The sequence below is a fragment of the Symphalangus syndactylus genome, chromosome 4, assembly GCF_028878055.3.
Source record: "Symphalangus syndactylus isolate Jambi chromosome 4, NHGRI_mSymSyn1-v2.1_pri, whole genome shotgun sequence".
Taxonomy (NCBI): Eukaryota; Metazoa; Chordata; class Mammalia; order Primates; family Hylobatidae; genus Symphalangus; species Symphalangus syndactylus.
In genome coordinates, this window is record NC_072426.2 from 66,245,573 (window position 1) to 66,822,288 (window position 576,716).

At 38.1% G+C, this 576,716-nt stretch overlaps 1 protein-coding gene, 3 long non-coding RNA genes and 1 pseudogene across 4 annotated transcripts; 2 read left to right on the forward strand and 3 right to left on the reverse strand.

Moving 5' to 3' along the window:
* The first annotated feature begins 35,258 nt into the window (after positions 1 to 35,258).
* GPR158 (G protein-coupled receptor 158) lies at positions 35,259 to 468,625 on the forward strand. Its single transcript, XM_055274921.2, has 11 exons — positions 35,259 to 36,748; positions 81,871 to 81,976; positions 249,361 to 249,463; positions 265,683 to 265,906; positions 333,861 to 333,929; positions 417,967 to 418,076; positions 439,265 to 439,503; positions 455,228 to 455,366; positions 460,731 to 460,836; positions 463,048 to 463,194; positions 464,178 to 468,625. The coding sequence occupies exons 1-11, from the start codon at positions 35,847 to 35,849 to the stop codon at positions 465,678 to 465,680; spliced, it is 3,648 nt and encodes a 1,215-aa protein (XP_055130896.1). The 5' UTR covers positions 35,259 to 35,846; the 3' UTR covers positions 465,681 to 468,625.
* Positions 40,325 to 44,835, reverse strand: LOC134736350 (uncharacterized). The gene is made up of 3 exons (XR_010120312.1): positions 44,207 to 44,835; positions 41,594 to 41,737; positions 40,325 to 41,277 (listed from the first exon to the last, which is right to left on the reverse strand). It is a non-coding gene; the product is annotated as an uncharacterized lncRNA (long non-coding RNA).
* LOC129480743 (uncharacterized) lies at positions 114,000 to 139,679 on the reverse strand. Its single transcript, XR_008657113.2, has 3 exons — positions 133,122 to 139,679; positions 130,853 to 130,930; positions 114,000 to 118,209 (listed from the first exon to the last, which is right to left on the reverse strand). It is a non-coding gene; the product is annotated as an uncharacterized lncRNA (long non-coding RNA).
* Positions 468,626 to 512,489: 43,864 nt separating the features above from the next.
* Positions 512,490 to 513,126, reverse strand: LOC129480091 (GPN-loop GTPase 3-like; annotated as a pseudogene).
* Positions 513,127 to 516,582: 3,456 nt separating this feature from the next.
* LOC129480247 (uncharacterized) lies at positions 516,583 to 547,328 on the forward strand. The gene is made up of 4 exons (XR_008656955.1): positions 516,583 to 516,670; positions 517,752 to 517,925; positions 533,339 to 533,453; positions 546,468 to 547,328. It is a non-coding gene; the product is annotated as an uncharacterized lncRNA (long non-coding RNA).
* The last annotated feature ends 29,388 nt before the right edge of the window (positions 547,329 to 576,716 follow it).

Sequence of the window (576,716 nt, forward strand, 5' to 3'; positions counted from 1 at the left end):
AGGGATAGTAAATAAAGGAGGAATCAGGAGGCATTCATGCAGCCAGGAAATAATCAGAAGTCAACATGGGAGATTAGCCTCTAAGATGGAGTCATGGGTGGGTGCGGTGGCTCATGCCTGTAATCCCAGCACTTTGGGAGGCCGAGGTGGGTGGATCATCTGAGGTTGGGAGTTCAAGACCAGCCTGACCAACATGGTGAAACCCTGTTTCTATTAAAAATACAAAAGTTAGCTGGGCGTGGTGGTGTGCACCTGTAATCCCAGCTACTGGGGAGGCTGAGGCAGGAGAATAGCTTGAACCCAGGAGGAGGAGGTTGCAATGATCCGAGATAGTGCACTGAACTCAACCTGGCAACAGAGTAAGACTGCCTTAAAAAAAAAAAAAAAAAAAAAAAAAAGATGGAGTCACTTTTATCTCCACATTGAGGAACTCTTAAAAATTATACAGGATCAACAGGTGTAAATAAGGGATTTACACCTGTCTTGGGATCCCCCTACTTACAGGAAGTACTCATGAGGAATCTGGCTGAATTTTTTTTTTTGAGACAGAATCTTGTTCTGTCACCCAGGCTGGAGTGTAGTGGTGTGATCTTGGCTCACTGCAACCTATGCCTCCCGGGTTAAAGAGATTCTCCTGCCTCAGCCTCCCAAGTAGCTGGGATTACAGGCATGTGCCACCACGCCTGTCTAATTTTTGTATTTTTAGTAGAGACAGGGTTTCACCATGTTGGCCAGGCTGGTCTCGAACTCCTGACCTTAGGTGATCCACCCTCCTTGCCCTCTCAAAGTGCTGGGATTACAAGCGTGAGCCACTGCACTGGCTTCTCTCTGAAAGGTTTATTAAAGAATTGTGCATTTTCCCCTATAGAGGCAAATAGAAAGTCTGCTTCCATCTATCAGGTCCACATGCAGTCATAAGACAATTGTTCATATTGAAACTTTTAAATGTCTTGATTCCTATTTGGGTATTACTTGTTCAAAGTAAAAGGTGAAATATAAAAACAGACTCCAAATGGAGAGATAGGTTGGGGCCAGGTTGTGAAGGGCCTTGAATGCCATGTTGAGGGGTCTCCACTTTCTCCTGTCTGTAAAAAGAAACTGCCAGAGGGGGATGGATGCAAAATGACCTGTGGCTTACGCATACCACCCTGGAGATGGTGTTGAGAATGGGTGAGTGTAGCAAACACATTGGGAGTGGCGACGCTTTTGGCGGAAAGTCCAACGTGACCATGGTCCAGGTGACAGTGCTGGGAAGCTGAGTGAGAGTAGCAGCGGAGGTCACAGGGAGAAGTGATCATATTTAAAAGACAGTGTGGAGTTAGAATCAATAACACTCAATGAATTACTGGATATGGGGAATGAAGAAGAAGAAGGAATCAAAGATGGACTCAGGGTTCTCAAAAGATTGACTATGTGAAGGGCAATGCTATTATCCCCAATCAGGGACACGGGTAGACGAATGAGATTAAGGACAAGGTAACTTCTATATTTTAAATAAAGTTTGAAGAATGTAGTTGGGTGTGGCGGCTCACGCCTGTAATCCCAGCAGTTTGGGAGATTGAGACAGAAATCTCGCTTGAAGTCAGGAGTTCAGGACCAGCCTGGACAACATAGGGAGACCTGGTCTCTATTTTAACAACAGAAAACAAAAACAAAAACAAAAAGAAAGAAAGAAAAAGAAATGCAAAGAAAAAGTAAAGAATGTATATGATACACCAGGGTTTTGCTGGCATTTTATTCATTATCTCAATCTTAACAGTTTTCTGAAGTAGGACTTGTCATTATCTCCATTTAAAAAAATCTTAAAGCATTTTAAATTGACAAATAATAATTGTACATATTGATGGGGTACATAGTAATTCTTTGTGTTGGGAGCATTCAACAGTCTCCTTCTAGCTATTTGAAACTGCATAATATTTTACTGTTAACCATAGTCATCCTACAATGGAATAGAACACTAGAAGTTATTCCTCCTTTCTAGTGGTAATTTTGTATCCTTTAATAAATCTCTCCCTATCTCTTTGTTTCCCCTACCCTTCCCAGCCTCTGGTATTCTTCTTTTTACTTTTATGAGATCAAATTTTTTTTAGCTTCCACTATGAGTGAGTACATGCAGTATTTAACTTTCTGCTCCTGCCTTATTTCACTTAACTTATCCATACTGTAGCAACTGACAGGACCTCATTCTTTTTTATGGCTGAGTAGTATTCCATTGTGTATACACCACATTTCCTTTATTCTATCATTTGTTGTTGGACACCTGGGTTGATTCTATATCTTGGCTGTTGTGACTACTACTGCAATAAACACGGGAGTGTAGATGTCTTGTTGACATAAGGAAAGCATAGAGAGGTTGTGTGCTTCACTCTGGCCACCCAGCTAATAGATGGTAAAGATGGAACATGAAGCCAGCAAGGGCTCCCACTCTTTATCATTGTGCCTTTCACTCAGAGATGAATTTTTAAAGTGTGAGGTGGCGGCAACTCTGGAGCTATCTGATTATTGGTATACATTTGACAGAGGCAAAGCTTGTTCCTTTTCTGATTTTTAAAAACAATTTTCTCTATTTTATTTATTTTATTCTTTTTTGTTTTTTGAGCTGGAGTCTTGCTTTGTCACCCAGGCTGGAGTGCAGGCATGATCTCAGCTCCCTGCAACCTCTGCCTCCCGGGTTCAAGCAATTCTCCTGCCTCAGCTTCCCAAGTAGCTGGGATTACGGGCACCCACCACCACGCCCAGCTAATTTTTGTATTTTTAGTAGAGACGGGGTTTCACCATGTTGGCCAGGCTGGTCTTGAACTCCTGACCTCAAGCAATCCACCCATCTCGGCCTCCCAAAGTGTTGGGATTACAGGCGTGAGCCACCACGCCTGGTCTGTTTTGTTTTTATTTTCCTTCTATGTAGGTGTGAGTATCTCTTAAGGCTTGATACAGAGCCCCACGCTCTCCTCTTCCTAGTTTGTATCTACGTTCACAGCTGCAACCATCACTCCATCCACGGGATGACTCCAGAGCATTTATCTCTGTCCTTGACAATTTCTCTAAATGCGTGTGACACATCTTCAGCTGCCTGCAGAACAGTTCCAATTGCAAGGCCGCTGCCATCAAAATACTCAAGCCCTTATGAAGGATCTGTAATAGCCATCTGTGTTAATCTAGAAAAGACACCTCTTCAGAGTTTCACTTTTTCTATCTGTCAGAAAAGGTGGTTTAAAGTAGATCTACAGTCTAAGACTTTAAGGCCTGGAAGGACTAACTGTTGGCAGAACCTCCTTCCTTTGCCTAAAGTTCCTATAGTTGTAACTTGTGCTACCCAATACAATTTAATTTAAATTTAATTAAAAGTATATATGATTAAAAATTCCCTCCCTCAGTCTCACTAGCCACTTTGAAATGCTCAGTGGCCACATGTGACTGGTGGCTACCACAACAGACAATGTTGATAGAGAACATATTCATTATTGCAGAATGTTTTCTTGGATATTTTTGTAATTTAAGCAACTATCAGGTCTGTATTGATCAGGGTTCTCTAGAGGGACAAGACTAATAGGATAGATGTATATATGAAGGGGAGTTTGTTAAGGAGAATTGACTCACATGATCACAAGCTGAAGTCCCACAATAGGCTGTCTGTAAGCTGATGAGCAAGGAAACCAATCCGAGTCCCAAAACCTCAAAAGTAGGGACTCCAACAGTGCAGCATTCAGTCTGTGGCAGATGGCCTCAGAACCCCTGGCAAACCACTGGTATAAATTCAAGAGTCCACCACCAGGCCTGCCCTAAAAGAGCTCCTGAAGGAAGCACTAAACATGGAAAGGAACAACCAGTACCAGCCACTGCAAAAACATGCCAAATTGTAAAGACCATCAAGGCTAGGAAGAAACTGCATCAACTAACAAGCAAAATAACCAGCTAACATCATAATGACAGGATCAAATTCACACATAACAATATTAACCTTAAAGGTAAATGGGCTAAATGCTCCAATTAAAAGGCACAGACTGGCAAATTGGATAAAGAGTCAAGACCCATCCATGTGCTGGATTCAGGAAACCCATCTCACGTGCAGAGACACACATAGGTTCAAAATAAAGGGATGGAGGAAGATCTACCAAGCAAATGGAAAACAAAAAAAGGCAGGGGTTGCAATCCTAGTCTCAGATAAAACAGACTTTAAACCAACAAAGATCAAAAGAGACAAAGAAGGCCATTACATAATGGTAAAGGGATCAATCCAACAAGAAGAACTAACTATCCTAAATATATATACACCCAATACAGGAGCACCCAGATTCATAAAGCAAGTCCCGAGTGACCTACAAAGAGACTTAGACTCCCACACAATAATAATGGGAGACTTTAACACCCCACTGTGAACATTAGACAGATCAACCAGACAGAAAGTTAACAAGGATATCCAGGAAATGAACTCAGTTCTGCGCCAAGCGGACCTAATAGACATCTACAGAACTCTCCACCCCAAATCAGTAGAATATACATTCTTTTCAGCACCACACCACACCTATTCCAAAATTGACCACATAGTTGGAAGTAAAGCTCTCCTCAGCAAATGTAAAAGAACAGAAATTAGAACAAACTGTCTCTCAGACCACAGTGCAATCAAACTAGAACTCAGGATTAAGAAACTCACTGAAAACCGCTCAACTACATGGAAACTGAACAACCTGCTCCTGAATGACTACTGGGTACATAATGAAATGAAGGTAGAAATAAAGATGTTCTTTGAAACCAACGAGAACAAAGACAAAACATACCAGAATCTCTGGGACACATTCAAAGCAGTGTGTAGAGGGAAATTTATAGCACTAAATGCCCACAAGAGAAAGCAGGCAAGATCTAAAATTGACAGCCTAACATCACAATTAAAAGAACTAGAGAAGCAAGAGCAAACACATTCAAAAGCTAGCAGAAGGCAAGAAATAACTAAGATCAGAGCAGAACTGAAGGAAATAGAGACACAAAAAACCCTTCAAAAAATTAATGAATCCAGGAGCTGGTTTTTTGAAAAGATCAACAAAATTGATAGAACGCTAGCAAGACTAATAAAGAAGAAAAGAGAGAAGAATCAAATAGACGCAATAAAAAATGACAAAGGGGATATCACCACTGATCCCACAGAAATACAATCTACCATCGGAGAATACTATAAACACCTCTAGGCAAAGAAACTAGAAAATCTAGAAGAAATGGATAAATTCCTTGACACATACACCCTCCCAAGGCTAAACCAGGAAGAAGTTGAATCTCTGAATAGACCAATAATAGGCTCTGAAATTGAGGCAATAATTAATAGCTTACCAACCAAAAAAAGTCCAGGACCAGATGGATTCACAGCCAAATTCTACCAGAGGTACAAAGAGGAGCTGGTACCTTTCCTTCTGAAACTATTCCAATGGGTAAAAAAAGAAGGAATCCTCCCTAACTCATTTTATGAGGCCAGCATCATCCTGATACCAAAGCCTGGCAGAGACACAACAAAAAAAGAGAATTTTAGACCAATATCCTTGATGAACATGGATGCAAAAATCCTCAATAAAATACTGCAAACCGAATCCAGCAGCACATCAAAAAGCTTATACACCATGATCAAGTGGGCTTCATCCCTGGGATGCAAGGCTGGTTCAACATACGCAAATCAATAAACGTAATCCAGCATATAGACAGAACCAAAGACAAAAACCACATGATTATCTCAATAGATGCAGAAAAGGCCTTTGACAAAATTCAACAACCTTCATGCTAAAAACTCTCAATAAATTAGGTATGGATGGGACGTATCTCAAAATAATAAGAGCTATCTATGACAAACCCACAGCCAATATTATACTGAATGGACAAAAACTGGAAGCGTTCCCTTTGAAAACTGGCACAAGACAGGGATGCCCTCTCTCACCACTCCTATTCAACATAGTGTTGGAAGTTCTGGCCAGGGCAATCAGGCAGGCGGAGGAAATAAAGGGCATTCAATTAGGAAAAGAGGAAGTCAAATTGTCCCTGTTTGCAGATGACATGATTGTATATCTAGAAAACCCCATCATCTCAGCCCAAAATCTCCTTAAGCTGATAAGCAACTTCAGCAAAGTCTCAGGATATAAAATCAATGTGCAAAAATCACAAGCATTCTTATACACCAATCGCAGACAAACAGAGAGCCAAATCATGAGTGAACTCCCATTCACAATTGCTTCAAAGAGAATAAAATACTTAGGAATCCAACTTACAAGGGATGTGAAGGACCTCTTCAAGGAGAACTACAAACCACTTCTCAATGAAATAAAAGAGGATACAAACAAATGGAAGAACATTCCATGCTCATGGATAGGAAGAATCAATATCATGAAAATGGCCATAACACCCAAGGTAATTTATAGATTCAATGCTATCCTCATCAAGCTATCAATGACTTTCTTCACAGAATTGGAAAAAACTACTTTAAAGTTCATATGGAACCAAAAAAGAGCCCGCATCGCCAAGTCAATCCTAAGCCAAAAGAACAAAGCTGGAGGCATCACGCTACCTGACTTCAAACTATACTACAAGGCTACAGTAACCAAAACAGCATGGTACTGGTACCAAAACAGAGATATAGACCAATGGAACAGAACAGAGCCCTCAGAAATAATGCCACATATCTACAACCACCTGGTCTTTGACAAACCTGACAAAAACAAGCAACGGGGAAAGGATTCCCTATTTAATAAATGGTGCTGGGAAAACTGGCTAGCCATATGTAGAAAGCTGAAACTGGATCCCTTCCTTACACCTTATACAAAAATTAATTCAAGATGGATTAAAGACTTAAATGTTAGACCTAAAACCATAAAAACCCTAGAAGAAAACCTAGGCAATACCATCCAGGACATAGGCATGGGCAAGGACTTCATGTCTAAAACACCAAAAGCAATGGCAACAAAAGCCAAAATTGACAAATGGGATCTCATTAAACTAAAAAGCTTCTGCACAGCAAAAGAAACCACCGTCAGAGTGAACAGGCAACCTACAGAATGGGAGAAAATTTTTGCAACCTACTCATCTGACAAAGGGCTAATATCCAGAATCTACAATGAACTCAAACAAATTTACGAGAAAAAAACAACCCCATCAAAAAGTGGGCGAAGGATATGAACAGACACTTCTCAAAAGAAGACATTTATGCACGTAAAAAACACATGAAAAAATACTCATCATCACTGGCCATCAGAGAAATGCAAATCAAAACCACAATGAGATACCATCTCACACCAGTTAGAATGGCCATCATTAAAAAGTCAGGAAACAACAGGTGCTGGAGAGGATGTGGAGAAATAGGAACACTTTTACACTGTTGGTGGGACTGTAAACTAGTTCAACCATTGTAGAAGTCGTTGTGGTGATTCCTCAGGGATCTAGAACTAGAAATACCATTTGACCCAGCCATCCCATTACTGGGTATATACCCAAAGGATTATAAATCATGCTGCTATAAAGACACATGCACACATATGTTTATTGCGGCACTATTCACAATAGCAAAGACTTGGAATCAACCCAAATGTCCAACGATTATAGACTGGATTAAGAAAATGTGGCACATATACACCATGGAATACTCTGCAGCCATAAAAAAGGATGAGTTCAAGTCCTTTGTAGGGACATGGATGAAGCTGGAAACCATCATTCTCAGCAAACTATCGCAAGGACAAAAAACCAAACACTGCATGTTCTCACTCATAGGTGGGAATTGAACAATAACACATGGACACAGGAAGGGGAACATCACACACTGGGGCCTGTTGTGGGGTGGGGGGGAGGGGGGAGGGATAGCATTAGGAGATATACCTAATGCTAAATGAGAAGTTAATGGGTGCAGCACACCAACATGGCACTTGTATACATATGTAACAGCCCTGCACTTTGTGCACATGTACCCTAAAACTCAAAGTATAATAATAATAAAATAAATTTAAAAATAACTAAAATAAATAAATAAATTGAAGAGTCTAAAAGCTGAAGAATTTGGAGTCCAATGTTCGAGGACAGGAAGCATCCAGCATGGGAGAAAGATGGAGGCCAGAAGACTCAGCAAGTCTAGTCCTTCCAGGTTCCTCTGCCTGCTTTTATCCTAGCCAGGCTGGCAGCTGATTAGATGGTGCCCACCTAGATTGAAGGTGGGTCTGCCTCTCCCAGTCCATTGACTCAAATATTAGTCTCCTTTGTCAACATCCTCACAGACACACCCAGGAACAATACTTCAATCCCATCAAGTTGACACTCAATATTAACCATCAGAAGGTCTAAAGCCAAAATGTCTACAGCTATCATATCCAAAGCCTCCCCATTTATCCCCAGTTTTTTTTTTTGAGATGAAGTCTTGCTCTGCCACCCAGGCTCCAGTGAAATGGTGCAATCTCGGCTCACTGCATCTTCCACCTCCCAAGTTCAAGCGATTCTCCTCCCTTAGCCTCCTGAGTAGCTGGGATTATAGGCACCTGCCACCACACCTGGCTAATTTTCATATTTTTAGTAGAGATGTGGTTTCATCATGTTGGCCAGCCTGGTCTCAAACTCCTGACCTCCAGTGATCCACCTGCCTCAGCCTCCCAAAGTGCTGGGATTACAGGTGTGAGCCACCATGCCCGCTCCCCATTCACTCAAATTCTATTCTCCCTGTATCTCATAGTAGCATGTAACATTATTGTTATGGACTGAAATGTGTCCCCTTCAAATTCATATATGGAAGCCTTAACTTCCAATGTAACTATATTTGAAGATAGGGCCTTTAAATAACTTTTAACTTACAGATTAAAAGAGAGTTGGTCCCTAATCCAACAGGTTGTTCCTCAGCAAGCTCCTGTGGCTGAGAATATCCCTATGCAGAGAAATGCTGGAATCCATTAGGGCATACTGGAACTGTCTGTCATGACCTCTGTCACGGTCAGGACTTGGGGGAAACAAGTCACCCTAGGCACAGTTTAAGGATTGTGGACCTGCTGAGCTGCACTTGCACAAATCTGAGAACAAGTTTTGATCTTGACGTCAGGGACAGGCCTTGGGGATAAGCTTGGGGCACCTACAGTGTTCCTCATTGTCCCATGGCCTTTTTAACACTTATTACAATATATTCTGCTTTATATTATAGTTATCTCTGTGTAGGTCTTTTCCTTTAATAAATCTTAAGTTTCTTGAGAGCAGAAGGTTATTGTCTTTCTAGTCTTTCCTCTCCAAGTGCTTAGTCACTCAAAAGAAATGGTTATGATGTTGAATTCCCTCTATCGTTGGCCTATCTCTGCAGTGGAAAGCTTCCAGTCCATTTCCCCATTCTGAGTTTCATCCTAAACCAGCAGAAATAATATCTCTAAAAGATTTGGAAGGACCAGATGTGGTGGCTCATGCCTGCACTCCCAGTGTTTTGGAAGCCAAGATGGGAGGATCACTTGAGGCCAGGAGTTTGAGACCAGCCTGGGCAACACAGAAGACCTTGCCCCTACGAAAAAATACAAAAATTAGCCAGGCGTGATGGCCTGCTTCTGTATTCCCAGTTACTTGGGAGGCTGAGGCAGGAAGATTGCTTGAGCCCAGGAGATGGAGGCTGCAGTGAGTCATGATCACACCACTGCCCTTCAGCCTGGGTAACAGAGTGAGGCCCTGTCTCTTAAAAAAAATACTTGAAGATGAAAGAGAGTCAATGCAGGAACAGGTGCAGGGATAGCAATTCAGAAATCAGAGCTAGAGCAGTGGTTGTCGAAGTGTGGCCCCTAGATCCACTGCATCATCTTCCTCTTGGAGGGCCTCCCAGGCCTCACCTGAGACCTACTGACTCAAATTCTGAGAGTGGGGCCTGCAATTTATGTTTGTATAAGCCCTTCAGGTAATTCTGAGCTAGAGGATGATAAGGTAGTGAATCAACCTTTAGGGCTGGAAAGGATTTCTTGGAGTTAGCCAGAGGGAAGAATCTGTAACCTTAGGATATCATTCTTGTTCAGTAGCAGAGCTGAGCAAGACTGACCTTGGGGAATGTGGTTCTATTTAAAAAAAGTCGAAATTTGAAATGCTTTCACATTAAAGAGAAGGGTTTAGTTTGTGGAGATTTCAATCTGTTGAATAAAAACTAATAGAATGAAATAGATCCTGAAGGAACTGAAGCATGGCAGAGGACACTTGAGCTGGGACAAGCCTGCCCAGAGGAGATCCAAATGTCAGAGCAGACACAAAAGCACAGCAAAGGACCAGAACTTGACACGGGTACCCATTTCTTGCAAAAAATGTAGATTGTCTTCAGTTTATTCCCTGTAAAGACACAGAAAAAACCGTGGCATTTGAGAGACTGAGACAGTGGTCACGTTTAAGATTATGAGCATCAGAGAGAATAGAGAAATTTACATGGCAGTCTTCACGTAGAACTAAGAATACAATGAAGCCAGGAAAATTCATGCCAGACTTATTCAGGTGGGGAAATGGACTTTTCCCCGGTAGTAAGCTTTGTATTAGCCAGAGTTTTCCAGAAAAACAGAATTAAGAGGATATGTGTAGATGTGTGTGTGTATGTGTGTGTGTGTGTGTGTGTGTGTGTGAGAGAGAGAGAGAGAATGAGAGAGAGAGAGAGAGACACGACAGAGAGAGATTGAAATTTATTTTAAGGAATCGGCTGATGCGATTGTGGAAGCTTAGTGAGTCCAAAATCTGCAGGTAGGTTGGCAGGCTGGAGACTCAGGGAGGAGTTGCAGTTTGAGCTCCAGGGCAGTCTGGAGAATTCCTTCTTGCTTGGGGAAAGTCAGTCTTTGTTCTATTTAGGCCGTCAACTGATTAGATGTGGCCCACCCACATTTTGAAGAGCAATCTGCTTTTCTCAAAGTCTACCAATTTTAACGTTAGTCTCATCCAAAAAAATCACCTCCTCAAGAATAATGCTTGACCAAATATCTGAGCACCATGGCCCAGCCAAGTTGACACATAAAATTAATCATCACAGGCTTGTACACAGGAAAGCTTCCTGCTACCAGGCTGGGGCAAGTGGTGCCAGTGAGGTGGTGTGCTGCTACTGCACTAAATAAGGGGAGTACAGATCTGATGGGGAGCTGCTCCCTAAAGGATACACTACTTTATTCACTTTCAGCTTATTTTAACTCATAAACTAATATTCTTGTTAGAGGAAAGGGATGAATTATATGAATTTTGACTATAAACAAAGTAATAATTACTTATCTGTCTCTATCTCTCTCTCTTTTTTTTTTTTGAGACAGGGTCTCACTCTGTTTCCCAAGTGGGAGTGCAGTGATGCCAACATGGCTTACTTCAGTATTGACCTCCTGGGCTCAAGCAATCCTCCTGCTTCATCCTCCTGGGTAGCTGGGACCACAGGCATACATCACCATGCCTGGCTTTTTCTTTTTTTTTTTTTTTGTAGAGATGGGGTCTTGCCATGTTGCCCAGGCTGGTCTCAAACTCCTGGCCTCAAGCAATCCTCCTGCCTTGGTCTCCCAAAACACTGGAATTACAAGCATGAGCTGCCATGCCTGGCCTAATTATTTCTTTTAAAAAGCATATTTATTATTTTTGTATTTCTAAAAGTCGATATTAGATCCTGAGGGAAAAGTGTAAATACAAAAACAAAATAAGATATATTATACTTGTACATATTTTTGGGCTACATGTAATATTTTCATACATGTATACAATGTGGAATGATCAAATCAGGGTAATTGGGATATCTATTATTTTAAATGTTTATCTTTTCTTTGTAGTGGGAACATTACACTTCTATTCTAGCTATTTTGAAATATACAATAAATTATTGATAACTATAATTTCCTTACTGCGCTATTGAATGCTATAATTTATTCCTTCTATCTAATTATATTTTTGTACCCATTAACCAACTTCTTGTTTGAGACATCATAGCTACAATTTTAATTTAATTCCCACCACCATTCTCTCACTCAAGGCTGTTCCAATTTCTAGGCCTTCTGCTTCAGCATAATCTGATTGCTTCTCAGGTGTTTCTTCATTCCTCTTTATATATTTTGACTCTAATTTTTTTTTTGAGACAGAGTCTCACCCTGTCACCCAGGGTGATCTTGGCTGGCTCATTGCAAACCCTGCCTCCCAGGTTCAAGCAATTCTCATGCCTCAGCCCCCTGAGTAGCTGGAATTATAGGCACCTGCCAACACATCCAGCTAATTTTTGTATTTTTAGTAGAGACGGGGTTTCGACATGTTGGCCAGGCTGGTTTCGAACTCCTGACCTCAAGTGATCCACCTGCCTCAGCCTCTCAAAGTGCTGAAATTACAGGCATGAGCCACTGTGCCCGGTCATCTATTTACTATAAAAATTAACAGGAATTTAGACTATTCCATTTTTTGTTATTATGAATAATACTAGTACAACGTTACAAAAACTAGGACATTGACAATATTTTACATCTGGCTTTATGATACTTTTCTATCCCATCCTCATACCTTACCCCACCCAAGGAGTTCAGCCACCTCCCTGAATCCTGTGTTTATAATTTCCTTGCTTTTGTTTTTATAAGTGTATCCCACAGTTTATTTAACTGTTCTCCTATTGATGAGTCTTTAGGTTGTTTTCAGGTTTTTGCTATTTAAATAGTAATGTTACTAACATTCTTGTACATATTCACAGGGTATACATGTGCAAGAGTTTCTTTCGGGTATATAACAAGAATGAAAGTACTCAATCATAGAGCTCAGCTTTGCATGGGAGATGAACATTTTTATGCAGGTGTTTTGGTGTATACATATACTCATTTCTGTTGAGAACATTCCTAAAACTGGCGTACATGCATGCCTTAGTTCATTCAGGCTGCTATACCAGAATACCATAGATGAGGTGGTTTATCAACACAACAACAGAAATTTCTTTCTCACTGTTCTGAAGGCTGTGAAGTCCAAGTTCAAGGCATGAACAGATTTAGCATCTGCTGAGAGCCCACTTCTTTGTTCATAGACAGGGTCTTTTGACAGGCGCCTGTAGTCCCAGCTACACGGGAGGCTGAGGCAGGAGAATGGCATGAACCCCGCGGGGCGGAGCCTGCAGTGAGCCGAGATTGTGCCACTGCACTCCAGCCTGGGTGAAAGAGCGAGACTCCTTCACAAAAACAAAAACAAAAACAAACAAACAAAAAAAAGACAGTAACTTCGCTTGCTGGAAGGGGCAAGAGAACTCTCTGGGGTGTCTTTTATAAGGGCATTAATCCCATTCATGAGGGCTGTGCACTCATGACCAATTACCTCCCAAAGTCCTCATCTCCTAATACCATCATATTGGGGGTTAGGCTTTCAACATAAGAATTTTATAGCGACACAAACATTCAATCTATAGCAATGCACACAATCAATTTTAATAGGTTATGTCAAACAAGCCTCCACAAACTGTGTCAGAGCATTCCAGTTGCTCAACATTCTCATCAACACTTGGTCCTGTCAGTCTTGTGATTCTGGTGGGTTTGAGTATTTTACTGCGGTTTTAATTTGCTTTTCTCTGAGTACTAATATGTTTAGATTCCCTTTCACATGGCTATTATGATATCCTTTTAGGAGAAATGCCTGTTCAAATCTCTTGCTGTTTTCTCTATTGGGTTGTCTACCTTCTTTTTTTTTTTTTGGTCTTTCTTTTTATATTTGGGTTACAGGTCCATTGTAGATTATAGATATTGTGCATATCTTCCCTTATTCCATGGCTAGTCTTTTCACTCTTAGTGGTATCCTTTCATAAAATCTGTTAAGTTTTAATGTAGTTGCATTTATCAGTCTCTTCTTTCATGGTTAGTGCTTCTGTGTCCTGTTTAAGAACAGTTTTTTTTCTACTCCAAAGTCATAAAGATTCTGTTATGTCAGAAGCTCTCTTAGAAACTTTATGGTTTTATCATTTACTTTTAGATAACCTCTGGACTAGAAGTGGTTGTATGTAAGGTATGAGCTAAGGTCAAGGCTAATCTTTTCTATAAGTGTTTCAGGTCAAGATTCCCGGGAAACAGAATCTGGAACATTGAGATTTGTGTGCAGTTTTACTGGGGTAAAACTCTCAGGCAGAACCTAAGAGGAAATGAAGGAAGCAGAATTGGCACTTACCCCAGAAGGATAGAGGGAGAAGTTAAGCTGTGGTGATACCATTGCAACAGTGACCTAAACTAGTCCCAAGGGGAGATCTTGAGCCAGAAGTGTCCTTCAGAGACCAAACTAGGCAAGGGGCCAGGACTTTGAACCTATGCATCAGACAGTTCTTAGATACGGGCTACCCTCAGGGAGAGAGTATCATGCTGGATGAAGCAGTTTTCTTTGGTTAAGAGAAGTTCCAGAGAGGGATGCAGTTCCAAGCCATCTGCAGCCCACTTTTCCAGCAACTGGGAAAATGAGTGCCTCACTGCTGAAGGTGGATCTATGTAATTCAGTGGACTAAGAATCACGTATTGAAAAGATTATCCTATTCCCTCTGTTCTGCAGAGCTGCCTTTGACGCAGATCAAGTGACCATATACATGGGTCTGATTTTGAACTCTATTCTGTTTTATTGGTTTCTTTGACAATCCTTGAGCCAATACCACATGTCTTAATTGTTGCAGCTTTACCAAAAATGTCAATATCTGGGAGTTTAAGGACATTTTTTTTTTCCAGATTGTCTTGGCTATGTGAGGCTCTTTGCATTTCCATTTAATGCCCAAAATCATCAGGCATAAAAACATCTGCTGGGTTTTTAGATGGGCTTACATTAAATGTATACATTCAATCAGAAGAAAGTAGACACTTTTGCAGTATTGAGTCTTGTATTTCATCAACATCATCTATTCTTCCCTTATTTGGTCTCTTTTAATTTCACTAAATAATATTTTATAGTTTTCTGTGCAGTCTTTGCAAATATTTTTTGACACCACTGTAAATTTTTTTTTTGTTTTGTTTATTTTTTGAGATGGAGTGTTGCTGTGTCACCCAGGCTGGAGTACAGTGGTGCATTCTTTGCTCATTGCAAGCTCTGCCTCCTGGGTCCAAGTGATGCTTCTGTCTCAGCCCCCCAAGTAGCTGGGACTACAGGTGTGCGCCACCATGCCCAGCAATTATTTTTGGATTTTTATAGCCCTCACCATGTTGGCCAGGCTGGTCTTGAACTCCTGGCCTCAAGTGATTTGCCCTCTTCGGCCTCCCAAAGTGCTGGGATTACAGATGTGAGCCACTGCGCCCAGGCTGTTTTAAACAAATATTTCAACTTTAAACTATATTGGTATGATATATTTTGATATATATGATCTAATATGCATATTGATATAACTAATTTTTGTATATTGCACATGCATCTAGCAACCTTGTTAAACTCATTTATTAATTCAAATAATTAATATGTAGATTATTTTGGATTTTATGCAAACACAGTTATGTTGTCATTGGATAATTGCAATTTTATATCTTCTTTTCAACTCTTTATATCTTTTATCATTTTCTTACTTTAGAAAGTCTGAAACAATGATGAATAAAATATCCAGCTTAATAGCTGTAGTAGGTAATTATAACACAATTTATTTAGCCAATGTTAGATTGAAGGACATTTAAATTGGTCCACACTTTTGTCATAAACAATGCTGCAGTGAGAATCTTTTTCACATATATCTTATGCAGTTGTGTCATTCATTCCTTAGAATGAATTCCTGGGTTTGTTGGAACAATCTAGTCAATTAAATACATATAAAGTAAATACAAGACATCTTAAAAACAAGCATATGTAGCTGTCAGACAACAATGTATTTTCTTAGTACTTCTCTTTTCAGCTATAATGTGATCACACTTGTACAGAAAGAAGTCTTCCATCTTGAAATATAAATCTAGAAAAAAAGATATTGGAAGATGCGAATATATTTGCCCCTTCATATTTCTGATCTAAGGTACCCATGGCTTCCTGGGATTCTAACATCTTATGGTATTTAAAAAAATCTCTTTCATAATTTCAGAATTGCCTAATCTCTTGATTGGAAGAAAAATGCTTTTTTCCAATTTCTTTTGATATTGCAAAAAGAAAGCAGGAAGAAGTGGTGGGGGGGAGAGAGTGAGAGAGAGAGAGAGAGAGAACTAAAGGGAAAAAATATAGACAAACCTTTTGAGACTTTAATTTCTCCACTCTTTCATTTCAAGTTTGTAGATGGTAATTCATTGTCTCAGGGCAGGCATGTGACAGGTAGAAAGCAGAACCATCTGCAAGATGTTCCTGGCTTTGTTTCAAAAAGTCTAATCCTAATGAGAACAAATTCCCCAAGAAAGTTCTCCTGGTCTGATATTAGAAGTGGTTCACAATCAGTCAGGTGCAGTGGCTCACACCTATAATCCCAGCACTTTGAAAGGCCCAGGTGGGAAGATCATTTGAGCTCAGGAGTTTAAGACCAGCCTGAGCAACACAGGGAGATCCTGTCTCTGCCAAAATTTTTTAAAAATTAGCTGGGCATGGTGGTGTGTACCTGTGGTCCCAACTACTCGGGAGATTGAGGTGGAAGGGTCCCTTGAGCCCAGAAGGTTGAGGCTGCAGTGAGCTATAATCATACCTTTGCATTCCAGTCTGAACAATAGAATGAGAACCTGTCTCAAAAAAAAAAACGACAAAAAAAAAGAGTTTCGTAATCTCAGAGCAACAGTGACCCAGGCCTTGATTACTGACCGTGTCTCAGGGAGGCAGCAAGATCTAGAGAAGAATATTGGTAGGTGGGGATCATAGTAGGGCTGTCAGATAAAGTGCAGGATGTCTAGTTAAAATTAAATTTTATATAAATGCTGAATAATTTGTTTAATTTTTTTTTTTTTTTTTTGAGACGGAGTCTCTTTCTGTCACTAGGCTGGAGCACAGTGGCGCAATCTTGGCTCACATCCGTCTCCCTGGTTCAAGCAATTCTCCTGCCTCAGCCTCCCGAATAGCTGGGATTATAGGCACGTGCCACCATGCCTAGCTAATTTTTGTATTTTTAGTGGGTATGGGGTTTCACCACATTGGCCAGGATGATCTTCATCTCCTGACTTCGTGATCCACCCGCCTCGGCCTCCCAAAGTGCTGGGATTACAAGAGTGAGCCACCATGCCCAGCCATTTGTTTAATTTTTTTAAATAATGTATTTATTTTTTTACTCTGTCAAGTTTCTGGAAAATACTTTATTTAAAATTTTTTTTTTCTAATTTTTAAAATTGTTTGTAGAGATGGGATCTCACTATGTTGTCGAGGCTAGTCTCAAACTCCTGGCCTCAAGTGATCCTTCTACCTCTCCAAAGTGCTGGGATTATAGGCATGAACAACCACACCTGGCCAATAATGAATAATTGTTTAGCATGTCTCAAATATTTCATGCAACATACTTAAGCTAAAGTATTATTTATTTATCTGAAATCTAAACTTAACTGGACATCCTGGGTGTTTGTTTGTTTGGTTTTTGCTAAATCTGGCAATCCTAGGTTACAGGCACCTCAGAGTTCAGCTTTGCATGAGACAGAAATTCCTGTGGCCCATGCATGGCCTGGCATGCATCGAAGAACTACTGGGTCTCGGTCCATACAATCAAGGGCAGTTTATATCTTAGTGGTAAACAGCATGGCTAGATCCCAATGACTATGCCCCCATGCCTTGCCACCGTGTGAGGCCCAAGAACCTGAGTCCAGTCTGGTAGAGGGCAGGCAGATCTTTCCAGAATGGGCGAGGCTGAATTTCTGATTTGTTCATTCAGATGAAGTATTAAAGTAAAAATTTAGCTTCTAGAATATTTAAAGCTGTACTCCATATACATCTGAGTTTGTTAACCAAGATTTTTGCTTACAATGATTCGAAAGCAAAAAACAAAAACCAAAACAAATTTGGAGTTTCAAAATCTCGGTGACTCGCACTTGACTCTTGTTGTCCAATGGTCAGACCTCAAGAAAAAGCCCTGTTTGCATTGAACAGGAACAGAATGGGCACAGTGGCTCACGCCTGTGATCCCAGCACTTTGGGAAGCTGAGATGGGTGGATCACCTGAGGTCAGGAGTTCAAGACCAGCTTGGCCAACATGGTAAAACCCTATCTCTACTAAAAATACAAAAATTAGCTGAGCGTAGTGGCGCGTGCCTGTAGGCTGAGGGAGGAGAATTGCTTGAACCCTTCCGGAAGTGGAGGTTGCGGTGAGCCGAGATCGCTCCACTGCACTCCAGCCTGGGCGACAGAGCAAGACTCCGTCTCAAAAAAAAAAAAAAAAAAAAAGATTCAGGATGGATGCATGGTCTTGGCCCCCTACTCCTGTGTCTGACTGTGTCCTCACGTGGTTCCTCTGTGTTCCCTGTGGTCCTTCTGAGTTGCAGAGTACCTGGTATGAGAGATCTGCCCAGCCCAGGCTCAGAGGGCATGTGCCTAGCCTACCCTGCCCGGTCACAGGTAGTACTCCTGCATGCCACCTCAGAGCCATCCAATGGCAGTGGGAGGTATGAATCAGTCTTGGTCATAAAGAATGTGGCCAGCTGGACTGAATGGGGTCCTCATTCAGCTTTGTGCGTAGGAGGTGAAAACCACCCCCAAGTCACACATATTTTTAATTGTTAGAATTTCGACTCCAACTTGGACATGGCCCCTCTGTCTAGTGCGTTCAGCTAGGAGCAGTAGCAAGGACTTTTCTTTTTTTTTTTTTTTTTTTTTGCCCCCACGACTTAGAAGCCTAGCCTGAAGGCAACCAAGTGGTTTTCTTGGCTATTTTCCCCCCAGGCTCACACCCTAAACTTGGAATTTCATGCCTTATCATTTTTATGACAAGAAAAAAACCACAAAAGCCAAACCCAACCAGGAAGAGATAATTTATGAATTAAAACTTAAGCTCTTAGAAGGAAGAGCTAGAATGACCAGGCTGAACTGCCCACTTAATGGCACATTTTCCCTTAGCTGCCTCTGGTTTCCTTTGACCTTTGATTGGAGGCTGTTTTTATTGATTTGTTTTAGTGACGATGTGGTTGGGGTGAAGGTAGGAAGTGATTTTCTCGTTAAGAAGGGGGTCCTGGGCCCATATTTTTACTTCAGCTGCTCAAATGACAAGTTTAAATAAGGAAAAAGAGTCCAAAAAAGGAATTCAGATAGGTATACTATGCAGAGATAAGATGTTTTATTGATTAAGATGCATTGATTTTTAAATTTTATCTTCTGCACTCTTAATGCCTAAAAGCCTACCCCTTAGTGCTATGGTCCAGTACTGTCCTGGTCCTTGTCCTATATCTGCCTTCTTTATAGAAGGGAGTAGATGTGAGGGTGGGGAAACCCACCTTCCTTCCTAGACATTGTAATACAACGCCAAAAAACTGGAGGAGAAGATAACTTTATCATAATTTTCAAAAGCTCTGTCCTGGCTTTTAGGAATTCACTAATTCACAAGTCATTTGGCTATGTTGACATCTATTCCTGGGCATTTTTTTCTCTGAGAACTACTCTTTTCCTCACCTTTGGGTCAATATTAGAGTCAAAGTTATTAGTGATCAAGGAATTACTGTATAAAATCTAAAATTATTTGCCTATATTTAAGAGACATTCTGTGATCTGGCCTTTCCGACTTCAATTCTTAATTTACTTGGAATGAGTAGTAAAAAGTATGAGTACTAAAAAGCAAAAGTCTTAGGCAAATACTTGGACTAAATTTTATTAGTTACTGAAAGTACAGCTGTTTTTCTAGATTGCTTACATATCTAGCTGCCCTTCCTACCAGCTCCCACTGAAGGGCTGCTCAGTTTCACAGTTTCTTGATGTCTAAATAAATAAATAAATACAAAAACAAAACCCACAGTAATAATTTCTCTTGCTGCTAATCTATTGTAAGACCAAGGTCTGACCTCATGCCTTTGACTTCTAAATGAACACCGAAATCAGCCTCTCTAGGGTATCTAACTATTTCTTCTTCCAAAAGAACTTCAAGAAAGTACTGTGGGAAGTCATCCTTCCCTGAGCTCATACCTTTAATCCTTTTTAGGGAATGACGACCAGAAGAGTGGCCTGTGACCTCCTTCTGTCAGAGGAGAAGCTCATTAACTTTATCTTTTCTCTTTCCCATCATTGGTCTGAGGCAATCTCAGAAATACTATTATTGCCAATGAATTGCAAATGAATGAGTATTTATATCTAGCTTTCAGGTGCCATGATTATCATAATGTATTATTAAATGTGCCAGATTAAATTTGGTAAATGATACGTCTTCTCTAATTTCTCCATTACTGTTTATTTGTGTTTTAAAATCCAGGAATATTTCATGTGGGACCAGGCTGTGCTGCCATTGATCACAACTGGCTTTCTGGAGAATTCCGCTGTGCTTCTGTGATCTCGCTGTGGGCCTCATGCTGGAAGCTCTGCTCCTCTCCCAGTGGGGACTCCGCTTCTCATTTCCTGGGCCTTCTGTTCATGATTTATGGATGAGACAGAGGATGATGCTGGCTCCATCTGGAAAGTGGGTCAGCCAGTCTTTGAGGAGACACCTTGGAGGCCTAGGAATAGTGCTCTGGATACAGATGACATAAGTTTAGAGACAGATAGGAGAGTGAAGAAAAGACTTGACCCTCAGAAAATGAAATTCAACTTCAGCCTGAAGTGGACCATTGCTCAAGATAAAGGCTCTGCAAAATGTACTGTAAATGATTCACAACTGTTATTAACGCAAAGATCCAGTTGAAGAAATACCCTGAAGAAAAATCCATCCTGATCTCAAATGCTACCCCCACAGGCCTACCAGAGCACAAAACTTTCCATAGGCAAATTGCTGGACCACTGGGCTAAGGACAGTAAGAAGGGCTGGTCGTGTTATTCAGGAGGCAAAGTGTGTTGGCGCCTATAGAGACATTTGTACCATTGGCTTATCAGATGTGTCAGCCCAGTGACTTGCAAAGGGTGAGGGGTGGTCATGTAGCCCATGAGACTCATTCATTTGGGGTCAAGACCACAGAAGAAATGGAAATTGATAATGATTTATTTCCTTCCTTTCCCTTCCCTTTCTGTTCCTTTCTTTCATTTCTTTAATTGACCTCAGGACCTCTGATTAACCATAATCCTTGGTTCCATACACTTTCACATTGGTCCATTTATGATCTCATTTATTTAATTATTTTAATTAGGTACCCATGACTCCACCACCTAGTACAAAAACTAGGACATTGACAATATTTTACATCTAACTCTATAGTCTTTCCCTTTCTCATCCTCATACCTCACTCCACCCAAGGAGCTCAGCCACCTCCCGGAATCCTGTGTTCACAATTTCCTTGCTTTGGTTTTTAAAAGTGTGAGTATCCCACAGTTTATGTAACTGTTCTTCTGTTGATGAGCCCTTATATTGTTTTTAGGTTTTTCATATTTAAATAGTGATGTAGTAATATTATTGTACATATCACAGGGTATACCTGTGTGAGAGTTTCTTTTGCATATATATCGAGATGGAAATTGCTCATAGAGTAGGTGAATACTTGACATCACAAGATAATGCAAATTATCTTCCAAAACATACTAATTTTACATTTCTACCAGCAGAGTACAATTTGTAGATCCACATCCCCTCCATTTTTCTCCATGTCCAATGCCAATAACTTGGCATTATTGGACTTTTAACTTTTTGCCAGGCATGTAAGTTTCACTTGTATCTCACTGTGTTTTGATTTGCATTTCCACACTTAGTAATGAGGTTGAACATCCCTTTCATCTTTACTGGTCATATGTGTTTCTTTTGTTTTGAAATTTCTGTTCATGTCTTCTGGTCATTTTTCAATTGGGATAAAAGTACTTTTATGCTGATATGCAGGAACAGTGATTTTTCTAAAGAATAAAAATCTTTCAAAATTTAAATTTAGTATTCTACTCCCAGATGGATTTACAGAAATGATTTTCATATTAATATTATTTCTATGCTAGGAAAATCCTATTTGCATCTAATATACAGGGAGTATTAATGGGAAACATTCATGACCTTCTGAAAATTACAATCTTTTTAAACATTAATTAAAAACAGTTTTAATTGTGAGTACAAAATGGTTGCTTATATTTATCAGAATATGATGTTTTGAAACAGACATACAATGTATAATGATCACATTAGGGTAATTGGTGTATCCATAATCATAAGTGTTTATCATTTTTTGTGTTAGGAACATTCCAATTCTACTCTTTTAGTTATTTAAAAATATATAATAAATTATTATTAACTGTAGTCATTCTATTATGCTATCAAATGTTAACGCTTACTCATTCTATCTAATTGCATTTTTGCACCCATTAACCATCTCCACTTTATCCCCCACTCCCTGCTATCTTTCTCGACCTCTGGTAACCATCATTCTACTCTATGAGTTCAAATTTTAAATTTTAGCTCCCACATACGAGTGAGAACATGCAATATTTGTCTTTCTGTGCCTGGCTTATTTCACATAACATAATGACCTCCAGTTCTATCCATGTTGTTGCAAATGACAAGATTTCCTTCTTTTTTCTGGCTGAATAATATTCCACTATGTATGTTTACCATGCTTTCTTTATCCATCGAAAATTACAATCTTAAATTCAACAATTTTCAATCACTATGACCATCCCCACTCATCTTTAGGGCAAATCACCATCACCTCTTTCTTTGGCTACTTCAACAGCTTCCTAACTGGTTCTTCTGCTTCTTCTCCTACCCTCCCTCTTAAGTCTCTATGGCAGCCCCTATGATTTTGTCACTCCTGGCAAAATCCCCTCATGACTTCCCATAAAGCCCTACATGATTTGATCCTTGCCTCCTCTTTCCATCCCTAATTCCCTGGCCTCCATCCATGCAGTTGTTGATGCTATTCCTGGGATAGACTGAGCTTGATCCTGTTGATAGACCGAGTTTGATCAGCGCCTTTATGATCGTTATTTTTTTGCCAGGAAAGTTGTTCTCCTGGGTGTTCCTGTCCATCACTCTTCCACATCATTCACTTGTCTGCTCAGTGCTTCCTAATCAGAGGTGCCTTCCCTGACCACTGATCCCTATATATATTCTCATTTTACTGTATTTTTTTCAAAGCATGTATTACATCTTAAAATTATGTCATATTATTTTTCGTTTGTTTATTGTTGTTCTCCTCTGTGAACTGCAAGCACCATGATGGCAGAAACGTGACTGTTCACTGCTGTATCACTTTCATCTAGAACAATTAGGTATCTTTTATCTAGAACGTCAAAGATGTTATCTAGACTAGGACTATGTCTGGCACATAGTTGATGCCCAATAGATATTTATTTGCTAAATAAAATAAAATAATAGATTATATAGATGAGGAGGCAACCAGAAGTTTCATGTTTACATAAATGTTCACAGATAACATCAAATCAGGAAATATAAAACACATTATACAAAATGAGTTCATAAGAACTGAGATGATTCCAGAAAATCAAGTGAATTGTTGATTGAATTGTGAATTGTTGGGGGACTACTTAGAATTGGTAGTTCTGATTTTAAAATAAAATTATTGGCTGGATGTGGTGGCTCATGCCTGTAATCCCAGCACTTTCGGAGGCTGAGGTGGGCATATTTCCTGAGGTCAGGAGTTCAAGACCAGCCTGGCCAACATGGCAAAACCCTGTCTCTATTAAAAATACAAAATTAGCTGGGCGTGGTGGCATGTGCCTGTAATTCCACCTATTCAGGAGGCTGAAGCAGGAGAATGACCTGAGCACAGAAGGTGGAGGTTGCAGTGAGACAACATTATGCCACTGCACTCCAGCCTGGGCGACAGAGTGTGACTCTGTCTCAAAAAAAAAAAAATTAAATGAAAATAAAATTATTGAGGTACATTTTACATATCACCACTTTCAAATGAAATGATTTTTAGTAATTTAACTGAGCCATTGTGTCCGGAATTTATTCCTTCCAGTGGGTTCTTGGTCTCGCTGATTTCAAGAATGAAGCCACAGACCGTGGCGGTGAGTGTTACAGTTCTCAAAGATGGTGTGTCAAGGAGTTCGCTCCTTCAGATGTTCAGATGTGTCCGGAGTTTCTTCCTTCAGGTGGTTCGTGGTCTCGACGACTTCAGGAGTGAGGCCGCAGACCTTCACAGTGTGTTGCAGCTCATAAAGGTAGTGTGGCCCAAAGAGTGAGCAGCAGAAAGATTTATTGTGAGGGGAGAAAGAACAAAGCTTCCATAGCATGGAAGGGGACCCGAGCAGGTTGCTGCTGCTGGCTGGATGGCCAGCTTTTATTCCCTTATTTGGCCCCGACCACATCCTGCTGATTGGTCCATTTTACAGAGTGCTGATTGGTCCATTTTACAGAGTGCTAATTGGTCCGTTTTTACAGAGTGCTGATAGGTGCCTTTACAAACCTTTAGGTAGACACAGAGTGCTGATTGGTGTGTTTACAATCCTTTAGCTAGACAGAAAAGTTCTCCAAGTCCCCACCTGACCCACAAGCTCAGCCGGCTTCACCTCTCACTGTCACCATTAATTAGTATTAGAACATCTTTTATCCCATCAATAAGATCCATTTTACAGTTGATTCTTGTCCTCATTTCTAGGCTGAGTTGTTACTAATCTACCTACTGTCTCTATAAATTTGCTTGTTCTGGATTTTTTTTTTTTTTTTGATATGGAGTCTCACTCTGTCGCCCAGGCTGCAGTGCAGTGGTATGATCTTGGCTCACTGCAACCTCCACCTGATGGGTTCAAGTGATTCTTCTGCCTCAGCCTCCCTGGTAGCTGGGACTACAGGCGTGCACCACCTCGCCTGGCTAATTTTTGTATTTTTAGTAGAGACGGGGTTTCATCATATTGGCCAGGCTGACCTCGAACTCCTGACCTCATGATCTGCCTGCCTTGGCCTCCCAAAGTGCTGGAATTACAGGCATGAGCCACCATGCCAGGCCTGTTCTGGATATATATTTTTTTAATTTTATTTTTATTTTTTATTTTTTTGAGACAGAATCTTGCTCTGTCACCCAGGCTGGAGTGCAGTGGCGTGATCTCCACTCACTGCAAGCTCCGCCTCCCAGGTTCAAGCCATTCTCCTGCCTCAGCCTCCTGAGTAGCTGGGACTACAGACGCCCGCCACCATGCCCGTCTAATTTTTTTTTGTAGTTTTAGTAGAGACGGGGTTCCACGTGTTAGCCAGGATGGTCTCAATCTCCTGACCTCGTGATCCGCCCGCCTCGGCCTCCCAAAGTGCTGGGATTACAGGCGTGAGCCACTGCACCTGGCCTGTTCTGGATATTTTTTATAAGTGCATGGTCTCTTGTGTCTAGCTTCTTTCACTTAGCATAATATTTTTGAGCTGTGCCCATGATGCTGCATGGGTTAGTGGTTTGTTCATTTTTACTGCAGAATAGTATTTTGTTACATGGCTGCACCACATTTTCTTTATCCGTTCACTGGTTGATGGACCTTTAGGCTGTTTCCAGTTTTGGGCTGTTATGAACAATGCTGCTGTGAACATTCACATCCACACCTTTGTGTGGACATATGTTTTCATTTCTCTCGGGTAAGTGCCTAAAAGTGGAATTGCTGGGTTATTTGTCAGCTTTTGTTTAACTTTTGAGAAACAGCTAAATTGTTTTCTAAAGTGGATATGCACTTTACATTCCCATCTGCTCTATGAAGGTTCCTGTTTCTCCACATCCCTACCAACATTTGTTATTGTCTATCTTATTTATTATAGTCCTTCTAGAAAATATGTAATGGTATCTCATTATTGTTTTGATTTTCTTTTTTTGTTGTTTTTTCAAACACCAACTTGAACTCGATGTTTTGATTTTCACTTTTCTAATCACTAATGAGGCCGAATATCTTTTCATACACTTATTAGCCATTTATGTATTGTCTTTGGATATACGTCTATTCAGAGAGTTGGTAGTTGTTAAAGGTTTTAAGAAGAGGAAACGTGTATTTGTGAAAGTTTTCTCAATAGAATTAGTTTCCACAAAGGCAGACATAGGACTGGAGTGTGCAAATAACTTATAATGGGAGAGTGTAAACAGGTTAACTTCGTTGGAATGGTGAATCTCCAAAAGGTAGTGGAGAACTGGTGGGATAAGCAAAAAAAAAAAAAAAAAAAAAAAAAAAAAAAATCAGTAAATGGTCTTAAATGTCAGGTTGAAAAATGTGGCATGAGAGAAGTGGTGGCAAAGATAGATTGGATTCTGATGCTTAAAACAAGTATTATGGTTGAATATATATATTTATTAGTTTTCCTGTTGGTGTGGACATAATAGGATGTATTCCTTAGTCTATCATAGAACAGTAGGAAAGGGATGGATTCCCATGGTTATTTGGTTCACCTGTCAATCTAGTCAGAATTAAATAGAGCTCATTTCTGATACATGGATATTGTTTTACTGGAGACCACAACTAATTCTCCAAGAAATGAGATTCTCTTCATTTCTTGCTTAATCCATTTCAATGAAAACAACCTTGACATTCAGAGAGCTTTCTTATCACTTTTTTTGTCTTCCTTAAATTTTATTTTATTTTTTAAGAAACAGAGTCTCACTATGTTGCATAGGCCAGCCTCAAACTCTTGGGCTCAAGTGATCCTCCCGTTTCAGCCTCTTGAGTCGCTGGGAATACAGGAACATACCATTGTGCCTGGCAAGTTTTAATTATTTACTTAAAAAAAAATCTGATTTGGGATATAAAAACAACCAGTTGAAACGGTTACGTTTTAATCACATTTGGTACTCATGACACTGTGGATTCTTGAAAATTGTTTCTCTTTTTTGCCCTCTGTCCTCTAGCTTGTGTTTTTTGATGCAATATATAAGAACTTATTAGTTCTGTATAGTGCTCTAAAAGAACTCATGCCTCCCCAGATATTGTGATGAGTGACGGTCACGTATGCTTGAAGTCAGTCCTATTATTGAAGAACCTTCTTTGACACAGAGAACAAAGGGAGCCGAAAGCTTGTTGTACCAAAACTGTAAAATTCTTGTGTGTCTGAATGGAGAGCTGTTGGTAAACAGCAGGCAAAATCTTTCCCGAAACTGTTCATTCCAAAGCGTACATCAAAGTGACAAGTAGAAATGATTTATATAGGCCACAGCAGTGAGGCTTCTGCATCAGACCTACTTTAATGACAGCACCCAAAGCAATCAAAACAAGCCACTTTTTAGTACATTTTAATAAGTACTTCACAGATATGGAAGTTCCCTCTCTTCCCTTCCCTTGGGGACAATTCACACTTACAGCTAATTTCTCATTGAGCACTTGATGCTTGTCAGAGAAAAAGGAAGAAAAAGAATAGAGGGAGAAGGAGGAGGAAAAGGAAAAGGAGAAGAAGGAGGAGGAGGAGAGGAAGGAGAAGGAGGAGAGACCAATTGACTAGAGGTTAGATTAAAAAAACCTGAAAGTAAATTTGTCACCATTATTTTTTCTTTAGGGACAGCAGAGGTCTGGAGGAAACATTTTTAGGCATACATAATATTACAGTTAAAATACAACTATAGACCTACAAAACAGTTTTCTGTTTTGACTCATACCTCAGTAATAGTTCGTTTTCTTAGCCTGAAGATATTTCCATCAGGACATATGCGGTAATTTTTTCTTTTTTCGCAATATTTTGTTAGAACATATTTCTGTGATACGTTTGTTTCTTTGTTTTGTTATTTCATACAATCCTAACTTTAAGATGATACCTGGGCTAGGCGCAGGGGCTCATGCCTGTAGCCACGGCACTTTGGGGGGCCGAAGTGGGAGATTTGCTTGAGGCCAGGAGTTCAAGATCAGTCTGGGCAACATAGTGAGACCTTGTCTCTATAAAAAAAATGTAATAAGATAAAATAAAATCAAGATAATATCTGAAATCTGAACAAAATCAACACTACTGGATTATTTTCCCTCAATTTTTAAAAATAGTAAACATTTTAAAAGCAGCTTCCTATTATTTTAACCTGATCTTTGTAAGTTTGGATTTATAATTTCTGCTTTTTATTATTTTTTTAAATTGACAAAAATTGTGTATATTTATGGTATGCCACATGATGTGTTGAGATATGTATACATTGTAGAATGGCTAAATTGAATTATTCAACTTTGTTTTTTTTGAGACAGAGTCTCAATCTCTTGCCCAGGCTAAAGTGCAGTGGCATGATCGTGGCTCACTGTAACTTGTACCTCCCAGACTCAAGTGATTCTCTTGCCTCAGCCTCCTAAGTAGTCTGGGATTACAGGCACCCGTCACAATGCCTGGTTAATTTTTGTAATTTTAGTAGAGACAGGATTTCGCCATGTTGGCCAGGATGGTCTCAAACTCCTGGAATAAAGTGATCTGCCCGCCTCAGCCTCCCAAAGTGCTAGGATTACAAGTGTGAGCCACCACCTTAATTATTCAATATTTGCATTACCTTACATATTTAGCATTTATTTATAGTAAGAACACTTAAAGTTTACTCTCTTGGCAATTTTTAAGTATACAGTACATTATTGTTAGCTATGGTCACCATGTTGTGTAATGGATCTCTTGAACTTATTCCTACTGTCTAACTGACATTTTGTATCTTTTCACTATCTCCCCACTTCCCTGGCCCCACCCCAGGCCCTGGTAACAATCATTCTACTTTCTGCGTCTGTGAGACTTTTTTAGATTCCACATACAAGTGAGATCATGTGGTGTTTGTCTTTCTGTGCCTGGCGTATTTCACGTCAGCATAATGTTCTCCAGGTTTATCCATGTTGTCACACACGTTTCTGCTCTTTATCAATGAAGAATTGTCATTAGTGTGTCCTGTGTGTTTGCGAGATGTGCACACATCATATAGGCGTGGTCCTGAGGCAGGAGAATAGGGTCTGGAGGCAGGGAACTTAAGGCAAGTTGGTGCTGACTTCCTAAAGCTGAACCAAAAGGAAAAACCCCATCTCCCCACACCAGAGTAGCAGAGGATCAAAGGCTACTCTCCCTGCAACCCTCCCCAGTCCACCAGGGCTCAGATGGAAAGGAAAGTGCCCTGGATTGGCATGGGCCAAGTATGGACCATCCCGTCATCTGCATAGGGTGCCAATTCACCGCAGCCTTTAGCCACGGACCAAATCCGCCATCCAGATAAGGGGGAGCCGATAGGCACCTCAAAAGGAGTAATTAAAACCCAGAAAACTTTGTAACTGGGCCCTTGAACCGCTTGCTGGGGCCCATTCCCACCCTGTGGAGTGCTTTCTTGCTTTAATAAATCCCCGCTTTTGCTGTTTCATTCCTGTGGTTTATTCCTTTGTTATTAACACTTGTTTGTGTGTTTTGTTCAATTCTTTGTTCCAAACGCCAAGGACCTCATGGCCTGTCCTTCCGGTAACAGTCCCGAATACTCGAAGTTCCCAACTTTCCAAATCTCCTGTGTTAAGACGGAAAGCCAAGTCCTACATTGATTATGAAATAAACCCCCAAGACACCCAAGGTAATATGCTGATGGGAACAATGTAATGGGCTCTAACAACCTACATATACTTCAGGTGTGATGTGCTTCCCTCCAGTGAGGGAAGTAGGCAAAATTGAGCAAAAAAAAAGTAATCCATTTCTCATCTCTTCTTATCCACAAGATCAATTTTTTTCAGTAGATTTTGTTTCAAAGTTTTGGTTGCTTTTATTTCTTGGTGGGAAAGGGAGTCAGTCTTTGGATTGAATGGAGTTGGGCTGTCCATAATTCGCTATAATTTTTAGTAAATGGTATATTGGCCCTTAACTGCACTGCATGTCAGGTCAATGACATGGAAAGTCATTTAGGTAAATGTTTTGCCTTAGCACATTCAGGATTTTCCTACATAAATACCATCTCCTAGTGTTTTCTTCCCTTGTGGTTGGAAAGTTCTTGAGATGTCTTTGGGTTTACCAGTCAATTTTGTGTGATGGGGAGAAGATGGAGGAAACTAGCAATTTGGGTCAAAGCCCCAGTGATTATGGAAATGATACTGTTTTTAGTTGTACTTAAAAAAAACAACAAAAACAAAACATTTCATTGAGAATTCAGGGACAGCCCGTCAAGTCTTCATAGTGAAAAGCATAGGAGATAACTGCAGAAAGAGTTGGAGTGTTGTTAGAAGTGATGCCGACAGGGAGTAAGAGTTTAAGGGTAAACTGGAGGCAGATGAGAATAAATTGCTAAGTGAAAAACATAAATATCTTGGGTAAGCTTTCTAAGTTGGAAATAGACAAACTAGAGAGATTTTTTTTCTTAGCAGATTTTAGGCATCTTTTCATTCATTCATGTTGACTTTCTCCTTTTTCCATGTAAAATATGTGGAAATGTGTAAGCATATAGAGGCAACAGATTATAATGGTAAAAAGCATGGTACAGGGCAGTGGTTCTCAAAGTGTGATCCCTGGGCCAGCAGTGATGCTAACATCACTGGAAATGTGTTAAGAATGCGGATTCTCAGGCCCTATTCCAGACTACTGAATCAGCAATTTTGGGAGTAGGGGGCACTAATCTGTGTGCTGGCTAAACATCTCCAGGTGAATCCAATATATAAACATTCACGAGTCACTGGTCTAATTATTGTGAGCATGACATCTGGAGCCAGATGGGTGAATTAGGTCAATTTATTTTTTGGGCTGTTTGATTCCTATCTGTAAAATGGAAACAGTACCAAACTTACAGTGTTATAATAAAGATTAAATAAGCTAAAGTATGTAAAATCCTTAGCATAATGCCTGGCCACTGTAAGTGCTGTATAAATGTAATAATAATAATACTTTTTACTGGTTTTATTTTTTCACAGGCTACGTTTCATAATTGATAGTAAGCCTTTGTGTTTACCAAAACAAAACAAAACAAAAAACAAAAACGACGAAACGACTTTTCTCCTAATATCTTAGAGTTATTTTCCTTGGCTCAAGGCAGTATTTCTCACCATGTGTTCCATGGATCATTTGTATCAGAATCACCTGAGAATGCAGATGCTAAAGTCTCACCCAGATCAAAAATTCGAATTCTTTGGTGATACTTCTGCATCCAGAAATTTCAAAACCATTACTCTTGGATAACAAAGACTATAATCTTCATTTTGCAAATGAGCACATGAGACACAGGGGATAACATACTTAGAGAAAGCCAGTCTCAGTCGACTCAGGAGTAAGAACTGGATTTCTGATTTTGTGTTATATTAAAAAACTATATTGTCTGTAGTTTTATTTACATTATCAGAAATTTGACCAGAGTTGTGCTACTTTGTTTACTGAGATCCATTATTATTTAATCTAAAAATAACCTTTACCTTATAAATCTGGGAGGACAAGAACAATGAGTTCCTGGTAAATATGCATAGACTATGATTCACACTTAGCTGTAATTATTCCAGTTGTGGATTGTGTATCTGAACAGAACTCCTATTTTCTAGATGCAGAGAAAGGGCTCAGGAGGTTGAAAAAATTGTCAAGAGTCACACGATTAGAAAATGGTAGAACCAGTTAGAGCTGAGTCTCTCAATGGCCAATCCAGTGCCCTTTCACCACGTCCTGTAGTCTTAATCCTTGCTTATTTAAATGATTTAAAGCTGCATTTAAATATTTTTTAGAACTCAACCTATACTGCTCACATAAAATATGATTTCAGTAGTTTGTGACCTTTATTTTATTTAAAGATATGTTAATGTCACATCTTCCTCTTTATAATAGTGATAAATCAATCATATAAAGACAACTAATAACCCATATGTCCATTACATACTGGTTTTTCATCAGTGCAAATTTGGTTGTTCTAAAGCAATTAGATTGACTTTTCAGGCTGTGTTGAAAAACTCCTTGGGCTTTTCCACCCAGGGTCATAGGTCATGTACCCATAGTTCTATTAAAATACAATAAAGCTCCTACACAGTATAAATGTTCATTTAGACAACTTAGCTCTTAATTTTGATGAATGCATAGGGATATTTATTTCTATCTACAAAGCATGCTTCTATAATTAGGGGAGGGAGATAATCATCCCTGCCCCACTTCCTGTCTTATCTTATAAAATGATTTTCCTTTGTGTCAATTGTTGGTTCTATTCTTATTACATATGACCGTTAGCATATTGCATTTATTTTTTTCCACTTGCCTTTCCTGCTAAGGATACAATATTTGTATTCTTAGCGCATCCATTCACTACTCCCTCTACTTAAGGTAAGTTTCTTCCCATCTTACACTTATCTGGTTCACTACTATGTACTACCTAGGCAGTTACTCCTCATTCTTAGGGTTTCAGCTCAATTGTCACCTCCTCATAGTCTTTCTTTCCTTTATCTCTTTATATATGTTCTCTGCTCCCGTACCTTGCATCCTTTATCACTTCGCAGTGTTTATTTCTTCATGGTACTTATCACAACACGCTATTGTCTTATTTATTTGTTTGCATTTTTATCTCTAGCTCTCTCTCTCTACTCACTTGGCTGTAAGAGCCACGTAGACAGAAGATGTGCCTATTTTGTCCCAGTACCAAGCACAATACTTGATACATAGTAGAGGCTCAATGAACATTGGTTGAATGAATGAATATGTCTTATGCAAGATGGTGTAGAATTTTGTAGTCTGCTTTGAGGAGTGCGTGTGTGTGGGAGTGTGTGTGTCAAAACTTGATCCCTTAAAAGAACCTCTTTTGGATTATTTTCTTTATTGATAGACACTAACATAGACATAGGATTATCTACCCACTCAGTTACCTTGATTCCAGACCTATTAAATGGACCAGAACTCCTAGAGCATTTGGAACTTTGTGCCTTATCTTGCATGGACCTAGATTTCCTGGCACTCTGGACTGCAATGGACTGTCTTCTAGAGCTTGCACTCTAGGGTAGCCTCTGGCCACGGGTGGCTAGTGAGCACTTTAAATATGGCTAGTGTGAAGTGCCTTGTGCTGTGAGTGTAAAATACACATCAGATTTTGAAGACTTAGTTTAAAAAGTGTAAAATATATCATTAATACTTTTACATTGTTTACTTATTGAAATGATAAAAATTTGGATATATTGGGTTACATAAAATTTATTATTAAAATTGATTTCACTCTTTTTCTTTTTACTATCTTAATGTGCTATTTGAACATTTGAAATTATTTATAAGGATCCTAGTTCTGGTTCACATTGTATTTCTATTGGGCAGTGCTGTTCTAGATCCAACTAGCTCATCCCAGCTGTTTGGCAATGTAGGTTGAAGGGGATTCATTGAAGGGAATACTAGAATTGCAAGAGTCTCTCCTAGTCTGCATCTTTCTCATTAGATTACCAATCCTTGGGAAAGGATTGGTACCCTGGGAGACTAGCTCAGGTGCCTCCCCAGTACAACCTCAATGTGAAATCCCGAGGCCCACACACAGTTTGTGTCCCAAGACACAGAAATTTTAAATGTCTTGCCAGTGGTCATATATCTTCCTTTAAAATAAAGCTAGAACCAGAATCCAGGTCTTTTGATTGTGCTTAGTTCATTTGATTACTTACAGAAGGATCTACTAATACAATTATGTCTTCTTTTTTAAGTTAGATACTAGAGGATTTTAAAGAATTGTTAATAAGTTATGTAGGTTCTCTAAAAGGATCAATGAATGAGGAAATTATGCTTCGGCCTTTAGATGGTTAAGTAAATGGAATACCATAGTGTATTCTTTGATACATTAAATAAGCAGAAACTCTTTCTGTTATTATTGCCACCCATACTGTGGCAGAGCACTAAACTGGGATGACCTTTACTTAGCATAGGAGCATACATTGCAAAGCAAAATTTAAACAAAAAGTCGGATATGAACATGAAATCTACTTGTAAGTAAATACAAGTCTAATAACCACTCTTTGCATAACTATAAAAACTCATTTGGAGACCAACCACTGCGGTTTGAAAAACTGGTTGCTGTGTCTTCTTCCAAAAACTCTCATCACTGGTGTGTCAGGCAGACTTCTCTTCTTGGGTGAGGAGATTGATTTTTAAGTTAGCTTCATCATCATGATCTTCCCGTTCATTCACTAATTTAGCAACTATTTAGTCAAAGCCTACTATGTGCCAGGTAGTGTTCTGGGTGCTCAAGGTACCTCAGTGACCAATGCAGACAAAGATTTTTGCCCTTTTGGAGCTTACATTCCAGTCCTTAAGTATTTTCTCAATAGGAAGGATGACATGAAATAGTACAGTGAATCTAAGCAGTGCCTGCTTAGAATGCCATGAGGGACATTTTTGTTAGTTGGGAATTAAAGTAAGTTGGAGATTTTCTATTTGTGTCTTTCTTGGGGAATTTGAAAATAGAGGTGCATATGGAAAGTGGAGCTAGCTGCGCAAAACACTACTTTTCTGGTACCAGTCTACTTTTGGAGTGTCAGAAGACAAATTCTCTAATGAGCGTCAAAACATCAATTAGATTGTGTTAAGAAATTTACCAATAATTTGGGGGACTTGGCATACTTGCTCAGTTCTTCTTTCTTCTGCTGGGATATCCCAACCTTTCGCTAAATAGAAGTCTTAGTTCTTATCTCTTAATTCCAGGAACTCCCAGTCAGGACGATTTCCCTTCTCACTCAACACAGGCTCCTTCTCATTCTCCCACAACTCATGAGTCCTTCCCCTTGCTCTCTCCCTTACACATCTTTACTTGCATACATTTTACAGGTTCCCCTCCATTCTGGCCCCCAAGCAGAGATTCCTTAAATATGACTTTTTTTTTCTCTCCTTAAAGCACAGCTGGCAGATTTCTCCATTACTCCCTCAGCTAAGATGAGCCTAGACAAGTATGTTTTAATCATTTCTTTAACTGACAACAAGGAAGATGATTTGATAATTTGCCTAAAATGAGCAGATGCTCAGGAGGACACGTCTCCATCCTATGTCCCTTCTGTCCAATTTCACCTAGAAATGAAAACTACTCCCTTCTCCCTCTTTTCCAGGCAAAAGGCTGATTTAACTAAGCATGCGAGACGCCAACACCCTCCTCCTCAGTACGTCCAAGTTTCCTTCGCTCTGAGCCACCGAATCTCTGCTTCTCCCCCCTCTCCCGCCCACCCTACGCCACCCACGCAGGTTTCCAAGTCATCCGGAACGCGAGTGGGTGCGAGGACTCGGCAGGCTGCCTCCCGCGCCCCCACCGCCCGCGGGCCGCCTCGGGTTCAGCACTGGACAGCTCCCCCCCCCCCCCCCCCCCGGCCCCACAAATGGCAGTCGGCTGATTGACAGAGGAGCCGACCAAACAGGGGATAAGACGACTTGCAGCCGCCCTACAAGGGTTTGGTTGCGGCCAAGCTGCCTCTTTAAACTGGCTTTCCTCCCCCGAGGAGGGAGCAGGGAGAGAGGCTGGAGTGTGGTTTGCGGCCAAACCTAAAGGCTGCAATTAACCAGCCGCCCGGCCTTCGCTACTCCGGAGAGACGAACGTCTTAAAGGACGTCTTCGCTCCTCGGGAGTCGCGGCTGCGCTTGCGGTGCGGGTCTGGGTGCGCGCCCCGCGCCTCCGGGCGAAGCGGTCGAGGAGGAGCCAGAGCCGGGAGGCGGGAACGACCTGCGGCGGGTGAGACTATGGAGCAGCGTCTTCGGCGGCCGCGGCGGCAGCAGCAGCAGCAGCAGCAGCTTCTGAACGCGCCTCAATGAGAGCGGCGGTGGCGGCAGCCGGGCCGAGAGACGGACTCGGGCTGACTCCAGCCGCTGGGAGCGCGAGGCCATGTAACCCGCTCGGCTCCAGGCTGCGAGGTGCGTAATCCCCAGCCGGCCCCTCGCGCAGCGGGCACGGCCAGCGCTGCCACAGGTGACTTGATTTCTGCGACGGTAGCTTAGCCACCCGGGGCCAATCTCGAAACATTCTTATTTTCTAGTCCTTTGGACTGGGTGCCATCTGGAGAAGGGGGAAGACTCCTCGAAAAAGTCTGACTGTTGAGAAACTGACGATCCAAATTTAAAAAGTGATTCCCCCCACCGCCCCCCGTTCCCTCCTCTTCTCTCTGCGAGGCAGATGGGAGCCATGGCTTATCCCTTACTCCTCTGCCTCCTGCTCGCTCAGCTGGGATTGGGAGCTGTTGGCGCCAGCCGCGACCCCCAAGGACCGCCGGATTCCCCTCGAGAGAGGACCCCGAGGGGGAAGCCGCACGCCCAGCAGCCGGCTCGAGCCTCTGCCTCGGACTCCTCGGCTCCCTGGAGCCGCTCCACCGATGGCACCATCTTGGCGCAGAAACTCGCCGAGGAGGTGCCCATGGACGTGGCCTCTTACCTCTACACCGGGGACTCCCACCAGCTGAAGCGAGCCAACTGCTCCGGCCGCTACGAGTTGGCGGGCCTGCCGGGGAAGTGGCCAGCCCTGGCCAGCGCGCATCCCTCCTTGCACGGGGCGCTGGACATACTGACACACGCCACCAACTTCCTCAACGTGATGCTGCAGAGCAATAAGTCGCGGGAGCAGAACTTGCAGGACGACCTGGACTGGTACCAGGCGCTGGTGCGGAGCCTTCTGGTGGGCGAGCCCAGCATCTCCCGGGCAGCCATCACCTTCAGCACCGAGTCGCTGTCCGCGCCGGCCCCACAGGTCTTCCTCCAGGCCACGCGCGAGGAGAGCCGCATCCTGCTCCAAGACCTGTCCTCCTCCGCACCCCACCTGGCCAACGCCACCCTGGAGACGGAGTGGTTCCACGGCCTCCGGCGCAGGTGGAGGTCCCACTTACACCGCCGCGGCCCCAATCAGGGGCCCCGGGGCCTGGGCCACAGCTGGCGGCGCAAGGACGGGCTCGGCGGGGACAAGAGCCACGTCAAGTGGTCTCCGCCTTATCTGGAGTGCGAGAACGGGAGTTACAAGCCCGGGTGGCTGGTTACTCTTTCCTCTGCCTTGTACGGGTGGCAGCCTAACCTGGTCCCGGAATTCAGGTAGGGAGGGCCGGGGGGCAGGGGGGAAGGCAAAAGCGAAGCTTTCCTTCCGGTCTTGCGGGTGGGTGCACGTGTGGGGAAGGAGCCCTTGGCTGTGACACGAACGCTTCTCACCCTCAGAGCAGAGACCCGGGCTGAGGGACGCCCCACGCGGGCGCGGGGGCTTGGGGGCGAGAAGCGCCCCACGCCCGTCAGCTTCCGGCGCTCGGGGAAAGCCATTCATTCTCTCGGACCAGTTTCCCCGCACGGGGCGAGGGACAGGCAGCCCTTGGCAGGACGGAGACACCCCCGCTGCTCTGTGCTTCCCTCCAATTGTCGGGAGAGCAGGGAGGGGCGTTCCCCACTGGGGGCGATGCGACAACTTGGCGAGCGCCGGGTGTGTCCGCGGAGTGGCAAGCCTCACATGAGAGGCGAAAAGGGAGCAGGAGGAACAGAGATTTCCTTGTTTCTGCCACTTTGGGGTAGCCTCTGCCTGCTTCCTACGTGTGCAGTTGGGGGCACCGGTCTGTTGTTAGTCAGAGCTTATAATTAAAACTGTGCCATCTCCTCGCAGTTCCGGCCCCTCAGCGGTGAGTCAGTCCCAGCAGCTAGCTGTCTCTGGGATCCAGACTTTGCAGTTTGGTCAGGGTGCTCCTTCTACCGGTCTCCCCTCTCCCCGCAATTGATCTTTCCTTCCTTGGTGGGCTTTTCCTCCTCTTCCCTGTCTTAGGCATACCTAAGGGTTCTCCAGCCCTTCACACACTCACATGATTTGTAAATGGACCTAGTTATATTCGGGAGCGAGGCATCAGCTGTGGCTGAATTCACTCAAGGAGACTGGAGGAAACTTAAGGGAGTCTGTATTTCCTGTCTCAAACTATAGCATTTGAGGGAAGCAGAGAATTTGCAAATTAACAGGTTTTAACTTCTGCCTGGGGAAGTGCCTGACCTTTGAGATGGGGAATTTCTAGAAGCAACCTTTAAGAGTAGATGTGAGGAAAGAACTGAAAGAGTAGATACACCAAAGAGGGCTTAGGAGAGGGCCCAAGATGGCCTGAGATCTTCCCTTAGTCCCATGAGGGAAGGCTCTGGAAAGAGGGTCTTGGGGGCTGAGGTTGCTTCTGTACTTTTTGGGAACCTGGGCAAGAGTGAGAAACCTTTGCGTGTGGATTATTTATTTATTTTTTAAATACCCTGGCACAGCAAGGACAGGATGCTGACCTGCTGAAAGATGCCAGATCAAGTACTGGGTGGGCAAGTGGGGAAGGTCAGAAGGCTTGTTTGTCTTGGTACTGCCATTTACTGCTGAATGACCTCAAGCAAGTTGCTTAACCTCTCTGGGCCTCAGCTACTTATCTGTCCAGTGAGGGAGTTGAACTAGACAGTCTCTAGGGAGCCATCCAGTTATCAAGTTCTGTAGCTTTTAATGTTGGCAACACTTGCGAAGGCATAACGGATAATAACCCCCTTTGTCTGATTCTGTATGATCATATTAAGTGCATGTGTGTGTGTCTTTGTATGTGTTTCTCTTTTAAAGGTCTTGTCTCAAACCAGACTAACTCTTTTCTACTTTCAAGATAATCTCATTTCCTCCTAATTCCTGCAGGATCCTATTAGTAAGAGCTGAGCCCAGCTTTGAATCTTTGCCATGCTGTTTGTTCAGAAGAGGAAAGACCAGCAGATGCTATTCACTGCCAGCAAACTGTTTGTAGCCTTTAAATGAGTCTTTTTAGGGAGCCCCAAGTCCCAGGATTTATCTGTCTTTTTCATCTAACATTCACTTTATGTCAGGCTCTGTGCTAACTGCTTTGCATGCGTTGTCTTGATTAGCCCTTACAACAACCTTATGAATTAGGTTTTATTATTTTCCCTATTTTACAGAAAAGGAATCTAAAGCCCAGAGAGGTTCAGCTTCTTGCCTAAGATTGCACAGCAGTAAAATAGCAGAGCCAGGATTTAAGCCCACTTCATACTTCATATCATATGTACCACCATTCCAAACTCTGTTCTATGAAGGTGTCCTAGGGGTTGCTATAAACAATGTAGTTACTGTGTAAAATATATGTATTTTCAAGGGCCACTGTGGAACTGAGGATGAAAACCATTCGTTTTCAGAATTATCTCTCTTAATCATATGGATCAGAAAGCATAGGTTGCCTAAATGAACTCAGTGCCTTCTGGCAGCCAAGTTGAAAGGCTGAGGACACAAAGAGTCTCAGGTTGAGAGGGCTCAGACACTCCCTGTTTTTTCACTCTGTTTAGAAAATAGTTTGTTTCTTTAAGTGCCCTTATAGACAAAGATGGTATTCTTCAGCCAAGGCACACAGCCAGCCATTTAGTGTCTGGCTCTCTATAGAAGCTGGCTTGTTTCAGTAGAATCACAAGGTAAGTGCTCCCCTGTGAGTGCTTCAGCCCCATATCCTGTGCCCTTCAAATGCTGTATTGAGGGTCCACACAGTAGAAACCAGAAGAAAGTCTTACAGGCATCAGATAGTTCCACTTGTTGTCTCATAGATGAAGAAACAGAACTATAAAGTGACGTGTCCAAAAATCATGTATCAAGTTTGTAGTAACAACAGAAATGGGATCCAGGCCTTCTGCCTCTGGTTTATCCTATACTTGATAAATATATACCTAATGCAGGTATCTGTGGCTCTCTGGACCTCTGTATACAACCTGTGTTGGGGACATACTTTATTCTCTATCATTACTTATGACAACCAAAAAAATTAGCCCATAGAAAATAGCTGTCACTTAAAAAAGAGATTACATAGTTAATTTCATATATTGAGATAATATTAAATGGGCCCTTTCTGTATACCTTCATACTCATAAAAGGAAAAGGTTTTTTGTTGATGATATTTTATCATCTAAGATATGCATTCTAAAATTCTACAAAATAGGTGAACAGTATTTGGCAGGTATGGTAGTAAGGTGAACCTCAAATGAATTTTTGGTAAACCAGATTAGGAGCCTTGATCATGATTTGAAATAGTCTTTTAAACATGTGAAGTGTTATTTGCAAAAAGTTTTATGTATAACAGAAAATCCATTGATAATGGTTTACTTATGAAAGAGAAAAGGAGAAAAAACTTTTAGTTAAGATTAGTTAATATTTTCCCAGGTCTTACTTACAAGATTCAGACATTTAAATTAATGTAAATTAAATTACATTTTATTTTTAGATAATATAAATCCAAAGCATGAACTTTAAAGTAATATGTAGAACTTCTTATAAGAAGTTGAACATAAAAATATCTTCTTATATTGCTGTTTATCACTGTAAAACAATCTCTCAGAATAAATTCTATTCCCTTGTGTTTCAGAATGACACAAGTATCTTAAAATTTAAGACCCAGCATAATACACATATGGGAAGAGAAGTTTATGGCTCATTTTTTGTCTTTGAAAAAATGGCACTCATTTCTCTTAACTAAGAATTTCTTGAGTCTTTTGTTACATATCTATAGTATAAACACTTGGTTCTCATTTTTCATCCTAGCAAAAAAGAGAGAGTAATAATTTAAGATATACCCTGAAAATATTTTTACTTTTAACATTAGGTTTGTAATATCCTTGAAGCATTTTTTTTCCTTAAAGCTAGGGTTCTTTTGCTTGCATAATGATTTTTCTTCATGGAACTTAAAATACTATGGAGTTGGATCCCATTCTGTTGAATGCATAGATAGCTCTCTGGTGGTGGTTGGAATCTTTCAGTGCCTAGGATGGTTAGCAGGTACTTAAGGGTTTGTTGAATTTTAAAGAAGGTGAGTTTCTTTAAAATTCCTTTGAAGAATTAATTCTCAATTAGCCTGAGAGGGAATTTGGAATTCCTTTGGTTTCTCCTCATTTTATAGTTGAGGAAGCTGGTACCCAAATAGCTAAAGGAATTTGCTAGAAGTGGAATAGCTCTTTTGTGGTGGGTGGGAATTAAGGGAAACCAATACTTATTGAGCATCTACTATACATTAGATACTTATAATTTCAGTGCATTTAATTCTTAGAACTCTCAGGTAGCAACCAGTTCAGAAAAGTTGAGCAACTTGCCCATGCTAATGTAGCTAGTAAATGAAGGAGCTAAAATAAAATTTAGATCTGTCTAGCTATGAAGCCTGTGTAGTCTTTCCACCATCCTGTGCTGATTTCTATCTCTTGATTCCCCAATTTTGTCATTAAAAATGTGTAAGATGATATTGGCTTGAATTAAGTAATATACTTTGATATACCAGTGATATACACTTACTCTTTTTGGGCCAACAATGCAACCAAGTATGTTGTACAGTGAGAAGAGTATTCAATTTGAGGCGGAACTTTGCCTCAAGTCTCAGTTTTGTCTCTGACTGGCTGTAATACCTGTCTGGAAATCAGTTTCTGCATAATACAAATGTGGAAATAGACTTGATGATTTCCGTATACCTCTTAATTGGCCTATCCACATGGTCAACAAATACGTTTTGGAAACAGGGCTGATACACATAAATCCAGTACCTTGTGGAAATGATATGGGAGAGTCACATGCAGAGGAAGAGGAAACCAAGTGAATGTTAGACCTGGTATTTGGTTAAGAAAAAAAAAAAGAAAGAAAAGTCAATAGGGAGATAAAGGAAAGATCACAATAGTGTGGAAATCTCTTTTTAGAAACTAACGAACATTAGTGTTACTGATTCACTGACTGCCTGAGTGCTCACTTCACTTTCTTTCCCTCACACAAGACACCCACACACCTCCTTCAGTGATTCTATTACAGATTTCTGCTTTCAACAAAAGAGGGCAATTCACACAGTGTAAGAAAAATGACCATCTTACTCTAGGCCAAACATATCCCATGTCTTTCTTATAGGAGCTGAAAATGATGAGTAGGCTTACCTACAGGAATAGCCGAGAGGTGTTTGCCTGGGTTATAGATTAAAAGGTTTTCAGATGAACTTCTGCTGTGGAGGCTTAAGTCTCAGTTACATCATCTTTAAGCTATGAAGAGTAATGTGTATCTCCTTTGAAATTCTGTAAAAACTAAATGAAGAACTGTCATCACATAGGAAGTTTAGTAAATATTTTTGTATTGTAGCTTCTGTCTTCCCAAATACTATCCTCAGCTGGCCATAACTGTCTTCATTTACTAGTATTAAAGTCATTTGACTTATAGTAATTTGTAACTTATATGGAGGTTTAGTTTTGTTTCTAATCATTATGAAGGCTTGTGATGGCAATGGGTCATGGTAGAAATACTGGCCTTAGAAACAGAAGATGTTGGTACAAGCCTGGACTATATCTTTGACTTAGGGTGTTACCAGAGGCAGGAGTTGCCTCTTTAATTTTCAGTTTCTTCAACTGTAAATTGAGGAGGTTGGACAAGATGACTCCTTATAACCCTGAAGGTCCATGATTATGCACATCATTCAATATGTCACTCTATTTTATTTATTTCTTTTTTTGAGACAGGATCTCACTCTGTTGCCCAGGCTGGAGTGCAGTGGCACGATCTCAGGTCACTCCATCCTCAACCTCCCAGGCTCAAGTGATCCTCCCAGCTCAGCTTCCCGGGTAGCCAGGACTACAGGCCCGAGCCACCATGCTTGGCTATCTTTTTCAGTTTTAGTAGAGATGGGGTTTTGCCATGTTGCCCAGGCTGGTCTTGAACTCCTGGGCTCAGGTGATCCACCTGCCTCGGCTTCCCAAAGTGTTGAGATTACAGGTATGAGCCATCATACCTAGCCCAATGCGTTGCTTTAACTTGTAAAGTTTTATGTGATTCACTGCTGAAATCAGTTAATGAATGCTATATAAATGCAGAACATGTTCGTATGTTCCATGCCTTACTTTATAATGATCATTTACTCACAGAATATTTACAGAAAGTCCTATCAATGTACAATGAGTTAAGTACATAAACTAATAATGGAAATGAGAACTCCATTTCAAAATAAGAATAAGCATAATCTGAGTTTACAGGACTTAAGACCTCCTGATTTACTTGGAGTCAACATGAAGTTTCTTCGTAGATTTCTAGACCAAGGGCCTCAGTATACCTCTATAATTTCTCTCAAGAGAATACATGTTTCGACATTTGGAAGCTCCCTACTTACTTTTTAAAAACAACCTGTTTTCAATTTGCCTCTGTAGTTGGCTTTAAAATTTCAAAAACGGGTTATATGTTGTGGTGTAGCAATGGTACAGGATTGTCCTCCCATTTTCTAGAATATGCATTTGGAAGTAGAAAGGGGATTTCCCAAACTGCAAAATAAATTACAAGAGTTATGCTTACTGTCTGGAGAGATAACTGAGGCTCTCACTACACTGATTTTCCAGCCTCAACTTCTGGATAAGCCAAATGTTACTTTCAACTCCAGAAAGGCAGCAGTTTGTTGCACATGGTTCAGATTTTAAGGCTACCCTTTTTCAGTCTTAAGAGTGCTGTTGGATTCAATATACACTGCATTTTATGATTACATTGTAATATACTGTGATGCCAAGGCGTATGTTGTTGATGCTATTTTGCACTTGGTTGGTGCAGAAGCATTAGGCCCTGGCTGTTTTCTCTGTTCAGTTCTCATTTGGTGTTCAAAGAGTTATTTATGCAGAATTACTAAGATAGCACATTGGGATTTTGATAACTTTGGCAGCTTGATGGCTGTTATGTGCAAATAGGCAGTTCACTAGTACTGGGGCTATGCTCGGGAGAGTCTGCAGCCAGCAGCGTTGTGAAGCTTTTCCCAGCACAGCAATGTCATATGCATCAGTGGGGCTTGTTTTACTTGCTTTATCTGCTTTTCAGCTTTTGGTAATAAACTAAAATTTGTTTAGTAACAAACTAAAATTACACATAGCGTAATTTCCACTTTGGCTGGGCAATTATTCTCCTGAGTCTTTCTTCCTACAGGAAGAAAAACTTGACCTATACAAATATTTGGGTAGATGACTGTTCCATGAAATACTTCTTCCGTTTAGGAGAGGATTAATCCTCTTGGCTAAGTCTTTCACAGCTTCACCCCTCCACACCCTCCTCTTTCCTACAGTGCCAAATCTAGTATAGAAACCATGAGTGAATTTCTTTTTTATACCCAAGGATATTATTGAGTGCCTCAAAGCAATCATAGGATACATCTAGTTTTATTACTTTCATTATAGGTAGAGCTCAGAGGAAACACAAATTAGCTTAAATATAATCTGATCCCAAGGTAGTAAAGTTTATTTTTCCAAACAAAAATCCTGTTACCTCTCTTTTTGTACAAGGTGGCAGCTTCTGTCTCTATTCTCTTCCCTCACACAAAGTTGCTAATACTTCTATTTAATTGAGATCCAATTAATTTTTATTCATTTTAATATCTGTTATAATCTTCCTCATTTAATAAATATGACTAAAACAAGACAATGTAGGATTTTTAAAAACCTGTCCAATTGGCAAAGTACCCACTGTACCTATAGCTTAAAAGAAATCTTAGAGTTATGTAAGGTTTTGGTTTATTTATTTAGCTTTCTCACCATTTATGTGTTTTGTCCAATGTGTATGCCTTGTTACATTATCAGAGAAGAACTTGACACATGAGTTTCATCTGAGAAAGAAGGAATGGTATGATAGTAAAGAATAATATTGTATCAATTCTAATATGCACCATTTTTACATTTTGATGTCTTTCAAATTGAGATGTGTCTTACAATTGAGGGCATGTCATATTCAGTTGGCATTTCTTTTCTTTCGGTGGTACACAATATAACAAGGCATCTTACAATTAATGCCGTTTTATATTTGATGAAATGTGATATTAGGAAATGGGAAAATAAATTCCAGGGTCTCTTCAACTACAAAGTTCTATTATCATCTATAAAATATCAACTTGAAGCAAAATATTCATATATGGAAGCAAAATGTAGACCTTACTGCTGTATGTAAATTTTTTTATTTTTTATTTTCTTAGAAAGAGACAGGGTCCCACTCTGTTTCTCAGGCAGGAGTATAGTGTTGAGATTATAGCTCACTGCATTCCTAGGCTCAGGTGATCCTCCCACCTTAGCCTCCTAAGTAGCTGGGAGTACAGGCACATGCCACCATGCCTGGCTAATTTTTTAATTTTAATTTTTGTAGAGACACGGTCTTGCCTTGGCTTCCCAAAGTGCTGGGATTACAGGCCTGAGCCAGCACACTCAGCTCCTGCTGTATATAAATTAGATTGCTATTTGTCTTCGTAATAATTTTGTTTAAAATAGACAAGCTATACTAAAACATGTAACCACATTTTCTTTTTCATGTATGTGAAATACACAAAATACTGCGCTGGAAACTACAGCAACTTTTATTTTCTGAATAGGTAAAGTCAGAATTATCATAATTTTTCTCACATCATCTGGCAGTTTTTCCCTGATACTGTGGGAAAATGCCTAGGATAGTGAAAATAAAAGACCACTGACGGACTAATAATAGAAAAGAATAGATATGTCTCTCCTTTCTAAAGTGTGTAAAGGTTTCACAATGGAAGTTACTTCTTATGTAGCAATGTAACCAGTTTTGACCGATGAGATTAAAATGCAATTGTGAAGATAAGCATTTTTTTCTTTTTTTCCCGTCAATTGCTTGGAATAAAATGAAGAGTATGATTTTCCTCTTATCTGATGCCTCAGACCACTATGCTGAACAAGGTTTCTCAACCTTGGAACTACAGATATTTGGGACCAGATAGGCCTTTGCTGTGGGGGCTGTCTTATTCATTGTAAGATGTTCAGCAGCACCTCTGGCTTCTATCCATTAGATGCCAGTGGCAACACACCCTGCCAGTGTGAAAACCGAATGTGTCTACAGACATTGCCAAATATCCCCTGTGGGACAAAACTGCCTCTGGTTGAAAGCCACTAGTGTAGGGGAGCACATATGATACCTAAGGTATAAAATGCTACTCTGGGACTATCCCTATTTCAAGGGTTCTGTGTGTATGTGTACACGTATGTGTGTACATATATCTGTATGTGTGCATATATTTATGCTCATATATGCATTTGTCAGATTACATGTCTATTTATTTATTTAAAATATAAGATCGTTGTATATATAGAACCTGACACAAGTGAGAACTGAAACATTTTGATAGATCAATGAAATATGAATTAATTTACACTTGTATGTCATCAGGGCTCAAAAGAACATCTGACTAAATTTGTAGAATCTGTTGCTAAGCATGGTTTTACTACCTACATGGTTAGATGTTTAATATTTAAGGTTTCTAATAAAAAGATGAATTTTGAAAGGAAAACACTTGGCTGGACGTGGTGGCTCACGCCTGTAATCCCAGGACTTTGGGATGCAGAGGTGGATGGATCACGAGGTCAGGAGATCAACACCATCCTCGTTAACATGGTGAAACCCTGTCTCTACTAAAAATACAAAAAATTAGCCAGGCGCGGTGGCAGGCGCCTGTAGTCCCAGCTACTCCGGAGGCTGAGGCAGGACAATGGCATGAACCCAGGAGGTGGAGCTTGCAGTGAGCGGAGATCCCCACACTGCACTCCAGCCTGGGCGATAGAGAAAAAAAAATAAAAAATTCCGGGATATCCTTGTTAACTTTCTGTCTCATCAGCTCCACACCAAGCGGACCTAATAGACGTCTACAGAAATCTCTACCCCAAATAAACAGAATATACATTCTTCTCAGCACCACATCACACTTATTCCAAAATTGACCATGTAGTTGGAAGTAAAGCACTCCTCAGCAAATGTAAAAGAACAGATATTATAACAAACTGTCTCTCAGAACATAGTGCAATCAAACTAGAACTCAGGATTAAGAAACTCACTCAAATCGCTCAACTACATGGAAACTGAACAACCTGCTCCTGAATGACTACGGGTACATAACAAAATGAAGGCAGAAATAAAGATGTTCTTTGAAACCAATGAGAACAAAGACACAACATACCAGAATCTCTGGACACATTTAAAGCAGTGTGTAGAGGGAAATTCATAGCACTAAATGCCCACAAGAGAAAGCAGGAAAGGGCTGGGCGCGGTGGCTCAAGCCTGTAATCCCAGCACTTTGGGAGGCCAAGGCGGGCGGATCACGAGGTCAGGAGATTGAGACCATCCTGGCTAACACGGTGAAACCCCGTCTCTACTAAAAATACAAAAAATTAGCTGGGCGTATTGGCGGGCGCCTGTAGTCCCAGCTACTCAGGAGGCTGAGGCAGGAGAATGGCGTGAACCCGGGAGGCGGAGCTTGCAGTGGGCTGAGATCGCGCCACTGCACTCCAGCCTGGGGGACAGAGCAAGACTCTGTCTCAGAAAAAAAGAGAGAAAGCAGGAAAGATCTAAAATTGACACCCTAACATCACAATTAAAAGAACTAGAGAAGCAAGAGCAAACACATTCAAAAGCTAGCAGAAGGCAAGAAATAACTAAGATCAGAGCAGAACTGGAAGGAGATAGAGACACAAAAAACCCTTCAAAAAATTAATGAATCCAGGAGCTGGTTTTTTGAAAAGATCAACAAAATTGATAGACCATTAGCAAGACTAATAAAGAAGAAAAGAAAGAAGAATCAAATAGACACCATAAAAAGTGATAAAGGGGTTATCACCACCGATCCCACAGAAATACAAACTACCATCAGAGAATACTATAAACACCTCTATGCAAATAAACTAGAAAATCTAGAAGAAATGGATAAATTCCTTGACACATACACCCTCCCAAGACTAAACCAGGAAGAAGTTGAATCCCTGAATAGACCAATAACAAGCTCTGAAATTGAGGCAATAATTAACAGCCTACCAACCAAATAAAGTCCAGGACCAGATGGATTCACAGCCGAATTCTACCAGAGGTACAAGGAGGAGCCGGTACCATTCCTTCTGAAACTATTCCAATGGATAAAAAAAGAGAGAATCCTCTCTAACTCATTTTATGAGGCCAGCATCATCCTGATACCAAAGCTTGGCAGAGACACAACAAAAAAAGAGAATTTTAGACCAATATCCATGATGAACATCGATGCAAAAATCCTCAATAAAATACTGGCAAACCGAATCCAGCAGCACATCCAAAAGCTTATCCACCATGATCAAGTGGGCTTCATCCCTGGGATGCAAGGTTTTTTCAACATACACAAATCAATAAATGTAATCCAGCATATAAACAGAACCAAAGACAAAAACCACATGATTATCTCAACAGATGCAGAAAAGGCCTTCTACAATATTCAACAGCCCTTCATGCTAAAAAACTCTCAATAAATTAGGTATTGATGGGATGTATCTCAAAACAATAAGAGATATTTATGACAAACCCACAGCCAATATCATACTGAAGGGGCAAAAACTGGAAGCATTCCCTCTGAAAACTGGCACAAGACAGGGATGCCCTCTCCCACCACTCCTATTCAACATACTGTTGGAAGTTCTGGCCACGGCAATAAGGCAGGAGAAGGAAATAAAGGGTATTCAATTAGGAAAAGAGGAAGTCAAATCGTCCCTGTTTGCAGACAACATGATTGTATATTTAGAAAACTCCATCGTCTCAGCCCAAAATCTCCTTAAGCTGATAAGCAACTTCAGCAAAGTCTCAGGATACAAAATCAATGTACAAAAATCACAAGTATTCTTGCACACCAATCACAGACAAACAGAGAGCCAAATCATGAGTGAACTCCCATTCACAATTGCTTCAAAGAAAATAAAATAGCTAGGAATCCAACTTACAAGGAATGTGAAGGACCTCTTCAAGGAGAACTACAAACCACTGCTCAATGAAATAAAAGAGGACACAAACAAATGGAAGAACATTCCATGCTCATGGATAGGAAGAATCAATATCATGAAAACGGCCATCCTGCCCAAGGTAACTTATAGATTCAATGCCATCCCCATCAAGCTGCCAATGACTTTCTTCACAGAATTGGAAAAAACTACTTTAAAGTTTATATGGAACCAAAAAAGAGCCCACATTGCCAAGACAATCCTAAGCCAAAAGAACAAAGCTGGAGGCATCATGCTACCTGATTTCAAACTATACTACAAGGCTACAGTAACCAAAACAGCATGGTACTGGTACCAAAACAGAGATATAGACCAATGGAACAGAACAGAGCCCTCAGAAATAATACCACACATCTACAACATCTGATCTTTGACAAACCTGACAAAAACAAGAAATGGGGAAAGGATTCCCTATTTAATAAATGGTGCTGGGAAAACTGGCTAGCCATATGTAGAAAGCTGAAACTGGATCCCTTCTTTACACCTTATACAAAAATTAATTCAAGATGGATTGAAGACTTAAATGTTAGACCTAAAACCGTAAAAACCCTAGAAGAAAACCTAGACAATACCATCCAGGACATAGGCATGGGCAAGGACTTCATGTCTAAAACACCAAAAGCAATGGCAACAAAAGCCAAAATTGACAAATGGGATCTAATTAAACTCAAGAGCTTCTGCACAGCAAAAGAAACTACCATCAGAGTGAACAGGCAACCTACAGAATGGGAGAAAATGTTTGCAATCTACCCATCTGACACAGGGCTAATATCCAGAATCTACAAAGAACTTAAACAAATTTACAAGAAAAAAGCAAACAACCCCATCAAAAAGTGGGCAAAGGATATGAACAGACACTTCTCAAACGAAGACATTTATGCAGCCAACAGACACATGAACAAATGCTCATCATCGCTGGCCATCAGAGAAATGCAAATCAAAACCACAATGAGATACCATCTCACACCAGTTAGAATGGCCATCATTAAAAAGTCAGGAAACAACAGGTGCTGGAGAGGATGTGGAGAAATAGGAACACTTTTACACTGTTGGTGGGACTGTAAACTAGTTCAACCATTGTGGAAGACAGTGTGGTGATTTCTCAAGCATCTAGAACTGGAAATACCATTTGACCCAGCCATCCCATTACTGGGTATATACCCAAAGGATTATAAATCATGCTGCTATAAAGACACATGCACATGTATGTTTATTGCGGCACTATTCACAATAGCAAAGACTTGGAACCAACCCAAAGGCCCATCAATGATAGACTGGATTAAGAAAATGTGGCACATATACGAATACTATGCAGCCATAAAAAAGGATGAGTTTATGTCCTTTGTAGGAACATGGATGAAGCTGGAAACCATCATTCTCAGCAAACTATTGCAAGGACAGAAAACCAAACACTGCATATTCTCACTCACAGGTGGGAATTAAACAATGAGAACACTTGGACACAGGAAGGTGAACATCACACATCGGGGCCTGTCGTGGGGTTGGGGGAGGGGGGATGGATAGCATTAGGAGATATACCTAATGTAAATGAGGAGTTAATGGGTGCAGCCCACCAACACGGCACATGTATACATATGTAGCAAACCTACACGTTGTGCACATGTACCCTAGAACTTAAAGTATAATAAAAAAAGAAGTTTTTTAAAAAAAAGAAAAAGAAAAGAAAGGAAAGCACGTGTGTGTGTGTTTGTGTGTGTGTGTGTGTGTGTGTGTACCTGGAAGAACAGAAAGAGGGAAGGGGGGTACAGTTGGGTGTAGAGGAGTGGGGAAAGGGAAGAAATGAAGATGAATGAACTGATAGAAAACAATTAGCAATCTCTGATCCTGCGGAATATTGCCTTGCTTTTACATGAAGCTCCATTTACCATTGAGCAATTTTACAGTTCTGATGAAACTGAACTATTTTTCCCTAGTAGGTGGTTGAGGAGTCAAGTTCTTGATGATTTAATCTTTATAAAGATAAGTTGACTGTGCTTGCATTTCAGAACTTTTTTTCAGCTTATCCCATTAAAGGAATATTAGTACCTTACAATATATTTTTTAAATATTCCATTTGCCATTTTAACTTATTGATTCAACTAGAAGTTGTTCAGAATTTGAACTTATTACAAATGAATTTCCTAGAAGAAATGATTGAAATGCTATATTAAATAGACATTATTATTATTATTGAGACCAGGTCTTACTCTGTCACCCAGGCTGGAGTGCAATGGCGTAAATCCAACTCACTGCAGCCTCAACGTCCCAGGCTTAAGCAATCCTCCCACCTCAGTTGCCCAAGTAGCTGAGACTACAGGTGTGCACCACCACGCCCAGCTAATTTTTTATTTTTGTAGAGATGGGATTTTATCATGTTCCCTAGGCTGGTTGAACTCCTGGGCTCAAGCAATCCACCCGCATCAGCCTTCCAAAGTGCTGGGATTACAGGCGTGAGCCACCGCTGCTGGCCCTACATATACATTATTTAAAGCTTTAATAAGCATATGTTTAAAGATGCAGTTTTAAATATTAATAATGCTTAGAATTCTGTTAAGTCAGAAGAAAGCTTAAGAAAACCAAAACAAACAATGACCACATGAGGAAAAAGAATGTTTAGGCTTCATGGTGCAAATTACCTTAGCACAAACTGAAGAGTGACCAATTCTTTACCCCCATCCGTAAATATGAAACATACACAACCTACTGTGAAAAGGGAGGAGCTTGCTGTTGTACATTATGTTCATTATGGAGAAATAAGAGACAATGTTGTGAATATTAGAGATGAATCCAAGGCTTCTGAAAAGAAAGATGAAGACTATGATTTTTCTGGATAAGGCAAACTTTTAGGGTGGTTGTTTTGGGTATTGACTTAATAATTAGTTCTTTGGAAAGCCTCTCACAATACAGTCCCCTGAAAGTTATTTAGCAATGTATCTGTCTTTCCATGTTTATGAAAAAGAGGCAAATAACAAATGATATTGAGGCATTCTTTAAAGAACCAATGTTTTTAGTAAACATCTTGTGAAAAGCTCCTTTCTGAACTAGAATTTTAGAAGTAAAGGGGATTTTAGAGATCACGTAATCCAATTTTTTTTTATGGGTGAGGAAAATGAGACCAAGGGAATTGGTGACCATCACTTGCATTAGCTATGGCTGCAGCGAACTTGCAGTTTAATAACAGTCACAAAGAAAAAGATGCTGAGTCATCAAATAAAGGTTAATTTATGTTCATTATTCACTGATCCCAAACCTGGCTGGGCATAAGGATCACCTGAAGAGCCTGATAATATGTTCCCAGGCCCTTCCTAGACCTTGTGAACAAGATAATCTGCAATAGGATCCAAAGTCTGTATTAAACACAAGTCTTTGTAATTCGGAAGTAGTTAGTCCTTAAACACAAACTTGGGAAAAAGTAAACAGTATTTGATAAAATTGAAACACATATAAACATATCATATAAACAACTTCATATAAACAGCTTCATATAAACAGCTGATATAAATAACTGCAGCTTTAGTCACTGAAAAAATTTAGTTACAGGCCATTCTGGGTACCTGAAACATTCCAATGTTGTGAACGAGCCTATCAGTATTGCAAATTTACAATGTCTAGTAGGTTCTTTATGAGGGCAGGGAGCTCACAGGTTCTGAGCCTTGGAATGAGAAATCACTTGGCTGTATACTCCTATTTCTCCCTCACTTTATTTTGGGGTTTTTGTTTTCTCAACTTTAAAATAGGGGCTATCATAAGAGCAACTTGCCTCGTGTTACTATCTGTCTCTTTATGTAAAGATCCTGTTTCCCAAAGAGTTCTACAGGTTTTTTAAGTACAAGGACCGTATTTTATGACTTCCTGTATTCAGTGCCTGATATGGTTTGGCTGTGTCTGCACCCAGAATCTCATCTTGAATTGTAATCTCCATAATTCCCACGTGTCAAGGGAGAGACCAGGTGGAGGTAATTGGATCGTGGGGGTGGCTTCCCCTGTGCTGTTCTCATGATAGTGAGGGAGATCTCACGAGATTTGATGCTTTTATAAGCGTGTGGTAGTTCCTCTTGTGTTCATTTTCCCCACTGCCGCCTTATGAAGAAAGTGCCTTGCTTCTCCTTCACCTTCCACCGCGATTGTAAGTTTCCTGAGGCCTCCCCAGCCAAATGGAACTGTGAGTCAATTAAATGTCTTTCCTTTATAAGTTACCCAGTCTTGGGCAGTTCTTTGTAGCAGTGTGAGAACGGACTAATACAGTGCCTCTTGAAAGTATCTTGCCTATTTCAGAAAAACAGCATGGGAATAGTGTCTAGGAGGAGGGGTTTTGGGATCATAAACCTAGGTTCGAATCCAAGAATTTCCACTTTCACTTACTGTGTGACACTAGAAAGTTATGTAACTCTGTGGCTCAATTCCCTCATTACAAAAGGTATAGAATACCTCTTACTGTTGTAAAGAGTAAACAATCTTATATATGTAAAGAGGCTAACATAATTTCTGAAATGTACTAACCTTTTTTTAAAAGTTATAATGTATAGTCTCCGATTTATGATGGTTCTACCTACAATGTTCAAATTTTTGATGGCACAAAAGCGATACACATTTTATACACAGTATAAAAAGTATACTTTGGTACAGCATTTAATCAATCACATAAGATATTCAACACTTTAGTAAAAAATAGGCTTTAGTTTAGATGATTTTGCCCAACTATGGGCTAATGTAAGTGTTCTGAGCATGTTTATGGTAGGCTAGGTTAAGCAATGATGTTTAGTAGGTTAGATGTATTAAATACATTTTCAATTTACATATTTTCAACTTAAGATGGGTTTACTGGGATGGGTTTATCAGAACGTAACCCCATATAAGTTGAGGAGCACCTGTATATTACATGCACCTGGCTATGGCTACAGGTGCTAGAGATAGCATAGTGAAGACAACAGACAAAATCCCTGTCCTCATGGACTCTTTTGTGGGGATGGGGGAGATGCATAATAAACAGGCAAAATAAAAATAATAAGTAATTATTGATAGAATCAAGTGCTATAAGGAAAAAAATAGGGGAATGTGGCAGAGAATGGCTGAGAGGTAGGGTAGAATGCATTCAATAGGATGGTCAGGGAAGACCTATTTGAAGAGGTGACTCTGAGCTGAGAAAGGAAGGATGAGAAGACGTTCATAGAGCAAGCTGAGGTCATCACATTCCAGATAGGAAGCCACAAGAACAAAGACCTCAAGATGGAGTGAACTTCAAGTGATCTAAGAACAGAAAGAAAGCCAGTGTTGCTGAAATGCAGTGAGAGATGGGTAATGTGGTAGAAGATGAGAGGAAGGTGTGCAGAAGGTGTTCAATAAATGGTTAAAATGTTGTGGTAACATAGAAACATGTGAAGTGCTTTACAAATTTCCCCTCTAGGAATATGTAAATTGTGAATGCATTTTCATCTTTTCCCGCTTTGGATGTCTTTATTGTAGTGTTCTAGTTTTACTTTGTCTCTTTCTTTTTCCTCCTCCTTTCATTCTTGGCCTTCCTGCCCACTGCCTCCTTAGCTCTGGGAGCTTGGGTTTTCCAATTTCTCTGATGAGACTTCAGTCAAAGAACAAGCTATTCCTAATTGCTCCATTCTCACATTTAATGAATAAACTGAAATATTTGAAAGGTAAAGGGATAAAAAAAAATTCAGAATTCCTTGCAAAAATCACTTTGGTGTTTTTCTTGCTCTTAGGCTTAAGCCTGTAAAATGAAATGTTTTCAAGACACACATAGCAGTAGCAGAATAAGGGAAGAGGCACATTGGGTCAGTTCATGGCTCAGCATTTCTTTTCCTCACCAGCCCACCTGGGATGACATCTGGCAGGTCCCTGACTTCTTTCAAGCTGGAGGCTGGCAAGTCTGGTTATCTGGCATTTCTTGACACACATGTTGCTGCTTTTTTATGGTGGGGTCTAAAATGTTGCGGTCAGGGCTGCTGAAAGAACTGCCAGTAAGAGACTCAAGGCACAGGAGTCAGATTGGAAGAGCCAGGCTGGGCCCAGTGGCTCATGCCTGTAATTGCAGCACTTTGGGAAGCTGAGGCAGGTGAATAACCTGAGGTCAAGAGTTCGAGACCAGCCTGGCCAACATGGTGAAACCCCATCTCTACTAAAAATACAAAAATTAGCCAAGCATGGTGGTGCATGCCTGTAGTCCCAGCTGCTCAGGAGGCTGAGGCTGGACGATTGCTTCAGCCCAGGAAGTGGAGGTTGCAGTGAGCCAAGATGGCACCACGGCACTCTAGCCTGGGTGACAGAGCAAGACTTCATCTCAAAAAATATATAAATAAAGAATGGAAGAGCCAGAAGTGAGATGACTTGGAGAAGTTTGAGGAGGCCAATTCTGCATGACAGGAGAAGGAAGTATAGGCAGACTTATCCCTAGTGAAGAGTAGTCACAATCGAAAACTGGCATTATGAGTTTTAGGAAATAAAATCATCAGTAGCTTCTCCAATATGAAAAATGTGGAATTTGGTTTCCTTATATCCCTTTCTTTCTTTACCCTCTCCCTTGTTTTGTTATAGTCATAATTTTTCTGTTGGTTATTTTTATTTTTGCATCTATAAATTTTAGATATCTTTTATTCTTTACTTTTCTTCTTTTGCCCTCCTACCTCTGTTGACTATTCTAATATTTTTGGATAATTAAAGATAATAACACTTGTATTCTGTTACTAGAGTAAAAGAATTCTCTGCTTTGTCCATTAATTTCCTCTAAGAATTGACAGATAAATAATTGAATCCTGCCATTTCAAGAATCTTCCAAATTTCAAAGTCCAGATCTTTTTCTAGATCACTTGCTCAAAACCATGCTACATTTTATTTGTGTATATCTCCATCAAGATTTTTCCCCACCCCTTGGAGTTGCTAATTGCCTTTTTATCATGTTAAGAAAAACCCCAAGGAGTCACATTTTATTTCTAAGATCAACTTTTTCTTTCTTTCTTTCTTTCTTTCTTTCTTTCTTTCTTTCTTTTTTTCTTTCTTTCTTTCTTTTTTTTTTTGAGACAGAATCTCACTCTGTCACCCAGGCTGGAGTGCAATGGCATTATCTTGGCTCACTGCAACCTCCTCCTCCTGGGTTCAAGCAATTCTCATGCCTCAGCCTCCCAAGTAGATGGGACTACAGGTGTGCACCACCACACTGGCTAAATTTTTGTGCTTTTGTAGAGTCGGAGTTTCACCATATTGGCCAGGCTGGCCTTGAACTCCAGACTTCAGGTAATCCACCCACCTTGGCTCCCCAAAGTGCTGGGATTACAGCCATGACCCACCATACCTCGCCAGCCCAACTTCTTAAATCAATCATTCCATTTGTTAAAGAAAATTCATATTTTTGTTGAAGACATTCCTGGAGTCCCATAATTTGTATAAGTCACTTTAGGTCTTTTGCAGAACAACTATCATGGACATCTTTTCAAATTATTGACCTTTTGGATTAGTTCAACAACTGTGTGTTGGATGCAAGCCTTCTTATTTCTAAAATTCTTCCTCTTCTTTTTCTTTTTTTCACCCTGTGCAACACTCAAACACATTTTTCAGACAGGATATGTGGAATATATAATTTCTAAGTCTTCCCGTGTCAGACAATGTCTTCTAATTATTAGTTAGAATACAGAAGTATAGGTTCAAAGTCATTTTGCCCTCAGAACTTTAAACACATTGTTATATTGTTTTTAGCATTCATAGTTGCTTATGAAAACTTTGATGTAACCTGATTTATTATACCTTTGTAGGTAAGATTTTCTCCTTATGGAAACTTTTAATATCTTTTCTTTTTCCTTGGGGTTCTGAATATTCATGATGATGTGCTTAGATGTGATTCATTTTATTGATTACACTTGCCACTTAGTGGGCCGTTTTAGACTTTTTCACTCAGAAACTTTCTTTTATGATTACATAAATTATTTTCTGCTATCCAGTTTCTCTTTCTGTAACTCCTACAGTTGAATATTTGACTTTCTGGATAGATTTCTATATTTCTTAACTTTTCTTCCATTTTCTCCTTTAAGAAAAAACTTCTGGGAGATTTTATTGTTTCTTTCTTTTTTTGTTATTTTGAAATAGTTTTCCTTTGGCAATTTCTCTTAATGTTCATGAACCCTTTTTTTGCTCTCGGATTATTTTTCATAGTTGTCTGTTCATTTTCTTAAATCTCTTTGAGGATCTTAATTTAAATATCTATAAATTCTCTTTTGTTCCCTGAATTATTGTTGTTCCAAGTTCGGTTGTTTTGCTTGTTTATATCTGTTCTCCTTTATGCCACCAGTTCTGCTAAATATGATCCTTAGTTGGTCATTATTTTTATGATTGAAGGACTAGGTTAAATTGTAAAGTTAGATGGCATGTAACTTGTGAGAGATGTGCAGGCCTCGTTCCTCAACAGATCTCTGCCTTGACTATTGGGCTTCTTTCCCCTTAGGAAGCTAGAGAAAGAAGCTGGCAGTCTCTGCCCCACCCTGGACCTTTACTCTAGGAGAACTAATAACCATTCTAGAAACTTTCACTCTTCACAGAAATGTCTTTCAATCTCTGCAGAAGAGTTCTTGATTTTTTGCTTGGGAAAAAATGCCATCACTGCGCTCTAGGGAGGGGATGTGCCAACTCATGTATCTGTTTAGAAGTAAGTCCTTCATTTAATCACCTTGATGCCTGCTTTAGTTTCCACTCACACTCCTGATGCCTGCCAACTATGGTCTTAACACAAGCTGTCCTGGATGAGCATTTTCTACCTGTGCTCCAGGCTTTTGCTAAGCATGTCCTTAGCTGCCACCCCTCCCTGGCTTATCATCACGATCCTGGAGAACTCTTTCAAATCTCTGGTCAGCTACTTCTCCTCACTGTACTTATTCCCTCTTGTACATACTTCCTGTCATTACAGTTGGATGTGGAGGGAGGAGGTAGAGAAACTTAGGATCAGTTCACTATTTTAAACAAGAACGTGCACCTAGGTCCTCTGACCAGTCTTCTTACCCTTATACCTAGGATATGAACTTCACATTCCACCCTTTTACTTATTACCTGTGTCTTTAGGTAGAAGCCATCTCACCTCTTTGTGTCCCAAATTTCTTACTATTATTTAGGGAGAATAATACCATATGTAGTTGTAATATAAATTGAGGAGAATAGTATCAGTCATATACAGTTTCAATGAGGATGTTTTAAGGGTGTCTAGCATAATGTCTATTAGGATCTAGAAAAAATCTAAAATTTAAAAGTCTGTGTAAATTATCAGCTTTGTAATTTGACTTTAAGATCTATATGAATAAGATCCAACATAAAAAGAGTATTTAAATTTAAGAAGTTATTAACAAAAAAGATATATATCTTTGCTTGAAAATTAAAATCTTAACACAAATGGCGTGTTTAATTAAATCACTAGATCTCAAGGTATGAGACAGCCACTGTATATTTTAAGGCAGATTACAGTGTTCACATACATTTTCTTTCTCTTATTTCTTCTTCCCTGGCAATGCAAAAAAATATAACTTTGGACATGTTATGAAACTTTTATGAATCTAATTTTCTTCATCTATAAAGTGAGAAAAGTATTTCCTCTTCTCTCTCTCCTAGGACTCTTTGAATTAAACAAGTCAATAATAGAAGTGACCTCCTTGCACTGGGTTCCCTGACAAGAAATTGTCTCATTCTATTCAGAAATGGTCATATCCAAAGAGGTTCTTTAAAGAACCCTGTGGATGTGTTTGATAAAATTGCAGCTAAACATGATTACAGTGAAGGAAAACCACAAAAATGAGATGTTAGTCTGCTACCTTCGCAAAAACAGCAGGCTCAAGATATATTTTTCAGGGGAACAGTCACCTATTATCAGATTTTAAACCTTAGCAATTTTAAGAGATGTGCTGCATTTAACCTGCAGAAGTCCCAAAACACAAGAATTGTATTTGTGGATAGAGGATAGATGTTCCATGCTGATTGAGCTTACTTCATTATATATTTATTGACTTTATCAAACTTATATTTTGCCACATAAAACATACAGACCTTCCCAAGGAAGCCTTGACCTGATTGCCAGAGAGACTTCCAAGAACAAGAAGCCAGACAGATGGAAGACGTGAACACTATGTAAAGTTTTGGCAAGCTTCTCTGGACATGTCTGCTGCAAAGTGGTGTAGGGGAGGAGAACATTTCCTTGCTTTCAGACTTGCTGTAAAATTCTCTTATATGTTTTAGAGGGGATCAGGTCTTACAATTTACGTTATCACAGGAATATCAGGTCATGATTGAAATTATGGATAGTTACATGGTTGGAAAATAGATTTAAATTGTTTTCTGGCAATATTTTGGGAAGATAACTATTATTAATGACACTAGAGAAAAAAGACAGCTACAAATGCCTCTTAAATTTGGCCTTCTAAATAGGCAGAAAGCTATTTGATAATAGTATTCTTGTATAACTAATGCTAATTGTTTTGTAGAATTTAAGAGGCAAAAATAAATTTATTATCTTAAGGTTGCGCAATGGGTTACCATACAGCAATGAAGGAAAAATGCTGTGACATTCCGTTCAGTCATCAATGGGCCAAGTACGTTTAGTTGTCGGATGGTCTACGATTAGTATTAATATAACTAACAACTTGGTGCTCTGGCTATAAGTGGGGTTTAGATAGGTTCTATTGAGGGTTTGGTGGAAGTCTGACATCATGATGACAAGGCAGCTGCTACAATTAAGCCACTGACATTTTCATCCTTGTTATTTGCTATAAGAGAGCATGTTAAAATATTTCTAATCAGGTTGCCAATATTTAGAGAATTTGCTTTAAGTTTTAGAAATAATCATTTGCTTTCCTGCCCTGACTGTATCAAACATGCTTGGTTGAATAGATGGTAGAGATCCACTTTGGGCTCAAATATAGCTTTTTTTTTTTTTTTTTTTTTTGCTTTTATTATAGGTTCATGGTTACATGTACAGGTCTGTTATGTAAGTAAACTGCATGCCACAGGGGTTTGGTGTAAAGATTATTTTGTTACCCAAGTAATAAGCATAGTACCTGATAGGTAGTTTTTCATTCCTCTCCCTTCTACTCATCACTCTCAAGTAGCCCCTGGTATCTGTTGTTCCCTTATTTGCATGCATGTGTTCTCAATGTTTAGTTCTACTTATAAGTGAGAATATGCATTATTTGGTCTTCTGTTCCTGCATTAGTTAATAGCCTGCAGCTCCATCCATGTTGCTGCAAAGAACATAGCCTCATTCTTTTTTATGGCTGCTGATATGGTTGGGCTCTGTTTCCGCACCCAAATCTCATCTCGAATTGTAATCTCCAGCATCCAGGGAGGGACCTGGTGGGAGATGATTGGATCATGGGAGCAGTTCCCCCATGCTGTTCTCATGATAGTGAGTAAGTTCTCATGAGATCTGATGGTTTAACAGTGTTTGGCAGTTTCTCCACTCTCTCTCTTGCCCCCATGGAAGACCTGCCTTGTTTTCCCTTCTGCATGGCCTTCTACCATGATTGTAAGTTTCCTGAGGCCTCCTTAGCCATGCAGAACAGTGAGTCAATTAAGCCTCTTAAAATTACTCAGTCTCGGGTATTTCTTTATAACAGCATGAAAACAAACTAATATAGCTGCATAGTATTCCATGGTGTATATGTATGACATTTTCTTTATCCAGTCTACTGTCGATGGACACTTAGGTTGATTCTATGTCTTTGCTATTGTGAATAGTGCTGCAATGAACATACGTATGCATGTGTTTTTATGGTACAATGATTTACATTTCTTTAGGGGTATTCCTAATAATGGGACTGCTTGGTCAAATGGCATTTTTGTTTTAAGTGTTCTGAGAAATCGCCATACTGCTTTCCACAATGACTGGATGAATTTACATTCCCACCAATAGTGTATAAGTGTTCTTTTTTCTGTGCAACCTTGCCAGTATCTGTTGTTTTTTTGACTTTTTAATAACAGCAATTCTGACTGGTATGAGATGGTATCATTGTGGTTTTGATTTGTATTTCTTTAATGATTAGTAATGCTGAGCATTTTTTTATATGCTTGTTAGCCCTGTATATATCTTCTTTTGAAAAGTGTCTGTTCATGTCCTTTGGCCACTTTTTAATAACGTTGTTTGTTTTTTGCTTGTAAATGTGCTTAAGTTCCTTATAGATTCTGGATATTAGACCTTTGTCAGATGCATAGTTTGCAAATATTTTCTCCCATTCTATGGGGTGTCTGTTTGCTCTGTGGATAGTTTCTTTTGCTGTGCAGAAGCTCTTTAATTAGGTTCCATTTGTCAATTTTTGTTTTTGTTGCAATTACTCTTGTCTTCATGAAATCCTTGCCTATATGCAGAATGGTATTTCGTGGGTCATCTTCCAGGGCTTTTATAATCTTTCTTTACTGATCTTGAATTGATTTTTGTATATGGTATAAGAAAGGTGTCCAGTGTCAAAATCTTCTGCATATGGCTAGCCAGTTATCTCAGCACTGTTTATTAAATAGGAAGTCCTTTCCCCATTGCTTGCTTTTGTCAAAGATCAGATGGTTGTAGGTACATGGCATTATTTCTGGACTCCCTATTCTGTTCTATTGATATATGTATCTTTTTTTTTTTTTTTTTTTTTTTTGCAATACCATGCTGTTTAGGTTACTGTAGCCTAGTATTGTTCAAAGTCAGGTAATGTGATACATCCAGCTTTGTTCTTTTTCTTAGGATTGCCTTGGATATTTGGGCTCTTTTGTAGTTTCATATGAATTTTAAAACATTCCAATTCTATGAATAATGTCATTGGTAGTTTGATAGAACTAGCACTGAATCTGTAAATTGCTTTGGGAAGTATGACCATTTCAACAATATTGATTCTTCCTATCCATGAGCATGGAATATTTTTCCATTTTTTGTGTCATCTCTGATTTATTTGAGCTATGTTTTGTAATTCTCATTGTAGAGACCATTTACCTCCTGGGTTAGGTGTATTCCTAGGTATTCTATTCTTTTTGTGGGAATTGTGAATGGGATAGTGTTTCTGATTTGGGTCTTGACTTAGATGTTATTAGTGTATAGGAATGTTAGATTTTTGTGCATTGATTTTGTATCTTGAAACTTTGAAGTTGTTTCTCAGTTCTAGGAGCTTTGGGGCAGAGATTAGAGTTTTCTGGGTATAATATACCATCTGTAAACAGAGATAGTTTCACTTCCTCTTTTCCTATTTTGATGTCTTTTTTTTTTTTTTTTTTTTTTTTTTTTTGAGATGGAGTCTTGCTCTGTCGCCCAGGCTGGAGTGCAGTGGTGCAATCTCGGCTCACTGCAAGCTCCGCCTCCTGGGTTCAAGTGATTCTCCTGCCTCAGCCTACCGAGTAGCTGGGACTACAGGCGCCCGCCACCACGCCCGGCTAATTTTTTTTGTATTTTTAGTAGAGACGGGGTTTCACCGTGGTCTTGATCCCCTGACCTTGTGATCCACCTGCCTCGGCCTCCCAAAGTGCTGGGATTACAAGCGTGAGCCACTGTGCCCGGCCTTGGATGTCTTTTATTTTTTTCTCTTGCCTGATTGCTCTGGCTAGCACTTCTAGTACTATGTTGAATAGGAGTGTTGTGAGTGGGCATCTTTGTCTTGTTCTCAAGGGGTATTCTGCCAGTTTTTGCCCATTCAGTATGTGGCTGTCATACATGGCACTTATTTTGAGGTATGTTACTTCAATGCCTAGTTTGTTGAGGGTTTTTAACAAATGAATGTTGAATTTTACTGAAAGCATTTTCTGCCTCTGTTGAGATGATCTTTTTTTTTTTAATTCTGTTTATGTGGTGAATCACATTTATTAATTTGTGTATGCTGAACTAACCTTGCAACCCAGGGAGAAAGCCTCCTTGATCATGGTAGATTAGCTTCTTGCTATGCTGTTGGATTTGGTTTGCTAGTATTTTGTTGAGGATTGTTGCATATATGTTCATCAAATATATTGGCCTGAAGATTTTTGTGTGTGTGCCTCTGCCAGGTTTTGGTATCAGAATGATGCCAGCCTTATAGAATGACTTATGGAAGAGTCCTTTCTTCTCAATTTTCTGGAATAGTTTCAGTAGTAATGGTATTAGATCTTCATTTTATATATCTGATAGAATTTGGCTGTGAATTTTTCTGGTCCTGGGCTTTTTCTGGTTAGTAGGCTTTTTATACTTTTTACTTCTATACTTTTTGTAGTGATCAAATTTCAGAATTTGTTATTGGTCTGTTCAGGGATTCAATTTCTTCCTGGTTCAATACTGACAGGCTGTATGTCTCCAGGAATTTATCCATTTTTTTTAATATATATTTTAAGTTCTAGGCTACATGTGCACAACGTGCAGGTTTGTTACACATATATACATGTGCCATGTTGGTGTGCTGCACCCATTAACTCGTCATTTACATTAGGTATATCTCCCAATGCTATCCCTACCCCCTCCCACCACCCCACAACAGGCTCCGGTGTGTGATGTTCCCCACCCTGTGTCCAAGTGTTCTCCTTGTTCAATTCCCACCTCTGAGTGAGAATATGCAGTGTTTGGTTTTCTGTCCTTGTGACAGTTTGCTCAGAATGATGGTTTCCAGCTTCATCCATGTCCCTACAAAGGACATGAACTCATCTTTTTTATGGCTGCATAGTATTCCATGGTGTATATGTGCCACATTTTCTTAATCCAGTCTATCATTGATGGACATATGGGTTGGTTCCAAGTATTTGCTATTGTGAAAAGTGCTGCAATAAACATATGTGTGCATGTGCCTTTATAGCAGCATGATTTATAATCCTTTGGATATATACCCAGTAATAGGATTGCTGGGTCAAATGGTATTTCTAGTTCAAGATCCTTGAGGAATCGCCACACTGTCTTCCACAATGGTTGAACTAGTTTACAGTCCCACCAACAATGCAAAAGTGTTCCTGTTTCTCCACATCCTCTCCAGCACCAGTTGTTTCCTGACTTTTTAATGATGGCCATTCTAACTGGTGTGAGATGGTATCTCATTGTGGTTTTGATTTGCATTTCTCTGATGGCCAGTGATGAGCATTTTTTCATGTGTCTGTTGGCTGCATAAATGTCTTCTTTTGAGAAGTGTCTATTCATATCCTTTGCCCACTTTTTGATGGGGTTTGATTTTTTTTCTTGTAAATTTGTTTAAGTTCTTTGTAGATTCTGGATATTAGCCCTTTGTCAGATGGATAGATTGCAAACATTTTCTCCCATTCTGTAGGTTGCCTGTTCACTCTGATGGTAGTTTCTTTTGCTGTGCAGAAGCTCTTGAGTTTAATTAGATCCCATTTGTCAATTTTGGCTTTTGTTGCCATTGCTTTTAGTGTATTAGACATGAAGTCCTTGCCCATGCCTATGTCCTGAATGGTTTTGCCTAGGTTTTCTTCAAGGGTTTTTATGGTTTTAGGTCTAACATGTAAGTCTTTAATCCATCTCGAATTAATTTTTGTATAAGGTGTAAGGAAGGGATCCAGTTGCAGCTTTCTACATATGGCTAGCCAGTTTTCCCAGCACCATTTATTAAATAGGGAATCCTTTCCCCATTTCTTGTTTTGTCAGGTTTGTCAAAGATCAGATGTTGTAGATGTATGGTATTATTTCTGAGGGCTCTGTTCTGTTCCATTGGTCTATATCTCTGTTTTGGTACCAGTACCATGCTGTTTTGGTTACTGCAGCCTTGTAGTATAGTTTGAAGTCAGGTAGCATGATGCCTCCAGCTTTGTTCTTTTGGCTTAGGATTGTCTTGGTAATGCAGGCTCTTTTTTTGGTTCCACATGAACTTTAAAGTAGTTTTTTTTTTTTTTTTTTTCCAATTCTGTGAAGAAAGTCATTGGTACCTTGATGGGGATGGCACTGAACCTATAAATTACCTTGGGCAGTATGGCCATTTTCATGATATTGATTCTTCCTATCCATAAGCGTGGAACGTTCTTCCATTTGTTTGTGTCCTCTTTTATTTCATTGAGCAGTGGTTCGTATTTCTCCTTGAAGAGGGCCTTCACATCCCTTGTAAGTTGGATTCCTAGGTATTTTATTCTCTTTTTAGCAATTGTGAATGGGAGTTCACTCATGATTTGGCTGTTTGTCTGTTATTGGTGTATAGGAATGCTTGTGATTTTTGCACGATTTTGTATCCTGAGACTTTGCTGAAGTTGCTTATCGGTTTAAGGATATTTTGGGCTGAGACAATGGGGTTTTCTAAATATACAATCATGTTGTCTGCAAACATGGACAATTTGACTTCCTCTTTTCCTAACTGAATACACTTTATTTCTTTCTCCTGTCTGATTGCCCTGGCCAGAACTTCCAACACTATGTTGAATAGGAGTGATGAGAGAGGGCATCCCTGTGTTGTGCCAGTTTTCAAAGGGAATGCTTCCAGTTTTTGCCCCTTCAGTATGATATTGGCTTTGGGTTTGTCATAAATAGCTCATTATTTTGAGAGATGTTCTATCAATACCTAGTTTATTGAGAGTTTTTAGCATGAAGGGCTGTTGAATTTTGTCAAAGGCCTTTTCTGCATCTATTGAGATAATTTGTGGTTTTTGTCATTGGTTCTGTTTATATGCTGGATTGCATTTATTGATTTGTGTATGTTGAACCAGCCTTGCATCCCAGAGATGAAGCCCACTTGATCATGGTGGATTAGCTTTTTGATGTCCTGCTGGATTCGGTTTGCCAGTATTTTATTGAGGATTTTTGCATCGATGTTCATCAGTGATATTGGTCTAAAATTCTCTTTATTTGTTGTGTTTCTGTCAGCCTTTGGTATCAGAATCCATTTTTTAAAAATAAGTTTCCTAGTTTGTGTGCACAGAGGTGTTCAAAGTAGTCTCTGAGGGGTTTTTTTTGGCATTTCTGTGGGGTCGGTGGTAATGTCCTTGATATGGTTTGGCTGTGTCCCCAACCAAATATCATCTTGAATTGTAGCTCCCATAATTCCCACATGTTGTGGGAGGGACCAGTAGGAGATAATTGAATCATGGGGGTGGCTTCCCCATACTGTTCTTGTGGTAGTGAATAAGTCTCATGAGATCTGATGATTTTATAAGGGAAAACCCCTTTCGCTTAGTTCTCATTCTCTCTCTTGCCTGCCACCAACATAAGACTTGTGTTTCATCTTCCACTATGATTGTGTGGCCTCCCCAGGCATGTGGAACTGTGAGTCCATTAAACCTCTTTTTCTTGATAAATTACCAAGTTTGAGGTATGTCTTTGTCAGCAGCATGAAAATGGACTAATACAGTCCCCTTTGTCATTTCTAATTGTGTTTATTTGGATCTTCTCTCTTTTTTTTTTTTATTAGTCTAACTAGTGTTCTGTTTTTTTGTTTGTTTTGTTTTTTGTTTTGTTTTTTTTTTCAGAAAATCTACTGTCAGATTCATTGATCTTTTGAATAGTTTTTCATGTCTCAATTTCCTTCAGTTCAGTTCTGATTTTGGTTATTTCTTGTCTTTTAACTTTGGGGTTTGTTTGCTCTTGTTTCCATAGTCCCTTTTTATTTTTCTTTTTTTCTTGTTATGCAATCTCTAGTTCCTTTGTGTGTGATGTTTGGCTGTTAATTTGAGATCTTTCTTTTTTGATGTGGGCAGTTAGCAATATAAACGTTCCTCTTAACACTGCTTTTGCTGTGAGATCCTGTTATATTGCATCTTTGTTTTCATTAGTTTTAAAGAATTTCTTGATGTCTACCCTAATTTCATTGTTTACCCAAAAGCTATTCAGAGGTTCAGAAGCAGGTTGTTGTTTACTTTCCATGTAATTGTATAGGCTTGAGCAATTTTCTTGGTATTAATTTCTATTTTTCTATTGCACTGTGGTCTGAGAGTGTGTTTGGCATCATTTTAGTTTTTTTTTTTTAATTTGTTGAGGGTTGTTTTATGGCTGATTCTTCAGATGATTTTAGATTATGTGCTTTGTGCATATGAGAAGAATATATATTCTGTTTTTGGGTGGAGAGTTCTATAGATATTTGTGCAGTCCATTTGGTCAAGCGTTGAGTTCACATCAAAATATGGGTTCTTTTTTTTTTTTTTTTTTTTTTTTTTGAGATGGAGTCTTGCTCTGTCGCCCAGGCTGGAGTGCAGTGGCACATCTCGGCTCACTGCAAGCTCTGCCTCCCGGGTTCACGCCATTCTCCTGCCTCAGCCTCCTGAGTAGCTGGGACTACAGGCGCCCACCACCACACCTGGCTAATTTTTTGTATTTTTTTAGTAGACACAGGGTTTCACTGTGTTAGCCAGGATGGTCTAGATCTCCTGACCTCGTGTTCCACCCGCCTCGGTCTCCCAAAGTGCTGGGATTACAGGCATGAGCCACTGCGCCCGGCCCAAATATGGGTTCTTAAATATCCAGAGTTTTAAGAAATAGTTGATTAAATATAAGAACAACCCATTTAATTGGTAGAAGAGAAAAAGTCTGGAAGACTATGAAATCTGTTACTCTAAAGGACTTTCAAGCAGTGAAATAATTATTTTTCTAGTTTTAAAGTTTAACTTTTTTTCTATTATAAAAATATTTATTCACTTGGAAATTATAAAAAATAATGATCAACCAAAAGAAGAACAATTCTAATCACCCACAATCTTAATGCTCAGAGTTATTAATTGATAACATTTGGTATATATCTTTGTTGTAAAACATATATGTTAAATATTTTTCCTGTTTTCTAATAAATGTATACCAAATATCCTACACTGTGTTTTGACTTATATTTCAAAATTCTTTAAATATACTTCTGTAGCACTATTCTTACTGGCTGCCTATTATGTACATATATTCAAGGTTTACTAGAAATGCAGCTTTGATTTCTGATGGTTAAATAATTTACTTGCCAGAAGGTAGGGTGATTGACAGGTGATTTTTAAAGGTGCTGTGTAGATCCTACCTAGATTTTACTTGTGAGCTAACAAGCTGATTCTTGACTATTTTATGGATGCTGCTGGAGGACATAAGCCTCCTAGATCAGAGAGAAAGGACTTAATTAATCTAGAGCTTCAAGTCTGTCTGTGTCAGTTCCCACTTTTGCCCAAGTCCCATGGGGGAAATGCAAAGAGCCCATAATGGATACTTGCACACGAATGGGTTGCATTACAGGAGGAGAATTGTGAACTCAGAGATTCACTGCCTTTACATTAAGCAGAAGGAAACCTCCTCTTTGTCTGGGGGGAGACATTACCTCATCCCTCGAGGTTGATCGCTGCAAAACACAACCCTAGAAATGGTCCAAGTGGCTAAGTCAGGACTTGACATTCTTGGCATATCCAGCAAGACCATGATGGGAAGCTCAGGGCCCATGGCAGATTGCTTCTCCCAACAGGTCCATTTTGCTACATGACTCATTCATTGGTGCTTCTGGACAGATTTCTTCTCTTGCTGTGACTCTATTAGTCTATTCTTCCCCTTTTTAAACTGAATCATAAGATAGAATAGTGGTGCCCAACGTTTTTGGCACCTGGGACTAGTTTTTGAGGAAGACAATTTTTCCATCGGTGGTGGGGGAAGGGGGATGGTTTCAGGATGAAACTGTTCCACCTCAGATCATCAGGAATTAGGGTCTCATAAGGATCATGCAACCTAGATCCCTCACATATGCAGTTCACAATAGTGTTTGTGCTCCTATGAGAATCTAATGCCACCGCTGATCTGACAGGAAGTGAAGCTCAGGTGGTAATGCTCACTCACCTGCTGCCCACCTCCTGCCATGCTGCCTTGGTTCCTAACAGGTCGTGGACTCGTACCGGCCCATGACCCAGGGATTGAGGGACTCCTGGGATAGATCATAAGGTTATGTTTACTACTAGGTTGACTTTATATGATTCTACTTAAATAATCATAAAGGTATAGCTGGCAGGACAAGCAGGTTTTGGGGTTGATTAGTGGGCTTTGTGTTTTCATTTATAAGATCTTTAAGGACTCAGATAACAATGTAAATACTACCTTTCCTAATTAATATTCTCTGTTGGTTAGCTACTTTTGATACTATTTTACTCTTATGCTATCATTAAGACAACTACGTACTTTATGCCTAGTGGTTTGGTAAAGATAAAATGAGGTAATATATGTCAAAAGTTCTTTGAAAACTGGAAAGAGCTAAACACTTGTAGGAATTTAAAATATAATGTTTACCACATGGTATATTCAACTGTGCACAGCAGGGTTTATAGAATGTGTTTGCTTTGTTCATTAGTCACATAGCTTATTATTGGCCAGGGTTAGTAACCATTTTTGTTTCAATTGATTTTTCACATTTTAATATGCTAATAATGACAATTTTGCATCTCTAGCAAACATACAGAGATTATTTTTTCCTGCTTTTACTTTAATTTTAGCAAATGTTGCATTTAGAAATGGAAAGTTTTGAAAAAAGAAAAGTTTGTCTCAATTACCTACAGTGCTGTAATTGAAAGAGGAGAAAACACGTTTTAAAAGTTGATTGACAACTAAAGAAATGATGGCATTCAAGAGGCTTTTGTAAAAGAATAAACAAAATTTGCATCCTGTACATCTTATATTGATATATATGATATTCTTCTACCAACCATCTCATCACCAGAACCACTGTTCTCAGCATGAGATTCTTTGGTCCTGTGTGAATCTCTGTGTGTGTTTGTGTGTGTGTATTAGAATTGAGAAGTAAAAGAATAAAGAGAAGCATTGGAAACTGTGTCACATGGTGCTGGCAGCAAGAATATCTCAGCATTTCCTGATCACATGGTGGCCTCTACAAACTGTCAAATTTGGTAGGTCCCAAACCTGCTTTCACCTGAATTAACCTGCAAACCCACTAGAGCATGGGTTTGGGATTACTTGGAAACTGTACAGGAGAGCAGGTCACTTCCTGTTTTTTTGTTTTTTTTTTTCTTTGAGATGGAGTCTCACTCTGTTGCCCAGGCGGGAGTGCAGTGGCACGATCTCAGCTCACTGCAACCTCCACCTCCTGGGTTCGAGCAATTCTTCTGCCTCAGCCTCCCAAGTAGCTGGGACTACAGGTGCGTGCCACCACACCTGGCTATTTTTTTTTTTTTTTTTTTGTATTTTTAGTAGAGATGGGGTTTCACCATATTGGCCAGGCTAGTCTTGAACTCCTGACCTCTGATCCGCCTGCCTCGGCCTCCCAAAATCCTGGGATTACAGGTGTGAGCCACTGTGCCCAGCCACTTCCTGTTTTCTTTAGGCAGTTCTCTTTTATGTGTAATATGTAAATTGTATGGAATATGGTTTTCTACCTCCTTTATTCTTCTTTTTGACTGCTGTTAGATCTGTGTACAACTCTATCTCTTCCTCGTATAAGACAAACCTTTAAATGACCTGTGTCCTCTTACTGGATTGCCTATTCTTCAATACCCTCATCATGGCACTATGCCACATCAGAGGGCTGAACAGAATACAGAGCAACAGTGGTAATTCAGTGCTCAATGCATTTTGTGTAAATGAATGAATAAATTGTATCTTTACTTCTGTTTTTTTTTTTTCTTCCCACTAAACCAGAATCTTTTAAAGAGTGATATCCTATGCTTTGCATCTGCACTACCACCTAGCAAAGGGCCTTACATGTAGTAGGGACACACACACAAAATCTATTTTACAATCTATTTTATAACTGAAAAGTGTTACAGATAAAAGAAATATTAGTTAACTGTTGATATTATATTTTTATTTTTATCTTTGGCTCCAAAATCCTATCTGGTTTCTGGTGTCTTGACCCCGGCTTTGTTTACTCAGTGGCTTGTGACTTAAGTCTTAGTTGTGTTAGAGGAAAAGTTAGCCTTATCCTCAAATAACCTAGATTATCTGCTTATATTTGCTAAGTAAGCAGCCACCAAGTACTTTGGTACTAAGGTCATGCCTAATTGTGGTAGATTTGCCAAATATTTTCTCTGTCATTAAAGCCCTGGGAGAACTGTGTTCTTGGTGCTCTTGTACTTTTCGTAGTTCTGGGCTTGAGCTAAATGATAGAGATGCAGGGTGTTTTTGTGAGCAATGTTTTCTTAGTATGAGAGGCCCCAGATAAGGAAGAAACCCAAAGATGACTTCAGCTAAAACTTAAAAGTCATGAAATTATGAATTTAGAATCTTCAGTTACACAGTGACAAAAAGGAAATCACTCTTCTTCCATTCTCAAAAAAGTCTCTTGTTTCCCTTGAACCCACCCCATTTACAACTAGCCTGTGCAGTGTATTCTTCTATTGACATGCTATTTTGTTTGTAAGTAATTTTGCTTAAATAGTTGCTAGACACCTCGTTATTTTGCATTTTATTCACACAAGTCTGCTTTAAAAATCTCTTAATGTTGCTACATATACAACCAATCCATTTCTCTACTGCTGAATAGTGTGTGTTCTGTGCCCCTTTATGAATGAGTGAGGATTTCTATGAAAGAGAAACCCAAAAGCAGGATTTCTGGGTCATAGGGAGGGGTAAACTCAATTTTACTAAATATTGTAACATTACTTTCTAGACAGTGTGCATCAGTTTCCAGACCCACCAGCAGGGTTCCTGTAGCCTCACATTCCTGCCAACACTTGGCATTATACAGCTTTCTAAATATTTTTTTTTTGCCAGTCTAATAAATGTGTAGTGATATCTCATTATTGTTTTAATTTGCATTCCTGATTACCAATGTGCTTAAGCATTTCTTCATATGCTTGTGGGCCTATTTGGTTTACTTTTTTTGTAAACTGTTTATATTCCTTTACCTACTTCCTATTATAATTGCTATATTTTGTTGACTTGCAAGAAATCTTGGTGTATTCATGACATTATATCCTTGTAAATTTTAGACATTGCAAAATCATCCAATATGTCATCTTTCAGTTAACTTTGTCCATAATGTCCTCCCTTGAAAACTAGAATTTTGGCTGGGTGTGGTGGCTCAGACCTGTAATCCCAGCACTTTGGGAGGCCGAGGCGGGCAGATCACGAGGTCAGGAGATTGAGACCATCCTGGCCAACATGGTGAAACCCCATCTCTACTAAAAATACAAAAAATAGTGGGGCATGGTGGTGGGCGCCTGTAGTCCCAGCTACTCCGGAGACTGAGGCAGGAGAATTGCTTGAATCAGGGAGTCAGAGGTTGCAGTGAACTGGGATCGTGCCACTGCACTCCAGTCTGGCGACAGAGGGAGACTCTGTCTCAAGAAAAAAGAAAAAGAAAAGAAAAGAAAAGAAAACCAGAATTTAAAAAAATTTCTGATGTTTTTTACTTAATCAAAATTTTGCCTTGTGGTTTATGCTTTTGGGTTTTGTTTTTTGTCTCAGGGTGTTTTGTGCCACTATAATGATGCCTGAGACTAGGTAATTTATAATGATTAAAATCATTAGACATTTATTTGGCTCACAATAAATGATTAGAAGTTTATTTGACTCACAATTCCTGAGGCCAGGAAGTCCACTGTTGGGAGGCCACACCTGGTGAAGGTCTTGTTGCTGTGTCATCTTGTGGCAGGAGTGAAAGGATAAAAGAGCCTACTCGTGCACAGGAAAAAGGGATGGGGGGAGCACATGCACAAGAGGAGGCCGAATTTGCTTTTATAGCAAACCCACTCCCTTAATAACCACATTAATCCATTCATGAGGGCAGAGCCCTTATGACCAATCACCTCTTATAGGTCCCATCTCTTAACACCGTTGCACTGGGGATGAAGTTCCTAACACATGAACTCTGGGGGACACATTTAAGCCATAGCATTTAGGAAGCCTTCTGATACCCTGTCACAAAAATATTCTCTTATGTTATCAACTACTAACTTTATAATTCTACCTTTTGCAGTCAAGTTGTTAACATTTGGAATATACCTGTGTACATGGTATTGGGTAGTGATCCAGTTATTATATTTATCCATTAGTGGCCCAAGTTCCTAATACTACCTTCCTTTATCATACATGTAAGTGCCTCATATCCATATGTCTGTCTCTGAGCTATTTTGTTCCATGGCTTCCCATGTCTGCCACAATTGGATAGTATGTCCTAATATTTTGTTGGGCAAGTCCTCTTTTTCTTTTTCACAACTGACTTTTATTATTCTACTTAAACTTAAGCTATTTCTCAAAAATTCATACAGAATTTTGGTAGGTTGTGCATTAATTTTATACTTTCATTTGATGAGAATTGACACTTTTATTACAATGAATTATCCCCTTTCAGAGAATGGCATGTGTGTCAGTCCATTTTGCACTACTATAAAGAAATACCTGAGACTGGGTAATTTATAAAGAAAAGAGGTTTAGCTGGCTTACAGTTCTGCAGGCTGTACAGGAAGCATGGCAGCATCTGCTTCTGGGGAAGCTTCAGGGAGCTTTTACTCATGATGAAAGGCAAAGTGTGAGCAGGCGTCTTACATGGCAGGAGTAAGGCGGGGTGTGCTACACACTTTTGGACAACCAGAACTTACGAGAACATACTCACCATCACAAGAACAGCACTGAGGGGATGGTGCTAAGCCATTCATGATCCAATCACCTCCCACCAGGCCCCACCTCCAACACTGGGGATTACAATTCGACACGAGATTTAGGTGGGAACACAGATCCAAACCATATCAGTATGTTTCTCCATTTATTCAGATCATTTATTGTTCTTCATTAAGAGTTTTCAAAATTTTTCCATAGAAGTTTTGTGTATTCTTACTTAACTACTAGAGAATTTAGTTTTTTGGTTTTTTTTTTTTTTTGAGATGAGTCTTGCTTTGTTGCCCAGGCTAGAGTGCAGTGGCGCCATCTCGGCTCACTGCAACTTCTGCCTCCTGGGTTCAAGCGATTCTCTTGCCTCAGCCTCCCAAGTAGCTGGGAGTACAGGCACCCACCACCATGTCCAGCTAATTTTTGTATTTTTATTAAAGATGGAGTTTCACCATATTAGCCAGGCTGGTCTCGAACTCCTGACCTTGTGATCCGCCCGCCTTGGCCTCCCAAAGTGCTGGGATTATAGGCGTGAGCCATGGTGCCTGGACTGTAGGTTTTGTTACTATTTTAAATGTTGTCTTTTTAGTTACAATTTTTTTACTGGAGATTGTTGTAAAGAAATGCTAATGCTTTTTGTTCTTTGATCTGGTATCCAGCAACCTTGCTGAACTTTCTTATTCTCATATTTATCTGCTGATTTTAAATGATCATATCATGTACAAATAAAGACAAATTAATATCTTCACCTCTGATCTTTACATCTCATCTTTCCTTTTCAGTTTTTTTGGTTCTTATAGAATTAGTCAAAATTTCAGTGCTCTGTTACATAGCATCAGTGATACAGTAAGCATTCTTGCCTTAAAGGGAACATCTTAAAAAAAATTTCTCCCTTAAGAGTAGTGTTGCTCGAGGCAAGCTTTGCCAATTTAAGAAAGTTTCCTTCTATTTGTAGTTTGCCATTAAAAATAATTTAGTTGTTGAACTTTGTAAAATGCCTCTTTAGTTTGATTAAAATAATTTTTTCTCATTTCTTTTATTTTGAATTTTTTGATATATTTTTCTAGTGCTAAAACAACCTTTCATTCTGATCTATATTCCACTATATCATGACATATAATTATTTTAATATATTTAAACATTTGTTTAGCCCATATTTCCTTTAAGACTCTTAAATCTATATGCGTAGTTAAAATGTGGCTGCATTTTTTTTTTATTGCCCTCGTGGTTTGGAATAAAAATCATGTGATGTGAACTGGGTGGGTTTTTTTTTCTTTTTGTTTGTGAAAACATAAAAACAGAATTGTTCCTTAAAAGTCAGGTAGAATTCGTATATAAAGCCATCTAGGCCTGAAGTTTTCAGGGAAGTGAATGATTTAAATTTTTTATGCTTTATTGCACTATTAATGTTTTTTCTTCCTTTTGGGGCCAACTGGCATTTTATATTGTCTGTCAACTTATCCTTTTAATCCTTCTCTTTTAGTTTTTCAAAATTTGTTAGAGAACAATTTATCCTAATACTGCTTTTTAAACATTCCTTTTTATCTCTTCATTCTGCATATTATTTGCATATTTTCTGTTTATTTGCATATTGTCTCTTTAATTCTTGAGTCTCCATTATTATTACTATATTTTTTCTTTTGAGATGGAGTCTCGCTCTTTCGCCCAGGCTGGAGTACAGTGGCGCGATCTCGGCTCACTGCAAGCTCTGCATCCCAGGTTCACGCCATTCTCCTGCATCAGCCTCCCGAGTAGCTGGGACTACAGGTGCCGGCCACCACGCCCGGCTAATTTTTTGTATTTTTAGTAGAGATGGGGTTTCACCGTGTTAGCCAGGATGGTCTTGATCTCCTGACCTCATAATCTGCCGGCCTCGGCCTCCTAAAATGCTGGGATTACAGGCGTGAGCCACCACGCCTGGCCTAGTCTCCCTTATTTATTTATTTATTTTTTAAAAAACTGGTTTTTTATAACTAGAAAGTTTTTAAAACTATTTTAAAATACTTTTAGACTTTCAGAAGATTAGTAAAGCTAGAAAAGAAAGTTTCTATATACTCTTTACGCAGCTTCCTGTAGTAATACATCTTACAGAACCATGGCAAAATTATCAAAAGTAAGGAGCTAATATTCACTAAACTACAGGCTTCATTCAGGTTTCCTGTTTTTCCACTAATGTCCCTTTTCTGTTCCAGGATATAAATCAGGATACCATATATTACGGTATGAACTGTGTTCTCCAAAAATTGATATGTTGCATTCCTAACCTCCAATATCTCAGAATGTGATTGTATTTGGTGATAGGATCTTTAAAGAAGTTAAAATGAGGTCAGTTAGGGTGGGTCCTAATCCAGCATGACTGATGTCCTTATAAGCAATGAGGAGACAGACATGCACAGAGGTGTAAGACCATGTGAAGACACAAGGTCAAGTCAAGGAGAGAAGCTCAGAAGAAAGCAACTCTGCTGACTCCTTTATGTTAAACTTCTAGCTTAAAGAATGGTGAGAAAATAAAAGTTCTGTTGTTTAAATCACCCAGTCTGAGATACTTGTTTATGGCAGCCTTAACAAACTAATACACCATATTTTATTTGCTTGTTGTGTTTCCGTAGAAAGTTTTATTTCAAATTCAGCAGTCCTGCCTTTTTATATTTCTTCTAAATTTTGTTAAAAATCTAAGCGGCTCCATAGCAACATTATTTACAAGAGCCAAAAAGGGGAAGGAACTCAGCGGGCCCACCGCAGATGAATGGCTAAACAAAATGTGGCGTATATATAAAATGGAATCTTGTTAAGCCTTAAAAAGGAACGAAATTCTGACACATGCTACAACATGGATGAACCTCAGGGACATTATACTAAGTGAAATAAGCCAGTCATGAAAAGGCAAATACTGTATGATTCCACATACATGAGGAACCTAGAGGAGTTAAATTCATAGAGACAGAAAGTAGAAAGGTAGTTCTAATCCAAGAGCTTGGCAGAGTTGGGGAATAGGGATTTGTCACTTAAAGAGAACAGAGTTTCAGTTTTGCAAGATGAAAAGAGTTCTCAAGATTGGTTGCACAATAATATGTATGAACTCAATACTACAAAAGCGTACATTAAAAATGGTTAAGATGGTAAATTGTGTTATGTATATTTTACCACAATTAAAAAGCCAAAACATGGCTGGGCACAGTGGCTCATGCCTGCAATCCTAGCACTTTGGGAGGCTGAGGCAGGTGGTTCACCTGAGGTCAGGAGTTCCAGACAAGCCTGGCCAACATAGTGAAACCCAGTCTCTACTAAAAATACAAAAATTATCAGGGCGTGGTGGTGCACACCTGTAGTCCCAGCTACTCAGGAGGCTGAGGCAGGAGAATCACTTCAGCCGGGGAGGTGGAGGTTGCAGTGGGCTGAGATCGTGCCACTGTACTCCAGCCTGGGTGACAGAGACTCTGTCTCAAAAAGCCAAAACACAAAACCACAAACCAGCTCCTTCTTTAGTCCATGTCTGTCTTTTTATGTTTATCAGCGGCAGCTAGAAAGAGCCAAGTGTAGTACTTTCTGCATTTGTCTAGAAGCTTCCTCAGCTGGATCTACAAATTCACTTGTTCACAGGTGACGGTGCTGTCAAACTTTCTGCCTACTATATAACAAAAGTCCCTTTTGTTCCTGCCTTCAATAACATTTTCTTCATTCTCCTTCAAAACTCACCAACAAATTCCCACTTTCATTAACCATCACTGAGGCCCTTTTAGCTTTCGCTTGTTCCCAAGGCCACTGGCATAGATTTAGAGTTTTGATTATGGCAGCAATCCGTTTCCAGGCACCGGATTCTGTTCTGGTTGTCTATTGTTAGAAGTGAATGACTGATGGCAGCTGATCTACAGGCACCTGTTTTCATCAATCTATTTCAGCACAACTTCTACCTTGATATCCCATCAATGTTGACTACATATGCTGTTACTGTCCATTTTTTTTGTAGTGATGGAGCAGAAAAATTACTGTCCAAGGTAACACGGGGAGGGAAGAAAAGCAGAATTTCAAGTCTTTCCATCAATCTATCCAATCTCTCTTTCTATCCAGTCCTCCATAGCAGTTTATGACATTTTCAATTTGCTTGGGTATTTTTTTGAGGGAGGAGGATGCCAGTTTAGCTGCTCCTTGCTTCTCTCATGTCTGCAATTCTTCCAAAGTTAATTTTGGGTGTGGGCTGATTTAGGAGCTGAGGAAAAATGTTAAAAAAGATATAGACCATGGAAATTTTAGTGGGGAAAACATATTGAAAATCAAATATTATAATATAGCATGCTAATTGATGTGAAGAAGGTAAGCACAGTGCATTATGGGAGAATAAAGGACTCTCTTCCATATCAGACTTGGAGTTCATGGGAGGCTTTAGGAAGTGGCCAGGTAGGAGTTATAATGTAAGGCATAGTTTAGGCAAAGGGACTTCAGCTATAAAGGCATCTGTGAAAGAATGGTTGAGATATCATGAATTTTTTAGGACCCTAAATGTAGTTCTGAATTGTCTAGAACAAGGAATATATGCGTGAGAGTGGTTGGAGAAGTTAGAATTAGGAGGGCCCTGTTACGTCATTCCAAGGAACTTGGATTTTATTCTTTAGGAAAGTGAGCAATATTGATTTCCAGTAGGGAATTGTCAGGATCGGGTTTATATGTTTCAAATATTACATAGAAAGCAGTGTATGATTCTTGGGCTTCAGCAACCCTTACTTGCATGGGAACTTTCTAAAATCCTGGAATGGGTACTAGAAATGAGTTTTGTGGTCAACTGTTTTTGTAAAATTTGCAAAAATAAAATATTTTGAATGCAATGGTCTCTTTCTGGTATAATGTGCCTCCGTTACACTTTTCCTAGGCTGTGGGCAGTTTTGCAAACTGGTTAAGAGGAAGTTTAGGATTTTTTCAGTCTGGGTTTAGCAATATATATTAAAGTTGTTTGTGGTCACTTCTGCGTATAGTGAAGTTACTGGTCATTCTTGTATAGAAATGGCTTCTGGTAATACTCTTAATGCCCATGGTGCCTACCCATCCAACAGTTATCACCCAAAGACCTAGGGCCAAAGATCATCTCGTCACGTAAATGTGTATTCATGATTTTGTTTTTCTTAAAGAAGGTCCCTAAACCATATAAACTTCAAGAGCTACAAACCAGGATCTTTACTTGGAGCAATGCCAAACAGGACCCAAGAGTATGCTATTAAATTTTTTTAACCCGTGAAAGATGAGGGCCTGAAGCAAGGCATTGGCCATGCATATGGAAAAGAAGAGTCAAGATACAAGAAGCACAAAGGGAGTCCAACCTATGGCACTTGGCCATTGCTTTGATTTGGAGGTCCATTCATAGAGAAAGACCAGTAGGGAAATCGTGTTTGATGGGCTGAATCCTGCTTCGGGCTTGTTGTTCTATTGATGGACAGATAGAGGAAAATGCTGGTCTGCAGTGTAGCTAAGCACCCAGGTGTTTACGGGATCCTATTTGCTATATTTTCCATTCTCTGGAGGCCACTTACAGGCTTTTTTTTGGCCCTCACTTTCCTGTCCTGAGGCCATGAAACAGCAGCCCGCTTTTCACTCTCAGAATTTCCCAGGAGCCCTCAACCCGAGATGCCCACTCAGGGAATACAGGGCACAGGTGCGATGGGGCTGTCACCCGGCCCGGTCTGCGACGGGACACGTGGTCCTTGGGTGTTGGATCTTTGAGTCCCTTTCAGCAGGATGCTTTTCCCCACAAAGAGAGGGTTTTCTTTCTGTTATATCCCCCAAACCTCCGCTTCTCCCTGACAGGAAGTCTACAGCGCCTTCCCCAGGGTTCTGTAAGTCTCTGGGCACCTAGGCTTAGGCTGTAATGAAGAAGGCTCATTGTTGATTTCCCAGCTGGGAAACATAGCTCATTATCTTCCACGGTTTTGCGCAAGCCTGGAATGCTTCACGAGCTGTGCTTGAGATCTGCGGTGACTTTTCAGTTTCCATGTACGAACTTGGAATGAAGGGCAAAAACTTTCAGTCAGTTGAACTGCCTTTTTCTGAAGTCAGTTTTCTCCGGGGAAGGAAACGACCACAGTAATTGCAGCTTTTTATTTTCCAAGTTGGCCGATGTTTGAGTAAGCTGGAAGATTTGAGATTTCCACTGTCTGGGAACTGGACTGCTCTGGCAGGATTGTTGAGAAAAACTTGACTTCGTTAGAACCAACAATTGTGGAACGAGTAGAAATGCATATTGATTAGTTTGCCAATTACAAATACTTTCTAAATAAGATATTCAAGAAAGATAACCAAAATGTAGTGGACAACAGTAGTCCAATGAGAAGCTTTATGATACTGGTGATTTAGAGAGTGCTTATAAACCTGCTCTAATTATACCTTGAAGTGTGTTGAGTCAGAAATTTCACCTCAGTGAGACTTACCTGACCACCCTTTAAAAAAATTAAAAATTTTTCTATTTCATCCCCTTTATATGCTGGAAGTTGTTTTCCCCATGGAACTTATATTTTTTTGTAAAATATAGTATAATTTAATCATTTATTTTACCTATTTTTCTATCCCACACTAGAATTAAGCTCTATGAAGGCAGGATTTTATGTTCCTACTTACTGATGCATTTCAAAAAGCAAGAACAATTCTGGCACATAGTAAGCACTCACTGAGTATCTACTGAATCAGTGAAAGAAAGTTATTTCCAAAGAGCATAAAGTAGAACCAGAAGTGGGCTTACATGAATAGATTAACTTTGGTGGGACATAGTTCGATTGAAAGTTCTAGTAGTGAAAGCAGTCAGTAAGTCAACAAATGGTTATTGAAGCCCTACTTTACTCCAAATGATAGCTTTCCAAATCCTGCAGAATTTAGCATCCACTGTCCATTAAACACTTTGGTCATTTTCAAAATGTCTTATGCCTTCTAGTGTTCCTTCAGGGTAGGTTTGCCTTTCTGTCGTGCATAGTGTATCTTACAGTGATATGTACATACCAGACGATAAATATTTGTTGAAAGAGGAAAGGCGTGAACTGGATTAAGGCATTAGGTTACTTGGAAATCCATTTATTTATCACATAAACATTTATTTTATTGCATTATGGCCCACAACAGTAATATTTTGCAAAATGGGGTCTATATTTCTGAACGATCAGCATGTTTTCTGTAACTTTTGTGTTTTCATTTCACTGATCATCTGGAAAATCAACTCAAACATATTCTGGATTATCTGGATAAACCAAACACTGGCAGGAGGTTTTAGTGTCCCTATTTATTTCTGTGTATCTTTTGAGCATGTAGGCACTAGGTAATGTAGTACTTTTCTCACAGGTTAAAGAAAAGAACAGAGGCAGACTGAAAAAAGAAATGATTTATTCACCCCAAAGGAAGCCCAAATGGCATTAAGCCATGCTGTTAGAATGCTTCGCAGTAGTTTAAAAGGAGAAAAGAGATGAAATGAGTCATAAGATGCGTGGCAAAATAGGATTGCTGAACTAGCAGTCAGTACTATATTCCTGTTTTGAGAGGTGATTTTGTTTTGGCAAAGCATAATGTTTGGTTTTCTTAAATTAATGTTTTAAATTTGGTTTTTGTTGGTTTTATAGTTTTGTTTGCATTTAATTTGTAATTCTGTGGGATTCTTTGTAGCTACAGGAGCTATAAAATCAGGAATTTGAGCCTACTTTTATATGTATGAGTGATATCATAATGAAAAATTGTTTAAATTAGGGGTGTGGGACCTCGAAAATGTGTTTTTACTTTGAGTAGTTTGTAGTGGGATATATATACTTTACTTAAGTTTATGAAAAACTACGTTATAAAGCTTCAGGGCCCAGGATGCAGAATACTTTTTTTTTTTTTTTTTTTTTTTTTTTTTTTTTTTTTTGAGACGGAGTCTTGCTCTTTCGCCCAGGCTGGAGTGCAGTGGCGCCATCTCGGCTCACTGCAAGCTCCGCCTCCCGGGTTCACGCCATTCTCCTGCCTCAGCCTCTCCGAGTAGCTGGGACTACAGGCGCCCGCCACCACGCCCGGCTAATTTTTTGTATTTTAAGTAGAGACGGGGTTTCACTGTGGTCTCGATCTCCTGACCTCGTGATCCGCCCGCCTCGGCCTCCCAAAGTGCTGGGATTACAAGCGTGAGCCACCGCGCCCGGCTAGGATGCAGAATACTTATTTCAATAAAGTCCATGTGTGATAGTGCAGTGTTGGACAGATATTTCTGTGGCAACTGCTGCTAGTGGTGCTGGTGGTGGTGAAAAATAGAAAGGAGGGAATCTTAGGAAAATATAGAGAGAAAATTGGTTGGAGGAAGTGGAGGAATTTTAGACCAACTTGGAGCTTTCTTTGCAATTTAGCTTTTGACTGGCTCTGAATTTGTGAGTTGTCTTTCTTAGTGACACTTCTCAAATGGCTAAGTGAAATGCAGTCTCTTCGTTTCCAGATTTAAAAGAAAAAAAATGTAGTCAGCATTTCTGTAGTGAGGCAAATCTCTGTTTAATGTGGAACACTGGGAGACCTAAAGAGCTGTTTAGAGTTATTAGAATGAGAGATCAGAGGAAAGAGATGCTTGTTTTCTGATACCGTCCTCCCTGCTCCTCAATCTTCCTAGCCCTGCAATGGGAAGTAGGAGTAGAAAGAAATGAACTGAAGGCTTTATTTTAATTTACTTTACTAGAAGGGGTTCTGAGAGCAAGTGTTATTTTAGAGTCACATTTTCTGCCATGTCTAGAGCAATATTGTCTGGGAGTTCAGGCAATCAACACATATTTATTGAGCACCTATTATGTACCAGGCATTATATAAGGAAGTGAAGACAGCTCCCTGCCTTTGGACTTACATAAAGCCAATACTTAATGATTTTCTTATACTGTGTGTCTTCTCTTGGTACACTTTGGTTGGATATGAGTAGGCAATTTGACAATTTTTGGCATGTTCTTTATGATAATTTTCTAATTTCAAGCTTAAAATACAGAGAAATCATAAATGTCCAGATTAATTTGTTCTTTTTATCCTTTTCTGTTTCTAGGGGTGCCATGAAAGTTGACATAAATGTTCAGAAAGTGGACATTGACCAATGCTCAAGTGATGGCTGGTTTTCAGGAACTCATAAATGTCACCTCAACAATTCAGAGGTAAGAGGATGAAAATAAAATCCTCTTTAAGCTCAGGAATACATTATTTTGAATATGTTATATTTGTTGGGTAAATGAACAAGAGGCATCTTACTGGGAAAAAAATCTATGTAGGTCTCAGTGCTGCCAAATGAACTAAAATAGGAGTAGAAAATAAAATTTGTGTAGAATAACTGTTCATTTGGGGACTGAAAGAAGGCCAAAACTACAATTACATCTGAAGTTTGAGTTTAGTCAAAGCCTGGCCCTATTCTTCAAAATGGGCTGGAAATTTAAAATAGTCCTGAGATGAGAAACCAGTCCCAGGAATGGTCAAATTATCCTGTTTGATTTATTTATTTATTTATTTATTTATTTATTTGAGACGGAGTCTCACTCTGCCACCCAGGCTGCAGTGCAGTGGTGCGATCTCGGCTCACTGCAAGCTTCACCTCCCGGGTTCACGCCATTCTCCTGCCTCAGCCTCCGGAGTAGCTGGGACTACAGGCGTCCGCCACCACGCCTGGCTAATTTTTTGTATTTTTTTTTTAGTAGAGACGGGGTTTCACCATGTTAGCCAGGATGGTCTCAATCTCCTGACCTTGTGATCTGCCCCCCTCGGTCTCCCAAAGTGCTGGGATTACAGGCGTGAGCCACCGTGCCCGGCCATCAAATTATGCCTGTTTTTATGGAATACGATACTTACTGAAATATTGGTGGTATTCATTCAGACACACTGCTATCTGCTAGAAGAGCACTAGCGAAGGCATGGTGGGGCACTTTTGAAAACAAGGAGAAAACACTGTACAGGGTCCTGGAAAGGAATTGTGTATATGTGTGTGTATTTGTTCAGTTTTTAGTCCCTATCCGTGCTTGATTTGATGATACTCTGGTTGATAGGAAACAGGCATGGAGATCATGCTTCTGGAAATAAGACTATCACTTGTCTTTTGTGGTTTCAGAGAAGGAATATGATGACATACTAGTGATTTCATTTTTAGTAGTCCATTTCTGAGGTCCTCAAACCATGGAACAAACATACAATAAAGTTCTTGATCTTAAATACTTGGGCTAGTCCAACATTGATTCCATGAGTCTGTGAGGAAAGTCAGCTTGCTTTATTTAAAATAGAAGGGATATTTCCACAAATGTAGTAATCTACAACTGTAATTTGAATTTTTGCCATTTGTGAAAGGTGATTGTATATAGTGTAATTTTTAAGGAAGGAATTTTAAATCAGAAGGAAATTTAGCAATAAGCACTTATTTGTGCCATTACACAAATGCACAGACAGGTGCACAGGTATACATGCATGCATATACATGTATATATGCCCATTGAATGTTTACCATGTATACACCCACCACCCATACTCCTGACACACACAACCCAGATACCCCTGTACTCCCACACTCCCAAATATCTTTTCACTGTTTCTCACATCCGCCATGCATTCCGCACACACTTCCACCCTGCCACCCTGCCACCACACTCTCCACAGCATCCCTCAATCCTCTTGCCCCCAACCTGTAAGTAGCCCCCGTAATGCCCCATATCCCTCTAAATCTATCACATCTCTCCACCATATCCTGGTGATCCCCCACTTCATCAATACATTCCCACAGCCCCCCCATTCCCTCACATCCACACACTTCCTCCCACATCTCCATACACCTCCACAGAGACTGCCATCCACAGTTAATGTTTCTGCCTTGCTAACTCACAAAATTGAGCTCTTCTTTTTGTCGCCTTTAATTGTTCTTAGGGTTTTGAACATTTCTGAGCCTCCACTCGGATGATTCTGGCATTTCTAAGATGTGAATTTCAATCGCTTGGCCTGGTGAATATCTTTACCCTGATTATCATCTCCATGCCAAATGTCTAGAGCAATATTGTTCTGTTAGGAGCAGATAGCCACTTAGCGTTGTCTTTTAGCTAGAGTGGACTTTTTTCTGCATGGGTGTCATATTGTGGATATCGATCTGTGTGTGTTCATTTCTATATAGCCTTGTGTTAGTGGTGCTCCTGGGTGGTTCAATAAGCAGTCTGCCTAGAAACAAGGAGATACTTACTTTTCAGTTTGTTACAGTTGCTGCTTGCCTCTAATAATCATGGTGTGGTTTTGTGTCCTTACAGCGCATCTGTTTATTTGACTAGATGGTCATACTGCAAGAACCTCTTTCTCCTTTTGGAAGATTGATTTATTTTCATTGCATCAGGATGATTAATTTTCTGGGTTTTGTGTCTTTTTAAAGCTTTGAAATAGACTAGGTTATTTCAAGATAAAATATTATCCTCTATTCTGATTAACAAAGATTAGGTTGAAATTTATAACTTTGGGGATTATATATGGGAGCATTATATTTATTACATTCCTACTGAAAAAAGTGGAAAAAATATTCTATAATTTCATTTGAAAATATTGTAGAAAGAGGCTGAGTGATCAAAAAGTATCAAAACGATGGATCTACAGAGTGTATGTTCAACTTGCACTCTGTCACTCTCGCCCCCTTTCGTTGCCCAGGTACTGCAGTTGGGAAGAAAGAATCTTTGTGTCGTGGGCTATGCTCAGGAGGCCCTCATAGGGTAATCTTCCCTGCACAGGTTTGTCCTGGAACTCTTCACACATTGTATTGGGCTTCTCTAAGGTTGTATAGTTTGTGCCGGTCACTCTAGGTACCTGCAACAGTTCTGGACCACATCCTCAGTGTAGTTACTGGGAATAGTCTTTCAATTCCTTTCCCATGCAGATGTGAGTTACAGATTAGAAGCTGGCTTCTCTGGAGGTTTTTACTGCTTAGGCAAACAGAAAGAAACACGTCTCGCTTGTGGCATTTTTCATGTGTTCTGGCTCTACTTTATTCTTTGTAACAACCCCTCTGATACCACCCCAAGGATCGCTGTGTAAACTGGCCTATTTTGGGAAGCACTTAATGTGATCCACATTTGTAGGACGTAGGGTCCTGTCTTTATGAATGTCCATATCGTTAGAAATAAAGACACTCATCTTGGTTTACGGTGGGTTTTATCTTGCTAATGTTTAACATTCTTCTCTTGTCAACAATAGAGAAATTTACAAATTTCAAAGTTATAAATGAGGCAGGCTTTTCACTGTAAAAAATTTTCTAACGATGTTGGAAAACTTTCCAGCCTCTAGGGTATGTACAACCAAAATATCAGGTCTGATGTTGCAAACAGATAAGTGATATGGAACCAATGACAAAAGCCTCAGGAACATTTTAGAAAGGCATGGAATGGTTTGTGAAGAAAATAATGTCTCAGTGAGTTTAGGTCTTCACAAGGTCTAGGAGGCCACTAAGCATTTTTTGAAGGACATGCCTTCGTAACTAATCTAGATTACTGTAAAACAGATTTGGTCAGTTTTCACATCCTCTCCTATAGAATAGTTTAAACATAAAATTAATTGATATTAATTTTTGTTTTAAATATTTTCTTTTGCTTTGTTTCCACTAAAAGAAGTTTTAAAAAACCATTGTTTGAAATAGGAAATATTAGGAGAGTATCCTGGAAACTTTTTGGTTATATTCTATTAGTAAATACCTTTTAAACATCAGTCCATGGTATAGGTATATTTTAAATTTAGAGTGTATATACATCTTTTATTATATTTTTTAGGTATATTATAAATCAGAAAATTTTACAAGGTTGAGGTGAAGACGAAATAATATTTTAATATAAATTATATTTGTTAAAAGAATTATATTTATAGCAATATAATTGATTCATAATTTTTATAAAATTTTTAGTGAGACTATTAGGATTATGTCATAATTTTTGAAAATCTCAGTTTAATACTTAGTAATGCAGTGATTCAGAGGTCTCTAAGTTCACTTTATTTTTATGCTTAGTTTTAATATCTGTCATGGTTGAAAAAGATTCCTCACAAGGAGAAATCTGTCCAAATTGAAGTAATAAATTGTCAACTATGTTTGCTACCAATTTTTGCAGAGTTTTTCTTTGCAGAGATACAGCAGGTAATTCTTCATCTTACTTGGTGTCAATTGGTCCTTGCAAACTAATTAGAAAGCTGGTCATTTTAATATTTTAAAGGAATCGGTGAAAAACCCCCTGAATCTCTTCATATTAAAGCAGACTAGGACATTTTATTTCCAAGTTTAAACTGTAGAGGTATGTGAATATTTATAGGTTTCGGCAACAAAAACCACTTAACGCTGAAAACATTTTGAAATATCCATTTTCAAAATGCTCACTTGAAAACACTGTCTCATGGATTGTTAAAATGGCTTTGAAGGAATGGTTTTTTGTTGTTGTTGTTGTTTTAAATACCTGTTTCATAGACACTATTGACAACCAACCACTTGCCATCCCAGAACAGATCAGCAAATTTGGAACATTTGCCTTTTTTTGTAAAAAGCAATGTATAACCCATCTTTAAGCTCAGAAGTTAGCAGCTCATTTTGAGATAATCAGAGAATCTTTATGGGGGAAGATTTTCTGGGTCACACACCATCTCGTGAAGAATTGTAAATATTTTACACTTTAAAACAATACACTCTGAAAATTCATCTAAATGGCCAAATATAAAGGCAATAAATGGAAAATTGAAGCAAATGAAGGAACCCAGTGACCAGTGTCAATGTTTTTCTGTCTTGAAACTCCCAGTTTTCCTTCAGGATGTCTCAAGTGCCTTCTCAGATTTGTGCTTATGTGAAGTATAGATTGAGTGAGGGCATTAATATTAATCCAAGTCCTAAATAAAACAAGGCTTAACAGCTTAGGTTTCTTTTATTAAAAAGTTAAATGTAAACAGAAGTTCTAGTATTTTCTTTTTGCATGCCAATTAAAGTCGTGTTTATTCTGCTTTGGAGACCACTTTCTGAAGATATCAGATTCACTGAAGTGGTTGTGTTATCACCCCAGTCATTGGTCTTATATTGCTCTAAGACAGTTTCCCATATCGTCTCTTTTCTATGGAATGTATTGGGTGAAAACCTACTTGTAATTCTTTACTCTTACATTAGATGTAGTTTAATGAGTCTCTAAAGATAAATTTTAAAGAAGGCTAAAAAGGTAAGAAAACATATCATTTGGTATATGAGAAGAGGAATAGAATGTAAAGATTCAAAGAAAGCAGAAAAACCCTCTTACATACCAAATGTAACTTACTCATTTGACTACAGTGGGTTTAGAGTACTTTTCTAGAGATCTTTCATTTAGTTTAACTTTTCACTTACTGAATCACTTAGAAATAGCTATGTGTCAGTTCCATCTTGTGGCTGCTATCTCACCATTGCTCTTCTTTTCTCCAGAAAGTTTCTGTTTAAAAAATACTATTGTTCACCTATTTCTAGAGCTATGCTGTCTAGTATGATAGCCACTAGCCACATGTTGCTTCTGAAGTTTAAACCAATTAAAATTAAACAAAATCAGAAAAGGAAGTTTCTGGCCTCACTAACCTGATTTCAAGCATTTAATAGGCCATGTAACTAGTGGCTACCACGTTGAAAAGTACAGTGGACAGCTCTGCCCTAGGGATATAGTCTAGCTTATAGTGTAGTCAAGCCACACAGGGTTTTTAAAACTTTCAAATCCCTGAGTTTCCTTGTACACTTGTCAGTAACATTGCCTTAAAATTCACTGAGGGACATTTAAGGACAAACTTAAAATGAATTTGGGCTTATGCAATCTTCTTATGATCTGTATTAGTGCAATTGAAACTAAGTAATGAGAATGTTGCAAACTATTTTTAATGCCATTATTTCACACTGGAAACTGTAACAGTCTTACAGTAAGTGAGGAGGAAACACTGGTAATCACTGTGGATATTTACATTTTAATTGTATTTGTAGCACAACTTTTCTTTTCTCTCATTACTAGTGTGAAATGTGGTTATTTAATATAAAGTCACACTCTTCTTTTGGAATGTAGGACAATGATCAGGTGTTCATTTGTACCTAGAACAGTACCTGACACTGTTGAATTAATGGAGATAATTTGCTTTTGTTAGATGGCCTCCCTCTAATACATGGCCATTGCCTTTGACCAATTGCCCAAAATAAAATTAAACAAAATGTTTTTTGTGGTAGTTGCCTTTCAGTTATTTGAAGACTGCTGTTAGCTACATTCTACGTCTTCTTTCCTCTAGGCTAATCCTCTGTTTCAGTCACGCATCCCTGCTTTACCAGGCTTAGCCAAAGCAGGCCATATCACCACTGTATGGATCCTCATTTGTTTTTGGAGTTCTAAAGCCTATCTTATTTGATTTTGTTACAGTCTTTCTTTTTAAAATTAATAGAAACCGATGGTATTTTTCTGAGTTTTCCACTATGCTCTCGAGAGTTATTTGGAATAGAGATTCTCAAATTGTTTCAAAGCTAGGGTTAGAAATCACTGTGCTAAAACCACTGAACCTGGGGGCCTAATAAGTCAGTTAAGGGCAAGCTGGCTGTTGTAGATGTTTCCAGCAAGGGAGCCAAGAGTTCACCAGTGGCTATCGCCATCTTGTGGTTGGGGGAAAGAGAGAGAGAAAATCTGTAGTAGGAAATTAAGTGACATTAAACTATTTCTTTGTTGTCTAGACATCTCTTTTACTATTAAAATACAATACATCTTTCCCTGTGTACAGTTGCAAGCTATTTGTGTGTTGTATTCTGGTTAAATACTAAACCACTATTTCCATCACTGTCTCATGCAACCCAGTTCTGACTTTAGTCTATTCACATATAATTAGGTGTACTAGGCTTCTCTCTTTGAGGACACTTTACAAGTTTGCTGAACTATTATTCTTAGTAATTTTTCTTATTATTATGGTTAATAAGATATAGGCTATCTTTTCCATGGGATACCTTTTATAACATTATTTCAAATTCATTATTTTAGGTCCTAGGGATACAGTGGTGAATAAGACAGAGGAAATTTATAATTTAAAAGAGATCATTGCATTCTAGAGGGAACCAGAGAACTTAGACATATACCAATTGACTTTAACTTTTTTATGTACTAAATTTTCTAGGTGATATGTACTAAAATATCGTATATTAATTTCTGAGACACGACTAGTCATAAAAGAGAAGTCTTCACACATATTTAAGAAGTGCAGGAATTTATTTATTGGATTGGCAAGCAGTAAAAAAGAATTATGTTCAATGTTGGTGAGGATATTCTCCTGTGTTATTGGTAGGAATGCAAATGTTTATAAATTTTTTGACAATATGGTAAAAATGTATCATCATTAAAAATGCATACTTCTTTGTTTTACCTGTTTTTTTTCTCTACTTCTACTTTAAATAATTTAAGCCTGGGGAACATAGCGAGACCCTGTCTCTACAAAAAATTTTTAAAAATTAGCAAGGCTTAGTGGCACATGCCTGTAGTTCCAGCTACTCAGGAGGCTGAGGCGGGAAGATCTTTTGAGCCCAGAAGTTCGAGGCTGCAGTGAGCTATGACTGTACGCCTGCACTTCAGCCTGGGCAACAGAGTGAGACCTCATTTCTAAAAAAAATAAGAAAACATTAGAAAATTCTAAAATATATAAATATAATTCTAAAATATGATTCATAAATATATATGTACTAGACTACTTATCACAGTATTACATAGTGTAGCAAAAATTTAGAAACAAATGCATAATAAAGAATTGGGTAAGTAAATTACAATGCACCCAAATAATATCATACCACTGTGCTACTTAAAATGGATACTGTTCATTCATTGACGTAGAATGATGTTTATTATATATATATTAAAGAAAATAAACAGGTTCTCCAGTATGGTTTAAGGATTAGTAAGCATTTGGGGATATAGAGAAAAGTGATGTTTGTAAGAAAGGCTTTCGGGCATGTATTGAGTAGATGAGTAGAGGCTTGGTAAGAAGCAGCCAATGTTTTTTTCCCCCTGAACGTGAGCCCCTTTAGTTTTGAGAAGTGAAATTTATTATTGTGGAAATGTGTACAAGATGATGTGTAGGCCGGGCGCGGTGGCTCACGCCTGTAATCCCAGCACTTTGAGAGGCCAAGGCGGATGGATCACGAGGTCAGGAGATCGAGACCATCCTGGCTAACACGGTGAAACCCCGTCTCTACTAAAAAAATACAAACAATTATTCGGGTGTGGTGGCTGGGCGCCTATAGTCCCAGCTACTCGGGAGGCTGAGGTAGCAGAATGGTGTGAACCCGGGAGGCAGAGCTTCAGTGAGCTGAGATCACGCCACTGCACTCCAGCCTGGGCGACAGAGCGAGACTCCATCTCAAAAAAAAAAAAAAAAAAAAAAAAAAAAGATGATTTGTATAAGCTAGCTTGCAGTTTGTAAAAGGAGGGTAGATTAAAGGCAAGAGGGCATATGCAACCTCAAAAGAAAAATCTGTCTATCTTATAAATGTTGGTGGTGTCTCTATCTAGAACTTGTATGGAGTTGGGAAGAAGATGATGGAGAAAGACAATTTGAAGAACCTTGAGCATATCTGTGAGGAGGTGGTAGATTCATCGCTATATTTAGGGACTCCCTTTTCCTTTGTGGATCATAGCTAGGATTGCTAATGCAAATAACCCCAAAATTGAAGGTTACAGTAGGAAGTGGATGGATTCACAGTAAAGATGGGATAAATTTTACTTTTTCTGTTGTTTCAACTCAATAGATTTTTATCAAAATCTAAAAATCTTCTTATTAATTTTAACATTAATAATGGCTGCAACTACTTGGTAGTGCTTGGTTTGGGTCAAGAATTGGTCTTTATGCTTTATATGCATTTCTTTAATCTTTAAAGCCTCTATTTTACTGATGAGAAAGCTAGGCCAAGACAGGTTAAATAACTTATTTATAATCATACAAATAGTAGTTGGTAAAACTGGGATTCGAACCCAGATTTATCTGATTCTAGGCCTATTTTTGTTTTACTACAGTCTTATACTTCTTATTTTCTAGGAAACATGTAACCAGATGAATTCATTTAGGATTAGACATGAGGATGTATGGGGTATTTTAGATTACAAACTACATTTAACCTTGGAAATTGGGTAGGAGAGATGATGGGATATTATCCTATACCAGGTGTCACTTTAGACATTGTGCTTTGGCATTTCATACAGCAATTGCTGTGAAAATCCAGCATCCTTCTCAGTAGGAGAGGAATTAAAGTTCCCATAGGCCCTGGATTTGTTCAAGTCTAAGGCTATATATTAGGAAGTGATTGAATGGACTGACATGAACTTTCAGTGAAGGTTATGGTCGTTTGTTATAAGGCTTCATGCGGGGCTTTGTGCTTGCCAGAATGTTCATCTATTCTTTGAATAATGATATAGGAGACACACAGTTAAGAATAACAAATTCATTCAAAGTTAAAATCAGAGACTAAAAAGATATTGCTGGGTTAGAGAAATGGACAACTCCATCACAATGAAAGTTAATCAGAACAAAGATAAGATCCTGAATGTGAATCAAAATCTCTCTCTTTCTGAACATAGGAAGAATGATGTGGTTTGGTTTGATCACATGTGAATGATATTTGGGAGGATAATTTAAAGTTGAAAATAAGTCAACAATACGATGTGGCTGCAAAACCATAGCAAAAGCCAACATAGTCTGAGCTTGTTCTCCAGATCTGGAGAGGCTTATATCTCAACTGTATTCAGAACTTAGCAGAAAATACCTAAAATAGTATGACAGGTTTCAGTTCTCATACATTAAAATGTGTGTAGATAAAGTGGAAGCACTCCAGAAGAGAAAATTTGTATTACGAAGGACTTTGAAACTTTACTTTTTGAAGAATCAAAGAAATTGAGAATGTTTTTCCAGGAAATAGAAGACTCATGGGTGATCTGATAACTGTCTTCAAATACCAAAATAGCTATTATCTGGATATTTATACTTTTTCTCGAGGAATACAGGGGCTAGTCTGTGATTTACTGGTAAAACAACAGGAACTGCAGAAGGCTCTGTTTACCTCAATGTAAGTGGAACTTTTTAATAATCAGAATTGTTAAAAAATGAAAAATACACATTTTAAAATAGTAGATTATAAATTTGAATGTCATGGTTATTCAATCACACCTTGCAGGGATGACCACTTGGAGAGGATGTTGTAGACCTTGGTATTTTCAACAGTGAAAGGTACCACATGACAATTTTGTGGAGCTCATTAAAACTGCATGCGATATTGGCTATATGTTTGGACTAGATAACTCTAAATTTTTCTGTAGCGTTAATATTTTATACCTAGTATACTCTAAAGGGAACCGCTAAAAGATGTTTCCATCCAAAAGAATACTCTCATTGTCCTTGTACTGGTAATACTTTAAATTCTCACTTTTTATGTGCTTATGCTTGCCAAAGGTGAGATTTTCTGATTTTTCCCTGTGATAATGATAAAGCAAACTATTATTCAGCATTGCCACATTCATTCAAGCTAGCTTATAGGAGTTGATGTCCAGTTACCCCTTAAGCACTTTTAGGATGTTAACGCAAGGCTGATAAATTTGATGAAAGTGAGATGAAAAAGCCAAAAAATGTTTAGCTGACCTTCGATTGCAAATCTGGGATAATCTGAGCCAGAAAGGAGGCAATATTAAAGGAAGCACCATTGATTTTTAAAAATAATCTAATTTGCCTCTTCTGCTTATCAAGGAATCAGATACTTTAGAGTAGGAGATAAATCAATTTTCCAGCTAGAATGGGGTCATGGTGTTTGGAGTCTGCTCCTGAATGACACTGCTTTTATACAATCTATGTCACTGGATTGTGTCACCAACTTTCTTGAATCTGTTGCTCTAATGTTAGGACCTTTGAAGTATTTGAATTAGAATGTACAAAGGAGAGAGCTACCTGACTATTCAAGGTGAATAGACTGCCTCTCTGTCTGTACATGTTATCTGGGCATCAATTAAAAGGCTGGTGTTAATGGAAGGAACCTACTCCTAGTAGAGAATTAGAACACAAATCAGAATGCAGGAATAAAACAAAGGTGAATATGGAGGACGGCAGCTTATCATGTACAGCGATGACAAGAGGATTCAGAGGATTCACTACATTTATGATAATATATTACCATAAATTGTAATATGACAATATATGTTATGGGCTGTAACCATTGCTAAATACAAACATGTAAAATGCGTTGAAGCTTCTCTGTGGCCTCGGGATCAGGGTGAGGCTGAGTTTGAAGGTGGGTGATCTACAGCATATGCAGGGCAGGGCAAGAGTAGGCTGGGGCAAGAGAATTGACTTGCATACACCAAAGTATGTGAACTCAAAGTACCAGACTTTCTTGATCTTTTCAATTCAGTGAGAGAACATCTGATGAAATATGAAGTTAGTGAACAGATTTGGAATATGTAGCTAAATTTATAATGGAGCCAATCAGGGGGAAAAAAACATACCTATTAAACCTTTGCTTTTGTCATATTCAGTAGCAGAGAAATTGCTACTTGTCCAATTCTAGATATGAGAGGCAATCAGAATATACAGTGAGTGCCTGAGGGTGACTTTTGGGGGGTTAAATATAGCTTTGCATCATTAACTTATGTGGGAAAAAAATCCCATTATGACAGCAAATCAGATCTAATCTGGCACTCCCTCTGCTACAATTATATAAAATATGGTGGAAACTTGTCAAAGCTTTCAGTGAGAAATGAGGCTACTGATGCTTGGCAGCCCCCTTTTTGAGCAAGTGAAGAATCATGTTGCTTAGCTACAGCCCTTGGCTGATTTAGAGAGCTTTAACTGACTGTATTATACAAGAGTTAAACTCTGTTCCTTGATATCTTCTTGTTCTAAGATGAAAGGCCTTATTTGCCACCTTCTTATTTTGTTGGTATCCTCACCAAGTCGTTTTCGTGTATTCATCCAGGACAGGTTTCGATTTATCATTGTTTTTCCCTCCCCAAGGGCCTATAGATTGAGAGAGAACAAGTGGGTGTTGATGATACAAGCAGAACATAAAGTATTGAGATCACTTGAAAACGCTTTTGTCTTCAAAGTAATATACAAGTGTCTATTTCAAATTATTTTTGTCATTTGAAGCCATCTTTTTTTGCCCCCCTCTTCTTTTAGCTTATTCATAGTTTGGGTTATTATTGTCTCTAAAATGCACAAGATTTTTGTATTTTAAAATATAAGCTCACACGTAGGTGTGTGGAAAGTGGTAGGGAAGAGTGAATGTAATTGATGAAACAAATAAGAGTAAGGCTGGAAATGGAACAAAAGACCATTGAAAACAGAAGGATTAAGGAGAAAAAACAAAAAACTGCAAATGGAGAATATTTAGAGCAGTTATTGTGCGTGAAGTAGAAAAGTGTGTAAAGGGGGAATTGTTAGATTATCAGAGCCCATTTAGTGGGATAAACATGCTCAGAGGGACTTGTAAGTCTGGGGGAGGATTTTGGTCCATGTGCTGTCTCCAGAAAGGAATATCTTTATTCTAAATATGTGGGTATCCACTTTATTTTTATAGCTCTTCAGGAAAGAGAGCTGTCCCTCAGCAGTGCTTTCTATTATCTTAGCATAATTATCTGTAATGCAGTGAAGCCATGACCTAATCTTGATTGTGTAATTATTTCCGTAGATTTTATTATTGGCTTGTCAGTACAATCTTTGTTTTATGCATGCAAAAGCAGCTTCTTTTTTTTTCCCTGCTGGTGGTTACAATTTCATGATCACCTGGAGGAGATTCTATTGAGTTGATTCTATATTTACATTTGGAAATAGGATAATGGACAAGTGTCTCTGTAGGCTTGGCCCCATTGCAATTCTAGATCTGTTGAATACCAGAATTTATAGGTGTACAAACTGAGCAACCCTGCTTATGGGCTATGCTTTTATGCTTGTCTGCAAATCATCTTTGTCTGCCACTTTTTAAAATATGTCTGTATAATGCAGTCATTTTCAAAGTGTGGTCCTGGGACCCCTGGGGGTCCTCAAGACCCTTTCAAAGGAGTCTATGAAATTAAAAGTATTTTCATAGTAATTCAGAGCCATTATTTGCCTTTGGAACTCTCCATTCTCTTATGAGTATCCAGAGGTTATACAAGATGTGGTATGGAAACAGATTAAATGCAGAAAGAGAGGAGAATCCAGTTGTCTTGTAATAAGTCTGACATTAAAGAGATTTGCGGAAATGTAAAACAATGACCCTCTTCTTGCTAAATATTTTTCGTTTTGGAAAATACAGTTTTTTTCATAAATATGTTACTTACGTTAATATATTTGTTTTATTGATTTTAAATGAATTCATACATATTTTGGAATTTTATCAGTTTTAATATATAAGATGGTAAATATCAATGGACATAACCCACATAAATCAAAGCTCTTTGGGATACTTAGTAGTTTTCAAGAGTGTAAAGGGGTCCCAAGACTGAAATGTGTGAGAGGTGCACTCATCAGCTACTGCATGATTTCTGACCTTAATTCCACTTCCTGGTTTCTGTGCTTTCTCTCCTTCCTTACTTTTGTGGTTCGACTGGCAGACTTTTATAACTCACTTGTTCCCCTCTGCCTTCCCTCCTGATCATTTCAGCCTTAGACCCCGCTGAATTCTCAGCCCAGTGTCATTAGAATTGGTGATGACACAAGCACAATAATCACATTAATTAAAAGAGCAAGCTATCCAAATTAACATTTCACATATAAGTTTGATACGTATTTCTAACTATAGTCAGTGCATTATGGGTAAGAATATTCATTTATTATTTCACTTATATAGCTTGAGTGAAAACCACACTTTTAGGATTTTTATTTTGACTTCATTTTCTTAAACAATTTTGACCAAAATGCCAAAGGATGGAATATTCTGTATTTTACTCTGCAAATTTTTCATATTGGGATTTTAAATGTAAATTGAAAATCATTTACATGCCAAGGTATTAGAACTATATAGAATTCTGCAGCCCTGAGTGTATATGAAGACCAGTTTGTCTGTCTGAGTAGTGCTGATTGTTAATAATTTTAGTATTTGGTTACCAGTTAGATGGCTTATTCAAGTAATACCTCAAAAGTTTTTTTCCGAAGATTGGTCTGAAATTGTACACCAATTAAGTTTTAATTTAAATTCTGAAATTTTAATTTTTAAGTAGCAGATTGTGAATTCAGTAAGCATCATTTTTCTGTGTATATCATCAAGGTATTCTTAGGACCAAATGAATACCATATATACGCAGAACGAAAAGTGAATTTGGCTTTTTGTTCATTTGTTGAAATAGTTCAGAGATTCCAGAATCCTTTTTTATCCAAGTTTTTCACAGAGTTCTCTTTAAATAGGTAAAATAATTTATTGCTCCCTGTGTAATGATATTTTGTTACCCTTGCCACAAAAAGGTATGTGCTGAAGCTGAGCTTGGGTTAGGGAGTGGCAATGAGTAGAAATGAAATCCTACATCTTTTCTCTTTGGTAAGAATTGAATAGATCTTAAATTACGAAAGTGCTTGGTAGTCTGCTCTCTTTGGTGGCAGCGTGTTAGGTGTTCTCTTTCCTTCTGCATTAGCCACTTGTGATGTAAATTTTACTTCAGTATCTCATGAATCTATTTTCTCCTCTTATTCTTACTACAACTTAGTTCTATTCCTAATCACTACTTGCTTGGTCTTTTTTTCTTTTATAACTTTAATGTTATTTTTAAGTGTATATACTTAATGTATACAACATGATGTTTTGATATGCTTAGGAAAGTGATTATGATAATCAAGTAAAGTAACATATCTATCTTCTCACATGGTTATTTCTCTTCTTCCTTTTTTTTTTTTTTTTTTAATGGCAAGAGCACCGGAAATCTACCTGAAATCTACTCTTAGTTTGCTTGTACTTTTGCAATACTATCTGTCTTCAGTTTTCTTCCTCTCCAGTTCATCATTCATCAGGCAGTATATTTTTCTAGAGACAGTATTTCATAGTAGTTAAAAGTGCTTGTTTTTGATTCGGACCACCCATATTTCTTAACCTTTTTTTATGCCTCAAATTTCTGTAAAATGAGGACAGTTTTTTTTTTAGCCTATGTAAAGTGCTTTGCACAGTACATTCCTTTTTTTTTTTGAGATGGAGTCTCTCTCTGTAGTCCTGGTGCGACCTCAGCTCACTGCAAACTCTACCTCCCGGGTTCACGCCATTCTCCTGCCTCAGCTTCCAGAGTAGCTGGGACTACAGGCACTCGCCACCACGCCCTGCTAATTTTTTGTACTTTTAGTAGAGACGTGGTTTCACCATGTTAGCCAGGATGGTTTCGATCTTCTGACCTTGTGATCCGCCCGCCTCGGCCTCCCAAAGTGCTAGGATTACAGGTGTGAGCCACTGCGCCCGGCCCACACAGTACATTCTTTATAAATATTAGCCAACCTCCATAGCACTTTGTATGCTTGCAATTATTATTCATAATTGTTTGTTTGTATCGATCTCTATGCTAGACTGTAAGCTCCATGAGGGCAGAAACCAAATTAGTGTCGTTCACCACTGTCTCAAGTACCATAACAATGTTTATAATAAAGGCATTTAAAAAGTATTTGTAGTTTGCTTTCAAACTCTAAATTTTGGCCGGGCATGGTGGCTAACACCTGTAATCCCAGCACTTTGGGAGGCCAAGGCGGGTGAATCATGAGGTCGGGAGATAGAGACCACCCTGGCTAACACGGTGAAACCCCGTCTCTACTAAAAATACAAAAAAAAATTAGCCGGGCGTGGTGGCAGGGGCCTGTAGTCCCAGCTACTCCGGAGGCTGAGGTGGGAGAATGGTATGAACCCGGGAGGCAGAGCTTGCAGTGAGCGGAGATCACGCCACTGCACTCCAGCCTGGGTGACAGAGCGAGACATCATCTCAAAAAAATAAAAAATTTAAATTTCTTCTCATTCTGCAATACCCAACCACTTGCCTTCCATGATTCTACCATGCTTTTTCATATCTCCATGGATTTCTTTGCACATGCTTTTCCTTTGGAATAACATGCTATTTCCCACTTTGGCCACCTGATTGATTCATGCTTATCCTTTGAGTCCTAGGGTTGCTCTCGGTGAGCCTTTGGCAGCCTATTCTCCACTTCAGACAGAAGATTGTTTTCTCCTATGTGCCACTGTAGTACATTGCACATGTTTTTACTGTAACACCTAGAATGCTGCATTAAAATTATTTGGTTGCTATTAATTACAGTAACTACATTTATTGGATGCCTTTCCTTTCACTTTGTCAAATGTGTATGCATGAGTATACATACAAATGTATATAAATGTATATGAAGTTGTATTTAATCTTCAAAGTCATCCCAGAAAATATGTATTATTCTAATTTTACAGCTGAGGAAACTGAGACTCAGAAATTTTAAGAAATTAATATTGATTACCTATCAATTAATAATCTGGAGTGATCGATTGCTAACGTGAGAGTAGCTTGAGGCAAGGGCTATGACCTAGTTGCACATCTCATTGGTAAGGCTGTTTTGGTGGTTTAAGTTCATGGTTGCTGGTTTCGTCACTAATTTATCTTAAGACCCATAAGAAAGATTTAGATGAATTCTATAGTTTGCCAGGTAATCTCGTCTTCCTTCAGGAATGGAAAATTCCAGATAGAACCTGGTTACGCATGAAACTCTTCCTAGTATCTGAAAACCTTCTTGGATGTTTAGATTCTAACTTTAATTTGTTTTATGTTTTACTTCATTAACTCATTTCATTGCAAGCAGTCCTAATTAAAAATGAATAGAGGTTGAATTAAAATGAATACTTTTAATTCCTGTTAGGGAATGTCTATCATCATACATACTATAATCAACTATTATTTTTAGAATCAAATAAAAACTGCATATGCCATAATGACTGTTATGTGCTTTAGTTTCTTTTGTTTTTCATTTGTGATAGATGAATTTTATAAAAAGGGTGTACAGGATTTAGAGTAGGTGGCTCTTCAAATTGACTAGTGATTATTCTCATTCACCATTGTCATGTATTTTTGTCATTTATCTAGATTTGAAAGAATGAACAGGCACATGATACCTTTTAAAGCTGCATCTCTCTCTTTTTGACAAATAGTGAGTTTTATTCACTACTACTCAGCTGAATCCATATAAATCCTTCTCCACAACCAAACCACTAAATTAAAAATTAGATTATGTTCTCAACATCAAATTTTACAGTATATCTACATGTAAATGTAATTGAAAAACTTATCGTAATCAATTTCAGCTTTCCATTTCTTCCTCTCCTCTCTATCCCCTCCTTTCCCACCTCCCTCTTTCCCTCCCTTTCTCACTGTCTCCCTTGCTCCCTTTCCTTTCTTTGCCCGTCCTTCACTTACTTCACTGTCTCTTCTGTTTTCTTTTTTTCTCTCTTCTCTGCTCTCTTCCTTTTTTTAAAAATTCTTGTCTTTCTTTTCTTTTCTTCTTCTTCTTCTTCTTTTTTTTTTTTTTTAAATAATCTCTACTTGCCAGAAAGAAAGGTGAAAGCTAGATGCTCTGATTTCCAAAAAGAAATGGCACAATTTGGGCCAAGGCTGTGGGAGTCCACTTCACAGGCAGGCTTTCCCTTCCAGTTTCTTCACTCCATACACACTCCATATCCTCCTCCACAGTCACTCCCACCTCCTGAAGTAGATGAAACTGTGTTTTCTCAGGAGGTGATCTTTCCAGTTCTGATTATAATGTGTGATTGACAGGCATCATTAAACCATATAATACCTGGGAGTCCTGAAGTATTGGTTGCATATCTTTTACAGTATGATTGTAATGTTAATATCTGTTAATAAAATAATTCATAATTTAATGTATCCAGAATCACAACATCTTTTATATACATTTGAAAAATGAGATGTAAATGGTCAAGATATGTTTTTAATTTAAACTAGAGTGATTGCTTGGTGTGGTTTCCTGAGCGTTTTTAACTGCTTATGATAACTCTGTGACTCCACAGAGATTTATGAGCCGCAGGTTATACACTACTTTCAGAGAGTTTGGGGATTTACTTTCTAGCTCATCTAGTTCTGCTTTTAAAAAGGCATGTAGGGCTTTAAATCATCAAACAAAATCAAGAATGGGTTAGAAAATGGGATTTGTTTCCATGCAAGCCGTATCAAATGCCAATCCAGCGGATCTTCTGTAAGTCTTGTAATACACCCGCAGAACATGATCACATTTCGGTTTCTTGTTCAGGACCCTATGATTAGAATATGTTCTGTTCAATTGCTGCACATATTTAGCTTCACACTTTATACAGGTATAGCCATGAATATTAAGGACATGTGATCCTTCCTCAACTTTGTAACTGAAAAAGATCTCAAGGGTGGTATTGTGTGGTCTAATGATATAATTCAGAACTGGAAAGATTATCTTCTGAGAAAAGAGCTTCATCTGCTTGTTGGGGGAGGTGGGAGTCAGTTTGGAGGGAGGATGTGGAGGGTACATGGAGTGAAGAAACCGGAAGGGTAAGCCTGCCTCTGAAGTGGACTTATTTTTACTTTGTCTAACTCTTGCTAATGAAGAGCTAATTTTGACTTGTCTTTAAATATGGATGAGCTGCTGGGGAAGCTTCTTTTATGAAATTCAGGAGGTATGGAGTGTGAGATATGGGTGAGAGGACCCCCAGCCTCAACCAACCTCAAGATTGACCAGCTGTGATTAAAATAATAGAGGCCAGGCATGGTGGCTCATGCCTGTAATCCCAGCACTTTGAGAGCCCGAGGCAGGCAGATCTCCTGAGAGATCTCCTGAGAGTTTGAGACCAACCTGGCCAACATGGTGAAACCCCATCTCTACTAAAAATACAAAAAATGAGCCGGGCATGGGGTAGGCACCTGTAATCCCAGATACTTGGGAGGCTGAGGCAGGAGAATCGTTTAAACCTGGGAGGCAGAGGTTGCAGTGAATCAAGATCACACCATGGAACTTCAGCTTGGGTGACAGAGCAAGACTCTGTCTCAAGAAAAAAAAGTTATCACCAAGTTTTCCTGGTTGGTGTACACTACCCTGTATTTTCTCTATCAGAGAATATATGCCTGCCAGTAAAATTTAAAGCCCTTTTCTTTGACTCTTTCCTTCAGTTCAGAAGGTTCTGTTGGATAGCCTAGTCTATTGGTATCTACTGTTTGGTTTGTCTGGTTTTAGCTATTGAAGATATTGTAGTAACCAAAACAAAGCCAATAATATACCAGGCACTGAAAACACTAATAAAGAGTATTTAATATATCTTATTTTTAGTTATCATCATCATCTATTGAAGACCAACTCTAAGTAGCATACTGTACCAGGAACTGTGGAGATTTTATAAAGTAGTATAGTATGCAGTTCATGTCCTCTAAGGTTTACAATCTTTGTGGGAAGATAAAACATCTGTCTTAATATTATAAGATAAACAGCAAAACAAGTCAATTACTGCATATTTCCAAAGGCATTGATTAATCTATTCATTTCAGGCTCAAAGTCATGATAGGTCATCCTATATTGTAATGGGGACAGTATTATTCTGTTCAAATGAATTGGCACCACAGGTATCAAATAAGTGCTCTGAAGGTTCAGAAAGACGTCACTTTTGGCCGTGCACAATGGCTCATGCCTGTAATCACAGCACTTTGGGAGGCTGAGGTGGGCAGATCACTAGAGGTCAGGAGTTCGAGACCAGCCTGGCCAACATGGCAAAACCCTGTCTCTACTAAAAATACAAAAATTAGCCAGGCATGGTGGCGCATGCCTATAATCCCAGCTACTTGGGAGGCTGAGGCAGGAGAATCACTTGAACCCAGGAGGCAGAGGTTGCAGTGAGCCTAGATTGCGCCATCCAGCCTGGGAGACGGAGACTCCATCTCAAAGAGGTCACTTTGACGAAATGGTCAGGACAGGCATCAGGATGCATGCCTTTAAGAATAGGAAGAATTTTGATTAGAATGATAAGGAAAGGTGAGCTTCATTGCAGTACCTCCTAAGTACATTGTCTGCTGATAGAACGAATGGATGGTACTAAATGTAGGGAAATGGAATAAGCAAAAGTTTATATCATGTACTTTGTGTTGGATTCTTATGTAATAAGATATATAAATTTTTATTTCAAATATGCATATCAGAATTTAGTATCAATAATTGATCAATCAGTAAATATCTATTAATTTGGAGTAGAGCTACCTTTCAGAAGAAATTCCTTAAAATTTTTTACTCTTGAATCTATATGTACCTTCATGAAGATACCCAGCTGATTTGGACCAACTTTCTCAATAGTTTATTTACCATCATTGGCTGCTAAGATGTTGACTAAGTGAATACCTTCCTTAAGATGGATTCCTCTTGTTTTCCATTAAGAGGTTGAGGAAAGTGGTGATTTCTGAACATAATTGGGTTATGACTACTTTTGGTTCTAAGGAAAGTTCCTAAAGAGGTTTTGTTTTTCTATGTAATTTTTAACTCAATTGTGACCAAATATGAATTTTTACTTTGATTTTCTTTTCTTTCTTTCTTTTTTTTTTTTTTTGAGACAGAGTCTTGCTCCGTCTCCCAGGCTGGAGTGCAGTGGTGTGATCTCGGCTCACTGCAACCTCTGCCTCCCGGGTTCAAGTGATTCTCCTGCCTCAGCCTCCTGAGTAGATGGGATTACAGGCGTGCACCACCATGCCTGGCTAGTTTTTTGTATTTTTAGTAGAGACAGGGTTTCACCATGTTGGCCAGGCTGATCTCAAACTCCTGACCTCAAGCGATCCCCCCACTTCGGCCTCCCAAAGTGCTGGGATTACAGGTGTGAGCCACCGTGCCTGGCCCTTTTACTTTGATACTGAATAAGATAACTCTGTTCTACTTCCTTATATTGTTATGTGGTTTGCTGGACCTCAGTAAACTTAACGTATAAAACTAACTTCTGAATTTGGTACAAATGAATTCTCACGGCACTAGGATAGTTACTGGACAATTTAAACACATTTTTCTCTATCTAGACACATTAGTTGAGACACTCCAACGGAGGCATTTTAAAAAGTCTCTTGTACTTAATAAATAGTTGAGCACCTATTCCCCGTATCTACTTAACGAATATTGGCTGAGTGAGTAAATGAATGACTTAAATGGTGAAATGTTTCTATAAACTAAACATGGCAATTTAATAAGAAAATTACCAATTTAAAGGACCTCTCAGTAGCCATGTGGTTTCGTGAAATCTGCAGGAAAACCCAAAAGAGGAGGCAGCAGCTTTTAATAGCATAAAATGACCTAGGCCACGCTTAGGGTAATTAATTCACAGATGTAGACAAACATTTGCAGTAGACCTGATCAATCTTCATCTCATTAAACAGTATCAGAAGCTAGATGGAAGGCACCAGATGCTAAAATAAAATTTCAAAATCTAGATGGTGTAAAAGCTGGTTATTAATTTCATGGAAAATATGTGCCATAAATTAGAATAATAGACTTTTAAAAAACTTTAGAAATGAAATTATACAGAAAAACAAATCTCAGTATTTTCTGAGTGATTGAATTCCTTAGAGAAAACTAGATTGAAAGTAAGATTTGTGCGTATAGTTTTTGATCTCCTTTTTCAATGCTAACAGGAAAGTGATGTGGAAAGGGTTAATGTTAGGAAACTTATTTATTAGAACTAAAGTGTTAACAGAAACTTTGCGGATGACTTTTGGATAAGCCCTTGGCCATTCTCTCTCTTCAGATAATGCTTTCTTTTACTTGATTTGAAACATTTTACATTTAGACTGGATTTTCCTTCATTTAAGATTGATATCAGAATAATGTGTAGAATAAAAATTATTTATTTTAGCTCAATAAATTAAGTGTACTGTTTGTTTTTCTAATTTTATCAGAATATGTGGAGTCCTCCTGCTATATTCAGGAAATCTCAGAGAATATATATCATGTGGTCAGTTTTAAGGTTCATCCAAATAGAAATAAATAGGTGTGTACATTTTCCTCATTGCCTCTTTCAGAAATGAGTCCATTACCTAACCTATTGCTCCACTGAAATACTCAGTTCCTGACCGTATCCCTTTCCGTGCCTGATTTGGAATTTGCAAGCCTGGTAACATGGCAGGTCCCAGGCATAGTTCACCAAACTGAAATAGAGACAGAAGGCATACAGCACCAGACAATGGTTCCTGCTGCTACTACATTAAGTGCAATCTTGTCACCGTGGCCCTTAAGGCCATCTGCACAGATTCTAGCTAATTTAACCAACAAATCTCCCCCTCTTTACAAGCTATTCTGTCATTCATGTATCTCATATCAATCCCTTTTTCTAGCTCTTTACTTGTTGTATTCACCTGGCGTAGAAAGTTTCTTTACCCTTGTTAAATTTACCTGTTTTTCAAAGCCCAATTCAAGACCTATCACCTCACTGGTCATCAAGAGAAGCAAGCTATAATTGACTATAAAATGGAAGGAGTTTTCTGTATTATGTTGTTCAGCTTGGTCTTTAATCATGCATTCTGCTTGTAAATTACTGCATATGTTTCAAAGCCCATCATATGTGGATCTTTTTGGAAGGCCTTTCCCACAATGCTATCCTTCATATGAAGTTCTTTAGCCAAAGATTCTATTAAAGTTAGTTGAATGCCTATGATCTTTCATTCTATACTTGACTTTCAAGCATTTTTCCAAACTAGATTAGATATCACCTGCCCTGGAAAGACATTTTTATCCCAAAGGAACATTCCCTTAATATAAGTTCTCATAGCATGCAGTATGTTTTCACAGCATATATAATTTTATTTAATTGTCTTCAATCTTTTATATTGTGCTCTTTTAGCTGCACTATGTTACTTGTTGATTATTGTGTCCCTAGTACCAGCCAGAGATATGCCTGAACTAAAATGGGTAATCAATAAAATTGCATGTTTATTGGATGTTTGAACCTGTGAGTCTTCCATCGCCAGTAAGATTAGGCTACCAGAGAGTTTCCTTTATGTGTCCTGTGTGTTTATCATGGAGGCTTATATACAGAAGACATTATGTATTTCCTGTTTCTTTTTTTTTTTTTTTATTATACTTTAGGGTTTTAGGGTACATGTGCACAATGTGCAGGTTTGTTACATATGTATCCATGTGCCATGTTGATTTCCTGCACCCATTAACTCGTCATTTAGCATTAAGTGTATCTCCTAATGCTGTCCATCCCCCCTCCCCCCACCCCACAACAGTCCCCGGAGTGTGACGTTCCCCTTCCTGTGTCCATGAGTTCTCATTGTTCAATTCCCACCTATGAGTGAGAACATGCGGTGTTTGGTTTTTTGTCCTTGCGATAGTTTACTGAGAATGATGTTTTCCAGTTCCATCCATGTCCCCACAAAGGACACGAACTCATCATTTTTTATGGCTGCATAGTATTCCATGGTGTATATGTGCCACATTTTCTTAATCCAGTCTATCGTTGTTGGACATTTGGGTTGGTTCCAAGTCTTTGCTATTGTGAATAGTGCCGCAATAAACATACGTGTGCATGTGTCTTTATAGCAGCATAATTTATAGTCCTTTGGGTATATGCCCAGTAATGGGATGGCTGGGTCAAATGGTATTTCTAGTTCGAGATCCCTGAGGAATCGCCACACTGACTTCCACAATGGTTGAACTAGTTTACAGTCCCACCAACAGTGTAAAAGTGTTCCTATTTCTCCACATCCTCTCCAGCACCTGTTGTTTCCTGATTTTTTAATGATGGCCATTCTAACTGGTGTGAGATGGTATCTCACTGTGGTTTTGATTTGCATTTCTCTGATGGCCAGTGATGATGAGCATTTCTTCATGTGTTTTTTGGCTGCATAAATGTCTTCTTTTGAGAAGTGTCTGTTCATGTCCTTTGCCCACTTTTTGATGGGGTTGTTTGTTTTTTCTTGTAAATTTGTTTGAGTTCATTGTAGATTCTGGATATTAGCCCTTTGTCAGATGAGTAGGTTGCAAAAATTTTCTCTCATTCTGTAGGTTGCCTGTTCACTCTGATGGTAGTTTCTTTTGCTGTGAAGAAGCTCTTTAGTTTAATGAGATCCCATTTGTCAATTTTGGCTTTTGTTGCCATTGCTTTTGGTGTTTTAGACATGAAGTCCTTGCCCACGCCTATGTCCTGAATGGTATTGCCTAGGTTTTCTTGTAGGATTTTAATGGTTTTAGGTCTAACATATAAGTCTTTAATCCATCTTGAATTAATTTTTGTATAAGGTGTAAGGAAGGGATCCAGTTTCAGCTTTCTACATATGGCTAGCCAGTTTTCCCAGCACCATTTATTAAATAGGGAATCCTTTCCCCATTTCTTGTTTTTGTCAAGTTTGTCAAAGATCAGATAGTTGTAGATATGCGGCATCATTTCTGAGGGCTCTGTTCTGTTCCATTGATCTATGTCTCTGTTGTGGTACCAGTACCATGCTGTTTTGGTTACTGTAGCCTTGTAGTATAGTTTAAAGTCAGGTAGCGTGATGCCTCCAGCTTTGTTCTTTTGGCTTAGGATTGACTTGGCAATGCGGGCTCTTTTTTGGTTCCATATGAACTTTAAACTAGTTTTTTCCAATTCTGTGAAGAAAGTCATTGGTAGCTTGATGGGGATGGCATTGAATCTATAAATTACCTTGGGCAGTATGGCCATTTTCACGATATTGATTCTTCCAACCCATGAGCATGGAATGTTCTTCCATTTGTTTGTATCCTCTTTTATTTCATTGAGCAGTGGTTTGTAGTTCTCCTTGAAGAGGTCCTTCACATCCCATGTAAGTTGGATTCCTAGGTATTTTATTCTCTTTGAAGCAATTGTGAATGGGAGTTCACTCATGATTTGGCTCTCTGTTTGTCTGTGATTGGTGTACAAGAATGCTTGTGATTTTTGTACATTAATTTTGTCTATTCAGAGATTCAACTTCTTCCTGATTTAGTCTTGGGAGGGTGTATTTGTCGAGGAATTTATCCATTTCTTCTAGATTTTCTAGTTTATTTGCATAGAGGTGTTTGTAGTATTCTCTGATGGTAGATTGTATTTCTGTGGGATCGGTGGTGATATCCCCTTTTTCGTTCTTTATTGCATCTATTTGATTCTTCTCTCTTTTCTTCTTTATTAGTCTTGCTAGCGGTCTATCAATTTTGTTGATCTTTTCAAAAAACCAGCTCCTGGATTCATTAATTTTTTGAAGGGTTTTTTGTGTCTCTGTTTCCTTCAGTTCTGCTCTGATTTTAGTTATTTCTAGCCTTCTGCTAGCTTTTGAATGTGTTTGCTCTTGCTTTTCTAGTTCTTTTAATTGTGATGTTAGGGTGTCAATTTTGGATCTTTCCTGCTTTCTCTTGTGGGCATTTAGTGCTATAAATTTCCCTCTACACACTGCTTTGAACGTGTCCCAGAGATTCTGGTATGTTGTGTCTTTGTTCTCGTTGGTTTCAAAGAACATCTTTATTTCTGCCTTCATTTCATTATGTACCCAATGGTCATTCAGGAGCAGGTTGTTCAGTTTCCATGTAGTTGAGCGGTTTTGAGTGAGTTTCTTAATCCTGAGTTCTAGTTTGATTGCACTGTGGTCTGAGAGACAGTTTGTTCTAATTTCTGTTCTTTTACATTTGCTGAGGAGAGCTTTACTTCCAACTATGTGGTCAATTTTGGAATAGGTGTGGTGTGGTGCTGAAAAAAATGTATATTCTGTTGACTTGGGGTGGAGAGTTCTGTAGATGTCTATTAGGTCCACTTTATGTAGAGCTGAGTTCAATTCCTGGATATCCTTGTTAACTTTCTGTCTCGTTGATCTGTCTAATGTTGACAGTGGGGTGTTAAAATCTCCCATTATTATTGTGTGGGAGTTTAAGTCCCTTTGTAGGTCACTGAGGACTTGCTTTATGAATTTGGGTGCTCCTGTGTTGGGTGCATATATATTTAGGATAGTTAGCTCTTCTTGTTGAATTGATCCATTTACCATTATGTAATGGCCGCCTTTGTCTCTTTTGATCTTTGTTGGTTTAAAGTCTATTTTATCAGAGACTAGGATTGCAACCCCTGCCTTTTTTTGTTTTCCAGTTGCTTGATAGATCTTCCTCCATCCCTTTATTTTGAGTCTATGTGTGTCTCTGCACGTGAGATGGGTTTCCTGAATACAGCACACTGATGGGTCCTGACTCCTTATCCAGTTTGCCAGTCTGTGTCTTTTGATTGGAGCATTTAGCCCATTTACATTTAACGTTAATATTGTTATGTGTGAATCTGATCCTGTCATTATGATGTTAGTTGGTTATTTTGCTCGTTAGTTGCTATAGTTTCTTCCTAGCCTCGATGGTCTTTACAATTTGGCGTGTCTTTGCAGTGGCTGGTACCGGTTGTTCCTTTCCATGTTTAGTGCTTCCTTCAGGAGCTCTTTTAGGGCAGGCCTGGTGGTGACAAAATCACTCAGCGTTTGCTTGTCTGTAAAGTATTTTATTTCTCCTTCACTTATGAAGCTTAGTTTGGCGGGATAGGAAATTCTGGGTTGAAAATTCTTTTCTTTAAGAATGTTGAATATCGGCCCCCACTCTCTTCTGGCTTGTAGAGTTTCTGCTGAGAGATCAGCTGTTAGTCTGATGGGCTTCCCTTTGTGGGTAACCCGACCTTTCTCTCTGGCTGCCCTTAACATTTTTTCCTTCATTTCAACTTTGGTGAATCTGACAATTATGTGTCTTGGAGTTGCTCTTCTCGAGGAGTATCTTTGTGGCGTTCTCTGTATTTCCTGAATCTGAATGCTGGCCTGCCTTGCTAGATTGGGGAAGTTCTCCTGGATAATATCTTGCAGAGTGTTTTCCAACTTGGTTCCATTCTCCCCATCATTTTCAGGTACACCAATCAGACGTAGGTTTGGTCTTTTCACATAGTCCCAAATTTCTTGGAGGCTTTGTTCATTTCTTTTTATTCTTTTTTCTCTAAACTTCCCTTCTCTCTTCATTTCATTCATTTCATCTTCCATCAGCGATACCCTTTCTTCCAGTTGATCGCATCTGCTACTGAGGCTTCTGCAATCTTCGCGTAGTTCTGGAAACTTGGCTTTCAGCTCCATCAGCTCCTTTAAGCCCTTCTCTCCATTGGTTATTCTAGTTATCCATTCTTCTAATTTTTTTTCAAAGTTTTTAACTTCTTTGCTATTGTTTTGAATTTCCTCTCGTAGCTCAGAGTAGTTTGATCGTCTGAAGCCTTCTTCTCTCAACTCGTCAAAGTCATCCTCCATCCAGCTTTGTTCCGTTGCTGGTGAGGAACTGCGTTCCTTTGGAGGAGGAGAGGTGCTCTGTTTTTTAGAGTTTCCAGTTTTTTTGGTCTGTTTTTTCCCCATCTTTGTGGTTTTATCTACTTTTTGTCTTTGATGATGGTGATGTACAGATGGGTTTTTGGTGTGGATGTCCTTTCTGTTTGTTAGTTTTCCTTCTACCAGACAGGACCCTCAGCTGCAGGTCTGTTGGAGTTTACTAGAGGTCCACTCCAGACCCTCTTTGGCTGGGTGTCAGCAGCGGTGGCTGCAGAACAGCGGATTTTCGTGAGACCACAAATTCAGCTGTCTGATAGTTCCTCTGAAAGTTTTGTCTCAGAGGAGTACCTGGCTGAATGAGGTGTCAGTCTGTCCCTACTGGGGGGATGCCTCCCAGTTAGGCTGCTCAGGGGTGAGGGACCCACTTTAGGAGGCAGTCTGTCTGTTCTCAGATCTCCAGCTGCGTGCTGGGAGAACCACTACTCTCTTCAAAGCTGTCAGTCAGACAGGGACATTTAAGTCTGTGGAGGTTCTTGCTGACTTTTTGTTTGTCTGTGCCCTGCCCCCAGAGGTGGAGCCTACAGAGGCAGGCAGGCCTCCTTGAGCTGTGGTGGGCTCTACCCAGTTCGAGCTTCCTGGCTGCTTTGTTTACCTAAGCAAGCCTGGGCAATGGCGGGCGCCCCTCCCCCAGCCTCGCTGCTGCCTTGCAGCTTTATTTCAGACTGCTGTGCTAGCAATCAGCGAGACTCTGTGGGCATAGGACCCTCCAAGCCAGGTGCAGGACACAATCTCCTAGTGTGCCGTTTTCCAGGCCCGTTGGAAAAGCGCAGTGTTAGGATGGGACTGACCCGATATTCCAGGTGCCGTCTGTTTCCCCTTTCTTTGACTAGGAAAGGGAACTCCCTGACCCTTTGCGCTTCCCGAGTGAGGCAATGCCTCGCCCTGCTTTGGCTCACGCACAGTGCGCTTCACCGACTGTCCTGCACCCACTGTTAGGCACTCCCTAGTGAGATGAAACCGGTACCTCAAGCAGAAATGCAGAAATCACCCGTCTTCTGTGTCGCTGGGGCTGGGAGCTGGAGACGGGAGCTGTTACTATTCGGCCATCTTGGCTCCACCCCTTGTATTTCCTGTTTCTAAGAGACTCTAGCTAAGGAGGAAAAGAGACAGAAAATACTATATAATATTAGAGGAGATTTAATGGACAGTCAATATTTCCAGGCTTTTAGGGGCCTATTTTTTTTTCTGGGTCCAAATAATTTTAGGCTTGCCTCATCCACTTAGAACAAGAGTCATCCTTTCTATCTACATGTTTATAGGCATTTCATTATTTAATTGTCTAGGCTTGCAAAAGTAAATAAACCCCCTTTCTTGGTTAATAATCAAAAGACTAGTAAATTACCCCACTTTGCTCTTACCACTACTCTCTCATCCTTCCTGTATTCAGTAGCTATTTTATCTCTTCATATGTTTCTCAGTTATTTCCTGGGACTCTGTTCTCCAATTCTCAAGTAATACCAGAGATAGCCTAAGGCAGGAGCCACCTTAGGACAGGAGCCACTGCCTTTTCTTTACAGGATCCTTTTCTCTCCATCATATTTTAAGGTAGGAATATCATACTTAATGCTAGAAGTTAACAACTCTATAGTGCTACCTGTGTAGATATACTTAACATCTTAGAATGCAGAAGGTGACGTCCAACAAGATCAGGAAAGGAGTATGGAAATCTAGAGGAATCTAGAAGTATCCACTGTCACTTGCTTTCTCATTTTCTGTCTTCAGCTCTTTATAGTGGCCAAAGTGCAGACCCCAAAGCAGGTCTGAGTCCTTACTCTCTACCTCAGGTTTAGCCTCAGGTATGCCAGACAGTCCAGTCCCCAGTTCTGAAATAGAGCTGGAGGACTTGGGGTACTCTTGACTGTACACACCATCCTGGTACATATTGGAGGGTTATGACAGCAATGATCAATGAAGAAGGTCTGATACTCCTCACAGTGGAAATAGTAATTATCTTGGGGTTCTTACCTCTTTGTTTCCTAGGCTTTTTTTTTTTTTAAATTCTTGATGCTAATGGCTTGGTACTTAACCTCTTTGCTCCTGGATTTCTGGTTTATTTAACCAGAGGTGCATGTTTCTTTTTGCAGGCACAGATGATGCTGGTCACTTGGTTGGATTAATGCTACAGTACTCAGCAAAGCTTTCAATAACATGCTATGTTGAATGGCTCCGTGAGCATTACCTATCCCAGTCATTGCTTCAGAATTCTTCTTATTCCCGAGTTGGACTTACTCTCAACTACTAATTGTGTCCATTGCTCCTAGGGAACATTGAAATGTCTTTGAAAGCATCTTTGTCTATCACGATGCTCAAAGGAATGCCAGTTCACCTGAAGGGGAAGTAAAGGAGGAGCCCAACAGGGGGATTAGTGTGCATTTGTTAACAAACAACCTGTTCTTCTATGGAGAAGAGGCCCATGATAGGTCAGGTCTTTAAGGGTGGGCCTGGCCCAGGCCATGTCTTCTGTCAGTGAATCCTATGGTGAGTCATACGATCATGGGATTTGATTATTTCTTTTCATTAACACATATGATAGAGTATTCAGAGAAGAGGAAGAGAGGATTAAAAAAAAACAACCAACTCCTAAATAGTAACCTAGAAACTATTTATCTACTTTTGGAATATGACCTATTCTTCACATGAAACTGAATTCTAGTTCTGTTGTATATGAGTGTGTGTTGAGGGGTGAGTGTAAGACTGTGATTCTCAACCTTGATTTGTGACATCATTGACAATCTCCAAGATTGTGGTAAAGTTCCTTTTTAAAAAGTCATAAAAGTTTAAAAATTTTCCTTATTAAACTCCTGCCATGGAACTTTTTAAAGAGAAGACAAAGGTGCAGTTTAATTAATCTCAACATAGAGTAACTTCTCTCCTGAGATTTTGGAAATTATGTTTCCAACATAATCTAACTTTTATTAAAAATACTGAAAAGGATGGGAAATAATGCTAATTGGGCAATCAATACTTAATCTTGAAAACACTGAAGAACTATTTCAGATATAGATAAAAATTATGAAACATTTTATAATAGTTATTTTGTTATTAAATTAGGCATTATTTAATTGTTATTATTGAAAGATACTCCAAAGCTAATTTGAATCTTTGCTATAAAATAGAATTTTGTTTCTGTTTGCTTCAGTTTTTCCCATTAGAAGCAGGAAGGGCTACTATTGGCACATAGCCATGTCACCCCTTATGACAAATCTATTCTAAATTGATACAAGTTTTGAGGATCAATCCTTTAATAAAGGTGGTGAATGAGTTCCCCTAGAACCATATAAAGTTTTTAACCTACTCTGTCCTTGGGAAAAGCTCATTTACAGTGATTTTTTAAATAGCTGTGAGGGCTTGTTCTTTCTGAGCAAGTAGTAATGCCAAATTTGATAGTCACTGTAGAATACAAGCCACAGAAATATAAATATTATCCTTGAAAGCCGTGACACCTTTGCAAAGAGGGAGACTTAACTACATAAAGTGATTTCTGCATTTTTTGTGTGTATCAGCAAATAATAAATCATCACTGTTTCTTGGTTTGTGTTACATGCTTTCCCCCCTAAAAACTGGACTCAGTTTTAATTTTGAAAATGATTTTTCAAATCGCCAATCAGAACTTCTGAGACTGAGGCACCACCAAATGAGAAATTAAGCGTTAAAGCTTTCATATTTACTGTTAGTTCAATTAAATATGTAAAAGCTGATGAGCTGAGCATTATCGGGGAGTAGAATAATGAGAGACATGGCACCTGCCTGCAAGGAGCTTGATGTTTCATTGGTGGTGGGGATAGGAAACATATATGGAGCAAACAATGCTTAAGCAATGAATGATCAGTAAAGAAACTTCTAAATACTAGATCTGGCTTTTAAAGCAATTAATAGTGACTCCTTCAGAAACAAGATTATTCTTGTAAGTTAAACAGTCGCTACTTTATGCAGCTGATTGATAAGAAGGATTTTTGGGTGTGGCACTAGCAAGCATGAGATCCTTTTCACAGTGCTTTTATTATGGTCTAATATGTTCAGGATAGGCACTCCAATCAATTAATGAGGGAATTGTGTGTGCTTATTAATAGGTATTGAAGAGATTAATAGGTATTAATCTAAATTAACAGATTCTTCTGAAATCATTCCATTGGAAGCCTCAGATGCTTTGGTGAAAGTCAACGGTGACTTTTTACCCAACCTGGAGGTTTTGAGGAATGTGTAACAACAGTTGTACCAGAAAGATCCAATTTGTTTTTTCCACCATTCATTTCAGCACTAGCTGGAGCCATGCTTCTTTTCCTGAGAAGGTCATTTGTACTCTGACATCCCATTGAGATGACAGTCTATTTTTTATGATTTTAAAATTGATGTTGCATCAACTGTCTTATCAAATATATTCAAACCCTGAACTGAGTCTTATGCACAATAATTTCTTCAACAACCTATCATGGTTTTAAAATTCAATTTATTCTTTAGAATAATGGGGGAGGGGTTCCTCTGAGCTAATTACTTGTTGGAGCTAATACTAGGAGATACTATATTCGTGCTTAAAAGAGCTATGAAATGTCAACCTCAGATTCATGAAAAGCTTAAATAAGGGGAATCCTAACTGGGATTCCACTTTGACTTTGAGATTGGAAGGAATAGTTGATTATTATTGGTAATGTCATTCAGAATCTTCTTTGACATAGGCAGAATATAATTATCTAAAATATGCTAATTTTTACAAGCCTGCTGTGGAGAAGATATTGGTAAGATGTAACAAAATTTTCCAATGAATGATGCTCTATAAACACATGAGCCATGCTGAAACCATTATATATATATATATATATATATATATATATATATATATATATATAGCACTTTGATAGTTTTGAGCTGTGTTGCAATTAATGATGTATAAAATGGTTCTGACTGGTTGATGGGATAATTCTTTGAAAGAGAAGTTTTCCTTTTGGAAGAAAATTATAAAATTTGCTTTGGGACAAAACCAGTAAACCGAATATTGCCCACTGCTCTTTGCCAATTTTGTAATTAAAAAACTAATACATCAGAGTAATAAAATTGTAGGAACCATAGAAAAGGTTCTAATCCTTGTATTTCAAAACAGCTGTCTCAGTCTAACATAATTAGCATTGTTTAGTTTGCTCCCTCAAATGGAAGGATATGTGTGTATGAATTTAAGAGCTTCGACTATTGTATACAATTCCCTTATGGATCATTAAAGATAACTTCCGTGGCTAAGACCTAAGAAATGTTGTGATCGGTTTTTAAGGTTTATTCTACTGCTTGTATTTGGGGCTTTGACTCTTTATTTGTGGTTTATAAAATACTGTCCAAGAAAATCAAGGCTGTCTTTACAAATTAGTTATTTCTTTTTCTTTTCTTATTTTCATTGAAACATCCGTGGAGATACCTTGATAAAAGTGTTTTTTCTTCATGGCAAAACAGGACAAATAGATTTGCAAAACTACATGAGCTGATATACTCTAAGAGAGTTTATAAAAATACTGTACACTGTAGCAGATCCTGAAGAACAAAGCTTATCACCTGAAAAAACACAACTGCTTCAGTTTAAAATATTAATTTCTCTGAAGAATTCTGGTTTGATTATTTTTAGAAGGAGTAGACAAAAATTTTCTATAATTTCAGTGTAGTCACTGATCTAGAAAATTCTAAAAGGCTCATAAATAAATGAGATGGGGATCACTAAGTTATGAAATAAGTAGTAAAAAAAATTCTATTTCTAATAATATAGCATTTATATAACTGGATTTAAGTATATACAGTAAAACAAAGTTCAGGAAGATAAATAGGAAGGGAATTTTTAAATATCTACATCCAGAATATCTTGTTATTTTTGTTAGAAAACAGTTGAGTATGTGATTGGAGACTGAAAATTCTTTTTGAAAGCATATTAGTGTAATGTATTTGTTGATTACTGTTTATTTCTAAAACTTTTAGCAAATTAACTTTCTCACCTTGGAAATATCTAATGACTAGACACATTCTAAAACTACTTTTTCCAGAGAGTTAGTTGATTTGGAGGCTCAGTTCAGTTAATTTCAATACTCAGACCTTGAAATCAGCATAGAAAGTCTTCGAGTAGTCCTTCTGGGTCTATTACTTCCTGGAAATTCTTGCTGCAGGTTTTGTAATGACATCAAGTATTCTATGGGTCTGGACTCCCTGCTATTCCTGGATGCTATTTTCATCAGTCTCTCCAGTTATGTAAATGATTTATATTGATTCCCTCTCAGTCTTTCGCTGTTTTTCTCTCTTTGCAAATAGCTCTTTTACTGAGAGCAGCACAAACACGATACTGCCCCAAATAGAAAACCTTGACAATTATAGCTGAATTTTGTTTTTCTGTTAGGTTCCCTTACAGCTTTCAGTGTAGCTCAGTTAGCTTTGTCCATCAAATCACTAGGTATTTTGGTGGATGGCAGGGTTAGAATGGTTGAGTCTTATTTCTTGTATGCTGTGTTAGTTTTGTATTGCTACATAAACTACAACAAAGTTCATCATTCAAACAACAAACATTTATTATATCACAGTTTCTGTAGGTCAGAAGCCTAGGCTGGATGACCTGACTGTGTCCTCTGCTCAGGGTCTCTCTAGGTCTCTAGGCTTCAGCTGGGGCTGTGGTCTTATCAGGAGCTTGGAGTCCCCTTCCAAGTTCATTCTGGTCCTTGGCAGAATTAGTTCCCTTGTGGTTATAGGATGGAGATCCCTGTTTTATTTGTTTTTTCGTTTGTTTTGTTTTGTGCTGGCCTCAGCTTCTAGAGGCTGTCCTCAGGAGATGGCCATGTATTTCTCTCATAGCCTGGATGGCTTTCTTCTTCAGAACAACCAGGAGAATCTCTTTCATTTCAAACATCTTTCTCTTTTGAATAACTCACCTGATCAAGTTAGATCATCCAGGATAATTTTTGTTTTGACTCAAAATCAACTGATTTGAGATTACATCCACAACATTCCTTCATCTTTGTCAGGTAATGTCACTTAATCATGGCAATAAAATCCATCATATTATATACCTGTCTGTACTCAATGGGAGGGGATGATAAATGGTGTGTGCAAAAGGAAGGAATCTTGGGGACCATCTTAGAATTCTACCTTCTGCATATGCCATATCTTTTCAGAATGAGTTTCTATTTTCAGCATTGGTTCAGAATTGAAGTGTTGAGGTGCAGGTGTATCAGTGAGTGCTGTGACTAAAAGACCCTATGGGTCCATAGTTACCATAGCCTGTGACTGCCATCTGCCCTCATTATCTGGTAGCACTTACCATACTATTAATTAGTACTTTAGACTAAAAAAAAAAACAAAAACCCTTATGCTTAGCAGAAAAGTAAACACCAAACAGGGTTTAAAATTACTATTATAATCCAAAAATATAAAAATATTTATAAAAAGAAGCTGTGTGTTTAGAGATAATTTCCAAGAATCTGGAATTCAATATACCTTATCATGCATTCCACATGGTAAAAACTGATCTTTAAAAATAGTGTGCTTGGCTGGGTGCAGTAGCTAACGCCTATAAACTCAATACTTTGGGAGGCTGAGGTAGGAGGATCACGCGAGGCCAGGAGTTCAAGACCAGCCTGGGTAACATAGTGAGGCCCTGTCTCTACAATCTACAATTTTTTTTTAATTAGCTGAGTATGGTGGCACATGTCTATGCACATGTCCTGTGGTCCTAGGAACTCAGGAGGCTGAGGCAGAAGGCTGAGGCGGTAGGAGTGCTTGAGCCCAGGAGGTTGAAACTGCAGTGAGCCATGATGGCTCCATTGCACTTCAGCCTAGGTGACAGAGTGAGACTCTATTCCCAACAATAAAAATAAATAAAAATAAAAACAATAGTGTGCTTTAGTTGTCCTCCTTTGTTGTCCTGTTCCTTCCCTAAACATATAGATATGCTCAGCAAATCTGCAGATGAAACAAAGCCGATAACATTAGTAAATGTATTACAGTTATAAAATGGAGATCCAAAAAGTATTCTAGCAGAATAAAAATAATAGGCTGAAATTAACAGGATACATTTAGATAGAGATAAACCTAAAGCCCTGTATTGATATTTTCCCGAAAAGAAAAACATTGTCTCAGGTACAGATTAGTGGATAGACTTCTTAGCATATATGTCTTAATTCATTTTCTGCTGCTGTGACAGAATACCACAGACTGAGTAATTTATAAGGAAAACAAGTTTATTTGGCTCATAGTTTTGGAGACTGGGAAGTCCAGGAGCATAGAATTGGCATCTGGTGAGGGTCATCCCACAGCAGAAAGAGAGAAGATGGAAGCAAGTACATGAGACAGAGAAATGGGCTGAACTCACCCTTTTTATCAAGAGGCCACCCTAGAACTTACTCCTGTAATAGGAGCATTAATCCATTCCTGCAGGCTAAGCCCTCATGATCTAATCTTTTAAAGGCCCCGTCTTTTAATACTATTACAATAGTAGTTACATTTCCAACACATGAATTTTGGGGGACATATTCAAACCATAGGAATACCTCTTAATACGTTTGGAAAAGACTTAGAAATTCTGATTAGCATTGAGTTTCATGTGAACGAACAGTGGTATGGGCTGCCAGAAAAAGCTGATGGGCTATTTAGAAAAGGAAAGTAATAATTCTGCTCTATTTTCTACACTTGATCTTAGCCAAAAGACTGAGAAGCAATCTGCTCTATTTTCTAATCATCAGAAGAAATAAAGTATATGTGCTGTCTTTTCCTTTTCTAATTTATTCAAAATAATTTCTCAAAACTTGCAAACATTTTTCTTCCCTATTTATGTATTCTCATTTTGTCCATTCTGCTTATTAAATATAAATCACTTTGTATTCATATTATATCAATAACTTGTGTCAACATTTATTTTGAATGGCCCTTAAGTTTTGGCTGTAGTTTGCAAGTTACATGGGTCCGTTTTCATATGGATATATCATTTACGCAGTTAGACTTGTTTTGCAAGTTTCTTGGCTTTGCACCAGTCCTCTCTCTTCTGTCCATGTGGGTTAGGAAAAATGAAGAGATGAAAAATCCTCCACATTCTTGCTCATCCTTCCTTTCTTATGTGCCTCCTGACTCTTCCAGATAGGAATGCTTTTCTTCTACAAAATAGAAGTAAAATGTGGCTTTACCAGTTGATTCCAAGGCTATACACTGAAGAAATAAAAATAATCCCCTAGTCTCTACGGCACTAATTCTGTGAGATATTTTTAACTACCAGAGAACTTCACGTTGTGCCCGGAGTCAAATGGAAACATGTAAGCCATTCAAAATGAAAGGCATCAAGCAAAATCTTAAACTAAGTGTAAGCAACTGCTTATTTAGGGCACTTAATCGCCCCTACATAAAGCATGCATGCATACCTTCTCTCATTCACTTATTCATTTGTTTATGCATTTATCATACACTGAATGTAGAACTTAACTACATTGCAGGTACTATCATAAATAATCTGACATAATCTGACTTAATCTGACATAAATATCTTACCCCTGATTGTGGCTTATCTTGTTTTAATTCTTTTTGTAGTTTCTTTGAGGAACTAAAGTTCTTAATTTTAACTTATTCAATTTTCATAAACCTTTTCCTTTACAATTGTGCTTTTTTCTTATATAACAAATCCTTCCCTTCTTCTGAATCATAGAAATATTTTCTATAATTTCTTTTATGAGTTTTAAAATTTTGGCTTTCACATTTAAATTATGTATCTATTTAGAATTGATTTTTTTTTATGGTAGGAGGTAGGAATTCATTCTAATTTTTTTTTTCCATATGAACCAAGGGCCAGCAAGCTTTCTGTGAAGAACAAGATAATAAATATTTTAGGCTTTTTAGGTCATATGGTCTCTGTTGCAACTGTAGCTAACTATTGAACAATGCAGGGATTAGGGGCACCAACTGCCTGTACAGTGGAAAATTTACATGTAACTTTCGATTCCCAAAAAGTTAACTACTAATAGCCTACTATTGACTGGAAGCCTTGCCTGTAACATAAACCATCAATTAACATATTTTGTATGTTCCATGTATTATATACTGTATGCATATAATAAAGTAAGCTAGAGAAAAGAAAATGTTACTAGGCAAATCATAAGAAAAAGTATATTTTTTTATTCATTAAGTGGGAGTGGATCATCATGAAGTTCTTTTTCATGATCCATGACCTTTATGATGATCCACTTCCACCTGTCATCATCATGTTGAATAGGCTGAGGAGGAGAAGGAAGAGGAGGGGTTGGCCTTGTCTCAGAAGTTGCAGAGGCAGAGGAAAATCCACATATAAGCAGTTCAAACCTGTGTTGTTCAAGGGTCAGCTGTACTTTACTCTGCCATTGTAGCATAAAAGCAGCCAAGGACAAAATATAAATGAATGGGCATTGCTAGTTCCAACAAGACTTTATTTACAAAATCAGGAGTCTCTCTGGATTTAGCCTGTGGACTATAGTTTGCTAGTGCCTTGTGTAGATAACTAATTGTCTCAGACAACTTTTTTGGTCTTTCTTTTCCCATTGATGTCCAGTTCCTGCTCTTTTGTATAATGTTTCCATATATGTGTTTCTTGGTCTTTATGTATGTGTTTTTAAATTGTTTTAGTTGTCGTCTATCCCTGTCACAGTATTTCACTTTTCTAAGTACTATAGCTTTATTATAAGATTTGCTATCTGGCAGAGAAAAAAACTCCTTGTGGTTCTTCCCTAGATGTGTCTTGACCTTTGTTGATCATCCCTCTTTTAAGTAAATCTTAAAAATCATATCGTCAAGTTCCATAAAAACTCCACTTTGAATTTGATTGAATTGTGTTATATCCATATAGGGAGAACTAACATTAAAATACTGTATTCCTGTTTTTGAACATATTGTATCTCTGCTTTTATTTGGGTCATCTTTAATATCTTAACTAAAGTTTATAATATTCTTTAATGCCTGGCACATCACTTTTTAGATTTATTCATATCTATTTTTGTGTTGCTATGATAAATAGTATGTTCTTAAAAATTGCTTTTTCTGACTCTTTGCTGATGTGTATAATTTTGATCAAATTTTATATGCTGCTTATAGCTAAACTCTATAAATAATTATAGTAAACTTTTCTTTGGAGTTTATTCTATTGTCTGTGCATAATGACAGTTTTGTTTCTTCATTTCCACTGCTATTTTTTAAAATTTATTTTATTCCACTGACTACAACCTCTAGTACAATGTTGAATACAAGTAATAAGAGTAGGAATTTCTATATTTTACCTGCTTTTTAAAGAATGAGGTAACTGACTACTGCACATAACATTTGTGGTAGGTTTTTTGTTTGTCAGGCATACTTTATTAGGCCAAGGAATTTGCTTTGTTTTCTATTTTGTACCTGATAATTACAGTACTCGGTGTGATTCCTTGTCTTTTTCCCCTTATAACTCTCCTTCAAGGAGGCTAATTTTGCATATATTATGAGGCCACGTTTCTTAGAATTTCATCTCCGGAAATCTTTTAGGCCTGGTCAAAGTGAGCGTGTTCTTCTAGAGAGAAATTGTGTTTGCTTTTGTTAGCATAGTCACTATCAATTCAGGACCCCTTCAATTAAATTTTTGTCCTGAGACTTTTTAGGACACACAGTTAATATGAGTTTTTACATATGTTAGGCTTTTTTTTTTTTTTAACTTTTCTTCCAAAGAATCCAGAGTTCAGGGCTAAGACTGACTTGTGTTATTCTTTTGGTGGGACAGTTACTTTTGTTTTGTTTTTATTCCTCCCTCATTTTATGTTCTTCGGATGTCACCCTTTGAAAGCACTGGGTTTAAGGGAACATCTCTAATCTCACCTTCTACCCTAAAAGGGCCTTAGGCTTTGTCTTGTTTTCCATATGTAGCTGATTAACACTCAGGCTCTAGGTTAGCAAGAATTGCTGTATATGACAAAGCAACTGCCGGCTCCCGTGCTACTTATTTCTCTGGATTTTTGCTTTCTATTCATCTGTGGCCTCTGAGAATGATTTCTGGCCTCTTAGTTTCTTGTTAGATGAGGAAGGCATAAGAAAAAAATGTTTTAAAAGTTTTCAATTGGCATTTTTAGTTGTGCTATACCAGAAGGAGACTGTGTGAACATCTATTCTGCTATATTGCTAAAACCAGTATTTCCCTTTGACTTTACCCAAGATCACAGACTCTTGTCCTGAGCTATCCTACCTGACCGTGACTAAATGTTCCTGCACATTAAAACCATCTGAGAAGCTTTTAAAAATCCTGATGCTCAGGCCACACTCCAGAATTTAATAAATTAGAATATCTGAGGGATCAGTAATTTTTAAAGCACCCCACAGGATTCCATTTTGCCACTAAGGTTAAGAACAACTGCTTAAATTCTAACTGCCCATTTGATTCATGTCTATTCGAGTTCACCTGCCTTTTCACTTTCCTCAGCCAAATAGTTTACTTCTGAGGCCAGATGTTCACATTCCCATAAAACACCAAGTTTATAGTACTCCTGACCTACTTCTTTGAACCAATATACTTTCTGTGAAATTAAGTCTACTATACCTATGGTCAACTAATAGCAAAATGTTCAGCTTGTTTTTGTATTTTTTTTTACATCATTCTCTTTTTTTTAGGCCTGGATCAAAGTGAGCATGTTCTTCTAGAGAGAAATTGTGTTTGCTTTTGTTAGCATAGTCAAAATTGATAGTTTTTCACACTATGCTGATACAATTTTGTTTTCCTCCACTGAGAAATTTTTAGTGCAAAGTCTCTTAATTTGCTAATTAATTCTGATAGACTAGTTTCATAGTCTCAGCAAAACAGCGTGTGATGCACTTGGATTATGAATAGCTTAGCACAGAAAATGATGTAATTTCAATGGAATAAATTAGAGCCAATTAACACGGCGGAGTCAGTTGTCTTTTTGAATAATGCATATTTGCTCAGAGAAGCACTCTGTTTTATTTGTAAAACGATCCACACTTTTAACCATTATGACTGCCATGGCCCTTTTCCCTTGGGAGCTAATAGAAAGGGTGAAGATAAACGACAAGAGCAGCTAGGCCAGATGTAGGAAATGGTAAAGTTTTGCCATCATACTTTGTTTGAGGTCACAGTATGTTAATTGACCATAACATGTTACTAAAACGCTGTTTTATGACCGTCTTTAATGTAGTGTTCAGAGCATCTGAAAATATATGACATAATTATAAATTTATAATTATTTATACTGGGGAAGTACTAATGACTTATTTCTTGCAAGTAAAACAAGTTGTTACATGTTCTGAAGCTTAGGGTTTAGGACCAAGTAGAATAAGTAGAGATCTAGCTGCAATATTAGCCAATGATTTAACACATTAATTTTAGTGTCTACAAGATAAAAGATATTTCCCAAAGTGAACAGATGGCTTAACCAGAAATGATAGACTTCTCTTGACTTAGTGGGGAGAATGGAGGTCTGGAATGCTTTAGAGAAAACTCACATTCTTTGGGTATACACTTGGGCAAGTTGGTCTTTAGAAGTCTGCTATTGCTTTCCATAATAATGGATAATTATCATTATTTTCCTCAGGGGAACATTGTGTGGAATAACTAATTAATGATTGCCATACACTTTGGAAGACATTCTGTAACTTCTTAGTATCTAGGAGAGAATGAATATGGATAAAGGAAACCCGGGAGAGAGCTTTTATTTCCAAATTTTGTGATATATTATTTTTCTTTAAAAATTATTTTAATAAATACCCACAAATTTCTAGGCATTTTTTGTTTTACAATTTTGCAAAATTAATAAACATTTTAAGAGCAATATCAGGTTCACACCAAAATGAGTGGAAAGTATGGAGTTACTATATACCCTCTATCCCTCACATGTGGAACCTCCCCCGCTGTCTACATTCTGCACCACAGTGCTTCACTTGCTACAATCAAACCTATGTTGATACATGCTTATCATCTGGAGTTCATAGCTTACATATAGGTTCACACTTGGCATTGTACATTCTATTATAGATTTTGGCAAATGCACAGGGATATGTATCTACCATTGTAGTATCATACAGAAAAGTTTCAATGTTCTTAAAATCCTCTGTGTATTCTTTGCCTATTTTTAAATTGGGTTCTTTGCTTTCCTGTGGTTGAATGTTAACGGTTCTTTGCATACTTTGCATGGCAGTCCTTTAGTAGATGTGTATTGCAAATATTTTTTTCCCAGTGTGTGGCTTCTCTTTTTATGTTCTTGATGTTGTCTTTTGGAGAGCAAAAGTTTTTAATTTTAATGAAGACCAGCTTATCAATTATTTCATTCATAGATTGTGTCTTTGATATTGTATCAAAAAAGTACTTGCCATACCCAAGGTTGTTTAGGTTTTCTCCTATGTTATCCTCAAGGAGTTTTATAATTTTGTTTTACATTGAGATCTCTGATCTACTTTCAGTTAATTTTTATGAAAAGTGTATAATCTGTGCCTACATTATTATTTTTGCATGTGGATGTCCAGTTGTTCCCAGCACCGTTTTTTGAAAAGCCTACTTTTCTTTGTTGTATTGCTTTTGCTTCTTTCTCAAAGTTCAGTTGACTGTATTTAGGTGGGCTGTCTATTCCATGACATTTATATATGTCTGTTCTTTTGCTAATACCACACTGCCTTGATTACTATAGCTTTATAGTAAGTCTTGAAGTCGAGTAATGTCATTCCTCCAACTTCGTTCTCCTTCTGATCTCATTTTTTGACATTTTATTTTGTTAATAGGTTTAGTTTCTTTTCAAAATGCTATTATATTTTATTTCATGTTTAAAGATGCTGCTTCTCACCATTAAAAAAAATCTGCTGTGTGGTCATGTGTATGCCTAGAATTGGCTGTAGGGGCCATTATATGCTACAATAAATTTTAATGCCGGGTGCTGTGGCTCACGTCTGTAATCCCAGAACTTTGGGAGGCTGAAGCAGGTGGATCACCTGAGGTCAGGAGTTCGAGACTAGCCTGGCCAACATGGTGAAACCCCTTCTCTACTAAAAATGTAGAAACTAGCTGGGTGTGGTGGTGGGTGCCTGTAATCCCATCTACTCAGGAGGCTGAGGCAGGATAATTGCTTGAACCCAGGAGATGGAGATTGCAGTGAGCTGATACGGTGCCACTGTACTCCAGCCTTAGTGACAGAATGAGACTCTGTCTTAAAAAAAAAAGAAATAAATTTCACCTTTTGTTTAATGCCATCTTTTGGTATTATCTTTTGGAGACTTTTTTTATTGGATCTTTAGGGGCTTGTCTTCAAGAAAATCATTCCTAATTGATGAATATCAGGCGTTTTTGAGTATGGCTCTCATTATCCAAACCAGTATTGTGGTAACTAGTTTCCAATGATTCTTTCCTTCTAATGAATCACACCTCCTGGTTTTTATGCCAGTATCCAGTCCTTTGTATGTTGAATCTGGATTGGCTCTTTGTGACCAATAGAATATGACCAGATTGATGCTGCACATCTCCCAAGGGAAGGTGGTAAGAAGCTCTGCAGTTTCCACTATGATTTCTTGGAATGCTTGCTCTTGGGGAAGCCAGTTGCCATGTAAGAAGTACAGCTAACCTGACATTTCCAAGCTGCAAGGATGCTCAAGGCATTTGGAGAGGTCAGGTAGAGAGAGGGAGACTTGATCAGTCCACAGCTGTTCCAGCTATCCCAGCTGAAATGCCAAATATTTGAGTGAAGAAACATTTTGGGTGTCTGGATCAGTCAAGCCATAATATGACTCCCAACCCAATTGTTATCTAAATGCAACTGCATAAAAGAACCCAAGAAAGAGCTGCCCAGCTAAACCTAATCCACACACAGAACTATGACAGATAATAAGAAATTGTCATTCAAAGCCACTAACCTTTCGGGTGGTTTGTTACACAGCAGGGAGAACCAGAATAAAGGCCAATGAAGACTTGGACATTGATTGCTAAGCTATTACTGTAGTAATTATTTACTTTGATTACTTTTGTCGATAGTATCTTGCAGATCCTTCATATGCCAATATGATGTTCTTGAAACTTGTCACAGTGGTACCTAAAAGAGTACTTTTTCCAGTTCCCAGTGCTATCTGTGGGGTTCATGCTTTCTTGAAAGTAGAATTGATACTCTGTGTACTATTTTTAATATTTCTAGAAGCCTAACTAAAATGGTTCATTTACCCAAGGAAAGGCTGTACAGTTAACACATTTCCTTGCTTTGGGCTATGTATATATCACCCTCTCATTGTATCTCATTAAAATGAATTATACTGAAATACAGAGATTTTGATTTTGTTTTTGTAGACAGAATTTTTAAAAATATGGGATCCTAGTAAGAAGAACAAAATGGCTTTCTTAATGTGTTAGACTTTATTAATGGTTCCCAATATTTAGTACTCCTTCCCTTCTAAGCCCACAGAGGTCTGCACATTTTAATTCCTTTACTTTTGGGTTGGGCTCTGTGGTTGGTTCTGAACGACAGTCAATGGGCTGTGAACAGAAATGCTGGGTGCCATTTCTGAACTGAAGCATTTATTACTGGCATAAAACATCACATTCTCTCTCTTCTCTTGCTGCAGTAAGCAAGAAAATGATATGTTCCAGAGAGTGCAGTTTCAAGGAGGAAAATCTGACATCTTGAGTCCCTAAGTGGCCATGTAGGGCAGAGTTCCCTATAGACTTGAGTTGGGCGTGTAATAGAAAGGAGACTTTTTTCTTGTGTAATCCACTGGGATTTCATGATGAATTTTTATAATGCAGACTAAGCCAACCTACCTTAATATGGTAAGATACTAGTTAAGGTACTTCTACTCTTAAAGTAAGAGCAAGAATGGGAGACATGGCATTCTTCATCGATCTATTAGCACCTAGCTCTGATTAGTGAAGGTAGGAAGCACAAAGCAGGTTATTGAGAGAATGAAAGACCTTTCAGTTGGCTACAAGGCAGAGGGAACAGGTAGGAAAACTGGGATTCTGCCAAGAGTGTTATCCTAGATGGAATATTTTGCCAGAAGAACCAGGCATGTCAGGCTCTGAAAACACAACTTTCCTTCTTGGTTTTGTTCAGAACTGCTCCTGATCTTTTGTTTTTTCTTGAACAACCCAGTCTCCACATGGATGCTTGAGTGTTATTTTCAAAATGAAACTCTGATGTTACCACCGGCCTGCTTAAAACATTCCAATGGCTTTACATTGCCGACTGGGTTCAGATCCACATTCTTGGATTGCTGTGACTGCTGTGTTCCTCTTCACTTTGTTTGCTTCAGGCTTACTGTATTTCTGAGGGCAGGTTCCTTCTTTATCTGAAAACTTTTCTTCCTTTACCATCCTCCCAACCTCCACTCTTCTCCTAGTCAATCCCCGCAGCCTTCAGATCTCGGCTCAGTCTTCATGTTCAGGAATCTTGCTCTGACCTTAAGTTTCTTTGTTAGAGGTTTTCATAGAACTGGGTTTCTTTCTTTCAGAGAAGTTATCTCCATCTGAAATGTACATGTTTAAGTGCAATTGTTTGATTGTCATTCACTTCATGAGGGTAGTCCTTTGTTTATGCCTAGTGTTCAGGACATAACCAGTACATGGAAGGTGGAATGGATGCCTTTATGGGCCCTTTACTGTCAAGGATCAGAGAAGTCCAAATGGACTTGAAAAGCTGGAGGGAAGAAGTAATCTAGTATATTGTTGGCCATGCCATAATCAGATCACTGGGTTTTCTTTCTAATGGGATTCGGTTCCATTTAATGGAATTAAACAAATTGGGATTGACTATTTCACATGAATACGGTGTAATTTCTATTGTCTTTTTTACATTCTAAGCTTCTTAAGCATTCTGTTTCCTTTTTTTTTTTGCTGTAGAATTGAAAGACAAGGTTAGTGCCTAGACAAATAGAGCAAATAAATTCTATAAATAGTAGCTGCTTCCAATAAATATATATTGAATAAGTGAATAATATTCTATAAAATGCTGTGAGCAGTTTTATAACCTCATAAATATTTTTTGATGATGAGTGTTAGAATGATCCTAGAAACAACATGTGAGATAATCTTTTTTGTCCATGAAAATACTAGTGAAAATTTTAATCTGTTATCTGTTTCAAAGTATTTAATTCACATTGATTGTTTTACCTTAATTTTGCTGCAAAGCTAATCTATTTACTTGGATTAAATTGTAATTGGCAGTTCCTTTCATTTGATTATTTAAGTATTCTTGAAAGAAATTGTGTTATTCTCTTCTGAGTTTTGTCTTTCCGCCCTCTATTCCTCTTTAAATTTCAATCAAATATAGCTAGAACCTTTTTTTCTAGACTGTATTATTAGCATTATAGCATGAAAGCAAAAATGATTAAATGACATAACAATCAGGGTGTATTAGTCCGTTCTCATGCTGCTAATAAAGACATACCCAAGAGTGGGTAATTTTTTTTTTTTTTTTTTTTTTTTTTTGAGACGGAGTCTCACTCTGTCACTCAGGCTGGAGTGCAGTGGCGCGATCTTGGCTCACTGCAAGCTCCGCCTCCCGGGTTCACGCCATTCTCCTGCCTCAGCCTCTCCGAGTAGCTGGGACTACAGGCGCCCGCCAACACGCCCGGCTAATTTTTTTTTGTATTTTTAGTAGAGACGGGGTTTCACCGTGGTCTCGATCTCCTGACCTTGTGAGTGGGTAATTTTTAAAGCAGAGAGGTTTAATTGACTGAGAGATCAGCTTGGCTGGGGAGGCCTCAGGAACCTTACAATCATGGTGAAAGGGGAAGCAAACATGCCCTTATTCACATAGTGGCAGGAGAGAGAAGAATCAGTGCCCAGTGAAGGGGGAGGCTCATCAGATCTTGTGAGAACTAACTCATTATCACGAGAATAGGATGGGGGAAACTGCCTCCATGATTCAATGATCTCTATGTGATCCTTCCCACAACACGTGGGAATTGTGGGAACTACAAGATGAAATTTGGGTGGGGACACAGTGAAACCATATCGCAGGGTTTAAACATTTCGACCAAAGGATATCTAAAATGTTTATAGGGTAGTATATTATCACTTTTATGGGATTATTTTGGATCTTATGTAAAAAAAGAAGTTCATGGCTTCACCATAATCTCACTGCAAAAGTGCCTTCTAATTTGACAAGATTCTTTGTGGCAAAACCTATCATTTATTTTAGATCTGTGGTTGAACCCGGTGTTGTTTTAAATGAGAGTAAAATCTTATTTTTTACATATTCAGTGATAGGGCCCAGACTCTTGGTTATAACTTTTCAAAAACATGTGAGTAGGAAATTATTTTTTATGTGTCCCTCACTATATCTAACATACCTTGCACATAGGAAGTGCTAAATAAATGTTATTGAAGTTAATGGAATTGCCGAAGAATTACCCCAATGGATGAATATTTTACAAAAATTAGTTTTCTTTCAGTTGTTACTCTCAATTTTATTATCACGTATCTTCCACTATAAATATATTTACTAGAAAAAATTAAAATTAACATGTTTGAATTGTGAAAAGCACTGACCACACAAGTCTTTTTTTGCAAGCAGTAACCTTAAGTGGAATCATGCAAAGCATGTCCTGTATGAGTACTCTGAATATACATTTTGGTATTACATATGCCAATTTTTTAAATACTCTCTATACAAAAATCAAATGAATACTGAATAAAGTGAGCTCAAAGAGTACTCATTATCCTATTGATAGGATGAGGGGTAAACTGTTTAACCTGAAAATAATTTTTACTTGAATATGACTCCCTTATGTGCTTTGCTATTTCTTCATCAAGGTTCTTAGGATCTATCTGTGAAGGTGCCTGGATAAACTTTAGTATATCTGTGAAGTCTTTGTGATTTTAAATAAAATATTGGCCATATGTGCATTTTTAAAAGGGAGAGTCTTCCTGGATTAGATCAAATTCATAAATGAGATCTGTGACCCTAAGACTCATTGAGTTATATATGTGAAATTTTATTGTATATAAATTGTACCTCAGTGCAGCTGGACTTCCCCCAAAAGCTCTGAATCAGTATTCTCAATGAACAGCTTAAAAAAATACTAGTAGCAGACAGTGAGAGACTAGGGAGGTATCTTCTATGAGGAACTTTTTTCAGGTCTGCCTTTCCTTCTAGAATACCATGAAAATAGCTTCTATTTTTGTGTGCACACTTCTATAATCCACATGGAAGTGGAGTCAGAGACTGGGATAGAATATAGAAGAGTAGAGTAATCATGCAGTAACCACGCTGCCAACCTTCGCCTTCACAATGAGCACCACATAAGTCAACGAAATGTCATTGCTATCCAGCAAATTCTTTTCAAATGAACCAATACTATATAAAAGCTGTGTTAGGGACATCCTAAGTATTTCATGCTGTTGCTTACATACTTTTGTTATTTAGTTTTTTATGTTCTTTAAGGTGTGAGTAAAACACCTCTTTTGTCAATAACCTGTTTAAGCAATTACTTGTGCCTTTAAAGCAAATTACAAATTCTTCTTGTCTCATTTTTTTTCACCTATACAATGGACATAATGTTACTTTATATACATTAATATCTGAACACTCTGACAAAGAAGCTGGCACATGGTTAACACTTCATTCAGTTAAAAAAAGAACCAAAGAATTTCTGATAATAAATCATATTAATTAATTAATAGACTAATTTTAGCTTGAATAGAGCAGACGGTTTATGTAGGAAAATGAGAGAACATGAAGTTGGATTCTGAATATTTTAGATTTTAAACTTATTTTCAAAATACCCAAGAGTAAGTTTGCATATGATGACACAGCAATATGCTAGTGAGCAGGGTATGTGAAGAAGTTCTACTTTATATCGTTTGTCTATGTTTTTATCATAATGGAAACAGAATGGTAAAATGAATTTGAAAAGTATTTGTTAATCCTATGTTTTAATCCTATGTCTTCATCCGTGGCTGAAGAACCTGTGATTTTTCAGTTATATCCCTCCCCCAATCCCTGACCTCATTTTAGTTTTATATTTTAGCATAGAAGGAAAGAGCAGGGATTAAATTCTAGTTTTACTTTCACTAGCTCTGAGACCTTTAGCAAATCAATCATTTTGACTCATTTTCCTTAAAGCAATAGCAACTTTCGCTAACATTATTGGACATAGTATAGACCAGACACTCACGTAAACTTTATGTGAGTTAAACCATTTAGCTCTCACTGCAACCATGTAATGAAATTGCAGCTGTTTTCCCCATTTTATGAATGAGAAAATGGAGGAACTGAGCTGATGTTGCCAGGCTCTGTCACAAGTTGTTGCATATATTGTCACCAATGCAGTGAGATCCTGATATCCAAAAGTGTTCATCCTTTAACGTTTGTATTATACCCATGGTACCACGCAGTTTGTTTCATTTTAGTATGTTTATTGAAGCTGTCAATTCTCTTATTAAATATACTAAATTTAAGCTAGAGTCTCAGATTCTATAATCTTAAAGCCTGGACTTTTGGCCTTTTATATTGGGAATTCAAGCTCTTTTACCACCTATAATGCAGAAAGAATTCTACTGGTTCAAGGACAAAGATTTTTGATGAGATCTAAGGGTTAATGGTTGCTGTAGACCTTGAGGACACACAGAATCTTCATCAAAGTATAAAGTAAGATATTTCAGGTGTACTCCATTGTAGCTTCAGAAAGGTTAATTCTTTTTCCCATTATTACACATTTAGTGTCAAAGGGAAAAATTGCAATTTAAAACCATATGAGCCTTTCAAGAAAGATGATTCTGCTAGAATTGTATAGATTCTTGGTTACTGAAGGATAGATGGTCTTCTGTTTCACCTGAACAGTTTGACTTTTTTTTCCTCCTATGTGCAGGGGAACTGAATATGGAAGTAGAGCTGGTATAGTTGAAATTGTCTGTAAAATAGAGTGAGATGGATTTGGAATTCCTGGAAGGCATGCTTGAAGTATAAGAGAAGGAGGAAATACAAGAAAAGCCAGCCAACAAGGCAAATGGTTTGCACCTACAAACCATCTACTTTTGGCTGTCCCAAAGGCACTTCAGACCCAACACACCCCAAACTGATCTCACTAATGCCACTTTCCTCCAACCTAGTCCTCCTCCATGCTCCCCATCCCAGTCAGTGACACCATCTGCCAACCAGAAATGTACTAACCAGAAATCTACAGGCCAGAAATCTACAAGTCTTCTTTTACATCTCCTTCTTCCTCATCACCTTATCGAAGTCCCATTGATTTTATCTCGTACATATTTTTGTCTACTTGTCTTGATATCTATCCAGTAATACCTCAGTTCCAGCTATTGAGAACTGTCTTTCTAATGGATCTCTTTACATCCATTATTGTCCTCTCTGCTGTCATTTTTGTTGCAGTTAAGAGACTTAAGAAACTGAGATGCTTAGTTTTTGATGCTTATCACTGATTTTAGGATAAAGTCTAAATCCTTATCAAGACCTATAAAGTCCTGCATACTCTGGCCTGACCACTTTTTAAAAATCTTCATCTCACACTTCGTAGATATTCTTGCCCTAGCGACAATGGCTTGGCTTTCTTTTGGCTCCTCCAATGTTCCGAGCTGCTTCCCACCTCAGGACACCTGTGTGCCCAGGTCACTGTGCTTGGATCTCTCTTTCTCCTGTTTTAATCTAGTTAGTTCATTCTCTCCTTCAGTAATCTGCTCAAATAGCATTTTCTTAGAGAAGCTGCTTCTAACTTCAGACTAGGTTTGTTATTCCTGTTACTTGCTTTAATGGCATCCTATCCTGTTTCTTCATAGTGTTTATAAAAATGTTTAATTATGTATTTATTTATGTAATGATTTTTACTTATGTCTGTCTCTTTCACTAAACTTTAAGCTACATGTGTCTGTTCTACCCGCAATTTTATCTTTAATTTTTAGCATAATGCTAAACATTAACAGCAACTTAAATATTAAATGAGTCCAAGAATTGACATTACAGGAAGCCATCTTATTGACATACCATCTGATTTTCAGAGTTGTCTGTTTCCAATGGTGCTCCTGGAAGTGGTGATGGACATACTCTCTTCCACACATGTCATATGGCAGTTCGAAGTTAAGGATTTAGAATGTGGCAACAGATACCAAGGACTTTTGAATGCTACCTATATACAGTTCTATGCCAGCGCATATAACTTAGAAATATTTTTGAGATGGAGTTTCCGCCTTGTTGGCCAAGCTGGAATGCTATGGCATGATCTCGGCTCACTGCAACCTCCACTTCCTGGGTTCAAGCAATTCTCCTGCCTCAGCCTCCCATGTATCACGCCCGGCTAATTTGTTTTTTCTTTAGTAGAAATGGGGTTTCACCGTGTTAGCCAGTCTGGTCTTGAATTCCTGACCTCAGGTGGTCTGCCCACCTCAGCTTCCAAAAGTGCTGGGATTACAGGCATAAGCCACTGCCTCTGGCCACAATATCATATTATTATGATTTCTTTGTGGGCGAAAATGCCCAGAAGTGCCTTTGATTGGTTCTTTGGTAATAATGAATTCTTCCTGAGTCTTCTTAAACCGTCTCATATCCTTCTTGCCATCAGAGGACTCAGAGGGTTGCTGTCTGAAATCTAGATCAACAGTAGTGAGAGCCTCTGATACTCAGAGGTTAAAGGAACATTTCTGATTAATAGTATAATGTAGCCACTTAGTCCAATGGCATTAATGTAATTCAGTAATGTTCCCAGTTAAAATAATTTGACTTGAGTTTTCCAAGTTCTTGTTAAGCTTTTTCAAAAAATATTATTTTTAGGAATGTGTTGTTTTCTTATTTGCTTTTTGATTCCCTTGTCTCACATTTTCTTAATGAAAGAAAATTTTGATATGGTACTTTTTCAGGTAATAGAAATAGTATAATGTGCTCACTTCTCTGGTAGATGATTTATTTTATACTTCCTTTATTTTCTATCTCCTCTGCTTCCCTCTCCTTCTTCACCTTCCTTTCTGTAGCTCTTTTTTCTTTACCTTTTCACAAGACCCCACCTCTTGTTTACGTGCCTTTATGCTTAAGTCAATCCATAAATATAGACAGAAAGACAGAGAAATGTCAGCTTTCTATTTTGAGCAGGAAATTACCTTCTGAGAGTGTTTGTAAAAATGGATTGCTTCTCCCAGGAGATTCATTCATCAAGACAGAAGTTGGTCCTCCTGTACAAAATGGAATGGAAATAGAAACAGTCAAGATACACTAGGATAAACACAGCAATCAGAGATTGGGTGGGGAGGGGAAGCCTAATTTGGAGGAAAAACGTTGGCTGCTTGTGTGAGGCAAAGAAATAGAACAGCAAATGCTCCTTCAAATTGCAGCAAGAAAGGAAGGTTATCCAGAGATGTACTAGACTTCTAAAATTTTATGCAGAACTCCTTTGAACCAAGGCTGAGCTCCTAGAATTATAAGTGAACCCCATGCATATGTCAACGTCATAATTTCATGGGATTCTAGATCATAAAAGCTGGAGGACACCCTAAAGAAATAAAGGCTGTATCTTACCAAAAGTCACACAATTAGTTCGTGGCATCTGGGACTGTAATCCAGATACTCTGATACCCAAGTCAATTTTTATAAGTCACTGCTTACAAGGACTGCAATTGATTTCTGGTTCCTGAAAATGCACCTTCCATATCAGCTATGTCCTTCCGTATCCTCTCTAGTTTGCTCTATGGGATGTGATCATCAGGTATAATGCCAGTGATATCTCCCAAACTGGCAACCTCATTGTCAATATCACTACCTCTTAACTTAAAGAAGAGTGACATGTTAGATTATGCAGTCTAATAGGGTATCCTTACTTTTACCCAAGGAGAAGAAGTTTGACAAATGGTCTATAGTTGAAAATCCATCTTAAGAATATTCAAGGATTTTTCTTAACACATTGGCATTTTTTTTTTTTTTTTGCACATATAACATGAAGTAAAGATTTTTGGTTGTTTTCCCATTATGCGTAGAAAATAGCACTTGGCATACTTTAAACATATTTTTCAGATACAAAGACTTATGAGGTAATTTGCACCTACTACAACTAATGTACTGCCAGAAGTCTGGGTAGGCAGTCTACTATGACTTTAACTTCTTAGGGAGAAAGCGTTTGTTTGCTTCCCAAATCACTCTACCTTTTCTATAACTTCTTTATGCATTGAAGAAAATGTTTTGTTTGTTTGTTTTTTTATTTTTTTGAGACAGGTTTTCCCTCTGTTGCCCAGGCTGGAGTGCAATGGTGTGATCTCTGCTCACTGAAGCCTCGACCTCCCAGGCTCAAGCAATCTTCCCACCTCAGCCTCCTGAGTGGCTGGGACTATAGGTGCACACCACCACACCCGGCTAATTTTTTGTATTTTCTTAGAGATATGGTTTTGTCATGTTGCCCAGGCTGGTCTCAAACTCCTGGGCTAGTGAGCCGCCTGCCTCAGCCTCCCAAAGTACCAGGATTACAGGCATGAGCCACCGTGCCTAGCCTCAAAGAAAATGTTTTTTGCTAGACATAGTTTTTCTCTGCTCCATGTGGTTTAGAAAGAGACAAGTTGGCAGTGCACAGCTTCCTTTGTGATTGTCCTTTTGCAATGGGGATATTTTTCTTTCCCCCTACAGTTATTTATTCTGCCTTTGAAGTCAATATTTTTATTAAATTTATTTACACAACACCAAAGATTGTTTTGATTTTGTTGCTCAGCTCTTTCTAAACATTTTTCTTTAGGTGATATTCATTTTCCTCCTATCTACAGAAAACACGTACATGCACACAATTTATTAAATAGCCTATTACTTTAGGTGGTCTTATCACATCCTATATAACATATGAATAATAAAATAGGTTTGATTCTAAAGTAAGCTAGTTACAATGTCTTCAAATAGAAATAATATAAAAAGAATATAGAAGTGTTCTATTGAAGAGATAGTTTTATATTAAGATTAATTTATATGTACTCCCTGATCCCTCACTTGGTATTCATTAGTTTGCAACACAGGTGATTTAATGTGACTTGTCAAACAACTTAATCCTCAGTGCTAAATACATATAGACTATCATGAGGAAATGGGTGACAGCTGAAAAACAAATGATCCACTTCCAAGGTATATTCTTTTGAGGTCAGAATGTGATCCGCACTTACAATATATCTAAAAGCCCACTAGTGCAGATGGTTTAAAAATTAATTTTACTTGATGTCATGTAACAGCCAAAGCCATGTAACTATTAGGTAGGCACTGAAGAGATATTATGAGGTATTAATTCTAACAAGTGTTAAAAAAAAGTTAACTGAACTATTTTTGTTGTGTTCTTTGGTGTATTGTAGTGAATTAAGTCCCAGTTGTAAATATAAATTTTTCTTCATCATCCGTATTCTAAATTCTGACTTTTGTGTGTGCTAAGAAGTGAAGCTCTATAAATGCTGAGTTATGGTGACAAAGACGAATCAGAAAACGATACTGCTGGAATTAATAGAAATGTTTCCTTATTTGAAAATTAGTTGGGGGCCATTTGTTTAGGAGAAATATGTTAAATTATGCTACTTTCATGATATTTTCAGTTCTAGAATTCTGATTATATAGCCTGTTGCTGTTAAAAGATCATGTGCTGGGATTTTGGTTAAATCTCCTTAAAAAGGTTCCAGAAAGTTCAGTTCTGCAGGCACTGTTCCACAGTTTCATAGGAAATTTTATAATTTGAACTCTGTTTAGTGATGTGTTTTTAAAAATGTGGTCCAGGACTACCTTTATTACAATCATCCAAGGAACCTGTCAGGTGCAAGATTTTTGAAGCCCACCCCAAACCTTCTGAATTTCTGACTTAATGAAAGCCCCAGGTGACTCTGATGCACCCGAAACATTGGGAACCACTGGTTTATTAAGTAGTAATCCTTTTCCTTTTGTAAATGTCTTCCCATGGAACTCTCTAAACTCTTGTTCTCTCCCTTAGCCCCTCATTAACTACTACAATAGCAGAAGAGATAAATTACTTTCCTATCGGTAACAACCTTTTCCAACACCCTTCTTTCATGTGCTGCCAGGAAGAGAGATTTCGGGTGGTTTTCAAAGGAAAAAATTGAGAAGTGGATGCTTGATATTTATTTATTTCTACTCTTCCTTATTCATCTTTTGTTGCTCCAACTCTGACACAGTGTCAAAGAATGATCATGTTAAAGACTTTCATTTATATCGCTCTCTGCCATGATAAAGCATTTACATATTATTTTTAAAAATTCATGTAACTTGCTCCTAGAAGGAAATTTAGGTCATTTTGCCCAATTCTGTCGTTTTACCTGTGCAGAAAATGATGCTTAGACAGGTTTTGTGGTTTGTTCAAGATCACACTCCTAATTATTGAAAGTACTAGAACAGGGACCCAGGTATCTTGACTCCCAGAGCACTGATGTCTTCTGGCATGTTATTAAAAAATCTTGTATATTGCACTTATTTATGTGAGGAGAAAATTGTTTTGTAGCTTGTACATCATCTTTGATTTGTTATTCTTAATGGTCTTGCTGCTTCCCAGGTCTGTTTCTATTTATTGTTATGTTGTGGGAAAACAGCTGAAAAACACATTTCTTATTGAGTGAGCTTTTGTGCAAATTGTAGCTTTCAGAGGAATTTGATCCCTGCGGCTTGAGGTTGAATTTGGTAACACTTTATTTTAAGTGTCAAGACATGGTACATTTAATTAGCATTTGCTGTAATAACACTGATCAGTGTGAATTCTGTTGATTAAAATGTGGATGGTAGTATTACCGTACGCTGAGCAGAATCCACCCACATGCTGTTAGGTTCACTGGACCCTCTTTCTCTCTCTTGCTCAATTTTGATTTAGAAGAACCAAAAAACAAAAACTGCTTTCTCTTTCTTCCTTTGGAGTGTTTAATTAATGGTTGTTGGATATGCTCAAAGTATCCAGTGGAATGGGTATAAGAATAAGGTTCTTTGCCCTCCCAATTATGTGATAGCTCACTTGAGGAGTTAATTAAATTTTGAATGTAGGCCACTTTGTATAACATACTATGGTGATAAAGTCATGATGCTCTAAAACAAAATCTAGACGGAGAGCTAAGAAACGCAGTACATTACATTAGTGAAGATCCTTGTAATTGGACCTCATCTGGAAAGAGGTAAGGCAAGAGGAACATTGTAACTGGAATGAGAGGAGTGTCACATTCTGTGCCTGAAAAATGGTGGTCCTGGAGAACAGAATCTGCTGAGCACAGAGACCATTTTTAATCAAGAAAAATGCTTTTTCTGAAGGAAGCCTAAGCAAGAAACTCACCTGAACCAATTCCAGAGATTTTAAGTCAAGAAAAGTGAAGGCAAGCAGAATGATCTGGGAATAGATTTGTCACAGAAGCAGTAAGGACATAAAAGAACAGTGAAAGACAGATCCTAGAGACATTTTTTCCCACATCCAGAGTATTACAAAAGCATCCAACTATTTTTTTTTTTAAATAGACAGGGTCTCACTCTGTCGCCCAGGCTGGAGTGCAGTGGCATGATCATAGCTTACTGCAGCCTTGAACTCCTGGGCTCAAGGAATCCTCCTGCCTCAGCCTCCTGAGTAGCTGGAACTACAGACACATGCCACCATTCACATCCAATTTAAAAATTTTAAAAAGATAATAGAGCTTTACCATGTTGCCCAGGCTGGTCTTAAACTCCTTTCTTAAAGGGATCCTCCCACCTCAGCCTTTTCAAGTATCTGTGGGCGTGTTCCACAGTGCTCAGCTCACCTATTCATTTATTTTAATCTTTGTGAAGAAAACTAAAACAGTAACATAGTTTTCAGGTAAAGTTATAATGAGTAGGATAGCACTATGAGCTCCTATAGGAAAAAAATGAATACAAAAACTACTTCTAACAAAATGATAAATATGATATTCTGAAAAGCTGAATAAAAGATAATAAACACAATTTCTCTAATGATTTCAAGAAAAGTTAGAGGTTTTCCTATTGTCTGCGATTTTATTGGCTATTTTTATTGTATTGAGGTTGGAAGCAATGCCCTTTGCAACCTTCTGCATCCCAAGTAGAAGCTGGCAGTACCAGTCAATTATGTTTTAGTGGGAGAATATGAAAATGTAAAATATATATGCATGGAATACATCTGCAAATCACCAAGTCCTTGGGTTTGGATTAGCTTATGTGGAACTCCCATTGTAACATAATTTTTACGTTCTTATATTCACATTTCCATTACTGAAAGTTAGGGGGGTAAAATAATAATAGCTAAAACATGCGTAATGCATACTATGTGTGAAACACTGTTTTAACCATGCTTCACGTATTAACCCATTTAATCCTCACAACTTTTATGTTACTAATAAACTCAGGCACTGTGTGGTCAACCACTTGTTCAAGTCATCCTACCTCCTAAATAGTAGATTTGGGGGTTTGAACACAAGTGTTTTTAATCAGCTTTATCCCAAATAAAAGTATAAAAGGATGATTAATCAGGGTACTTCAGAATTCTGAAGAGCATCTAGTCCTGCTCTTTTATTTTACAAGTGAGAAATTTTAAACATGTGAGTTAAATGACTCATCAGGACCAACCACATAGTTTGGGGGCTGATTCCATATAGAACCAAGGTTTCCATTTCCCATGCTACTTTTATTTAATCACAGCATTCGATTACAAATGGGAGTTCAGTTCCAGTGCTCCAAATCTAGAGATTCATTTTTAAACAATTTCTTATTTGGGCTAAGGTTTATTTATTTATAGGTTCAGCTCAAATGATGGAGAGGAATGTAATTTTCAGATTGCCATGTAGTTGTATCACATTAACTTATATATGTCCAAGAACAGAACATATCCAAAGTTAAAATATCCATCTTCGTTCAGGCAGGGAACAAAGTAAATATCTGTAGTTGGGAATTTTCTATCAAAAGGCATTTTCCCCTCCAGTGTTTACTAATGAGTACATTTGATTGTAGAAGCCATTTGTTCTGCTAAGCTTTAAAAATAATAACTCTTGCTAGTCCTCTGAAAGACTGTATCTTAAATATATAGTTCATTCATTACCATAGCTCTGTTTTCTAACTCTTCTCTTTTATTTAATACAATGCCTGTGGAAATTTATATACCCCTTAAGGGCAAACTTTGCATCTTCTTCCTTTCTCTTTCTTCACCTTTCTATGATGGTTACATACACATAGTAGCATGTAGTGGGACAGAAGTCAGAAAACTTGAATTGTTTATCATGTTTTGTGACTTACAAGCAACTTGGCCTCTGGCAAATGTTTTAATATCTTTTAGCCTTTGTTTTCTCACCTGTACTGCATGCTGTATGAGGATCATTCATTTACCCACAAACATTTATTGAACTTCTATTATAAGCCTGGCACAGTGGTAGACACTGGGGACACAAAGTTGAATAGGACATAGCTACTACTTTCCAAAGAATTTATGGTGGGTCTAGTATAGGTATTGATGTGTAAATAATTATGACATGCAATAAAATGTATAAAAGTTTCATATAGGAGAGGCAGATCTGACAGACTCAGAATATTCACAGAGGGCATATTTAAAAGTAAGAGTTCAGCAAGCAGGTCCAGGTGAGGAAAACGCCTTCCAGGTAAAGGAAGAGCATTTAAATTTTTTTTTTTTTTTTTTTTTTTTTTTGAGATGGAGTCTCGCTCTGTCGCCCAGGCTGGAGTGCAGTGGCACAATCTCGGCTCACTGCAAGCTCCATCTCCCGGGTTCATGCCATTCTCCTGCCTCAGCCTCCTGAGTAGCTGGGACTACAGGCGCCCACCACCACCCCCGGCTAATTTTTTGTATTTTTAGTAGAGATGGGGTTTCACTGTCGTCTCGATCTGTTGACCTCGTGATCCGCCCGCCTCCGCCTCTCAAAGTTCTGGGATTACAGGTGTGAGCCACTGCGCCCAGCTGAACATTTAAATGTTTTCTAATTGCACATCAAAAATTGGTTGAAGTCCACAAACATGAGAGATTGACATTGCTTTTAAGAAACAATGTGTCAAGGGATTATGAAAAATATGATTTGATTTTGAAAACCGTCATGTTACAGTTATAGATAATAACCTTAGAGAAATCCTAGTTTAAATTCACTAATAAGATACGGAGATAGAATGACAAATCAAGACTAATTAATTGTAAGAAATCGGGTCTTGCAAGTCTTCATTATCATGAGCCATGTTAATTAACATTTTCACTAATTAGCTTGACAATAAAATCATCACACAGTTAGTGACCCTATGAGGTCACAAACACAAAGTAACATTGCTTACAACGTCAGGGTTAAATAATTGATTGTAGGATTGACTAACATTATAGTTAAAACCCATGCAACACAGGCAGGCCAAGAGAGGAAAACTTACTCAGATTAAATGTGGCTCTTTTTATTGGATATATCAAAGACATTTCATAACATTGGCTTTTTGAAAAGAATTCCATATACTATCTCTGATTTTTTTCACATGATTAAATTCCTGTTACTGCTAGCCTCTTGTATAATGCCATTTGTAATAAACTAAGCAAAATTTGCTTTCAGAGGTTAGTATTTAAGAGGAAAAGTATCCCGAAAATCTGTCTTGTTTTTTTTTTTTTTTGTTTGTTTGTTTTTTTATTATACTTTAGGTTTTAGGGTACATGTGCACAATGTGCAGGTTTGTTACATATGTATCCATGTGCCACGTTGATTTCCTGCACCCATTAACTCGTCATTTAGCATTAGGTATATCTCCTAATGCTGTCCCTCCCCCCTCCCCCCAACCCCACAACAGTCCCCGGAGTGTGATGTTCCCCTTCCTCTGTCCATGAGTTCTCATTGTTCAATTCCCACCTATGAGTGAGAACATGCGGTGTTTGGTTTTTTGTCCTTGGGATAGTTTACTGAGAATGATGTTTTCCAGTTTCATCCATGTCCCTACAAAGGATATGAACTCATCCTTTTTTATGGCTGCATGGTATTCCATGGTGTATATGTGCCACATTTTCTTAATCCAGTCTATCGTTGTTGGACATTTGGGTTGGTTCCAACTCTTTGCTATTGTGAATAGTGCTGCAATAAACATACGTGTGCATGTGTCTTTATAGCAGCATGATTTATAGTCCTTTGGGTATATACCCAGTAATGGGATGGCTGGGTCAAATGGTATTTCTAGTTCTAGATCCCTGAGGAATCGCCACACTGACTTCCACAATGGTTGAACTAGTTTACAGTCCCACCAACAGTGTAAAAGTGTTCCTATTTCTCCACATCCTCTCCAGCACCTGTTGTTTCCTGATTTTTTAATGATGGCCATTCTAACTGGTGTGAGATGGTATCTCACTGTGGTTTTGATTTGCATTTCTCTGATGGCCAGTGATGATGAGCATTTCTTCATGTGTTTTTTGGCTGCATAAATGTCTTCTTTTGAGAAGTGTCTGTTCATGTCCTTTGCCCACTTTTTGATGCGGTTGTTTGTTTTTTTCTTGTAAATATGTTTGAGTTCATTGTAGATTCTGGATATTAGCCCTTTGTCAGATGAGTAGGTTGCAAAAATTTTCTCCCATTCTGTAGGTTGCCTGTTCACTCTGATGGTAGTTTCTTTTGCTGTTCAGAAGCTCTTTAGTTTAATTAGATCCCATTTGTCAATTTTGGCTGTTGTTGCCATTGCTTTTGGTGTTTTAGACATGAAGTCCTTGCCCACGCCTATGTCCTGAATGGTATTGCCTAGGTTTTCTTGTAGGATTTTAATGGTTTTAGGTCTAACATATAAGTCTTTAATCCATCTTGAATTAATTTTTGTATAAGGTGTAAGGAAGGGATCCAGTTTCAGCTTTCTACATATGGCTAGCCAGTTTTCCCAGCACCATTTATTAAATAGGGAATCCTTTCCCCATTTCTTGTTTTTGTCAGGTTTGTCAAAGATCAGATAGTTGTAGATATGCGGCATCATTTCTGAGGGCTCTGTTCTGTTCCATTGATCTATGTCTCTGTTGTGGTACCAGTACCATGCTGTTTTGGTTACTATAGCCTTGTAGTATAGTTTGAAGTCAGGTAGGGTGATGCCTCCAGCTTTGTTCTTTTGGCTTAGGATTGACTTGGCGATACGGGCTCTTTTTTGGTTCCATATGAACTTTAAAGTAGTTTTTTCCAATTCTGTGAAGAAAGTCATTGGTAGCTTGATGGGGATGGCATTGAATCTATAAATTACCTTGGGCAGTATGGCCATTTTCACGATATTGATTCTTCCTACCCATGAGCATGAAATGTTCTTCCATTTGTTTGTATCCTCTTTTATTTCATTGAGCAGTGGTTTGTAGTTCTCCTTGAAGAGGTCCTTTACATCCCTTGTAAGTTGGATTCCTAGGTATTTTATTCTCTTTGAAGCAATTGTGAATGGGAGTTCACTCATGATTTGGCTCTCTGTTTGTCTGTTATTGGTGTACAAGAATGCTTCTGATTTTTGTACATTGATTTTGTATCCTGAGACTTTGCTGAAGTTGCTAATCAGCTTAAGGAGATTTTGGGCTGAGACCATGGGGTTTTCTAGATATACAATCATGTCATCTGCAAACAGGGACAATTTGACTTCGTCTTTTCCTAATTGAATACCCTTTATTTCCTTCTCCTGCCTGATTGCTCTGGCCAGAACTTCCAGCACTATGTTGAATAGGAGCAGTGAGAGAGGGCATCCCTGTCTTGTGCCAGTTTTCAGAGGGAATGCTTCCAGTTTTTGCCCATTCAGTATGATATTGGCTGTGGGTTTGTCGTAGATAGCTCTTATTATTTTGAGATAGGTTCCATCAATACCTAATTTATTGAGAGTTTTTAGCATGAAGGGTTGTTGAATTTTGTCAAAGGCCTTTTCTGCATCTATTGAGATAATCATGTGGTTTTTGTCTTTGGTTCTGTTTGTATGCTGGATTACATTTATTGATTTGCGTATGTTGAACCAGCCTTGCATCCCAGGGATGAAGCCCACTTGATCATGGTGGATAAGCTTTTTGATGCGCTGCTGGATTCGGTTTGCCAGTATTTTATTGAGGATTTTTGCATCAATGTTCATCAAGGATATTGGTCTGAAATTCTCTTTTTTGGTCATGTCTCTGCCAGGCTTTGGTATCAGGACGATGCTGGCTTCATAAAATGTGTTAGGGAGGATTCCCTCTTTTTCTATTGTTTGGAATAGTTTCAGAAGGAATGGTACCAGTTCCTCCTTGTACCTCTGGTAGAATTTGGCTGTGAATCCGTCAGGTCCCTGGACTCTTTTTGGTTGGTAAGCTATTGATTATTGCCACAATTTCAGAACCTGTTATTGATCTATTCAGAGATTCAACTTCTTCCTGATTTAGTCTTGGGAGGGTGTATTTGTCGAGGAATTTATCCATTTCTTCTTGATTTTCTAGTTTATGTGCGTAGAGGTGTTTGTAGTATTCTCTGATGGTAGATTGTATTTCTGTGGGATCGGTGGTGATATCCCCTTTTTCATTTTTTATTGCGTCTATTTGATTCTTCTCTCTTTTCTTCTTTATTAGTCTTGCTAGCGGTCTATCAATTTTGTTGATCTTTTCAAAAAACCAGCTCCTGGATTCATTAATTTTTTGAAGGGTTTTTTGTGTCTCTATTTCCTTCAGTTCTGCTCTGATTTTAGTTATTTCTAGCCTTCTGCTAGCTTTTGAACGTGTTTGCTCTTGCTTTTCTAGTTCTTTTAATTGTGATGTTAGGGTGTCAATTTTGGATCTTTCCTGCTTTCTCTTGTGGGCATTTAGTGCTATAAATTTCCCTCTACACACTGCTTTGAACGTGTCCCAGAGATTCTGGTATGTTATGTCTTTGTTCTCGTTGGTTTCAAAGAACATCTTTATTTCTGCCTTCATTTCATTATGTACCCAATAGTCATTCAGGAGCAGGTTGTTCAGTTTCCATGTAGTTGAGTGGTTTTGAGTGAGTTTCTTAATCCTGAGTTCTAGTTTGATTGCACTGTGGTCTGAGAGACAGTTTGTTATAATTTCTGTTCTTTTACATTTGCTGAGGAGAGCTTTACTTCCAACTGTGTGGTCAATTTTGGAATAGGTGTGGTGTGGTGTTGAAAAAAATGTATATTCTGTTGATTTGGGGTGGAGAGTTCTGTAGATGTCTATTAGGTCCACTTTGTGTAGAGCTGAGTTCAGTTCCTGGATATCCTTGTTAACTTTCTGTCTCGTTGATCTGTCTAATGTTGACAGTGGGGTGTTAAAATCTCCCATTATTATTGTGTGGGAGTTTAAGTTCCTTTGTAGGTCACTCAGGACTTGCTTTATGAATCTGGGTGCTCCTGTGTTGGGTGCATATATATTTAGGATAGTTAGCTCTTCTTGTTGAATTGATCCCTTTACCATTATGTAATGGCCTTCTTTGTCTCTTTTGATCTTTGTTGGTTTAAAGTCTATTTTATCAGAGACTAGGATTGCAACCCCTGCCTTTTTTTGTTTTCCATTTGCTTGATAGATCTTCCTCCATCCCTTTATTTTGAGTCTATGTGTGTCTCTGCACGTGAGATGGGTTTCCTGAATACAGCACACTGATGGGTCCTGACTCCTTATCCAGTTTGCCAGTCTGTGTCTTTTAATTGGAGCATTTAGCCCATTTACATTTAACGTTAATATTGTTATGTGTGAATCTGATCCTGTCATTATGATGTTAGTTGGTTATTTTGCTCGTTAGTTGATGCAGTTTCTTCCTAGCCTGGATGGTCTTTACAATTTGGCATGTTTGTGCAGTGGCTGGTACCGGTTGTTCCTTTCCATGTTTAGTGCTTCCTTCAGGAGCTCTTTTAGGGCAGGCCTGGTGGTGACAAAATCACTCAGCGTTTGCTTGTCTGTAAAGTATTTTATTTCTCCTTCACTTATGAAGCTTAGTTTGGTGAGATATGAAATTCTGGGTTGAAAATTCTTTTCTTTAAGAATGTTGAATATCGGCCCACACTCTCTTCTGGCTTGTAAAGTTTCTGCTGAGAGATCAGCTGTTAGTCTGATGGGCTTCCCTTTGTGGGTAACCCGACCTTTCTCTCTGGCTGCCCTTCACATTTTTTCCTTCATTTCAACTTTGGTGAATCTGACAATTATGTGTCTAGGAGTTGCTCTTCTCGAGGAGTATCTTTGTGGCGTTCTCTGTATTTCCTGAATCTGAATGTTGGCCTGCCTTGCCTGATTGAGGAAGTTCTCCTGGATAATATCTTGCAGAGTGTTTTCCAACTTGGTTCCATTCTCCCCGTCATTTTCAGGTACACCAATCAGACGTAGGTTTGGTCTTTTCACATAGTCCGAAATTTCTTGGAGGCTTTGTTCATTTCTTTTTATTCTTTTTTCTCTAAACTTCCTTTCTGGCTTCATTTCATTCATTTCATCTTCCATCAGCGATACCCTTTCTTCCAGTTGATTGCGTCTGCTACTGAGGCTTCTGCAATCTTCGCGTAGTTCTGGAAACTTGGCTTTCAGCTCCATCAGCTCCTTTAAGCCCTTCTCTCCATTGATTATTCTAGATATCCATTCTTCTAATTTTTTTTCAAAGTTTTTAACTTCTTTGCTATTGTTTTGAATTTCCTCCCGTAGCTCAGAGTAGTTTGATCGTCTGAAGCCTTCTTCTCTCAACTCGTCAAAGTCATCCTCCATCCAGCTTTGTTCTGTTGCTGGTGAGGAACTGCGTTCCTTGGGAGGAGGAGAGGTGCTCTGCTTTTTAGAGTTTCCAGCTTTTCTGCTCTGTTTTTTCCCCATCTTTGTGGTTTTATCTACTTTTGGTCTTTGATGATGGTGATGTACAGATGGGTTTTTGGTGTGGATGTCCTTTCTGTTTGTTAGTTTTCCTTCTTCCAGACAGGACCCTCAGCTGCAGGTCTGTTGGAGTTTACTAGAGGTCCACTCCAGACCCTGTTTGGCTGGGTGTCAGCAGCGGTGGCTGCAGAACAGCGGATTTTCGTGAGACCACAAATTCAGCTGTCTGATAGTTCCTCTGGAAGTTTTGTCTCAGAGGAGTACCCGGCCAAGTGAGGTGTCAGTCTGTCCCTACTGGGGGGATGCCTCCCAGTTAGGCTGCTCAGGGGTCAGGGACCCACTTTAGGAGGCAGTCTGTCCGTTCTCAGATCTCCAGCTGCATGCTGGGAGAACCACTGCTCTCTTCAAATCTGTCAGTCAGACAGGGACATTTAATTCTGAGGAGGTTCCTGCTGACTTTTTGTTTGTCTGTGCCCTGCCCCCAGAGGTGGAGCCTACAGAGGCAGGCAGGCCTCCTTGAGCTGTGGTGGGCTCCACCCAGTTCGAGCTTCCTGGCTGCTTTGTTTACCTAAGCAAGCCTGGGCAATGGGGGGTGCCCCTCCCCCAGCCTCGCTTCTGCCTTGCAGCTTGATCTCAGACTGCTGTGCTAGCAATCAGCGAGACTCCGTGGGCATAGGACCCTCCGAGCCAGGTGCAGGACACAGTCTCCTAGTGTGCCGTTTTCCAGGCCCGTTGGAAAAGCGCAGTATTGGGGTGGGACTGACCCGATATTCCAGGTGCCGTCTGTTTCCCCTTTCTTTGACTGGGAAAGGGAACTCCCTGACCCCTTGCGCTTCCTGAGTGAGGCAATGCCTCGCCCTGCTTCGGCTCGCGCACAGTGCGCTTCACCGACTGTCCTGCACCCACTGTTAGGCACTCCCTAGTGAGATGAAACCGGTACCTCAAGCAGAAATGCAGAAATCACCCGTCTTCTGTGTCGCTCCGGGTGGGGTGGCTGGGAGCTGGAGACCGGAGCTGTTCCTATTCGGCCATCTTGGCTCCATCCCCTCTGAAAATCTGTTAATGACATATGTAATATAATGCTTAAGGATGTATTAACAGTCTACAGAATCCATTGAAAAAGCTTAAGAGCAAAAGAGGACAATTCATATGATGGTTAAACCTTAAAATAGTTTATCAGTGAGGAAAAAAGAAAATGTGATTTTGAAAGGAAAGGCAAGGACAGTAGAAAATGTCTGAGGAAGAAATAGATCAATACTCAAAGTAATGATCAGAATACGTAGGCCTTTGCCATTAGCAGTGGAGAAATGTTAGATAATCAGGTGATAAATGACTTTGTGGGAGGGAGGTGCTCGTATGTATCAGACAAATGATTTCATGGAGTAGTTTCTTATATTTATCTGTATTGCTATGTATCTTCCCTCTTTGAGCCTAAGTAGAATAATTTATTTCAGTTCTTTTAGATAACTAAATGTTACATTACCTTTTCAAATATTTAATTAAAACCTAAGCTTAACTGAATCAAATGTACTCTATTCCTTTGATTGCACAAGGGGTCCTAAAGTACTGTACATTAAAAATAAAATTCTACTGTAATAAAAATTAAACCAAATTATTAAAAAATTTAATGAAAATAATGTCATAATTAGACAAAAGTAAAAAATAATACAATCTCATGCAATTATCTTAATATTTGCACATTGCCTTCTGCATGCAGCCATATTTTTAACATACTTGCAGTCATAATATGCATTTCTATATTATAATTTTTGTATTGTGAATTGCCATCTCTCCCCATCTTGTTGAAAAACAGATTTAAATAGCTTACAAAGAAATGTACAATAAAACAAAGTAACATTAATTAAAACCAATAGGAAAAGAAAGAATTCAGGAGGAAGAAAAGGAAGGGCAGGATAAAATAAGAAATGTGTGAGGTAATATAAAAAAATGTCATTAGCTATTAGACACGGGCCATAGATTTATCTTTGAGCAAGCGCTTAAAGAGGGAAATGGGATCAATTTCTGATTTATCGTGTCTAGTAGATTATACAGATCAGTTGTTTAGAAGAAGTAACAAATATTTTTAATGCTGAAACCATAGATAAATTTCTTTTGTTTTTCATCATAAAGAGGATACAATGGCTTCAACACCACTCTAATGTCAAATATAGCCATAAGTTTCATGGGGCTGCTTCTTGTAACACGCATTTTAATATCCTCAGTGTTGGCAAATACTACAGAACTAACGTTAGCATACCTTAATGCATTTTAAAAAAACAGAACAAGATTATATTTCAATATACAACTTCTGTATAACCAAAAAACAAAACATCACAGTAAAATGAATGAGAAAAAACATATTTGCAATTCTAGACAAAATGTTAACATCTTTAATCATCAATGAACTCTTCAGAAATCAGTACAAAGAGACTAAAATTACAAGGGAAGTGAAAAAAGGAACAGAGGAAAATGGAATAGCACAAATGAGTTATAAGGCTATATGAAGATGGTATAGTTAACATTAATAGCTGAGAAAGCAATTTCATTATAAATTCCATTATCGATCCTTACAAATATTGGTATCTGATGTTTGTGCAGCTTTAGGAAATGAAGAATTCTCGAATACTGGGGAAACTTACTGTAGTCATGGGGAGTTTACTCAAAAAATGTCGATTTTTGCATAAACTTGGCCCTGGCAGTTCCAAACTATAGGAATCACTCCAACAAAGTAGTTAGGTACACACCCACATACATATACATACGTGTTTACTACATAGAAAATGTGTAAGTAATATATCATCCCCCAAGAAACTACTTATGTATCAATTGGTTTATAAAATAATAGACAGTGGCAGGGGTGGGGGGTAGAAATAGAAAAAAGGCACTGAAGTAAAAATACTACATTTCTCAAAATTCTGTGTCCTTTGAATTCTTATGAAACATTTTTAATGAATCAGTTTTATATAATGCATTTTAAAGAAACATTTAGATTAATATTTCTGTTTACTTTAGAAAGTCTCTTTGGAATGAGCTGGTTGCTCCTTTTCTCTTAAAAATAACCTTTCAGGGTTACTTTGGATGGATACTTTTTTTTTCTTTCCTTTTTGATGACTTTCCCATGATGGGTAGATAATTTAAAGCATTTCATTGATGTAGTTATGCTGTTCAATGCAACCTTCCAGCACTCTCTTTTTATCATTAGATTATTCGCTCTATATAGCAGAATCATTGAATGAGGGAGTAAACAGTTTGAGAATGGGAAGTAGATAGAGCTAAATTTAGTATAATGACCTATGAGAAGAGCAAAAAAAAATGAGGTCTTTAAAGATTAAAGATTTTAAAGATATAAGCCTAAATTGTACAAAGTTGAGCCAAATTTCATGCACAGAAAGTTGCTTTTAACTTCCTCTTCCCACATACACACACACATTTAGAGAGAAATTTATTTCTTAGAAAAATAATATTTTCCTGGTTAGACATGTATTTTCTACAAGAATTATTAATTATTTTCTACCAAAGACACTCATTTGTCTAGATCTATGTGGTTCATTAAGAAAGCAAACAATGCTGGACAATGATAAAAGTAACAAGAGTTATAAGACAATGGAAGGAGAGATCAGTCACAGTGAGCTGGATGTGATTTTTCCCATCACGAAATGGATGAGAGATCTGATCAGTTAAAGACAGCACACAAAAATTATCTTTTGCTTTTAGTAGAAAATTGTCTTCTACTGTCCCTGACCAAGTACATTGATCTCTAAATGAAGCTTTGAGATTTTGCAGCTTTTTCTTTGTGGATTAACTGCAAAAGATACATCCTTTATATGCTGCTGTCTTGAGTTGAGAATTCCTTTTCTAGTAGAGAATAGAGGAATTTGCATTGTTACTTATTCTCTACTTTTATCTGTAGGTGGAAAAACCTTCCTTGTAACATGGTTACTTACTATATGGAGTCAGGGGAAGATAGCTGACCATGAAACTGAGCCTGGTTTCTGACTCTTCCACTTACATAGTAGGTATGGTCTGCCTAGGCTAAGCATGTTTGAAATAAATGGGGATCATCTTCACAATAAGGTGAATCCTTGTTTAGAAGATTAAATGAGATATTATATACCTAACACATGGCTCTCAAATATTTGTCTCTCAAAAAGGGTTAGCCATTCTATTATTATTGCTGGTGGTGGTATTTTTGGAGGCAAATTGGCAAAAATAATGACCAAATTTTCTTCCAGGTTTTTGTAGACCCAATATTTTTCTAGGTAAGTGTTTAGGATTGGAGAGAGGAAATACCAGATAATCAGATGCAGAATGTTTTTCTCCATAGCAAATTATTTTCTTGTTCACATGGATCATCTTGTCTCCTTGATTCTGGTTTGGGTATTTTAATAAAGTTCTTTAAACCTGTAATTTTTTTTTTTTTTTGAGTTGGAGTTTCACACTGTTGCCTGAACTGGAGTGCAGTGGCACGATCTTGGCTCACTGAAACCTCCGCCTCCTGAGTTCAAGTGATTCTCCTGCCTCAGCCTCCTGAGTAGTTGGGATTATAGGCACCCGCCACCATGCCCAGCTAATTTTTTGTATTTTTAGCAGAGACAGGGTTTCACCATGTTGGCAGGCTGGTCTTGAACTCCTGACCTCGTGATTCACCTGCGTCAGCCTCTCAAAGTGCGAGATTACAGGCCTGAGCCACTGCACTCAGCCTAAATCTCTAATCTTATATTTTAAATGACATAGGTTTACTTACAAATAAATTAACTTTCTTTCATCTTGCCATTGTTGCATCAACTACGTTTATATTGCTATTGTATAATCAATTAACTAATAAAAGACGAGTGAGATTCCAGTTATCTGAACCAGGAGAGGGACTGCTGACTAAGAGTAAGCAAATAAAACATCTTTTTTTCTTTCAAATAAAATATCTTTAGTAGGACAATAGTGGGAGAAACTTTGTGAGTCATAACCGTGTAACAGAATTTCTAACGAATATTAAAATCGTGTCTTAATTTTAATACTTTATTGTAATTAAAAATAAAAGGAGTAGAAATCCCTCTTTAAATCAACTTAGTTTACTCAGCAAGATAATTTCAGTTCATAAAGGCATCCTTTTGCTGAATTTTCTGAGTCGTGCTTGTGACTCACTGAGCTGGCTTTGCTGATGATGAGTCATTTCAGATTTTCTTGAAAAAGGCTACCTGACTATCACTGCTTTGTCTTTGGTTTGCAATGAACAGAGGAAATACACCATTACAGGTGATAGTATGGATAGCAAAAGGAATGTGGAAAAAAAATGGCCACCTCTATGATTTGGATGTAATCATTTCTGTCTGGTAAAGGGTCAATGATTTGTGCAGTTGAAGAGATACTGCTCTAGCAAGTGTTCTAATATTGTCAAGAACCTCCTTCTTTGCCTCCTAAGAGCATGGAAGCAAAATTCTCCATAGGCATCGATATTCTCTTTGCCTTTTAAAACATAAGGGTAGACTGGGGCAAGACACTGGTCCTGTCTGTGATTTCATGTGATGTCAAATTGCTGGTCAGAATGTCTGCTTCTCAGGTAATCATCTAGGTGTATGGGATGCATAGAAACTAAAAATAAAAATGAGAAGAATCATTAACACCGGATAATAACTTTAACCTCTACTAATTTAATACTTGAATAGAAGAGGATATGGAATTTGACTGCTTTGCCAGTGTTTCATTAGGAGATGTTCTTTACCTAGCCCTTTCCCAATCTGTCCCTTTCCTAGTCTGCCCCATATGTGGACCTCCCTGTCTTACCCACAGGTAGCCCAAATCCTAGGAGTGATTCGTCACTCTTGTTTCTGATTACTGACATAATTTCTATTATTGAGTCCATCTCTTTCTTCAGAGTATATCCAACATCCATGCACTTCTCATCAATTTCACTGTTATATCCATAGTCCAAACCATCATGTTGTCCTATGTGGTCTCCTAGCTGGCAGCTCCACGTGTGTGCTTGCACTCTGTAAAGTCTGTTCACCCATCAGCCAGAGTAACTGCCTTAAACAATAAATGAGATAATGTCTCTCTCCTTCTCAAAACAGGGAAAGAATGACTTCCCTTTCTTTCTTTCTTTTTTTTTTTTTTGAGACGGAGTCTCGCTCTGTCGCCCAGGCTGGAGTGCAGTGGCGGGATCTCGACTCACTGTAAGCTCCGCCTCCCGGGTTCACGCCATTCTCCTGCCTCAGCCTCTCTTGAGTAGCTGGGACTACAGGCGCCCACCACCGCGCCCGGCTAATTTTTTGTATTTTTAGTAGAGACGGGGTTTCACGGTGTTAGCCAGGATGGTCTCGAACTCCTGACCTTGTGATCTGCCCGCCTCGGCTTCCGAAAGTGCTGGGATTACAGGCGTGAGCCACCGCGCCCGGCCTGACTTGCCTTTCTTTTATACTTCAAATAAAACCTGAAAAAACTTTTCGTGGTCTACTGGGACCTTTTTCTTCCTTAAATGTGCAAAATTCTCTCCAGACTGAGAGCATTCTGTTTGCCTAAAATACTTTCCCCCATACCTTTACAAAGCTCTATTATTTAGATTCCTGCCAAATATCAATTCTTCAAGGAGGCCTTCCCTGAATCCCCAGTTAAAAAAATAACGCCTTAGATCAGAGACCTCAGAAGCTGAGACTGCTGTAGTTATTCTTGTGAAAGTCATTTACTGAGTCAGTGCTTTTGGTAAAAGGGAAATGAGAAAAACATTGCAGGGGCAGGGAGGAAAAAAAAAATCTAAGCAAGGATGTCAGCTGAGCTGGGGACATGCTTCAGCCTGGTTGCAGGGGATGCCCTGGAACACAAATAACGTCAGAAACTTACTCCCACCTCGAGGCAAGGAAACTGGCTATTTGTTCACAATATCAGTCAATTGTTGGCTGCCCCTGGGATAGTGATAATGGGCCACAGTCTCCTGGGTGAGGCAACTCTCCTTCAGTTGAGGGCAGTTTTCCAGCGAAGGGGGTAGCTGTGAGCCCGTAACAGCCAACAGTCACAGGTACTGCTAAGGGCAGGTGCATCACCTAGTGAAGGGGGATCTGGTAGTGGTATTAACAGCATCTGCTACAAGTAGCCAACCCTATTAGATACCCTATTTCACTTTTCATTATAGCATTATATATTATCTACTTGTTGGTCTGTCTATCATCTATCTTTCTATCTATTTCTAATCTATTGATTGATCTTTCCTTGTCCAAGATTAAAATGAAGAGGGTAGGGATTTTGCCTTGCTTATTGCTATATTCCTAGTACCCAAATGAGTACCCAGTATGTTAAAAGTATCAAAAATAATCATAACTAACATGTATTAAGTGTTTACAACATGCCAGATGTGATTCTTTTTTATGTCTAGAAGTATATTTATTAATCATAGAATAATTAAAGCAGTATTTTTATTAGTGAAAATAATCTATGCTTATTAGACAAATTTGGTAGCAAAAGGTAAATTACACCACTTCAATATTAGCACTTTTATTTTATTATTATTGTTATTATACTTTAAGTTTTAGGGTACATGTGCACAATGTGCAGGTTTGTTACATATGTATCCATGTGCCATGTTGGTGTGCTGCACTCATTAACTCGTCATTTAGCATTAGGTATATCTCCTAATGCTGTCCCTCCCCCCTCCCCCCACCCCACAACAGTCCCCGGAGTGTGATATTCCCCTTCCTGTGTCCATGTGTTCTCATTGTTCAATTCCCACCTATGAGTGAGAACATGCGGTGTTTGGTTTCTTGTCCTTGCGATAGTTTACTGAGAATGATGGTTTCCAGTTTCATCCATGTCCCTACAAAGGATATGAACTCATCATTTTTTATGGCTGTATAGTATTCCATGGTGTATATGTGCCACATTTTCTTAATCCAGTCTATCGTTGTTGGACATTTGGGTTGGTTCCAAGTCTTCGCTATGCCAGATGTGATTCTAAGTGCTTTACAAGTATTAATTCATTTACTTCCCATAATGATATTATAAAAGAGATACTATTATTATCTTCATGTTACAGTTGAGGAAAGTGACACAGAGGGGCCAAGTAACTTACCCACAGTTACACATTTAGGGGGTGGCGAGTCTAGGATTTTATTCCAGGCTGAATCCACTGCCTCTCTATAAATACTCATTGAGTGTTGAAGGAATAAGTCCATTGAGTTAGATTCATGAACCATTTTCTAGGTAGTTTAATCATCTTTGTCATTCTGTTTCAGCACAGTAATGAAATGGGAGTTCAGTAAAATTCTTCCTTTGGCATATTTTTGTGTCTGTGTCCTGCAACAGGGGCTTAGGTAGCAAAAGGCTGGCACTCTGCCACTCTAGCCATCACTTGTGACCTTGGCCTGTATTTTAATTAGCTCTCCATAACTCAGGCATTTGTTTATTGTATGATGTATTCCATATCAGAAGAACTCCTTACCAAGAGTTCAAAGATATAAATTCTGCTCCTAGGTCTAACATTGCTATCTTTACAGACTGGGACAACTTTCTCAGTCTCTCTGAGCCTCAGTGTCTTGATTTGTAAAGTGAGAAGTTTGGTCCAGGTGAATAAACTTGTAGCCTGAGGCGCTGTATGACATCAGTCATACAAGGTTTGACATTGGTCTTAAATGGGTATTTTATGAATGAATCAATACATAAGCAAATGAGTGAATCAGATGTGTAAGTATCATTTGAGTTTCCAAAGAATTGTTTTGTGTTGCTTTAACTGTGTGGACCAAGAAGCCAGAAGCATAAGAAGATATGGATCTTACCAGAAGCATAAACGTTTCTTTTACATTGTCCTCTGTACATGGCAGAAGGCCTATCACCTGGGGGTCTTCATTTCAGAAACCAGGAAGTATGTTCTGTTTTATCTCTTAACCCCCATCTCCCATGTAGGTTGAATTTATCAAAGTTCAGATGGAGATTAAAGACTCAGGTGAATCAGTTTAGTTACTAGGCAACATACTTATCAGTGGCTTGTGAACCATAACCTATAGAAAGAAAACTAGATTTGGGGCCAACAGACACAGAGTTGAATTTCTGCATGTGTCAGTAGCTGTGTAATTGTGTTTTGAAACCACTTTAGATGAGCAAGTTCACCCCCTACAAGAACAGTGACATTTCAGGTTTGTATATAATGTTTGTTGTGCTATACATTGGAAAGAGCATGCATGGACTTGGGAGCTGGTCACATCTGGGTTCAAATCCCATCTTTGCACCTTAATAGCTGAGTGCTTGGGCAAGGAACTTAGCATCTCTGAACCTCAGGTTCCATCTGTATAAAATGAGTAAATGTGGCATATTGTGGGGATTGTGTCTCACAGAGTGCCTACTGAAACATTTAAACAATAAGTGCTGGCTAATAATAATAATTTAGATTATATTCTGTATACTAATAGGTTACTTCCACTTTGAGATGTTCTTATAATTACTATGCTGTGTTGTAAGGCTTAATTCTAGGGTTCTAGATATTAGAATCTCTGCTTAAATTTTGCCACTTTAATTCTAGTTTTCATATTTTATTACTAAATATTGTGTGTGTTTGGTTAACTTAGCAAACTTTTGACTTTAAATAGTATTGCCCAACAAAATAATTTTCAAAGCAATCTTTTAAAACGGGTCTTTTCTTTAAAAAATGTAAAGTTGTCTTATTGTTTTATAACCAATGGGTTTTGCCTTTGAACTAACAAAGTACCTTTTAGAACATTTGCCTTATTAAAAGAGAACTATTGCAAATTAAAATATTAATGCATATTTTAAATCTAAAAATGGTGCTTTTGATTCTCTTCAAGGGTGCAATACAAGTTTGTTCTCTTAAGCAGCTTAAGGCACATTTTTATCTTTCTCATTAATTTTTATTTTTTCCTTTATCAGCTCAGCCAGAGTCTGGCTTTGAATTAAAAGGTGGGTTGTTCAAATTTTTGCATGAATCATAATCATAAACATCATGGCCTGTGTACTTCTCAGCAGTTTGACTCTTTTTTATGTTATCTTATTTAAAAATTATTCTTTACTCTCTGTTTCAAGTCTTCTGTATTTCCCTGCCTAGGCAGTTGAGGTTAAAAAGAATGCTTTAGTTTGTTTTTATTTCTCTTCTACTAGAGCCCTCAATAAATTTGCTAAGAAGATAAAAATCTCCATGTTTATTTATTTACCACAATCAGAAGGAGCTTTTTCACTTTACCTTTAAGTTTCGTTCTTGTATTTAATTTCTAAATTAAATAAATTTCTTGTATTTAATTTGTTACACCTGAGTATAACAATATATACACAGTGCTTGCTAATTTTGTAGACTTTGGTCAGCAAAGATTGAACACTTAACATAATTGAACATTTCTTTTAAATTTATTTTAAATTTGAAAGAGCTATATTATTCACTTAGAATAGTTTGAATAAGTTATCAGTATACATTTTGTTTATTTTTGTATATGTTTAAGGTGTATAACATGTTTTGATATAATATAGATAGTAAAATGATTACTACAGTCAAGTAAATTAACATGTTCGCCATCTCACACTTAAGTGGGGGTGTGTGTGTGTGGTAAAGGCACCTAAAATGTACTCACTTAGCAAATTTTTGGTATACAGTACAATATTATTAGCTATAGTCATTGTAATGTATCTTGGATCCCTAGACTTATTCATTGGAGAAAAACTGTATCTTTGTACACTTTGACCAATATTGTCCCATTTTCCCTATTCTCCCATCTCAATAACTACCTTTCCACCCTGTATTTATATGTATTTGATCTTGTTTTAGATTCCACATGTAAGTGAGATCATACAGTTCTTTTTTTTCTCTGTCTGGCTTATTTCACTTAGTGTAATATCCTCTGGGTTCCTCCATGTTGTTGCAAATGACAGGCTGTCCTTTTTAAAGGCTGGGCAGTAATCCATTTTGTATATATACCACATTTTCTTCATCCATTCATCTTCTGACGCTTAGATAATTTTTGTATCTTAGCTATTGTGAATAATGCTCAATGAACACGGGAGTGCAGATATGTTTATACTCGTGTCTTTCTTCAAATCCTACTAATTTTTCACTTTTTAGTACAAATTTTGCATGAAAACTTTAGCTTACCTTATTACATAGTAGAAGCATTCTATATCAGTTTTCCTTTTTATTTTTATTTTTTTTTGAGTCAGAATCTCATTCTGTCATCCAGGCTGGAGTGCAGTAGCATGATCTCAGCTCACTGCAACCTCCACCTCCAGGGTTCAAGTGATTCTCGTGCTTCAGCCTCTGGAGTAGCTGGGATTACAGGTGCATGCCATCACGCCCAGCTAGGTGATCCGCCCACCTCGGTCTACCAAAGTGCTGGGATTACAGGTGTGAGCTACCATGCCCAGCCCTATACCAGTTTTCTATTGCTGCTGCAACAAATTACCCACATTTTAGTGGCTTAAAACAATGCAAATGTATATCTTACACTTCTCTAGATTACAAGTCTGACACAGCTCTCATTGTGCTAGAATCAAGGTGTCAGCAGGGCTGCATTCCTTTCTGGAGGCTGTCAGAAGAACGTGTCCCCTGTCTTTCCCAGCTTTCTGTGGCCACTTATGTTCCATGGCTTGTGGCTCCCTTCTTCCAGCTTCAAAGGTAGAAATTTGCATTTCTGAGCATTTTTCCATAGTCATCTCCAGTTGACTCTCTTCTGCCTTCCTCTTTCACTTTCAAGAACACTTGTGATTATATTGTGCCCACTTGGATAATCAGGTTACTCGTTCTATTTTAACGTAAGTCACCTTAGCTGAATTCCATCTGCAGCCTAATTCTTTGCCACGTAAAGTAACATTTACAGATTCTGGGTATTAGGGTGTGGGCATCTTTGGGGTTGGAAGGTTGGGACATTATTCTGCCTACCACATATTCTTAAATACACTCTCTTTCTTCCAGTTGAGTATGAATAAACTGAGAAAATATTGCCTGCTAGAAGTCCTCACAAAACTTGCTTTACTAAAGAGATAAGGATAATTTTAAGTATTCCATTAATGTTTATATGCAAATTTATCTTTTTATAATGAGTGAGGGTATAAGAAACCAGTTTATTGTCCTCAATTGTTTAAATCACCAGGTAACCCCCTGTGATGCAAAGAAATAGAAACATGGAAATAAAGGGAGAAGGAGGGAGCAGGAGAGAGGGAAAGAGGGAGAGAGAAACCGTATTAGACAAGCAGAAGTAAAATTGATTGAATTCATTTGGCTTTGTCTAAATGAGGCACTATCAGATAGGACACAGTGGAAACATCACTACTTCATTGATTGATGTTTTTTCATGTGGAGGCTGAGACTAGTGTGGTGTCTTATTGCTCCTGAGTTTATCTCATTCAGGTATTCTTTCCTCAAGTTTTAACCATTTTGTGTAATATCAACATAAGCTTCATATGATAACTATATATGCCATTCTTAATCCCTTCAAAATATATTGAGATAATTTGTCAAAATGTTTATATATCTATGAAAGGGAGAGTTGGCAAGGGGAAGAATTGCTCAGAAACAGTGTTATTCTGTAAGGTTTTTCAATTAACAGACGGCCACAGCTTAGTTTCTCCTTCTCTAAAATAAGATGTTCTGACTAGAATACCTTTTAAGATCCTAGATTCTAGCATTAAAAGTCCCAAAGCATAGTCCAGTTCTCAACTCTGGCTATTAGTTAGAAATGAAATAGAGAATGTCATTGCCCGATCCCTACCCCCAGAGATACTGGCTTAATTCCTTATTACAATTCAGTGTTCTCTTCCAAAATAAAGATTTTCAGGAGAAAAGGGATAGAGTAAGTTAAAGTGAATACTACAAGCTAATAAGTGGGCACTTACTAGCTTTGAATTACTTCGTGGCCTAGATAAATTATATTCTGTGTGTTGGGATTGTGAGGAATTTGTGAAAAAGTAGAAAGTTATTGAAAAACTGGAGGGGGGGATAACGTTCTGATTTTCAAAAAAAAAGAAAATAGTTGAGTAACGGGTACTGCAAATTGATACCTTTGACACAGATTTTTTTTTTGGGATTGTAGAATAGACTTTTAAAATCAACTTTGTTGAGGAATAGTTTATGCATAATGAAATACATATTAAGGTCAACTACTTTGGACAGAGATATATGCCTGTGTTATCACTTGCCAATTAAGATGTATGGGGTTTTCTTCCCTTAAGAAAGTTTTCTGGTGTTTCTTTGCAATCGGTCTCCCCTACCTCCTCTGCCAGGCAACCGCTGGTCTGATTTCTATCACTGTGGATTTGGCTGTTTTAGAATTTCATGTAAGTAGAATTATACAGTATGTATTCTTCTGTGTCTGGCTGGCTTTGTTCAGTGTAATGTTTGTGAGATCTGTCTGTTTATTGCATCTATCAGTAATTTGTTCCCTTTCTCTTTTTTTTTTTTTTTGAGACGGAGTCTCGCTTTGTCGCCCAGGCTGGAGTGCAGTGGCGCCATCTCGGCTCACTGCAAGCTCCGCCTCCCAGGTTCACGCCATTCTCCTGCCTCAGCCTCCCGAGTAGCTGGGATTACAGGCGCCCACCACCGTGAGTGGCTAATTTTTTTTTTTGCGTTTTTAGTGGAGACGGAGTTTCACCGTGTTAGCCAGGATGGTCTCGATGTCCTGACTTCGTGATCCGCCCTCATTGGCCTCCCAAAGTGCTGGGATTACAGGCGTGAGCCACCGCGCCCGGCCGTTTGTTCCTTTTTATTGCTGAATAGTAATCTATTGAAAAGCCCAAGATGTTTCCTAAGCCTTTCTAGTTTGGCAGGACTCAGCCTTGAAACTCTGTCTCCCCTGAGGATCTTTTTGGGGGCTTGTTTTGAGGCTTTTCTAGGTAGGGTCTAGAATACATCCTGCCTTTGGACAGGGGACATCACACTTTTTCTATAAATATCCAGGTAGTAAATATTTTGGGATTTGTGAGCCACATATAGTCTCTGTCACATATTCTTCTTACTTTTTTAAGATAACTTGTACAATATGTAAAAACAATTTTAGCTTGCGAGCCATACAAAAACAGACTGCAGATCAAAAACAGTTTGGCAGCCCTGGTTCTAAGTCAATGCTGTCTAATAGAAGTTTCTGTGATGAGTGCATAACTGAGCGGTCTCTTACGGTAGCTGCTAGCCAAATGTGGTTATTGAGCAAGGAATCTAGAATGGATTTTTAAAAACAACTTATGAATAACGTGAAGAAGAAACAGCAATCAGATGATACCAACGTAGGTTCTGAGCAAATCGCATGATTTACCAGCATTTATTTCTTTGACTCAATTCTTAGTCTGGTAGGTGAATAGAATGCAATAATCATAATACGTGACATTAGGCAAAGACTCTCATGGTGGCCCATGTCAAGATGGAGAAATTAGATATGAAGACAGTTAAGGATTCTTACTTGGTAAATGCTGATAGTAATTTAGGTCAAAGCTGGCTACTGTGAATATTAACTCTTGGCGTGTTAATTGCTCTGCTAGTTAATAAGTAACTGCTAGCCACGTGTAGCTATATAAATTTACATTTTAATTAATTAAAATTAAGTTTACAGTTCTGTTCTTTAGCTGCACTAGCCACATTTCAACTGCCCAATAGCTGCAGTGGCTTTTGGCTGCTGTATTGGACAGCCCAGGTTTAGGAGATTTCCATTAGAAAGCTCTATTGGACGTGACTGCCAGAGGGAGGTTTCTAGAGGCGTGACAAAGAACTCTGTCCTTAACTTTGTATTATCCAGCATTTTTACCGTAATTTAGAGGAAGATGATACAGATCAAGAGAATGTGATTATCCAATTTGTAGATAAAACAAAGCTGGGAAGGAAAATAAATACATTAAAATGACTCATCTTCCCGAAATACCTTGAGAGCATCTTAGGAATAATAGTAGCCCAAACTGTTAATAAGTTAATATGTGTTATATGAACATTGTCTTTCTCAGCAATCGATCTCCGCCTTTATCAAAATAAATTCGATGATAATCCCTTCTTTGTAAGTCAAAATGAATCTCAGCATACTACAGCTTCTGAGAAATCCTGGAGTAAGGCAATATGTTTTATTTTGTTTATTAACCTAGAGGCATGGATTAGATCTAACAAGGTAAAATGTAACAAAAATAAAATGAAAACCCTGCCTTTTGGTCTCCATATTATTTGCACAATCATAAGAATGAGTGAGATCTGGCCTACACGCAGCATGTGTATAAAAGGCTTGGAGGTTTTTGCCAATTAGAGACTCAATGAAGTCAAGAATGTAAATTCCTATCTCCATCCCTGGTGAAAAGTGATTGTGATTTAGGCTACATCTTTATGTGTGTGGTGCCTATATATGAAGAGGTGATTCAGTTGTGAATGCTATTTTGGAACTTTCTGAGCAGATTCATGTTTATTCTTTATAAAGTTTGTAAGTTTTCCTCAAAAGAAAGGGTATGGTTGTTTTTTTGTTTATTTGTTTTTGTTTTTTGGTTTTTGTTTTTCCCAAAAGCTACTGTGTGGCAGACAGGGCTTGGGTTTGGAAATACCTGGCTTTGAATCTAAAATTCACAGTTTACTAAAGTTATATCACCTTAGCAAGTGTCCGATAGTATTATTTGCATGGATACCTAAACTCAAGATGCTGAAAGGGTTATGTGAGATATAAATGTTTCTTACATAAAACTGAGGTAGCTAGGATGGGAAAGTTGAAGAGAGGTAAGATATGTCACCCCTTTTATAACACAGTGTTTCACAATTCTGGTTCCAGAAGAAGAGAGCCTAGGTTCAACTCCCCGCTCTCCCACTTTCATCTTGAGGATGCTACCTAATCTCTCAGTGCCTGTTTTCTTATTTGTAAAAGAAAGATGATAATAGAACTTACTTCATAGAGTTGCTGTGAGGTTTTTATATATAATATATATATGTAGCATATATAACTATATATATAGAGAGAGATTTATGCTGGATTTTATCTCATATATTTCTACAAATCTTCAGAACAATTCTGCAAACGATTTTCCACATTTTACATATGAGGATTCACGAACTTAAGCAGTTTGTCCAAAATCATACTGGCTAGTAGGCTAATAAGTAGCACAGTGAATTGTAGAGGCACCTCTCTTTGACATTGCTTCTGAGAATATGAGTCACAGGACTGTATATAACCTCATAAGCCTCAAGCCTATAAGGGATGATACTGGTAATATAATCCAATTATTTTCTGGTTCTTGTATAGCCTCTGTAGCAATTCAACAAATAGTTATCTAATCTGTATTTGAAGAGTACATTCTTTTGGAGGTGAAACATTCTGCCTTTCTATAGCCCCTGACTCTTAGCTCTTCAAAGATCCTCTAGGGCTCTACCTGTTCAGATACTCCCACACCCTTGGTGGTGGCTTCTGAAAACATTGAATGAAGCACAGTTTGAAAATAATCGTCCTATACTTTGTTTGCCTCTATGACCCTATCTCCCTGTAGAACTTGGCAAGGTCACCTAAGATGGAGAGAACTAGTTAACGGAAATCAGATTGTTATATGTCAGAAGTAGCGTGATGGCAAATCTGTTCCAGTTTTGTGGGATATGCTATCTCTTTTCCCAAAGGATTCCTTCCCAGACAGTTAGCATTACATGTTTAGTTTATGTACATTCAGTAGTTCATTCATCAGTCATATTTTAAGCCTTTACTATATGCCAGGGTGTGTTAAGTGCTAGAGATACTGACAAGAGTAAGATTACATCACAATTTCCAGGAAAACTCAAAGTGTGGATGGGGACCATACATAGGCCAACAGATAATTACAATAGTTATAAGATGGTGCAATGATTCTATATTATATGTGAGTCCAGGATCCTATGGGGATGGATACAAAGGTTTCATCCCAATTTGGAAGTGTCAGCAAATGTGTTTCAGTGAAGGAGATGCCTGTTTTGTGCTAAGGATGATTCGGAGGTAAAAAAAAGAGGGAGAAAGGGGTCCTCTGGCGGTCGAGGACTGTGTGCCTCTGCAAGCTTCCCTTAACCATGGTTTTTAACTTTCCCTTGGCTGAGTGTTTTTGCACAGAGATTAAGGGGCAGAAAAACCAGCAACAATTTATAAGGTACCCTATGACATCATGGAATTAAATCATAAATATGGCTTGGGGTGGCTCAGATCTTCTCACATATTAATGTACTAGAGGTAGAAGTAGAGGCAAATTAACCATGAAGTAGAAGAGGTATTTTAGGAATTGTATCCTTATTTTTGGTTTAAGTTTGTGGCTCAGTCTCCAAAATGTGAATCTAAGTTATTACAAGCAATTAAAAAGTGACATTAATGATTCATGTATTTTCATTTGAAATGTCTCATTGGACTTTTCCTCCCTCTCTACTCCCGTTATTATCACACTAAATCAGGCTCTTATCACTTGACACTTAGTGTACAGTTGTTGGCTCCCAACTTAGTTTCTTGTTCCCTGTTTTTCACTTCTCTTGCTAATCTGTTATATCCCTACCACTTCCCTAAAATTCCATTTTTACAAGATCATTTCCCTGATCAAGGATGTACAGTGGCTCCCTACTATCTAATTTATTAATCACTTTTATTTATCTTTTGATTGGCTTTTAGATCATCCATAATTTGCCTATACTGGGCTTCTCCAGCCTTAGTTTTTACTTAGTACTAAATATCTCTTACTAAGTTTCAGCTATAGTCAAACTAGTCTCCCTGCCTTCGTGCATTATTCCATAAATACTTACTAAAGTATTGTGGATAAAACTGTGACCAAAAGAGACATGAGACCTCTCATTGTGGTACACAGAGTCGATTGGAGAATACAAGTGTTAATAGAATAACACATTAAGAAAAAGTACAGGGACATAAATTAGTCTTTTACTACCTTTTCACAATATATTTATGCATGCATGTATGTGTATGCACGTGCAGACATATACACATACTTCTGTTGTTTTCGTATCTTTCCATATACTAAATCTGTTACAAGGGATTACTTCCTTCTTTTACTACCTTATAAGTAGAGCTTCTCCTGAACTACCTTTATCTATTAGTAATGTGTCATGCATGCCAGAATAGTGGGAGACATCGTGTACTTTTTCTTCTTTATCCCTCAGATATAATCAAGCATATAATCATCCTCCTCCTTTTAAAAATATTTATTTCCATGGATCTTCATTTTTCACTTGGTCTAATGACTTCTAGTATGTCTTCTTGCTTACACTCTTCACAGTTAGTGCTCCAAAATTTTTCCATTTTACAGCAAAATCACATAACATACTTGTTAAATTTACAATTTCAACAACTATTTTTTAGGGAAAGGGTTGGGGGAGAGAGTCACACACACACAAATGCGCACGCACACACACACACACAGAGAGAGAGGGAAAGAGAGAGAATAAGTAAGAACAATTTAAATATTTCTGATGATCTCACCTACCATTCATTAAATGTGTGCCCTGAAATAAGTTTAAGATTATGAAAGTTGATCTGCCTCTTTCAGGTAGTCTTATAGTTTGAGCATTAGCCAATATAAGCATAATTCTATTTAAAGATAGTTTTTTTTTTTTTTTGCATTACAAGACTCCAAAATGCAACTACGCTACTTCGTCACGTGGTTTTTCATGGAATGCTGACACACACACACAGGTATACACACACTCCTTTTTCCTTCAAGTCCCCCAAAGTGCCATACTCTCATGTATTTTAATTGCTTTTTTTTTTTTTTTTTAAGATAAGATCTTACTCTGTATCTCAGGTTGGAATGCAGTGGCACCATCATAGCTCACTGCAGCGTTGCTGTCCTGGGGTCAAGTGATCCTCCTGCCTCAGTCTCCCAAGTAGTTGGGACTACAGGCATGTGCCACAATGCCTGGCTAATTTTTTAATTTTTTTTGTTTTCCTGTGTTGCCCAGGCTTGTCTTGAGCTTCTGGGCTCAAGCAATCTTCCTGCTTGGCCTCCCAAAATGCTGGGATTACAGGCATGAGCCACCATACCTGTCCTATTTCAATATTCTACTCAATAATATATTCTGAAAATAATTCTCTATCAGTTCTTAGAGTTCTTCTTTATACATTTCTACAGCTGTAGTGCTGCATTGTATAGCTGTTCTGTAGTTTATTTAATTACTCTTCTATGTTTTGGCTTTTTAAAATATTTTGTAGTTTCTTGCATTGTTCTAAATAACCTTGTGCTTATGTGTATTTATATTTTGAAAGTGCATCTTCAGGAAAAATTCCCAAAAGTGAAATTACTTATCAAAACACATATTTTTTCTTACATATTGTCAGATTCCTCACTAGATTGTTGTGTGATTTTACATTCATACCAGCAAGATATGAATTCCTGTTTTCCCTTAGCCTCAACAACATGTGTTGTCAAGCGTTTTAATTTACCCAATATGTTAAGTACAAAAGTCTCAGTCCAGTATTTACATATATTTTTTAACATTGGTAAAGGGTGCTATCTTTTTTGTTTTATTATTTTGTTTTATTTTAAGTTCTGGGGTACATGTATAGGTTTGTTACATAGGTAAATGTGTGCCATAGTGGTTTGCTGCACCTATCAACCCATCACCTAGGTATTAAGCCCAGGATGCATTAGCTATTTTTCCTAATGCTCTCCCCCCTCAAACCTACCACCCGACAGGCCCCAGTGTGTCTTGTTTCCCTCCCTGTGTCCATGTGTTCTCATTGTTTCCCTCCCACTTGTGAGAACATGTAGTGTTTGGTTTTCTGTTGCTGTGTTAGTTTGCTAAGGTGACTGTCTTATGTGGTTATGAGCCATTATTCTATTGCCTGTTCAGGTTTTTTGCCCATTTTAGTACCAGATTTTTTTTCATCATTTTCCCTTTTAAGTTTTTCTTTACATTGTAAAATACACATAACATAAAATTTACCATCTTAACCGTTTTCAAATACACAGTTCAGTGGTGCTAAGCACATTCATCTTTCATGTAACAATCACCACTATCCATTTCCAGAACTCTTTTCATCTTGCATAACTGAAACTCTGCACCTATTAAACAATAACTCCTTTTTCTTCCCCTCCCCCATCCCCTAAAACCACTATTCTACTTTTTGTCTCTATGATTTTGACTGCTTTACATACCTCATGTAAGTGAATCATATAGTATATTTTATGACTGGCTTATTTCAGTTAGCACAATGTCCTCGAGATTCATCTAGGTTGTAGCATTTGTCAGAATTTTCTTCCTTATAAAGGCTGAATAATATTCCATTATATGTATATGCCACATTTTTGCTCATTTGTTATCTGTTGATGGATACTTGGGTTGTTTCCATGTTTTAGCTATTGTAAATAATGCTGGTATAAATATAGGTGTACAGATATCTCTTTATGAGCCTGTTTTTATTTTTTGGTGGGTGTATACCCAGAAATGAAGTATCTGTGTCATATGGTAAGCCTATTTTTAGGCTTTTGAGGAGCTGCTATCCTGTTTTCTGTACTGGCTCTACCATTTTACATTCTCACCAATGGTGCATAAGAGTTTCAACTTTGCCATATTCTTATTTTCTCTCTGTGGGTGTGGGTGTGTGTGTGTGTTTTCAATAGCTATCCTAATGGTGTAAGGTGGTATCTCATTGTGGTTTTTATTTGCACTTTCCTAATGATTAGTGATATTGAGCATCTTTTCATGCACTTATTGGCCATCTATATATCTTCTTTAGCAAAATATCTATTCAAGTCCTTTGCTCACTTTTGAATTCAGTTGTTTTTTTTTTCCATTGTTATTGAGTTTTAAGAGTTTTCTATATATTCTGGATATAACGCTTTATTTGATATATGATTTGCAAATTTTTCTGTTATTCCTTTACATTCTGTTGATACTGTCCTTTGCTGCAGAAAGCTTTTAATTTTTGTAAAGTTCTGTTTGTCTATTTTTTCTATTGTTACCTTTTACAGCTTTTGATATGATTTGGCTGATCTTGAATTGTTGCTCTCATAATCCCCATGTGTCATGGGAGGGACCTGGTGGGAGATAATTGAATCATGGGGGTGGGTCTTTCCTATGCTTTTCTCAGGACAGTGAATAAGTCTCATGAGATCTGATGGTTTTATAAAGGGGAGTTCCTATGCACACACTCTTTCTTGCCTGCCACCATGTAAGATGTGCCTTTGCTTCTCCTTTGCCTTCTGCCATGATTGCGAGGCTTCCTCAGCCACGTAGAACTGTGAGTCCACTAAACTTCTTTTCTTTATAAATTACCCTGTCTTGAGTATGTCTTTATTAGCAGTGTGAGAACAGACTAATATACCTTTGATGTCATATTCATGAAATCATTACTGAATCAAATGTCATGAAGCTTTTGCCCTCTGTTTTATATTTTTCACACTTAGGTTTAGGTCTTTGATCCATTTTGAGTTATTTTAATATATGGTGTTAGGTAAGTGTCCAGTTTCATTCTTTTGCCTGTGGATATTCAGTTTTCTCAGCAGCGTTTGTTGAAAAGACTGTCCTTTCCCTGTTGAGTAGCATTGGCAACTTGTTGAAAATCATTTGACCATATACGTGAAGGTTCATATCTGGGCTCTCTGTTCAGTTCCATCAATCTATATGTTTGTCTTTGTGCCATTACAAAACCGTTTGATTCCCATACATTTGCAGTAAGTTTTTGGATCAGAGAGTGTTAGTCCTCGAAGTTTGTTCTTTTTCAGGATTGCTTTTGATATTTATATTCCCTTGAGATTACATATGAATTTTAGGGTGGATTTTTGTGTTTTTGAAAAAATATTGTGATTTTGATAGGGATTGTGTTGCATCTGTAGATCACTTTGGGAAATATTGACATTATAGTATTAAGTCTTCCAGTTCATGAATGTGGGATGTTTTTCCATTTATTTATGCTTTCTTTAATTTCTTTCAGCAATGTTTTGTGGTTTTTATTATATCACTTTTAATTTTTAAGAGCACTTTATTTATTAGGGATGTTAGTATTTTATCTATGAGAAAGTTGCAAATCTTTTCTCCCAGTTAAATATATACCTTTCAACTTTGTTTCTTGCATTTTTTGGACATGTATAACTTTAGTTTTTGAAGTGAAATTTATTATTTTTCTTTTGGATTTTGAGTCATAGAGATCTTTTTCTACAACCAGTTTATGCTAGAATTTATCAATATTTTTTCTATAACTTGTAATAGTTGTATTTATGTCTGGATTTTTGATACACTTGGAATTGTTTATGTTTGAGTTATGGATCTGATTTTATCTTTCCTCAAATATCTATCCAGGAGTCCCAGCACCATTTATTATTATGTCTCTTCTTTTAGCCCCAGTAATCTGAGAGCTCACCTTTATCATTGACTGAAATTCTATTTTGGGTTTACTTCTCTTTTGTTCCCCAGTCTCTTATTCATACATTAGCATCACACTATTTGAAATACAGAGGTTTTTTATTTTAATATTTGTTTGGGCTAATTCCCTACTAGTTTCTTTTCTTTCTCAGTTTTTCTTAATTTAGTTTGCATCTTCATTTTTCCATATGAACTTTCATAACTCTATACAAACATTTTCATTTTTTTTTGGAATAGTATCAAATTTATAAATTGACTCGGGGAAAATGACACCTTTATGATGTTGAGCTTTTCTATAGAAGAACAAAGGACATCTTCCTATTTATTCAACATTATTCTGTATCCTTCAGATATGTTTTAAAGTTTTTCTCACCTAGGCTTTGCATTTTTGTTGTGTTTATATGAAATATTCTATTCTCTATTTTTTACTGTAAATGCCTTTATTATGACATTATATTCAGTCTACCATGTTATTTGTTGTGTATATGAAAGCTATTGAGTTCTGTATGTTGAATCTGTGTTTTGATAGTTTACTGACTTCTTTTATTACTTTAATTTGCTTCATCACTGACATTCTGTGATTTTTCAGAAATTGCAAATTGAGATAGTTTTACTTGTTTTTCTATTCTCATGCTTGAATTCAGCATTTCTCATACTTTTTGGTGTCAAGACTTCCTTTACAAGCTTAAATATTTTTTGAGTGCCCCAAGACTTTTTGATTATGTGAGGTATACCTATGAATGTTCAGCTTATTAGAAATTAAACTCAGAATATTCCAAATGTTCATTAATTTTTTTAAAAGGACAGTGGTAATCCATTTTTTACAGTTAAAAATTGTTTTTAACTGTATGTTTGCACAGATCTGTACAGTTAAGAAAACCCTATGTTTTATGAAACATGCAAAGCTAGTGAGAAGATTGATATGGTTGTACATTTTGTATAAATGATTTTGACATCTGGCCTAATGGAAGACAGATGGATACTTATATCCATTTATGCATTTAGTCTTTTGCAATATTTATTTTGGTCAAACTATATGAAGATTATCTGGCCTTATACAAATTTGTAGTTGGAAAATGAGGATATTTTTGTAATGTTTTTCAGAGAGTTGTGGGTATTTTCCTTTATACTCCCAAACTTGACATGTGGAAATTTCTTAAATGTTATTTGCAATCTGAAACCATTTCAGAGGACTTGTTGGACATGTTACTTAAAAGCCATTAGTATATATTACAATTTGAATGGATCTTTTGCCCATGCATGACTTTGTTATATGTATCAGAGAAATGGTTTCACCGAGTTATGTAGATATTTCAAATGTTGACACATTTAATCCAAAATGTAAAATATCACATTAAAATTATCACTGATCTCATCAGAAGATGTTAATATTGGAAAGCTGTCAAGCCATGGTGGTAGATACAAGTTTTCTTAAATTTGAATTTTGTTATTGTCAGAAAATTCTGCCAGTTGTTTTCCTTGAAGTAGAGTTCATTTTGTGCATTTTCTAGAAAATGTCTGCCAGATATCTTTAATCTGAATAACCATAATTTATCTGTCAATTTTTCTTGGAAGGAAAATGGTGTTCCATGAAATAAATGCTAATTCAGCACACAACTAAAACAATTGTACAAGTGATTTTCCTTGAGAAAAACATAATTTGGTATGCAGCGTAAGTGCTTTGTGCATACTTTCCTATTCATTGCACTGAATATTAAAAATAAATGTATGCAAAGCCTTAGATTTAGTAATATTCATAATTTTTACTTTTTGATCAAAGGCTTTCTTAAGTGAAATTGAATTATTTTCTTCTAGTGGCTACAGTGAAGATTACAATCGTTATTAATCAAATTTGATGCCATTGCCTTGATTAATGCTAAGACACCAGCAAAATTTTAACCCGCATGTTTTTGCATTATCAGTACAAGTATCAGTACAGTAGAAAAAGCAAAAATATCATAGTATTATTGGAGGAAAAGTTTTGGCATTGAGGACCTCTTGAAAGAGTCTTGGGGATCCCTTGGGGTTTGCATACCATACTTTAAGAACCACAGATTATTAATAGATTTTTCTTCTCTATTTGCATTTACTGTTGCCTCCAGTACAGTCTTAAACAATAGTGGAGGAAATGGGTGACCTTACCTTGTTTATAATATTAAGTGAAATATATTATGTATTTGCCCACTAAATAGGATGCTGTCTCTAAGTATAAACTTTATTATACTTAAAAAGTATATTTTAATTCTTGCTTTCATGAGGGCTTTTAAATCAGAAATAGATGTTATATTTTCCCAAAGATTTTTGACCATTTATGGCCATAATGATGTCATTTTTCTCCTTAGATGTTTTGCTATAGAATATTATGCTAATGGACTCCTTAACCCATTACTATAGTTCTTGGAATAAATCTTACTTGTTCATGATGTATACATATGTTTATATAGAATTAGATTCAGTTTGTTAATATTTTACTTTGTCGTTTTTGCTGATAGTGATAAATTTTGATTGGTAATTTTCTTTACTTGTGCTCTCTTTACTGATTTGCACTTTATTGTTATACTTGCTTTATAAAAACAATTTGGAAGACTTCCTTCATTTTCTGTACTCTGGAATAATTTAGGTAGCATTGGGATGATCTGGTCTTTAAAGGTTTGATGTAATTATCCAGTGAAACCATCAGGGCCTGGCACTTTTTGGTTTGGCAATTTCTTTAAAACTTTCTCTATTTAGTATATAAATCAGTATTTTAAAACATTTTATTACTGAGTAAATTTTATAAGCTGCATTTTTCTTGGAAATTATTTTATCTAGGTTTTCAAATTTATTTATTTATTTATTTATTTATTTATTTAGAGATGGAGTCTCACTCTGTCGCCAGGCTGGAGTGCAGTGGTACAATCTCGACTCACTGCAACCTCCACTTCTTGGGTTCAAGCAATTGTCCTCCCTCAGCCTCCCGAGTAGCTGGGACTACAGGTGCGCACCACTGTGCCCAGCTAATTTTTGTATTTTTAGTAGAGATGGGGTTTCACCACGTTGGCCAGTATGGTCTCAATCTCTTGACCTCGTGATCTGCCCACCATGGCCTCCCACAATGTTGGGATTACAGGCGTGAACCACTGCGCCCAGTTGGTTTTCAAATTTATTGACATAAAGATTTTCATCTATGCCTTTTTAATTTCAATGGTTTTTCTTCCTTATCATTTTATGTTTGATATTTGCTTTCTCTTTCCCTCCTCTTAAAAAACAAGTGCATTTTTTTTTTCAAGAAATGAGGACTTTGATTTATTAATTAGATCAATGTTTTTCTTTACCTTATTGATTTTTGTGCTTACTTTTATTATTTCCTTCACTTTTTTTCATGTGACTGACTTTGTTTTTTTTTAGCTTTTGATTAGCTTTACCAGCACATTTATTTTATTCTTCTGTTTTTGTCAACAAACGTGCTTAAGACTATAAATGTTCCTCTGATGATATATATGCACACAAACAGTGCACAGTAAAGGGGAAAAAAGCCTTTAGTCATACATACACACACACGTATATACATACACACACTGTCATATATATATGACTAATGAGTTTACACATACACACACACACACACACACACACTGTTCAGGAGGAAGGATATTTTGTATATTTTATTAATTTTTAGTTTTTCTGAATTTTTGTCAGTGTTTTTAATACCTCTATTTTATAAAACTTACTCATCCTTTTATTGTGACCTAAATATGATAAACTTTTGTGAATGTTTCATATGCACTTGAGATGAAAGTGTGTTATATAACTTATAAGGACAAAAGGTTTGATATGTATCCATAATTTGCAGCTTAATTGATTGTATAGTTTTGGTCTGCTATTTCTTTACTTTGTTTTACTCTTTTACTGAAAGTGATGTGTTAAAATATATTTTTATTATGCTTTTATCTCTTCTTGCATGTCTTGTCATTTCTGCTTAATAAAGGTGGTTGCTGTGTTAATTAGTGCATGAGTATTCATGAATGTAATATTTTATTGTGAGTTGTGGCTTTTAGTCTTAAAAAAAAATCTTTGCTATGTTTAATGCCTTTTTTGTTAGATTCTACTTTGATAGCAAGATCACAACCCCTGCTTTCTTATTGGTTTCATTCACTTTGGATGCTTCAGCCTTCCTTAATCACTTTGTTTTAGGTGTGTTTTTGATTATTTAGCATGTAGTTGATTCTTATTCTTGAACTAAATTGAAAAATTTGGTCATGTAATGAGTTTGTTAAGCCTACCCACATTCATTGATATGACTATTGTATTTGATCTCAACTCTGTAATTTATATTGTTATAATTTCTATGTGTTTTATAATATGTTTTATTTGCTGGGTTTTTTTCACTCTGTGATTTGTTTTCTTTGCTCTTTAATTTTTAAAGTTTCCTTTGGGATTAGGAAGGCTTAAATTTTGTTCCAGCAGTTGCCTTTTGAAATGCCTTTAGACCCTGTTGTTAAAACACCTTTTGAAATGCCTTTAGACCCTGTTGTTAAAATTTCACCCTTTGCTATCTCATCTGTCAGATTTTAATTGTATCCTTTGATGTATTGTAGATAAATGATTTAAAACAACTTTTATGAGGGATTATAATAAAAATGCAACCAAAATGCTAGGAGAAAATAGTCCACTCTCTCTAGGTGAAATGGAGATTCCTTCGCAGAAGAAAGGCTCATGGTGGACTGTATTCCATGAGTTCTTTCATGTTTAAAACTGTTTTTCTACATACTTGATACTTGAAGAACAGTTTAGCTGAATATAAATCCTGTATTTTATATTTTCTTTGCTTGAGTTCTTGAAAATGTTGTTCCATTGTAGTCTTGCTTTGTATGTTGCTTTTCTGAAGTGTGATGTTAGTCTAATTCTCTTGTGCTAGTAAGTTATTTGGTCTTTTTCCTTGAGGCCTTGAAGATTTTTCTGTATCTTTAAAGCCTAATAGTTCCAATAGGATATGTTTCAGAGTTGATCATTGAAGATCTATTTACCCAGGTATCTGGTAGGCTCTTCCTATATGTAGATTAAAGCAGAGATTCTAAATTTTCTTAGTTCATAGTGCCTTTAAAATCTCAGAAATATTTCCATGGAGTTCCTAGGCCAATAAATACATATAACAGTTCTACTTATTAAGTAATTTGGTCCAAAGAACTTAATAAATATTTATGTTCTAACAACTTGGTGGCCATTTGCAAATGGTTGCAAGAAAAACCGGTGGTGTTTTTGTCTGTTTGTAACCCAGGTCACCTAACTATTGCATTGTCTGAGCCTATTGAGCACTGTACAATTTCTCACACCTTAGAATCAAATTGGACAGTGTCTGTTCCACACTGATTTTCATGTCATGTTTACTTTTTTTAAAATCACAACTATTGACAATTTAACTTCAGAAATATTTGATGTCATGAGATATAGTGCTATCTAATGTTCTGTGAAATATTTTGAACAAGTTGTGCAATTTTCAACAGATGTTATGTATTGGTGTGTTTTTCTCTAAAATTTAAAATATCAAAGAAAATCACATACCATGCTCGTGAGTTCACTCAGCATACTGGTATGTCTCAGCACACAGTTTGGGAATCATTGGATTAAGGTCATTTAATTCTAGAACATTCTTTTGGTATATATTTATATACGTGTGTATGTATTTGTGTGTGTGTGTGTGTGTATATATATATATATATATATATACACACACACACACTTTTCCGCTGTTTCATTTTCTTTCCTTAAGGACTTCAATTATACATATACATTCTTTGCCTATTTTAACTACTTTCTTTGTGATTTTTAAGTTTTTAAAGTGTAACTTTTTTTTTTTTTTTTTTTTTTTTTTTTGAGACAGGGTCTCACGCTGTCTCACCCAGGGTGGAGTGCAGTTGGCGTGATCTTGGCTCACTGCAACCTCCACCTCCTGGGTTCAAGCGATTCTCGTGCCTCAGTCTCCCAAGTAGTTGGGATTACAGGCAGGCACTACCACACTTGGCTAATTTTTTTTGTATTTTTAGTAGAGATAGGGTTTCACCATGTTGGTCAGGCTGGTCTCGAACTCCTGACCTCAGGTTATCTGCCCACCTCAGCCTCCTAAAGTGCTGGGATTACAGGCATTAGCCACTGCACCTGGCCTGTGATTTTTAAATGTCTTTCAAAGCTCACTTTCATTTTCTTCAATTCCCCTTGTTAAGTTTTAATTCAAATCCATTCTTCCTTGGGCATTTTGTAATTTAATCTTTATTTCTGATATGATGTTTATTTTTTTTTTCTATTTCTTTTCTGAGTTCAAAAAATTTCTGAGTTCCATCATTTCGTACTCCTTCCTGATTAGTTTTCTTCTTAGTTTTGGGATTTCTATCACAATTTTTGTTTTAATATCCTCCATATACTTGTTTGAGAATATTTAGTTCATTTGGATTATTGAGGTACAGTCTTCTTTTGCTTTGTGTTTAGGTTTAAATCAACTGAATTGTTTTGATTCTTAAATTCTGTTTTCTTTGTAAAGTTTTTTTTTTTTTATTTTGTTTTGTTCTTTTTGAGACAGAGTCTTGCTTCTTCACCCAGGCTAGAGTGCAATGGCGCAATCTCAGCTCACTGCAACCTCCGCCTCCTAGGTTCAAGCGATTCTTCTGCCTCAGCCTCCCCAGTAGCTGGGATTACAGGCATATGCCACCATGCTGGCTTATTTTTGTATTTTTAGTAGAGACGGGGTTTCACCATTTTGGCCAGGATGGTCTCAACCTCCTGACCTCAAGTGATCTGCCCGCCTCCCAAAGTGCTAGGATTACAAGTGTGAGTCACCGTGCCTGGCCCATGAAGTACTTTTGATCGTTCTTGTACTTCCTTGTATAGGGCTGGCAGTTTTGATGTGAGTTGTGAGATTTCTAGTTCAAGAGCTACCCACTGTTGTCAGTGAAGTGAAATATAATTTATCTAATGGGTGGCTCCTTTGGAGCATAGTTATAGGAGGGGAGGGAGTTTGTGTCTTCCAGCTTTTTAAAAAATTATGTGTCTTACAGCATCCTTAATTTACCCTTTTGGCTCATTTTGCCCTGTACTGTGCAATTTCCAACAGTTGCCTCTCTCTCACTTGTCTTTCTCGGTGAGCACTGCCTTTTCTAGAATGCTTTTCGGAGTCCCTTGTGCGCTTTTAAGTCATTTCCGTATAATTACACTTTGATCTATTAGGACTTCTTTCTCTAGTACTTTCACACCTAGAATAGATGTTCTCTTTCTGAGGGTGGCTGAATTTAATCATAAACCCTTCATTCCGTTCTTCTTTCTTCTGTATAGGTTTTGTGAATCCTGGCTTCTTGTCTGTCAAGGCTTAGAGCAGGGTGTTAAGAAACAATTCTGCTGGAAAATGTCACTTATTTGTTCTGTATAGAGCTAATTTGATGTTTGTAGTGTTCTCTCTTCTAGTTATACTGCAAGTGCGTTTTGTATGGCTTCATTTATTCTTACTGTTCATATAGTTTTTGAAGGATATTTTGCAATTTTTGTTCATATGAACACCATTATTTTAGCTATACTCACTGTATTTTATTAAAATGAAAGTCTGACATGTTATGTCTCTGCTTTAAATCCATCAGTTGCTTATAAGCCTCAATCAGGTGCAGTAACTGTCAAAATGGCTATATTTAATACAATAAAGAATGTTATTCCCTGTGGAACACAGGAGATTGCGTGTCCTGCCTTTAAAATGTTCTAAAACGTCTCAGCTGATGAAATGAAACAATTCTTCTGGGTCTTTAGGTACATTAAGTTTGCTATACAATTTGCAATCCCTGGACTAAAGGTGTAGGACTAAATTGTTTGGTGTAACGTGGAAGACTTCTCCTACTTGAATGGTCCAGACTTCTTGCTCCAAGGGAACTAAGCTGTACGTAGTTCTCTTTGTGCACCAGGGTCTTTGGGTCTGTTTCTTTAATGGAATTGCCTTTGCTTTTCTTGTTTCCTTACTCATTTTTTCAAGACTCTTCTAAGGTGTCATATCCACCAGAATTCTTTTCTGACTGGCCTCTAATCTAGAGTAGTTACCTCCCAGTGTCCATCCTTAGAAGCCTGTGGACACTTCTGTCATCACACTTGTCACAGTATATTGACATTTACTGTGTACACAGAGGCCTGACCCGCTAGACTGACCGTTCTGAGAGCAGAGCCATGTCTTATTTTTTTTTTTAATTCCCATTGTGTTAATCTAACACAATGCCTTGTACATAATGGGTATTCCATAGGATTTGTTGAACAGGGTACTAAAAGTAAAGTCACAGAATTTCTAAGAGAATCTCTCATATTTGATACCCTGGGGATTCTGGAATGAAACCTAATGTGAACAGGTAAAATTCTGAGAATAAATTAAAAGCTATAACATACTTTTATAGTTAATGAGGAACCTTATTTGCTGCCAGCTGGGTCAATTTTATCTAAAACATAAAAGAACATTATCATTAAGATTGCTGGTTGAGAAATTTTTTCTTCTAAGCTAATCACATCGGCGACATCATTCTTTATGTAAAACACTGAGAGTTTTTACTTTTAGCTCAAGTCCTGAATTTGTTAGTCTGTTTATGCTCATGGGTGGTGACAGGTGATATTGCTGAACACCCCACCCCCCAAAAAAAACCCTGACCTGATTTTCTGTGTACTGTGGCAAATGAAAAATAAGGGTTCAAAATCCAACCAGAGCCCCTTGCCTCATTGTGATGGGGATAGCAAAAAGGTGGGCCTAACTTGAACTTTGGGATTGTTCATCCAAGTACCTTATTCTTTTTGCCTTTGTTATATCTCTCCTCGACATTCAACTCCCTCAAGTCACACTTCTTTTTGATCCACCCTAATCCAACCCCGTCAAGTCACACTGTTTTATAAACGTATTTCTTCATTGCAGTTAATCATGGTACTGCACATCTGCCTTTAAGCATAGTTTCCTGAGATATCTTTATATGTCCCAGAGGCCTTCTTTTCTCATAGCTGCTCCACATAGTATATCTCACCCTTCACACACTACACTTGTGATTGTCCTCCTTTTTCTACTTCTGTAGTCCTTAATAGTGAACTTTTAATGGTCTATTTATGTTCGGTGCTTCTTGTGACTCAGAGGACAAAATGGTGTTAGAAATCTTTAAACTGCATCTTATTCCTTAAAGAGCCAGGAACATACAGTCTGTGATCATGGAAGAGAGAGAAGCTGCCTGGACCATCTATGGGTCTGCTCTTCACACTACCATGGTGTTTTAGCCAGCTGAGCTGTTTGCTTGTTAAAAATGGCACCTGAAATCACATTGAGATGGCCTTTCCAATGGTATAATAGTTTTGGCAATTGCTGTGCCTAATACAGAGATACCTTTAATGAGCTTTATGTTTATGAGTTGGTGGCCTACTATGGGATAACTGGTGTGTGAGTATGGCCTTAATCTAAAATGTGAGTCACAAAATTCTTGCTGTTTCTTTCTACATATGAATATTCTCTTTTCCTGCTGATTTCTATTATTGAACTGTCATTTTTGTATTATTCCCAGAATGGATCAGTATTTTGAGATGAAATTAAAATATCATTCTGAAAAATAATGCTGTCACCCTAGCAGGAGTTTTTATTCTAATCAGCTAATCTGAACTGTAGGAAATGTAAATAATGTTTTGTAGATCTCAGGTGGAGGTAAGTGAATTTTATCTAATTTTCCCTTAATGTATCTAACTCAGGAGAAAATCATGAATTTGCATGTATAATTTATGCAATGGCATTCATATGTAGCATACACATACTGGATTCCTTGAAAGTTTGCATAGCACAAAGTAATATAAATGTTTCTGGATGGTCTAAGTGTACTTATTTTTAATCCCTGCTTGGTACTAATGAACTGTTTGAATTTGGTCAGAGTACTTAACCTCTCTAGGACTCAGTTTTCTCAATTGCAAAATTAGAAAGTCATAACAGACAATCTCTGGACAGTATATATTCTCCTGTTCTGCAGTGAGATATACAATTTAATGCTAAATATGTATTTCTATTGGTGTGAAACTGGACAGTACTGAGTTGAAGGTTTTTGTCATTCAACTGAACATTACAATATGAGAGCATCTCTAGATATATTGGGATTTATATTTCCAGAGAATTGTAATGCTTAATAAACATTTATACCTGAGAATCTTAAGTAACAAATTAATGTCTCTGAGTAAACACGAAGACCTCTACTAGTTTTAGATCCAGTACATCTATATGAAAGGAATTAAAAAAGGGGGAAGCTCTTTGGAATGGTATTTAGGGAATTCTTCTGCAAGCTGTGTTTATACAGAAAGCACACTGCTTTTACTTAGATGTTTTTGGTATAATTTTGGTGATTTGGAGGAGACAGGGATGACTGGAACCACCCTGGACCTGTCACAAAGAACTCTTTTAATAAAGAGTGCTTATATAACCCTCCTTTAAAACAAGCAAACAAACAAAAAGACCGAATAGACCAGCAGGCAAAGAGATGCTTATATACCCTTTGGCCGTCCATTTTTTTTTCATTGAGCCTGCCTAGAATTGAGTTGTATATAGGTGTCCTTAAAGCAAGACAGGGCTGTAAACCTCTGAAACTTTACAATAAGGAGGATATAACTTATGTGTATCAAACTTGTTCATTATCTTATATATTTTTTATTCTAGCATTTTATGTTTTTTCTTTTACTTGTAGCGAGGATATTTAGAGAATATGGAAAAGAGAGTGAAAATGTTTAAATCCTATTTTTCTCTTTTATTCTGAAAAACAAGGACTAAAATAACTGAAATATTTTTAATAGGTCTTTTAATAGATTGTTCAAATGTGAGTATATTCAGACCACTTTGTAGTTATATATTACTGGAGATTTCTTAGAAAATCACAGATACGGCCGGGCGCAGTGGCTCACGCCTGTAATCCCAGCACTTTGGGAGGCTGAGGCGGGCGGATCACAAGGTCAGGAGATCGAGACCATCCTGGCTAACACGGTGAAACCCCGTCTCTACTGAAAATACAAAAAAAAAAAAAAAAAAAATTAGCCGGGCATGGTGGAGAGGGGCCTGTGGTCCCAGCTACTCGGGAGGCTGAGGCAGGAGAATGGCGTGAGCCTGGGAGGCAGAGCTTGCTTGCAGTGAGCTGAGATTGCACCACTGCACTCCAGCCTGGGCGATGCAGCAAGACTCCATCTCAAAAAAAAAAAAAAAAAAAAGTAGAAAATCACAGATACTTGTGGACCCATCCTTAGATGAATGGTTTTATATCCAAAGATTCCTCTTTGGCTAGAAAAGTCTTTGTATCTTTACAAAATTTTGCCTGTAACTCCTATTACTGATGATATTTTGACTTTCTAGCATGAATCATGAATGTTCATAATGGCATTTAGAATGATGAATCCTTTCCAGAAGGTTTATAATTTACTTTGCCAGATTCATAAGAGGAATCATTATCTATGGCAGCTATAGCCATATGAAATGTATTCCTTAAATAATAAGACTTGAAAGTCAAAATCACTTCTTGATCCCTGGGCTGCAGAATGGATGTTGTGTTAGCAGGCATGAAAACAACATTAATCTTCTTGTATATCTCCATCAGAGCTCTTGGGTGACTATGTCCATTGTCAGTGAGCAGTAGTATTTTGAAACTGGCAAGTCTTTTTGTTTGTTTTTTTGAGACGGAGTCTCACTCTGTCACCCAGGCTGGAGAGCAGTGGCGCTATCTCGGCTCACTGCAAGCTCTGCCTCCCGGGTTCATACCATTCTGCTGCCTCAGCCTCCCGAGTAGCTGGGACTACAGGTGCCCACCACCACGCCTGGCTAATTTTTTGTATTTTTAGTAGAGATGGGGTTTCACTGTGTTAGCCAGGATGGTCTCGATCTCCTGACCTTGTGATCCACCTGCCTCGTCCTCCCAAAGTGCTGGGATAACAGTCGTGAGACACAGCGCCTGGCCTCTGATTGGCAAGTCTTAACAGTGGGCTTAAAATATTCAGTAAGCCATGCTATACACAATGCTGTCATTTAGGCTTTGTTGTTACATATATAGAACAGGCAGAGTCAATTTATTATAATTCTTAATGGCATTAGGGTTTTCAGATGGTAAATGAGCATTTGCTTCAACTCAAAGTCACCAGCTGCATTAGATCCTAGCAAGAGACTCAGCCTGCCCTTGGAAGCTTTGAAGCTAGGCGTTGACTTCTCCTCTCTAGCGATGAAAGGCCCAGATGACATCTTCTTCCAAAGGAAGACTGTTTTGTTTACATTGAAGATCTGTTCTTTAGTGTAGCTACTTTTATCAATTATCTTACTTAGATTTTTTTTTTTGAGAGAGACATGGTCTTGCTCTATTACCCAGGCTGGAGTACAGTGGTGCAATCATAGGTCACTGCAGCCTTGATCTCTTGGGCTCAAGTGGTCCTCCCAAGCAGCTAGTACTGTAGGTGTGCACCACCGTGCCCAGCTATTATTTATTTATTTTTTTTATAGAGACAGGGTCTTTCTATGTTGCCCATGCTGGTCTCAAACTCTTGGCCTCAAGTGATCCTCCTGACCCAGCCTCCAGATGCACTTGGATTGTAGGCTTGAGCCACTGTACCTGGCCTATCTTAGCCAGATGTTTCGATAACTTGTTACAGCTTCTACATCAGCACTTGCTGCTTCACCTTGTACTTTTATGTTATAGACATAGTTGCTTTCCTTAACCTCATGAACCAACTTCTGCTATCCTCCAACTTTTCTTCTGCAGCTACCTCACTTCTCTCAGACTTCATAGAATTGAAGAGGGTTAGGGCCTTTCTTTGGATTAGGTTACAGATCAAGGGAATGTCATGTCTGGCTTGATTTTCTATTCAGACCACTAAAACTTTCTCCATATCAGTGATAAGATTGTTTTGCCTTCTTATTTGTGTGTTTACTGGTGTAACACTTTTAATTTCCTTCAGTAACTTTTGTTTTGCATTTACAACTTGACTGTTTCGCACAAGGGGCCTGGCTTTCAGCCTATCTTGGCTTTTGTCCAGCTTTCCTCACTAAGTAATCATTTCTTGCTTTTGATTTAAAATGAGAGACATGCAACTCTTCCTTTCACTTGAACACTTAGAGGCCATTGTAGGCTTATTAATTGGCCTTATTTCAATATTGTTGTGTCTCAGGGAATAGAGAGGCCCCAGGAGTGAGGAGTGGAAGAGATATGGGAGAACAGCTGGTTTGTGGAGCAGTCAGAACATATACAATATTTATTGATTAAGTTTGCTGTATTATATGGGCATGGTTCATGGTACCCCAAACAATTATAATAACTTCAAAGATCACAGATCACTGTAACAGATATAATAATAATAATAAAAGCATTTGAAATGTTTCAAGAATTACCAAAATGTGACACAGAGATGCAAAGTGATCACCTGCTGTTGGAAAATGGTGCCCATAGACTCGTTCAATGCATAGTTGCCACAAATCTTCAAATTTGTAAAACATGCAGTATCTGTGAAGCGCAATAAAGCAAAGTGCAATAAAATGAGGTATGCCTATGCCTGTGTATCTTCTTCTAGAGGAAGATGGACAATAAACAATAAGTAAAATAGATATTAGGTAACTGTATTTTCTTTTCTTTTCCTTTTCTCTTTTCTTTTCTTTTCTTTTCGACATTGAGACAAGGTGTTGCTCTGTTGCCCAGGCTGGAGTGTAGTGGCATGATCATAGCTCACTCCAGCCTTGAACTCCTGGGCTCAGGCAATCCTCCTGCCTCAACTTCCTGAGTAGCTGGGACTATAGGTGCCCATCACAATATCTGACTACTTTTTAAATTTTTATTTCTGTGGAGACAGAGTCTTGCTATGTTACCCAGGCTGGTCTCAAACTCCTGGGCTCAAGTGATCGTCCCACCTTGATCTCCCAAAGTGTTAGGAATATAGGCATGAGCCACTGCACCTGGCCCATTCTTTCCTGTTATTTTCACAGATTAAATCTCTACATCAGAGGAAAAGGTGAATATGGAAGAGAAGGGGAGAAAGGGAGAGAATTCGAGTGTAAAAACTGTGATTGACATTTAATATTTGTTTTATTCAGAAAGTATGGAATACAATGTCTTTCTGGGCCTGGCTTATTTCACTCAGCATAGTGTCCTCCAGGTCCATTCATATTCTTGTAAATGACAAGGTTTCCTTCTTTTTTAAGACCAAGCTGAATAGTATTCCTATATATATGTGTGTGTGTGTCTAAATATATATATATATATATATGTATGTCTAAGTATATATATAATTACACACACACACACACACACACACTACATTTGCTTTATCCATTCATCTATCCATGGATACTTAGGTTGATTCTATTTATTGGCTACTGTGAATAATGCTGAACATGGAAGTGCAGATATCTCTTCAACATACTGATTTAATTTTCTTTTCTTTTTTTTTTTTTTTTTGAGACGGAGTCTTGCTCTCTCACCCAGGCTGGAGTGCAGTGGCGCGATCTCGGCTCACTGCAAGCTCCGCCTCCCGGGTTCACGCCATTCTCCTGCCTCAGCCTCTCCGAGTAGCTGGGACTACAGGCACCCGCCACCACGCCCGGCTAATTTTTTGTATTTTTAGTAGAGACAGGGTTTCACAGTGGTCTCGATCTCCTGACCTCATGATCCGCCCGCCTCGGCCTCCCAAAGTGCTGGGATTACGAGCGTGAGCCACCGCGCCCGGCCATACTGATTTAATTTTCTGTGGCTATATCCCTGAAGTGAGATTACTGGATCATATGCTAGTTATATTTTTAATGTTTTGAGGAGCTTTCATACCATTTTTTATAATGGCTATACTAATTTACATTCCCACCAACAGTGTATAAGCATTCCCTTTTCTCCACATCCTCACCAGCCCTTGTTAACTTTTGTCTTTTGGTAACCATTCTAACAAGTGTAAGATGATATCTCATTGTGGTTTTTATTTGCATTTCCCTGATGGTTAGTGATGTTGAACAGTTTTTTAGTAAACCTATTGGCCATTTGTATTTTTTTTTGAGAAATGTCTATTCAGGTTATTTGCCCATTTTCTTTCCTTCAACTTTTAAGTTCAGGGGAACACGTGCAGGATGTACACGTTTGTTACGTAGGTAAATGTGTGCCATGATGGTTTGCTGCACAGGTCATCCCATCACCTACATATTTAAGGCCAGCATCCATTAGCTATTTTTCCTGATGCTCTCCCTCACCCTAACAGGCCTCAGTGTTCCTGCCCACTTGTCCATGTGCTCTCATTGTTCAGCTACCATTTATAAGTGAATAAGTGAGAACATGCGGTGTGGGGTTTTCTGTTCCTGCATTAGTTTGATGAGGATAATGGCTTCCAGCTCCATCCATGTCCCTGCAAAGGACATGATATTATTCCTTTTTATGGCTGCATAGTATTCCATGGTGTATATGTACCACATTTTCTTTATCTAGTCTATCATTGTTGCTTTACCCATTTTTTAATTGAGTATTTATTTTCTTGCCATTGAGTTTTTTTTGAGTTTTTAAATATATTTTGGATATTATTTCCTTGTCAGATATAAGGTTTGCAAATGTTTTCTCTCATTCTGTAGGTTTTCTCTTTACTCGATTGGTAGTTTCCTTTGCTGTGCACGATCTCATCTATATGTTGAGTCTTTAAATACTTGAACTCATAGAAGCAGAGAATAGAACAGAGGTTGCCAGGAGATAGGGGTTAGGGAGAAATGTTGGCCAAAAAGTAAAAAGTTTCAGTTAGACAGGATAAATAAATTCTGGAGATCTATCTTACAGCATGGTGACTATACTTAATAATAACGTGTTGTATACTTGAATATTGTTAAGACAGTAGATCTTCAGTGTTTTTGCTATAAATAAATATATAAGGTGATGGATATGTTAATTACCTTGACTAATTTCACAACGTATACATATATCAAAACATCACATTGTGCATTGTAAATACAGATGGTCACTGACGATTATTTGACTTATGGCTTTTTCACTTTATGATGTGCAAAAGTGATTCACATTCAGTAAACTCTTCATCTTATGATTGTGCTATGTCTAGATAAAGCCATTTTAAGTTAAAAATGCCATGTAAGCCAAAAATGCACATTTGACTTACTGTATTTCTAATGTACAGTGGGTTTATCAGCATGTAACCCCATCGTAAGCCAAGGAATGTCTGTATCTACAATTCTTAATTGTCAATTGCACCTTAATAAAGCTGGAGAGAATTTCTGCTAAGAAAAATAAGTGAAAGAAAGCACACACACACATGCACAAGAAGTGTGAAATGAAAAACCACCCTAAATACCTGCAATGTCTTGCTGCCTTATGCACAGGACACTTAAAAACACACACACACACACACACACACACACACACACACACACAGAGTAACCTGAAGCCTTGATTCAGTCACCTGGACAACCTAATTCCATTGATTTCTCCAGGTTTTCTGTGGCCTTAACAATTTGCTAACATAATAACTCACAAATGGCAAATCTATTGCTGTGCTAAGCTGCATTTCTGCTGTCAGCAGTACAGCAGCAAACGAAGCACCTCACAAGGGAACCATTGAATTAAATGGTGCACACCGGGCTGGCTGTGTTCTCTCCCATTTTGGAATGACCTCACCTTCTCAGTTCCCAAGTGAAATAAAGACTCCCTTCATCTGTGGCTAGACTTCTGAAGAGGTTTTTGGGATTTATGATTCTTAGAGAGGGAAGACAGGAGCAGTGAAACACTACCAAATTTAAATAGCTACACTAGCTTTTATAACTGCTACTATTGATACAACAGTTAATTGCCTGTGTGCTTCATTTTTAACTATTGGGCATAAGTGGAAACTGAAAAGTTGACAAAATTATAAAAAGGTTAAAAGAGAAAAAGGAAAGAATGAAGACGAGATTGAAATTCAGAATGATTTGGTTTGAAATATCAAACATTTTTGGTAAAATGATTGGAATATTTTTAAAATTTGTATTTTTTGAAAGTTTGTATATATTAAGTTATTATAGGAAATCTATTTGTAGACATTCATTGTTGACCCTATTCCTCTAGCTTAACTTAATGGTTTGGTAGCTAGGGAAGCCATTTTCCAAAACTGAAGAAAAGATGTAAAGAATGACAGTGTTAACAGTATATCTATAGATAATGCTGAAACATATACAGTTCGTCTGTACAATTTGGTTAGTGCATTGGGTTTGTGAGTTAATTTACTTGGAATGTACCTGAATAAGAAAGAACTAATTCCTGTCTTCCTAATGGAGAAAGAGAAATACATAGATATATATAGATATACATAGAAATACGTAGATGCCAAGGAATCCTCACAATTTTCTATCCTAGAACCCATCTGTGGCAACAATAGAACAATAGAACTGTGATTGAAGTGAAGGTCTCAGAGAGATCAGAAAAACTGAAGGCTATTGATAAACTTTATTTAGTATCTAAAAACATATTTCTTATTTGTAGGAAATTGTTGTGTCAAAAATAATAGTACATAAATATGCGTACTAATATGTTAGTTCTAATATAATATATATGTACTAACATAAATATGTACTCCATTATGTAAATATTTGGTACCTAATGTTTGTTTTGTTGGAATATTTCCTTAGTCACTAGAATTCCTAAAGAACATATTCATAGCATGTTTTAATCTTTAATGACTTAAAAGTCAATGTGTCCAGTAAACAAATGAAAGCTATTATAAATATTTATTTTTATCTATAGAAATGAATCAATTGGCCAGGCATGGTACCTTACGCCTGTAATCCCAGCACTTTGGGAGGCCGAGGCAGGTGGATCACCTGAGGTCAGGGGTTCAAGACCAACCTGGTCAACATGGTGAAACTCTGTCTGTACTAAAAATACAAAAATTAGCCAGGCATCATGGCGGGCACCTGTAATCCCAGATACTTAGGAGGCTGAGGCAGGAGAATTGATTGAACTCGGGAGGCGGAGGTTGCCGTGAGCTGAGATCACGCCATTGTGCTCCAGCCTGGGCAACAAGAGCAAAACTTCATCTCGAAAGAAGGTAGCATACTAAAGAAAAATAATATAAATGACATTTTATACATCTCAGTTTAGTAATATTTCTGTATATGATTACTTTCCATTTACCATTCCTAGCTAACTGGAAATGTTCTAGGATCATTCTTCCTGGTAGTTTGGTAGTTTGATTGAACTGCTCATAAATTTGTTTTGCTCTGTTGTAGATAATATGCATTCTAAGATGCATTTTAGGCCAGGCGCGGTGGCTCACGCCTGTAATCCCAGCACTTTGGGAGGCTGAGGTGGGCGGATCACGAGGTCAGGAGATCAAGACCATCCTGGCTAACATGGTGAAATCCCGTCTCTACTAAAAATACAAAAAAAAAAAAAAAGAATTAGCCGGGCGTGGTGGTGGGCGCCTGTAGTCCCAGGTACTTGGGAGGCTGAGGCAGGAGAATGGCACGAACCTGGGGCGCGGAGCTTGCAGTGAGCAGAGATCGCGCCACTGCACTCCAGCCTGGGCAACAGAGTGAGACTGCGTCTCGAAAAAAAAAAAAAAAAAGATGCATTTTGTTTTCGTTGCTTGGCCTGCCGTACAAATATTCAATGATTTTAAGCTTTTATGATTTGGATTTGTTAAGCCTGCCCTTGGATCTCACTGTGTCTTTCCTGAGACACATTCCCAAAGGACGAATTCTTACCTCTTACATATTATCTCACTCCCTCTTTCCTAACAGATGTAGGGTTCTGTAACATCTGTGTTTATTTCCTTTAACTTTTTAAAACCTTCCTCTTCTAGCTAAGATACCTTTTATTTCTCTTTTCTATTCCTAACACAGCCCCTCTTTTTATAATTGTCCCCAATGGTAATGACTCACATTTGTTGAAACTAGAATTTTTTATGGTTGCTGAAAGAGCATAGAAGCAAAGTCACATATACTAAAATTTAGTATAAGGGAACTCAAGTTTGGTGAGGCATTTGAGTACCTCTAAGGAGCATTTCTGCTCTTTGGATAGTTTATTAAGTAGTGTTATAATAGAGACCAAAATCAAAGAAAACCAGGCTACCCTCAGGATACTATATGGGATTTGCAGCTTAGTGAGATTGATCCTGTTATCACTCTGATTTGATTATGTTTAGAAGTTATATCTTGGGAATGTTTAGGAAACAGTTTATGGTCTGTGATACTGGGATTGAATTATACTTTCCTCCACCCTTCATCAAGAAAACCTTTTTCTTCCTTCATGGATGAAAACAAGTTAAAGCAACGTTAAGTTGCTGAAATTTGACTCACTGACATTTGAATGGTTAAGGCCTTGAGGATTTTAGAAAAAACACCATTCTTTTAACTAGCTAAGAGAATCCAGTAGAGAAGAATGGAATGTTTTTCCATAGTAGAAGGACTTCGCAACTGCAGGATACAATGTTTGTTCCTATATATTGAATGCCCAAATTATAATAAATAGTAATCGAATAGTAAATGCCCATTTTTATTTTTTAAAATATTTTGTTCATTTATTTTGGAGAAAGGGTGTTGCTTTCTCCCAGGCTGGAGTGCAAGCAGTGCCATCAGAGCTTATGGCAGCCTACTCCTGGGCTCAAGCAATGCTCATGGCTCTGCCTCCCAAGTAGCTGGGATTACAGGTGCATGCCACTGTGCCTAGCTTTTTTTATATATATATTTTTTTGTAGAGACAGAGTCTCACTATGTTGCCCAGGCAGGTGTCAAACTCCTGGCCTCAACTAATCCTCCAGCCTCAGCCTCCCAAAGTGCTGGGATTACAGGTGTGAACCACTGTGCTCAGTCTGATAAATGCCTATTTTTATTTTTAAGACAATACCTTCTATCTACTGAATAGAATACTGCTTTCATATCTGCCACTGGAAAGAGAAAGGGACGACAATTCTTCCTTAGGGGACAATATACCACATTTAGCAGTATTTCCAGCATTTTTGTTCTGTGCCGACATAATTTTAGTACTCAAATTAGATGAAATATCACTCTTTTCTATAACTTAATGTTGTTTTGGTGTGATCAGCTGGTTTTGATCTGTTTAGCATTTATTGTGATTAGAGGTGAAGATGAACAAGGAAATTCTATCTATGAACCCGTAGCAGAAAAAAAGACTGACTTAAACATTACTCCAGGAGGTATGATAGCACATTACAGTGTGTAAGGAATAACTTAACCTTAAGAAAGGCTAACATCAATGGCTCTGTAAAGATCTGGTCACCACTGCTTATGGCTTTCATCAGTATGTCTGGCCTCTCTCACCCCAGTCTCTGTACTCCAAGGTTAGAGGCTTGAGTCCCACATGCTTTGTTCTCTACATCACGGCATGACATTATTTGAGAAGAACCCATTTTTTTTTTTTTTTTTTTTTTTTTTTTTGAGACGGAGTCTTGCTCTGTCTCCCAGGCGGGAGTGCAATGGCGTGATCTCGGCTCACTGCAAGCTCCGCCTCCCGGGTTCATGCCATTCTCCTGCCTCAGCCTCCCGAGTAGCTGGGACTACAGGCGCCTGCCAACACGTCCGGCTAATTTTTTGTATTTTTAGTAGAGATGGGGTTTCACTGTGTTAGCCAGGATGGTCTCGATCTCCTGACCTCGTGATCCGCCCACCTCGGCCTCCCAAAGTGCTGGGATTACAGGCTTGAGCCACCGCGCCCGGCCCGAGAAGAACCCATTTTATAATGGTTCAAAAAAGATCCTTTGCTTTCTCTGGGATTTGATTCAAAATAATATATGAGAGTGACAATGGCAGTGTAGATAAAGTAAGACTGGTAATGAATTGATAATTTTAAATGGGGAATTACTATTTGCTCTATTGGTGTATGTTTGAAAAAGTCTGCAATAAAAAGTTAAAACAAAAGAATATATAAACAAAAAATTGAGTCCAAAAAGTGAAAAAAAATTAAAAGTCCTTTGTTTATATGTGACATCCAATAAAGTATATGCCGTATGGCTCTGTGATGTTAAACTTGGAGATTCCTGGAATGCATTGATCAGAAATCACCTGGGGGAGTGAATACATTTCTGGTTTCCCATACCTAGAGATTCTGATTCAGTAGATGGGAGGAGGGCAGCAATTTCCCAGTGATTCTGATGTGCTGACAAGCTTGGAGGCTCCTGCCATTGTTAGTTGGCTAGATAATGTTATGAAACTAATTTTGGCAAAAGATTTTTATGAAGATAGAAAATAGTAAAATTGATGGAATTCACCAATTTGGTGATATTGACAATGTTTCTTAAGCTAGGACTTTCTTTTTCTTTTTGGTTTGTAGCCTATGATGTTGGTTTACTTGGAATAAAATCTAGTAAGAATTCATAGAATATTGAAACTAAAATTTTACTTAAGACATCCCTGTCCTAGCTCTTTATTTTATGATAAAGAAATTGAGACATAGAGAGAACATGGTGCACAACTCAACATCTAGGTTTAGTAAAAGTTTACTGGAAACCTGTAAGGAGCCAGGTACTGTATTTGGAGAGGCATTTGGGACACAGAGCTGTAGTTCCTGACCTGGAGAAACTTAGCCATACTTTCTGACTTTCATTTCATTGTTCTTTCCATCATACCATGCTGCCTCCCTTCTCCTCTTCCCTCTAACTTTAAATAATAAGCTGATTTAACTTCAAAGAGAACATTTCAATTTTAATTCCTAGTATTTAGGATCTCTCGTTATAACTAAAAAAAAATTGACACCAATCCTAGAAATAACTTCTGTTTACCACTAAGGAAAGATAGTTATTCTCCATGTTATGAATGGCTTCAACATACTTTAGGGTTCTGGGGTTCCCCCAGCATCAGCATCTGAAAAAGAAAGATGTCTTAGAGCAGCAGGAGAAATATGGGATACATGAGCTATTCATTCTTGCCTGATATGAACTGGCCTCTAGAGGATGAGCTAGGCATTTGGGATCAAGTTTAGAGAAATCTGACAGAAAGAAATTTCACTTTCTTGGGATTCACAGGATCATAGTCTTACCAACGAGAGAGGCACTCAAAGAATGTGAAGGTTCAGTTGATTATTTTTTAACTTAGGCTTGGCTGTGGAACATAACTCTTCTTCATATGACTTTTTCATTTCCTGGAATTCTCCTAACAACAAAACCAGAGGCTTAGTATCCAAAGGGAATGGAGTAAACACTGCAGGCAAGCAGGAGCACATTAGAAATTTCTACCTATTCTTTATTAGATAGGGATTTAGTAGTCATCTTAAATGGCATGATAGTTTGAATGCCTGCACTTCTGCATGTGGTCTTTCTCTTGGTTCATTTTTTAGGTATCCCAGTGGTTCTTAAATTTAATATGTAAAGGGATTACTGTAATGCAAGTTGTATATACATATCTTATGTGAACTTTAGAAGAGTTCAAAAGGATTTTCTTAATGTTAATTCTGTAGCATTTGGCTACAGGTGATGTTACAACCCATCCCCAATGTAAGATGTTAGTACTGTAATGACGCACTTGTCCCACTGTAACTAAGTAGCTGGATATGTTACAATGGAAAAGGGAGAATGAATGATTGAAAATAGATTTTTATTCAAGAGGAAAATAATCATTATTTACTAGTTTCTAAATATCCTTCAAAATGAGAAGAGGCTAAAGACATATTAACTAAGTATATCAGCAGAAGTTGTCTTCCAATATTATTTATTCTCAAAGGACATAGTGGTTCTTTTTCCTGAGAGAAGATAGCACAAACTATTTAAATGTAGACGATTTCCTGCAGCTTTGAAAAAAAGAAAATGACTGGGCAGAGCTTCTTATTTGACATCATTTGGGTTTAATTTCAAGTGTCCTGGCCCAAGTATAGACAACCCACAGACACACTCCTCCATGTACTCTTGACAGAGTTCCTCAGATGTTGCTTTATTTTGTAAACCTATACGTTATAGTTCAAGTATACCGTGGTTCTTCTGGAGAAAATGCATTAGTTCTATTTATAAAAACGCTAAAAGGAGAGTGATAACCTACTAGAAATCAAAGAGAATATTTTATTTATAAAAAAGTTAAAATGGAATTTCTAAAAAGACAATAGGCAACTTTTATAAAATGACAAAGTTAAAGTAGATGTATTTTAAGTTTTGGCATACGTAATAACAATAAAACCCCAAAAGTTAGGCATTATTCACTTTATATCTAACAAAACATTTTAATGAATTCAAATGAAGAATAAAATTTGGAACAATTATTAAAATAACTCCAAATGGAATGTATTGAGAGCTTATTCTGTTATTGCTATTTTCTCAAAATCTGTAATTATCAATTTTGTCCTGCTGGAAACATAACCTACCACCCGTTTGCTTAATCTCCTGTCATTGTGAAGCTCCAATGCATATGACAACAGAATTGACATCAGGAGTCCCAAGAAGTCCAGAATTGCTGTGACAGGTCCGTTTCATTTTTCAATAAGCAATCCAATTTCTTTCACACTATGCAAGCAGAGCTAAAGTGTACGATATCTGAAGGAACCAAGGTCTGAATGGGCAAAACTTGAGAACTGGATTCTAGTTATGATTGTTACAGAATAGCTGGCTCACTTCAGGCATTTAATGTCTATGTGACCCAGTTCTCCTTGTAGGATGGTATCAATATTACCTCCTTTACTACCTCATAAAGTTCTTGTGAGAATAAAATGTGATACTAGATGTGAAAAGGGAAGTACAAGACAAATATGAAATGAGATTTTTGTTCAACTCAATGCTTTAGTCTATTTGATATTTCCATCCTACTTGTTTCCATGTTTTTTAAAATCAAAGTCCTTTCAAATGTGTCTTCATTGCTAATATGCAGGTCAGGGAATGGATGAGAATCAATGTGATGCTAAAGAAAGGTCAGGACAAAAGGATCTCATAGTGAACAGCTGGCTAGATAGAAAAGGTCAATGCAAATCTTTAATTTCTTAAATATTTTTCCTGTGCATTTATTTTTAGAGAGAACATTGCACAGATCTCTGGGCTACTGGGAGACCCCAAGTGCTACAGATACTTATTCAGGATATAAGTACGGTCAACAGATTCTTGTGATGTTATGTTTCTAGAATAATCCAACAAACTTTTGAGTTAGTACTTAACAGAGAGAGAGCAAATGAATGCTATCCTTGGATTTTCTTTTGGCATAAATACAAATGGATTTACTAATGGCTTAAATTTTGTCAGATGCCAAAGATGCAACTACATTCTTGCTATTAATATTTCATTACTCACTAATAGCTTTTTGCATAGGGATAGAAATATCTAGGCTTATGAAGTGATGCGATGACAATTCCTTTTGTTGATGTTATGAAGGATGGAATATTGTTTTTATTAATAACTTGTTGACTTTAATATGTTGAATCTGTACTAAAATACTTCAACATGCTAGTTCCAATAGTCCATGGCTTTATGGTATGAAAAATGTTCTTCTGCTATTGCTTTATGGTTCCGTGGAGTTTTCCTAAATGCGGGAGTTCACTTTTGTGTTTTGTCCAATAACTAAGACCTTCTCTCTAGATCATTCCTTCCTCTCCCTACCCAGAGATTTGCAAAGTCTGAAGGAATGGCTGTTCTAAGAAACTCTTCTTGAAATTTGTATAACAATTTTAGCATTTTGTTTATAGTTTATGGCAAATAAGTACCTTGCTTCTCTGAGACGCCATTTTATAGTAAACAACAAACCCTTGATATGCACCATATTATATTAGGTGTGTTCCTAATAATCTTTCAAAATTGCCGATCAGAAATATGACTAAACAACTCCAGGGTGTACTAGTTGTGTGTCCTTGAGAAATAAAACAATCTTTTCTGTGATTCTGTTCCATTATTGGTAAAAGGGGGATAACAGTAGTACCTCAAAGATTTGTTATGAAGATTCAATAAGTTCTTTATATTGTATATGCTGAAAATAGTGCTTGCGTGTGTAAGCACCTGGTAAAAATTAACTGCCATTGTTATTATTATCAAATGTGAAGATAGATCATTGTCATACTATTATCGTAAAAAAATATGGATGATGGAGCTGTATGTGTATTTAGTTAAATACTTAAACTGGTGAGTATTTTATAAAGTGAATCCTTGTGTTTAACCTGTCTACCTATCATAAAAAAAAGGCACAAAATATGGATAAATCAATTCTTTACTTGAATGTTTACGTTATTTGAAGTCTGTATAATTCTTGCAAGATACATAATAGACACAAAAAGACTATTTAAAAATTAATAGCAACACAAATATTATGAGTAATACCAAAGAATCATTTATATTCTTCTCCCTTTATTGTAATTCAGTTGGCTGTTATAGCAGATGTTTTTGGTTGCCTCTCTGACAACCATCTTTCTGCTGCTGTTACTTGTTAACAGAATTCTAATTCTATTCAGGTATCTACTTTCCCCTCAATGCCTCAGGGTTAGATTCTGATAGATCTTATCCCGTTTGGTGCAACCACCTATTCCCTGGTCCATAACTGGTTTAACCAAGGGCATGTTATACAGCTCTAACTAATGAGACCTGAGGGAAAGTCTGCTGAAGGGATTCGGATAAATGTTTGATTGGTTCAAAATGGAAAAGGCCTCTTTTTCTGCTTCTGGACACTTGCAAAGATGTAATGCTGGGAACTGTTGCAGACATCTTGTGATCATTAAGTCTCAAGCTTTTAGACAAAATTGACACATGAAGATGGTAAAAGAGTGAGATGAAGGAAAACTGGGTCCTGGAAGATGGTGCTCAGGCAATTAATTAACCAACCTTGGAGTTGTCAACCATCAACCTCTTGGATTCTTTTATAAGACAATAAATTCCTTACTGGTGTAATTCAGTTTTGTCAGAGTTTTCTGATACAGCTAAAATAGACACCTTCAATGATATTACTCATTGTATATTTTTGTTTTCTTATATCCTTCAGAGAATTATGCAAATGGAAAAATAAATTTATAACTGTAGGATTCTATAGATACTTAACATTTTATACAGAATATTTTTCAAAATATAGCAGCATTTCACATCTCTTAAAGAGAAATAGAACCATTTCATACAGTGTTAGAAATACTTCGAAAATATTTTTAACTTTCAAAATTTAAGAAAGACATACATATAGTAAACTGCATCAATCTTAGTTGACACTCAATGAGTTTTTATAGAGAGAACACACCCATGTGAACCACCATCCAGATCAACATAGAGAACATTACTAGCTTCCCAGGTGTCTTCCTTGGGCTTTGTGCAGTCAACACCATTTCCTCAAGGGTAACCACATTTCTAACACCATAGATAAATGTTTCTGTTTTTGAATGTTATGTTTGGATCATGTAACATGCACCCTTTTGTGTCTGGCTTTTTTTGCGTAACAGTTTGAAATATGAGATTCATGTATATCTTGCATAGCAATAGTAATTTATTTCATTTCTCTATAGTATTGTTTTGTATGAATATTCCACAGTTTATCCATTTTATTATGATGGACATTTAGATTTTTGGCTACTATAAATGATGCAGGTATGAACATTTTGATACATGTCTTTGATTGTATACATATTTATACATTTCTGTTGAGTAAATGCTTAGGTGTGGGATTGATGAGTCATAGGGTGGGCAAATACTACTTTTTAGTAGATATTGTCAGAATTTTCTAAAATGATTGTATTGATATAAACTTCTACCAGCCATATATGAATGAAAAATTTGGTCCACACGCTTGCCAACCATAATATTGTCAGTTTTAATTTTAGCCTATCTGTTGTGCATCACGATCTCATTTTAGTTTCTATTTTCATTTCTCTGATAACTAATGAGGGTGAACACCATTTTATATGTTTACTGGTCATTTGGGCATCCTTTTTGGAAATTAATATTTAAGTCTTTTGACTGTTTTTTAAAATGCCTTTTTTCTTATTGACTTACAGGAATTCATTATATATTGAGGATGTAAGTTCTTTATCAAACGTAGGTATTGAAATATCTTTTCCTCTATGCAGCTTGCCTTTTCACTCTGTCAATGATATCTTTGTAGAAAAAAAGGTTTTGGTTTAGTGAAGTCCAATTTTTATTGGCCTTTTCCTTTATAATTGTAGTTTCTGTGTTGTGACTAAGAAATCTTTGCCTACCCTAAGATTATAAATATAGTCTTCTCTATTATCTTTAGAAGACTTATTATTTCTTTCATTCATTTGGAATTGATTTTTATTTAGGTGTGAGGTAGGGGTAAAAGCACATTTATTTCCGTATAAATTCTGTTGATTCCAGTGTTTTGCCAAGCAGCTTTCCCATAAATCTGATGACTATATACATCTCTCTATATATATATATTATATATATGATATGTATTATTATATATTATATATATGATATGTATTATATATATTATATAATATGTATTATATTATATATAATTATATATAATAAAAATCATATAAATATATGAGCTCTGCTGTTTCATTTGTCTCTTTTTCATCCTTGTATCAATACATCACAGTAGTAGTCATATGTTCTGTAAATTCTGAAACTTTGTTCCTTCTTCAAAATTGTTTTTATTATTCTTTGAACTTTGCATTTCTATATACACTTGTAAATGAGCTAGTTAATTTATGCCAGAAATAAGCCTGCTGGAATTTTGATTGGATTGCATTTAATCTATACAATAATGTGGAGAGAATTTACTTGTTTACAATATGAAGTCTCTTAAGCCATCAATATTTATTTTGATTTCCTTTATTTTATCTCATTGATGTCCTAAGATTTTCTGTTAAAGGTCCTACATATATTTTACCATGTTAAATTTATTTCTAATTAGGTTTCTTTCTTTCTTTTTTTTTTTTTTTTTTTAAGACAGGGTCTCGCTCTGCTGCCCAGAGAGCCTGGAGTGCAGCTCAAGTGATTCTCCTGCCTCAGTCTTCCAAGTACCTGGGACTACAGGCTTGCACCACCATGCCTGGCCAGCTTTAAAATTTATTTTATACAGATGGGGTCTTGCTATGTTGCCCAGGCTGGTCTCAAACTCCTAGCCTCAAGCAATCCTCCCACCTTGGCCTCCCACAGTGCTAGAATTACAGGCATCAGCCACCATGCCTGGCTATTTCTAAATTTTTTAATGTTTTAATGCTATTGTAATATCTTTAAAATTTTAATTTTCTACCTGCTTGCTGTTAGTATACAAAAATAAAATTGATTAGTAGTTCTAATAGTTTCTTTGTGATTCTCTTAGGGTTTCTATTTGCACATGTTTGTCATCACTGAATAATAACATGTTTATTTCTTCCTTTCCAATTCTCACACCTTCAGTTTGTTTTTCTTTCTGATTGCATTGGTTAGGAATTTCAGTACAATATGAATAGAAGTGTTGATACAAAGATAACAGACATTTTTGTTCCTATTTCAGTGGGAAAGCTTTAAATATTTCAACATTGATTATGATGCTTGCTGAAGGTTTTTGTAGATAATCCTTATTATATTAAGGAAGGTCCCTTCTCTTCCTCATTTGCTAAGCTTTTGTCATGAAGTGGTTGAATTACTTTTTCTAGTATATTCTGTTAATGTGCTGAACTATACTGAATGGTTTCTTAATGTTAAACTGACCTTGTATTTCTGGAATGAATCCAAGTTTATTATAATAGGTTATTTTATGTGCAGCTGGGTTCATTTTGCTTCGCATATGTGCAGCTTAGGAATCAGAAATGCCTTTGGGAAAAGTTCTTGCATAATGTTAGCTTAGTTCTTTTTAGTTTTTGTGTTTTTAGATATTAGTCTCTCAAGTTTTGCCTGCTTTAGTGTCACCAAACTCCAGATTTTGTCTTCCCAGGTCAGTCATACTGATTAAGCTCTAGGCCAGCCCTGTGTCTTCAAGGCAAGAAAAAAATCTGTGGTGAGTAGAGTGCTCACTTCAGTGAGGTTTTCTTCTTTCAGGATCTTGGATCCTCAATTCCTGGTTGCTTTGGTTGCTCTCCAAAGCCTTCAAACAATTAGAGGTTTTGTTTGTTTGTTTTATTTTATACAGGTCTTTGAGTTAGTTTCAGCAAGAGGGTTGATTTGAAACAAGTTATACCCGTTAAAGGCCATTAATGACCAGAAGTGGGGGTTCCAAAATATGTAAAAAGGCTCATGAGCAGGTGCATATATTTTGGGAGGAAATAAATATTCTTGTACTCTATCAAATGTATATGTTAAACAGAAACATTCCAGTCAGAGGAAGACTTTAAATAACTATGTCTAGTATGTTCATGAAGTTAAATACAGCTTAAAATTTCAACAGAGAACTAGAAACTAGTAAAAGAATCAAATGAATAGTCTAGAAGAGAAAAACACAGTAACTCAAGTAGCAAGAACCCCATGTTTAGATGTAAGAGCAGATGAGATAGCTGGAGGAAGAAAATTAGTGAATTGGAATTTAGGTCAGAAGAAACTATTTACTAGGAAGTTTAGAGAAACAAAAAGATAGACTATGTAGAAAAGAGCTTAAAAAACAGAATAGAGTGAGAAATTACAATCTATGTTTTACCGAGGTCCTAGAAGAAGAGCAGAGAATGAAACAAAAACAATATTTGAAGAAATGATGGCTGAGAATACTGGTGAGAGAAATCAAGCCACAGATGTAGGAAGTACTATTAACTCCAAGGAGGATAAAAATGAAAACCAAAACTATACATATAATAGTATAATGGGTGAAAACCAAATACAAAATTTTTTTAAATAGACAAAGAAATGTTTTAGGAGCTACAGTAAGACTGAAAGTTGACTTTCTGTTAGATAGGATGGAAGGCAGAAGACAGTGTAATGACATCTTCAAAATGCCAAAAGAAAATAAGTGCTAGCTTTGAATGTTATATCTTTCATAAATGAATTTGAAATAAACTCATTTACAGACAAGTAAAGACAAATTTACCAGCATTAGAGCAGCACTAAAGAAAAGATTCATGGGTGTTCTTCAGGCAGAGGAAAATGTTTCTAAATGACAGTCTGGAGATACAGGAAAGAATGAGGGGGAATACAAATATTGAATATGGGTAAATGTAAATGAACATGGTACAAATCAGTAATAATAGTACATTAAAATATGCTAGAACATAAATTGGAAGGGAAGTTAATTGTGTATTTTAATATCTATGCATTATCTGGGAAGAGAATTTATATTAGATTTTGATAAGCCAAGGATGTATGTTGTACTCTCTTGGGACACATCTAAAGTAATAGTAAAAGGATAAACAACTATGAATCTAATAGATAAGAAAAATGAATTAATAAATAATGGATCCAAAAAAGGGAATCCAGGAGAGAAAAAGAACAAATGTTTTAAAAGATCTACTTCTATTGCAGTAGGAGTGCCCATTACAGTATCTGGGCCACCTTATTGCCAGCAATGGAAAATCCTCTATTATCTTTTTGGTATAAGCAAATCATTTATCTCTCCTTCACCTTCATAAACTATTATTTTTTAGTATTTTTTACACTCTTATGTATTCTGGATTTTAGCCTGATGTCACTCTTAAAGGTCTGTGCCGATCTTTTGCAGCATTTATTTAAAGTTAAGTCCATCCTTTATATGTATTCTGAAAAAAAAAAAAAAAAAAAAAAAAAAAAAGAGCAAATGAAAATCTGAGAATATGAAGGACTCACTTTCTGGTTCCACCTCACCACCCCGCCACTTCCCCAGCAAATCCCTCCATTTTTCTCTCTATATAACTGGCTGGGATTAATTGACAGAGTTCCTGGTACTTATTGCTCTTATTTTCAGTTCTGGCATCTTTGGTGGTACAAATATACTATACCTTCATATCTTCTTAAAATCTAACATACACACTTGCCTGATAATTATTTATTTTGTTCCCTGGTTATTTAACCCTCTAAAACAGCATGCTGAATTAATCACCAAGTTCTTATTTCTTCCACTTCACTTTAATCATTAAGCCCTGAAGTATGTGTGCTGGATCTGGCTCTTTAAACACTGAAGGGAACTGTTTTGTTTTTTTTTAGGCCTAGATGCTAGCACTGACTTTCCATGTCTGTTGATAATCCCTGCTGCCTTACATCGTTCCCCCTCCAAGCCTTGTTCTGCCTTCTTGTTTCTGCAGCTCTGTAGGCTCTTGCCTTCTTACCTTGGATCCTAATACCTGTTATTCTTGTTCTTTAATAACCCACAGAAATGTGCTTTTCTGACTGAGCATCTTTTCAACTCTTATTTTTAACAACTCTATTACGTTTTTATAAGAAAAGCAATTTAGCCTTATTGTACAATTTTGGAAGGCACAGAAAATCACAACAAAGAAAATAAAAAGCACATGAAGCTTACCATCCTGACAGAATCACTTAAAATATTGGTGTATATGCTTGGGAAAAAATGTAATCCTTCCTGTTGTTTCGGACAATTATTTTCATTGTCTCTGGAATCTGTCCTTTTTTACTGGTGGTATATAGGAACAGAGATTAGTACCTTTTTTCCTCAGGCTTTGATACATATAAATTATAATGCAAGAATGAGGACTAAGTTTTTTTTTTTTTTTTTTTTTTTTCAAGTAACTCAATTCTCTGTCCCAGGCTCATGATTTTGCATACTTCTTGGGTTTAATCCTGTCACAGAAGCTTAACGTTTCTGGTTAGGAGATGTTTCTGTTGTCATTCTCAGCAGATGGGGAGTGTGCTGGGGATAAGTGGAGCTCCAGCTTTTTTTCACCTAAGGAAAGAGTTGCATCTTCTTAGGGTTTCTGAAAGATAAGACACTGATCAAGTAAAATATCAATGAAAGTCTCTGATTTGAGTAAACGGAGACAGATTAGATTATGAGCAAACTTCCTAGTGAGGTTTACATCTTGGTCAAATGGAGATGAGCTTAAGATGTCTTGTAGCCCCTTTTAATCTGCTCAAGTATTAGAAATGAATGTTGTTTGCCACTTTAAGCAATTGCTAAATATCTAGAATTTCCCAAATTTAATGTTCAGGGATTTTCAGAGGTAAAGGAAACTAGGACTCTCTTTCTTCTAAGTTTTGACTTTAATAGGAGGAGGAAGAAAGTAAGCAGATGACTAAAATCTGATAAGTTTCCTGATTCATTTAATTTTGTTCAACCCATTTAAAACAGAATGTAAAAGATCTGTGTCACTATATCTCTTACTATTGTATAGCCTTAGGAAGATGTGAAATTGTGTAAATCTGCTAGCATAATCCAATTATTATGTTTACAGAGATAATAAGTTACTAATTTTATACCACACGACTTATTTACTCATTGGTCTTTCCAGTTTGTTCATAAAATCCTAGAGTTGGTGATCTCATAGTTTATCCCTGATTTATCAAAATTTTGTTCAGTAGTTTCCAAACTTTAGGGCACATAAAGATAATCTAAAGTGCTTTTGAAAACTGTTCTTGGACTTAATCCCCAAAATGTTTTCAATTAATACATCTAGATGAATCTCAGAACATGTCACGAGCACCCCTGACGATTCTGAGACAGGTTCAATGGACTACTTTTTGAAAACCATTGCTTAGCCTATGTGACTCCTAGCAGGTGGTTATATGCCCGCTAGAAAATGCACACACACTGTGTACTTTGGATCACTTAGAATTGTCAACATATACTCAAGAAATAGGAAAAACATCTCATTAATATTTCACAAAAGAGGAAGGCACTGTTGAATCAGGTGTTTCATTTAAGATCATTAGGCATATTAAAGAAAATCAGTCATAGAGGCTAGGGTATAACTCAGATCTCCTACACTAACTGGAAGCCACTGGGTCACCTTTGCTTTCATTAGTGTCTGAATTTCCATTATTGCTCTGTACTTAGCATTCTTCTCGGAAGAGACATTCCTCAGGACTCACTGCTTTAAAGATTCAACCAGCTGAAAACATTTTTCATATTGTACAGCATTAAATTCAAAATGGATCTCAAAATATAAAGATTGAAAGAATTCACTGGCAGTATTTTGGTGGTGGTTTATTTTGCTTTGGGGCTAAAGATTATATTAAGAACTAATTATCTTGATTTTAAAATTTAATTTTTTAATTTATAAAATATATATTTATGGTGTACAATATGATGTTTTGATATATGTATACATTGTGAAATGGCTAAATCTAGTTAATTAGCATATATATTACCTCACATAGCCATTTTTTGTGGTGAGAACACTTAAAATCTACTCTCTTAGCAATGTTCAAGTATATGGTATGCTATTAACTATAGTCAGCATGATACACAGTAGATGTCTTGAATTTATTTATCTTGAGTTAAAAAAAAAAGAGGTTATAGAATCTAAGGCCCTATCTCCATTATAGCTAACTCATTCGTGGATAAAACATTCTAAATGATATTAAAAATACTGAAGTCTAAACATGATGCATTTGCACCATCATGAAGCATAGAAATGCCAGTGTTATTCAGTTATTATATTCAAGTAATGCAGCTGTATTTTCTAAAATGAATGCTATTTGCTGTACTTGGCCCTGACTTGAGATGGAAGCTAGTGTTCATATGTTAGTTTCGGCTGCTGTGATAAAATACCATAGACTGGGTAGCTTATAAACAACAGAAATTTATTTCTCACAGTTCTGGAGCCTGGAAGTCCAATATCAAGGTGCCAGCAGATTTTCTGGTGAGGGTCTGCTTTTCATAAAAAGTGACTTCTCACTCCATCTTCAAATGGTGGAGGAAGCAAGGCAACTCTCTGAGATCTCTTTTATAAGGGCACTAATACCATTAATGAGGGCTCTGCCTTTATGACTTAATCACCTTCCAAAGATCTCACCTCCTAATACTATCACCGTGGGGGCCAGAATCTTAACATATGAATTTGAAGGGCCACAGGCATTCAGACCACAGCAGTTCATTTGCCAAGTAACTAAGGACAGATTCCATCTGTTCTATATTGCCCAGCAGAACATCTAATCTGTTCCCTCAGTGGTCCTGTCCGGCAACATTCGGCAAACAGAGACAAAGGGACCCTCCTCACCAGTGGGAGCTCTACTAAGCCTCTCTCTGATGGAGGCTCTTCTGTTGCCCATCTTACCACTTGGCAAGGCTCTTGACAAGATATCTGACTTCTATCATAGAACAAAAGTTAACAGTCTTTGCAGTACTTTGATCTCTCGTGAAATCAGTCAATAAGAGTACCCCATGGGGATTCTAAACCTAAGTCTGAAAGATATCCATATTTCTATTAATCTTATAATGTAGTCATTTGTATTTTTATAAATTTAAACATAATCCAGGTTAATATTAAAATACTGCAAGGAAAGAAATAAAGGATTTGCCGATTAAGCATGGAGAGATACCAGCTCTATTCTCATATCCTAGTAATTTGTGATCATTAATGATGCAAATGTACTGTTGATGCTATAAGTCAGCTTGTTTTTTGAGGTTTTTATTAGCTACAGTTCTCTGGCAAAAATTGTAATTTGCTGGCTAATATTGACTTTCACTGTAGTTTTCACATCAGCTATGGAAGATGTCCTAATAAGGGCTTTCCTTACTTTATAGGTAGGGAAACCAAGGAAGAAATTGCCCAAATAACTGATATAACTGATCCTATCCCAGAAAGCTCTCAGATGAGGTCTAGGATCATAATCCATTTTAGTGATGCTATGGCATTAGGCAGAAGACGTCTGTATTGGGGGTGGGGAAGAGCAAGTGATAAGAGCTCTAGAAAAATGTTGGATTACAATCTCTGTGAGCAGTATGTCCTGCTTCTTGAGCATAAGGAGCAGAAGGCACCAAAGATAATAGGAAACTAATTTAAATATATAATAACATATCTAGACCTCAAGCCTGGAGCTGAGCCACTGATCTAAGTCACTCCTCAATGGACTTAGCAAGGGTGCTCTTATATATCTCATATATAATGAGAATTTCCTTTCTATTAAATTACCTGTAATAAAAGAGTATCAAATAGCCATATGTTAGGTTCTTACTGAAGTTCTCATGTTTCTGGGTGCTCTCAATTATTTTGAACAAAGAAGTATTTTGCTGGGAAGGTAAAACAACTGGGTAGTACTTCATTCGATTCTAGTTTTAATGTGCATTAAGTCATCTGAAAATAAAACTCACCTCCTTTACCCTTGCAAATGGAGAAACACTGTAACATACTTAGGAATTATTCCTAGTGCCTCAAAAGTACAAGTATCCATTATAAACAAATATTTTTCTCTTATGAATGAATTCATAATTTAAAAAATATTTTTAAAAAGATGGAAGCAAGCAGACAGGACAACACGTTGAGCATCCTTAGGTGCACAATAACTTCACCAACTCTTTCCAGGCGCATATGTTCCGTATAGATTTCCTGGGTCTTTTTCTAAGGTATTCTTCCTATAGGACATTTAGGTAAGAGATTAAATTGAAGTGCCATTTATGATATGAGTTACTGTGTTTATGAAGGGAAGATTGAGTTCATTTTTGTTTTGTTTCCTACAAAGAGTTTTCATTGAGAAAGCTTTTGCAAAAATGAAGGAAATATGTCAAAATTTTGAGTTTAGAACCTGAACCTAGTTACTTCATCAATTGATGAAAGACCTAAATTTTGTTTTCTGCTATCCTCCAATTTACCTGACACAGAAATGAAAAGCTCTGAAGCAGCGGGTTAAGAGAACAAAAGTGGAGTCAGATGTATCCAAGTTCAAATCCTGGCTTGATTTTTTTTTAAACCAGTTGTGTAACCTTGGAAAATTTACTTTACCTCCATGAGTACCAGTGGCTTCATCTTTAAAATAGTAATTTTTATAATTTCCACCTCATGGGATTGCATTGAGGTGTTTGCAAAGTACCAAGCATAGTGCCTGTATTTGTTCTCTTATGATGTTATGGTTCTGTAGGTTAGAAGTTATATACAGGTCTCACTGAGCTAGGGTTCAGCTGGGCTGCATTCCTATTTTGGAGACTCTAGGGGATAAGTGGTTTCCTTGTTTGTTCTAGCTTCTGGAGACCTCCCATATTCTCTGGCTCATGTCCCCTTTCTCTTTCTTCAAAGTCAGCAAGTGTCATCTGTCTGACCTATCTTTTGTACTCACATCTCTTTCTGACCACAGCCACAAGAGGTTCTCTACTTCTAAGGACACGTGTGATTAGCTCGGAATCCAGGATAATCTCTACATCTCAAGGCCCTTAATTTAGTTATATCTGTCAACTCTTTTTTACCATGTAAGGCAGCATATTCACAGGTTGCACAGATTAGGATGTGGCCATCTTTGGGGGGCCTACTACCATGCCTAATGCTTTATGGTAAGTCTAACATCATCATTATACAAGCTATTTTCATCATTACCATTCTATTTGACATATGTTAGGAGCTCAAAAATACTTGGTGTGTATTTTTTAAATAAATGACTATCTAGAAAATTGGAAGATACTCTTTGTAGGGTATATAGATAATGGCATAGCCCACATATTTTAATAATTTATTCATTCCTGTGGTATTTTCCCAATATTTTAGTGTATCTTTACATAGCATTTTGAACTTTTCAGAAGAATTACAGCATTTTGAAATTTAAAATAAGTTGATCCAGTTATCATTTCATAGTTGGAGAAGCTACAGAATAAGCAAGTTAAATTACCTGATCACAGCCATACAATCTGTTAGAGATCATGCCAGTCTAAGAAGCTCAGTTCATTATTTTACTCCATCATGTTGCCTCCACCATCACCAATATTAATGCCCAGCCTTTCTGTGGCCCCTAATAGCCTAAAGTCTTTGGTGCAAATGTCTGTTGGAAGACCTTGGTTCCTACTGTAGTATGTGCTGGCCTCTTCCTCCACATTTCTGGGCTGTTATGTAGGGATCTGGGCCTGTGCTGACCTGAAACCTGCCAAAGAGTTAATGCAGCTCTCTGAATTATCCTATTCTCTGACTGCTTTATTCTTCAAAATTGTGATGTATGATTGGTAGATTATATAGGTTTTCATGTTTCAGTGATTTTTAGACAGATTTTAAGCTAACTCCTGAAAATTTTGGGTAGGAGGCCTTTAGGGGTAGATCTGTTGCTTTTATAAATTCTTTTTAATGTCTAAGACACAAACGCATACAGACAATAGAAAACATTAAAGGCTATTCATACTGTTAGTAAAAATATTACCCAGAAATGAAATTTTAGGAAGAAAGATACACACACACACACACACACACGCACACACATACACACGCACCTGGGGAAAACCCCACAAATTTATATCCCCATCAATAAGTATTATAATTTTGCATAAACAAGTTACAATATTAATAGCACTAAGAAGCTGCAAACAGTATACTGGTGTCAAAAGTTAACAGGATGGGGAGGGGTAATACTATCAGCCCTACCTGGCATTCTACAATGTCAGGAAATAAAAACTGAACACTTATCTTCCCTAGTGAAGCCAAAAGCCAATTGTTAATGAAACACACAAATAATGAGTGTGTAGTATCCTCCAAAAGATTCATCTTTCTTAATCCAAGATAAATTATTCCCTATCAGCAGGATTATCCTACACTTCAAGTTATAGAATTGGAAAACTAGCATGTGGTATGTGAAAAGAGGAAGCTTCGATAACAGCCCTCTTCAGGCCACCTGAAACTTGCTTTGAAGATTCACTCTAGTCAGGCAGCTGTTTAATTCACAAAGTGTTCGCTTCTACTTTGGAGCCTAAAGAAAAGCAAACCACCTGAACTCTGATGTTCGTTATTATTTCACCATTCATAACCAATTCTGATGGTCTGTGAAGAGGTGAGTTCATTTCCTATTGCTGTTTTACAAATTACCCAACCTTAGTGACTTAAAACAACATAAATGTATCTTAGAGTTCTGGAGGCCAGAATTCTGAAATGAGTCTCACTGAACTAAAGTCAGGTCGTCAGCAGGGCTGGTTACTCCTGGAGACCCTGGGGCAGAATCTGTTTCTTGGTTGTTTCCAGCTTCTAGAGGCTTCCTGTATTCCTTGGCTCATGGACTCTTCCTGGCATCACTGTGACCTCTGCTTCTGTTGTCTCATCTCCTTTCCTGACTCTAACCCTCCTACCTTCCCTTCATAAGGACACCTGTGATCACACTGGGCCCAGGTAGACAATGTAGGCTCAACTCCTCATCTCAAGATCCTTCACTTAAGCACATTTGCAAAGTTTCTTTTCCCATATGATATGCTTTGGCTCTGTGTCCCCACCAAAATCTCATTTTGAATTCCCAATGTTGGAGGAAGGAACTGGTGGGAGGTGGTTGGATCATGGGGCAGATTTCCCTCTTGCTGTCCTCATAATAGTGAGTTCTCACAAAATCTGATTGTTTAAAAGTGTGTAGTACTTCCTTTAGCTCTCTCTTTCCTGCTCCATCATGGCAAGACATGTTTGCTTCCCCTTCACCTTCTTCCATGACTGTAAGTTTCCTGAGGCCTCCCAGCCATGGTTTCTGTACAGCCTGTGGAACTGAGTCAGTTAAACCTCCTTTCTTCATATATTACGCAATTTCAGGTAGTTCTTAAGAGCAGTGTGATAATGGATTAATTCACCATGTAAGGGAACATGTTCGCAAGTTTCAGGGGTGAGGATGCAGATGTCTTTGGATAGGGGCATGATTCAGCCTACAGAAGGTGGAACTACCACAGCATCCCATGAAATCACACTGGTAATCTTTTCTGGTGAGACTAAAGGAAAGCTGTACTTGACAGCTTCATCTGGAAATTCTGCTAGTGGAATAATGTTATGGAAATGTATCTGGTGTGCTTTCTGGAAGTAGTTTGATTCTTCTTGTAAAGATGACCTTGGTGGTAATAAAAGTTGAACAAAGTTAAACTATGGAGTGATAAGGGGATAGGGGCCGAATTTTCACCTTTAGCTAGTAAAGTGCATCCAGGCCTGGCTGATTAAAAAAAATGAATTAGAATAGATCATCTTAATTGGGTTGACCGTAACTTACAAATATCAGTAAGGCATGGGATGGGGGGGGCAACCCCATTCATTAGTGACTATGTATTGTGAATATTCAGAAATTTATACTTTTAAATAAAATTCAATATTTTTAAATGAAATAGACTAATGGTCATAAAATTTTGTTGGCAGGGTTATGGTCAGAAGAGGGCTATTGCAGAAATGGATTAAACTGACCCATACGCTTCTTTCTTTAATATACACTGTCAATATTCTTTATGTAAATCAACATTCTTCTGGATTGCTATCTTTCTTTCACTTCTTTCTAACCTGCCCCTTACATGTGAACATAGTATCGAAGGTCATATTTGTGGAGCTACAACACTACTTTCTTGACTTAGCCCCGTTGGTCAGTTTTATCCTAATTTTAAAAGGATTGTCAGGATAAGAATTTGAGATGTTAAGCAAGATAAGGGTATTGAAATTTTCTCCATAATCATTCTCCAGGGAGGGGTGTATTGGCAGGGAAGCTATACTTTCTTATTTTCTAAATGCTTTTCTGAGTTTTGGTTGCCTTGAAGACAGGACAGTTGTTTCAGGATTAGACCTGAATGCTGGAGAGCATCAGTTGGTGACCCCTCCTCCTTTTGCTAGGATTCATCTGCCTTTCTTTTCTCGACCTCCTATATATCAAGAATATTTGTTTTATATACATGCTCATCACAGCATTTTTATCTCATGGACTTGAATTTATCATTCGTTCATTCTCTAATTCATTCAACAAATATTTGGTTACCAGTTATTCCCAGTCCACTTGACTATAGATAAATGATTTAAAACAAGTTTTATGAGGGGTTATAATAAAAATGCAACCAAAATGCTAGGAGAAAATAGTCCACTCTCTCTAGGTGAAATGGAGATTCCTTCGCAGAAGAGGTGACACCTATACAGCCTGTGAGCCTGAACGCGTGGCTGTTTATAGAGAAGGGCTGGCACCCCTTTCTCTATAAACATATAAACTCTCAGCCTTTCCTAATATACCTAGATATACCTGAGAAGGGGGGGATTCTTCAGATTCTGTTTCGAACTTAGTTTTCTTTGTTTCAAATAGGATATCTAACATTTGAAATAAAAATGTGACCCCTTTAAGAAGTCTCCAACTAAGACAGACTTAGGGAGTGCGGGTTAAGCCGGGCTGTGTGACAGCTTCAGCAGAAGGCAGTGGGTGGTGGTAATGGTAGCAAGTAAACAACTTTATTTTCATGTTAAACTATCCTGGGGAGCTGGAGTGGGGGGTTGGGGGGTGGGGCTGGAATTGCCTATCCTGGGGTATATGGTAACACATCAAATTCAGACAACGTAGGATAAAATGTAAATGTGAGAGGTTCTCAGGCTTCCTGGTTGGACCACATGATATCATATAAAGCAAGGGCAACAGATAAAGGAGTAACTCTCTCCTGCAGTAGCTTTGAAATGGAAATTGAATTTTTCATTTTTCATTTGAATCAGTTACCTGCTTCTTTTAAGGGTGACACCCTGGTCTGGTGTACAATTGCTGCCATAGCAATAGTGTTTTTCTTTCTTTCTTTTTTTAATGTTTTTTCTTTTTTCCAACTTCTATTTTAAGTTCAGGGGTACATGGGCATGATGTGCAGGTTTGTTTCATAGGTAAATGTGTGCCATGCTGGTTCGCTGCACAGATCATCCCATCACCTAGGCATCAAGCCCATCATCCATTAGCTATTCTTCCTGATGCTCTCGCTCCTCCCACCGCAACCCTCAGACAGGCCCCAGTGTGTGTTGTTCCCTCCTGTGTGTCCATGTGTTCTCACCATTCAGCTCCCACTTATCAGTGAGTACTGTTTTTCTTTAATAGTGCATAGCCACTACCCAGAACCACTCAAATACATACTTTATCCCCTCCCAGTCCTGACCCTTCCTTCAGAAACCCCTGCAACCTCCCAAACCAAAAGAGGGCCTCTGGATCTGCAGAGGGCCTCCAGGACCATGCTGTAGCCCTATGGCCAGCATTTGTGATTGTTTGATATCCATGCCATACTAGTCATTAAATACTGTGAATATCACTCTAGTGAAACCGGTAGTGATAAAGGTAAGCCCATTAGTTTAGTTAATTAAAAACTAACGCTGTGAGCTTCACAGCAAGCACAGCAATTACTACTACTGAGTAAGGCACTCCTCAAATTCAGATAAAAATGGGAATATCTGAGGGAGCAACGAAAAATAAGCAGAGAAATAAATTTATGCAAAATTCTAGGATATTTCTTGGCATTCATCCTTGCATTAAAATAATATCTTAGTTTTTAGAAACTTCCACATAAGGCTTTCACATGCTTATATTAATATTAATTAATAATTTTATAATGTTAAGAATAAAGGCAGATATGACTTTGCTGATTGGTTACTTTTGCCTTTTTAACCATCAGAGTCTATATGAATATCAAGGCTCAAATTATACATGTTTCATAAGCCCACCCTGGAATCAGAGATGCTTGTGCCAGATTAAAGACACAGATTCTAGAGATACCTTCCAGTTCTAAGAGGATAAAGGTGACTAATGATATAATTTCACAGTGTGTTTACAAACCATTTAATTTTGTTTGTTGGTATCTACATCTGACTCATGTTAGATATTTATGGAATTAGGATAGGCATTGAACAGTTACTCTGTATGTTATTTTCCTAATTCTTCCTGAATTTCTTAGTATTGAGCATGGTCATTTTAACCATATAACACAATTAAATATATGCTCGGAAAAATACGTAAAAATATAAAATAAATGACATATGCAGTGCTAGAAAGCAGATAAAAGACAATCTGAAGTAGTTATTTCTAAGATTATATTCTAGAGCTTTGCTTATATTCCTTGGTATCCTTAATATTACAGTATTGCTGTGATAATGGCTGTTACTACTATAGTTATAAACCTTATTAAAATTCTGCAAGGGCAGTAATGACTACAACTATCTACAGATTAGAGGAAATAGATTTCTGCTGTTGAGTACTTTATTCTCCTTGAAAATCCAATTTTTTATTTAATAGTTAATTTTTGTAGCACTTAAGCTTATTATTTAACATTTCTGTAGCACTTGGTATTTAAAAAGTCCTTTACAATGATTAATTATTTCCTACACCTTGGTTTCATAAGGTAAATTTAGCCTAATTAGAATTGTTGAATCTAGCATAAAATGGAGGCCAAGTTTTCTGCTTTAAATTGCAAAGATTTCCATAACTGATTTTTTTTTACATAATACAAAGCCTAAAAATGAAATGTAAAATTCAGAGCTCTGAATGTCTACCTCTTGTTCACATGTGTGTTTGTTATATTTTATTGTGGGATTAGAGGAGGATCTTCTCCCCTGCTACTAAATCACAGAATTTTCCTCTGCAGAGAGGCTAAAAAATGTTAAAACAGTGATTTACCAGTGTTCACTTTTTAGGTTTCAAATTTTATGGAATATCTTTTTCTACCCCTTTACTTTTTAGTCTATGTGTCTTTATAGAATTGGGTTTTCCGAAGGCAGCATATAATTGGCTCTTGTTTCTTTATCCATTCAGCCACTGTAAACCTTGTAATTGGAGAATTGAGACCATTCGCATTGTATTATTAAGTAAGAACTTAGCTCTGCCATTTTGTTTCTTGTTTTGTAAGTTGTCTCTTCCTTTTTATTGTCTTCTTTTGTGGTTAAGTGATATTCTCAGGTAGTATGTTTTCATTTCTTTTTAGTGAATTGCATTTAGTGAATCTATTATAGGGTTTTGCATTGTGGTTACCATGACGCTTACAAAAATCATCTTATAGATTTAAAAAGTTATTAAAGCCTGGGTGCAGTGGCTTATGCCTGTAAACCCAGCACTTTAGGAGGCCAAGGTAGGTGGATCACCTAAGGTCAGGAGTTCAAGTCCAGCCTGACCAACACGGTGAAACCCCTCTCTACTAAAAATACAAAAAATTAGCCGGGCGTGGTGGTTCTTGCCTGTAATCCCAGCTACCTGGGACACTGAGGCAGGAGAATCACTTGAACCTGGGAGGTAGAGGTTGCAGTGAGCCGAGATTGTGCCATTGTACTCCAGCCTGGGCAACAAGAGTGAAACTCAGTCTCCCAAAAAAAAAAAAAAAAAGTCATTAAGGAGATGACAACTTAGCTTAGACCACAAAGAAAGGAAGCAAACTAAGAAAAAAATGAAAAAAACTCTCTATACTTTAACTCCATTCCCCCCTACATTTAGACTTTGTCTCAGTTTACATATTTTTATTTTGCCTCTTAATAGGTTGCTGTAGGTATTATCGTTTTTAATAGATTTGCCCTTTAGGCTTCATATATTTGGGTTATGAGTAGATTGCATACCACAGTTCCAGTGTTAGAGTATTCTTGGCTTATGCGTGTACTTAATTTTGCCAGTGGGTTTTATACCTTCAATTTTTTTCTTTTTGCACATTAGCATCTTTTCTTTCAGATTGAAGAGCTCCCTTTAGCATTTTCTGAAAGACAGTTCTCATGGTGGTGAATTCTCTCAGCTTTTGTTTGTCTGGGAAAGACTTTATCTGAAGGATATTTGAAGGATAGCTTTGCAAAATACAGTATTCTTGGATGGCAGTTGTTTTCTTTCATCACTTTGAAAATGTTGCCCCACTCCCTCCTGGTCTGTATGGTTTCTATTGAGAAGTCTGTTGCCAGACATATTAGAACTCCTTTATATGTTATTTGCTTCTTTTCTCTAGATGCTTTAGGATCCTCTCTTTGTCTTGACCTATGAGCTTGATTATTAGATGCCTTGGGGTAGTCTTATTTGGATTGAATCTGTTTGGTGTTTTCTTACTGTCCTGTAACTGGATATTTATCCCTTTCCCAAGTTTTGGAAAGTTTTCTATTATTATTTTTTTAAATAAGCTTTCTACTTCTAGATCTTGCTTAACTCCCTCTTCAACACTGGTAATTCTTAGAATTGGTCTTTGAAGACAATTTTTAAATATCTTATAGGTAATCTTTTTTCTTTTAACTTTTTTCTTTTTTCTCCTCTTTATTTTCAAACAGCCTGTCTTTGAGCTTGCTGCTGCTTTCATCTGCATGAACTATTCTGCTGTTGAGAGCCTTTAATAAATTTTTCAGTTCAGCAAATGTATTTCTCAGTTTTAAGGTATCTGTTTGACTTTTAAAAATTATTTAAATCTCATTGTCAAATTTATCTGATAAAGTTTTGAATTGCTTTTCTATGTTTTACTGGAGATCACAGTTTCTTTTTTTTTTTTTTTTGAGACGGAGTCTCGCTCTGTCGCCCAGGCTGGAGTGCAGTGGCTCAATCTCGGCTCACTGCAAGCTCCACCTCCTGGGTTCACGCCATTCTCCTGCCTCAGCCTCTCCGAGTAGCTGGGACTACAGGCGCCCGCCACCATGCCTGGCTAATTTTTTGTATTTTTAGTAGAGACAGGGTTTCACCGTGGTCTCGATCACCTGACCCCGTGATCCGCCCGCCTCGGCCTCCCAAAGTGCTGGGATTACAAGCGTGAGCCACCGCGCCCGGCCTACAGTTTCTTTAAAAGTGCTATTTTGAATTCTTAGTCAGAGAATTCATATATTACCATCTTGTTACTGATTCCTTTATCTGTTTGAGGAGGTTATGGTTCCCTGTTGGCTATTTGTTTCTTGTGGATGTACGTCTATGACTTTGCATTGAAGGATTATTCATTCCAGTTTTCTGTGTCTGGCACATTTTGGTTTTTATTGGATCTGTTTGCTTAGAGATTCTTTGTAGTTTACCTCTTGATTTTCTTTCTTTTGTATTTTCATTTTCTGGCAGGTTACTGTATTCTTTTGGCACGTTTGCTTTGCTTCTAGTAAACAGAGTGCTGTTTATTCTGAATGGGGTAGGTTTCAAAGGTGATAATCCTAGTAGTGTGGGAAGGCTGGCTATGGGTTTGTGCCCAGGGAACCTAAAGAACAAACCTCCAATAGTGTGGAAATGCAGAACAGCCACTCTGATTTAGCATCTCCTTTGGCCAAGTTACAGAGCAGAATATCCAGGGCTGGGTATGGTGGTTTCACCTCCCCACTTTGTCTCCAGCTGTCTTCAGTGATGTTTCTTCCTCAGGAACTTCCAATGCTTCTCATGAGTTGAGGCAGAGACAGGTCTCCTGCTAAGGAGCAGAAGGTAGTGGGGAAGCTGATTGTCTACCTCAATCTATTTTTTTCCAGTATAGAAACTACAAGTCAGGGGAAAATTTTCTTCACATTTGGTGCCGGGCAGAGTTGGGAGAGGGGCATCATAGATATGGAAATGATTTTCTTACCATGTACTCAGAGTTTTTTCACTTCTATGTGGCCCAGGAACCTGCCTATCCACATATTTGAGTTCTGGAGTATTGCTGATTAATAACCTCAGTGCTGTATATTTGTTTTTGATTGTCGGGGGGCATTGGGGAGTGAAGCTAGCTTGTTTCTACACTGCCATTTTGGAATCTGAAGTCCTCCCTTTGTGACTTTTGTTTTTTGACTCATTGGTTGTTTAAGAATATTGATATGGTTTCACTCTGTGTCCCCACCCAAATCTCATCTTGTAGCTCCCATAATTTCCACTTGTTGTGGGAGGGACCAGGTGGGAGATGACTGAATCATGGGGGAGAGCTTTTCTCGTGCTGTTCTTGTGATAGTAAAAGGGCACAAGATTTGATAGTTTTTAAAAACGGGAGTTTCCCTGCACAAGCTCCTTTTGCATGCTGCCATCCACATAAGATGTGACTTGCTCCTCCTTGCCTTCTGCCATGATTGTGAGGCCTCTGCAGCCATGTGAAACTGTAAGTCCAATAAACCTGTTTCTTTTGTAAACTGTCCAGTCTCTGGTACATCTTATTATCAGCAGTGTGAAAATGGAATTATATGGTAAATTGGTACCAGGAATGGGGTGCTACTATTAAAATACCTGAAAATGTGGAAATGACTTTGGAATTGGGTAACAGGCAGAGGTTGGATCAGTTTGGAGGGCTCAGAAGAAGACAGGAAAATGTGGGAGAGTTTGGAATTCCCTACAGATTTGTTGATTGGCTTTGACCAAAATGCTAATAATGATGTGAACAATAAGGTCCAGGCTGAAGTGGTCTCAAATGGAGATAAGGAACTTGTTGGGAACTGGAGCAAAGGTGATGCTTGTTATGTTTTAGCAAAGAGACTGGTGGCATTTTCCCCCGCCCTAGAGATTTGTGGAACTTTGTACCTGAGAGAGATGATTTAGGGTATCTGGCAGAAGAAATTTCTAAGCAGCCAAGCATTCAAGAGGTGACTTGAGTCTGTTAAAAGCATTCAGTTTTATAAGGGAAGACGATCATAAAAGTTTTGAAAATTTGCAGCCTGACAAAGTGATATAAAAGAAAATCCATTTATGAGGAGAAATTCAAGCTGGCTGTAGAAATTTGCATAAGTAATGAGGAGCCAAATGTTAATCCCCAAGACAGTGGGCACAATGTCTCCAGGGCATGTCAAAGGTCTTCATGGCAGCCTTTCCCATCACAGGCCCGGAAGCATAGGAGGAATAAATGGTTCCATGGGCCAGGCCCAAGGCCCCCATGCTTTGTACAGTCTAGGGACTTGGTGTCCTGTATCCCAGCTGCTCCAGTCATGACCAAAATGGGCCAAGGTACAGCTCAGGCTGTGGCTTCAGAGAGTGCAAGCCCCAAGCCTTGGCAGTTTCCACATGGTGTTGAGCCTGTGGCTGCACAGAATTCAAGAACTGAGGTTTGGGAACCTCTGCCTAGATTTGAGAGGATGTATGGAAACGCCTGGATGTCCAGGCAGAAGTTTGCTACAGGGGCAGGGACTTCAAGGAGAACCTCTGCTAGAACAGTGTGAAAGGGAAATGTGGGGTCAGAGCTCCCACACCAAGTCCCTACTGGGGCACTGCCTAGTGGAGCTGCGAGAAGAGGGCCATCATAGTCCAGATACCAGAATGGTAGATTCACTGAGAGCTTGTACTGTGTGCCTGGAAAAGCTGCAGACACTCAACAGCAGCCTGTGAAAGCAGCTGGGAGGGAGGCTATACCCTGCAAAACCATAGGGGTGGAGCTTCTGAAGACCATGGGAACCCAGCTCTTGGATCAATGTGACCTGAATGTGAGACATGGAGTCAAAGGAGATCATTATGGAACTTTAAGATTTGACTGTCCTGTGGCATTTCAGACTTGCATGGGGCCTGTAGCCCCTTTGTTTTGCCCAATGTCTCCCATTTACTATAGCTTTATTTACCCAATGCCTGTACCCCCATTGTATCTAACAAGTAACTAACTTGCTTGCGATTTCACAGGCTCATAGGTGGAAGGGACTTGCCTTGTTTTGGATGAGACTTTGGACTGTGGACTTTTGAGTTAATGCTGAAAATGATTTGAGACTCTGGGGGACTGTTGGGAAGGAATGATTGGTTTTGAAATGTGAATATATGAGATTTGGGAGAGGCCAGGGGTGAAATGATATGGTTTGGCTCTGTGTCCCCACCCAAGTCTCATTTTGTAGCTCCCATAATTCCCATGTGTTATGGGAGAGACACAGTGGGAGATGATTGAATCACGGGGGCAGGTCTTTCCTGTGCTGTTCACGTGTAGGTGAATATGTCTCATGAGATCTGATGCTTTTTAAAAGCGGGAGTTTCTCTGCACAAGCTCTTTTTACCTGCTGCCATCCACGTAAGATGTGACTTGCTCCTCCTTGCCTTCTGCCATGATTGTGAGGTCTCACTAGCCATGTGGAACTGTAAGTCCAGTAAACATCTTTCTTTTGTAAATTGCCCAGTCTCGGGTATGTCTTTATCAGCAGCATGAAAACAGACTAATACAAGTATGTTGTTTATTTCCGCATGTTTGTGAACTCCCAGATTTTTCTGGAATTAGACATTTATTTCTAATTTCATTTCATTTTAGTCAGAAAATATACTTACATAACTTTAATTCTTTTTAATTGTTTGAGACTTGTTTTATGGCATAAATTATGGCCTATACTGAAGAATGTTCCATGTGCATTTAAGAAGAATATGTGTTCTGCTATTGTTGAATTAAGTTTTTTCTAGATATCTGCTAGATCTGGTTGGTTTGTAATGGTCAAGTATTCTATTTTTTTGTTGATCTTCTGTCTACTTATTCTATCCATTATTGAGAGGGGAGTCTTGAAGCCTCTTGTTATCATTGATAAATTTTTATTTCTCTGCAATTTTATCATTTTTATTTTACATCTTCTGGGGCTTTGTTTTTAAGTACATACATGTTAATATTGTTACATCTTCTTGAGGGATTGATTGACCATTTTGTGACACATGCACACACATATATATTTATAGTAAAAATACGTAAGTTACCTTCTTAACAATATTTTTTATACTTTAAGTTCTGAGATACATGTGCAGAATATGCAGGTTTGTTATATAGGTATACACGTGCCATGGTGGTTTTCTGCACCCCTCTACCTGTCATCTACATTAGGTGTTTCTCCTAATGCTATCCCTCCCCTAGCCCCCCAACCCCTGACAGGCCTGAGTGTATGATGTTCCCCTCCCTGTATCCATGTGTTCTCATTGTTCAACTCCCACTTACGAGTGAGAATATGCGGTGTTTGGTTTTCTGTTCTTGCAATAGTTTGCTGAGAATGGTGGTTTCCAGCTTCATTCATTTCCCTGCAAAGGGCATAAACTCATCCTTTTTTATGGCTGCACAGTATTTCATGGTATATATGTGCCACATTTTCTTTATCCAGTCTATCATTGATGGGCATTTTGGTTGGTTCCAAATCTTTGCTATTGTGAATAGTGCTGCAGTAAACATACGTGTACATGTGTCTTTATAGTAAAATGATTTATTATAATCCTTTGGGTATATACCCAGTAATGGGATGGCTGGGTCAAATGGTATTTCTGGTTCTAGATCCTTGAGGAATTGCCACACTGTCTTTCACAATGGTTAAACTAATTTACACTCCCACCAACAGTGTAAAAGAATTCCTATTTCTCCACATCCTCTCCATCATCTGTTGTTTCCTGACTTTTTAATGATCACCATTCTAACTGGCATGAGATGGTATCTCATGGTGGTTTTGATTCGCATCTATCTAATGACCAGCGATGAGCTTTTTTTTGTTGGTTGCATAAATATCTTTTTTTTGTTGAGACAGAGTCTTGCTCTGTCGCTCAGGCTAGAGTGCAGTGGCGCAATCTCAGCTCACTGCAAGCTCCGCCTCCCGGGTTCACGCCATTCTCCTGCCTCAGCCTCTCTGAGTAGCTGGTACTACAGGCGCCCGCCAACACGCCCGGCTAATTTTTTGTATTTTTAGTAGAGACGGGGTTTCATCGTGGTCTCGATCTCCTGACCTCGTGATCCGCCCGCCTCGGCCTCCCAAAGTGCTGGGATTACAAGCATGAGCCACCACGCGCGCGCTATCTTCTTTTAAGAAGTGTCTGTTCATATCCTTCACCCACTTTTTGATGAGGTTGTTTTCTTATAAGTTTGTTTAAGTTCTTTGTAGATTCTGGATATTAGCCCTTTGTCAGATTTCTAAGAGATATGTGTAAAAATTTTCTCCCATTCTGTAGGTTGCCTGTTTACTCTGATGATAGTTTATTTTGCTGTGCAGTAGCTCTTTAGTTTAATTAGATCCCATTTGTCAATTTTGGCTTTTGTTGCCATTGCTTTTGGTGTTTTAGTCATGAAGCCTTTGCCCATGCCTATGTCCTGAATGGTATTGCCTACGTTTTCTTGTAGGGTTTTTATGGTTTTAGGTTTTATGTTTAAGTCTTTAATCCATCTTGAGTTATTTTTTGTATAAGGTGTAAGGATGGTGTCCAGTTTCAGCTTTCTACATATGGCTAGCCAGTTTTCCCAACACCATTTGTTAAATAGGGAATCCTTTCCCCATTGCTTGTTTTTGTCAGGTTTGTCAAAGATCAGATGGTTGTAGATGTGTGGCATTATTTCTGAGGGCTCTGTTCTGTTCCATTGGTCTATATCTCTGTTTTGGTACCAGTACCATGCAGTTTTCATTACTGTAGCCTTGTAGTATTGTTTAAAGTCAGGTAGCGTGATGCTTCCAGCTTTGTTCTTTTTGCTTAGGATTGTCTTGGCTATATGGGCTCTTTTTTGCTGCTATATGCAATTTAAAGTAGTTTTTTTCTAATATACAAAGAAAGTCATTGGTAGCGTGATAGGGATAGCATGGAATCTGTAAATTACTTTGGGCAGTATGGCCATTTTCACGATATTGATTCTTCCTATCCATGAGCATGGAAGCTTTTTTCATTTGTTTGTGTCCTCTCTTATTTCGTTGAGCACTGGTTTGTAGTTATCCTTGAAGAGATCCTTCACATCCCTTGTAAGTAGTGTTAATTATATTCACATTGTTGTGAAACATATCTTCAGAACCTTTTCATCTTGCAGATTTGAAACTCTATACCCATTCAACCACTCTCTTTTTCCCCTTTCTCCTTGCCGCTGGTAATAACCATTCTACTACTTTCTGTTTCCATTAATTTATCGACTTTAGGTACCCCACATAAGTAGAATCATATGGTATTTGGCTTCTTGTGAGTGTCTTATTTCACATAGCGTAATGTCCTCAATGTTCAACCATGTTGTAGCATATGATGGGATTTCCTTCTTTTTTAAGTCTGAATAATATTTTATTGTTTCTATATATCACATTTTGCTTATTGTTTAATTTGTTGATGGGTGTTTGGGTTACTTAACACCCCTTGGCTATTGTATATAGTGCCACTATGAACATGCGTTTGCACATATCTCTTAGAGATCCTGCTTTCAATTATTTTGGATACATACTCAGAAGTAGAATTGCAGGATCGTATGGTAATTATATTTTTGAATTTTTGAGGAAACTTCATACTGTTTTCCATAGTGCCAGCACCATTTAAAATTCCTACCAACAATGCACAAGGGTACCAATTTTTCCACATTCTCACAAACATTTGTTATTTTCTGTTCTTTTGATAGTAGCTATACTAATGGATGTGAGGTTACATCTCATTGTGGTTTTGATTTGCATTTCCCTGATGATTAGTTCCATTAAGCAAGCATCTCCTTGGATACTTCTTAGCCATTTGTATATCATCTTTGGAGAAATGTCTATTCAAATCCTTTGCCTATTTTTTTAACTTTGATCATTTGATATTTTGTTGTTGAGTTACAGGACTTCTTTATATATTGTATAATTATAGGACTTCTTTATATATTATATAATTTTGGATATTAACCCTTTTTCATATATATGATCTGCAAATATTTTGTCCCATTACATAGGTTGCCTTGTCACTCTGTTGTGTCCTTCAGTGCACAAAAGTTTTTAAGCTTGGTTTAGTCTCATTTGTGTATTTTTGGTTGTGTTATCTGAGCTTTTGGTTTCATGTTAAAGAAATTATTCTCAAGTCCTCAGAATATCCTGAAATATTTCCTGTATGTTTTCTTTTAGAAGTTTCATGGCTTTAGATCTTAAATTATTTTGAGTTAATATATATGGCATAAGGATCCAGCTTCACTATTTTGCATTTGGATATCCAGATTATTTCAGCATTATTTGTTGTAGAAAGTGTCCTTCCTCCATGTTGTGGTCTTGGCATTCTTGTGGAAGATCATTTGATCATTACATGAGGGTTTATTTCTGGGCTCTCATTCTATTCCATTGGCTTACATGTCTGTCTTTATGTCAGTACTACACTGTTTTTATTATGGTGGTTTTATAATTTGTTTTGAAATCAGGAAGTATGAATTCTCTAAATTTTTTTCTTCAACATTTTCTTGGCTATTTGGGCTCCCTTGATATTCTATGTGAATTTTAAGATGAACTTCCCTATGCCTGCAAAAAATGTTGGGCTTTAGATAGGAATTGTGTTGAATACAAGACTGTTTTGTGTAGTATGTACATCTTCATAATGTTAATTTTTCAATCCATGAACATGGGATGGTTTTCATTTATCTGTATCTTCTTTAATTTCTTTCAGCAAAGTTTTGTAGTTTTCAGTGTACAAATCTTTAACTTCTTTGATTAGGTTTGTTCCTAACTATCTCAACTCTTTTTCAAGCTAGTATATAGAATTGTTTTCTTAACTTTTAAAATGCTCAGTGTTAGTGTATAGAAATGTAACTGATTTTTGTGTGTTGATTTTTACTTTGTAACTTTACTGAATTCATTTATTAGTTCTAACAGATTGACCTCATCCTTGTTAATTGACTTTCCTTGTCTCTAATAACTGCTTTTTATGTATTGTTTAATATTAATATAACCACACAAGTTCTCTTTTGTTTACTTATTTTATGGTATATCTCTTTCTGTCCTTTTGCTTTCACCTAAGATGTCTCTTTTTCACAATATATGGTTGAATCATGTTTTTTTACATCATTTTTTGCTGCTACCTCTTCCATTTGATTGTAGTCTCTTTAAGCAGGTTCTGAAAATGGATATCAAGAGTCAATCTGTGATTATTTATTCTAGATTGCTTTATTATAATTAATGCAACCGAAGGTTGTTTTCGCATTTTTTTTGGCAGCCATCCCATAACTTTGCAGTGATGTGGCTGGTTTTTATAGATCCAATCACAGCATCCCATATTATTATGTCAAATTGTATTTTGTTATTACTAGCTGATTGATGCCTTTTCAGATTCTGTTTTTATCATCCAGTATATTCATTATCATTCCAATGATGATGATAATGATGAATGTTAATATTTAATTGATATGACTAAGCATTCTGTTGATTAAACCCCACTCTGCCACTTGTTAGATGTGTGACCTAAGATGAATTGTTACCAATCCATGGGCTCACTACCCAGTGTGCACAGAGGCCAATACCATGGCACTGGCTTTTGAGAAAAGAAAAGCTTTATTGCAAGTCATTTGGCAAGGAGGCAGGAGTAAATGCTCAAATCTCTCTCCTTGAGCTGGTGGCTGGGAAAGGTTTTATAATCATAGAGTAATGAGATGTGATCTGATTAGATCGTACAATGAGTTGATCCCTGGGGACATGATCTGACTGGATCCTTTCATGGGGTGATGCCAGAGCTCAATCTGATTGAATCCTGGAGCCTGCTATGTGGTGCCTGCTGTTTAATGCTGTCCCTGATCCTCATTTCAAGCACTTAGGTTCCACCTGTGGTTGCATGCTTGGTTCATCTAAGCATGCTCAGATGACCCTGAGGGTCCGTGGCAACTGAAAAATGACTGACAACTTTATTACAAAAAAGTTGAACCAGATTGGTCTGGTATGGTGACAAAGTTACTTAAGCACTCTACCCTTGTCTTCTCATCTACAAAATGAGAGTAATTATAATTAATTGCATCTACTCACTGAGTTGCTTAAGAATTACATGAATTAATTTTTGTAAAGTGCTTTAAATAATGCCTAGCATATGATAAGCACCATATATGTAGTTGTATAATGAATGATCAGTTCTATGGAATAAGAAGTATTATTCTTCACATTTTATCAGTAAGAAAAATAATATTTAAAGATATATAAGTAATTTTCCCAGGGTTCCATGGCTATTAAGGGTATAGCTGGGACTTTAATTAAAGCATGTCTTTCTTACTCCAAAGTCCATGCTCTTAACCATAAATTCACCAGCATCATCTTCTCAATGATTCATCCAAATCCTTGCTAAACACATTAAAGAATGTCATGACCAGGGGCCTTAGAATACACTGCCAGAAATCTCCCCCTATTAATCAGAACTGTTTGTTAAATGATCATTCAACAGTATCCTCAAATCTTTTTTCCATTTCTCTATAAATTTGAAAAATTTTAAACAATCCATGAGTAATGATTTGAAGTACACACATATGCCTTCTATGTACATCCCTGATTCGCCATTGCAACAGACCATCTCAAAAAGGAAATAAGGGTACTTAAAAATTTTTGACTCTTTAGTGCTAATGCTGATTACTCCTTGTGTTCCTTCAAAGGATATTATTTCTGATTCTGTATTCAGAATGGTACTTTTAAGAGTTTCTCAGTGTTCCTGAATACCTTTCTTGTCTGAATTTTCTGTATATTTTATTGAATAATTTTTCTCTTCTGCATTTAAAAATCTGTCTTGTTAAAGTCTAGGAGAGCTGTCAATTATAGTTGGCCTTCCCATTGACAGACATTAGGAATGCTAAGAAGATATAGCCACTTTCTTTAGAATTTATATTTCCAGTCAAGTGTGTTTGTTTTGGTGGTTAGAAATTAGATTTAGAGTAGCAGACAAAGCAAAGCATACTAAAGTTCTATTACTTGAAATAGCATGTGCAGGACTTTGAATGTGTTATGTCATAGAGAGTATTTAGAAGGGTTTGCTTTAATAATAAAGAATAAATACAGAAATAATCAACATTTCAACTATGTAAAACTATATTTTCCTAAAGTACTTGAAAACATTTTTGTATGTTAAATATTTATTTAAAACTTTTTCCTGTTTTGGAAAACATTATTTTGGTAGTTTAATAGTTAACTAAGGACATATATGCATCCTGTAAATTTTTCTGGAATAACAAGATAAATTGTTAAAAAATTTTTCATGTTTGCAGATGAAAAGATAGCAATTACATCAATTAAAATAATTTTCTTTGTGAGTGATAAACAATATTTAATTTTCTCCTCATAATAAAAGCTCAGTGTCATTTGGGAATATAGCATTTAGTTTTGATTTAGCATTTAGTAGGCAGTGTAGTTCCTGCCTTTTGATTTAGCCCTATACCCTTTATTCTTTACTTGATTTGCTAATTAGTATTGAAAAACCCTGCAAAATTTCACTGGGGAAATGCATATGTATATTCACATTCTCAATACTTGAGAAGCAGCCAAGTATTTGGTGCATGCGAACACATTCTGAGTTTTGCATAATTCTTATATAATCACTTTTAATATCCAGAGGCTTCTTCCTTCAGTATCGTTACATAGATCCTATATCTATCAGCAAGAATGGAGTAGACAAAATATTCTGCTTCTATCAAATAAGTCATAATAAAAAATACAATTTCTTTGACAGGTGAAGGAGAAAGGAACTAAAGGATTCTTTGGAGGGATAGTATTGCTTAGTGTAAATTTTGTGTTTTTATCGACATATAAATGTTTCATAAAAGCACCTAATAAGTATACAGCACAATGAATTGTCACAAAGAGAACATACTTCGAGAGAAAACATTCCAAAACTCCAGAAGGCCTTCTTGTGTCCCCTACCCAATCACATTCTCCTCACTGTTTCCCCAAATTAACAGACATTCTGGTTTTTAACACTGTGTATTACATTTTTCTTTTTAAAAACCTTACATAAATAGTATTATATAATTCAGCATATATGACTTATTTTTTCAACATTGAGTGATTAAAAGATACATCCATCTTGTATGTAACACTAATATATTTACTTTTATTGTTGTATAGTATGTTATTATTTGAATATAGCACAATTTATTTCTTCTACTGTAGACAAACTTTTTTTTTTTTTTTTTTTTTTTTTTTTTTTTTGGTAATTTGGGACTGTTACGAATAGTCCATTTATTTTTGCATTTATATTGGGGCATGTCCACCTGTCTTTCAGTTGGGTATATACCTAGGATTGAAATAGTTGGATAGTAGGATATGTTATTTTCAAATTTAATAGATAATTCCAAAACTATATCCAGATTATATCAATTTATACATTCACCAGCTCTTTGTGAGGTTTCTATTCTCATTAAAACTTTGATTGTCAGTTTGAGTTTTGTCCATTTTGATGAGTGAGCACTGGTTATTTTATTTTAGTTTTTAAACTTTAACAAATAAAAATTATATGTATTTATGGTTTACACCTTGGTGTTTTGATCCATGCACACATTGTGGAATGACTGAATCAAGCTAACTGAAATATTAATTACCTCACGTATATATCATTTTTGTGATGAGAACATATAAAATCTACTCTCAGCAATTTTCAAGTATACAATACTTAGTTAATTAATGATATGTGTTAACACCATGTAGTACAATGCATCTCCTGAACTTATTCCTTCTGTCTAGCTGAAATTTTGTATCCTTTGACCAGAATCTCTCCAATTCACCCTGTCCTTGCCCCCGGCCACTGGTAACCACCATTCTACTCTCTGCTTCTATGAATTTGACACTTTTAGATTGTATATTGGTTAAATTTTTTTTGATGATTAATGAGGCTGAAACCTTTCTATATGTTTATTAACCATTGTAATGTTCTGTTTAAGACTTTTGCTCCATTTCACATTTGCATGTCTGTCTTTTTCTTATTCAAATGTAAGAGTTCTTTTATATTGTAGCTGTAGACCTTTTTTAATTTGAGATTCTTTTTCCTGTTCTATAGCTTGACATTTTACTTAATAAATTGTCTATTGATCAAAAGTTTAAAATTTTAATGTTAATGTATTTCTTTATACATTAATTTTAATGTATTTCTTTATATTTTTTGATTATTATTATACTTTAAGTTTTAGGGTACATGTGCACAATGTGCAGTTTTGTTACATATGTATCCATGTGCCATGTTGGTGTGCTGCACCCATTAACTCGTCATTTAGCATTAGGTGTATCTCCTGATGCTATCCCTCCCCCCTCTTTATATTTAGTAATACCCCAAATAATGAAGTTTTTCTTCTTTGTTATATGTTAGAAACTGAATTGCTTTCTACTCCATATTTCATCTATAATCAAAACCAGAATTTATTTTTATATGTGCTGGGAAGTAGGGGAAAATTTTATATTTCTACATATAGCTACCCAAGGGACGTAGCATCATATACTGAAAAGACTATGTTTTTTTCCTACTACCTGTGTTATACATCATCAGTCCTCGGGTACATGGATTTTTTTTTCTCTAGACTCTCTATTCTGAATCATTGTGCAATTTTTCTTGACTCACGTCAATACTACATTATTATAATTACTGTTGCCTTACAAAAAGTTTCAATAGCCTATACGATAAGCCCCCCAGTTTTCCTTTGTTCTTTTTCAAGATTTCGTTTTGGCTCTTCTTGGCCTCTTGCATTTATATACACATTTCTATATAAAATTTGGGCTTAGTTTGTCAATTTGGAAGTTATTATAGCCATAGATGAATTTTGACAAATGGACATCTTGATAATAGTCTTTCAATCCATAAACATGAGGATATCCTTCCATTCATATTTTCTTTAATTTATCTCAGTAAGGTGGGGTTTTTGTCTCTGTGACCTCTTCATTTATCACTTTATATATTTCAAAGTTACATATTTAGATATAGAACAATTGGGTTGTGACACCTTCCTGCTGGATTGGCATTTTTATTTCTTCGGATATCCCTTTTAAACTCTGGTAATGTTTTTTGCCTTAAGATCTACTTTGTTTGATATTAATATAGTTGCACAAACTCTCTTCTGTATATGTTTGCAGGGAATTCTCTTTGGATATATGCCAATGCCCCATCCATATACTGTCAGATTTTTCAGTGATTGTAATAAACAGGCTAGATTTCCAATTGCCTGAGGGCTGCCCCTGTTGCCTGGACCATGGAAACTTCAAGTGCCAGAGAATTAATATTTTTGAGAATAGCTTTCAACCTTACTCAGATGTGGTGGCTCTGAAGTTCTTCTTTTAAGCTGACTTCTAGAATTCGCTAGAGGAATTAGCCCCACTTGCCAGAATGACAGCTCTCTTGATGAAGTACTGTCTATTTGATCCTGCCTTCCTTTTCCTTTCTGCCTTACTTCCCTTCTCTAGTTTTGTGGAGTTACCTCCTAAATAAACTGCTGGTATTTTAATCCTTGTTTCAGGATCTACTTCTGATGTATCCCAAGTAAGACAGTATTTTTTTTAGAGTAAACAGACAACCTACAGAATGGGAGAAAATATTTGCAAATTATGCATTTGATAAAGATCTTATATCTAGCATCTATAAGAAACTTAAATTTGTAAGAAAAAAGCAAATAACCTCATTAAAAAGTGGGCCAAAGACATGAATAAACACTTTTCAAAAGAAGACATACATATGGCCAATGATCACATGGAAAAAATCTCAATATCACTGATAATTACAGAAATGCAAATCAAAACCACAATGAGATACCATCTGAACCAGTGAGAATGGCTATTATTAAAAGTCAAAAAATAACAGATACTGGTGAGGTTGCAGAGAAAAAGGACTGCTTATACTCTTGGTGGGAGTGTAAGTTTGTTCGGCCATTGTGGAAAGCAGTGTGGTGATTCCTTAAAGACCTAAAAACAGAACTGTCATTTGACTCAGCAATCTTATTACTGGGTATATACCTAAAGGAATATAAATCATAAAGACACATGCATGCCTATGTTCCTTGCAGCACTATCACGATAGCAAAGGCATGGAATCAACCTAAATGCCCATCAACGGCAGATTGGATAAAGAAAATGTGGTGCATATGTACTATGGAATACTGTGCAGCCATAAAATAGGAGATCATGTCCTCTGTAGCAGCATGGATGGAGCTGGAGGCCATTATCCTTAGCAAAATAACACAGAAACAAAATACTGCATATTCTCGTTTATAAGGGGGAGCTGAATTATAACACATGGACACAAATTGGAAAGCAACAGACACTGGGGCCCATTGGAAGGTGGAGAGCGGGAAGATGGAGAGGATCAGAGAAAAAAAAACTGTTGGGTACTAGGCTTAGTACCTGGGTGGCAAAATAATTTGTACAACAAATCCCCATGACATGAATTTACCTATATAATAAACCTGCATATGTACCCCTGAACCTAAAATGAAAGTTTTAAAAAAATCCCTGCATGATTAAAAAAAAGAGACAACATGTTTTTTGGGCTTTTACTTATAATATTGCTATGTCCTTGTATTTAAAATACATCTCTTTAAACTGCATGCTATTTGCAAAAAACAAAAAAAGTAAAATCTCTTATTAGCAGCTTTTTTTACTTCATTTAATCCAATTTGACAATGTTAATATTTTATTTATTTATTTTTACTTCTATCTCCCTTTCCTGGTAGATAATAATAATATTTTAAGTATTTCAAATATGTGTCTGTAATAATTATTGGTATAGATGAGATTTAAATCTACTGTCTGCTTTACATTTCTTTTTCTTATTTATGTATCTTCTTTGGGTTTATATAATATTGTTTTCAGTCTTCCTTTGTAATATATGAATTTAGGGCGATAAATTTCTTATAAGCACAGATTTAGGTGCACTCAACAGCTTTTTATGTGTCATATTTACATTATCATTTGGTTCAAAATGTTTTTAATTTCCTTTTTGATTTTTGAGTTTTTTGACCCAAGGTAATATAGAAGTAAATATGTTACTTAGTTTCCAAGTATACTAGGATTCTTTAGTTATATTTTTGTGACTTATTTCTGTATGACTTCTAATGTGGCCAGGGAACATACTGTCTATTGTTTTAGTACTTTGAAATCTGTGGAGAGTCCCTTTTAGTCCACTGTATATTCAAATTTTATAAATCCAATTTATACACTTGAAAAGAATGACATTTATGCAGTGCTTTTTAATATAATGGATATATCATTTAGGTCAAATTTTTTTACTAGGTTGTTCAAATCTTCATAGTTAATGATATTTTGTGTAATTTTTCTACCATTACTGCAAAAAAATGTATTAAAATCCCATACTATAATTGTGGATTGGTTCACTCTTTTTAGATTTCTGTTAGAATTTTCCTTATTAAATTTAAATGTATATTATTGGTACATATATATTTAGAATTTTTGTTACTCATAAATGTGTCATTGTGAAATGCCACTCTGTTTCTTAGATTCATTTGCTTTAAATCCTTCTTTGTAAATGAATATACAGGCTTTCTTTTTGTTATTTTATATATAATATGTAGCTTTTCTTTTATAATAATTATCAATTCATGGAAAGTTGCAGAAGCTATAGAGGGAGGTTTTCTATATTCATCACTCTGTGTTCCCCAATGGTAACATCATACGTAACTGTGGTATAATATCAAAACTAGGAAACTGACATTGGTAACAGTCCACAGAGCTTATTCAGATTTCATCAATGTTATATGCATTTATGTACATGTGTGCACTTCTATGCAATTTTATCACAAATGTAGGTTTGTATAACCATTACCACAATTACAATACGGAACTTCATTATGAAGCTTTCTATTCATAATTGCCATACCCACCTCCTTTCCTCTATTATGAATCCCTAACAACCGTTAATTTCTTCTCTGCTTCTAAAATTTTTAAATTTAGAGTGTTGTCTAAATGGAATCATGTAATATGCAACCTTTTGAGACTGTTTTCTCCGCATAATTAATATAAGATCTGTCCAAGTTGTTGTGTGTATCAATCGTGTGTTCCTTTTTTATTACTATGTAGTATTCCATAATATGGATGTACTATGTTGGTTTAACCTTTATTCAACTGAAGCATGCTTGATTTTTTGCAGTTTTGTCTCTTAAAAATAAAGCCAAACACTCATGTACAGGTTTTTATGTGAACAAAGTTAACTTTTTTTCTGGTTTAAATGCCTAAGAATGCAATTGTTATGTCACATGGAAAGTGCAAGTTTCATTTTATAAGCAATTTCCAAAGCATTTTCAGAGTGGTTATACCGTTTTACATCCCTATGATCAATATCTGAGAGATTTAGTTTCTCTGTATTCTTGCCAGTAGTTGGTGTGATCACTTTTATTTTAGCGCTTTTCACAGATGTGTGATAATATCTCTTTGTGGTTTTAATTTACATTTCCCTACTTGTGAATGATGATGAACATCTTTTCATGTACTTATTTTTCGTAAGTATATCCTCTTTGTGAATGTTTATGTCCTTTGCCTATTTTCTAATTGCAGTGCTTGTATTTTTACTCTTGAATTTTAAGAGTTTTGGAAACATTCTAGATTCTTTTTGGGTAGGTTGCTTGCCATCATTTCTCCCAACCCATAGCTCTCGTTTTCATCACAGGATTTTGGAGAACAAAAGATTTTAATTTTGATGAAGTCCAATTTTTAATTTTTTTCTTTATGAATTGTGTTTCTGATGTCAAGTCTAAAAATGATCCACCTAGGTCTGACTTCCAATGTTTTTGTCTTATTTTTTCTACAATTCTTATAGTTTTACATTTTAAATTTTAGCCCATGATCCATTTTGAGTTAGTATTTATATAGTATCACATAAGATGTGAATTTTAGGTCAGTTTTTTGTTTTCTTTTGTTTTGCTTTTTTTTTTTTTGCCTATCAATATCAAATAGCTCCAGTATCATTTGTTGAAAAGGTGATCCTTTTTCCACTTAATTGTATTTGTGCATCTGTCAAAAATTAGTTGGGCATATTTTCATGAGTCTAAGTTTTCTATTTTTAAAAATTGAATCTTTTGCCTATTCCTTTGCTAATATCATAGTGTCTTAATTACTGTAGCTTTATAATGAGTTATAATATTGAGTAGATTGATTTCTCCCATTTAATTCTTCCTTGTCACAATTGTTTTAGTTATTCTAGGAGCTACAATTTTTAATGTAAATTAGTAAGGTGCCTTATGTATACAAAATATATAGTGGGATTTGATAGAAATTGCACTAAATCTATACATTACTTTGGGAAGAATTGACATCTTTATTATAGTGAATCTTCCAATCCATGAACATAGTATGTCTCTACATTTATATAGGTCTTTGATTTCTTTTAGCAGCATTTCATAATTTTCAGCATACAGATTCCATACACTGTTTGTTAGATTTATACCTAAATATTTCATTTTTGGGGGGTGATTATAATTGATATTGTGATTTTAATTTTGGGTGATTACAAATGGTATTGTGATTTTCATTTTAGTTTCCACTTAATTGTTAGTGTTTATAGATATAGTTGATTTTCCTAAGTCTCTTGTGTGTTTTTTCCAATTAAAGATACATATATGTAGGTTTTAGGCATGTTTCTTTTTAGTAGTGTATACTTAAACAATCTTAAAATATTTTAAATTATAGGGTTTTTTTGTTTGATATAGTTAATGATGTATTTGGCTTTGTATATACAGTTTTACAAATTGATTTCTAATTATCTTTCCTCTTTCCTCTTTGATTCTTTCTGTAATTTCTTCTCACCACTATCAATTTTGTGTTTTACACAAGTCTTCTCTGAGGCATATCCTTACTATACGAAATTGTCAGTGATTTAAACCATACATATTAATTTAGATTAATCCACATATTTATCCATTCCATTGCTTTTGATTCCCTTTTGCAATTTCAAACTTTTATCTGGGATCATTTTCTCTCTGCCTAATAAACACTTCTTAGTACTTCCTGTAGTATTGGTCTGCTGCTAAAAATTATTTCAGATTCTAGATTTCTGAAAATATCTTTATTTAACTTTTACTATTGATGAATATTTTTATAGTGTATACATCCTGGATTAGCAGTTATTTTCTTTCTGCACTTTCAGTTGCTAATTTATTGTCACCTTATTTTTATTATTTGTGTTAAGAAGTCAGCTGTATATTTTTATGTTATTCCTTTGATTTATGTATATAACATAGATATACACATATAATTATATATGTATAATATATAATTATGTTTGTATATATAATTTTATATAATTGTATTATATATATTTGTGTATATATGTATATATAATTTGTGTTATATATATTTGTATATGTAATTGTATGTATAATTGTATATATTATATACAATATATAATTATATATGTATAATAATTATATGTGTATATTTTTTAAACTACCAGCTTTAAAGTTTTTCTTTGTTTTTGATTTCAAGAAGTTTTATTATGATATGTGTAGGTGTTATTTTCTTTGTATTAATCCAGTTTAGGGTTTGTAGTGCTTCTTCAATACAAGCTTAATGTATCTTTGAACATTTTTAGCCACTATCTTTTAAAATGGTTCTTTTTGCCTCATTATTTCTCTCACCTCCCCTCTGGCTCTCCAATTATAGGTATGTTAGTTATTTTTACTATGTTTCCTATTGTTCCCATGTTCTTTTCTATATTGTCCACTTTTTTGTTTCTCTGTGTTTAATTCCAGACTTTTAAATGTAATAACTCTGTTACCTGCATGCCATCATGTATGTTTGTTTCTGCAGTCTATATTTTTTTTTAGTTTTCAAGGAAATGTCTTCTTTTATTTACTTATTTTTTTGAAAACAGCTCTATTAAAATGTAATTCACATACTATAAAATTTACCCTTCTAAAGTGTACAATTCAGTGATTTTGGTATATTCATGCAACCATCATCACTAATTTTAGAACATTTTTGTCACTCCAGACAGAAACCCTGTACCCATTAGGTTTATTCTCACCAGCAGCCAACACTTGGCAATCACTATTCTGCTTTCTGTCTTGATGGATTTGCCTATTCTGGACATTTTATATAAGTGAAATCATATAATATGTGGTCTTTTGTGACTGACTGCTGTCACCTAGCATACTTTTTTGAGATTTATTTATGTTTAGCATGTATTAGTACTACATTCCTTTTTATTGCTGAATAATATTCCGTTATATGGATAAACAACATTTTATTTATCCATTCGTCAGCTGATGGACATATGGCTTACTTTCATTTGGGGCTATTATGAATAATGCTACTATGAAAAATTTTGTGCATATTTTTACATAGACATATGTTTTCAATTGTCTTGGGTTTATATGTAGGAGGGGAATCTGGATCACATAGTAACTCTGTGTTTAACATTTATAGTGACTACTAAACTGTTCCAAACTAGCTGCACCATTTTCAATCCCACCACAATGTATAAGCATTCCAGTTTCTCTGTATCCTTGCCAACACTTGTTTGCCTTTTATTGTTTAGCCATCCTAGTAGGTGTGAAGTAGTATCTCACAGTGGTTCCTGGTTATTTTTTAAAACTCATTGATGTCCAAAATAAATGCAGAATAGTGCACAAACTTAACTTGTCTAACCAGCATTCAGATGGGAACAGAGAATGATACGAGCAAAACTCATTTTTGCTCTTTCAATCACCAACTTATCCCTTTAGAAAGGTAACAACTGTTCTCATTTCTAAGAGCATCTATTAATTGTGCTTGTTTTTGTCCTTTGTATGAATGTAATCATACTTCATATAAACTGAATGGCTTAAAATGCAAATGAAATTGCTTTCTAATCAACACTGGAAAAACTACATAACAATGATAGGCAAGTTTTTTTAAAAAAAATCATTGTTAGAAACCTGACAGCCTGCTTGCCTTCCTACTTTCCTTCTTTTTTATTTTATTCATATATACTATCTTAATTTATATTTTTCCATTTGTCCCACTGTGCTCCTTTTTCCTCTTTTCTTATGTTATTTGGTTTTAATATAGCATTTCTTTTTTATTATTTAACTTTTCCTTCTCTTTGCCAGTTAGGCATATATATATATATATATATTGCTTATATTAATAGTTTTTAATACTTTTAGTAGTTATTCTATGGATTTCAGCATGCATCCTTAGCTCACTAAAGACTGATGTAAGTTATTCCTTTTACCCTTCTTATACAAAGTAAGATATCAGCACCATTTAACTGGGTTTACTTCCCACCTGCCTTTATTTTTATTTTTATTTTTATTTTGAGACAGGGTTTTGCTTTGTCACCCAGGCTGGGGTGCAGTGGCACAATCATAGCTCACTGCAGCCTCAAACTTCCAGGGTCAAATGATCCTCCTACTTCAGCCCCCTGAGTAGCTGGAACTACAGACATGTACTACTACACCTTGCTGATTTAAAATAAATTTTTTTTGAGATGGGGTCTCACTGTGTTGCCTAGGCTGGTCTCAAAGTCCAGAGCTCAAGTGATCGTCTAGCCTCGGAGTACCAAAGTGCTGGGATTACAGGCATGAGCCACTGTGCCCGACCCCATCTGCCTTTTATATTGCATTTAATTTCAATATATGTCTTAAATCCATGAGATATTATTATTACTATTACCATCTTGTATCATCAATATTAATTTAGATTTACTCACATATTTACTTTCTATTGCTTATTCATTCCCTCTTGTATCTTTGGGCTTCTGTGTGGTAAAATTTGAGATTGAATGTCAGGCATCGTGTTGTGACAGTGGTTCTGGATGCATTATCTTTTTCCAGAGAGGCTTTAACCTATCTCTGATAAGTAACTTGATATAGACATATCACCTTAATCCAACCAAAGCTTGAGCTGTCCCAGTGATGGATAGTAGTCCATGAAAGGCTCAGACTAGTTTTTATTCACTCTTAACTTACAGAGGCTGTCATTGAGAAAGCCAGGATTGTTTACTAGGACTCTGTATCCATAGAGGGTCCTAAATTCTGAAGTAGTCTCCTTAACATTGTGATACAGCAAAAGACTTCCTTTTCTCTTCAGCTTCTGCTTAGCTTCTTAGAGTTTCACCCTAGGCAGATTAAGAATTCAACAAATTTTCTTGAGGATTAACTTCTTTTTTTTTTTTCTGTACTTCCCTTCTCTCTGAGATTTTGTCTTCCTGAGTATTTTTGTAGCCCCAAACTTGACTTTTTCTTTTCTTCTCATGCCTGTGAGAGTGCCAAAACTTAGCTGGCATCTCTTCTTCTTATCAGCTTACATCTGTCTGGATTCTCAGTCTTCCCCGAGTGCTTCATATCACGAAATACTCGGTTTAATACAGAAATGCAGAACACAGGACTTTTATTTACCTCCTTTTTTTCCCTTGGATCTTGGTCCCTCCATTTTGGCTTCACATAAGCTTTCTTATGCCTCTACATAGGGTTTTTTTTTTCTTTTTTCTTTTGTATTTTATCCAGATGTTCTAATTGTTTTGGTAGGCACTACAGCTTGCTAACAAACTATTGTTTCGTAGAAAAAAACTGAGTTCAGTTTTGTTCTTTTTTTCCCTCATTTCACTAATATTTATTGAGCACCTACTATGTGCCATGCTTGTGCTAGGATTTGGGAACGTTGCAGTGAAGAAGACTGAACCCACTATCCAGCTTAAGAAATAGATTGTTACAAGTCTCTTAGAAATCCCAAGTGCTCCTCCCTCATCCTATACCTGTCTCCCTCACCAAACGGTAATCATTATCCTGAATTTTATGTTGATCACTGTTGTTCTTTATAGTTTCAAATGTGTATATATCCTAAAGTGTACTTTATAAAGTTCTACATGTTTCTGAGTTTTATAAAACTGAAATCATATTATATGTACTCTCACAATTTGCATTTGCTTCTTGATGTTTTAATTAGATCTATCTATATTTATGTATATAATGCAGTTCATTTTTCTTTTTTTAGTATTACAATTATTAATATATTACATTTTATGTGTTTTTTCAATAAACACACATTTTGAATGTTTTGCAGTACAATTACTTAGTTGTAAGGTACATTCATCTTCAACTGTGTAAACAATGCCAAATCATTTTCCAATGTGTGTATATTAGATATTTTAATTTTTATTATTTCAACTTTTATATTAAGAACTTATTCATGTAATCTGTATGGAATTAAGAGTAATAATTAAAAATAATGGTAAGATCACTCTGTGTAATATATAAGAAACGGATTCAAGGAATGCAAATTTGAGAAACCATATATGAAGCAGTGATACTAATTCTATTGACTGATTATAGAGGCTTGGATTAGTATTATGACAATAGGGATGAGAAAGGCATTGATTTTACATATAGCTAAAAGGTAGAAGTGATGGAACTTGGAGAGTAAGGAAAAGTAAGTTTCTAATCTGGGCTTCTGTAGTTAGCAAGTACGCAGATAACCTTAACATTTGCACGAAAGTTATAAAATGACACAGAGATCGAATTTATAGTAAGAATAAGTATAGAACAGAGCCCTGGAAACCGCAGTTGGTGGTAAGTCCGGGAAGAGGAAGAATGTCAGCTCGGGGCTGAAAGGGAGTGGCAAAAGAAGTAGGAGGAGAGTTGAATATTTGAGAATGGGAAGTCAAGGAAGGAAGTGTTTCATGAAAGAAGAATAGTCAGAAGTGTCTCATTCTGCAGAAAAGTTAAAAAATTATGACCTGAAAATAGCTAATTGATTTAATGATGTGAACATCACTTGTGAATTTGGCAAGATCAGATCAATGGAGCAAGGGTGGTGAGAGCCAAATTGCTCTGGTTTGATGAGGGAGGTAAGTAAATGGAGATAATGGGCATAGATAAATCCTTCAAGATGTTTGGGTAGTAACTGGAAGTGAATTTAGGGTTGAGAGACAGTTTAATTTTATTATTATGGTTTTTAATATGGCTGAGATTTGTGCGCAGTTAATAATGAGGAACATTGCTAGTAAAGAGGAAAAGGTTGAACAAGAAAGGGAACATTCTTGCTAGAGGAAGTCACTGGGAACATGGATGGCGAGAGTGGACAAATATTGAAATTAATCAGCTTTAAATAGGAGGAGGGACTTGGTTTCCATTTTACTAGGAGCATATGGGTGTAGATTTAGTAGACTTGTTGGTTTGCTCAAAGGCAGTTGAGGGAGTTTCTGCTCATGGCTTTTATTTACATTTAAAAGTATTTTTAATTCATCTTGAATTCAAAGATATTATTCATATTAACTTTATTTTGTTTAGCATTTTTTATTTTAAACAACAATTTATTTTAGCAAAATATTTAAAGAGGGACTACTCAAAAACAAACAAATCAAGCACACATGAAGTTTTTTATTGTAAATAGGGTAAAGCACATTTATAACAGGTCCAATTTTTCTTTTTGCTTGCGGGTTTTAAGCTGCCTGAGAACCAGACCGTGACTTTGTTCTTTGTTGCGTCAGCAAATGATGCACAACAGGGTTCGGTAAGCAAGAGTTAAATTCTGTCAAGAGTGAAAACAAAGTCCCCAGTGATGTGAACTGTGACTGCGGGGAGCATGGGGTGTCAAAGTTAGAGCATAGATGCATCATAGTGAGTTTGTGATTTAGTGAAGGGGAGTGTTTCATTATCTGAAAGTGTGAACATATAAAGAATTTACGTTTGTCAAGCCTTTGGGCTATTTCTGTAGGAGGGCCTAGAAAATTGGGCTCGCTCACTCAGCGAGATGTAATTCTGACATTTTCCTGAGTCAGTCTCAGCCCCCACAAGGCATCTTGCTGTGTGTCAGTGTGAAGTCTGCAGACTTGTAATGTGTCTGAACCAGATGCTGTGTTGCTATCCCTTAGCCCTGTTTTGTGAGAGCTGGCTCCATCGAACATAAGAACATTTCAAAAATTAATAATAGAAAAGTTTCTTTTTTAATTTTAACGATGTCATAAAATAAAACATCCTCTCTTCTGCCCCCCAACCCTGCCCCAATTTATCATACTTTTAAAACTGGGTTTTGACAACTGCTGAATAATAGAGATAAGATGTAGTTCTTTTTCTCCCTGGTGAAATACTGCATTATTTGTTATTCATGGGTTCTTGTTCTCCTGGAAGATGGTTTGGTAAAATATGTGAGTGATGTGTACCCTATGATTACCTGGAGGCCTTTTAGATTTCCTATTTGAGTGTTTTCCTTTGGCTTTAATAAACTTGCAAATAGTTGTGGGAAAGAGGCTACTGAATGTTAATATAATTGACCTGTTTTAGTACAAAGTCTCCCCAAACCCACTCCCAGATGAGCAGATTCATTCACTTATTTTTATTTTTATTTATTGATTTTTTCGAGATGGAGTCTCACACTGTCGCCCGGGCTGGAGTGTAGTGACGTGATCTCGGCTCACTGCAACCTCCTTCCTTCTCCCAGGTTCAAGCGATTCTCCTGCCTCAGCCCCCTGAGTAGCTAGGATTACAGGTGCCTGCCACCACACCCGGCTTATTTTTGGTATTTTTAGTAGAGATGGGGTTTCACTATGTTGGCCAGGCTGGTCTCGAATGCCTGACCTCACGATCCACCTGCCTTCTTCTCCCAAAGTGCTGGGATTACAGGCGTGAGCCGCCGCTCCCGGCCCAGATGAGACGATTCAACATTTTAAAGTATTTCTTCATAAGTTACAAAGAAGGAGTAAAAAAAATATTAAAACTGCTGCCTTTTTAAAAATCTAGAAGCCTCCATTTCTACTTCATCTTGCTAGTGTCAAGCTTTTAATCTTTCTTTATGCCTCTGTGGTGTTGCCATCTGCTTTTTGAATAAGGCTCAGTAATCATTACAGCAGGAAACTTGCTGGAATTAGATAAGTCTCCAGTCAAAACAAAGGAGAGCTATGCATTTGCCACTAAAGCAAAAAAGAAGTGACAGACAAGACTGCCAGAGAAACACCTTTGTTTCCACTGCGCAGACTTACCTGAGGCACAAGGGGGGTTTCGTTTTCAGGAAATTTAGGCAGAGAAGAGGCACTTCACCTGGATGCCCTGAAATGAAGGTTTGTTTCCTAAGATTTGAGTTGAGGAACTCTGCATTGGGAAGAGAGAGATTCATTTGTAAAAATTGTAACAGGTGTGGGACTTAATTGCATTTCTTAAAATATATTTCATATGTACATTTTAAAATTAATAATCTTCCCTTATTTGAAGCTTAATGATCCAGCAAATTGGTCCATCGGGAATACTGCCTGAAACCCAGAAGAATAGAAAAAAAAAAAAGTTGAAACAATCAAAATAGACTCTAAAGTGACCATGCACTAGCATCTGCTCCTCGTTTATGGAATACTTCTGTGAGCCTATACTTCCTAGGCAGTGACCGATACTCTTTGGAGCCACACCCTGGGGTTGAATCCTGGCTCAGCCAGTTGCTAGCTGTGTGGTTTTGGGCAAGTTACTTTAGCAATTTGTTCCTCAAAGTTCTCATCTCTAAAATGGAAATAATAATAGAGTTGCTATAGAATTAATACTTGTGCAGCAGTGCCTGGTATGTGGTAAACAGTAAATATTAACTATTTATTATCTTATTTACTCTTACTTTATTACTTATTATCTCATATACCCTGCATGCTTTGCGATCTAGTTTCCAGATATACAGGCAGTTATAACTATGATTTGAAAGGGAGAAAAGACATTTGTAGAGTTAAGTCTATATTTTAGGATTAAAATGGCCTAAATTTTAGGATAAAATTTTGAGGTGCTAGCTCAAAATAAAGAATAAAAAACCATGAAAACTAAGCATAAGAACTCAAAAAGTACAGCACTCTGGGCTTTTTAATGTGTGAGAAAATAGCCATAAACTTTCAATGGCTCCAGAGGGCATTAGTGAATTTCAACACAATTCAGTACCTATTGTTCAGAGTAATGATTCTGACTCATGAAGAAGATGTTAAGTTCTGTTCATGGTGTTCAGTTTGGAGAAATCAGAAAGAATTTTACATTTTAGGGAAATTCCAAAACAAAAATCTTAAAAAGGCATTTAAAGATCCATTTCTAGAAGATTTGGAATTACATAAACTTTATTTATTTGAATTTTTTTTTTCTGATGCCTCTTTTCAGTCCAAGTTAGTTTTTTTCAGAATTATTTATAAATGTGGTTTTTAGGCACAAGTATTATTTCTGTTAAATGCCAAACAAGTCTTCCCTGTATGCACCTCATCTTAGCTTTCATTTTAGCCATTCCACTTCTCAGTAATATCTCCATACAAATCTTCTTGACTGTCAGGCTGACCAGGTTTTGCTCTGCAATTATGTTTACCAGGAGTTGGCAGTCTGAGGTATGTGAGATGAGATATACATCATGCCAACTGCAATACGACCTTGAATGTTTACATACACATCTTTGAACTAGAAAGATCATTTTGCTCTAAAATCTTTTTTTAAAAATTTAATTGTGGTAAAAATACATAATATAAAAATCTAACTATCTTAACCTATTTAACTGTACAATTTGGTAATGTTATTTATATTCACATTGTGTGTGACAGAGCTCTAAAAATTTTTCATGTTGCAAAATGGAAACTCTACACCCACTGAACAACTCCTCGTATTCCCTTGCCCCTAACCCTTGGAAAACACCATTCCACTTTCTATTTCTATGAGTTTATCTACTTCAGGTACAACATATAGGTGGTATCATAGAGTATTTGGCTTTTTGTGAGTGGCTTATTTCACCTAGCATAATGTCCTCTATGTTCAACTATGTTGAAGCAGATGATAGAGTTTCCTTCTCTTTTCAATTCTGGATAATATTCCATTATTTTTATGTATCACATTTTGTTTATGCGTGTATTTGTTGATGGGTATTTGGGTTACTTACAACTCTTGGCTATTTTAAATAGTGCCACTATGAATATGGGTATGCAAATATCTCTTCAAATTCCTGCTTTCAGTTATTTTGGAGACACACCAAAAAGGGATTGCAAGATCATATAGTAATTCTATTTTTAATTTTTTCAAGAACCTTAATACTGTTTTCCGTAGTGGCTACACCATTTCATATTTTCGCCAACAGTGCACAAGGGTTCCAATTTTTTCCACATCCTCAGAAACATTTATTATTACTATAATTTTTTGATAGTGGCCATACTAATGGAGGTGGGATGATATCTCATTGTGGTTTTGATTTGCATTTCTCTTAAGTATTTAGTGATGTTTAACATCTTTCATTTGTTTATTGGCCATTTGTATATTTTCTTTGCAGAAATTTGCCCATTTAAAATCAGATTGTTTTTCTGTGTCATTGTGCTGCAAGAGTTCTTTATGTGCTCTGGATATTAGCCCTTTATCAGATACACGGTTTGTCACTGTTTTCTCCCATCCTGTAGGCTGACTTTTCATTCTGTTGATTGTATTGCATTCTTTGATGCAAATAAGTTTTTAAATTTGATGTAGTCCTATTTGTCTATTTTTGGTTTTGTTGGTTGTGGATTTGATGTCATATCCAAGAAACCATTCCCAAATCTAATGTCATAAGGCTTTTCCCATTTTTCTTCTAGAGTTTTATAGCTTTAGGTGTTTAAGTCTTAAATCATTTTGATTAAGTTTTGTATTTGGTGTTAGGTAAAGGTCTGACTTTATTCCTTTGCATGTGCATATTCCGTTTTCCAAATACCACCTGTTGAAGAGAATGTCCTGTTCTCACTGAGTTGTTGAAGATAATTTGAACATTGCATGTAAGGGTTTATTTCTTGGCTGTCTATTCCATTTGTCTATATGTCTGTCTTTATGCCAGTACCACACTGTTTTGATTACTATAGCTTTGTAATGTGTTTTGAAATTAGAAAGTGTGATGCCTCCAACTTCGTTCTTTTTCAAGATTGTTTTGACGATTTGGGGTCCTTGGGATTCCATGTAAGTTTAGGAAATTTTTTCGATTTCTGCAAAAAATGTCATTAGGATTTTGATATGGATTACATTGCATCTGCAGTTTTGCTTTGCTTTGAATAGTATGGATATTTTAACAATATTACATCTTTCAATTCAGTGTTGCAATGAACGCTGGATGTCACTGTCATTTATATCTTTTAACATTTCTTTCAGCAATATTTTACAGTTATCAGTGTATACCTCTTTCATCTTCTTGGTTACTCCTAATCATTTTATTCTTTTTGATATTGTCATTTTATTCTTTTTGATATTATTGTAAATGAGATTGTTTCTAAACTTACTTTTGAGTTATTCATTGTTAGTATATAGAAACAACCAATTTTGGCATGTTGATTTTGTATCCTACGTGTTTGCTGGATATATTTATTAGTTCTAGTAATTTTTTTGTGTGTGGAATTTCAGGGTTTTCTACCCTTAAATTATATAAGATCTTGTCATCTGTGAACAAAGATAATTTTACTTTTTAATTTCCTTTTTGGATGCCCTTTAGTTTTTTTTCTTGACTAATTGTCCTGGCAAGGACTTGCAGTACTATGTTTAGTGAAAGTGGAGAGAGAAGGCTTTCACACCTTGTACCTGAGCTTAGAGGAAAAGTTTTCAGTTTTTTACCATTGAGTATGATGTTATCTGTGGTTTTTCATATATGATCTTTAATATGTTGAGGTAATTTCCTGCTATTTCTAGTCTGTTGGGTGTTTTTATCATAAAAGTGTGTTGCACTGTGTCAGATGCTTTCTCTGCATCACTTGAGATGATCGTTTGCTTTTGTCCTTCATTCTGTTGGTGTGTGTAACTACACTGATTTTTGTATGTTGAACTATCCTTGAATTCTAGGAATGAATCCCACTTGTTCGTGGTGTATAATCCTTTTTAATGTCCTGTTGAATTTGGTTTGTAAATATGTGGTTGAGATTTTTGCATCAATATTCATCAGAAATATTTGTCTATTGTTTTCTTTTCCAACAGTATACTTATCTGGCTTTGGTATAGTGTAGTGCAGACATCATAAAATGAGTTTGGAAGTGTTCCTTTCTCTTCAATTTTTTTTTTTTTTTTTGAGACAGGGTTTTGCTCTGTCACCCAGGCTGGAGTGCAGTCACGTGATCTTGGCTCACTGCAGCCTCCGCCTCCTGGGTTCAAGTGATTCTTGTGCCTCAGCCTCCTGAGTAGCTGGGACTACAGGCACATGCCACCATGCCTGGCTAATTTTTGTATTTTTAGCAGAGACAGGGTTTCACCATGTTGGCCAGGATGGTCTCGATCTCCTGACCTCATGATCCACCTGCCTCAGCCTCCCAAAGTGCTGGGATTACAGGTGTGAACCACCGTGGCTGGGCTTCTCTTCAATTTTTTGCAAGAGTTTAAGGAAGATTGTTAATTCTTTTACACATGTTTAGTAGAATTCTCCAGTGAAGACATCTGGTTATCGGCAATATTTTATTGGGAAGTTTTTGATTACTGAATTTAATCTCCTTACTAGGTATATATCTGTTTTTTATTATTTACAATTCAATCTTGATAGTGTGTATGTTTCTAGAAATTTATCCACTTCACTGTAAACTCTTGACCACCATATCTTGTGTGATTGGATCTGGTCTGCTCCTGGGAACCTGGATTTGATTGTAAGTTCTTAAGAGCTGTCTTTTGTAAATCTCTGCTGGTGGCTTGTTAAGGTTCATCAAAATAGGCTTCCAATATTGTAAGCAGCTTCCTCATTCAGAGGTACAATAATGATGGCAATGGTGGGCCATCCAGAGCAGCTGCTGTCATTATGCCAGCTGCAGTGGTGAGGTGAGAGCAGTGGCAGCAGGAGCGGTTGTGGGAGCAGCAGTGGCGGCAGTGGGTCCTCTGTGCCCTGAGTCCCTGAGGCAGTCAACTGCACCACCCCCACCCTTGCATGGCCAGGCAGAACCTGTTCCCAGGCCCAGAGCCTCTGCTGTGGCCTCAACCTTGCTCCCTGCCATGTCCCATGGGCCCATATGCACCAGGCCAAAGGTGCAGCCAGGACTCATGGGGCTGGCCCCAGGAACATGGGAGTCATTTGTGTGGGGTTGGCCAGGTCCATTGTACCACCTGCATCTCACCCATTGCCCTGGGGGCCATCGCAATGAGGCCAGGCTAGGTCACCTGCTGGTGGGGGAGCAGCATGGTCAGGTATGAAGGGCGGGCAGAGGCAGAGCTGGGTCCAGGGCAGTGCTGTGCTCCATAAAGCCAGTGGGAGCTGGGAGCAGGCAAGAGTCCTGCACTCCCACGTGTGGCTGCAGCTGCCCAAGTTGTGGCTGCAGACCCAGGCATTTTGCACTCTTGGGGGGCCTGGGAAGGCCCCCTCCCTTGCCCACACAGGCTTGGAGGTGTCTGCTCCCGTTGCCTGGCCTCTCCTTGCTTTCAGTGCCCACTCCAATCACGGAGCAAAATTGAGGCTGAGCCCAGGTGCTGTTGCAACCTGACAGGGTGTGTGCATGCTCAGGGCAGTGCTGACAGGCCAGCCCCCTGCCACCTTGGCCCCCTCTAGACTTTGGGCACCAATGAGCATGGGAGGGAGGCCCAGTGGGTTCTGAGGGCAGCTTGGCACTGGCCTTCAGGCATCCCTTGGCACAAACAGCCTGGGTGCCATGAATGGTGGCAGGTATCAGACAAGATCCTGGGAAGAAGAGGGGAGGGTCCCCAGTGAAGCCCCCCCTTCAGACAAGGGAGGTGGTGCCTTTTCCAGACCTGTCCATGGCCACTCATGGACCAATGGACATGTACTTCCTCCCCGCTGAGGCCCATAAAAGCCCTGGACTTAGCCAGACTCAAGGAGATAATGGGACAACCAACTGCAGAGAGGAGCTGCCCACCCCAGGGTCTCCTCTTTGCTGAGGGTTGAGGAGATGATGGGACATCCAGTTGCAGAAAGAAATTAACCTCTCTGCTGAGAGCTCACCAATCATCAGGATGACCTGCCTCACAGAGAGGAGCTACCCTCTCTGCTGAGAGCTGAACACTCATTGGAACACTCTGGCTACAGAGAGGAGTTCCCCACTGCAAGTCTCCTCTGAGCTGTTCTATTGCTCAATAAAGCTCCTCTTTATCTGGTTGACCCTCCACTTGTCTGTGTACTTCATTTTTCCTGGATGGAGTACAAGAACTAGGGACCCACTGAATGGTGGGGCTAAAAAGCTGTAACACAAACAGGGCTGAAACACGCCCCTTGCATACCATATTGTGGGTGACAAGAAGGAAAGAATAGAGAAGGAAAGAAGAGCTGTGGCCCTTTGGGGAGCCCAGACCTGGAAGGTCCATGAGCCAGGGCTGTGACACCGTTTTTAGGTCTCCGTGGTTCCTGGCATCCCCAAGCTTCTGGGCACCACACCACGTTTCTTGGTGTTAGCTGTTGATATGGTTTGGCTGTATTCCCACCCAAGTCTCATCTTGAGTTTTAGCTCCCATAATCCCCATGTGTTGTTGGAGGGACATGGTGGGAGGTAATTGAATCATGGGGGCAGGTTTTTTCCATGCTGTTCTCATGGTAGTGAATAAGTCTCATGAGATTTTTTGGTTTTATAAAGGGCAGTTCCTCTTCACATGCTCTCTTGCCTGCCACCATGTAAGACATGCTTTTGCTCCTCTTTTGCCCTCCATCATATTTATGAGGCTTCCCCATCCATGTGGAACTGTGAGTCTTTTAAATCTCTTTCCTCTGTAAGTCTTGGGTATATCCTTATAGCAGCTTGAGAACAGACTAATACAGTAAATTGGTACTGGTAGAGTGGGGTACTGCTATTAAGATACCCTAAAATGTGGAATTTACTTTAGAACTGGGTAACAGATAGAGATTGGAACAGTTTGGAGGGCTTAGAAGAAGACAGGAGGCTGTGGGAAAGTGTAGAGCTTCCTAGAGACTTGTTGAATGGTTTTGACCAAAATGCTGATAGTGATATAGACAATGAAGTCCAGACTGAGCTGTTCCAGATAGAGATGAGGAACTTGTTGGGAACTGGAGCAAGGGTGATTCTTACTATGTTTTAGCAAAGAGACTGGTGGCATTTTGCCCTGCCCTAGAGATCTGTGGAACTTTTTACTTGAGAGAGAGGATTTAGGGTATCTAGCAGAAGAAATTTCTAAGCAGCAAGGTGATCAAGATGTGACTTGGGTGCTTTTGAAAGCATTTAGTTTTATTCATTCACAAAGATATGATTTGTAATTGGAACTTATATTTAAAAGAGAAGCAGAGCATAAAATTTTGGAAAATTTGCAGCCTGGCAATGCAGTAAAAAAGAAAAACCCATTTTCTGAGGAGAAATTCTAGCTGGCTGCAGAAATTTACATAAGTAACAAGGAAATGCAGAAATTTGCATAATCACCCAGACAATAGTGAAAAATGCCTCTAGGGCATGTGAGAGGTCTTCATGGCAGTCCCTCCCATCACAGGCCTGGAGGCCCAGGAGGAGAAAATGGTTTCATGGGCTAGCTCCAGGGCTCCCCTGCTTTGTGCAGTCTTAGGACTTGGTGCGCTGTGTCTCAGCTGTGGCTAAAAGGGGCCAAGATACAGCTCAGACCATTGCTTCAGAGGGTCAAGCCCCAAACCTTGATGGCTTCCATGTGTTGTTGTGCCTGTGGGTGCACAGAAGTCAAGAATTAAGGTTTGGGAACCTCTGCCTAGATTTCAGAGGATGCATAGAAACACCTGGATGTCCAGGCAGAGGTGTGCTGCAGGGGTGGCTCCCTCATGAAGAACCTCTTCTAGGGCAGTGCAGAAGAAAAATGTGTGGTGGGAGCCCCAGCACAGAGTCCCCACTGAGGCACTGCCTAGTGGAGCTGTGAGAAGAGGACCACCATCTTCCAGATCTAAGAATGGTAGATCCACCAACAGCTACCACTGTGTGCCTGGAAAAGCCACAGACACTCAACACTAGACCATGAAAGCAGCCAGGAGGTGGACTTTACCCTGCAAAGCCATAGAGGCAGAGCTGCCCAAGACCATGGGAACCCACTTCTTGCATCAGCATGACCTGGTTATGAGGCATGCAGTTAAAGGAGATCATTTTGGAGCTTTAAGATTTGACTGTCCTGCTGGATTTTAGACTTTCATGAGGCCTGTAGCCCCTTTGTGTTGGCCAATTTATCCTATTTGGAATGGGTGTATTTACCCAATGCCTGTACCCCCATTGTATCCAGGAAGTAACTGACTTGTTTTTGATCTTATAGGTTCGTAGGCGGAGGGGGCTTGCCTTGTCCCAGATTAGACATTGGACAGTGGACTTTTGAGTTAATGCTGAAATGAATTAAGACTTTGAGGAACAGTTGGGAAGGCATGATTTGTTTTGAAATGTGAGGACATGAGATTTGGGAGGGGCTGGGGTGGACTGATATGGTTTGACTATGTCCCTACCCAAATCTCATCTTGAATTGTAGTTATCATAATCCCCATATATCATGGGAGGGAACTGGTAGGAAGTAATTGAATCATGGGAGTGAGTTTTTCCCATGCTGTTGCCTTGAAAGTGAATAAGTCTCATGAGATCTGATGGTTTTATGAAGGGCAGTTCCCCTGCACACGTTCTCCTGCCTGCTGCTATGTGAGATGTGCCTTTGCTTCTCTTTTGCCTTCCGCCAAGATTGTGAGGCCTCCCCAGCCATGTGGAACTGTGAGTCAATTACGACTCTTTCCTTTATAAATTACCTAGTCTTGGGTATGTTCTTATAACAGCATGAGAGTGGACTAATACAGCCATCAAAGCTGCTTATGGTACACCTGGTTCAGCTGCAGCCTTGCAGGGAGCCAGTGCCCTTGCCAGTGCCTAGAGCTGTCCTCCCTTCTGCAGCTGGTGTGCCTTGCTGCACATGGTGTGTGGACCCCACACTCACTCACACACCCCCACTGCTCCACACCTGGCTCGCCCTTGGCAGGTGTGGGATCCAGGCTGGTAGCAGGAGCCAAGGACAGCCTTCCAGGCTGAGTGGGCATAATGTGCCTAGCAGGCCAGAGCAAAACTCAGGCCGAGGTGCCACTAGCCACAGAAGTTTCTGACTGGCAAAATGACACTCCAAGGATCCCATAACAATAACTTTTAATTTTCATATTTTTATCAATTTTTATCAAAGGCTACTCATGCAGCAGCTACCCTCATGGAGGAAAAAGAAGTGCTACTTAATAAGCAGCCCCTCAGCCCAAACCCAAACTAAACGTTAGTTGAGCATCACTATATTTACAGTTTTTTTTTTAAAAACTAGGTTAACTAAACTAATTTCCTAATCTTAAAAATGTATAATTTTGTTTAGGAGGTAACAGGGATGAAGTAGCGAGGGAATCATGGTGGTGGGTACAGCACGAAAATACGCCTTGCAAGTTTATTGAAAATTTACAATTCTTCATAAAAAAATAAGCCAAGACCACTTGTATACTTCAAGGCAAAAGTATGAAAACAGTAGCACATTTGTTTCCGTGCAGGCCCTGCTGTCTTGGAGGTGTAGTCAGTACAGCAGGATGATCTGCTTTTATTGATTTTAATTGACAAAGTTTTTTTTCTTTCCTTTGAGATCATAAAATTATTTATTAATAGAACAACAAGTTTGAGGTAGCTAATAATTCATGTTTCTGTGTTTTATGTAATAAAATCAAGAGGCATTTCTTTCAAGTTCAAGGAATATTTTATTTGGCAAGAGGTACTAGATCTAATCAATTCAATTTTTTAAACATTCATTTTTTTATGTTGGCTGTAGAGTTAGTTTATAGCAGGGAGATACTTTAATTACATAAACTTTCAGATCTTCCATAAGAATTTAAAATTCTCAACTGAGTCACTGTTGCAGTGCTGAGTCATATCATCATGAAATCAGTGATGTTCTATGTTCTAATGAATAGCATTAACCTCTGAATTTCAGCAAGGTAAAATATTTCAAGAATTCTAATGTAGTCTTAGTATCTAAGACTTAGTTTACCTGGTTTACCTTAGTTTACAAGTCCTTGCTGGATGAATATTTAGTAAATGTAGCTTACAACAAACTCCACATGCTATATTCATAGTATCACGATGTCATAAAGGAAGTAGTGATACCCCATTGAATTGCTCTTCTCAGGATCCTTTGATTCTTTCTTTCTGCCTAACATTTTAGCTCTGAAGTGTCCCGAGTCTCACCACTTGGACCTATTTCCTTCATAGTATGTTTAGAGGTTCTAGCAGGGGAACACAGCTGCTTGTGTATCCTTGAGTGAAGAATGGTTCTTCTCTATTTGGGAAGGTCATCCTCTTGGACCTAGCAAGTAGCTTCAGGAAGGACACACATGGAGTAGTGAGGAAGGAAAAAGACACCTGCCAAGTCAGCCAGATTAGCTGAATCAATCCTGGCAATCAATGAGGTAGCAGATGTTGCAGCCAGATTACTCTCATATTTTTGGATCTGTTTCCTTCACTGACTGAAGGCACTGCTTAGTGATTTAGTCTTATCTAATCTCATGGATTTATCTATGATCTTTATGCAAATGATTCACAAATTATACAGCCCAGACATCTCTTCTAAACTTCATACTAGTTTATCAAACTACCTATTTGAGATGTAGATCTAAATTTTTGAATAATCACTTCACCGTGAGCATTTCCAAAACTGAACTTCTGATCTTTTCCCTAAATCTAAAGCCTTTCTCAGATCAGTTGAATGACAACTCCATACTTAAGTTTGCTCAGGCCAAAACCGCTGGAGTCATCCTTTATTTTTCTCTTCCTCTTATACCCTGTATTTAACCGATTAGGCCATCATGGTGCCTCCACCTTTTTCAGACTATGTCTGTGTCTGGTGGAATAGTTATTCTCATTAATTAAAGACAGTAAGGCTCAGAGACATTAAGAGAACAGCCCAAATCCACGTGGTTGGGAAGTGATGAAGTCAGATTTCAAATTTATCTTTTCTGACTGACCACAACTAATATGCTCTTTCCATAATATTAGTGCTTCTCCTAAATATGTTATAATTACTTTTTTATTTACATAGTTCAGAAATATGATTTGACCTATTGTATAACTGGAGCTTTATGAACAGTACATGTTATTTTGATTAGGTTCTATAGGCATTCTCTATGCATGCTGCGGTTATTTCCCAAATACTTGCTAACTCAGTTGAATTGACTGGTACTCTTTTGCTATTTTATTTTGCTCTGGGTTAGGAAATGTGTTTTCAATTGCGACATATAAATTGGATATGTGTGTGTTAGATGGAAAAGAAGAGGGTATTAATGAAATTAAAATATTCAAGAAGGTCCTTTAGAAAGCTCTTTTTCAGAGATTTCTTGCTACGTCTCTGACTTTAGAATATGTATTAGCTTTTTTTATCTTACATACAAATACTTATCTAATTGCTGGAGTTTTTGTGATATGTAATATTGATGTTAATGCTAATCATTTCAGCTTAGATTATGGAATTATTTAAATTATTTAAAATTTTATCTCAAGGGCCTCTGAAAAGAGGGACATCTTATAATTCTTAAATTCACTAGATTCTAAGTTCCTTTATAATAGATTATAGTGGTAAAAAGGCAATGTGTTGGAATCATGGTAGAGCAATATCATGAAAGCAATTTCAGTGTTGGTTAGATTATTTAAATGCTCCAGTTTTACTGATGTAATTTTTGCAGTTTAGTAGAAGTTATTCCTTGCTATGTAATTAAATGTAGCAGAAATGAAGTACGTTAAGCTAAATTTTGCTTGGTTAAAATTATATCTTTTGCTTGCTAGGTTATATCCTTCACCCTTAAAAGAAGTCAAGATTAAATTTTTGGGAGATGTCTATTGTTTATGATTGTAACATATTTTGAAAGCTGTTTTTCTTCTTTATATGTAAAACATTTATCTATTAAACAGATTTTAGGTAAACAGCCCTGGAATAATTAATTCATCTTTATTTTTGTCTTCTAAATTTGCATTTTTAAATTTACTTGTTTTATTATTTTATCAATTTGTGTTATTTTGATTGATTCCAGGATAAAATTTGATGACTATTTAATTCATAAAAGCAATTTTCACATCTTAAATTTTATTTATCTGTTTACCTACCTACCTGCCTATCTACCCACCTACATACCTTTGCTTTGATGGAAACATTCAGTATGGAATCACTTTTGAAATACTCTTATAGGCTTTGGAACAATTTCTTAAAGCAGTAAGATGATATGCGAGGCATTAAAAAGAAAAACTATGTCTAGTAATTAACTCATTCCATTGCCACAGGAAGTAAAGATGTATGCAACTGCAGCTGTAATGGCATAAATTTAGAAAGGAAACTTAATTTACTACTTCTAAAAAAAACTTGTTGGCACAACAAAACTAAAAAGTTCAAAAAAGAGCTATTTTACTTCTGGAAAATGTGTTAGTTTTCTGTTACCATTTGCAATGCTGGATATCTGCGAGCCTTTATACCATGAGATAAGCCATGATCAACTCTGTTGCTGTCTTTTCTTCTTCATAGTGTATGCCAATTAAAGGCCTAGGATTCGTTCTTGGAGCCTATGAATGCATTTGCAAAGCAGGATTCTATCATCCTGGAGTCTTACCAGTGAACAACTTTCGGAGTAAGTGCCCTTTGTTTCTATGTATATATATGTATATACATCGTATATACTATTATTATGAAGATTTTCTTTTATCCTTGTTGGAGTTATATGGTTGACTAATCATTGGCTTGGCATTCTTTCATCACTTAAGGAGTTTTAGTTTTAATTTGTCATCTACAATGCTCTGGAGAACCACTAATATACACCTAAAATATTCTTAGGTATATATTAGTTTTTAATACATTTTAAAAGTGTGAAAATATTGTAGCTGTCTGGTAAGACCAATGGGGATTTAGTTATTGAAGGATGCTGATACAGAAAGTTACTAAAACTAATTTTGTCAGTTTGTTTATTTTAGTTATCAATGTGTTTATATGTTTTTAATGCTGCATAAAAAGTTACCATAAAGTCAGCAGCTTAAAGCAGCACAAACTCATTATCAGACACTTTCCATTGGTTAGGTTCCTAGTTCTGGGTTAGCTGGGTCCTAAGCTCGAGGTTTCACCACTCTAAAATCAAGATGTTGGCTGGGTATAGTGGCTCACGCTTGTAATCTCAGCAATTTGGGAGGCTGAGGTGGGAGGATCACTTGAGCTCAGGAGTTCAAAACCAGCCTGGACAACATAGTGAGACCTTGTCTCAGTAATAATAATAATAATAATAATAATAATAATAATTAATAATAATAATACAATGCAGAGATCATCATCAAAAAAATACAAGTCTACTTGCTGTTATTTGCATTATCTGACCTCTATAAACAATCATGACCAGAGCCATGTCTTCATAAATTTAATAATAAAATATTACATGTAGAAATGTATAGTTTTAAAAAATAAAAATCAAATAAAAGTCTCACTTGGGTGTGATCTTCTCAGAGGCTTAGGGTCCTCTTCAAAGCTCCTTAGGATTGTTGGAAGAATTAAGTTCCTTGCATTTTGTAGGCCTGAGGCCCTTATTTTCTGGCTGGATGTCAGCCTGGGGTCACTCTTAGTTCCTAAAAGTTCCCTCAAGGCCTAGCTACGTCACCCTCTCACAACATGGCTGATTCCTTTTTCAAGGCTACCAGGAGAATCTCCCTAGCCTGCTAAGACAGAGTCTTAAATGACAGAGTGTAATCATGGGAGTGACTCTCCCATCACTTCAGCATATAACGTAGCCCAACCAAAAGAGAGAATGTCCCATCATATTTCCGGATCCACCCACGTTCAAACGGAAGTGATTATACAGGGCTTCTATTCCAGAATTGAAACTTGGTCATCTGGTTATTTTATTTGTACTCCAGAAAATGTCAGTGTTACAATTCGAGCATTGAGGAGTATTCTTTCTCTGGAGAATAAACTCTTGCCACCTCACCTTATAGCTATTGGGTATAATACCTAAGAAGAAAGGCTGTAGTGGTAACAGGGGTGGTTTCATGGAAAGTTAGGGTTTGGGAGTTGCTAAAACTAGAGTATAGGTCTCTTTTAAATAGTTACCCATAAATCTTTTCCAGCCCTATTATCTGTGTAGGAATTTTGATTTCTCTGAGGCATAGTTCAAAGGGTTCATTGAGATTGAGACCTGAATGTCTTCCTCTGGGAATTTTGGTAGACATTTATAGATTTATATATAGTTCTTTTTCTCTTTCTTAGAAGGCACTATTCTTGGTCTTGAGACTGTTTACATTTAACTTGTAGGTTCTGGAGGTGAGAAACATTTTGCTGTCTCCTCCACCATATATTTCAGAGTTTAGTCCTTGTTCTGAGTGAGTTGTTGTAGGCAGAATTCTAAGGTGGCTTCCCAGGTTCTGCTTCCAAATCCTCTTAAGTGTGGGTGTGATCTATAAATTTGCTGGGATAGTCACTCCCCTGCTTAGGTTCTGTTATTTAGCAATATAAGAGAGTGAGGATATAGTCACTTTTGTGATTATATTATTTTATCTGAGACTCCATCATAGCACACTGGAAGGAGAGAGAGAACCTTCTACTGGCTTTGAAGAAGTAAGCTACCTTGTTGGGAGAGAGCCATGTAGTTGGGGCTTGAGAGCAGCCTCTAAGAACTGAGAGAAAACCCCACTAATAGCCCATGAGAAAACAGGGACTTCCAGTACTACAATTGCAGGGAAGTAACTTCTTCCAACAGCCTGAATACTCTCAGAAGAGGACCATGAGCTCCAGATGAGAATGCAGCCTAGCCAAAACCTTGATTTCAGTCTGGTGAGGCCCTAAACAGAGAACCAGTTACACCATGCCAAGACCTCTATTCAATAGAAACAGGGAAATAATAAACAGACATCTTAAGCCCCTAAACTTTTGATCATTTGTAATGCAGCAATTGCAAATATACAATAGCAATCCTGGTAATATATTTTAAGGATGATTATGCTTTTTGCTGTGTGTGTGCCAGACCATGGCGACACCGGAGCTACTGTGGCATTTTTCACGTTTATGGTCCAGACATAACATATGATTCAACACTGAAGGATTAAGGGAAAAGGTTTTAGCTTATGTTCTGTGAAGGTATTTTGTATCTGGTTTACCCACATTTGTTCTCAGCTCCCACTATGTGACTGAAATAAAACATCTAAATATTGTAGAATCAGAGAATGACTATGCCATTTGCTTATAACACTACCAGGAGAAACTGGTTAACCTTTAACAACTTATCTTTATTTAATTTGCACACTCCTACTTTCTTCCTTATTTTAAAAGCCAGTGTTTTCTTACTGGACCTACACTCTGAGAAAAGGCTGCTTCTCTGCTTAAGTCTAACTCCCATGTTATACACATTGCAGCCATGAAAGAGAGGCCACTCTTTTCAGGAAGATGATCTATAATTGAATTTAGCTTTGATTCAGCTTTGACCTCAGCATATACTCAGCCAGGACCAACCTTCCTCAGTGACAGAGCAGAACAGTCACTGCATGTTGTAATTTGAGGCCAGTAAAGCAGGGGTCCCCAACCCTTGGGCAGCAGACTGATGCCAGTTAATGGCCTGTGAGGAACCAGGCCGCACAGCAGAAGATGAGCAGTGGGTGAGTGTATTAGTCCATCCTCATGCTGCTATGAAGAAATATTCAAGACTGGGTAATTCATAAAGAAAAGAGATTTAGTTGACTCACAGTTTCACATGGCTAGAGAGGCTTCAGGAAACTTACAATTGTGGTGGAAGGCACCTCTTCACAGGGTGGCAGGAGAGAGAATGAGTGTCAAGCGAAGGGGGAAGGCCCTTATAAAACCATCAGATGTCATGAGAACTCACTTACTATCATGAGAATATCATAGGGGAAACTGCTCTCATGATTTAATTATCTTCACTTGTTCCTGCCCTTGACACTTGGGGGATTATTACAATTCAAGCTGAGATTTGGGTGGGGACACAGAGCCAAACCATATCAGTGAGATAGTATTAACACCCAAACTCTGCCTCCTATCAGATAAGTGGTGGCATTAGATTCTTATAGAAGTGCAAACCCTAATGTGAACTGCACATGTGAGGGATCTAGGTTGCACGCTCCTCATGAGAATCTAATGCCTGATGATCTGAGGTGGAGCAGTTTCATCCCCAAACTGTTATCCCGCATGCCCTCCACCTCAGTCCGTGGAAAAATTGTCTTCCATGAAACCAGTCTCTGGTGCCAAAAAGGTTGGGGACCACTGCAGTAAAGTACTCTTTGACCAAAAATATCTTTCCTGATGGCCTTGTCAAGTTGCATGAAAATCCAACATTAATCACTTCTTGTCCTAAAGAAAGTACAACAACCTGACTAGGAACATGAGCTGTGTAACTCACCAGGGTCATTATCCAAGAACTACTCAATATTTTTTAATTTTTGGCTTATATGAGAATATATTGCATGTTTCCATGTTTTAATTTATTAGGTCTCTTCATCATAGTATCCAGGCAAGTTATAGGGAACGTTATTTTTATACTTTCTTGATGAGGTATCTGTGAGATAAGGAATGACCACATGTAGCCCTTGGGCCAAAGGTAAGAAAGGCATTAGGGACCCAACATATGAGCTAACGTGGAAAACTGCTAGCACAGTACATGGCATATAATAAGTGGTCAATACACAGTTAAATAATTGAATACACATACACGCACATATAAAAACAAAACATTAATCATGCATGTAAAGAGATAGCTCCTAAGCACCACTAGTCATTAGCACCTTATCTCAAATATTTTATTATATTAGGATAACCAGTGACTTTATCTAGGACCTTTGGAGAATGAATTCTACAATAGGAGGAAATTAGTTGCCTAATGGGGAGAAACAGAAAGGATATACAGCAAAGATAAAATTTACTTAATTTTAATTGTAAATATAGAAAAAGACCTCAAATACCTAAATCTCTTATAGTCTTGTGTCCCCTTTGGAGAGAGGAGCTAAGATGTGGTGCTGATCTCTTAGAGAAAATATAAATATGACTTAAAAATTCTGTTAAAATGTGAAGTGATTTAAAGATCTTTTTTAGACCTAGGTCCACAGTAAACAAATGGCTTGTGAAGACCAACAGAATGTATTCAAATAACATGATTTGAAATTGTGCTGGCAGCCCAGAGACCTTGTTCCTGGCATCTCTCTTGAAATTGGTAATCATATGTGAGTTAGCAGGATCTGACATCTGGATAGTAGCAGGATTTCAGAATAACCAAGTACTGATGTTTTGCTATCTCTTCAAATCCAGCTTGTTCCTTCCAGGTTGATGAAACACAAGCTTGTGACTATCTCATCTTCCTCAAATTCATCTATCTTAGTATGGATTCTGCCTTCAGTGAAACTGCTTTTATCTTTTGTCTGGATATAGTACCAGTCTTTCAGTCTTATTTCATTGGCCTTTTGGGTTGACTTCAGCCTGTGTACATTTCCAAATCCAAATTTACAAGTGACCCATATCCAAAAATGACAATCTCTACTTGCCTAACTCCAGTGCTATTGATATGAGAAGATGCGATGGGAGGAAAAAGACAACAAAGTAATTAGAGACATAAAGAGTATGCAGTTCTAGAAGGGAAGCTCTTTGAAAGCAGTACAGTTTAGGGATTCTGGCTGAGCTCTATAGCAAATGTTAAGCAAGGCTGACTTGTCTGGGATGAGTCTTAGTTTTCTTGCCTTGCTTGAGTCTTACACTCTCTTCCTACTCTGTTTCGTGGCTGGGGAGTCGGGACATTTGCTTTCTGTAGACTAAGCTCAGTGTCAGTCTCTGGTATCTATTCCAAACTTAGACAGAATAGATTAAAAGAGCTTGAACACCACCGTCTCATAAATAGCATCGTCACTTTCACCACTGGTCTGACTTCAACCTTGTAGTCTCTCTCGTTCTGAAGCTAGGCTTTTACTGTATTACAGGAACCTAGTCCTAATCGGTTTTACTCTAGTTGTAGAAGAAAGATTCTCCATCCAGTTGCTGGTCTTATGTTTTTGCCTCAGTAATTTGCTCAATTTTCATATATTTTTCATTAGTCTTATTTGTAGGGACTAATGAAAAATGGGAATTGAACATATTTCCAGATCTCAGATTCTTTCAGTTCACTTGTCCTAAAAATGGGCTGTGGACTGAGATATAATACCTCAGTCCTCCAAAAATCTTCCTTTTCCTCCACCAGCTGAAATACTACTTTATTAGACTTTTCCCCTTGTTTAATATAATTTTATATATTTGCATTATTTTACTTTACTAGACTGCTAATTAGAGACTTATTTATATTAACAATCATCTTTCCCCAAATATTAAAGAAAGACCTCTGGCAGGGAAATTTGACTATTAATTAGCTCACTGTGGTAGGAAGAATGTCTGTACCTTCATTGACCAACATAATAGTGACAATTTTCTTTGCACGGTAGAATTATTTGTAATTTTTGTTTTCTTTTTGCTTCCATGTTTTCTTTTTTCCGTAAGTAAAAATACATTTCTTACACAAAATCATAACATTTTAAAAATAAAATATAACATTCAGAACATATTCCTACCTGACTTTTAGCAAATTTAGAAACTTTGATAAGATACAAGGTATTTACATTGCCTCTAAGTATCTCTCCACAGATTACTATTTACAAAGAAAAAGTAACCTACCATGAACAGACTTGTGGCATACCACCTTCCCAAGTAATTAATCAAAGTAGCATCATCAATTATTGGGACAAACTGACTCCTTGTGCCTCCTGGTATGTTACATTGAGGACACAGCATTATTTTTATGGTGTTCCTGCCAAAAGTTAATAATCTGAATCTAATCATCAGGAAATATCAGGCACATCAAAACTGAGGGACATTCTACACAATAATAGGTCTGTGCTTTCCAAAAATCTCAAATTTGAAAAGAACAAAGAAACGCCGAGAAACTGTTTCAAATCAGAGGCTAAGAAACATGGCAAGTAAATTCAATACATGATCCTAGATTTCACCCTAGATGGAGAAAAGTAGCTGCAAAGGGCATTATTCTGGCAATTGACGAAATTTGAATATGGGCTATGTATCAGATGATAATATTATATAAGTATTAAATTTCCAACTTTGATAATTGTAATGTGGTTTTGTGTGAGGATGCCCTTTTCATAGGACATGCTAGGTGAAGTGTCTATGGGTAATGGGATATAGAATCTCTATCCTATACTCACATAGTTCAGGAAGAATAGTATACGTTTAAATTTATAAACATCTACCAAGACAATATGAATGATAAAGTAAATACAGCAGAATGTAAATAATTGATGAATCTGGGTAAATAATATATTGGATTTATTTCTACTATTCTTGTAGATTTTCTGTAAAATTTAAATTATCTCACAAAGTTACAAAATCTAACTTTCAGAATATCTGTTTAAATTCAAAGGACTTAAATATTTCAATAGTTGTAGCTTTGGTGGGTTAATTAGATATTTGTGATTTGGAGCAAAAATTCACTTACCATAGTGAATTTATTGCTACCAAAAGAGACATGGCTTGAAATTATTTTAATATAAAAATATTATATACTCATTCAATAAACTTTGGAATGTATACAAAAGTAGAATTTTAAAGACCATTCAAAGTTTATTTTTCACTTAATTCTTTTCAGTTTATAGCTTGTACACAAATGTCTGTATATATCATCTTTCTAAAAATTTGGAATTATATTTATTTAAAATATCATACATAGTTTTCTTGAACATAATTTTAATAGTTACATAGAATTACACTGAATAAATGCACTGTGGTTTGCTTAACCCTTCTAAGGTTTATACTTTTACTAGTTTCTATAAATGTAAGACTATATTTATACAAAAATATCTAGAAGTTTTATGTCTTTTTTCTTGTCAACGAAATAAAATTAAGGCAAGCAAATAAGTTAACATACTGTTCACAAATTGTCACAATTTATTTTGGCAGGCTTATGATTGCAGGTGAACCTTTTAGATTCCTCAGATGGCCTGTAAATGCTAATGTAACCTTCTCCCAATGTCCTTCTCTATATTTTTTTCTCAAGGCAACACTCATATAGGAAACTAAAGAGCTGCTACTGCCAAAGCTATATAGATTTATACATTTGCCATTTGTCTTCAGGAAGTATTTGTTTTATCTGAAAGTTCTAAGTCTCATCTTCAAGGGTTTTTAGATTTCAGCAAGGCAGATTGGCATTCTGTGCATGGAGGATGTGTTTCCAGTTGCTCAGAACTGAGATTTCCAAATCAAATTTTGATACAACATGGTTTCTAAACAGATTTGCCCATAGGTGTCAAAGTGAGCTGTGCTAACTCATATTCTTAATGTGTTTTTCTAGTTTGTTTCCAGCACCTTGAAAAATACTACTTTAATTAAATTTCTTCAGCATACATGGTTTGAGAGCATGAACAATGAGGTAGTGAGTTGAATATCATTTTCAACTAAGCATCTGTATTATAGATCAGTTAATTTATTATTTTGAGAGAGCACTTTCATCAGTAACAATTGTTTATTGAGTATCCAATATGTATAAACTACTAAGGTGCCAAGTGTATAAAGAGATACATCTATAAATTATGGCCCCTATCTCAAAGAATGTAAACTTATAAACAATCATAAGTTTAAGATACCATTAAATAGAGCTTCTTATTATGTAGTAGTAGTATGATTTCTACTAGCTGCATATGTTCTCTTTTCCTAGATAGAGAACTTCAGCATAAATCAGCAAAATATTTTTAGAACTAGAAGATTATTAAATCGTGCTTTGAGTACTAAAGGAAACAATATCAAAAGCTCTGTCTTTAATTTTAGTTGCTTTTTGAGCTTTAGAAATCAGATCTCTTGACGTTTGGTTTTGCTTTCTCTCTCTTTTACAACTTTGTGTTCCTTATAGAACCTCATGAATTTTGATTGTCAAATAAGTTAAATACATTGTTAAAGAGGCAGTTTCTTATGATGGCATGTTACTGTTTGCCATTTGTGAATTGATCTCATGATATTTGTGAGCACAAAGAATAAAACGTGCTCATAATTTATTTTCCAACAAGTTGCCTTTTATACATGAATATTGAAATATTTAACCAACAATTTACTTCCCATATCAGGAAATATAGAATTGTTTGGAGTTACATTCAGTTTTCAACCTTATATCTAGTTGTTACTAATTCAGTAGATGGAATACCTGTTAACTATGATTTCTCTCCTACTTGAGGAAGATAATAAAGTGTATAGGCTTTTTCTATGTCCTGCACTCATGATTGTATTTTATGGCCCAGTATTTTGAGTCTTTTGTATTTTAATATAGGTGGGAAAATAAAGATATAAAACCATTGTCCTATTCTTAGGGAGCTCACAGTTTCTTTTCACATACCGTATAGATCTGTGGAACTCTAGCAGTAAGCAGAGTAGAATAATACAGGCAAGTAAAGCAAATCACAATGGCATGTGGCCTTAGGAAGAGAACCGAGCAGAGACAGAGTATATCAGTCATGGAAAGCTCTCCATGTGGATGTGGATCTCTGGACAATGATGGCGCAAAGGAAGTACATTGAAGTCCACCTTTGGACAGCAAATGTGGACTATTCAGCATACTGTCTGCAATTCATATGTTCCAAAATTCTACCCCCGATTCTCCATTTCAAAAGGTTGAATCTAGACATGTAACTCAGTCTTCCCAGTGAATCAAAATTGGAGAACATTGCAATCACTGTGAAAGAACCTTAATTTATGTGAATAACAAATTACGTCAATGTAGAAGAGACCGTTATTAGGAAAGATAGATGAACAATAACATTGGATTAGTGAAAATATGTGTATCTTTCTATTATAATGCAGAAATGATATCTAAGTCCGATCTAGAAATAACATTTTCTAGTAAGAGAAGGAAGGGAGACTAATTTTTCATTAATTATATAAATTTAACCCACACAAAGACATTTCTAAAAGAATGTACTGCATTTTTAATTGCAAAAGATACTTTTTTTTTTAACTCTAGGATATATCTTACAAAAAAGAAATAAATAGCTGATCCTAAGCCCAACTATTTAGAATGTTTCATGATGGCTTAGTTTGACAATATTCTATAATTATTAGTTGAAAATTTGGCAAAATCTGACAAGAGAAACAATTTCCTTTCTTTTTTTTTTTTTTTTTTTTTTTTTTTGCTAACATGACATCAAGGTTGTTCCTTTGGTGATGATGTTAGCTTATTGGGCCTCCAGATGTTAAAAGCCCTGCTTGGGTAGTTTGATTAGCCCGGATATTAGAGTATCCCACCATACAGCAGTTGAGTTATAATCAACACAACAAAGAGTGAAATAGAGAGGGCTCTACTCTTTAAGTGCAGTGGTTTAACTGGAAGCAATTTATTTCATTCTCTACTATATTTAACAAAATTGATTTAGGTGTAGTATTATAAAGGAGCAAAAATGACCACAGGCAAGAATAAACTACTGCTAGGAAGTAAATTGTTTTGTGAATGTAAAGGAAAGCCTTTAACATCATGATTAGAGTTATCTTAGTGACCTACAAGATCCCAAGTTAGTTTACTTTTCCATGTCCATCACATGATTACCATGTTGTTCAAATCTAGGGGCACCATTCAAATTCTATTCTATATGAATGCTGCCAGAGACAGCTCACTTTGGAACGTGGAAGCTATGATACAAGCTTTTCATGCCCTGCATCACATACTGTTGACTCACCTTAGATTTTAGCTACAGTAGACAGTTTCTATTACTGAACATGCTGCCAGTAGCTAACTTCAAGTGCCCACAGAGTTTACAGGGCTGTCTCTGAAGCCCTCTAAGCTTGCTCAGCCCTTGCCCAGAAGTGTGGTGAAATGGAAGTTTCCTGGGATAACTGTCAAACGAAAGGATTGGTAGTTGCTGCATAAATATTCCAGCCTTCCATCCTCTGGAAAGTCAGATCTAAAGGGCATTGTATACAGTTTTTAGAGGGATCCCAGCAGGATTGATCCCCCATTTGCCCACAGTAATATCCAACTCAGTAATCTACCTTTTATTACCTTTTCTTTCTTCCTTGTCTTACTATATCTTATCTCCTTCTATCACTCTACCTTTGGTCAACCTGAAATAGTTGAAAGGATCAGATTTCAGTTTAAAAGAGTTTATTCAAGCAAAAAGCTGGGAATAGCCGGCTGGGAAACACGGACGCCAGAGAACTGTGGTCAGTGCTACGAAGTTAAAAGTTAAATGTCTTTCTTATTGGAAGAAAACAAATAAATTTAATAGGATTGCAGTATTTTCTATAAAAAGTTGGTTTATGAGTTACAACAATTTAATTAGTTATAATTTGTCTTCTTTTCCATCTGGCTTAATTTCTTTTCTTTACAGCTGGTTTTCATTTTCTTTCCAGTTTACAAAACTGTGTTTAACATTCCATCTTATGACAATGTGATAGTCATGAAGTCTTTGTGTGAGAAAGATATTAGTAGGAGGGAAGTTAATCTATCATAAAGATCATTAAGATCAACAATGAAGAGGAAGGTGATCTTTTCTGGTGCCTTTCAGTCACTTGCAACATTTTACAAAACAATGTAGGTAAGGAATAAGACTAATCTATAATCAGAGATACAAAGGTTATAGCTGCCGGTTATGTGACTTGGGCCCCATAATCACATTCCTTTAAGGCTCAAAATAATTTAGAGTTCCAACAGCTTAGATTTTGAATTACTTATTTTTATATTTTACACCTTCTTTTAGGAGTCATCTCCTAAATCAGATATCTATGTCCAAGTTCTTATCTCAAGTTCTGCTTTCTGGGGACCAAGATGAAAATAGCAGCTTTAGCTGTTTCATGGTGGCAACTTGCATATAAATTCAGAAAAAAATGGTATTTTCTGTTAAAGCTTTCTGCATGTGCAGTTACAGAACGAAATAATGCATTGCCTCTTGTAAAATAGGAGGCAGAGTGAGAGACAATTTGGGGATAATTAAGAATTTTGTTTGGCATTAATATTGGGGGGCCCTAGATATCTTTGCTATTTTTATTCATTGGGTAATATTATCTAGTCTTGTGGCTCTAAATACTACCTAAGTGCCCATTATTTTCAAATATTTATTTTCAGTGCAGGCCTTTTTCACATATATCAAGATGCCTTTTTGACGCCATCACTTGGATCTCAAGTAGACATCCTTAACCTGACATGTCAAGATTGGACTTATGATCTCTTCCAAAGCCTTCTCCACATGTGTTCTTTCCCTTCTTGGTTAATGGTAACTTTTTTCTTCCACTCGTTCATACTAAACACCTTGGAGAAAGCCTTGATGCTTTTCTTTCTGTCTCACATGATAACCAAGTCATCTAAAATTATGTCGACTCCACCTTCAAACTCTGCGTGCAGCCATTTTTACTGCTATACTGTGGTCCCAGCCACTATCAAGTCTCACCTGGATTATTACAGTAGCTTTTCACCACTATCCCTGCTCTTTCCCTTGTCCTCTATAGTATGTTCTCTATACAACCAAAGCAATCCTTTAATTACATAAAGCATATCATGTTACTCCTCTACCCAAAACCCTAACCCTAACCCTGCAAAAACTAAGCTTAAATATATGAGCAGTTAACATACTGCAATATTTCTCAAGTTTGAGTGATTCGAGGTGCTGAATAGTCTCTGCTTATCCCATCTCAGAGAATTAAACCTTAGCTGATGTGGGTAAAGTTTCAAGTTTCATTTGTATTGAAAGTAAATAATGTATACTGTTAGGTTTAAATGTAGCCAATATCTTCCTAAGCCAATGAAAAAAGGTCAGCCTATTTAGTTGAAGCAAGAAAGCAAAGATTTGTGTAAGAAGGACTATTTTCCAAAACAAACAATACCTTCACAGATTTTTTTGATTAATTTAACTTCTATTGTAGTTCTTTTTATGGTATTTTGGTTTGTGTGGGTAGTGCTTGCACCTGTTAGGATTCACTGTCCTTTGTTGCTAATGTCCAGTGCCTGGTAAAGCCATCAGGTTTCAATTTGTCCATTGTTTTTGGTTGTTTCTGATGGGAAGATAAATTTAATCCCTGTTCTTCCATCTTGTCCAGAAGGGGGAAATCCTAACCTCTGTGTCTCAAATCTGAATCTTAGAGCTCATACTTTATCATCTCCTATTCTACAGTGCTGTATGACTTTTGACATTGTAGTCACCATCCTCAGACCTTCGGAATCCTTGACACCTTTATCTTCCTCAGTGAAATGACTCTGACTTCACTTACATAATTATCCAGTTCATACTCGAATTAATGCATTGTTTTCTCAGTATCCTAGCTTCTCATACTTATTAGTTTTTGACTTGTGTACCCTATGATTCTTCAAGTTTTCATCTGCATTGGATACCTTTTTTCATCATCTCAAATTGCTCTTGGCCTTACCTCTTTCTCTACCCATTGCGATAACCATTTCCTGAAGATTTCAAATGGCTCTGTTTAAGTGCCATTGAGGTGTGCCTTTCCTCATATCATGCTTCGCACTTCCTGTTCTGCTATTAGGTACCTCTGTGGTCGTGGCACAAGATGTGAGAACCCGCTTTGGACTCAAGTGTGCATAATGCAGGCACGTGGAGGTAGTTGATGATTCTGGAAACCCTTTATCAATGAGTAAGGTTGATAATGGAGACATGTTTTCCCCTTTATCTCCATGATTGACTCAGATTCAAGAAGTCCCTGGAGGATTGAGCACAAACTGCTGCAAGGGAGTGAAGGCTGCAGCTCCATTATACAGACTTGTGTTGGCTTTCTTCCTTTGCCTTTTTACCCCTCCTCTCACACTCTTGCTGTCTGGGAGCACATTTTGTAATCACGTGAAAAGAAGCCTAAAACTGTCATTAGCACAATCCTTTCTTTATTCTCTTTCTGTGACTGTTCTGTCCTCTGCATTTGTTTGTATGCTACCGATAATTGTAGAAAATCACAAACTATCTTGACTATGTTTCTTAGTAATGCATACTGTCTAACTGGATTATTTTTCTGCCAAGTGATCTGACAAATCATCTTGTATTATATTTCTGCCTCAACCTTCAGGTCTTTAGTCTCAAGAAAGGCCTTTTTCACTCTCAATATGTATTCTTACCTGCTTTGTTGAGAAGGATAAGACTTTACAAGATTGGCTGCCACATTTTTTCTACTTCAAAATGTATTTTTTTTCAACTGATTCCTTCTTTCTGCTAAAAAACAAAACACCTTTTAAAAATCTTTGATTTACCTTTACTTTTTTCCAGTGTTAGAAGAAGAGATATCAAATATTCTTAGAGTTAATTTCTCCAACTATGCTCTTGATTACATCCAATCATGACTTCTCAAATACTTCTTTACCAGTTTTCTCATATAATTCCTCAATTTCCAATGGCTCATTTTTCTTGGATGCAGTGTTATGATCTCACCTGTTTCAAAGAAAACAAAAAACTAAATCACTTTTTAAAAATACCATAATTATTCCTATCAACCATGAGTTTTTCTTGCTTTTTTCATTCAGTAGAGCATTTATTTAAATAATATTCTATCTTATTACTTCTTTAGTACTTAAGCCTTGACAACTTAGGGACTAAATCTCCTACTCTTTGGAAATTATTACCTTATAGGTCAGTGAAGGATAAGATAATTATTAAATCTTGTAGCCTTTTCTCAGTCATCATATTGATCACATTATAGCATTTTTTAGTAAATTCCATTTCTGTTATGACACTGTAAATACTCCTCACTGTATAGCATTTCCCTCTGTACATTTCCCAATAATTATCCACTCCCAGAGATCTCTGCAGGTTCTCTCTCTAACACCCACTCTACATCTCAGTTCTTTCTTCTAACTTCTCTGTTTCAGAGGAATATCTTTAAGGCACCATGAATTCCTAATTACTCTTTGCATCTCCTATATTTGGAGAAGAGGAGAAAGAGCCAGTCACTATGATTTCTATAAATATTAATAATCTCAACCAGGTGTGGTGGCTCACACCTGTAATCCCAGCACTTTGGGAGGCCGAGACAGGTGGATAACAAGGTGATAAGTTCGACACCAGCCTGACCAACATGGTGAAACCCTGTCTTTACTAAAAATACAAAAATTAGCCGGGCATGGTGGCGCATGTCTGTAGTCCCAGCTACTCAGGAAGCCGAGGCAGGAGAATCACTTGAACCTAGGAGGCAGAGGTTGCAGTGAGCCAAGATCATGCCACTGCACTCCAGCTTGGGTGACAGAGCGAGACTCCATCTCAAAAATAAATAAATAAATAAATAATCTCATTTAGTCCCACAGCAATTCATGTTTCATAAATAAGCAAACTAAGACCCCAGGTGGTCTAGTGAGTTGTCTCATGTCACAGAGTTATCTGGAGTAGGGAACCATGTCTGCTTGACAATGAAATCCATTTGCTTTTCATCATGTAACAGAATGATGACTCTTAAACAGCATTATATCCACAATCATCAGAGAAATATTCAATTATGTTTTTGCTATTGTCTTTACTGAGGAAACGAAGCAGACAAATACATTATAGAAAGATCGTGAACCTTTAATAAGAGTTGAAAGAAACGAAGACTGTTAAACTGTGTATTATTAAAATGCTGTTACCTAGAAGAACCTCTTTCCCAAATTCCTCAGTTAATCAAAATTGTGTTTTATACTGAAGTGAGTTCATATTCATTAATGTCTTTTATGTTGAATTCAGAGTTGGAAATAGTTGTTTCTGTTTTTTTTTTTTTTTCCTTAGTATTTGGCATTAGTGGATAGATGTTGGTGCTAAACTCATCTTAACTATTAAAGAGAATCTTTACCTATTGGGCTTCAGAAGTAACTTAAATTTGATAACTGAGACAGAAGAACCTAAAATTAAAAGGAGGATCAATAGCAGTAAGTGAATAGTGTGAAAATGTCCTAAGACCATGCAAAGTGGGAAATTACATGATAGCTTGTAAATATGGACTGTACTCTGGGCAAAGGATGCACCATCATTAGGCAATTGCATACTGAACAACTGTCAATTAAATACCATTTTACCTAATTTAGACCTAATGAACTTGGTAGATGAGATCCCTGATGAATGAATTAAGGAGCAGTCAAAGTCTCATTTTGGATTCTGTGCTATCTAGGTCAAGAGGTTCCCAAAGGTATGCATGTATTTACTTGGTACATAAAAACATCAACTTTCTTATTCCTACTTCTGGTTAATTCTCTAACAAATATTTGTGGAATATGATTTGTGCTTTTCAGTTGGTGAATGGTAGATAATGATATAAAAGACTTAGAAGGCCAGGTGCAGTGGCTCACGCCTGTAATCCCAGCACTTTGGGAGGCAGAGACGGGCAGATCACGAGGTCAGGAGATCGAGACCATCCTGGCTAACACGGTGAAACCCCGTCTCTACTAAAAATACAAAAAATTAGCCGGGCATGGTGGCAGGCACCTGTAGTTCCAGCTACTCAGGAGGCTGAGGCAGGAGAATGGTGTGAACTGGGAGGTGGAGCTTACAGTGAGCGGAGATCATGCCACTGCACTCCAGCCAGCCCGGGTGACAGAGCGAGACTCCGTCTCAAAAAAAAAAAAAAGAAAAAAGAAAACTGTTCCTGCCCTCATGAAGCTTCATTTCCATTTTTGCTAATTTTCCTCAATCACTCTCAATGATGATTTTTAAAATCAAAAGGATAAAAAGATTTTTGTAAGAGTCTAAAGGAAAAGTAACTCCTTCCCCTAGCAAGAGGGTTGACAAAAGGTCTCTAATAAGTGAGAAAAGAAATGAGGAGTCAAGGATGTCTTTTGACTCTATACTCAATCTTACCTACCTAAGAGGTGCAAATGACACTGTGGTTTTATTTGGAACTTTCAGGAAGGGGTCCGGATCAACATATTTCAGGAAGTACAAAAGATGTGTCAGAAGAAGCCTATGTCTGCCTACCTTGCAGGGAGGGCTGCCCCTTCTGTGCTGATGACAGCCCGTGCTTCGTCCAGGAGGATAAGTATTTACGACTTGCCATCATCTCCTTCCAAGCCCTGTGTATGCTGCTCGACTTCGTTAGCATGCTGGTGGTCTACCACTTTCGCAAAGCAAAGGTAAACCCAGGTACCCTGGTATATGATCCTCTATTATAGAGCAACCTCTTATCTTTTTAAGGAAACAGAATTTTCAAATTCAAGTTGCTTCCCTACTAAGCAGCAGTCTTTCTATAATATGACTGGACTAGAACATGAAAGTTATATTCTTTAGCTGACCAGAAAAATAGAGATTAAAACATGATACTTTATTTCAACATTTACAGAATGTTTCCCTGTGTTTAGCCTGGATCTGAAGTGCTTCACTGACTTAAATGACCCTCCTTTACATCATGTCTTTGGCCTCTAGAGAAATTTATTCTACCAGCATCCAATGTATTATTAATTTTTTTGTATCTAAGAAGCTTTGTTATGTTTATTATATTTTTCTTTTCTTAGTTGTATTTAAAGATGGTAAATGACTCAACTATTTTTAGCGCATTATACTTTGAAGAATGAATTTATTTATGACCTTACATTTTGTCTTACATTAGCGTCCCAGAATAATAACAATCCTGGGAAGAACTTACACAGTTTTGGAGAGTACATGTCCTTTGGTCCTAGTCTAAGTAATCAAGAGTAGTACAATCCAGGAGCAGTGGCTCATGCCTGTAATCTCAGCACATTGGGAGGCCAAGGCCTGAGAATTGCTTGAGGCCAGGAGTTTGAGACCAGCCTGACCAACATAGCAAGACCCTGTCTCTACAAAAAATAAATAAATTTTTAAAAAGCTAGCCAGTGTGGTGGTGCATGCCTATAGTCCCAACTATTTAGGAGGCTGAGACAGGAGTATCTCTTGAGTCTAGAGTTCAAGACTACAGTGAGCTATGATCACACCACTGTACTGTACAGAGTGAGATCCTGCCCTGCCTCAATAAAAAGGGGTGGGTAGAAGCATTTGTATGCCTTTCAGTCAGGGGTAGATGAAATGTTAAAATGTGCAGGACAAAGCTTTTGGGGGAGCTTTCTGTAGTTGGCCACCCAATTAGTTATATGTAGCCAGTGTTGTATTCGAATTTGTGATTCTGATGCTTGCAGAAATTTATCTGTGCCATTGGAAAGAAAACAAAACGTAGTTTCCAACCTTTTCCAAATTCAAATGATCTCTTTATACTGGCAGAGTTGTACAGATTGGTTTAGATTACAGAGCTCATTGAAGGTATAAAGTGTTCCCATTAGAAATTAAAAAAAATACCCTCTGTGAATGGCATCTATTATGAAGCCTCAAGTTAAACAGTTTTATTATTATAAAGCCTCTGTTGAGATTCTAGGAGATTGTATTCATTATGTTAATGTTATAGACTTTGATAGTCATTTAAAATGGACAGTTTCATTAACAGAAGAATCCAGCACAAATTAAAATCAAGCTTTAAGTCAGCAAGAAAGTGCAGACAGGCAGATTGCTCCTCATTTAACCAATACTTATCTTTCTTTTGCAACAAACTATGTGTTATTTAATAAAAATAGTAGGCAAGTAGAGTTGAGAAATATATAAACACTGTTACCTAGATAAAATTAATAGGTTTTGTAAAAAGCCTGTCAGTGGCATAGGAGGTAGAATTGAAAGGTCTAATAAACTTCTCTGAAATCTCTCTGATAAAATGTAATTAATTTATATGGTAGATAACACACAGTTCCCTATGAATTTTAATTGATTTTGATAATGATTGCTCTGCTAAATGAGTCAGTAATACATGGTAGGTAAAATATTACATTGGATATTTAGAAACGTGAGATAGTTCTGACAAGACCAATGTCTTAATAAATATTAATGTTACTTAGCATTGCCAGTTATTAAACCTTGCTAATTTCCCTGCACCTTCATGTGAAATGTCATTTTAATGAACAAAATCCTACTTTACAGGACTATAATGAGAATATATAGCTTTATGTGTCATTTAGTGAAATTTCTATAGATTAAAAACTATTAATAGTAGGAATTGATAAACATTATCTGGTTTTAAGATGGTCACCTTTCGAAGAATCAGTTTTTACAGAATGTGACATAATATAAGGGGGATATAAGCTAATAAAGTGAATGAACATAGACCTTGTATACTGATGAAAAGAAATGTTTGGTGCAATTTTCTGCTGTGATTTCAGTTGCTAAAAGCAACTGTAAAAATGGTAGAACATTCCAGTATAGAGATTGAAGATTTATAGAATGTAGAATTTAGTTTGGCTTTTTAAAGATTTCCCGTGTCTTTGCAACATTTCTTTGGATAAAGAAGAAACTTGATGATCTCTTTTGTAGCAATACTGACATTTCTTTAGGAGTTTCCTATTACATTCTCTACTTATTGATAATTAAGAGAACAAAGCCCACATAATTTATCAATTTACATCTATTTTGACAAAAAAATCCAATGTAATACAGAAGTAGCATTACAATTGCAGGTAAGTGTGCAGACTCATGAGCCAGATTGTTTAGATTTGAATACTGTCTCAGCTCCTTGCATACTGTGAGACTGTGAGAATCGCTTAGCGTTTTTTTGTCTAGTTTTCTCCTCTGTAAAATGGCATTCACACAGCATATATAAAAATTAAATTAAAATGGATCATAGATCAAAATGAGAGAGTAAAAACCCAAGAAACTTTTATTAGGAGAAAACACTGGCATAAATCTTCATGACCTTCAGTTAAGCAGTGGGTTCTTAGATATGACAACACAAGCATACATGACAAAAGAAGTAGATAAATTGGACTTCATGAAAACTTTTTTGTATCAAAGACAGCATCAAGAAAGTAAAAAGAAAACACATAGAATGGCAGAAGATATTTGTAAATCCTACCTGTGATAAGGAATAGTATCCAGAATATATAAAGGACGCATAACTAATCAATATCATAAAGTGAGACAAGGATCTAAATAGACATTTCTTCAAAGAAAATATATAAATAAGCCAAAATGTTTATGAAAGGATTACCAACACATAGTCATTAGGAAAACGCAATTCAAACCGACAATACCCACTAGCATAGCTAAAAATAGAAAAGACGGTAACAACTGTTGTGGAAGTGGAGAAGTTGACACTCTCATTCATTCCTGTTGGAAATGTAAAAGGGTGCAGCCCTTTTGGAAAACAGTTTGGCAGTCCCTCAAAAAGTTAAAAATTGAAGTATGATATGATCCAGCAATTCCACTCCCAGTATATATCCAGAAGAACCGAAAACATATGTCTACAAAGAAATATGCATACAAATGTTCATAGGACATGGATGGACCCTGAAAACTGCTAAGTAAAACAGTTACAAAAGACCACATATTGTATCATTTCATTTAAATGAAATGCTCAGAATAGGCAAATTCATAGAGACAAGTAGATCTGTGGTTACCAGGTACTACCAGGAAGGAAGAACGGGGAGTTACCGCTAATGAGTTCAGGGTTTCTTTTTGGAAAGAGAAAAATGTTACAAAATTAGATTATGGTAACAGTTGCACTACCTTGTCAATATGCTAAAAACTACTGGATTATGTATTTTAAAAAGGTGAATATTAAAGTATGTGTATTATATCTCAATAAATCTATTACAAATTTATTATTATTATTATTATTATTATACTTTAGGTTTTAGGGTACATGTGCACAATGTGCAGGTTTGTTACATATGTATACATGTGCCATGTTGATTTCCGGCACCCATTAACTCATCATTTAGCATTAGGTATATCTCCTAATGCTGTCCCTCCCCCCTTCCCCAACCCCACAACAGTCCCCGAAGTGTGATGTTCCCCTTCCTGTGTCCATGAGTTCTCATTGTTCAATTCCCACCTATGAGTGAGAACATGCAGTGTTTGGTTTTTTGTCCTTGCGATAGTTTACTGAGAATGATGTTTTCCAGTTTCATCCATGTCCCTACAAAGGACATGAACTCATCATTTTTTATGGCTGCATAGTATTCCATGGTGTATATATGCCACATTTTCATAATCCAGTCTATCGTTGTTGGACATTTGGGTTGGTTCCAACTCTTTGCTATTGTGAATAATGCCACAATAAACATACATGTGCATGTGTCTTTATAGCAGCATGATTTATAGTCCTTTGGGTATATACCCAGTAATGGGATGGCTGGGTCAAATGGTATTTCTAGTTCGAGATCCCTGAGGAATCGCCACACTGACTTCCACAATGGTTGAACTAGTTTACAGTCCCACCAACAGTGTAAAAGTGCTCCTATTTCTCCACATCCTCTCCAGCACCTGTTGTTTCCAAGACTAATAAAGAAGAAAAGAGAGAAGAATGAAATAGATGCAATAAAAAATGAAAAAGGGGATATCACCACCGATCCCACAGAAATACAATCTACCATCAGAGAATACTACAAACACCTCTATGCAAATAAACTAGAAAATCTAGAAGAAATGGATAAATTCCTTGACAAATACAACCTCCTAAAACTAACCCAGGAAGAAGTTGAATCTCTGAATAGACCAATAACAGGTTCTGAAATTGTGGCAATAATCAATAGCTTACCAACCAAAAAGAGTCCAGGGACCTGATGGATTCACAGCCGAATTCTACTAGAGGTACAAGGAGGAACTGGTACCATTCCTTCTGAAACTATTCCAATCGATAGAAAAAGAGGGAATCCTCCCTAACACATTTTATGAAGCCAGCATCATCCTGATACCAAAGCCTGGCAGAGACATAACCAAAAAAGAGAATTTTAGACCAATATCCTTGATGAACATTGATGCAAAAATCCTCAGTAAAGTACTGGCAAACCGAATCCAGCAGCACATCAAAAAGCTTATCCAAAATAATCAAGTGGGCTTCATCCCTGGGATGCAAGGCTGGTTCAACATACGCAATTCAATAAATATAATCCAGCATATAAACAGAACCAAAGACAAAAACCACGATTATCTCAATAGACGCAGAAAAGGCCTTTGACAAAATTCAACAACCCTTTATGCTAAAAACTCTCAATAAATTAGGTATTGATGGGACGTATCTAAAAATCATAAGAGCTATCTATGACAAACCCACAGCCAATATCATACTGAATGGGCAAAAACTGGAAGCATTCCCTCTGAAAACTGGCACAAGACAGGGATGCCCTCTCTCACCACTCCTATTCAACATAGTGCTGGAAGTTCTGGCCAGAGCAATCAGGCAGGAGAAGGAAAATAAAGGGTATTCAATTAGGAAAAGAGGAAGTCAAATTGTCCCTGTTTGCAGATGACATGATTGTATATCTAGAAAACCCCATTGTCTCAGCCCAAAATCTCCTTAAGCTGATTAGCAACTTCAGCAAAGTCTCAGGATACAAAATCAATGTACAAAAATCACAAGCATTCAGGCCGGGCGCGGTGGCTCACACTTGTAATCCCAGCACTTTGGGAGGCCGAGGCGGGCGGATCACGAGGTCAGGAGATCGAGACCACGGTGAAACCCCGTCTCTACTAAAAAAGACAAAAAATTAGCCGGGCTTGGTGGCGGGCGCCTGTAGTCCCAGCTACTCGGAGAGGCTGAGGCAGGAGAATGGCGTGAACCCGGGAGGCGGAGCTTGCAGTGAGCTGAGATTGCGCCACTGCACTCCAGCCTGGGCGACAGAGCAAGACTCTGTCTCAAAAAAAAAAAAAAAAAAAAATCACAAGCATTCTTGTACACCAATCACAAACAGAGAGCCAAATCATGAGTGAACTCCCATTCACAATTGCTTCAAAGAGAATAAAATACCTAGGAATCCAACTTACAAGGGATGTGAAGGACCTCTTCAAGGAGAACTACAAACCACTGCTCAATGAAATAAAAGAGGATACAAACAAATGGAAGAACATTCCATGCTCATGAGTTGGAAGAATCAATATTGTGAAAATGGCCATACTGCCCAAGGTAATTTATAGATTCAATGCCATCCCCATCAAGCTACCAATGACTTTCTTCACAGAATTGGAAAAAACTACTTTAAAGTTCATATGGAACCAAAAAAGAGCCTGCATCGCCAAGTCAATCCTAAGCCAAAAGAACAAAGCTGGAGGCATCACGCTACCTGACTTCAAACTATACTACAAGGCTACAGTAACCAAAACAGCATGGTACTGGTACCACAACAGAGACATAGATCAATGGAACAGAACAGAGTCCTCAGAAATGATGCCACATATCTACAACTATCTGATCTTTGACAAACCTGACAAAAACAAGAAATGGGGAAAGGATTCCCTATTTAATAAATGGTGCTGGGAAAACTGGCTAGCCATATGTAGAAAGCTGAAACTGGATCCCTTCCTTACACCTTATACAAAAATTAATTCAAGATGGATTAAAGACTTAAATGTTAGACCTAAAACCATTAAAATCCTACAAGAAAACCTAGGCAATACCATTCAGGACATAGGCGTGGGCAAGGACTTCATGTCTAAAACACCAAAAGCAATGGCAACGAAAGCCAAAATTGACAAATGAGATCTAATTAAACTAAAGAGCTTCTGCACAGCAAAAGAAACTACCATCAGAGTGAACAGGCAACCTACAGAATGGGAGAAAATTTTTGTAACCTACTCATCTGACACAGGGCTAATATCCAGAATCTACAATGAACTCAAACAAATTTACAAGAAAAAAACAACCCCATCAAAAAGTGGGCAAAGGACATGAACAGACACTTCTCAAAAGAAGACATTTATGCAGGCAAAAAACACATGAAGAAATGCTCATCATCACTGGCCATCAGAGAAATGCAAATCAAAACCACAGTGAGATACCATCTCACACCAGTTAGAATGGCCATCATAAAATTTTTTAAAGGAGTTTACATAGTGTTAATACTTACCTTCTGGGATTATTTAAAAGAGTTAATGAGATAATCCGTGTAAAATACCTTACACTTAGTCTTCACTAGGTGCTTGTCTTTTGTAACATAATTTTGGACCTCTTTATAAAATTAATAATTCATGTGTGCTTCCCACATTGGGGGCCAAGTATGATATTTAAAGTAGTTCAAAAGAATGAGAGCTTGGGAAACATAGCTGTGCCTCTTTGAAGTAAACACCCAAGCTCCATAAGTACTCATTCGTAGGCACACATGCAGTCGCACAGATATTTCTGTGCTGATAATCTTCTTCAAAAACCGTTTACTGTGCATTTATTTATATGTGGCTTTTTGTCCTTTTCAAGAGTGATTACTTAGTGTGCAAACAAAACTCAGTTTATTTACCTACTTGTTGATATTACTGGCTTTTCTAGGAAGTTTCAGTTTCCATCCCCACCCTCAAAATGAGAAAGTTGTGGAAACCTCTCCTGGGTATTGATCCTGAAGTCATTAGGGATGTTGAGAATTAGGACACATACTCATTCTTGTGTTGTTATAATAGTTAGAAAAAAAGTAACAAAATAATAAGTTATAATATAGGAATAAGTTTGTTACTATAATGCTTTCCTCGTTTTAATTTAGCAAGATGAGAAACAGTTCAGAACTAGAATGGAGAAACCGCTCATTTTATAGATAAGAAAATCCAGCCCCTGAGAGATTAAGTTTCCAAAGGTAACACAGCCAGGTTGAAAAGTTTATGCATGTATATTTAGCCTTATTCCAGCATATGAAATAAAAACACTTCTAGAATTTTAAAAGTGTAAGTGAATAAATTAAGGCTAAGTGAAAATAAGTATAGAAAAAATTAGTTGAAATCAAGGGTGAGGTTAAGATATCAAATGGATTCCATGAGGGCAGGGATACTGTTCTCACCCAGTGCCAGCAGGAAGGGCTTTCCTGGAGTTTTCTAGTAGCACTGCAAATGGGAGGAAAAAAAAATAAGTCATAGTAGCCACAAGATAAAAACCAACCAGTCACTGAGATGAAATTCAAAAATTCCTGGCACTGAGTCTTGGAAGAAATTTTTCCTGTGGATCTTTATATAGACAATATTGTAAAATGTAGTGAATGATAAGCATTCTTACATAGAATATGATAATTATTTTCATGGCTCTGTTTCTGTTAATTTCCCCAAATGTGTGCTGATGTTTGAATACTTAAATACAGCACAGGCAAATCAATTCTGTAGGGGTGTCATAATGTGGTCCTGTTACACTGTTCTTGGCTGATGTTAATGCAGGTGCTTTTAGAGTGTCTAGATCACAGTTGGCCAGTGTGCAGCCTGCATGTTACTGCTACATGAGTATGGTAAACACACATGGTTCTCTTTCCCATTTCATTCAGAATCAGCCTCAGAACCATTCTTAGGACTCTAAGCACATTCTATGCATGAAATCTATTTGCTCTCCTGGATCTTGAAAAATAGGAGGGCTGCAAATCCTTCATATAAACTTTTATAAATACTGCTGCTCTTTACTGAGTTTTCAAAAGGTATTCACTGAGTGAAACCAAATTCAAGGTTCTATTCCCTATCAAGAACAAGAAGACTGTTCATTGTGAAGCTATGTGCTATTATAGTAGGTGAACATGGGGACAGAATGCCGTGTGCTAATAATGGCTGAGGCATCTACCTAGACACACACTTGAAGAGAAGTACATGCTCTCAGATGCAAGAAGACACCCTGAGGGAGGGCCAGGAAACACCTGGTTAGGGATGGCACCTAAGCTAGAATCTGAGACTTTTTCTCTACTTCCTCTTTTGCTGATATGTGAACCATGTTCTTTAATCCAGTTTCACCAGAATTCATAAAATGTCACATCTTAGTTGACTTTAGTGTGTGCATCATATGTCATTGAGGGCCTGCTAGAAATGGACCATTTTGGAACTGAGGTCCCTTTTATTTATATTAGAGTAGTTCCGTGAATTGACAAATCAAAGATAAGAAAACCAATAGCAGTGTCAAACCTAGCAGATGAACCAGTCCTTTTGGGCAGCAAGCAAATATGTGTGGGGGTAATAGAGAGTTCTCTGTTCTCAAATGAAATATTAGGTGATCATGTTGAAGAGACATAACATAGTATAGATACTTATGTCTTTCAGTTGCATGGTTCTTCCAGAAAAGTCTAATTTTGAGTACATTTAATTGAAAAGGATTTGTCCAGGCCCAAAACATCAACTCTGTAGTAATTAACTGCTAACCATCATTGATGAAATGTTGGTTTAACATTTTATCATTTTAAATGACACAAATGAGATTCCATTATACTCCAGGGTGGGACTTGCGGGATGACACCTCCAAGAGCAAATTAAAATTCACTCTGCAGAAACATTTAGGAAACTAATTACACACATTTGTCCCTATGCCTTTGGTTAAAGATGAAATCTGTCAGTAAACTGTGAATAATTTTGAGCCCAGTGTGTTCTTCTAAAACAACAAGAATTTTAAAACGGTATTTTAAAGAGCCTGAATATTAAATATTTTTTAATTTATTCTACATTTTTTACTAAATATTATGATAAGTAACATATTTTTCTATTCGTGATCTCAAAGAGAGAGTATGGTTCCCTACAGCTTAATAATGTCAAGTGTTAGTATAATTTATTTTCAGATGAAAATTTCAGAGAAACAAGGTACACTGGAATGAACAGCAGCATATACCATTTCTGAAAATAATCTTTTGTTTGACTTATTTTTAGTAAATTTTAGCATGTTTTGAGTTTAGTAATTTAGAATGATTCTTAAATCATTTAGTAATTTAGAATGATTTTTAGTAATTTAGACTGATTTTTAAAAAACATGAACACACTGTAGTTGGTATTTTCTCCTCTATTTCTATAATCTTTCTTTTTAAAAAATTAGAAGTTGACAAGAGATTTAATAACAATGCTAATTTTTGGCTTGAAAAATGAGATGTTTTAATATAGTATGTGAAGTGATTTTTTAAATGAAATTCTAATAGGTTAATTATGATGTTCTAATGACTATTTTGGTAAAATAAATAAAGATAGGTATGTCATATTTTAATTGTGGTAAAATTTTTATTGTTCATTTTCAGAACTTTTTTTTTAATCATCACAAACCAAACTCTCTACCCATTATATAATAACATCCCATTTTTCTATCCCTTGGTAACCTCTCTTTTACTTTCTGTTGCTACAAATTTGCCTATTTTTATGCCTTCTATAAGTGGAATCGTATAATATTTATTCATTTGTATCTGACTTATTTAGCATAATGTTTTCAAGATTCATTGATGTGGTACCATGTATTATAACCTGATTTCTTCTTGATGATGAATAACATTTTATCATATGTATATACCACGTTTTGTTTTTCCATTCATCTATTGATGGCCATTTGAGTTGTTTGTACTTTTTGGCTATCGTGAATGATGCTGCTGTGAACATTCATGTACAAGTATCCATATGAATCCTTGTTTTAAATTATTTTGCTGTATACCTAGTAATGGAATTGCTGGATCATATAATTCTATGTTTAGTGATTTGAGGAACCACCAGTTTTTCACGGAGGCCCCACCATTTTCCACCAGCAGTTTGGAAGGTTTACAGTTCCTCCATACCCTAACCTACGTTTGTCATTTTCTGTTGTTTTGTTGTTGTTGTTGTTGTTGTTGTTTTAATATTAGCCATCTTGATGAGTGTGAAGTGGTATCTCATTGTGGGTTTGACTTTCATTTTCCTAATGATTAGTGACAGTTGAACATCTTTTCATGTGCCATGAGCCATTTATCTATCTTCTTTGAAGTAATGTCTATTCAAGTCTTTTGCCCGTTTTATTTTCACAAGTCTATGTTATGGTTCACTCTTGATGTTGTACATTCTGTGATTTTGGACAAACATATAATGCGTTTATCCACAATTATATTATCATGCAGACTAGTTTTACTACTCTAAAAATCCTCTGTGTTCTGCCTTTGCCCATTTCTTAATCAGGTTATTTGGTTTTTCATTGTTGAGTTGTAGGAGTTCTTTATATATGCTGTATATTAATCTCTTACTAGATATATGGTTTGCAAATATTTTCTCCTATTCTGTGATTTTTCTTTTTACTTTCTTAATAGGGTCTTTTGAAGCCCCAAAGTTATTTATTTATTTATTTACTTGAGACTAGGTTTTGCTCAGTTACTCAGGCTATAATGCAGTGGTATGATCATAGCTCACTGCAGCCTCAAACTCCTGGGCTCAAGCAACCCTCCCACCCTAGCTTTCTGAGTAGCTAGGACTACAGATGCATGACACCAACCCCAGCTATTTTCGAAATATTTTTTGTAGAGATGGAGTCTTGCTATGTTGCCCAGACTGGTCTCGAACTCCTGTCCTCAAGCAATCCTCCTGTCCCAGCCTCCCAAAATGCTGGAATTACCAGCATGAGCCACCTTGCTTGGCCCCAGTGTCTTTAATTTTGATAAAGTATATCTATTTTTTCTTTTGTCACTTGTGCTTTTGGTGTCATAAGCAAGAAATGATAGCCAAATCTAAATTCATAATGCTTTTCGTCTATGTTTTCTTCTAGGAGTTTTATAGTTTTAGGACTCACATTAGGTCTTTAATCCATTTTGAGTTAGTTTTTATATATGGTATAAGATCAGAATCCAACTTCATTCTTTTTTGCATGTGAATTTCCAGTTTTCCCAACACCATTTGTTGAAGACATGATCCTTTCCCTGTAGAGTTGTCCTGTCACCCTTGCCAAAGATCATTGTATCATATATGTTAAGGTGTATTTCTGGGCTTTTTACTCTATTCCGTTGGTCTGTATGCCTGTCTTTATGCCAGTACTACATTGTTTTGATTACTGTAGCTTTGTAGTAAATTTTGAAATCAGAAAGAGTGAGGCCTCCAACTTTGTTCTTTTTAAAATTATTTTGGCTATTTGAGCTACCTTGAAATTTTATATAAATTTTAGGATGTGTTTTTCTGTTTCTACAAAACTATTGCTGGGATTTTGATCAAGTTTCCATTGAATCTGTAGATTGCTTTGGCTAGTATTGCCATCTTAACAGTATTAAGTCTTCTAATCAATAAACACAAAATATCTTTCTACTTATATGTGTCTTTCATTTCACTTAGTAATGTTTTTAGTTTTCAGAATATGAGCCTTTTGCCTCCTTGGTTAAATTTATTCCTAAGTATTATGATATATCACTTTTTAGAAATAGGTTTTATGATTTATATTGTCCTTTAGTTAAATGGATTATCTACATATTATCTTCCATAGTCCCAATGAATATCAAGTCTATGATTTTTCTTTTGTACTTAGCAATTGATGTTCCTCCTTCATGCTTTCTATTTCTTGTGATTTATGGGAGGGAAGTATGGTACAATATGTGAAAATACATAATACATAAAAATTGGTCTAATGGTTAGAAGCCAAGACCTGTAGCATTTCTTGTACCTTTAGTCCACCTATAGGGGTATTGTAGAAGTTCCTTACTGATTTATAAAATTTATTTCTTAAACCTAATTCTAGTAGTAGCCAGCTGCTATACCCAATATAGGATAATGTTATTTACTTCTATAGGTTTATAATGGATGATACTTCCTTCAATTTTTGTTTTTCTAAGGCCTACAAAATTAATCTTAAATCGGCCGGGCGCGGTGGCTCACGCTTGTAATCCCAGCACTTTGGGAGGCCGAGGCAGGCGGATCACGAGGTCAGGAGATCGAGACCACGGTGAAACCCCGTCTCTACTAAAAATACAAAAAAAATTAGCCGGGCGTGGTGGCGGGCGCCTGTAGTCCCAGCTACTTGGAGAGGCTGAGGCAGGAGAATGGCGTGAACCCAGGAGGCGGAGCTTGCAGTGAGCCGAGATTGTGCCACTGCACTCCAGCCTGGGTGACAGAGCGAGACTCCGTCTCAAAAAAAAAAAAAAAAAAAAAAAAAAAAAAAAAATTAATCTTAAATCTTATTCTATTGAAGTAATAAATATAACATTATTTTAATTCTATTGAACTAATAAAATATCACATTATTGAAACAATATTATTTTTGCTCCCTTTAATGGAATATGAATAAAAAATTTGGTGCTTTTATTTTTTCCTTTTCTCTCCCTTCCTAGTTTATTAAAATTTAATGTAGAGTTACTTTTCTTCAATTTTCAATAAGAGCAACCAATTTCAAAAGCAAAACAATTCTCTAATGTTTTTTGGTTCTCACCACATTTAAATAAATTGTTGGGACTTTCTATATGTTTATTTGGTGTAATTGCTCACTATTGGACCTTTCTAACTATAATTTCTTGCTTTTGAGTTCTGACTTTTGGCCAATATTTTCTCATTATGAAATGTCTGAATTCTCAAATAGTTTGTTCAGTAAATAGTAATTTTAGATGCCTGTCACACCTGACCATTCACCCACCATCTACTGTTGCTTCTATATGGCAACAATGTGGCTCTGGGCAGAATTTGGGGTTACTGTCTTTTTCTCCAAAAGCCCTGTTATTACCACTTTATTTATCATCTAGAATTGAACATGGCCCACTTTTTGTCCTTTATAGCAGGGGTCCGAAACCCCTGGGGCTGCACAGCAGGAAGTGAGTGATGATGGGTGAGCCAGCATTACCACCTGCACTCCACCTGCTGTCAGATTAGCCTGGGCATTAGATTCTCATAGGGGCATAAACCCTGCTGTGAACTGCACATGTGTACTCCTTATGAAAATCTAATGCCTGATGATCTGAAGTGGAACAGTTTCCTCCTGAAACCATCACCACCCCCACACCCTCCACACCTCCGTCCATGGAAAAATTATCTTCCACGAACCCAGTTCCTGGTGCCAAAATGGTTGGAAACTGCCACTTTATATAACAGAATTTCTCATCTGAATGCTTTTTGACTTTCTAACTCTTAACCATCATCTGTTGTTCTCTTTTCATTGTATTTGCAAAAAAAAATGTGACATATACTCTCCAATTTCAGCTTGAATTTTTTCCTGAGATTGGAGAATTTTTTGTGTTGTTATTTTTTATTTCAGTAGGTTTTTGGGAAACACGTGGTGTTGGGTTACACGAATAAGTTCTTTAGTGGTGATTTCTGAGATTTTGATGCACCCATCACCTGAGCAGTGTACACTGTACCCAATGTATAGTCTTTTATTCCCTACCCCCCTCCCACACCTTCCCCGAAGTCTCCAAAGTTCATCGTATCATTCTTATGCCTTTGCATCCTCATAGCTCAGCTCCCAGTTATGAGTGAGAACATACATTTGGTTTTCCATTCCTGAGTTACTTCACTTACAATAATAGTTTCCACTTCCATCCAGGTTTCTGCGAATGCCATTGTTTACTTTTTATGGCTTAGTAGTATTCCATGGTATGTGTGTGTGTGTATATATATATATGTATGTGTGTATGTATATATGTATTTGTGTATATATATGTATATGCAGGTATATACATATATATGTGTATATATATGTATATACACATATATATATACACACACCACATTTTCTTTATCCACTAGTTGATTGATGGACATCTGGGCTGATTCCATATTTTTGCAATTGTGAATTGTGCTGCTATAAACATGCATATGCAGATATCTTTTTAGTATAATGACTTCTTTTCTTCTGGGTAGATACCTGATAGTGGGATTGCTGGATCAAATGGTAGATCTACTTTTAGTTCTTTTTTTTTTATATACTTTAAGTCCTAGGGTACATGTGCACAATGTGCAGGTTTGTTACATCTGTATACATGTGCCATGTTGGTTTGCTACACCCATTAATTCGTCATTACATTAGGTATTTCTCTTAATGCTATCCCTCCCCCATGCCCCCACCCTATGACAGGCCCCAGTGTGTGATGTTCCCGGCCCTGTGTCCAAGTGTTCTCGTTGTTCAATTCCCACCTATGAGTGAGAACATGCAGTGTTTGGTTTTCTGTCCTGAGATAGTTTGCTGAGAATGTTGGTTTCCAGCTTCATCCATGTCCCTAGAAAGGACATGAACTCATCCATTTTTATGGCTGCATAGTATTCCATGGTGTATATGTACCACATTTTCTTAATCCAGTCTATCATTGATGGACATTTGGGTTGGTTCCAAGTCTTTGCTATTGTGAATAGTGCCGCAATAAACATACGTGTGCATGTGTCCTTATAGTAGCATGATTTATAATCCTTTGGGTATATACCCAGTAATGGGATTGCTGGGTCAAATGGTATTTCTAGTTCTAGATCCTTGAGGAATCGCCACACTGTCTTCCACAGTGGTTGAACTAATTTACACTCCCACCAACAGTATAAAAGCATTCCTATTTCTCCACATCCTCTCCAGCACTTGTTGTTTCCTGACTTTTTGATGATTGCCATTCTAACTGGTGTGAGATGGTATCTCATTGTGGTTTTGATTTGCATTTCACTGATGGCCAGTGATGATGAGCATATTTTCATGTGTCTATTGGCTGCATAAATATCTTCGGTTGAAAAGTGTCTGTTCATATCTTTCACCCACTTTTTGATGGAGTTGTTTGATTTTTTCTTGTAAATTTAAGTTCTTTGTAGATTACGGATATTAGCCCTTTGTCAGATGGGTAGACTGCAAAATTTTTCTCCCATTCTGTAGGTTGTCTGTTCACTCTGATGGCAGTTTCTTTTGCTGTGCAGAAGCTCTTTAGTTTAATTAGGTCCCATTTGTCAATTTTGGCTTTTGTTGCCATTGCTTTTGGTGTTTTAGACATGAAGTCCTTGCACATGCCTATGTCCTGAATGGTATTGCCTAGGTTTTCTTCTAGGGTTTTTATGGTTTTAGGTCTAACATTTAAGTCTTTAATCCATCTTGAATTAACTTTTGTATAAGGTGTAGGGAAGGGATCCAGTTTCAGCTTTCTACATATGGCTAGCCAGTTTTCCCAGCACCATTTATTAAATAGGGAATCCTTTCCCCATTGCTTGTTTTTGTCAGGTTTGTCAAAGATCAGATGGTTGTAGATATGTGGTGTTATTTCTGAGGCCTCTATTCTGTTCCATTGGTCTATATCTCTGTTTTGGTACCAGTACCATGCTGTTTTGGTTACTGTAGCCTTGTAGTATAGTTTGAAGTCAGGTAGCATGATGCCTCCAGCTTTGTTCTTTTGGCTTAGGATTATCTTGGCAACACAGGCTCTTTTTTGGTTCCATATGAACTTTAAAGTAGTTTTTTCCAATTCTGTGAAGAAAGTCATTGGTAGCTTGATGGGGATGGCACTGAATCTATAATTTACCTTGGGCAGTATGGCCATTTTCATGACATTGATTCTTCCTATCCATGAACATGGAATGTTCTTCCATTTGTTTGTCTCCTCTTTTATTTCGTTGAGCAGTGGTTTGTAGTTCTCCTTGAAGTGGTCCTTCACATCCCTTGTAAGCTAGATTCATAGGTAATTTATTCTCTTCAATTGTGAATGGGAGTTCACTCTTGATTTGGCTGTCTGTCTGTTATTAGTGTATAGGAATGCTTGTGATTTTTGAACATTGATTTTGTATCCTGAGTTCTTTAAGGATTCTCCACACTGTTTTCCTTAGTAGTTTTACAAATTTACATTTCCACCAATAGTGTCAAAGTGTTCCCTTTTCAGCACATCCATGCCAATGTCTATTATTTTTTGATTATGGCCATTCTTGCAGGAGTGAAAGTGGTATCACACTGCAGTTTTAATTTGCATTTCCCTGATAATTAGTGACGTTGAACATTTTTTCATATGTTCATTGGCCATTTGTGTATCTTCTTTTGAGAGTTGTCTATTCATGTCCTTAGCCCACCAAGAGCCTGAAAACAAAAGCAACAAAAACAAAGATAAATAGATGGTACTTAAACAAAAAAGCTCCTGTAGAGCAAAAGAAATAATTAGCAGACTGAACGGCTCACAGAGTGGGAGAAAATCTTCACGAGCTGTGCATCTGACAAAGGACTAATACCCAGAATCTACAAGGAACTTAAACAAATCGGCAAGAACAAAACAAACAATCCCATTTTGTGTGTTATTTCTTATATTACCTCTCCTGCTTTAGCACTCCTGGGCTTCTCTCTTAGGACCTCCTACTACATATAGGTTGGCTCTCCAGTGTTCTTTTTCTATGTTTTTATTGTGTTATATTTGAATGGTTTCCTTTGTGCTTTGAGAAGCAGATCAAGATTGTCCTCTATTTCACTCCTTCAGCTTTCAGCAATTTCCAAGCTGCTGTTTCCTATCTACATGTTATTTTAATATTGAGCAACTGTTTTTAATCTATGTGCAATTGTTTTTTATGTTTTGTCTCTATCTGTAAAGGTTTGTGGGTTGAACAACCTGAGTTAAAATTCTGGTTCTTTAATTTTCTAGTTGTATGACACTAAGATTGCATAGTTTAGCAAGTCATGGAATCTCTCGAGATGAGTTTCATCATAGGTAAAATGTGGACCTTTCTCAGCCTTCATTGAATTGAAGAGAGTTATGGTCTTGCTCTGGATTAAGCTTTTCCTTAAAGGAATGTTGTGGCTGCTTTAATCTGCTATCCAGACCACTCAAACTTTCTCCATGTTAGCAATAAGGCTATTTTGCTTTTTTATCATTCTTGTGTTCACTGGAGTAGCACTTTTTATTTCCATCAAGAACTTTTCCTTTGCATTTACTACTTAGTTTACTATTTGGCACAAGAGGCCTAGTTTTTAGCTCATCTCAGCTTTCGATATGCCTCCCTAAGTGTAATCATTTCTAGTTTTTGATTTGAAGTAAGAAACGTGACTTTTCCTTTTTTTGAATACTTAGAGACCATTGTATGGTTACTAATTGGCCTAATTTGAAGATTGTTATGTCTCAGGGAATAGGGAGGCCCAAGGATGGGGAAAGGTACAGGAGAACTGCCAGTCAGCAGAGCAGTCAGAATACCCAACATTTATGAAGTTTGCTGTCTTATATGGGTACAGTTCATGGTGCCCCAGAACAATTACAAGAGTAACATGAAAGATGTGTGATCATCAATCACCATAACAGATATAATAACAGTGAAAATGTTGTGAGAATTACCAAAATGTGACACAGAGACACGAAGTGAGCACATGCTGTTGGAAGAACGTCAGTGAGAGATTTGCTTGATGCAAGGTTTTCACAAACCTTTAATTAGTAAACAATGCAGTATCTGTGGAGTGCAATAAAGTGAAGCTCGATAAAATGATGTATACTAGTATGAGTTTTACTTACCACAGTTTCAACGATGCAAAGTCCTCTAGATTATCGCCAATAATTCAAATTAGATATTTTTAATATTTTTGCTATACATCTCTTTGAGAAACAGTTCTTCAAAAATTACGGATTTTTTTCAGTTGCACTAACTTTGTCTTTTTGTCCTTATCTTTTCCTATATTAATCTGTAGTCAAATGGTGGATAAGCAGAATTCTGTCAAAAGTAACTCCAAAGCTCAGACAGAAGGTTAAAGAGAAATAAATGATTATCAATTAACGATATAGCAGTGGGTGTGAAGGGTGTTGGGAGAAGGTCAAACCACTGTATTAGTGGCATGCGGGGCACTTACTCTTTGGGCTTCTGATAAGGAACAATCATTATGGAGGGAGACTCATATACTTCCTGCCACCCTCTTTTACTCCTACCTCTTGCTACACCATTTTCAAGTTTGACCTCTGCTGTGCGTGCTTATTTATACTGTTGCTAACCTTAAGCCTACTCAGTGATGAAGGAAACTCAGAGAATTTGTTTTTTTTCAGGAACTGGTCACTGGTTGGACCGTAATAGTTTCTTTCAGTCAGTATTGTATCTATCTATAAAATTTCCCATTTACTGATATAGGAACACCACTGATGGCTGGTTGTTACTGCTAATATAGGTTTTTAAAATTTGTATAATTTACATAATTTCAATTTTGGAATGAGAGAGGATTGGCACTTACATGCCTTGCTCACACCACCATACCACCTAGAAATACTTGCATTCTTTAGTATTTTATATCAGTCAGAAAATCTTAGACTTGATATGGATTCTTCGTTTGACATCAAGTTCTTACATATGAGCTTTGCGGACTTTGGATTGAATTTACATATTTGCTCCACCCCACAACAGATTTAATCATTACTGTTTTTCTTAAGTTAACATTTACTTTTATATATGTGTTTCTATTTAATATAATAACCAGTGTAGGGCTGATTAGGTAACCATGTATTCATGGTTTTAATTAATTTAAACCTGACTATGTCCCTACAATAATTACCCAATCTTCGTCTTTATATATAAAATAACAAAATTAACATCATTCTTTTATAGTCATACCTGTTACTAAAAGATGAATGAGTTGGAATATATAAATTATGTTGGATTGCTTTATACATTTGTTTCACTGACAGGATGTATTTGATGAAGAAATGGATTTGTAGATAATATAGCAAAACAATGTTAAGGTAATATTATAAAAGAAACTTAGTTTTTGTCAAATATTTACTTGTTTTTCTATTGAACAGTACTACTATTGCTTATATTAAAAATCATTTTATTTAATATCTATTTTCTTGTCACTTGGCAGTTAAGAGACTAAAATTCTACTGGTATTTATTCATTTTCTTTAAAATGACACATTTGACTAGGTAACTTCTTTAAAAATTCAAGCATTAATATTCTTTGATTCTTTGAATCTGGTAGATCCAAACTCTTCATTAATTATATAAAAAGATTAGCTGGCACTGATGAGACTGTCATTCCACTGGCTAATGTATTTTGGACATAAGTGTGATTGGATCCAGATAATTCTTTTAAGGAGTCCAAGAGTTTGAGATTAAAAAGTATATGTACTCCAAAGTCAAGCTTGATTAATGTCGTAAGCAGTTCAGGGGAATATGGAATCCACAAATAGGAATCATATTATACTAGCTAATGTGAGATGAATTTTTAATACCCTATGTGAATTTGAAGACAGATTGAAGGGATTTCCGGACCATTTCAAGAGTTACCAAAGGAGAATGTATCACTACTTTGAATTCCATACGTTTGTCCTTATGGGGGTAAGAAGACAAGTAATAATTAAAATTTATGTCATTTGCAATGAAATATTTGATTGTGTAACACGATGCTTGATTTTATTTGCATAACATTTTATTTTCATGCAATAAATTCAAATGTACGTATGAAGAAACCTGAAGTTCTAGGCTTAAAGGTTAGAGCAGTATAATCATGGTTTTTGAATTAACTTCCAAATTATCTTCTTCAGAGCCTATGAAATATGCGTAGGGCCATCCTTAGCATTACAATTGGGTATAAGCAGAGCAATCAGCATGGCCAACGGAACTGTTCTGTTTTAGGGATAGCCCACTTGAAGAATTATATTAACATTCAGGGTTTCTACAGAGGATGAAATACTATATCTATCCAAGATATATTGAATTTACTGGGAGTTATCTCATTGCATAGCCTACTAGCCAATTCTTGGGAATTTTGAACTTGAGATAGTTTGAAAAGTATTTTCACAGGTGCTTTTCCCTAATTATTTAAACATGAGTGAATTTCAAATAAAATGTAGTACTTTCAATTCTTACCAATTTTTACTTTTCTTCTAACAAATATGCATGATATATGTCACTAAAATGCTAGAAAAAGTTTTATCTTAAAAGATATATGGCCTCCATGCCAGCACACAACACATACCTCCATGTATTTTGTCAAAAAGCAAATATTTTATGAGTTTCAAATAACGCTTAGTCTCACAGCTCAAATTCAGAGTTTCAAATGTTTTTTTTCTTGTTATTGTGAAAATTATTTAGCTCATTTGTAGATTACCTTTCCTTAAAACGTCTTTTGTTAGGGATCAGGAATGTCTACATTCTCTGGGCACTGGGCTTTTAAAATGCAAAGGGTGGGTTTTAGAATTAAATGTAACATTTAAACAATTAAAAGGTAAATGAAAAATACTACTATATCTTTATATAGTAGCAAAGAATTAGCATCCTTAACCTAAAAATCAATCAAACAAACCTCTTAGGAATCACGAAGAAAAAGAAAAACAATAGAAAAAGGGGCTAAGAGTATTAATCAGAACTTTATAAAAATATATTCTCTATTTCCACGAGTATTAATAAATGCAAATTAAAGCAATGGCATGTACGTCCATAAAAATAATAATTCTCTATGTTGGTGAAGGTGTTAGGAATTAACTACTCCCATCCATTGCTGATGGCTGTGTAAACTGATAGAATGTTTGGATGAAGTTTGATACAGATGTCATAAAAGTGCATGGTCATTTTAATTCTAGAAGTCTGTACTAAAAAAAATATGTGCACAAAGATTTACAAATACATGCATATATGTACATATACTTATAGCACTATATGTAGTGCAAACTGGGAAAAATTATATGTTCAAAATTCGGTTAGGTCATCATGCATTTACATATGTAACCCACAAAATACTTGTAAAATACTAAATGATGAGTGAAATGTTTTTAATATAGTATTTAACCATCACGTTCCCTATTACATTTCCACCACTTATTGAAATTTTATTATGTCTTAAGCACCAGGCTTTAGTACTTTCCAGTTTTTTCTTTTTCCTTTCTCTTATTCTTCTCCCTCACTCTCTGCTTACCTTCCTCCACTCATTCTTTTGATTCATCATTCATCTGCTGAACATCTGCTCAGTGCTTGGAATTATTATCCATACTGGGTGTACAATAATGAACAGGACAAACAAGAACTGCACCCTTAAGGAGTTTCTGTTCCAGTGTGGGGTTGGTAGTGATAGATAATAAAGAAATAAAGAATGTATCAGACTATGATCACAATGAAACAGTATAATGTATCATGTATAGTATCATGAAACAGTATCATATATAGTGAATGACTTTGGTGCTATAGAATTGTTACAGTCACCATTTTAGTTGGATATTATCCTCATTTTACATTTGAATAAACCCAAAGCCTAATGTTATTGGGGAAGCTAGGATTTATACTCAGGTCTGTTTGACTTTACAGCCCATTATACCTGTTAACTACTGTGCTAGCCTATCTCTCACACGTTTACAATGTAATTCGCTCTTAAACTTTGAAAGAATAGACCCAGTCAAACCTGGCCCCATTGTAGTAATCTAAGTTCTAGGCCTGCGTAAATTCCTTTTTTCTTATTCTCTCTATTCTCTCTGCCTCATTGAAACTTACGTGCCAGATGCCTCATTCTTGCTAGATACCTACAGCAAACTGAACAAATTAAGTTCTTCCATGGCACCAGCTTAATGGTTTTATATGTTCCTTGGCCCTGCTCTTTGGTGTTACTACACACTTTTGAATTTAGCAGTATCATTTAGTGCCTGAACTCAAGGAGCAAAAAGGTAATGGTTTAGTTGGTGTGTGTGTGTGTGTGTGTGTGTGTGTGTGCGTGCACGTGCTTGTGCATATATGAATGTCAAGGTGGTGGTAAGGGTAAATAAGGAGAGTAGCAGGGGAGTAGAGAAAAGTAGCTTATCTGAAGGGCATTTCCCTTTCTTTCTTTCTTTTTTTTTTTTTTTTTTGGTACAGGTGGGGTTATTGCCATGTTGCCCAGTCTAGTCTCGAACTCCTGGTCTCAAGTGATCCTCTTGCCTTGGGCTCCCAATATGTTGGTATTACAGGCATGAGCCACTGAACCTGACTGGGATCTCTTTCTCTGTGTTCTCCTTAAGAATATCATTTAAATTGGTCGGGCACGGTGGCTCACGCCTGTAATCCCAACACTTTGGGAGGCCAAGGTGGGTGGATCACGAGGTCAGGAGATCAAGACCATCCTGGCTAACACAGTGAAACCCCATCTCTACGAAATACACAAAAAATTAGCTGGGCATGGTGGAGGGCACCTGTAGTCCCAGCTACTCGGGAGACTGAGATGGGAGAATGGCGGCGTGAACCCGGGAGGTGGAGCTTGCAGTGAGTCGAGATGGCGCCACTGCACTCCAGCCTGGGCGACAGAGCGAGACTCTGTCTCATAAAAAAAAAAAAAATCATTTAAATAACCTGCTACTCCATCTGGTGGCAGCAATACTAATTATGAGTTATGAAGGATGAGTAAAGTGATTATAACATATTTGCGTATGTCTTAAGACATATAAAATGCTTAATGATTACCAAGCTCTATTACCACATTCTCTTGAGGTACTTATATTTACTTATGTCGACTTGAGTAGTAAATCCAGTTACTTATCAAATATACTAAAAAAGAGCTTTATAAATATACCAAATTGCTTGCTATTTGAAAAATATTATGAGAGGTCAATCGGTGGTGGTTTTTCCAAATTTCTAGAATTTTCAGTAAATCCCATCAGGTGTTACGTAAGCAAAGGACTTTTCACAGTTATAAATTAATGCCTTCATTAATCATTTGTTCAGGAATGTTTAGCTAGGTTTCTGAAAATGATGTTGATACTTGTTTGCCCACGAGAAGCTCACAGTCTAATGGGGAAATGAATATAAGGAAATACATATAAATATATGTAGCACAGTGTGTTGAGAATAGTGATTAAGGTCACAGACTTTAAAGTCCATCTATCTAGGACTTTTTTTTCCTGGCCTCTCGTGTGATAGCTTTTAAACCTTCTTTTATGTTGGTGTTCTCCTCTGTATAAGGGATATAATAATAAACCTAATCTCCTAGGGGTGTGGTGAAGTTTAAATGTGTGGAATATTTATAAACTTCTTATTACGCTTAATTGCCTGTAGAAAGTGCTCGATAAATGCTAGCTGTTAATAAGAGCATGTACAGAATATGACAGCTGCATAAAAATCCATATGGTTAAGTCTACCTTGGGTGGTCTGGGAAGACTTCAAAGAAATGATAAGAATCTTGAAAAAGGAATTTCCCTCGTCAGACTAATAGAAGATAAGAGGGACAGTCTAGGCAGAAAGATATATATGCAAAGATATTAGAGAGCACACATACATTTTGAGAAATTTAAATATTTCAATATAAACCCTGGAAAACCTGGCTAAGCATTTGCACTTTATCCTATGGGCAGCTGAGATAAATTGTTGAGCTATCTAAGGATGTTAGACATATGGTCTGGCACTACACAAATAGGTTTGTAAGTCATTCATTCATTCAGTGTGTTTTGAGGGTGCACTAAGTTCTCAGGCATTGTTTATAAATGATGAACAAAACAGGCATCCTCCGTGATCCTACGGGTAGAGTTCATAATCTTGTAGGGGTGTAAAGACAAGTGAGTATATAAGTTAATATAAATAATGCTAAGTGACATGAAGGAAAGTAACAAAATAACGTGAGAAAGGATAATAAGGTTGGAGAGATGATGGGGTTGGGGAGAATATATTTAAATGAGGTTTTTTTTGAAGATTTCTCTGAGGTCCCGACATTTAACCTGTGCCCTCAAGCATAACCAGGACGTGGAGTGGGAAGAATAGGGGTAGGAAATGGGTATCCCAGAAAAAGAAAATTATGTCTATGAAGGCACCCAAGTGTGAAGCAGCTTGAAGTGTCCTAGAAACTGAAGGATGCCAGCACAGGTGGACAACAGTGGCAGAGTGGAGAGTGGAGAGGTGAGTTTCGAGAGGTCATCAGGATTCAGTCATCCAGAGGCCTACAGGACATGGTCAAGTTTTATTTTATTTGAAGTGCAGTCAGAAGCCACTCAAGGATTTGAAGCAAGGGAATAGCGGATCTGTTTATTGGGATCTCATTTATAGGTGGTCCTGTTGATTGATTATTAAACCAATTTTTCTAGCTGCACTGTGGAGAATAGATTAGTAAGGGACAAGTGTGAAAGTGGGGAAAATGACAAGAAGTCTCTTGAATTAGTCTAGGTAAGAGATAGTCATGGTATTGCAGATGGAGAAGAGTGGCTTAACTGTAAGATACATTTTTGGAGATAGAATTGGCAGGACTTGCTAATGAATTTCATGTGAGGGGAATGGGAAAAAATAAAAATCCAGATTGATTCCTGCAGCTTAGGGAACTGGGTGAAGAGTGGGACTACTTACTAAATTTAAAAAATGGAAAACGCTGAGAAGAGGTTGGTTTGCAGGATGAGGGGAGGAAAAATCACAAGTTCCATCTTGAAACTAGATTTAAAAACTTAGCAAATAAAAATACAGAATCCCTAGTTAAACTTGATTTTCAGATAAACAATGAATAACGTTATAGCATAAGTGTGTGCTCAGTGTTACATAAGACGTGTATACTAAAGCATTATTTGTTGTTTATCTGAAATTCAAACTTATCTGAGCATCATGTATTTTATCTGACAATCCTAATGGTTAACCTATCTATGAGAAATCCAAGTTGAAATGCCAAGTGCGCAGGTAGATATTTGAACTGGAAACTTAGTAGAGAAATTGGGGCAAGAGCTATAAATGAGGGTCATGAGCATTAAAACATGAGAATTTAAGCTGCAAGAATGAATGGGACCATCTAGGTAGGAAGTATAGAAAGAAGAAAACAAGGAAAATGCCCAGAGCTGAACTCTTTAACATTTTGAATTAAAGTAGAATGCAAGTCCTTTGAATAATTCAAGAGTGGCCAGAGAGGGTGGAAGGAAGCCAGATCATTGTCATGCTACAGAATTTTTAAAAAGGAAAACCCAGCCAACTATCAGGGATACTACTGCGTGATAGAATAAAATGTGGAGTGAGAAGGATGCAGCGGATTTGGCAACATTGATTATTGGGAAACTTAGCAGTATACATTTATATGATGGTTGAGGAAGTAGAGAAAACACTTGTACCAGAACTTCCAAGAATCTTATTTGAGAAGGAGCAGAAAAAATAGCATGTTGACTAGATAGTGATAGTTAAAAACATGAAAAATTCTGAGCTCTTTCAGCGAAGTGTTTGGAGTAAGGAAAGAAGACATTTGAAACAATCTTTGGAATAGGTAGAAGAAAAGAAAGAGGCAAAAGCAATGGAGGGATGAGGACTGAGCTACCCCTAAAGGAGGAGTTTCACAGAGACAAAGAGAGAGAGAGGGATTCAAAACCGAGGGAGTTGTTGACAGTAGCAGGAGATGCAGAACAGTTAAGAAGGAGGAGGCCTAATATAAGCTTATCACGGTCACTTTGCCACTGTTTTAATTATTGTTTTACTGGGACAAACTGTTGGTAGCTGATAGTATTAATCTTCAAAATCTCTTGGATATTTTTTGTCTTTTCTTCATTACATTTAGGAAAGCTAGTCTCAAACTTAGTGTGAAATCCTATTGGGATTTTTCCTTTTTTGAGGCAGGGTCTTGCTCTATTGCCCAGGCTGGAGTACAGTGGTACAATCTCGGCTCACTGCAACCTCTACCTCCTGGGTTCAAGAGATCCTCCCACCCCAACCTCCTGAGTAGCTAGGACTACAGGTGCACGTCGCCAAGCCTGACGGATTTTTGTATTTTTTGTAGAGACAGGGTCTCACCATGTTGCCCAGACTGGTCTCGAACTCCTGGGCTCAAGCAATCTACCCTCCTAGACCTCCCAAATTGCTGGGATTACAGGCATGAGTCACTGGGCCCAGTCCCTATTGGGATTTTGATTGAGACTGCATTTAATAGTGTAGGAACAACTGTCTATTCATATGGAAAAATACAATATTAGATCATGCCCTAACACCATTTGCAGTAAATTCCAGATGCAAATGAGCCTATTAGATTGATTTGATGATTATGAAGTCATTGAGAACTTTTGTCTCAGCAGTTTCTGAGCAGTGTCTTCTCAGAGGTACGTAAGTTTAATTGCAGTGGGCTCAGAGATGGATTGGAGATGGAAAAGTAGAGAGTGTAAATATACAACATTCTTTCCAGAAGTGTGTCTCGAGGTAAGCAAAAATAGGGCTCGACCAAATGGCCATAGAGGAGCCCAAGGATTGAATGACATTTCATCTTTAATGATGGGAGCTTATTTATAAATGGTTAGCAAAAGGAGAGAATAACAGGTTGAAAATACAGAGAAACATGGAATAATCGATGCAGCAGGGAACCACGTGTAACAGACGGGAATAGGGTCCTGAGTGCAGGTAGAGCTATTCACTTTAGACAGCAGAAGATCTGAATTTTATCTGCGACTACAGATGCTGATGCTGATGAGGCAGATGTCAATGGTTTGGGGTTAAGACAAAACCAAAAAATTCTAACTTGAATTTTCTGGCTGGGATTTGGAATAACATCACTTACTAAGTGTTCTTGGCTAGAGTTAGGTAGAGATTTGAGAAGACTATTGAAAGTTTGGTATTGTCACTGTGGGGAAAGGATGATGAAGTTCAAGTGCACTTAGAAGGATTGCTGAAAGCCCAGATCAGGTTGGTTTCTCTGGAGTTCTGATCAAAGGAAGAAAAGGCAAAAAACTGAAAGGTGGAAAATATTGGCATAGGTAGTTATGTTAACTGAATGGTTATCATCTGATGAACTGCAAATATTTTGCAAATGGCACTTTGTTTTATGTCCATTTGTTTGTTCTTAAAGTGGATTTATGAATTCATTCTCCATTCTTCAGTGCATTTACAGCATTGATATGTGTGACCATTAATTAATTTTAGAGAAATCCCCAGGAGGGAGAGAAATAACAGTAATTAGCATCTTCAGTTACAAATGGAAAAATTGATGCCTAAAGATACTCCCGAGGTCATACTGCAAACCACTGTTTACTCATAATTAAATGAACATCCTCTAAATTTAATGAAAGGAGCGTATTTTATGACTTCAGTGGGAATAATATGGTTGCAAGGCATCTTGAGCCAGTCCCGTCATAGGAACTCAGGATATTGTTATAACTAGGCCAATCCTAGTTAAAACTGAAGTCAGGCGTTTATTTCTTGAGTCTTATTTCCTAATATAGCAGAGATTAGCAAACTGTGGCTTGCTGCCATTTAGAAAAAAACATCAAATGAGAAAAATATTTTATGACCTGTAAAAATTATATGAAATTCAGATTTCGGTGTCCACAAATAAAGTTTTATTGGAATACAGCCACATTTGTTTGTCTACATGTTGCCTCTGGCTGATTTCATGCTACAGTGGCAGAATTGAATAGTTAAAATGGAGAAGGTATGACCTGGAAGGCCTGAAATATTTGCTATCTGGCACATTACAGAAAAAGTCTTCTATTAGTCCATTTTCATGCTGCTGATAAAGACATACCTGAGACTAGGCAATTTACAAAAGAAAGAGGTTTAATGGACTCACAGTTCCACATGGCTGGGGAGGCCTCACAATCATGGTGGAAGGTGAAAGGTGTATCTCACATGGTGGCAGACAAGAGAACGAATGAGAAAGAAGTGAAAGTGGAAATGCCTTATAAAACTATCAGATCTCATGAGATGTATTCACTACCACGAGAACAGTGTGAAGGAAGCCGCCCCCATGATTCAGTTATCTCCCACTGGCTCCCTCCCACAATACGTGGGAGTTATGGGAGTACAATTCAAGATGAGATTCGGGAGAGGACACAGAGCCAAACCACATCAAGTCTCCTGTCTCTGAAAATATAGCACTTGTCTGGTCCAGTTTCTGCCCCTGTCCCCCCATCTCTCAGTACCTTACCCATTGGTTCTATCCATTGGCTGGTGTTATATAGTGTATGTCCTCTATGCATTTTGAAGCTTCCTACTAATTTTTTGTAGCAGTGTTCCTCAAACGAGAGGTTAGGAGCCATCCTTGAGGTTGCAGAGCTAATTTATACCCTCCATTCCTTGGACATTTTTAGTCTTTACCTTGAAACATGTGGAAAGCTTGTCAAACTCAGTGCAAAATCCTATTGGAATTTTGATTGGCATTGCATTTAATAGTGCAAAGAACAATTGTCTACAATTGTGTCTACAAAATTTTTTGTTCTTTGGCATTCTGTCTTCACCCAGTTAAAATCACAGGGCTCTAAGGCTACAGGAAGGCAACCACAGCGAGGAGTTGCACGTTTTCTCTTTCCGTTGAATATTTTTAGAGACGAGCTTTCATGAAATCAGGGCTCCATCTTATCTTCCCCTTTCATGTCCATAAAAAAATCATGTTCTCCTCCACACACCTGCAATTATATAACCTGGCTTCCTGAAGGTAAAGGTGAACCTGTTGGTAGATTTTATTGTTAGTAACGTTTAGAAGTGATAGATTTCCCCTGGGATTTCACTTTAATTTTAGATCTGAACTCTTCCTCCAGATTACCTCTCTTGTCTCTCTGTACCATACACAGATCTTAGAAAAGGAATGGAATGAATAGTGGATGAGCACAGGAGCCTGGGCCACTGACTTCAGACTGAGCCGAGCTCTACTTAGCCTTGAGGGGTGGATAGGGTTGTTTTGAAAAGACACTGTTGATCATGCCTTTAGCTGGGTCCTTTAGGATAGCCAGTAAAAGAGAAAAAAGGCCACTCAACACCCCCATTGATTGCTGCTTAATGTTTGTAGACACAAAACATTGGTTTCCATTTTCCCCTTCAATTTTCCATAATAGCACCCTTCTAATGGTGCCTAAGAAATACATCTGACAGGGAGATACTTGTTGCATTTGGAAAAAGGCCGAGTTGGCATGAGAAAGTTTGAGTTCAACAGAAATAACATTCTTACTGACTTTTAAAATCTTGCTTTGCAAAGTCTCTGAGATTAAATAATCTCTTTAATGCTAATTATTAACAGCAAAGTAAAATCCTTTATTTATAAAAGTACTAGATAAGTGCAGGATTTTTGAGAAATTAAAATGTCTTTAAAGTTTGTCTGCTGATTCATTTAACTTTCCAGTTTATTTTATTTCTCCATAAAGCATTCCTAAATGTAAGTATAATACTGTTTTATAATACTGCTGAGGGCTCTTAAGGGATATATGTTATTTTCTCTTTCAGAATATAATATTCAGATAGGATCATCTTTGACATTTCAGTAATACAGTCAATTTTTAGCTCTAGGACCCGAATTTAAAATAGATTAGAGGTAGGACTCATAGTCTCATTTCTAAAATATTTGGCCTCATATTCCTTATGAAAAATAAAAAGGATAGGGAAGCAAGGTACATAATAATAGCAGAGAAGCTTAAAACAAATAAAAAAGGCTATAACCCTTGTGGGCCTATGGCAGTAGAAATTTAGTACATAATTACTGTGGGGGTTATGAGCATCCATATTTATTGTTTATTTACCTTCTGTTTTTGAGCTTCAGGAATCTCTTTACCCATAGAATTTTCTCTTCCTATTAACTCTTCTTATTAACTCAGAATCACAGAAGTCATGGTTCTGGTGCTCTGTCTGGCTACCTGCTTCTATTTAAAGGTATCTGTATACCCAAGTCAGTTAGCAATTAGCAAAACGTGTACTGGCCATGCCAAGATAACCAGTTTTCCTTTTTCTGGCTCTTGTCTTTGGAGTTTGCCCTTTCTGCTTTGTAATTCATTCCATGTTCTTCACCCTTCTGACTGCTAGACTCTGCTGTCCTATTTAGTCACTATTATTAGACACTCACTGTTGGCAGGTGACTGCTCTTTCCAATGAAGTCTCATGTGCTTGGGTTGGGTGGCTGTCACTTAAATCTGTTATGCAATCAATTTCAAAATCCCTTGTGCAGCCTTTTGAAATTAGGCTGAGCAGACCCCTTCTCAGACTTAAGAAGAAGAGTTTCTTGCAATCGGGTCTCCAAGAATGTAACTTTAAAAAATCATCATAGCTGCTTGTGGTATACCTCCAAGATTGAGAATCATTGACTTATAACCTTGAAAATTATTTTTTATATCCTTTTCTATGGCTAGAAGTGAAACCTAACATCATTTTTTGTCATCTAAGTACCAGAAATGAGACTTTTCTTTGTTAATCTCGTGTTTGTCACAATCACATAGACACTACAACTTTAAGATATCATGGTTAATCTCTCTTTTTTGGCTTTCCTTAGTCAGGGAGAAATGAAACCAAGGGAAGATGTGTTCCTTGAGGGCAGTGAATTTCAGAGACAATGGAACGTGAATGGAGAGTGAAGGGCCCTTTGAAACTATTCGGGATTCTCCCAGTGAAATTAAATTCCTGAGCTGTTTGTCTCAGACCATGAAGGAGCTAGAAGGACATTTTATTTTAAAACGTCTGTGAATGTAGAGAGGGCACAACTGTGAAAGCTGATTCTAAAAGAAATCAAATGTGAAGGAAAGCCCTTGATTAAACTACTCTGGGTGTTTAGCAGCATGAAGTGACTGAGGGACAATAAAAGCTACAAGAACAGAAAGGAGTTTTAAGGTTTTTTATCTTTTTTCATTGACACAAATAAGCAAGCTGAGAAATGCTTGCCTGAAGCTAAATGAGCAGTTAAACACAACAAATAAACCAACATCACAGAAAGCAAACACGAGTGGCTCACCAGTGAGATAAATATGGGAAACAAGCTAAAAGATATAACTACATAAGACAGATGTAACAAAGACAGCAGATGAGAATCACATATAAATAACAGGAGCAGCTGCAGTTCAGTTGAACCCAGAACCCTCTCTTCTCCCATTATCTCTGTCTGGGCAATCTCAGACATTTTCTCTCTCTCCAGACCTGGAGTCTCAACTGCCTAATTGACATCTCCGCTTGTATATTAATACTCCAGTATATTAATATGTCAGTATGTTTAAAACTTCCGGGTCTTTCCCTACCAAACCTAAACCGCTTTCACTCTTCCCTGTCTCAGGGAATGCCACCACCATGTATCAGACAGCCAGTAAGAACCACATCTTTCTCATCCTTGACATAGCTCTATTCCTTTCTCCATAGCTAAGTCCATTTCAAAGCCCGTCAGTTTTACAGCCTCGAATTGATTCTCTTTTCTCCATCCCCACTGCTACCATTCCAATCCAAGATACTGTATCTCTTCCATTGGTTGTTGTAGTACCTTCCTGCATCCAACATCCTCCTTCAATATATTCTTCACTCCGCAGCCAGAAACATGTTTTCTAAACTCAGATTTTATCATTTTAATACCAGTGCCTTCTCTTCAAAAGCCTTTGATGACTTTTCACTTCTATATGATAGAGACCAAAATCCTAAACCACACTTAAAACTTCTAGTATGGTCATGATTGACATGGACCCTTTCTATAACTTCCACACCGACTTCTCTCCCCACCCCACTTTTTTTTTTTTTAAGAGACAGGGTATTACTAGGTTACAGAAGCTGAAGTTCAGTGATGTGATCATAGTTCACTGCAGCTTCAAATTCCTGGGTTCAAGTGATCCCCATGCTTCAGCCTCCCAAGTAGCTGAGACTACAGGCATGTACTGCCATGCTTGGCTACTAAACAAAATTTTTTGTGAGGCTGGTTGTAGTGGCTTATGTCTGTAATCCCAGCACTTTGAGAGGCTGAGGCGGGCGGATCACCTGAGGTCAGGATTTCGAGACCAGCCTGGCCAATTTGGTGAAACCCCACCTCTTTTAAAAATATAAAAATTAGCCAGGCATGGTAGCACCAGCCTGTAATCCCAGTTACTTGGGAGGCAGAGGCAGGAGCATATCTTGAACCTGGGAGGCAGAGGTTACAGTGAGCCAAGATCATACCACTGCACTCCAGCCTGGGCAACAGAGCAAGACTGTCTCAAAAAAACAACAACAAGAAAATTTTTTTTTTTTTTTTTTTTTTTTTTTTAGAGATGGCATCTCCCTATATTACTAAGATTGGTCTCAAACTCCTGACCTCAAGCCATCATTCCACTTCTTCCTCCCAAATCTCTGGGATTACAGTTGTGAGCCACTGCTCCCAGCCCTTCTTCTTTTCTTTGGTACTTTATCAATGCCCTTCTTTCAGTTGGTGAGACATGCACCCCAGGGACTGAACACCTGCTGGTGTACTTTTCTCCCTCTGCCATCACCACGTGTAGTCAGCTCCTGTTTCTTCTACAGATCTTTCAGACCTCAACTTCTCCATCGCTCTCAGTGAAGCCTCTTCTACGCTGTTAGTCATGGCCACATTTATTTTCTATGAACTACTGCAGTTTTGGGTATGTTCCCTGTAGCGTGGGGCTTCTCAGCCTGTATGCTGTGAGCTTGCTGGACTAGATGATTCGCTGGTGTGGAGAGGGCTCCTGTGCTTTGTAAGTGGCATCCCTGGCCTCTGCCCACTAGATGCAAGTTGTGACAATCAAAAATGTCCCCAAACATTGCCAGATATCCCCTGGGGGGAAAACTTACTCCTGGTGGTTGAAAGCCACAGGTAGGCAGCTTCCTCTACTGCAGTCTGTGATGTGTCTCTTTCTCAAAAACCTGAATACTCCAGAGAGCAGGAATAATGGGGGTGTGTGTGAGTGTGTGTTTGTGGGGGAGGGGCACGTGTATGTATGTGAGTGGGGGTGAGGGTATGTGCATGACTGTAAGTGTGTGTGGGTGTGGTGTGTGTTGGGTTGTGTGTGCGGAAGTGTATGTGTGTGGTAGGTGTGTGTGGTAGGTGTGTATGGGGGTGTCGTGTATGTGGGTGTGTGTGAGTGTGAGTGTAGGTGTGTGTATGTGGTGTTTGAGTGTGAGTGTGGGCGTGTGTGGAGGTGCATGTATGTGTGGGGGGAAATGTGGGCGTTATGTATGTGTGTGGAAGTGTGTGTGTGGTGAGGTGGAGGTGTGTGTGGAGGTATGTGCATTTGTGTGGAGGAGTGTGTGTGGGGATGTGGGTATGTGTGGGGTGTGTGGGTGTGGTATATGTGAGGATGTGTGTATTTGTTTGGAGGGGTGTGTGTGTGTGTGTGTATGCTGAATGAGAGAATGGTAAAAAAAAAAAAAAAACCACCAGTGGGGAATAATACCACTGCTTGCTTATAATCTTAAGTTCACTATTTTGTTTCCATCAAGAAGGAAATTTAAGAATACCGTTTATAATATCATTGAGTTTTAAAGCATCATAATTTTGAGGTACAGTTCCTTAGAGAACAGTAGTCATGTGATGTATGCTTCTGATCCATGACTAAAAAGCTCCAGATCATGACACTTCTTAAGGAGGGGACTCAACTTCTCTGATCTATACAGGTGGCCTAAAATCCATTAATATACTTCATGTAGTTATATGAGAACTTAGTATTAATTAGTTGGGGGAAAACTATACCTACACTATAACTAATATTTAAACTTGAAATGGAGATGGAATATAAAGTCTTTCTTAGATGTAACAGGAATGCACTCTATGATTTGATAAGGTATTTTCTAGCAGCTCCAAGTAACTAGTAAAAATGGTAGACATAAAGATAATAATAAATGAGAAAAAAGGAACAGGTATACAGAGGAAGTAATGCTTGATTCTAAATGGAAAACTTAGGAACGTCTTCCTAGAAAAGATGATATTTGAACTGCTTTAAAAGATGTGTAAGACTTTCCTAGATAAGAAAGAGCAGCATCTGTAAAAGTCTTGGAATTAAAAGGGATACAGTATATTCAAAGAAAGTCGCTTGCTGAAAGGAGCACAGCATGTAGGCTGTGGAATGTTTCAGATGAGGTGGAAAGATTGGTAGGGGCTAGAATATGAAGAGCTTTAAATGTTGAACTTATAGAATTTGGACTTATGTATAGCAGACCATCATAAAGATTTACAAAGAAAATGACATGGTTACATTTGTATTCCATAGAAATCTCTCTGGTTGAATGTGGAAGGTAGCCTAGAATGTGTGAGACTGGAAATATGAAGATTAATTAGGAATCTGTTATAATAGTTTCCAGGAGAAATGATGAAATGCATGATTCAAGGCAGCAACACTAGGGGTGGAAGAAAGGGGGTAATTTCCAAAGACCATAGGAAGTAGAAATGACATGATATTGGTAGTGGTGGCGAGAGAGAGAGAGAGGAGAGAGGGAGGGAGAGAGAGAGAGAGAGAGACACAGACAGACAGACTAGGAGGACTTTCAAAGTTCTAATTTGATTTTCCACATGAATTGCAAAGCCATTAACAAAGAGAGGATTTAGAAGGAACAGGTTTGAATGGACAAAGATGAGTTTGATTTTGGACATCCTGAGGTTAAGGTATTCAAGAACCTTTAGTTGGAGAAGTCAGAACTGGGACTCAGAAGAGAGATCAGAACCAGAGATAGATTTGAGTTACTATGAGGGAGTGGTAAGTGATGCTATGAGAATGGAAGAGGTACCTCAGTGGAAGGGGATGAAGAAGAGAGGCAGACTCCTGTCATGTATCACCAAGGAAAGGTTCAGCTAAGGGGTTCCTTGTTCTAAGTCTTTTATCCGAAACTTTAATCACCTGAAGGATTTGTATTTTAAGATTCAGAAAGAGAAAGTAATGGAATTACTTTCATGTCCACTTGCATTGATTTATTTATTCTATTGGTATCAGAGAACTAGTGCAGAGATGCCTTAAAATAAGTACTCAGTTCTATTTACAGCTCTCTGTGAGTCAGGAAGTCACAACATCTTTGTAAATTTTGCAAGTCTTTGAGAACAGCCTTCATGATATGTGCTTTCAGACCACAGGCATATGGTGAGAGAGTTCTTGCCTTCCAAAAGCAGTGATTGAAAAATAGGAGGGTTTGAAAATGGGTTAGATAGGTGTTTGCACTGATTTAACATTAACGAATCCATTCTATTTTAATGATTATTTTATTCTCTTGAGAGTATACTTTGTCCATGGCTTTCCATGTGTATTTATTTCAGAACTTCTTGTATTTTATCTGGCATATGGTCCATTTGTGTTAACGGCTAGAAGTGCCATTATAGTCATTGTAATTGAGTAAACCAGAAACATTCTATTTAATTATTTCATGCTCAAATCAAGTTCTAACCTATTTGCTTGTTGTGTTGGGTTACTGTAAAAATGTGTCTGCCAAAACCAGTTGTAAGTAACTAGGTAATATGAATAGATTCTGATATGAATTGAGCTGAGGCAAATGATACAACAGTGTTTCTACATCAGCCATAGGACAACTTTTTCGTATCTGTAGTGATATTTTAAATCGGCAGATAAGATAGGGAAGATTAATCCAACAAGATCTCCTGTCAGTTTTAATACAGCAAATGGAATTTTGTTGCTTTATTTGTTTTTTATGGTTCCCTTTCAGATAAAGGCATTATCTGAGGCCAGGAAAAAGTGACTTACAAGTTAAAAGGTTATAAAAAATGATATTTTGAATTTAAACACAATTAAAATATATTGGCAATAATTCATTCATATCAGAATTGAATTGAAGAATTCACTGAATGGCAAAATTATCTATACCTAAGGAGGACAGAATTTAACAATGAGTTGATAGATAATATTTTCAAAATAATTTTTATGTGCAGTGAGAAATGAGTACACATACATATTTTATTAGTTATGGTACATTTTACTGGATATAGCATGTTCTTGAAAGAATCGGATTTAAATTGAATTTTTGGTAGCTTTTAAAATAAACTAAATGAATATTAATATATTTTCCCAAAGACCCAGAACCGGTAAGTGGCAGAGCCAATATGGAAACTCAGGTCCTAAAGACTGCAAAGCTTATACATTTAGTTACCACCTTATGTGTGGTGCTCTGTCTGAGTCTTTCATGGCATGTGGGTGGAGAATGCTGAGCTCCTTTCTGTTAGTTTCTCGTTCCTTTTCTTGCAGGGTTTTCTTTCATCTTTGCAAAGTGATCAGATAGGTGTAAATGAATAGGAAGCGTGAAAATGTCATTGGCTTAAATGTGAGCTAATAAAATATGCAACTGAAGGAACAAATGGTAGAAATAGCAGAAAGTTGTGTAATGTGGGATTATTTGCTAGTTTATCCCTCTTTCATGATAAGTCTTGCAAATTGGTGGCACTGACTTCATATATGTGAAGGTAATAAAGATCTATTGACTTTTTATCTTTAACCACTTTAATGTGGATTTTCAAATCCTTTATTTTTTATGGAAGTATAATTTACATAGAGTGAAATGCTTTGAAGTGTACAGTGCAGTCAGTTTAATAAATGCACACACCTACATAACCCACATGTCTATGAAGATGTGGAAGTCTCCATTAGCCTCAGAAGTTTACTATATGCCCCTTGGCAGTCAGTCCCACACCTCCCTCCACCCCTAACCAGAGATGACCGCTGTTCAGATTTCTAGCAACATAGATTAGCTCTGCTTGTTCTAGAACCTCAGATAAATGACATCATGCAGAGGATGTTCTCTTTTGTGTCTGACTTTTTTTTTTTTGGAGACAGAGTCTCGCTCTGTCACCCAGGCTGGAGTGCAGTGGTGTGATCTCGGCTCACTGCAAGCTCTGCCTCCCAGATTCACGCCATTCTCCTGCCTCAGCCTCCTGAGTAGCTGGGACTACAGGCGCCCGCCACCACGCCTGGCTAATTTTTTGTATTTTTTTTTTTTTTAGTAGAGACGGGGTTTCACCGTGTTAGCCAGGATGGTCTCGATATTCTGACCTCATGATCTGCCCGCCTTGGCCTCCCAAAGTGCTGGGATTACAGGCGTGAGCCACCGCTCCCAGCCGTGTCTGACTTCTTTAGTAGATAGTTTTGAGATTAATCTCCGTCTGTTGTGTGCATCACTTTTCCCTTTCTATTGCCAAGGAGTATTTACTTTATGAATGTTATATAATTTGTGCCTCTCTTTGCCTGTTGGATAGATATTTGTGTTGTTTCCATTTTTGGCTATTATAAATAAAGTTGCTATAAACAGTCTTGAGCTAGTCTGTGTTCAAATGTTTTTCTTTCTTTTAGGTGAATACCTAGGAGTAGAGTTTCCTGGCAGATGTGTGTTTAATTTTATAAAAAGCCACAAGACCATTTTCCAAAGTGGTTGTACCATTTTAAATTCCCATTATCAATGTATTGAAATTCCATTTGCTGTAAATCCTCTCTCATTTTGATATTGTCAATCTTTTTAATTTTAACAATTCCAGAAGATTTTTCTTTGTGGCTTTATTCTGTCAAATACTTTTGTGAAATTAAATTATTCCATACTGTAAAGCAATACAAATGTATTTTAGAGTTTGGAAAATATTGAAAATTTTAAGTAATAATGTAAAAAACACCTACAATTCCAAATTTTGGTGTTTAAAATATTTAATATGAAAATATTTTATAGTATGTAAGTTATAATCAGACACTGTTTAGTCATTAAATGCATCCAAAAACCTTGAATTTTATGACCTTATTACACCAGATTGTATGATAATTCATTTTACTATTTGTCTAATTTTTGGGATTTGGATTGTTTGTAATTTCCCTCCAATATGAATAATGCTGTGCATGAAGCATTCCTATAATCAAATCTTATGTATGATTCTGATTATTTCCTTTCAACAACTTCCTGCCAGATCATGATAATGATGTCTCATTTTCAGTCTTGATAGCTCTTATTTTTTTCTTACATCATTGGGTTTTATGGAAATTCCAGAATAATGTAAAATTGCAATGTTAATATTGGGATTTATTATCCTTGTCTTGTTCCTGCCTTTAAGAATGCCTGCCTCACTACTAAGACTTGGGTGTTTGTTTATGGTAGATGTTCTTTCTGCCAAGGAAGTGATTCTTATCAATGGTGCTTTCAACATTAATTCTAGTTGTGATAAGTGTGACACTCATGGAAGTACCGTGTGCAGTGAGCACAAAACATGGGGAACATCACCCAGTGTGGTTAGTTCAGAAAAGGCTTTCATAGCAGAGAGTAGAACAGTGTTTACAAGGGGTTAGGAGGTGGGTACTGGAAGATGTTGGTCAAAGGAAATAAAATAGGAGGAACAAATTCAGGAAAGCTGTTGTACCAAATAGTGACTATAGTTAATAACAATGTATTGTATACTTGAACATCCCTGAGAGGAGATTTTAAGTGTTCTCACCACAAAAAATGTATGTGAGGTAATGGATATGCTAATTAGCTTGATTTAGCCCTTCCTCAATGTATACAGATATCAAAACTTGTACATCATAAGTTTTCCAATTAAAATTTTTAAAAAATTTATCCCAATACACCCAGTTATAGAATGTGAATTTCTTATATATTGTATGTTTTTATAAAATAACAGTAAAATGTGACTTACTAAATGTAATAGAGCTAAGTAAACTGAGAAGCAAAATAAAATTTAATAAAAATAATCAGAAAAAAAAAACCTCTCCCCTGACACCCCCATGTCCACCACCTTGGCTAGTACATGGGAGACATTCAGAAAAACAAAAAACTAAAACCACCTTCATTGTGTGAAAAGTCAATGAAACTTAGACCTGAGGACTAAGCTGAAGTTAGCCAGGCGAGAGAGAGCAGGGAGGTGGAAATAGGCCAGGGTGAGGAACAAGAGGAGTGCTGCAGCCCTATGGTGGGGAGCAGCTGCATTCATAAAACATGACCAAGTTGACAGAAGCCTAGTGAGCCAAGGGGGACCCAAGGCTGGAAGAGCTGAGGGGCGAGCCGGGGCTGTTCTGTGCTGAAGATGCTCTCCATCTTCAGGGATTCATGCCTTCTTTTTTCCTTTTTCACGTTTTTTCTTTTTTTTTTTTTTTTTTAACCTTAAATTTCGCTTCAACAGATATTGGCATTGTGAGTTTTTTTCTTTTACATGATAAATCTTTAATTCCCTTTTCTGTAGACTTTACTTTTTCCATCTTCCCTTTCTTTTTACCTCCACTTATCTTGCTTCCTTATTCCATAAAAATTTTTAAATGCTTACAGTATGCCAGATCCTAGAGACAATTTAGAGATCTCTACTCTTGATTCTGGCAGTTAAATCACCTGTAAATAGACTCTACTTTGATTACATTTTGTTGGTTTTGACCTAAACTGAGAGTGTCTGTCTCCTTGCACTCATTTCATTAATTCCTCTCTTCCTTCCTTCTTCCCTTCTTTGACTGGTAATAGGGACTTTTAGTTAATTACTGTTGTACAAAATTAACACATAAAGACAAATATGAAGCAGAAAGTGAAATCTCCTCTGTTTCCTCCCATTTCTATTTATCTTTTCCAAATTTGCCATCAAGGGTTAGATACATGCATGCATACTCATGTCATGCCTTCATCTAATAAAGATTTTTAAGAATTATTTCTAAAAAGTCCTTGGAACTTTTTGCCTATCTGTATATGTGGGTTTTTTTTTCATTTTTCAAATAGCTAAATATCACATCATATGGATGAACCATATGTTATATTGTCTCCTATTAATGGATATTCCAACTGTTTCAACTTTTTCAACAGGTACTGTACCAGTGGTGCTTTGGTAAACATTCTTGTGCGTATATTTTTGTGCAGACGTGCACACAAATCGTGCTTAAATAGTGCTTTAAGATAAGCCCCCTAAATGTGAAGTTGCTGGTACAATTAAGTATGCACTTAAAATTTTCATAGACCCTTCAAAGTTGCCTACCCAAAGGATTCATCAATGTGTATTTCCATTAGCATGAAATTGCCCACTTCTTAGCATTTTAATCAGCGATTGACAGTATCAGTCTTTTTAACTTTTTCAATCAAATGGGTTTAAAATCAAATAGAATAATTTTAATTTGCATTTCCCAATTACTTGTGAGGAAGACAAGTTTTTCACACCTTTTACTTCTATTTGTATTTCTGCTTTGAATTCCCTGGTCACAGCAGGGCGTGGTTTCCTATTTCACATAAGTTTTTATATTTCAGTAGAAGGTTAGTAAAAGCTGCTTCAGGAGCCACTATCCAGATACTATTTTAAAATGACAGCTTTACAAAATGGGATGTTGAAAGTGCTAGGGCAAAGTTGAGTAATACCAGTGTGTAATGTCAGTTCCATCCATTTCTTTGGCCATATATTTATTTTTAACCTCTCTAATCCTCAGGCTCTTTCAATTATAAAGCGCGTACCTACTATTTGTTGTGAGGGTTAAATGTGTTTTGTGAGGTTAATAAGTGTGAGGTGCTAGAATGATAGCTGGTACAAAAATGCAGCTGTTGCCCTCATTATTGTTATCATTGTTGTTACTCATTACCGCATTTATTATTAACATTTTGTTAGAGTGAGGAGGTCTCTTTCATGGAGAAAAATTCCCTTGAGTGGATGAACTAGCAATGCTAGATATAGTTCTAGGTCCCTGTTTTACCCAGTAGAGTGGTTCTAGATGGATGTATCTCCGACCTTCCCCCAAATTGGCTTTTTGTTTTGTTTTGTTTTGGTTTGGTTTGGTTTTTGTTTTTGTTTTTTGAGACATGACCTTGCTCTGTCACCCAGGCTGAAGTGCAGTGGTGTGGACATAGCTCACTGCAGACTCAACCTCCTGGGCTCAAGCGATCCTCCCACCTCAGCCTCCCTGGTAGCTGGGACAACAGATGTGTGCCACCATGCCCAGAAAACTTTTAAATACATATATATATATACATATTTTTTTTTTTTTTTTAGAGATAAGGTCCCATTGCATTGCCCTGGCTGGTCTCAAACTCCTGGGCTTAAATAATCCTCTCGCCCCCGCCTCGCAAAATGCTAGGATTATAGGCGTGAGCCACGACGCCTGGCCAAAATTGGCTTTTGTATTCCTGCAATTAATTCATTTATATCTCTTTTATAGTCTTAAAAATGTAGCCAAAAAAGAAACAGAAAAAACTACAATAAATGGAGTATATTTGTGGCAGTGGAAGAGAGTTGCTGTTCTGGGCCTTGAAGTGGCACCCACCCAGCATGTCAGGGCACTTGTCACATCAGAAAAGCTGGACTTCCTTATTATACCAACTTCTGCTTCTACGAAAGAAACGGATAAAGGGAAGCAAATCTACTCATATATCTTGTCTTCATAAGGCCTTAGGGGTCTTACTGAGGCACAAATGTGTGGCAATTGTGGTTAGATGGACTTTTTTAAATTTTGAAATATTTAATTGACAAAGATGGTATATATTCAAAGTGTACAACATAAGGATATGATATACATTGTTTACTAATTATCAAAAACAAATTAATTAACACATCCATCGCCACCTACTCTGTATATTAGATCCTCAGAACTTATTCATCTTATAACTGAAAGTTTTTACTCTTTGACCAGTATCTCCCCATTTCCCCTGCCCTCCAGCCCCTGCAGCCACCATTCTACTCTCTGTTGCCATGAGTTCAACTTTCTTAGATTTCACATCTGAGTGAGATCATGCAGTATTTGTCTTTTTCTGTCTGGCTTATTTCACTTAGCATGTCCTCCAGATTTATCCATGTTGTCACAAATGACAGGATTTCCTGCTTTTTAAAGGCTGAATAGCATTCCATTGTGTACATACACCACATTTTCTATATCCATGTATCTGTGGATAGACTCTAAGGCTGATTTCATGTCTTGGCTGTAGTAAATAATGCTGCAGTGGACATGGGAGTGCAGATACCGCTTCAACATACTGATTTCGTTTCCTTTGAATATTTATCTGTTAGTGGGATTACTGGATCATGTGATTGTTCTATTTTTAATTTTTTGAGGAAACCATACTGTTTTCCATAATGGCTATACTAATTTACATTCATCCCACCAGTATGCAAGGATTCCCCTTCCTCCATATCTTTTCTAATACTTGTTATTTCTTGTCTTTTTGATAATAGCCATTGTAACAGGTGTGAGGTGACATCTTATGGTAGTTTTATTTCTTGTATCTTTGTTTTTCTTCATTTCTCTGATGATTAGTGATGTTGAGCACATTTTCATATACCAGTTGGCTATTTGTATGTTTTCTTTTAAAAAATTAATATTCTTATTAATTCCAATTAATGAGTGGATTTTTGTGTATGCGTATTATGTGATGTGAGATAAGGATCTGATTTCATTCTTCTGTTTATGCGTATCTCATTATCCCAATACAATTTACTGAAGAGACTGTTCATTTTCTATTGTGTGTTCTTGGCATCTTTATCAAAAAACAATTGACCATAAACATATAGATTTATTTCTGGGCTCTCAATTCTGTTCCATAGGTTTACGTGTCTGGTTTTTATGCCAGCGCCATGCTATTTTGATTACTATAGCTTTGTAGTATATTTTGAAGTCAAGTATTGTGATGCCTCCAACTTTGTTCTTTTGACTTGTAATTGCTTTAGCTGTTTTGGGGTCTTTTGTGGTTTACATGCATTTTTGGATTTTTTTTTCTATTTCTGTGAACAATGTCATTGGAATTTTGATAGAGATTGCATTAAATCTGTAATTTACTTTGGGTAGTATGGATATTTTAACAGTATTAAATTTTTTAATTCATTAACATGGGATATCACATTAATTTGTGTTTTAATTTCTTTCATCAATATCTTATAGTTTTTAATGTACAGCTCTTTCACCTCCTTGGTTAAATTTATTTCCATATTTTCTTTTTAGGCTATTGAAAATGAGATTGTTTTATTAACTTCTTTTTTAGATAGTTTGTTGTTGATGTATAGAGGCACAGCTGATTTTTGTATGTTGATTTTGTATCCTACAACTTTACTGAATTCATTTATTCTTGATAAAATGTAAATGCATAACTGGAAATAAAACCTTTTTGAAATGTGAATTCCTTCTTAAAAAATTATCTCCAACACAAGATTGGCAAGATGACGTTCCTTTTATTACTAAAAGGAAATTCTATATCTCAGTTTCTGATTAAATGTTGATACTTTGGTTAGTTTCTATATGGGAACAGTCACAGTGACAGACAGTGATATCTGAGGACATGAGAAGGCTCACTGTGCCAACATGTCATTCTCTAACTTTCAGAGATAAAGATCTTTGCCTTTAGATTTTACATGTTGTTGGCTATTTGGCTATTTTGTCTTCCAAGTCTGACCTGGAGGAAAAATGATTAAATTACTCTCAATTACTAACAGCCTAATTGAAATGTATTATATTTTTTCATTATAAGAAAGACTAAGGGCCAGGCGCAGTGGCTCACACCTGTAATCTCAGCTCTCAGGGAGGCAAGAGGTGGGAGGATAGCTTGAGCCCAGGAGTTCAAGACCTGCCTGGGCAATATAGCAAGACCCCATTCTCCAGAAAAAGGAAAAAAAAAAAAGAGAAAGATTAAGGCATGGAAGAAATTGAAAGTTATGGATTAGGAGGGATAAGGGAATTACTTTGAAATATATGCCTTACTTGAAGAAGGCAAGCCTGGATGAGAGGACAGAAAAGGTGACACGAAGCTATTAGTTGTCTGAGGTGGGAGGGCTGAGGGCAGGAGAGTAACAGTAAATACAGATGAAGGCATCTGTGAGAAAGGTAAAAGGACAGTGATTTCATTTACACCTGGGTCCTGTTCTGCCTCCATCTACCCTGTCTGCCTCACCCATTTTTAATCCCTGTGAAACCAAGATTCGTAGTATGTTAAACCAAATATAAACAGATAGTTTTTTCTACTTCTCCCATTTTCCTCCTCTTATTTTTTATCCTCCTCCTTCTCCTTATAAGATTTGGACTGTTTAACTTATTCTCTAAATCATAGAAGATACCATATATTAAAAATGAAGAATTTCCTCTCCCCTTGAATATGCATCAACACGATTGGATTTTTCCATTTCATCATTTATTTAGTCAGTCACTCATTCATTTATTTAGTAAGGCAGTTGGTCAACAAAATTTTGGGAGTTCTGAAAAATACCAAAAGTTAAACATGAATATTTCATAAAACCCACTTTATTTCTAGCCTGTATATGTATTTTTCAGATATAGTTTGACTATGACATTGGTAAATTATTTATTATATTTCACCAGGATGGGGAACTTAAACAGAAAAGCAGGTTGGGAAAATTTAGTTTTTGACATCTTGAGTTTGAGGTGCCTCTATATAGGTCATTCAGGTGGAAATATCTAATAAGCAAATGAAAAATGAGTCTAAAGGTTAGAAAGAGGTTTGGGCTGAAGATATCTGTTTGGAGTTATTAGTTTAGAAAGTTTCAAAAAGCTTGTTACTTCCAGGAAACTGATTTAGTAATAGTTCAGCTTTTGATAAGGTTAAACAGAATTGTTTTTAAAAAAAATGTTACATTTGTTTTCTAACGTTTGGTTTTATAACATTGCCTTAATTTTTCAGTAATTCTCTACTGTCAGATTTCTGTATGTATTTAATTACTTCTCTTCTGTCTTTTGTGTCTTTCTGAGTTGATAGTCTGATCCTAATGTGTAAAATAATCTATGTCAGAGCAAAGGATTCATCACAGATAAGAAAGAAGACTAATTAAAACAACCATCAGTTAATGTGAACTTTATGAATTCTGTACGGGTTAGCATTTATTATCTAGTTAAGACTTGTGAATTTATTATTTGAAAATCATTACTTATGTTCATGATAGAATATATGAGACTGTAAAATATCAAGATACGTAATTGCAACATATTCATAATTCGCTGATAAGCATAAAGACTAACGAAACAGCAGAATTCAGTGAAGCAAATGACTAAAACTGACAACAAAAATGTAAACAGGATGTTAGCTAATTAATATTTTCCCCTTTGTCCTTTGGCAGACAACTTTAAGAATGATACATTCAATGTGGACTAAATTTTATAATACCCATTTGGCAGTTCTTAATGCTCCCAAGTTTGAGGCAAATCGGAATCCAACTTGATCTATAAATGTTTATACCATTTTAGAGATTGAGTTTTAAATTCCTGTCTTCACCATCTTTGCATCTAAATAACAATCGCTACCCTACAACCCTTTATAGTCTACCTTTGTTGCTTGCCTGTCAAATGCAATACTGCTGTTTTAAATTTCTGAATTGCTTCCTCTTCTTGCAAATAGGGGGCATCTGTTACACCTTATTAAATCATTTTTTTGTTTGTTTTCTTGCTGAAATGCTTATCACACTTTTTTGCATCCTTGTAAATGTCTTGTCAGAATCAAAAATTGTTGTGTTACATGTAGCGTATAGCATAAGGAACATGACAAGTCCTGGAATGTTTAGGCTATCTCTAAATGTCAAACAAAACAGGAAATGTTTCTTTGTTTTACACGTTTTCTGGGCATTTCATACACTTCCAAGCATACTACAGAGGATAGACAGTGTGTTAAAGATAAACTTAACAGTTCTGAGAAATTCTCTTCCTATTATGACATTTTTCTCCTTTTTTTAGAAGACTGAGGCGTTACCGATGAATTCTAGCAACCCGTTGATGGGCTCTTTTGCCTAGGTGTGAGCAGTAGAATTTTAAAGTAGTTACCTTGCAGAACACAGTTCTTGACATTTCAAATTTTTAAAAAACCAGAAACTTCTAAGATTAAAAAGGTTCAAATGTTAAAGAAAAATTATTTACATCTGTTTTTATTTAGCAGTCAGGTGAAACTGAGGAATGACTTGTGAAGTCTATTGAATTTCTCTAAATATAAAGTACATTTTACGTTTTTAAAAAAATGACTGATGTCAAACTCGCTAATATTTGAGTTTATCTCAGTGGAACAAAGAGTGATGCTTTGAAAGGGTAATCAAGTGTTTTCTCTCAATAGTGTCACATTTTTAAATATCTAATAATCTAATCAGAGTTTAATTATTCTATTAATAATTATATTCTTCTATTAAGATTCTTCTATTAAAAATCTTCTATTAAGATTTTTCATGGGGGATATTTGTTCTTTCAATAGTCTAATTTTTGTTTGAAAAATAATGTTAATAGCTTTGTGTGTGTGTGTGTGTGTGTGTTGGAGTCTCGCCCTGTCACCTAGGCTGGAGTGCAGTGGTGCGACCTCAGCTCACTGCAACCTCTGCCTCCCAGGTTCAAGCAATTCTCCTGCCTCAGCCTCCCTTGTAGCTGGGATTACAGGTGCCCGCTACCATGCCCGACTTTTTTTTTTTTTTCTTTTTTTTTTTTTTTTGTATTTTTAGTAGAGACGGGGTTTCACCATGTTGGCCAGGCTGGTCTGGAACTCCTGACCTCAAGTGATCCACCGGCCTTGGCCTCCCAAAGTGCTGGGATTACAGATGTGAGCCACTGCGTCTGGCCTGTTAATAGCTTTTAATGAATAGTAGAAGTCTAAGCAAATGCCATTGTGTGTTTCTGTAATTTTATGCTACTTTATTTAAGAATGTACAGTAACCCCTCAAGGCAAGATCTCTTTATGTAATATTTTTGACTGTATGACTTCTGTATGCTTTTTTTTTCATTTAGAGAATTTACTTAAGTGAAATATGAGTTACTCTATGCAGTAGTATTGGAAGAAAAAGGAATTTGAAGGTCACAAATAGATTACAGAGAAATAGCAGCTAATTTTGCATATTTTTACAGTGAAGCCATCGGAAAAATGAGGCCAAGTAAGGACATAGCCATCCATATCTTAGGAATGTATTTTAAAGGCTTCTTAGCCAGAAAAGGGGTCTGAAAGATGGGGAGAAGGCTGATAACAAGTGTTTGGGTGCTAAGTTGCTTTTGGTCATGAGCATGAGGGATAAGCTAAGTGAAGGGTATCCAAAACATTCCCTCTCATGCATCTAAGTTACTCTGTATCTCTGCAACTGCAGTGAGTCAGCAATTTTGAGATATAAAATCAGATGAGACTGGAGGGGAATAGATTTGAGTGTGCACATTATTTGAAACAAAGCAAAATGAATTGACAAGCATCTCATGTAAATTTTGAAAACAAAACAACAACAACAACAAATCACCATAACCATGTAAAGTTTCTGCCCAGCAATATATGGTAAATCATAATTAATAATGAATGACTTGTTATCTTAATTTCACATGTATATAAAATCATTAATTTTTTATTTAGTGTGTCATACTGTTTTAAAGAACATAAAATTATGTATAAATCAATGTGAACTTTATTTTTTGATAAACTTACTCTTCAAAAAGGTCTTATTAAACTGTTCATCTATAAATTATGCTGTACGAAAAAATGGGCTTTCTTATGAAGTCTTAGAAGTTAGAAAGAATACCTACTTAAGGCAATATGACAATTTCTTTTAGTGTTTTAGTTAAGACTGTCAAGAATTTAAAATCGACTAGTAAATTTTTTATAACACCTGTACCAAACCCTTACTTGTAATTTATTTTTAAGTAGTTTGGTAGTGTTACATGTTTTTGTTATTATATTATTAAATATTCTGTTCTTGTTACTTTGGGTAAGAAAATCACTGAGGGTCAGATTGGATGCACAGAGGAAATCTTACTGATTTGGGAACCAGCAGCTATGGAAGACAGGACTGTTCTGGCACTGATCAGCTGAGTGAGCTTCGCTTCTCTGCTGACTTCATTTCCTTTATCTGTACTTGAAAGATTCGTTAAGAACTACCGTTGACTGAGCCCCTGCTCTGTGCCAGGCAGCATTATTGCCAATCTTCGCAACAATATACACCTGGGCATTATTACGCCCATCTTATAAATGAAGAAACTAAGCTCAAAGGTTAAACAACTTGCCCAAGATCTCACAGCTAATAAATGGTTAATACCAAAGTTCCAGACCATCTAGCGATCAAATCTATGTGGTTTAATCCATCAATTTGTAATTCTCTGAATTACATACATTTTACTTTGGGAGTCTCTGCCGTGACACTATCTCTTCATTTTTATAAAAACAGCTTTTTTATTGCTGAGAATTCTCCCAAAAACCTAAAATTGATTTTAACTGACCACATTTTATATAATTGTGCCTTGACAAGTTTTTCAAAATTTGATTGGTTTTTAAGTATTTTATCACAGCTCTTCTTAATATAAGCTAACTGCATGCAGTCTTTCAAAATGGATGCAGTCTATTCTCCATTTATGTAATTGTTAATAAAATTAATGAAATTTAGGGTCCTCATACCTCTCAGTGTTAAGATTCTCTTTAGGATCACCTTTTACATCTTTTTTTTCCAATCCATGTTGTTTAATTATTTTATCTGGTGTTTGTAAGGTTTCATATGAAGTCCCTCTGTCCATGAATTTCTCACTGAAATAGCATAACTTTAAAAGAAAAAGTACTGCTCATAAGTTTGTGATCCTACTTGCATTGGTATATCTTTTTTAAAAGGATATAGATTTGTACAGTGTTGGTTTGTCATTCAAACTTATGCTAGTTCATCTCTTTCAAAATATACTTCTATTGCTCTCTTATGTTTTCCTCATAGATGCTGGGTCCAACTATATAAAAATATATTCATGTTCAGAGGTTTCTTTTGTAACAGAAGGTCTAAATGGTGTAATTGAAGAAATCAGCAGTGACCAAAAAAATAGCTGCCCTGTTTTAGCAAGATATACATTAATTTCCCCAGAGGCTAAAAATGTTTAAAAAATATAATGAAGTACTTAGTCCTCATAGAATCAGGAAAATAATAATAAGCCGTTTTAGTTACTTCTAAAAATGCAGCCTTGAGCATTCTTCTCTTCTTATTACATCCAATGACTTAGCTTCCTCTGAGTGCTTATATCCCAGGCAAATCTTCTATGGCAGTTACAACTGTGCTTCATCTTATGCTTCTATACTTGGCATCCAAACATGGAATTTAGAAACTGACTTTGATATAATTTGATAGAAATTGGTATAATATAATTTGACTTTTTTTGTCTGGCTGTTATAAACCTCTAGTTCTGAAAGTTTACAAAGTGGGGAAGTTGGGATGGAAATGGAGTAAGGTAAAATATACTCACCTCTATTGTAAACTTGGGAGGTATATTGATTAGGGTTTATGGGTTCCAAACCAGAGAGTTAGGCTCAATGATAACTCCCCCAGCTTTATATTCACCTGCAAAAATTATAAGATAGTCTTTGATGATTATATGTATCAGCTGGTGCCAAATAAAAACTCATTACAGAATATTAGTTAAAGGAAGGGCTTTGTTTAGACTTATTGCATAATATTTTGCATATTATAATACCAAATCAGATTTGGTTTTTCCCTCCTCTTTTGAGATGGAGTCTTGCTCTGTTGCCAAGGCTGGAGTATAGTAGCTCGATCTGGGCTCACTGCAACCTCTGCCTCCCAAGTTCAAGTGATTCTCCTGCCTCAGCCTCTCAAATAGCTGGAACTGCCAGCTGCCTGGCAAATTTTTGTATTTTTAGTAGAGACCGGGTTTCACCATATTGGCGAGGCTGGTCCTGAACTCCTGACCTCAATTGATCCACCCACCTCGGCCTCCCAAAGTGCTGGGATTACAGGCTTGAGCCACCATGCCCAGCCTAAAATCATAGATTTTCTAATAGTTGAGTTGACACAAAGGTTTTTTAAATTTATTTATTAAAATATATTACATAGCAATAAATGACTACCTCCCCTTCCAAGATATTAACATATTTCCAAGTAGGTTGATCTATCCCTAAATCTACACTTTTCTCTGGAAAAAACAAACAAACAAACATTGTTACTAACTTCGTATGTATCCTCCAGACATCTATTTGGTGTGTATATGTATACAGACATACCTTGTTTTATTGCACTTTGCTCTATTGTGCGTGACGGATACCGTGTGCCTTACGTATTAAAGGTTTGTGGCAACTCTACATTGAGAAAATCTATCATAGCCATTTTTCCAATAGTATGTGCTCACTTTGTATCTCTGTGTCACATTTTGGTAATTGTTGCAATATTTCAACAAATGCTTTTAGTATTATATCTGTCATGGTGACACGTGATTATTGATCTTTGATGTTACTATTATAATTGTTTTGGAATGCCATGAACTGCACCCACATAAGATGGTGAACTTAAGTGATCGATGTTGGATGTGTTCTGACTGCTCCACCAACTAGCAATTCCTCCATCTTTCTCCCTCTCCTCAGCTCTCCTTATTCCCTGAGACATAACAATGTTGAAATTAGGCCAATTAATAATCCTACAATGGCCTTTAGTGCTCAAGTCAAAGGAAGAGTCACATATCACTCACTTTAAATCAAAAGCTACAAGTGATTAAGCTTAGTAAGAAAGACATAGTGGAGGCTGAGATAGGCCGAAAACTGGGCCTCTTGCACCAAATAGCCAATTTGTAAATGCAAAGGAAAAATTGATGGGAATTAAAAATGCTACTCCAGTGAACACACGTATGATAAGAAAGCAAAACAGCCTTATTGCTGATATGGAGAAAGTTTGAGTACTCTAGACAGAAGATTAAACCAGTCACAACACTGCCTTAAGCCAAAGCCTAATCCAAAGCAAGGGCTTAACTCTCTTCAATTCTGTGAATCATGCTGAGAGAGTTGAGGAAACTACAGAAGAAAAGTTAGAAGCTAGCAGACGTTGGTTAGTGAGGTACGAGGAAAGCAGCCATCTCTATAACATAAAAGTGTAAAGTGAAGCAGCAAGTGCTGATGGAGAAGCTGCAGCATGTCACCCAGAAGATCTAGCTAAGATCATCAGTGAAGGTAGCTACACAAAACAACAGATTTTCAGTATTGATGAAATAGCCCTCTACTGGAAGAAGATGCCTTTTAAGACTTTCTTTTTTTTATTTTTTTTTTTATTTTTTTAAAATTTTATTATTATACTTTAAGTTTTAGGGTACATGTGCACAATGTGCATTTTTGTTACATATGCATACATGTGCCTTGTTGGTGTGCTGCACCCATTAACTCGTCATTTAGCATTAGGTATACCTACTAATGCTATCGCTCCCCTCTCCCCACAACAGTCCCCGGAGTGTAATGTTCCCCTTCCTGTGTCCAAGTGTTTTCATTGTTCAATTCCCACCTATGAGTGAGAACATGTGGTGTTTGGTTTTTTGTCCTTGCGATAGTTTGCTGAGAATAATGATTTACAGTTTCATCCATATCCCTACAAAGGACATGAACTCATCACTTTTTATGGCTGCATACTATTCCATGGTGTATATGTGCCACATTTTCTTAATCCAGTCTATCGTTGTTGGACATTTGGGTTGGTTCCAAGTCTTTGCTATTGTGAATAGTGCTGCAATAAACATACGTGTGCATGTGTCCTTATAGTAGCATGATTTATACTCCTTTGAGTATATACCCAGTAATGGGATGGCTAGGTCAAAAGGTATTTCTAGTTCTAGATCCCTGAGGAATCGCCACACTGACTTCCACAGTGGTCGAACTAGTTTACAGTACCACCAACAGTGTAAAAGTGTTCCTATTTCTCCACATCCTCTCCAGCACGTGTTGTTTCCTGACTTTTTTTTTTTTTTTTTTTTATACTTTAGGTTTTAGGGTACATGTGCACAATGTGCAGGTTTGTTACATATGTATCCATGTGCCATGTAGATTTCCAGCACCCATTAACTCGTCATTTAGCATTAGGTATATCTCCTAATGCTATCCTTCCCCCCTGCCCCAACCCCACAACAGTCCCCAGAGTGTGATGTTCCCCTTCCTGTGTCCATGAGTTCTCATTGTTCAATTCCCACCTATGAGTGAGAACATGCGGTGTTTGGTTTTTTGTCCCTGCGATAGTTTACTGAGAATGATGTTTTCCAATTTCATCCATGTCCCTACAAAAGACATGAACTCATCATTTTTTATGGCTGCATAGTATTCCATGGTGTATATGTGCCACATTTTCATAATCCAGTCTATCGTTGTTGGACATTTGGGTTGGTTCCAACTCTTTGCTATTGTGAATAGTGCCACAATAAACATACGTGTGCATGTGTCTTTATAGCAGCATAATTTATAGTCCTTTGGGTATATACCCAGTAATGGGATGGCTGGGTCAAATGGTATTTCTGGTTCTAGATCCCTGAGGAATCGCCACACTGACTTCCACAATGGTTGAACTAGTTTACAGTCCCACCAACAGTGTAAAAGTGTTCCTATTTCTCCACATCCTCTCCAGCACCTGTTGTTTCCTGATTTTTTAATGATGGCCATTCTAACTGCTGTGAGATGGTATCTCACTGTGGTTTTGATTTGCATTTCTCTGATGGCCAGTGATGAGGAGCATTTCTTCATGTGGTTTTTGCCTGCATAAATGTCTTCTTTTGAGAAGTGTCTGTTCATGTCCTTTGCCCACTTTTTGATGCAGTTGTTTGTTTTTTTCTTGTAAATTTGTTTGAGTTCATTGTAGATTCTTGATATTAGCCCTTTGTCAGATGAGTAGGTTCCAGAAATTTTCTCCCATTCTGTAGGTTGCCTGTTCACTCTGATGGTAGTTTCTTTTGCTGTGCAGAAACTCTTTAGTTTAATTAGATCCCATTTGTCAATTTTGGCTTTTGTTGCCATTGCTTTTGGTGTTTTAGACATGAAGTCCTTGCCCACGCCTATGTCCTGAATGGTATTGCCTAGGCTTTCTTGTAGGATTTTAATGGTTTTAGGTCTAACATTTAAGTCTTTAATCCATCTTGAATTAATTTTTGTATAAGGTGTAAGGAAGGCATCCAGTTTCAGCTTTCTACATATGGCTAGCCAGTTTTCCCAGCACCATTTATTAAATAGGGGATCCTTTCCCCATTTCTTGTTTTTGTCAGGTATGTCAAAGATCAGATAGTTGTAGATATGCGGCATCATTTCTGAGGGCTCTGTTCTGTTCCATTGATCTATGTCTCTGTTGTGGTACCAGTACCATGCTGTTTTGTTTACTGTAGCCTTGTAGTATAGTTTGAAGTCAGGTAGCGTGATGCCTCCAGCTTTGTTCTTTTGGCTTAGGATTGACTTGGCAATGTGGGCTCTTTTTTGGTTCCATATGAACTTTAAATAGTTTTTTCCAATTCTGTGAAGAAAGTCATTGGTAGCTTGATGGAGATGGCATTGAATCTATAAATTACCTTGGGCAGTATGGCCATTTTCACAATATTGATTCTTCCAACCCATGAGCATGGAATGTTCTTCCATTTGTTTGTATCCTCTTTTATTTCATTGAGCAGTAGTTTGTAGTTCTCCTTGAAGAGGTCCTTCACATCCCTTGTAAGTTGGATTCCTAGGTATTTTATTCTCTTTGAAGCAATTGTGAATGGGAGTTCACTCATGATTTGGCTCTCTGTTTGTCTGTGATTGGTGTACAAGAATGCTTGTGATTTTCATACATTGATTTTGTATCCTGAGACTTTGCTGAAGTTGCTAATCAGCTTAAGGAGATTTTGGGCTGAGACAATGGGGTTTTCTAGATATACAATCATGTCATCTGCAAACAGGGACAATTTGACTTCCTCTTTTCCTAATTGAATACCCTTTATTTCCTTCTCCTGCCTGATTGCTCTGGCCAGAACTTCCAGCACTATGTTGAATAGGAGTGGTGAGAGAGGGCATCCCTGTCTTGTGCCAGTTTTCAGAGGGAATGCTTCCAGTTTTTGCCCATTCAGTATGATATTGGCTGTGGGTTTGTCATAGATAGCTCTTATGATTTTGAGATACGTCCCATCAATACCTAATTTATTGAGAGTTTTTAGCGTGAAGGGTTGTTGAATTTTGTCAAAGGCCTTTTCTGCATCTATTGAGATAATCATGTGGTTTTTGTCTTTGGTTCTGTTTATATGCTGGATTACATTTATTGATTTGCGTATGTTGAACCAGCCTTGCATCCCAGGGATGAAGCCCACTTGATCATGGTGGATAAGCTTTTTGATGTGCTGCTGGATTCGGTTTGCCAGTATTTTATTGAGGATTTTTGCATCAATGTTCATCAAGGATATTGGTCTGAAATTCTCTTTTTAGGTTATGTCTCTGCCAGGCTTTGGTATCAGGACGATGCTGGCTTCCTTAAATGTGTTAGGGAGGATTCCCTCTTTTTCTCTCGATTGGGATAGTTTCAGAAGGAATGGTACCAGTTCCTCCTTGTACCTCTGGTAGAATTCTGCTGTGAATCCATCAGGTCCTGGACTCTTTTTGGTTGGTAAGCTATTGATTATTGCCACAATTTCAGAACCTGTTATTGGTCTATTCAGAGATTCAACTTCTTCCTGGTTTAGTCTTGGGAGGGTGTATTTGTCGAGGAATTTATCCATTTCTTCTAGATTTTCTAGTTTGTTTGCACAGAGGTGTTTGTAGTATTCTCTGATGGTAGATTGTATTTCTGTGGGATCAGTGGTGATATCCCCTTTTTCATTTTTTATTGCATCTATTTGATTCTTCTCTGTTTTCTTCTTTATTAGTCTTGCTAGCGGTCCATCAATTTTGTTGATCTTTTCAAAAAACCAGCTCCTGGATTCATTAATTTTTTGAAGGGTTTTTGTGTCTCTATTTCCTTCAGTTCTGCTCTGATTTTAGTTATTTCTAGCCTTCTGCTAGCTTTTGAATGGGTTTGCTCTTGCTTTTCTAGTTGTTTTAATTGGGATGCTAGGGTGTCAATTTTGGATCTTTCCTGCTTTCTCTTGTGGGCATTTAGTGCTATAAATTTCCCTCTACACACTGCTTTGAACATGTCCCAGAGATTCTGGTATGTTGTGTCTTTGTTCTCGTTGGTTTCAAAGAACATCTTTATTTCTGCCTTCATTTCATTATGTACCCAATAGTCATTCAGGAGCAGGTTGTTCAGTTTCCATATAGTTGAGTGGTTTTGAGTGAGTTTCTTAATCCTGAGTTCTAGTTTGATTGCACTGTGGTCTCAGAGACAGTTTGTTATAATTTCTGTTCTTTTACATTTGCTAAGGAGTGCTTTACTTCCAACTATGTGGTCAATTTTGGAATAGGTGTGGTGTGGTGCTGAAAAAAATGTATATTCTGTTGATGTGGGGTGGAGAGTTCTGTAGATGTCTATTAGGTCCACTTTGTGCAGAGCTGAGTTCAATTCCTGGATATCCTTGTTAACTTTCTGTCTCGTTGATCTGTCTAATGTTGACAGTGGGGTGTTAAAATGACCCATTATTATTGCGTCGGAGTTTAAGTCCCTTTGTAGGTCACTCAGGACTTGCTTTATGAATCTGGGTGCTCCTGTGTTGGGTGCATATATATTTAGGATAGTTAGCTCTTCTTGTTGAACGATCCCTTTACCATTATGTAATGGCCTTCTTTGTCTCTTTTGATTTTTGTTGGTTTAAAGTCTATTTTATCAGAGACTAGGATTGCAACTCCTGCCTTTTTTTGTTTTCCATTTGCTTGGTAGATCTTCCTCCATCCCTTTATTTTGAGTCTATGTGTGTCTCTGCAGGTGAGATGGGTTTCCTGAATACAGCACACTGATGGGTCCTGACTCCTTATCCAGTTTTCCAGTCCGTGTCTTTTAATTGGAGCATTTAGCCCATTTACACTTAACATTAATATTGTTATGTGTGAATCTGATCCTGTCATTAGGATGTTAATTGGTTATTTTGCTTGTTAGTTGATGCAGTTTCTTCCTAGCCTCGATGGTCTTTACAATTTGGCATGTTTTTGCAGTGGCTGGTACCGGTTGTTCCTTTCCATGTTTAGTGCTTCCTTCAGGAATTCTTTTAGGGCAGGCCTGGTGGTGACAAAATTACTCAGCATTTGCTTGTCTGTAAAGTATTTTATTTCTCCTTCACTTATGAAGCTTAGTTTGGCTGGATATGAAATTCTGGGTTGAAAATTCTTTTCTTTAAGAATGTTGAACATTGGCCCCCACTCTCTTCGGCTTGTAGAGTTTCTGCTGAGAGATCAGCTGTTAGTCTGATGGGCTTCCCTTTCTGGGTAACCCGACCTTTCTCTCTGGCTGCCCTTCACATTTTTTCCTTCATTTCAACTTTGGTGAATCTGACAATTATGTGTCTTGGAGTTGCTCTTCTCGAGGAGTATCTTTGTGGCGTTCTCTGTATTTCCTGAATCTGAATGTTGGCCTGCCTTGCTAGATTGGGGAAGTTCTCCTGGATAATATCTTGCAGAGTGTTTTCCAACTTGGTTCCATTCTCCCCATCATTTTCAGGTACACCAATCAGACGTAGGTTTGGTCTTTTCACATAGTCCCAAATTTCTTGGAGGCTTTGTTCATTTCTTTTTATTCTTTTTTCTCTAAACTTCCCTTCTCGCTTCATTTCATTCATTTCATCTTCCATCAGCAATACCCTTTCTTCCAGTTGATCGCATCTGCTACTGAGGCTTCCGCAATCTTCGCGTAGTTCTCGAAACTTGGCTTTCAGCTCCATTAGCTCCTTTAAGCCCTTCTCTCCGTTGGTTATTCTAGTTATCCATTCTTCTAATTTTTTTCAAAGTTTTTAACTTCTTTGCTATTGTTTTGAATTTCCTCCCGTAGCTCACAGTAGTTTGATCGTCTGAAGCCTTCTTCTCTCAACTCGTCAAAGTCATCTTCCATCCAGCTTTGTTCCGTTGCTGGTGAGGAACTGCGTTCCTTTGGAGGAGGAGAGGTGCTCTGCGTTTTAGAGCTTCCAGTTTTTCTGCTCTGTTTTTCCCCCATCTTTGTGGTTTTATCTACTTTTGGTCTTTGATGATGGTGATGTACAGATGGGTTTTTGGTGTGGATGTCCTTTCTGTTTGTTAGTTTTCTTTCTACCAGACAGGACCCTCAGCTGCAGGTCTGTTAGAGTTTACTAGAGGTCCACTCCAGACCCTGTTTGGCTGGGTGTCAGCAGCGGTGGCTGCAGAACAGCAGATTTTCGTGAGACCACAAATCAGCTGTCTGATAGTTCCTCTGGAAGTTTTGTCTCAGAGGAGTACCCGGCCGAGTGAGGTGTCAGTCTGTCCCTACTGGGGGGGTGCCTCCCAGTTAGGCTGCTCAGGGGTGAGGGACCCACTTTAGGATGCCATCTGTCCGTTCTCAGATCTCCAGCTGCATGCTGGGAGAACCACTACTCTCTTCAAAGCTGTCCGTCAGACAGGGACATTTAAGTCTGTGGAGGTTCCTGCCGACTTTTTATTTGTCTGTGCCCTGCCCCCAGAGGTGGAGCCTACAGAGGCAGGCAGGCCTCCTTGAGCTGTGGTGGGCTCCACCCAGTTCGAGCTTCCTGGCTGCTTTGTATACCTAAGCAAGCCTCGGCAATGGTGGGCGCCCCTCCCCCAGCCTCACTGCCTCCTTGCAGCTTGATCTCAGACTGCTGTGCTAGCAATCAGCAAGACTCCGTGGGCATAGGACCCTCCGAGCCAGGTGCAGGACACAATCTCCTAGTGTGCCGTTTTCCAGGCCTCAAACAGAAATGCAGAAATCACCCGTCTTCTGTGTCGCTCAGGCTGGGAGCTGTAGACCGGAGCTGTTCCTATTCACCATCTTGGCTCCACCCTCTGTTTCCTGACTTTTTAATGATTGCCTTTCTAACTGGTGTGAGATGGTATCTCATTGTGGTTTTGATTTGCATTTCTCTGATGGCCAGTGATGATGAGCATTTTTTCATGTGTTTTTTGGCTGCATAAATGTCTTCTTTTGAGAAGTGTCTGTTCATGTCCTTTGCCCACTTTTTGATGGGGTTGTTTTTTTCTTGTAAATTTGTTTGAGTTCATTGTAGATTCTGGATATTAGCCCTGTGTCAGATGAGTAGGTTGCAAAAATTTTCTCCCATTCTGTAGGTCGCCTGTTCGCTCCGATGGTAGTTTCTTTTGCTGTGCAGAAGCTCCTTAGTTTAATTAGATCCCATTTGTCAATTTTGGCTTTTGTTGCCATAGCTTTTTGTGTTTTAGACATGAAGTCCTTGCCCATGCCTATGTCCTGAATGGTAATGCCTAGGTTTTCTTCTAGGGTTTTTATGGTTTTAGGTCTAACATGTAAGTCTTTATTCCATCTTGAATTAATTTTTGTATAAGGTGTAAGGAAGGGATCCAGTTTCAGCTTTCTACATATGGCTAGCCAGTTTTCCCAGCACCATTTATTAAATAGGGAATCCTTTCCCCATTTCTTGTTTTTGTCAGGTTTGTCAAAGATCAGATATTTGTAGATATGCAGCATTATTTTTGAGGGCTCTGTCATGTTCCATTGATCTATATCTCTGTTTTGGTACCAGTACCATGCTGTTTTGGTTACTGTAGCCTTGTAGTATAGTTTGAAGTCAGGTAGCGTGATGCCTCCAGCTTTGTTCTTTTGGCTTAGGATTGACTTGGCGATGCGGGCTCTTTTTTGGTTCCATATGAACTTTAAAGTAGTTTTTTCCAATTCTGTGAAGAAAGTCATTGGTAGCTGCATGGGGATGGCATTGAATCTATAAATTACCTTGGGCAGTATGGCCATTTTCATGATATTGATTCTTCCAACCCATGAGCATGGAATGTTCTTCCATTTGTTTGTATCCTCTTTTATTTCATTGAGCAGTAGTTTGTAGTTCTCCTTGAAGAGGTCCTTCACATCCCTTGTAAGTTGGATTCCTAGGTATTTTATTCTCTTTGAAGCAATTGTGAATGGGAGTTCACTCATGATTTGGCTCTCTGTCTGTTATTGGTGTATAAGAATGCTTGTGATTTTTGTACATTGATTTTGTATCCTGAGACTTTGCTGAAGTTGCTAATCAGCTTAAGGAGATTTTGGGCTGAGACAGTGGGGTTTTCTAGATATACAATCATGTCATCTGCAAACAGGGACAATTTGACTTCCTCTTTTCCTAATTGAATACCCTTTATTTCCTTCTCCTGCCTGATTGCCCTGGCCAGAACTTCCAGCACTATGTTGAATAGGAGTGGTGAGAGAGGGCATCCCTGTCTTGTGCCAGTTTTCAGAGGGAATGGTTCCAGTTTTTGCCCATTCAGTATGATATTGGCTGTGGGTTTGTCATAGATAGCTCTTATTATTTTCAGATATGTTCCATCAGTACCTAATTCATTGAGAGTTTTTAGCATGAAGGGTTGTTGAATTTTGTCAAAGGCCTTTTCTGCATCTATTGAGATAATCATGTGGTTTTTGTCTTTGGTTCTGTTTATATGCTGGATTACATTTATTGATTTGCGTATGTTGAACCAGCCTTGCATCCCAGGGATGAAGCCCACTTGATCATGGTGGATAAGCTTTTGGATGTGCTGCTGGATTCGGTTTGCCAGTATTTTATTGAGGATTTTTGCATCGATGTTCATCAGGGATATTGGTCTAAAATTCTCTTTTTTGGTTGTGTCTCTGCCCAGCTTTGATATCAGGATGATGCTGGCCTCATAAAATGAGTTAGGGAGGATTCCCTCTTTTTCTATTGATTGGAATAGTTTCAGAAGGAATGGTACCAGTTCCTCCTTGTACCTCTGGTAGAATTCTGCTGTGAATCCCTCAGGTCCTGGACTCTTTTTGGTTGGTAAGGTATTGATTATTTCCACAATTTCAGAACCTGTTATTGGTCTATTCAGAGATTCAACTTCTTCCTGGTTTAGTCTTGGGAGGATGTAAGTGTCGAGGAATTTATCCATTTGTTCTAGATTTTCTGGTTTATTTGCATAGAGGTGTTGGTAGTATTCTCTAATGGTAGTTTGTATTTCTGTGGGATCAGTAGTGATATCCCCTTTTTCATTTTTTATTGCGTCTATTTGATTCTTCTCTTTTCCTTCTTTATTAGTCTTGCTAGCGGTCTATCAATTTTGTTGATCTTTTCAAAAAACCAGCTCCTGGATTCATTGATTTTTTGAAGGGTTTTTTTGTGTCTCTATTTCCTTCAGTTCTGCTCTGATCTTAGTTATTTCTTGCCTTCTGCTAGCTTTTGAATGTGTTTGCTCTTGCTTTTCTAATTCTTTTAATTGTGATGTTAGAGTGTCAGTTTTGGATCTTTCCTGCTTTCTCTTGTGGGCATTTTGTGCTATAAATTTCCCTCTACACACTGCTTTGAACGTGTCCCAGAGATTCTGGTTGTCATGTCTTTGTTCTCATTGGTTTCAAAGAACACCTTTATTTCTGCCTTCTTTTCGTTATGTACCCAGTAGTCATTCAGGAGCAGGTTGTTCAGTTTCCATGTAGTTGAGCGGTTTTGAGTGAGTTTCTTAATCCTGAGTTTTAGTTTGATTGCACTGTGGTCTTAGAGACAGTTTGTTATAATTTCTGTTCTTGTACATTTGCTGAGGAGAGCTTTACTTCCAACTATGTGGTCAATTTTGGAATAGGTGTGGTGTGGTGCTGAAAAAAATGTATATTCTGTTGATTTGGGGTGGAGAGTTCCGTAGATGTCTGTTAGGTCCACTTGGTGCAGAGCCGAGTTCAATTCCTGGGTATCCTTGTTAACTTTCTGTCTCATTGATCTGTCTAATGTTGACAGTGGGATGTTCAAGTCTCCCATTATTATTGTGTGGGAGTCTAAGTCTCTTTGTAGGTCACTCAGGACTTGCTTTATGAATCTGGGTGCTCCTGTATTGGGTGCATATATATTTAGGATAGTTAGCTCTTCTTGTTGAATTGATCCCTTTACCATTATGTAATGGCCTTCTTTGTCTCTTTTGATCTTTGTTGGTTTAAAGTTGTTTTATCAGAGACTAGGATTGCAACCCCTGCCTTTTTTTGTTTTCCATTTGCTTGGTAGATCTTTCTCCATCCTTTTATTTTGAGCCTATGTGTGTCTTTGCACGTGAGATGGGTTTCCTGAATACAGCACACTGATGGGTCTTGACTCTTTATCCAATTTGCCAGTCTGTGTCTTTTAATTGGAGCATTTAGCCCATTTACATTTAAAGTTAATATTGTTATGTGTGAATTTGATCCTGTCATTATGATGTTAGCTGGTTATTTTGCTTGTTAGTTGATGCAGTTTCTTCCTAGCCTCGATGATCTTTACAATTTGGCATGATTTTGCAGTGGCTGGTACCGGTTGTTCCTTTCCATATTTAGTGCTTCCCTCAGGAGCTCTTTTAGGGCAGGCCTGGTGGTGACAAAATCTCTCAGCATTTGCTTGTCTGTAAAGTATTTTATTTCTCCTTCATTTATGAAGCTTAGTTTGGCTGGATATGAAATTCTAGGTTGAAAATTCTTTTCTTTAAGAATGTTGAATATTGGCCCCCACTCTCTTCTGGCTTGTACAGTTTCTGCTGTTAGTCTGATGGGCTTCCCTTTGTGGGTAACCCGACCTTTCTCTCTGGCTGCCCTTAACATTTTTTCCTTCATTTCAACTTTGGTGAATCTGAGAATTATGTGTCTTGGAGTTGCTCTTCTCGGGGAGTATCTTTGTGGCGTTCTCTGTATTTCCTGAATCTGAATGTTGGCCTGCCTTGCTAGATTGGGGAAGTTCTCCTGGATAATATCTTGCAGAGTGTTTTCCAACTTGCTTCCATTCTCCCCGTCATTTTCAGGTACACCAATCAGACGTAGGTTTGGTCTTTTCACATAGTCCCAAATTTCTTGGAGGCTTTGTTCATTTCTTTTTATTCTTTTTTCTCTAAACTTCCCTTCTCGCTTCATTTCATTCATTTCATCTTCCATCAGCAATACCCTTTCTTCCAGTTGATTGCATCTGCTACTGAGGCTTCTGCAATCTTCACATAGTTCTTGAAACTTGGCTTTCAGCTCCATCAGCTCCTTTAAGCCCTTCTCTCCATTGGTTATTCTAGTTATCCATTCTTCTAATTTTTTTTCAAAGTTTTTAACTTCTTTGCTATTGTTTTGAATTTCCTCTCGTAGCTCAGAGTAGTTTGATCGTCTGAAGCCTTCTTCTCTCAACTCGTCAAAGTCATCCCCCATCCAGCTTTGTTCCTTTGCTGGTGAGGAACTGCGTTCCTTTGGAGGAGGAGAGGTGCTCTGCTTTTTAGAGTTTCCAGTTTTTCTGCTCTGTTTTTTCCCCATCTTTGTGGTTTTATCTACTTTTGGTCTTTGATGATGGTGATGTACAGATGGGTTTTTAGTGTGGATGTCCTTTCTGTTTGTTAGTTTTCCTTCTATCAGACAGGAACCTCAGCTGCAGGTCTGTTGGAGTTTAGTAGAGGTCCACTCCAGACCCTGTTTGGCTGGGTGTCAGCAACGGTGGCTGCAGAACAGCGTATTTTCGTGAGACCACAAATTCAGCTGTCTGATAGTTCCTCTGGAAGTTTTGTCTCAGAGGAGTACCTGGCCATGTGAGGTGTCAGTCTGCCCCTACTTGTGGGTGCCTCCCAGTTAGGCTGCTCAGGGGTCATGGGTCAGGGACCCACTTGAGGAGGCAGTCTGCCCGTTCTCAGATCTCCAGCTGTGTGTTGGGAGAACCACTACTCTCTTCAAAGCTGTCAGACAGGGACATTTGAGTCTGCAGAGGTTACTGCTGTCTTTTTGTTTGTCTATGCCCTGCCCCCAGAGTTGGAGCCTACAGAGGCAGGCAGGACTTTTCTAGCTGTGGTGGGCTCCACCCAGTTCGAGCTTCCTGGCTGCTTTGTTTACCTAAGCAAGCCTGGGCAATGGTGGGCGCCCCTCCCCCAGCCTTGCTGCTGCCTTGCAGTTTGATCTCAGACTGCTTTGCTAGCAATCAGCGAGACTCCATGAGCGTAGGACCCTCCGAGCCAGGTGTGGGATATAATCTCCTGGTGTGCCATTTTTTAAGCCCATCAGAAAAGCACAGTATTAGGGTGGGAGTGACCTGATTTTCCAGGTGCCGTCTGTCGCCCCTTTCTTTGACTAGGAAAGGGAACTCCCTGACCTCTTGCGCTTCCCGAGTGAAGCAATGCCTCGCCCTGCTTCAGCTCGCGCACGGTGCACTGCATTCACTGTCCTGCACCCACTGTCTGGCACTCCCTAGTGAGATGAACCCGGTACCTCAGATGGAAATGCAGAAATCACTGTCTTCTATGTCACTCACCCTGGGAGCTGTAGACTGGAGCTGTTCCTAATTGGCCATCTTGGCTCCCTCCATCTTTTTTTTTTTTTTTTTTTTGAGATGGAGTCTTGCTCTGTCACCCAGGCTGGAGTGCAGTGATGTGATATTGGCTCATTGCAACCTCCACCTCCCATGTTCACGCCGTTTTCCTGCCTCAGCCTCCTGAGTAGCTGGGACTACAGGTGCCTGCCACCATGCCCAGCTGATTTTTTGTGTATGTGTATTTTTAATAGAGATGGGGTTTCGCCGTGTTAGCCAGGATGGTCTCAATCTCCTGACCTTGTGATCCACCCACGTTGGCCTCCCAAAGTGCTGGGAATACAGGCCTGAGCCACCACGCCAGGCCAGGACTTTCATAGCTAGAGAGGAGAAGTCAATGCCTGGCTTCAAAACTTCAAAGGAAAGATTGACCGTTTTTTTAGGGGCAAATGCAACTAGTGACTTTAAGTTAAGGCCAATGCTCATTGACTGTTCTGAAAATCCTAGGGGCCTTAAGAATCATGCTAAACCAACTCTGCCTGTGCTGCAGAAATGTAACAACAAAGCTTGGATGTGATGGCACATCTATTTATAGCATAATTTCCTGGATATTTTAAGCCCACTGATGAGACTTCTCATAAAAGATTCCTTTCAAAATATCACTACTCATTGACAATGCACATAGTCACCCAAGAGCTCTGATGGAGATATGCAAGGAGATTAATGTTGTTTTCATGCCCACTAACACTGCATTCATTTTGCTGCCCATGGATTAAGGAGTTAGACTTTCACATCTTCTTATTTAAGAAACACATTTTGTAAGGCAATCGTTGCCATAGTGATTCATCTGATAGATCTGGGCAAAGTAAACTGAAAACCGCTGGAAAGGATTCACCATTCTAGATGTCATTGAGAACATTTATGATTCATGGGAGATCAAAATATCAACATTAACAAGAGTTTGGAAAACTTTGATTCTAACCCTCATGGATGACTTTGAGGCATTCAAGACTTCAGTGAAAGAACTGACTGCAGATATGGTGAAAATAGCAAGAGAATTAGAATTAGGAGTGGAGCCTGAACATGTGTCTGAGTTACCATAATCTCATGATAAAACTTGAACGAATGAGGAGTTGATTCTTATGGATGAGCAAACAAGTAGTTTTTTCAGATGGAATCCACTCCTGGTGAAGATGCTATGGACACTGTTGAAATGACAACAAAGGATTTAGAATATTACATTATTATAGTTAAGAGGATTGACTCCAATTTTGAAAGAACTTCAACTGTAGGTAACATGCTATCAAACAGCATCACGTGCTACAAAGAAATCTCTCATGAAAGGAAGAGTAGACTGGTACAGAAAACTTCATTATTTTCTTATTTGAAGAAATTGCCACACGCATCCGAAGCTTCAGTAGCCACCACCCTTATCAGTCAGCAGCTATCAACATGGAGGCAAGACCCTCCACCAGCGAAAATATTAGAACTTGATGAAGCCTCAGATGATTATTAGCATTTTTTAGCCAAAAAGTATTTTTTTCCTTAAGGCAAGTACATTATTTTTAGACATGATGCTATTGCATACTTAATAGACTACGCTATAGTGCAAACATAACTTTTATACGCACTGGGAAACCACAAAATTTGTGTGATTCACTTTATTTTGATACTTGATTTATTGCTGTGGTCTGAAACCAAACCCAAAATATTTCTGAGGTTTGCCCAGATGGATGGATGGATGGATGAGTAGATGGATGGACGGACAGATATATAGATGAGGTATGCCTGCATAGAGAAAATGTATAGTGTTGTTTTATGTTTATGTGTTTTGTATAGATAGTGTCATACTGTGTATTACTGATTATCTTTCAATTAAGGTTTTGTGTAAGTTTCCCAGTTAACAACTCTGGTTATAGTTTCATATCACCATTTCTATCTCAGGCATAACTATGAAGGAGGTGACTTTTTTTCTTGGTCTCTGTTATTTTGCTCATTGTTTCTCTCATCCATCTTCAGTTTTCAACCACCCCCCCGACCCCCGTACACACTTAGTGTCTTTTGTGTCCTTCCTCACCCTACCAGTGAGACTCTAAACAAGATTCCTATATTTTGCTTTGAACTTGTCAGTGTATTACTTACAAAATTGTATATTAATCCTTGGTACCAAGCATAAAATAAAAGGCTCTGTGCCAGTTAAAAGATTTTCTAGTACCAATAAGACAGTGGAGGAAATATGTTGGGGAGCATGGGTCTCTTCTCTGTCCTAAAATCTCACCTATTAGGTTCCTGCTCATTCTGTGAGGCAACAAAGCCAGCTCTTCCAAATAATATTTTGAAAGAAAAAAGTGCACATTTTGAACAGGACTTACATTTTATTATGGAACCACTTGTCAGAGTTCCAATTTACAATCTGAAATTATGGGCTCCTCTGCTTAGCCAGGAGCAAGGCAGTGAACTCTTAAGAAGATTGTTCAACAATTACAAATGAAAAGGAGACAAATTATCTGCTCTGAGAATATATAAAAGCATGTACTCCTGCTACTGTTATGTGGTAGTGATGGTTGTGACACTGCTACTGAGCCTACCGGACCAAAAATCTTAGGAGATATTGCAGGATGGAAGAGGCCATCAAACCACAGCATGACCACAGCCCTGGGAAGTTCCCCCACTCGAGGCATTAGTCTCCTCTTGGGTCATTTTGGATCCCAAGTATTAAACAAAATTTGGCTGTTAGCGATATATTCCTTCTAGTTTCCAAATTCATCATCCTGGTGCTGTTCTCTACCTTGAAGAATACGTATCTACTTATTAAGCACTAGACACAATGCCAGCCATTTTGCATACTTCATGTTTAATAAATCTGTCAGATTTAATAAGGTAAAGATTAAAATACCTGTTTTATGGGTGAGACCATTGAAGTTCAAGGTTGCCCAACTCAAAGTGGTTATTTCATAATTCAAACTGAGATGGAGTTAACTCTAAAGTCTGTCTTCTTCATAGTACCTTGCAGCAGCTTTTCATGTCTTCTTGTTCAGCCAACCAATAGTGTACAAATTATTTTACAGACAGTCATGTATAATATTTTGGATTTTCATTTTTTGTGTCTTTTTTGGAAAGTTTAAAAAATAAGCTTCATAATTAGGCACACCATGCAAATGTACCTTGCCACTTGGAAATTCTGCCAGCCAAAACCCATTTAAATGCTTGCTGATAGAAATTTTCTTTTCACCAAAAGCATCTGCTATCTAACATAATGACCAATAGCTAGAAGCTACTCAAATAATCAAGGCTGTTCACTGACTAAACTTGTTTCTCTATTCCCAAATTCTTAAATTAATGCAAGCCTTGAGTTTTTTTTTTGAGGGTTACACAAAGTATTTCTATATCTTTAACAATACCCCACAGGGATTTTTGGAAGGGGAATTAGAATTTTTTCTCCCTGGCTATCCAGTTGTCTGATAGTTCTTTTATATAATGCACTATTGTGGTTTGGCCTTTCAGAATTTTTTTATTGTTACAAAATTAATTGTTACTACTGCAAATTATTTTCCTGTTAAGATATTTACACCACGTGTAATTTCTGTATACATTTTGTATTATATTTAATGAAAACATAGCATGCCTAAAATGACTTGTTTTTGTGTTTGTAGTATTAATTGACATATTTGCTCTATATTGATACTTGAATTCATTAGAGCAAAATTTATTGTAGAAAATAAGATTGATTTTACTGATCTTTTATTTCTTGCTTCAATTCTAAGAATTTTGCTTTGAGAAGATAATGCTATTTTAAGTCTAACAAAATATCTTAAGGTTATTAGATATATTCCTGCTTAGCAAACTATTCAGAAATTTATTTGAAAATCAAATCAACTAATTCTTTTGAATTTTGAGTAAAGAATAACATGTATGCATGTTCACGAGGTGAGATACCCTTGTTATTTAATGTGATTTATATTGTGCACATAGCGAAGCTGTGTTTGTGAGTTTTAGGGGTTATATTTTAGCATCGTGGGAGATATGGAGACTTCAAGACCTTGTGCATGTACTTTTTTTACCCACCAACACTATCCCACAGGTATTTGTGAAATAGTTTAGGGATGGCATTCAGTATGCACTGGTGGCTCATATTTTAGAAATACAGGCAAGATCTCGTTTGTAAATTTCTTGGATTGAAAGTGAGGGACTAAGTGGCTAAGTTGGCTGTTCTTCCTGGGTCAATAGGGACTTCCTTAAGGGGACTTTCCCCTAAGCCAAAATAGCTGCAAGCTAAGGGATTGAAACTTCAACCAATCAAAGGGGAGTTTAAGCTCTAGCTGCAGCCTGATGTTTTTAACCAATCAGGCCCACCAACTCACAGGTAGCTAGAAAATAAGCTAATTCTATAAGACAGAAAAAGGAAAAGGAGAGGGGTCATAAGGGGATATAAGCATAAGACACCCAAGCCAGAAACAGCAACCCTTCCGGGTCCCCTTCCGCGGTGTGGAAGCTTCACTTTCACTTTCGCTTTAATAAATCTTATCACCGCACACTCTTTGGGTCTGTGTGTTTCTCTAATCGAGCTGTAACACTCGCCACTGTGGTCCAGGGCTTCTTTCCCTGAAGCCAGTGAGACCACGAACCCTTCGATCGAGAAAAGACCTTCAATCGGGAGAAGACTTCTCGTCTCAAAAGTATCTTCAAGATAGTGTTTTTAGCTGCTCGGACTGTTTAATGATACAAATTTTAGAGAACAGAATCTCATGAAGCCACTGGTGATATTATTAAGCCTATCATCACCTTTATAATCAGTCTTTTTGCATGTTCTAGTTTTTTACCCACCTGAATACTAACCAATTTTCATTAATTTATTTAATTTCCCCCAAAGAATGCCGTCCTACTGCATTGTGGCATTTTCACAATAGCATGAATTCTCCAGGCTTAGAAATGTAAGTTAGTAATGACGTTTTTATTTTGTTTTTCAGAGCATCCGGGCATCGGGCCTCATCCTGTTGGAAACGATCCTGTTTGGATCTCTGCTCCTATACTTTCCAGTAAGTAACAGAATTATGTTTTTAAAGTAGAAATTTATTTTATGTTGCATACTGTAAAGCTACTGTTTACACACACACACACACACACACACACACACCCTGGTGTTACCAGGAAGTGTGGAGTTCTTGGCTCTTGTCTTACTTGAAAGAAAGAATTTGGCTGAGAGACAATTAGTAAAGTAAGCAAAGGTTTATTGAAGGAAGTTGTTGATTAAAAGACTCAAACTCTAAAATATTTGAAGAGATTTAATCTGAGCTAAATATGAGTGATCATGGCCCCTGACACAGCCCTCAGGAGGTCCTGAGAGCATGTGCCCAGGGTGGTTGGGGTGCAGCTTGGTTTTATACATTTTAGGGAGGCATGAGACTTCAATCAGGTTCGAGCAAAATGTTGGTTTGGTCCAGAAAGGCAGGACAATTTGAAGTGTGGGGGACTTGCAGACTATAGGTAAATTTAAACATTTTCTGGTTGACAATTGGTTGAATCTGCCTAAAGACCTGGGATCAATAGTAAGGAAATGTTCAGGTTAAGATAAAAGACTGTGGAGACCAAGGTTCTTTTGAAGCCTCATAGTGGCTACCCTGAGGGACGGTAGATGACAGATGTCTCCTATTCAGACTGTTAAAAGGTGCTAGCCACTCAGTATCTTCAGGATTGGGAGGGCCTGGAAGAAAAACATCTAGCTATGTTAATAGAGACTCTTTACAGAGGAAAATTTGCCCCCACAAAGGACGGCTTTGCAGGACCATTTCAAAATATGGCACAGAAACATGTTTTGGGGTAAAAATATTATGATTGTCTTCTTTGTCACATACTGTTACGCCAGAGTCAGATTGGAAAGTAAGTCATGAGATAGAGGGTTAAATAAAACCTATCTAATGAGAATTTATGGTTTGTAGGGCATGACTCCCCAGACCCCTTAGATAGGAATTTGGGCAATATAAAAAAAAAATCAGAGCTTGGTCCTCAAAGTGCACGTCAAGAGAAGAGTGGGCTGGTCTGGGTGGAAAGTAGTAGCAGAGAACAGTACACTCGGAAAGACGGGGCAAAGCGGGCTGCTTGAAAGAGGATGAGCCAGCAGCTCTAAGAGTTCTGCATTGCTGATTTGATTATGTCAGACCCTTTAAGTTCCTGTCTGTGTCTCAAGTCTCTGCCTTTGTCTCTGACTAGTTTCCCACTTCTGCCTCAAGTCCCCACCCAGTTCCCGCCCCAGGTTTGTAGAATTCTCCCTTGCTGTCTGTTGATGTACATGTGCTGCCTAGCATTAGATATGAATTCTGCCTAATGGCAGCATTGCTTCGTACCACCATCCCAGGAAGGTCGTATCGTGGTTAAATCGGTACTTATTGCACCTGCGTATCTCTTAGGAATTTCTGCTTTGCCCTCTTTCCCTCTTCTCAGCATGTAGCTAGCTACATTCTGACAGGTTAACTGCAGAATGAGTGACCATTGGGCATCTTAAGGAGTGTTTGGGGGCGTTCCTTTCTACGTAGGTACTTCCCCTCTCTCTGCTCATATCTATCATGCAACCTCTGGGGTGCCAAATCTTTTGGGCTTCCCTTTTTCAGGGGCTCCCCACTCCTGTTCATGTCTGGCTATCTGCCTACTCTAACGTAAGTGCTTTACAGATATTTAAATCCTGGTTTTTACCCTTTGAATGACCTTAGACAAGTTACAACATTCCTAAACCTTGTTTTTTTCTTATAAAATGGAGCTAATTATACTTTTCTTCCCAAATTTGTGAGGAAGGTTAAATGCTTAAGTGTGACTACATATGAAAGGCAAAGTTGGTATGTATGCGTAATATATACAAATAAGTGTCGCTTTCCTTCTTCCTTCTCCTCTACCTGAATCAGAACCATGAGACACACCAATTAATGCTGGAAAAATTGCAATTGTTACATAGTAAAATAAGCATGATGAAATAAATGTATGTATGGTGCTAGTGGCTTAGATAATCATAGTGGACGCTAGCATACCAGTAACATGTCTGAAACCAGAAGATAAGTACTGACTTTACAAATTCAACTCAGTCAACTTACGTTCAGTGGTTGTTGTGTGCCAAGCACTATGCTAATTTCTGGGAATACCCTATGAGCAAGACAAACTTGATTTCTCCCTTCAAGAAGCTTATGGTGTAGAGGAAGAGATGAGTTAATGCAAACAATGATAATACAATGTGACAAACACTAAGAAAGCAGTAAAGACAGGATGCTGTGGAGGCACTTAGGAGAGATACCTAATCAAGTTTAGGGAGTAAAATATCCCTCGGCAGAGACCTGAAAGGGGAGTGGGTTTAAGAGAAGGAAAGGTAGGGCTGCTGGGACACCAGATTCTTTTTGGTTTTTGTCTTACCTCACTCCCTGCTCCGTCTCAGCCTGCTTTGTTGATTCTTCATTGTAACTCCCACTTCTTCATACTTGAATGCCTCAAGACTGAGTTCTTGTAGCTTTTCTTAATGTACACTCTCACTTGGTGATCCCATCTAGCCTCAAAGTTTAAGTACTATTTATATGCCAATGACTGCCCAATTTATATCTCCAGCCCAAACCTTTCTCCTGAGCTCCCAAATCATATTCAGCTGCTTAGGCAACCACTCCATTTGCATGTCCAGCAGAATTCCCTATCATGTTTTCAACAGAGGCACTGATCTCTCCCTCAGATTCAGCCTTCCAGTGTCCACTGATGGCAGCTCTATCCTTCTGGTTACTCAGGCCAAAAGCCTAGGAGTCATTATTGATACCACTCTTTCTCTCACATTAGAAAACCTTTAAAGATACACCAAGAATCGGCCAGGCCTGGTGGCTCACACCTGTAATCCCAGCACTTTGGGAGGCCGAGGTGGGTGGATCACGAGGTCAGGAGTTAGAGACCATCCTGTCTAACACGGTGAAACCCTATCTCTACTGAAAATACAAAAAATTAGCTGGGTGCAGTGGCGGGCGCCTGTAGTCCCAGCTACTTGGGAGGCTGAGGCAGGAGAATGGTGTGAACCTGGGAGGTGGAGGTTGCAGTGAGCCGAGATTGCGACACTGCATTCCAGCCTGGGCAACAGAGCCAGACTCCATCTCAAAAAAAAAAAAAAAAAAAGATGCAGCAAGAATCTAATGACTCCTCCCACATTCACTGCTACCGCCTGGTCTAAACTGTGATCCACCCCTCCTGGATTGTTGCCATGTTCTCTTTCTAGTCTTTCTTCTTCCGTGCTAGCCGCCTGGAATCTATTTTCAAAATGTCAGCCAGTTTTAACATGAAAATTAGGCTATGTCACTCCTCTTCTCAAAACTCCCCAAAGATTCCCCATTTTACTTAGAGTAAAAGCCAAAATCCTTCCTGTGGCCACTAAGGCTTAATGTAATTTGGACACTGCCCCTCTATATAACATCATTTTCTAATCCTTTTCCTGCACTCAGTGTGTAGATCGAGTGTTATTTATTCAGGTCTCGAATTAATTTTTCTATTTATTCTTAAAATAGAGATATATTTACATAGAATCAGTGCTATGATCTGACTGTGTACTCCAAAATTTATGTGTTAGAAACTTAATCTCCAATTCAATGGTGTTGAGAAGTGGGGTATTTTGGGAGGTGTTTAGAGCCCTCATGTATGGGTTAATGCCCTTACATGTAAAAGAGCTTGGTGGAGGCAGTTTGGCCGTTTTTGTTCTCCCCTCCACACAGCAAGAAGACCCTCACCAGAAACCAAATGCTGACCCTTTGATCTTGCATTTTTCAGCCTCCAACACTGTGACAAATAAATTTCTATTATTTGTAAGTTACCCAGTCTCAGGTATTTTGTTACAGCAGCACAAACAGACTAAGACAGTCAGTATTAATTTTTTCATGAAGTCATCCATATTACTTAAGTTTTCTAATTTTCTAGCAGAGAGTTATGCATAATAATTAGTAACAGAAGCAATGCAGCAGTATAAAGACCGAGTGTTTATTATTGGTACACTTCCTGTATAAATGGGGTGTCATGCATCTTAACATTTAATCTTTCCCACAGAACCCTAGGGCAGATATTTAACCAAAGTCATCAGATCACCTAATAAAGAATGAAATGTCTGAAATGACCTCAGTAACCTGATGAAAATTTTTAATTATCTGAATATCTCTTGCTACTTTTATCTTTTTTTCTGAACCTCTGCTATTTTAAAATCAATTTTCCACCCAGTAGCCAGAGGGATTTAAAAATGTCAAATCTAGTCTGTTACCTCTTTGATGTCTTTTTTTTATTATTATTATATTTTAAGTTCTAGGGTACATGTGCACAATGTGCAGGATTGTTACATATGTATACACGTGCCATGTTGGTGTGCTGCACCCATTAACTCGTCATTTATATTAGGTATATCTCCTAATGCTATCCCTTGCCCCTCCCACCAGCCCATGACAGGCCCCAGTGTGTGATGTTCCCTGCCCTATGTCCAAGTGTTCTCATTGTTCAATTCCCACCTATGAGTGAGAACATGTGGTGTTTGATTTTTGTCCTTGTGATAGTTTGCTGAGGATGATGGTTTCCAGCTTCATCTATGCTCCTATAAAGGACATGAACTCATCTTTTTTATGGCTGCATAGTATTCCATGCTGTATATGTGCCACATTTTCTTAATCCAGTCCATCATTGATGGACATTTGGGTTGGTTCCAAGCCTTTGCTATTGTGAATAGTGCCTCAATAAACATACATCTGCATGTGTCTTTATAGCAGCATGATTTATAATCCTCTGCGTATATACCCAGTAATATGGGATTGCTGGGTCAAATGGTATTTCTAGTTCTAGATCCTTGAGGAATCACCACACTGTCTTCCACAATGGTTGAACTAGTTTACAGTCCAACCAACGGTGTAAAAGTGTTCCTATTTCTCCACATCCTCTCCAGCACCTGTTGTTTCCTGACTTTTTAATGATTGCCTTTCTAACTGGTGTGAGATGGTATCTCATTGTGGTTTTGATTTGCATTTCTCTGGTGGCCAGTGATGATGAGCATTTTTTTCATGTGTCTTTTGGCTGCATAAATGTCTTCTTTTGAGAAGTGTCTGTTCATATCCTTCGCCCACTTGTTGATGGGGTCTTTTTTTCTTGTAAATTTGTTTGCATTCTTTGTAGATTCTGGATATTAGCCCTTTGTCAGATGGATAGATTGCAAAAATTTTCTCCCATTCTGTAGGTTGCCTGTTCACCCTGATGGTAGTTTCTTTTGCTGTGCAGGAGCTCTTTAGTTTAATGAGATCCCATTTGTCAATTTTGGCTTTTGTTGCCGTTGCTTTTGGTGTTTTAGACATGAAGTCCTTGCCCATGCCTATGTCCTGAATGGTATTGCCTAGATTTTCTTCTAGGGTTTTTATGGTTCTAGGTCTAACATTTAAATCTTTAATCCATCTTGAATTAATTTTTGTATAGGTGTAAGGAAGGGATCCAGTTTCAGCTTTCTACATATGGCTAGCCAGTTTTCCCAGCACCATTTATTAAACAGGGAATCCTTTCCCCATTGCTTGTTTTTGTCAGGTTTGTCAAAGATCAGATGTTGTAGATGTGTGGTATTATTTCTGAGGGCTCTGTTCTGTTCCATTGTTCTATATCTCTGTTTTGGTACCAGTACCATGCTGTTTTGGTTACCGTAGCCTTGTAGTATAGTTTGAGGTCAGGTAGTGTGATGCCTCCAGCTTTGTTCTTTTAGTTTAGGATTGACTTGGCAATGTGGGCTCTTTTTTGGTTCCATATGAACTTTAAAGTAGTTTTTTCCAATTCTGTGAAGAAAGTCATTGGTAGCTTGATGGGGATGGCATCGAATCGATAAATACCTTGGGCAGTATGGCCATTTTCATGATATTGATTCTTCCTATCCATGAGCATGGAATGTTCCTCCATTTGTTTGTGTCCTCTTTTATTTCATTGAGCAGTGGTTCATATTTCTCCTTGAAGAGGTCCTTCACATCCCTTGTGAGTTGGGTTCCTAGGTGTTTTATTCTCTTTGAAGCATTGTAAATGGGAGTTCACTCATGATTTGGCTCTCTGTTTGTTATTGGTATATAAGAATGCTTGTGATTTTTGTACATTGATTTTGTATCCTGAGACTTTGCTGAAGTTGCTTATCAGCTTAAGGAGATTTTGGGCTGAGACAATGGGGTTTTCTAAATATACAATCATGAAGAAGATTGGTGGAGCCAAGATGGCCGAATAGGAACAGCTCCGGTCTTCAGCTCCCAGCCCCAGCGACACAGAAGACTGGTGATTTCTGCATTTCTGCTTGAGGTACCGGTTTCATCTCACTAGGGAGTGCCTAACAGTGGGTGCAGGACAGTCGGTGAAGCGCACTGTGCGCGAGCCGAAGCAGAGCGAGGCATTGCCTCACTCGGGAAGCGCAAGGGGTCAGGGAGTTCCCTTTCCTAGTCAAAGAAAGGGGAAACAGATGGCACCTGGAATATCGGGTCAGTCCCATCCTAATACTGCGCTTTTCCAACGGGCCTGGAAAACGGCACACTAGGAGATTGTGTCCCGCACCTGGCTCGGAGGGTCCTATGCCCACGGAGTCTCGCTGATTGCTAGCACAGCAGTCTGAGATCAAGCTGCAAGGCAGCAGCCAGGCTGGGGGAGGGGCGCCCGCCATTGCCCAGGCTTGCTTAGGTAAACAAAGCAGCCAGGAAGCTCGAACTGGGTGGAGCCCACCACAGCTCAAGGAGGCCTGCCTGCCTCTGTAGGCTCCACCTCTGGGGGCAGGGCACAGACAAACAAAAACTCAGCAAGAACCTCCACAGACTTAAATGTCCCTGTCTGACTGACAACTCTGAAGAGAGTAGTGGTTCTCCCAGCACACAGCTGGAGATCTGAGAACGGACACACTGCCTCCTAAAGTGGGTCCCTCACCCCTGAGCAGCCTAACTGGGAGGCACCCCCCCAGTAGGGACAGACTGACACCTCATTCAACCGGGTACTCCTCTGAGACAAAACTTTCAGAGGAACTATCAGACAGCTGAATTTGTGGTCTCACGAAAATCCGCTGTTCTGCAGCCACCGCTGCTGACACCCAGCCAAACAGGGTCTGGAGTGGACCTCTAGTAAACTCCAACAGACCTGCAGCTGAGGGTCCTGTCTGGTAGAAGGAAAACTAACAAACAGAAAGGACATCCACACCAAAAACCCATCTGTACATCACCATCATCAAAGACAAAAAGTAGATAAAACCACAAAGATGGGGAAAAAACAGACCAAAAAAACTGGAAACTCTAAAAAACAGAGCACCTCTCCTCCTCCAAAGGAACGCAGTTCCTCACCAGCAACGGAACAAAGCTGGATGGAGGATGACTTTGATGAGTTGAGAGAAGGCTTCAGACGATCAAACTACTTTGAGCTATGAGAGGAAATTCAAAACAATAGCAAAGAAGTTAAAAACTTTGAAAAAAAATTGGAAGAATGGATAACTAGAATAACCAATGGAGAGAAGGGCTTAAAGGAGCTGATGGAGCTGAAAGCCAAGTTTCGAGAACTATGCGAAGATTGCAGAAGCCTCAGTAGCAGATGTGATCAACTGGAAGAAAGGGTATCACTGATGGAAGATGAAATGAATGAAATGAAGCGAGAAGGGGAGTTTAGAGAAAAAAGAATAAAAAGAAATGAACAAAGCCTCCAAGAAATTTGGGACTATGTGAAAAGACCAAACCTACGTCTGATTGGTGTACCTGAAAATGATGGGGAGAATGGAACCAAGTTGGAAAACACTCTGCAAGATATTATCCAGGAGAACTTCCCCAATCTAGCAAGGCAGGCCAGCATTCAGATTCAGGAAATACAGAGAACGCCACAAAGATACTCCCTGAGAAGGGCAACTCCAAGACACATAATTGTCAGATTCACCAAAGTTGAAATGAAGGAAAAAATGTGAAGGGCAGCCAGAGAGAAAGGTCGGGTTACCCACAAAGGGAAGCCCATCAGACTAACAGCTGATCTCTCAGCAGAAACTCTACAAGCCAGAAGAGAGTGGGGGCCGATATTCAACATTCTTAAAGAAAAGAATTTTCAACCCAGAATTTCCTATCCCGCCAAACTAAGCTTCATAAGTGAAGGAGAAATAAAATACTTTACAGACAAGCAAACGCTGAGTGATTTTGTCACCACCAGGCCTGCCCTAAAAGAGCTCCTGAAGGAAGCACTAAACATGGAAAGGAACAACTGGTACCAGCCACTGCAAAAACATGCCAAATTGTAAAGACCATTGAGGCTAGGAAGAAACTATAGCAACTAACGAGCAAAATAACCAACTAACATCATAATGACAGGATGAGATTCACACATAACAATATTCACGTTAAATGTAAATGGGCTAAATGCTCCAATCAAAAGACACAGACTGGCAAACTGGATAAGGAGTCAGGACCCATCAGTGTGCTGTATTCAGGAAACCCATCTCACCTGCAGAGACACACATAGACTCAAAATAAAGGGATGGAGGAAGATCTATCAAGCAACTGGAAAACAAAAAAAGGCCGGGGTTGCAATCCTAGTCTCTGATAAAATAGACTTTAAACCAACAAAGATCAAAAGAGACAAAGAAGGCCATTACATAATGGTAAAGGGATCAATTCAACAAGAAGAGCTAACTATCCTAAATATATATGCACCCAACACAGGAGCACCCAGATTCATAAAGCAAGTCCTCAGTGACCTACAAAGTGACTTAAACTCCCACACAATAATAATGGGAGATTTTAACACCCCACTGTCAGCATTAGACAGATCAACAAGACAGAAAGTCAACAAGGATATCCAGGAATTGAACTCAGCTCTACATAAAGTGGACCTAATAGACATCTACAGAACTCTCCACCCCAAGTCAACAGAATATACATTTTTTTCAGCACCACACCACACCTATTCCAAAATTGACCACATAGTTGGAAGTAAAGCTCTCCTCAGCAAATGTAAAAGAACAGAAATTATAACAAACTGTCTCTCAGACCGCAGTGCAATCAAACTAGAACTCAGGATTAAGAAACTCACTCAAAACCGCTCAACTACATGGAAACTGAACAACCTGCTCCTGAATGACTATTGGGTACATGATGAAATGAAGGCAGAAATAAAGATGTTCTTTGAAACCAATGAGAACAAAGACACAACATACCAGAATCTCTGGGACACATTCAAAGCAGTGTGTAGAGGGAAATTTATAGCACTAAATGCCCACAAGAGAAAGCAGGAAAGATCCAAAACTGACACCCTAACATCACAATTAAAAGAACTAGAAAAGCAAGAGCAAACACATTCAAAAGCTAGCAGAAGGCTAGAAATAACTAAAATCAGAGCAGAACTGAAGGAAATAGAGACACAAAAAACCCTTCAAAAAATTAATGAATCCAGGAGCTGGTTTTTTGAAAAGATCAACAAAATTGATAGACCGCTAGCAAGACTAATAAAGAAGAAAAGAGAGAAGAATGAAATAGATGCAATAAAAAATGAAAAAGGGGATATCACCACCGATCCCACAGAAATACAATCTACCATCAGAGAATACTACAAACACCTCTATGCAAATAAACTAGAAAATCTAGAAGAAATGGATAAATTCCTCGACAAATACACCCTCCCAAGACTAAACCAGGAAGAAGTTGAATCTCTGAATAGACCAATAACAGGTTCTGAAATTGTGGCAATAATCAATAGCTTACCAACCAAAAAGAGTCCAGGACCTGATGGATTCACAGCTGAATTCTACCAGAGGTACAAGGAGGAACTGGTACCATTCCTTCTGAAACTATTCCAATCGATAGAAAAAGAGGGAATCCTCCCTAACACATTTTAGGAAGCCAGCATCGTCCTGATACCAAAACCTAGCAGAGACATAACCAAAAAACAGAATTTCAGACCAACATCCTTGATGAACATTAATGCAAAAATCCTCAATAAAATACTGGCAAACCGAATCCAGCAGCACATCAAAAAGCTTATCCACCATGATCAAGTGGGCTTCATCCCTGGGATGCAAGGCTGGTTCAACATACGCAAATCAATAAATGTAATCCAGCATATAAACAGAACCAAAGACAAAAACCACATGATTATCTCAATAGATGCAGAAAAGGCCTTTGACAAAATTCAACAACTCTTCATGCTAAAAACTCTCAATAAATTAGGTATTGATGGGACGTCTCTCAAAATCATAAGAGCTATCTATGACAAACCCACAGCCAATATCATACTGAATGGGCAAAAACTGGAAGCATTCCCTCTGAAAACTGGCACAAGACAGGGATGCCCTCTCTCACCGCTCCTATTCAACATAGTGCTGGAAGTTCTGGCCAGAGCAATCAGGCAGGAGAAGGAAATAAAGGGTATTCAATTAGGAAACGAGGAAGTCAAATTGTCCCTGTTTGCAGATGACATGATTGTATATCTAGAAGACCCCATTGTCTCAGCCCAAAATCTCCTTAAGCTGATTAGCAACTTCAGCAAAGTCTCAGGATACAAAATTAATGTACAAAAATCACAAGCATTCTTGTACACCAATAACAGACAAACAGAGAGCCAAATCATGGGTGAACTCCCATTCACAATTGCTTCAAAGAGAATAAAATACCTAGAAATCCAACTTACAAGGGATGTGAAGGACCTCTTCAAGGAGAACTACAAACCACTGCTCAATGAAATAAAAGAGGATACAAACAAATGGAAGAACATTCCATGCTCATGGGTTGAAAGAATCAATATCGTGAAAATGGCCATACTGCCCAAGGTAATTTATAGATTCAATGCCATCCCCATCAAGCTACCAATGACTTTCTTCACAGAATTGGAAAAAACTACTTTAAAGTTCACATGGAACCAAAAAAGAGCCCGCATCGCCAAGTCAATCCTAAGCCAAAAGAACAAAGCTGGAGGCATCACGCTACCTGACTTTAAACTATACTACAAGGCTACAGTAACCAAAACAGCATGGTACTGGTACCACAACAGAGACATAGATCAATGGAACAGAACAGAGCCCTCAGAAATGATGCCGCATATCTACAACTATCTGATCTTTGACAAACTTGACAAAAACAAGAAATGGGGAAAGGATTCCCTATTTAATAAATGGTGCTGGGAAAACTGGCTAGCCATATGTAGAAAGCTGCAACTGGATCCCTTCCTTACACCTTATACAAAAATTAATTCAAGATGGATTAAAGACTTATATGTTAGACCTAAAACCATTAAAATCCTACAAGAAAACCTAGGCAATACCATTCAGGACGTAGGCGTGGGCAAGGACTTCATGTCTAAAACACCAAAAGCAATGGCAACAAAAGCCAAAATCGACAAATGAGATCTCATTAAACTAAAGAGCTTCTGCACAGCAAAAGAAACTATCATCAGAGTGAACAGGCAACCTACACAATGGGAGAAAATTTTTGCAACCTACTCATCTGACAAAGGGCTAATATCCAGAATCTACAATGAACTCAAACAAATTTACAAGAAAAAAAAAACCCATCAAAAAGTGGGCAGAGGACATGAACAGACACTTCTCAAAAGAAGACATTTATGCAGCCAAAAAACACATGAAGAAATGCTCATCATCACTGGCCATCAGAGAAATGCAAATCAAAACCACAGTGAGATACCATCTCACACCAGTTAGAATGGCCATCATTAAAAAATCAGGAAACAACAGGTGCTGGAGAGGATGTGGAGAAATGGGAACACATTTACACTGTTGGTGGGACTGTAAACTAGTTCAACCATTGTGGAAGTCAGTGTGGCGATTCCTCAGGGATCTCGAACTAGAAATACCATTTGACCCAGCCATCCCATTACTGGGTATATACCCAAAGGACTATAAATCATGCTGCTATAAAGACACATGCACACGTATGTTTATTGCAGCACTATTCACAATAGCAAAGAGTTGGAACCAACCCAAATGTCCAACAACGATAGACTGGATTAAGAAAATGTGGCACATATACACCATGGAATACTATGCAGCCATAAAAAAATGATGAGTTCGTGTCCTTTGTAGGGACATGGATGAAACTGGAAAACATCATTCTCAGTAAACTATCGCAAGGACAAAAAACCAAACACTGCATGTTCTCACTCATAGGTGGGAATTGAACAATGAGAACTCATGGACACAGGAAGGGGAACATCACACTCCGGGGACTGTTGTGGGGTGGGGGCAGGGGGGAGGGACAGCATTAGGAGATACACCTAATGCTAAATGACGAGTTAATGGGTGCAGGAAATCAACATGGCACATGGATACATATGTAACAAACCTGCACATTGTGCACATGTACCCTAAAACCCTAAACTATAATAAAATAAAAAATAAATAAATAAATAAATAAATATACAATCATGTCATCTGTAAACAGGGACAATTTGACTTCCTCTTTTCCTAACTGAATACCCTTTATTTCTTTCTCCTGCCTGATTGCCCTGGCCAGAACTTCCAACACTATGTTGAATAGGAGTGGTGAGAGAGGGCATCCCTGTCTTGTGCCAGTTTTCAAAGGGAATGCTTCCAGTTTTTGCCTATTCAGTATGATATTGGCTGTGGGTTTGTCATAAATAGCTCTTATTATTTTGAGATACATCCCATCAATACCTAATTTATTGAGAGTTTTTAGAATGAAGGGCTGTTGAATTTTTGTCAAAGGCCTTTTCTCCATCTATTGAGATAATCATGTGGTTTTTGTCTTTGGTTCTGTTTATATGCTGGATTACATTTATTGTTTTGCATATGTTGAACCAGCCTTGCATCCCAGGGATGAAGCCCCCTTGATCATGGTGGATAAGCTTTTTGATGTGCTGCTGGATTCGGTTTGCCAGTATTTTATTGAGGATTTTTGCATCGATGTTCATCAGGGATATTGGTCTAAAATCCTCTTTTTTGGTTGTGTCTCTGCCTGGCTTTGGTATCAGGATGATGCTGGCCTCATAAAATGAGTTAGGGAGGATTCCCTCTTTTTCTATTGATTGGAATATTTTCTGAAGGAATGGTACCAGCTCCTCGTTGTACCTCTGGTAGAATTCTGCTGTGAATCCATCTGGTCCTGGACTTTTTTTGGTTGGTAGGATATTAATTATTGCTTCAATTTCAGAGCCTGTTATTGGTCTATTCAGGGATTCAACTTCTTCCTGGTTTAGGCTCAGGAGGGTGTATGTATCCAGGAATTTATCCATTTCTTCTAGATTTTCTAGTTTGTTTGTGTAGAGGTGTTTATAGTCTTTGCCCGTCTCCCCAGCCTCATCTTATATTACCTTTCTTCTCACTTTCTGCTCTCCAACCACCCTGACCTTATTTCAGTTCTCAGATAAAACATGATCTCTTTCACGGTAGACATAATAATGGTTTCCAACAATGTCCACAATCCTAATCCCTGGAACCTGTTTGAATATGTTATCTTACATGGAAAAATGGACTTTGCTGATATGATTATGTTAAAAACTTTGAGATGGGGAGATTATCCTGGATTATCTGGGTGTGACCATGGATCCTAAGTGAAAAGAGGGAAGCAGAAGAGAGAGAACCAAATCGATGGCATGATGAAAAAGATTGGCTGGCATTGCCAACTTTGAAGATAAATGAGGGAGGTTGCAAGCCCAAGAATGCAGGCAGCCTCTAGTGGCTGGAAAAGTCTAGTAAATAAGTTCTTCCCTTGACCCTCTACAAGGAAGGCAGTTCTGCAACACCTTGATTTTAGTTCCTTAAGACTCATTTTGGGCATAGGATCTCCAGAACTGTAAAATAATAAGTCCATGTTGTTTAAAGCCACTAAGTTTATGACACTATTTATAGTGGCTATAGGAAACTAAGATACCGCTTGTGATAGGACCTCTTCACCTACATTTTTTTGGTTTTGAAGAATCTTCCTCCTTTTCTTTTCCTCACCCCTACTCTACCATCCTTTAGGCTAATTAGCATATAGTTATCTTCTAGATTTGTAGATATGTATCAGTTTTTAAGAAATGCTTTCCTCGACCCCTAATCTGAGTCATATTCCTTGCAATAACTTCTCATGGAATCCTGCTCTTTCTTGACAACACCTGTTTCAATTTGTAATTACACATTCAAAAGTCTAATTATTTGATAATGTCATTCTCTTGCACAGATATTAAATTCTATGAGAGTAGGGCACGTTTCTGTCTTGCTCAGCACTGCACCTGCAGCAATTAGCCCAGTGCCTGTCACCGTAGTAGAAGCACAGTAAATAGGCACACAATGAGTGAACAAGTTATACTTAGATGAACTTAGAAATGTACCCTAAACTAGTGCCTACTGTCCTGTTGAAGCACCCTCCAAAGACTCTGCTTGATTGTGGAAGACTAAGAATGAGGGCCCTTATTTATATTTATTTAGCACCTGCAGTTAGGCAATAAAAACACTTTCTCATGTTATTTTTAGGACTTAGCAGTTCAGTTCATTTTGACTTCTAATATTCATACTTATTCAAAACAAATGGTTGTATTAACGAGCATAGTCCTATAATCTGTAGAAGAATTGTAAAGCTTCTTAAATAGAAATACTCTAGAAAAGTATGACATTTGAAAGAATAGCAAGTGTCAGGTTACCAAATGTTAAAAGCAGTTACCAGGGAATCTTTCCTTGACTGAGATTCAATTTTAAAAGATATCTGATTGACCTGTACTTATGGTGATAACAGATACAGAGAACTGACACATTAAAAGAAAAAGACTGTGTACTTCATGATAATTCTAATATGCTTGTAAGGAAAAAAAAACGGAGGCTTACCAAACAAATTCCACCCAACAGAAACATTAGGATACCTCATCCTATTGACTTCATGCTTAACTAGCTATTTTATCTTTCAGAACATAAATTCTTTTTGTAGTGGCTCGAGATAATAACTTTGTACTTTGGTTTTAATTTAGGGCTTATGCTCTGAAGATAGAAAGGACCATGTTATTTAATAAAGATTTGGATGTAGCATAAGATATCAGGGGAAAAGGAGATCAAAGGCGAAGAATAACCTGGTTGTTGGACTGGACTCGTTGGCCTCATTTGGTTTTATGGAAACAAGTTGATAACTTTTGCCTAGAATGTTGCTATAAGGAAGACCTGTATTCAGTGGTTAAGGTGACTAAGTATCCAAATATAGCCAAAAAGTCTAATAATTTGTTGGTATAAATGTGACTAATATCTTTCTTGTTTGTTAAATACCTTACCTACTTTCTGTGTTCCTGGTGTGGACTATACTAGAATTGTTCATGAAAGTTCTACTGGGAGGTTACAATTTTTTTAAAAGCATACTTGAATAAAATAGAATTGTTTTTAGGGCTAGCAAACTCCATGGAAGTAGGCTTTGTGGATATTCACTGTTCTACTGAGTTATGCAATGAGCCTTTTCTTCTTTATATGCTGCATATTGTTGTTCAGATTTGCAAGAATTAAGGTTATTTTTGCCTTTTCTAAGCAATCTTAGACTACAGACGATTTCATAACAATGCTTACATTGGAAAGTCCAAATTAGAGATTATCATCATTGTGCAGATGAGGACAAACCAAAATCTGACTATATTTAGCATTGTTATATTGGGTAGCAGAGAGCTGAAGCATTCAAACGTTTTCTTATGGATTCTCAAAAGAGACGCATGATTTGAAGTCCGTACATTTGTGAACAAGTGATCACTATTCATAATCACCTAGCAACTTTTGTATAATTTATAAAAGAAAGAAAAGAGAATTTTAATAAAAAACTAAAGTGTATTTTTTGCTAAATTACATTTAAAAAGACATTTTATGGATTAGTAAAGCACATTCTTTGTAATTTAAAATCTAGAAGTTTATTCTGCCTTGACTAAACCATCAGTTTCATTTAATAAGGGTTTTTTTTTCTTTCCCCTCTAACCTTAGTTACTTTATCTGATTGGTAGATATGTCTTCCTGTAAAGGACTCCAATGCATATGTAAGTAATACTTATGTTCAGGTTGTTCCTCCCTACCCCGGTATTATAAGAAGAGTTGCAAAGTATTGGAACGAGAATGGACACCATATACAACTCAGTCTTTCTCCAGCCTCTTTATTTTGCGAATGCAAGAAGAGAGGCTGAGAGCGATTATGATTCAGATTCATCCACCTTTTTTTCAGCTGGATAATGAGAAAGCCAAGAATTAAATCCATTCTCTTAACTTCTGGTCTGCTGTTCTTTTCCCTGCATGGCAGTACTTCTCACAGAGGATATGAATGTGATATTCAAATGACATCAAACAGGAGGCTGGGAAGGCCCATGTTGTACCCCATCTCCAGTCACCCTTCTTCATTAGGAAACAAAAGGCACAGAGGATGACTGAAACCGGGAATCAATTCATAATGGCTCAGGGTTTGGTTCTAAGACTCAGTGTAAGTTCCCGAGGAGCTTGGATGGACCGTGTTACTGAGCCATCTGAAGTTTCTGATATTCAATTATCTTACGTGTAAAAAAGACAATTTTATGTTCCAACCTAACATCAGGTTGGTTTTAGTGGCGTAGAACCTATGTCAATTAAGAGATTGTTATCTTCAATGATCACCCCAAAACCTTAAACTAAAACTTAAGACTTTTTTTAACTCCAATTTTTTCCAATGTAGAAAAAACCCATCCAGAGCATAGGTATTGCCCTGAAGCAGAAGAAAAACAAGAGAATTTGATCCCATGATTACAGCTTAAAGGAAGGGATATGAAGGAGGGAGTTGAAAGTGGAGAGGGCGAATGAGACAATGAGAATATAGCTAAAGCACCCAAGTTTTAATCCATTACTATTATTGTTTATTTTCATTGCTAAAATTACTTTAGATTTGGCAGGGAGAACCCCTTTAGGCTGGGTCCTGTATCCTTTTGATATGACCCCATCATTCTTTGAGCACTTTCCTATGTTCTAATGCAACAGAATGTTCCAAACTCATTTTATACTTCACTCCCTCAACCATGCAATCCGCCTTTTCTCCAAAGAGCCCTGGTTCTTTTTAGGGCAGAATGGTGGCAGTTCACTTCTGTGACAGATTGACTTCCATGACAGACAACAGAAAGTTCCCCCAACTTTACAAGTAAACTATGGTTTTTAAGCTGAAACGTAGAATCCATTTCACTTGGTGTCCTTTAGAGCCATTTGGATTGATACAAGAGAAAAAAAAAAACGAGATTGGAAATAAAGTTAAATACCTATGAACATAACATTACTATTGGGAACACAATAGTATGGGGATAGCCATTTTATGTCAACATAGCTCGGAAAGTATGGGAATAGTAGACTTTTAATCCCCAAACTGTTGGAGGATTTCAGGAATCCTGGCTCATATAGAAAGCAAAAGACATGAGAGATCTGGACTTTTCAGGAAGCTTGAAGGATGGGATGCCAAGACACTTTGTTCTCTTCTATAGCATAGGTTAGAGAAATAGAAGAAATAGCCATAGATGCCCAGAAGTTCTGTGTAGTTCCATTTATCCACTTGGCTTGTCTCCTCTTCTGTACTCAACCCATCAGAGAGAAGTCTGATCATTGGTGGGAGTGGCTGTCAACATGTAAAGGCATGGAGGCTGCCCAGTGTGCATATTCTCGGATATACGTTTAAGAGCCTTACTCCATTCAGTGATGTATGAGGAACTAACCAATAATCTTCCTTTAGTTGAAAGAGTTTTAATAAACTTAGAGGGCCTTAAAAAATTAAGAGTTGGAATCTTGGCTTTAGTTTGTCAGTGAAAAGCAACAGGTTATCATCTTTACTACAATAAACACCAATTAGAAAATGCCTCTTGAAAAATACCTTGTTGCTTTAGTAAAATATAATAATCTCTCATTATTAACAAAGTAGAACAAAATTAAAGAACACAATGAACAAGGTAAGAGATCAACCAAAGTCATTATCATCCAGAAATAGTCATTGTATACATTTAATTATATGAGACGGATGTGTAGATACATATAGAAATAGATGAAATATATAATGCATGTGTATATATATATGTGTGTGTGTGTGTGTGTGTGTGTGTGTGTGTGTGTGTAGAGAGAGAGGGAGAGAGAGGAGAAAGAAATGGATGGATGGTGAATTAATCTATGAGATTTTATAAAAGATACTATTGGGATCTTTATTAGTTTAACAAAACCCAGATATTACTGATTTTTAGATTAATGTATTTCACGATAAGCATTATTGGTTCTAAAAGATCTTTCTAAAGTTCAAAAAATTGTAATACATTTAAAAGATTGGACTAATTATTTTTTATTTAGCTATATGTTTTGACTTTAGATAGTATCACTTGACTCCAGCTATGACAGCTAAGAAATTGAACTCAAATACAGTTCCTTTCATCCTTTCTTTGTATCTAGTGGCTGAATGTTATTGGGTCCTGAAGACAGCCTGATTTCTTTCTCCTATAGATGACCTGATATTTCTCTCCAGATGCCAATAAAAGTCATTTTTTAGTCAGGCTGGAGTGCAGTGGTGCGATCGTGGCTCACTGCAACCTCCACCTCCTTGATTCCAACGATTCTCCTGCCTCACCCTCCCAAGTAGCTGAGATTACAGGCACCTGCCACCTCACCCTGCTAGTTTTTGTATTTTTAATAGAGACGAGGTTTCACCATGTTGGCCAGGCTGGTCTCGAACTGATCCACCCACCTTGGCCTCTCATAGTGCTGGGATTACAGGTATGAGCCACCACACCTGGCCTGAATTTATTGTTCTTTATCATTTTATTTCAATCATGATATTCCGTTTCAATATATAGATTTAAGACCTCTTTTATTTCTAGATTAAAAAAAATTTATCTTTGATTTTTTTCTGTTAACATTTCTCCTCTTCTTCATGATACATAAGTTATGGGTACATCACATTTATCTCTAATTTTTCTAGTCATTTGTATATCTTTGTCCTTTTCCATTTTATTTTGTGTGGTTTCCTCAAGTCTTTATTCTATGACCTTTACAGCAATTTCAGTTATGTTTATCGTACATGAGTCGATTCTGATATTTCTGTGACCTCTCCAATGTTTTTGTTTTGTTTTCATTTGTCTCCTCTACATCCCTGCTTTCTTGGAGCCATTTTATCTCTTTGTTTTTCTTATGTCTTCTTTACTCTCTAGTATCTTTTTCTTTGAGTTTATTTGTCAGAAGGAACGTGTTTTATATAATTTCTTTGAGGCCATGAGAATTACCTACTTGAATCTTTATCTGTTTTATTTGATAATATCCCTTTTGTTAACATTCCTTATCTGCCCCCTTCCCATCAATATTTAAACAAAGAGTCTGCCATGGTGATTCTCTGATTTTTATTCATTTTTATTATAACCATTCTTTTGCATTATGGTAAAATACACATAACATAAAACTTACCACTAACTATTTTAAATGCACAATTCGGTGGCTTTAGATACATTCAAAGTGTTGTGCGGCCATTGCTATTATCTATTTCCAAAACTTTTTCAACATCCCAAACTAAAACTCTGTATTCATTAAACAATAACTTCCCATTCCCTCTTCCCCCAGCCTTTGAACATCTGGTATACTTTGCTTCTATGATACTGCCTTTTCCAGGCCCTTCACATGAGCAGAATTACACAACGTTCATTCTTTTGTCCCTGGCTTATTTCATTTGCCATAGTGTTCTCAAGCTTTATTTATCTTGTAGCATGTATCTGAATTTCATTCCTTTATATGGCTTAATAATATTTTATTATAGATATATACAACATTTTGTTGATTCATCCGTCGCTGGACACTTAGGTTGTTTTCACCTTTGGGCTGTTGTGAATAATGCTTGTTGTATTTCTCTGTATTGGGATTGTCATAGATGTTTACCATGTGCCTTTCAGGAGATACTCTTTTATCCTGGTGGACAGCCTGCTGCCTCAGTGTCCAGCCTGTGACCAGGTGTCCCTTTCATCAGGTATTAATACTGGAAGACACCTTCGTGGCTCTTGTCTGAGTTTATTTCTGCCAAGATGGCCACTCTCCGGAAGAACCTCAGTCAGGAGAAAAATTGGGCTCAAGTGTGTCAGTCAGTCAGATACATAGGAGGCAACACAGCAAAATAAATAACACAGAAGCGGTTTATTACTTAACAGGTTCATGAGTGATTAGGGGTACCAGGAAGAGCTGAGGGAAAGGTCACAGGGATGATGAGCTCAACCAGCAGGTGGGGAGCCAGACAGAGACAGACCTATGGACTGAGACCTTTACTGGGATACAGAGTGTCACCCAAGTAGGTTTCCTACTGGGAGTTCCAGTTGGTGGGTTTAAAGCAAGCAGGCATGCATTCCACAGTGTCACAGTGTGGCCGCTGCACGCCAAGCTGCAGTTTCTGCATTTATGTGGATTCTGGGGGTCAGTGAGATGAGTCAAATAAGAGTCAAGTATATGTCCCAAGAAGATGATCATCAGGAGGTGATGTATAAACCAGATATCTGGATTGACCACCTTAAGGAACTAGGAGAGGTCAGGGAGCTAGAAATTGTGTCAAGGATAACTGGGCCCTGTTCCATGTGTGAGAAAGTTAAACCTATATTCACAATTCATGCTGAGGCAACATCAAATTATAGGAATTTACTGCATGCTGCTATGAACATTAGTGTACAAGTATCTGTTTGAATCCCCGATTTCAATTTTTTGGATCTATGCCTAGAAGTGGAATTGCTGCATCATATGGTAAATCTATGTTTAACTTTTTGAGAAATCTCCAAACTCTTTTCCAAAGCGGCTGCACCATTTTCCTTCCCACCAGCAATGCAGAGTGTTTCAACTTCTCCATATCCACACCAAGACTTGTTATTTTCCATTTTATATTTTTATAGTAGCCATCCATATGAGTGTGAATTGGTAGCTTATTGTGGTTTTGATTTTCTATTTTTGATTTTTGAATGAGGCAGGTTTTTAGGGTGTCTGTTTTATACATAGTCATGTACAGGACTGGGCGGAGGGGAAGAGACTGAGGCTACTCCATCAGTTTGAAATCACATGGAGCCTCAGATTTTCAGGCTGTGTTATCATCTGGTGCTTTGCCTTCCTGCTTGACCATATCTTAGCTCTGGCTGTCTTTTTTAGCTAGTGTGCCACACAGGTACATCAACAAAGATGACGGGTCTCTAAATCTCCCACCAATCTGGGATGATGCTGTTTCTACCAGAAAATTCCTTAATTCTGCTTTGGCCTTTCATGCCCTAAAATTCTATTCTTTTTTTTTAAGAGACAGGGTCTCACTCCATTGCCCAGGCTGGAGTGCAGCGGTGTGATCATAGCTTCCTGCACCCTCAGACTTCTGGGCTTAAGCGATCCTCCCACCTCAGACTATTAAGTAGCTGGGACTATAGGTGTATGCCACCATGCCTGGCTACTTTTAAAATTTTTTTAGAGATGAAGTCTTGCTATATTGGCCAGGCTGGTCTTGAACCCCTGGCCTTATGTAATCCTCTCACCTCAGCCTCCCAAAAAACTGAGATTACAGGCATGAACCACTGTGCTTGGCTTAAAATTCAATTATCTAATGAACAGATTGCGGTTTCAGGACTGGCACAAGGCTTCCTGCTGAACTCTGAAGTAGGCATGTGAGAACTCTCTGTCTCCCTTCCTTTTGGTACAGCTATAACTCAGTTCTTGGGTCTTTTCTCTTTTCCCTTATGATCTCATCCATTCTCACAGCTTAATATACTCTGCGTGCCAACACCACCCAAATTTATATCTCCAGCTCAAATCTCTTTTTTGAATTCCAGACTTGTATGTGCGTGTATCTATTCAAAATCTCTACATGCTGTCTGATAGACATTGCAGTTAATTCATCTGAAACTTAACTTCTAATCCCACCACCACCACCAAACCTGCTCTTCCAGCAAGTTCCCCAATTCCAGCTGCTAACAATTCAATTTTTTTTCTGTTTCTCAGGACAAAATCTTGGAGTCATCTTGACTTCCTTCTGTCTCTCATGTCACATATCCAACTCATCAAGAAGTCCTCTTAGTTCAACCTTCAAAACATATCAATAACCTAACCATTTCATATTACTTTCACTGTTATCACTCCTGCCTGAATCACCATCATTGAGTGTTAGGTTATTAAAACAACCCTTTAACTAGTCTCCCTGTTCTCCACTCTTGGCCTATTATAGTCTGTTTTCAACACAGTAACAAGAAATCCTTTTTTAAACTTATGTCAGATAGTGCTACCCCTGCTCAAAACCCTGCATTAGCTCCCTAATTCATTCAGAATGAAACCTAGAGACGGAAAAGGCCTTCGTGATCTGCTCCTGTAACACTGTCTCTTCACCCTGCTCATCTTTTCCAGTAACACTGGACTCTTCATTGTTCTCAAACAGACCAGGCACACTCCCACCTCAAAGCGCTTGCACTGACTATTGCTTTCATCTGGAACTTGCTTCCTCCCCGCTTTCATGTCTTTGCTAAAATATATTCTTCTTGATGAAGCTCACCCCAACTACCCAACTTTAAATTGCAGCCTGCCCCACTCCTCACAGTACTTCTGATCTCTCTCATCCTGCTCTTGTTGCATAGAATCGATCATTTTTTACATGCTGTGTTACTTAATTATCTTTATTTCTTACATGTACTTATTTATTTATTTTCTGTTCTCCTCACCTCACCCGAGAATTTAAATTCTCAAGACAAAAATTTGAATCCACTGCTGTTTTTCAGCACCTGGAACAGTGCCTAATACATACTGGATGCTTAAAAAGTATTTGTTAAATAATGAACATTTTCCAGACATTTCTTCATAGATTAACATATGGAGTGTGGCTCTTCTCTTGTATTATTAATAACAAATTCTTGTACCTTTTAAAATTTCTTTTTGATGTTTTAAGTTGTAATCAGATTTTTTTAATTGTAAATCTTTCAGGACCAGGACCACGTCTGCTGCATCTATTTCCATCACAGCACTTAAAAAGTTTGTTGAATTTCAATATAATTTTAACTAAAGCAATTATACACATGCAGCATGCAGAATATAAATGTATAGCTTGGCATCTCTGTTTTTATCTTTGTGTCTCTCTAAATCTTTATCTCTAATTTCCCTATGGGCTTATAGAAAAGACCGATAATAAAGAGACCGGAATTCTAACCTATAACATTCGACGTAATCTGGCTGTTCTTAACTTCTCCCACCTAAAGCCCTACCCCCTGTGCTCTGTTCCCTCTGCCACAGCAATTCTGTTCTGTTTGCTCTTCCTTGAACATGCCTGGCACACACACCCTGCAGCCTTGGCATTGTCTGCTTCCTCTTCCTAGAGCACTCTTAGCCCACGTATCTCCATGGCTCACATTCTCATCTTCTTTAAATCTTTGCTCAAATGTCACTTCTCAGTGAAAGGAAGTTAAGGAACTCATTATTTTAGAATAAGCAAGGAAAGGTTAACTCAAAAATTGTAACATTAAAAATGAGAATAAACCACCATCATTGCAGAGAATTTCCAGTCAGACCAAATGGAAACAGATTCAGTGGTGATGTGAAGGCAGAAATGACACAATTTGGCAGTAGACTAAGAACGTCATCAATGATCCTGAGATTGCCTTCATGGGAACAAACGAGAAGATGCTGGCTCTAGCATGATAGAAAACTTGACAGTGAGACAGTTTGAGTCGAAAGATAAGAAATTTTGTCTCTGCAGCAATGTCATAGCTGGAGTGTTTTAGCTGTGTAGAAAGAAAATTCTGAAAAGGGTAAAGTATCAGTTCATTTCTAATTCTCTTTCTATAGTTAATGTCTTTGCTCATGGGCAAAACATGGCAGGGGCTCTTTCTTTCTCTTCCAGTAGGTACTGTTTCTTCCTTGAATACAAAAATGCTTCTCAAATTTTCCCATGCAGGTCCAGGACACATAAGTAATTATTAATTTCTGGAGTCTGATAAGCAGTTTTTCACTTAATTAAAAGGCTAACAAATCTATACTTTAGATATTATGTATTATATGTAAATGCAATTTTAGAGAATTTTAACAGTCTCTAGGAAACGTTCTCAGAATTGTCAGTCATCTATATTAGCAGACGACTAACACTGCGATGTCCACGTTTATCTCTGTGGTCTTATAGGTGAACAATCTGACCTAAGAAGGTACGAAATACCTAGAGATGTTTGAAATATAATTAAGAAAATAGCTATAGAAAGCAAAAAATAGTTCTTAGAGTTCAGCAATGTGTCCTGAGAAATAGTTTATCTTCAAAGATATTGGAAAAAATGGTAAAAGGCTTAGAAGTACACTGAAAATGGTTGCAAGTATTTTTTTAAATGACAAGTAGATGACATTTTGACAAGGTTTAAATCATACTTTACGTGTCAAGGGCTACATAATGTCGCTAAAGAGTCACAGTTCAATAAAGTAGATATATTATTTAAAGAAAATAGCAAAAGAAGAGAAATATAAAGACATCATACTTAAATAGAATCATATAAATAAAAACCCACCCTAAAAAGATCCAGAGCCATGTAAACGTGAGATTGAAGGGAGCATTTGGATCTATAGCTAAAATTAGAAAGGGCAATGTGAACTTTTAGGAGAAAAAACAAGATGCTTTTCCAGAATTTATCAGAAAAGTGTCTTGATTTATGTGTTTAGTTTAGTTACACATTTATCTAAAACTGTCATTATTTTATATGAATGACTTCATGTTATAGTTGCTGAAATATGAAGAAAATACATGGTATTCTGTGAAAATATCACTATTGACAGATCTTTAAAAATACTTCATATAAATTATCTAAAGTAAATGTTATTTGTGATTAGATATGTATAGTCTGTATGATTTGTCTATCCTTGAGTATTCCAAATTGAGATTTATTTTCAATGCTATCACTAGGCTTTGGGATTTGTTATGATCTGAATATTTCTGTCCTCCCAAAATTCATGTTGAAAACCTAACCCCCAAGATCATGCTACTACAAGGTAAGCCTTTGGAGGTGATTAAGGCATGATGGTGGGGCCCTTATGAATGGGATTAGTGCCCTTTTAAAAGAGGCCTGAAAGAGACTCTTCACTTTTTCCACCATGGTTAGCGTGAGAAGAAAGCTATCTCTGAGGAAGCGAGCCCTTGCCAGACACCAAATCTATGGATGCCTTGATCTTCCCAGCCTCCAGGACTTGGAGAAATAAATTTCTGTTGTTTTTAAGCTACCCAATTTGTGGCATTTTGTTAGAGCAGTCCAAATGGGCTCAGGCAGGGATCATATAAACATGATTAATTCAAAAATAGACATATTCAGATGACATCCTAATTCAAACCCTACTTTCAACTTTGACCTTCTTTATTCTTTTATGTCTGTAACCAGTATCTACTTTAAATAATTCTTACTTATCTGTGTTCAGATAAGTCTTGAGCTTTACAGTATAGCAGTTAGGAGCATGGACTGTGGAGCCAGATTTAACTGGCCCTCACTAGCTGTGTGACTTTGGGTTGGTTAACCTCTTTGGACCTCTATTTCTTCATCTGTAAAATGAAAGTAATGAAAGCATCATGGGAGACTAAATGATTTTATGAATGCAGAATGCTTAAGGATATGCCCCTTTATCAACTAACCCTTATCCAACACCAAATATATTAGTCAATGAAGTGCATATCCTCAGCAAGTGTAAGCATCACCCAGAATTGCTAAAACGCGGTTTTTTGGACCTTACCCCCAAGTTTCTTATCCAGTCAGTCTAAGATAAAGTTGGAGAATTTGCATTCTTACAAAGTTCTGGAGGGATGCTGATGCTATTGGTCCATGGTCCTTGAACCACACTCTGCAAGCCATCTGCCGTAGCTTTTCAAACTATGTGTGATAAAGGAATGGTTGCTCTCTACTTGTTTGTTTTGTTTGTTCTAACTATGATAGATCTTTTTTTTTTGGTAAAATACAATAAATATGAATTACCAGGAAAGTGAAATAAAAAATAGATAAATGAGAATTTTCTATTTTTTGAGCTTTCCATTTGGTTTATTTCTAGATAAATGGGAATTTTCTGTTAATATCTTAGAAAAGGGGGAGAATTCATATAGCAAATAAAGTGAATGTCTGTACTTTCATGTTAGGCTAGTCCTTCTTGGTATGTTAGTAACCCTTTCTTTCATCCCCCTTTTAAATGGGAATCATGATATAACAGATTCACAGGTTCCTGGGATTAAGAGGTGGATATCTGTGGGTGCTGTTATTCTGCTTGCCACACCAGTCATAACATTCAAATTCAACATGCTCATCAGGTGATCCTGATTTAATCAGAGCCACCACAAGTCTCTGAGACATTCTAATATCCAAAGCCATATTTTCAATGTAAGCAGCCTACAAGACAAAAAAAAAAAAAAAAAAAAAAAAAAAACCCTCCTGTTGTATAGCTTATACCAGGAATCCGTGCTTTGGAGAAATTTGCACTTCTGTACGAGGACTAATTTATTTTTCTGTAAACTGTTGGCAACATCATTTAAAAATTAGGAAAATTCACATAAAAAGGCCATTTTCCTCGGCCGTAAATACCAGGCCCTCATTCCCACAATGCCAGCCATCTGTTGCAGTGGCATAGCGGCTGTCCCAACTAGGAATGTGCCTTTGTATTCTAGTTTTCACAGTCACAGTGTGTAGAGGTTAAGAGTGTGGACAGTGGAGCCAGACTATAACTGCCTCTTACAAGCTTTGTGACCTTGGGTTAATGATTTCACCTCTTTGGACCTCCACTTCCTTATCCGTAAGTTGAAAATAATAAAAGTATCCTGGGAGAGTAAATGACTTTATGCGTGCAGACCCATTTTATTCATATAGAGTAAATTAAGGCCTGGGCTTTCAGTATATTGTTTGATTTTGCTGCCCCTGAAGTTGAAAGTTTTGACAAGAAAAAGGAAAAGCATTTTTCTTCTGACACCTATGTACTGCAGTTCAGATGAATAAAATTGCCTTTAGATTAAGGAAGCTGTATACTCCATGAGTTTTCAATGTAAATTAAATAAACTAACCAATTAACCTAAAAATAAAAATTAAAGAGCACATAATTGTGAGCATTTAAAAGCTCGAAAGGTAGGTAATAAAAATTATTAAATGGAAGTGTTAGAATACCTTAGCATTAGGATTGGCTGCGAGTACCAAGGAACATAGGAAGAGAAGCTTTAAAAGGCTAAGCTTGCTTTCTCTCATAAAAGAAGTATGGAAGTGGACAGTCCAAAGCTAATGGTATTTCAAAGTGCTGGGGATCCTGAGTGACTTCCATTCCCTCTACCGTGTCCAACCATTGCATCTTTATCCATTGAAGAGGCAGCAGGAAAGGGGACATGGTGAAGGAATATTATACTTCTCTTCCATTTAACCTCATTAGTCAGAATTTAATCACAAGGTCACACTTAACTTCAAGGGAGGCCAGGAAATAGTAATTTATGTAGGGGAGCCATGGGCCCAACTGAAAAACTGGGATTCTTTTCATAAGGGAAAAGAGAATTATGTATATTATGAAAACTCTATCTCTGCTATACATGTGGCTTTTATTTTCTTCAAGTTGCTTATTTGTATTTCTACATTTTCACAATGCATATATGTTATCTTTGTGAAACGAAAAAAAGACAAAGAAGTCTCATCTCTGATTCTTCCTAGCCCTTACTTTTGAGAAGAAAACTGAGGTTGCTGAGGTACTGATTATGTAACTCACAATACAGGCTTCGTTTTGTGGAAAACTGCCTATCAATTATTAATTATAATCTTTATATAGCTCTTCCTTCTTGTTCTTTCTTTCACTTGCTTGGAAGGAAAGTAATTATGTAATAGATGTGATTCAGACATGAAAGAAAGTGCTTATTTAATCTATGAGGCTATTATATGACTACTAAAGAGGGATTCACCTAAGATGGATTTTCATATATTGTTTTTTTCTGATAACAGCTCTATTCTTTTTTAGGGTGCACTAATTTCAGTGGCTCAAAAATCTTTGAAAGTTATTTTAAGCTATAGTGTAGGCACACTAAGTATAGTGTGCTAAAGTTCGTGAAAAAAAGGAAAAAAACTATGATTTTACTCTAAGCTTCATTTCCCTTGCCATGGGCTTTTTGTAAAAGGAAGATAATATGTATACAAATTGCTAATTTTAATGTATAACAAAATGCCTAGAATTTCTTTGAAGTCAAGGGAGAAAAGTAGACAAAAACTTTTGTTGGGCCTGAAATCCTAGTTAAAAGGGAAAATAATGAAATAAAATGTTTTCCTCCAAATGATTTTTCCAAAGTGGAACAAGATAAACTCCTACTGAAATTTCTGCCTACCTATAAATTAGAGACATCTCAAACAGCAAGAGTTGCTAAAGAAGTTTAAGGAAACTTCATATTTAAAACTGTATACATTTTATTGGGACTGGGCTAGGACTCTTGGGAAGTGGTATTTCTTATATATATTCAGTTTTTACCTCTATTTTTATTTCCATCCCATACTTCTAAGTTTTCTTCAATCCACTAAGCAGTGATGAGGTTTCATATTGTATGAATGGCTGATGTGAATTTTAAAAGTATTAAGAAAACATGTATTCTGAGAAATCATTTGCAAATCATGTTAGTAGATACTGTAGAACAGTGAATGAGGCACTAAGTTTTCAAAGAATACAAGGGTTTCACACTAGAATGCCTCTTCAAATAATTATTCATTTTTAGTCTCCCCAACTCTCTACCCCTAGCTGTACTCTCTCTTATTCAGGTATTTAGCTTCTCACTGTCCTTCAGGTCTACCAGAGGAGATTTCCTTAGACTGCTGCCTTCCCTTCAGTCGCCTCCTGCATGTGTTCCCACCGCAAATCTGTATGGGATATTGATATATGCACAAAGGTATATAAAAACAGTGGGAGAATGAGTGCTACTGAGACAAGGACTTCTCTATGGGAAAACTAAAATCAGATTCTTACCTCACACCATACACAGAGAGAAGTCATACAAATTAGAAATATAAATATGCAAGTTAAAAAGTTGAACTGTTAGAAAATATAGAAGACTATCTTTGTGACCTTAAAAGATTTACTGACTAGTACACAGACAGCAAGAAAAAAAGCAGATTTATATTTTCAACATTCAAAACTTTTTGTATGATGAAATACATATATACTAGCTAAAATGTATCAGAAGAAAATGTACAGAAGAGAAAACCCAGCTGGGCAATATTCACATAAAGAACTGTACAACCTCAAGGGCAGTTAAGGAATTGCAAAGTTAAATTGCGATTCCATTTTACATCCACTGGTTGTGGAGATATTTGGAAACATAAACCTAAACTGGAACTCTCACCTGTGTTTGTATGCAGAGACACTTTGGAATGCAAATTATCAATAGTTATACAAATTAAAGGTACATACACATTTTTATATACAGTGTGTATACGTAAAATACCTATAACATGCAACCCAACAATACTACTTCTAAACATATACTTTAGAGAAAGACTCATACTTGTTTGTAGATATGTTTAAGGATGTTTATAGTGAAAATTTGTGTTGGGGGGTCCTAATATTCATTAATAAGGAAAATAAATATATTCATTTTAGAAACCTTGGAAACCAAATAAAAGCATGAAGAATTGAGCTTTGTGATGTTCAAGGTAGATTTTTAATATGGCCATGTATGGTGTGTATGTGTGTGTGTATCAAACATTATCACATCAAAGTTTTTCTATAAACCTTTGTAGAAGAGTCAATTATTGCTCACCCAATATTACTCGGTTTCTTTACATTTCCCAGCCTCCCAACCTTCCTAGCAGTTAGTTTAAGAGCCATATCTGTCTAGGTCTGGCAATGAAATATGCACAATGATGATTTGTAAAAAACAATTACAACCTAGTGTGTCTCCTTTATATTTCTCCTCCTCTGCTATGGTAATTTTGGAGGACATGTTTTCTACATGAATGGCTGCAAGATACAGAAGGACTGCCTGAGCCACAATGGACTTAAAAAAAAAAAATGAAGTATAAGCCTTTGTTTAAGTCACTAGGATTTCAGAGTTCATTTTTTTCTGCAGCTCAGCTTAGTTGAATGTTAACTAATAACTATCTTCAAATAAATATACATTTCTTAAAATTGTTGAGATAAATTATCATTTATCACCCTGAAAGTCCTAAAATTTATTCTCTAATTTTAAATATGTAATTCTTGATGGGTTTTGTATTATAAAAATATTTATTTTAGAAAAATTAGGAATTGAAGTTAAGCATGGTAAAAAAATACCCATAATTCTATTTCTTATAAATAATTAGTAACAATTTAGCAATTATCTTATTTACTTAAATGTATATCTGTTCTTTATATCACTGAAGAACATTTTACTTCACTATTTAGCTTATCATTATATGGATAGGTCAAAAATGCATTTATCACATTCTCAATTGATAGACATGGGGTTTCCTGTATTTGTCATTGTAGTTATTGCTATGAAGAACATCCTTTTCTTGGTCTGTTTATGTTGCCATAAAGGAATACCTGAGGCTGGGTAATTTATAAAGTAAAGAGGTGTATTTGGCTCATGGTTCTGCAGGCTGTACAAGGAGTTTGGTGCCATCATCTGTTTCGGGTGGAGGCTTTAGGCTGCTTCCACTCATGGTGGAAGGCGAAGGGGAGCCAACTTGTGTAGATCACATGGTGACAGAGGAAGAAAGAGAGAGCAAGAAGATGCCAGATTCTTTTCAACAACCAGCTCTTGGGGAACTAAGAGTGAGAACTCACTCCTGCAAGAATAGGATCAAGCAATTCATTAAGGATCCACCTGCACAACCCAAACACCTCCCACCAGGCCCTGCCTCTGCCAACCCTTGAGTCAGAAACGCTATTCAAATAGAAAACGGGCTGGTGAATTTCTTCCATGAGAAACAATCCCTTGCTTACAGACTTTCCCCCACCATCTTTAGCTTCTTCAGTGGCACTTTTTTTTTCTTTTTTTTTTTTTGTCACAAGCTGCTTAGGACTTTTCCATGTTAAGATGCACTCATTGTCCACTATATGTTCCAATTAGTGAAAGAGCTGTTCTTCCTACTCCATTCATTTTCATCCCTTAGTCTTCAACACTACCTTGAAAAGAAAAATGTTTTCATATTTGGACTCTAAGCTCTTTATGCTCTGGATCAAAACATTACAGAATTTTTGACTGTTATATCTGCATCTGGAGAAGGCTTATGGAACATTTAATGTGAGCATGGTCCGTGCACATAAAAAGACTAGAGCAATGAATAAACCAAGACAATTTGCATGAAGGGATAAAAATGAAAACACTAACATAATGAACTCATTTTACTGGTCTTATAACAAACAAGTGATAAACCATTCAAGCTATCCAATCAATAAAAAATAATCTTTTTCTATTTTGATGCTAATGATATGTATTTTAATATTTTAATATTAATTATAACATATAATTGATATATAAACATTAATATATTAATATATAATATTTCAATATCCAATTTTTGGATAAGAGACTTCCTAAATTTCCGTTTTTAATATTTGAAAATGATTTATCAAGTTTGAATAAAAATTAGCATTTACAAAGAGTAAAACCAACAATGACTGCAAAAACCTTCACGTACAGAATTGCAGCTTAAGAGAAAACCACGTTTTCTAGTAGGTTTTTTTTAAAGTTATTGACATATATCCCTTTCACAAGAAGAGAGTTTTGGGGGTGTGTTTATGGTTGAGTCATGAGTGCCTTTGTTCAGGCAGCACTGCTTTGAGAGGTTCCCTAGCATGGGGCTTGCTTCAACACAATTGCAGCAAATGCCCTGTGTTCTGCCTTTGTCCTCTCTGGTCTGACTTCAGCATTACTCACTCAATTCCTCTCCCTTTCACATAACCCAGTGTCATTCTATTCCAGCCAAGTTTATCTCTGCACCACTCAGATAAGCCCTGTGCTGCTCTTTGTAAATGTCACTCTTAGAAGAAGATAGGATGTCTTCTGAAAGAGTTCTTTTTTAAAGGGTTCACTGACTGAATCCATTCTGAAGGATAGTTTGGGTAGAGGGCTTTCTAAAAAAAAGTTTCGTTTTTTAGCCTTTTAGGAGAGCATCTGGAGACAGGTACCCCGTTACTCAGGAAACTACCTAGACTTTTTAGATGTATAAACACAGAACAAAAAAAAAAAATGTCTAAGTCAGTGCTCTTACAGTATCTGATTCAGGCAGTCAAGTTGCTTAGTGATCTCATCTATTACAAATTTTTAGTATCTGTATTGAGAAATTATGCAAACAATGTTAACCATATAGACTAGGAAATTAAGTGTCTGTAGTAAAATATCATTTGAATCTCAAGGCTGTGAAAGTGTATGTTTTGTGATAGCTCAGTCAGATATAGATTGTTTAATTAGACTCAACAACACAGATGACCTTTCTGCTTTATTTACAAAAAGTAGATGAGGTGATTTTGTGGTTATTTGCTTATTGTGCTAAAGCTTTTCCTTATGGGTGCTTATGGTGTTTAAGTCAATAATAAATGACTCCCTGTAAGATTTAAGTCATTTCAAAAATGTAACACAAAAGCAAGTATCATCTAATTTCTACAATATATTAGAGCTAAAACAATTTCATCCATAATAAAGTCACAAAAGTGTTGCATACTAGAGAGGATGGTTGACCTCTGCATTTCTCAATAGTCCTGGTACTAATTTGAGGAAAAAAGGGCGGGAGAGGAAAGCCAAGAATAGAATCCAACATGATACCCTAGGTTAGGGGGAAGGAATCTTTGGTATGTGTAATGGTATTGCTAAATAATATTGTTTTGGATAGCATAAATCAATATGCAAAGAGAATTTACCAATCTATATTGTTAATTTTAATTTAAACACTTGTTCACCAGTACCTTAATGGATATTAATTTTTCATGTTTTTCTCATCATAAATTTGTATTATGTTTTATTAAGAAGTTTATTCAATGTAAAGCTATATGAAGAAAAAAGTAAAGACCACCCATATTCCATCACTCAGAGATAACTGTCATTAGTATAATCATGTATTTTGTTTGGTACTACTTTTGTCTATGTATAAAAATTGGATTGCTACTGTAGATAATATTATTCTTTTATGATTTACCTGTAGGAGTAAGTATTCAGCAACATTACAACTTATAACAATTGTGTAGTCAACTATCTGGATGTACCATAGTACCAAAGTTTATTTAAGTGTGCTCAGACATTTTGTTTAACTATTCCTGGACTTTTTTCTTTTTTTTTAGTGTTTCAGGTGATTTTAAACCACTCCACAGCAAAGTTCTTTGGATGTGACTATCTGAATTTCTAACTGTGTCTATAAAGTGTATTGCTATATTAGGGAGTTTAAATACATGGACTCTTTTAAGTTTAAACTCTAAATATTTTCAAACTAGTTTGCTATTTTAAAATACATTTTATTTTTTAAGAGTAAGTTTTATTTGTTATTTATTCATCATAGCCCCAAACTGGAAACGACCCAAATGTTCACCAACAGAGGAGCATGTTTCCTCTCCAGAGCACACATCCCATATTCCACTTATATGAAACCCTGGGAAAGACAAATTTAATATGTAGTAATGGAAAGCAGTGGTTTTCTGAAGCTGAAGGTCAATGGTGGGGATTGATTCACCGTAGAAAATTTAGAAAGCATAGATAAGCAGACAGGAGGAAGTTATCTCACCATTTAGAGATAGGTATAATCCACTAACTTTTTTTTTTTTTTAGATATCTAAGTACATGAGGAACAAATTCAGTTTACTGAAGTTTATTTATTGACTTAACAGGTAAAAATTCATGGATAACTGTATACTTTTGCTATTTTTGAGATTTAAGCTATCATTCTTTTCTGCTCTTCTTTTTTTTTTTTTTTTTTTTTGAGACGGAGTCTTGCTGTGTCGCTCAGGCAGGAGTGCAGTGGCGCGATCTTGGCTCACTGCAAGCTCCACCTCCCAGGTTCACGCCATTCTCCTGCCTCAGCCTCCCGAGTAGCTGGGACTACAGGCACCCGCCACCACGCCTGGCTAATTTTTTGTATTTTTAGTAGAGACAGGGTTTCACCGTGTTAGCCAGGATAGTCTTGATCTCCTGACCTCGTGATCCACCCGCCTCGGCCTCCCAAAGTGCTGGGATTACAGGCGTGAGCCACTGCACCCAGCCCTGATTTTTTTTAAATGTTGTATGCTACCATATCATTCAACAGTAAAGAGAAATTACCAAATGATGATGAGTTATATGTTGTCGGCGCATTTCCTCTTAAGTGTTTCTGTGGATTTTCTCTCCATCTATTACAGAAATTGGTGGAAATTCCCTAAAATTATTAGCAACCTGCATCTAAAATTAGTAGTACCCATTTAAATTAAACAGTAACCTCTTTTCTTCTTTCCTTCAGCTGCAAAATAAGAAATTTTGCCTCCGCCTTAGCTTATATCATTTCCTTTAGAGCAGGATTTTTCCACCGCAGTACTATTGACATTCTGGGCTGAACAACTGTTTGTTGTAGGGGGCTGTTCATGCCTGAGAACAGAGATGTCTCCTAACATCTCTGTTCTCAACCCCGTAAATGCAGATAGCACCCCAGCCCCAGTTATGACAACCAAAAATATCTTCAGATATTGCCAAATGTGTCCTGGGGTTAGGGGGCAAAAATTACTCCTGGTTAAGAAGCAAGGATTTAAGGCTAATTCAGCACTTTATTACGTTATTAATGTCCTCTATTGCACTTGTCCCCGCTCCCCCAACCATGTGAACATCCTTTTGATTACTGGGCTCTGACCTTTCTATCCTGCTGTGATTTCAGATTAGTAAAGGTAGACATGAGAGGCCTTGGCTGTGACATGTCCATGTACGCCCCAGTTACTTCTGCACGTTGACTACACTACAGGATCCTTTGGAATGCTGCTGTCTTGTAACATGAGAAATGGAGAGACACTGTGCAGATATGACCATGGGTCACCTTACAGCTTTACGCCAGGCATTTAACTCCACATGCCTCTCTTTTGGATCTCATTCTAAACAAATGAAGCAGACTTAATTTTACTTTTTCTGTAGATAAGCAGGTATTTAACAAGGTGAAAAGTAAAAGACTCTGGGGAATTTTCAAGTTAGTAGAAATCCTTCGTCCTTTTCTAGTTAGCTGGTAAAGGATGCTTGGAAGAATTAGGAGGCATTTGAGAGGAAAGAAGGAACTTTAACTGCTGAAGTAGCTGTCTGATTGTCATTTTGCATTAGATAAGGATTATCCTACAAGAGCAGCACGTGAATACACCTTAGAACCACTGTTAACTCGTGTTCAATAATGACTGTGCCGAAAACACTGAGCCAGGCCATTTGAGAGAGAAACAGAAAAGAGCAGAGCCCTGTGCGTCATGGAGCTTACAGTCTCTGGGAAATTATGCATAAACCTCGTTGCAGTTGGGTAACATTACTAGCAGTGAGGAACAGTTGTTTGATCAACGAGGAAGCATCTCAGTTGCCAAATGGATAGTACAGACAGTAGCAGTGGGAACTTAGGAGAAAGAAAGAATCCTGTGGACTGCAGAGGTCAAAGAAGTGGGCTTGCAAGAGCTGGGATCTGAGCTTGGACAGGTGACAGGCCAAGGAGGTGAGGAAAAGTATCCCAGTGAAGTAAAATGGTGTGCATTAAGAGGCTGAGATATGAGCTCGAAGCATATTTGGTATATAAGAACTGAGTGAGAAAGCCAGAAGGAGAGCCAGATCTTGAGGTCCTTGAATAGCAGGCTGAGGAATTTTGATTGTATAACGGAAGCTAATGTTTCCCAAACTGGGATCCATGAAATGATAATCCCAGGAGATGCTCTTTGAATAAAGTGTCCTAGGGTTAAATAAACTTTAGAAGTAATGCATGCCCTCCTGTGGACTTAACATGTATATTGGTATTTAAAGGCTTAACTTTGTTTAATACAGCATTTCCCAGTGTATTTCCCATAAGGTGGATGTGAGGGAGAGTTACGAGAAATAAGAACATAAAGCCCCTATTAACAGTCAGTGGAACAACTTAGAAGTTGAATTTGACAATAGGGAAGCATTAACCATTTTCATAAAGCAGGAGGTGATGTAATTAAAGAGATATTTTAGTCTAGTACTAGCGTGTAGACAGATTGGAACAAGTATGTGTAAAATATTCAAAAGATAGGACTCTTCAGGGGAGTCTCTGTTCTCGGTATTCATTAGTTTGTTGGATTTTTTTTCATTTATCCGTTCATGAGATGTTAAGCAAATACTCTATGCTGTGTGCTTAGCAAGGTGAATAAAATGGTGAAGAAGGGATAAATAATCTCTGCCCTCATGGAATTTAAGATCTAAAGGGAGATGACAAATGTAGAATTAAATTTTTATGTGTACTGTAAAAAGGGAACAAAGAAGAGTACCCTTCTACTTTTTTGTTGAACAATATGATGGAGACCTTTTATTTCCTCTTAAATATGTCATCAAGACACATCCATTTTAATATTATCAGTATCACTAAACCTTGTAAAAATAATTTAACATTGCTGGGTTTTAATGTTTAAGTGTGGCTTCACTTGATCTTGGACCAGTTTAGCATTTTGGAAATAAATTTGAAAATGTTAATTTGGTGAAAGGAAAGAAAGTATGAGGAGTAGAAAGAGAAAAAGGAAGGTTTTGTTTTGACCTTTGCTTAATGTATATTGTATGCAGAAAAGTGCACATATGAGAAGTGTGCAGCTTAATTTTCCACAAATGAACACACTTGTGTAACCAAACTACAATGTTACCAGCCTTCCAAACACATGCCTTACTCAGTTCCCTTTCAGTTACAGTCCGCCAGAGTAACCACTATCCCAACTTCTTTCGGAATAGATGCAGTTTGCCTGTGTGTGTGTGTGTGTTGTGTATAAATGCAGTCATTCATTATGTTGAGAATTTTAAGGGAAGCCCAGAAGGCACACTTAGCTCTAAATACAGACCTCTTTGTAATGTAGTGGTTCTCAAATTTGGTCACACATTGGAAGCATCTAAGACCTTTACAAATTACTGACATTTGAGTCCTACATCAAGGGATACTTACTGTGATTGGTCTGAGGCAGAGCCCGGGAACCAGCATTCTCAAGGTGCTCCAGATGATTCTAATGCGACCCAAGTTTGAGAATCACTTCTTTAATGTGTTGAAGGTAAAGCCATAGATGTTTGCACAATATTGGAGCTGGTTTTGTGCCCAGCTGTCTAATATTTGTAAACCTGGGCTTTCTGTGTCTAGATTTTGGGTTGTAGTTTGGCAAGAGAAGTAGATATTACATATGACTAATAATCCTCCCACTGTCTGTCACCTGGGCAGCAAACCATTTTTGAATGTAGGGCTGTGTGGGAGGTGAATAGGGTTGCTCGCATTAGAACAGCCTTTGCCTAGAAGATGTTGGAATGCCATCAGTAGGTGCTGGATGGCAGAGCTGTCAGATTTGTTTCAAAAGGCAATATATCCCCTGCATTGAGACTGGAGCGCAATGAGTCATTTGCTTGAGGACTTTCGGAACCCTAGAAGCCTGCAGGGCCTCTTCTCATGGCCTAAGGATGCCTTCAGGTGTGACTAAGGTATTTCAGACTTGGAAGAATACAGAATTGAATTCTCAGGAATCTGGTTAAGAGGGAAGGGCAGAAACATCTCAGTTCTGTGAAATTATTTGTATTTTAGCCAGAAGATTGTCTTAGCAACAAGCTGATAAAAGTCGATGTATTTCATTTATTTTTCTTTATATTTTTCCAAAAGTTTTCTGATTTCCGTAAAACTATAACAGAATTAGAATTCACAAAAAACAACATCGCAATTTCCAGAGTCTGGAAGAATTTCATTATGATTCAGTGAGAGGACAGTTGACCTTTCCTGAAATACAATGCGCTCACAAGCTCCATACCCAGCGCTCCAAACCCTTTTGCAAAGTAAGTCTCCTGATGAGTGGTTAACCCACCATTCAGAAGAGCGGGTGCTGGGATGCCTTGGTACCAAGGTGGTATGTAGAATCTCAGCCAAGAGCCTAGGATGCTTCTTACTGCTCTGTGAAGATCGCATGTTTGTTCCTTGCCTTTGTGTATTTCCTTTGAACTAATCACCTGTTTGCTTTTGGAGGATATAGCAGTTAACAAGAGACAAGACGCTTGCTCTCATGAAGCTGATATTCTAGCAGAGAAGACAGAAAATAACATTAACGAATAAACATTTCAGATAATGAGAGATGCTATAAAGAATAGAAAATGGGAGAGGGATGGTGGGTTGAGGCATTAGAAGGCCACTCTGCAGAAGTGACGTGTGACAAAAGACATAAATGAAGACAAGGGACCACTCTTGTGCACACACCCACAACAACAGCACTCCAGGCAACATGCATAGCAAGCGGAAAAGCCTCGAGGCAGGATAGGCTTTGACATGGGGGATGGAAAAGGGGCCCAGTGTGCCTGCGTCGCTGTGGGAAGGGAGAAGAACAGTAGAAGGTGAGCTCAGAGAGGCAGACGGGCTAACTTACCTAGGGCCTTGGTGACCATAGGGAGGTAGATTTCATTCCAAGTTCAGTGAGAAGCCTTTGAGCCCAACAGGTTGATTGCCTTCACTTGATGTGATTTTAGCATATGATTAACCAGATTTTTAAAAGACAGAATAAATCCATTTGTCTCATAAGATCAGACATTTGTGAATTTTCACTTACATATGAACTTTTCACTTACATATGAACTTTGATGGTATCAGAGGAAGATATGACAGACGCTTGTTTGAATTCATATCCTTTACCCTGGTAATAATTGGGCTTGTAGTTTCTGGCAGTCATTACTTTAATTGAATTTGGTTTGTTGAGAGCCGGAGACTTCTTTAAAAACCTGGATTTTATACAAAAGAATTCATGTACTGCAGATAAATATGGAAAGAGGTGCTTGTGTGAGGCCTTCATTGGATTTTAGAATGATATTTGCTTTTAAATTGATGGTCTACTTGGAATTTTTCAAAATACCTGGGGATTACTACATGCCTTTTGGCAGAACAAAAAGGAAGAAAGGAAAGCACAGATTGAATTCCTGTCACTTCTAAATCCTGAAAGAAGTCAGACGGGACCCTTATTAAGTTACTCTAGAATGTGACACATATAACCTTTACACAGTAATTTATTTGAGATGATCAATCTTCACTAAATGATCAAGTGTTTGTTTGGAATTAAACCATAAGTGCTGTTAGATTTTCTCTGTTCTCTTTGCTGACCTGTGGAACTGGCTGGGCTTACATTTAGGCAGATGCATGCATTTAAATCTTGGAGAGGTATAGACAGCATGAAGTAACTGATAAATGAACATCATTTACAGTCACAAAGTTATTGCACATGGCAGCTTATTGGCATATAAATTAGACTGCTGCAAGGTAGAAGAATAGAAGAAAAAAATAGGTTGCTGTGTTAGATCAAATTAATTTGAGAATCACTTCAACATTTTATTTCTCTGAAAAGTTTGCTTGGAGGTCTCCAGCTATGTTTGGCATCAAGTCATATTCATACTGAAGGAAAATGTGCTTTAAGAGTCAAAGTTATACAACATACATTGGTATCAGCCTATCATATGCATAAATATAGGTTGCTTTATGGAGATAATTTCTGGTAGGAGATAGAAGCCAGGAAGAGGCACAGGGAAGATCAGGGGCTCCGACCTGTTGAGCAAGCTGGGCAGGAGAAATCCCCCAGGTCATGGCACAGAATAGAAGAAGTCAAAGGCGGCTTCGAGAAGAGAATTGCCGGGAGTGGGAAAGGTTAGCACCCGACAGCGTGGGGACCCCTCACAGAGATGCTGCACTGCGCAGTCTCACTCGGGGCATGGCGTCCTCTACTTGCTCATCCTTCAAGTCTCAGCTTAAATGCCACTTTCTTCAGAGGAACCTTTCCTGACCGTCTTATCAAAGGTCTTTGCTCCCATGATTTTCTATGATTGAATCTACTTTCTTTTCCTTCATAAATTGAAGTTATATCTTTATATGTTTACTCATGTATTGTCTTTCTCTTACTAACTTACTCACAATTTGCACTAGGGCAGGCTCATGTTTTCTTTGTGTCTTTCCAACATTTAGCTCTGCCTGGCAGATAGTAGGCACATATGAAATATTTGCTGAATGAACATAGAATCTGCAGGAAAACAGTCTGAAAACTGCTGTGGACTGGGGCTGCACCCCATGTGAAACAGACTTGGGAATGTGGCTCTGGCCAGTGTGCGCTGAGAGAGACGTGTGTATATTCCCCATTCAAGTAGCCAGAGCAGACTTGAACCTGCAAACCGGGTTGATGAGGGTGCTGGACAATATCTCATAAATTATCCTAATAACCTGTGAAATAGACTGAGGGAAATCATAGTTTCCATTCTAGTGTTTAGAAGACAGAACACCAGAAAAGAAACTGCCCAACTTACGTGGCTAATTTGAACTTCAACACCAGTCCCTCATCTCCCTTTCTCTCATCTCCTCACACTGCTCTCCGTATGCTTGGTACCCCGAGCACTTGCAAACTGTTTGTCTCTCCCTACATACACCATACCAGGGAACTGTTTCTGAGCTCTGTAACGCTTCTGCCTCCAAAGCAAATCTGCTGCTCTCCTCCTGGGTGCTGCTATAAAACATGCCCAGTGCCCTGGAAGATTACAGGCTCTAATTCCTGCTTCTTGAGATGAAACAATTCAGCCCAGGGCTAGTTCCAAAGCAGGAATGCCTGAGTCTGAGACTATTTTAAGCTTCCCCTGAGACAAGAGATGGGTTTATATAACCTCAGACCAGTCATGATTTCCACAGCTCACTGCAGAGTTGATTAAAGTAGATATAGCCAGGGTATTTCCACCATCAACCACCCTCCCTAGGACCCGTGACAGAGGAGAAAACTTACATGTACTGAGCACCTCCCATGTGTCAAGCATTTTACATTTATGATCCTGTACACGGTGAACCGAGGTAACTGTGGGATACAACCAAAACCCTGCATGAGGCTGTCATTTAGAACCACATTCACAGAGCTGCCCTGGAAACAGCAGTGTGAGTAAGGGGCAAGGTGGACCACTTTGCAGCCCAGTAGTCCTCCAAACACTGAAAATAATCTGGCTTAGTTTCCATGTTCCTGCTGGGTAATGAAGCACCAAACAGTCGGTAGGTTTTTCAATATGGGGGACTAGCTTGCAGAAAGTACAATGAGCAAACTAAGAGGCCGTGAGTTGCTAATTCCCAAGGACATCATCTATAGGCAGGACCATGTCTGCTGTCAAACAAGACTGTGAATAAATTTCAAGCAAGGAAATGCTCTGAGGTACATTTGCAGCTTCTCTTCCCTGCATGTGTGCCTTTCACATATAAAGGTGCCGGGAGTTTATCACATTCCTTTCTATAGGCACTGGAATAGCAAGAATGATAAAGGTGGGTAGTAAATTGGCTGATTCCCTTACAAAAAAAGGGCACCAAACACAGGATTACTCAGCAATTTCAGAGAAAGTTCCCAAGCCACCTTTTTAAAATTGTTATACAGTGCTATCAAAAAGGCAAAGCTTCTCTTTTGATAACAAGTTTTAGGGAAGATCATTTTCAAATCCTTGCTCTGAAATCATGAGTGTAACTTTATAGTTGTAGGAAAATCTAGGAATATATATGAAATTTAATTGAGGTCCGCGTGCAGTGGCTCATGCCTATAATCCCAGCACTATGGGAGGATCTAAGGGGACCAGGAATTCAGGAGCTCGTGACCAGATGGGGCAACATAGCAAGACCTCATTGCAAAAAAAAAAAAAAAAAAAATTATAATCAGCCGGACATGGTTGCACATGCCTCTAGTCCTAGCTACTTAGGAGGCTGAGCTGGGAAGATTGCTTGAGCCCAGGAATTTGAGGTTGTAGTGAGCTATGATCATGCCACTGCACTCTAATCTGGGACAAAAAAAATTTAATTCAGTTCCAATTTAGTTTAAAAAAAAAATCCCAACCTTTGTCATAGATATCTAACTATCTGTGGACATATTGCCCTTTGCCTTGTAACAGATTCCGCATTATTAAGAGTGGAGAAAAATAGAAATGGGAGAAAAGTGCAGTCAGCATAGGCAAGGAATTTAGCTCTCTTACTAAAGCAGAATTCAAAATCTCTACTGTGTCAGTATTACAGGGAGAATCTCTGGGTATATTATTCCTTACCAGTTCCTTGGAATGTATTAAACTCTGCACAAATAGGCATGCTGTGATCTCAGCTTGCAATTTTTGTTTACTGTATGTCACATGATTGAAAACCAAGTTCTTGTCCTGGCTATGATGTTGCTTCCTCAGAAAGCCTTCTGGTCTACCCACAGCTCCCACTCTCACTGTCATGTTCTCTCTTTGCATGCTATTTCTTTCTTTAGTCACGTACTATTTCATAATATCAATTTGTTTACTTATTTATAGGGTCCCCCCTTCATTTGGTTTCAACTCTATTTTCACTTTTTTTTTTTTTTTGAGACAGAGCCTCACTCTGTCACCCCAGATGGAGTGCGATGGTGTGACCTTGGCTCACTGCAATCTCTACCTCACAGGTTCAAGCGATTCTCGTGCCTCAGCCTCCCAAGTAGCTGGGATTACAGGTGCCTGCCACCATGCCCAGCTAATTTTTGTATTTTTAGTAGACACAGGGTTTTGCCATATCAGCCAGGCTAGTCTCAAACTCCTGATCTCAAGTGATCCACTTGCTTCAGCCTCCCAAAGTACTGGGATTACAGGCATGAGCCACCACACCTGGCCCTATTTTACTACATTTTTAATTTACTGATTTATTATCCTTTGCGTAGCACAGTGCCTGTTAAATGAATTCAAATATTTGTTGAATAAATGAGTGAGTGAATGGCAGAATAAGTGAATTAGTGGGGCTGCCCAAGTACCCCTGCCTTTTTCTACATATTGAGCCCCCCATTCCTTAACTTGGTTTTATCTTTATTTGCTCCAAGGGGTTGGCTGCCTGAGCCCTGTCTCCCAAGAATTGACTCTAATCTCTTAGCCTTGTTTGGTTCTTTACTTCCTAGCCTTTGGCTAGCTTCCAACATGGTGGATAGCATCTTCACATCCATCATCTGAAGGTATGTTAAAAAGTCACCTTCACAGTCAGAACCAACAAAGGCACATCTCAACTCTGCTGCCCTCTGGAGCCCTCCCACTGAGTCTACTTCCCCGAGAGAAGTTTTCTTCCCAGAGTGCCTGACTTCATTGAGAATCTTGTTCTTTAGGTGACATCTCACCTCCTACCTGCAGGAGTGTGGCTTTTTCCTACTGACCTAACCGTTTTATCACAGCTGAATACTCTTAAGTTTATATAAATTTTTTTAATCCTTTCATGGGAAAGTTTTCATTCTATCATGTTATCATGTGCACTGGATTAGAAACTTGAATATTCGTTCTGGGTCAGCTATTACCTGTGTGGCTTAGATGCAGTAAGTATAGAATTGAGAGCAGTTGCAGTTTAGTGCGGAGTTGAGAGCATGAGCTCTAAAGTAATACTGCCTGGAATTCAACTGCAGCACCTACTAGCTGTGCAGTCTTAGGAAAATTATGTAATCTTTATATTCCTCACTTTTCTCATCTGTAAAATGGCAGTAATAGTGCCTGCCTCATAGAATTGTTATGAGGATAAAATTAGATATGTGTAAAACTTAGAACTGTGCCTAACACATAATAGACATTGTATAAACATTAGCTCTTGTTTTCATAATGATGTTGAAATGAAAGCCTTTTTGTGTATTTTCTGTTCTCTGTTGATTTTGAAAGTAGATGTGTGAGGTATGTTCTAATGTCCCTTCCGGATTCAAATAAATCCAAGAGTCTATGCTGCTCTGTTTCTGAGCACAGAATTCTAAGACTGTAGAATAACTCCTTAACATAAAGGCAGACAAATTCAGAGCAACCTCTTTCTGGTAAACAAATCCTTTTTACACTTGCCTCATGCTTTAAGACGATTCCTCTGAGTCCACCTCGGTGTTTGCATCTTCTAGCTCTCCAAGTCCCTATGGTTTCTCTCATCTCTGGATTTCTTTTGCACCTTTTACTTCAGTTCCCTCTATCTTCCACATAATTGACAGGATAAATTTTCAAAAACATAAGTTTGACTAGGTTACTCTACTGCTTACAACCTCTCAGTGGCATCTTATCAACTGTTTGATGAAATCTCAGCTCCTTGGTATGGTATGGTATGGTATGGTATGGTATGGTATGGTATGGTATGGTATGGTATGGTATGCAAGGTGCTCAGAGACAATGCTGTCCTCAGATCCAGCCTCCCTGTTAGCACCCTCTGCTCCAGGAAATCTGATAGTGCTTGTGCTTATCCACAATCACAAAACTATCCCACGCCTTCATGCTCTTGTATGTGCCTCATGCAAACACTCCTTCGTTTTTTTTCAACTGGGTAATTCCTACTTGTCCTGTAAGGCTCAACGCAGGCTTTTTTGTCATCAAGAAAGTTTTCTGACCCAAGCTTTCTTCCCTGTGCATGTCCTTCTACCAGCACACATTTGTCATTGCGTTGAAATGATGTCGGCACAGCTTTATCTCCATCTGTAGACTCTGAATTCCTCCATAGCAAATGCAGGTCTTAGCTTTCTTTGTGGTCCAACACGGTATCTGACACATTTTAAGCAATCAATCAATGTTGAGCTATTTTGGATCTCTTGAACAACTTGACACTAGGTTCTGGCTGTAGCACACAATTGTGATTTGCATTTAAGTGCTATAATCCCACCATAGCCAGTTATAGATCATTTTTGTTACATGACTTCTATGCTTCTAAAAGTAACCATCAAGGAGGAATTTCAGGAAATGTTTATGGTGATAGTAGCATTAAGATAATAAGATATGTTGTCCATACATATTACTCAAAGGATGACATTCTGTTAAGTCTCATAAAGTTATAGTCATGAAGAGGTTATTGAAAAACTATCCTCCAGAAAGTGGACCCCAACTTAGGCAGATCTCTCAGGCTTAAAGGGATAGGTATCCATTGGTATATTCCTAATCTAACCCAACAGCAGGATAGCTAAATAAGCATATGGAAGTATAAGTAAAGAAGAAAGTCATCTTTGAAGCCTTCTATTATATTTTGTTGAAACAATAGGCACTGTTAACCACAAACCCCTTTTATCACAGGCGTTCCTCACACCAAAGTTCAGAGACTCACAAAAAGAGACAACTCTGCTGTGTGTTCACGTGCCTCTGACAAGTGTAGTAATGAGTTTCTTAGGGATATATCTTGAACTAATCATCAGTGAGGGCTGATAGCATGTTACAAAAATACAGTTCAGGAAAGTCCATACAGGCCCAGCCAATGTAGTATGATTATGCAGTACTCTGATGATAGTATGCCTTCAGATAATTAAGAGTAGCTGGGAGAGAATATTATTATTATTTCTTGCAACTTAGCTTTTGCTACATATTGCTTAACCTAGAATTATGTATCTGATATGCAAAGCACAGACATTATATGTTATTATTTGAGGGTCAACCTCACAAAGGAGTTTTGGCTGTAATGTCCTATTCATCAAAGTCTATGACACATACCACTAGGCTATGCTGTGATAATGAACAATCTCAAACTCTTAATAGTTCAGAACAAGAAAGTTTGCTTCGGGTTCATGACATAAATCTATCATGCATCAGCCAGGGCCTCTGGTCAACATGCTGGTTGTCCTCATTCCAGGATCCAGACAGCTACATGGAGCATTGCTAGCCACAGGACAGATGGAAAGGAGAATGTGGCAAAGTACACACTGGCTCATGCAGCTCCCAAGAAAAATCATATGGCTGTTCCTAATTTTAAGAGGAAGAAGTGGAACGGCAGTCTAATCATTTATTGCCTGTATGGAAAGAGAAGAATATTTTTGAACAGCACTAAAGATTACTACACAGAGGTGAGGATCCTTCAGAAAGAAGATAGAACCAGGAAGCACACACATTCAGAGATGTTTCTGTCTGTAAACAGCTTGGGGGTAGATAGAAAACACTACCTATAAAACATAGGTCCGGGCGCGGTGGCTCACGCCTGTAATCCCAGCACTTTGGGAGGCTGAGGCAGGTGGATCACGAGGTCAGGAGATCGAGACCACGGTGAAACCCCGTCTCTACTAAAAAATACAAAAAAATTAGCCGGGCGTGGTGGCGGGCGCCTGTAGTCCCAGCTACTCGGAGAGGCTGAGGCAGGAGAATGGCGTGAACCCGGGAGGCGGAGCTTGCAGTGAGCCGAGATTGCGCCACTGCACTCCAGCCTGGGTGACAGAGCAAGACTCCGTCTCAAAAAAAAAAAAAAAAAAAAAAAAAAAAAAAAACATAGGTGATTGGGAGCCCAAATGTGTATGCAACAAAGCAGTAATGTTCATGTTGTGTTTGTACAATTCAAGAAATCTATGCCATGCTGCACAGATTCTACCAGCAACAGGAAACATAAATCTGACTATAGAAATATGTTTATAGCATTCTTAAAAGGCAAGCTATATATCACAAAGGAAGGAAAGATAATACTATATCAGGGAAAATCTTTTTAAAAATTTAATGACATTGCAACAATGATTTGACATGACAATCACTCTGGTATGTTATTTTAAAATAAAATTATCAGAGTCATCAGTTAATTCCTTTTTATGGCAAAGGGGAAAAGGAAAATTCAGAGCTCCTTTGACACACAAAAGAAGTCAAAGATTTATACTTCCGGAAATCTAGGATTCCAGCTTGACTGTTACCCAAGGCAATCAATTTGAATACTTACTAAGGAAGAACCTACAATACTAAGGTTATATTCCATAAAATGTAGCCATAATTTCTGATGTGCAGGTTTTTTTAAGTTAGTCTTTTTCATGACAGAAATTTTATAAGGACGGTTTTTTAAGGTAACAAAAAAGGCAGGATGATTACGAATGGAAATTTCCACCTGAATTCCCATATCAGTCAAGGGACGATAGTTGGTGTCTTTGTGTGTGTTTGGTTTCCAACTTCATAATTTTTAGAATTAGATGCTAGAGTTTAATCTTTTTTTTTTTTCTTTTTTTTTTTTTTTTGTAACTGCTGTTAACAAGTGACCATGAGATCTGTGGAGGAAGGAAAAGGAGAACACTTTTATCTTCAGAGAGACAATCTGCAGGTCAGGGAAAGTCACCTCCAGGAAAACCGAAACCACATGCTCAGAAGAGGGAGAGGGAGAGGGAAAGCTGGCATTCCTGTCTTTCAGGTCTGCCTTCCATGCATTTTTCGCAGGTTTGGGGAAAATTATGGGTACTTATAAGGGAAGTCAAGCACATATGCAGTAGGCAAACCTATATGTAACATATATTCTATGTTCATTTTAGGGTGGAGTTTTAACATTAAAATGAAGCGGAATTTGGCTTTTTACAACAAAAGGTGAACTAGAAGGAATAAAGTCATTTTGTGCACAGTCTCTGTATGCTGGCTGATGCTAGCTTGAGGCCTGTAGCTGTTTATCAGGAAAGAATGTTTGCAAGGTCAGTCTCCTGTCCAATCAGAGTTGCTGATGGGACCACAAATCGGGGGTAGGGGAAGTCAGGTCAGCTGGCATCTGGCAGGTCACCAGGGTCAATTGGGAAACTCCTGGTTAAAGCTGTTTTGATAATGTTTTTTAAGCACTAGTTGCTGCTTAATTACAGGAAAGAAGACCTTATTGCAATTAGTAATATAAGGGTATTTGACTAGCCCCTCTCCCTGCTATGGCTGCTGGGTTCTGTTTCTGGCATGCTTTATTTTAGCCACAGGGAGTCCATTTTAGTCTGTCAGCTGCAGGTATGTTTTAACACGCCTTAGCATCTTTTTTTCTCCCACTTACCTGTTAAGAATTTCCTTCACAAGTAGCTACTAGTTGGTAAAGTCTATGTGCTCAAAGCTGTTGGCCTAGCTCAAGGATTCTCAGCTTTGGCACTATTGCCATTTTGGCCTAGATAATTCTCTGTTGGTGGAGGGGTAGGCTGTCCTGTGCATGGTAGGATGTTTAGCAGCATCCCTGGCAACCACCCACCAAACACCAGAAGCACCACCTCCCTCACTGTGATGATCAAAAATGTCTCTGGACATTTTCAAATGTCACCTGGGAGCACAATTGCTTCTGATTGATTGAGAACTACATGCTTAATTTAATCAGAATCCACCTCTGGGGCAATATATAGAGTAAGTGTCCCCTGAATATCATGGACTTCATTGTGCAGGGTTGTTTCAGTTACTATGGCTGCGTAACAAATTACCTCAAAGCTTAGGCATGAAACAGCTACTTATTATGCCCATGGAATCTGTGGGTCAATAATTCTGACAAGATACTGCAGGAATGGCTTCTCTCTGCTCCAGGATGTCTGAGCCTCTTCTGGAAGACTTAAAGTCTTAGGATGACATTTTTCTGAAGGTTTCTCACTAACATATTTATTGTTGGTGCTTGTTGGCTGGGATGACTATAACAGCTAGAGCTGTAGCTGGAACATATACACCTATGTGTATTTTCTGTGTGGATATTTGACTTCCTTACAAAACATGCCCATGTTCAAAGGGCAGGCAATCCAAGGAGAACACAGCCAGGTATAAGCTGTATTGCTTTTTATTTTATTATTTTTAGACACAGAATCTCGCTCTGTCACCCAGGCTGGAGTGCAGTGGTGCGATCTCCGCTCACCACAACCTCCATCTGGGTTCAAGAAATTCTCCTGCCTCAGCCTCCTGAGTAGCTGGGACTACAGGCACGTGCCACTGCACCTGGCTAATTTTTGTATTTTTAGCTGAGACGGGGTTTCACCATGTTGGCCAGGCTGGTCTTGAACTCCTGCCCTCATGTGTTCCACCTGCCCTGGCCTCCCAAAGTGCTGGGATTACAGGCATGAGCCACCGTGCCCAGCCTATATTGCCTTTTATGACTTAAATTCCAAAGTCCCATAACATCACTTACAGTATACTCTACTGGACGAGGCAGTTACAAGGTGCAAGGAGGTAGGTAAGCATCACATTGTAAGAGCATGTGGGATGAGACACAGATCAGTGTGCTCATCTTTGGAAAATAGAGTGTTCCACAGAGTTGGACCCTTGAATAACATCTGAATTCTGTTAGTAATGAAGAAGAATAATTTTGTTCAGATAGACAACCAAGAGTGTTTCGAATGTACCTTTATTTGATAAAATAGTTCAAAGAAAAATAAAAAAGTATATACCATATAGCTAATAAATTAATTCCAAAGATGATATCGTATAGGAGCTTTACATTTTAATAGAATAGCCATGTTGTAAACCCCTTGGTTTTACTTATTTTAGTATGATATGTAAATGAGTACAAAGGTGATGATAATATTATTTGGCAACTTAGCCCAATACAATCTAATTGTTTAGATGAATTGTCGAGAATTCATCAGAGGACTTTATTTATTTATTTATGTATTTATTTATTATGTTTTATTTCGATAGTTTTTTTGGGGAACAGGTGGTGTTTGTTTACACGAATAAGTTTTTTAGTGATGATTTCTGAGATTTTGGTGCACCCATCACCTGAGCAGTGTACACTGTAACCAATGTGTAGTCTTTTATCCCTCACCCTGCTGCCACCCTTTCCGGGAATCTCCAAAGTCCGTCATATCATTCTTATGCCTTTGTATCCTCCTAGCTCAGCTCCCACTTATGTGTGAGAACATACAATGTTTGGTTTCCCATTCCTGAGTTACTTCACTTAGAATAATGATCTCCAATTCCATCTGGGTTGCTGTGAATGCTATTATTTTGTTCCTTGTTATGGCTGAGTAGAATTCATGGTATGTATAAACCACAATTTCTTTATCCGCTCATTGCTTGATGGGCATATGGGTGGGTTCCATATTTTTGCAATTGTGAATTGTGCTGCTATAAACATGCATGTGCAAGTATCTTTCTCATAGAATGACTTCTTTTTCTCTGGGTAGATACCTGGTAGTGGGATTGCTGGATCAGATGGTAGTTCTACTTTTGTTCTTTAAGGACTTTCCACACCGTTTTCAATAGTGGTTGTACTAGTTTATATTCCCACCAGCAGTGTCGAAGTGTGCCCTTTTTGCCACATCCCTGCCAACATCTATTATTTTTTGAATTTTTGGTTATGGCCATTCTTGCAGAAGTAAGGTGGTATCGCATTGTGGTTTTGATTTTTATTTCTCTGATCATTAGTGATGTTAAACATTTTTCATATGTTTCTTGGCCATTTGTGTATCTTCTGAGAATTGTCTACTCATGTCCTTAGCCCACATTTTGATGGGATTATTTGTTTTACTCTTGCTGATTTGAGTTTGTTGTAGATTCTGGATATTAGTCCTTTGTCAGATGTATAGATTGCAAAAATTTTCTTCCGCTCTCTGGGTTGTCTGTTTACTCTGCTGATTGTTTCTTTTGCTATGCAGAAGCGCTTTAGTTTAAGTCCCCTCTATCTTTGTTTTTGTTGCATTTGCTTTCAGGTTCTTGGTCATGAAGTCTTTGTCTAAGCCAATGTCTAGAAGGGCTTTTCCAGTGTTATATTCTAGAATTTTTATGGTTTCAGGTCTTAGATTTAAGTCTTTGATCCATCTTGAGTTTTGTATAAGGTGAGAGATGAGGATCCAGTTTCATTTTCCACACATGGCTTGCCAATTATCGCAGCACCATTTGTTGAAAAGGGTGTCGTTTCCCCACTTTATGTTTTTGTTTGATTTGTCGAAGATCAGTTGGCTGTTAAGTATTTGGCTTTATTTCTGGGTTCTGTATTCTTTGGCATTGGTCTATGTGCCTATTTTTATACCAGTACCATGTTGTTTTGGTGATTATGGCCTTACAGTATAGGTTCAAGTCGGGTAATGTGATGCCTCCATATTTGTTCTCTTTGCTTAGTCTTGCTTTGGTTATGTGGGCTCTTTTTTTGGTTCCGTAGGAATTTTAGGATTGTTTTATCTAGTTCTGTGAAGAATGATGGTGGTATTTTGATAAGAATTGTATTGAATTTATAGATCGCTTTTGGCAGGACGGTCATTTTCACAATATTGATTCTACCAATCCATGAGCTTCGATATGTTTCCATTTGTTTGTGTTGTATATAATTTTTTTCATCAGTGTTTTGTGGTTTTCCTTGTAGAGGTCTTTTACCTTCTTGGTTAGGTATATTCCTAGGTATTTTACTTTTTTGCAGCTATCATAAAGGCAATTGAATTCTTGATTTAATTCTCTGCTTGGTCACTATTGGAATATAGCAGAGCCACTGGTTTGTGTACATTAATTTTGTATCCTGAAACTTTGCTGAATTAATTTACCAGTTCGAGGAGCTTTTTGGATGGGTCTTTAGGGTTTTCTTTGTATACTCTCATATCGTCAGCAAACAGCAACAATTTGACTTCCTCTTTACCAAATTTTTTTGTCTTCTCTGCTCTGGCTAGGACTTCCAGTACTATGTTGAATAGAAGTGGTAAAAGTGGTCAGCCTTATCTTGTGTTTCAGTTCTCAGGGGGAATGCTTTCAACTTTTCCCTGTTCGGTACAATGTTGGCTGTGGGTTTGCCATAGATACCTTTTATTACCTTAAGGTATGTCCCTTCTGTACCGATTTTGCTGAGAGTTTTAATCATAAAGGAATGCTGGATTTTGTCAAATGCTTTTTCTGTGTCTATTGAGATGATCATGTGATTTTTGCTTTTAATAACGTTTATGTGCTATATCACATTTATTGACTTGTGGCTATTAAACCATTACTGCATCCCTGGTATGAAACCCACTTGATCATGGTGGATTATCTTTTTGATATGCTGTTGGATTCAGTTAGTTAGCATTTTATTAAGAATTTTTGCATCTGTGTTCATCAGGGATATTTGTCTGTAGTTTTCTTTTTTTGTTATGCTATTTCCTGGTTTTGGAATTAGGTTGATATTGGCTTCATAGAATGATTTAGGGAGGATTCCCTCTTTCTCTATCTTTTGGGATAGTGTCAATAGGCTCAATTGGTACCAGTTCTTCTTTGAATGTCTGATAGAATTCAGCTGTGAATTCATCTGGTCCTGGATTTTTTTTTTGGTTGGCAATTTTTATATTATAATTTCAGTCTCACTGCTTGCTATTGGTCTATTCAGAGTTTCTATTTCTTCCTGGATTAATCTAGGAGAATTATATATTTCCAGGAATTTATCCATCTCCTCTAGGTTTTCTAGTTTTTGTGCGTTCATAGTAGCCTTGAATGATCTTTTGCATTTCTGTGTTATCAGTTGTAATATCTTTCATTTCTAATTGAGCTTATTTGGATCTTCTCTCTTGTTTTCTTGGTTAATCTCGCCAACAGTCTATCAACTTTATTTATCTTTTCAAAGAACCAGTTTTTTGTTTCATTTATCTTTTGTGTTTTTTTTTTTTTGGTTCAATTTTATTTAGCTCTGCTCTGATATTTGTTGTTTCTTTTCTTCTGTTGAGTTTGGGTTTGGATTGTTCCTTTTTCTTCAGTTCTGTGAGGTGTGACCTAAAATTGCCTCTTTGTGCTCCTTCAGACTTTTTGATGTAGGCATTTAATGCTATGAACTTTTCTCTTAACATTGCTTTTGCTGTATCCCAGAGGATTTGATAGGTTGTGTCACTATTATCCTTCAGTTCAAAGAATTTTAAAATTTTCATTTTGATTTCATTGTTGACCTAATGATCATTTAGTAGCAGGTTAATTTCCATGTATTTGCATGGCTTTGGGGGTTTTTTGGAGTTGATTTCCAATATTATTCCACTGTGGTCTGAGAGAGTACTTGATATAATTTCAATTTTTTTAAATTTATTGAGACTTGTTTTGTGTCCTATCATATGGTCTGTCTTGGAGAATGTTCCATGTGCTGATGAATAGAATGTACATTCTGCAGTTGTCGGGTACAATGTTCTAAACATATCTGTTAAGTCCATTTTTTCTAAGGTACGGTTTAAATCCGTTGCTTCTTTGTTGACTGTCTCGATGACCTAAGTGCTGTCAGTGGAGTATTAAAGTCTCCCACTATTATTGTGTTGTAGTCTATCTCATTTCTTAGGTCTAATATTGTTTTATAAATTTGGGAGCTCCAGCGTTAGGTGCATACATATTTAAGATTGTGATATTTTCCCGTTGGACACTTTTTAAATCATTATATAATGTCCCTCTGTCTTTTCTTAACTGCTGTTGTTTTAAAGTTTGTTTTGTCTGAAATAAGAGTAGCTACTCTTGCTCACTTTTGGTGTCCATTTGCATGGAATATCTTTTTTCCATGCCCTTTACCTTAAGTTTATGTGAGTCCTTATATGTTGGGTGAGTCTCGTGAGTCTCTTGAAGACAGCAGTTACTTGGTTGGTGAATTCTTATCCATTCTGCCATTCTTTTTAGTGCAGCATTTATGCCATTTACATTCAATGTTAGTATTGAGATATTGAGATGTAAAGTACTATTCTATTCATCATGCTGTTTGTTGCCTGAATACCTTCTTTTTCGTTGTGTTATTGTTATATGGGCCCTGTGAGATTTATGCTTTAAAGAGGTTCTATTTTGGTGTATTTCAAGGATTTCAAGATTTAGAGCTACTTTTAGCAGTTCTTGTAGTGCTGGCTTGGTAGTGAATTCTCTTAGCATTTGTCTGTAAAAGACTGTTTCTTTCCTTCATTTATGAAGCTTTGTTTTGCTGGATACAAAATTCTTGGCTGATAACTGTTTTGTTTAAGGAGGCTAAAAATGGGACCCCAATCCTTTCTAGCTTGTAGGATTTCTGCTGAGAAATCTGCTGTTAATTTGATAGATTTTCCTTTATAGGTTACCTGGTGCTTTTGCTTCATAGCTCTTAAGATTTTTTCCTTCATCGTGACTTTAAATGACCTAACGAGTGTGTGCCTAGATGATGATCTTTTTGTGATAAATTTCCCAGGTGTTCTTTGAGCTTCTTGTATTTGGATGTCTAGATCTCTAACAAGGCTGGGGAAGTTTTCCTCAATTATTCCCTCAAATATGTTTTCCAAACTTTTCTTCCTCAGGAACACCAATTATTCTTAGCTTTGGTCATTTAACATAATCCCAAACAAGATTCTTGGAGGCTTTGTGCATTTTTAAAACAATTTTTTTCTTTGTCTTTGTTGATTAATACAAAAGCCTTGTCTTTGAACTCTCAAGTTCTTTCTTCTACTTGTTCGATTCTATAGCTGAGACTTTTCAGTGCATTTTGCATTTCGCTAAGTATGTCCTTCATTTTTGGAAATTGTGATTGTTTTTAATTTATGTTATCTATTTCATTGAAGATTTTTTCCTTCCTAACTTGTATCATATTTTTGATTTAAGTTTGAGTTCACCTTTGTCTGGTGCCTCCTTGATTAGCTTAATAGTTGACCTCCTGAATTCTTTTTCTGGCAACTTAGAGACTTCTTCTTGGTTTGGATCCATTCTGGTGAGCTAGTGTGATCTTTTGGGGGCATTAAAGAACCTTGTATTGTCATATTACTAGAATTGTTTTTCTGGTTTCTTCTCATTTGGTAGACTATGTCAGAGGGAAGATCTGGGGCACAAGAGCTGCTGGTCAGAAAAACATGGAACACTTCATGAATTTGTGTGTTATCCTTGCACATGGGCCATGCTAATGCAGCACACATCAAATGACTTTAGTAGAATGTTATCTTGCTGATGGTGTGAAAGCAATGGCAGAGAAAAATCCTACAAATATTAGTTTATATGAAAACTGCTGCCAAAAGATATTGAAGGAGTAGTCATTGAATCCTACATAGACAATAAGAAGATGATAATTATTCAGAGTTGAGGCACTCTGGATGAAAAGAGATAAGGGCCCAGAAACTCACTTACTTGATCTTCTGACTGTCATAAATAACCTCTGAGATGTCTCCACAGAGGCCAGTTTAATAACCAGTAATTAGTGTAAAAAGCAGAGAACAAGGGATCAGAACTGAGTTATAGTTCTGGTGTAGCCAGTTGTGTGACCTAGCACAAGTCACTTAGTCTTTTGGGGTCTCAGCTTCTTACTATGTAAGTTGAGAGTATTGACATAGGTATTCTCAACAGCTCTTCTCACTTCTGTAATTTCTTGGCAGTTTTAGAGAAATTCCCCAAAATATTTAAATCCACATTTTCAACTAGTTCCTGTTAACCCTGTTACCCTCTCAGTGCTTGGCATAGTCAGGGAATGTAATAAATCCCCTGCTTTTAAAAAGCTTTGGACATCCATTTGAGTCCTGTTTTCAAGGAAATTGTAGGCTTTTTTTATAAAGAGAGATATTCCAACAGAGTCATGGCCTCCTTATTCCTTGTAACCCTGTTGATGGCAGTGCCAACTTCCATCAAATTCTCTTTGGCTTTGGTAATGAGCTATAGATGTGGGGCGGGGGGAAATGACTGATGAGAAAAGGGATCTGGATTTAACTTTGCCTTGAAGGAAATTGCATTTATTTAATTTAATTCACTATAAAGACAGACCTGTGAGTTGCAGAAGGCTGAAACACAATTGACTACTTACATACAAGTTTGAAAACTCACAAAATACGGTTATATATTATTTATGGATACATATAAATGGAAGAAACATAGAAAACATGTACTGAATGGCTTTATGGCAGACTTTTTAGTGCTTGCCTCTAGAGAAAGTAGGAGACATGGGACTGTGAAGGGGAATTAGGAAGTTTCTCCTTAATATGGGTAAAGTTTTCAGTTTTTTTTAAAGACCCATAGCGATGATAACAAAATATATACATGTATTAATTTGTGTGGTGTGCAGATGGCAAGGTTATATTAATCTCAGTTAATTTCTATATTTTTTAAAGCTTAAAACAAGTAAAATTGTATTTAGAAGTACTTTCAACAGCTGAGCTGAACTGGAGAAGCTGAGCTGCTAGATGTCAGAATAACTGGTTAAGGCAACAAGCCGAAATGGAAGAAACAGTCAAGCCCTTAATCACTTAGTATAAGCAAGAGGCTGAACTGAAGAAAGTGCTGTCTTCCCTGCTGTTTCATTTTTCCCCATGGGATGGAACCATGCACAAGGGTCGAATGGGTCAACACAGGCATGGGGAATGTCTCACTGCAGTGGGAGCTCTGAACAAAAAGCTTCTGAAGTCCTGTGGATCCAGGGGTTGGGAGAAGGGCTAGAAATGGAGGAGTACTGAGTCAGAGTGAAGAAAACATCTTTAAGGTCCTCTGTGTGGAAGAACTCTTGGATGGCTTAGATGGAGACAGCTCTGCTAGGAATGCAGATATGAGTAAGACATGGCTAGCCAGGGAGCCCGAGTCCTTGACTGCAGCTCCCTCTAGCAACTGCAGTACATCAAGACTTTACACCAGGTGGGGAGGACAGAGTTCCCCTAAAAGGTTTGCCAGGTAAAGTTTTTATAATTGCCTGTGGTTGGGCCTGAAAAATCAGACATAGGTTTCGGTCGGTAGCTGGACTCCTCAAATTCTAGTAAGTTTTTCTGCTACAGAAAGCTGTGTAGCTGAGAAACAGACAATTTAATCAAAATATTTGGAGACTTTGGTACCCTACTTTTTGTAATGAATAGAACACCTAAACAGAAGATCAATAAGGAAACAGTATAAACCAACTAGACCTAGCAGACATCTGTAGAATACTCCTCTAAGATCAGGAATAACACAATGATTTATACCGTTACAACTTCTATTCAACATTATGCTGGAGATTCTAGCCACAGCAATTAGGCAAGAAAATGAAGAAGAAGAACAAAAGCCTTTTAGTTTAGAAAGGAAGAAGTAAAACTGTCTCTATTTGCAGATGAAATGATCTTACAGAGAGAAAACTCTAAGGAATGCACAAAAAAGATCTTTAGAACTAATAAGTTCTGCAAAGTTGCAGAATACAAGATCAGAATATAAAAGCAATTTTATTTTCTTATACTAGCAATGAAAAATCCTAAAATGAAATTAATAAAACAATTCCATTAGAAAAAGAATAAAATATTTACAAATAAATCTAATAAAAGAAGTGTAAGACTGTACAATGAAAACTACAAAACATCATTAAAAGGCGTTTGAGAACTACATAAATGGAACTCACGGATTAGAAAACTGAATAGGTTAGCAGTACTCCCCAGACTGATCCACAGATCCAATGCAAGCCTATGAAAACCCAGCTATCTTTTTGTTAAAATTTTCAAGCTCATTCTAAAATATATATGGACACGCAAGGGGCCCAGAATATCTAAAATAATTTCAAAAGGCAGAACAAAATTGGAAGACTCATACACCCTTACTTCCACCAAACTTACTACAAAGCTGTGCTGATCAAGATATTGTGGTACTAAGATAAGACAGACATGAAGATCAATGGAATAAAATTCAGAGAATTCCAAAATAAACCTTTCCATTTATGGTCAATTGATAAGCGTGTGAAGAATGTTCAATGGGGAAAGAATAGTCTTTTGAATAAATGATGCTAGAAGAACTGGATATCCATAAGCAGAATAATGAGTTGGATCCCTAGCTCATACCACATATAAAAATTAACTCAAAACAGCTCAGAGTCCTAAATGGAAGAGCCAAAACTGTAGAACTTTTAGAAGGAAACATAGATATAAATTTTTATGACCTTGGGGTAAGCAATGGTTTCTTAGATATGACACCAAAATCACAAGTGACAAAAGATGAAATACATAGTTGAACTTTATCAAAGTCAAAAACTATGTTGCAAGTTATACTACCAAGAAAGTTAAAAGAAAGCACAAAGAATAAGAGACAATATTTGTATATCATATGTCTGATAAGGGACTTATATCCAGAATATTACAACTCAATAATAAAAAGACAGTTCACCCAACTAAAAAATAGGCAAAGGATCAGAATAGACAGTTCTCCAGAGAATATATACAGATAGCCAACAAGCATATGAAAAGATGATCAACATCATTTCTCATTAGGGAAATGCAAATCAAAACCACAATGTGATAACACTTCACACCCACAAGGATGGCTATAATAAAAAAGATAGGCAATGAGTGTTGGCAAGGAGGTAGAGAAATTGGAAATATCATCCATTGCTGGTAGGAATGTAAAATGGTGCAGTCACTCTCTAAAACAGTTGAAAATTTTCTCAAAATGTTAAGCAGAGTTACCATATGACTCAGCAACTCCATTCCCAAGTATATAACCAAGGGAAATGAAAGCATATGTCCACAAAAACACTTGTACATGAATCTTCGTAGCTACATAATTCATAATAGCTCAAAAGTGGAAGCAATTCACATGTTCATTAACTGATGAATGGATAAACACAATGTATTATATCTATACAGTGGAATATTATTAATAAAAAGGAAAGAAGTAGTGATACATGCTACAGTATGTCAGTAGTATACATTGTATGGTACTCTATATTGTATGGATGAACTTTGAAAACATTGTGCTAAATCAAAAAAAGCAATTAAAAAAGACCATGGATTGCATGATTCCATTACTTGAATTGTCCAGAATTAGCACATTTATAGAGACAGAAAGTAGAGTAGTGGCTGCCCGTGGCAGGGGAAGAATGGGGAATGACTGCTAATCATTATGGGGTTCATTTTTGAGGTGGAGAAATGTTCAAAAATTGATTGTGGTAATTGTTGTACAACTCCGTGACTATACTTCAAATGAATGAATGATATGTGAATTACACTGCAATAAAGCTATTTATAAAAGTCATAGTAGGGCCAGGCATGGTGGCTCTCTTCTGTAATCCCAGCACTTTGGGAGGCTGAAGTAGGTGGATCACCTGAGGTCAGGAGTTCGAGACCAGCCTGGCCAACATGATGAAAGCCCGTCTCTACTAAAATACAAAAATTAGCCAGATGTGGTGGTGTGTGCCTGTAAACCTAGCTACTCGGGAGGCTGAGGCAGGAGAGTTGCTTGAACCTGGGAGGCAGAGGTTGTAGTGAGCCAAGATCATCGCCACTGCACTCCAGCCTGGGCGACAGTACAATTTTGTCTAAAAAAAAAAAAAAAAAAAAAAGTCATCATAGCAATTCTGGTTCTAATAACTGAGTAGTTATGTTGAATTAACCTTCCAGCAGATACAACTCTGGAAAATATATAAAAACACAATTATTTGAAAGAACTGAAAAACTATCAAAAGCAGGCAGAAACTAGAAGGGATTTAGTCCTAATAAGGGAACTGCACTAGTTGGGGGCTACATTACCTACTCTTTTGCAGAGGGCGCTCCCAGTTTATGTAGTGTGTGAAGATAGCACTTAAGCAAAAAGCTGCAATCTGTTTGTCTTGAGATGTCAGAGGATAGAGTTTAATCCTGCTAGAGAAGCTGGAAATTGAGGGGGTAAATTATGAAAAGGAGGGGGCCACAGGAGGCAGTTGTACTCATCTGGATCCAATCAGGAGACAGAAACTATACAGTAATTTGGATAGTGGCAGTTTATGTAAAGAGTTGTTAAACTATGATAGGGCAATAACTGTAAAGATATAAAGAGAACTCAATAATATCATAAGGCTTAAGGAACGTGCTCAAGAAAGGATAAACTTGGAAAGAGGCTTCCTCCGTAAAGCTGGGGTTCAGACCTTGTTGCAGAAGGTATGTTTGCAGCCCACTGGATGGCAGAGAAATTTGCTGAGTCACGTAGGCAGAGCGGGTCCACAGATGCCAGACAATCAAGAAACAACCCCAGTGAAGTAAGATTGATGGACGGGCTTGCAGAGAGACTCAGGGCATTGGAAGCCCACTCACAGGCTGGGAAGCAATTGGGCAAAGATTACCAGACTGGCAAAAAAGCAAGCCCCAGCTATATGCTGTACAATGTATAGATAAGATAAAAGTAACATGATTGCAAAAGATACAGTCATAAGAAAACTGGAATGGTTATATTAATATCAGACAAAATAGACTTCAAGAAAGGAGATATTAACAGAAAAAAAGAGGGACATGTTATCGTAATGATAAAACTCAATTCATCAGGAAGCCATGACAATTCTAAACATATATGCACATAATAATAGAACTTCAAAATGCATAAAGGAAAAGATAAGACAGAGCTAAAAGGATAGATGAATTCACAGTCAAGTCAGAGATTTTTACACCTTTGTGCAAAATAATAATGATAAATAACAAAACTGTACAAGTGGTATAGACTTAAAAAGATGAACTAATTGATATACACAAAACTACACATTTTTTTAAAATACGTATGAAATGTTCACCAAGATAACCATAATGGTATAGCATAAAATGAATCCCTATAAACTTTTTAAAATGGAGATTAAAAAAAGAATATCCTATGACTTCAATTTGAATTAAATTAGTAATCAATAATATGTTAAAAGCCCCAAATGTTTGAAAATTAAAAAATTTTTAAACAATCAGCATATAAAACAAGAAAATGGAAATTAGAAATATTTCAAATGGAATGATAGTGAAAATATGAGATATCAAAATTAGTAGGATGCAGCCAAAGCAGTGTTTATAGGGAACTTTACAGAATTAAATGCTAACATTAGAAAAAATATGAATTATGATTCTACCCTATGCATCTAGAGAAAGAACAAATCAAACCCCAAACAAGCAGAATAAAGGAAAAAATAAGAATCTACTTGAAATCAGACATCTAATAGAGAAAATTAAATCCAAAAGCTGTTATTTTTTAAGTAATAAAGTTGATAAACCTCTGGCAAGACTGATCAAGAAAAAAATGGAATACACAAATTACCAGTATCAGGAATGAAAAAGAAAATATTGCTAAAGATCCTGCAGAGATTAAAAGGATAATAAGCTAGTATTACAATAAAACTTGATGCCAACAAAGTCCACAACTTGGATGAAATGGACAATTTTTTTTTGAAAAATATAACTTACTAAAATTGACAGAAGAGATAGGAAATTTGAATACACATTTTCATATAAATTTATAATAAAAAGACTTCTCAGAAATAAAGCTATAGACAAAGATATCTTTAGCTATTTCTATTACACATTTAAGAATGGAATAGTGTCAATCTTAACTCTTTCAGAAAATAGAGGAAAAGGAAATACTTCCCAATTCATATTGTTCCAATATCCTGATATCAATCAGCTCATACTACCATACTGACCCTAAAACCTGACCAAGATATAATTAGAAAAGAACATGACAAACAATACCCCTTATGAACATAGAATCAAAATTCCTTAACAAAGTATTAGAAAATTGGATCTATATATAGAGATATAGAGATCCAATTATGTATATAATATATATAAATAAATATATATATATATATATAAATGATAATACGTTGTGGCCAAGTGGTATTTATCCCAGCAATTCAAGATTAATATATTTTTTAAATAAATTTATCACAGAATAAAGGTGAAATTTATATCATCATCTCAATAGATGGAGAAAAAAGCATTTGATAAAATTCAATTTCCATCTATGATTAAACACTTCCAGTAAAAAGGAAAAAAAGGGCTCCTTCTCAGTATAATACAGGGTACCTATCTAAAATCATAGTTAATGTGAAAGAATGTACACTTTTCTTTAACATCAGGAACAAGGCATGGATATCTTTTTAAACCATTTTCATTAAACATCATACTGGAGGTCTTGGCTAGTGCAATAGGCAAGAGAAAGAAATAAAAAGCTACAAATTAGATGGGAAGCATTGAAATATTTTTAAAATATACATACAACATAATTGGGTACATTAAAAAACCTGAAGAAATCTTCAGTGTTAGAACTAATAAGTGAATTTGTCAGGGTTCTAGGATATTCCTATATACAGTAGCAAACAACTGGAGAATATTTTAAAATTACATTTACAATAGTACCTAAAACCACTAAATACGTACAAGTAGATTTATTTAAAAATATGCAAGAAATCTACACTGACAACTAGAAAATATTGTTAAGATAAAGGAAACCTAAATAGAGAAACACATGATGTTCATGAATTAAGTGGTGTCAGTTCTCTTCAAATTGGTCTGTAGAACCATTGCAATTGTAATCAAAACCCCAGCAGGCTTTTCATTTAGTAATTTACAAGTTTACTCTAAAATTTATATAGAAAATAAAAGATGCAAACTAGCTAAGTCAGTGTTTTAAAAGAACAAAGCTAGAGGATTTATACTATGAAATTTTAAGAATTACTCTAAAGTTACAGGACTTAATACAGTGTTAATTGGCCTAAGGGTAGAGAAATGGATCAATGGGACAAAATAAAGCAACCAGAAATATATCTACACATACACTGTCAATTGATTTGTTATGGAAGTTTCAAGATAATTCAACAGGGAAAGTAAAGTCTTTTCAACAAACGGTGCTGAAACAACTGGATAAATATATGGGAGGAAGTAACAACCAGGTTAGGCAACAATTTGAGAGGATACAGCCAGGCGTGGTGGCTCACACATGTAATCCCAGCACTTTAGGAGGCTGAGGCGGGTGGATCACGAGGTCAGGAGATCCAGACCATCCTGCTAACACGGTGAAACCCTGTCTGTACTAAAAATACAAAAAATTAGCCGGGCGTGGTGGCGGGCACCTGTAATCCCAGCTACTCGGGAGGCTGAGGCAGGCGAATCACTTGAACCCGGGAGGTGGAGGTAGCAGAAGGCCGAGATTGTGCCATTGCACTCCAACCTAGGCGACAGAGTGAGACTCCTTCTCAAAAAAAACAAACAATTTGAGAGGATACACAAATCAATGGACCATAAAAGATAAAGTGAATAATTTGGAATTCATAGAACGTAAGACTTCTTATCAAAAAGCATCTTTTGGAAGCCTCTCGTTGCAGGGATGGGGGAGTGGCAAGTTGGACTAGAGGTTGCCCTGGTCACTCAGGTATTGCCTTTACTTGTGCTTTATTATTTTACGCACAGATACAAGACAAAAGCACAATATAAAGGTTACTAATAAAAAACAATGCCAAGAAATTGTGGTGAAACACATGAACACCAAAATAACTTAGATGTGAAGTTTGAGATGGGGTTAAAGGAAACAGGAATACTATGCCTTGGCCTGAGAAAAGTCACTCTCACAACAGCCTTTTTCATTCCTAGCCATTGGGACCATGGCCTGATCTTTCACTTTCAAGTTTCCCTCTGTTTTGAGTAACAGGCCTTGGTTCCAGTGCCTAGATCTGCCCCATTCTGCCCATATTTTTCTCTGGCTCCTCTCTCTAACAACTGCCAAGCGACCAACAATTGTTTTCATATATTTTTGTCTCACTTTTCCATCCGTTTGAGTTAGGAAAATTAAAACCTACTGGCCTTTCGTATCCTACTGCTTTAGTGTGTCACCAACCGAAAATGTCTAGACTCATCCTCTTCCCCCTTTTGCCTCCTCAGCCCTTCTGCTCCTTATAGGCTGTAGGTGGGGAGGCGGGAGATGGAGTGGCAGCTGAAGATCTTTGTCGTCCTTATACTTCTGAGATGGTCTCCTCATGAGCTGAAGTGGAACTGTAACTGTGTGGCTTCTTCAATAAGATAATACATGAGAAAAGTGAAAAGTGTTATTAAAAAACAAACACAGAACTCCAAGGGCTTTCCCAATATGTGGGCATATTTTAATGCCAGCGTGAATCTGGTTACGGCACCAAGAAGGTGGTAGTCACTCAGTCTCACAAAGGAACACACACTCTTTGATTCTGTTTCTGTGAAGTATAAGAGCAGCTCAAAATGACCTGTAGTGATAAAATATTATTACAGATGTAGAATCCACAGGACCTCACACCTGACTGGACACTGGAAAGGCAGGAGGCCCATCTGACAGCCTTTTGAAGTATCTGCAGCTAAGCGTCCTTGCCCCACCTCCCCGCAGAGGGTGTGCTGCAGCAAGAGTGCTCTGTTGCTAGTGAGTCCGCAACAGGCAGGAAGAGTTTAAAGACATATAAAACAAACAAAGCTTATCCATTATCCAGACAAATGAGCACATATGCAGAGACAAATTCTGCTTCAGGTCTTGCTTACATTAAGCAATCTTGATGCGTTAACACTTAACCAATTTTGATGCAATAAGACATCTTTAGAGGAAGTGACAAGGAACAGGTCAAGGATCGTCGAACTCCTTAGTTGCTCCTGCCTTTCCTTGAACAATTCTTTCTGCATCAGTAGCAAGCCCTTTTCCAGCCTTGTGTCAGCTCTCTGGTCTGCTGGAGACGGCCTCACTGGGATCTCCCCTTCTGAGCAGTAGACCATGTCCTGAATATTTTCTTCCCTTCTACTTTTCATCAAAACTTACCCGTTCTGTGCCTCTTCCTTCAGAAGCTTATTCTGTCCTAAGTGGCTTTCAGTTACTTGTCATCACCCTAATCCTTTCAGATACATGTCTAGGGATCTTTTGAAGATTAAAAAATAATGCTAATGGTAGGTATTTTAGACATTCCAATGATTAGTAAGAAAAATATTCTTGAACAATTCTTTTATTGGAACCTTTAAGATAACATATATTTTTATATTAAAACAAATTTTTTATAGAGAATGGCACCTTGTGTGGAGATTGAAAATGTTGACAGTTTAGGGTAATTCCACCTTTGACACATTCAGCTATGTTGTCCTGGGCAAGTCACTTATTGTCCTAAGTATCTCAAGTCAGGAAAAGAGAAATATCAAGTATGTAACAAAAAGTAAAAACCCTGTGTCCATGCTGGTTTTGATTATTGATAATGACCATGTGTTAAGCAGAGCCTTCTAGAAAAGTGAATAGGAGGAAGACTAAAAATATATGGAGAACATCCACTTGTTACTGTTTACTGACAAATCTGAAAAGGTTTTATGGCAACCTATAGTTACACCTAGATATTTATTTTCAGCCCTTTTTATTTGGGGCCGAGTAATAAGAAAGTATCCTCTCGAAAGGGATGAGGCAGTGAGTCAGACTGAAACAGGCTGGCAAAGCGGCTCCCTCATCATAGGATTTGGTATTATTTATGTTAATTTGCCATTGAGGGAATTTATAAGGATCTGGTAGGATCACCTCATGCTCACTTTAGACAGGAATAAAAAGGGTTTTGCATCAATCTTTAAGGAATAAATATACGATAAATAATTATACCACTTTAGTTGTCAGTGCTTTCACATAATTCTTTGTATCTTGTGAGGGAGGGAGGGTTATTACTCAGCTTTCCACATGAGGGAGGAGATGGTCAGAGTGGGCTGCTCAAGGTCATGCCGTTAGGAAGTGACAGAGCAGTCCCTTGGGCCTCCAGAGCCTGTCATCTTTCCACGATACCACCCTGCTCCTCTAGAAATAGATGCTTATTTCTGCCTGGAGCATTGGGAGATCGTACTGGAAATGGGGACTTCTTCACAGAGGGAGACATAGGACTATCAGGACAATTCTGATTCTAGGTTGTGACTGCAATTTGCATAATTATGACTTTAGACTCCTAGTGTAATTTGTGGTTTTGGGAACCTGTTGTACTATATGTTTTACACATTTTCTTTAACTAAGTTGAGAAGGAGGACTACTGACATGAATCTTTGGGCCCTAAAGAGAAAGAGGTGGGTTTTGTTGTTATTGTTTGTTTTTCCCCAGAGAATGATCTATGCAAGACTATCTGTGAAACGGATGAGGCACCATACTAAGCTAAACAGGTGGGCCACTGCCCAGAGACAGGGTATGCCTAAGAGTGATGCATTTTTTGTGTGTATTCTGTTCTTGGCTGTAAAAAAGCTTTTGCCTGTATCACTTAATTCTATACTGTGTCTCATCATCATTTTTTCATCTTTCTTCTCAAAATACCATACCTCAACTCTTTTCCTGTGAATTCTTCTGCATTTTTGTTTCTTTGTTGAGGTCTGGAGTTCTTAAGATTCTCTTGCTTCTCCTTAGGTCGTTTTCTGTATCTTTCCACCTCCACATAAGGTCACCATATAGATACTACATATGATACTTTCTCCACTTTGCTCTCTGATCCCCAATGTGTAGAAAACACCCTCCATTCCCCATTTGAAGAGCCAGGCATTTATGCAATGACATAACCAGAAATCCTTTCATGCATTTTTTCATTCCTTTATTACAAAAGTGATACATTTGTTGTAAAAAAAAAAAAAAAAATACCAAAGCATATAACTTAAAGAGTAAAATCTCCTTTTGCCCCTTGCCTTCTCATTCCCAGCCAACCTACTCAGAGATAGTCTTCGTAGTCTATTGAATGTGCATCTAGATATTCCTTTTGATGGAGATACAAACAGAAGCCTATGTAATACTGTTCTGCAGCTTTTTTATTTAACAATTTATCTTAAAGGTGTTTTCATAGCAACAAAATCAGATCTGCTTAATTCTCTTAAATTTCATGGTTTTCCATTGAATGGCTGTAACTTTAATTACCATAGTGAACCTGTCCCCCTACAGGTGCAGAATGTTTTCAGTGTTTTTGGTCTTGCAAAAATGCTTTAGTGAATATTCTTGCATATATATTTCTGCTATTTCGTATGGATGTTTATGTAGGACAGTTTTCTAGAAATAGAATTCTCGCTGCACTTTAGTAGTTCTTGGACATTTTCCATCCCTAGTCTTCATCTGAGCTTTGGCTATACCAGTTCCACACATGGTTGCTTCTGGGCTGTGGACTAGTATTAGCAGCCCTTAGTCCTTGTCAAATTAAAACCACCTGTTAACCTTAAGAAAAAAAATCAATGTCTGTGCCCTAAATTTACTGAATCAGTTTCTACAAGAAAAACCTGGACTTATATATATTTTAAACCATTATAGTTGGTTCTGGTGTTCAATCAGGGTGGAAGACCAATACATTGGTTCCTGGCTTCCACTCTTTCTCATGACTGTGGCTTTACCTTCTCTCTCAGTAGTTTAATCTCTGGGATGTCACTCTGCTTTCACAATTTTTCTACATGAATTATTCGGTTTAGAACAGTCATTTTACCATTTGTTAACTTCATTCTTTATATATTTCATTTATTTTCCTTGGAAGTTATTTTTACCTTGTCAGCAGTGTTCAGTTCAGCCCTGCCTTGTTCACTTCATTGAACAAACTGGTCAACATTTTATAGCACCAGGCATTCTAAAACATCCAGCCTCCATCAAAGATCACTAATTTTAATCTTTCTACTCTGTCCTTCCTTTGTAAAGGTAAGGAGTATTGCATAGCAATAATGAGCTCAAGACTCCAGACCCCAGCTGAGTTTAAACCCAGCTCTGCCACTTACCAGCTATGTGACCTGGGGCAAATTCCTGAACTTTGCCTCAGCTTCCCCATATGTAAAGTGGGAGTAATAATAATGCCTACATCACCGTATTGTTGTAAGAAAGAAATGTTATTTTATGTAGGGCACTTAAAAAGTAACTGGAATATAGCATGCATTCATTAAATGTTGTTATTACCCCTCGCCAAAAAGATAATGAGATAGACTGAGTTGCTTCCTTCTCTCCTGGGCCAGCTTTCAGCTTTCTTTGACATCTTCATCTGGTTATGCTTTGACACATGCTTTTCCTCTGTATAATTGTGTTGATATCTATCATCTGTTGTCATTCTTACTGAGATTCCTTTTTGGCCTTAAGTGTTTTTACAGTCATTTAGGGTTTCTAAAAGTAGCAGACATAAACATGTTCAATCTGCCAGGTTTTACCTGACATCTTCATTCTTCCTTAGTTACAATTTAAACATAGACATATGTACTTTTAAAGATCTGAATTAGGCCAGGTGTGGTATCTCATGCCTGTAATCCCAGCGCTTTGGGAGGCTGAGGCAGGCGGATTACTTGAGGTCAGGAGTTCGAGACCATCCTGGCTAATGTGATAAAACCCTGTCTGTACTTGCAAAAACAAAAAACAAAACAAAACAAAAAAACGGATTACTTGAGATCAGGAGTTTGAGACCATCCTGGCTAACATGGTACAACCCCGTCTCTACTAAAAATGAAAAAAAAATAAATTAGCTGGGTGTGGTGGCACATATCTGTAATCTCAGCTATTTGGGAAGCTAAGACAGGAGAATCGCTTGAACCCAAGAGGTGGAGGTTGCAGCAAGCCAACATTGTGCCACTGCACTTCAGCCTGTGTGACAGAGCAAGACTCCATCTCAAAAAGATAGATAGATAGAGAGATAGATAGATAGATAGATAGATAGATAGATAGATAGATAGATAGATAGACAGACAGACGGACAGACAGATAGATTAGATAGACAGACAGACAGACAGACAGGGATCCGAATTACAGCTCCCAACTCAACGTGACCATACCATTTTTCTTACTGTTTAAAACATTACAATAAAAAAGTCACTTCTCAGCAGTTCTTAGTCATGAGCTATGTGTAGTCATTTCTCAGCAGTTCTTAGTCAAGAATCATGATCTTGATGATGGGTTAGACTCTATTGAAGAAGGCAGCCTTACTGGATTTCTTTTCTTGCTTCCAAAAATTTCTCCTTTAAAGTAGTTTTTCACATTATTCTGTCTCTAAATGCATGCTCTGGGGATCTAATGGCTTTGTAGTCTATATTCCTCTTACATCATTTGCTTTGAACCCAGGTAGATAACAGCATTTCTGATGATTTAAAAGTAGTCTGTTTTTGTGGTAAGTAACTAATAGCTCCAATGTTCCCTGCCTTCTGGTAATCATGGCCTACGTAATTCTCACCCCTTGACTAATTAGTTTCTAATCATTCAAACAAATTAACATTGAGAGAATGTGATTTCCACAATGAGGTTAAAAAAATTACAACTTTCATCTTGCTAGAAGACTCTCTCTTGCTGGCTTTGATGAAGCATGTTGCCATATTGGAGTGGTCCACATGACAAGGAACTGAGAATGGCCTCCAACCAACAGCCAGCAAGGACAAAGGGCCTCAGTTCCTTTAGCCCTCAGGGAGGCAAATCCTGACAACAGCAGCATGGGCTTGGAAGTGTATCCTTCTCCAGTTGAGCCTTCAGATGGAACCCCAGACCTGAGTGATGGCTTGATTACAGATGTGTGAGTAACCCTAAGGCTGGCAGTGCCTGGATTAATGACCCACTGAAACTGTGAGATAAGAAATGAGTATTGTTTTAAGCCACTAAGTTTGTGGTGATTTGTTATATACAAGTAGATAATGAATGCACCTTGATTCTTCTGGTTTTATCCATCATATTAATAGCTCTGACTCTGCTTCAACAAAGCTCACTGCTTCTCCCCTCTTCTCTCTATACCCCATTCTCAACTCCACACTATTCAGAAGCGTCTTTTCTGTCCTTATTTGAAGATACATTTAGAATAAGACTAAATAGATTGTTGATTCAAATGTGACAAATATCAAAAGTAATTCTTATATGATAGTAACAAAACTGGCATTTCTCCATTGTTTTGTACTGCGTTAAGTGCATCCACACTGTGTCCCCACTAAACTGTTGAGGAAAGTGAGGCCCAGAGAAATTAAGGAATTTGTCCCAGGTTATATGTCTCATTGGTGGTAAAGCCTAGCCTGGCATTTAGGGCAATTAACACCAAATTTCTTGTTTTACCCACTGCATTAGGCTGCAACTCCTTTCCACCTGACTAGTAGGTAGCTCATATATTTGTATTATTTTACAAATAAAAGTCTTTAATTTTTATTGAAGAATATTTAATTCTTCTTTAATATTAAAGAATATTAATTTCTTTATTAAAGAAAATTCATTTGTAAAATAATGCAAATATATTTTACATTATTTGTCATATTAAATCTCCAGCCTCCTTTACATATAGTGGTTTTACTGAAGCTAATTAAGTATTTCCAAGTGTGTGTATTTTATTTTGCTCAAAACCAGGCATATTATTTGGCCAGTAATGACAAATCTTTCTGAGATGTGTGCTACAAATATCTTGTATTCTGAATGAAGAAGTGTAAAGTCTCCAATTTCTAATGGCCTTCGTTAACATCCCATTTACCAACTCTTGTGCTATTTTTGTCCTTTATGAAAAAAAATTCCTGAATCAGTAAATCATTGATCATATTCAGAGTTCATTTGTTTCTGAATTTGTCCATTTCTTGAGAAATATATTTTTGACCTCTCTGCCAAATATCTTAGCTCATAAACTGCATCTTTCTTTTAGTCACATTTTAGGAGATGATTCAAAAGATTTAACTTTATCTTTCCATTATGTGCACAGATTAAACTGAAAGATTCAGTTATCCTGGGATGGCAGGCTTCACTTTCTGGGTTTTGCCCAGTTCAGCCAACCCATGCTACTCTAACTGTGGTCCAAGGACCAGCAGGATTAGCATCCCGAGGGGCTTGTCAGAAATGCATAATCGCGGGCCTCACTCCAAACCTACTGAAGCACACTTTGCATTTTGACAAGCTCTCCAGACGATCGTATACACATGAAGGTTTGAGAAACACCGTTCTAAGCCCCTTTTATGGCAGAGTCCTAAGTGGTCCAGCTCACACAGTGGCGCCACTTCCAGGCTAAACTCCACCTGTGTCTCAAGTCACTGTATTGTCATCTGCCAGAAAATGATTGTAATCAATCTAAAGTAGACAATGTATTCAAGATGTTCTTGCTAGTTGTGTAATGCACAGACTGCATACTCGTGCAGAGGCCCTGCCTCACTGTATATTCTTTCCATCCAAAACAAAGTAATTCCCAGGAATTATTCTATTGCACTATCCATTTTTCCATTATTTCTGAGGACTCTTATTTAGCTCTTCCAGCCTTAATATAGTAATATGATACCTAATAAGATTATCTTATTTCTAAAGCATAAGACCATTTACTTCTTTGACTGTATCATGACATAAATATGTTATTTACCATTTACTAAGCACCTGTAACAGATATTGGAGTAGTTTCTTATTTTAAATTAACTTTTTTCTGATTATGGAACGTGTAAGATACTGGGACTTAAAAGCATATCTAATACTAAAACAAGAGAATCTCTGTCAACATTGTTTACTTTGTGTGTTATGTATATACACACACAAAATTTTATATATATTTATATTATTGAAAATTAACTTTTTCTCAATACACATTTACAGTAAGGATTTGAACTGGAGCTTAACTGCCTGGTATGGTCTGGATTTGTGTCCCCGCCCAAATCTCATGTGGAATTGTAATCCCCAGTGTTGAAGGAGGGGCCTGGTGGGAGGTGACTGGATATGGGGGTGGATTTTCCCCTTGCCATTCTCATAAGATCAAATTGTTTAAAAGTGTATAGCACCTCCTCTTTCACTCCCTTCCTCCTCCGCCATGTAAGATGTGCCTGCTTCCCCTTCACGTTCTACGGTGATTGTAAGTTTCCTGAGGCCTCCCCAGCCGTGCTTCCTGTAGAGCCTGCAGAACTGTGAGCCAATTAAACCTCTCTTCTTTTTAAATTACCCAATTTCAGGTATTTCTTTATAGTGGTGCAAGAACAGACTAATACACTGTCCATTTTAGAAAAGATCAATCTTTTCAAAACAATACAAAATGAAAAAATTTTTACCATAATACTTTGATCACGGTACTCAACATTCTGCTCACTAGTGTGTGTTTTTCTCCCAGAGGCACATGCAGTTTGCTCATAAGGATATCAGGAGAGAAAACAAGAAGCCAAACCAGAGCCAAAGCTTCAGATTTGTTGTTGTTGTTGTTTTGCTTTTTTGGCAATTATAGAGAACAGATATTTTAGATGAATATCTTTTTTTTTTTAATTATACTTTAAGTTCTAGGGAACAGACATTCCGGGATATTTTCCCCATTAGCTTTTTATGCATAGCTCCTTTATGCCTTGTTTTATAGAATAAATTAAGGATGTTCAATTCAGGGTAATAAGCAGGGGACAAGTGTGCTTTCATTTCTCTGTATGTTTCTATGTATGTACATACATATATATATATATATATATATATATATATATATACACACACAAATGTTTTGTTGTTGTTGTTAAGAGATGGGTTTTCACTATATTTCCCAGGCTGGAGTGCAACGGTTATTCATAGGTGTGATTATCACACATTATAGCCTCGAACTCCTGGCCTTAAGTGATCCTTCTGCCTCATGTGATCCTCCTGCCCAGCTTCCCAAGCGGCTGGGACTGCAGGCATGTGCCATGGTGCCTGGCTACACATAAATATTGAGCATAACTGCTATCACACTGTATATTTTATGTACATTTTAGGTGCTGCTTTTTTTTCACTAAACATAAATCCTGAGAGCTTTCCCATTTTTTTTATTTTTGAGGACATGATTATTAAGGATGGTATAAACTTCTATCTTAAGTCATGCATCATAATTTATTCTTGGCCAAAACAGTATTTATTCTGAACACATACACTGAGAAGTTGTGAAAGTTTAGAGCAAAAATAGTCATATGGTTCTTTGTTTATTATGTGTATTAGAATGGGCTGTTTCCATGAAGTGCCTCTCCTCTTAGAGAGATGGGGAAACCAAGACCAGGGAGGGCACCTAGACTTTCCATGTGTGCCCTCCCAGCACACTGGTTTTCTGCATCTTGCTGTGCTTTTCTTTGAGCAGCTAAATGTCACATTTATGAATGCAGTGCTGCATCCTGGGCGTTCTAACCTATGAATGGATGGAGATGAGAGGTGCTGCTAGGGGAGGAACAGTATTGGACTGGGAGGCTCCAAGACTGGCTTATGTGTAATAGAGCTGCTGCCTAGTTGGGGCATGACCAGGGATTTTTTAAATTTGATCTTCTGTTTAGTAAAAAGCTATGGGTCTCAGAGTTAGAAGACCCCAGTGAGAAGGAGTATGAATGAAAATCTTTCCTTGTTATGTGTGGGCGGTTTAGAACTTATCCTGGTTCAGAGAATGAGGCCTGTGGTGTTTTATTTAAAAGGTACTTCTTTATTGGATAAGACCTACCAAGCTGTGAGTAGAATCACCACTAAGACTTTGGGAACTTGTCCTCTTTGCCCTTAGTTTTTAGACCTGTAACTCCTTTTAATTTTTTTCTTTTACATTTTCAGGTGTATTCTATGGGAATTTTGGAGAGGATATATTGGGGCACAACATATCATCTGCTGCCACATTAGCCCCTAAATCTTATATATTTTATAATTTTTAAAATGTTACTTCTATATTACTATGGAAGCTATTCATTTTTTGTTGTTTTGGGGTAATAGGAGCCAAATATTAAGTTCTAGGCCATGGTTGTATAAAGACACATAATCACAATTATAGCCATTCTCATGTATGTGGTAATTGTATAAATGTAAAGCTGCATTAGGTACTTTTGTTATTTTGAATCCAAAATTACTATGGAATCAAAAATGAACCCATAGTAAGATTCGTAGGACATGCATGTTTATCCTAAATAAGTCCCACGTATGGAAGCATATCTCTTGCCAAATATAGAAAAATATAAGAATTTTAGTTTAATTAGATCTTCTGCACAGCAAAAGAAACTACCATCAGAGTGAACAGGCAACCTACAGAATGGGAGAACATTTTTGCAATCTACTCATCTGACAAAGGGCTAATATCCAGAATCTACAAAGAACGCAAACAAATTTACAAGAAAAAAACAACCCCATCAACAAGTGGGCGAAGGATATGAACAGACACTTCTCAAAAGAAGACATTTATGCAGCCAAAAGACACGTGAAAAAATGCTCATCATCACTGGCCACCAGAGAAATGCAAATCAAAACCACAATGAGATACCATCTCACACCAGTTAGAATGGTGATCATTGAAAAGTCAGGAAACAACAGGTGCTAGAGAGGATGTGGAGAAATAGGAACACTTTTACACTGTTGGTGGGGCTGTAAACACACTTTTACACTGTTGGTGGGACTGTAAACTAGTCCAACCACTGTGGAAGTCAGTGTGACGATTCCTCAGGGATCTAGAACTAGAAATACCATTTGACCCAGCCATCCCATTACTGGGTATATACCCAAAGGATTATAAATCATGCTGCTATAAAGACACATGCAAACGTATGTTTATTGCGGCACTATTCACAATAGCAAAGACTTGGAACCAACCCAAATGTCCATCAATGATAAAGAAAATGTGGCACATCTATACCATGGAATACTATGCAACCATAAAAAAGGATGAGTTCATGTCCTTTGTAGGGACATGGATGAAGCTGGAAACCATCATTCTCAGCAAACTATCGCAAGGACAAAAAACCAAACACCACATGTTCTCACTCATAGGTGGGAAATGAACAATGAGAACACTTGGACACAGGAAGGGGAACATCACACACCGGGGCCTATCGTAGGGTTGGGGGAGGGGGGAGGGATAGTATTAGGAGATATACCTAATGTAAATGACGAGTTGATGGGTGCAGCACACCAACATGGCACATGTATACATATGTAACAAACCTGCACGTTGTGCACATGTACCCTAGAACTTAAAGTATAATAAAATATATATATATTTTAAAAGTTTATCTAAAACCTACACCTACATGAAATAGCTAGGTATAGACCATGCGTACAATTTGAATTTAAAAGTTTTTTCCACAAGGAATGTACCACTTTATATTCCCCTAGCTATATATAAAAGTTCCTGTTCCTCCATATACATATCAAGATTTTTGATTGCCAGACTTAATTTTACCAAACTAATGAGTGTAAAATAATATCTCATTATAATAAATCATCTATTACTAGTGAGGTTTAGAATCTTTTTCATTGATTTACTTGCCAATCATAATTCCACTAAAATGCTATTTTTTCAAATTGCTTATTCTTATGGAATTATAAAAATTCTTTACACATTCTGGATAACAACACTGTACCAATTCTATATCTTGTGAATATCTTCTCCCAGTATATGTTTTTTTTTTAATTTTCTTTCCATGTTGATTTTAATGAAACCAAATTTATTGATCTTTTACTTTTTATATGGTTAAAAATTTTTAGTTATGTTTAAGAAATTATCTCCTGCACCAAAATCATGAAGAGATTGTGTTCTATTTTATAAGTCTTAAAGTGATGCCTTTCACATTTATGTCTTTTGTGCACCTGTAATTGATTTTTATGTATGGTGTAAAGTAGAAATTCAATTTCCAAAAAAAAAAAAAGAATTTTAGAACACACCACGGGACATTGAATAAAGGCCCATAAAAGATGATCCTGAGTAAATGTGCTTCAATGCACATGGCTCTGGCTAATGACTCATTTCCAGCCTTGTACTTCAAACAAAGCAAACCTGGAGAGGTTACACACAAGGTTTAGTTTAGTACTAGCATGACCTTTGTGGAGTGTCCTCCATCAAGGAAAATTATCAGCTTAATTCTTCCCATGTTGTTAGGTTGTTGGCAGCATAGCAAACCTGGGGATGAGCAGCTCTGGAAAATATTTGACTAGTAAGCCCTTTCCTTGGAGGAAGCAGGGGGAAATTATAAATATGGTAGAGAGTCCTTAAAGCCTCAGATGTTCTTCAAATCCTTATCAAAGGACAACTTCATCAACAAAAATCTTGCCACTTGAGTCTGTTACCATGCCTCCTAGTACACAGTAATCTTTTTTCTTTTATTTCTTTTTGTAAGTAAAACTGTTCTCACACTCTCTACTAACAGAAACCCCAAAGCACATAACACCTCACTTACCTGTAAAAGTGATTAAATTCACAACCAGTTTCACTGAACTGAAGCAAATAACACTTGGAGAGTCAATTAGGAAAGGGGAACTGCTATGTTCAACACTATTGCTCAGATTCTAAAAAGATCAGGCCTAAACCAAGAGCTTCACACCTTTGACTCTCAGAGCTTTGGGAATAGCGTTGGACCGTGCTGGCTTCTCATCATTGTACCTTGTCAGCATCCCTCTTTTAAAAGCACTGGGCATTGTATCTACTGAGCAGAAATGATGGAGATTAATTTTCTTTCTCTATCAATGTGTCTATATACTTGCAAATAAGTTATTCTGTTAAAAAATGTTCTTCTATGGGCCCGGCGCGGTGGCTCACGCCTGTAATCCCTACACTTTGGGAGGTTGAGGTGGGCAGATCACCTGAGGTCAGGAGTTCGAGACCAGCCTGGCCAACATGGTGAAACCCCGTCTCTACTAAAAATACAACAAATTAGCCGGGTGTGGTGGTGGGCACCTATAATCCCAGCTACTTGGGAGACTGAGGCAGGAGAATCACTTGAACCCTGGAGGTGGAGGTTACAGTGAGCCGAGATCGCACCATGGCACTCCAGCCTGGGCAACAAGAGTGAAACTCCATCTCAAAAAAAAAAAAAAACAAAAAAGTTCTACTTCTAAGTTGAGCATATTTGAGAAGTCTAATAGTCTCCTTTATAGTTCTCTATTTCTCCCCTCTTAGCTGTGTTCAGTAGCCAAAGGGTCCAGGCAATCAAGCAGACTTCAAAACATGTTAACAAAATCACATTCAATTAAATGGGAGAATAATTTCTTTGTTATTGAAATTGAAATCTTTGAAATGGGAGAATAATTTCAAAGATTTCTTTGTACCTGACAGGAAAGCCTAGAAGGCTGTTTCTACCACAGCAATACTCTTTATTTTTATTTTTTATTCTTATTTATTTTACGTATTTTGTTTTTTAGATGGAGTCTCTGTCACCCAGGCTGGAGTGCAGTGGCTCAATCTCGGCTCACGGCAACCTCTGCCTCCCAGGTTCAAGAAATTCTCGTGCCTCAGTCTCCCAAGTGGCTGGGATTACAAGTGTTCACCACCCTGCCCAGCTAATTTTTCTATTTTTAGTAGAGATAGGGTTTCATCATGTTGGCCAGGCTAGTCTCAAACTCCTGACCTCAAGTGATCCACCCACCTCAGCCTCCCAAAGTGCTGGGATTACAGGCGTGAGCCACTGCGCCCAGCCAGCAATACTTTTTAAAAACTCGATGACTTGAGTATCCTACCACTAAGATCATTTGATTGAATTTTTTGTATAAATTTAAGGGGTACAAGTGCAATTTTGTTACATGTCTATGTTGTGTAATGATGACTAGGCTTTTAGTGTATCCATCACTTAAATAACGTTTATTATACGCACTAAGTAATTTCACATCAGCCACCCCCTTTCACTTCTCCACTTTTCCAAGTCCCCTTTGTCTATCATTCCATACTCTATGTCCCTGGGTACAGATTATTTAGCTTCTACTTATTAGTGAGAACATGCAGGAATTTTCTTTCTGCTTCTGAGTTGTTTCACTTAAGATAATGGCCTGCAGTTCCATCCATGTTGCTACAAAAGATATAATTTTATTTTTTATGGCTCAATAGTGTTCCATGGTATAAGAATTTTGAGAGCATTTGAAAAAACTTCCCATGGTTATGAACCAAGTCCTTCAAACACACACTGAGGTATATCTACCTTAGGTCTTCACACTGAAGCCTTTCTCTCAAAGACTGTGGGAGAAACAAACCTCTAGGCAAATTATAGTTGAGTTCCCAAGAGGCATTCTTAAAGGTAAAGGAAAGGTGGTGGTTTGGGTGTGACATCTGCTGCTGCTGATCCTGGATGTCTTTTCCACTCAGCCCATCCTCTTTAACCTAGGATGTCTCATTTTACGACACCTATACTTTATATGCTGTGATCATTCATCCAGCAATTATGCAAGCTCTTCAGTCCCTAGGTTACTTAATAAATAGAGTGGTATGCTTTACTCCTGTAGCCCACAAATTCAATGCAGCATCTTTATAACTGTCACTGGCCCTTAGTATCAGAATCAGCATAGTGTTTTATTTATTTATTTTTGTGATACATACTTTGGAATTATGCCTTAGGCAGTTCTTCCAGTAAAGGAACTTTTTATGGGTTCTTGTTTAAAAATTATTTTGATAACCACGGGTAAATTAATTAATCCCATTACAACTCAGTCTATTTTAAAATAGGGTCCAAAATATACTTTATTATCTCTAAATATAGGTAATATGTCTAGCTTGGTAATCAGCGCATATGTGTTGGGAGGCATGTGTAGCTATTATTGGTACATAAAAATGATAGCTATCAGTATATCACTATTATCATAATTCATAAATTCTTCAGCTTAGTGACTTTTCTCAATTTCTTCACTGTTACAGTCTGTTATGAAATTTGTCATTGAGATTTCAAAAGGAATGTTTTATAATAATTTTGTTAAAATATATGTTTATATATAATTTTTTTGTTATACTTTAAGTTCTGGGATACACATGAAGAACATGCAGGTTTGTTACATAGGTATACACGTGCCATGGTAGTTTGCTGCACCCATCAACTCATCATCTACATTAGGTGCTTCTCCTAATGCTATCCCTCTCCTACCCCACCAACCCCTGACAGGCCCTGGTGTATAATATTCCCCTCCCTGCGTCCATGTGTTCTCATTGTTCAGCTATCACTTATATGTGAGAACATGCGGTGTTTGGTTTTCTGTTCCTGTGTTAGTTTGCTGACAATGATGGTTTCCAGCTTCATCCATCTCCCTGCAAAGGACATGAACTCATCCTTTTTTATGGCTGCATAGTATTCCATGGTGTATATGTGCCACGTTTTCTTTATCCAGTCTATCATTGATGGGCATTTGGGTTGGTTCCAAGTCTCTGCTGTTGTGAACAGTGCTGCAATAAACATATGTGTGCATGTGTCTTTATAGTAGAATGATTTATAATCCTTTGAGTATATACCCAGTAATGGGATTGCTGGGTCAAATGTTATTTCTGGTTCTAGATCCTTGAGGAATCGCCACACTGTCTTCCACAATGGTTGAACTAATTTACACTCCAACCAACAGTGTAAAAGCATCCCTATATCTCCACATCCTCTCCAGGATCTATTGTTTCCTGACTTTCTAATGATTGTCATTCTAACTGGTATGAGATGGTATCTCATAGTGGTTTTGATTTGCATTTATCTAATGACCAGTGATGATGAGCATTGTTTCATGTGTTTGTTGGCTACATAAATGTTTTCTTTGGAAAAGTGTCTGTTCATATCACTTTTTGATGGGGTTGTTTATAGATAATATTTTTAATGATAAAAGGTTAAATTTGGGAGATTTGAAAATATTGAACTTTCTAATCTCATTTTTGGTTTTGGTTTTTTGCTTGTTACAGATTATATTAACTGTTACAAACCTAGATCCGAATTCGATGTCCCATAGGCAACTTTCACTCAGCATTTCCATAAATGAACATTCCTTGCTCACTTCCTCTCTTCTTCCCATCCTTCCTTCCTTTTTTAATCTCATCCCTTCCACATCATGTACTAATTATCTCCTATTGCCAGGTACTATCTTAGGGAATGGACGTGCAATCAAGAATTAGTTGCAATCGCTACCCTTGTGCACCTTTATAAACTAGGAAGATACATTAAACAAATGAATTACAGAATTATTTCCAAGGAGAGCTGATGAGTGCAACAAAGAAAAGCTCAGCATTTGATGACAGTAAATAACATGCAAATAAGATGGAAACCTAACTCAGTCTGAGGCATGCTGGAGAAAGTCATGAATGTCCGCCCTGGGCCAAGACACGCAGGATGAGGCAGGGAATGACCACTGTGTCTTGTTAGCATTTCTCTTTTAAAAGCACTAGGCATTGTGTCTACTGAGCAGACACAGTGGAGATTAATTTTATGAGTCTCTAGTGGTGTATCTATACTTGCAAAAAAGTTATTCTATTGTAGAGCATTCTTTTATTTTGTGCATATTTGAGAAGCCTAATAGTCTTCTCCTTTGTGGTTCTCTTGTTCACCCCCATTAGCTGTGTTCGGTATCCAAAGAGTCAAGGCAATCGAGCAGACTTTGAAATGTCTTCTGCAGACTTATGCATCCTTTTCTTTTTGCTGTTTCATTTCAAGTACAATCATCCTCCAGGTCACCCAGGCTTAAAATCTTACATTATGTTTGACACTATATTCCCTTTTGCCTCAACAAATAACAGGTTGCCCAGTTTTCTTGATTCGCATCTTCTTTCCTGTATCCCCATGAATGAATGAATTCTCCCTCTCACCATATTAGTTACATCCTTCTTTGCCTTTGCCCTATAGCTTTATTTTTCCTTTCATCCAAGAAATATTTACTGAGCACTTTCTGTGTGCCAGGACACTGCTAGTACCAGTGTCACAGAAGTGAATGCGAAAACCCATGGTTGTCACGGAGCCTGCAGCCTACCAGAGGGAAGTCCTGATTAACAAGTAGGGACAGTGTGCTAAGCCACAGGGGAGGCATGTTCTTCCTAGAGGAAGGGATATTTGGGCTGAGGCTTGAAGGGGTGAACAGGAGAAAGCCAGGTACAAGCGAGACAGCAGTTGTGTAAGGAGCATCCAGCCAGAAGAGTCAGCAAATGCAAGGACCGCAGGGATCAGGTTAGTGGAAGTAATGATGTAGTAGAGATCAGCTAGCTCCAAGTGTGAAGACGTTTGCTAACCATCTTAAATAATTTTGACTTTTTCCTAAGAGTATTGAGAGCCACTGAAAAGTTCTAAGCAGAGAAGTGAGATGATGAGAAAGATCCCATCAGTCACCATTTGGGAACTGAAATGACAGACACTGGAATAAGAAATAGGAAAACGTTTGGTGGGGAAGATGAACTTGGTTTTTCTTTTTTTCTTCCAACTGGTCCTCTCGCCTTCAGTCTCTCCCCTTTCCATAGTCCAACCTATGCTCTTCCGTGCTGTAGCCAGATGGATTCCCTGGTGCACACACTGCTGACCTCAACTCAGAGAGCTTTAATGCCATGTATACTGCTCCTGGAATAAAATCTGAATTCTCCACCCTGTTATTCAAAGCTTACAATGATCTGGCTCCATCTGTTTTAAAGCTTTCTTTACATGATTCCTCTTGTCTTACTGGCTGTAACTATACGCTCCACACTCCGGAACTTTCCCACAACATGCTTTTGTCCTGGGCTCCCTCCCTCTTTCGTCTTTGCCTGAATGAACACTTAAGCCTGTTCCTCCTTCCGTTCTTACTCACTTGTCAGCCCTTCCAGGATAATTTCACTTGTTTCCACTGCCAGTAATTTCCCTTTCCTCTGAGATCCTCATTATAATGCAATTCACAGGGTGATGGCATTCATCACCTCCCCCACACAGTAGAGCCAGTTAGGAGACAGGATGACATCATTGTTCTTCTGAGCAGGAACTCTGGAACCAAACTGCCTGGATTCAGATCCTGGCTCTGACAGTTTCTAGCTGTGTAACCCTGAGCACATCACTTAAATTATCTTTGCCTTATTTCCCTTCAGTAAAATCAAAGTCTCGTCTTTCTAAGGCATCGTGAGGATTAAATGAGTAAATGTATGTAAAAATGCTTAATTTAGTGTCTAGCATATAGTGTTGCCTAAATATTTAGTAAATCATATTTATCACTTACATGTAACATTCACTGTGTGAAATTATAACTTTTTTGAAGACCTAATCCACAGCTGATGTTTCTTATGGCTTCCAAATCCCTTACCACCTCACACAGAGTAAATAAATATTGAATACGTCAATTAGGATACTAATGATTAGGAAGCCCTAATCAGTTTTCAAATCGTTTATTTTGAAGGTAACATTTTCCTTTTAAAATTGGCTAAAATAGATCATTGAGCAAATATTTAATATGTATAAACTTTTAGTTTGTAAAGCACGCAGCATATACTGAGGAACAGGCCCTTCTTCAATTCTACATTTAATTCAGAGAGGCAACCATACAGATAACTACAGTGTAAGATGCAGTAGAAGCAGCATATAGTCTAAAAGTCATAGTAGGAATTCTAAAGAAGGGGTGGCTGGGGTGATCAGAAAAGAATTTGTTGAGATGATGAGATATAATTGTGCTGCAATGAGAATGGTAACTTTTAGAACAAAGCATAAATAAATCAGCTGTCCTAATAGTATTAGCCAATACTTAGTGAATACTCATTGTACCGGGCACTGTGTTTGACTGCTTACCACACACTATTACATTTAAGCTTCGATATATTTCCAAGATGAAGTATTTTGTTGCTGTGCCCATTTTACAAATGGGACAACTGAAGTGTAGCAATGCAATATTAAATAAACTGTGCAAGCCCCACAACTAAGAAAGAGTAGACCCAGAACTGGAACCCAGGGAGACTGGATTCAAAGCCTGTACTCTCTCCTACCACCAGCATTGCCTGTGGCACATGCAAACTAAGAGTTACAGTCCACTATTTGCTGAACTATTTTAATAACACATTTTATTTAGATTACTAGAATTTCATTTCTTATTATTTTTGAACTTATACCTCCACCATGGATGCTGACAAATACTGTTATTTCATGTATTTCTGGCCAACCCGATCTTTCACTTATACTAACAAATGCTGAACTTCTTTATCTGTGAAAGAAAAAGTTTGAAGGTATATCAGTAGTTCCCAGACAGCTCAAAAGTAAGTATTTTTAAGTAAAAATTATTCAGACTTCTATATTACAGTTGTTCACCTTTGCTCATTCATTACCTAGAGAAAGCTTGGTGGATAATGAAAAGCTTTACTGATAGGATTTTGCAGCTCCCAAGAATCCACTGTTCCAGAAGAATTTCTATGGCCATTTCTAGTGGAAATATTTGAGATTTTACATATTCCAGACTTGAGACCCCTGTATGTGTAGTCTCTGATCTATCATTCTCTCTTCCATGAGAAGGAGCACATGTGCGCCCACATACCTCAATCTTCTGTCAAGGTTTTTTCATTTGTCTTCCCCCTCCTAAGTTTTTCCTCCCCCTTTTAGCTTCAAGTCCTTAGTAAACAATAAAACTTGCTTTGCAGAACTCTTTATTCCTATTGAACTACTATGCAAAGAAATATGTCTGAAATACACGAGTTCAAACTTGGAATACAAATTTGTAGAGTTTTAACTTGTTTTGTGAAAATAGTAAAAACAGGTTTTTACTTTTTTTCCCTGAATCTAGACATTTTTCTGGTAGATTAAATCCTGAAGGAAAATATTTATCTTTATCTTCACGTAGACCTGGTAAATTGGAAAACTAAGGACAAATTCTGTGCATGTGAAATAATAAAGTTGAATATTTTTGCTTGACTTCAGGAGCACGCAAAACAACATTATTTCCTGTTCACACCAATTTTTACCTTTCTTTAATTTCTCCTTAACACTTTTGTCCATATTTTCTCCATTCCTTGAGAACGTAATGTCTTTGTGTAGTAGAAATACTTGACAAATGCCAGGAGAGTTTAGGTGATTCATTCTTGGCACTGCTAGAGAGAGGGGCTATATTTGTAAAATATCAGCAAGAAAATGTCAGTACCTACCCCATGGCCCCCAGCAATATGCACAACTCTGGCAGGGAAAAACAAAAGTCATACTCAGGGTTTTGGCAGTGGGCATATTTTCTGTTACGACCTCTCTTTTAGAAGAAACAGTTCAGGCCAGCTGCTCCAGCGAAGATTGAGAGCCTGTGCGCTTCGATAGTATTAATCCTTTAGCACTGCAAGGTTTCTTAGGCAGAGTCAAACCAATTCTTATTCTACAAGGACTCACACAAAATCGCACAGTAGCATATGAAAAGTAGTAGAGTGTCTTGCACGTTATCTGTTCACTCTCCCCTGGAATTGGCCACTCATTTCTTTGTGGTCCCACTGAAATTGTAGAAATATTTATCACAGTACCTATGTTACTTGAATGCAATTTCCTATTTCCATGTCTCTTTTCCCCCTCTTCCTGGCCTTTGTATCTTGTATGAGCAGCACGTAGCACCGTGCCTGGTTCAGGGTAAATGCAATGCTTAATATTTGTTGAACGAAAACTCTGGAGTGAGAAAGTATGGAATTAGTGAGGTAATTGAGCCAAGTAGTAAATATGGAGTGGTAGATTGTTTGCAAGATGCAGTACACGGCAATCTCAGGGCTGTTTAAGACGGGGTAAAGGGATTGCCAGAAGTGTGGAGGTGGGAACAAGTGGCTCTGCGGGGAGAATGGCAACGGGACTATCCTCGCTTGCTCGTTTTGGACAATAAGGAGAGGTAAGTTTGGACATACACCAAAGACTTAGAGATAGTTGATAGAAACTTCTAAAAGTTGGATTTTTTTTTTAATTATACTTTAAGTTTTAGGGTACATGTGTATAACATGCAGGTTTGTTACATATGTATACATGTGCCATGTCGGTGTGCTGCACCCACTAACTCGTCATTTAACATTAGGTATATCTGCTAATGCTATCCTTCCCCCCAAAGTTAGAAAATTTTAAGAATTTAGGTTTTATTTAATAAGCAGTAGGGAGACTCTGTATTTCTTTGGTCCAGACAATAAATGGTCAAAATAGTATTTTAAAGAAGTATTCAGATGGGTGTATGCTTATATCAAAATTCCTATGTATGAAACATCAGGTTATGAAATATTGACTTGGGTCTGTGGGTCATCAGTTGATACTGAAGGTCTCTTTCTGTTTTCATCCCACAGGTTGTTATTTTGTACTTTGAGCCAAGCACATTTCGCTGTATTCTCCTAAGATGGGTCCGTCTTCTCGGTTTTGCTACTGTTTACGGAACTGTCACTCTCAAACTTCACAGGTATATATATATTTTATCCATCGTCATTCTCATGGAAGGATCAAAGTGATCAGCTTGGCACATAATTGTTAGCTGGGCTGACCACTTAAATGGCTCAATTTCAAGAATTTAGATAGCAAGATACTATATATTTTTCACTTTCAAGTTGCGACATCTTTTGGATTCTTCAGGGAAATATTTAATATAACTGAATTATTTGAACAAGATGCTTCAATAAAATGTGTCATTGGTTATGGAAAGGGTTAGTTCCTAATAAACAATAAGTTTAAAATATGAAACAGTATTTACTAGTTCAGGACAGGAAGGAATACAAAGGTAATACAGCTGAAATAAGGATACATATCCAGAGTGACCATAGAATCCCATACAGAAACACACTTATTTGACAAAAACTACTGTCCTCCATTCCCAAGTTCCATGCCCCAAGGTAATCCTGCTGATATTCGATGGGTGAAGTTCAGAAAATAGTGCTTTTGGCTTTTCTCCTTAACCAGTGTGCTTCAGTGATTATCAGCCTTGGAAAATGGAGAATGCTGTAAGTTCCCTAATACTTAGTTCTAAAACCACCTAAATATTGGGTGGGGGCCGAGGGAAAGCAATAAAATAAACTACCTATCTACAAAGGCTAGGAATGGCTGGAAATTGTTCCAGGGCTTTCCCTTGCCTCCTTTTTCCAAGTTTAAAGAAAGTCTCAATTAAGTGATGCCAAAGAGCATAGGAGATAAACAGTCAACTTTCCCTGCAGGGTAAAACCGTATCCCCATAAAGAAAACCCTTTGTACTGATCAGCTTTAAAGCTGTTTTGATAACCATGGTAAGCCATTCATATGTTCATGCTAGTCTGGCCATACATGTTTCTGAATAAAAATCTCCGAATATGGGTCATACAGTGGTTTAATTACACTGTCTACCACATAAGAAATTTTATTTTCATTTTCTCTCTTTTGGTACTTAATTACTGAGAATGCTCTAGATTATCCTTTTATCTTTTTGCGAAAAAAAGTGAATGTGTTTGACTCTCAAGATTCCCTTCTTATATATGCAGTAAAGTACAAAGAATATTGGATTAGGTTTCAGGAGATCCTATTTAAATCCCAATTTAGCCTCTAACTCTAATAAATCATAGGCTTCTGTTTCCTACAAAAGGAGAGATTAGACTAGTCTCTAATGTTCTCCCTGACTCTCACTGTATTCTATCCACATCACAGCACACTTCCCTCCAGCATCCTTCTTCAACTACCTTCCAGGTTTCCATTTCTTATATGATAGCTGTTCTCCAACTGGTGCTCACCAAAGAAAATGAGAAATCAATGACAGCCCCTGTGGACAGTAAGCCTTCTAGAAACCCTGAAAGAACAGACACCCTGTTGAGACTTGAAGATGAACTCTGTCTCTGTTAGTCTAGCACTTGGAGTCTAGTGGGTCCTCTATTATAATACTTATGGTGCCTTATAGTTTTCTTATTTGTCTTCACTTTCATTTACTTTCTCCTTGTAGTGAGAATTATACCATTATTGAATCCCCAGCACTCAGCACAAATGACTGACCCATGGGACATGTTTAATACATACGAGTAGATGAGTGAATGAATGAAAAGTGTCAGATGCAGCCCTGGAAGCTGCTTCCCGTCATTCTCTCCACACATAACTCATTCATATTCCCCTGACTCACTGTGCTCTACCTCAGCATGTCTCCAAGTGTCTGGAACACATAACGCTGTGGTCTGCGAGAGGATGTTTAGGGGGATGTGAACCCAGTGTTCAGTAGCACTGAATCATTTAATGAGAAAATTACTTCCATGCAGGTTCTCCTTCAATCCTTCTGATTATTTTCAGGAGAAAGATTAGTTGGGAACTAGTAGGTCTTTAACACTTGCTGAATAGTTTCCAATCTTCCTTTGCAATGAAGAGCAGATCAGGCTTCAGTTTCAGAGCTTTTCACTGCAATGCTGTCTCCATGAGATTCATTATCTTTCTTTCATTGCATTTATTTTATAGTTATTTTCTATTTACAGAAAGTGTGACTATCACTAGATAGTGATAAGGTAGTGATATAAAGCTTCCTTTAAATATTTTAAAACAATAAATATAAAACTGACTTAAAGAAATTATTAGTTGATGCACAGATACAGCAGAAATCTTGACACTAGTATGCAAATGATTGGAATTTGGGAAACTGTGTTAGAACATTATCTCTTTTATTTTAAAAAACGAAATTAAAACTATTCGAAATTAAAACTATTTTCCCTCTGACTTTGTATCTCTAGAAGTCATTGCAGTGAAGAGTTTCTCCACTAAAGGCTTAGATTGAAGCTATTGCTAATGTAATGAGCTGAATCATTCTTATCCTCTGTGAACCATATGGCTTTACTATTATATTGTTTTTTTCTTTATATTGCTTAAATTTAACTGATTCCAACATTGTTAACATCTATAAACTGAACAATCAGCATCCCATAGAAATGTGAACAACCTGAAGGAAGGACCAGCTGAACCAGCTTTGTGCTCCCCAGATTTAGTGCTGTATTTTTCCCATAGTATGTATTGAGATATTTGTTGAATGAATGAATGAATGAATGAATGGGTGGATGGTTCTAGTGAATGGAGCTGCAAAGGGTGGTTTTGGCAGGTGTCTCCTAGAGTCAAGAAACACATGGCCCTGAAGGAGGGACATCTAAGCTTTTGTGGTGACATGATAGAGAGGAAAGATGTAAATCCTGACAAATCCAAATTGGAACTTCGATTCTGCTATTACTTATTTATACAACAAAGAATAAATTAACATCTGAGAATTAGTTTTGTCATCTGTAAGATGGTTTAATATCTCATCTGTAAAATGGTTTAACGTTTAATAACTTTAAGATGGTAAAGTTGTAGGGACTAAGTATAATTTGAATGTAGGTAAATGTGTCAAGTAGGGTTTTTTGGTTGCAAACAAAATGGGTTATGGCTGTACAGAACCAAATGGATTTGGCTGAACAGAAATGGATTATGGCTAAATCAAGCAAAAATGGAATTCACTGGAAGGATGGGGGAATGTCACCCATTGAAGGGAAAGCTAAAGAACCAGGCTTTCGAAGGAGCTGATCCAGGGTAGCTTGAGGGATCAAAGTAGCCCAAGCTAAGGGATAATGCCTTTTGAATACCATAGCTTCATTTTTATTTCACTTTTCATTTCAAGGTTTTAAAAAATTAAAAGTAAACCATACCTCTCTAGGCAGAAAATTCTCAGGAAATTATGAGTACTGATTTATGAAATGACTGTTATAGTCCCTTGAGGATAGGATAGGCAGTAAAGATCTGAGTTTTTGTTTCATTTCAGCCATTTCCCTTCTGGCTTAGTGGAATTATTAGATACTTCTTTCTCTTATCAGCTGGGTCTCTCATTAATTGATTGTAGTATTTATAGAATTCCTGTAGCACTGAAAACTTGAAACAAACATGAAACAGAAATAGGATCACACTCTGTCACCAGAAATGAAAATAAATACTATTTTCATTTGATAAATACTATTAGTCTGGGATGAGAACATAAAGGTTTTGTTCACTTTTACCAAATCTCCCACTATTTTCTACGGTGGCCTCTCCCCACATTTGAGAGTCATGTGGCCAAAGACTACTATAATAATCCAAAGGAAAATTATAAAAGGGTCCCTTGTTTATTAACAAAGAAACACAGTTGCCCGAAGTTGGGGTTTGGGGTGAAGTGGCCTGTCCCTTTAGAAAGGTGTATTCTGTTTTTTATCACTGTCATTATTTAGAATCAACGGTATATGGTGATTATAAAAAGACCAGCTTTTAGTTGTCTTTATTATTGCCTTAAATTCTCACAGACATTTGGAAAAATTTCCTCTTGTTGCCTACACCCCCAGGCAGACCACTCACATAGCCCCACCTCACTGGCAAGCCATTCATGCAATGTAATTTATTAGAAGCTGAAACTATTTGAGAGAAAAGAAAGAAAAGGAAGGAAGGAAGGAAGGAAGGAAGGAAGGGGAAAGGGAAAGGGAGGGAGGAAGGAAGGGGAGGAAGGAAGGGAGGGGAAGGGAGGGGAAGGAAGGGGAGGGGAAGGAAGGGGAGGGGAAGGAAGGGAGGGGAAGGAAGGGGAGGGAGGAAGGAAGGAAAGAAGGAAAGAGAAAGAAAAAGAGGAAGGAAGGGAAGGGAAAGGAAAAAGAAAGGAAAGAAAGGAAAGAGTGCAGCTTTTAGCTAGGTCAATGTGGATCATGAAAATGAGCTGAAGGAGGCACAAACAATGAAGGTTTATTTGCAAAAAGGAACTTCCTTCAGGAACCTTGGATGTGTTTGACTTAGTATGTAGTGATGTGGGGCAGATCTAAAAGAACACCTAGCATTCCCATGATGTGTGGGTTCACAGAACCCCTGCTAAGCAATTTTATTTTACAGAAACTTGAGAAGGCAGTATCTCTACGCTCAGAAAAGCCAGGTATATTTTCAAGAGGCAGAGTGAGCAAATGTTTGAAATGAAAGGGGGTGAAAACAGATTTAAAAACTTAATGCTGAAAGAACATTTTCCTATTTCCTATAATATGGTGTCTGAAGACTCTTTGGCTTTTCCTTTTTCTAGGGCTAATCAAGAAAAAAAAAAGACTTTTTTTATACTATGTTTCAAATGAATTTTTAAGCAAGCTGTGAAAAGCTATCTTCTGACTCTGGCCTGGGATTTGTCATTTCATGCATTATTCAGTACTCTTTGCTCTGGGTACAACCCTTAGCTGTTTTATTCACTGTTCTCATTAGCACCAAATATTTACAGTTTGGGGGAAGGTTTCTATTTTAAACGTTTTAGTTTGTTTCCTAGTAAAGTTTGAAAAGTGACTGGAAGACATTTACTTTTTTTTATTCTATGTATTCTTATAAGGATACATAACTTGTGACAACCACTAGGTGACAACAGAGAGTTTAAGATGGTGTCTTAGGCAAATGTCTGAAGTGCAGTTATTCGACTTGGTTGATTGCGTGTAGACTCATCTGCCTCAACAGACCACAGAACAGTGTTGCTTAGCCCTCATTTATGAAGGCCAAAATATAAATGCCTCTGGAATCCAGAAGATTCCCCTAATAAAAGTTTTCTTCCATTGACCCCACCCAGCACACAGGTGGATGCTGTTTAAGATCCTAAGTCATGACCCCAAGGGTTTTAACATGAAGCAATTTCAAAACAGTTTTAGCCAGTTTCCCACCTCAGCCAAAATAATACACCAATAAAGCATCCTTTGAACACGTAGCTGTGAACATTGCATTCTGACTAGAAAATGGAAAGACCTTGCCATGTGAATCCTGGTAATGATATGGATTTCAGGCCCTTCTTTCTGCTGAACTCATGGGGGTTTCTGTCTTTACTGGCTGCCTACTCTGGGATGTAGAGTATCTTTAAGTGGAGAATTACTCGTAGCGACATTTCTTAAGAACCACGGGATTCACCAGAAAAACGGGACTCATTCTTAAGCTTCTGAGGAAGGTCTCTCTCCCAGTCAATGAGTGTACTATTTGGACAGGAAGCTGAGCAAGTTCGAAAGCCAAGGAAAGTCTACTAGCCGCAGAGGTGATTTGGAAAATATCCAACCCTTACCTCATACATCCACGCTTCTCATATACCAGTAGAACCGCCAAACATCTTAGAGAAAATTAACATGCTCAAGATGAACGCTTAGAGGATTAAGGATTGAAATGATCTTTCAGAACTAACTCTCATACTAGCATTTACAAACGTTGAAAAAAAAAAGTTCTGTAAGTGACTTGACTTTCTCTTTTCCTGTTTATTAAAGTGCCACCCTAGGCTTTTTGAGATGAAGATTTAAGGTTTCCCTAAAGACATTTTTATCATTTTAAATTGTACTTAACAGGAAAAATCAAAAGTCCTTTGGCTCTTAACAAATATAAATTTTCTTCATGATTTTATTAATCGAGGAAGCATTAGTGTGGAATGCACCGTAAAGACCCATGCTGGTGCCCAGACCCATTTGTGAGCTATCTCTATTCTAGCTAAATCTCAGAAACTGTGTAGTTACAGGTCTTAGTTTTACAAACCCTACATATTTGTCATTCTCATCATTCATATGCTTGGAAGCACAGAAGGGAGGCCCTTGAAACCCGAGGAATAAGTAGGCAGTGACCTCTCACTTCTTCCTGCATTCGTCTTCTCTTCATTGGCATACTTGCAGTCTGTCTGGAGCTTCCTGGAGCTCCCTCGGAATCTTGCACACAGCTTATCATTAGGAATGGCTCCCCCAGAAACCATGAAAACAAGAACGAAACTTTCTAAGCTCCAAAGAATCACTCTTTAATTGTAAAATCTCTAGCTGGCTAGAAGATTAGATAGTTCCCTCTGCTCATTCCTCCCCACCCCGCCACCTCCAGTGACTTCTGATCCTACTGTCCTGTCCGGCTTGCAGAGGCCCCCAGCTAAATGGCCTAATGCTTTTAACTGGGTTGGTATATACATTTAACTTTCAGAAACGAATCAGGGATTTCTGCCATGAGTAGCTCCATTAATAGATTAATATGTTTAGTCTACTCATAGAAGAGATTTGGGAAATATAAGCATACTGACAAGACATGTTTTATTAACTAGAGGTCTGTATTCATATAAAATCTGTAACATCAATGAGTACCTTTTGAATAAAAATAGAAATAAAAGCAAAATCATTTTAATTGTCCTTCCTTTCAGAACACATTAACTATTGGATATGAATAAAAGAAGAATGTAGTTCACTCAGAACTAAGGATACTTAAAGCTTTACTTATTTTATCCATCTGCAGATGTCCTACTTGCTTTGTTGTATGACACATGACTTTCAAATACACTTTATTTAACAGCTACGTTCAAAGCTTTTCAGTCTGGAGCTTCTCTTTTTAAAAAATATTTATATACATGTTCTAATTTCTAATTACAGCATTACTATTTTATGTCTAGATTTCTGAAAAGAGGCTTGGTTAAAATATGTAGTTTAAGAGCTATGTGCCATATCTGAAACACAAGATTTTTTGTTGCCTGAGTTGTTATGGTTTCAACTTGTTATGCGTGTGTGCGCATGTCAGTGTGTGTTCTAACCAACTTTAAACTTATAAATAAAAACCCATCTGGTAATTCAGAATTAGTACTTAGCAGACTATAGCTGATAAACACTTTATTATCCTAATATTCTTTGTTAGCAACTCTCTGTTCAAATCTTGTGTACTCTTAAGTGGAAATATTTCTCTTCTTTATGTGAAGTCGGTAAGAGAATGTGTGGGAAATGAGATTACTTCAGGCAGCAAAAAGGGGAGGGGCAGGTTTCTTTAAAGGTCAAGGTGAGACTCTCTGCTCCTGCAAGCTGTTCACTGGCATCACCTGCCTGCTGTTGCACCTGCCTGCTGTCGTCTGGGCCCAGAGTCAGGGTCTTGGCTTGTTTTTGGATAGCTACACCCATGATTTCTGTCGCGTGCCAGAGGCCCACCTGGCTGCCGCTTACTCTGCTGCCCCTCACCCAGCATTTGCACATGCTCAGTCCAAAACAACTGAGTTGTGTTTTTATTTCCATTTAGTTCAAAATAACTTCAAACTTGATTTATTTTGACCCACAAGGTAGTTAGAAGTGTGATTTTTTATTTTCCAAATATTAGGGGGATTTCCACGAACTTTTTGTTATTTACAATTTCATTCCATTGTCGTGAGAGCACATACCTTGTGTGACTTAAATCCGCTTACATTTACTGAGACTTGTTTGAAACCCAGAATGTGATCTATCTTGGTAAATGTTCCATGGGCACTTGAGAAGAACGCGTTTTCTTCTGTTGGGGAGTTGTTTGGTAATGCTGTTCAAATCCTCAATATCCCTACTCATTAGCTCTCTATTTGTTCCATCAGTTATTGAGGAGGGGTTGGAAATTTCTGATTTGTCTATTTTCTTCACTGTTCTTTCAGTTTTTGCCTCAGGTATTTTGAAGTTTCATTCTGGGATACATAAACATTTAGAGTTGTTATGTCCTTTTCATGAATCGAACCTTTTATTATTATGAAATGACCATTATCCCTTGCCGTATTCTGTGCTCTGAAATCTATTTTGTCTGGTGCTAATATAGCCACTCCAGTTTCCTTTTGATTGGTGTTAGCGTGGTATTTTTTTTTCCATTATTTTACTTTTGACCTATTTTTGTCTTTATAGTAAGTATTCAGTGGGGTAAGACACACTCATATTATGCTGGAGAGAAAGTAAATCGATACAGCTCATTTGAAATATGTAGCAATGTGTATCAAGAGCTTTTTAAAAGCTGGATTATTTTACTTTTTGAGATCTAAAGAAAAAAATCAAAGGTGTGAACAGAGATTTACCTGCAAGAATATTCGTTAGAGTGTGGCTTATGATATAGAAATACTGATTTAAGTAAATGGTATGTGCTATCAAAGATCATGTTGTTTACAAAGATGGAATTTATGAGAATGCTCAGAAAACCATATTATATGAGAAAAGCATAACATAAATGATATAATCCTAATGTTATAAAATATTTTATGTATGTATAGAAAAAATGCTAGAGAGTAAAATCCATCCAAGAGCTAACGGTGTTTGTATATAACTAGTGCTATTTAGATGGTTTTAATTTCTTTATATTTGTTTATAGTTTTATACTTTGACCATGTATTACAGTTTTAATGGAGGAATCAATCTGCACTAAAAAGTAGATGAGGCCTTTGTCACAATATGTAACTCTTCTGACCTATAATAGGCAAAGTGGTGTGGAAGGCACTTTGGGACCTGCAAGGAAATTTAAGTCAAGGGTTTTTAATATAGTGGTGTGCAAAGGGAAAACAATTAAATAGCACAACCACCAAAGAGTAATCACAATAGCACTTTATAATTACTTTCCAAAAGTTTCATTGACAGTGACTGAAAGTTATTCTACTTCAATACTAATAATACTATCTAACCAGCTATACATATGAGCAGTCAAACTCAGCAACTGTTATGGACTCAGGCAGTGAACCTCCTAAATTACTTTTGTGGTTGCAGCCCCTATTTGTGTATTTTACTGTGGGTTAAGGTTAAGGTTAAGGTGAATGCAATGGTAAGTAGGATTTTTAAAAATATTTTTATTTTTTAATTTTTTTGAGACGGAGTCTCGCTCTGTCGCCCAGGCTGGAGTGCAGTGGCACAATCTCGGCTCACTGCAAGCTCCGCCTCCCAGGTTCACACCATTCTCCTGCCTCAGCCTCCCAAGTAGCTGGGAGTACAGGCGCCTGCCACCACATTTGGCTAATTTTTTGTATTTTTACTAGAGACAGGGTTTCACCATGTTAGCCAGGATGGTCTCAATCTCCTGACCTCATGATCTGTCCGCCTCGGCCTCCCAAAGTGCTGGGATTACAGGCGTGAGCCACCATGCCCGTCCTAAAATATTATCTTTAAAACTTCTTTTATATTGGACTAACACCTAAAGTACATAAAGATATTAATGTGCAACTATGCTTTGAGAATTAAGTAGGTATTTGTCTTTTTGTAAATGATCACACCACTTAAATGGGAAGTTCATATTTACAAAGAATTTTGTCATCTTTTTGTGGTTCCCTGTGGTCTAATACCATTCTTTATTTGTAATAGTATGCTAAAGAGCCTGCAAAAATAGAGCAATTAGGTCTTATAAAATTAGATGGAAACTTTCCTTGGAAATAGAAACATTTTTGCTATTAGTCATTTCTGCCACTTTTCAATCTGGACAATCTTGATTACAGAGAAAACAGATTCAAAAAGCTTTCCCTTGTGATATCGCTAGGAAATACTTATGTGATTCACTTTTTTTTTTTTTTTTTTTTAGAGAAAAGCCTTTTTTAGACCACAAAAACTAAATCTTGAATTAAGAGTAAGAGCAGATCAAGATTTAAATATTAACATTAAGATGATGTCATTTTAGATATTTTCTATCTACAAAACCATGCAATTTTGTGATGCAATTAGTGATGTTTCCCTTTTGAGACTGTAGCAAAATTGCTCATTTAAGTAATGATGCTATTAGGCAACCATCTGTAATAAATTTGTTTTTATAGTCTATCTGAAATCATGTTCTTGAATACCAAAATGTTATATTAAATAGTAAAACATTACATTTTAAAAGAATAACTAATCCTGGAATGAAAATTTAAAATTATTTCTGCTGATTAACCAGTGCTAGATAATTGAGATTTAAGGACAGAATTTATTCTAATAGGTACTTGGCAGATCATGGTCCTAGAATTCATATTTTCTCTGGATATAAGGAAATAAACAAGCATGTAATTCCCAAACTGAATAATCTGGCTTCTTCTTGATCTTCAGAATAATTGACCATCTGCTTATTGTTTGAAATATCTTTCTGTAGTAAGCTGGGAGTAGGGGAAGCAGTGGGGAGGGAGCAATAGTATGTATATTTAAATCTGTTTCTCTGTAAGCTTTTATGCCAAACTTTTCAAAACTAAACATTTTTGGAGCACAAGCCCCCAATGGCCATCAAACATCCTTTATTTGCAATATTATTACAACTGAAAAGGCTTCAAAGGAGTGGTTTAGGGAACAGGTGTTTATGCTTAGTTAATATTAAGGTCTGATTTGAGTTCATTCAGCATTCTTGGCCTATATTTGAGGGAATCAACCATGATATGTTATCACATTTCCTCAGTCTTTTCTTACAGATCTAAGATTACACAATGAACTCTGATGAATAAGGAAGGGTGCATATAAGTTTAAAATAGTCATACTGCAGGTAATAAATTAGTGCAGAGCCCAGGTTTTAAGCCTGCTGAATCTCACATATGGGAGGAGAACAACCACCAGATGGCTGAAGATACCCTGGGGCTATAAGAGACTGGGTCTGCAATGTTCAGGAGGATGCAGAAGAATTTTTTTTTTTTTTTTGCAAGAAAGAGAACCATTGTATATTTTGTATTGAGGTAAAATTTATGTAACAAAATTCACCATTCATAGTATTCTCTTATAATTCTTTTTATTTACATAAACTCAGAAGAAATATCTCCACTTTCATTCCTGACTCTAATGAGTCTTTTTTCTCGCTCAGTCTAACTAAAGGTTTAATTTTGTTTATCTTCTGGAAGAACCAACTTAGATTGTTTTTAATTGTCTCTGCTGTTTTTCTACTCTATATTTCAATTATTTTCAACTCTAATATTTATTATTTTCTCCCTTCAGCTTGTTTTGGATTAAATTTGCTCTTCAAGTTTTAGTTCCTTAAAGTAAAAGATAAGATTATATGAAAAAAGAACTACATTAAGTCAATAAACATTTGCAGTTATAAATTTACCTCTATCACTGCATTTACTGCAATCTGTAAGTTCTGATATGTTTTTATTTTCATTTATCTCAGCTTATCTTCTATTTTCTCTTTGGTTCTTCCTTAACCCATTCGTTGAGTATTTTGTTTAATATTTACTTATCTGTGAATTTTCCAGTGTTCCTTCTGTTTTTGATTACTAATTCAGTTCACTGTGGTCACAGAAGATACTTTGTATGATTTCAATTTTCTGAAATCTGTTGAGACTGGTTTTGTAGTCAAACATACGGTCTGTCCTGGGGAATGTTCCATGTGCACTTGACAAGAACGTGTACTCTGCTGCTGCGGAGATGAATACCCCGTGTTTGTCTGTAAGGTCTAGTTGGCTTATAATGCTGTTCAAAGTCCTTTGTTTCCTTATTGTTTGTATGTGTAGATATCCAATCTATTATTAAGAGCAGGACCTTGAAGTCTCCAACTTAGATTATTATCGAACTATCTTTTTCTCTCATCAATTCTGTTCCTGTTTGCTTCATATATTATGGGGATCTGATGTTTAGTACAGATACGTTCATAACTGTTCATCTTCTTGAGGGATTGACCCTTTTATAATTATATAATGTCATTTTTTGTCTCCAACAAATCTTATAGCATATCTTATCTGATATTAATATAGCTACCATAGCTCTACTTTATTATTGACATAGAATATCATTTGCTACCTTTTTATTTACAACCTATTATTTCATTAGATCTAAGGTAACTCTCATAGAAAACATATACTTGGATCATCTTTTAAAAATCTCTTCTACCATTTCTACCTTTTAGTTTACGTTTAATGTAATTACTCATAAGGAAGGACTTGTTCCATTTTGTGATTTGTTTTTATATATTTTATATCCGTTTTCTCAGTTTCTAGTGTATCATTTTGATTCCCTTTTTGTTTATTTTACTACATATGTTTTGGTTATTTTCTTAGTTGTTGCCCTGGAGATTACAGTTAATGCCCTAAATTTATAACAGTTTAGTTCAAATTAATACCAATTTTGTTTCAGACGTATACAAAAACTTTGCTCCTATGAACCTTTATGTTCCTCTTTTGTTATTATTGTTGCAAATTATATCTTTAAGCATTGTGAACTCATTAACACAGATTTACACTTATTGTTTTATGCATCTGTATTTATCAGAAGTTGCACAAAAATTTTAATAAACTTTATCTAATAAGGTTAATGCCTGGATGTCTTCAGGTATCATTTCTATTAGTGTCTTTTTTTTTTTTTTTCATGCTTATGGACCCTATAATCTTCTTTCTTTGCATGCCTCATTTTTTCTTTTAGAGACCGAACATTTTGAATATTATATTACGGTAAATCCAAAAATCAGATTCTCCATCCTTTCCAGGCTTGTTAAGTGACTTTTATAGTCTGTATTCTTTGTTTTGTGTGGCCATTGAAGTCTATTTTCTGTTGGGTTAGAATTCAACAGAGATTTTCATAAAGCTTGGACCAAAAAATACTTTTTAAAATCTCAATTCTTTGCAGATGAACTGCATGTTTGTGTGTTGGGTATGTCTTCAACACACATAAGCCTCTATCTCCTGCATGTGCAGAGCCTGAGGTCAGCAGGAGATGAGAGCTTTGGGCCCTTCTCAGGCCTTTTGTGAGAATGTTCCAAGGCTTCTTGATTCCCAGAAATATATTGGTACTTTTCAATGCTCTTGTTCCCCAGATCATCTCATTTCCCATTCTTTCTTCCCAATCTTTTTGTTTAGTCTATTGTTTGTCTTAACCATTATTCGTTGTCCCAGGTAGCATTGACTAATCCACTTGCCTTTGAACTTTTAGATACATGACCCCCTATTAGCTTTGTCGGCCCTAGGAAAATTAGCAGTTGGGTAAAACAAAAAGCAAGCCCTTTGAGTCAGTCTTTCAGGGATCCACCAGCCAGGTCAAAATAAACAGCAGTTCTTTGAAAATAAGGTCCATTGTGCTCCTCTAGTACTAGGTACCTGTCTTGAGCATGCAGATGTCTTGAAGGCCGCCATTGAGCTGAGGAGCATGAGACAGAATCAAAGTAAGTTGAAATGCTGCATAGCTGTTTTTTTACTCAGATTCAGCTGTTTTATTTTTTTTCTCTTAAGTATCCCCTGCATTTCTATAAGCTCCTAAGTAGCTTCTAGAATTCCAAAAAAGTTGATTCTAACAGTTCTTGCTAGTTTGTTGATTGCTTTTATGGACTGATTGATAGACTTTTGAAGTTCCCTATTCCATCATTTTTGAGATTGTATTTAAATTACCTATTCATTTATATTTACTGAGTTATAATGAACATGAAAACAGGTAGATAACTGCCATTTTCAGCACTGAACCTCTGTGATTGATTTAGCAAAATACTGACACATAACAGGAGCTAATGTTTACTCTCACATCCTATATTGTTATCAAAATTCTTCCAAATTCCATTTTACCCTGCTTCTTCAAGTTTCTGGGATCCTGTATCAACCATAAAACTTTTTCTTGCTGGTCATAACCGTCAGAAGGACATGTTTAACTAATTGTTCAATTAAATCTTCTTGCCTTCATGTGCTAGATTCTGTAGGGGTTTAGAAAATATCATCTCCCAACTTCAGGAAGATTTATAAGGGTACAGGAAATACCGACTGAATAATTGTGATAATTGGAGAAAATTTTGTGGCCTGGGACTATCAGACAAAAATGTAAATTGGATGAGGTTCCTGAGATGAAAGTACAAGGATAAATGGGATTTGAATCAGTTTAGACAGACGGGATGGCATTCAAAGGTACGAGCATCTAGATTAGAGAGAAAAGAGCATATAGGAAAGTAGAGGAAATGTGGCATGTTTGGAAAGGCAGATTCCTGTTGTGCTTTTAAATGATATGGTCCTGAACCAGCTACTAGATAGATAGTTCTATTTTGGTAAAATACTGTAACTGAAAAAAGTACTCATATGAGAGTAAGAAGAGAGGAGTTTTGAGATGATTTTGCTACTGACTGTTTTGCTTTAGATAAATGACTCCCCTCACTGGGCCTCGGGATTGTCTTTTATACATTAGTGAGATCAGAACAGATAATGCCAAGAGGCATTTCAGCTCTAACTGTTAACGCTTAAGGTTCTTGCCTAGCCACACCAAAGAACTGGTGTGGCGGCTGACTGCAGCGAGTGATAGAGACAGGGGACCGAGGGCAAGAAAAAGCTGTAGGCTTTTTTGAGCCGAGTGAATGTACAAAGCTTCCACAGTGTGGAAGGGGTCTCGAACGGGTAGCCAGTTAGATTATACAATTGCCTTTTAAACTCTTGAAGGCCAGAAATATGTGTGGCAGGAAGATGTTACTAGAGCGAGAAACAAATTTTGTGACATGTCTTAGATTTTTAGGAAAACCGGAATTGCAACTTAAGTTTTATCTACTTTATGACCTTGCAGGGGCATGGCAAAGGAGACAGGATCTTACAGGACCTTATAAAGTATGTTTACAAGGAATTGGAATTGGGAGCATAGATAAGGTCTGCTGGTCACAGAAAAACGGGCAGTTAACATTCCTTTTAGTTTTGGGGGAGGGGGAAGGGAGAAAGGACACAGGGAAGCTTACAGCAAAATTTTCGCTGTTTATAGCTTTCTTGGGGAAGAAAACCACATACAGAAATCCTGGTGTTAGGAATATTTTAAGCATGTATCTTCAATATTATTCATCCAGGACCGAAGTAAGCCCTGATGCAGGAAATGAGTGAGTTTCACAGCTTTCTGAGCCCCTACTCAACCCAGGAAGCCCAGCTGGCCCCTCGTCTCATAACCATCTAAGATTTGACTTGTAACAGTCTTGCAGCCCTTCTTTCCTTTCTTCCTTTTTTTCATCATTCTTCCTTATTCCATCTACCTTCAATTAGAAAAAAAAGTGAGAAAAAAGGAAAAACAATGTGAGATATGAGAACTCATGCAGCTCACAGAAATTGACAAAAATTTGTCAATATATTTAGAACCCAGTTGTGAATTTTCTTTCTTGTAATAGCAATAACTTAATATACTCATAATAAACTTGTAGAACTTCACATCTGATAAGTGTCTAAAACCTATTTCTATGCCAGTGATGCCAGTATTTTTAGATATTTATCTAAAATTCATCCACTGGCCAAGAAGTAAGTTTAATTTACTTCTGAAAATGAAATTTTGAGAAATTGATGAAAAGCTTAATGAACATGGGGATTTGTCACCATTAAAAGCAGAATGACAGGCAGAAACCTCCAGCACTTTTTGAATTGTTAGCTGTCAGGATTCTTATGTCAATAATTGATTGGCTTTACTCTTACAAGAAGTGTCACCTCATACCTTTTATCACAAGCATTTATTCTCTGGAATTTCTATGAACACAGTAAGATTAATAGAAATTGGACTCTAATGAAGAAACTCAGGACATTAAGATTATTCCAATTAAGGTAATAGGACATAAGACTGGATGGCTTGAGGATATGTATATTCATTCCTTTTTTATAAATAGAAGAGATGCTGCAAAATCACATACAAATGCAAACGTTCTGAAAATGGATAACTATTATTACAAGCCTTGCATTCTGTCATCGGCATAATAAAAACTGAAAAATCCACCTGGCAGGCTAGAGCGGTCAGCCTGTTGGAAAGGCACCTGCACCAATCTTAGATCTGCTAGGAAAAATTGTTTAGAGCAGCGGTTCTCAAACTCTACCCTTCATCAAAATTACCCGAAAAGTTTGTTAAAATAGATTGTTGGACCATCCCTCCAGAGTTTCAGAGTCAGTAGGTCTGGGTGGGATCTAAGAGTTCTCATTCATACCAAGTTTCTGGGTAAAATTGATGCTACTTGTTTGGTAAGTGCTGGTGTCCATGGCAAGTAACATCTAAACTGAGACATGAAGGAGATATAGGATTTAGCAAAACACTGTGTTTGTGTAGGTGGGAGGAGGGACGGTGAGGAAAGCTGAGGGCAAAGGCTCAGATAGATAGAGGATAACTGCATGTCATCCAAAAGGACCTGAAGAACTATAGGATGTAGAGAGTGTGGAGAGATGCGCCCGCAGAGGTGAGGAGGAACCAATTTTTAGAAGTGTTTTACCATACTAAATTTTGGTGGAGAGCCAGGGATTGTAAACAGGGAAGCAACACGATCACATGTACAATAGTGAAAGACCATGTTGTCCATTGTAGAGTGTGGATTGAAGGTGGGCAAGACCAGTAAGGAGACTAGCTAGGAAGCTACTATAGGAATGAGTTGGTGGCCAGGAGCTATAATAGTGGCAGTGAGGATGGAGAAAAATAGAAGAATTTGAAAGATACTTAAGAGGTAGACATTAAATGCTTAATGATTCATTTGATTGCTGGAATGTGGATAAGGGAGAAAAATCAGTTTATTCCTAAGCTTCCGCTTTGTACAGTTAGGGCTGTGACACAACAGCAAAGGTAGATTGGAGAACAGCAAAGTGGGTTGGAGAAGGAAGAAATGGAGAGAGGGGTGATTTTGTTTCAGGCCCTGCTGATGTGCAGTAGGACACTGAATATACAGGGATTGAGCCCAGGAGAGTGATCTGAACTGGAGATATAGAGGTGGGACTTGCTGGCCTATAGATGATAACTGAGATAGGGGAGCCAATGGAGTTGCTTGGGTGCAATATGTAGTGATAATATAACATGGCCACATTTAGGAGATCCCTGGAAACACTGCCATTCAAGGGGCAGACGGATGTAGAGAAGTCTGCAATAGAGACTGAAAAGGAGCTAGCCAAGAAGTAGGAAGAAAGTAGGAAGAGAGAACTAGGAAGAAAACCAAGAGAATGTGACATCATGGAAGCTGAGGGTTCCAGCCACACCAAAAGCTGGGGAGAGACCATGTAAAATAAGAAGTGAACAATATCAATTAGCTCTTGGAGGAAGGTCATGGATAACCCAAGTACAAGTTCTTACGGTGAGCTATATAGCTTGAACCAGAAATGTATAGAAAATGAGAAAACAGAGGCAGATGAATATAATGACAATTTCTGGGTTGCCCTTTTTCTTTGTCATTTCAGAATGATTTCCATGAATTTATCTGCTGTTAATGAAAATTGAATGTATGCTTTAAATATGCCTTTTCATATTAAATTTTGGAAGTCTCTTGCAGTCTTCCCATATATGTTGAGCTTTCCTTCAGAAGTAGTGAAACCTTCTGAACTCATGGTCTCCTGAAGATCTATGAAAAAATAGTGGAAAAGTCATCCATATAGGAAGTCCAATGATTTGAATTTTTTTCTACAGTTGTATTTCATACAAATGCATGTCTATGTATTCTTTTTTATAGTCTGGCCTCTAGGCTTAAGACAATCCTAGACAAATGCATCTTATTCCATTTTACAAAAACCAATATCTTGAAGTGCTTAGATTGAAGTGTAGAGTTGTGTTTATTATGTTTTCTATTATTTGAAAGCCAGTAAAATTAATAATGGAAGATTCATGAGGGATTTTGCTTTGGTTTTGCTCTCTTGAAATGAGATTATAGGGATTTGACAATCTTGAATTCTCAAGCTATACAATAAATACCCAAAGGGCCATCTAGAAAATATGAACATTTCTGATAATTTGGAAATGGGATTTCTTGAGTAAAAGGTTACTATAACTGGAATCGTAGATTTCCTTTGCAAAAGACAAAACTTAACTGATTAAGAAGTATTTTAAAGGAGACAGTTAACAAATCCACTATTAGCTCTCTATGAGATTTAAAGTTTCGATGGGAATTGTGAAACTCAAGTATCAAAAAAATATTTATCACATTTTGACCATGGAAAGAATATATAGTTCATAACTATTTTTTCTCTGAAGCACTGTTTCTCAACCTGATGAAAACTCCTTGCCTTAACTTGAAAACTCCGTAGGAGTTGCTGAGTATTGAGAACCAAACTTTGCTTCCTGCCAACCAGTTCCCCCTACTGTCCCTACTTCAAGACAGCTTGTATTTCCTTGCTTTTGATTCCCATCAATTAGCATATCCCCTTATATCTTTTCCACTTTCCTTCATTTCTACTTATTGATATCCCCCAAAGCCCAGATCAAATACTACCTGTTCTATTGGGTTAGTAGATTTGCTAGCCACATACAATATATAATGTTAGCTATTGCATATGGTAGCTATTTGCAAACTTACTTCTAGTTAAATTGTAAGTTTCTAGAGACAAAAATTATATCTTACACCTTCCACGTTGCCTAGCATGATGCCTAACATATGGCTGTCACTATATAAATGTTTGTTCATTATATTTAAAATGTTTACATTAAGAGTAAAGCTAGAATTTGGAAACATTTTCTCTTTTTCTGCCCTTGCCAAACTGTGGAAGAAAAGTGGATCAGGTTCTCTCTGGAGAATGTAGTCATTCAAAATTTAGAATTCATCCAGATTCAACCAGAAACAAATATGTGTACATTATGATTACAACTTTCTCCTACAGAAAATAAGATTGGAATTGGCAAAAATATTAATTTTCCAAGAAATTTCTCTTATTTCTAAGGCAGAATTCTTGAATCTTTTAATCTGCTAATTACAATGGAAACCTTCTTATCCAATATAACTGGACTTCGTGTTATATTTGGTCAATTTGTTGAAGTTTTTTAAAGTAGAAAAGCATTTAAAAAGTATATAGATACTGTAATTTAAAACACATAATTACTCACCAGTCTTTTTGAAATAAGGCCTCTTTTTGACTATGGGTTTGATAGTTAGAGTTCATTGTTCTCTCTATAGCATAAATCACCAAAATGTATTATCTACTGCATTGTGTTAAATGTTTTTGAAGTAATCTGAGTGTAGAATTTTTCTAGCTTTTTGTTTATTGACCACTATTTTAAAATTTCATTTCCACTAAGTTAACATTTTCTTTTAATGTTTTATTTTTATCTTTCCAAAGCATTCAAGAGAGATTTCATAGAAATAAGTCTCCTTACCTGGGTGTGGTGGCTCTCGCCTGTAATAATCCCAGCACTTTGGGAGGCCAAGGCGGGCGGATCACCTGAGGTCAGGAGTTCAAGACCAGCCTGGCCAACATGGTGAAACCCCGTCTCTACTAAAAAAATACAAAAATTAGCCAGGCATGGTGGCACATGCCTGTAGTCCCACCTACTTGGGAGGCTGAGGCAGGAGAATAATCGCTTGAACCCAGGATGTGGAGGTTGCAGTGAGCTGAGATGGCGCCACTGCACTCCAGCCTGGGTGATAAAGTGAGACTCCGTCTTAAAAAAATAAAATAGTCTCCTTTTGTTTCATAATCATGTATAATTATTTAATTATAACAGTGGGCATAATTGGGAACAAATACACCTGATTCATAACAAATAGTAATTAAACTGGTTGGAGCAGAAGTGCTTAGGCATAGTGAAGATATTACCTGCCAGTGTTAGCGTTCCCAGTGTTAGCGTTACTACGACATGGATGGCACTTAATATATTGCATATACAGAATGGAGAGTGTTAATCTGGGGAACTGATGAGATAGAGCATGGTTAAGAGATCTTCTGTTTTACTTGTATCTGTTACTGTATTTCTGACATTGTTCCACAGAAAAATTGAGAAGTATTTTGTTAATAATTAACTTTTCCCTCTGTCCTGAAGGACAGTGGGGTTAATTTAATGGATGTGTTGTGTTAATTCAGGGAGAATTGCCAAAGGTCTATATATGGAGGAAAAACATAGCATAGTACATCTAGGCTATTTCAGGTATATTGGATTCATTTCTAGATTTAGAATAATCTTTATAAAAAATTCATATGACTTAAAATTATTCAAAGAATGAAGAATAGAACATTGAGAAAATGTGTATTTTTATTCTTTGTGGAAATTGATTACAGATACTCTCACAGTATCATAAGGCTTATGGTGGTTTATGTCAAATCATAATTTGTAACATCAAATATCAGAATGGGGTAGGGAGTTAAAATCAGCCGAGAATATTCTAGAAATGAAATTGAAGAATGGGTAGAGAATTCCTATAGTAAGGGTGCATTTTGTCTTCACAAAATATTTAGAGATAGAACAGTGCTTAGATATCATCTAATCTAGTAGTTCTTAACTCAGGCTATTCATCTGAGACATATACAGAAAAAAAACTTAGTTTTTAAAAATCACATTTCCTATAGGTCATCCCAATTTTCTTCCTTAATGCAATGACCTTAGTCTACCTAATGTTTAAATATTTCTCTCATTTTTATTATTACCTCGTATTATTTTTGGTAATATGATAAAATGACCATGAAAGTAGGTAATATGGAATGATTTTCAGAAAATATCTTTAATAATGTTCTACTATAAAAACAACTGGTTCAAGGAAGTTTTGTTAATTTAATATTGTAAAATACAACCGCTTACTTTCAGGACTATTTTTTGATCCCCCAGAAACCTTGTTTGAGCAATGTTTGCCTACAGATCTTTCTAAAGTCCTGAGAATTTTCCTTGAAATATTAAGACACGCTCAAAGACATCCCACTATATATGAACCTATTGATGTAATGGACTCTAATGTAAGATATTTGTTTTACTACTGGAAGATAAACTAAGATAAAGTTAAATAAAAACATGAGCAATACTGTTTCTGGATTTTCTCATGTTAAAACTCTGCATAAGCCAGGCACAGTGGCACGTACCTGGAGTCTCAGCTACTTGGAACACTGAGGCGAGAGGAATGCTTGAGCCAGGAGTTCAAGGATGCAGTACACTAGGATTGTGCCTGTGAATAGCCACTGCATTCCAGCATGGGCAACATAGCGAGACCCTGTCTCTAAAACAAAAACAAATACAAAACAAAGTAAACTCTGATTAGCTAGATTTTGGCGGGTTTACATTTTACCTAGAAAAATAAGTTATTTTAGAGTTATACTTTCTGAATGTTAGGTTTGCTTTCACATTTGAACTTTTGCTTTTCTAGGGTTTTGAAGGTGTTTCTTTCACGAACGGCTCAACGAATTCCATATATGACTGGTGGACGGGTCATGAGGATGCTGGCAGTAATACTCTTGGTAGTGTTTTGGTTTCTCATTGGCTGGACTTCATCTGTGTGCCAGAATTTGGAGAAACAGATTTCACTTATTGGCCAGGGACACACATCCGATCACCTCATCTTCAATATGTGCCTCATTGACCGCTGGGACTACATGACAGCAGTTGGTATGTGGTCACTTGTTTCGTGTGATGGTCTTACCATTTTTCAGTAGCATTAAAACTGACTTCTTTAAAAGTCTTGCCAGACTCTTTAGTAAAGCCTAAATTAATCTCCCCTAATGTAATTCTGGTAAAATAACATGAAAATGGCAGTAATGGCATGTGAAATGCAAACTTTTTCTGGAAGTTTCTATTGTTTTTCAAAGGCGTATAGCTTTGTTGATAAAATGTAATCAAATAAATCAGAAAGGAGAAATGAGTAATGGCAACTTCTGTGTATAAAGAGCTTACTTTTTTCATTCTTATCAATTGGTCCCCATTTGATTAATATTAGCTATTCTCGATTTATTTCCTTACTTGGGAGAAAAAAGGAAGCATGCTGGTTTTTTAAATAAAATGTTGGCCCTATAATATATCAGACTTGATATGTAGGGCACTCTTTGTAAAAATATTGTCTCTGCAAAATTTCTGATTAATCTGTCTTTCCTTTGCTGACCTCAAAAGATAAGTTATTTATAATTCTCTGGAGGTTTAGAATTACACAAAGACTAAGCCATGCTCCATGAATGTAGTAAGTGCTATGTGGCTGAGAATCTGGAGAACTTTGAAGAACTGTATCATGGCTTGGGCCCAAAACACGGATTATTTTTCTGGCAGCCCAGTGTTTTGAAAAGAGGAGGAGGAAAATACATAGGAATTTTTCTGTTGCTCATATTAGTCTATTTTAAACTAAGTCCCTAAACATACAAAAAAAGGGATATTTTATTGTTGTTCCCCGCAGTAAGCCACAGGACAAACCTTAACTGTATTTGGCAGATATAAAAAATAGAAACATGAGTTTGATTCCCATTTTTTGCAATTGTTGGCTAAATAGTCTTTTGCTGGAAACTAATAAAATGTGTATTTAGAGTTCAAATGGAGGAATATTTTTCTGGGCAAGATATTTTAGGAGTCTTATAAACCTGATATCTGTAATAGTGAAGCAATATGGGTATGTAAAGAGAATGATTATAATATAAAGCTTATTAAATTTTGGGTAATATAACTATCAGAAGATAAATCATGGCACTAAGGTAGGAAGTGATTCTGATCTTGACTTTAGTCTGGATATGAAAATTAAATTGTATAGATACAAAATTTCTGCTCATCCTAACATTATTTTATGCTCTCCATGCAAGTTAACCAAATAGGAAAAATCATTTCCTTGTATTCTTACGAAGCAAAGGCCACTAGTTTCTATTTTTGTGTTACAAAAAAAAAAAAAAAAAAAAAAAAACTCAAAATACATGATGACACAAACAAGCAGATAGCATGGCCTATTCACCAAGAATTTTTTTACGCATTGGAATTGAGATGCGTTTAAGACCTTTAAAAAATTTATTTTGCACTCCAAAGAGGATATTTGTGATTTCTATGTAGAAATATATAGAAATATATAATTGATAGTAACCTGTATAAAGTCATTATTCCTTTCATTAGATAGCTTATTATTGATTCACATAGATGCATGAGAATTATTAAAAATTATTAAAAAGCAAAGTTAGGTGGTGAAGATACTTGGTGCAATAGTAGTTTAGTAAAAGCAGAAGCAGTTTGGACCTCAGGAACCTTTTATAAAAGACAAGTTCTTGAACCATGGGTAATATTTATATTACTGTAAAGAGGTGTAAAGAACATTCATTTTATAAGAACAGTGAAGGTCTGGGCATGGTGACTTACGCCTGTAATCCCAGCACTTTGGGAGGCCAAGGTGGGTGAATCACAAGGTCAGGAGTTTGAGACCAGCCTGACCAGCATGGTGAAACACCATCTCTACTAAAAATACAAGAATTAGCCAGACATGGTGGTACACTCCTATAATCCCAGCTACTTGGGAGGCTGAGGCAGAAGAATCACTTGAACCCAACAGGCAGAGGTTGCAGTAGGCCGAAATCATGCCACTGCACTCCAGGCTGGGAGACAGAATGAGACTTTGTCTCAAAAAAAAAAAAAAAAAAAATAGTGAAGGATGGGCCAGGGGCAGTGGCTTGCACCTGTAATCCCAGCTACTCAAGAGGCTGAGGCGTGAGAACTGCTTGAACCTGGGAGGTGGAGAGTGCAGTGAGCTGAGATCATACCACTGCCCTCCAGTCTGGGCAACAGAGCAAGACTCCATTTCAAAAAAAAAAAAAAAAAAATAGTGAAGGATGGAAGTGGGTAGAAATTGTATGAAACATGGAGGAAATGCCTACCTAGAAAATAAGATAATGATGGAATACATTGTGAGTAATGCTGGATGGTTGAGTATATTGTGAGTTTATTAAATATACTGTTAATAATACTGTATGGTTAAGTTTATTGAAAATGTCTTAAAGGAATTTAGAGAAGCAGAAAAGTGATATAACGAATCGGTAAATTCAATCAAGATGACTATAAGGATGTATTTTGTTGTTTTTTTTTTTAAATGAAACATACCAAACTCACCAAATTCAGGGCTTTGGGAGTTGGAATCATTAGAAGGGAGAAAGAGCGGCTCTCAAAGTGTGGCCCCAGAACCCACAGCAGCTGCATCACCTGGGGACTTGTTAGAAATGCAGATTCTTAGAGCCCACTCTGACTTCCTCAATCAGACACTCCCAGATAGTGGAGCCCAGCAATCTGTGTTGCGTAAGCATTCCAGGTGATTCTCATATTACTGTAAAGTACAGAACTGCTGACTCCGTGGAGGGAATCAGATGAACTTATGAGAACACAAAGATAACTAATCTCAATAGTGCCCTGGCCATTCCATTCACTCTCACTGTTCCCCTGATCAAACACTAGAAACATTGTTTGCAATTATTATTTCAAATCCCCTTTTCATACCTCCAAACTCTTCATGTTTCTCTTTTCTCTTAGATGACTTCTACTTGAAAAAAAAAATAAATAAACAGGAGCCATACAATAGAAATGTCTTCAAATTCCTGCCTTCATGTCTATAAATCTTCCCATATCCACATTTATTATCTTTTCTCCTTCATATTATCTAAGGTAACACCACAACCTGTGCCAGACTCATCTAACATTTTGGCCCCCTCATCTCCAGTGGCCACTCTCACTTTATATGAACTTTCTGTTATCTAAAACTCCCCTACCTCCAAAATCAGTCATTGAAGACATTGAAGAATTCTGTTTTTTTTTCCAGTAGCTTTTGGGGTACAGGTGGTTTTGGTTACATGGATGAATTGTATACTGGTGAAGTCTGAAATTTTACTGCACCTGTCACCCAAGGTAGTGTACATTGTACCCAGTCTGTAGTATTTTATCCCTTACCCCCTAACCCCTTCTGAGTCTCCAGTGTCCATTATACCACTCTGTATGCCTTTGTGTGCCCATAGCTCACCTCCTACTTATAAATGAGGATGTACGGGATTTGGTTTTTCATTCCTGAATTATGAAGAACTTCATTCTGATCACAACCCATTCCTAGCTCATTTACTTCCTCTACAATAGCTCTTCAGTAACATAGACTGTTTTCGTTGTACTTTACTCCTCCTAAATTCTGCTGTCCTCCAGAGAGAAAGCTTACCAGGCAGCAGATTTTTCCACTTACAGTAATGGAACTATGAAAAGAAAATGGGCATTTTTAAAAGACATTAATTTTGAATAATACCAGGAAAGAGGACATAGAGAGTAATGACGACCCTGAGATAGTGCAAGAGAAAATGAAGATTCATAGCTTGAGATGGCTGCAGGGCATGCAGTTCCTCAGGCAATAACCAGGTCTCAGTTAAAGAGGTACCGAGAAGCTGAGAGAAGAGATTGATGATAGTGGTAGGATCTAGGTCATGGCTTCAGGAATGAGATAGAAGTATCAAAACTTAAGAGGCAGAAATTAAACTAATACCCCTAAAGGTGTTAGGCAATAACATTAGGGTCTCTTAGAAAATCAAGACTCGTGATGAGAGTGCAGGGACCAAGAAGTAAGAGGAAGTTAAATTTTGGGTGGTGTTTTTGTCATCTCACAGTCATTGTTTGCAAGTCCTATAAACTACTGTAACATGTTAGTTCCCATAGTGTGCTATAGTGACACTGTTCTCAAAAAAAAAAAAAGGGGGCACATAATTTTTAAAAATAATGTTTGGAATTAGGACTGTCTTAAGAAATCTGAGACATGTGGTTATTGTAATTATTTTTCACACTATCCTAATAAAAGTTTTCATTTATTTCTCTTTCAGCATGCAGCATCAATATTTAACCTCTCTTAATTTAATGGTTTCTAATGTGTAGTGTGTGCCTTTTTACAGTCTCTTTATAGAGCTCTATAAGTAACATGTTTTTCATAGACTGTTAATCAAAAATAAATCCATATATCTTCAGTCAGCTAGAAAACCTGTACTGAACATTAAATTATTTCCTGGATCCTAAGCGGAAATGTTCCCATGTAGGAAGGGACTGTAGGGAGGGAGGAAATCGGCTTAACAGTGAGGGTGGTGGGAAAACTTTCTCAAGAAGCTGTGTGCACTTACATTAGTGTCAAGTGTTCGTTCAGAAAAAAAGAAAAAGTGATGGTTAAATACATTGGTACATTTGCATTCTGGGATCAGCTTTACCCGTCAAAAACAATCCCTTTTTCAAAATAAGAAATCATTTGAGAGAGTGAAATACTAGTTTTTCCACTGAAGTAGAGCTCTGGCTAGAAATATGGGTCATACATTCAAAGACCGGGTTCATTCTATTTTTGCTCATTGCACAGGGCTGCTCCAAAACTGCACAGATAGATGGTTTTCCTACCACAAGTGTTTCAAAAGAGAAAACGCGTATCGAAAATAGGTTGGAAAAATCTCAGAACCTACAAGAGCCACAGTTTCTTCTTTGAAGAAATGATTTTAAAACATAGAAGGGGGAAAATGGTTTTCAGAATCACGTTGTCATTTATGTCCGTTTATAATTTTCAATCATTTTGTTAGTCCTGTATAAAAAAAAAAAAGAGATAAGATTTAATGGAAAAAATAAGGATAAAGACTTTGCTACATGGACATTGGACCATGTGAGAAGTGCTTTTCAGGCAGAGTAGTCAGTTTTTCTTAACAAATGACTTTTTCATCTGGTGGAAAGAGAGTTGTAAAATTTGGATGTTCCAAGACATTTCTAGATCAGATTGTAATTCCTATGAACATTTAAACTGCCATACCTTTTTCAGAATCATCTACATCTATAATAACAGTACATACTATAGTACTTACACTACTCATCATTGTATGACTTAGTACTCTGAACTTTTCTGAGTACATTTAAATATATTTTCTGTAGTTCACTGAAGACAAAAGAATCTTTCCATCTGCTCCTCCCTCTTGTAGCTACGTGCTCCTCACCAACATGGCCTAAGTTGTTCACACTTATCCCTGACACCGACAGAGAACCCGCCAGGTGTAGGATCTTGAAAAATATTTGTTGAAAGAACAAAGCAGTCAGCTGTCTTTATCTTGTGATATTTTCTATTGTCAGACTTAGACCAGTACGAGGAAACATGTTAAAGCTAAAGACTGTGGAAGTCATACACTTGTCCCCAGCTTCATTTTCAGTCCCCAGCTTCATTTTCATGGTAAATGTATAAGTTCAAATTTAGGGGGAGGTATTTTGGAGCAAGTTATAGAAACTAATAGATAATTGCTGGCCATTTTATGAAACTCTACCTTTGACTTCTCCAACAGTCATAATAGATTGGTACAAATTTGCATGGCAAAGGAAAACTATAACTTAAAAAAGATTACATAGTGTAATTACAAATATTGAAGCACAATAAAATAGATTTAATGAACATTTTTATTATTTCACTGTTGTCCTAGAGCTATCTAAAGAATAAAGGGGTTGGCTGGGCATGGTGGCTCACGCCTGTGATCCCAGCACTTTGGGAGGCTAAGGCGGGCAGATCACGAGGTCAGGAGATCGAGACCATCCTGGCTAACACAGTGAAACCCCGTCTCTACTAAAAATACAAAAAAACATTAGCTGGGCATGGTGGCGGGCGCCTGTAATCCCAGCTACTCAGGAGGCTGAGGTAGGAGAATGGTGTGAACCTGGGAGGCGGAGTTCGCAGTGAGCCAAGATCACCCCACTGCACTCCAGCCTGGGTGACAGAGCGAGACTCCGTCTCAAAAAATACTAATAATAATAAAAAATAAAGATTAAAGGGGTTGAGGCTGGGAAACATTCTCCTAAATTAATGAAGAAAACAAATCAATGTATCATGTCATACTCATTTTGGAAACTGTTGGTAGTACAACTGTCAGACTTTTTTTTTTTTCTAAATCTTCCTACCCTGGTTGGTAAATTGGCAGTCAATTGTCCACGTTCAGGATTTTTTGCAATAACATTAAACTTGTCATATTAAAAAGTCAAAATTTTATTCCCCTATGAGTTTTCTAATTGGATAATACAAACTGACAAATAAGTAGAATTGACTTCTCATGCCTGAATTAACTGTTATAATTTCACCCCTAGAGTCAAATAGACCAGATCTTGACACCTAGATTTAGATATCCCAGGCAGGCAGGACCTCCAGTATGGGGCACCCAAATTTAAAATACATTTATTTTATAACAGAGATAGTGATGTAATGGAGTTCATCCATTGACATATGTAGTTGGATAGCACTCAGTTTGTGATTACACATTTAGAACATACATTGAAGATACTGAAGCAGAACCAGTGACCGAGATAAGCTAGAACAAGTGGGCAGATTCTCACCTTACCTGCAAGAAACAACAAGACCGCAAAAAAGTAGCTAATAAATGGTAGCATCGAGGACATTTAGAACTTCCCTTCCGTGGTTAAATCTGCACATCAAACTTTAATATTGACCCAGGCAAGCACTGAGCTGTTTCCATAGTTTCTTCCAGAAGTTAGGTGATGATAGAATGTTATAAAAAGTTATGTAATTGAGAATAAATCTATTTTACTGCCCTCCTGGCACAATATATCCAAAAAGCCCTATCTAGGCTTCTATTCATCCTCTATCATCTCCTGTAATTCTTTCTTTCTGTATCACTGATATAGCCTAACTCTTCTTAACAGCATTTATATGATCTAATAACTGTTCTCTGATAGGAACCCTGTTATAAATTAAGTTCTCTCCTCCTACCCTCCACCTCTTCATAGCTGTGAAAGTCCACTGATACATGAGGAGTCTTATGGTTCTGGAAACTCAGAGCTTGACATCGCTTGTTATATATTTTATTCACCACATTGAAAACAAAGACGTAAATGAAAATACAAGCAATAATTAAACAGGTATGATAGGCTTGAATCTAATTCCATTTGGAAATTTTTAAATATTTGTGCTTTTAGTGAATTCCAGCATGATTACTCCACTGTTCAAAAGTATCAGTTTCCACGGATTTCACATAATATAAAATATTGCCACTATAGAAAATACAGTCTTTATTCTTCTTTATTGACATGCTTTTCTCCTTTGTTCTTTTCTCTTTCCTGGTACAATATTTTTAACACACACAAAAAAACAGGCAGTGTGTTCAGTAATTTAATTAGTCATATGCCAATGTTTAGAAAGAACTGAGAAAAATACAGCAACTTCCTCGCTGAGTTATATAAGGAAATTCTAAAATAGCAATTGTTTTTAAGGATTTAAATACTTAATTACCCTAGAAGATTAGGCTTTATTATGACAGGTGAAATGTGATATAAGCGCCATTTAATGAACGTTACAGAAAATAGATTAGACTTTCTCTTCATCTGATAGATTAACGTTCTTTATTTAGATTCATTACATACATTTTCTTTTACTCCAGTATGTCATATGCCTTAATGCACACTGCATTACTTGTTACTATTTTAAACATATATTTCTATTTAAAAAAAATTTTTTTTGAGTCAGGGTCTCCCTCTGTCACCCCGGCTGGAGTGCAGTGGTGTGATCATAGCTCACTACAGCTTCGAACTCCTGGACTCAAGCCATTCTTCTGCCTCACCCTCTCAAGTAGTTGGGACTACAGGTGCACCACCATATGCCCAGCTAATTTTTAAAACATTATTTTTATTAGAGACAGACTTGCTGTGTTGACCAGGCTGGTCTCAAACTCTTGGCCTCAAACAATCCTCCCTCCCAAGCTACTGGGATTACAGGCATGAGCCACCATGTGTGACCTGAAACATGTATTTTTAATTTTCAAAGGATAAAAGCCTGACCACATTGTCTTCGCTCAGGGCTACATCACTAGAAACTACACATGCTTCTCAAAGCACTTGCTTGAGTGTCTTCAGAATGATGGAACTGGGAGTTCTTATTTATATACCACCTCTTCTGAAAAGTGCTTTACTTTCTCTTTGCCCTTTAGCACAGTTCAAATAACTGTGCCTCAAAGAAGTAAAACAGTTTTCCACAAAGGCAGAATGTAAATAATAAATAAATAACCCCCCACAGCAGTCTTCATGGTAGCCCGCCAGCTAGCACTTCAAATAGTGTGTGTGAATTTCTAGTGATGCAGCCCAAGGGAAGGCAGATCACTAGTCCAAGCTACCAGGCTTTCATAAAAGATCAAAAATCAGACACTTTGATAATAGTAGCAAGTGATCCCATATCCAGCTCCCTCCCCAAACAATACCCAAGCAAATGACAGTGTATTAGTTCATTTTCACACTGCTGATAAAGACATACCTGAGACTGAGTAGTGTATTTTAAAAAAGAAGTTTAACGGACTCACAGTTTCATGTGGCTAGGGAGGCCTCACAGTCATGGTGGAAGGTGAAAGGCACGTCTTAAATGGCGGCAAAGAGAGAATGAGAACCAAGTGAAAAGGGTTTCCCTTTATAAAACCATCAGATCTCCTGAGACTTACCCCAAGAATAGTATGGCGGAAACTACCCTCATGATTCAATTATCTCCCGTGGTGGGGTGGGGTGTCTCTCCCACAACACATGGGAATTATGGGAGCTACAATTCAAGATGAGATTTGGGTGAGGACACAGCCAAACCATATCAGACAGAGAGACAAAATGGAAGACATAGCCTGCTCCTCTGACCTGGACCCTGCTCTGAGAGGACCTCCACCTGAGTCTGCCTTTGTGAGCTCATCATGTCTCCACTCTTTAATGTATATCCATAAACTCTGAGGTAGCTGAGTTTTGCCAGAGTTCTGTCACCCCATGTGAAACTAAAAACTTAAATGTATATGCCAGAGAGAGAGAACAGTATACTCTCCCTACCCTTTTTACTTAAGATGCAATGGAGAATAAGGAAAAAATATCTTGGTCCCCATTCTAGCAATGTGTGAACAGAAGCAATGAAGAAAAGCCAGCCAGTAAATGTGTGGCCACTCCGACAGTTCTGGCCTCAGAGAGCCCCCAGCTGCTAGGGAGTGGTAAGAGAATAGAGTAATCAAGTCACTATGTGACTTCATACCGTTGGTATGATTGACTGTGTTACTCCCCATTATCCCAACAGTATCTCTGACCCAAGCTTGACATTTCAGCATTCAAAATTGTTACTCCTGCCTTTTTAAAGGAGTTACAAGTTCTACAATAAAACCTTCACAAAGGTAGATAATGTACAAAATACATTTAGCACAGTGCCCGGTCCATTCAACAGATGTCAGGTATGAAATCAGATTAATTGAGGGGACAAAAAGTACTTCTGAGGAGAGCTCCTTTAATTACCACAGGCTATTCAAGTCTAATTAATGTACCAGCTGTTCTAAATACAAACAATTTTGCTGCCTGGAAAAATATTTGTTTTCTTCAGTAGGATAAAAATATTTCCAAGGGTTAAGAAAATCTCAGCCAAGAATGTAATTTAGGGAGCACTGATCAGGAACCAAGAGACTCGGATTCTAGGTTCCAATCTGCTGCTCACAGGGCGAGTCCAGCTGGAGAACGGAGGTTCTCTGCAGACATATCCTATAGCCCATGCCACCCATCCCAGGGCTCCGTGCTTCCAGAGGGCTGGGAAGGGAACACACACCCAGCCTCCATTGTCCTAGTTGTGAAATGCACTGTAACTTGCGACGTCTTCTGCATACTTCTCTATCTCGGAGCTGAATCAATTGACTTTAAGGCCAGCAGAATAACAGCAGCTCACCAACAACTACCTGCTTCTCCCAGCAGCACAGACACTCAAAAATGTACCTGTTCACTACATGGTCTAATAAAGTCACTTGTAACTTAATTCTATCAGAAGAGACATTCTCATTGTTTTAATCAGGGTAACTCATAATTGGCTTTATTTTAGCCAAAGAAGAGCCAGATAACCACCCAGAATATCTAGAGCTTATAATATAATATAAATACTTATTATTTATATTCAAGCTTCTTTATACTAGCTGAAGCCTAGAATCTAGAATTGAAAGTATTCAAGAATTATTGAAGTTGTTTGATTTAACACTTAGTGATAACCTCTGTGCCACCCACTCTGTCATTAGAAAGAAAACAAAATGAGTTATCCTGGGTAGAATTGTAAATTTTTTTTTTTTTTTTTACTTTAACCATGAATTTTTTAAGTGGATAAGATATAGAGAAAAATAGAAGAGGACATTAAAAGAGACAATTGAGAAATAAAACCTAAATGTTTTATCATTTATGTACTTATTTATGCTGTGTAAAGATAATTTTTAATGGCGCCAAGCAGGGTAAAGTGTTATTAATACAAAATGCCTTTGCGACATGGTAAATCAGAGTACCACAGTTTGAGTGGCATTTGCACTTTGAAGTTGTTTTTCTCTCAGCTTTTGTGGGTGGTCTAGGATCACAGAACTGGAGCACTTTCAGTGTCAAAGAATTTATCCTAATTTTCATTTCCTTGCTTGATCCAGCCATTTGAAAAAATAACTTGAAAATACTCTCATTATAGTATATTAATTTTTCAAAGGCTATGGTAGTTAACTTTTAAACTGAGTGTTATTCCATACAGATTAAAAAGAAAGACTTCAGTTTCTGAAAGCCCTATTTGGATCTCGAAATATAAATGCAGTCCTTTTTGTAACTATACTCATGCCTTTCATCAAAATTATTTAACACCAAAAATTATTTTCTAAAGAAGAAGCACAACACGTATTTCAACTCCCACGTAATAACACCGCAAATTTGGTAACATCTGCATATTTTCTTTACTAATTGCAGTGCTAGTCTGAAGTTAATTATATGAAACTGATTTTTTTCCCCAAGCACAAATTTTATATATCACATTTAGTTTAATTGGTACTTCGAATAATAAATTGTTTTTCAGCTACAGCATATTGTTTGGTATTGCTAATGAAATGATTTTAATGTTCAACTGAGCTATTATGAGAAATCTTATTTTGTCTTATATTTTTAAATATAATTCTCCATTGTAGCACACTAATTAACCTGATAACTACTTTTCGTTTTTTGAATCTTCAGTGTAACATTATGTAAAAACTGTGTGGTAAGTAGCAGGAGATACTGTTTTCATAATGCAGCTACATGTGAATCCTTCAACTACAACATATTTTTGTGCTAGTGGTACTTAATAATACTTTTGCATTCACCATTCTTTTGTTCCAAGCACAGTACCACAAACTCAGTAGTGCATCAGTTTCAGATTAACACAGTTAATGATGCCAGTATGATCTTTAGATCACTTATAAGCCTGTTTAAGGAAAAACGAGACAAAATAAAAATCTAACAGTTTGTCTGAGCAAAGATCAATTCATGAATCAGGAGGCACCAAAACCAAAGGGAGGTTGTGGGTTTTGCTGTGGCAGCCTGAGCATTGAACTTTGATAGGCTGGAGATGGAAGCAAAATTTAAAAAACAAACAAAACAAAACAAACTACTTGATTGGCTAGAGTTAGGTGTTTGCCTTATTTGGATATTGTCCAGTGGGAGGTCCCGTGTTACAAAACCAATCAGCTATTTGGCTATGATTGGCTGAAGTTACAAAGAATGCTTCTACCTTTAGTTTCTGTTTCTATGCCTGGAACCCTTATGCAAGCAAATAGAAACTAAAGGCTAATGGCTTGCTTATTTTCCTTTAACAGGCCCTGCAATGTTAGATGGAGGGGCAAGATAACAGAAAGTCTCCATCTCTAATGACTTAAACATGAAACTGACATCATTTAGACTTACTCAACAATTATTTACTAAATCTTATCTACATTGTCCCAGTACTGTTGCTACCACCTATGTGGGCAAAGGGAGAAAAAAACTGAAAAACTCAGTTCCTGCCCCATAGTTCATAACTAGTTGGGATGGGTGTCAACTAACAAGACCCCATGAACAATTTTCTTCCAATTGTATGTTGGGTGGTATTCTCTGCGTTGTGCTGTATACATAAAAACTACAAAGATACTAGAGGGAAGAAAATTCAGTGTAGGTTAGAATCATTTCAGGAGGCTTTGTGATAGAAATAGGACTTCAACTGAACGTTGAAAAATTGATTACGATTTTTCCACCTGAAATTCTAGTTCCCACTAGAAATGAGAGCAATAGCGTGAGCAAGACCAATAGCTCAGAAGCAAGACCAAGATTTGGAACAGGCCAGGAGCAGTGGCTCACGCCTGTAATCCTAGCACTTTGGTAGGCCAAGGTGAGTGGATTGCTTGAGGCCAGAAGTTTGAGACGAGCCTGGCCAACATGCCAAAACCCCATCTCTACTAAAATTACAAAAATTAGCCGGGCATGGTGGCACATGCCTGTAATCTCTGCTGCTCAGATGGCTGAGGCACAGGAATCATTTGAACCCTGGAGGCAGAGGTTGCAGTGTGCCAAGATCATGCCACAACACTCCAGCCTGGGTGACAGACCAAGACCCTGTCTCAAAAAAATAAAAAATAAAAAGATTTGGAGTGTTCAGAGGATAAAGAGACCTTCTAGGTCTGCTCAAAGAGTTTATGCTGGGGAGTATTGAGATGTCGTGTTAGATATATATTAGGAAGTCAAATTGTAGAGGCCTAGGAATGCCAGGATAACAGGATTTGTGAAATAATAGTGAGCCACTGAACATTTCTGAATGAAGACGCATTGACGCCTCACAGAAGGCTGACCCGAAGGCGACAGACCACAGTAGAAGTCAAGGTCTAGAAACCACAAGCAAAAATAAATAAAGTCAAGCAACATGGGCAGCTAACGTGAAGGCTGTGCAGTAAGATAGTGTTGAAAGTAGGCCATAAGGTCTTTTCCTTTGGGACGGGAATTATTTCCAGGGTTGTAAGTAGGTAAAGTAGGTATGCATGAATTTTTTTTTTTTTTTTTTTTTTGAGGCAGAGTCTCACTCTGTCACCCAGGCTGGAGTGCAGTCACATGACCTCAGCTCACTGAGGCCTCCATCTCCTGGTTTCAGGCAATTCTCCTGCCTCAGCCTCCTGAGTAGCTGGGACCACAGGCATGTGCCACCACACCAGGCTAATTTTTTGAATTTTTAGTAGAGACAGGGTTTCACCAATGTTGGCCAGGCTTGTCTTGAACTACTGACCAGCCTGATCCACCTGCCTCAGTCTCTCAAAGTGCTGGGATTACAGGTGTGAGCCACCGTGCCCGGCCCGGTATGCATGAACCTTCTGATGGAGATGTGACTGGGTTAACCCAAATGCAGTGGCACAGATGTGGACAAGTCCCAATATGATCAAAATGGAGTTTCAGAAAAATGAACCTGTTATTGTTATGAAGAATGTGTTAACACAGGTGAAACTGTTACTGAAATGCCAGGGTTTCAGTCTAGGTCCTACTGATCACTGTACAGAGAGCCAATCCCTGCGACAACAATATTGCCAGGGAAAAAGGCTTTAATCAGGTACTATAGCCAAGGAGGTGGGAGATCAGTCTGAATTCCGTCTTCCTGACCAACTAAAAGTAGAGGTTTATGTAGCAGGGAAGAAATGTAACCATATGTGGAAAACAGGAATTAGGGAGGGGTAACAAAGAGAAGCTGGTCAACAGGAAGCAGGTGGTTGGTTAGGCAATCATGATGGGTGAGGGATCTGGTATCTCATTGTCCAGATGCAGTGATCTGGTAAGTTTCAGCTCCTTGATTCTATCTGGAAGACTGATGGTTGGTTTCCTGAAAAAGGAACTCAGATATGACAAATGTAACCTTTTCAAATTTTAAGATGGGGAGAATCAATTTCTATTTTTATTCAAAGAAACCATAAATATCAGTTCTGTGGGACAATTAGAACAGTTTCAAAGTCAGGTTTAGATGGGCCCTTAAAAAATAATTTCAACAAATAAGGAGTAAACCGATAGGGGCTTAGGCAAAGATTGTTATTGTGGGCATTGAGAGGAATTAATACATCTGAGAAATGAAGAAAGAAATGTAGAAATGAAAGGTGGAGATTTCAAACCTGGGTAAAGAAGGCAACAGTAATTGCATGGACAGAAATACAAGAGTTGGGAAAGCAAATGGTACATGAAAATCTCAGAGTTACCCAATTCCCTTTTCTCGATCCAATAAAACTTGGCTGGAAACATTCATAGCATGGCCAAGGTCCACCATGCTGAATAAGACAGACCTACACTAGATCTCACTGAGAGTTTGGAGTGACATTAATTGTTTTGTCTTCCGGCTATATCAGGGTTTTAGAGTAGCTCCTGAGACATTTGTTTCTTTAAGCGATTTTGAATAATTAAGGCCCTATCTACCGTTTAAATGCTGATCGAAATATACTGAAACTTTGGCAAGGAAAACACCTTAGTTTTTTGATGGATGATCCATGTTTTCAGTGGACATCAATGTTTCTGTTTACAAGAAAGTTCCATCTAGATAATGCATTTGGTGAAATGTTTTCTCCAAATTAGAACTTTCTTATTAATTAGACATTATCTTCCAGAAAGGTCATGCCACTAAGATAGATAAAATGGGTTGTATAGATTATCACTCAAAATGAGATAAAATAGCAATGGGAAAAAAGTCAAATGAAATGTTTAATAATAAAAACCATTTATTTAACAATTACTATGTGTCAGAAACTATGTTAAGTGCTTTATATGCATTATTTGATTTAATTAGCACATAATCACATGAAATACGTACTTTTATTATCCTCATTTTCCAAATGAAGAAATTGACAAGAGAGTTTAAGTAAATTGCCTAAGATTATGCAGACTTATTTACGGATAGAGCCAGAGTCAGAATTACGTCTAACATGGTGCTGAAGTCATCATTCTTAGCTGCTACACTGTACTCGTCTCTTCTGGCTTTAGAGATCAAACAAGATGATTGTGAATTTTACTAAACCTTTCCACACTCAACGCATGGAAGACATGATTTCTGTCATGTGTGACAAAACAAGGTTTTATTTATAAAATATGCCACTGAATGTTTAGCAACCTGTGTTCTCACATAGCTGGCAATGGTATCTTTGGGCTTAGTGCAGTTAGAACTTAAATTTCTAGAAGCTGCATATAAACATGTTCTAAACTTTTGCTGTTGTTGCCTTGGTAACTTTATTGTGACCTGAGTGTTCCACAAGCATCCTAAACTTAGGTTGGGGATACGGAAAATTATTTTACAATGGTTTTAGGAAAAAGCAAGGTAGTAGCAAAAAATTAGAAGATTCTTAATGCTATTACAACAACAGAGTGTACCTTTAAATGAAATACAATAACAGTGTACCTTTGAAAACTATTCCATAAACTGAATGAAATTTAAAAATATATGGCATTTGTATGTGAATAAGACTTTCTAACCCATCTATTTCTAAAAAACTTATGTTTAATAATAGACAAAATGCATGCTAAAGTAGAATTTTATTTTTTCTTCACCTATAAAAATGATTAAAATAGTTTGTTATTTTCACAGCTGAATCTTTATTCCTCTTGTGGGGTGTTTACCTCTGCTATGCAGTGCGGACAGTCCCATCGGCATTCCATGAGCCCCGCTATATGGCTGTTGCAGTTCACAATGAGCTCATCATCTCTGCTATATTCCATACAATTAGGCAAGTGATCTGTAGAGCTAGTAAATAACTATTTTATTCTTCTGATGTGTTGCAGTTTAAATAGCAAAATTAGATAAGATGCATAATAGACTTAGGAAAGATAGCATTTTATAAGTTGACTAATTTCTTTTACAGATATGGAAAATGAATAGTTTGTTTTTAAAGCTGTTGTTCTTAGTTCCTTCTGCTGTGTTGTTTAGTGCTTTCTTCTATTTTGAAGGTTAACTCAATGTTATTGTATTCTTAAGCCACTTATGGAAATGTAATGGAATATTGTTTACAATATGTAGCACTTTTCATTATGAAGATATAATGCAATATGTGCATGTATTGTAAAGCAGATACAGTTAACTCATCTATATTTTCATTCATGTTTAATGGGCTGGTTTATATTTTCAAAATCTCAATATTCATATAGACAACTTATATGTATGAATTCTGTGGAATTCAAAACACAAAAACTACTTCAGTCTGATGACTAGATTATCATGTGCAGTGGGCTTTGGCACTATTACTCATTCTAGTAATGAATTTCTGGGATAAGAATGTATAGCTTGGTCCTCTATTGTGTGATCATCCCAGATTTCTCTCTAGCAGAGGAGAACAGAGGAGGAAGACAGTGGTTTATCATGAAGTGAACAAAATGAAACATATATGACTTATCTTCTGAAAATGTGTCCCTGATTCATATTTGAAAATGAAATGAAACTCTCAGGGCAGAACTAAAAGAAGGAATTTTATCATTTAAAAAGCAACAAAAAGATGTCATTCAATTGCTTGACAGATATGGAAAGTTAGGACACACTTAAGAAAATTAGAAATGTTGAATATTTGTCTCTGGCCTCAGTGGAAAGAAGGGATCCCCTTTCTTTGGTTTCTGTTCCTTTTTTGACCTTCAGACTCTTCTGGAGATCAGTGAGAATGGGAGAGAGGGTGGGAGAAGGCAGTTGAGGGTCTAGGGGAGTTTTGTAGGATGCCTATCCTCTCTGACTTTAGTCAGCAGTCAGAAGACGCGATCTTGCATCGTTAGAAAGAGACGTTGCCAGACAGCAGTGGGCCACAGTTACAGCCTACACTTTTAAAACTTTTAAATGAGAAAAGGAGGTATCTATGGTCTGACAACCCTGGAGACTCCATCAAGAGGCCAGGAATCTAGAAAGTTGGCCTCTTTGCTTTGTCTTGCCCTCTCTCAAGAGAAAGGAGAGAGAAAGTCATTAGAAGAGGAAGGAAATATAAGAATGGAAATATAAGATTATAAATAAGCAAAGGAAGAAATGCTTTTTCAGCTACTCTGACTGGAGTTTCAGGATCTAAGAGGGGATGCCCTCAGTTGACAATATCTTGAGCACCACGGAACGTCTCCTCCTGATGCCAGAGCTGGAACAGCCTTGACATTTTCCCCAGACTTTCTTCCAAGAAACGCTACTTTTTTGCTTATTTGCAGAATATCAAGCAGACATATTTCATGATACAACAAACATGCTTTTCTACAACCAGCTACAAGTTAAATGTTAACAAATCAACTAAGGTTAACAAATCAACTAAAGAGTTATAAACCAGTAAGAAGGCTCTCAGAGATGAGTTTAAATGTCTTATATGGTCAAAATGTGCTATGTGGTGCAGAAGGTTGTCCACTTTAGCCTTATAATAAACTGTTAGATTTTTTTAGAAACAAATTGTCCAAGTACTTAAATCTGTTTACAGGTTTAACGAATATCTAAATATTCTTTCATTCCTTAAAGTTTACTCTGCTCAGTTTTCATCATTAAATTTATTTTCTCAATAGATGTCGAACTCTAAACTGGCCCAGGTTCTTTCAGGAATAGGCATGGTAAACTATTCTTAAATGAGTCTTTTAAAAGTTTAGGCCGGGCACAGTGGCTCACGCCTGTCATCCCAGCACTTTGGGAGGCCGAGGCAGGCAGATCACGAGGTCAGGAGATTGCGACCATCCCGTCTCTACTAAAAATACCAAAAATTAGCCAGGCATGGTGGCAGGCACCTGTAGTCCTGGCTACTAGGGAGGCTGAGGCAGGAGAATGATGTGAACCCAGGAGGCGGAGCTTGCAGTGAGCCGAGATCGCGCCACTGCACTCCAGCCTGGGGGACAGAGCAAGACTCCGTCTCAAAAAAAGTTTAATAAGGCAATAGATGTTTGTTAAAGAAAAATCCTAAAATGATAAAGAAAAAAGTAAATAAACTCTCCAGTCATGCTACCCAAAGATAAGCACTCTTAACATCTTAGTATATCACTTTTAGATGTTTATGTGTGTTTGTATATTTATGATACATTGCACTTTATAGTCTCCTTTTCAGAGTGTCACAATGCAAGTTAGCCTGCTGAGAAGTCCTGCTGAAAGGAAACCTACTTAATTTTATTTAACCAGCATTTTGCAAACTTAATTGACCATGGAATAACCCCAAACCTCACTTGACATTTGATAACAGCATCCACACTTCAGAAAATACTGTTTTACTACTGATTCAAGGTGACAGGAAGTACGCGTTAAATACTGACTGAAAACAGCTTTACTACTTTGCTTTAAATCTTTCCTACAGAGCCCCAAGCAACTCATTGGCCCAACCAGAATAATCATATGAACATGAGCTTGGTTCTTATAGACACACACTCTGATTGAATGCTCCATGTTGAACCTAGTAAATTTGGTGTTGAGTAGACATGATGTACTTGCAAGATCAGTTTTCTTCCAGACAACTGTGTGGACCGCGATTACTTTTGTAAAGGGAGAACTTCCATTGGTAGCAAGTGTGATACAGAAAAACTAACTAGCTTGGTAGGCTTTGAATTTTTAGCAAGCTTAAGTAAACCTGAAGAAGCCCTATGTCTTAAGTTCCAAATTTCACCCACTATATCTTTCTGCCTAGATTGGATCAGACTGTGGTATATTGACTTTAAGGAATCATAGCATATATTAGCTACTCTCAGAAATTTAATTTATATGGCTATAAAGGATGAAGGAATGGAATTGTAGTTTAATACAGTAAATCTGCATAACACTGATTTTGGGGGAATTGATAGGGAGAAAGTAATAGGCAATAATAAATCAATCAAGAATGTACAATGTCTTATTTACATATGGCCAGAACTTATATATGTGATGGTTCAAATATTTATAAAGTCCAAGAATAAGAAGCATATATCCATCTTGGTAATTTTTTCCTTGAATGAAATAATATAAAATAAGTATTCCAACATTGAAAATATATTCTCTATCAATATAGCATGTGTTCTTTCTTATATGCTTAAAAGTTTTATGTGTAAATATGTATATATACATAAATTAAAAACTATGACTACACATTAGAGATTTATCTTTATTCATACCAAATTGTCAAATTGCACAAAAATAGACTAATAGCAAAGAATTAAGTCTAGAAGGATAAATAATGCAGAGGCGTTTTTCCCAGCCTGTTATAATCCCTTATCCCTTATTATTTTTAGTGCTAAGCATAAAGCAAGTCTTTGGAAAAGTACAAGACTTTTAAGTGTGTTTATTTTTAACCTCAATTTTCAAATATTTTATGCTCCTGGCTTTTAGACCTATTTTTTAAAAGATGAAATACTCTTGAAAAAATAAAGCTTTGAAATTACTGCAAACCCAGTTTTTCTCAAAATATTTCTAGTCAGAATTGCAACCTTAAAAACGTGGCAGTAATTTAAAACTGATTGAGAGTGATGTCTGTATATTTCACAGTTGGTGGTTTTTTGAAGGTTCACTATTTTAAATTATGTGCAAGCATTTTTCCTTCTAGATACTGTCATGCTACTTTAAAGTTTATTTGGTTTGCATTTAAGATGGAATTCTCAATACATGAGGATCCTTTTATGAATGTCTCCTTTAATGTAACTTTCTGCTCCAATACTGGAATGACCCCCAACAGATTGGATTTGTATTATTTTCCCAGAGTGTTATATCCCTTATATGCCTCAGAGACTGTTACTTGTTACTGAGTGTAATGATCCTATTTCAATGCAAAAAAAAAAAAAAAATGAAAATAAAAAATAAAAAAAAAACCTGACCCAGGAAAACAGACTGTGTCAAAAGTCTGTTTTCACAATCTTTTTTCAAAACTGGTTCAGTTTTGCAGTCATATTCAAGGTATGTGTTTTTCTCACAAAGAAGTTAGAGAAGATGGTTAGCCAGAAAGCCCTATCCCTATTTAATGAACTGTGAGCTATTGTGATGAGTGCCCTGTATTTTATGTATGTTACAAGCCTATTTGGTTTGCATCTCTAGACACAAGGGAAAATAATTCCCCATTTCGGGTTAACTGCTGAGCTTCCATTTTAGCTTGATATCCTTAGGGGAGCAGCATGGAGGTGAAAATGAGAAAGAAATCCTCTTGATGACAATTTTAAACATTAATGATAATTTACTTAGTAAATTGGTCATTAATATGGTAGAATGAAGATATAAAAATTAGTTTCTTCCTATTTTAGCGATGAATATATGTTTGTTTTGTGATTATAATATCATGAGCATTTTCTTAGGATGTTAACTTTGCAAACTTGATGATGTGAAACAAAATCGTAATTCTCTAATTTCAAGTGGCAAAATGTCATATTTTGCTTTCATGGATAAACAATGGATAAGACCTTTATGAAAGCAACCCCTGGTTTCTGCATAAGGATGCATCCTTAAAACCTGAACTGTGTACGTACACCTATTAATATTACTAGAATAGACCTTAGTACTGAATTTCTCCTCACCATTTTTCCTGCAGAGGCATACTGGAACACAACTTTATAAATTTCTCAATCAGATAAGATTTTTAAACACTGCATTTTAAGTTATTTTAGACAATTTGATAATTTAGAACAATTTATTTTAAAGGGTACATTTTATAAACCATTAGTATGTTTCATTAAATTGCTTTATCCATTAAATTGTTTTATCATTTCAATCCTTGGATCATTCACAAAGATAAATAATCGTCCACTTTTTCTTAATTATAGCTGTTTTTAAACATTGATGTTTTGTAGGCAAATTATGAGTTCTAAGAGTATTACAACTCATAACTCTGCAAATTTGTATTATAAGTTTGTAGCCTACTCCTGTTGAATTTACATATATTTACCACTTTGATTTTTACATACAAAATAATAATCTTGGGTATTATGCTGCCTTTCTTTTTAAAATCATAATAAAGGGTTCATATATTATGCATCAAATTAAGCTTAGACTTTATTCTTCTGAGATGAAAATATATGCCATAGAAATAGTAATACAATTTCCTTTTTCTTTTTTTAATACAATGAGGAAAAAAGAGTTTCCAAGTAATCCTAGTGTTTTAAGTAGAATCTTAATCTTGGATTGTTAACTCAATGAATTCTCATTTCAGATTTGTTCTTGCCTCGAGACTTCAGTCTGATTGGATGTTGATGCTGTATTTTGCACATACTCATTTGACTGTGACAGTCACCATCGGGTTGCTTTTGATTCCAAAGGTATTCTTCTAATATTACTTTTTTTTTTTTTTTTTTTTGCAAAACTTATCTTTAATGAACATGGAGTTACTTATCCTATAGGCAAAGGGAGGTATGGAAATTTGCTTAATATTTAAAAGAGTTTTAAAGCTCCCTCCTTAGGAAACTAGCTGTTTTCTTTTTGAATTTTGGAAACTTCTTAAATAATTTTTAAATGCCTTTGTTTGTACAAAAACCCATCATCTGTTTCAGTCTTTTTCCAAATATATTGATATCTAGTATGTTTTATTATGGGTTCATTCTAGCTGTAACATCAAGATCATTTTTTAAAAGAACTCTCCTATTCTAAGAATCCTCTTGTTTGGATTCATATTCAGAGAAATCTTGTGTTTGAAACATTCAAATAATTTTTTATGTATATAAATTATTATATATAGAGAAATCTCCATAATGATAGATACTGACAAAGACTTATCCAGGCAGCACCATGAAATGAGGAAAAATGAGCCAGGACTCAGAATACAGGGATTCTAGACTCATGGCCTGACCAGAAACTGGCTGTGTGTTATGACACTAGCCAGGACTTTTGATTTTTTTGTGTGTGATATAATAGTAAGGCTTCGTGGAATAAAATAAAATGATATTGGAGTTTTTTTTCTCTGGGGGGAAGGTATTATACACATTATATCATTGTTATTATTTTCCTCTTTTATACATAAACACAATATTAGAACACTGTGTATCTTTTCAGTGCCACAAAATACAGTGTTAGCACAGCTGGAACCAGAATTGTGATTTCTTGTCTTTCACTCCAGGCTTTTCCTCAGCTCCCACAGTTAACCAGAACATTGAGATGCAGCCTGACTGAAAAGGCTAAACCGTTGTAAACAGAACAAGATACCTATTTTATTCCCTACTTGAATTACAACTAGACACAAGTATTTTTGTAGATTATCTTAACTAGTTTGATACTTTGCACAATACGATTACACTTTTATTAGATGGATGGAGCTATACTGAGATTATTTAATAAATTGTTACTGAGTTCAAAGAGGATTGAAACTTGTACATGAATGTTCATAGCAGTGTTATTCATAATACCCAAAAAGTAGAAACAACCCAAATGTTTACCGACTGATAAATGTATAAACAACATGTGGTATATCCATACAATGGATTATTATTTGTCAGTAAAAAGGAATGAAGTTCTGGCACATGTTACAACAATAAGAACTGCAAAAGCCAGACACAAAATGCCACACATTGCATGATTCCATTTATGTGAAATGTCCAGAATGGGCAAATCTATAGAAACAGAAAGTAGACTAGTGTTTGTCACAGGTTGGGGGAAGGATGAATAGAAGTGATTGCTTAATGGATTCAAGGTTTCTTTTTGAGATGAATATTCCAAAACTATTCTGGAATTAAATAGTGGTGAAGGTTGCACAATCTCATGAAGGTACCAAGAACTGACATGTACATTTAAAGTTATAAATTTTATAGTATGTATGTGAATTCTATCTCAATAAAAAGAGAATGTTAAAATATTATAGAGGGGCATTGCTAGGCATTGTTATATATCCTTAGAATAAGAGAAATGAACAGATAAAAACCTATATTCTCACGGTACTTATATTCTGGAGAAGGGGAGAGGGGGAAGGGGAAACAGACAAGATAAATAAATAAGGTAAGTATTTAAAATAGTATTTTAGATAAAGTGCCAAGGAAAAATAATAAAGCAGGAAATGGACAATATATGACAAATGACACTATTTCTTAAACCCATAATTGTCTCCAAGACTTTGAAAACAAGAAAAACAATTTCATTTTTATAAATGACCTCCAGGTGGTGTAACCAGTGGCGTATGATATTTTGGAGGGCAGGAACTCTATGACATTCACGATTTATGGCCTTTAGTTCATGGCATCTGTGGGTCTCACAAACATATGTAGAAGAGTAAAGAAAAGATTCAGTTTACCAGGGAGGCTGGAGCAGGAGGATGGCTTCAGCCCAGGAGTTTGAGGCTGCTGCGTGCTATGACTATGCCCGTGAATAGCCACTGCTCTCCTGGCTGAGCAACATAGCAAGACCCTGTCTGTCTGTCTATAGATAGATAGATAGATAGATAGACAGACAGATAGATAGATATAGATATATATACATAGATATAGATATATGCAATGCCTTACAGTGAGCTAATGTCTACTGCTCATACTGAATTTCTGTTTCAGTTTTCACATTCAAGCAATAACCCACGAGATGATATTGCTACAGAAGCATATGAGGATGAGCTAGACATGGGCCGATCTGGATCCTACCTGAACAGCAGTATCAATTCAGCCTGGAGTGAGCACAGCTTGGATCCAGAGGACATTCGAGTAATGCCAGTACTCTATCTTTCTTCCTATTTCAGATTAGCCTCATTTATACAGGCAGGCATGTGTGGGTTGGGGTGTGTGTGTGCATGCATGTGCACTCATGTTTGTGCATGTATGTCTCAGAAAGAGGGAATGTGTTTGGTTATGAACTGAAGATGCCAAATGCGGAGTTAATCCAGTTCTAAAATATATGAACCATAGTATAAATTAGAATGCACAGGGCCATTTCAACTTTTATAGTAGCCTGGTCAACCTCAGTAGTCTTAACTGACTTATTGGTATTCATAGTGATGAACTGATTAAACATGTTCCATAATACATGTTTATAACATCTTGCTTAGGGAAAGGTAGGATAAATCCGTGGAGCAGAGAGGAGAGCCTGGATTATTTAAAATAGTCTATGACGACACATCAGCATCTGAAGGAAGCAGATGTTTTTAGTAGTCAATGGACTATTACCCTCTAAGCCTAATCTAACATCACATGTAACTTTATCAATGGCTACATGATGCTTCCAATACTCCTCAGAGATATGGTTCACCTATAAACAATATGCTGTGTTTTTTTCTGGTCCAGGCTCAGTCTGGTCCTCACAACTTGAATGTGCAAAGTGCTTGCTCCTTGATGCAAGATTAGAATACGTGAGTTTGTGTCTTAACGTCCACACTTTATGTGAAACAAAACACAAAAGAATCAGAAAATACAAATCAGAAAAGTACAAATCAGAAGGTGCTTGCTCCTTGAAGCAAGGTTAGAATACATGAGTTCATGTCTTAAGGTCCACACTCTATGTGAAACAAAACACAAAAGAATCAGAAAGTACAAATGGGGAGAAAATCGACAAGTACATATGTCAGAGAAAGCTGTAGAGCAGTTGCCCTAAATTAGAGCCCAAGTTTACTGAATTGCAGTACCATGTAGTGATCTTCTATGACTGAAACACTAAATTCTACACTTCTTTGAATTTGCTTTTGTTCTGGCAGGATGAGCTGAAAAAACTCTATGCCCAACTGGAAATATATAAAAGAAAGAAGATGATCACAAACAACCCCCACCTCCAGAAAAAGCGGTGCTCGAAGAAGGGCTTAGGTCGTTCCATCATGAGACGCATTACCGAGATCCCAGAGACAGTCAGCCGGCAGTGCTCTAAAGAGGACAAGGAGGGCGCCGACCATGGCACAGCCAAAGGCACTGCCCTCATCAGGAAGAACCCCCCAGAGTCTTCAGGGAACACAGGAAAATCCAAGGAGGAGACTCTGAAAAACCGAGTCTTCTCACTCAAGAAATCCCACAGCACTTATGACCACGTGAGAGACCAAACGGAAGAGTCCAGTAGCCTACCCACAGAAAGCCAAGAGGAGGAGGCGACAGACAATTCCACACTGGAATCCCTGTCGGGTAAAAAACTAACACAAAAACTAAAAGAAGACAGCGAGGCTGAGTCCACAGAGTCGGTGCCGTTGGTGTGCAAGTCAGCAAGCGCTCACAACCTCAGCTCAGAGAAGAAACCTGGGCACCCACGAACATCGATGTTACAGAAGTCTCTCAGTGTCATAGCAAGCGCCAAGGAGAAGACTCTTGGATTAGCTGGGAAAACCCAAACAGCAGGCGTGGAAGAACGCACTAAATCCCAGAAACCTCTGCCAAAAGATAAAGAGACAAAGAGAAATCACTCGAATTCTGATAACACAGAGACTAAAGATCCTGCCCCCCAAAACTCAAATCCTGCGGAGGAGCCAAGAAAGCCTCAGAAATCTGGGATTATGAAACAACAAAGGGTCAACCCCACCACTGCCAATTCTGACCTGAACCCAGGCGCCACCCAGATGAAGGACAACTTTGACGTTGGGGAGGTGTGTCCTTGGGAGGTTTATGACCTGACCCCTGGTCCTGTGCCTTCAGAATCAAAAGTTCAAAAGCATGTATCTATTGTGGCTTCTGAAATGGAGAAAAACCCCACTTTTTCCTTAAAGGAGAAATCTCACCACAAGCCTAAGGCAGCTGAGGTTTGTCAGCAATCCAATCAGAAGCGCATGGATAAGGCTGAAGTATGCCTTTGGGAGAGCCAAGGCCAGTCCATTTTGGAAGATGAAAAGCTTTTGATTTCCAAGATTCCAGTTCTCCCAGAGAGGGCAAAAGAGGAGAACGGAGGTCAGCCTCATGCAGCCAATGTGTGTGCTGGGCAGAGCGAAGAACTGCCCCCCAAAGCTGTAGCATCAAAAACAGAGAATGAAAATCTCAACCAAATAGGACACCAGGAAAAAAAGACATCTTCTTCTGAGGAGAATGTGCGTGGCTCGTATAACTCAAGTAATAACTTCCAGCAACCTTTAACATCACGAGCAGAGGTTTGTCCTTGGGAGTTTCAGACCCCAGCTCAACCAAATGCTGGAAGAAGTGTAGCTTTACCTGCCTCTTCTGCTCTAAGTGCAAATAAGATAGCAGGGCCTCGGAAAGAAGAGGTCTGGGATACTTTTAAAGTGTAGCATCTCCAGGAAGAAGAGGAAAAGGAGGGAACCCCGGATTGGATATGAGACAGAAGATTTAAGAATCAAAAATTCCTAAGAAGGATTTGTCAATCAAGGAAAACATGACAGATGGTGAGGTAAAGTCAAAGGCATGGGTAGAAGAGGACCGGGGGACAAGAGAAACAACGTCATAAGGGAGAAGTCACACTTTGGTCATGAAAGTCCTTCCCCTGGTAACACTAGTAAAATCTTTCCATTTCAGTATGTTTAAGGAAAATAGACCACAATGTCTGCCCCGATCAATATGTACCCATGGGACTTTGAAGATCCTAAGTCAGGTAAACCAGGAGGCACAGAAGACATACCAGATTTGCAAAGAAAGAAAAGGTATAGACATATATAACTGAAATTCTAAGTAGCTGACCGAGAAGAACTTACTTTACCTATTTAACCTTGATAGCACTGCTAACTTAATGCATCCCAAAAATATCTTTTATATTAATGATTGCTCTCATTTTCTTATAAATGTATGTTTCAGTACATCGTTGTGTCTCATATTCAAGCATTCCAGATTGTATAATTTTTGCAAATAACTTTGGTATTATGTGACACAACACATTTATGCAATCTGCAGCTACTCAATTGTTATTGCACCTTACAGAATACCTGCTATCTATCAACTTTAGTTGATTCTTGAAGTACAGTAAGCTTTCTCTGGCTTGGGAAGCCATAACCGTTACTATAAAAACTTTTAGTTTTGGCTGTGGTTTATATATTGTGACTTTGAATTTGACTCTATTATTTCACATCATGGTTTGTTATACTGTCTTAATCAGGGTTTTTTACACAAGTTGAGTTACTTGTTTTGCACTCCTTGTTAGGACTCAGAAGCTTTATTAATATTGGAGATCAAGTGGTCCTACTTAGTCATATGTCTCAATAAGTTAAGGACAACTTATCCGTTGTTTATTCAAAGTCAGAGATAGATAACGCCTTCATTCCAATTAATTGTCCCTTTTAACTCTTCACTATTTCCTACTTAGCAGCATTTCCAAAGGAAGAAGCTAAGAGTGAGAAAAATATACCGTGCATTATTATTACCATTGGAAAGGGAAGACTCTAGGGATGACATAAGAATTATAGCAGTACTATAGACCCAGGAAGTTTGCCTTTCAAAAAAACACAGGTAGCTCCTGATAGCACTTTCAAGGGATTATTTTTTTAAACAGAAAAATTATGGTAGCACCAAGATCATTGTATGGATATATTTTTATTATGTGCACTGAAAATACAGTATTTTAAAATACCTTAAACTATTTATTCTCATAAACTCTTATTCATTGCTTCAGCTAGAGGTAGAACTTGCTGGGCTCAAATCCCAAAGAGGTTTTATGACCTTATTTATTCAAAGCCTATAAGGTGGTATGGAATCTTCATTCTCCCAAGCACTGGAAAATGTCTAAGTCCTGCAAATTGCCTTTGTGAGCCACTTGCTCAAAATGTAACATGTAAGGTCTATTTGCAAGGCAAAGCAGCCCCCAAAGCATATTTTATGAAGCTTATTGCATTCCACACTGATCTCTTGGCATGAGAATCCTAAGCTGCCGACTTAGCCCCTACCGCCATGATCATGCAATGAGATTCCAAAACTCAGTCTCATTTCATGTAAAGAAGAATCACTCAGAAATAGAACCGAGACTTCCCTTTTTCTCCCTGTAAACACCCAAGTATCAACTGCTTATTTGGCCAGGACACTCCCAGCACAAATAACTATTTTGTATGTCACAAGCAGCAAGGAGGACATGCTAGGATGATAAAAGATGGAGAAACAGAATCAGAGGGTGGATATAGGGCTGTTCGTGGAGAGTATTTTCAGTGGAAGGTAAAAACAGAATTCTCCATATTCATCAAATTTTTCTCAGTGATTTTGTTATTCAGGTGTAAGCAAGCACTTCACTGTTTCGCCAAGCTGTGCGCAAATCTTCCTCACCCATTTGCTGACTTTATGCATTACTCAGGTTGGTGGGGTCGGTTTGAGAAGATATAGAAATTCTATTTTTGTGTCTTTACACTATTTATTTCTTTCATCTCTTCCTTTTCAATGAAGGCCTGTATGCTTGGTGACCTCCTTTAAGGAATCTTTGTGAATTGGGTTGGAAATTCCTAGACCCACATATTTGTTTCATTTATGTCTGAAATCTGTTAGCACTTGATTCTTTTCTTGAGAAATATGCAGTCAAGCATCAGTGACTTTCTATTGCACTTCAGGATTGATCCTGCTAGAGATGTGACTTAAAAAGACTTGCCAAATTACTTAGCGACATTCTATAGTTCATAGATTATTCTCCACCAGCATAAATCAGTGAGAGTGCCTAGAGTCTTTCTGAGAGTTTCATTGCCATTATCAACAAGAGAAGTTGAAATTTACAAGTCAGGAGGTTATTTTTCCAGATTGATAACCATAGAAAGTGAATAAACACTTTTAAGGTCGCAAACATTTGCTAGGTTGTCCTTCTCAATGCATGTGCAGGCTGCATCCTGTCCTTGTTTTTAAGCCAGGGTTTATAAGTAAGTAGATTTATACCAATCTTAATAGAATTGTATATTTTATGCAAGAATTATATGCTTTACGACATGAAGTATAACTCAACCCATTGTAAACTTTGGTGGCAATATGGATTTGAAACTCGACAGTTCTCTTGTATTTGCTTCCTAGGTTTCTGCATGCAAGTTATGACAGGTAGGACTGAAAAAACACTGCCTTTTGACTTCTAGCATTTAGCAACCGAGAGTCGTAGAGTCAATAAAGCTGTAAGTCTCTTCACTTAATCCGTGGTTCTCCTAAAACTATTATCTGAAACCTACAGCATCCCACCATGAAATATTTGGTAAATTTATGTTGTGACGTGTTGTAGCATGTAAATAATTATAACTTCTCTGCAATAAAACATATTTATATGAAAGTGATTTGTGGGGATTTGTGTGTTCGTCTATAGAAAACTGAATTTATTTCGTCTAACTTTAAACGAAATTCCATATATTTGTTTGGCTGTGGTATCCTTGTGCACATACATCCTCATATTGCCAGTCTATAGGAATATGTGATTAGCCAAATGTGGCCTCAAACACACAGGTCATCATTTGGAGGCAATCAAACCTATTTTTGGTTTTGACTTAAGAAGGCGCTTCCCAAATGGGAACTAACTCAGCTACCTTTTTTGTTTGCTTGTTTACTCCACACACAGTACCAGGAAATGTGCTAAGGAGTGATGATACAAAGATAAACAACCCCTTCAGGAACGCTCAGGCCCATGAGAGTATCCAGTCACTGGTATAACAATATGCAGATGAGCATAACTAAGGTCAGGGAAGTCTCACTAGAGACTTCAGGTTCACCAGGCCGAAAATCTGCAAAGGCAACAAACAGGTATCAAAGGGAAACTGTTGTAAGGCTGGAGAAGTAACTGAGCACAGACTGCACGCCACGCTTCAGGTTAACTGCAGCTTCATCGTGGAGCACTGGAAGCTAAAGGGAAGCTTTGAAAAGTGGCATAATGAAGTCAAAAATTAGATCATTTTGGAAGCAGCCCTGAAATGGACTGAAACGGGAAGGGACTAGAGGCAGCTAAAAAAGATTAGTGTGAGAGTCACAATGAGAGAAGATGAGAACCTTAAGAGGAGATGGAAAGATTCGTGTTTATTTCATCAATATCACATCTCCAAGTGGGTTTACTATTTTATTATACTCATGTGAAATGGGAAAAATCAGGTTACTTTAGATAAGTGTCAAATACAAATTTTTTTCTAAGTTTATTGACATTTTGGCTAATTTCAGAAGCCTCAAAAGCCCTTTCTGAAGACTGGTAGACCTCATATCATCTGTTCACGAGAAAAGCTGACGAACAGGATCCCAGGTTCCTGCTATGGGAAAGCTTGGTACTAAACTGGGCTGAGAAAGAAGGCACTTGGGGCACGTTGCAGTGTGGACTGAAGTTTCTACCAGCTCAGAAGAGCTCTAGAAAGACAACCAGGCCTGAAAAGAGGGAAGGGGAAGAGCTGGTCCCCCACCTTATCCCTGCACCCCTCTTTCTTTGGATGAAGCATAGCAACTACCTTTTCCCATCTGCTCACACCATTGCCACTTATTTTCAGTTATTGCTGGACTTGTCTAGTTGACCTGCCTGGCTATATTATTTTTTCATATATCTTGTTTCTTTGTTCTAAATTTAGAATCTTTCTGCTAAAAAAATACCTAAGGGAAATAGGTATATAAATAGACTTTATCATATAAATAGACTTTATCACATAAAAACTAATAATGTAAATCTGGTGTCCTAAAACAATGCAAGTTAGTTAAGATTTTCTTATATCAGCATATTCTATCTTTTCCCCCTGAATAGTTGTAAAAACAGCAATCAAATCTTTCTAATTTGGGTTGTTTTCTCTAAACATTTTGATTCTTAGAAAGTACAAGGGCAAAGTTCAAGCATCTCGTGTGTTCTAATTCAGCGTTAACTGGCTAGAAGGCAGATAATGAAATGTATGGTTTTTAATTTCCCTTTCTTTCCCTGTGATGTGAAAATTGCCAGAAATAAAACTGTCTGATCAAATGAACATGGAAAATAAGGGATAAATATAGGAAGAGGCCTGTGCTGCACAGCAGTCACATTCCTAGAAAGAAAAATAATTTAAATATGCAAATAGAAGGTCCATGCCAGTTCTTGTAAAACATACTCCCATTTCAGTTCAATCAGCAATAGAAAAGAAAAAAATGCCCTCAGTTGTGCACACAAGAGAAATATTCATGCAGTTTTTTCTCCAGTTACACCAAGAGGTTTGATTCTTCCGTGCCTTTTGTGTTTGCTTGTTGGTCCAACTCAAATTCCCTCCCCTTCTTCTCCCTGCCAACATGTTATGTACACTTTTATGCTAGAGTGATCATATATTTTATTGGCCAAAGAAAACCTTTGAGAGTAAAAGGGCAGTATTAAACTATACATCTGGCTGGGAACTGCAGCTCACATCTGTAATCCCAATAGTTTGGGATGCCAAGGTAGGAGGATTGCTTGAGGCCAGGAGTTCAATACCAGACTGAGCAACATAGCAAGACCCATCTCTACAAAAAAAAAAAAAAAAATTAGCTGGTCATGGTGGCATATGCCTGTAATCCCAGCTACTCAGAAGGCTGAGGCAGGAGGATCCCTTGAGCCTAGGAAGTTGAGGATGCAGTGAGCCATGATCATGCCTCTGCACTCCAGCCTAGGTGACAGAGCAAGACCTTGTTTTAAAAAAATAAATTACACCTGGATAACAGTGTAAACTGGGACTATCCCTGGTCACCTAGGATGTTTGTTTTCCCTAATTCAAGGAGCAGCACAAAGGCCCCTGTTACCTCCATGAAACTTTTCCTAATTCCTCAAGTCAGAATGAATTCCTTCTTCTCAGCTCGCCTTAGGAATTTACTTAAGTCTCTTACTGCACTGACTTAAACAATTTAGTTACATGCTCCACTGAGTCATCTGCTAAATTGAGAGCTCTATTCACCTATAGATCCCCAATATCAAGCAGTGTGCTTTGCCCTGAGTTCAATAAATATTTGCCCAACTGGAATTTTTGATTACTAATCACTGCTTAAAATACACCTGAAGAGAAAGAGAAATTCAGAAGTTGGGTGAGAACTTGCTGCGGCATTTCTAAAATGTTGTTTAACTGGACTTCCATGTAAATTCTGGCAGTTCCTGGAAAACCCATAGAGTATGATTGAATCTGTTAATTCTAACTCTCCAGCTTTGTAACGTTAAGTATTGATTTGCCACCATAAGGAAAGAGAAGGCTAAGGTTGCGGCCATGGCCTGGTTTGTTAGACCTATAAAAGATATTCCCATATGTCATAAAAAGTAAGAAATATTGCATTAGGCTGTAGGAACTTGAATTTGCTTTTAGTTATTTGAATTCTTTCTGAAAAATAAAGCATGGCTGAGTTTATATAAAACATCCACATAAAAATAGATTCTGATGCTTGGCTTTCAGATGCTTCTGAGAAGTGAGATATTGAGTTTGAACAAACTATTTGGACATTTGGTTGACTTGAGAACCTCTTATCCATACATTTCGTGTTATGTAGAAGTAGTCATAATATGCTTGCATATAACTGTAAGTGTTTCATGTGTGAGAAGAAATATGTATGTTACATGTAAATACATATAAACGTATCACTTGTTGGAAATTGGGAAAATATATAAAAAGCATCTAAATTTGCCACATAGTACAGATATTAAAAGATCATGAAAAATATTTTTTCTTCTTTTTACATCTCAAAGACTAATAGCAATATGTACATATAGTGAATAATTTACAAATTCGTCCCCCTGCATTTTATATTATATGCTGCTTATAATAAGTTGAGGAGCTTAGATTATTGTAGTCCTTAGACAAAATTTGATGATGGAACCATGTAAATAAAGAGGGATTAAACCAGAGTCAAGGGGCGGCCAATAGGGGGTCTACTTTCTGACACATGAGAAAACTGGAAATAAAGTTAAGAGCACCCAGGCACAAACTCAGTTTCTGGACCACTTGCATGAAAGGGTCAGCAGGTTGACTGCCCTGTAAGCATTTGCTGGACCATGGGAAAGCTAGAAAGGCTATCATTCGAATATATAATAGACACTCATCCTCTTTACAGCCCCCTGTAAAGAAGAGCAGCAGTCATCTATTTTCTCAACTCTGATGGTATCCTACCTGTGCAGTCACCTGCCTCTGTACACCTCCTCCAGTGGTGAGGGACCCAGAAGGCATGGAAAAGCCAAAGCAAAGCATACCTCTCCTCTTGCTTTGTGTACCCACTGACTTTCATTAAATTTCTATGTCTTTGACTAAGTTTAAAAACATGGGCAAGGCACAGTGGCTCACACCTGTAATCCCAGCACTTTGGGAGGCTGAGGCGGGCAGATTACCTGAGGTCAGGAGTTTGAGAGCACCTGGCCAACATGGTGAAACCCTGTCTCTACTAAAAATACAAAAAACTAGCCAGATGTGGTCACAGGCACCTGTAATCCCAGCTACTCCAGGGGCTGAGGCAGGAGAATCGCTTGAACCCGGGAGGCGGAGGTTGCAGTGAGCTGAGATCAGCCCATTGCACTTCAGCTTGGGCAACAAGAGCAAAACTCCATCTCAAAAAAAAAAAAAAATGTGTAATAGAAAGCATGAATTAAAAACACATTGAAACAAAAATCCTAAAACACATTTTAAAAAACCATGTGTAAGTTGGGAGATACTTGATAGATATTTTATAACATGTACAAATAGTGGTAAATACTGCTGATAAAGAACAGTAGGGGTCAGGCACAGTGGCTCACTCCTGTAATGCCAGCACTTTGGGAGGCTGAGGCAGGAGGATTGCTTGAGCTCAGGAGTTCAAGACCAGCCTGGGCAACATGGTGAAACTTTGTCTCTACAAAAAAAATTCATAAATTAGCCAGGGGTGGTGGCTTGCCCCTGAAGCCCCAGCTACTCAGGAGGCTGAGATTGGAGGATTACTTGAGCCTGGAAGTTTGAGGCTGCAGTGAGCTATGATCACATCACTGCACTCCAGCCTGGGTGACAGAGTGAGACCCTGTCTCAAAAAGAAAAGAAAAAAGAAAAATAACAGGATGAAAAAAAATCAGAAGTACAAGAACTTGTTTTGAAACATGGTTCCACCACCAGATATGTCTGATTTGGAAAAGTCTCTTCAATTTTCTGTGTTTACATTTCTTCGCCTGAACAAGGGACATGTTGAATGAGATGGCATCTCAGGACCTTTCTCATCCTATGACTAAGATTGTGTGTGTGTGTGTGTGTGTACACTCACATGCTTGCACACGTGTCTCACTGTAAAATTTCATTTTGCATTAAATTGCTTTGCTAGAATGGATGTAGCCACACAACATCCAGTCAAACATTTGGCAATTTTAGAATCAGCTAGAGAAAGAAGACACACATATGAAAGGGAGCAGAAGTGTGATAAATAACCTCTAATCCTCCTTGATTTTTGATATATATATATATATATATATATATATATATATATATACACACATATATATATACACACACATATAATACTAAGAGATATATGAAGTTGTAGGGGAAAAACAAAGTCATAGGAAATTTGCTTCCAAAAGCAAAATGAAGCCAGAGTGAAGTCCTGAATGAGAAGAGGCTGGAAAGCAGTGTGCTTTCTGGGTCCCGTTTTCTTGCTCTGTCTCACTATGATTCAGTCTTTGCTGGGAATGGATCGGTCTACTTCTTCACGCAGAAGTGGCTCTTAGTGTCCTTCATGTAGCATAAGAAGCTGGGCCAAAACATTTTTGTAAGACCAAGTTTTAAATGAAGTTCTTTACTATCCTAAAGGTTAATAGAATCAAACATAACTACGTAGTAAAGTTTCTGGATGATTAATCCAGGAAGAGTCAATTTTGTACGACAAACGTCTATCCGTCCAAAGTGACCCCAGGAATACAAATCATATTCTCCCCTAGGGATCCATTTTAATGCCAATTTGGAAAATAGACTAGTATCGCTCATCAGAAATAGCATAAGTAATACAAATAATGCTCTACATTTTGCTTTTTTCACATAATTGTTTGAAACTTTATTACTTGATTTAAACATGAAATTGATGTTTTTCTGAGATTTGGCTTATTTTACATATATTTATTCCATTTCATTTCTTATTTATACATTAAAGAGAACTCTTTCCCCAAGTCCAAAAATCACACACATACAACATGATCCCCTTGCATTCGGCTTCTACAGCAGTTATTCCCTGCCGTTTCATAAAGCTGTATTTAACTTAAGAAATTGTTATTCTTTGATCACAAAGAATAGGTAAAATACTAGGAACAGAGTAAACATACCTCCCCCAAAAGCCTGCATTATGTAAGCAATGAGTTTAGTTCTCCATAAAGAATAAGAAAATACTATTTCAGGCAGTAAATTTAACAAGGAGGTTAAATTTAGAATGAAATTTTTATTATTTTGAAATTCCTTTTTAGTTTCCAATACGAATTCATGAAACTCAAGCTGCTGGACTATTTGGTCTGGGACCAGAACACACTGAACAGCAGCCATAGCATGGGTCTGAATTTTATTTATTTTTATTTATATATTTATTTTTATTACACTTTAAGTTCTGGGATACATGTGCAGAACGTGCAGGTTTGTTACATAGGTATACATGTGCCATGATGGTTTGCTGCACCCATCAACTCGTCATCTACGTTAGGTATTTCTCCTAATGCTATCCCTTCCCTTGCCCCCTACCCCGTGACAGGCCCCGGTGTGTGATGTTCCCCTCCCTGTAAAACCATAAAACCCTAGAAGAAAACCTAGGCAATACCATTCAGGACATAGGCATGGGCAAAGACTTCATGACTAAAACACCAAAAGCAATTGCAACAAAAGCCAAAATTGACAAATGGGATCTAATTAAACTAAAGAGCTTCCACATAGCAAAATAAACTATTATCAGACTGAACAGGCAACCTATGGAATGCGAGAAAACTTTTACAATCTATTCATCTGACAAAGGGCTAATATCCAGAATATACAAGGAACTTAAATTTACAAGGAAAAACAACCCCATCAAAAAGTGGACGAAGGATATGAACAGACGCTTTTCAAAAGAAGACATTTATGTGGCCAACACACATGAAAAAAAGCTCATCATCACTGGTCGTTAGAGAAATGTAAATCAAAACCACCATGAGATACCATCTCATGCCAGTTAGAATAGCGATCATTAAAAAGTCAGGAAACAGATGCTGGAGAGAATGTGGAGAAAGAGGAACGCTTTTACACTGTTAGTGGGAGTGTAAATTATTTCAACCATTGTAGAAGAGTGTGGTGATTCCTCAAGGATCTAGAACTTTTTTAAGTGTTTTAGTTTTTATTTTTGTGGGTATATAGTAGGTGTATATATTTATGGTTTACATGAGATATTTTGATACAGGCATGCAATGAATAATAAAAACATCAAAGTGTATGGCGTATCCATCACCTCAAGCATTTATTCTTTGTGTTACAAAGAATGCAATCATTCTCTTTTAGTTATTTTAAAATGTACTTTTTTTCTTTACTGTAGTCACCCTTTTGTGCTAGGAAATAGGTCTTAATAATTCTTTCTTGTACCCATTAACCATCCCCACTCCCCTCCCCTTCCCCCCTGCCATCCACTACCCTTCCCAGCCTCTGGTAACCATTCATTTACTCTCTTATCTTCATGAGTTCAATGGTTTTAACTTTTAGCTCCCACAAATAAGTGAGAACATGCAAAGTTTCTCTTTCTGTGCCTGGCTTATTTCACTTAATGACCTCCAGCTCCATCCATGTTGTTGCAAATGACAGGATTTTATTATTTTTAATGGCTGAATAATACTTCATTGTTGATATGTATAACAGTTTCTTTATCCATTCATCGTTGATGGATGCGTAGGTTGTTTCGAAGTTTTGGCTATTGTGATAGAATAAACATGGGAGTGCATAGATCTCTTCAACATACAGATTTCCTTTCTTTTACGTATATATTTAGCAGTGTGATTGCTGGATCATATGGTAGTTCTATTTTTAGTTTTTTGAGGAACCTCCAAACTGTTCTCTGTAGTGTTTGTACTAATTTACATTTCCACCAATAGTTTATAAGGGCTTCCTTTTCTCTACATTCTCACCAGCATTTGTTATTGCCTGTCTTTTGGATATAAGCCATTTTAACTGAAGTGGGATGATCTCATTGTAGTTTTGACTTGCATTTCTCTGATGATCAATGATGTTGAACACCATTTCATATAACTGTTTGCCTGTGTATGTCTTCTGAGAAATGTATATTCAGATATTTTGTCTATTTTCTAATAGTAATATTAGATCTTTTTCCTATAGAGTTGTTTGAGCTTCCTATATGTTCTAGTGATTAATCCCTTGTCAAGTGGGTAGTTTGCAAATATTTTCTTCCATTCTGTGAGTTGTGTCTTCACTTTGTTTCCTTTGCTGTGCAGAAGTTTTTTTTTTAACTTGATGTGATCTCATTTGTCCATTTTTGCTTTGGATGTCTGTCACTGTGGGGGTATTACTCAAGGAATATTTGCCCACTCCAATATCCTGAATTTCCCCAATGTTTTCTTGCAGTAGTTTTATAGTTTTAGGTCTTAGATTTAAGTCTTTAATCAAATTTTATTTGACTTTTATATATGGCGAGAGATAGGGGTCCAATTTCATTTTTCTGCATATGGATATCCAGTTTTCCCAGTGCTATTTCTTGAAGAGATTAGATTGTCCTTTCCCCAGTGTAATGTTCTTGGCACCTTTGTCAAAAATCAGATCACTGTATATGTATGGATTTATTTCTAGGTTCTCTATTCTATTCCACTGGTCTATATGTCTCTATTTATGCCGGTGCCATGCCATTTTGGTTACTATATAGCTCTAGAGTATAATTTGAAATCAGGTAATGTGATTCCCTCCAGTTTTGTTCCTTTTTCTTAAGATAAGTCTGGCTATTCTGAGTCTTTTGTGGTTGGCACATAGCTTTAGGACTATTTCGTTTATTTATGTGAAGATTATCATTGGTATTTTGATAGAGATTGCGTTGAATCTGTAAATTGCTTTGGATAGTATGTGTATTTTAACAATGTTGATTCTTCTAATCCATGCACATGGAATATCTTTCCTTTTTTTTGTCTCTTCAATTTCTTTCATCAGTGTTTTATAGTTTTCCTTGTAGAGGTCTTTCACTTCTTTGGTTAATTTAATTCCTATGTATTTTATTTGTAGCTGTTCTAAATGGGACCACTTTCTTCATTTCTTTTTCAGATTATTCACTGTTGGCAATATAGAAAAACTACTGAATTTTTCATGTTGATTTTGTATCTTGAAACTTTATGGAATTTGTCAGTTCTAACACTTTTTGGTAGACTCTTTAGGTTTTTCCAAATATAAGATATTATCCATAAACAAGAGTAATTTATTTCCAATTTAAGTGCCCTTTTTTCTCTTGTCTGATTGCTCTAGCTAGGACTTCCAGTGTTATGTTGAATAACAGTGATGAAAGTGGGCATCCTTGCCATGTTCCAGATATTAGGGGAAAGGATTTCAGATTTGTTTTTCTCCATTTAGTATAATACTAGCTATAGGTCTGTCATAGATAGCTTTGATTACGTTGGGGTATATTCCTTCTATATCCAGGATTGTTAAGGTTTTTATCATGAAAGAATTTTATCAAATGCTTTTTCAGCATCAATTGAAATGATCATATGTGGTTTTTGTCCCTCATTCCAGTGATATGATGTATCACATTGATTTGCATATATTGAATCATCCTTGCATCCCTGAGATAAATCCCATTTTGTCATAATGAATGATCTTTTTAATATGTTGTTGAATTCTGTTTGCTAGTGTTTTTTTATTTTTTATTATAAGTTTTAGGGTACATGTGCACAACATGCAGGTTTGTTACGTATGTATACATGTGCCATGTTGGTGTGCTGCACCCATTAACTCATCATTTAGCATTAGGTATATCTCCTAATGCTATCCCTCTCCCCCCTCCCCCAACCCCACAACAGTCCCCGGTGTGTGATTGTTCCCCTTCCGGTGTCCATGTGTTCTCATTGTTCAATTTCCACCTATGAGTGAGAACATGTGGTGTTTGGTTTTTTGTCCTTGCAATATTTCTCTGAGAATGATGGTTTCCAGATTCATCCATGTCCCTACAAAGGACATTAACTCATCCTTCTTTATGGCTGCATAGTATTCCATGGTGTATATGTGCCACATTTTCTTAATCCAGTCTATCGTTGTTGGACATTTAGGTTGGTTCCAAGTCTTTGCTATTGTGAATAGTGCTGCAGTAAACATACGTGTGCATGTGTCTTTATAGCAGCGTGATTTATAATCCTTTGGGTATATACCCAGTAATGGGATGGCTGGGTCAAATGGTATTTCTAGTTCTAGATCCCTGAGGAATCCCCACACTGACTTCCACAATGGTTGAACTAGTTTACAGTCCCACCAACAGTGTAAAAGTGTTCCTATTTCTCCACATCCTCTCCAGCACCAGTTATTTCCTGACTTTTAAATGATTGCCATTCTAACTGGTGTGAGATGGTATCTCATTGTGGTTTTGATTTGCATTTCTCTGATGGCCAGTGATGATGAGCATTTTTTCATGTGTTTTTTGGCTGCATAAATGTCTTCTTTTGAGAAGTGTCTGTTCATATCCTTCGCCCACTTTGCTAGTGTTTAGTTAAGGATTTTTCTATCAATATTCATCAGTGATATTGGCTTGTAGTTTTTATTTTTTCATGTGTCTTTGGTTTTGGTATCACAGTAATACTGGCCTCATAGAATGAGTTTGGAAGTATTCCTTCCTACTCTATTTCTCAGAATAGTATGAGTAGAATTGGTATGAGTTCTTCTTTAAATATTTGGTAGAATTCAGCAGTGAAGCCATTGGGTTCTGGGCTTTTCTTTGCTGGAGGACTTTTTATTATGGCTTTGATCTCATTACTTCTTATTGGTCTCTTCAGGTTTTCAATTTCTTCCTAGTTCAATCTTGCCAGGTTATATGTGTTTAGGAACTCATTCATTTCTTCTGAATGTTCCAATTTATTGCCATATAGCTGTTCATAGTAGCCATTAATGATTATTTGAATCTCTGCAGTATCAGTAGTAATGTCTCCTTTATCATCTCCAATTTTATTTGGATCTTCTCTTTTTCTTAGCTTGGCTAAAAGCATGTCAATTATGTCTATCTTTTCAAAAAAACAACTTTTTGTTTTGATCTTTTGTATTTTTGATTCATTTTAATTTCACTTATCTCTGCTCTGATCTTTATTTTCTTCTACTAGTTTTGGGTTTGGTTTGCTCTTGCTTTTCTATTTCTTTAAGATGCACCATTAGGTTATTTAAAGTTTTTCTTCTTTTTGGATGTAGGTGCTATAGCTTATAAACTTTCCTATTAGTACAACTTTTGCTGTATCCCATAAGTTTTGGTATGTTGTGTTTCCATTATCATTATTTCAAAAATTTTTCAATTTCCTTCTTAATTTCTCATTTACCCACTGGTCATTCAGGAGCATATTGTTTAATTTCCATGTGCTTGTATAGTCTCCAGAATTCCTCTTACTGATTTCCAGTTTTTATACCATTGTGGTCAGAGAAGATGCTTGATATTATTTCAGGTTTTTTATGAATGCTTTAAGACTTGTTATGTGACCTAACATATGGTCTATCCTTGAGATTGATCCATGTGCTGAGGAAAAGAATGTATATTTTGCAGCTGTTGGATAAAATATTTTGTAAATATTCTGTAAATATTAAGTATTCTGTACATGTAGATCCATTTGGTCTATAGTGTATATTAAGTCCAGTATTCCTTTGTTAATTTTCTGTCTCAAAGATCTGTTAAATGCTCAAGGTGGGGTGTTGAAATCTCCACCTATTATTGTATTGAAGTCTATCTCTTTAACTCTAATATTTGGTTTATATATCTGGTGCTCCAGTGTTGGGTGTATATATATTTACAACTGATATATTCTCTTGCTGAATTGACCCCTTTACCATTATGTAATGACCTTTTTGTCTCTTCTTACAGTTTTGGTCTTGAAATTACTTTTTCTAAGTATGGCTACTCCTGCTTTTTGGTTTTGACTGACATGAAATATCTTTTTTCATTCCTCTATTTTTAGTCTATGTGTGCCTTTATAGGTAAAGTGTGTTTCTTGTAGGCAAGAGATCACTGGATCTTGTGTTTTAATCAATTCAGCCACTCCATGTCTTTTGATTAGAGACTTTAGTCCATTTACATTCAATGTTATTATTGATAAGTAAGGAATTACTCCTGCCATTTTGTTATATGTTTTCTGGTTGTTTTGTGGTGGTCTTCTCTTACTTCTTTCTTTCCTTCCTGTCTTCCTTTTAGTGAAAGTGACTTTCTTTGGTGATATAATTTAGTTTCTTGCTTTTTATCTTTTGTGTATCTGTTGTATTTTTTTTTGGTTGAGGTTACCATGAGGCTTGTGACTATCTTATAACCCGTTATTTTAAGCTGATGACAATTTAACACTGCTCGCATAAACAAACTAATAAACAAAAAGGAAAACTAATAAAAACTCTACAGTTTAACTTTGTTTCCCTACCCTTTAACTTCTTGTTTCTGCTTATATCTTATTGTGTTGTGTATGTCTTGAAAGTTATTTTTGATTGGTTAATCTTTTAGCCTTTCTACTTAAGAGTAGTTTATACACCACAGTTACAATATTTATAATATTCTATGTTTTTGTGTATTGCTAGTGAGTTTTTGTATCTTTAAGTGATGTCTTATAGCTCATTGACATCCTTTGTGATTGAAGTACATCCTGTGGCATTTCTCATAGGACAGGTCTGGTGTTGACGAAATCCCTCAGCTTTTGTCTGAAAAAGTCTTAATTTGTCCTTCATGTTTGAAGAATATTTTTTATCAGATGTACAATTCTAGGGTAGAAGGTTTTTTTTTTCCTTCAGCACTTTAAATATGTTATGCCACTCTCTCCTGTCCTGTAAGGTTTCCATTGAAAAGTCTGCTGCCAGACATATTGGATCACCATTGTATGTTGTTTCTTTTCCCTTGCTGCTTTTAGGATCTTTTATCCTCGACCTTTGGGAGCTTGATTATTAAATGCCTTGAAGTAGTTTTCTTTGAGTTAAATCTGCTTGGTGTTCTATAACCTCCTTATACTTGTATATTAATATCTTTAAGTTTGAGAAGTTCTCTGATATTATCCCTTTGAACGAACTTGCTACACCATCTTTTTCTTTACCTCCTCTTTAAGGCCAATAATAACTCTTAGATTTGCCCTTTGGAGGCTATTTTCTAGATCTTGTAAGTGTGCCTCATTGTTTTTTACCCTTTCTTTTTTTGTCTCCTCTGTGTATTTTCAAACAACCTGTCCTCAAGATCAATAATTCTGTCTTCTGCTTGATCAGTTCTGCTATTAAGAGCCTCTAATGGATTCTTCAGTATGTCACTTGCATTTTTCAACTGTAGAATTTCTGCCTGATTCTTTTAAATTATTTCAATCCATTTGTTACATTTATTTGTCTGAGTTCTTTTTCTATGTTATTTTGAATTTGAGTATCCACAAAACAGATAATTTGAATTCTCTGTCTGAAAGGTCACATATTTCTGTTTCTCTAGGATTTGTCTCTGGTGCCTTATTTAGTTCATTTGGTGATATTTTCCTGAATGGTCTTGATGCTTGTTGTTGTTCTTCAGTGTCTAGGCATTGAAGAGTTGGGAATTTATAGTAGTCTTCCCAGTCTGGGCTTGTTTGTACCCATCCCTCTTGGGAAGGCTTTCTAGGTATTTGAAAGGACTTAGGTGTTGTGATCTAAGTCATATCTGCATTAGGGGCCACCCCAAGCCTAGTAATGCTGTGCTTCTTGCAGACTCAGTGGTACCACCCTCATAGTCTGGTATAAGATCCAAAAGAATTATCTGGATTACCAGGGTTCACGAAGTTCTCTTTTGTTATTCCTTTGAATAAACTTTCTGCCCCTATTTCTTTCTCTACCTCCTCTGTAAGGCCAATAAGTCTTAGATCTGCCCTTATGAGGCTTGTTCTCTTCCCGTACTTTCTCTCAAACAAATGAAGTCTCAGTCTCTCTCTGAGCCTGCCCTCAAACAACAAGACGTGGTTCTTCTTACTCTCCCCTTTCCTTTCCATAGACAGAGGAGCCTCACCTCATGGTCACCACCACTACGGGCCCACTGGGAATACTATCAGGCTCCTGCCAATGTTCCCTTAAGGTCTTAGGGCTCTTCAGTCAGCTTCTGGTGAATACTGCTAGGTCTGGGATTCATCTTTCAAGGCAATGGACTCTCCTCTGTCTTAAGACAGGTCCAGAAATGCTGTCTGTGAGCCAAGGTCTGGAATCAGGGACCTCAAGAGCCTGTTTAGCACTCTACCCCACTCTGCCCAAAATGGCACCTAAGGTGCAAGACAAAGTCTTTACTTCTCCCTCTGCTTTTCTCAAGCAGATGGAGTCTCTCATTGTAGCCACCCCAACTGAGAATTTGCTGGGTCTCACTTGAAGCCTGCACATCTCAGAGTCTCACCTCAAGGCCCATGGTATACTACTTATTACTGCTTGCTATTCAGGGCTCAAGGACTCTTCAGTTGGCAGATGATGGATCCTGCCAGTACTGCCTCCTTGTCTTAAAGGCAGTGGGCTCCCTTCTGGCCCAGAGTGTGTCTAGAAATATTGTCTGGGAGCTAGAGGTGGGGATAGGGGGCCTCATGACTTTGCCCTGTGCCCTATCCTATTGTGGTTGTGATGATATTCAAGATGCAAGACCAAAGAGGACCAAAGTCCTCTTTACGCTTCCCTCTCCTCAGGAGGAAGGAAAGGGTCTTCTTTGGAGGCACAAGATGGATTGACTGGGGTTGGGGGAGGGGCGGTATAAGCATGCCCCACCTGGTGTCTCAGTAGGCCGTGTACACCCAAAGTCCACTATCTCCAAGCCCAGCTCAGTATTTGGACTTGTGGTTCTTATGGCCTAGGCTGCCTTTCAAGTTTAGAGCTCCAGAGCACGTCAGCCTGTGATGGCAAGGCTTGCCAGAACTCAAGTTCTGACCATGGGCATAGGCGACTTCTCTCTGGCTAGGGCTGCTCTGAATGCTCCTTTCATGGGCGGGTGTCAGCTGAGTTCAGCCTGGTTTTGCCTTCTGCTGTGCTAAGGCAGCACTGAGGTCAATACAAAGTGTCGCAACTGTTGCACTCCCTCTCCCAAACACAGATTTCTATTCACCACATGGCTACTGTGAGGGGATGCGGAATGGCATCAGCAATTCAATTCAAGACAAATCTGTCATTCCTACACTCTTCAGTGCTTTTTTCAGTGATGTGAATTTAAAACCAGGTACTGTAAGTGCTCACCAATTTTTGATTCTTATGAAGGTGCTTTTTTTGTATCTAGATAGTTGTTGAATTTGACGTTCCTGTGGGAGGAATGATTGGTACGGCCTTCTACCCTACCACCTTTCTCCACCCCTCTTCTGGCACGAATTTTATGTATTTACTTATGTTTTGGAGATAGAGTTTAATTATGTTACCCAGGCTGGAGTACAGTGGCGAGATCTTGGCTCACTACAACTTCCACCTCCCAGATTCAAGTAATTCTCCTGCCTCAGCCTCTCAAGTAGCTAGGATTACAGGTGCCCACCACCACACCTAGCTAATTTTGTATTTTTAGTGGAGATGGGGTTTCACCATGTTGGCCAGGCTGGTCTTAAACTCTTGACCTCAAGTGATCTGCCTGCCTCGGCCTCCCAAAGTGCTGGGATTATAGGCATGAGCCACCACGCCTGGCCTTCTGTCATGAATTTTAAAGAGACTCTGAGCTATCTGAAGTTGGTCCCAATGGAGCCTTCCAGTACGCAGTTGTGAAGGGGCGGGGTTTATGTCTAGGTAGCTCGCCGTTTTTCTTAAATGAAATGGGTCTTTAAAGATAGCATAGCAGACAATAGAAGTATAGCTAATGGCAGGAATGGAAGGAGGGCAGGCCAAATACTAGGCAAAAAGTTAATGTTAACAAAGAGATGAATGGACCAAACTTGAGCCTATGTGCTGTCCACCATAGTCCAGGAGGCCAGTAAGCCTTCAGTCTATCTCAGACAGTGGTTTGATGTTACCAAATGTGATGTGAGCTCTGCTGCCTTCTGCCAGAGGGAACAGTCCTGCATTCCTATTTGCAAGCAGGTGAGGCAATTTTGGAAACACAAAGTTCTAATTTCAGCCCTGAATATGGCCTCCCTCAACATGGAGAAACCATAAAATGAAAAAATCAACGAAGGCCTCTTAATTTTGAATGATTTGAGGTTTTAAATTATATTTCCTATTTTGCCATCTGACTACATTGGCAAGGACTGGTGGTTAGGCTCATTATTATTACTAACTTCTTGGTAATTTAATCCTGGGTTTTTAGCTGGACACAGAGTGCCCTGGAATAAACTCTAAATTTCACAGCCTCTCTTTCTGACAGGTATGGCCAATGGCTAAGTCAATCGATACATTTTGGCCAGTAAATGACTGGTCAATAAGATTTAAGTAGAAATTAGACATGTGACTTCCAAGAGGTGTCCTAAAATGTGAGGAAACATGCCTCTTATTCTGCCTTTTTTTGTTCCTCACAACCGGATGTCTAATAGCCATCTTGGACCCTGAGGCAAAATCTGCATATTGAATATGACAGGAAACAGAAGAATCCTCGACAATTTATTATTGTGCCACCCCTGAACTATCCTGGAGATTTTGAATCCATGAGATAAAAGATGAACTTTTATTTTTTTAAGCCATTCCCTTTGTCACCTGAAATAGAATTTAATCTTAACTACTGTATGTACATATATATTTACTGGGCCTTCAGCCACAAATCCTTTCTTTTGGAACTTGGCTCTCAATACCTTGCCTCAGTGGGTGTCAAGAAAAATATAACTAGAGGTTGGCATATTTAGTGGCAAAATATTTAGTACAACAGTTGCTTGTAATAAATTCCCTGATGAACTTGTGACTTAAGACAAAAACTGTGTAAACAGAATGTTGCAATTATGAGTTAGTAAGTCATTGGCTGAATCTGACTAGGTTAAATACTGCTATAATTGCCCAATGAGTTTTTCTTGCCCACTGCACAGATAAAGCCAATGCACTGAGACAGGCTTGTTGCAGCAGACAGTCTAATTATCACAAGGCAGCTAAGGAGGACAGGGGACACTTCTCAAATCCACCTCTCTGAGAATTTGGAGGCTAGGGTTACTAAGGATTGTTTTGCAGACACAGGGACTAAGAAATGAGAAATGCTGATTGGCTGGGTTGGGGATGAAATCGCAAGGGTGTTGAAAACTGTCTTTGTGGGCTAATTTTCTGGGTTGGGGTCACCAGCCCAAATGGCATCAGTTGTTCCACCAGAATGCAAAATCTGAAAAATATCTCAAACGCCAGTCTTAGATTTTACAATAGTGATGTTGGGGAAGTTTCAAGTCTTTGTGACCATCAGCTATATGACTTCTGAGCAGGAAGAAAGTTAGTAGATAATGAATACTTATCATTTAACTATGCATAGGTCTTAGCACAATGCAGGCTTCTCTCATAATTCTAATCTTGTGACCCTTCATTGGTTTTTACAAAGGTAGTTTCAGTCCCCAAACAAGGAGGGGTAATTTGAGGAAGGGGCTATTACTATTTTTGCTTAAAGGTTAAACTAGAAACTAAATTCTTCCCCTAGTTAGCTTGGCCTATGCCCAGGAATGGGCAAGGGCTGTTGGCTTGTGAGGTTAGAGACAAGATGAAGCCAGTTATATTAGATTTCTCTCCCTGTCATAATTTTTGCAAAGGCGGTTTTACTACCAAAAAAGAGATAAGCTCAGAAAAGAATTGGCTGCTTTGTAAGAAGAGTTAAAAGGGATATAGGCTATCCAGAAATTCTGAGAATTGCAGGGCTGGGATGTGTAATGATTTCTCAACTGAAACTGGTGAAGTTAAAACCTAAAAACTTTTGAGCCAAAAAACCAACTGAGCCTCAGCTTTGGGTAAAGATTTAAGACTAAACTGATTTGGAGCTGGCCCCAGTAAATCCCTTCAGAATGGTTCATGAAAAAGCAAATAAGGGCATGTCTCTCTCACAGAAGCCTGATAAGATCAATGTACCAGTCAATTACTATAGAGAAAAAAGCCTTTCTCATTTTGCTGGCAAGATGGCCAAATAGGAACAGCTCTGGTCTGCAGAGCTCCCAGTGAGATCAACATAGAAGGTGGGTGATTTCTGCATTTCCAACTGAGGTACCCAGTTCATCTCACTGGGACTGGTTTGACAGTGGGTGCAGCCCACGGAGGGCAAGCCGAAGAAGGGTGGGGCATCGCCTCACCCGGGAAGCACAAGGGGTTGGGGGATTTCCCTTCCCTAGCCAAGAGCAGCTGTGAGGGACTGTGCTGTGAAGAATGGTGCACTCTGGCCCAGATACTGCAGTTTTCCCATGGTCTTCACAAGCCACAGAGCAGGAGATTCCCTCCAGTGCCTATGCCACCAGGGCCATGGGTTTCAGGCACAAAACTGGGCAGCTGTTTGGGCAGACACCGAGCTAGCTGCAGGAGGTTTTTTTGTTTGTTTTTTTTTTGTTGTTCCCCACCCCCACCCCCATACCCTAGTGGCACCTGGAATGCCAGCGAGACAGAACCATTCATTCCCCTGGAAAGGAGGCTGAAGCCAGGAAGCCAAGTGGTCTGGCTCAGGAGGTCCCACCCCCACAGACCCCAGCAAGCTAAGATCCACTGGCTTGAAATTTTCACTGCCAGCACAGCAGTCTGAGGTCAACCTGGGATGCTGGAGCTTGGTTGGGGGGAGAGGCATCCGCCATTGCTGAGGTTTGAGTAGGCGGTTTTACCTTCATAGTGTAAACAAAGCCTCCAGGAAGTTCAAACTGGGTGGAGCCCACCACAGCTCAGCAAGGCCACTGCAGCCAGACTGCCTCTCTAGGTTCCTCGCCTCTGAGCAGGGCATCTCTGAAAAAAAGGCAGCAGCCCCAGTCAGGGACTTATAGATAAAACCCTCATCTCCCTGGGACAGAGCACCTGGGGAAGCGGGTGGCTGTGGGCACAGCTTCAGCAGACTTAAAGATCCCTGACAGCTTTGAAGAGAGCAGTGGATCTCCCAGCACAGCGTTCAAGCTCTGATAAGGGTCAGACCGCTTCCTCAAGTGGGTCCCTGAACCCTGTGTATCCTGACTGGGAGTCACCTCCCAGTAGGGGCTGACAGACACCTCATACAGGAGAGGTCTAGCTGGCATATGGCAGGTGCCCCTCTGGGACGAAGCTTCCAGAGGAAGGAACAGGCAGCAATCTTTGCTGTTCTGCAGCCTCCGCTGGTGATACCCAGGCAAACAGGGTCTGGAGTGGATCTCCAGCAAACTCCAGCAGACCTGCAGCAGAGGGGCCTGACTATTAGAAGGAAAACTAACAAACAGAAAGGAATAGCGTCAACACCAACAAAAAGGATGTCCACTCAGAGACCCCATCCAAAGGTCGGCAGTATCAAAGACCAAAGGTAGATAAACCCACAAAGATGGGGAGAAACCAGCACAAAAATGCTGATAATTCCAAAAACCAGAATGCCTCTTCTCCAAAGCATCACAACTCCTCACCAGCAACGGAACAAACTGGATGGAGAATGAGTTTGACAAACTGACAAAAGTAGGCTTCAGAAGGTGGGTAATAACAAACTCCTCTGAGCTAAAGGAGCATGTTGTAACCCAATGCAAGGAAGCTAAGAACCTTGAAAAAAAAGGCTAGACGAATTGCTAACTAGAATAATCAGTTTAGAGAAGAACATAAATGACCTGATAGAGCTGAAAAACACAGAATGAGAACTTCAAACAGCATACACAAGTATCAATAGACTAATCAATCAAGCAGAAGGATATCAGAGATTGAAGATGAACTTAGTGAAATAAAGCGAGAAGACAAGATTGGAGAAAAAAGAATGAAAAGAAAGGAACAAAGCCCCAAGAAATATGGGGCTATGTGAAAAGACCAAATCTACATTTGATTGGTGTACAAGAAAGTGACGGGGACAATGGAACCAAGTTGAAAAACACTGTTTAAGATATTATCCAGGAGAACTTCCCCAATCTAGCAAGAAAGGCCAACATTCAAATTCAGGAAATGCAGAGACCACCACAAAGATACTCCTTGAGAAGGGCAACCCCAAGACACATAATCATCAGATTCACCAAGGTTGAAATGAAGGAAAATACAGTAAGGGCAGCCAGAGAGAAAGGTCGGGTTACCCACAAAGGGAAGCCCATCAGAATAACAGCGGATCTCTTGGCAGAAACCCTAGAAGCCAGAAGAGAGTGGGGCCAATATTCAACATTCTTAAACAATTTTCGGCCCAGAATTTCATATCCAGCCAAACTAAGCTTTGTAAGTGAAGCAGAAATAAAACCCTTTACAGACAAGCAAATGCTGAGAGATTTTGTAACCACCAGGCCTGCATTACAAGAGCTTCCAAAGGAATCACTAAATGTGGAAAAGAAAAACCAGTACCAGCCAATGCAAAAAAAAAAAAAAAAAAAAAAAAACAAATTGTAAAGACCATCGACACAATGAAGAAACTGCATCAACTAATAGGCAAAATAACCTACTAGCATCATAATGACAGGATCAAATTCACACATAAAAATATTAACCTGAAGCGTAAATGGGATAAATGCCCCAATTAAAAGACACAGACTGGCAAATTCGATAAAGAGTCAAGACCCATCAGTGTGCGCTGTATTCAAGAGACCCATCTCACATGCAAAGACACCTATAGGCTCAAAATAAAGGGGTGGAGGAATATTTACTTACCAAGTAAATGGAAAGCAAAAAAAAAAAAAAAAAAAAAAAAAAAAAGCAGGGGTTGCAATCATAGTCTCTGATAAAACAGACTTTAAACCAACAAAGATCAAAAGAGACAAAGAAGGCAATTACATAATGGTAAAGGGATCAATGCAACAAGAAGAGCTAACTATCCTAAATATATATACATCCAATACAGGAGCACCCAGATTCATAAAGCAAGTTCTTAGAGACCTACAAAGAGACTTAAACTCCCACACAATAATAGTGGGAGACTTTAATACTCCACTGTCAATATTAGATCAATGAGACAGAAAATTAACAATTATATTCAGGACTTGAACTCAGCTCTGGACCAAGCAGACCTAACAGACATCTACAGAACTCTCCACCCCAAATAAATAAATGGAATATACATTCTTCTCAGCACATCGTACTTGTTCTAAAATTGACCACATAATTGGAAGTAAAACACTCCTCATCAAACGCAAAAGAATGGAAATCATAACAAGCAGTCTCTGAGACCACAGAGCAATCAAATTAGAACTCAGGATTAAGAAACTCACTCAAAACCGCTCAACTACATGGAAACTGAACAACCTGCTCCTGAATGACTACTGGGTGCATAACGAAATGAAGGCAAAAATAAAGATGTTCTTTGAAACCGATGAGAACAAAGACATGACATACCAGAATCTCTGGGACACATTTAAAGCAGTGTTTAGAGGGAAATTTATAGCACTAAATGCCCAGAAGAGAAAGCAGGAAAGATCTCAAATCGACACCCTAACATCACAATTCTTTAATTAGAGAAGCAAGAGCAAACACATTCAAAGACTAGCAGAAGACAAGAAATAACTAAGATCATAGTAGAACTGAAGGAGATAGAGACACAAAAAACCCTTCAAAAAAAAAAAAAAAAAAAAAAAAAAAAAAAATCAATCCAGGAGGTTTTTTTTTTTTTTTTTTTTGAAAAGATCAACAAAATAGACTCCTAGCCAGACTAATAAAGAAGAAAAGAGAGAAGAATCAAATAGATGCAATAAAAAATGATAAATGGGATAGCACCACTGATCCCACGGAAATACAAACTATCAGAGAATACTATAAACAACTCTATGCAAATAAACTAGAAAATCTAGAAGAAATGGATAAATTCCTGGACACATACACCCTCCCAAGACTAAACCAGGTAGAAGTCGAATCCCTGAATAGAGCAATAACAAGTTCTGAAATTGAGGCAGTAATAGCCTACCAACCAAAAAAACTCCAGGACCAGATGGATTCACACCTGAATTCTACCAGAAGTACAAAGAGGAGCTGGTACCATTCCTTCTGAAACTCTTCCAAACAATAGAAAAAGAGGGAATTCTCCCTAACTCACTTTATGAGGCCAGCATCATCCTGATACCAAAACCTGGCAGAGACACAACAAAAAAAGAAAATTTCGGGCCAATATCCCTGACGAACATCGACACAAAAATCCTCAATAAAATACTGGCAAACCAAATCCAGCAGCACATCAAAAAGCTTATCTACCACGATCAAGTTGGCTTCATCCCTAGGAAGCAAGGCAGGTTCAACATACACAAATCAATAAATGTAATCCATCACATAAACAGAACCAATGTCAAAAACCACATAATTATCTCAATAGATGTAGAAAGGGCCTTTGACAAAATTCACCAGCGCTTCATGCTAAAAACTCTCAATAAACTAGGTATTGATGGAACATATCTCAAAATAATAAGAGCTATTTATGACAAACCCACAGCCAATATCATACTGAATGGGCAAAAACCAGAAGCATTCCCTTTGAAAACCAGCACAAGACAAGGATGCCCTCTCTCACCACTCCTATTCAACATAGCATTGGGAGTTCTGGCCAGGGCAATCAGGCAACAGAAGGAAATAAAGGGTATTCAAATAAGAAGAGAGGAAGTCAAATTGTCTCTGTTTGCAGATGACATAACTGTATATCTAGAAAAGTCCATCATCTCAGCCCAAAATCTCCTTAAGCTGGTAAGCAACTTCAGCAAAGTCTCAGGATACAAAATCAATGTGCAAAAATCACAAGCATTCCTGTACACCAATAACAGACAGACAGAGAGCCAAATCATGAGTGAACTCCCATTCACAATTGCTTCAAAGAGAATAAAAAACCTATGAATCCAACTTACAAGGGATGTAAAGGACCTCTTCAAGGAGAACTACAAACCACTGCTCAAGGAAATAGAGGACACAAACAAATGGAAGAACATTCCATGCTTATGCATCGGAAGAATCAATATCGTGAAAATGGTCATACTGCCCAAAGTAATTTATAGATTCAATGCTATCCCCATCAAGCTACCAATCACTTTCTTCCCAGAATTGGGGAAAAAAAATTACTCTAAATTTCATATGGAACCAAAAGAGCCCACATAACCAAAACAATCCTAAGCCAAAAGAACAAAGCTGGAGGCATCACACTATCTGACTTCAAACTATACTACAAGGCCACAGTAACCAAAATAGCATGGTACTGGTACCAAAACAGATAATATGGACCAATGGAACAGAACAGAGGCCTCAGAAATAACACCACACATCTACAACCATCTGATCTTTGACAAACCTGACAAAAACAAGAAATGGGGAAAGGATTCCCTATTTAATAGTGTTGGGAAAACTGGCTACCCATATGCAGAAAACTGAAACTGGATTCCTTCCTTACACCTTATACAAAAATTTAAAATGGATTAAAGACAAACATAAGACCTAAAACCATAAAAACCGTAGAAGAAAACCTAAGCAATACCATTCAGGACATAGGCATGGGCAAAGACTTCATGACTAAAACACCAAAAGCAATGGCAACAAAACTCAAAAATGGCAAATGGGATCTAATTAAAGAGCTTCTGCACAGCAAAAGAAACTATCATCAGAGTGAACAGGCAACCTATGAAATGGGAGAAAATTTTTGCAGTTTATCCATCTAACAAAGGACTAATATCCAGAATCGACAAAGAACTTAAACTTACAAGAAAATAAACAATCTCATCAAAAAGTGGGTGAAGGATACAAACAGACACTTCTCAAAAGACATTTATGCAGCCAACAAACATGAAAAAAAAGCTCATCATCACTGTTCATTAGATAAACGCAAATCAAAACCACAATGAGATACCATCTCACACCAGTTAGAATGGCGATCATTAAAAAGTCAGAAAACAACAGATGCTGGAGAGGATGTGGAGAAATAGGAATATTTTTTACACTGTTGGTGGGAGTGTAAATTAGTTCAACGATTGTGGAAGACAGTGTGGTGATTCCTTAGGGATCTAGTATTAGAAATACCATTTGACCCAGCATTCCCATTACTGGGTATATACCCAAAAGATTATAAATCATTCTAATATAAAGACACATGCACCCATATGTTTACTGTGGCACTGTTCACAATAGCAAAGACTTGGAACCAACCCAAATGCCCATCAATGATAGACTGGCTAAAGAAAATGTGGCGCATATACACCACGGAATGCTATGCAGCCATAAAAAAGGATGAGTTCATGTCCTTTGCAGGGACATGGATAAAGCTGGAAGCCATCATTCTCAGAAAACACAAGAACAGAAACCAAACACTGCATGTTCTCACTCATAAGTGGGAGTTGAACAATGAGAGCACATGGACACAGGGAGGGGAACATCACACACCCAGGCCTATCAGGGGGCTGGGGGGCAAGGGGAAGGATAGCATTAGCAGAAATAACTAATGTAGATGATGGGTTGATGGGTGCAGCAAAGCACCATGGCACGTGTATACCTATGTAACAAACCTGCACATTCTGCACATGTATCCCAGAACTTAAAGTATAATAAGAAAAAAGCTTATCTCAAAAAGAACTGCATGTATGCTTATTGGCACATGGTGATGATAGACATAAAATGAATAAAGAGCTATTTTTTTTTCAAAAAATTGCAGGATAAAAGCAGAATAATTGTATAATTCACCAACCAAACTGGAGCATTTTTAGAGATAATGGGGCATTATTCATTATACTGAGACAGTAGGGATAAACTAGAGCTTCTGGACAAATTAGAATATATGATTATTCTAACAAAAAGAATAAGTTGCCTTGAGATGTAAAATTGCCTTTTGGAACCTAGCTTTTGATAGGCAGTAGGAAGCCTGCCCCACCTCCGAGGAGTCATATATTCTCCAAAGTCATATTCAGATGTGGCCAAGAAAATTATGGAAATGGAAGTACTGCCCAGACAATGGAGACAAAGACAACAAAATACATTTTACTGGGGAGCTAACTGCGGGAAATGAACTAGTTTCTATTCAAGAGACATCGCCTCCCGGGATAGGAAGGTGCTCTTAATATCTGCCCAATGGGAATGTTTATACTCTTAGTAGGAATGTAAATTAGTACAACCTCTCTGGAAAACAGTATGGAGATTTCTCAAAGAACTAGAAATAAAACTTCCCTTTAATCTAGCAATCCCCCAACTGTGCATCTACCCAAAGGAAATAAATCATTGTATCAAAAAGGCATCTGCACTCATATGTTTGTTGCAGCACTATTTATAATAGCAAAGTCATAGAATCAACGTAAGTGTCCCTCAAGGAATGACTGGAGTAAAAATGTGGTTCATATATGTACACCACAGACTACTACTCAGCCATAAAAAATAAAAGAATGGAGTCATGTCTTTATCAGCAACATGGATAGAACTGGAGGTCATTATCCTAAGTGAAATGATTCAGGAACAAAAAGTTAAAAACTACATGTTCTCAGTTATAAGTGGGAGCTAAGCAGTGGGTACACCTGGACATAAAGATGGACTCATAGACACTGGAGACTCTAAAAGGTGGGAAGGTGAGGTGGGGTGGGTGAGGAAGGAGATATGACCTATTGGGTACAATGTATACTATTTGGGTGATGGGGCACCCTGAAAGTCCAGAACACTACTACTATGTAATATATCCATGTAACATTCTTGTACCTCTAAATCCATAAAAAAAAATTTGCTCAATGAGATTTTATGACTTCCCCCAACCCACCTGACGTTCTTTCCTCTTCAGGATAGCCATACTTACTGTGGCCATCCTTTTTCCACCCCACCCTTGTTTCTTGGGTACATAGGGAGCAGAGGGAACAATAATTTGCCTTTTAGTTCAAAGAACCCCAGATCAAGAAAAGCTTTATCTGGACCTGATAAGATGACTGTCATGATATGATGGGCTTTGAGCTTAATTCAATACCTGAGTAAAACTCTTATGACATCTTCTTTGGAGGAGAGGTGAGTATATTTCTCTTAGTGAAGGCAGAAAGCGAGAGGCTGGACTGTTGTGGACTGCATTCTTGTTCCTGCTCATATGCAGCTTTCCCTGTGAGAGGGAGATGCAGCCGTTCTTACCCAGGGGCACATGACTTGTGGGCCCTCCTGGGGAGAATATTCCCGTCCCCGTGGGTTTCAGGCTTGGCCACATTCAACAGAGCATTCAGAATCTTCATGTGGTTCTGGCTTAGCTGTTCTGTCTCTGCCACAAGAACAGCATGTTCTAAATTGAGACTTCTCCTTTGGCCTAGATTTCAGAATAAAAAAGGCACATGGAGCACAGCCAAGCAGAGCCAAGCAAAAGCACAGCAGTTCCACAGCCAACATTTAACAGGAACAAAATATAAGACTTGACTTTGTGAGCCAGTAAGAATATAGAGTTGTTTGTTACCACAGCACAACCCGGGAAAAGCTGACTGATACTGAAAGCCTAGTCCATAGATTGGCCAAACTATAGCCTAAACTCCATCACGTTAGCCCTTACTTTGGGCCTGTTGGTGTGTGAGGGGGAGACATAACTATTGAGGAAATCAATGGCTTTTGATAGAATTGGAAACCATCCTTTTCATGAAGAATCTTTCTTTCAGGGTCTATATTATAATTTCATTCTACCTGCTGCTTGAGGGTGATAAACAACAGTTTATTTTTTTCATAGGTATATATAGTATATATTTATTTTGAGACAGGGTCTTTCTCTGTCACCCAGCCTGGAATGCAGTGGTGTGATCACAGCTCACTGCAGCCACAACCTCCTGGACTCAAGAGATCCTCCCACCTCAGCCTCCCAAGTAACTGGGACTATAGGCACCCTCTACCATGCATGGCTAATAGTTGTATTTTTTTGTGGAGATTAGGTTCTGCCATGTTGCTCAGGCTGGTCTCAAATTCCTGGGCTCAAAACGATCCATCTGTCTCAGCCTCCTAAAGTGCTGGGATTGCAGGCATGAGCCACCATGTCTGGCCCATTTTATTTTGTTATATAGGTAAATTGAGTGTCATGGAGGTTTGGTGTAGTATGGATTACTTTGCCACTCAGGTAATAAGCAGAGTAACTCAATAGGTAGTATTTTGATCCTTACTCCCCTCTCCCTCCACCCTCAAGTAGCCTGGTGTCTGTTGTTCCCTTCTTTGTGTCCATGTGTTCCCAATATTTAGCTCCCACTTATAAGTGAGAACATGCAGTATTTGGTTTTCCGTTCCTGTGGTTAGTTCACCGAGGATGATGGCCTCCACCTCCATCCAGGTTGCTGCAAAGGACATGATCTTGTTTTGTTTTATGGCTGCATAATACGGTCCATCTTAAATTTAAATTTTGCACCAACTCTTGGAATGTACCAGCTGTTTCAGGCTCTATGAGGATCAGTGATACCATAGATCTTTCTGTGTAAACCTCCTAATTATGGGTTGCGGGTACAGAAAACATTCTAATCTTATAAGGGCACTTCAGAAAGAGCAGAATTACAAACTGAAGAAAGCTGCCGCTCATGGTGAAGTTTATGTTACTATGAACCTTAATTGTTGCACTTTGAGGGACAGAATTAAATTTTCTGACTCCCTTTAACCAATGTACCCTAGTGGCCACCCTCTCTTGAAACAGAGTGCAGAAGATGGTGCACTGGAAAGTAACAGCAAGTAAGTAATTCTGAAGCCTAGGTTTCTGTGCTTCTGTATGTTTTATCCCCTAGGTCGAAGATGGTTACTGCATTTTAAAAGTGTTTTTAGGATATTAAATAGAAGTACATTATTCAGTGTCTAGTACCATTTAGCAACTCACACTTTCTTGACTTTTTAAGTTCTCCTTTAAGCTTCGTCTGACAGATGTTTTTATTTCATTTTCTTGATTCTTTTTAGCATTATAATATCTGCATTTTTCACATGTGGGAGCCCTAACAGTCTGAGTTCAGAAACAGCCCCAGATCTGGAAATGGATTAGGACTTGACAATGACCAGCAGTCAAAACAGCTGGGAAACACTAAAAACACTGAAAGCACAGAAGGCCCAGTGAAAAAGAAAAGGCCTGAGGTGACCAGATGATGTTGATAAGTCTAGTTCCAGTAGCAACAAACTGAGAAGTATCATTAAAGAAGCAATGAAAGGAAAAAATAAGAGGCAGTGAGGAAGAAAAAACAGTTAATAGGAACAACTAAACTATGGCTTGCACAAATCATAGCTGAGATTAAAAGAAATAAGGTCAGCAAAGTACATTCCACTGACTGCAGCACCAAGTGGCCTCAATACACGGGGTACTCTGGGGTCCTAAAGTATAGAGACAAAAAGGAAATCAGAAACCTCAACAAACTCGTGAAAGTCATGATGCAATGGCACAATAACTGTACATATAATCAGATACCCAGCACAGTTTGCTGTGCTTTAAGACACACACCCGTTGTCTCCCTGGTGAAGAAAATGGGACTCTAACCACAAAATTTACATTATGATCACTATAAAAAGTGTCATGCTCACTAGAAGAAAATGTATTCACTTCCCTTGAGGAGTTTACAATCCAGCAAGCATGAAACAAATCCAGCAGAGATGTAGTTCATAAAAAGACAGATACAAGGTGCTTTAGTACTTTCCCAAGTCAAATCCCACGGCCAGTGGTTCTGAGGCAGGAAAATAGGGTCTGGAGGCAGGGAACCCAAGGCTAATTCACACTTAAGCTATGACAGGGAATATCCTCTCCATGACTTTGTAACTTTACTTCATCTTCCTCATTTACATAGGGTATACCCCAAGTAACCAGTGGGATTTTCTAGAGGGTATTTAAATGCCCTACAATTTTGGAATGGGGCCTTTCAGCCCCTATGCTCAGCCTGCTCCCACACTGTGGGGAGTGTATTTCTATTTTCAATAAATCCCTTCATTCCTTCCTTGCTTGCTTTGTGCATTTTGTCCAATTCTCTGTTCAAGACGCCAAGAACCTGGACACCCTCCACTGTTAACAGTTCTAAAGGAATAATTAAGGCAGTTGTCTAGAAAATGTCCTAAGATTAAAAAAACCTAGTTCCAATCCCTAATATTTTTCATTTAGAATGTTTGGTTTGTTTAATGGGCTTGAAGGCCAGGTTTTAAGAATTAACACCCTTACAAACCGAAGCAGAGTTACCCTATACTTAAACCCACAGAAAAAAAGTCTAGTTTCCAATTCTCTGACGTCCTGGTCTTCTTTCCAGACTTCTACCCCTCTGGGAGAGAGGGAAAACTTTGATATGCCAGTTATACATTTTTTTGTTTTGAGGCAGGGTCTCCCTCTGTCACCCAGGCAGGAGTGCAGTGGTGCAATCACAGCTCATTGCAGCCTCAACCTGCTGGGCTCAAGCAATCCTCCTGCCTCATTTTAAAATTTTTTAAATAGAGATGAGCCCAGGAATTTGAGACAATTCTGGGAAACATGGTGAGGCCCCAAGCAATCCTCCTGCCTTGGCCAACAGAAGTGTGAGGATTACAGGGGTTAGCCACTGCATTTGGCCTATTTTTGTTTCTTCTAATTTAAGCAGTTTCCTTTCTGTTTAGAAACATCCACTCCTTTCACTCTCTTTGGGATCACCTTTGGTATGATGAAATTTATGTAAATAATGTCATATTCTATCCTTTTCTTTCCCTCCCGCACTTCTGGCTTGGGGTGTAGGAGGAGTTTTGGGCTCTCATAGTGGTGGAAAGAAACAGAGTCCTTAAGTCTATTTGGTATATCCTGGGGCTTTGGATTCACTGCTCCAAATGATGGGATTGGTTTGCTCACTGGTCTAGTGACTGCTGCTGAGATCCTCTCTTGGGATCTGTGTTGCTGCCATCCCTAGAGCTGGTACTCCCAGGAACTTGCCCCCTGTTTAGAAATTCCTAGCTTTGTAGCCTTTTGGTCCTGACCCCAGAGCTCTGCAGTCCAGGGGTGCTCTTAGCACCTCCACATCTCATAGCCGGGGCATGCAGAGTCATCTGGTTCTCTTGCATACCAAATATAGGCCATAGGGATCAACCATCTGTGGTCTGCTCCCACCTTCATGCCATCACCCTGGGCTTGTTGGAACTGTCTCTATGTAGAGTTTCTCCCAATGGCTGGCAGCCTCCTCTGCTCCCCGTGCCAGGAGAATTACGCCATGAACCTAAATATGCTTGGTCTCTCTCATGCCTGAGTTTTCTAAAGCCACTCCTCCACACCAGATGGTCAAGCACAGAAGCTGGCATGGATAGAGGGATGAAAGCCCCTGTATCTGACCTCCTTGTTCTCCATCCCTTTCCCACAATTCTACCAGGGTAGAAAGGGCAGTTCCCCCTCTTCTATATGAAAAGAATATCTTCTCCACCTCCAAAAAAATAAACTCTTATCCAAGTTTGCAAGGCCTAAAGCCATTTAGAAACTCCTCTTCCTTTGTATAAAGCCATGCATGCAACTTTTATCTTTTATATAAAAGATATCTTTTTTTTAGATAGAATCTCATTCTATCATCCAGGCTGGAATACAGTGGTACAATCTTGGCTTACTGCAATGTCTGCCTCCTGGGTTCAAGCAAGTCTCATGCCTCAGCCTCCCAAGGAGCTGGTATTACAGGCGCACACCACCACACCTGGCTAATTTTTGTATTTTTAGTAGAGACGAGGTTTTGCCGTATTGGCCAGGCTGGTCTCAAACTTCTGGCCTCAAGTAATCTGCCCACTTCGGCCTCCCAAACTGCTGGGATTACAGGTGTGAGCCACTGCTCCCAGCCGCAACTTATTTTTTGTTGTTGTTGTTGCATAATCTTAATTGGTATGACAGAAATTCAGCATTAGCTTTTTCTCTTTAGATCCCAGCTGCACAGTCCTTATCCAGACCCCCCATTTTATGCAGATAGCTGTATCAGACTTGCTGGGAGGATGGTAATTTTCAAAGTACAAAAAAGAAATAATATTCATTTGGAAAAAACAAAACTCCATGACCTAAATATTGAAAGTATGTTACAGAAATAAAAATTATAAAAGAACTCAGTGAGTTTTAGTTTCACTATTTAGAGCTAGGAATTAGCAATGTTTGTTTGGGTATCACTGAAAAGGAAATAATTCTTGTATCAAAGTGCTTGAGAATCCTCCGGAGACCCTGTCTGCTCCCTTGATTTCCAACTCTTCCCACTGCTGTGTTGTCCCAGGGCCTCTGCCCTCCTTCCCTTTCCCTGACACAATCCCTGTAACCTTTATCTGGAGGATGACTCTTTCTGACACATTTAAGACTCTGCTAATTTTTCCCTACATATTTTTTTTTTCTGGAGAAGACATTGCCATCTCCTCACTGCTGCTCCATTACCTGACTTTTCCTCTTCTAAATGTTAGTAATTTCTCCTTGTATCTTGGCATAAGTGAATTATGTCCACAGAAGCAAATTCTTGTATGGCTTGACATATTTCAGTATCTTAGCACGTGCACGCACACACACACACACACACACACACACACCTAAATTCCCAAGAATGTTTCATTTTAATTCCTTGTAGTTCAACGATGATTTGTGCATAAAATGTTTCTTAAAAGAATTTCTTCTCTGAGTTAGGTTGGGTATTTAGCCATTTTGTCCTAGTTCCCCTGAGATTGTAGCCGTTTTTAATAAAGTACAAAAAATGCATCATAAACCTTTAGGCCAAGAGCTTTGTTCGCAGAGATGTCAGTGGTTTAGTCAAGGTCAGATTTAACCCCCCTAGGGATCCTTTTTCCTCCCCACCTTCTTTTTGAGACAGGGTATCTCTGTCGCTCAGGCTGGAGTACAGTTGTGCAATCATGGCTCACTGTAGCCCTGACCTCCCCAGCTCAAGGGATTCTCCCTCCTCAGCCTCCCAAGTAGTTGGGACTACAGGCATGCACCAGCACACCCAGTTAATTTTTGTATTATGTGTAGAGATGGGGTTTTGCCATGTTGCCCAGACTGGTCTCGAACTCCTTGGCTCAAGCAATCCACCCCTCTTGGCCTCCCTAAGTGCTGGAGTTACAGGCTTAAGCCACTGTGCCTGACCTCCTCCCCACCTTCTTAATAGCTTCTAGAAATCCGCTGAGTACAATGGAGGGCATACAAGCTTTGATATGAGAGTCTAGACCCAAGAGAAAAAAATCACAGAACTATAAAATTGACATGGTGCATCTCACATTACCTCTTCATTAACCTCATAATAAAACTTACAAACATTTATAGTTACTGACTAGTGTGTCAGGTGCTGTACTAAGCACCTTACGTGCATTAAACACACAAATTCTCAATAACCCTTGAGATAGGTAAATGTATATCTCCCTTTCCCAGAGGAGGAACCAGAAGCCCAGAGAGGTTGTCAATTATCCTTAGCCTTTAGCTAAGTTCTATCTCTGTTCCTCCTCTCACTGTTCTGGATAGTAGCAATAACATATCCAATCCCAACCTCCAAACCCCCAAACACACAACTGAATGGTATAAAGACAGTGTCCTGACCTCTCTAAGCATCGGTGCTCCCCTCTGAGATTTGCAGAAATCTCAGTCTGTAAATCCCCCGCCCTGTCAGTTTTCTTAGCTCTCTCAGCTTTCATTTATCTGAAAATGTGAATGCTTAAACGCCTATGTTCCTTACCCCTTCAGAAAGCACTTCGGTGGAGTAGACAGAGTAATGAGCCCCTTCCCCCAAAGATGTCCACGTGATCATCCTCCAAGTCTGTGAATAAGTTAGATTCCATGGCAAAGGAGAATTATTTTCCAATCAGCTGACTGTAATAGAGTGAGAGCGTATCCTAGATTATCCAGGTGGAGCCAACATAATCCCAAATACACTTAAAAGTGTAAGAGGAAGGCTAAAGAGGAGGTTGGAGTGACTCAAAGTAAGAAGGACTCCACCTGCCGTTGCTGACTCCGAAGATGACCAGGAGCTAAGGAATGCAGGGTTCCTCTAGAAGCTGGAGAAGGCAAGAAAACAATTCCACGCCAGAGCCCCAGACAGGAGTACAGCCCTGCCAACACTTCGGTTCCAGGCTAGTGAGACCAATGTTGGACTCTGACCTAGGGAACTGCAGGGTAATATGTTTGGATTGTTTGAAGCCATTCAGTGCGTGACAATCTGTTACAGCAGGCATAGAAGACGAATATACTGGGTGACACGGGAAACATTCCTTAATCTCTCTGCAATTCTATTTTCTCATTAGAAAATAGAGTTCGTTCTGACCCTGAGTCCCTGGCCTTAAAGTGAATCCTAACCATAACTTTAACTCTATTTAGATTCAAACTCTACAGCTAAGTGAGTAACAAACCAGTTAGTACAAGAAAAAATGCACTCACAGATTTCTTTGCTCATAAACTTTCTTTGTATTATGGAGCCAACGTGAGATCCAATGGACTAATGAAGATAAGGAGTGTAGCACATGACTCACCCTCAAAAAACTTCAGCTCCCTTCTTCTTCCACTGGACACTGCCATGCTGATTTCAAATCCCACTTTATTCACCTGCTGCAAGAACAAAAGGAGTAAAAATGTTCACACCTGATGTATATCAAATATTATTGAAGTAGAAATGCAAGCCAACTTGAAGTCATGAACAGTTAAAAGAAATGAATCTCATTTATCTGGAGTTTATTTGCTTATCACAAGCTTCACTTTGTGCAGGGCAGTACATGGACTTGCCCAAAGGGCCTTTCACTGTTTATTCCTATGCCAGGCATGGTGGGCATTCCTGCAATCCCAACACTTTGGGAGGCTGTGGTACACTCCAGTCTGGGTAACAGAAGACCTGTCTTAAAAAAAAAAATAAAAAGCAGGGGTGCTCTGGAAACGACAAACCTAAGAAAAAATGGTGTTTCCACCTCTTACTGATTGGATGCATTTGAGCATATTGCTCGATCTCTGAGTTTCACTTGGCTCACAGTAAGCCTTCAATAAATGCTGATAACAATGGTAATTGCCATTCTGTAATCTCACACACATGTTCTAAGGGTCTTTTTGCTGCACAGCCTCTATGCACCAAAGCAGCAACAGGATGCTTCCAAGAACCATTTCAATTGCATCCCTTCAAACAGCAGTGATGAGTCAACAAGTACTTTATACTTCTGCGTTCATACAGCTTTGTAGACAGATCATCTTGTTTGCACTTTTTGAATTTGACTCATCACTCTTCCTGGACAAGTAAGGGTGAGGGATAGAGATGGGGAAGGTAGATGCTGCTACCAAGATGATGGTCTTGCACGTAGCTATGAAATCTGCTTAAACCAATTCATGGCACCTGGGGGAATTTTAAGGCATAGCATAATTCTTTATCAATGCCAAGGAGCAAAGTCCAAAGACAAATTAAAACAAGGTCCAAACAGAATAGTTGAAGCCAGCCTGGACCAAAGGGCAAGGATGATCTACTCATGAAGCAGCAGCTACAAAAGCTGGGGTCCTGCCATAAAACAGACACCACATGAGTTATTTTTACTGGGGCAATTTAACACCAAAGTTATGAACTACTAATGAGGGATTACCTTCTAAGAGAGGTAAAGATAACTCTTAAGATACAGAAATAGGCCGGGCATGGTGGCTCACTCCTCTAATCCCAGCACTTTGGGAGGCCGAGGTGGGTGGATCATCTGAGGTCAGGGGTTCGAGACCAGCCTGGCCAACAGAGTGAAACCCCATCTCTACTAAAAATACAAACATTAGCTGGGCATAGTAGTGCATGCCTGGTAATCCCAGCTACTCAGGAGGCTGAAGCAGGAGAATCGTTTGAACTAGGGAGGTGGAGGTTGCAGTGAGCTGAGATCACACCACTGCACTCCAGCCCTAGCGATACAGTGACTGAGACTCCATCTAAAGACAAAAAAATGAAAAACAAAAACAGAAATAGCAGCTCTAGAGTACAACCACTCCACAAAGGGGCGGAGAGTGCTCGAGGAAGGAACAAACTTGGAAAAAGCTCCACTCCATGGCTGACACTTACTTTGTTGGAGACAACGGATCGCTGGCCCACTGGATGGAGAAGTTTGCTGAGATGCCACAGGCCAGGACGGGCTGGCAGGAAACTGCCCATGGTGGGTGCTATTGGGGCTTACCCCCGTGGGTTGCAGTATCCCTAGCCCCACTGGCAAAAAAGCTGCCCGCTTTGTTCCCTAAATAGGGACTTGTATGAATGGCCCCACGAGGGTTCAGCTGTCTCTTATTCTAATCAGTGAAATTCCTAAACAAGGAAGCCACCTGCTGGCAGCCATGGCTATGCCGAAAGAGCAAGAAAAATAAAGTACCAGAAAGGGAAAGACAAGCCCTGTCCTCTTTTAATATCGCTCCCACTAATATCTCTCCCACTCTCTCACCTCTGTCAAGGACCAGTTGCACTGGCCGAGGAGACATATTCCAGGGTCCATCTCCAGTAGCACAAAGCAGGACAAAGAAGAGTGGATTTGGAGATGAGGCACTGACAACTGGCATAGATTCAAAGTAGGTAAAATGGAGGCGCAGGTTTGGAGAAATGGCAGGCGTCCACCAAGACGATTTTCAACGTCATGCTCAGAACCTCCGACAAGCGAATATTAGGACTAACCAGTGGCATATTGTGGGCATAATGGCTCTCACAATTAATCTGCTTCTATGAACAAAACTGCAGGTTCTCTATGCTCCCCCTATCCAGCCTATTTCTTTCTTTCTTTTTTTTTCTTTTTTTTTTGAGACGGAGTCTCGCTCTTTTGCCTCGGCTACAGTGCTGGATCTCAGCTCGCTGCAAGCTCCGCCTCTCGGGTTCACGCCATTCTCCTGCCTCAGCCTCTCGAGCAGCTGGGACTACAGGCACCCAACACCATGCCCAGCTAATTTGTGTATTTTTAGGAGAGAAACGGTTTCACCATATTGGTCAGGCTGGTCTCCAACTAATAACCTCAAGTGATCCACCTGCTTCAGCCTCCCAAATTGTTGGGATTACAAGCGTGAGCCACCACACCTGGCCCTAGTTCTTAAAAGAAGTGTAATAACCTGGATTCCTATTTGGCTCAGCAGGTCCATCTAAGACCTAATGAGATGTCTGCAGCATGCTCTGTTACAGCTCTGTGCCTATTACTAGAAACTTCCCAGAGCGGAAGTTGGAACTGAACAAAGGGAGACTTAAAGTAAACATTGGCCACAGGAGCATATAAACCCAATTTGAATATTTTAAAATTTAATTAACCATTATTATGGATTGCATGACTGAATTCACCAACTGATTCAGTCAAAATAATCAAACTGGTTGCTATTGCAATTTTACTTCCTAATCATGCAGTCATATAATGAATTAGTTGAGAGACACTGGGAAATATTTTCCAGTATAATATTTAAGAATTTTATCAACCAGGGTCTCAAAGGACTTAATTTAGGTATAATAACTTTTTTTCTCTTTCTACTGCTGAAATATGGTGAGTCTATGTGTGACTAATTGAAGTTGCACACAGTGATCTATCCACATGACCAGAAGAGGCCTCTGAAGTAGGCTAAGTGCTAGAGGTGTCCCATTTAACTTCAGGAATGGGGCTATTCCTCCTCTCTATCCTGAAAGCTTATTTTCCTGAACTAAACTAGTGAATCTACTGTGGACCCAGCTCTATGCACGGTGAGGAGAAAGGTTTTTGGTTTTGGTTTTTTTCTTCTTTTTTTGAGACGGAGTCTCACTCTGTTGCCGGGCTAGAGTGCAGTGGCACGATCCCAGCTCACTACAACTTCCGCCTCCCCAGTTCAAGTTGTTCTCCTGCCTCAGGCACCCGAGCAGCTTGGACTGCAGGCGCCCGCCACCACACCCAGCTAATTTTCGTATTTTTCGTAGAGACAGGGTTTCACCACGTTGGCCAAGATAGTCTCGATCTCTTGACCTCGTGATCCACCTGCCTCAGCCTCCCAAAGTGCTGGGACTATAGGTGCGAGTCACCGCAGCCAGCAGAGAAAGGTTTTTATAAAATAAATAGACATTCTGGCCAGGACATATGATGAGAACACTACAAAGAGCTAAGGAAGGGGCCTCAATTATGTGGCACAAACATTAGCTACAAGAGATACTCAGAGACAGGGACCATCCGTGGGTCTATGTGCACTTGAACACCTGGGCAGGGCTCATGGAGAAGGTAGCACTGACTGCCTAATATTTTGTGGGGTTTGTCTGTGTTTGTGTTGAGGGGAATGGTGCATTGCGTACTTGTGGCAGGCCAGGTCTCACTAACCCAGGCCTCCATAACAGCTGTTTCAGCACTGACTGAGTGGTTAAGTTAAATATTAAAAGCAGATAGAGCCAGTGCCCTTATACAAAGGCTAGAATGTAATAAAAACCCACCAAGAGTTTTGCCTAGGCCTTTCCAGGGCCTTGAAGTATGAAATGATAATAAGGGAATTCTTAACAGGACTCGTTTAGAATTAAACAAGTTTTATTGGGGGTCTAAAGAAACTCCTCAGACCTCCACAAACAAGTTTATTGGGGGTCTGAAGGAACTCCCCAGACCTCCGTGATTTAGCAGGAGACAAGACAAGGGTAATCACCCCAGCACCTGGACCCATTTAGATTAAGTAAATGTACTGAGGCTCCAGAGGAAGGTCTTCAGAACTCGGATATTAGTTATAGATTAGAAGAAGTTAATCACTTATGTCTTTAGATGAATGCACACTTACACGTAGACATATAGCTTAGAAGGTATATAAACTCCGGAAAACTTCGTAATTTTGAGTTGGTCTGGTGATATTTTCCAGGCCTTCTCCTTGTACACAGTTATGGAAATAAACTCCCTTCTTTCTCAGATCATCTGCATCTTGTTATTGGGCCATGAGAAGAAGCAGCCCCACCCTCAATTTGGTCCAGGAACATACTGGCAGTGGAAAGACATGAAGTATAATATAAACTCTGGATAATATAAATCCTGGATTCCAGTTCTAGCTCATCTACTCCATAGTCCTGAGACTTTAAGCAAAGCACTCACTAAACCCCAACTGGGTTATTCCTGAAGTGAGAATGATAACGGATGGTTTGTTCATACAAAATGAGACTACATAAAGCATAAAGTTCCATCAGCCTTTATTATTATTAGGAAGGTAGATTTAACAAGACTATGTCATTAGACAGAATATCTCTTTTCCTGGCCAAACCTGATTATGGTCACCTTCAAACGAATTGTACTCAAATGAATTTGAAAGGCAAAATGCCTTCAGCTGCATAATTCCCCCAGCATAAAGGCAACAGCAAATGAAACAACATAAACAACGCTCCAGGTTCATACCTTATATGTGTTTGTTCTTTATTTTAAACTACAGAACGTGGTGATTCTTTTAAAGCTACAAGCAATCATGCCAAGTGTCCAGGTTTATTTGGCATATGACAGCTGAGAGTCCAGGATGAGTTGAAGGCTCTATTTTTAGATTTTAGTCAAAGGATAAAAATCAGACCTTCCTGCGGGAATCATCTATTCTGAGTCATGCAACACCATCAGGCCAGAATAAGATAGCTCCACAACCCAAAGCATTCATCACCTGTGAAATAAGAAACAGAGCAATTTGCAAGATTCCTCTTTCTGCAACCTTGGAGCTTTGGTGGCATTCTGTGAGATGAGCATAGTGCCCTTCCTCAATGCAAATGGGCCAACCAGCAGACTTAGCTGTTAAAGAGGCAGGAGCCTTTACAAATTTGGCGTGAATCAGAAATAAAATGTTATTTAGTTCGGGGGCAGTGGCTCATGCCTATAATCCCAGAACTGTGGGAGGCTGAGTCTTGAGGATCATTTGAGGCTGGGAATTAGAGACCAGCCTGGACAACATAGTGAGACCTCATCTCTACAAAAAAAAATAAAGAAAAAATATAAGAAGATAATTTAAATTTAAGTGAAGAAGGAAAGTCACTGGCCATTCTAAACATTATTCAATAAATTGTTTGACTGACAATGGCTAAGCTTTCTGCCCAACTTAGACTATAAGTCTATGTTTCTATGCTCAAGAATCAAACACACAACACTTGGTTCTTCCAAGAATGTATAGAATGTGATCACAGAAACAATATCCAATATAGCTAGACATTAGAGACTCATATTCAGAAATTTAGATATCATCTGATTTAAACTCCTTCATTTTTAAAGTGAAGTAACTGAGACCCATGGAATTTAAACAACCTGCTCCAGAGTTAATTAACAAGTTAGTGGCAGAGCAGGATCTAGAAGACACAGAGCAGAAACATTCAAAGACTATAAATGGTTAAGGTCCTGATTTTCTAATCAGGGGAAAGAGTAGACTCCAAAAACTACAGACAAATGAAATGAAGGAATCGTAGATTCACATCTGGAAGGAGCGATGAAGATCATCTATTCTGACCCACTCATTTTTGAGGTGAAACAGGATGAGCTAGACTAAGGTGTTTGCCTAGCAGCTGGTTAATGACAGAGCACAGCTAGAACCTGGGTCTCCTGGTCTTTGCCTGGGGATCTTTCACTTCACTAGCGTTGAGATTCTTCTCAGGCAAAATTCTAGAATAGATTATTAAACAGATGGCTTGGGAGCATTTAAAAAGAAAGCAATCATTAGCAGCCAGCATGGGTTCAGTTAGAACAAGTAAGTCATGCCAGACTAATCTCATTTCCTTTTTGATGCAGTTACAAACAAATGTACACATCATTATAGTATGCTAAAATGAGGGATAGTCCAACAGAATTGAGGTGAGCTATATTTACGCAGCTTAAGGTCATCGCCAATCTTTCCTGGTCCATATTTTTCTTCTCTTTGTTTCCCTGGCCTATGTTCTTTTCAGAACTCTACAATCCTCTACTTCCCTACCAAGGTCTGGGGCCATCCACTGAGAAACCACATTCCTTCTTTTATAACCTGTGTACATCTGGGATCCTTTAGGTTTTTCCAAACTGAAGATATAGAATTTACGTAATTATAGAATTTGTTTTGATTGTGAATACTAGACTTTGAGAAGACACATAGACATAGTATCCTTAGTGGGAAGACAATGAGAGTTTTAGATTCACCTGGTGATTTTTCTAGTGCTATTGGAGAGGTACTGTGCATCCACAAATACCAAGATTCCAAGGGAAAAAGGAAGATACCATTATCAGGCGGTATGTGCAGAGATGAACAGCTCTTAATTGGCAATAAAATCAAATTATCAGGCTCTTCCACTGGTTATCATGGTATATATTATCATGGAAGTGAGAGGTGGATGAGCTTTAAGGAGATTTTGAAAATTATGAAATGGGAGAAGGAGTTTTAATCTATTAATATATATATCTTTGTCAAATCTTTACCTGGAGTTGAGCTTACTTAATAACATTACCTATTATCAGGATGCCAGAGGGCAACATGAGGCTACCAAAGCTTCCTAGACCAAGGAATGTTCATGGAATACATAGCATATCTTGACCTCTGCAAGACATTGTCAAAGGCTTCCATGGTCTCCTCATTGAGCAGTGTGGCCAGATTTTTAGGATACAGGATGTCTTGATTAAAGGCTCTAGAGTTCTCTAGAAGTTGACCACAGTGCACTGTTCTTGGCTTTTTAGTGTTCAACTGATGACCTAAATGAAAACATATGCTATTCGCTGATCAAACTAACACCCCCAAATTTAGGCTTGACTTAAATTTGTAACAGTTAATGCTCTGCAAAGATGGTGCAGTCCCAGGAGAGAGTCAGTTCCCATTGCTGGACATCTTAAAAGAGAGGCTGAATGAGGCTTGGCGGAGACACAGCCAAGGAGACTTAATGTATCTATGAGATTATGGGGCAAAACAATCTTTTAATTTTTTTTCTGTTATGTGATTCAACTATTCTAAAATCTAAGACCATGAAAATCTGAAATGCAAATGCATATCACTGATTAATGGTTAAGAAAAGTAATGTTTGTTTCTTTGTTTATCATCTTTCCTTGGTTTTTCCTGTCCAAGGTGACACATGCCATATGTGTTCAATATGCTCAAAACCTGGATGAATAACTCAGAGGAGACAAGCTGATATTGGGGCGAGTCTCTAGGTTAAAAAGGTGAGAATGAGTCACAAATAGATGCCAAAATTGTATTTGCATGACAATGCTTGGCTTAAGAAAATAGTCCAGAGGAAAAATGACCCGTTTATTCTGATCGTTTAGAGTAAATATGACTTTTAAGGGCAGAAACTGGGCCTAAAATATACTTCCATTTTATTTTAAAGAACTCATAATAAGATGTTTTCTGGTATTTTTTTAAATGGAAATCTCCATGTCCTTTCAGACAAATAGAGAGCAAGGAGAGCTATCTCTCTACAGACTTTAAAAAGGGACTCGTGTGCATGTCTCTGTGGAAGCTGGTAAGCACACATCTGTGTGGGTTCTCAGATGCTCAAGATCCTTCCTGCCAGAATCAGTCGCAACCACTCAGAAATTATTTAACATCTGCAATACTCTCCCCATTTTCCCTGCAAAATAATGCAAGCAAACAAACATAAAAGACATTGTCCCTATAATTTATCATCTCCCTAGTTCATGACAGAAGAAATGCATCTAAATCACAGGTTGGCATACATCATGGCAGGCGTCATGGATGAGGACTGGGAAGAACTAGGTTCTGTCCAGGCTCCATGCTTTCATAGTTGTGCATCCTTATCTGAGTCCCACATTCTTCATGAAGTCCCATTTGTAGAGGAAGGATTCTTGAAGGCTGAGATACTTGAGCTAAAGCCTGAAGGATGAGAAGGATTTAGCTATACAAAGAGGTTTTCAGGCAGACACATCAGCAGGTGCAAGGATCCTCAAGGAAGACAGTTTTGGGTTACACTCAAGGAACTTAGAAAAGGCTGATGTGGCCATGGGTGAGACAAAGAGAAGGATGGGCTGGATAAGTCAGAAGGAGCCAGATCAGGCAGGGCCTTCGTGCCACAGTAAGGAGGTTGGATTTTTCCCAAGCCGTTTAGAAAGCAACAAAGGATTTAAGCAAGCAGAAATATGTCATGAGATATAATTTTTAAAGCTTTCTCAAGCTGTTATATGGAGAAGAGGTTGTCATAGCATCAGGCAGTATAATAAGTAGGACACCAAGTTCAGTGGCAATTGAAGCTGTACAAGCAAGAATAAAGATTTCAGCTAGAAGGATAGAAAGGAGAAAATGAAGATTGAGGTACATAGAGGTGGAGCTGAGAAGACTTGCAGCTAATGGCTGAGATGTTATTGTATGGATAATCCAAGGAAATATAAATGGGTTTGAGAAACTCAGAAAATCTCTACAAATGTGAGGCATTGCTATTAATATAGCAAAATGCGTGGTTCAGGATATAAAAGGCTACACTTTGTAGACACATGTGCTAAACTTACTCCTGAACATAAGGTAGGAAGCCTCACATATATACATTTACTTACCAGGCAACTGAGGGGCTCTGATGGGTCCTGTCTGAGGGCAAGCAAGGAAATCATCAGCAGTACTGACTACTACAATTACTTCTCACTGTAGCTCGTCCACCATGGCCGGGCTAGAGTTTCTCCTTTTGAGACAGAGCTGTCCTTGTATTCCTGGGCAGCAGCTTGAACTCACTAGTGCCATGCTGATTCCACGACTAGTTGCCAGGAAAAGCATTCCCATCCCCTACCCAGTAGGCTACCTGGGACATTCTTTTTGTTTTTTGTTTTTTGAGATAAGAACTTGCTCTGTTACCGAGGCTGGATAGCTCACTGCAGCCTTGAAGTCCTTGGCTCAAGTAATTCTCCTACCACAGTCTCCTGAGTAGTTGGGACTACAGGTGTGCACCACCACACACGGTTAATTTTTTCGGTTTTATTTTTAGAGGTGAGGTCTCACTATGTTGCCTGGGCTGGTCTCAAACTCCTGGACTCCAGTGATCCTCCCACCCTGGCCTCTCAAAGTACTGGGATTACAAGCATGAGCCACCACACCCGGCCTACTTAAAGATATTTCTGACAGCCTTCCCACTTTTACAGGGCATTGAGACTTGCAAAAGATGCATCCATAAAACCAAAATAGCCATGCAGTTTTGGAAGCCCCAAATCAAACCATTTATGTGACATTATACAGAAAAAAAATTAAATGGTTCATTATCTGAATTTATTTTTATCTTTCAGCTGTAAGGATGGGTCTTATTTAGACACAGCCAACATTACTGCTCTATAAAGAGCTTAGGGCTACCCTGACTCTGAAAGATCTATATAAAACTCAGTTCTATTTCCAAGACTGCTATAGATCCAAAATAAATCATCAGCAGTCTGTACATTCATTTATATATACATACTGTACCTTCTCTAACTGAAAATATTTCACACAACAGATTGAATTCAATATGCTTTCCCTGAAGACGCTATTATGAAGAGCAAAAGTGCTATTACCTAAAATTTAAAAAGATAGGATATTAATTGCAGTTTTTATAGCCTCCACATTGTCTCCACTGATGATTCTCTTAACCTTTCCAATTACAGAAATGATCCAAATAAGTATCCTAATTTAATTAGAAAATATGTGGTCAAATCCTTATATTTTTGGCAGATTGCATTCACAACTCAGAAATTAATGCCCAGGGAAAGTGTCTTTCCAATATTTCAGGTGTACTCTGGATCAGTAAAGATATTGATACTTTCTAGATATTGTAAAGCAGAAAATAGATACTAGCATAAGATGGGCAATGTAGAATGCCTTTCAAATTGAATAGGTACTTTTTTCTGTTAAATCAGGAAAGACCTTAAAATTACATTCCCTTTTAAATTTTTTAATTATATAAATAATGCATTTTCAATGTAGGGAAATGGTAAGATACAGATGGGCAGTGGTCTTACCTATATCCTTCCAGATATTTCCCTCTGGATAAACATGTATATTTTGTTACAATAATTCCTGCACCTCAAAAACAATACAAACAGTAAAAATGAGATTGTACTAGCCTTATTAACTGTTGCACAGATGCTAATTTATATACAAATCTATGTGCATTCATTTCAATTTTGACTTTTAAATTTAAATTGATACTATCAAAATAATACTACAAGTTTCCACGTTAAGCAGCAGCAGTTTCAGAATAATTCAAAACTTGATTCAGGCATGCTGCTGATAAAAAAAAAACATGTACTTTTTTTTCATTAGAATATGTAGCTTTCTACTACTGCATCCTTCAAAGAGAAGGATATTCTGCCGGTTTGGCCACAAGCTCTTCACATGTAGACAGTTACTCCTTAGTAAACTCTTCATTCATCTTGGTGTTCTTGAAAATATTCATCAAACATAGAAGAAGGCTCATTTTCATGTTCCTTTGGTTATTTAAATTTTGAATCTTCTCCACATTGAATGGCAAAATCAATATGCTATAATACAATGTTCATACTTTCTTCATCTGACTGATCATGACGTAAGAAGAGAACTATGCCACAGTCATCAGTCCACATACAGCTCTAGTTACTTTTTTGAATTTTTTGCTTCTTAAGCCACTTGTAGAATCATCAAACAAGGAATCCATGTCTGGATCTAGAAACTTTCAGTTTCCTTTTTAGCTTTTTTACTCTGCAGCTACATTTTGATCACGATGTTAACTTATGGAATTTCTAGAGAGAGCATGGCACTCAGGACTGCCAAGATGCCAGAAATACACTTGAATGACTCCACCATGAACTGAGAATCAACAAGAAAAACTCCATAGACTCAGAAACCCCACTGCTTGACCTGCAGGACCAGCTGCTTCATCACAGTCAGGTGAATGTACAACTCAGTCCAGGCTGGACAATCAAAGCTAGCAAGGATATTACCAATTACTAACGGGATTGTAATTGTCCTAGTCCTTTTGAAAGCAATTAAACAATGTGAATCAAAAGCAATACAAAGGTTCATACCTTTTACATACCTTTATCCTCAATTTGTGAAATTATAGACTAACTGAATATTCCAAAAATATGGAAAAATTATATGTATGAAGCAGCACCTCAGATCATTATTCATAACAGTAAAGTATTGGAAAAAACCTACAGCGCCAACAATAGAAAAGGGAAAAATGAAATTACAGAGCATCCACTCAAATATTGTCAAGCCTTTTTAAAATTATGGTTATAAAGACTGTGCAAGGGCATGAATAATGCTCATGACATAATAAATAGTGACTCAAGCTTTTATAATTATTTGTACTAATGACTTCAATAAAATATAAAAAGAGAATGCTCACTATTACTAAGACTGACTGTCAGTAAACATGCTTAAAAAAAAAAAAAAAAAAGACCGACTGTCTAAACTAGATTGCAATTTTTAATCAAGAGAGTGACAGACAGAGTATATTTGTGATATGGTTTGTATCTGTGTCCCCACCAAATCTCATGTCCCTATAATCTCCAGTGTTGGAGGTGGGGCCTGGTGGAAGGTTATTGGATCATGGGGGTGGATCCTTCATTAATGGTTTAGCACCATCCCTTGAGTGCTGTTCTCATGATAGAGTTCTCACGAGATCTGGTTGTTTAAAAGTCTGTATCACCTGCCTAGCCTGCCCCTCCACCTCTTCTTGCTCCTACTCTGGCCATGTAAGACATGCCTGCTTCCCCTTCGCTTTCTGCCATAATTGTAAGTTTCTTAAGGCCTCCCAAGAAGCAGATGCTGCCATACTTCCTGTATAACCTACAGAACTGTGAGCCAATTAAACATCTTTTCTTTATAAATTACTCAGTCTCAGGTATTTCTTTATAGCAGTGCAAGAACAGACGAATGCAATGTGCATAGACTTTTCCAAGACCTTGGAATGTTTTATGTAAAGGCATATTATCAGTCAGCGAAGTAGAACCACTAGAAGTAATACAGATTAAAGGATTTGTTATAGGAGTTAGATTTTTATGAAACTATGTTGCTGGTGGAGAAGTCTGTGCAAGGCTGTTGTCTCTGTGTCTGATGTTGAACCTGAAGTCACTATAGAATAGCCAGCCAGCAATTGGTAGGAAAGCCTGAGTAGATGAGGGCAAGGACATACTAGAAGCTGAAAGGACAAGTGAGTGCTTGAGGACAAACTTGACCCAAGTCCCTTGGGTTGGGCTTTCTGTCACTTGCAATCTAAAGAGTTCTAACTGATAAAAGTAGATCAGTCTTGGCCTTGGAATAATAAGTCTGATTACGTTACAGAAACTTCACTATGGCTCCACCTAGCAATAAAACCCATGGAGCTGAGTGACTGACAACCCCTTCCAGAGACCAAATGGGCAGAATCTGGGAAAAACTGGGAAGACCAAAGGAGTTAAAGACTGAGGCATGGAGGAGAAAGCAAGAATAGGAACCTTGAAAAGTGGCAGTTTAGTAACCTTGAGGCTCTAGAGCAAAGACTCTTCATGGCCATTGAGAAACTTTGAATCTGCTGAATGGAGTGTAGAAGTCACTCTCTAATCTCCACCTTCTGTCCATTCTCTGTGGGTTAGCAAGTAGAATGGAAACTTAACCCTTGGTGAAAAGCTGCTTTGTGCATTCTTGTAGACTCTATCTGTGTTTTTGGCCCACGAGGATAGGCATGGTACTGGGGTAAAACATGGTGATGACAACGAAGGCTAAGCGTTGACTGATACAGCCATTACCTACTGCAGTGTACATGCCCCCACTTTACATTTGTTTGAAAATTCCTATATAAAGAAACTAAGTAAACAAAGCACAAGTCTTGATAAATTCACAGTTGTGTGTCATTCTTCATACCCAGTTGAAAAATGGTCAACACATCATAAATGATTTCATGCTGGACACAGTAGCTCGTGTCCATAATCCCAGCACTTTGGGAGGCTGAGGTGGGAGGATTACTTGAAGCCAGGTGTTTAAGATCAGCCTGGGCAATAGAGGCTGATCCCTGTCTGTACAAAAAATAAAAAATTAGCTGGGCGTGGTGGCACACACCTACAGTCCCAGCTCTCGGGAGGCTGAAGCAGGAGGATCTCTAGAGCCCAGGAGTTGGAGGCTGCAGTGAGCTATGATTGTGCTACTACACTGCATCCTGGGCAACAGAGCTAGACTCTGTCTCTAAAAATAAAAAATAAAATAAAATAAATTTAAAAAGAAAGGAAGAAGAAGAAAAAGAAAAAATGACGTAGCAGAATTTTCCCTGCCAAATCCACCAGTTAATAACCTATTGTTATATCTTGAACATTATGTTGGGATTATTTCCTTCTGAAATGGACTTCCTTCCATTTCCATTCCACCTTCTATCCTTATGTATTTTTGTTCACCAAGACTCTTATGAGAAAATTCTACTACAAATATGACATTGTTGGGGAGAGAAAAGCTTTCACCTCAGACTCTCTCTGAAACATTGGCTTATGTCTGCCCAGCCCTCTGAGAAGTAATCATGATTTGTAAATAAAAGCCACCCTGGGGCTCACATGAGATCACAATTTATCTCCACAGTTTTCATGTTATGTTATTATCCTAATGTTAACTTAAGACTCTTAAAAATAACACTTAAAAAGATCCATATTTCTCATATCTAAAGGAAGTTTGTTATTTCTTTGTTTGCACCCTACCTTGTTAGAAAAAGGATTGGAGGAAGTTTTCTGTTATGCAAAAGAAGAAAGGAAGAAAGAAAGGAAGGAAGGAAGAGGGAGAGAGAGAGAAAGAATGAAAAAGAAAGGAAGAAAGGAAGGAAGAGAGAGAGAGAAGAAAAGAAAAAGAAAGAAAAAAAAGAGAAAGAAAAAGAAGAAAAAAGAAAGAAAGAAAGAAGAAAGAAAGAAAGAAAGAAAGAAAGAAAGAAAGAAAGAAAGAAAGAAAGAAAGAAAGAAAAAGGAAGGGAGGGAGGATCAGTTCAGAGAAAAATCAATAGTTAAAAAAATAAGCTGTCACTAGGGTAAGAATAACATGCATAATGCGTTTTTTAATGTCCTGAGAAACTGAGCTGTATATTTGTTTCTTAGCTCCCCAGCTTCCACAGCAAAGATGGAGAACTGATAATTATCACTATTTTTATTCTTAATGGTTGCTCAGGGGGAAAATTTTTAAAGGGGACATTAGTGGAATAAGGTTACCCTTCTGTCACTCACATTTGATTACTCATAGACTTTTCTATTTGAAGATGCATTAAGGAAAATTTTCCTTGCAAACAAATGTGGTCAAATGAATTGACCAACACGCATACTTGCCAGTGCCCAGCATCCTCAAGTGCCTATAGGACATTAACTCCAGTAGCCTGTGTGACCAAGTAGAATAAAAATAAAGTTACTGGGAGTTCAGGATTGATAATATCTCTGATTTGTGTATTTCTGCAGCAGTCAGTCTCTTTCAAAATATGGGAACAGCAAGTTAAAATAAACTGTCTTATTGGCAGAACTGAGTGTGATCATGAGATACCATTCAGCTTTTATGCTGATTCATCAGCTCACAGTGAAACGAGCTTGCATGAGAGCATCCCAGGACCACTGAACATTCAGAGGTATGTCCTTGCATCCTAATTTTTTTAAGGTAAAATGAGATTTTCATAGAATAAGGATACAGCTGATAAATAACAAGGCTAAAATTGCATATACACTAGCCTACATTTAAGAATAGCTTGGCTCATTACTCCTAAGTCATCAGTTTTTTTGTTTGTCTTTGTTTTTTACTATTTATTTCCTTTGCTTTACAGCTTTATTGAGGCATAATTGATGTAAATAAACCATCCATATTTAAAGTGTATTATTGATGAGTTTTGACATAATATACTTCCATGAAACCATCTTCAGTCAATGTAATGAAACTTTATATCACTCTCAGAACTTTCTCTTACCTCTTTCACACTCTAATTATTGTTTTTAAGCTGCCTGTTTCTATTATATAGCAAATAATTTGCTTTTTAGAATCAAGTTCATTGTGATGCGATGAATATTTATCATTTGCTCTTTTGAACTGTGGTTGATGATTCTGTGACTTTTGTAGGTATCACAAAAGGGATTTACTTTCATGCGGAAAACTTAGGCTCGGCAAATGAATCCATATTTACGAATTTATGATGGGCTGAAATGGTAGGATGAACTGGCTAGTCTCTCTCGGACAAGAGTAGACCATTTAAAATGAAGTGGAGGTGATGGTGATGGGGGCGGGGTGGTACCACTTCAGTATAAGGAAACTGCAGAGAGAAAAAAAAACCCACCTGATTACTATGGCAGGAGTCAGTTCATGATTACATCATGAAAGGGGCAAATAGTTTAGAATATGCTAGGGGCTGGTGAAGAATTAAAGAAAAAAATGAGGGAAGAATGAAAGGGGGTAAGGGAAGAAGGGGAAAAGGGAAGGAACAAATAAAGAAGATATTAAGAGTAAAGGGAAAAAGACAAACAGAATACTGCAGTAGGGCTTTGGGCTAAAAGACATAGAGTGACTGTTGTGATAAAGAAACCAAAGAAGGTCATGAGATGGGTATCCAAAAAATAAAAAGAAAAAATAAACGGGCAGCCTGTGGCGCTGCGGCTGGATAAAGAGCATCAGGGACAGGGAGGCTGCAATAAGATTCCACCACCATCTCTGCCCATCACTAGGGCCGGAGGCAGAGAAAAACTTCCCCTACTCAAGAAAAAGAAGTTATTTTTGTCAAGTTAAATGAGCCAGAACCTGCAGAGCTGAATTGGCAGATGAATATTGCTAATTGGTGCAGTTTCTTCAGTGCAGGAAAAAGCTTCCAATCAGACCAGCGATTCATTGGCCACATGAAGGTAATTTATTAATAAAAATGAACTGAAGTTTCAGAATCCTTGATAATGATGAGCTCATGGTCCTTCGCCTCCCTTCCCTTCCCTAGAAAGGACCCCCTACAACAATGATGCCTCAGTGATATCTTCTCCAGCCCATTCCATATGTGGCAACATTTCAAGTGGTTTTTATTTTTTTCATTAGGAATTTCTACATTTAGTTGTCAAATCAAGCTGCTCTAATTGCCTAATTGTGATTCTCCCTTCATCAACAGACTTTTTGAGGAGTTCCTGATTCAAAGTAACCAGGAAAGTCTGCTAAGTACAGCTTAATTCTGAAAAGTGAAGGGGAAAACAAAACAGAGAGGAGAAACAGTCTCCCTTTAAAAAAAATTAACTTTACAGTTTAATAAATTTGACAAATGTATCCTCCTATGTAATCATAACCACATTAAGACATGGAGAATTGACATCACCCCAGAGAATTCTGGTCTGCTTTGCAGTAACCACCCTCCCCAGCCCTGGTCGTAGACAGCCACTGGTCTCCTTTTGTAGATTAGTATTGCCTTTTCTAGAATTCCATATAAATGAAGTTATATGATGGCTTTTTAAAAAGTCAGTTGAACGTTTTTTGAGATTCAATCTGTGTGCTGTATGTACATCATTAGTCCATGCTTTTCATGGCTGAGTAGTATTCTATTATATAAATGTACTCCAATATGTGTATCCATGGGCATTTGGGTTGTTTCTGTTTTAGCCCATTAAAAATCAGACGGCTATGGGTATTAGTGTCCATGTATTTGTGTGGACATATGTTCTCATTTCTCTTGGGCAAATGCCTGGGGGTGGGATTGCTGTGTCATATAGTAAGTGTATTTTTAACTTTATAAGAAACCATCAGCTGTTTTCCAAACTGACTGTACCACTTTACATTTCCATCAATAATGCCTGAGATTTCTAGTTGCTCCAAACCAGAGCCACTGAAATGGGTATAAAGTGGTATCTGATTGTTTTAATCACATTTTCCTAATGACTAGTAATGTTAAGTGTTTTTTCATGTGTTTATTGGCCATTCGTGAAGTTCTTTTGTGAAACGTTTGCTAAAATCTTATGCCCATTTTTAAAAATAGGGCCATTTTGTAATTGTCCAATGGGTTCTCCTTGTCTGCTGCCCAAGTAAAGGTGATTTATCAAGGAGTTTGTCCTTTGCATGCCCAGGTAAAGGAATCGCAGTAGACAGGGCTTAATTCACTCAGAGCCACCTGAATGGGAGACTGGAGTTTTATTACTCAAATCAGTCTCCCTGAAAATTTTGAGACCGGGGTTTTTAAAGGATAATTTGGCAGGCAGGAGGCCAGGGAGTGGAGAGTGTTGACTGGTTAGGTCAGAGATGAAATCACAGGGGATCAAAGTGGGTTTTTCTTGTTGTCTTCTGTTCCTGGGTGGGATTGCAGAACTGGTAGAGCCAGATTACTGGTCTGGGTGCTAGCTGGTGGATCAGAATGCAGGGTCTGGAGAGTATCTCGAGCACCAGTCTTAGGTTTTACAATAGTGATGTTATCCCTAGGAGCAACTGGGGAGGTTCAGCATCTTGTGGCCTCTGGCTGTATGATTCCAGAACATAATTTCTAATCTTGTGGCTACTATATTACTCCTATAAAGGCAGTCTGGTCCCCAGGCAAGATGGGAGTTGATTTTGGGAAAGGGCTGTTATCTTTGTTTCAAAGTTAAACTATAAACTAAGTTCCTTCCAAAGTTAGTTCAGCCTATGACCAAGAATGAACAAGGGCGGCTTGGAGTTTAGAAGCTAGATAGAATCAGGTTAGATTTCTCTCAGCGTCATAATTTTCTCACTGTTACAATTTTTGCAAAGGTAGTTTCAATTTGTCTTATTATTGAGTTGTGAGAGTTCTTTATATATTATATATTATTTCTTTTTTTTTTTTTTTTTTTGAGTCAGGGTCTTGCTCTCTCACCCAGGCTAGAGTACAGTGATGCAATCATGGCTCACTGCAGCCTCAAACTCCGGAGCTCAAGAGATTCTCCCACCTCAGCCTCCTGAAGTGTTAGAGTTACAGGCATGAACCATGGTGCTTGGACAATATATTCTTTGGTCTCTTTCATGTAACTGAATTTAAAATTTTGATGAAGTTCAGTTTCTCCATTTTTTGTAGTTTGTCCTTTGTGTGGCCTGAAAAGCTTTGCCTATCCCATAATTGTGAAGATCATTGTCTATAATTTATTTCAGAAGTTTTATGGTTTCAGCTTTTAAACTTAGACCTATACTCCATTCTGAGTAAATTTTTTGCCTGTGACATGAGGAACTCATTGAGGTTGTTTTTATTTAATCAAAGTCTATTCAGTGATTTGGGCACTGTTTATTGGAAAGACCATCCTAACTGAATTACCTTGCTGCCTTTATAAACAATGAGTTGATCTGTGGTCTACAGGTCTATCTGTATGCAAATACTGCATTATCTTGATTACTGTTTGCATTAGTCAGTTCTAATTAGTCAGTTGGCTGCCAAAAGAAATACTTGAGACTGGCTATTTATAAAGAAAAGAGCTTTAATTGGCTCATGACTCTTCAGGCTGTACAGGAAGCATAGCGGCTTCTGCTACTGGAGAGGCCTCAAGAAACTGAAAATCATCATGGAAGGCCAAGGGGAAGCAGGCTCATCTTACAAGGCCAGAGCAGGAGCAAGAAGGAAGGAGGGGAGGTGCCACACGCTTTTAAACATCCAGATCTTGTGAGAACTCACTCACTTTACAGTACCAAGTGGGGATGGTGCTAAACCATTGATGAGACCTTCTCCCCAAGATCCAGTCACCTCCCACTAGGCCCCATCTCCAACACTGGGGATTACAATTCAACATGAGATTTGGTGGGGACACATGTCCAAACCATATCACTGTTACCATACAGGACGTCTTGAAATCAGATGGTTATATCTTGAATTTTTATTCTTTTTTTACCTCAAAATTATTTTGACTATTCTATGTTCTATGTTCTTAGCATTTCTGTATAAATTTTAGGGTCAATTTGCCAATTTCTACATCAGAAGACTGTTGGGATTTTGATTAGCATATTGTTCAATCTATAGACCAATTTGAGTAGAACTGACATCTTAACATATTGGGTTTCTTGTTCCATGAACATAGTATATATCTACACTTGTTTATGTTATCTTTAATTTCTTTCAACATGTTTTGAAGTTTTTAAAGTACAGATCTTGAAAATATTTTATTCTTAAACAGTTCATATTTTTAGATAATATGCTAAATAGTGTAGTTGATCAAATTTTATTTTCCAATTATTATTACCAGTATATAGAAGCACAACGTAGTTCTTATATTAAATTGAACCCTATGACTTTGCCAAAGTCATTTGTTCTAGTAGATTTTTGAAGTTTTCTTATGATTTTCTATATAAATGATCATGATGCATACAAAGATATACATTTTTATTTCTTTCTACAACTGTATGCATTTTATTAATTTTTAAATTTTAAACATTTAATTTTTGTGGATACATAGATGTACATATTTCTGGACTATATGGGATATGTTGATACAGGCAAACAGTGTGTAATAATCACATCAAGGCAAATGGGGTAACCATCACCTCAAGCATTTATTCTTTGTGTTACAAACAATCCAATTATACTCTTTTAGATATTTAAAATGTACAATTGAACTATTTTGACTATAGTCACCCTTTTGTGCTGCAAATACAAGATCTTATTCATTGTTTGTAACTATTTCTTTGTATCCATTATTCATTCCCACATCCCCCTCCCAATCTTCCAACTACTCTTCCCAGCCTCAGGCAACCATCCTTTTACTCTGTCTCCATGAGTTTGATTGTTTCAATTTTTAACACCTACAAAGAAGTGAGAACATGCAAAGTTTGTCTTTCTGTGCCTGGCTTATTTTACTTAACATAATGACCTCCAGTTATCTATGTTGTTGCAAATGACTGGCTCTCATTCTTTTCTATGGCTGAACAGTACTCTATTGTATATGTGTACGACATTTTCTTTATCCATCCTTCTGTTGATGAACATTTAGGTTGCTTCCAAATCTTGGCTATTGTGGATAGTGCTGCAATAACCATGGAAGTGCAGATATCTCTTCGATATACTGATTTTCTTTCTTTTGAATCTATATCTAGCACTGAGACTGCTGGATCATATGCTGGTAGCTCTATTTATAGTTTTGTGAGGAACCACCAAACAGTTCTCCATAGTGGTTGTTCTAATTTACACTACTACCAACACTGTACTGGGGTTTCCTTTTCTCCACAATTTTATCAGCATTTGTTATTGTCCATCATTTGGATAAAAGTCATTTTAACTGGAGTGAAATGATATCTTATTGTATCTTATTGCAGTTTTTTGTTTGTTTGTTTGTTTGTTTGTTTGTTTTGAGACTGAGTCTCGCTCTGTCACCCAGGCTGGAGTGCAGTGGTGTGATCTCAGCTCACTGCAAGCTCCGCCTCCCGGGTTCATGCCATTCTCCTGTCTCAGCCTCCCATGTAGCTGGGACTACAGGCGCCGGCCACCACACCCGGCTAATTTTTTGTATTTTTAGTAGAGACAGGGTTTCATCATGTTAGCCAGGATGGTCTCGATCTCCTGACCTCGTGATCCACACGCCTCAGCCTCCCTAAGTGCTGGGATTACAGGTGTGAGCCACTGCGCCTGGCCTTATTGCAGTTTTGATTTGCGTTTCTCTGATTCTTAATGATATTGAGCACCTATTCATATACTTGTTTGCCATTTGTATATCTTCTTTTGAGAAATGTCTGTTCAAATCTTTTGCCCATTTTTAATTGGATTATTAGATTTTTTTTCCTATAGAATCGTCTGAGCTCCTTATATGTTCTGCTTATTAATCCCTTGTCAGGTGGGTAGTTTGCAAATATTTTCTCCCATTCTGGGTGTTATCTCTTCATTTTGTCTGTTGTTTCCCTGCTGTGCAGAAGCTTTTTAAATTGATGTGATCCCATTTGTCCATTTTTGCTTTAGTTGCCTGTGCTTGTGGGGTATTACTCAAGAAATCTTTGCCCACTCCAGTGTCACGTAGAATTTTCCCAATGTTGTCTTGTAGTTGTTTCATAGTTTTAGGTCTTAGATTTAAGTCTTAAATCCATTTTGATTTCATTTTTATACAGATAGAAAGGGATCTAGTTTCATTCTTCTGCATATGGATATTCAATTTTTCCAGCTCCGTTGATTGAAGAGACTGTTTTTCCCCCATGTATATTTTTGGCACCTTTATTGTCAATAAGTTCACTGTAGAAGTCTGGATTTGTTTCTGAGTCCTCCATTCTGTTCCACTGGCCTCTATGTCTGTTTTTTTGCGAGTGCCATGCTGTTTTGGATACTATAGCTCCACAGTATCATTTGAATCAGGTAATGTAATTCCTCAGTTTTTTTCTTTTTGCTCAGGACAGCTTTGGCTATTCTGGGTCTTTTGTGGTTTTATATAAATTTTAAGATTGATTTTTCCATTTCTGTGAGAATGTCATTGATATTTTGATATGGATTGCAATGAATCTGTAGTTTGCTTTGGGTAGTATGGATATTTTAACAATTTTGATTCTTCCAATCCATGAACATGGAGTATCTTTCCATTTTGTGTGTGTGTGTCCTCTTCAGTTTTTTGCATCAATGTTTTGTAGTTTTCATTGTAGAGATCTTTCACTTCTTTTGTTAGCTAATTCCAGGGTATTTTATTTGTAGCTATTGTAAATGGGACTACTTTCTTGATTTTTTTTCAGATTATTTGCTGTTGGTATACAGAAATGCTACTGTTTTTTGGATGTTACTGAATTTGTTTATCAGTTCTAATACTTTTTTGGTGGAGTCTTTAGGTTTTTCCAAATGTAAGATCATATCCTCTGCAAACAAGGAAAGAAAGATCCTTTGAATTTCTGTGGTATTGGTTTAATGTCTCTGGTTGTAATGTCTTCTTTTTCATTTTTGATTTTATTTATTTGGGTCTTCACTCTTTTTTTCTTAGTTTGGCTAAAGCTTTTTCAATTTTGTTTATCTTTTCAAAAAAACAAACTTTTTGTTTCATTGATCTTTTTATTGTATTTTTCATATCAATTTCATTTGTTTCTGTTCTAATCTTTATTATTTCTGCTCTTCTACTAATTTTGACTTTGGTTTGCTGTTGCTTTTCTAGTTCTTTAAGATGCATTATTAGGTTGTTTATTTGAAGTTTTTCTTAATTTTTCACATAAGCACTGATAGCTACAAACTTCCCTCTTAGTACTGCTTTCACTGCATACCATAGGTTTTAGTATGTTGTGTTTCCATTATCCTTTGTTTCAAGAAATTTTTCAGTTTATTTCTTAATCTCTTCATTGACCCAGTGATCATTCAGGAACATATTGTTTAATTGCCCTGTGCTTGTATAGATTCCAAAATTCCTCTTATTAATTTATAGTTTTATTCCATTGTGATCAGAAAAGATGCTTGATATTATTTCAATTTTTTTTATGTGTTAAGACTTGTTTTGTGACCTAACATATGGTCTATCCTTGAAAATGATCCATGTGCTGAAAAGTATGTATTCTGCAGTTGTTGGATTAAGTGTTCTGTAAATAATCTTCTAGGTCCATTTGGTTTATAGTGCAGATTAAGTCTGATGTTTCATTTTTGATTTTCTGTCTGGATGATTTGTCTAATGCAAAAGTGGGGTGCTGACTTTACTAGCTATCATTGTACTGGGTCTATTTCTTTAATAATAATTGCTTTATATATCTGAATGCTACAGTATTGGGTGAATATGTATTTTAAAATGTTATATTCCCTTGCTGAATTGACATTTTTATCATTATATAATGATCTTCTTTTTCTCTTCTTATCATATTAGTCTTTAAACCCATTTTGTCTATTTTATCTGATACATGTATATCTACTCCTGCTCTTTTTTGGTTTCCAATGGCATGAAATATATTTTTCCTGTAAGCAACACACCATTGTCTTATATTTTAAATCCATTCAGCCACTTTATGTCTTTTGATTGGAGAGATTTGCCTATTTACATTCAGTTTTATTATTGACAAGTAAGGATTTACTCCTGCCATTTTATTATTTGTTTTCTGTTGTTTTGCGGCCTTTCTTTTCTTTCTTCCTGTATTCCTTTAAATATAGCTGTTTTTCTCTGCTGATATGTATTAATTTCCTCTTTAAGGCCAATAATTCTTAGGTTTGCCCCTTTTAGGCTATTATTTTCTAGATCTCGTAGGCATGCTTCATTCTTTCATATTTTTTGTCTCCTCTGTGTATTTTTAAATAGCCTGTCTTCAAGTTTACTACTTATTTCTTCTGCCTGATCAGTTCTGCTGTTAAGGCTGATGCATTCTTCAGTATGTGAATTGCATTTTCAACTCCAGAATTTCTGCTTCTTTTTTTTAATTATTTCAATGTCTGTGTTAACTTTTTCTAATAGAATTCTGAATTCCTTCTCTGTTATCTTGAATTTCCTTGAGTTTCTTCAAAACTGCTATTTTGAATTCTCTGTCTGAAAGGTCACATATCTCTGTCTCTCTGGCATTGGTCCCTGATGCCTTATTTAGTTCATTTGGTGAGGTCATGTTTCCCTGAATAGTCTTAATGTTTGTGGATGTTTCTCTATGTCTGGGCATTGAAAAGTTAAGTATTTATTGTAGTCTTCACAGTTTGGGCTTGTTTGTGCCTGTCCTTCTTGGGAAGGCTTTCCAGGTATTTGAAGGGACTTGGGTGTTGTGATCCAAGTTTTTGGTCACTGAAGCTGTATGTGCATTAGGGAGCACTCCCAGCTCAGTAATGCTGTGATTCTTACAGACTCCTAGAGGTACGGACTTGGTAATTTTGGATAAGATCCAGAAAAATTATCTGGATTGCCAGGCAAAGTCTCTTGTATTCTTCTCTTACTTTCTCCCAAACAAACTCTCTCTCTCTCTCTCTCTCTCTCTCTCTCTCTCTGGTGAGCTGCTCTCTGGTGAGCTGGGGGCGGGGTAACACAAGCACCCTTGTGGCTACCACCACTGAGACTGTGCTGGGTCAGACCTGAAACTAGCAGAGCATTGGGTCTTTCCCAAAGCCTGCTGTAACCACTACTTGGTGGTGAAGCCAGGCAGTCTTGTGTCCTTCCCTTCAGGGTGCCAAGTTACCCCCAGGCCTCAGGCAGGTCCAGAGATGCCATCCAGGAGCCACTGAAACTTCAGAAATCTACTTGGTGCTCTATTTTGCTGTGACTAGGCTGGCACCAAAATCACAGGATAAAGTCCTTCCCATTCTTCCCTCCCCTTTCCCCAGACAGAGGCATCTCTCCCCATGTCTACCACCACAGATTCATGGGGATTTCTGCCAGGGTACCACTAATGTTCACTTAAGGTCCAAGGGCTCTTCAGTCAGCTTGTGGTGAATGCTGCCAGGCCTGAGACTCACCTTTCAGGGAAGTGGGCTCCCCTCTGGCCCAGAGTAGGTCCAGAAATGCCATCCAAGAGCCAAGACCTGGAATTGGGAACCCCAGCAGTCAACTTGGTGCTCTTTTTCACTGTGTCCAAGCTGGTACCTAAGCTGCAAGGCAAAGTCCCTTTATTCTTCCCTCTGCTTTTTCTCAAGCAGAAGGAGTCTCTCTTCACAGCCACCACAACTGTGAATATGCTGAGTCACATCTGAAACCAGCACATCTCAGAGTCTCACTCAAGGCCCATGGCATATACTACCTGGTTACCACTGCTGATTTTTCAGGGCCCAAGGGCTCTTTAGTCAGCAGAAGATGAATCCTTCCAGAACAGGGTCCTTCCCTTCAAGGCAGCAGTTTACCTTCTGGCTGAGTGTGTGTCTAGAAATATTGTCCAGGAGGTAGGACCTGGGTGGGAGGCTTTACGACTCTGTCCAGTGGCCTAAACTACTGTGGCTGAGCTGTTATCTAAGACGGAAGACAAAGTCTTCTTTACTCTTCCTTGTCCCCTCTTCAAGAGGAAGGCAGGGATCTCTTTCGGAGCTGTCAGCTGCGCTGCCTGGGGTTGGGGGATGGGCGGTGTAAGCCCTCCCTGGCCGCCCTGGCTTGTGTCTTGCTAAATCATGTGCCCCCCACATCCACTGGCTACAAGCCCAGCTCAGCACTAAGACTTGCCTAGGAGTTGCAGTCCTTGTGGCCTAGCCTGCCTTTCAAGTTCATTCAGAACCTCAGAGCGCTTAAACCCAGAGTGGCAAGGCTTGTGGTATCTCAAGTTACAACTGCTGGAATGGGCAATTCCCCTCTGGCTAGGGCTGGTCTAAATGTTCCTTCCATGTTAATTGGCTGAGTTCTCCCTGGTGTTGGCAGCACTAAGTTCCAATGCCAACTCCCACAGTCACTACACTCTCCTTCCCAAAGCACACAGAGTTTTGCCTCTATGCCATGTGGCTGCTGCCAGCAGATGAGGGAGGGTTGCTGTTGGCAATACAAGACTGTCTTTCCTACCCTGTTTAGTGCCTCTTTCAGTAATATGAAGTTAAAATCAGGTACTGTAATTGCTTGCCTGATTTTTGGTTCTTATGAGGGTGTTTTTTTGTGTAGATTGTTGTTAAATTTGGTGTTTCTCCAGGGAGGACAATCAGTGAAGGTTTCTATTTAGCCATCTTGCTCTGCTTCCTCTCACATTTTATTTAGTTTGATCCTATTGCATTGACTATGATTTTTGTAAAGTGTTGAAATGGTGACAGTGGTATCTTTGTTTTTCTTCCTCATCTTGGTTTTTCACTATTAAGTATGATAATGACTGAGATTTTATCATTATCCTTTATCATATTGTGAAGGTCACCTTCTCAGTTTTCTGAAAGTTCTTGGAGAATTAGTGTTAAATTTTGTCAGATAATTTTCTGCATATATTAAGATAATCATGTGTAATTTTTTTCTCCTTTATTTTGTTAATATTGTAATTACATTGGTTTCCAAGCACTAAATTGACCTCTCATTCCTGGAATAAAACCCACTTGGTTATAACATGTTATTTTTCTATATACTACTGGATTCAATTTGCTAAATATTTTGTTAAGAAAGGGGATATTGGTCTGTAATTTCGTTTTCTTGCACAATGTTTGCCTATTTTTGGAAATGTCGACCTTGTGAATCAAGCTGGGATAATTCTTTTGTTTTACAAAACATCTTGTAAAATATTGGTATTATTATTTTCTTAAATATTTGATAGAATTTACCAATGATCCCATCCAGGTCTGACATTTTCTTTGTGGGAACATTTTCAATTCAAATTTAATTTCTTTAATATGTAAGGACTATTAAGTTTTTCTATTTCTTTTTATGTAAATTTTGATAATTTTTAAAGCAATTTTTTATTTAATTGAAGATGTCAACCTTACTGGCATAAAATCATTAATAATTCATGTAACGTAAAGAAGATCTCTAGTGATGTCTTCTCTGTCATTTATTATATTGCTAATTCATGTAATTTCACTTTTTAATTTTCTGGCTAGAAATGTATTTATTAATATTTTACAGATTTTTCTTTTTCTTTCATGTATTTTCTCTGTTCGTGCTTTGTTTCACCGATTTTTCTGTTCTTATTTTTATTTTTTCTTTCCTTGTATATACTTTGGGTTTGCTTTGCTCTTTTATTCTATATTCCTGAGATATGAGGTTAAATCATGAGACCACTCTTTTTTTCTAACTTAGCACTTAAAAGTTACCAATTTCCTTCTACATACTGCTTTACCTACAAATTTTGATGCATTAAGTTTTCTATTATTTTTCAGTTTAAAATTTATTTTCTGATTTTCCCTTGTTATTTCTTCTTTGACCCATGGACTATTTAAATGTGTGTTGTTTAATTTCGAAATTTAGGAGAACTGAAAGATATGTTTCTGCTTCCAATTTATAGTTAATTGCATTGTGATCAAAGAATATTTTCTATAAGACTTCAATCCTTGTATGTATGTTAAGATTTATTTTACAGCTCAACGGATACTTTATCCTAGCCAATATTCTATATTAACTTTGAGAAATATACATTCTACTTTTGTTAGGCTAAGTTGATTGACAATTTTGCTCTAGACTTTTAAGCATTTATTGATTTTCTTTGTCTACCTGCTCAATGAATAACATAAAGAGATTTGTTGAAATTTACAATTATCTATGTATATTTATTTCTCCTTTTAGTTCTGTTTAATTATTTCCATGTATTTTGAAGCTCTATTTTTAGGCGAAGTGCATACATATTTAGAAATATAATATTTTATTCAAGCATGAACTCCTTTATCAGTATAAGATGTCTCTTTTATGTCTGGCAGTATTTATTGACCCAAAGTCTACTTTGACTAATATTAATATAGCCACCCCCACTTTCTTATCACTCATATTTGCATGGTAAATATTTTCCATCCTTTTTCTTTTAGCCTGTCTGTGTCTTTTTAATTTAAAGTATGTTTTTTGTAGATAGTTCATAATTGGGTCTTGCCTTTTTATCCAGACTGACAATCTGTGCTTTTAACAGAAATATTTAGACCATGTATATTTAGTGAGGATCTCAATATGGTGAATGTATCATCTTACCATTTGTTTTCTATTTGTAGCATCTGCATTTCCTTCCTTCTTTTCTCATGTGCTGCCTTCTTTTGGATTAATTATATTTCTTTAGTATTCCATTTTATCCATGTATTAGTTTATTAGGTTTTCTCTTTTGATATTTTTTAAACGGCTGCCTTAGGGTTTCTCATATGCATCTTTAACTTATTAGAGTCTACTTTTAATGATAATTCAATTCTCCCTGGCCATTGTGTTGTTATACGTATTATTTCTACATATGTTATAAACCTAATAATAAATACAGTGTTAATATTTTTGCTTTAAATATTTGATATTTTTAAAAATATAAAAAGAAATAAAAATGTACTACCTATTTATTATTTCTTACACTCTTCACTTTTCAATATTTTCATCAGATATCATTTTCCTCTGCCTGAAGAAGCTGTTAGAGGGCAGATATTCTGCTAATGAACTATCTGAGCATCTTAAATCTTTTATTTTGTCTTCATTTTTGAAGGATATTTTTGCTACATATGAAATTCTTGGTTGACGGTTTTTGTTTGTTTTAACATTTAAAGATATGTTCCACTGTCTTCTAGCTTGCTTGGAAATATCCACAGTCTTTTTATCTTTGTTCCCCTGTACACAATGCCTGTACCCCAGCAACTGGCTGCTCTTCAGGTTTCTCTTACTCAGTGTTTTTAAACAATTTGTGGCATGCCATGGTTTAGTTTTCTATGGGTGTTTATTCTGCTCGGAATTTGTTGAGCTTCCTAGATCTGTGGCTTTGTAGTTTTAATCAAATTTATACTTTTTTGGCTGTAACTTAAAAAGATGTTTTCTGTACACCTCGATTTTATGGGGCTGAAGTTGCACGTGTTTCACTGCTTGATACTATCCCACAAGTAACTGAGATAGTTGTTTTGTTTCTTTTTATCCTCTCTTATTTCCATTTGAATAGTTTCTAAAGCTATGTATTCAACTTCACTGCTTTTTTATTATTTATATTATTATTATTATTATTTTGAGATGGAGTCTCACTCTGTTGCCAGGCTGGAGTGCAATGGCACAATCTTGGCTCACTACAACCTCCGCCTCCTGGGTTCAAGCGATTCCCCTGCCTCAGTCTCCCAAGTAGCTGGGACTACAGGTGCACACCACCACACCCAGCTAATTTTTTTTTTTTTGTATTTTAGTAGAGACGGAATTTCACCATATTGGCCAGGATGGTCTTGATCTCCTGACCTCGTGATCTGCCCGCCTTGCCTCCCAAAGTGCTGGGATTACAGGCGTGAGCCACTCTGCCCGGCCTGCTTTTTTTTAGTGCTCAATCTGCTGTTTATTGCATCCAGTAAAAATTTCATTTGAAATATTGTATTTTTCAGCTCTATAAATTTTGTTTCTTTAAAACTATATTTCCCATATATTACCTCATGATGTTTATATTTTCCTGTAAGTCTTTTAATGTATTTACAGTAAATATTTTAAAGTACTTGTCTGTTAATATCATCATTGTCTTTTCTGGATCATTGACATATTTTCTGCAAATTATGAATACATTTTATTGCACCTTCATGTGCCTAGTAAACTTTTATTGGAAGCTAAGCTTAGTGATTAGTATGATGTTGAGTGCTAGATTTTCTTGTCTTTAAAGAGTGTTAGACTTTTTCTCAAATGCACTAAAATTACTTGAGGATATGCTGAATTATTTTGAGGCTTGTTTTAAAACTGTATTGGGGTAGATACAATGTTGCCTTTACCCTAGGCAGCATTTCACTCTACTCCTAAACCATGACCTCTCAAGGGATTCTACTGAATGTTCCAGTTGTTCACTTCACTCCGACTAGTTGAAAGTTGAACATCTCCTCCCACCCTGTATGAACTCTGGTAATTATTTAGCATACACGTCTCATCCCATTCTTTTCTCAGTCTCACGGAATGTTACCCTTTGTCTGTGTCATTTAGTACTCCACAATACTAAGGTGACCTCCATACATATATATGGAACTCTTTCTCTGCATACCCCTTTCCTGTCTGGTTCTTCACACTGCGAATTTCAGTCACCTCAACCCCTGCAGACTCTGATCCCTATTTTCTCAACTCAAAAAGACCGTGTTCTCCTTAAGTTTCTCCTGCCTGGATGGCTGCCCAGAAAAAGCCTCCAGGCAGAAAGCCAGGGTGACGGTCAGGTTCATTTTCTTGTTTCTCTGCTTTCAAGGATATCCATGTTATACTGCTTTTGGTCCAATGTCTGAAAACAGCTTTCTAGTTGTTTATGGTAGAATATTAAATCTGGTACCAGTTACTCCTTCATGGCTTGAGTGAAACACTTGTTTTCAAAAAGATAAAATGTAAAGAGTAACATAATTAAGGATATGGCAAGTATAGTCAAATAGTAATTGCTTGTGCTTTTTTCAACTGTACAATAGAACTAAAATAGGTTTTATCCTACGATTTTATATAATCCCCAATAGAACTCCATTACTTCCACTAAAAATTCCCCATAATGTACAGGGAACCAGGTCTAGACACTTTTTAATAAGAGTTAAAGATATGTACTTCTATTGTATATTTGCATTTAGAGTATCGTTTTTTACTTTGTTAAGCAATTTTATTTTGTCATAAAGTGATACTCCCACCAAGGACAGATTTTATTGTTCTACTTTATAATGGACAGGGGAATGTCTAATTCCTACTCGACATGTAAAGAAGAGTTTTTCTTCTCTGTCTTTGCCTTTTTGTTTTCCATTGGATTAATCTTCAATGAATATTTCAAGGTCCAACTCAAGTCTCTTTCTCCAGGGAGTCTTAACCAACTATTTTATCCCTGTTTTAGTTATGATAAAGCTAAACAGTTGCCAAAAAAAAAAAAAAAACAAGAGAGAGAGAGAGACCATAAAACACAGCACCTTGAAGTATATGGAAATTTCTCTCTCAGCTATCAGTTTGAAGGTTAGCAGTGCATGGTAAACAGGGCAGCTCTTTCCAAGGCTCCTCTCAAGCCATCATGTCATAACCCCTTAGATACAACCCCTACATGGTCAAAGTTGGATTGCTGCCACTTTTTTTAGTAGTAGTTATGTAGTTTCTTTTTCTCTTTTTTTTATTATTTTAAGTTCCATGGTACAAATGCAGGATGTGCAGGTTTGTTACATAGGTAAACGTGTGCCATGGTGGTTTGCTGCACCTATCAACCTATCACCTAGGTATTAAGCCCAGCATGCATTTGCAATTTTTCGTAATGCTCTCCTTCCCCCTCATCCCTGACAGGCCCCACTGTGTGTTGTTCCCCTCCCTGCATCCATGTGTTCTCATGGTTCACTTCCCACATAGAAGTGAGAACATGCGGTGTTTGGTTTTCTCTTCTTGTGTTAGTTTGTTGAGGATAATGGCTTCCAGCTCCATCCATGTCCCTGCAAAGGACATGATTTCATTCCTTTTTTATGACTACATAGAATTCCATGGTATATAGGCACCACATTTTCTTTATCCAGACTATCATTGATGGGCATTTTGGTTGATTCCACATCTTTGCTATTGTGAATAGCGCTGCAATGAACACACCTGTGCATGTATCTTTGTAATAGAATGATTTATATTCCTTTGTGTATATACCCAGTAATGGGGTTGCCAGGTCAAATGGTATTTCTGGCCCTAAATCTTTGGGGAATGGCCACACTGTCTTCCACAATGATTGAACTAATTTATACTCCCACCAGCAGTATAAAAACATTCCTATTTCTCTGCAACCTCGTCAGCATCTGTTGTTTCTTGACTTTTTAATAATTGCCATTCTGACTTGTGTAAGATGGTATCTCATTGTGATTTTGATTTGCATTTCTCTAATCAGTGAAGTTGAGCCTTTTTTCATATGTTTGTTGTTCTGCCACTTTTTCTTTCTCTTCCAGAACAGCCAGTTGTAAGGGGTAAAATAAATTGGAGAAGAGAACATCTACATGGATTAAGTCTCAAGCTCACCCTTTGTTAGTGAGAATGTAGTCACGTGGCCATACCTACTACAAGGTAGGCTAGAACATATAATCTCATTGGATAGCCATGATATTGCTACATTAACATATATAAGAAGGGGAGATGAATTTTGGTGGACAGCTAGCATTCTCCTCATTTAATTCTCCTTTCTCAGAACTCAACTTTGTGTTCAGATCTAGCACAGCAGTCAGTTCTGCTAATCAGACAAGTAAGAGGGGATGCTCAAAGGGGGAGGATCCATTAATAAACTTTTTGTCCAAATAGATACGTTATTTAAATAAAAATAAGTAAGTTATTGTTATTTGTCTTTGTTTAAATAAGTTATTATGTGTACAAATAGTAAGTAAATCTGATTCTTGCTTGGTAGTTTTCATTATTCCTTTATGTAAAGTTGCATGTTCAACAAGTCTATTAATGAGACTTTCCCCAGTACAATTTCCATTTAGTACTCATTTCAGATAGGCAATAGAGGAATGCAATGTAATTCATTCATTATTACCATAAGTTTGGGACACAGACAGACCAGATTTAAGTCTTAGTTTTGTCATTTTCAAGCTTTGTGGCTTTGGTGAATTACTTAACTTCTCTGAGCCTCAGGTTTTTGTTAACTACACAGTATCTATCTTTCAGAGTATGGTAAAGATTAAATGAGATAACATTCGTAAATACTTAGTAGAGTGTCTGAGCACAGAGTTGGAGCCCAAGAAATTGGGGAAATACACACACACACACACTCACACACACTCATCTTGCTCTCTCGTTCTCTCACTGTTCTTTCTTTGGAATATTGAGTAGTTCACAATGTACACCTACAAGGTACTAGTACACCTTTTATTCTGTTCTGCCACTAAAGTGTAGCTTTTCTTCTGAAGTAGATTTTCTCAAAGTACATGTCCAAGAATAATAATCATCAATTGAGCTTAGAAAAAAATTTCAGATAGCATGAAAGTCAGAAGAGAAATTACTTTTTCCTTTTTTTTTTTGTTATTGAGAAATGAAAGAACCTTTTTGGGATCCAAAAACTAATATTATGTAGTGGTAATAGCTCCTGTCTGAGAATCTTCATATGACTCTCAATTCCACAACTAGCTGTGTGGCTTGAAAAAAATCACTTAGTTTGCCTGGGCCCTAAAAAGAATAGTAATAATGTCCATTTATGAGAACGACTGTACCTAGTAATGTAATTTTATTTTTTTATTTAGTTGTACAGTCAAGGCTAAAAGAATTTAATTAACTTGTCTAAGGTTTCTGAGCAATGAACCAGTGGTTTTCATCCAAATCTACTTTATCCAAAAGTTTTGCTCTTAATCAAATGGGGATATCAGACTTCAGGTTGAATAAAGCTCTAAAATTCAATGACTATAAATTTGGGTCAAGGAAAGATCAAAACAGAACACACTTTCCCAGAAAACACCACAGTGAAAGCTATATTTTTTGACTAAGGCAAATACATTTGGAGCTCAGCTGTGCCCATTAGTATGTTAAGATATACAAGGTCTAAAACAACACACTCAGAAGGCTATTCTCTTTTTCTTATACTCATGCGTCAACACAGTTGAAAGCAAGAAAGAATTCCATGAAAGGTCCATGATTTTGAAATTCTCCTAATCAAACTTACCCATTAATTACCTCCCCACCTTCTAGTGTGGAACCTCTTACATTTATTCTTTATCGCATCCAAGTTTTTGTTGTCCATCATCTGTCTTCTCTTATTAGACTACTTCCTCCTTGGAGAAAGGTCTATGCTTTAAAAAATTTTCTCCAAGCCCAGAGCTGCTGATTTTCCTCACAGGCTTGTGTTTTTAAGCATTCTACACTATGGGCCACTTCAGACATCCTTGCTGTCCATTGACTATCTGGCATTGTCAGTGACTTCCAAGTTGCAGCCTTTAGCTTTACTTTAATGTGCAATTAATTTAGTAAATATTTCACCATAGAAATTTCCAGTAGAACTCAACAGTGGTACCTACACTCAAAATCCACTTGTTTCACAAATAACAAACTGAATATCAGTTTGTGCTCAGCTAAGACAGCCTACTATGCTATCATTTATTTCATCTTCATATTATTATGTACCAGAAAGTGTTCTATGTGCTTTGTACTATTTATCTTATTTAATCCTTATAAAAACTATACATAGTGAACATTGTCTGATCTTTGGGGTATTTTCCCTCCTTCATCTCCATTATGGATCTACTTGCTGTGTTTAAATACCTATTTCTAAGCTACCAAGGTTTAAAACTTCATTTGGCTTGTAAACATTTGATTTATTAGAGTGTTGTAAACTGTACTGGTATAAACCTCAATTAGTTTAAATCTCATAGTAGCAGCCTAAAGGAAAACAACATAAAAAAGGCAACAAACTGAAGTTATCATCCAGTCAAAATCCAAAAAAGAATAAAATAAAATAAAGAGGGTTTAACATAGGGCTCCAGCTCTAAAGCAATTCATTTGTTTATTTAATCATGCAATATATCTAATCCAGCCCTAGAGACATGACAACAGATGGGGCGTGTGTTGGGATGAATACCCAAGCGAATATGTTCTGTTTGAGAGCTGTCATGCAGGAGTTAGTGGAGAGGATTTAAAAAATCTTAAAATTAATATGTCTCTCTCTCTGTCTCTTTACACCCCCCCAAACTTGGTATGTATCCTTTGTGACATTACCAATAGATAAACTCTAAGGGAAAGGGGCAGTTATTGCACTACGAAAGCCATCATTTGGAGGGCGTCCTCCCCAGAGAAACTTCAGTTCAAAGTTGAGTCTCAGGAAGATGTACACCAAGGTGATGAAACATTACGCACAGACAGGGAACAGCTCTGCTATTGCTCGTAACGCCAGGCTTGAAATTTGAGTTCAACCACGGTTGAGCACTGCTGCAAATTCCCATGGTGAAAAAATGTGCACAGTGCCTTCTCATTTGTGAAATATTTTCACATCTTTTACCTAAGAATGGGAGCTCTTGTTCATGGTCATTGCTAAACCCAAGATTAAAACAATGGAGCAGTCATTTAATGCTGAACAGTAAAAACGTACGCATGTAAATAAAGTTAACAGGCAGAGAAATACTGCAGTGAAGAACAGTGTAGCATTATAGGTGTCTAAATATGCACAGCTTGCAGGAAAAAAATAAACAGAACAAATGCTGAGGGGAAGTAATCCATCTTCCTTAATTAAAAAAAATTACTGTCTCCATCTATCTACCTATCTACCTTATTTCACAAAAGATCTGAGGCAATATTACACAATATTCATAGTTATATACATAACAAAACAAATCAGAGTTAGAGAAACTATCAACAAAGAGAAAGATAGGGTCAGGTTAATGATTGGGACAAGGACAGCCTCATGCCAATAATTCCAACACCTTGGGAGGCTGAAGTGGGAGGATAGCTTTAGCCCAGAGGTTCAAGACATCTTGGGTAACAAAGCAAGACTTGTCTCTACAAAAAAAATTTAACAAATTAGTCAAGTGTGGTGGCACATACCTGTAGTCCCAGCTACTAGGGAGGCTGAGGTAGGAGGATAGCTTGAGCCCAGGAGTTCAAGGCTGCTGTGAGCTATGTTCACAACACTGTAGTCCAGTCTGGGTGGCAGGGCAAGACCCTGTCTCTAAAAATAAATAAATAAATAATCAATAATCAATAAATATAAAGAAAGATGGGACAGATCTCCAGATGTCTTAGCACATCTGTAGAAAAGTTATGCCAGTTTATCAACAAAAGGAACAACTTTTCCTTACACTTAGGCTTGAAATAAATTTCTTACATGAAACTTAAAATAGAGAGAGCACTGAGTGACACAGTAGAAGACATTCTTAACCATTTATTTCCATAAGCACAGCAACAAAGTGTGTAGAGCTTTTTCTTCTAGTATCCCTGAAAGTCAGCTGAGACCTGTTGCCAAACTACAAGTGTGTAGGATGTTAAAACAATGTCGTTTCACTCTGCAGGTCTCTTAGCTCCAGTTTTATCCGGGTTAAATTCTAGTATTTCTGGCTGAATCATATTTTTCAATTTCACATAAATGTCAGATCTTTCTTTGGAGACTTTTGATGAAAATCTGAGCTGCTGACAGGCCAAGATTACTTTCTTTGGGAATGTAGGTGTGGGTGAGAAATGTGTGAAAGTATAGCCTTTAAAGGTGATGACATCTGATAATAGGACATTTTGTAAAAACGGAGGCACCTAACTAGGACTTTCAACAGAAAGGACCAGCATCCTATCTCTCTCCCAAGCCTTGCTCATAGAACATGAACAAATAGGCAGCTGGCCTCTGGTGAAAGGCCTGAAACAAATTTCAAGTGCTCCGCTGACATTCGAAAGTGAGAAGGCCTCTAATGGCCTGACTGCAAGTTCCTCTCCCTACTCTGCCCCCATAAATAAGGTCCTCCCTCCAAACAACACTCCTTATAGAGAGGACCAGCACCAGGGATAAGTTCTTGCTTATCCCTGAGTAGCAGGTTTCCCTTCTCTGCCAGTTAATGGAATTATTCGCAGGCTGATCACATCCTCATGTAAGAACCAAGGGCATCCCACCCTCTTACTACTACAAAGTCAGCCTCCCAAGACCCCTGGTTGTTCCCGCTGTTTCCAAGTGCAACCTCCATGTGGCCCTGCGTGGTGATCAAGACATGGCCCTAAAGTGACTGAAACAGCCCTGCCACTTTCTTTAGCCATCAAAAGGCATCCACACTACCAGGGGTAATATCAAATGTCTGTCCTCATTCACTTCTGTGATTCCAACTGAAGAGGCAGAAAATAAGAACCTTATTCCTCTCCCTGCAGTTACTGTTTTCCTCAGTCTTTGTTTTCTTCTCTTTCCCTCTGTTTTTTTTTCAGAGACAGAGTCGTGCTCTGTTGCCCAGAGTGTTGCTCTGTGCAGTGGTACAGTCATAGCTCACTGTAGCCTCAAATTCCTGATCTCAAGGGATCCTCCCACCTCAGCCTCCCAAATACCTAGGACAATACTGTCACCACACCCTGTTATTTATTTCCTCCGATTTTTGTACTCCATCTCTGTGCTGTTCTAGGTAACTGATATTTTCCATGATTAAAAATTATATCTGGCCAGGTGCAGCGGCTCACATCTGTAACCCCAGCACTTTGGAAGGCTGAGGCGGGTGGATCACTTGAGATCAGGAGTTCAAGACCAGCCTGGCCGACATGGTGAAACCACATCTCTACTAAAAATACAAAAATTAGCCAAGCGTAGTGGTGTGCACCTGTAATCCCAGCACATTGGAAGGCCAAAGCAGGAGGATCACTTGAGGTCAGGAGTTCGAGACCAGCCTGGCCAACATAGTGAAACCCCAGCTCTACTAAAAATACAAGAAGTAACTGGGCATGGTGGTGTGCACCTGTAATTCCAGCTACTTGGAAGGCTGAGACAGAAGAATCACTTGAACCCAGAAGCAGAGGCTGCAGTGAGTTGAGATCACACCACTGCACTCCAGCCTGGGTGACAGAGTGAGACTCTGTCTCAAAAAGAAAAGTAAAAAAATAAAAATAAAAATTCTATCTTCTGTTCAAATTGTATCCATTCTAGTGATAAACAACCCTTTTCTCTACCAGTGTTTCTCAGCGTGTAGCGATCATTCCACCTGCATTGGGATCACCTGGAATCCTTGCTAAAATGCTGATTCCATTGAACAGAATTTCTGAAAGTGGGTCCTAAGGGTTTGTATTCTTAACATGCTTCTGTACTGATGCTGTGGCACTTTAGAGCTACTGACCAAGATTTTTGGTTACACGGGAGCAGCTACATCAGTGACTGTATCTCACTCATGTACCCAGCCCTGACATACCTTCAGGTGAGACCCAAACAGAGAGCCTGGCTGAGTTGGAAGCCTTGGGACAAAAGCTTTGCGCTTTAATTGCTGCCCCGGTTTTAATGGGGCACTTTGCCTTTATGCACTGCTAAGCAATTCTACTGCCTTGTACACTCCCACCTGACACACATAGCTGGAGAGACTAAAAATAGACCCCACCTGCACAGAACATCCCAGAATGGGGTTGCTTCCTTCCTTCTTTTTCTGCGATCCAGGGACATTGCTCGAGAAGCATTTGTTCTCAATTAGTCTTGCTAATAAATGACACGTGGGTTCAGACAGCAGTGTGACCTCTTTTATGCTAAAGAACTTATATGGGAAAAAAAACCCAAAACTGCAATTATGATCATACCTATTGACATTATGTATATATTAACTAAATGAATATATCAAACACTGCATGTACTTTTGGCATATTTGGTTTTCTCTTTCATGGAACATAGCGACTAATCTGTATTCAGTTTAATAATTATATATTATTGTGGTCTTACAAATAATTTGGCCCACAAACAAGAAATCAAGAATGTTCTTTATATATATTCAATTTTATTTTATTTTATTTTCAATTTTTATTTATTTTTATTTTATTTTATTTATTTATTTTTGAGAGACAGTCTCGCTCTGTCACCCAGGCTGGAGTGCAGTGGTGCAACCTTGTCTCACCGCAACCTCCACTTCCTGGGTTCCAGCTATTCTCCCGCCTTAGCCTCCTGAGTAGCTGGGATTACAGATGCACACCACCATGCTGGGCTAATTTTTATATTTGTGTAGTAATGGGGTCTCTCCATGTTGCCCAGGCTGGTCTCAAACTCTTGAACTCAAGCGATCCACCCACCTTGGCCTCCCAGAGTTCTAGGATTACAGGTGTGAGTCACTGCACCTGGCCTATATATCAGTTTTAAGGCATTCAGAATACAGTGTAAATCAGTGATTTTAAACCTAATGTGCACATAAGAATAATCTAGAGAACTCATTTATCCAAGAGTGTTTTGAACCCGTTCTGCTAGCGTATTAGTCAGAGTTTTCCAAAAGAACAGAACCAACAGGCCTTACTCACACATCTATTTATCTATGTGTGCATGTGTGTGTGTATATTATTAGGTTGGTACAAAAGTAATTGCAATTTTTGCCTTTACTTCTAATGGCAAACACTGTAATTAGGTTTAATATAGAGAGAGATTTTTGAGGAGGAATCAGCCTGCATGATTATGGAGCCCTAGAATCCCATGATCTGCCGTCTGCAAGCTGGAGATCCAGGAGAGTCAGTGGTGTAATTAAGTCCCAGTTCAAAGCGCCAGGGGAGCCACTAGTGCTAAGCCCAGTCTAAGGGCAGGAAAGGTGGAATGAGATGCCTCAGCTCAAATAGTGAGGCAGAAATAAAAGGCGGCAAGTTATTCCTTCCTCTGCCTTTTGCACTCTTTGGTCCCTCAGTGGACTGGATGGTGCCCACCGGCATTGGGCAGAGCTGTCTGCTTTACTGAGTCCACTGATGCTGCTGCTAATCTCATCTGGAGCACCCCCACAGACACACCCAGAAATAAGGCTTAATCTGGGCACTGCATGACCTGGTTAATACTAAAATTAACTTCACAGCCAGTTTATAGCATGTAGCCTTGGACAAGTTACTTAACCTCTCTGTGCCTCAATTTCTCCATTTGTGAAACTGGCATAATAAGAGTATATATCTCATAATGTTGATCTAAACATTAAATTAGTTAATACAAGGCCGGGCATGGTGGCTTACACCGGTAATCTCAACACTTTGGGAGGCCAAGGGGAGAAAATCACTTGAGCCCAGGACTTCAAGATCAGCCTGGGCAACATGGTGAAACCCCATCTCTACAACAACAACAAAAATACAAAAATTAGCCAGGTATGGTGGCATGCGCCTTTAGTTCCAGCTACTCAGAAGGCTGGGGCCGGAGAATTACCTGAGCCCTGGAGGTTGAGGCTACAGTGAGCCCTGATGGCACCACTACACTCCAGCCTGGGCAACCCTATCCCCAAAACAGAAAAAATTAGTTAATACACGTAAAGCTTTAGAAAAGTGTCTGTCAAACAATATATGATCGGTATGTATTATTATTAAATGATGATTACTCGTTGGATTGCTCATTAAAAGACTTGAAAAAAATGCATCCAGAGTAGGTCCTGGAAATCTACATTTAAAATAATTATTGCTAATAGTTCTCATACCAGTGGCTCGTGGTATCATCATTTGAGAGCTGGTAATCTAATAGGACCGTTCATTTGAGTTTAGGAAGAAATGTTGGTATTCTGCTTCTATTAGCTTTCTTTATCAGAAAATAGAAAATTTATTTTAATAGTATTTAAAATAGTAGCTGATGCTGGGGCCTTCATTAGTCTATGATTTAGATATCTTCTAGAGATTTCCAGGAATTTCTTATAAAGTAGGAAAGGGAATCTCACAAGATAGGAGCTGATGGTGGTCCCTGCCCCAGTGATCTTTCAGTGCACAGTGATGCATTGCAATTTGCATTCATGCTGAATGAAATGAATTTATAGGTTATATTTATCTAATTATAGATCATTACAAAAGAAAAAATTGACGTGAAAAGATTTTTGCTAAAAATGTATGCATCCATGACAATGCTAACAATTTCAGCAAAAGTGAAGAAGAAAATGACATCACCATTTGTCTTGGTTTTCGCACGATCCCTCTGCCAACCACATCTTCAATAAAAGCAATCTTCATATAATCCATCTGACCAAAAAAAGAGGCCCCCAAAAGTCAAGAATACTGTTTGAAATGTTAATGGTCTCATTGATAATTATTTCATCCCAAGTATACATTATGCTGTGATCTATTAAAGAATTTCTCCAGTGCATTAAGAAAGTTTGGTGAGTGGCTGGCACAGTGGTTCACGCCTATAATCCAGCACTTTGGGAGGCTGAGACAGGAGAATTGCTTAAGCCCACAAGTTCAAGACCAGCCTGGACAACATAGAGAGACCCCATCTCTATTAAAAATAAAAATAAAAATAAAAACCTAGCCAGGCATGGTGGTGCTTGCCTGTGGTCTTAGCTACTTGGGAGGATAGCTTGAGCCCAGGAGTTCAAGGCTACAGAGAGCTAAGATCATGTCACTGCACAAGAGCCTGTCTCAAATAAATAAACAAAAGTTTGGAAAGCATTAGAGTCAATTTTGAGATTCAAAATTCTCTTTGTTAACCAGTCAATTCACATGTACAGAGATCAATTACAAAAGTAAAAAGTTGTCTGTTTAATTTGGGAAAAAATGATCGTCTCACTAGAAGTAAATTAAAGTGTACTACACAATCTAAAAGATCTCATGTTTTTTAAATGAAGTTGTTTCCTTGGAGCATAAAATAAAATTGAAACCAATTACTCAATCTGAGCCTAGTTGCAATTGACTTCTCCTTTCTGTTTGTCCTTAAGATGCTTGTATAACAAAGCAAATTCATGAGATAGCTGAGTGTATTTTCCCTGGGCGGTAGTTGATTTCCACTCAGCCTTGGGAGATGACTCAACAAAAGAAAATTCGTGGGGTAAAGAAGACTTAAATAAACAACATATAAAAATTGATGGGATTGATGTCTCACTGTAAGGCGAATAGAATAATGCCTGCAGACCAAATGGTTTTGAAAGGCATTTACCGTGTTCTGTGTAACTCTCTGTAATTATATCTGGGAGTCATCATTTCACTTTCATGCTCATTGTCAAAGGAACATCAGCCTCCAGTTTAACACTGTGTGGAGGAGGGGTCAGAGAGAATAACTCTTGGGTTTTTTTATGGTAGGGAAATTATCATGTATCCACATTGCTCAGACCTTTACAGAACATGTAGTTTACTTTGGACCTGAGCTTTGATATTTGTACTTTATGACATTTACTAATGACTCAAAAACATGCAGCGTACTCCCGAACTTTTAAATCACGGATATGTCTTCTCTTCTGTAGTACTACACTAACTACAGTAACCTGCCTACAAAAATTAAATATTGCTTCGTGGTTATAATTACAGGCACAAGCCTAAGGCAGTGAAGCTTAAAATTAAGTTGAATCATATGAAATGCCATTTTTTAGAAGCCAGAAATGGTAAAAATCATCAACTCTGGAGACAAGCAATCCTAAACTCTGGTTGGTCCTGCCAGTGCTGGTGAATGGCTCCACTCCAATCTAGGGGTGCCCAGCTCCAAAGTCAGCTCCTAAACTCTGAATGTTGTACCTGCATTTAACAGCCTCATTAAAGTATTATCTCTAATACTCTAGTTTTAGCTACTATAGTTAGTATAGAAGGCTAAAATCCTCATGTGCTGCATTTAATTACATGAGAAACTTTCTGCAAAGAGAAGTTGAACTCTAACTTATAAAGTCTTTCAAATGCAATATGTAGTATTCATTTCCCCAAAGATATCTATGCTCATCAAGGTCCAGAAATTTGTAAATTTCGAGAAATAAAATTGACATATGAGTATACAGACCACAACTTAACCAAACAAATGAATTTTTCCTTCAAGATAGACCTGTGGGAACCTGTACCTTTATTCTCAAGATGAGTTTATTATTCAAAATATAGTTGGTGCCCCTGTTGGCATCACTCTAAGAGAGAGTTTATAAAAAGTGTCCTCATTATCTTATAGTCACAGCTCTTAAATCTGTTCACCTTGGGGTGATCAAATGAGAGGCTGGCAGGATATCAACGTGTGTTTTCAATACTGTATATTTGAATAGCGATGAAAACACCAAGAGGAATGACCACCTTGTCAGAATTGAAAGGAAGGCTTCCTAGAACTAAAAACCATGGGCTGAATCCCAGGAAGGCTTATGGATTGGTTTAGTAGGATAATTATGTGGCTATTCACTGGTAAGTGAAAAGAGGAGAGAAATAAGCATGAAAAAGTCATAATAAATGTGATCAGATTTTGGTGTTTGGCATCTATCCCATCTGTTTTCTAAAAAATTCTTAAATTCTGCTATATGATTTTATAAAAATTCTCTAATGTTTGAGCATGAAACAGTATAAGTGCCTTTGACTCTGTCGGATCAGTTCCCTCCAAGCTTTCTGTGTTTGAGGGACTTTTCCTGCCTGCGATCCCCAGGAGGTACCCTTCCACAGGGACTCACACAGCAGCGTATCTGTGTACCCTACCCAGCTGTTCCTGTTAATAAGAGATAAAATTGAGACATAGAAGGTGAACCTTTTTATTTCCTTTCCCTTCTGGAAATTGCAGCACCCAGTGTGCCCTGAGTGTCAGTGTTCTATGCTTAGCGAGTCACTAAAAGCACAATTCACAGCCTCCCATCAACAGCAGCTCTTGTCCCGGCTTCTCGGATGATTCCCATGAACTTGGCATTCAACCTAAGGGTACAGAGTCATAAACTGGAGTTGGCTGTTTTTTTGGAGTGTTTCTTTTGTTTTTGTTTGAGAGAGAGAGTCTCACCCTGTCACCCAGGCTGGAGTGCAGTGGTGCAATCAGGGCTCACTGCAGCCTCAACCTCTTGGGCTCAAGTTCCCAGGTAGCTGGCATTCCCAAGTAGCTGGGACCACACGCACATGCTACCATGCCCAGCTAATTTTTTTTTTTTTTTAATTTTTAGTAGAGATGAGGTCTCATGTTGTCTGAGCCGGTCTTGAACTTCTGGGCCCAAACCATCTGCCTGCCTCGGCCTTCCAAAGTGCTGGGGTTACAGGCACGAACCACCGCACTTGGCATGGGGTGTTTCTTTTGTACCATCATCTATTTGAGTGAATCTCCATGCAAATGACAAGACCCATGATTCTGTCTCACAGAGACCTTCAGATTAAGCCCAAGCCAATTAGATTTTAATGTCAGTTTTTATTGATCTGTAGTAGAGAGGCTGATAAATTTTCCCAATAAAACCTTGTTCCTAAAGCCTCTTTCATATTCCTGATCTTCTACACCAGCTGTTCTTAAATGGTTTCTCCCTCCACACCACAGGGTAACCCGACAAGAAAGATGGAATTAGAGCAGCTCAGGAAATGTGCCTAGACTCTCACCTCTTTTAGTTGTGTAACTGCCAACACTGTGGCCACATTACTGATGAAGGTGCCTTGCATGGAAGTGTCATCTGTTAGGTGTGTTAAAGAGAAAAGAGGCTAAGAATAATTGACACCAAAACCCACTGAGTTTAAAGGATGTGAGATGACACCCAGATGCCTGAGAGGGGTGATAAACACAGGCACTATATTCTAAGAGTTCCAGAGCTGGGAGTCCTGGATTGCAGGAGGGCCACTCACCACTACTGGCAGGTCCAACTTATCTTCAGGATTGCTTGACTCCAGAGCTGGTTTTTGACCAATTCTGGCCAACCAAACTGGGAATTTCACAAGGTTCAGCTTAATGAAGCTCTACTGCCTGAAGTTTGTCTTTTGTGCCCGCTTGGTGCTCCAGGTATTTTCTGGTCTTGCACCAACCTTCTCCAAATATTGCCAGTTGTTGAGTGGCCTCTTGCTGGATCCTCTAGTTCGCATTGTCCTTGAACTCTCTTCGTTTTACTGCGTTAAAATCCACAGCTCTCCAGTTAGGGATCATGCTTAGGTGTTGCTGCAGCTTCATGCGTTATTCAGCTTCCGCTCTTAGAGCACAATGGAACCCAAAGGAATCCACAGTAAGAGAATTTTTTAGAGTAAGGAAAGCAGAGAGGATAGCTTTGCATAGATCTGGAGTGATAGGACACCTTTCTTGGCCCTCAATTCTAATCTAGCCAAATGGCTGCATACCTTATCTAGACATACAACTGTCTTTTCATAAGGCCTTCTTGTGGTGATTAGGAAACTGGAGAAGATATTACATTGTTCTCCAGGCCACACTCAAGATGTGTCTATTTTTATTACTCGGTTTGCAACGGCTTTAAATAGCATACCTTGGGAGGCATTTTGAGATCAAGGAGTTTACCTTTGAGATAATGTCTCTTCTTTGTCAGCAGTGGGGCCACTTTCTGGCACAAGATATGTGCTGTTATGATATTGCAATCCACTGGGATAAAAATAATTCATGATGTCAGACCCTCATCCCAGGAGTGCTGCCCTCTTGAGATCATCTTCCAGGAGGGAAGGTAGGGTGGGCCAGGCCGAGAGCCTCCGCAGAGACAGAAATAAAGTGCTAATGGCCTTCAGCGACACGGACAAGAGTGGGAAGTGGACGGATATATTTATCAAGAGAAACAGCTCCAAGCATCTGCTAAGTCCCCGTTCTCCTATTTTTCCCAGGTCTATTTCTGGCATCTCTTTCCACAGCACAGGCAGCTCTGCAGAATAAAAAGCATTTCTCCCACCTTCCCTGGCCTCTGACCTGGCTCTGAAAGAGGCAGACTGTGAATGATGGCTGTCAGCGTCTGGAGTTTTCACTGAAAAACAGTCCCCTGAAATGGAAAGACACACAGAGGAGAGTGATCTCATCGCCATTGATTTTTCCCAACTTTCAGTTTTGTATCTCCATGGTGGAACTCAATACAGCAGCATCCCTCAGTGGTTCCAGCTCAGAAGTGCAGGGGGAAGCTGGCTGCCTGTTTATGAACTCTGTAGCTCAAAAAGCAGAGGCCGAGAAAGCAAAATTTCAAACCTTTGTCAGAAAGGGGGAGACCTTGCTCAGCACGATAGCTGAGAACAGCTTCCTCCTTCAGTGCTAGTCTCTCTATACTGACAGTTGACAGCTGATGATCCCATTCTCAGTCATGCGAATGACCTCACCTGAGCACCAGTTTGTAATGGATGTTTAAGAGGAAAGTAAGGGAATTAAATGCTGCACAGGAATTTAGCACTTCTGTACAGAAATAGAAAAACTAAATGAAACTTGTAGTACCTTCCACTCAACTAAGATTCTTGTGAAGCAAAGTATATCTGGGAAAATATAGTAATATGGTAATTTTGTGTTCATAGTGTGTGACTCTACTTATAAACACCTTTTAATCATTATAATCGATCACTTTAAAGATCTTAGAGGGAACTTATTAATCAAAATTTCAGCCTTCTTTAAAAAAAAAACTTCCCATATACTAATCTTGCACAGAAGCAAAAGATTAGATTGGGATTCTGCCTGTTGTGGAGAGACAAAGACAAGAGTGCTCCAGATTTCTGTGTTTGTGTTTTTACTTCATACTTTCAATGCGTCCACAAGAATAGAACTTGTGTTTCTCTTCTTAATACACAATGGTTAGAGCTCACAGAATGTAAGTAAGGGATTCTATGAATTGCACAATAAGCCAAAGAACCTTCCCAGCTACTGGGAGGCTGAGGTGGGAGGACTGCTTGACTCCAGTGGGTGCAGATTGCAGTGAGCAGAGAACACATCACTGTCACTCTAGCCTGAGTGACAGAGCAGGACCTCGTCTCAAAAAGCAAACAAAGAGCCAGGTGCAGCGGCTCATGCCTGTAATCCCAGCACTTTGGGAGGCTGATGCGGGAGGATCACTTGAGACCAGAAGTTCGAGGCCAGCCTGGCCAACATGGTGAAACCCTGTCTCTACTGAAAATAGAAAAAATTAGCCAGATGTAGAGTGGTGCATGCCTGTAATCCCAGTTACTCGGGAGGCTGAGCCACCAGGATCACTTGAACTGAGAAGGCAAAGGGTGCAAAAAACAAACAAACAAAACACACAAGCCAAGAAACTTGACCCCAGTGTTTGGGTCTATCTCTAAAAATTTTGACTGAATAAGTTGCCCAATTTTCAGAATAGGTGCCCAAGCTCATTTTGTGCTGCTCTAACAGAATGCTGAGACTGGGTAATTTATTGCAAAGAGAAATGTATTGGCTCACAGTTCTGGAGGCTGGGAAGTTCAAGACCAAAGTGCCAGCATCTGGTGCAAGTGCAAGCATCTGTGCTGCATCCTCCCATGGCGGAAGGGAAGAAGGCAAGATGGGGTGGAACTTGCCCTTTTATAAGGCACCAGTTCCACCCATGAAGGTAGAGCCCTATGGCATAACCATCTCTTAAGGGTCTTACCTCTTTATACTCCTACAATAAGAATTAAATTTCAACATGAGTTGTGGAAGGGACAAACATTAAAATGACAGCAATAAGGGAGAGGATCCCTCTCAAGGAGATGAGGGAAACATTTACTATTCATGTTTTCAACTCTACCTGGTCAGGAGATTCAAACACTGCAGCTTCTGAAGACTAAAGAACAATCTAATAGAGAAACTACCAAGGAAAGCTAAGTGGTTTCCAAACACCTTGTCTCAAGGTGACACCTGATGTGGTTCTAAAACATCTCAGCTTTTGCAGATTTTAAAATATGACTTGTCAATTTCCCAGGCATGGTCTGACTCTTGGGGCCAGAGTTGCATTGATGGCACTTGAGAGACTAATATATAATCCAGAGCTCCAAATATACACTGTGAAATAAAACTGCCAAAGTGAGCTAGAAATGTTCTTTCTGCCTTCTCTCTTTGTAGAAAAGCTTCATGAAAAGAGGATTTATAGTTGGAAGCTGTTTGGTGATCATGGAATGAACGCATGGGTGTGGAGGAGAAAAAATGATCTGAAAGGCTTATATCACTGAGCTATAGTAATCTGGCTCACCTGTCTTGACTGGGACATGCCTGCCAAGCATTCTGGTTGGGTTCCCTAGAAGCACATGGACTCTGAGACAAGGATTCATGTGAAAGTGATTTTTCAGAATGTGTTATCAGGAAAAACTGGTAGGTGAGTGCGGAAGTGGAACAGGAATGGGAAGTGAGGTAAGCAAGGCTGAATTACCAGGTGAAGTCCCCAGGAAGGTGAGTTTGGCTCAACCTCACAGAAGAGTTTTGGAGGTACAGCAGTTCCCACGTCAAACTGTCCCATTAGGGGTAAGAGAACTGGAGTACTTATACTCCAGCACCCAGAGTCACTGGATAAGAGTAGCCCATGTGTGCAGAAAGCAGACTCTGGCAACCTTCACAGAAGTCAGCACTGGCCCAGGCGCAGGACTCAAAGAGGTGCAGGGGCTGGCTGTTGGAAGTGAAAGCATACTGGAAAACCAAGTGCACACAATGGCATGAATCCGCGGGATGCGCACTGACCTGCGGGGATGCACCTTGAGGTGGTTGGCTGCCTCCCTGCTGGAAGGCCCCTGCATCCTCCCCGAGACTGTTGTTGATGCCCTGTCACAAGCCTTGTCTCAACCAGCCTCCCATCTTGAGCACCCCCTAAAGGCCATTCCCTTCCTTAGCTTTGTCCTGGTCTCTGAACTTGGGCATTCATAGTCTATATCCACCCTTTTATCAACTATAACTTAGGATGACTTTGTTTACATATGGTTGAGCTTCGCTTTTGCATGTCCACATACCCTACTTTGTACTCCCAGTAAAACCTTAATATTACCCCCGGTACTTATAGCTTACATTGCATAAAGAAAGAAGAAAGTAGGAAGAAAGGAAATCAGGAATTACATAGTTAACAAAGGCTGTGTAGTTAGCCACCCCCTCCCCATGTGGGGCCTGAATTACGTGATTGAGGGTGATCAGTCATTTAAATTAAGAAGCTACGATGTTTCATGTAGCTTTCTTGTAGAACAGCTACAGACTCTAAATATTTCATTTTTGAGAGAGGAAATTATGTCCAGGAAAAATGCCATGCATGACCAGGGTTAATGATATGGAACACACCCCACAAAGATGCTTTGCCTTTGGGTACCAGGACTTCAAATCCTACACAATGAAGGTAGGCAAATTTCTTCTTCCATCAGCTCCAGATGGAGAGCTCAACTTTATGGATAATATTTTATCCCCCTCCTTTCTCTTTCCTAACATACACATTTCCACCCTGTAGTACACCCCACCCTACCCTGTCTCACTCTTTAATCCTATTTGTATGCAGGATTCTGTTATTTGCATTCCAGAGAAATTTTTTTCCTAACAAGTATAAAGTGAAGAAGCTGTTCTTTATGATGAAAGGATACAAATCTTTCACAACCTAGATGTTTCTAATACTCTTCAGTGAGGGTCTAAAGTGGGAAATGATTTAAATTAGTCTTCAGTGAATTTCTCCCCAGCTTTCTCAACCCAAAGGACAGAGCAGCAACTTAGCTGGTTCTCACAAAATCCAATGTTTGTTTGTTTCAGATCAAAAATGAAACCAAGAGAGAAAAGAAACAGTGCAGTTAGCAAGTTAGCAAAAAAAAAAAAAAAAAAAAAAAAAAAAACAGGGATTCTTAATCTTGAGGGTGTGTGAAAATACTGTTGGAAGAGGAGGCATTTCGATCTGCAGCCCTGCTGCACTGGGTTTCAGAGCTCTGCTGCTCTCTTTCTCCAGGTAACAGGAGACTTGAAGACATTGCCCAGAAGGTAGAGCTTCAAATCCTGTTCTAGGGCCTAGGAGCAGAGGTAGGGACCCCACTCCTGAGTTAATTTGCTGTATAACATATGGTATTTAAAAACTTTTACTAAAATCTCGTTCCTATGGTTTGTGGTCAATGTCCGGGCTAATTTGGGAATCGGGACCAACCAATTGATCCCACTGGTGAACAGAGAAACTCAAGAGCTCAAGGCAAGGCCTCATGTCCAGCAAAGTGTAACACCCTTGAAATCCCAAATCTTGGTGGGCACTCGTGCTTCCCACTCAAGGATCCAGATGCTCATTTTTGCATGGATACACTGTTGAGGCTTTTTCTGCCTGGAATGCCTTCCCCCTCCTCCTCACAGCCCATTTTTGTCTCCACACATCATTTCTGAGTCTATAATTCCTATAAAATTTTAATATCCAGCTTAAATGTTCATCTCTCCATAATTCCCTTGTCTGAACCCTTTTTGTCCTTGGTCCCAAAATAACTTGAAATGATTTTCTTCTATTTTCTTCTGTGGAAATTGTGGGTTTTTTCCCATTATGTAAGTGCCTTGACTCAAGGTGATTTATTACTTCAGCATCTATATAGTAGCTTTCTATGCTGTGTGTTCTTCTTCTATAAATGGGGGATGATAACAACAGGACCTGCCTCAGTGAGTTGCAGCGATGTTTAAATGAGTTAACAACATAAAAGGCAACAGAACCAGATACATAGTAAATGTCCAAAAATGTTAGCGATGATGATGATGTATATTGTTATAATAACCCCATATACCCTTGGTAAATATTTTGGAATGAAAGAATAGGTAAAAATAATTGTCAATTACCCTGAAGCATGGGTGACTTGAACACCCAGGCCCAAGTTCCAGACTGCCCTGAAGATTGCTTTGTCATCACTGGGCTCAGCTAGAGTCTGGGTGTCTCTCTTGTTAGGTTCGTGCAAGATCTCCAGGTCTTGCATGCTTATTAGATAAAACCCCACATAGGGTTAAACAGAAGACCCAAAGACAGGGAACTCTTTTCAGAAGGAAAGAAAATTGCCATTAGTTTTATCGCTGTGGTTTCTGCTGCTGTGGATGTTTTTAAAATTATCTAATTTTGAGAGCCTGAGAAATGACCAAGAGCCCTGCTGCCCAATTATAACACTGGTTGTGTAAACCCGGGAGACTTGGAGTCTCTTAAAATTTGCATAAAGAAGGGCTGATCATAATCACAATACATCACCACTGATGTGTTTTGTTTGCATGATATCGTTTGGTTCTGGTGATTTTTTCCTGCATTATTCTAGGTGACATGCTATCTCTCCATCAAAACAAGGAAGTGAAATCTTGGAGGGAATATAGTAATCTGCATTTCTCTTGTATCCATTTTTTCATAGGACTTCACGGACCACTGGATCTCATGCTTTGGTGAGAGCATCTCATGAGGACTTTGCTATCAAAGCAAATTTTAGAACCCATCCGCAGGCATTCAGACTCAGTGTCTTTGCCCCGAAATAGGCATTTTAAACAAGATCCTTAGGTTTTTCTAAGGCAGGCATCTTCTGGTCCTCGTATTTCAAAACATTGCTTTTTATGGACACATAGGAATACACAGATGCATGCATGCAGTTTAACTGGAAAAATATTAAGTTTTACTGTCGTTTATACATTCATTACAACATATTTCATTCACCAAATATTACCAAAACTTAGGATGTGCAATAAAGATTCAGAGTAAGAAAGTCCCTCCCATCATGGAGCTTAAATCCTTAACTGGTTAGAAACAATTCATCAACAAATAAATGCACATCCACTTATACATGTGCATGCATGTTTGTTTATTATATATGTAATATGACATCATATACACTAAAGGTTATATATGTGTAGTATGGCATTCTATATAGTATATACTATATAGACAATATATACATATACATATACTATATATTATATTTACTATATATAGTATGTATAGTCTATATAGTATATGCTATATTACATGTTACATGTAGTGTATATACTATATTATATACTCCATATCACATGTAGTGTATATACTATATTAATACTATAACATAACAAATATAATACTGTTATATAGTATTATATTTATATATTATATATAGTATATTATATGTACTAGTATAGTACATTATTATATGATATATAGTATATTATGTTAATATAGTATATTATATATAATATGGTATAGAATACTATAATACTATATAGAATACTATAATACTATATATTATAATGTAGTATGCTATATATACTATACTATATATTATATATACTACTATATATAGTATATACAGTATATATGTTGTATGCACATTATATATACAGCATATATAACATAGTACATATTATATAGAGTGTATATATACAGCATATATAATATGTATATATGTATAGCATATGTTGTTTATACTATATATAGTTATTTTTCTTGTATTAATACATTATATTAGACTTTACATAATGTCTGTATTTGTGTCTATATACATGTATAAATCCATATATAGGTATTATATAAATATAGTATGACATTATGTATTCCATATATGAAGTATGACAGTTGATGATAATTTCTTTAAAGGAAAAAAAGCAAGTCATAGGAGATAGAGTGATCATTTAAGTAGAGTGACAAAGAGACCCTTCTGAAAAGAGGCGTTTGAGCAGAGATCTAAAAGAATGAGTGGACAGACCCCACAGCTGTTGCGAACAGAGCCCTGCAGGCAGTTGTAAAGCAGGTGTCATGCCCTGAGGGGGCACTTTCTTCAAGTGATGATGGAAATCAAGGAGGCCAGCCTGGTTGTGGTCACAGAAGCAGGAGGGAAAGGAATGGAGGTGAGTCAGAGAGGGGACAAGGACCAGCTCATGACAAGCCTTGCAGATGACAGAAAGGACTTTGGCATTACTCAGAGCAAGGCGGGAAGCCACAGACGGCCCTGAGCAAGGAAAACTGTGACAAGACATGTTGGAAAGGATCACTCAGGCTGCTGTGAGGACAGCACAGACGAATGCCAAGAAGCTGATGGCAAGGCCCCAGTGCTCAGGAAAAGCCAAGCAAAAGCTGCAAGGCATCCTGGTCTCATCAGAAATAAGTCAAGGAGAGAAAATGCAATCTCCACGAAATGAGCTTCAGAAACACACATCAGAGGCTATTGAGCTATTGATTAATGACATCAAAAGCAATTTTTAAAATTCAGCATAGTTTTTTTAATCCAAAAAATATATATCGACACTCCCCCATGCCAACACTCCCTTTGAGTGAGGCAGATTCCTCAGGATTCATGTGGCAGCCACACATGAGCACATGAATGGACAGAGTAGCCACCAGCTGGCTCTGCCTGACATTCAGCTTCTTCTGCATGAGGCTAGCTTTGTTTTGGCCAAGAAGTGTGCAATGGGACATAAAACCTGAGCAGAAACGTGTCCCAGAATCTTCTGTATTTCCTTCTCCTCTGTCTTTGCCTTGCTTTCTTCTTTTTCCTCTCCTTATGCCTCTCTTTCTCTTCCTCCTCCTCAGAAAATCGTTGTTTTGAAAAAAAAAAAGTGCACACTTTTTTGAGGAATCTAAGCAATGCAAAAGTACAAAAAAAGAAAGTTTTTTTTTTTTTTTTTTTTTTAGAAAGCTACCTCGTAAAAACAATCATCAATAGCACTGAGCAAACTGATAGGAGATTGTAAAAAGTTTGCGGCTGAAAACAAAACAAATGCATTACCTTGTGGTTCTGTAGGCCACAAGTCTGATGTGGGTCTCATTGGGTTTGGTAAAATCTAGGTGTCTGCAGGGCTATCTTCCTTTCTGGAGACTTTAGGGGTAAATAGGTTTCCTTGCATTTTCTAGCTTCTAGAAGCCTCCTTTATTCCTTGGGTTGTAGCCTCTTCTCAAAGCCAGGAACGGAGCATCTCTCTGACCTACTTCCACAGATCTGTTTCTCTGAGCATACCCAAGGAAAGGTTCCCCCCTTAAGAGAACACCTTTGATTACACTGGGCACACACAGGTAATCCACGATCATCTTCCTATCCCAAGGTCCTTAACTTTAATCACCTCCACAAAGTCCCATTTGCCACGTAAAATAACATATGCACAGGTTCTGGGGATTAGCATATGGACATCTTGGGGGAGGTCATTATTCTGCCTACCAGAGAGATAGACCAACTGCTTTCATAAAAATGCAATATACTATTCTTGTTATTTTAAAAAAGTGTTCAGTTTTACCTAAATCAACAGATTTCAGAACTAATTATTGCAGACATCCTTCAGTCCTGCTGTGTGTGTTAAATGGCAGATGTAATTACAGAAAGCTAAGAGGCTTAGACAAAGGGTGAAAAATCTGCATAGCAATGAAACAAGATATTAAGCAAAACTTATGTAGTGTTAAAATAAGCATAATGGGATGTCCTTTTGTGAAATGTCAACTAATTTCTTTAAACAGATACTTCCTTTTTCTCTGGGCCTCATCATCTCCCCGACCACCACCACCAAAAAAAAAAAAAAAAAAAAAAAAAAAAAGTGTAAGCTAATCTAGTTTTAGCTTTTAGCTTTTGAGTTTCCAAAGTTTAGGCCCAATGGGAATGGAAAGGAGTCAAGACATATACAACATTGAGCAACAGCCAACTCCTCCTGCCCTTTAAGCTTCTCACTCCTTGCTGCCATGATGAGAGGAAGCCCTATCAGCCACGTGGCAAGATCCACTAGAAGAGAATCAAAGGCCTTATCAGCCAAGCCCCAGTTGAGCTCCCAACCAGCATTTAGCCAGGCTAGTGAGGACACTTGGAAACTTCCAGACATCTCAATGCTCCAGCCAACATCACATGAAACAGAAGAGCTATGTGGTGGACCTACAAAATCGTAAGAAGAGATATATCACTAATGATTCATGCCATTGGGTTTGGGTGTAGTTTTTAAATGCAGCAAATAAATAAATAAAACTGTGTAAAGATGCTGGTGAAAACCAAGCCTTTGATGAATGCAGAGGAACAACCTAGGAGCTCAGGTCTGGCTTGGTAGATGATGGAGACTGCCTCACATCTGCTCACACCATGATAACTGTACAGGTCATCCAGGGGGGTTACTAGAAAACCAACATGGATTTTGTGGGGACACAAAAGACAATAACTGTGAAATTCAGCCTACAGACGTCTCTTCAAAAGGAAGCAGTAGATTGGGGGCACCATTGCCTCCAAGGCTGTGTGCACTGACACCAAAGACAATTCCCTCTCTGACTGGCTTACCTTTTAAAATGACCTCTGATTGTTATGCATAAGCTTTTTGGTAATGCTATCATGGATAGTACCCGGAACCTCATGGACGTGACATTTTGGCCTTCTCTCCTGATGGTTCTGTAGCCTTTCTTAGACTTCTCCAGGGTCGAGCTTGAAGATCCCCCAGAGTGATGAGAAAGTCACATTTTTAAGTTCACTTATATTAACAGTTCAGCCACAGTTAGCTACTGAAGTTCAAATTTCTGTGACCACTTTGGAAAAAAACAAGATCCTAAGAGGGTGGCAGAGAGAAGATCCAATGCCTCTATCAAAGTAGCAAGGATGGCCAACTGGGCAAGTACAGAGGACATCACAAAGAACCTTGGAACAACAGGTTGTCTCACAAATGGCAGAAGATCAAGGAAGAATTAAATCCATCTGCACTGCCCAGATGGTCTCTGAGTTCTCCACACATCTGTACCAGCCCCTCCCGCCGCGTGGAGTCCTGGCAGGCTGTGAGCTCTCCTCTCAAACAATTGGCTCTAACATCCTGCAGTGAAGTGGCACCAACTCCCTCAGGCCCCCAACCTCTCGCAAGGCCTCCAGCACTGCCTGTCCCTGTGAGTCCCTTAATCTCTTGTTGCAGAATGTGGCCTTTCAGCCCATGATACAAATTCTTGACAAGAGCAATACTTTAGGTGGCTTTGAATTTTCCTCACTCAGGAATTTAACTCTTTTTTGAATGTAATCTTAGACAAAGTCATTTACTGCTGAGAGCCACAGGACACAATGGGACCAGGTGTAGGAATGGTGACTTTCCACAGGGCTCATTGAGGAAGCACCTGCCAGCTCAGATGATCAGAGGCAGCTTCTGCTTTATCTCTGAAGGACCATGGGGTTAAGGCTCTCAGCATTAACCTTCAAAAGAGCCACATTGTGCCTGATAGGTGTGGATCTATCTTCAAAAGAGAGAACCCAAAGGGCCACTGTGGTTTTCAGGGGAGAAAGCTACAAGATTTGTGGCTTGCCGTGCTAACGTGCAGAATCTGGCTTCCCAGAGCATCCTTGTCTCATCTCAGCCTTAATATCCTTGGACCCTTTCCACTACAACCCTAGACTAGATCCTGGGAATATTCCCAGGACGATGTGGCTCCGTATTCGATCACAGCCTACTTCCAGAGAGTTCTGGGGGCTGAGGGGGTTGTGGAGTGAGTAAGGTCAGATCCCCTCAGCACTTTGCTCACCAGCACAGCTCAGCTTTCGGGAAGAGACATGGTGCTGTCCCTGAACAAGGCAAAGCTGTAACCATTAGGTGAATGACCACATATAGATGAAAACTATTAAGGTTTTATGCAGCTAAAAATCTGACCCAGGATCTGTGTAAAAAGGAAAAACTGTTTCAACCCTGGCTTTTTTTTTTCTGCTAGAGTTTACTGCCTTGTAAAATGGCATTTTCCCTGGGTAACAGTTGAATTGGAGTCACTTGTAGGAAATTTAAATTCTAATTGTGATAATTAGGTTGTAAAATAAGCATAGCAACATTAACTTATTCATTATATTTTGTTTTCAATTTTTAAATGGTTACAAAATTAGCCTTAAAAAACTGTTATTTTCCATTCTGGGGATACATGTGCCGGTTTGTTATCTCGGTATATTGCATGTTGCTGAGGTTTGGGGTGTGGGTGATCCTGTCACCTAGGAAGTGAGCATAATACTCGATAGTTTTTTTTTCTTTGTTTGTTTTTTGTTTTTGTTTTGTTTTGTTTTTTGATGGAGTCTTGCTCTAGTCGCCCAGGCTGGAGTGCAGTGGCACAATCTCAGCTCACTGCAACCTCTGCCTCCTGGGTTCAAGCTATTCTCCTGCCTCAGCCTCCCAAATAGCTTGGATTACAGAAGCCTACCACCATGCCCAGCTAATTTTTAATTTTTTAGTAGAGACAGGGTTTCATCGTGTTGGCCAGGCTGGTCTCAAAGTCCTGACTTCAGATGATCCACTCGCCTTGGCCTCCCAAATTTCTGGGATTACAGGCATGAGACACCACACCTGGCCAATAGTTTTTCAATGCTTGCCTCCGTCCTTCCTTCCCCCATTTTGGAGTCCCCAGTGTCTATTGTTGCCATCTTTATGTTCATGTGTATCCAATGGTTAGCTCCAACCTAAAAATGAGAACATGTAGTATTTGGGTTTCTGTTCCTGCATTAATTCACTTAGGATAATGGCCGCCACTGCATCCACATTGTGGCAAAGGACATGATTTTGTTCTTTTTTGTGGCTGTGTAGTATTCCATGGTGTATTTGAATCACACTTTCTTTATCCAGTCCACTGCTGATGGGCACTTGGGTTGATTCCATGTCTTTGTAAAAATAGACTTTTTTTTTTCTAAAAAGAGGCAACATTGGTGGGCAATTCTCAGTGAAATTGTGAAATAAATGGACACTGTATTGACACTGACCAAAAGTAAAATCTAGTGATGGGATGTGCTAGATGCAGGAGTCCTGGGGGAAGACAGAAGGGCCCGAGGACATGAGGAGAGTGGAGTGGTATGCAGCGAATTCTCTTGTGCTGGAGGACAGGGAGCAACCCTCTTGCCGACCTGACCTGGAAGTCTCGGGAATTTTCCATCCCCAGGTCCCCAGGCAATACCGGGAGGCCTGTGAAAACTTCCAGGTTGGAGCAGAGGGCAGGGCCAGCCACACCTGGGGTGGGTTACGAGGGGAGAGAGGAAAGGGGAAAGGTGAGCCCAGCCATCGTAATTATGCAGGTGCCTCCAGCCAGATCCCGGTTCTCGCAGGCAGCCGGTCTCAGCCTAGCTGACGTTGACCCAGAATCCCACGCTCTCAGCTTCCACTCAGCCACTGTTAGGCACGAACAGGGCACCCCAAAGCGCTGCATGTCTCTGAAAAGAACCCCGTTCCCTACCCCCAGCCCTGAAGCTTCGCAAGCACTGACCGTGTTGAGGCCATCGGAGGCATCGCCTTGTGCCCTTTCTCCCATGTGACTCCGTATCCACAGGAAGGCCTAGACTCCATGTCACTCCAACATGTGAGGCCCCTCTGCCACCCCGACCCCCCTCCCATCACCCTCGACTTTTGAAACGCTGCCAACACACCCTTTGGGATCACGGTCAGTTTTAGGTGAAATCCCTGTATCCTCAGCCACCTCTCTGATTGGTCCCTTTACTGTTTTGCTGCTCTGAGGCCACTGCCTCTTATGGCCCCTCAAAGGGGCAGCTGTTTCCTCTCCACATCCCACATTGGTTTTGGATGTGCCCCTAATAGTGACTAAAGACCATGTTTCCTCTCCCCTGTACAGTCCTCACATTCTCAGACTACCACCCACCACCCCTCCTTGCTACGTCCCTTTATGCATCACTGAGTTGAGCTCCTCTCATCTCTCAATAAGTTTAGCACCTCTTCCTTGACACAGTCTGTTTAATGCCATCCTCATAAGACTCCTTGGTGAGTCAGTAACCACAAATGCCCCCTCCAATCCCTTGGCCTCCCTTCCCTACCTTCGTCTCCTCCAGTAACCAGTTCTTCACCTCCTGCAGCCTCTCCTTCCACCATGCTCTGCACTGTGTCCAGGGCCACCGCCCCTCCATGTTCCCGATTGCAAACTCTCTACCCTCTCACCATCTCTTCCTTTGTTCCAACACTCTTAGTTGATTATCCCAAATTCAAGACTTCTTTGACACTCTTGACTTGTTTTCCACTTGGCTTCAAGGGCCCTGCACCCTTGGGTAGAATTTGGACAGATCTAGATACCTGGGGAAAGTTTTAATATTGTGTATGTGGAAAGGTCGGTGGGAAAGTGGGTGTGATTGGAGAGAGTGAAGATGGAGCAAAGAGCTCACAGAAAGGGTCAGAGAAACATGTGCTCAGTTTGCCATGAGACTGAGGTCAGCCTGCTGAAATTAAAAGAAAACAATCTGATAAGCTTGAAAAAGTCCAGTGTAATCAGATTAAATGTAGGGACCTGTGCAAGATCCAATTCAACAATAAAGCATTCCCTATTCTAGTATCTGGGGCATTTTTTATCCACTCAACCTCTTTCATTTATTAATCATCTAATGTGTTTCAGATGCTGTGCTGGGGTCTGGCAAAGCCAGGCGAGAAGTGGTTCCTGCTATCAAGCTGACTAACATCTATCAGAAAGAACAGATCATGGTAATTTACATGATCACAGAGTTATATGTGGGGTCGTGAAATAAACGTGATCATCTAAATCAGATGGGGAGGTTAGGAACGTGTCCTGAAGAGATGCTCTGGTTGAGTTCTGGGGGAAAATAGGAGTGTAGTGGACAGACCAGACTCAGAATGCTGGCCATTGTCACCCCTCCCTCTAAGACAAGCTTCCTCTCACCCATGGCCCTGCTGACATGAAGATTGCATTGCAGCACCCAAGCCCCCAGCCCATCCCCAATTCGTAGCAGCCACAGGAGGGCAGCACCCATCACTAAAGCCTGGTTCTGAAAACAGACAAGCCGACTGCATGGTGGTTCCAAAGAGTTTAAATAAATCAACAGAGAGAGATTGAGCACCCATCACAAAAGCCTGGTTCAGAAAATGAACAAGACTACTGTATGGTGGTTCCAAAGAGTTTAAATAAATCAACAGAGAGAAATTTAGTCAATGGAGGGGTCAGAAGCTCAGAAGTGCTATGAGATAGAGGCTGGGCAGTAGTGAGCCATGACTCTGAAGAGCTACCGTGGTGATGAAACAGAAATGCAACAGTGGACGGAGCCAGTAGGAAGAGAAAAGGGAATGGAGAGGCCATACAGAGGGAATCAGGGATGCCACCAGGGAGGTCCTGGGCCCAGGGGAGACATGGAAGGGAGGAGGACCTGGTGTGGTCACTACACCTTTTAATGCCAGCTTCAGTCCCCAAGTGACATCTCTCTCTCTCTCTCTCTCTCTCACACACACAAACACACACACTCACACACATTTTTCTAAGTCATAAAACAACCCAGAAAATATACTTCCAAGTATATAACCAAAGAAAAATTTCACATATGTGTACAAGGAAACAAGTATGATGATGTTCATTGGAAAAAACGTAAATATTCAGCAGAGAAATCAATAATTAATTGTGATATATGTATGTGTTGGGCTACAATTTAGAAGTAGAGTGAACCAGTATTCTAGATAGAAGGACAGACATATAAATATGTGACATATATACACACAGACACATCATATATATACTTTTTAATACACATATACACGGACAAGGATAAATCTTAAATTAAAATGATAAAATTTAAAATGACATTTAATATATACATAATACCATTTATATACATTGAAAACAATAGTATGTGTTGCTTGTTCTGGATACAAAAATTACAGACATGAAACTGTTACAAAAATTAAAGTTTACAATATAGTAGTTGCTTCAAAAGATAATGGAATAACTTTGATGAGACAAATTAGTTGTTCACTTCAAAAAGTTTATGTTTTATTTAATAAGAATTAAATCAAATGTGACCAACAAAATTGTGAATTCTTGTATACTTAATATTTTTCTTTTTCGTTTCTATTTTTTTATAGACATGGTATCCTGCTATGTTGATGAGGCTGATCTCAAACTCCTGGACCCAAGAGACTTTCCTGGGCCTCCCAAAGTGCTGGGATTACAGAGGTGAGCCACTGTGCCTGGCCAATGTGTTTTAAATATTAAGAACAAATGAACAGAGAGAAGGTGAGCAGAAAGGAGGCAAAAAGAAAGTGCAGTTGTCTGGACAACAAAATCAGAAACAAAAGCATGAATATGGAGAGGGAGGGCTCAAATATAACTGATAACAAAAAGAATTAATATGTGTTGGTGAATGTCTGAGGGTGGGACTCAGTGAGAAGGAGATGTGCACTTTGGCTCTGGGCTTTCTGGCTGGTACTGATGTTGAGAACATGGAATACAGAACAGGGAGCGGGTTACGGGAGGAAGGTGATGAATGTGACTTTGGAAGTGCTGAGTGTGAAGGTCCCATGTTTCATCCAAGTGGGTGATGTGTCATGGGTACATTGATGCTAGGGACAGAAATAGGAACCATTTGCATCAAAGTTGCAGTTGAAGCCATGTAACATGGGGGACCCAGGGAAAGTACACAGAGTGACAAGAACAGATAGTAAAGGATGGAGCCTTGTGCTATGAATGGACTGAAGATTGCCAGAAAACGAGCTTGTGAGGTGGGTGGTAAGAAATAGTGCTCGTGCCATAAAAGAATGGAAGTACAGAGGCCCAGGAAAGCAAGTACATTAAGGCATAAAACTTATAACAAAAGTCAGAAAGAAATATGAATACACATTGGATTTGGAGGTGCTGAGGAGCCACAGGATCCCCCCACTCTGGTCACTCAGCCATTGGCCTCTGTGCCCCCCTTCTTTGTGTGACTCCATGAAAGCATGCAGTTCAAAGGCCCAGGAATGAAGGGGTTAAGCGGATGACTCCTCTTTATGTGTCCAGTCTTTCCTTTCTTCATTCCGGGACATTTTTCATGAGCGTTCCTTCCCGTACTTGTTGATGTTATTTTAAACATCTTCTTTAAGTAGTGATATAGTCTGGATCTGTGTCCCCACCAAATCTCATGTCGAATTATAATCCCTAATGTTGGAGGTGGGGCCTGATGGGAGGTGATTGGATGATGCGGGCGGTTTCTCCTGAATAGTTTAACACCATCATCCTTGGTACTGTCGTGGCAATAGTGAATGTGTTCTCGTGAGATCTGGTTGTTTAAAAGTGTGTAGCATCTCCCCCTGGCCCCTCTGTCTTTCTCCTGCTCCCGCTGTTTTTGACACTTCTCTCCTCCTTTACCTTCCGCCATGATTATAAGTTCCCTGAGACTTCTCCAGAAGCTGATGCTTCCTGTACAGCCTACAGAACCATGAGACCATTAAAACTCTTTTCTTTATAGATTACCCAGTCTCAGGAATTTCTTTATAGCAATATGAGAATGGCCTAACACAAGTAGGAAAGTATTATGGGTTGGATTCTTCTCCCTTTAAAATGCTTATCTGGAAGTCCTAATCTCTAGAACCTCAGAATGTGACTGTATTTGGAGAGAGGGTGTTTAAAAAGGTCATCATGCTCAAACGAGGCCTTTAAAGTGGGCCCTAATCCAGGACGACTGGTGTCCTCTTAAGAGAAAGAGACACCAGGCTTGTGCGCGTGCAGAGGAAAGGCCGTGTGAGGACACAGGGAGAAGGCAGCCATCTGCAAGCCAAGGAGAGAGGCCTCAGGAGAAATCAAACCTGCCAACACCTTGATCTTGAACTTCTAGCCTCCAGAGCTGTGAGAAAATACATTTCTGTTGTTTAAACCACCCAGTCTGTGCTGTCTTGTAATAGGAGTCCTAGCAAACCAATGTAGGAAGGATGTGGAAGTTCTGCTAGTAGCCATGTCTGCCTGGCTGTGTCTGTTATGAATGTGGTTGTGTGTCCTGGAGGGAGGAATGTGTGCACAAGCTGAGACTGCAGATCCAGTCACACTCTCAAAACCAAAGGGGACAGAAGTAGGAGATGAAGTCGGGAAGATTAAACTCAAGGATCAGTTCATGTAGATCATTTTAAGGATATCTCTGTTGAAACGTTTCTAAAAGTTACGGTGTCTTGGCGTGATAAGGCCACTGGAAAAACGGGAAACATGAATAAAAAAACTAATTTAGTTCATTTTAACAACATCCATCCTCTTGCCCCTGCAGAAAGTTGAACAAAAGGCAAATGACACAAACCTGAAATGCTAGGCAGAGGAGTTTTGATGATGTGATACAGGAGACAGTCCAGGTGTCTGAGCATGAATAACTGAAGAGTGGGTGTTATTTGAGGAGGATCAAGAAAGGTTGGGAAGGAGGTGGGGGAAAAGAACATTCCCAATCTCAGCTTACTGTCATGCCTTCCTGCCTCCTACCTCCTGTCACATCAGTCCTTCCTGTAAATGCTGGCAGAGGAGCCCCTGGCCCTAGTGCCACGTTCTAGAAGATGCTCTCGGCCCTTCTCCAGCCAGGCTGGTCACCACTAGGTGATGATTCCAAGGGGCCAAAGGGCCATGTCCCCCAGAATCCATGCACCTCCTTCTAGACCACACCCTCCAGTACCTGGGACCCTGGAATGATCTACTTCTATAGTCCCAAGTCCACTTCCAGCATACCTGCCTGCCTCTTTCCAGGGTCCACCTTCTGGAGGGCCAATCAGGCTTCTGGGGTGTGCTCCCCAAGCTGAGGGGCTGGAGGGCTGCAGTATAACTTGAATGTGAAGCTAGGATGTCCACCCATCATGAGTCACCTCTCCAAGCAGGAGGGAGCCAGGAGTGAGAAGAGAAGGGGCAGGGGCACAGGCTGGGGGAGTGGAGGCTGGTTCTCCTTGTGAAGTGATATTCTGGTACTTCACACGGAGGAACCCAAGTTCTGAATTCAAACTTTGTATTCCATGTCCTTAGGAAGCACTGTTTGCCAAGGTAGGCGGACAAAACATATTCTATGTAACAGTGTGGAGCTCAATTTGTAACTTTATATGTTGGACATGTGGTATGGGGCTTCCATTTATTTGTGCATTTTTTTTTTTTTTTTTTAGATGAAGTCTCGCTCTTGTTGCCCAGGCTGGAGTGCAGTGGCGTGATCTCGGTTCACCACAATCTCCACCTCGCGGGTTCAAGCGATTCTCCTGCCTCAGCCTCCCGAGTAGCTGGGATTACAGGTGTGTGCCATCATGCCAAGCTAATTTTTGCATTTTTAGTTGAGACAGGGTTTCACCATGTTGGCCAGGCTGGTCTCGAACTCCTGATCTCAGGTGATCCGCCTGCCTCGGCCTCCCAAAGTGCTGGGGTTACAGGCCTGAGCCACCACGCCTGGCCCATTTGTGCAATGTTGAGGGCAGCATGCTCTCCATCCAGGCTTCTCTCCTCAGCCACTGACTCCAAAACCAAGACCCTGTTAGGGTCGATCTTAATGATTCATTTTCCCTTGATTTTATTTAATGGTGTCTAAATTTGTCATTTCCTCCTTAAAGCATCAAATGGTAATATTTTCATTTAAATGTTTCAGAATAAACATTGGTATTTGTGACATGTGCCTTTTGTTTACATGTCTGAGAAGGAAAAATGATGGATGTCTTTTTGGTATTAACTCAATGATTTCTCATTTGTGTTCTGCTTTTCTATTTTTCCAATATTCTATCAAGCTATACTGTAACATCATTTTTCTTCTGATCTTAATACCACAATGATCGTATTTAAATAGAGACATCTATCTAAGTTTCAATTAATTCAGAGGCATTAGGACAGGCAATACACAGTATTCTCGCTCTCAGGTTTGCAGCTGTATGTGCAGTAACTGAGTTTGGTCAGCAGATGGCAGTGAACATCTTTTCAGAAAGAAAAATAATTATTTAGGTTGCGTTAAAAATAAAGAGCCAGAGACAGAAAACACAGGACCTGTGGAGAAGCAGACGTGCTACAACACTGCCTTTCTTGCAGGAAATGGCAATGCACACTTTTTTCTTTTTCTTTCTTTGCCACGTCTCACTATCGCCCAGGCTGGAGTGCAGTAAAGAATCTTGGCTCACTGCAGCCTCTGACTTCTGGGTTCAAGCGAGTCTCGTGCCTCAGCCACCCGGGTAGCTGGGATTACAGGCGCGCGCCACCACGCCAGGCTAATTTTTTGTATTTTTAGTAGAGACAGGGTTTCACCAATGTTGGCCAGGCTGGTCTGGAACTCCTGACCTCAGGTGATCCACCCGCCCCGGCCTCCCAAAGTGCTTGGACTACAGGCATGAGCCACGGCGCCTGGCCCAATGCACATTTTTTATGGGATCCATACATAGCAAGTCCTTGCTTCATGCACCTCTTTCTACCCAACCCTGCTTACTTATTCAAGAGAAATTGTGTGCATGAGATGTTAAATTAATGGCACACTCAGATTGGGGAATTCTGAGACAGGGAGAGTGAAGCTGGGGTGACCTGGAGTGCAGAAGGCTGGCCCTGCCTCGCAGTCCCCAGGGAGGGCCGGGCTGCTGAATGGCACGATCTGCCCCTCCAGATGCCCGGCTCTGACCCGCTTCCTGCCTCAGCTCCTTGGCTAGGCCTCCCTGCTGCCCTGTTTGCTTGGGGCATCCCAGGCTGGCTCCAGGCTCCAGAACCCAACCGGGGCCTCCTGCCCGAGCAGCCCCACGTGGCCTGCGAGGAAGACAGCTTGTTTAACCCGTGCAGCCTCATCTCCCAGCTGATCGGCGGTTACCATGGCAACCCCCAAGGCTCCTCAGGCATTCTCACTGACTGATCAGGCTTGGAAAAACCATTCTGGAATGGACGGAGGTGTATTTGGGGGGACATTTTAATGAAAGAGCAGCTTGACCTAGTTTTAATGCAGCACCATGAAATGGCAGGGACTTGAGGTGTGACTGAATAGAAAGGGATAGCTGCTGCCAGGAAATGGGAAGGTCTCCCAGGCTGAAGAGAGGTAGAGCAAGGGAGGGCCTCGACCTTTGCTATTTCCTCATCTTCCAGCAAGAAGAGTTCAATCCCCAGCCTCGCCAACATGATGAAACTCTGTCTCTACTAAAAATAAAAAAATTAGCCAGGTGTGGTGGCGGGCACCTATAATCCCAGCTACTCAGGAGGCTGAGGCATGAGAATTGCTTGAATCCAGGAGCGGGAGGCTGCAGAGAGCCAAGATTGCGCCAGACAGAGTGAGACTCTGTCAAAAAAAAACAAAAAAAAAAAAAAAGAAGAAGAAAAGAAAAGAAGAAAGAAAGAAAAAGAAAGAAAGAAAGAAAGAAAGAGAGCAAGCTCAACCCTCAAATTAGTGGGGCAGTTCTCCAACGTGGGAAACTATGGGCTCCATAGAGTGCAAAGGCCTTGCTTTATGCACCCCTTTCTACTCAACACAGCTTACTCAGGGAAATGTCAAAAAAAAATGCAGAAATAGAGAATAATTCTGTGTGTTTTTTTTTTTTAAGAGACAGGGTCTCACCATGTTGTCCAGGCTGGTCTCAAATTCCCGGCCTCAACCATCCTGTCTCAGCCTCTTGAGTTTATGTTTTAATAAAGATATAAATGTAAGATTATTGTAATTCTGTAAAAAAAAAAAAAGGAAAACAAAACCAAAAAAAATGCCTTCTTACTAGAAAATATGGGGGAAGCATTTCTGACAATTTACAGCTAACATTTAGCTGTACTGTTCATATTAGGTTTTCCAATTTCCAAAGGCTACTGTAGCAGGTAGTCTCTAAAAGACCCCCCAGGGACACCACCTCCGAGGATCCCTGCCCTTGTTATCCTTCCCCTTCAGTATGGCCTGGACTTAACGATTTGCTTCTAATGATTGGAATACACAGGAAATGATGCCGTATCATCCCAAGACAGGGGTTCTGTCTTGGGTACTGTCTAACTTTTTGTCACTGCAATCTCAAACTGCCATTTCAGGACAGGCAGACAGCCTTGGGAGAGGCCCACGTGGTGAGGAACTGAGACCTGCCAGCAGCCAGGAGAGAGGGTCAGGAAGTGGCCATTCCAGACCCACTGGAGCCTGGAGATGACCACAGCCTCAGCCGGCAGCCTCACTGTAACCTCACCAGGGACCCAGAGCCAGAGGACACAGTTGGGCTTGGCCTAGAGTTCTGTTCCACAGAAGCTGTCAAAAAACAAGTGTTTGTTTTTTCAAGCCACCGTGTTTTGGGGAATTTTATTACACAGCAGTAGTTAATGCATAGAGCCATTTGTTTTTTCTCTTGTTTCCATAGTTCAAACTGTTGTTATGAATGTGTCATAACCATTGGGTTATATTTGGTTCCAGGCTTCATCATTTATAGCTGTAAGTGATGTAAGGTAAGTTATTTGGCCTCTTTGAGCCTCAGTTTTCTCATCAGTAGAAAAAAATTTTTTTGTTGTTTTATTTTTTTGAGGCAGAGTCTTGCTCTGTCTCCAGGCTGGAATGCAGTGGCACCATCTCGGCTCACTGCGAGCTCCGCCTCCCAGGTTCATGCTGTTCTCCTGCCTCAACCTCCCAAGTAGCTGGGACTGCAGGTGCCCGCCACTACGCCCGGCTAATTTTGTTTTTTTATTTTTAGTAGAGACAGGGTTTCACCATGTTAGCCAGGATGGTCTCGATCTACTGACCTCGTGATCCACCCACGTCAGCCTCCCAAAAATGTGTATTTTTTAAGGATTAGATGAGGCCCATGCAGTGGCTCACACCTGTAATCCCAGCACTTAGGGAGGCTGAGGTGAGCGGATCACTTGAGGTCAGGAGTTCGAGATGAGCCAGGACAACGTGGTGAAATCCCATCTCTACCAAAAAATACAAAAATTAGCCAGGCCTGGTGGTCCCAGCTACTTGGGAGGCTGAGGTGGGAGAATTGCTTTAACCCGAGAGGCGGAGGCTGCAGTGAGCTGAGCTCGTGCCACTGCACTCCAGTTTGGGTGACAGTGTGAGACCCTGTCTCAAAAAACAAAACAAAACAAAAAAAGATTAGATGAGTAGATACTTGTAAAGGTCTTAGAACAAACCTCGCTCCTAGAAAAATGCTTAGTAAATTAGCTATTCTATTATTGAATGCAAATAATTCACATTTCTATACAACTATTTTCTCTATGTCTATATCTATAATTTGCCTTTAGTGACTGATGTCTCCCTCCAGATCAACAAAAACTAGTAATGAAATGGGAGATGTCGTCTGAATTAAAACTGTGCAAATGTAACCTAAGTGGCTTGCAGAGGTACTGCAATCCCCACATTCCAAAGACGTGCTAGTTGGTTCATCCTTACAGCCTGTGGCTCCCACTTGCTTTCACTCCATATCCATTCCATACATATTTGCCTTGTCTACTCTTAAACAATATGGGCTGTCCATGAAACATCTACCTGATACTTATACATCCTCCTTGCCATCAAGGTTTGCTCTCCTCTGGACACAGGCTGTGGGGCTCAAATCTAACTGAAAGTTTAAGGCAGAATTCACAGCGTTAGAGGAGATGCATGGGGCCCCTTCCCAGATGCCAGTCTTACACTGTCAAGATTGACTTTTAAAAATAAACGCGACATCTGTATCTGTTCTCTCTTGGTGTCATCACAATGTGCATCCATGATAGAGAAAATTCGTGGACTTAATGAAGTGCGTTCCCTCCTGATACAGTTTGACTGTGCTTTCCAAATCTCATGTTGAATTGTAATCCCCAGTGTTGGAGGTGGGGCCTGGCAGGAGGTGATTGGATCACGGGGCCACAGCCCTCATGGCTTGTTGCTGCCCTCAAGATAGTGTGTTCTTGGGAGATCTGGTTGTTTAAAAGTCTGGGACCTCCCCCTTCTATCTTTCTTGTTCCTGCTTTCACCATGTGACGTTCCTACTACTCCTATGCCTTCCTCCTTGATTGTAAACTTCCTGAGGCCTCTTCAGAAATGGATGTTGGTGCTATGCTTCCTGTACACACAGTAGAAGTGTGAGCCAATTAAAAATTAAACCCCCTTCCTTATAAATTACTCAGTCTCAGGTATTTCTTTTTTTTTTTTGAGATGGAGTCTCGCTCTGTCACCAGCAGGCTGAAGTACAGTGGTGCAATCTCGGCTCACTGCAACATCTGCCTCCTGGTTCAAGCGATTCTCCTGCCTCAGCCTCCTGAATAGCTGGGACCGTAGGCACATGCCACCACACCGAGCTAATTTTTGTATTTTTAGTAAAGACAGGGTTTCACCATGTTGGCCAGGATGGTCTGAATCTCTTGACCTCATGATCCACCCGCCTCAGCCTCCCAAAATGCTGGGATTACAGGCATGAGCCACTGTGCCCGGCCTCAGGTATTTCTTTATAGCAATGCAAGAATGGCCTAACATACCTCCCTCCCAAGCTAATAAATCCTAACATATTATGTGTCAATTGCAGGTCTCAAATTCAGGTTTTTGCTGCTATTGGCAGTGGCTTGTTGCAAATATTTATTGAAGGTTTGAAGTGTAGTAACTGAAAAACCCTATAAGGTAGGTACTATTAGACTCACTTTCTGGATTAAAACAATGAAGGCACAAGGATTTCAAGTCACTTGCTCAACAACACACAGGTAAAGAGGCAGAGCTGAGATACTAAATTTGGTAGTCTGTGAGCAGAATCTGCATTCTTATTCACTGGAGAAGACAGGTTCTCTGGGATGTTTTTCTAAAATGCCATCTCATTGAATTGCAAGCCCGTACTCCACTAGATTGCAGAAACTTAATCTTAGTCAAAAGCCATGGTGTCCAGTGTGACCCATGTTTCCTAGGGTCATGTCTGAGTTAGTTGGGAATATAAACAGTGCTTTGGGATCCGGATGAAGAATCTGGTCCTCAGCCATCAAACCATGGAAGTTGTTGCCACGTTGTTCCTACAGATGGCACTCCTGCCTGACTTCACCCAAAATCTTTTGGGTACTTGAGAAACACCAGTCAACCCCAAGGGCTGGTGTTTGGGAGACTCTGCAAGACCATCTCCTCCTAACTCCACCTATGCACAGATCTACTCACGTTTAGTCTAGCTCTGCATCCTCAGCTCTCCACGGGAAGAGGACCTCAGGGAACAGGACTTCCAAGACCTTCTCTCACCATCCTCACTTGACCTGATGGAAGAGGTTGGATGGGATCAAGGGGGCACTCATGTAGCAGCCAGGATCATAGCCCTACGTGTTTTTATTGCTGCTGCCCACACCCCTGCAACCCAGATATGCTGAGAGAGGCCCTGTCTTTTCCTGGATTCCCATTTACACACCTATATAACAAACAGGGCTGCACCAAGAAGCCCCTCCCTAAGGTTTTATGTGAGACAAATACAGGCTTGTGTGTGGTTCAAAGATGTTTTTGCTGTAAGATTTGTCAGTTTGGATTTTAGCCTGAAGTTAGTGGGTACTCTGGAGATAGTTAAACCTGAAAGGCTTGGGAAGGCAATGGTTTGCTTGAAAACAGACAAGAAAATGAAGAAAGAATGAGCCAAAGAAGAGGGAGCAGAGGTTAGGTGTGGTGGCTCATGCCTGAATTCCATCACTTCGGGAGGTCAAAGAAGGACTGTCTCTTAAGCCTAGGAGTTTGAGACCAGCCTAGACAACACAGCAAGACCCCACCTCTAACCAAAAAAAAAAAAATTAGACCCCATCTCTAACAAAAAAAAATTAAAATATTAACCAGACGTGGTGACACTCTCCTGTAGACCTAGCTACTTGGGAGGCTGAGACCGGAAAATCCTTTGAGCCCAAGAGTTTAAGTTACAGTGAGTTAGGGTGGTGCCTCTGCACTCTAGCCTGGGCAACAGAGCAAGACCCTGTCTCTAAATTGAAAATAAAAAAAAAGAGGGGGAAGAAAAGAATTAAAAAATGGGAGGGGAACCACTTAACATCTGTTCAGGGATGTGGCTCTCACTAGCACCAATGAGATTAATATCATCACCATCACCTTCATCACTACCATTTTGCATGCATCATCTCTAATCACATGCCCAGAGGTCAAACACTGGTGGCCCGAGAGTGGAGTAAGCATCCCAGGGCAGGCAGTGACTACCTCACAGTAGTTCCCACCAACGTCACGTCCCTCATGTAGGTACCAGCCAGGCCCCATTGGCATTCAAATGTATAGACTCAGATGTGTTGGGTGGGCCTAGGTAGAAATCTTACTTGATTCACTAGGTAGAAATATCACAGTATATTTATCATATACATGGAGTTATGATGCATCTCTGCCCAGGAATAGAATTCAAACAAGAGTCTTAGAAATGCACTGAAGTGAATGAAATCCAGGACCTTAGGGCTGGTCACCCTGAGTCTCAGCATTATGTCTTCTTCCACCACCTGTTTCTTCTATTGTAGTCTTACAAGTGCGTCGGAGCCAGTGGTCGCTTAATCCTCCCCTCTCCTCTTGATGCCGCCTCCATGTCCCCACCCCTCCTCAACAGCAAAAACGAAACGACCACAAAGCTCCCCAGCTGGTTTTTTATCTAACATTTTATCCTAAAGTTTTGAAAAGAAAAAGAAAAAACCTGATAATTTCTAAATGAGGTAATTCATTTAGGCACTGACAGCCATTCATGCATCACTGTGAATTCATTTACCAAATTAATCAATCAATTTAGTCCAATAATCAGATAAAGCAGGCAGCAGACCAGTTTGCTCTGGTTTGATTTATTAGATGACTAGAAAGATCAGACGATTAGATCAGATTAATCAAATGCTTTTTACAAGCATCTACAGAACAGAAAATGTCTTCCCAGGGCATCATGAGCTAAACCGAGTGCGCTGGGGGACTGGGCTCTGGAGAGGAGCTTCTTGGGGTCCTAGGCTCCCACTTTGCTCAGGTTTTAGAAGTCCCACGTTGCAGAGACACGGCTGAGCAACCCAGTTACAGGACATCTCTGTTAGTTTCCTGTGGCTTCGGTAACAAACTACCATAACCTTAGTGGTTTAAAACAACACAAATTTATTATCTCACGGTTCCAGAGGTCAGAAGTCAAAAATGGGTTTTACAGGCTTAAATCAAGGTGTGGACAGAACTGCATTCCTTCTAGAGATTCCAGGGGAAAACCCACTCCTTCCCTTTTTCAGCTTCCAGAGGCCACCTGCATTCTTCGGCTCATCACTCTGATCTTTGCTCTGCCATCAGTCACATCTCTCGCTCCCTGCCTCCTGCCTCCCTCCTTCGCTTATAGGGATGCTTGGGTTCACACTGGGTCCATCCAGATAATTCAAAATCATCTCTCATCTCTAGAACCTTAGCTTAACTCCCCTGCAAAGTTCCTTTTGCCATGTAAAGTAATATATCCACAGGTTCCAGATCAGGATGTGGACATCTTTGGAGGACCGTTATTTCACCCCTTTCAAAAATCCAAGGCCATCACCAGGTTTTCAGAAGCCAAGATGGCCTGCCTGGTCCCTTCAAGACACTTCTGTGCTTGGAGACACTGAAAGGCCTCACGGGATAAAACCACACACTGCTGGTTCTGCCACAGCTCTTAAAATTAAAATAGTCTGTCTGCATTAAAACCCGGCTTCCAGAAGACTTCTGCTATCATGGAAATATATAACCAGGGTGGATAAATAGCATGCTTCCAACAATGCTTATCATGTATCATCAGGGAATGATAGGTGGGTTTATCACATTTCCTGTGATTAAGAGGTGCCATAATTAATTACCTGTTGGGAAGGGACCAGGTGATGATGCTTTGAACTTGGGACAGGAGGCCCAGCTCCAGACTCCAGAAAAGATGAAAAGCATTGAACTTACAATGGTTACTTCTTCCATGAAACATGTTAGCTTGAGACAGAATCTAATAACAAACTCGGCTATACTGAAGTGTGTGTGTGTGTGTGTGTGTGTGTGTGTAAAATCTTGTGTTTTTCTTATGATTTACCTCTACCAATAACAGTGCACTTCGAAGGTCCAAGGCTTGGAACTGGGGATAAAGTCTATAAGGGCAAAAATAAAAATCGTCTAATATATGCTATGTCCTGAGTGAGTGGGAAATAATGTGGCTATTAAAAGCTGACTGGGTCTTCAAGGAAGTTGTATTAGTGCATTTGGGGGGTCATAACAAAGTGCCAGAAATTGAGTGGCATAAAACAACAGAAATTAATGTTCTCGCAATCCTGGAGAGTAGAAGCCTAAGATCAAGGTGTGGGAGGGGAAATTCCTTCTGAGGTGTCTCGCGGGGGCTTACAGACAGCCGTCTTCTCCCTCTGTCATCACGTGGGCCTCCCTCTGAGTGTCTGTGTCCCAACCTCTTATTATAAAGACACCAGTCATATGGGATCAGGGCCCATCCTAGTGGTCTCCTTTTACCTTGATTACCTCTTTGAATAACTTATCCAAATACAGTCACATTCTGAGGGACTGGGGTTAGGACTTCAACATATGAATTTTGGAGGGCACAATTCAATTGGTAACAGAAACGTAGGGCTGAGCAAAGCAAAGAGGAGGAGAGAGCAGAGGTGGAGTAGAGTGGAATGCACATACATATGGCAGAGAAGGCTTGAGAGGGGCTGGAATTTAGGCAAAGAGATTTTGTTTTTGGTTTTGTGTGTGTTTTCTTTTTTTTTTTTTTTTTTGAGACGGAGTCTTGCTCTGTTACCCAGGCTGGAGTGCCATGGTACAATCTCGGCTCACTGCAATCTCTGCCTCCTGGGTTCAAGCAATTCTCCTGCCTCAGTCGCCCAAATAGCTGGGACTAAAGGTGCCAGCCACCACTCCCGGCTAATTTTTCTATTTTTAGTAGACACGGGGTTTCACCGCGTTGACCAGGATGGTCTCGATCTCTTGACCTTGTGATCCACCAACATTGGCCTCCCGAAGTACTGAGATTACAGGCGTGAACCACCATGCCCGGCCCAAATATAGTTCAATCTACTCTTAGGTAAGGGAAAGACACCAAACACAGACTGAATGACAATAAGGAGGCTCTGTGCTGCCTCTAGATAAGTCACTGATAAAAGCTTGGTTTCAGGGTTTCTAGGGGTTCTTTCAACTACACTCTGCTTGTCATAGCACTCATAGTGCACTCACTGTATTAGTCTGGTCTCACACTGCTAATAAAGACATACCCAAGACTGGGTAATTTACAAAGAGAAGAAGTTTAATTGACTCACAGTTCCACATGGCTGGGGAGGCCTCACAATCATGGTGGAAGAGCAAGGGGCGTCTTACGTGGCAGCAGGAAAGAGAAAGCTTGTGCAGGGGAGCTCCCCTTTATAAAATCATCAGATCTCATGAGATTTATTCACTATCACAAGAACAGCATGGGAAAAACCTGTCCCAGTGATTCAATTACCTCCCACCAAGTCTCTCCCACAACACGTGGGGATTACTACAATTCAAGGTGAGATTTGAGTGGGGATGCAGAGCAAAACCATATCACTCACATTTCAGCAGTACCCAGACTATGTCTGTTTCCCTCCATGACTAAAAACTCTAACCTTCCATTGTGAGGCAAACAGTCAAAATGAAGGAGATACACAAAGTTTCCCCACTTTACTTCCTTGGGGACAGAAAACTCTGACGTAGATAAGCATTGTCCTAAAACCTCTCCACCTTAATTTCCTCATCTATAAAAAGAGTAGATATCCTGGATGATTCTAAAATTATATTAATTAGTAGGATTGGAAACTCAAATCTACTTATGACTCTAGAGAAAATTATTTAACATATGCTTCCCAGGGAAATATTAAATTAAAATCATGGCTACATAATGACTAAATACCAAATGAGGATATCTATCAATAAAAAGAAAGGCAATTAGCAACATAATCAATCGATATACCGTTTATGTTTTATTATGAACATGAGCCAGTTCCTTAAGTCAATTACTGCCTGCATTACTTTGCTAGGGCTGCCATAACAAAGCACTGCAAACTGTATGCTTAACAGCAGAAATGCATTGTCTCATAGTCCTGGAGGTCAAGGCACTGGCAGGGTTGGTTCCTTCTGAAGATGTTAGGAAATAATCTGTTTTCGACCTCTCTCCTAGCTTCTGGTAGTTCCCTGGCTTGCGGCTGAATAACATGTCATTCTCCCTGGGTGCATTTCTGTGTCCAAATTTCCCCTTTTTATAAGAACACCAGTCATATTGAATTAAGAGCTCACCCTACTCCAGTATGATCTCATCTAACTAATTACATCTACAATGACCCTATTTCCAAATAAGGTCATCATTTGAGGTACTGGAAGTTAGGACCTCAACATATAAATTTAGCAGGGGACACATATAAACCCATAACACTGTCAGTGGATTAAAAAAAAGAACATTTAACTCTCTCACTGTATCAGTCTGTTCTCACATTGTTCTAAAGAAATACCTGAAACTGGGTAATTTATAAACAAAAGAGATTTCATTGGCTCCCAGTTTCACAGGCTGTACAGGAAGTGTGCTGCTGGCATCTGCTTAGCTTCTGAGGAGGCCTCAGGAAACTTATGATCACAGCAGAAGATGAAAGGGAAGCAGTCACGTCTTACATGGCAGAAGCAGGGTGAGAGAGAGTGGGGAGGAAGGTGCCACACACGTTTCCACAACAAGGTATCGTGAGAACTCACCATCATGAGAATAGCACCAAGGGGACGGTACTAAAGCATTCATGAGAAATTCACCCCCATGATCCAATCACCTCCCACGAGGCCCCACCTCCGACACTGGGGATTACAATTTGACATGAGATTTGGTGGGGACACAGATCCAAACCATATCACTCATCCTGTCCATTTTAAAATGGAGACTCAGTCAACATGTACCTACACAGTAGCCTCCTCCTCTGTCCGCAGTTTCACTGTTCGTGGTTTCTGTTACCCACAGTCAACTGTGGTCCAAAAATAGGTAAGTACAGTATAATATGATATTTTGAGAGAGACAACACATTCATATACATGTTATTACAGTATATTGTTATAATCGTTCTATTTTATTACTAGCTATGGTTGTTAATTTCTTATTGTGCCTAATTTATAAATTAAACTTTATCATAAGTATGCATGTATAACAGAAAAACATACAGTAGTATACATAGTATACTATAGTCATGTATACGGCGTTCAGCACTATTTGTGGTTTCAGGCATCCACTAGTGGGCTTGGCACATATTCCCGTCAGATAAGAGGGGATTGCTATATTTTCTGTAATGTTACTCTTAATCAGTAATTAAATCAAAAGCATTTTTTGAAAAAGAAAACTTTCTAAGTCAACTAAAGAAAAACTCTTATTCTCCTGTATGTCTTCTTCTATATGTCATCATAAAACGTTTGCCTCTAGAACCTTTCCAGTCTTTCTAGCCTATCTATTTTTGCCCCTCCAACTCAAGTATGTGTAATGTTTAGAGGTTATTTCCAGAATGTTTTCCACTTAAGGGATCCTTGAAGCAACAAGTTAGACTGCCCGTAATGATTTGGGTGTCTGCAATGTACCCGCAGGGAAGAGAACCAGTCCTTGTCGGTAGCTCAGAGTAACCCCAATTTCAATGTGTTTGGTAAATGTGATGGAAGTCTCCAAAATTGCAGTCTAGACTCACTCAGCAG

Excerpts from the sequence above, each read along its gene's own strand:
- GPR158 (XM_055274921.2), top strand. The coding sequence starts at position 35,847 with ATGGGAGCCATGGCTTATCCCTTACTCCTCTGCCTCCTGCTCGCTCAG. Across the intron at positions 36,749-81,870 it reads AACCTGGTCCCGGAATTCAG|GGGTGCCATGAAAGTTGACA; the intron begins GTAGGGAGGGCC and ends TTCTGTTTCTAG. Across the intron at positions 460,837-463,047 it reads GGTTGCTTTTGATTCCAAAG|TTTTCACATTCAAGCAATAA; the intron begins GTATTCTTCTAA and ends TTTCTGTTTCAG.